Source organism: Manduca sexta, chromosome 7, assembly GCF_014839805.1.
Source record: "Manduca sexta isolate Smith_Timp_Sample1 chromosome 7, JHU_Msex_v1.0, whole genome shotgun sequence".
Taxonomy (NCBI): domain Eukaryota; kingdom Metazoa; phylum Arthropoda; class Insecta; order Lepidoptera; family Sphingidae; genus Manduca; species Manduca sexta.
In genome coordinates, this window is record NC_051121.1 from 11,203,947 (window position 1) to 11,751,574 (window position 547,628).

The 547,628-nt window shown below is 35.8% G+C and overlaps 15 protein-coding genes and 2 non-coding genes across 20 annotated transcripts; 6 read left to right on the forward strand and 11 right to left on the reverse strand.

The window, feature by feature from the left end:
- The first annotated feature begins 5,097 nt into the window (after positions 1-5,097).
- On the forward strand, positions 5,098-284,033 carry LOC115449426. 2 transcript variants are annotated; one of them, XM_030177242.2, is made up of 7 exons: positions 5,098-5,430; positions 55,068-55,110; positions 124,745-124,767; positions 188,453-188,476; positions 262,188-262,242; positions 276,176-277,691; positions 282,127-284,033. In XM_030177242.2, exons 6-7 carry the CDS (start codon positions 276,245-276,247, stop codon positions 282,924-282,926), a joined length of 2,247 nt encoding a protein of 748 aa, XP_030033102.2. In that variant the 5' UTR covers positions 5,098-5,430; positions 55,068-55,110; positions 124,745-124,767; positions 188,453-188,476; positions 262,188-262,242; positions 276,176-276,244; the 3' UTR covers positions 282,927-284,033. The 2 variants fall into 2 exon arrangements, with proteins under 2 accessions (XP_030033102.2, XP_030033103.2); XM_030177243.2 differs by having other exon boundaries at positions 5,098-5,330.
- Positions 284,034-306,666: 22,633 nt separating this feature from the next.
- On the reverse strand, positions 306,667-310,632 carry LOC115442448 (carboxypeptidase B). Its single transcript, XM_030167483.2, has 6 exons — positions 310,461-310,632; positions 310,049-310,258; positions 309,432-309,546; positions 308,202-308,324; positions 307,547-307,735; positions 306,667-307,306 (listed from the first exon to the last, which is right to left on the reverse strand). Exons 1-6 carry the CDS (start codon positions 310,529-310,531, stop codon positions 306,701-306,703), a joined length of 1,314 nt encoding a protein of 437 aa, XP_030023343.2. The 5' UTR covers positions 310,532-310,632; the 3' UTR covers positions 306,667-306,700.
- A 3,174-nt stretch (positions 310,633-313,806) lies between these two features.
- Positions 313,807-319,602, forward strand: LOC115442450 (carboxypeptidase B). The gene is made up of 5 exons (XM_030167485.2): positions 313,807-313,957; positions 316,122-316,331; positions 317,506-317,611; positions 318,029-318,340; positions 318,728-319,602. The coding sequence occupies exons 1-5, from the start codon at positions 313,893-313,895 to the stop codon at positions 319,328-319,330; spliced, it is 1,296 nt and encodes a 431-aa protein (XP_030023345.2). The 5' UTR covers positions 313,807-313,892; the 3' UTR covers positions 319,331-319,602.
- Positions 319,603-358,281: 38,679 nt separating this feature from the next.
- Trnae-uuc lies at positions 358,282-358,353 on the reverse strand. Its single transcript has one exon. It is a non-coding gene; the product is annotated as a tRNA-Glu (tRNA).
- A 14,190-nt stretch (positions 358,354-372,543) lies between these two features.
- Positions 372,544-372,615, forward strand: Trnae-uuc. The gene has a single exon. It is a non-coding gene; the product is annotated as a tRNA-Glu (tRNA).
- A 13,852-nt stretch (positions 372,616-386,467) lies between these two features.
- LOC115442449 (carboxypeptidase B-like) lies at positions 386,468-390,075 on the reverse strand. Its single transcript, XM_030167484.2, has 6 exons — positions 389,957-390,075; positions 389,569-389,778; positions 388,792-388,906; positions 387,686-387,808; positions 387,370-387,558; positions 386,468-387,105 (listed from the first exon to the last, which is right to left on the reverse strand). The coding sequence occupies exons 1-6, from the start codon at positions 390,025-390,027 to the stop codon at positions 386,500-386,502; spliced, it is 1,314 nt and encodes a 437-aa protein (XP_030023344.2). The 5' UTR covers positions 390,028-390,075; the 3' UTR covers positions 386,468-386,499.
- Positions 390,076-391,936: 1,861 nt separating this feature from the next.
- On the reverse strand, positions 391,937-396,160 carry LOC115442447 (carboxypeptidase B). Its single transcript, XM_030167481.2, has 6 exons — positions 396,008-396,160; positions 395,513-395,722; positions 394,659-394,773; positions 393,372-393,494; positions 392,766-392,954; positions 391,937-392,572 (listed from the first exon to the last, which is right to left on the reverse strand). Exons 1-6 carry the CDS (start codon positions 396,076-396,078, stop codon positions 391,967-391,969), a joined length of 1,314 nt encoding a protein of 437 aa, XP_030023341.2. The 5' UTR covers positions 396,079-396,160; the 3' UTR covers positions 391,937-391,966.
- A 7,574-nt stretch (positions 396,161-403,734) lies between these two features.
- LOC115442451 (carboxypeptidase B) lies at positions 403,735-411,685 on the forward strand. The gene is made up of 5 exons (XM_030167486.2): positions 403,735-403,884; positions 406,345-406,554; positions 409,535-409,640; positions 410,132-410,443; positions 410,804-411,685. The coding sequence occupies exons 1-5, from the start codon at positions 403,820-403,822 to the stop codon at positions 411,404-411,406; spliced, it is 1,296 nt and encodes a 431-aa protein (XP_030023346.1). The 5' UTR covers positions 403,735-403,819; the 3' UTR covers positions 411,407-411,685.
- Positions 411,686-442,043: 30,358 nt separating this feature from the next.
- LOC115442466 lies at positions 442,044-444,030 on the forward strand. 3 transcript variants are annotated; one of them, XR_005114101.1, is made up of 2 exons: positions 442,044-443,667; positions 443,911-444,030. XR_005114101.1 is itself a non-coding variant. In XM_037447752.1 (2 exons), the coding sequence occupies exon 1, from the start codon at positions 442,183-442,185 to the stop codon at positions 442,726-442,728; it is 546 nt and encodes a 181-aa protein (XP_037303649.1). In that variant the 5' UTR covers positions 442,044-442,182; the 3' UTR covers positions 442,729-442,812; positions 443,354-444,030. The 3 variants fall into 3 exon arrangements, 2 of the variants coding, with proteins under 2 accessions (XP_037303649.1, XP_037303650.1); XM_037447752.1 differs by having other exon boundaries at positions 442,044-442,812; positions 443,354-444,030; XM_037447753.1 differs by having other exon boundaries at positions 442,044-442,812.
- A 14,503-nt stretch (positions 444,031-458,533) lies between these two features.
- On the reverse strand, positions 458,534-465,280 carry LOC115442452 (carboxypeptidase B). Its single transcript, XM_030167487.2, has 5 exons — positions 464,882-465,280; positions 464,199-464,411; positions 461,439-461,532; positions 460,078-460,383; positions 458,534-459,761 (listed from the first exon to the last, which is right to left on the reverse strand). Exons 1-5 carry the CDS (start codon positions 464,947-464,949, stop codon positions 459,210-459,212), a joined length of 1,233 nt encoding a protein of 410 aa, XP_030023347.1. The 5' UTR covers positions 464,950-465,280; the 3' UTR covers positions 458,534-459,209.
- Positions 465,281-465,701: 421 nt separating this feature from the next.
- On the reverse strand, positions 465,702-469,791 carry LOC115442453 (carboxypeptidase B). The gene is made up of 6 exons (XM_030167488.2): positions 469,641-469,791; positions 468,510-468,719; positions 467,827-467,932; positions 467,249-467,371; positions 466,857-467,045; positions 465,702-466,335 (listed from the first exon to the last, which is right to left on the reverse strand). Exons 1-6 carry the CDS (start codon positions 469,703-469,705, stop codon positions 465,733-465,735), a joined length of 1,296 nt encoding a protein of 431 aa, XP_030023348.2. The 5' UTR covers positions 469,706-469,791; the 3' UTR covers positions 465,702-465,732.
- Positions 469,792-470,908: 1,117 nt separating this feature from the next.
- Positions 470,909-476,103, reverse strand: LOC115442455 (carboxypeptidase B). Its single transcript, XM_030167491.2, has 6 exons — positions 475,708-476,103; positions 474,791-475,000; positions 474,297-474,402; positions 473,954-474,076; positions 472,292-472,480; positions 470,909-471,540 (listed from the first exon to the last, which is right to left on the reverse strand). The coding sequence occupies exons 1-6, from the start codon at positions 475,770-475,772 to the stop codon at positions 470,938-470,940; spliced, it is 1,296 nt and encodes a 431-aa protein (XP_030023351.2). The 5' UTR covers positions 475,773-476,103; the 3' UTR covers positions 470,909-470,937.
- Positions 476,104-476,400: 297 nt separating this feature from the next.
- On the reverse strand, positions 476,401-480,923 carry LOC115442454 (carboxypeptidase B). The gene is made up of 6 exons (XM_030167490.2): positions 480,790-480,923; positions 480,168-480,377; positions 479,573-479,678; positions 478,203-478,325; positions 477,350-477,538; positions 476,401-477,030 (listed from the first exon to the last, which is right to left on the reverse strand). The coding sequence occupies exons 1-6, from the start codon at positions 480,852-480,854 to the stop codon at positions 476,428-476,430; spliced, it is 1,296 nt and encodes a 431-aa protein (XP_030023350.2). The 5' UTR covers positions 480,855-480,923; the 3' UTR covers positions 476,401-476,427.
- Positions 480,924-481,814: 891 nt separating this feature from the next.
- Positions 481,815-486,345, reverse strand: LOC115442474 (carboxypeptidase B). Its single transcript, XM_030167517.2, has 6 exons — positions 486,273-486,345; positions 485,518-485,727; positions 484,240-484,345; positions 483,418-483,540; positions 483,046-483,234; positions 481,815-482,619 (listed from the first exon to the last, which is right to left on the reverse strand). The coding sequence occupies exons 1-6, from the start codon at positions 486,335-486,337 to the stop codon at positions 482,017-482,019; spliced, it is 1,296 nt and encodes a 431-aa protein (XP_030023377.1). The 5' UTR covers positions 486,338-486,345; the 3' UTR covers positions 481,815-482,016.
- Positions 486,346-516,145: 29,800 nt separating this feature from the next.
- On the forward strand, positions 516,146-519,423 carry LOC115442463. The gene is made up of 4 exons (XM_030167503.2): positions 516,146-516,245; positions 518,053-518,211; positions 518,594-518,672; positions 519,219-519,423. The coding sequence occupies exons 1-4, from the start codon at positions 516,182-516,184 to the stop codon at positions 519,337-519,339; spliced, it is 423 nt and encodes a 140-aa protein (XP_030023363.2). The 5' UTR covers positions 516,146-516,181; the 3' UTR covers positions 519,340-519,423.
- A 3,607-nt stretch (positions 519,424-523,030) lies between these two features.
- On the reverse strand, positions 523,031-528,799 carry LOC115442457. Its single transcript, XM_030167494.2, has 7 exons — positions 528,725-528,799; positions 526,944-527,117; positions 526,332-526,496; positions 525,989-526,123; positions 525,355-525,433; positions 523,889-524,090; positions 523,031-523,178 (listed from the first exon to the last, which is right to left on the reverse strand). Exons 1-6 carry the CDS (start codon positions 528,783-528,785, stop codon positions 523,895-523,897), a joined length of 810 nt encoding a protein of 269 aa, XP_030023354.2. The 5' UTR covers positions 528,786-528,799; the 3' UTR covers positions 523,031-523,178; positions 523,889-523,894.
- A 6,757-nt stretch (positions 528,800-535,556) lies between these two features.
- On the reverse strand, positions 535,557-540,695 carry LOC115442440. The gene is made up of 6 exons (XM_030167469.2): positions 540,636-540,695; positions 539,153-539,304; positions 538,456-538,605; positions 537,418-537,552; positions 536,104-536,182; positions 535,557-535,688 (listed from the first exon to the last, which is right to left on the reverse strand). The coding sequence occupies exons 2-6, from the start codon at positions 539,211-539,213 to the stop codon at positions 535,685-535,687; spliced, it is 429 nt and encodes a 142-aa protein (XP_030023329.2). The 5' UTR covers positions 539,214-539,304; positions 540,636-540,695; the 3' UTR covers positions 535,557-535,684.
- Between the last annotated feature and the right edge of the window lie 6,933 nt (positions 540,696-547,628).

Consider the following 547,628-nt stretch of genomic DNA (forward strand, 5'->3'; position numbering starts at 1 on the left):
CGATGAAATCCGAAAAATAGATTTATTTTAATGTCTAACATTCGCGTAAATATAAAAAATCATTAGTACTCACACCAGCCAAATTTGTTACAATGCCCAACACGGCACAGAACTGCGCTTTTCTGACTCCCGAGATAAAGTTATATGCCTTATATGCCTGTAACACAAATAGTTACTCTTTCCTTGATGTAACTACGACAACATACACTTTCCTTAAGCCACTCAGGTTATACTGCCCCGCATATTTTGTGGGAACAAGAAAAAAGATTCCCGATTGCAACCAATTATGTTTTTTTTGTTTTTTTGAGGGGTGGCGATCTAAAAAAAGTGAGGGAAGGTATACAAAATGACCCGCATTAAATTTTCAGAAAGTTGGCCCTTATTGTGCCGCCGCGCCCTTCTTTAAAACATGCCGCTCTTTAATATCGACAAATCCATCACTTAAAAACGGTTACGGGTGAGATATCTAATCGTATATTTATGCTGTGCCACTTGAGTACAAATTGAGATTATTTTGCGTATCTTGGATCAAATCCAGTATCCCCTGGCTCACAATCCAAACCTATTGAACAGATTTTCTATGGCTTCATTTTTCATGTGTAGAGAAAAAATGAATAATGTTTACTCACGTTATATGAGCAGTCAGAGTATATAAATCCTTATACTTCTTTTTGTAAATAGTAAGAAAAGAATAGAAAAGACAGACATGTATAGGTATAAAGCGAGAAAAAATAACATAAACAAGTACAAGTAGTAGTAACAAGTATTAAAGTTAAAAAAAATCTCTATCAAAATAAACTAAACGAAAATCCCTAAGACTGCGTATCAAGGTCGTGTCAGGTGACCACTCAGCATGATGCTGTGCTGCGGCACGACGCTTGTTTTGGGTGGTCACCTTACTAAGGAGCTACGATATTTGTAGCAACGAAGTATTGTATCAACGTAGTCAGCAAACAACTTGAGCACACTACCTGTTGTTTTTTTACGTACGTTAGTTTAGCTACACTAATTTTATCATGTGATGTTTAAAATAAACTACTTTACCTTGTAAAATGCAGTGTATTTTTATTTTGCCAGTTGAGTTTCGGCAAAAGCTAGTATTATTGTATTTCATTATTACAAACTATTTTATTATTTACAGCCCTATTTCGGATCACCCATCGAAATTGCTTTTTCAATCGATTGCAAAAATAGACCCATTTTTATATGCCCTCCGATTGCAAAAATGAAACAATCATATTATTATTTTACATGCTTTGCAATGACTTATTTTGATTGCTTTATCCATGAAATCGAAGATAAAGTGCCATTGATTATTTTAATCAACTAATAGTTTTTTTTATAGACATTTGCATCTATTAATCATTAGTCGATAGCAACAAGAATCGTCATGAACACACGTAATGAGAGCTAAACACAATCTTGTTTCGGCATAGCGATGTAGGCCGGCTGTAGCTCAACATTGGCCATACTCGCTTGATTTACGTCGGATTGAACGGACGGAGGCTGCGGCTTGCGGCTTCTGTAATACTAACTCAAACATAGCCTTGAAATATATATTGCAATTAATATTATTAGATGTTAAACAGACTATAAGGGCGTATACACAATCGCTTCGAATGTGACTAAAGAGCAGTTTACATGATCCAGTTAGGAATTGTATTTTACATGACAATGTGCATGCTAAAAACGCGAAGAAAGGGTGTTTCAAAAACGGGCGTCTTTAGATTATTTAAAAAAGCCATGCATACTGCAAAGGTTCTCAGAAGAATGAATTGTTAGGGTTTCCTGGGAATTACTTAGCTCATACTTTTTATGCGTAAATGGTTGCAATTCGTAGTTATATTCGTCTTCCAATATGATGGGTGCAATTTATTGTTATACTGAGCATAAAGTTCAACCGCGAGCAAAACATATTCTTGGATAAAACCCTTTACAATGATTTATTATGTTTACGCGAATGTTAGACATTAAAATAAAACTAAATTTAAGATGTTATCGTTGGTTTTTTATAATTTTGCTCCCGACGTTTCAAACACTTTGCAGATTTCGTATTCATTGGGCGGTAAACTCTTTACTTCATAACTCTGACTTGATGCGGGGCCATACACTTATAAGTCCTTATAAGACTTATAACCTTAAGGTAAACACGTTTCCTCTCGATGTGTTTCTTTACCAGTCACCAGTTAGGGAGGGCCCCACCCTCATCCTATGTGAGACACAATTGTTACTTATCTTCGATTATAATATTGCAAGAACAATTTCGAATCATTTGGAAAAAAAAGAGTCACCAGTGCATCTTAGAAAAGGCTTTAGTGCTATGGAAATGATTTCGAGACTGTCTCTGACCAGCCTACATAGTAGATGAAACAATGGTAAAATTCGTTACACTATTCCAAAGCGGAAATGTACACATTATTTTTCTAGTTACAGTGCGTTGGCTTCCGGTGTTTCCGATGGTAGTTAAAACTGGAACATTTTAAAATGTTTCAGTGTTCATGATATGTGTTGCGTTTAGGGTTTGTTTCATAGTGGTTTTGGAGTAGACCAATTTATCATTCCGTAAGCGGTAGTACGTTATTACTCTAATGACATTATAATAATAAGATTTAATATCCATTGTTAAAGAATTTCTGAATTAACAAACATCTTCTTTTCATTCCTTATTTTTAATTTAATTACGTATTTGTAATTATTTGTAACCATTAAAAAATAGGAATAAGGAATGACAAGATGTTGCTCGCGTTGCTCGCTTTGGATTAAATGTATTTGTTGATCCAGAATATTTGTATGCCAAATTTTATCCAAATCCATACAGCAGTTACGGGCTTTATAACAAACATAAGAACATCTTCACAAAAAACACAATTATAGGTAATATAAGATGAAATAGAAGTAAGTTTCAAATTTGTGTCCTTATCAGACACTTGAACTTTAACATTTCGTGCTCTATTTTCAACCTTATTACGTTTATTACTAGACAAAAACTTAGCTAAATCAGATATTTCTCTTTTATTATTAAGACAAAAGCGTCATTTACTTGACATTATGTCAACTAAGTTTAAGAAACTTAGGGGAAGGTGCTTTGGACATTATTTTATGACTATAAAAAATATTACTGCTTCGTGGGCGTAATTGTATTACGGTAAGTATGCAGTGAAAATAAAAACGGCGATAGCCTAGTTGGGTGTGTAACGGACTGTCGAGACGAATGTCCGCTGGTTCGAATCCCAAGTGCACACATCTCTTACTTCTCTAAAATTATGTGTGTATTTGTGAATTCCCGTTTGTCTTAATGGTAAAGGAAAACATAGTGAGGAAACTTGCATACGAGAAGTTCTCTATAGGAATTTAGAAGGTGAAGTCTACCAATCTGCACTAGGCCAACGTGATGGACTAAGGCCTCATCCGTATCAGTAGTAGAGAGTAGGCAATCTCCAGCATTGGGACAGTATAAAATACAGGGCTGATATTATAAGTATGCAGTGCTACGTTCTCGGGTCCGATCAGGTCGGACTAGGATGTTGGGTTCTTCTTGTGTTCTACCCAGTATCAGCTCGGAGTCTGGAATTTGTGTCCGATACGGTGATAGGATAGACCGTTATCTTTGATTCCTTCCTTACTGAATTTCGGCCACGGCGGCCAATCTCAATGGAGATCAGCCACGCAGAAGATGTTATAGTGCACAAGTGTGTTCGCAATACGCAGGTGCACTCTTTATTCTTTCATTCTCATAGTCATGTGAGACGGTAATCCGACATGACCGGAGAGTGATCAGGCGCAGGACCAACGGCTTTAAGTGCTTTCCGAGGCACGGGGTATCCGCCAACTTCCAGACTCTGAACTGCGACTGGGTAATATTTAATATAGATAAATCCAGTCACAATTATTTTGGTCAGATCCGGGACTCGAACCCGGGGCCTCAGCGCGATTGTCATCGCACCGTGTACAATTACAACTACGCCACCGAAGCATTCAAATAAGAATTAAAATAATGATTATTAACTTTAAAAAAACGTGCTTCACTATAGTCAAAATAATTATCATAAAACCCAGACTTTGGTACAAAAAACTGCCTTCCATAATCGTATATCATAAACCCAAGCATTCATTTACTTTCAAACTACACTTTGAATACTTTTGTCTAAAATATTCTTAAGTTTTGTAATAGGCTTTGCATAACTTTCACATTTGTTCTGAATGTGTTCCTTGAGTATAGTAAAAACAAATATCTGATTTATACAGGCTCACGGTTATCTTCAAAGGGGTAGGTAGAGAAGCCACTAATGCACTTATTCGGCTGACTTTATGTCCGTTCCGGGTTTTGATGGTCAGCTAAATATCGCAATATCTTTAATGTTTAATTATATCTTATTTATAGTTATTAAATATTTTTTCTTGAGTGCAATATTTTGCTATAGCTGTGTTGAACAATGAAGCGTTGTCTATCTTTAAGTTAAATCTATGAAATGCTGAAACACAAGCGTTCAATACAAGCTGATATATACCTAAATGCCAATACAAACACCTTATCACCTAAAAAAATAAAGAATTAATTATACGATTATAAATAATTTATATACAAAATTACTATTAATTTGACCGTTGTTATAATTAGATAGTATGTCAGTTAAAAAGGTCAATTTAGTTATCTTCGGGTCATAAAAACATTTAGCATGATCCGTATCGGGCCCCTGCCGTTGTCACACACTTAGACCCCACTTCAAGAGGGAATGAAACTTTAAGTAATTGAGGATTATTGTCACGTCGCGGACTGTGACAGTTAAGAATCATAACTTCATTCGTCCCTTTCTAAAACACAACTGGGAAAGAGGACGCAAGATATGAGCCGACGATTTCAATGAAGATCCATTATTCGATTTTCAAAATGTTTTTCTTCTTCCATTTGAAATTTATTGGCGTCAATATTTAAAAAGTTTCTTTATTAATTCTATTTTCAAATTTACATTTTATTAATTTCATTTTGCCAGTATTAATAAACTTAAAAAGTTTTTGTTTTTTATTTCGACAATAAGTATGTATAGCTCGCGTGCTGAGGGAAAATGTGGCGCGCGCTCAGTTGATCGCTGGCTCAGGTCGTGGGAGGTCGTCGCGGCCGTCTCCCGCCGATCCGCGTGTACCTTCATGAATAATTGAATTTAAAAAATTTAAAAATTAACGATCCGACACTGTGTTTGTTCGCATTGACGTGAGCCGTCATAGTTTTTGTGCGAGTGAGTGCTGTGGAGTGACTTAAAAAGTGCTTTAAAAAGTTGATAAGTGTTGTGATTTCTTTTAAATAGAAAAAAACAACGTCATTGGAATTGGAAGTAAGTGGCCTTAAATATGGTTTATGAGTATTGATTCGTGCAAACTTTCGTGGGTCAAGGTGGATTGTAAAAAATACTTAAACTTGCTGTTTATAAATAGGTAAGTATTTTCGAATATTTTCGACTGAAAAATAAAATTTCATGTTACATACTTTTATTTCTTAAGTTTATAATAAGTGTTAGTTATGTATTTTTTTCTATACTTACTATTGGATAGGACTTCTTTTATCGACTTACTTGGATTCTGAAAAAAAAAAAACGTAAAATCTTCTAAATTTCCTAAATATTTAAATAAAATTACGTAAAAAAATACAAAACGCACAAATGAAGGGAATTAAAAATAAAATAAAAATTCAAATTTAGAACTGGACGAATGGAGGCCATTTGGAGCTCTATACGCGAGCATCGCAAGGGATCTGTCATCATTACCCCGTGAAATATCATCGGCGGCGAATAATCAATCACTCAACGAAACTCAATTAATTGAATGATTGTTGAAATGAAATCAAGTAATTTAAGCGTGTTCCATTAAAGTTCCATTTTGTTAAACCCTTTGGGATTTATTGTGAAAGATTGTTTTTGTTCATTAGAAACGTGTAGAGATACTATGGACTGTGGGATATTATGGGAAATTACGGAAAAATTAATTAGTCAGCGCTGGTTATTTTTATAAGAAAAAACTATTACCGAAAATTAAATTAGAGGTCAACGCCGGTTATTTTTATAAAAAAAAACTATAAATTCGACAGTATCACGCCACACGCGTGTTACTCACTATAGGTACAGAAGTTTCAAAGTTTTCTAGATGTAGGTATTTTTTACATTCTGAAAGCAAAATCGACCAGCCCACCTCAGTTTCATAAGAAATCAATGCATAATTAAGAAACAGGATATGCTAGAAAATTTTAGTATGTTTTAAATCAAAGGACGAAGTGTCGGATAGGCACTATAAAATACATCTAAACAAGTATTTAATGTTACTAGAAAGAGTAATATACACCTTGCTGCACCTGATGGTTAGTGGAGTGGAGTCCAATAGAATGTCTACTGACGAGAGATGATTACCCCTTGGCAGTCGACACAATTATGTCGGTCTGTTGGAACTGGATATGCACAGGCTGATCCCGGAACGCGACACTTACGTGGGCCACTATTTCGAGTTGTAACACTTTGTACGGTGATCGCTATCCGGGCGGATATAAAATATATCCTACCACCAACAATACATATTATAACATGTCAATTGTGTATAGTGAATTTTCTATTAAATTGTAATTTTGATTTTAACAAGATATATTTGGTACTAGCTGACCCGACAGACGTTGTCCTGTCTTAACTATGAATATGAAGCGCGCATTCTGTCAATCGCTGACAGTTATTTCAAACAATTGACAGTTATATAAAATTTATATTTTCGTTAAGTTTTCTTAAATTTTTTAATTTTCCGCGCAATTTTTCCTTTTATAAGAACCTTCTCCTGACAATAACAAACACAACAACAACAAAAATAGTGAAATCGGTCCAGCCGTTCACGCGTGATGGCGTGACCAAGGGAAATAGGGATTCATTTTTATATATATAGATAATAATATGTGGTTATGAAACAATAACATGATATTTTTAATTTCAAGTTGGTATTCAATTATCATCTATTTTTATAGTCTAATTTGTTTATTAGTAGGTCGTTAAGCCCGCATTACGTCATTAAGACAGACCGTCAAGGCACCCGTTCAAGTTTAAAAGGAAATGAAATGCCAAAAATGTATTAAACACATTATTTTGTAGGCATATTACTTTCAAAGATCATTACCCATGTGAAGGAAAAATATATCTTTTTTCGAAAACAATTTAAACATTGCACCTAGTTACAAGTAAATACTAAGAGTTAAAAAAATGCATATATTTTACGTTTATAATCTGGTTTTCATTTCCTAAATCTATAGTATTATAGTCTATAGCACTTCGGAGTAATGTAGCTTCCTATAACGAATTTTTAAAATCGTCTTAGTAGTTCCAGAAATAAGCCCCTGCAAACAACTCAAAAACTTAACTTCTTCTTGATATTAGTATAGATAAAGTTTGGTATAACAGGACAAAGTCCCCCTCCATTCTATAGGTAAACTAATTTTTGATCGCGGCTTCGCTCGCGTGCACTAGTTTTCCGGAATAAAAGTCCCGCTATATATTTTCCCGGGATAAAACATAGCCTATAATCTTCCCAAGGTCTTAAACTATCTTAATACCAAAATTTATAAAAATCCGTTTAGAACATTTTGAGAAAATCGATAACATACAGACAGACAGAAAAGGGTACTGTTTTATAATATGTGTAGAAAACGAGTTTCCAAGCAGTAAATAATCGTGTGAAACTAGTAGAGAATATTTCAGATGAATGCTGGTGACTGGCGAGCCTTAAAATGCAGGTTTCTTTTGAGGTATTTCTTTGATTTGATTCGGACATACACTGAAGTGGTATTCATGTTTGTGGATTGCAAAGGTATTATTTATTGTTCAATTTATTTATTCGAATAGTATCACAGAGAATACTAATATCAGCCCTGTATTATATACTGTCTCACTTTTGGGCATGGGCCTCCTCTACTACTGAGAGGGATTAGGCCTTAGTCCACCACGCTAGTCTAGTGCGGATTGGTAGACTTCACACACCCTCGAAAATTCCTATAGAGAAAATCGCAGGTATGCTGGTTTCCTCGCGATGTTTTCCTTCACTGTTAAAGCAAGCGATAATTCACAAAGAATAAACACATAAGTGTAGAAAAGTCAGAGGTGTGTGCCCTTGGGATTTGAACTTGCGGACATTCGTCTCGGCAGTCCGTTCCACAACCAACTAGGCTATCGCCGCTGTTTCACAGAGAATATCTTCATGTAATTAATTATATTATAATGAACGTAGATATTATAATAAAATCATTCTGATTCCCTAGTTACATACCAAAGCATACAAATTAAAACTATAACAAAACAATTAGTTGTTTGAATATCGTGCAAAGCATATTATATTAACTCATTCAGTATTCTCATGTGATTACATTTTAAAGTAATATTAGGAGGTATTTAATTTTTTTTATGCGTTACTGTAATTAACTCGTGGTAGCTGAGTGGTCTAAATTCGACCATAATTCATATATTTTTTTTTTATTTTGAACTTTATTTAAAGTGTTTATGTCGAAGAGTAGAACTATAATTTTATTAACATTAACGACAAGTTTGCACTTATAATTAACTAGCTTTTGCTCGCGGCTTCGACCGCGTGAAGGAGTTTTCCGGGATATTTTTTTTCCGACTTATTTGATATATATCATTATACTTTGACCATATTACACAAAATCATTATAAATTGTAGTCTGTGTGTTGTTCTGATGTTTAACCAATATTACTTTAAAGTGTCATCCAAATCCGTTTAGTAGTTTTTTCGTGAAAGGGGAACAAACATACATCTATACACCTACCCTCACAAACTTTTGCATTTATAATATTAGTAAGTTGATTTACTGATGACGAACTATTAAGCGTAAAACGGGAATATTTTCTATTCTTCTAATCTCTCCCAGGTCATGTCGGATTGCCGTTTTTCCGGACTATGAGAGTGAAGGATCACAGAGTGCCCTTGTGCATTTCGTACACACTTGTGCGCTATAATATCTCCTGCGTCTCTGGCCAATCTTCGTTGAGATTAGACGCCGTGACCGCAATTCGGCTAGGAGGGATTCATTCAACTTCACGTATATACAGATTCTTTCCTTTCATTTATTTTTATTGAGTTTGAATCCAACTGAAAATTGAAACAAAATATTATTCTCAAGTTGTCGGAGATGATTCCGTAATAGCTCGTAGACTATTCATAATTGTACCAATAACTCTATATGGCAATATGTATAATGGCGTGCGTTATATGTTTTTATACATTTAAATAAAGATTAGTGTTTAATATTCCTCAACATGTAACCGTTTATTGTCCCTAAAAATAGAAATAAAATAACTTATAATTTATTAAATAACACATTTCGTTAGAATTACTATTGTCCAAGATTTCCGTTCCACAACACGTTAGGAATACCGAGTGTGATTGCACTTGCACCTCTAGCCTGGATGAAGTCCTGAGCACATGTTACTAAGACTTTATCCGGGAGAATTAAAGCGGTCCCCAAGGAAGCTCGAGTCGGCAGCACGCGTCGGCTTAACTTCAAATACACCTTACCTCTACCGGTGTAAGTTTTAGAACAGTTAGACGATTAATTGTTCCTGTGCTACTGTCACCTTCTACATCTCCTGTCACCTCTTATTGTTACATCAGCTAAAGCAAAATTTATAAATTACCACAGCACAATTGACACTAAAATAAAAGCTATGAGCCACAAAGCACCGTCAATATTTTGACGAGTAACAGTAACTTTATTACTGACAATGTAGAAATGGTGTACGGTGAAAACAAAGCTGTTTCACTGTTAATACTCCACTTATATCCTTTCTCATCACAATTACACATTAGGGCTGTAAATTGCTAGATACTGCGCGAGTTTTTTTGCTTTTATTACATGCAAGAAATTAAGATTTGTGCCCGAAATACAGACAGGCACACCTACCATATAATGTGTCGTAAAATATCTTATAGTGTGAGTTGTAGTTGCACTTCTGTGACGAAGGATCCATATAACCAGATTCCTCCCGACTTCCCTTTATGTAAAATTTAGGTACAATCTAATTATCATTAGAAACATTTACAGATCGCATTTATACATATTAGTACCTATATGTTGTGTCGGGTTACCTTTCGGAAAATTTCACTTTTCGCCTCTGCCTACCTCTTTGAGACAAAGGATTTAACGGCAACCAAAGTTTCATAGAATGAATGGGTGTTAAGTGCATTGTAGTTATCAGCAGTGCGGGTTTAGTTATTGGAGACCGCCGTGGTACCACCGCACGATCTATTTACGTCGCCAACCGTGTGGAAATAATATTGTTCCAGTTTGAAGGAAATTGTAGCCAGAGCAATTACGAGGCATTATGAAACTTAACATTGAATGTTAAAATTCAAATTTCTAGTTACTGTTCTTTATTGTACATCGGGCGAACTTGCACAGTTTCATATTGTATAAAAATGTAGCTTGGAATATTTTATACGCTTTCATTCTTGTGTGAAGTAGAAAGCAGAAAGTGCAAATATACTTTTCAAAGGAAAAAAAAATATGAACGTTAGAAAACATTTTTATCAATATAGAAAAATTGTATACGTTTTAATTAAATTGAGTAGCTCACTATATTTGTAGAACTTTCTCGACATGTTTAATATATTTTAACGGAATTTTATTTTTAGTTTTTTTGTTTTATTTATAAAGAAATTGACAGCGAATTAATTCAAAGACATTTATTTACGTGCAATTTAATTTTAGATCATACTAAATTACTCTGCACATTATCAAATGAATTTTAACGTTTTCTTAATCTTAATATCACATGTGAACAATAAAGACTTCAATAATGTCAAACAAGAGGAATTACGTGTCGATACATTCTTATATTGGAAAATCGGTCAAGAGCAGATTTATCCGGTGGAAGTGTCTCAGCCGCCCCACTCGTGCGACAAGATTGATGAGAGCCCGCAAATGCTTAAGAAGCTGAGCACACTTCACACCATCTGTACGTGTCCCAAATCTTTAATGAAAAAAACATGTGCTTTTTTACAGGCATTGAATTCCCAAAATGGTCTTTGTCTTTAACAGAGCATAACCATCGAGATTTAATTACCAGGTTGAGCAATATTTTGAATATTTTTTACCATTCTCGAGGATTTATAAAACATTGGTGTCAGGCGGTCTGTTAGAATTAAATAACGTTTTTTGATCATGCTTGATGATGTGTTGTGTCGCCCAACATTAGAGGATGAAGATATTTTGAAGCATAATAGTATTACTGGAGCAACTAGTGTGATTTATATATACTTGAGAAAAATACGATAAGTATTTTGCTATCTATATTAACAAAATTGAAAGTTAGACACTTCAATATTTTGATTTGATTTATATTTTATTGTACAAACAAGATTGCCTCGGTGGCATAGTTGTGCTGCATGCGCGGTACGACAGCTATCTGAGGTCCTGGGTTCGAATCTCGGGTCAGACAAACTGATATTTAGGAGTTTCTGCTCAGTTTTAGCCCGGAGTCTGGAATTTATGCTCGATATGCCGATAGGCTCGCTCCCTAACACATCATGGGACGGAACACACTTGGCGAAAAGTGGGTGCCTCGGTTGCGCCTCTGCATTTCCCTTCGTGATAAATGCGTGATGTTGTGTATGTGTGTGTGTGTTTAAAAACAATAATGAAATATAAATCTAATGTAATTATACAATTACTATCATCAATTTCGTCTCCTAATCAAACAGAGGCCGAAAAAACAGTATACATAACCATGCAACAACAAGAAAAAGCAAAGAATTGTGTTTCGCCATAAACCATTTGTTCAAAATTGTTACAGAACACTATAGAGATTATTGAAATAGTCCTAACATACGGTACCGGCAGACGAACGTTGTAAATATTAATGAGTTCTGATATTTAATAAACAATTTTAATAATAACCACCACGCGGCATTCCCTCGGGTTCTGTCGTGGCGCCGTAAAATTACTCGCATCAAATATAATGTATATAACACTTAGTGGAATGTTGGTGTTCGCAAAATCCCGTCGAAGCAAATATTTGCACACTGAGGAATATTTGTGTCCGCCCTGAGATGGGGCTTCTTATAAAACGCTTTAACTTCGTATATAATATAGCTATATATGCTGGCTAAGATTATACTAAAGCGAGCGTGCGCAAATTAATATAAAGAAGTGCAACCGTCTAGATGTTTGAAGAAACCAACGCAAGGGACCAATATAGAGGAGTATTGTAAAGCTGGTCATACGTTCTAAGCTGTCAATTTTTATTGTTTTTGAGAGATAAGTGAACGCCAGCGATAACGAGATTTGACAAACTACGCAAAAAAACACATACGCTGGCGCTTGTCTTGGCCAACTAGGCAATCGACATCGAGCTATGAGGCTAGGCAAATATAGTCTGTGTAAGTTGACACTGGCCTTCTTAGTAAAGGTCAACGTGTATTGTCGGCTTTGTTTCCCTTTTTTGATTAACGTGACCTCGGTGGCGTAGTTGTAATACGGTAGAACTGCAGTGCAAGTTTTGGGTTCGATGTCTTAGAGAACAAATATCTCGGGTTGATACTGAGAAGAAAAACCCAATATGCCTTTGCTCGAGATGGGATTCGAAACCGGGATTCGTTTTTAGATATTGTGAACATACTCACGAAGGACATGCATAGTCATTCCTGGCCTGTGTAAATTTTATACAAGATTACTGCAAGGAAGATTAAAATTACAATTGGACTAAACTAGGTCAGTTATAATTTTCTCTTTTTTTGTATATTTTTATGTTTACCCGAATGTTATTCGAAATAATACTCGTTTTCGGATATTATCGAGGTTTTTAATATTTAATTTTCTTTCGGCGATTCGAAGACTACAGCCTTCATGGTCACGGAGCGGACTAAGGTGTTGGTCATCCGAAAAGTCAGTTACAATACCTACCTACATTTTACAATTATACTTTTTATATAGGTCAATTAAGGTTAGTTATTTGAAAAAGCAAATGTAAATCCATCGAAGTCGCATCTTTTACAATGGTTTATAGAGACGTTACTTTACGAAGCTGAATCAGTACTATCTTTCTAAAACCAGTGATTTCACTGTCAAGTAATGCACCTTTACTTTTTAATTTGTTTTTTTTTTTTTTTTTTTTATTTATGCTCTTGTTTCTTTGAATAAGTTATTCAGTATACTTAACATTTAACCCTAACTTTATAGTTGCGTGCGTTCCCATCGAAAACGTTGGTTAAAAATTAACTTAATCAAGCAGTATTGCTTAAAATTACGTGAGTTATTGTACTGCCTTGTTCATAATCTTTAGAGCTGAGAGTGTTTTGTTAAACGAACCTACGAGGAGGCCTTTTAAGAAGGCTAGAGTAAAATCGCAGCTTTGTAGTCGTGTTTTCTATGGAGATCCATTACGACGCTTGAAATGTAATCATATCTAAGTGACAAATATACCGAAAATTAATTATATAAATACTTTGAATCGCCATTTTTTTCTGCGTCATTTGATGTAAGTTTTGTAGTTCTAGGACAATTTTAATAACATTCAACTTTATATAATAAAAAGTTGATTTTTTTATAAATGTTCAAATAAAAATCAAAACTTTAAATCACTCTACTCAATAATTTACTGATTGTCGCTTAGATATAAGATCAAGCGTCGATTAGTACTTCATTCCTTCTTAAAAACTTAAGGTCATGCAGGATGATCCGTGTCGAAGATCTATCCCGAATAAAGCCTCTCAAATACTTTTAAGGGATAAAAAGGAGCCTATACTTTATGTTGCATGATCATGTACCAAATTTCATCAAAATCGACTCAGTAATTTTGAAAGCGTTACAAAGGTACATTACCATTTATAATATTAGTATGGATTAGATAGTGCCCGACGCTCCTTCCGCATGAACGACTTCTCCTGGGATGAAGTTCCTGAAATTTCCGGGATAAAGAATACGCTATAATAAGTTATTTGTTTTTCTGCTCAGTATCAGCCTGGAGTTTGAAATTTGCCCGATATTGCGATAGACTCGCTCTTAGTCACATTATGGGAATACACATAATGGAGAGAGTACCCAGCTCTTGTGGCTTCTCTGCCTACCTTTTCAGGGATAAGGGCTTGATGTGTGTGCGTGTCTATGTAAATCACATATGCGCTGGACATTTCGCTATTTTAATCCATGAAAGGGCTGGTATTTTTAATTCTCGTCCTAGGAATCTGTAAAAGGTCAAGCCTTATTTTGGTGGCATTTCAATCAAACGACGCCGCAATCGTTCGTAAACACGGTGCTGTATTTTCGTCCGTCGATTGCGTGACGACACGAAAATTCTTTTATAATTAGCAGTCGACGTTAGTACACGTACGTGTTTGTGTTTTTATATATCTACAAAACAGTGCGGAAGGTGAAATTTTTCAAAAGGTAACCCGAGGCAAAAATAATCGTCTTAGCTACCATATTGCGGCCAATGTAACACAAAACAAAAACCAAGACAAACGTAAATAAACCTAAAAGGGAAGCCGGTAGGAATCAAGTTGTATGGACGCTTCGCCACAACTACAATTACCTCATTGGTATGGCGTCATTGTGTTATATGCAGTTCTGAATGCGATTCCCAAATTAAACGTGTTCATAGTTTTCCAAACCAAAGTAAGTTTTCGGGATTTTAATTCATATTTAAATAGGTGTAACGGCTTTAGTCGCGTGAAAAGTCTTTGCCGCTACAAGACTACCTAGAACACTATGACACCAGCGCAATCTATACATATAAAAATAAATCCCTATTTCCCTTGGTCACGCCATCACGCGTGAACGGCTGGACTGATTTCACTATTTTTTTTTGTTGTGTTTGTTATTATCAGGAAAAGGTTCTTATGACAGAAAAAAATAAGGTAGTTGAGCAGAACGTTAGAAAATTTAAGAAAACTTAACGAAAATATTAATTTTATATAACTGTCAATTGTTTGAAATAACTGTCAGTGATTGACAGAATGCGCGCTTCATATTCATAGTTAAGACGGGACAACGTCTGTCGGGTCAACTAGTATACCTAGTCTTGCCATAAATATTGTAATAAAGAAAAAAGAAAATTGTTAACTGCAAATAACATTTATTACTTTTACAGTGTGTCAGTTTAATACATAAATATAAAACAATTAAAAATATAAAAAGCTTATTCGAAGTGGTCTCCATTGGCTGCAATACAGTCCTTTAAACGATGAGGCCAGTTATCAATAGAAGCACGCACTCTTTCCATGGGAAAATTCTTCACTGCCAATCGTATAGATTGTTTTAGGGACTCCAAATTATCATGGCGTTTAGAGCAAGCTGTACTCTCTAAAACTGACCACAAATCATAATCCAGCGGATTAAGATCGGGACTAGACGACGGCCAGTCTTCAGTTCTGATGAAGTCCGAAACGTTCGATTCCAACCAAGACTGCGTGGACCGAGCTTTATGACCCGGCGCCGAGTCTTGCTGGAAGGACCATACTTGGTTATTGAACATGGTGATGTTAAGGGGCTTAACTACCTTCTCAAGAATGGTATCTTGATACACTTGTGCCGATGTTTTGATACCTTTTTCACAAAAATATGGCTCAGTCACTCCTTCATAGCTAACACCCCACCAAACCATCACTGAAGTCGGATAATGTCCACGTTGCACTCTGTCGACTAATTGGGAAGCTTCCTTAGAGCTTTGAGCATAAATACGGTCATTTTGTTTGTTAAAATGTTGCTCAATTGTAAAAATTTTCTCATCCGTAAACAAAATTTTTCTGTGACCTCCCTTTGCGTACCGCTTCAGTAGTTGTTTCGATTTTACCACCCTATTCTTCTTTAAATTATCAGTTAAGAAATGGCCAGTGCGTCTCTTATAGGCTGCAAGTCCTAAGTCATCTTTTAAAATACGCGACATGGTTCTAGGTGCTATCTTCATTTCCCGAGATAAAATCTTTTGCTTTCGGACAGGATTTCTTCGAATTCTTTCCCTTACTGCTTTGACCACCTTTTTCGTACGAACACTACGTGGACGGCCAGATCTTTTTCTGTCACAAACAGAGGAGGTCTCATTGTACCTATTAATAGCCCGGTACACAAACATTTTACTAATACCAAGTGTATGGAGAGTTTTAAAAATTGCATTTGGCTCCATACCTACTTTGTGTAATGCTATCACAGCGATTCGGTTCTCTTTATCACCCCACACCATTTTAATATCGCAAAATATTTTACAATGTATTGGCGCCAAAATGAGAAAACACAATGAACAATCGTATAAAAATGACAGATTCGAAATTCAAATGTAATATTTTTTTATAATTAAGTGTAACAGTATTTATGGCCAGACTAAGTATTTAAAAAATAAGATTAAAATATAAATTTTACCCCGTGGGAGAGAGTTAACGAGACTAAAGTAATCCTTGTCTTAATCAAGGGCCTGTTCCATCTGTCTACAAATATTCCAACATTTTCACAAGCTTTTGCATTTATTATCTTAGTAAGATGAGTAATATAAGATAAGAGATAGTAACATTAAGATATAGCGGTAAACTTTGTCCCATCTCTGGGAGTAATAAAACAGCAAAATTGTCTTAATTAAAAGACCTTTTAAATAATCAAGAAACTATGAGGTCCAGTGAGTGTTATCGCCGTAAAGAAACGGCCAAGAAACTCCCTCAGAAACACGATCTGTCAACATAATAAAATGAAATGTCACGTACAATTACATTATCCTTTATTTTATACTTTTATATTTTCACTTTTATTCTTGCCGTTCTTTTAAAAGAAAAGACTCACGGCGACCGAGCCGGGAGCTATAAGAAATAAGAATAATATTTTCGAGAAAGAAATATAACGAACCTTTCACAAAATATTAAATATGTAAATCTTATCTGCTTCCTTATACATTCGTTTGGATTGGCTGTTAAGTATTTGATAAGCTAACTTCGCTGAGTCTTTACGAAGAACTGAACAATCTTTGCTACAACAGACTACGAATGATTGCTGGCGCGGAGGGTGACAAGCCTGTGAATCGTGAGAGCGCAGGTTCTATTCTCTGACCGTAAATGTGTGATAAATAAATTTCGTTTTGAATTTTAAGTAAGGTTAATTGACTACCGTTTTATTGAAAAGTATTGCGAGAGCTAAGTCGCCGGCAAAAGTATCCATAAATAGCTACAAAAAACCTTTTCATCATTGTATAGATTTGGTTTTCGTTCGCCGATCCCTAAAATGCAAATGAAAAGATGCCACATGACTAATAGCAATTCATCAAATGTTTTTACCGACCCCAGACCACACTAGGCGTAAATTCCCAAAAGTTGGAATAGTCTGGGAGTAACGGCACGCGATACAACCATTACAACGGCCGTTATTGGAAGCTCGCGAATTCGCACTTTCCAAATTTCACTAAGCTTCTAAATGATCATTGGAATGTGTTCGCGTACGTTTACATCATATAGGAATAAAATTAGCCGGTTTGGAATAAAACTAGCCTTGACACATTATTCCAATGCAAAAAAGGACTAAAGTTATACCTCTATCATTTCCGAGAGAAAATTATTTTTCGTCAGTCGAAACTTTACCTGGACACTTTACTGGTGGTAGGTCTCTCATATGTGAGAGTGCGCCTTTTGTAGGCACTACTGTAATGTCTATTTCTGCCGCCAAGCAGCAGTGCGTAGTCACTGTTGTGTTCCGGTTTGAAGGACATCGTAGCCAGTGTAAATACTTGACATAATAAGACTAAACATCTCATGTCTCAGGATGGCGAGCGCAGTGGAATACTTTGTAATTCAAGGTGTTGGATGGTGTTTCTACTGTTTGTGGGCGGTCGTATCGCTTACCATCAGGCAAACGGCAAGCTCATCTCGTCAATCAAACCAAAAAAAAAGGACACCACTCTACTTACCCATGGTTCCTTTGCCGTATATACAAAAATTCCTGACATATAGTAAGTATAATTGAGCCAATTATCTCACATTAAAGAAGAACTGACATTAATAAAATCGTCATGTATAATAGAAACCATACGATATTCTGGTACAATAGGAATTAATCGATCAGATTACAATGAGGGTATTGTAGTGTGTCGGTAACAACGAATATTACTTTGAAAATCACTCTGTGTAGTTCATAAAATGAATATTTAGATTTACTGGATAGGCTTCTAGGTTTAATGATTGTTTGTTTTTGCCAACGTGTAGACAACACTTACATACTCTTTTTATCGTTAATTGTGATTATGACATGTGCGCGAGTGTATTTCTGTCTGAAAATATGATGTTACCGCTGCGACAAATTCTCTTAGAACATTATACTGACATTAGGTCGTGTAAAAGGAAAATTACTTTTTATCTATATTATTTTTTTAGAAACTTACACTTTTTATTTTACATTTAAGGTTCGACTAACTTATTGTAAAGTGTTATTTGCAAGAAGTGAAATATAGTATCATTTAGTAGCACGATGCTAGAATTACCATGTATAGTCAGTCATAATAATAAGTAAATAACCTCTCCACATGACATATTTTTTTCAAAATTGAAGCGTAATTACAAATAAAAATCACGCCAATTCGAGCTGGTTTCTTTGTTTATTTTGTAGTCTTTCCTTTATTTGATGTGCAATATAAAATGTTTAGTTATATAAGCGACTTCATTTAAGTAATAATAAAGCATTTTATTGTATTTATTTATTGTTTTATAATTCTGCGTACTTGAATAAAACAACTAAGAAAACATAAATACAATTTTACAGTAAGTATTTTACTTTAAATCTCTTCAAGTAAATCTCAACCAAGCTAATTAATTAAACAATACTTATTACCCATCGACGGCTCGCATTGCGTTTGACAATGGCCGCGGGCGCGCAATCGGTTCAAAAAACAACCAACTAACTTCCCGATTCGCTATAAAAACCGGTAAACCGTCCCGATCGGTATCGGCACTATTCCGGATTTTTATTTATCGTTGCCGGGTTTTTTCCGGTTGTTTGGCCGGTGTATTTGATGTCCGTTTTATAAATAAATTTATTTTAGATTCAGTTCTGGTAGTCGGTTGAATTTTTCAATTGTTAAGAAGCGGTTTATTTGAATTTGCGCTGCTCTTAATTGGTGAATAATAAAGAGAATTATAGAACAGACTTCGGTATATGTTTATTGAAAACAAAGTTTTCTAAGAATTTAAATATGGAGCGGACATTGGCAAGATGTACAAAAATTTTGCGCTCATGCGATGGTTACTCAGTCTTCCGATAAATTACAAAACACCAAAGTAAAATACTTCATATTTTTTTCATATCGTGATTAGCACGCTTTTAATACGCATATTAGTATATTTTCTGTAAATATGTTATTTCTGTATTAATATCTACGGACAATGTGACATTAACTCACACGGCATTTCAAATAAGACAGCGACTTATTACCAATTGGCAACAACTTTTGGAGCACATTTTTTTCTTATGTTCGGTCTATAACTAACTATGCTGTTTAATGTCTTTGAATGAAAAGAAAGAAACAAATTACTGGTTCTAAGCAGTATTCTATGAAAATTGACGTAATCAAAGAATTTTACTTTGTACGTTTACATGCGCTTTTTAAGTATCCAACCACTGAAACAATACGGTTATTTAAATATTCTTTTCAATATTCCGTTTATGAAAACATCGTGAGGAAACCTGCATACCTGAGAAGTTCTCTATAGGAATTTCGAGGGTTGAAGTCTACCAATCCGCACTAGGCCAGCGTGGTGGACTAAGGCCTAATCCCTCTCAGTAGTAGAGGAGGCCCGTGCCCAACAATGGGACGGTATATAATACAGGGCTGATATTATTATTATTCCTTGTATAAAGACACATTCCAAATAAATATCCTCATTATATTGCAGTGATGAAGGGTCCATACAACCCAATTCCTGCAGTCTTTCCTATCGTAATTTATGTAAAATTATCATTAGAACAATTTGCAGACTACATTTATGAATATTTGTACCTATAAGTCGCGTTCCTCTCGGAAAATATCATCCATCGCCACTGTTATTTTTTTCTTTATTTTTTTTTGAATTACCAACAATTGTTCCATTAAAACATTTACAAAAAGATTATACAAATGTAAATCAAGCTAAATGCACAACCACAGTAAGGTAATCACAGCTTACAATAAGGTGTGTCAATTTAGTATTACCTTTCACAATCTATAATTCAGCGAGAACTTATATTAAAACAAAACGGATCTTACTTAATTATATTCTGGCTAAAACTGCAGTTCTTAATAAAGTGTTAGTAGATTGTTTTATAGAATGAGACTTTTATTGTCATATCAACAAGGTTACTAAAGTCGTTTAAGATTTGTATTTTAGTTATGTTGTCCATACACTCTTAGGAGCGACCTCTTTTACCCGCCCTCAGCCATAAAAAGGTTTCCCCAAAACTAATACGCTTCCACTACCCAGAATTACCTGTGAACGTTAGAGATGTTTCTCCCTTAATTACCCAAACCTCCAATAAGACCTCTATAACAGTTCGTTAACAAAATTGATCCTCGACGAAAAACAATTATCCTTTTTAACAACGGCTTAAGGTACGAAATTCGTCGACACTTTTAATTAATTGTTTACCGTTTTCTAAGGTATTTGTTAGACTGGTGTCCTGTCTACAATTTCCAAGCTCGGTAACCAAATTGGGGAGTTATTGATTTAAAAATTAGAAGCCTATTAGGTTTTTAAGCAGAGTATCAGCTTGGAGTCTGGATTTTGTCCTCGTAATCACGATAGGATCGTTCCCTATCACATCATGGGACGGTTTAAATAAATAAAATGCTTTATTCATCACGTGGGCAATAATTGCGCTTATGATAAGTCAAGGTACAAGAAAATATTAAATTATTACTGTAATTACGTCGCCCCTACTCCTACGGGGATAAAGGCTTGATGCATGTTCATTTTTGTTTTTAATTCGAGCAGTAGCTTTAATGTGTTCAGACTAATAAAACTTCAGCTCTATTAATATCACTACATAGTATAAAACAAAGTCGCTGTCTCTGTCCCTATGTATGCTTAAATCTTTAAAACTACGCAACGGATTTTGATGCGGTTTTTTTAATTGATAAAGTGATTCAAGAGGGAGGTTTATATGTATAATAATAACATCCATTAAATAGTGGAGAAATACTGTTATTTTGTTATGTTATACCCGTGCGAAGCCGGGGCGGGTCGCTAGTTATGAACGGGTAGATTATAAACAAATAAAGTAACTCAAAACTATTAGCAATCACAAACAATATTCACCAATAAAAAATGCAAATACGTCAGATAATATAATTCCGAGGCTCCTTCCATATTTTATCATATCTGAATAAAAACGATTTGCAATTCAACGCGTTTTTACTTAACAAATGATCTGATACCCAAAGGGAGGAAAGGCCTGTCGTCTGCAATAAATTAATTGTATCCAATTTTTTTATGATTGAAATATGGCGGGCATTTGGTAATCGCTCATCCGCGCATCGTTTTCATCATTGCTGACGGTCGTCATGCCCTGAATATACATCGAGATTTTATAGTCGTTTTGCAACCAAAATGTGGTTACTTAGAACGATTTGTAGGACAAAAAAATTGAGAATTAATTGTAGTGTTGATAATTTATAAGATAGTTTATGATAATATTTTTCACGCTTTTGAGTTTGATTATGATAGTAACGTCGCGACAATTATTCATAGTTATGAATGGCATCGATCATGGTGATCGTAGTACGTGAGATTTAGTTGCATTACCACAAGTTCTCATTTAGTACTTAAAAATAAATTTTAATGTGTATAAAAATATTTTTATTTTATTACATTGGTATTTTCTTAAACTCGATTATTGATACAGAATTTAAAATGTTCGGTTCCAAAACGACTATAAAATTACAGTGTAGTGTAATCTTTGTCACGACTATTTTTTCTTATACTGGCACCGCATAATGAGCCCAATGCACCTAATGATATGGTAGTGATTACAATAAGACAGGTGTTTAATATCGTTGCTTATTGCAAAGGAATGTGTTGTTATGAAGGTGGACTGTTTTAAGGCTAGTCCAGGGTTTTAGGAATTACTCCTGTGGGAGATATTATAATAGGTATGATCTTGACTGTGGTGTGACTGTGTGTGTATGTGGGGTGCAATAGAATGTCGACTGACGAGAGACGATTACCCCTCGGCATTCCATTTACCACTTGCTTACTTGCACACAAATATGAAGATGTCTCAGCAATCCGAGCCAAACTAAACTCAGCTCAGTTATTGGTCTGCATGATACATTATGCAAAAAAATACACATCAGACTTTAAAGTGTCGTTGGCATATCCAACATGACAATTGACTGTTCGCGAATGTCGCTAACTCCACGAGGGCTCTCCGCGGTGCGAAACAAATAGCACAATCCAGTTATAACTGGCTTTGACATTTGTTCTACGGTTTTTGCACGTACGAGGTTATTTTTAAATGCTACGATAGTGGCACTTACTAAATATATTTTAAATAATGCTAGCCCTTTTATATAGTACCCATTGTTGGGCACGGGCCTCTTTTACTACTGAGAGGTTAGGCCTTAATTTTAGTCCACTACGATAGCCTAGCATGGGTTGACAAAGTTATACTTAGGAAATATATTTCAAATAAATAATACATACAGCACTGTATTATATACTGCCGACTATTATGGGCCTTCTCTACTATTGAGAGTATTTAGGCTTTAGTCCAGCACGCTGGCCTAGTATAGGTTGTCAGCGTTATGCCTTCGAAATATATTTTAAATCTTTTTGCAAAAGAGAGAGATGGATAGCAATACATATAAAGTATATATCAAGGCCGCCATTTCTAATCTGTATAATCTTATTATAAGGTATCCTCCTCCAAGGTATCTCTCTGGGGTACTAGTGGTATATCTATTTACTTACGAAATATAAATCATGATTGTATTACATTCACCATAGTCTTAATATGCACGCAAATGCAATCACGCCTTTTATCCCCAAAGGGGTAGGCACAAAAGGTAAACGAGAAGAGTACCAAAACAATAACGCTGGCTACAATGTCCTTTGTAATTGTAACTCAACAGAGCTTGTACCATTGCAGCAGTGGCTATCGGTGAAATTTTCTAAAAGGGAACCCGACACAACAATTAGGTACTTTAGCCGGCGAGAGGGACCTCTCTTCCTCAACGGCTTACCCACACACAATAACAACGCTACAGCGACACTCATTCAAACACAGTATAACTCAAGGAAAAAAAAAACATATAGGTACTAATAATATGCATAAATGCGATCTGTAAATCGTTGTAATGATAAATAGATTTAACCTAAATTATGTAACAGAAGTCGGCAGGAATCGCGGTGTATGGACTATTCGCCGCTGGTGCAGGAATACCTCAAGTCAGGTTCAAAAGTAAGAGTAGCATTCATTAGTAAACTCGTGTTTTGCCTTTTCACGAAACAACAGAGCGAAGTATCAACACCATTCTTACTGGTTTATGACCTAGATTGACTACGGTATCTTTCTATCCTCTAATGCGTCCACGGATGCTACCCCGGGGTTTTAGTCGGTACGCCGACGTGCATAGCATGCTGGTAACCTCGACATATCAGTCTTAGTTCCTCGAAGTAACGCGGGATCTAAAAGTGATTTTCCCAAGAAAAAAAAGCGCATATTTCTTTACTAAAACATGGGATATTCACAAAGTAAAAATACAAAACTTTACCGTTTTGAATGGCGACTGGAGAAAAAACAATTCCACCCCTTAACAAGACGTTAAATTAGCTAAAGGGACGTTTCGTAAGAAATCGATCCGATGGTTAATTAAAAGAAGATTGATTCTCAGTTTATTGGAGCGGTAGGCTTTGATAAAATTAATACAGCGGCCTGCTTTCACTGATAACGCGGTGACGGATCGCAGTGCGACGTAAATTGACTGCGCTATATTTACATAGCACGTGGATTTGGCGACAGCTTCCGGGTTGCGCTGTGGCAGTGCGCCTGTCACTTCCTTAGTGGTTATATATTTCAAAAATACAGGCAAATACATAATACTTCCGACTGGCACTTATTTTTGTGTATGACAGTTGGTAAAACTAATTATAATTCCATTTGTATATGGATGTTTACGAGTCTGAGATCCCTTACGCGATTTATTGTCTCTTCAAAAAATAATCCCCACGGAATAGTTGATAATTGTGATTACGAATGTAGTGTCTGCCTTCTCTTTAGATACTGGCGTGATGTTATGTATTTAAGACCACTATTACACAGACTATGTATAATTGAACTTTGAGTATCCCAATATTTGATATCGGATCAATCCGAGTATTAATAACATTATTAACTGATCGTCCGAACACAAATCAGCAACAGTTATTAGAGATTAATTCGATTATTGGTATATTCCAAACTAGGTATAATCGGATGTTGACCAAAACTAATTTAATCCGACCTTAATTCCGAACTTGGCCGATTAATCTTTGGCAGTTCACGCGTCGGTGTTTCGATGTTTGTAAGGCACGAAGTATTTGCATGACGAGATTCTGGAAAGCGGTGGTAGCCTAGTTGTCAATAGAAAGATATAGCGAGATGAGTAAGTTCAAAATCCAAGGCCACGCGACACTAACTATCCTAAAGTTATGAGTATTCTTTGTGAATCATCGCTTACTTATCTCAGTGGCGTTGTATTAAGTGGTACAACTACCGCTCTAAGGTTCGAATCCTGAGTCGGGCAAAGTGATAATGGGTTTTTCTGTCTAGTATCAGTCCAGAGTCAGGAATTAGTGTCCGATATGGCGATAGGCTTCCTATCATCATATCATGGTATAGAACACTCACAATGAAAAATTGAGCGTCCTAGTTGCACATCTGCAACTCCAACCTCTGCGGGATAAAAGCATGAAGTTTGTTTGTTTTGTAATTTTTTTATGCATCTAAGTGAAGAGCAAGCCGCTCGCCTGATGGTAACGTGCTGCCCAAAACAGTGACACTGCTTCGGGTCTTGGGTTGATATTATGACCTTCGCCAAAGTCTGCTTATATTGTTAAGAAAAGCCAACATATTTCTGGTCCCATGCAGTGCATCATAATCTCAATTTCTTATCTTTCACCTAAGGCAATGGTACGGGATTAGCAGAGATCTTCAATGATGCTGTAGTAGTTCTAACAATCAGACTATTCATTTCTATTCGATATTCGACCTTGAAAGCTGCGATACAGTCTGCCGATTTTGATTTGCAACGAAATCGTCTCAATACGTGTGGGAACTAACAAGGCAACATTTACCTTCTAGCCACGTCTGCTCCTCGTAATCCGTCTCTACGGATGAATAAGATTTAGGCTCGCTAAAGCATACGTTTTTAGCTCAATAATAAAGCATAGTTAAATGCAAATTAAGTCGGAAATTGTATGCATTTTTTTTATAATTAAATTACCATAGGCTAAATAATAATGCGGTGATAGCCTAGTTGGTTGTAGAACAGATTGCCGAGACGAATGTCCGTAGGTTCAAAACGCAAAGCAAACCTCTGACTTTTCTAAAATTATGTGTGTATTCTTTGTCAATTATCGCTTGCTTTAACGGTGCAGGAAAACATCGTCAGGAAACCTGCACACCTGAGAAATTCTCTATAGGAATTTCGAGGGTGTGTGAAGTCTACCAATTTGCATTAGGCCAGCGTGGTGGACTAAGACCTAATCCCTCTCAGTAGTAGACGAGGTCCATGCCCAACAGTGGGACAGTATATAATAGTGGGCTGATATTATTATTATTATTATAACTGGGGTTGAACATGCATGATTAGTTTCATAGTCCGAGCAAAACGATTAAATCTAATATCTCAAGTAAACTAACTATAAAAATAGGACTACCAAATAACCCAAATAAACCCGATACCAAAACCGCGTTGTCACTTCGTCGGCCCATCAGTCGGTAAATAAATTATAAACAATTTCCTTCGCAAAGTTTTAATGGGTGAAACTTTATTAAGCAAACTGAAGTTAATTAGATATACTTTTAATTGGACGTATCGAGTGTCCCGTGTAATCTAAGTCTTATCAGTTACTCTAAAGTTAATCTTAGGATAATTTGGTTTGTCCGTTGTACGCTTAAATCTTTTTTTATTGCTTTGAATGATGAGACGAGCTTGCCGTTCCCCTGATGGTAAGTGATACAACCGCCCATTAATAGTAGAAATAGAATCCAACACCATGAATTACAAAGTATTGTTTGGTATTCCATTGCGCTCGCTATTTTTGAGACATGATATATTAAGTCTTATTATGTCCAGTAGTTGTAGTACAATGTCCTTCACATCGGACTACAACAGTGATACACACTGCTGCTTGGCGGCAGAAATAGACATTTCGGTGGTACCTACCCAGACGGACTCTCACATGAGAGACCTAGCTCCAGGTCTAGTGTCTAGTCACGTAATATTAAAGCACTAGCTTTTGCCCGCGGCTCCGCCCGCGTTACAAAGTTTTTCGGGCTAAAGTATTCCGTTATAAAAGTCACGCTATATATTTTCCCGGGAGCCTATGTTCTTCCCAGGGTCTCAAACTGTCTCCATACCAAATTTCATCTTAATACGTTGGGTAGTTTTTGAGTTTAACACGTTCAGGCAAACGGATGCAGCGAGTAACTTTGTTTTATAATATATTTTTGTAGAAATTTTCAAGAGGAACAATCCCGTCATACCTCATTGTATGTGGTGGAATCCTTATTACTTCCTAATAATCGAACCCCAAATCGATACGGAAACATCACTAATAGCCACCAACAATCCCGATTATCCCGTAAAAGTTCGCGGCCAATTCCCGGTTCAATGGACTAATAATAATTCGGGGACCGTCGCGCGTGATGGCCGCAATATGACGAAATTGCTTTGGGTTACTTTTGACATTTCGTTCATTGTGCGCGCCGAGATGAGAGATAAAATGGGGTTGTTCGGAGTTTTAAATTAGTACGGAATTCAGATATCGAATATTTGTTCGAAAAATTGCATCGGTCCGTTTGATAGGTTGACGGTAAATGAAAAAGAAAATTTTCAGAACGGTTTAAATTTTCAGATTGTAATTTGAAATATTTAAGAGACTATTGAAACTTCAGTTCATAACAGTGGCGATAGGTGAAATTTTCCGGAAAGTAACCCGACACAAGATATAGGTACTAATAACCATAAATGCGGTCTGTAAATAGTTCTAATGATAATTGCATTCTACATAAAGGAAAGCCGACAGGAATCGAGTTATACGGACCCTTTGCAACTGCTTCATAATTCTCCATGGTCTAAAGTAAATTGAACCATATTTTAGTTGTCTATAAAAACTATAATTCGTTAGTTTGTTTTTCTGCAAGTTGTGGTTATTACGTTGGCCGAACGAACCTAGTTATTCTACGACTTATATTATCGTTTTAAGTAGGCCACCAAAATGATGTCGACTGCCGTAACTCGTCGGACACTATATATACTCTACTCCATTTATCATCAGATGCAGTGAGGTAACTCTACTTGCATAAAAAAACATAACTTTCAGTGGCGAAATGTCCATATGACATGATTCCTGCCGGCTTCTCTTTATGTAGAATTTTGCTCGCGGCTTCGCCCGCATCAAGGATTTTTTCGGGATATAGGTCCCGCTATATATTTTCCCGGGCTAGAAAGAAGCCTTCCCAGGGTCTTCTATCTTCATACCAAATTTTATAAAAATCCATTCAGTATACTTTGAGAAAATCGATAAGATGGACTTTGTTTTATAATATTGGTGCAATATTTCTCCACTATTTAATGGATGTTATTATACATATAAACCTTTCTCTTAAATCACTCTATCTATTAAAAAAAAACCGCATCAAAATCCGTTGCGTAGTTTTAAAGATTTAAGCACACATAGGGACAGAGAAAGCGACTTTGTTTTATACTGTGTAGTGATGTCATTATAATTTGAAAGATTTGCAGCCTGTATTTATGCCTATTAGTACCTATAGGTTGTACCGGGTTCCTTTTTTGGAAATTTTTACCTTACGCTACTGATCAGTTTACTTCTGCATCTTTTATGTCATAAGTTTATATACGATAGCAAGACTAAGTACAAACTTGTGTGATATTACAACACTTTGTAGACATTAATTTATTAAACAATATCTCTATGTCTACACATTCCGTCCAACGCTCAGTTTGGTGAAAAACAAGAAAAATAAGATTCGTTATTTTACGAGATCTTCAGAACTCGTCGGAGGAAATAATTTCTGAATAATTTAAGGCAATATCCACGTTGGAAAATTGTTTTTCTTTAACCGAGTTATTAAGCTTCTAGCGCTATATTGCGTGTGATCTTTGAGGTCATGAATTAAAGTATTAGATAGGTAATTATTTAAAAAATCTATTGAAGAATTCGAGTAATATACATTAACAACAATCTTTGTGAAATATACCTTTATGGGTTCATTGACCGTTTAAGACCAAAAATGAAGTTTATGATTTATATGAAAAAAAGATGCCTTTAAAGAGGTCCCCATCTTTATTTTAACTTTTATATCTACTCGTGCCAAAATTGATGGTATTGTGTATTAAAACTAAAATTTGAGAACTTGTTGAAAATACGGATTTATAAAAAAAATAATAATTACGAAATAAAACTATGTTACTCAAGACGTTTACAGACGGCCGGTCAAGAATCCCTGCATTATAAATTGTTGTACAACTCAGGCCTTTGTACAGACGCCTATACAGACTTTTGAATTTAAAAAGAGAACGATATCATGTAAAGCGTCTCTCGTACTGGCCGTTAGCCAACAAGACAGTTTCCACTGGAAAAAACAGTTTGAATTTCAAATATACAAAGATATGATATTACATAGGAATTTGTTCTCTCAGTCCATATCTATACGGTTGATTGTCGTGTATATTATTTGTCAAATGAAATTGTTTCAAAGATGACGCGTTTTACGACCGATGTAGAGCGTGTTGTCGGCATTTTGTAATCAATTCTTTCAAGATAACATTAAATAATATTGTGTGTATGAATACTATAGTGCATATCGTTTAAAATAATTCTAGTTAATTTTAAGCAAGAGTTCAAATTTTCCTTGACGAATTCCGGACTTTATGGAATCTTCAACATTTGGCGCGAGCTATGGCCGGTTGGATATTTCGTTCGCTCGGTTCGCGCATGTTTTGCCATTATTTAATATATTACGTACCGTGCATATTTGTCATGAGCATTTGAGAAAGTAGTTCAAAATCGGGTTTAATAGTAACAACTTTATTTACTACAGAATTTTATAATATTCCGCGGCAGCATATCTCAAATACAGGATGTTCTGTAAAAGCACTTTTACCTTTCGTTGTAGAGTTCGCCGGAAATTTTTTTAACAGTCTAAAAATTCTCATAAGCGGCGGAAAATTTCCTTCTACCATTTAAAGCGTTCCACACAAAACATTTATAATTATTTAAATATACTTGAATAATTTTATCATCCATACCTATATTTTTATGAACCACGTCGTGCTATGATTTTGTAATCCTAAAATATTCTAATTTAGTATCTTTTACACGTGTTGGCTATTTTTGTATTTCAAAAGGATTCTACGCATTAACCTAAATCGAAATATTTTTATTTTACCCGAAATAAACTAAACCGTTTAACGGTTTTTTTTAGTGGAGATAAAATAATAATCCTAAGGACATAAAAATTTCAAAGCCAATCAATATTTTGAATTGTTACAACTACTTTTGTGGCAGACTGTACGTATACAATATGTTATACAAAGTTACTCAATTATTAAATTGTTATATTATAATTAATATTGAATTTCGCGACCACGAAACGCTGAACATGTAAACAAAATCATTGAAAGTAGAGTACGTACAAAATGTAGAACATGATTTATAATTATGAATTATATTTTATATTAACGCAATAGAACAAAAATGCGGAATTTATTTTCGTAGATATATATTTTGATTTGGTATTAATCAGCCAGATATATATTCAAGAGCTGTTTCCGTTTCCAAGCCGAACAGCCTGAAAGATTTTTAATTACACTTCGCTTTGTTCAGAGCTGATAGAGTCCTCGACTCTCTTTAAATATTAACTGTTTTAATATCTATAAACAATGTCTATAGAATACGCAGTCAATGTGAACCCGAACAAAATATTGTCTGCAATCATCGCACGTAGCAAATATTAAAATACTGAAGTCAATGATTGTAGCAATATTTATGAGTTATTGCATTCGCGAGCTACGCACAGTCAAAAGAAATATGAATAGACGAAAATTTTTCAAACTGAATATCACTGTTAAGTTCGTACATAATCGTAAAATTTAAAATGCGCCGAGTTCAAAAATATAAATCTATCTAAATAAACCTTCCTCAATAAAAATAACTCATACAAATTATAGTTTATATGCGATAGTAATAACACCATTTACTGCAGTCGGTTAGGAAGAAAACTATAAAATATAAAGCACTTTAAAATGAGTGTTACTGCGCAGACGGATGTTCGTAGGTGATGTACTGGCTACGTGCACGCTACGGTGTAGCACTCGTAGCCGTAGCGCACTCGTAGCGCCGCCGAGCGTGAGAGCTACGCCGCTATTTACGTGGTATTTTTAAGATATAAAATTATGTAATGCTTAGGAATTTATTTATGGTTAGTTTGTGACTTCATTTGCAATGTAGTCGTATTTCTGCGGAAAGATGCGGGAAATGCTTTCGTCGGGATAACTATTTCGTTTGAAGATGGGTATTTTTGCAGTCCGAATATTTGATGAATTGTATAAACGATAGCGAAGCGGAAAAGGTTTTTTCTGTTCACACAGAGCTCACTATTTTCTTTATACACCACTGTTCTGTTTTCAGGAACTATGAATAATACTTCATACATTCAACGTGGAATGGCCTTTTTATTTAAATTGAAAAATATTTTTTAGTCTTCCACAGTTACTTTTTTATGGAACAATTTATGGCAAATACACAAATATGTTTTAGGAAGGCTTAATTTGACTAATTTCTGGAATAAACAGCTCTTTTGAAAATTCTTAAAAATGAACATAAAAATGTTTTTTTTTTTATATAATAGATAACAGATATATAATTTTCTTATTTATTAGCTTTTGCGCTCGGCTCTGCTTTTCTGAAAATAACGAAACTGTGAATATATTTTGAATTAAAATTGACATGAGGTTAATGAGTTTAATCCCAACAAATATCCAAACATTATAACAGTTTCATTTATGAAGTAAATAAGTCATAACAGTAGGATAGATATCCGCTCATGAATGAATAACAATTCCAAAAAAATCTCTATTAAATTATTCCTTCAGTGAAGCCGTATGGATAACAAAGGAATTGTCACTAAAGTAACGCGGAGGGTGCTTAAACCCTCTCCGGGGACGCTCGAGTGGTCGGCGGAAGCGGTCTAGGGGGCAGGGGTTTATATTTATTGCTATTTTTATTTTTTTTCAGTCGATGGAACAAGTTTCTTTATTGGAGACGCATTTATACTTATAAAAGCCATTTAAATTGACTGCTTTAATGTTCAATATTGACTACTACTACCTATTGGTGGTAGGTCTCTCATATGTGAGAGTCCGCCTGTGTAGGTACTACCGCAATGTCTATTTCTGCCGCCAAGCAGCAGTGTGTAGTCACTGTTGTATTCCAGTTTGAAGAATATTACATAAGACATAATAAGACTTAACATCTCATGTCTCAGGATGGCAAGCGCAGTGGAATACCATTCAAAGCAATAAAAAAACATTGTTTCTGGTCAGCTGTTGTAATCAATGGATTCAAGCAGCAATGTGCTTGGTGACAGAAATAGACATAACGATGGTACCTACGCAGGCCGATTCTCAAATATGAGAGACTTACCACCAGTAAATTTCAATTTTAATTATTTTTTAAATTTCTACCTCGACAAACTCATTAGCTTAACCTTGGGTAACTTTAGATGGCTTTTCCAGTTAATTTCACCTACCCTTTTTGTAGAAAGGCTTTATAACACCTGGGTTTATGCCATTTTCGCAATCCAATATAACTTTCCCAAACTCTACAATATAAAAGAAACTCCATTACAAAAAGTGTAATTGAAAATCAATGATCTAGTCTAGACGTTTTAAAAACAAGACTTAAAACTGGTTAATTATAGCTTAATGGCCTTCGTAGTGTAACAGGAAATGGAGGCTTTAATTATTTGCAATTAGCTCTTATTCCTGTCGTTCGCGCGAAATTTGTTTTGAAAACCATAAATTGCGTATATTATTGAAATGGATTACAACTTATTGTTTACTAAATTTATCAAAATTTGCTAAGTAATTAAGTTGTGAGAGCGTAAAAAATCGTTTATGATAAATTACGATGCTTCAGAATAAGTAATATTACAGCTTTTACCACTGAAGGGTTTTTTATATATTGATTTGAGAGCTCACCTAAAGGTCAACGTCAATAGTCATTGCTGATTTTAATTTTCATACACCACATAGAGATATTATTAAAATTAAACTATTTTTAGGATTTTATCGTGGTTTTAATATCTTAGTTTCCTCCCGACGTCTTCGAAGACTTTGCCGACATGCTCACTATAGCGGTGTTGTTCATCCGCAAAGTCAAAGTTACAATATCTACCTACATTTTACAAATATACAACTTTTTAAATTTTAGCTGTTGGCGGTCCGATCTATGCAGAATGAGCTCACAGTGTCTTGAACCGCGATAAAATCCGAAAAATAGTTTAATTATAAATGTCTAACATTCGCGGAAACATAAGAAATCATTATAAAGATATTATGTCAAGTTTTATAATACCCACAACAACACAGTGACTAAAATACAAAAGCACTAGACCTATAAGGCGATCTAGGTAGGAAATCCGTGTTAGTACAAAATAAGGGTTAAATACGAAAATAATTTCAAATACCTTGCGAAATTACGACCCGTACGCGAGAGCTCGCTGAATTTATCACACACACGTGCAAAAGTAAGTACATTGTAAACAATGTTCCTAATATTATGATACGGAACTCTAGAAATCACAGACTATTTACACTTTAACATATGTTGTTAAATTAATAATTCTAGCTAGAGTCAAATTTCGTAATTCGTAATCTATACTATTATATAAAGCTGAAGAGTTTGTTTGTTTGAACGCGCTAATCTCAGGAACTACCGGTCGAAACTGAAAAATTCTTTTTGCGTTGGATAGCCCTTTGTTCGTGGAGTGCTATAGGCTATATATCATCACGCTATACCCAATAGGAGCAGAGCAGTAATGGCTAATCTCAAGAACTACCGATTCGAACAGAAAAAATCTTTTTGTGTTGAATAGCCCTTTGTTTGTGGAGTGCTCTAAGTTATATATCATCACGCTATGACCAATAGGAGCGGAGCAGTAATCGCTAATGTCAGGAACTACCAGTTTGAACTGAAAAATTCGTTTTGTGTTGGATAGCCCTTTATTTGTGGAGTGATATAGACTATATATCACCACGCTATGACCAATAGGAGCGGAGCAGTAATGGCTAATGTCAGGAACTACCAGTTTGAACTGAAAAATTCGTTTTGTGTTGGATAGCCCTTTATTTGTGGAGTGATATAGGCTATATATCATCACGCTATGACCAATAGGAGCGGAGCAGTAATGAAACATATTGCAAAAACGGGGACAATTTATTCATTTTGAGAGCTTCCGTTGCGTGGGCTGCGTAAACGGTTAAAGTTATGCAACAATAATGTATGACGGGATTGTTCCTCTTAAAAAGTTCTACAAAAATATATGATAAACCAAAGTCCCCCGCTGCATCTGTCTGCCTGAACGTGTTAAACTCAAAAACTACCCAACGTATTAAGATGACATTTGGTATGGAGACAGTTTGAGACCCTGGGAAGAACATAGGCTCCCAGGAAATTATACAGCGTCACTTTTATAACGGAAAACTTTAGCCCGAAAAACTTTATAACGCGGGCGGAGCCGCGGGCAAAAGCTAGTAATATATATAGATGAATATAAAAATTAATCTCTATTTCCCTTGATAATCGCATCACGTGTGAGTGGGTGGAAGAATTTCGCTAGTTCCTTTTTTGTTGTATTAATATTAGGAGAAGGTTCTTATGAAAGAAAAAAATAAGGAACTTGAAGGGAACATTAGAAAATTGAAAAAAAAATTAAGAAAGCGTAACGACAATTTTAATTTTATATAACTGTCAGTTGTTTGAAATAACCGTCAGCGATTAACAGAATGCGCGCTTGTATTCATAGTTAAGACGGGGCATCGTCCGCCCTGTGAATTGTAGGCGTTTGGAGAATTCCATCACTAATCTAAACGCATTTTTATTGCCACCGTATCAGTGGAAAATAGATGTTAATAATTTTAAAATGAACATAAATTTGATTGCGTAGATTTAATCGTGGTATATTTGTCTCTACACAACCATGGGAAGGGTACCATTATCGTATTATAAGCGAGTGTCGGTATAATTTTAGTTATTTCTTCTTTTGAATCACTTACCACGATTCTATGTTGATGGTAGGATATATTTTATATCCGCCCGGATAGCAACCACCGTACACAAGGCCCACGTAAAAGCGTCGCGATCCGGGATCAGCTTGTGTATCCGGTTCCAACAGGCCGGCATAATTATGTCGACTGCTGAGTAATCTCTCGTCAGTCGACATTCTATTGGACCCCACTCCACTCACCATCAGGAGGGGTCACTTTGCCATGCTCGTATTAAAAAAAGATGCAAAATACAGAAGTAGACTCGAACTTGTTTACGGTATATAACGCATTCAAAATACGGAATAAATGATTCATACACTCTATTGATATAGGGACTCACAAAGAGCCGGGGTCCGTCGAGACCCGAAATATTATTCAGGGTTTAAATGTGGAATGATGAATGCGGACAGGCGACGCCGCGGGGCGCTCTTAGTCCTGTGTGCGGGTGACAACCCTTAACAAGGGTCACCGCTTATGTAAAAAGTCTGTGTATCGTGGATTTTTTGGGTAAATGGTAAGAATGAAACGGCGACATCCGAGTTGATCACACACAGTCGGATATTGAAGGACGTAGAATTGAAAATAAAACTGTTTAGGAGAATTTGCACTTTATTAACATCTTTTTTTCTACTTATAGCCTGGGAAAAAATAGCTCAACAAGTTCAAAATATCAAAACGCTTTTATACTGTATCTTACTAGTTTTTATTTTACTGAATTGTAGATGTATAATAATTTAATTAAAAATTATGTTTAAAAATATTTACAGTGATGAATTTGTTAACTATATTCGTGGTTACATTCATACACATTTTTAGTACATATCTATCGAGCTTGTTCATTTTGAGACGAGACGAGCTTGCCGTTCGCCTGATGGTAAGCGACCATAAACAGTAGAAACACAATCCAACACCATTAATTACAAAGTATTGTTTGGTATTCCACTGCGCTCACCATCCTAAGACATGAGATGTTAAGTCTCGTTATGTCCAGTAGTTACACTGGCCTACATTGCCCTTCAAACCGGAACACAATAGTGACTATACACTGCTCCTTGGCGGCAGTAATAGATATTGCGGTGGTACCTACCCAGGCAGACTCACATATGAGAGACCTACCACCAGTAAAATATCAATATCTTATTATCCACTCAACCCAGCGACTACACATAAACTAACAATTATACAGTAACCGCTATAAATGTGAGAAATAGCGCTGCGGCGACCGCCATCACTTCCCACTAATGAAACTTAGTTACCTCTCGTTGGTCTTCATTGTACGCGAAGAAATAGGAAAAAGCGTCTGTTCATTGCTATTACCCGCAGTTTTTCATCACGTAGGTGTTTTCCCGGAATAGACTCTGCCTATCCCTTCTTAAAGCGGCGATAGCATAGTTGGTTGTGGAATGGACTGCCGAGAGTAATGTCCGCAGGTTCAAATCCCAAGGGCACACGCTCTGACGTTTCTGAAAAAAATTGTGTGTTTTCTTTTGAATTATCGCTTGCTTTACTGGTGAAGGAAAACATCGTGAGGGAACCTGCATACCTGAGAAGTTCTCTATAGGAATTTCGAGGGTGTGTGAAGTCTACCAATCCGCACTAGGCCAGTGTGGTGGACTAAGGCCTAATTCCTCTCAGTAGTAGAGGAGGCCCGTGCCCAACAGTGGGACGGTATATAATACAGGGCTGATATTATTATTATATGCCTTCTGGGATAATACATGTGTGAATACTGGACATAATAAGACTAACACCTCACATCTCAGGATGGCGAGCGTAGTGGAATACCAAACAATACGTAATTCACGGTGTTGGTGTTTCTACTGTTTATGGGCGGTCGTATCGCTTACCATCAGACGAACGACAAGCTCGTCTCGTCATTCAAAGCAAAAAAAAAATTACAAGTATTGTAAATTTAAGTGACTTCCTCTGTGGCATTTCCTTGCAAATGTAGTACGACCATCGCTTTGAGGACGCAGGTTCGAAGCCCGGGGCAGTAATGTGATATTGGGTTTTTCTGCTCAGTATAAGCCCGGAGTCTGGAATTTGTGCCTGATAGCGTTAGGCTCGTTCACTATCAAAATATCTCGGGACGGAACACGCATGGCGAAAAGTAGGAGTACTAGTTGCACCTTGTCTATCCTGTTAAGGCGTGATGTTTGTTTTTTATTATGATTTCTTATGTTTACGTAAATGTTCGAAATTGAAATAAAACTACTTTAAAGTCAAAGATACATTATGTACTTACATTAAAATGTAGGTAGATTTTGTAACTTTCACTTCTCGGACGACCTAAATCTCACTTGTGACCATGAAGGCTGCGAAGTCTTCCAAACGTCGGGAGAAAATATTAATATAAAAAGGTGTTTTAATATCCCTAAAATGGTTTTATTTTAATCTATTACGAGGTATAGTGTTCCATTTAATTTGCGAAATTATAAAAAAAATGTTTTAATTTCGAGAGATTACTTCGAACTCAGATTTTGTAACTATAGAAACAAATTAAATATTTCATTACCTATTTATCTCTATTTTGTAGCCATCCAACCTTTCCAAAGGTTGTCTGTAAGACATCGCCGAAAGCAAAATGATCGACAATAATTGTAGTATTTCTTATTTCGTTTTTGCGTTTTTTCATTTCGTTTTGTTCTACAATAATAAATATACATTGACCTTAACGCACACAGAGATACATATTATGTATTTCGTGGGTACTTGAAATCACATACATTTATACACACTTGTCTTTTATCCTCAAAGGGGTAGGCAGAGGCGCAACTAGACCCACTTTACGCCATTATAAACATAATGTTAAGAGGGTTAGCCTCTCGCCATATTGCACAATACTTCCAGACTTCTGCCTGATATTGAGCAGAACAGAAACGAAAGGTCCATATAACTCGATTCCTACCAGTTTCCTTCATGTAGAATATAATTATTATTAGAACGATTTGCAGAACTAATTTATGCATATTAGTACCTATATGTTGTATCGGGTTCCTTTTCGGGTAATTTCACCTTTTACCACTGAAGCAGCAAAGCCACCTTTACCTGACCCAGAGGTCGAACCCGACACAGCACCGAAATCGCAACTACGTAACCCACATTTCAGACTTCAAAAATGCTGACCAAACAATAGTAAACTGCAGCCACTAATGGGACGTATCACGTCGTAAAACTCTGCACCCATTAGTTAAAACCACATTAAATTCATTGCAGTTAAATCTGAGATTAGCTCGCAGACACCGTGTATTTCCTCTTAAACACTTAAACTAAAGAGCAACAGACGTTGGAATTTGAGGACAAAATAATATAAGTGTTTTTACTACTTTTGGTTTTTCGTTTTGGCTTTTTGCTATTAAAATGTAAAAGGAAGGAAGTTGTCGCTCACAAGTGAAATGTTTATACATAATAATAATATCAGCCCTGTATTATATACTGTCCCACTGCTGGGCACAGGCCTTCTCTACTACTGAGAGAATTAGACCTTAGTCCACCACGCAGGCCTAGTGCAGGTTGGTAGACTTCACACACCTTCGAAATTCCTATAGAGAACTTCTCTGGTTTCCTCACGAAGTTTCCCTTTACCGTTAAAGCGAGCGATAATTCACAAAGAATACACACATCATTTTTTAGAAAAGTCAAAGGTGTGTGCTCTTTGGATTTGAACCTGCGGACATTCGCCTCGGCAGTCTGTTCCACAACCAACTAGGCAATCGCCGCTTTACATTTATCGGGTATATAACTATCAACCTCTATATCGACGTCTGGATATATTACTTTGAAATCATGCAAACCAGTCGAGATGTTTTAGTATAAATCGTGTCTCGTCACTTCCAGCAGTACAGTTATAGTATAAAACCGTGATAAAATCCGTTATTTTATTTAAATGTCTAACATTCGCGTAAACATAAAAAATCACTGCGCAGTTATTTCAATAGTAGTTCGGGTCAGTGTATATCTTACTACAGAGCGGGACTAGTCTAATTCAGTCTTCATTAGTGGCGAAAGGTGAAATTTTCCAAAAGGGAACACGACACAACATATCTCTACATAGTATAAAACAAAGTCGCTTTCTCTGTCCCTATGTATGCTTAAATCTTTAAAACTACGCAACGGATATTGATACGGTTTTTTTAATAGATAGAGTAATTCAAGAGGAAGGTTTATATGTATAATAACATCCATTAAATAGTGGAGAAATATTGCACCCGTGCGAAGCCGGGGCGGGTCGCTAGTAAATACTGATATGCACAAATGCGGTCTACAAATCGTTCTGATTATAATTAGACTCTACAACAATTCTACACGAAGGGAAGCCGGTAGGAATTGGATTATATGAACCTTTCGCTGGACTTCATTTAACTGTTGGGCGGTTACTAATTTATGGGTTAGCTTTCAAGGTCATTGTCAAGGGGTTTCTGATGGAGTCTGATATAGTGTGCTCTGAACATTCGAACACGCGATGAATGACCATTAAATCTGAATGCTTAGAAGTTACGTTCACTGTGCGTTTTATTAAGTGTGCCTACGTAATATGTCGGCAGTTTCCCTACATATATGGTTGTTTTATACAGAATTAATGTTTTTTTTAGACATTTAAATTTTAGAAATTTTGCACAGTTTTTGTGTTTTTAAATCTATGGTACGAATCTGGTGGTATAAAAACAAAAAAAATCCACTTCGGTTCATAATTGACCGAGTTCTGAGGTAACAAACATTGAAAAAATTACACGTTGAATTGTTAATCTCTTTTTGAAGGCGTTTAAAATAAATTATATAAACGTTTATTTGTAACACATAAAAGATTTTGTGGCGCGCCGCACCGCTTTTCGGGTTATCTTTGCTGCAATGCGGAATGGCTGTAAAGCGACAGTAAACAAACTTTTCAGGACTTGATTACGTGTTGTCTAATAAAACTAGCTTTGTCAGTGCATGCGATAGTTCGCTTGGTTATTTAAATAACGCGACCAACTTGCATAGTCTGCTAAACGGGCGACAGTTGGGGTAAATGAGTTGTCGTGTGGTGACCTCGTATGACCAAGGTGGATAGAGGCTAAAGGTTGCAGGAATACGTTGGATAGGTTGCTTGATAGGTCCGTCTGGAAAACTTTATGGCCTATGTTCAGCAGTGGAGTTCGTGTGGTGGATGATAATGACCAACCTACATCAGGCCACCGTGACCGGGTCAAAGATTTTTCCCATTTAGGGCGTTAAGGAAATCTCACAACAGTGTTGCCTGCCTGTAGTAAGATGTACCAGAGAAGGACCAAGCGGGCCTTAGGGGCACACAGTTGGGGCTCTAACGCCATTAATGATTATACCGCTGACAGAAATAGCTGACCCAATACAAAACTATAAATCGCTTCGATTCAGTGTCATATTTTTTTCCTCACAAATAATCTGAAATATAAAAAAGGAATCGCTGAATATCTTGCTAAGCGCAAATCTCTTTTTTTATAATATCCCTTGAACTACGAGGATGGTTCTTAGGGAGAGAAAATTTTAAAAAATGCCTGAAAATGTCTAAAAAAAACAATTTTCTATATTCACATACAAAAGATTCGTAATAATAGTTAAAAGTCAATTTGAAATTTAATACCATACCATAAAGTTTAAGTGTTAGTGGAGGGGTTCCAGGAAGGCGAGACAATTGAGTGACTATAGATGGAACGATGGAAAGAATTTTACATACATACATAACATCACGCATTTATCCCCGAAGGGGTATGCAGAGGCGCAACTAGGGCACCCACTTTTCGCCAAGTATGTTCCGTCCCATGATGTGATAGGGGGCGAGCCTATCGCCATATCGGGCACAAATCCCAGACTCCGGGCTGATACTGAGCAGAAAAACCCAAATATCACTTTGCCCGACCCGGGATTCGAACCCAGGACCTCAGAGCGCTATTGTACCGGGCATGCAATACAACTACGCCACCGTCGCCTCCGAAGCTGAGCTATAGTGTTCATATCACTTTCTTAGTGAAAACAAAAAGTTATTATTTAGTATAGGATCCTTCTAGTACTTTAGAAATATCAATTACTGTAGTATGGCTATAAGTTAATAGTAACAAATACCGCGACAGCGCAGTACGGTGCCGCTTCAGACGTCATATTATATTAATTTCAAGCTGTTATTCTCACAACGTCACTAGGAGACACTTTTTAACAGAATCAGGTTTGTTATAATTTATTTTAAATTTTACTTAATTTTAATTAGGTTAATATATGAAAACAAAATGTATGTCGAAGGCTGATATATATCTTAAATAAGATTTGACTTCTAATATATAAAACATGTTTTGACCTTTAACGAAAATCGGCACTTTTAGACCAATATTCCAAACACGTTTTTTTCTTACTAAGAATTTATTTATTTATTAACACTGCCACATTGTACATATAATAACAGTTACATATAGTTACACTAGTTTTAACAATAATTATAGTCACTGATATGTACAACAAGTATGGCGTACATAACATTTACATAAATAAGAATTACGTAGAGTTAAGTCAAAGTTAGACCTCAGTGTTCTACCAGATTATTCATTCACCACGTAAAAATACGCGCGTAGAGTCCACATTGCCCCTGTCTACTTCGAGCCGAAATCATTCGGAACGAGCCGAAGCGTCCGCTGCTAGATTTATGGCCTACCTTTTTGGCTTTCCATCAAACGGTAGAGTTCAACATTTTCGAGGGTTTGATGTTTAACTGACGGTACGCAAGAGGGTAATATGAACACAAGCTTTATTTTTTCTTTTAACAACAAAAATAACTTTTTTATAATTTTTTTTTTAAATATACACATGAGCAAATTAGTGTTAAAATCTCGAGTTGTAAATGCCTATAATTCCAAATGAATCGCGAGCATTGGACTTTAAATGAAGGGAATAGTGGCCACGGAAGAAGGAAATTGAAATCTCCCCATTTATACTTAACAAGTTTTTTTATACACATCCCACTAAGTAATCTCTATACCTCATGGTAAGTGTATGACTGACGAGATATACCAGTTGACACAATTATGCCGGCCTGTTTGAAAACATACATATACATAGGGCCATACCGGAACGCGAGACAATAACGTGGGCCATTGTGAGTTTGCTTCGGGGGGTCTATAAGTCAATGATTAGGATGTGTTATTTTCATACATAACGTTAGCGTTAACGATTCTATAAAGTCCTGTCTATTATCCCTGGTGTATGGTGGTCACTATCGGGGCGGATACATATATACCACCAGCATAATATACAACTAGCACAAGATAGGTTAAAACAGTTTAGTTGTCTTTCTATTCCTACTCTACTAACATAAACGGTGCAATGAACTTTCATACAAATAAAACATAGTATTGTTTTTACAAATAAAACACGTAACACGCGAGTACGCATGTGTAGGCGTACCATCACTTAAGAGAGTCTAGGATATTCCGATAAAATTAAATGTTTTTCTTTGAAATATTAACGGACATTTACATTTACAGTAACAGTCAAAATTATGACTTTTGTGTTGTGTCAACTATAATTTTGCTTTATTCCCTTTTTATTTTACTATTACTTTGGCAATAAATGGAAAAAATTACTGTTACTGGCTAAAAATAGTTTAATGTTGGCTGTCTATTGGCGTTGGAGATCACTTAACATGAAGTGACAATAGGTCGCTTGACGGCACACGCTTTAAACAAAATCGATTATAGAATTTAAATAAACTTCATCACCTTTCATTTTCTAGTTATTGTTTTTATTGCAATTCAATGACGGGATCAGCATGCCGCTCTAATCGTAAGCAATGCGACCACCCATAAACGTTAAGTCTCAAATTCTCAAAACGACAACCGCAATTAACACTACGCTAACTTGAAAATGGCAATTGAAATTAAACAAATTTTCGGATTATATCGCGGTTTTTTGTATTTTATTTTTCTCCCGACGTTTCTATGACTTTGCAGCCTTCATGGTTATGGGGGGGGGGGGACTGACTCCGTAAAGTCAAAGTTACAATATGGTAAATTTACACGAGAGACTTTTAAAATGAAAAATAAGATTAATTTTATAATACTTGAGTTTCCTTAATTAGCGTTTTGCGTAATTTAAGAATTCTTCATTTTATAACAAAAAACAAGAGATTTTGTAAGCTTAAAAAAGAAATAATAATTTTACATTATTACAGAAATTAGTCTAAAATCGATTTAGCGTAATGTTAATTGCTGCTATCGAGAAGGCCGTCTACGGACGCTGTAGGAAAAATCCTTGAACTCCACGTCTCATGGCGGTCCTATAAGTCGAAGCGATTAAAATAATTAACAGTCGCGTGCCGCCAGCCTTCGATACCCAAAGTATTGGACTAATAAAGGGTTTTATTTTCGGATTATGTTGTGTTTGTAATCTGGGTACTGGATAATGTTCGTTGTACTCGAGCTGTGAACTTGTAAGAGATTCCATTCTCGGGTAGCTAAATTTTGTTTTGTTTTGACAAAACACTACTTGGTGCACAAAGTCGTGCAAGTGACAAGATCGAACATAAACAGTAACAACACTACCAAATTTGATTTACCAGGCTATGCGTGGCATTGTTACTGCGCTTGTTCCCTGAGACTGATCTATAGCAACATAATCCTCAGTAAATAAATAATATACACAGGCTGCAGTGTCCATCATATTGTGCGAATAGCACAATGTTGCCTAGCGACAAAATTAGACATTATGCTATGATTTAATAAACATTTATTTGCTAGAAAGTGGCTACAGTGTTGAAATAAAATGATTTTTCGGGTTTTAACGCGGTATTTTATATGAAAATTTTCTTTGCCTTTTTCTGGAGATATACCGCGATAAAATCCATAAAATAGTTTTATATCTATATCTAACATTCGCGTCAACATAAGTATCTAACCATAGGTGGTTATAGTACATAAGTAGAACAATATAAAATGAGAATCACACTGTAATTATTACCTACACAATCTCGCTAGAGAACTAAATAAACAATACTCCATTTCCCTTCATTTCGCTCCGAGATATCCTTGAAACAATATTAGCTTATTTATAGTATAAACCTTGCATAAGTTGCAGGTACCCTTCGATCTGTAAATAATATTTTGACCTACTTTACCGCGATCTAATTCCACAAGTCTTCATTGCACAAATGTTTAGAACATTGAAGCAATGCCGCTAAAGCCACGACCGTCTGGTCCGCGGCCGACATACTTACCAAATCGTAGGTATGTCCGTATATGTACAGTATGTGCACACCCACGCCGTTTACCTTCGAAGGAGTAGGCAGATGTACCACTAATGCGCCTAATTTACGTCGAGTGTATTCCGACCCATGATGTGATAGGGAGCGAGCACATCGCCATATCGGGCACAAATTCCAGACTCCGGGTTGATATTGAGCAGAAAAATATTACTATATATCCTATATTATATTTTCATTATACTTCCTTATATATTATTTATAAAGGTTATAATCACCCGCTAATCTAGCGGCAGTGTATTTAGTTTGCAAAATTAGAAGTTGGAAATTAAATTCTCAAGGCAATATTAGTGTGAGTTTTTTATTGCCCGTAAGTAGTCACCGCAAGGACAGCTTCTTATTATAAAAAGAATTTTTAGCAACGGAAGCATGACTTCAATAAACACATATTTTATACAAATAGTATTTATTCCGAGTTAATTATGTATTAGTTTACTCAATAAAATCACAAGGAAATTTAATCATTTTTCCGTGTGGCCCGCGCTCACTTAAGGACCTATACAGACGCCATATGTTACACGCGCTGAAAACGCGCGTCAACGTACAATAAAGCGCTGCAATCAGTACTGCGTACACACGATATTAAAGCTGCTGCAGTTACTGCATACATTTATATACAATATTGCATTGAAGAAAGAAAGAAAACACATTTATTTGTCACAGCTTACAACATATATGACGTACACTCCTACTAACAATTTAAAATAAAAAGCAAAACAAGGAGATGAGGGAGCCCGTACGCCGCGTCGTCGCTGTGACATGTAGCTGACCTCTCAGCAAAAAATGTTGAGCTGTACCGCGAATCATAGCACAATGCTGATTTTCAGTGGTCACCTTGAAGACGCGCGTAGAGCGTACCAAAGACCCATGTCATCGCGTTAACGCCGTGTGCGTACACCCTTACAACCTCAGTCCGAAACGAATCGTTATTTTACGGCTTTCTATTTACCGTTCTCGAGTCTAGCTTAGTTTATTTTTCTCTAGATTAAATACGGCCGGAGCTCATACAGTTTTTATGAGCGAGGTAGCCGCGGGATTCCAAATGAGATGAAACGTTCCGAATTAAGTTTATAAATGTGGTGGGTGTTATCTAGTTTGTTTATTGACTTTGTTCTATTTCTTGTTATGAAGGTGGGTTTGTGCCGCTCTTTGGATATCCTACTAATATTATAAATGCGAAAGTTTGTGAGGATGGATGTATGGATGTTTGTTCCTCTTTCACGAAAAAACTACTGAACGGATTTGGATGACACTTTATAGTAATATTGGTTATACATCAGAATAACAAATAGGCTACAATTTATAATATTTTTGTGTAATTTGGTCAAAATATAAGGATAAATATCAAGTAAGTCGAAAAAAGAATTATCCCAGAAAGCTAGTATTTCATACATCGTTGAATGTATATTTTTACTTCATACAGTAAATCCTGGATTAACAATTAAACTAACATTGTCCTGGGAAAGGCACTGTATAATTTTAATTTTTGCACATAATTGTAAAGACTATAAAAGAATGTTCTAGAAATTGTTATTGATAGCGGTAGAATATTGTAATATGGAACTAGTTTACGCTATTTGGTCCCAGATTTAATTCCTAAGTTAGGCAATTCAATAAGAAACACCTATTAGAATACTAGGTGACCCTTCATAAGTAAAACAGTAAGATATGAAAAGAGCTAACACTGAAGTTCTTTAACAGCTTTCCGAACTGGTGGTAGAGGAATATTTACAGTATCTAAATAAGATTTAATATTTAATGAATTCAAATAAAAAAATTCATTTCATTTTATTTCTCAGCGACACAGATAATTAAACAACCTTTTATTCATTACATTAAAAAGTTTTAATTAATATGTATTCAGATACGGAACCGCTATCATTAGATCTAAAGGCGTTATTAATAAATATTAAGCAACTTTACAACTTTTTCTGTTGGCTAAGGAAGGCTCATTTTAACTTGTTACACACTTCAAATTTGTCTACCGTGTCTCATTACGCGAATAATTTATAATTTCCCCTCTGCTTTCGAAGGTAATGGTTTGTGAAGTCGGGTTATTAGGTTTTTTAAAAGAGTATTAAGGTGGGTCGTGAGACTATAAGCTGCAGTCTAGGTGCGGCAGTGGCCTAGGAGTGGCATATTTTAAAGTAATCGGGGTCTTTTATTGTCTTTGCACAAATAAGACATTCAGACAATGACTTGTACAGGTTTTTTTAAGTATTGCTTGGGATATTTTTTTTTTCTACGCACACAATAAAATTATCTGTTGGTTGGTTGTATACTCTTTATTAGACTGCACTCATAATATCAACTTAATATTACACATTATATGACTTATATACTAAGTACACAGAAAATCTCACTGTACCTGATCGTAAATGGAGTTGGGTCCAATAGAATGTCGACTGACGAGACATGATTACCCCTCGACAGTCGAGACAATTATGCCGGCCTGTTGGAACCGGATATATACAGGCTGATCCCGGAACGCGACACTTAAATGGGCCACTATGGCAGGTTTTAACATCTCATGTACGAATCGCTATACGGGCGAATATAAAATATATCCTACTACAAACAAAATTAGATTATTATTAGATGTTTCACTAGCAAATCCATCACACTCGCTGTTTTATTAGACGCGTGCCTTTAAGGGTAGGTAGCTCCGTAAACCTAAGACAAATATTTCACACTCCTGTCTGCCCTGTCATAAGTTTTGCTAATATTATATCCTAATAAAGTAAATCAGATGCCGGCCAATGCAATACAAAACATAACCCCAACAAAGTATTATATAAAGCGAAATAGGTACCTCGCAAACAATCTAGTACGAAATGGAAACTTCTAGAATGCTACACTTCGAAGTCGGACTCAGATCGATTGTATTGTGTGCTATATAGAAGTTATATTCGTGTGACAGCGTTCTAATCTCATATAGCTCCCTCAATGGCTACTGTGTCGTCTTTTTGTATTGCAATTTGTTGTTAAGAATTGACAACAGCCAATATGCGCTTGTGAGAAATGTGATTCTTAGAGTTTAGTTTTGAGGTAATTCTTGAGATTTGCTCGTGAACAAATTCCTTGATATTCTTTAGCTTGTATACTACATTTTATATTAGGATTTATTCTCACTCTATTTAATTAAAGCAACGGTCCGTGCGAAGTTTCCTTGAAAACAAGTAATCAGAATTAATGAGGTAATCATTGGTAATGTAAAATTCTATTAGTGAAGAATTTCTAGAATCGGTTAGGTTTTAAAGTGATTACCAGATACAATGGGTTTGACGAATTCGGATCAATCAGACAGAAGTAACAAAGAACAAATCAAAAACATATATGTCACCTTAATCCTCGAAGTACTAGGCGGAGTTACAACCAGAGCACCCACTTTTGACACCAAAATGATCTGATAGGGAGCCATATAATCGCCTGAACAGGAAATAATTCCAAACTTCGAGTTGATGCGGACCAGAAAAACCCAATGTCACATTGAAGTAACAATAAAACGGGGACAAATACCAAAATCCACCCGACACGTACCAGAAAAAACAAATATCACTGAAGTAACAAGAATAACGGGTTATGATGACGATCGTGTAGTCCAAGGTTATTTCGATATTGTTCATACTGGTGACACTGTAAGGCCTTAAACGAACCCTAACTTTGTTTATAATCAGAATCTAGGTAACAATTACGTAACTAAACACCAAGTTCCAAGTACTTCAATCCACTTAGTGCAATCCATCTAACAGCAGTCTAAATCTTACTTTAACGCCTGTTTACTTATGTATAGTAAGAGCTCTGCGGAAGGCAGCTAAACCTCCACGGTTCTTGGAGCTCATTTTCATCCACTATGAGCTGTGCAACTCTTTTGTAATTCTATGTTTAGACTATTAAGTTCTGGCTGCAATATTGAGCAAGAACTCTACACTAGCGGCAGTATTTCTTTACGTCTATACCAATGCGAGTCGCTGCAAGTTTTACAAGTATCAAAATTTGCAGAATTCAGCTTAATGTGATTGTTTACATGGTAAATGTGTGCGGAAGTCGACTCCTGCAACTTTTCTTGCTAAGCTAAACCTCGCTTAACTTAATAATCATTAAGTTACTCGACTCATCAGTCGAGTCGCTTGCCAAATGAAAAGAAACAGGAGCATCCGAAACAGATACAGCCTTCGAGAACTATGAATCATAAAGCATTGCGTTCATACTGAATCATAAGTTATCTCATAATATCCAGTGATTATCCGTAATAGCTGACGAAAAAACTTTTGACGTCATTCTGGAATGCGAAGGCATAGTTGCACTACGGGATGAAAGCTTCTGCACATCGGGATTGCTTCGAGAGTCCTGTGGAGAAACTAAGAAGAGTTTCTGGGCGGAGTCAATCTGGCGAAATTTTAGTTGGCATCCACGTCGCACACAATGTCCTGATCTTCTACAGGCTAAGTGTGAGAAAAAGTGCTCAAAGCCGACGGCCAATGATCAATCCAGTGATTAATAGCAATAATGGCATTGTAATGAAACTATTTTTCGGATTTTATCGCGGTTTTTTATATAATAATTTTCTCCCGACGTTTCGAAGACTTTGTAGCCTTCATGGTTACGAGGGACCGATGTCTTGGTCGTCCAAAGAGTCAAAGTTACAACACCTACCTACATTGAACAATTCTACAAATTTTTTAGCGGTTGACGTTCCGATCTACGCAGAATTTGCTCACAGTTGACATTCTGCAGTCTTCAAAACATCGGGGAAAAATATAAAAAGCCGCAATAAAATCCAAAAAAAATGTTTTATTTAGGTCCAATTAAATATAAGAAATCATTAAGCAATAACGTCCTTCAAACGAGAACTGATATTTTTTACCCAAACGTTGTGGGCGTGGAAATGCTGTTGAGTTGATAAATGGACGTATTCCAACAGAAGCGTATTTGTTAATGAGAGTAATAAAACTAATTAGGCACAACAATTATGCGACAACATTGGTTGCTAATAATTCTCACATTAACATGTATTTCAATAATTATCTAGCTGAATAAGTTTAATTACAATTTTATGGCGTAGGAAAATTGTTAATCTGACGTTTGTGGTCTTTACCAAATTTATGATGCTAACCTGAGAGGTAAATTAGGGAAGGCCTGAGTTCAGTAGTGGACTTCATGAGAATTTTAGAGGTTTAAAAATCTTTAGGGAAGGGATATGTTGAGCAGTGGTACAACCAGATGTTTGGATGATACTGTCAAAGTAACGGTGTCACCTGGTCTGGTCCTGGTCAATAGCCTATTTGGTAGTGGAACGGACTGTTAATACGAATGTTCGCTGGTTCAAAACCAAGGCATGCACCTATAACTTTTCTAAAGCTATGTGTATATTCATTGTGAACTATCGCTTGCTTTAACGGTGAAGGAAAATATCGTGAGGAAACCTGCATACCTGAGAAATTCTCTATATAGGAATTTTCGAGTGTGTGTGAAATCTGCCCATCCGCACTAGGTCAGCGTGGTGGACTAACGCCTAGTCCCTCTCAATAGTAGAAGAGGCCCGTGCCCAGGTGTGGAACAGCACATAATACAGGGCTAATGTTATTATTAAAAGAATTCACACAAGGGGAGCCTGGATTTATACCTAGTTGAAAATAAGTTGACCAACGAAATAGTCTTGTTTTACGTTAGAAAATATAACAAGATCGGTATACTTTGGAGGTACACTAGCTGATCCCAATTAAGATTAAGTAGTCAATAAAGTGTGACGACTCAAGAGAAAGTCGAGGCGCGGGCACGTTGTAGTCACTTCAAAAGTGTGAATTTCTAATTTCCTATCATAGAACTATAGTTATAAAAGCGATATCCAAGAGTATTGGAGTCAAGAGCGCGGCGTCGACGACACTATTCTGCCGCGTAATTTATTCGTGATTCGTGACATAACATAAGCTCACGGCTGAGTCTCCGAGAGGGTGGTTGTACATGCAACTCACGTATATTTGAAGCTTATTTCCATCCCAAAGATTAAGAAATCTTGTCGTGGTCAGCCTGATCGTTTTTAATGTAGGGTACGCAATGTGCGTTGCCCGTGTCACAGAAGCGATTAGGCCTAATTCGAATCGACTTCAAAAAAATGAGGAAGTTCTCATTTCGGCGGTAGTTATTAATTTTTATGTTTATTACCTCAGGACTTTTCACTGGGTGAACCGATTTTGATAATTCTTTTTTTATTTGAAAACTGGTGCTTCCCGTATGGTCCCATATATGTTGTTGGAACTTTGACTTGGAAGAAATATCAGAAAACTCTTAAAATTATGTCCTTAACTATGTTGTCAATGTATATACTGATTTTTACTAACACAAAAAAGCAAAAACTAAAAAGCAGTTTAATTTTTTGTAACTCAGCGACCCTTTCTAACTTTAAACACATATCAGGTATTGAATGGCGCCAGACCGTAACCAAAAACCATACATGTTGCTTATTCCCTGTTGAGAAGCGAACCAAGGACCTATCATACCAAAATGTATTGTAGTCTGGGCCATGAAACTTAAAATCATATTGGAGAATAATTCCAATCAAATGTCTTTAAATGCTCTCAAAATTATTACCCAAGTTGGATATCAAACTTGCGGCAGATTCTATAATATAGGTACTATGTATGTTTAGAACGAGGGTTGCTATTCAACCCAAAGGATGTTTGAATAAAAGGGAAATTAATGACCCACTCCCACCTCTAACGCATTACGTCTCCAAATACAGATGAATATAAGACCTTGAGGTGGAAATGCTTACTGATTTTAACTATAATTAAATTTAGACATAAAGTTAATGAAGCACCCGTTACGTTCATTTATTGATGTCACATCACTAGTCAATAGTTTATCGTTGGTATGACTTTTTTGTCGCAACACTAGTTGTTCAATAGTTGTCTTTGACGGTAGTTTCTGATATGGACGGGCATTCGAATACGAACTGTCGGCAAGGAAACAAATAGCGAAGTGTGCTAGAATAAAGTGATTTCAATCAATTGTGTTTATTCTTGCAAATTCCTTCTGAGCGTATTACACACCCATTCAATAAATTTAGGTTGCGTTTGAATAATCATTAACAAAAAATATATTACGCTTTTATGCTTGAAGGGCAGGTAGCAGTGGAGGGTGAAATTTACGAATATCCTTGAAGGGCCGGCAGCAGTGGAGGGTAAAAATTACGAAAGGGAATCCGATACAACATTTATTTAAGTACTAATATGAATGTGGTCGCCCAATCGTTCCAATTATAATTTGATTTTCAAAAATTAAGAAAGAGTAGCCGGTGGGAATCGGGTTATATGGATCTTTGTTACTGGTAGGTAGAATAATTTAACCTCCTGGTGGTAGTGTTACTGTTTCTGGGAAGTTAGGTCGATTACTTTAAGGCAGTTGCTTGCTGCTTACGTCTTTCATTTTATAAAAAAAAGCCTGGTTTTGAGTACACCGACAGATGCCCTAATTGTTTTTAGATTCCTTCTGACCTTCATTATAGTTCATGATAGTGTGACCACTGAAGTTTTTTTTCGAATTATCAAATCCGAATGAGTAACACTTTGCCTTACGACGCACCCTGTATTACGTAAGATAGGGTTGTCAGAACATATGAGTATACAGGGTCATTTTGAATTTGGGTTAATAAATGAAGCCATATACTAGTCTTGAAAATAACACTTTAATAAGTTATTCTATCTATAGATGTAAAAAAAGTGTACTTAAGTGTTGAACAAAATAAATATCAGTCAGAAATACACTTACACACATTTTCGCACTTGAGGTGTTATAATAAAAGACTCTAGTTAGTTAGTGCTTTATTTGAGACTGTCCACCTCTGCGTGACCGATGTGTAGGCAGGCACGAACACAACAATACCGACATTACAGCACTAAAATATTAAATGATCAAAAAATCACAAAACTAAAACCGGCATCTTTGGCGAAAATATATGCTATTCAATTATGATTTTTAATTATTTAATTTTCACAATATTAAAGAGGTAAAGACGAATATGTGTTTTTATTTAATAACTCGACGTAAAAATGACTTGGTTTAGCAAAAAACACACAATGTAGGATTTCAGCGTACAATTAAAATTTAAAAAAGTTAATAACTCTTCTTGGTAGGAGTGGGTAATAACATTTCATGCTTAATATTATTATACTCATGTAGGTAACAGTAATAACGATGCACTGTTATTCACTTTGGCATGATATATTTTTTTTCCTTTTTTGTGTTTTATATAGAACTTTCTGTTTTTTGTAGAGAAAGAATAGTTATACCGGATTCATCGGACCCAGCATTAAGCCGCCTGTAAATATGCTAGATCGTGCTACAAAGACACATTATATGGAAATTGTAAATGTCAAATTAAAAAAAAAAAGCCAGAATTATGGTTGTTGGGCAGCTGACTTCGAATTACATAATAAAACTACGAGACATGTCAAGTTTTTCTCTGGCAACCCTATATGCAGACATAATACATTTTTGTATCGAGGCCTTGTATTGTCCAAAAGGCGTCCGGGCCCGCAATGCGGCTCTGCATTAATATTTTACTTATCCTGCGACACACGGACACCAAGTGCCGCCAACGATTCCTCCAACGATATATTGGCGTCATAAATTGTTATTATGAACAGGACGGGGTAGCGTTCGCACTTAATTTTTATGATGATGGTTAAATTAATTGGAAATGCGGTAAAGATTTAACGATAAGTAGAATCAAAGATAGGTAATCGATCAGATAAGTAAGCAAATGGTAAGTCGTCGGATAACCAAACGAATTATGGATAGGTTTTTGATTTTTTAAAGATATATTATATGTTATAAAAATGCAGAGGATTTAATGGTTATACGGTAATTTAAACCATATTAATTAATATCAATCTGGCATTTTATAACATTATTATGTAATAAGCCAAATATGTCTACAGCAATCTAAAATACTTATAACATCTCTAATAATTATGGTACTATCATAAAGATTCTTTATACCTGCTTCTGTGAACCATTTGAACTCGATCAAGTCGTCTCATTTAAGTTAAGCATTATTGCAGTGTGCCTTTACTTTCATTCTTACAAAATACTCTAATAAATTTATTGACAAAATACTGGTGGTTTTACACATCCGTATGTTAAAAGGATTTGCTTTATTTGTCGTTTCAAAGAACAAACCAATTTGCCACTTTGATATTTTCATCTTAGGGCACAATTAGAACTAGTCAGAAGTTATTTTGATAATTTAGATCTTCTCTTGGTTCAGTTTATAAAGTAATTATATTTAATTGTGTTAAGGGTTTTAAAGGCCTTTATGTGTGCAACATGGGCGCCGCCAAGAATAATTTTAAGGAGGTACATTTGCGTCTACACACTATGAGTAGGTACTAGATAATATCAATAAATTTATATATTTCTTTTCAATAAAAATCGCGCGGGTATTTGCATATGCTAAAATATAAAACCTCTGTGGTCAATACATCCATTTTCATTCAGTTATTTTTATTGTGATTTGTTCCGGACAGGGAGGTGCATGTACACCCCTTTCACCCCCTCCCGGCGCCCATGGTGTCCGAAGAACTTTATGCCGACCATCCGATTAGTTAGTATTACTTTTTCTCGATAGGCAGTACTTTGTCTGTGCTCCTAGCACTGCCGACATCTATGAGCAACGGTAACCACTTACCATGAGGTGGACCGTTAGCTAGTCTGTCTTCGGCTGCAATAAAAAAAAAACAGAAGTTTTTTTTTAATATAATATGGTTAAGAGGATACATATTATGGGACATTAAAGGGAATTGGAGCACGATAGTGACAGAAAGAGATGGAATGACAAAAAGTGGGAAACAACACATTAGATGGGAAGAGAAAATCAAACAGAAATCAAACTAAAGGAGATAGACAACAATGGAAACAGTTAGAGGAGGCCTTTGCTTTGGAATAATTTTAAATTTATTATATTTAGTGAATATTGTATTGTCGTTCGGTTTGTCTGAGATAAAAAGCTATATCATTATTTTTAATTCTCTTTATTTTGAAAGTATTATTTTTTTACTACATTTTAATATATATCTTAAAAATATTAATGCATATAAAAAAAAGGGAATCATCCTCCGATAGCGAAACCAAACCACGCGAATCCAAACCATCAACTTGCGGAATCGAATTTACACTCCTTTGTATAAACTGACCTACTTGAAAACTTCCATTCATCGATTATAATAAACAGCGCATGCTTAATTGTAACCATTAGTAATATTAAAAATTGTCTAGCCATTACTAGCCATTACGTATTGTCTCTAGGGAAGAATATAGGGACATTTGAATAAAAAACTGTTTACAAGTACGTAAAATATATGTTGGATGTGTAATATTACTTGTCTATTGACGTATCGTAACTTAACACGTTGCAAATGTGATGAAATTAATATGCACTATTAACTATATAATATAATTTTTTATCTCCACGATCGGACATTAATTTAAAATGTCCGTTATTATAAGTGGTTTTAATTGTAATTTAGAAATAATAATATTTTTTTGACGTTTTGACGTATCATAAGTGGAACTTTGTTCGCCTATGTGATAAATAAAGTATTTCATTTATAAATACGTGGTTGAAAACTCATTACCTATTATTTTTATTACTGTCACAATATTTATTTATTATTTCTTTATTTCGAACAAATTCCAGCTAACCTTAAAGTTAATGGATAAATAAGTGGCAAAAATGTTGAGCTTAGATTGATTAAAAGAATAATTTTAGACCCCTCCATTTATAATAAAAATAAGAAAAAAAAACTTGGCAAAGTAACTTAAAAATAACTTCATTGATTGTTACTGAATAAAAATATTTAACATCTAATTCATATAGCTAACGCATTTTTAGTTCCATTAATTATTTAGTTCATGCAAAAAACTACCTTCTAACGATTTGGTTTTAAATTTGCGATAGGCTTTTGGTGTAGGTATACACTGAATGTATGAAGTTTAATCTCATAGTTTAAACTTAGTTCAATGAATATTTTACAGTGACTTTTTCAAATCACCTCACCTTTCCGTAATCCCTTTTGTTTCTATAAAGCACGACGCATCCTTGTATAGATGATGTCATCCTTTTATAGAATTATATGTCTTTATGGGCGGTAAAGATAAAACATCAGGTGACTTAGCTCACTTATATCATAAAAACATGTTAGGGAAAAAAGCAACAAAACAGAATTTCATTACAAAATCAGACTACTCGACACGCAAAAGAAATTTATATTTTTTTGTTGCAGATCCTACACAGCCGTGTGTAACTAAGTAGGAGCAGATTAAAACGTAAGTACCCAGTGATTAAATCTACTTGAGTTTAAAACAAAACAATTTACGTGTTGCCTTCTTAACTACTGAACGTTTTGCGGTAAACCAGCTGCCACTAATGGTTTCGGCGAATTTACTGCAATTGCATTGTTAATGACGCATAGAGATGGTTTTATTCAGCTTTGATGAAATGACAATTTACTGAAATGACAGTTTGAGGAAATTTTGCCAATTCACGAGTCAATTTTGAGTTTTTTATGGTTTAAGGTTTATCAGATTTGGCTGCTTCGATGGCGTAGTTGTTAAGCGTACCCTGTATGATTACCACTATCACGCTGAGGTCCAGGTTTCGAATCCCGGATCAGTCCAAAAAATAATTTCGACTGAGTTTTTCCAACTAAAAAAAAAACTCAGTCGCAGCTCGGAGTCAGGAAGTTGGGTGTGTGATACCCGCGTGCCTTGGAAAGCACATGAAGCCGTTGGACCTGCGCCTGATCTCTCTCCGGACATGTCGGTTGTCATCTCACCGGACTATGAGAGTGAAGGAACAGAGAGTGCACCTGTGAATTTCGCACACACTTGTACCCTATAATTTCTCCTGTGCACCTGACTAATCTCTGTAGAGATTGGCCGTCATGGCCGAAATTCGGTTTGGAGGGATTCTTTCATTCATCATAAGACAAAAAGTAGGAACCTGGGAAGTGGGAAGGTCATTTAAGCTTCCGCATATCTCAAGAATCTCTTGTAGTAATAACCAACAGGTATATTCAATCTCTGGACAAATAGCAGGAAAAGACCAATATACATGTCAGGGGCGAAGGGTCCATATATCTTGATTGCCGGCTTCCCTTTCGTGATTTATATAGAATCTAATTATCTTTGAACGATTAGCAAACCGTATTTATACATTATTGCCTATATATTGTGTAGGCTTCTTTTTCGGAAAATTTCAACCTTCGCCATTGATACATGTTCAGTCAGCCACATAAGTAGCCCAATAAACTCAAGCCTTTAAAATCCGTCTACAAATTACTTTCAATTTCTTTTTAATCAAAAATAAAGTAAACCCTTTGAAGTTATTTTTAGTAAAGAAACAAATTGTTATGGACAAAAGTTTAAATGCGATTAAAAAGTTTGGATTTGTTCAGCTCCTTTTGTGGTTGGGTACATCGTAGCTAGCAAACATAAAGGAATTTGAGTTCAACTTACTGGTTATGAAAAAAATAATAAAAAAAGCCCACCGTCCAGATTCTAAACAAATGGTTTTATTCACGGTTGTGTAGGCAGAGGTACAACAGTGCCCTATTACTCCAAGAGTGTTCCGTCCTATGATGTGACAGAGGACAAGCCTATTGCCATATCGTGCACAAATCTCAGACTCTGAGCTAATACTGAGCAAAAAATCCGATATCCATTCGATCTGATTCATCCAGATCTTAGATGATGTAATCTTAATTTTTCTCATAACCTTACTTTAGTCGCTTATTGATTAACCTATTTTATTTTGGCACAGCAAAGTGACTGCAATGTCTCTGATTGTAAGCGCGATGCCGTCCAGACAAAGTATGGAAAGACAATAGATGACTCTTTTTTATTGCTTTGAATGACGAGATTAGCTTGTCGTTCGTCTAATGGTAAGCGATGCGACCGCTCATAAACCGTATAAACACCATCCAACACCTTGAATTACAAAGTATTGTTTGGTACTCCACTGCGCTCGCTATCCTGAGACATGAGATGTTAAGTCTTATTATATCCAGTAGTTACACTGGTTACAATGTCCTCCAAACCGGAACACAACTGTGACTACACACAGCTGCTTGGCGGCAGAAATAAACATTGCAGTGGTACATACCCAAGCGGACTCTCACATATGAGAAACCCACCATCTCGTGCTATACGACACAATCATACCGGTTTCCAAATCTTATCGCCACTTCGTAATTCTGAAGGGGATTTCTATATCTAAAAGTATAGAGATGATATATTTCTATGAGGGCCATTACTTGATAAGTGTCTATAAATAATTTTTAATGGAATTTAGAAGATTGGAATGGTTTTTATGAAGACGTATATGGCCGAATACAATATATTCGAAATGTTGAAAGAAATTGGCATCGTTAATATTACGAAGGGATAAAGTTTATAAGTTGGTAGGTATGTGATAACCTTTGAAAACATTAGTGAGATTATAAAAATGTTTTGGCTTTAGGAAGCAAGTGTTTATTGAATAGCTTTTCATCTCAAAAGTAAACGACGGCAGAGCTGCGGGAAAAACCTAGTGTTTAAAATAACTATGTTTTTATGAAGAAATTTGAGATAGTTATGTCGGCCTGATCCAGATATACACAGAGACGTCCCACAATACGACAATTACATGAGCCAACATGTCGAGGTTTACCTTATATACGACGGATCTCTAGATAAAAATATCCTTTTAAATAAGACTGGATTACTATTCAATGAACAAGTTTTATTCCTAACCTAACGAGAACCCTCTCCAGAACGTATTATTTTTACAGCACGGCTCATTTACGACTGGCATTAGAGAAAGCATTAAATGTAATGGAGACCCTTGCAGGTACCGCTGTAATCAATATAAAAACCTTTTCACACACTTTTTAGGTTAACTGTATTGTTTTAGGTGTTTTCCGGGTGTCTTACACATGTCTTTATTGTTTAAAGGGTAGGCTGAAACATGACAATGTCTTTCGCTAGGAAAAATAATGTATTGTAGAAAGAGGTGTGCTAATTTTTAAATATCTTCTATGTTTGGTGTTATTGACAAGTCCGAACATGTAAACATATATAAACTTACGTATTTTATCCCAGAAGAGGTTGACACTTTTACAATAAGGGCGCACAATTTTTGCCATCACATGTAATTTCACAGGTCCCAATAACAAATTTATATAATTTAGTCACCTACACATATTTAAGGCACCCTCAGTTTTACACAAGTTCAAAACTAAATTATCAAGCGTGAAAAGATGATAGATTGGAGCATTTACTTGTAACATAATCTCAAACTTTCGCCATTTTAAAATTTTATGGAATTGCATTTCGAAAACGACGCTTGATGTTTAGTTACTACCTGATTTTAAAACCAACGAGCTAATACGTGTAACATTTTATCGAGCAGTCACGAGCGCGGGTGATGCGGAGTGAGGTATGCAAAGCAAAAAGATATGTTACGAGTCAATGGTGACACGCCTTGAGCATTACATCGAACATAGTGTCCAGCATTCGCAAGAAACCTTTTATGGTAATTCTTTTGGAAACTGAACTTTTGCCTATATTGTAACATTGTTAAGAACGTTACATAAAATTGTTATACAGGGTCATTTTAACATTGCGTTTCTAAATGGAGCCACATACTCGTCTTCACCTTTGCTGACATTGTGCCAAAAAACATCCATTAATAACGAATATTTTCACCAAGAATCTTGGTTTTACTTTTCTGATCTTTTGATAATTTTGTAATTTCATAGAAGTATAGCGTGTGCGTGAGTGTATTTCTGACTGAAAGTATGATATTGCCGCTGCGACGAATTCTCTTAGAATAGTCATAGTGGCAGTAGGGCCCGCAAAATTAAAATTACTTTTTATTAATATTTATTTTGTTTGGAACTTACTTTTTATTTTACATCTACGGCTCAAGTAACTTATTGTAAATTGTTATTCCCATGATAAGTATATGGTTTCATATAGTAACGCAATGTCAAAATTACCCTATATAATAGTGGAATCTATACTCACCTTAAAAGACTAGCAATAAGTAATATTTACAACTAGGCGTGTTTGTGGCGTGTGTAAAGTCCGTTAATATGCGGAAACCTGGCAGTTCCACGGTCTTAATGTGAAGAGTTTGAGCAAATTATAAGTTTACCGTAATGTACGCGAGTTATCTTAATGGTGTTTGAAATTGATTTTTTGTTGGGAGTTAATGTGTTTTTATAGTTTCTATTCGTCACTGATTAACACTTTCGTTACTCAGTGGTTATTGTAGTTTTATTGACATTTTATGGCGAGGTTTAGTTCAAGGTTATATATCAATAGCCTGACTGATATTTTACATTGACAAAAACAAAAAAGAAAATTAATGCATATTGTATCTTAATAGCGTAGTTGTATTGCGTACATGGTATTGAAGTTTAAATGTGTGCGTGTTATACAGAGGTATAACACGATAGGCAGAGGCCTATCCCTGTCCTGGGTAGAAGTCGTGTACTTATTTTATTTCAGACAAAACAGGCTACGTTCGAGTAGATACTCGACTCGATACTACTATAGACACGGTTTTGCAAATAACGTTTTGAATTTAATTTCCTGTTAATCTACTTTTAAGCATATCTCGCAATTTATTTACATTATAAACATAACAATATTTACCGTAAATCTTTAATAATTAAGTAAAATACCATGTTAATCTTTAAATATGACTCGCATAGGACAGGCTTAGTCTAGTGTGGGAGTCACTGTTAACTAAATTATAACTCGTCTAAATATTCTTTTGGTAAAATAAATATATTTCATTTAATTTCAAACATTATAACCTAGAACTTATTATAGAAAGATGTTTAGTAATTAAGAAATATTTACTTATGTTTTAGAACTCTTAAATTATTATGTTCCAAGCGTCTATGATTATATAAAGAATTTTCTGATGAAAATTAGTCGACAAATTTATAAACAATATATCAGGATTCGATGTTGGATTGGATAGGATGTTTTACAACCACGAGCTCCATTTATCGTTATCTCGTCTGTCTTAAGTTTTATGATAATTACGATTGAAGTTAGGACGTAAAATGTTTTACTAAATCTAGATCTGAATAGTAATTGAATTACTAAAGTGTCATTAAAGTATTCATTGTTACAGAAAATTTAATAAGACGAAGTTAAGACGTTTATATCAAATAGATTTGAAGACGTACCGTTCTGATTGTGTTCTCAATAATTATGGAAATGTGCGAAATGTTATTACAGTTTAATAATGAAATAATATTTATTTTTATATCTGATGTGGCGTACTGTGTTATATGTTTAATTGGTCGATCTGTTCAGTAGTGGACATCCTGCGGTTGATGATAATGATGTACTGTGTTTAATGAGTAGTTTATATTATTTCGGTAGTTTCTGGGTTTGATCCTGGATAATATTTTGTGTTTTGCTAAAGCAATTCAAATCCGAAACTGAAACTTTGAACGGGATTCGTAAGGTATGCTGCCGGTAGTAAAAAGTAAGCTAATTCCTATCAGAAATTCGTTTAACAATATATATCAATGGATATGATAATAATTACTATAATTTTTGTTATATTAAGCAAATCTATCTATCTTGCTCAGTGCCGCAAGGCCTTCTATGACTTGTTAGGTCTTTTGTCATACATTGACAATGTTCATATATCTTGAAAAATCTGTTTAGGAAAGGTACTTTGTTCACTAAATATTTCTTCACGATTAACAATACATAATTCGAACAAAATTTCATATATAATATATAAACAAAAAACCCAAAGCAGTGACACAAACTCTACGGACACATTTCAAAACAAACGCGTATTCAATAACAGAATTCAAGTGAATTCTTTACTATGGATAGTGTAACGCGTTGTGACGTAACACAGAGTACGATATATACGTACGATTTTACAATACGTTTTTGATCGTAGTGTATAGTGAGAAATTGTATTTGATAACTCTAGGATCTAGTGTATTACTAATAGTCCACTGCTCCGTCCGTATAAAATACTTATACCGAAACAAAGTGTGCCTTTGTAGGATGTTTACGCGAATGTTAGACATTGAAATAAAACTATTTTGCGGATTTTATCGCGATTTTTATATTATAATTTTCTTCCGAAGTTTCGAAGACTTTTACATTATTACTTGACTTTACATTATTATGTATATTTAATAGTTTTATTTCAAAGTTGTTTTATAATTAAATATATAGTTTATTCGTGTGTTCATCCAAAGCCGCAGTATCTGCATTTACTATAACATATAACAAACTTATTCAAAATATTTTTATATTCGAAAACCAGTTCCGATAAATCGTACCGATATCGTAACGTGTGTAGCGGCTCACACGGCGGGTAGTTGGACATAACTCCAAATCCTCGGGCCGTTTGCTTCCAGATAGAACTGAAATTGCATCTTTGATCGACAGTTGAGATGTTCGGAACGCTCGGATATGTATTGACGATGTTTGTATCTGAAAACTGGAGATATTTGACGTGCTATAGCGTTGTATCGCGCTTGGGGGAGGTAGGGGACTTCGATTCAATGTATTATTAGTCACAGAGTATGTTCAAATAGTCATTGGTTGGTTAAAATTCTTGTATTTACTGGTCGTAGGTCTCTCATATGTGAGAGTCCGCCTGGGTAGGTACTACTGGAGTGTCTTTTTCTGCCGCCAAGCAGCGTGTTGTCACTGTTGTGTTCCGATTTGAAGGACATTGTAGCCAGTGTAACTAGATATAAGAAGACTGAACATCTCATGTCTCAGGATGGCCAGCGCAGTGGAATACCATATAATACTTTGTAATTCAAGGTGATGGTGTTTCTACTATTTTGTGGTCGTATCGCTTACCATCAGTCGAAAAGCAAGCTCATCTCGTCATTCAACGGAATAACAAAAAAAAATCGGATACGTCATAATCATAATCGTAGATAATAAATTTGAACTCATATTAAGAACAATTTAAAGTATAAAATTATTAGAAGCGATGATTTACTCTTGCCGCTCGCTCACAGGCGTTACTTCGAGTGTCGACCATTCATATTATATACCAATAAGCTGTAATCCAACTCCGCACTACACTATGTATGTAATATAATTCCGATATCAGCCGATATTCAATTGATATCCGATATTATATTATAAAGGTGTTATTCCGTACATTGCAGATCGCAATAGACGTGTTTATGCGAATATTTTATTAGATAACAAATGTTTTGTAGTTGGTAGCATATTTCCTACTGTAATCACGGAGCGTATCCAAGACTCTTTTCTACAATCGTTAATAGAAAATAAAAAAAAAAATAATAACATATCCGATAAGTCTATCGCTTCCATATGTCAAACATTTTTTTCTATTGACTTTAACGATAAAATGGTGTCTTGTTTGAAACAACTGAGTGTGTAAGTCCAATAAGAAATAAGAATTAGTGTATTGTCAATGCTAATACAGAAACTGATTGACGAGTAGGCCATTTGGCAAGTGTTATGATTGTCTTTACACAGAATCCACATTACTCGAAACTATCAAATCGAATTGACGCCTGTGAGCGAGCGGCAAGAGTAAATCATCTCTTTAAATCATTTTTATACTTTAAATTGTTCTTAATAACATGTGTTCAAATTTATTATCTACGATTATGATTATAACGTGTCCGATTTTTTTTATTACTTTGTACGACGAGACGAGCCCGCCGTTCGCCTGATGGTAAATACCATCCTAATGAAATACCATCCAACACTTTGAATTACAAAGTGTTGTTTGGTATTCCACTGCGCTCGCCATCCTGAGACATGAGATGTTAAGTCTCACTATGTCCAGTTACACCGGCTACAATGTCCTTCAAACCGGAACACAACAGTGACTACACACTGCTTATAGTACTCAAGCTATATTAACATCTGCGCGTATAAAACAGCACCTTAACTCCAGCTCTACAATTGAGGTAGACACCATTCCATCCTATTAATAAATTCAAAGGCTTAATTTAACCGGATAGGCTTTTCGTGTGTAATCTGTGCCGCCGTTAATTGACCTCTTTGTTTCTATTCAGTTAAGATAATTATATCAGCACTTCCTGGAGGACTCTTCACGGGATTTATCGGAAACGGAAATTGTTTAATTGCTCGAGAAATTTGTTGAGAGGTATTGATTGCGTCTGCGGACGTCGCTCTGGTTTTGTGCTGGGAACTGTTTTTAGTTGTTTGTGATTTGGAGCTTTGTTTTTTTTAGTTCTACTTAAAGTAAGTTTTGTTTCGGGGTTAATGTTGTGAAATTATATTTTGAGATGTAAAAGTATATTGTTCAATTTGGAATACTTGGATCTGATATATATACCCACTGTTTATATATCTACATACATACATTCAGTGTCACGTCTCTATCCCATAGGGTAGGGCAGAGACTATGGAATGCCACTTTACAGGATATTTCTTATAATTATTTTGCTTCGTCCATGTACATCAATATTTTCATGCATACCCGCCGGTTCAGGGTACTTTTTTTATCTCTAATTCAATTCAATTGGAATTATTGGAATCCGCAATTGTCAAATAGGTATAACATTGTTATTAGGTATATAATGGTGGACTCTGTAAGACACGGCAATACAAAAGAGAGGTAGAAACTTTTTCTTAATAAAATATAATATTATTATAAGGGTTTTAGATGCATTGACATATAATTTTTTTGTGGAATGTATTAGTCTAATTTTTATTTGTATGTAAGTATTTAAATTAAATAAATTTTGCCTAACTTCTAATTTAAGTTAAATTTAATTTAATTCTTAATAATGTATTCTGTATTATGAAGTTATTAATTAGAGCATTAAAGGTTTACAGTTCGTCGTTAAAGACGTAAGATATAGAATAATAGCATTTATATTTGATATTTTTTTTTGGAGACCTATATTATTTTTTGTTTTATTGGTTATTTTTTTTAAAGAATTTGTTATATACTTTTATGGCTATAAAGTAAGGGCTAGAACAATACATGCGTAATCTTGAGGCATTTGTGGTCAATTTGACAAAGTATGATGTCTTAGTGTTTTGAAAAGAAATCGAGGTATTCTCTTACGAATTTATAGATAAAAAAATAATAATAATAAAATAAGCTCATAACCTCTCCCATTATCTGAAGTTATCACTTCTGATGCAAGACAGAATATTTGACATTAAATTCTCGTAAAATACATTTTGTCATAGTCAAAAAAATCACGTCGTAGATCATTCTTTATGAAAGCTTCAGGTCATTTCGGGGAGCTTTTTATGCCGTAACATGAATATATTACTTCTTAAATATGTCCCGTCTAACGATAAGTGATTATTACCGCTCGTAAAGTTAACCCTTGCAGTGACTTGATATTTGGACTTTCACAGCGGTTTGGTATTATTCATTTTTATTCTTATTTTTAACGTCATAAGTGTTACAATGGCTTGGTGAAGGGTTATTTTACTTTTTATTTTTGAAGCTAGGGTATTTTATAAGGCGCGAATTTCATTTTTTTTTATATTTCGGACGAGACGAGTTAGTTACGCGCCTGATAGTTAAGGCCTTGATTAACCCTAAACAGTAGCAATACTGACTAGAACTTTTAATCATAAAACTCTTCATGGCATTCGCACGTCATCCAAAAACATATGTTAAATGTCATAGTGAGATGACTCAAGCGCATACACGTTACGACGGTCGCAAGGACCCCTAATTGGGATAAATTTCATCATTTACCGATATTTTTATAAGCGTGTGTACACCAAGCATTCATAGTCGATCAATCATTTCTGGACCGTGATATAAATCACCCGTCCTGGTATTAAGGGAACTGAAAGCCAAGGAAACAGTAGATCGGCATCTTATTATAAATAAACAGTCCGCCTGCCTTGGTGGCGTAGTCGTACTGCATGCGCGGTATGGCAGCGCCTTGAGGTCCTGGGTTCGAATCCCGGGTCGGGCAAAAGTGATATTTGGGATTTTTTACTCCGTATCAGTCCGGAGTCTGGAGTTTTTACCCAATATGGTGACAGGCTCGCCCCCTATCACATCATGGGACGGAACACACTTGGCGAAAAGTGTGTGCCCTGGCTGCACTACTGCATACCCCTTCGGAGATAAATGCGTGATGTGTGTTTTGTTTTTATAATACAGTCCGTACGACCATCTCAATGTGTATGCCCTTTTATAGTGATCGCGCCTTGATGATACTAAAATATAACTCTTCGTTGCAGTCAGGTAAGAAAAGTGGGTAGCGGTCATTTGAAGCCAATAAGGCGATTGTTAGCTTCACTTCAAAATGGATGACGTTTGTCGGAATTTCAATTTGTGGGCGTAAATATTTAAAGTCATCTGAACAGGACTGGATTTGGGGATTACAACGTTTTGGTGGGTGTATCATATATCTTAAGTGAGTAGATGGAACGATTTTAAGGTTTACTCCAATAATATTAAGGTAGCTTATTATTTCCACATCATAAATATCATCCTTAAACTGAACGTAGCAGGCACAAAACATTCCGAAAATGTTACCCAATAACGAACTTGCAAATCCCCTACAATCCACATCATCATTCCCCATTTGTGTAAAACAATTTAACGTAAAACATGCAGTATCCCAAATCCACATACAAAATAATAGGGCCCGTGAAATTTACATATATTTTCTTATTGGGCTTCCTTGCGTCGATTTGGCAGCGGGCCCAGCGGCCCCGGCCGGCGTGCCTCGGGCCGGGCCTGTCTTGTACCGTCAGGCGAACAAGTAAATTTATTCCCCACGAGATACAGATTGTTATTGATCTTTCAATATGTTCGCCTTGTTTGCGTGAACTAATTTTGGTTCGATTGACCTATTGGTATGGAGATGAAAAAAGTTGTACGTTTTATTATTGTTATTGTGAGTTTATTTATTTATTATTTTCTTTTTATTGTTTTGAATGAATAGACGGGCTTGCCTTTCGCTTAATGGTAAGCGATACGACCGCCTATAAACAGTAGAAACACCATCCAACACCTTGAATTACAAAGTATTGTTTGGTATTCCACTGCGCTCGCCATCCTGAGACATGAGATGTTAAGTCTTATTATGTCCAGTAGTTACACTGGCTAAAACGTTCATCAAACTGGAACACAGCAGTGACTACACACTGCTGCTTGGCCGCAGAAATCATTATGATAAAGTTTTATAGATCGATATATAGATGGATAGAGTACTGGTAGTAGATATTTTGTATGCGAGAGCCCATTTGAGTCGATACTAATTATTCTTTTCTTTGTATTGTTTTGTTGGCATTTTGTTTGCTTGTAATTGGTTGCAACTTATGTTAAACTACTCCGTAGGTTTTATATTTTTGTAGAATTGCTACAACTAAGCAAATCTAAATAAATAGTATGTCTATTTCATCCGCCAAGCAATATTGTGCTAATACAGTTCGTTCCGGTTTAAACTATATTGTAGCTACAGTAATTACAGGCCATTATGATTTATGAGACTTAACATCTAACACCTCAGGGGCTTTATTCTCTATCCCGCACGTTATTTTAACAAGCACGTAACACAACGCATCATGTTAAGGACTATAGAAATTTGGCTTACAGAATACCATTCCACGCACATTTCTCGAAGATAACATGACACGGCCGCGTTACGCGTTTACACTATCATACAGAATAAGGGCCCAGGGCAACAAGTATTGCTAACCATTTGTCGGTAATCGTGTTGTTTACCATCAGGCGAACGGCTGTCGTCACTTATGAAAAAATAGTAATATTAAAAATATTTTGGCTACATTTCAATGCAGTAGACCTAATGTAAACAACCGACAACGTGTCAATTTGTGATATATCGTAGCCGCAATCAGGCCCCAGAGCGGTAACACATTGCTTCACTGGCAAAAGCGTTGGCAACTCTGCTACTACCTATATCTCAAACAACTTGCTAGTCTGGGCGAATCGTTAGGAATGTTTGACTGCCTTGCTGGTGTTGTTATGTGTAAGTGTACGAGTACGACTATTGCGCTGAGGTCCTGGGTTTGAATTCCAGGTCGTGCCAAAAATAATTGTGACTGGGTTTTTTCATCTTGAATTGCTCATTTGTGGATCGGAGTCAGGAAGTTGGCGGTATGATACACCGTGCCTCGGAAAATATTGTAAAGCTGTTCTGCGCCTGATCTCTCTCCGGTCATGTCGGATTACCGTCTCACCGGACTATGATAGTGAAGGAATAGAGAGTGTACCTGTGTATTGCGAACATACTAGTTCACTATAATATTTCCTGCATACTTGGCTGATCTCCGTGGCCAATATTCGACAAGGAGGGATTCATTCAATGTTCCAGAAAAAAATCTATTAGCACTGTTAAATACGGCATGTTTTTTAGTTTGTCTCTTTCACGTGAAATATAACTGGCAAAACTTTTTGTTAGACAATTTCAACATTCCTAGAAACGGCTGACATAATTACGTGAATCGAGTCGCGACAAAAAATAAAGTTCAATAAAAGCCATGAAGTCGCTTCGTGGAATCAGTCGATCATTAAATGAAGTATGCTGGTATAATACAGGTGAAAATATGGAGACTCTATGTCTTATGTATGTGGGCACGACATGTGAACATTAATTATATTTTGATGAAAAAAAAAACTAAATTTTCAAAAAACATCGTTATCATAAAGTGTACAATTATGTTGCAACTCAAGTATTTATTTAACATAATATCATTTGTGTATTCATATTATTTGTAATGCAAAATAAGTTTATTTTTATTTCCAATGCTGTTTCATAATGTTTTATCGCGTGCCGCCGCTTACGCATGCCGCAAGCTCGATAAGTATGCCATAATATACTATAATGGGTTACGCTGTCTCAGTATACCATAAGTTATAATTTACTCCATACTTTTACATTATGTCATGAGATAGTTGCGTAGCGCTCGTAGATAACACGTAGCACTGCTACGCCACTTGCGTAGCTGATTATCGCAGCGCTACATTACTTCAGTTGCAGTAGTGAAGCTTAATATTTTTTAATTCGTAGCTGTATTTAGCCATTGTAGAATATTTAACATAATTATTTTCTGTTTCTCGAGCTAGCGTGTTGCTACGAAACAGGTTCGTAGCTTGTTTTTTTAAGGGGCTAACGTATTCATAATAGCGTAGCAGTTGTTCCTTTGTATATTTTTGGCTATTTACAGAATTCGCACAGAATTAAAACCACATAAAATACAAATACTGGTGGTAGTATGTATTTTATATCCGCCCGGATAGGGACCACCGTAACCAAGGTGTTAAAACTCGCCATAATGACTCACGTAAGTATATCGAGTTCCGGGATCAGCCTGTGTTCCGGTTCTGTCAGGCCGGCATAATAGTATCGATTGCTGAGGGATAATCTCTCGTCAATCGACATTTTATTAGACCCTATTCTATTTACAGGTGCAGTAGGCTCAATTTGTCGTGCACTTATTAAAACAAATGTAAATTCTGTACTAGTTTTACTTAATGTTTATTTACGTATCTGCATTCATGTTCCAGTTCATTTCATAAACGTGTTTATTCTTGGTAAAGCTATTTTCAAAACGTTAATTCTTTGAGTCGGAATTATAATTAAAAACTGAATAATTTCCATCAAGTCTTGTAATTAAGTTGGGGCGACGCAGCCTTTAATACTAAATGGTGTTTATATGGAAAGTGGCGCGGACTTGAGTGCGTTCCTTAATTAGACAAGAACACGAAATAGGAAAAACATTTACAAGTGAGAATATTTGACGCGCCTTTTGTACATATGTGGTGTGTGATTTGCATGCCATTGTGACATCTATTTTAAAATCAATATGGTTGATTTTATTAACGTTTCATAGTCTGAATGATGATAATGTTACATCAATTATTGTTATTTTTTATAGAATAATGGGTGTGTTAGTTAATGGTTTAATTTGTTCAAAAATTCTTTTTATCGAAAACTGTGAACTAATTATAATCTCGGTAATATGCTAGTCGTTCCAAGATATCAAATGATAAATGCCATAATCGTGGTATTTTTCGTCTGTAATAACCATGTGCAGGTTTTAATGGACATAATAACCTTCCGACACCTTACATTGAAAAAGAATAAATATGATGTCACGCGTTTTCTTGCGTAATACCTTACTAGGAAAGACACACACAGTAGTAGCTTCCGGTTTTGTTTTAAAGAAACCACAATATGGCGTTGAACCATGAGCTTAGCGGGTTTAATTGACAGTTTGGGAGGCTAAAAACATACCTGATTTCTGATGATAATTAATTAGATTGTGATTTTTGGTCGATTTGGCGATAGGCTCGCTCCCTATCACATCAATCAAAACGCTTCCTGAGAAGTGGGTGTACTAGTTAGGCTTATAACTACGATGACGTGATTGTGTACGATGTATGCATATTTGCAATAGGTAGTCAAGTAGGTAGAGCGGCGATAGCCTAGTTACGTGTGGAACGGACTGCCGAGACGAATGTTCGCTGATTCAAATCCCAAAGAGCACACATTTCTGAGTTTTTTTTAATTATGTGTGTATTCTGTGTGAGTTATCGCTTGCTTTAAAGATGATGGAAAATATCGTGAGGAAATCTGCATACTTGAGTAGTTCTCTATAAGAATATTGTGGGTATGTGAAGTCTACCAATCCGCACGAGGCCAGCGTGGTGGACTAAGGCCTAATCCCTCTCATTAGTAGAGGAGGCCCGTGCCCAGTAGTGTGACAGAATATAGTACTAGGGTGATATTATTATATTATTATAGTGATATGGGTGGGTCATTTGATGGCAATGAATCACTACCATAAGTTTCCACAATGGTATTGATACTGTTACTTACTGACTGCCTCTGTGGCGTAGTTATATTTTACACTCGTTACGTATATTTTAGGTCTTGGGTTCCAATCTCCGAGTGTTATTGAAGTTTTGTGCTCGGTATCAGTCTAGAATCCGAAATTGTGGCCGGTAATTACCACGGCTTGTCTCATAGGACCTAACACAATAGGAAAAATATGGGTTTCTTTGCCCACTGCTGAGCACGGGCCTCCTCTACTACTGAGAGGGATTAAGGCCTTCGTCCACCACGCTGGCCTAGTGCGGATTGGTAGACTTCACACACCTTCAAATTCCTCTAGAGATTTTCTCAGATGTGCAGGTTTCCTCACGATGTTTTCCTTTACCGTTAAAGCGAACGATAAATTCACAAAAAATACACACATGATTTTTTTAGAAAAGTCAGAGGTGTGTGCCCTTGGGATTTGAACCTGCGGAAATTCGTCTCGGCAGTCCGTTCCACACCCAACTAGGCTATCGCCGCTTCGAGAAGGGATATGCTTTGTTTATACTAATCGCAGGCGGAAACCAAACATCCTATATACCCAAGAACTGATCACAATCCCTCCACAAACACCTTAATCAAATCAGGTAACAAAGCTAATATTACATGCCGTTTCAAATACTAAGATCTGATTGTGGATGCATTATTCTGTAATGTTTGTGGGAGATAACGCGACAAAGGAGCGGTGGTTTAACTGCCTCATTATTATTATATGGGTTATAATTGCGTACCGCGCCCGAGGGGATGACCAACGGCAACATTGAGTCAGTGTTGACGGAATTACCGAATTTTATATTATAAGATGGAATTAGTACTTCCTGATCGCATCGGTAACGTAGTGATACTGCGTTGGTGGTAATGCTCTGAGATATCGGGTTCCGTTTTTTCGGGCAAAGTTATATTAAGTTTTTTTTATTCAATATCAGCTCGGAGTTTGGAATTTCTGCCTGATGGCGATGGCCCTTATTATATGAAAAGAAATACACATGCCAAAAAGTGGATGCACTAGTTACAGCTCTGCTTCCCATTTCTGGAATAATATAATTAAAAATAAAATAAAATGCTTTGTTCATAACGTAGGCGAACATAGTTGCACTTATGATAAGTCAAGGTACATGAGAATTTTTTATTAAAATTATGGAAATATGGAGGAATAAAAATGATGTGAGTGAGTGATGGGGACGTATTAATGTTATAATTGATTTAGTATTTGAGGAACATTATCCCCGCTATTATTCCTGGAAATAATGAGGCCTAACATCTAAAGCGGCAGGGTTTTTTGTGTATCGGTGAATCCTATTATTTATTAAGGATTTGAGGGACATTATATCCAGTATTATTTCTAGTCATAATCAGATTTAACATATAATGGGTCATGTATTTTTGTATATCGAGTCCTGCAGTCTACACCGGGGTAACTTGCAAGTGAGATATTGGAATTCCACGGCTTAGTGACGATAGGGGCCTGGAAGAAAGCTTCAAGGAGAAGTCTGGGGAAAGGAAAGAAGCCCACTCAGGATGGGCGGAAGGGAGGAGAGGAAATGGTGAGTCCTCGTAGGCCTGAATATGCTGTTCCAACCATGAGGTATACAGTGATACACACTGGACTGTGTCTAGAGCCGCGACAAGGGTTCCCCCGTGCATAGTTTATTTATTTATCAATTAAGTATCATAAAAGCTTACAGTGGAAAGGAATCAAGACGCTTGAGTGAAAAATAAAACAAAACGAAACAATACAATTATCAAGATAACACAACTACTTACATTCTACATTTGGGGAACCGCTTATTAAATTAAATGTTTTAGGGTTGAGAGCGCTGTGCAGGGCAGTGTTTTGTCGTTCGATGTTTTGCGTGACATTGTTACTGTTTGTTAGGACAATCGTGGCTTATTACCACGAGTAACCTAGAAGTCTTGTTCGTCGGATCCATAAAAATAATACTAGGAAGGTTTGAAGCTTAACTTTTTTTTATTTACTTGGCATCAAACAGTCATGTACATTTATTTTACAATTATAAGAACCTAGGTTACATATACTAATATAAATCTAATGATACTGACCTCTAGTAACTTAAAATACTGATCGATTGCAAGTTCCTTAGTAGGACGAAAATTATGACTAATATCAAAAGTAAATATATAAATGTTACTCCACTGCCTACCCCGCAATCGTATAGACGCGTATTGCTCGTTACAACGTGCTAAAATTAAACACTAACATTGTTTCAATTTAAAATTGAATTGTACGTGTACTTCAAATAAATTTTCTCCCATCTTTTAATTGACGAAAGAGATTGTTCTAATGTATATTTTTATTTCTTTTTCTATCTATAGCTGGCGGTATAATATATTTTACATCCGCTCGGATAGCGACGACCGTACACAAGACGTTAAAACCCGTCATAATAGCCCACGTAAGTGTGTCGCGTTATGGGTTCGGCCTGTATATATCCGGTTCCATCAGGCCGGCATAATTGTGTCGACTGTCGAGGGGTAATCATCTCTCGTCAGTCGATATTCTATTGGACACCACTCCTCTTACCATCAAGTGCAGTTGGGTCACTTTGCTCTAAACCGTATAGATCCAAGATATCATACTTCATAAATATCTTTATTTCGATAATTGATTACATTTCTGTAATCAAAAACACCCAGCTTTTTACTATTGCCTCGCATCGAATCCAAGACCTCGCGGTCCACAAACTCCTAACTCGATTCTTGAACTCGGTAAATTTCAGAATGACTTCAATGAGTAATTGTCAGAGTATAAATCGCGAAGGCATTTAAAAGCTTTCAAGAGGCAATTAAAGCTTTAAATCTGATTAACGTGCGCATTGTCGACATGTGCTGCTGGGGCAGATTTAACGAGATGTTTTAGTGACTTTCAAGGAAGTAATGTGCTATACATAGCATCATGCCTTTTTTCTTTTTTAGGTGTAGGTACAAATGTAACACATTAACATTTTGGCACACATGAAATAGGGGGCTGCCTATTGTCATTTACTGAGCACATTTCCAGATTGTAGGCTGATACGGAGTAGAAAAATCTAATAGAACTTGCTCGACCCGGGATTCAAACCTAAAACCTAACCCGTGCTAAATTTGCTTCACCATGTCATCTTAAAATGCATAAGAAGTATCGAACGCGATAAATTATTAAAAAAAATACTTTTATTCCAATTATTATTCCACTAAGATTTAAAGTCAGGCCTAACAAAGTTTGGCATGACCAATAAATGGACTTTCAGTCCAACCTAAAAGCAAAATATTTCCTAGTGGCCCTGTAAATAGGTCGGAGCCATTACCGGATTTCAGTTTATTACGGGTCCCACTAAAGCGTGCAAGGGAGAGGTCCTCGAGATAATCGCCCGTCGCTGGGAAATCTTTATTTTTGGATGCAGAAAATCGCTCAGAGAGCTTTGTTCCGACATCAAATAGCTCTACAATTCGAGGATTTAATGCAGTATAAACATCCCCGACACGGGACAGGCGCAGCTTCTCTTAAGCAAATATACTGTTTAATGTCTTTGCTTTTAAGTGATTTTAAACTGACCGTGGCATTTAACGTCTTTTAACTTATATTTTTGTTTTTATTAACCCTTATGTAGGTGCTAATTAACTGATGATTGTGTTTCGTGCTCTTTTGTGGTATATCTTAACGTTTGCGTGGCGTTTTAAGTCTTTTTGATACGGACAAAGTGACCCACTGCACCTGATGGTAAGTGGAGTGGGGTCTAATAGAATGTCAACTGACGAGAGATGATTACCCTTCGGTAATCGACACAATTATGCCGGCTTGGTGGAACCGCATACATAGACTGATTTCGGAACACGTCACACTTATGTGGGCCACTATGGCGAGTTTTAACCCCTTGTGTACGATGCTCGCTAACCGGGCGGATATAAATATATCCTACCACTAGCATTATACTATTATAGCGTGTGCATAAGGTTTGCCATATTAAGTTCTTTTTATGGGTAGCATGGCTCGACATTGCACCGTTAAGTGAAGCCCTAAGCAGACGGCGGACAACATAATTATGGCGGCTTGTCTTATTATCTATGCTGGGATACAATGTTCACATTGGTGCTTGGCAGAAATTGAAAAATCGTGTAGCTACCTCTATGAACTCTTGCATACTGACTTACTACTCAATAGCAGTGCCGAAGGGTGAAAATTTGAAAAAGGAATCCCGAGGCATCAAATTTTGGCCTCAGTTATATCGCAAAACAATATGAGGGAAAACAAAAACTAAGACAACGGATTAATCTTGAACTATTATTCTTGTTCATAGTCTATTTTCAAAATTTATAATTGACTCATTAAATATTTTGTTTAGTATCATTAAAAACCTAAGGGAAGCAGTGGGAATCGGGTTGTATGTACGCTTTGCTACTGCTCAATAATATTCTTTATGTAAAACTACGGACATACGTATGTTTTCATTGAAAACTTGTGGAAACATCTGCGTTCCAGGTTTTGTTTACAAAGTTGAAATTGTTCTTTATAGTTTTTCTTTTAGGAATATATAAAAACCAGTGTTTATGAAGTGTAAAGTTTTATGCAAAAAGGTTTGTAAGCTATATTAATATTCGTCTGTGGTTTGAAAGCTTATGTTCAGCAGTTGACATCATTGATTCCGTTTTATTTTATAGTATGCAGGATTCCCTGTCATATGAAAGGCTACCGCGGGTTTTGGCTGGTATGCCGGTGTAGGACATATACAGAGGTAGGGACTCGGTCCAATGCTCGCTCGGATGATGCAATACTCCCGAGTGTCGACATTAGGCCGTTAGATCGGTGAACTAACATAACTGTTTCATTCACTGCCCTTGTGGTAGTAACGATAAGGCGATTTTACCCCGCGGGAAAAGAAGCTTCCTTTTAATGTCTTCATAATGCATAATATTATATTCACTTGTAAACATATGTGTATATATGTAAATTTGTATAAGTGATGCTAAGGAATGGAATAAGTCACCTTCTCTAATTTTCTAAACACTATAATTTGGAGCTCTTCAAGTCTTCAATGAATATACATCTCTTACGAAGCTGTGTATTCTTATATATTAATTTCGATCGGCCGTGATTATAGGCAAATATTTTGCTTAGCTACTAAGTTAGAGAAGACGTACATCATATACTGTCGAAGTGTGTGTGGAGTGGACCTTGTACTTTAGGTGGCAATGAATGCAATCTAAATAGTTTGTAGTCGTCAGTAGGGGCTAGGTCGGTAGGGTGCTATTAAATAATATTTTAAAAGCATGAGAATTGAACAAACACCATAGATGGTGGACGCATAGAGCGACATTGTCGAAAAAAACGATTATGCTCCTTAAATAAAAATCGAACAAAATACCTATTACAATAAAAAGTGATATAAACATAATATTTACGTAACTATAGTTAAATTGGACTGGACTTAATAAGACTTAATATCTCATGATGGGGAGCACAGTGGAATACCAAACAATACTCTGTACTTCAAAGTGTTGGATGGTGTTTCTACTGTTTGTTGGCGGTCGTATCGCTTAACATCAGGCGGACAGCAAGCTCGTCTCGTCATTCAAAGCATAAAAAAGAATATATGTATTTCTGTTTGAACTAGAGACCTCGTTTTGAAATTCCTTCACTCCCGCTATACCATCGCAGCTTTAGATAAAAAATGATTTCAAATTTATTACAGTTTTCCATCAACATTTTTTATCGGACGATAAAATATTGTATCACGTGAATCAATTTATCACATATTACTTGGGTAGAATAAATGAACTTGTATTTATCGCTTTTAAGCACAGTAGTTAAACTTGAGCTTTGAATCGTATGGATTAAAGTTCGATTTTTTTTTATTTAAAAACTTACTCGAGGTATCGGGATGGAGTGTTTATAATGATTTCTTATTTTTACTTGAACCTACTTGTACTCCTCCCCGGCGCCCATGACCTCGACTACACGAGTGATATAGTCATATTAACAAACATAAAAAAAAACATTCACATCGAATTGATAACCTCCTTTTTAAGTCGGTTAAAAATGAAACATTTCCAGTAAAAATTGTCACGTTAATATTAAGGACGAAGCCCAAATCTGGTAGCCCAAGACGGACTTACGGTATCAGTTTCGCGCATAATCCTTCGGCTCTCGGCTTCGGCGCCGTCGTCGTTCTTATCTGCCTTTGTTTTCGTTCTTACTAAGCCTTTTTAATCGTGTTCATCTGTTCAAGTATTTAAACTGACTGAATTGTTTTGGTTTTTCTTGTATGTGTTTACACTGAATATCTGTACTGATACCTATTTATATATGTATAAGGTACTTAATTGTTTGTTTTGAATAATTTCTGTTACTATATTACGATTTTTTTTTGATTATAATTTGTTTTTATAAATTTTAATGACAAGACGAGCTTGCCGTTCTTCTGGTGGTAAGCGATAAGACCGCACATAAACAGTAGAAACACCATCCAACATCTTGAGATACAAAATATTGTTTGGTATTCCACTGCGTTCGCCATCCCGAGACATGAGTTGTTAAGTCTTATTATGTCCAGTAGTTACACTGGCTATAATATAAGTAACATTATTGCTGAGTTAAAGGTTACTTTAAATCTCTGTTACGAATTTTTATGAACAGATCAGCGGTAAAGCTATGTCAATGTAAAATCATGTATTCAGTCATTAAGTGTCATTACATACGTCCAAAAATGAAATAGAATGCAGTTCCTGAAACAGCGGTTAGCTGTTAAACTGCTAGCAACAGGTTGTAAAGTATGTCGCTGTGAAAGGCAGAGGCGAAAAGGCAAAAATAAGGGCATTAGCAGTCTAGACCGAATTTAAGTAGCAGTGTGAATACACTTAGCGTTTGTAGCCTATTTTATTTATAGGTAATGTTATTTGTAATTTTTTAAACGGGTGCTGCACCATTCCTTTCATTGTAGCTGATGGTATGCGAAGTAGGATTAGACAGTTTCGCCTGACGAGAGATGATTACGCCTTGTCAGTCTACACAATTATGCCGGCCTGTTTGCAACCGAATGTACTCAGACTGATCCCGGAACTCGGTACTTACGTGGGGCAACATTGAATTTTACACCTTGTGTACGGTGGTCGCTATCCGTGCAGATAAAATTTCAATCAATAAGGTTCAAACGAAAATTTGTTACCATTATTCGTTTGAACCTTATTTATAGTTGAAAGTGTTAATCGTCAAATATAATTTCTTCGTTCAAGATTTCAGCCGCGCTGTAAACTTTTCCAGCATAATTTTTTTTATATATTTTCCGGACTAAAACACTATTCATCATAGTTTTTATATTAATACGAATGTTAAACATGTAAATAAAATTATGCTCACAAATATTTAATTAAATCGGAATTCAAATATCAGCTTTTCAGACGGACACGCTCCGCGACCACGAAATATTTTTATTACCTTTCTTTTCTTTACAGCGAGCCACTTCCTCGTTCACCCACTCTTATAAAAACCGGCGGCAAAGTGTAAGGTCGTGACAACATTTGCCTCATATATCACAACGCACGCGATACGCTAAACTGTTGTAAAACGCATTTATTATGTATATTTTATGGGCCACCATACGCCTATGATATATGGGGCTCCAGTTTTTTATGTGAATCACTTGTATGCAGTATAAGTATATTTAATAATTTATTTACTTACACTTAAGTCCTTAACGAATTCTAGTATTATAAATGAATATTCAAACATTGTTGCTTTTAAACTTTTATAAGTACACGATACTTATGTACTTAAATATGTGCTGTTGAAGTTACGGATGGTAGAATTAAGCGCGGCGTCCATTAGATCAGTCGAAGCGCGTCGAATCGAATGGCCTTGTTTTTGCGCGGTGATTCGGCCCGAATCGTCCTGGCGCGTTTGCTGGTGATAGGATATATTTTATATTCGGTCGGATGTCGACCACTGTACACAAGGTGATAAAACCCGCCATAGTGAGCCACATAAGTGTGTCGCGTTCCGGAATCAACCTGTGTATACAAGCCGGCATAATTGTGTCGACCGTCGAGGACTAAAAACGAAACGAAACTAATTCTGTTTAAATGTATCCGTTTCGCTTCAAGGATGAACCATCAAACCGATTTCAATTAAATTTGGTATTGATAGTTTAGGACCCTGGTCGGGATATATAATACTTTCTATTAGGGGAAATATATAGAGTCACTTGTATACCTCAATTATATTCGACACAGTGCGCAAATAATTTCTACGTTAGTGGTAATAATAGACCAATTAAAGTGAATCACTACTATATATAATAACCTAAAAGTATGCCAAACTTTTTTCTGAATGATCTGTTCTCTATGGATCCTGTATCGATCAAGGTCGTTTGTAGTAATTGGCCACTAGTCGACGCTAAGCATTAGCAACGGGTGTCATCTCCAGTTGCAAAGTTGACTTGTCATTAATAAACACGACCTCTACTTGGCTATGCACTGTGTAAATAAGAAATTTATACCTTGTTGCCTAATAAGTTAAGTTAATAATCATTAGATAGAGAGAGTGGTCGCTTAAAGTAATTTCGTGTGATGACTTACTGTTAGTGTATTAATTTGATATTTGATTTTTGGACATTTAAAGCTTATTAAGGTTTTTGCTTAATTATTAGTAAGAGTAATATTAAGGTACAAGCGTATCATTTTATGTTATCTTCATCTATCTATACATATTATAAAATCAAGTCCCCTTTTCTATCTGTTTGTATGTTATCTTCATCTATCTATACATATTATAAAATCAAGTCCCCTTTTCTATCTGTTTGTATGTTATCTTCATCTATCTATACATATTATAAAATCAAGTCCCCTTTTCTATCTGTTTGTATGTTATCTTCATCTATCTATACATATTATAAAATCAAGTCCCCTTTTCTATCTGTTTGTATGTTATCTTCATCTATCTATACATATTATAAAATCAAGTCCCCTTTTCTATCTGTTTGTATGTTATCTTCATCTATCTATACATATTATAAAATCAAGTCCCCTTTTCTATCTGTCTGTATGTTATCGATTTTCTCAAAATGTACTGAACTGATTTTTATTAAATTTGGTGTGGAGATAGTTTAAGACCCTGGGAAGGTTCCTTTTTTATTCCGGAAAAATATATAGCGAATCTTTAATCTCAGAAAACTGCATCACGCGGGGGAAGTCGTGAGCAAAAACTAGTAAATTTATAAACAATGTTAACGAATGTTAACGAAAATTATAGATGCTTGCATATTTGCATGTTTGTTTAAAGCAAACATAGAAACAGCTGAATGGATTTCGATGCAATTCGGTACACGGATAGACTATTTCCTCGATTAACATAGCCTATTGAATTTGCTGGTTTTATTTATGTATACAACGTACGTACGTTACGTACAATTAAAGCGTGAAAAAGTTTTTCCGGGGTAAAAGGCCTGTTATATATTTCTAGTATAAATTATAAAATACTGAATTATCGTTTATAATATGAGTTAGTTTTAATGAAGAATTACAAGAGTTGATCATGAAACATAGTGCGAACAGTTTTTTGTTTTAAGAAGAAAAAGTATAGTCACAATAAATTTCAGTAGCAAGAAGTTTGCGTTCATATTTCTTCAATAAAATTAGCTTATAGCACTCAGTAGATAAGTAGTTACCTATTAGTAAAAAAATTCAAAATCAAATTCAGTATATATTATGACAACGTCCTCTTTCCCCAATAAATATAAAAGAACTCGGTTGAAAATAACAATTGCTTGCTATAGTCGTGTCTTCCCGCCAGGTGTACACTGACCTTTACGAGTCGGTCGTGTCTAATAAAAACAATATTAGCATACCTTAATTCCAGCCAAGTCTTTCAAGCGACCTAAATGTTTCGAGAATAAATATTAAGTAACGAATGCACGGCATAGTTGAGAGTTCGTTCACCTTTCATTAAAAATACTTGAGAATTTATCGAATATTTGTTTAGGCGTTTTTATGTGTTTAAAGTATATTAGGCTCGCTTCTATAGCGTATGACGGAACACATATGGGGAAAAATAAATGCACTAGTTGCGCCTCTTCCTTCTTAGGGATAAACGGCGTGTGTGCGTGTGCGCGTGAACGTGTGCGTGAGTGTGTGCGTGTACGTGCGCGCGTTCGTGTGTGTGTGTGTGTGTGTGTGTGTGTGTATGTGTATGCGTGTGTTATATACATCAATCAATCAGAACACAAATATAAAATAAATCAACATATTTCATATTTGCGTTCTTCATTTATAATCTACGTTCTGCTTGCGTCGCTCGCCAGAATCCTTAGGAATAAAATTGCTGTGCACGTTTTTGAGATACGACGCGCGACCTAATATTCACGCAAATTCTACTAGATCAAGCATAACATAAACACTATCAACAATCCGAGCCATAAATCACCAATGAATGAGCAACTAATCCAATAGTCCACGAATAAATTTACTATTGTGGGTATGCATCAAAACCCTTCGAGAAACTGGTGGATTTACTTAAACCCGTTGAAGCTTGTGAGTCGGACGTATTGCACGGGAAAGCGGTTAAGATAACATCGCGGTTTTAGTGTCGGTAAACGACTTTTTTGTGAATATGAGGTACTGAGTGGATTTTTCGGGTGGTTTGCGATAAAAAATATACTATTGAAAATGCATGAGCGTAGTTGGAAGGCGAATGTCCGCAGCTTCAAAACGCAAAGGACATATTTCCGACTTGGAAGTAACGTGGATTTGGGAAAGAAATGGTCTACTAAGGCGATTGTCCGCAGATTCAAAACTCAAAGCACAAACCTCTGACTTAGAAGTTATATTGTTTATCAATTGTCGTTTGTTTTAGCGGAAAGGAAAACATCGTGAGGAAACCTATATTCCTTAAAATTTTCCAAATTTATAAGGTATGTGAAGTCTGTCAACCCATTAGGCCAGGGTGGAGGACTAAGGCCTAATCCCTCAGTAGTCGAGGAGATCCGTGCCCAGCAGTGACACAGTATACAATACAGGGCTGATATTATAAAATCGCCTATCTCTCCGCTACCCGCCATCTCTTATAATAACCGCTCAAGTCTTTCCAAAATCCATACGCCGGGGTCTAAGTCGAATAGGTTAAGTGAAATATGGTTTTAGGAGCTGTAAAGCCTTACACTTCAGGATTTACGCCAGTATATTAACAATAATATGTGGGTTTAGAGGTCTATTATTAAAGGGACCTTGAGTATTCATGTGTTTAATACTAGCGAATTAATCTGACTTTACCCTCAAGACTTATTCATTAACTAGCGACCCGCCCCGGCTTCGCACGGGTGCAATGCTGATACTAAATACACTACAGAAAAACTGTGAACGTTGTATATAAAAACATAGCGGCCTGCTCTGGCTTCGCACGGGTATAACATAACAAATTAACAGTATTTCTCCACTATTTAATGGTTGTTATTATACATATAAACCTTCCTCTTGAATCACTCTATCTATTAAAAAAACCGCATCAAAATCCGTTGCGTAGTTTTAAAGATTTAAGCATACAAAGGGACATAGGGACAGAGAAAGCGACTTTGTTTTATACTATGTAGTGAAGGTATCTGTGATGCGCAAAACAGCGTTAATTAGTGAAGTTATTTCATTGTCTTACATATATTTTAGATAACATAGGACCTTACTTTCTTGCTATAATGTTTTTTGTTTTTATACGTGCACGATTAAGTGACCCACTACACCTGATGGTAAGTGGAGTGGGATCCAATAGAATGTCGACTGACGAGAGATGATTACCCCTCGACAGTCGACAAAATTATGCCGGCCTGTCAGAACTGGATATACACAGGCTGATCCCGGAAATTGACACACTTACATGAGCCACTATGGCGGGTTTTAACACCTTGTGTAAAACCTGATATAAAATTAATTCTACAACCAGTAAAGGATTATTCAAATTTATAGTCTTGTTCGAAATAAATTTATTATTTAAGCTGACGACTCGGTTTATGAACATTATTCTGGTGATGTTTTCTTCACCGTTAAAACGAGCGACATCACAGAGAATACCCACATAACTTTTGAAAAATCAGTGGAGCGTGCCATGGATTTTGAACCGGCTTTCATTTGTCTCGGCAGGCCATTCCACTCCCAGTTAGGTTACTGCCGATTTAAACTCACTTTACAAATTCAAAATAAGAAAAAAATCGAATGTGAGGTCTGCCTAGGCTACCAAGCCAGTGTAGTGTGTGTACTTAGCATATAAGTCATGTAATGTATGTTATTATGAGTGCAGTCTAATAAAGAACCTGAAACGTCTCAACAAATATATCCATCCTTCCATTACACCAGCGTGGGTGGATGGCCCCTAAACTCTCCCTGTAAAGAAAACCTTGCCTGCCAGTGTATAATCTAGGACTAATATGAATTTAAATATGTCTGTTCATATTGAATGTTGGCCACATGAAGTAATTAGGGCATGTTAATATCGCGTGCGAGAGTGACCACATGTTGCATGTTGGGAACTGACAAATACTATATGCTGAGTAGAGAAACTAATAACAATCATTTTGTGAGCCAAGTCTGATGACGATAGCAGTGACTTAGGTTGAAAATTTTCAAAATGTAACCCGAAGCAAAAATCAAATGCCTCGATTAACATATCGCGGCAAATTTTACAGAAAACAAAAGCTAAGACAAACGCAAATAAACCTAAAAGGGAAGCCGGTAGGAATCTGGTTGTATGAATGCTTCACAATTGGACGATAGCCTACTTTGTAAGAATTACTAAGTGATTAATTATTAATTAATTAATAGGTTCTACGGTTGTGATTCGACTGTACATTGGGTCTCAATTTTGACTGTTAATTTCAGTATAATTGTATATCTAAGACTATTATATATAATTTAATAATTATATCGAAACCATAATTAATTTTGAATTAATGATTAACTTAATTTGTTTCTTTGGTCCCTATAATATTAAACTTAAGGATGGAGTATTTTATATCAGTCACTATTTATTATTAACGTGATAAATAATAAATAAACTAAACAGCACTAATAAATTAAAGATTGATAAATAATATGTATTTCCTTATAAAAAATATTCAAACTGGAATTTCAAGTTTTGTACAAATAATGGATTCGTAATTAATTTCATCATAACGAGGGGCGTCTTCTGAATATTTGTTAAGGACTTCGCACCCTTCCCTTGGAAATAATAATGAAATGGAGATATGGAAATATACTTCTGAACGCTCGATGTAAGTAAAATATAAAAGCTATTACACAGATAAAGGAATTATATAACGGCTTTCAGTTTTAAGAATTAAGTTGTTTCTACGCTTCATATTTTCGCCGTGTTAATTGTTTTGCGAAGAAAAATTTTCATACCATAGTCTTAAAGCAAATTAAAAACATATTAAAATAATGATACATTTTTGCCGATATCCTTTTTTTTTTTTAATATAAAACTTATATTTTACTCCCAATTACACTGTCTTCAACAATGAAAACTACATAAGAATCCGAGCAGTAGTTTCGGAGATGTGCAATAACAAGCAAACAGAAAATATTTTTAAAAACTGCTGCTTTGTTTTATTACTCGTCTTTAATCACTTCTTTATTTTTTCATTACCTATCTATCAATGTACATTATATAAACATACTTTTTTGTACTGCTTTATTATATGTATAAAAGTCTACGATAAAAAAGTAGGTTTATTTTTAAAGGGAAATCTCCAATTGTACTGTATTATTTTAACAATTATTTAATTATAACAAAAACTACACCGTCACTGAGTAATTACTGTAATTTATTTCGTTTTGTATATTACCTTTATATTGGGAACACTACTTCCATTAAATAATAATCGATTCGGTGAAATAAGGTTGCTTTATTTTACAATGGCATTATCTCCTTTAGAGATGTATCATAAGCTAGAACGCCTTATTGCGATAATGTTATGAAATAAAAATGACTTTACTGCACCTGATGATAAGTATAGTGGGATCCAATCGAATATCGACTGACGAAATGATTAACCCTCGGCAGTCGACACAATTATGCCGGCCTATTGCAATCGGATTTATACAGGCTGATCCCGGAACGCGACACTTACGTGGGCCACTATGGCGGGTTTTAACACCTTGTGTACTGTGGTCGGTATCCGGGCGGATATACAATATATCCTACCACCATCAATTATGTAGTCATTTTATTTAGGGGAATATTTATGGCAAATATGACGACTTAATTACTGTGATAATTTTAACACAAAACTTTGGGTCACAAAAGTATCAGTCGACACATTTTTTTTTTAAATTTCGTACAAATATGCCAATCAAATCTACCCTATTATATTTATTCAGATCTTATGGTATTTGCCGTTTGGTTCATTCCAAACGCAAATCGGTCAAACCGTAATAAAGCGGTGACATACTTAGAAAATTTGGGCCCACACTAGACCGTTCGGAAAATATGAAAACAGCCCGAGCCTTTTATAACACGATAATGCGCCGTGAATATAAAAAACCCTTTTGTCTTTTATTTACAAAAGAAGAGATAAAGATATGACATTTGAATAAAGGAATTCAGAATTCTCGTGTTGAAATGAATTCGCCGAGATCACGAACAGATTGCGAATGTGGATTTGGCAGGACGGTTTTTTGGGGATGTTTTTTATGTATGTAAATATGGATTGCAATGGTTTTTGATATATGGTGTCAAAAATAAGAGAGTTATTTTAACTTCGAAGACCACATCATCATATTCAGGATGTCCACTGCTGAACATTAGCCTCTCCTGAAGATTTCCAAATCAATCTATTGGAAATGGGCCACGTCCAGAACCTCTTGCTACTTTTATTAGGTCATAATTTCACGCATAAATGTAGTTAATTAAAATCAAAATTATTAACTTAAAGTATCTACTGCTTAAAGGTAATCAGAAGAGCAACTTGTTCGTCTAGTTTTCAGTATAAATATATTTGAACTTGTTAAAATTATTTATAAGCTATTAACGTGATGCTATAATTTTTTTTAAAGTGTTCCTGAGCAATTATTTTCCAATTTTAAGACATATTAGCTTTGGTCGTGTCTCCTCCCTTGTAAAGAAGTTTTTCCAGGATAAAAAATAGCCTTTAACATTTAGGAGTAATGTAGCTTCGTATTAGTGAGAAAAAAATCAAAATCCGTTTAGTAGTTCCCGAGATTAGCGCGTTCAAACAAACTCTTCAGCTTTATATATTAGTATAGATTATAAACATTGTCATTGACTATTTAAAACAACTACCTTCTCCATGGAGCATCATAAAGACTTTTCTATCTATTCGATCAATACTTTTAGTTTGACATTAAACATTTTCGAACTATCTTTTTATGTACCAACTTTGTTCCCTTAACCTTCAAACAGCATTTTTTATGGCATGACCTTTACCGTCTCGTAAAAACTAATGTTTGTGCCGCTACGCGGTGTCGCGTGCCATGTGCATTTCTGCCCTTCAGATTAATAGACCTTTACATAACAACCTTTATAATAAAGTAGTTAAAGTATACATTGTTTTTTATCGACGTGTGATTTATGGGTAGATTGGAATTTAAGAGGGCATAATAATTAAGCGTCTATTAACGCAAATAATTCGTAAAAATAATATTATATAAAAATCACAAAATTATTTTATTCGAATAAAACTCTTCCGGATCGAGTGCGGTTTTATATTATTATTTTATCATGGCGTTTCGTTCGTCAGCCGTCATAGTTTTGGGACGGATTGAAGTGTTCGTCGTCCGAAAAATCAAAATTACAATATCTACCAAACAATATACACAAAATTTAAAGTTGTTTTAGCTGTTGACGGTCCGATCTACGTTGAATGAGCTCATAGTGTTTTGAAGTCTGTAGTAGTAAAATAGGATCATCATCATAATCTCAGCCACAGGAAGTCCACTGCTGAACATAGGCCTCCCCTAAGGATCTCCACGTCGAAAAATAGGATAGGAAAGAAGTAAAATAGGATCTTCTCCATTGAAATTCGGATGTTTTTATGATTCTAATAGTCTCGCGAAACATCCTAGGTAGGAATCAGTGTTCTTTGGCAAGAGTTTGTGAAGTTGAGTGAAGTTGCGACCACATTTTTTTATTGCTTCCGAAGAAGATTAAACAGCACACCTGGTGGTAAGTGATCATTGTCGTCAAAGGACATCAGCAATGCCGGGGAACAGTCAAGCTATTACCCCTCGTAAAAACACATACATAGAGTACATATTTCCTTTCTCCAAAGGACATGAATGTATAAAAGTTAAGTAGAAGGATGTGAACTATTTTGAAGCCGCCCAACGCCCTGGACTGAGCACTCAAACATTAATGAGGCGGGTTGAAATTCTTTGTGCCCGTGCACTCTCTACACACTGCATAATTATTTTCGCTTCATTTGCACCAGTCTTTATGATTCAAACTACAATGCGTCCGTGATGTAAAACTGACATTCTGACTTGAATCTGCTGTTTAGGTTAGTGGAATGGTAGGTTAGCTTAGAATCTAGGGGTCGTGTGCAACTCAGTACCGCTCTTAAGCGCGGTATCAGCTGAAACAATGCCAGGTTAAGTTCAACATCTTAAGATCTTCGCTTTATAAATTAATTACTTTCTCCTTCGCTTCCAATAGGTTGCTTGTTTTAGAGTGACTTTAATAGAAATGAAGTTAAGTCTATTTATATTCATATTTAAAAATTGAAAAGTTAAGTAGTTAAACAACTACATGTCAAACAATATCTTGAGTTACAGCATATGACAGATTTTGGCAGATATATTTTGTTTATTAAACATCTACTCGACTAAGATCTTCTTGTAGGACAGCTCAAGTTTTGTTTATTAAATAGTTTAATACCTTAATTCTTCATTAAGTTCCTGCTCATAGATTGATTTATTAAAATGACCCCTAGTCAGTAAGCATTATTTGAAGGACATTCAAAGCGTAATTACTGGACATCATCACTGGTGGTAGGTCTCTCATATGTGAGAGTCCGCCTGGGTAGGTACCACCGCAATGTCGATTTCTGCCGCCAAGCAACAGTGTGTAGTCATTGTTGTGTTTAAGTTTGAAGGACATTGTAGCCAGTTTAACTACTGGACATAATGAGACTTACCATCTCACGTCTCAGGATGGCGAGCGCAGTGGAATATCAAACAATATTTTGTGTCTCAAGGTGTAGGATGGTGTTTCTACTGTTCATGGGCGATCGTATCGCATACCATCATGCGAACGGCAAGCTCGTCTCGTCATTCACAGCAATAAAAAAAAAATAAACATAATAAGCCTTAAAATCTGTCTGAAGGTGATGTGCGACGTCCAGTACTTTGTAGTTCAATGTTGTGGTGTCGCTGCTGTTTACAGGCGGTCGTGTCCCATCCCATCAAGCGAGCGAATTCTCTTCATTTAATTGTATAAAAAGTATAAAGTGACTGTCTAGCCGCCGAATAGCAATTAGTATAATCTCTCAACTCCTCTGAGCTTAGCTTGTGAGACAAAGAGGGCGAACCCTTTGAAATACGGAAATAGGTATGTTAAAGTGCAAGATTTGAACTGTAATAAAACTTGTTCACGTAATGACGTGTTACATACAGACGGACGGAATGGGATATTTGTTTATTTTTTATATAATTAATATTGTATGTAATATTTTTTTCCGACGTTTACAATATTAACATTTATAAAATTCATTTACTGAGGGCACTGATATTATATACTACTTAAAGTCTTAATAAAAAAAAATAATTATATCACTGAATTATTAGATAAGAGCTTTGCTTGCGAAGGTGGCTACAATTGTCATAAACAAAAAATACCAGGCTTTTTACCACCACCTCGCGAGAACTTTTTATGATGCCTCGTAATCATTAGATGTCACATTATACTTAAAAAATAGAGGTTGCAATGATGATGTTAATGAAAATAGAGATAAATATTGATTTCTTAAGTTTATGCGAATGTTAAACATTAAAATAAAACTCATATACGGATTTTGCCGAGAAAAATAATATACAAGAAGCCGCGATAAAATCCCGACTAATTTTATTCAGAGAAATATTATTTATATTATTTACAGTGCATGTAAATATTAAGTAAAATATATTGTCCATTGAACAAGGGAAAGCAGTGTTTAATTTAGTCAAAGAGAATTAATTATGTTTCGCAACTTAGTTCGTTGACGTTGTTTCTGGCATGTTTAATTTGGGAAATCGAATTTCCAATTTGGAAGGAAAGGTTAAGTATCTTTAAGTTAATGTTTATCCTAAAGATTTCTTATTTTTACGCAAATGTCTATTTTTATCGCGTATTTTTATATAATATATTTCTCTCGTCGTTTCGAAGGAAGACTGCAGCCTTCATGGTCACGGGGCAGAATAACTATAGTAAAATCCGTAAATAGTTTTATATCAATGTTTATCGTAAGGTTTAAATTAAAAAAGCATATTGTAGTAGTGGCTGAACGATGAGTATGCGATGAAAAAGAGAACGCCGATTTCGTATTGGGAATAAAAAGCAAATAATAAACAGTGCTTTGAAAACCATTTTAAAATAATAGGAGTCCACAAAGATCATAGTAGAGTCTTTTTAGACGCTAAACGTTCTTCCATAAGGCTGGTCAATAGCCAATTCAATGTGGACAATGGTCGTAACCTAAAAGCTTTAATTTTTCGTTTATTTATAATATATTTTTATCCCACTACGTACACCTTAATAAGTCAGTCATCCTCTAAAGCTGTGTGTCAGTACTCAGTGGCAATGAGCGTTGTATTTTTCACAATGAGAGCGGCACCGCGTACACCCAACCATTTTATGTGATGTAGAACCAGCCTTATGCCAGCTATTTATTTCTACAACTACCTTATTAGGATCATGCCTTTTATTCTGAGATTGTAGATTTCGCGACATCGCTTAGGATCTTCGTTGGGGTTTCGTTGTTATATGTCATTTTATTTGCTAGCTTTCCCTCGCGGTTTCAACTGCGTGAACGAGCTTTTTAGGATAAAAGTGTTGCTATATATTTTGTGAGGTAAAAAGTAGTCTAAGTTTTGTAAGGTCAAACTATCATACCAAATTTTATCGAAACACTTATGTATTTTTTGAGTTTATCGCGTGCATACTTACGCGAAACGGGGGACTTTGTTTTATAATATGTAAGAAATTAAAACGCATACATAATACAATCAAAGTAACACATTACTGAAAAAAGAGTTAGTAGTTGTAATTTAATATTTACTGGTGGTAGGTCTCTTATATGTGAGATTCCACCTGGGTATGTCCCATCGCAATGTCTATTTCTGCCGCCAAGCAACAGTGTGTAGTTAATGTTGTGTTCTGGTTTGAAGGACGTTGTAACCAGTGTAACTACGGGACATATTATTAAGAATTAACATCTCATGTCTCAGGATGGCGAGCGCAGTGGAATACCAAAAAATACTTTATAATTCATGGCGTTGGATGGTGTTTCTACTGTTTATGGGCAGTTGTATCGCTTACCATCAGGCGAACGGCAAGCTCGTCTCGTCATTCAAAACAAAAAAAAAATACAGCATACAATATCATTTATCATTTTCGGTCATACATATTTTGATTCTCCAACCAAAAAAAACATAGTATTTATAACTACGACTGCGAGTAAATAAATTTAACCGTATAATATCAAACCTTAATTGGGTATTACGCCAGTCTACCCTTCTGGTTAACACATTCCGAGGTCAGGGTCAAACCAATTCTCGTTATAACCGGCTTCCCAGAACATGACCCTATTATTTATTTACAGTGTAGTTTTTGGGCAATGACTTAGTGATTGTGTGCGGATTGACATTGGAAGTCTTGAGTACAATTCTCTGATGCATATTCTTTCTGGTACTGCTTTGAATGACCAAACGAGCTTGCCGTTCGTCTGATGGTAAGCAATAAAATTGTCTATAAATAGTAGAAACACTATCTAACACCTTTAATTACAAAGTATTGTTTGGTATTCCAATGCGCTCGCCATCTTAAGACATGAGATGTTAAGTCTTATTATGTCCAGTAGTTAAACTGGTTACAATGTCCTTCAAACCGGAAAACAACAGTGAGTACACACTGCTGCTTGGCGGCAGAAAAAGACATTGCGATGCTACCTACCCAGGCGGACTGTCACATATGAGAGACCCACCATCAATATCAATGGTATAGTTCTAATAAAGAAAATAAATAATATATTCCATACTCAAAAATACTTTACTATAATTTCTAAAGTACGTTATTGTGTTGGAATGTAAACCCGTTAATAACATACATATTTTATAGTATCACGCTCCATTCCCTCCATAGGTATAGGCAGAGAGTTATCACGCCCATATTTCCTTAACTATTTTAGAAGTCATGTAATACCGAAGTATATTGCCTTTTACGAAGTACTATTCCAGACTCCGGGCCCATAGTAATATGAAAACCAAATATTTTACCCAACATTGGTCGAACCCGTGACCTCAGCTTGGCAATCGTATATAAACAGAATACAACTATGCCACCGACGCTGCGAACCCTTATAGCCGAATATTCAAAAATGTTTCTTACTGCTTGCCGCGTGTGAATAACTCATGCGCAAAATTTTACTCCTTTTGAGCCATCGTTTTAGACTTTGCTTTGTCTGTCAAGCTACTTTGTTTTGCACCTTGTATTCCTTATACCTTTTACCCCCAAATTAAAATATCCATAGTTGTATAAGGAATTTTAATTGTTATTTAAAAATATTAATTATTTTTATATATTGTTATGACGTATAAGTGCAACTTTGTTCGCCTACGTGATAAATAAAACATTTTATTTTAGTGTTGTAAAATTCACTTAATAACCTTCCACCCGGGTTTGATTTCAATTCCCGGTACAGCAACCAGTTTGTAGTAGGATATTACCGCGAATATCGACCACCGTACACAAGACGTACCTAAAGTCCACCAAAGTGTGTCGTGTTCCGGAATTAGCTTGTATATATTCGCTTTCAAACTATCCGTCGTTGTATCGACTAGCGGAGTTAATCATCTTTAGTCAGTGGCCACTCTATCTATAACCCATTCCACTTATCATATATGCAATGCCGTGCTATATAAAATTAAAAAAAAAAACATACCCAATATTAAAGTAATCGTTGATGTATTGCCGGCCTTTGATGAATATGTTCTTTTCTTGATTCTGTAATCGTAATGGTTTAGTAATTGCGAGCGAAAAACTAAACAGTCTCGAGGAAAAATAATGTTTTGTTTGCTCAGTATCAGTCTAGTATTAAGCCCGGTAAATGCTAATATTCTTTTGCGCTTATATGGATTTCCTCACGATGTTTTCCAATCAGTACCCACGTAATATGGCAAGCGGCGATAGCCTAGTTGGTTGTGGAACGGACTGCCGAGACGAATGTCCGCAGGTTCAAATCCCAAGGGCACACACCTCTGACTTTTCTAAAAAATGATGTGTGTATTCTTTGTGAATTATTGCTTGCTTTAACGGTGAAGGAAAAAATCGTGAGTAAACCTGCATATCTGAGAAGTTCTCCATAGTTATATAAGTAATTTTAATAGTTGTTTAGAAATAATAATAATTATTATTATTCTTTGTTTTGACGTAACATAAGTGCAACTTTGTTCGCCTACGTGATGAATAAAGTATTTTATTTTATTTATTTATTTATAGGAATTTCGAAGGTAGGTGAAGTCTACCAATCCGCACTGAGCCAGCGTGGTGGACTAAGGCCTAATCCCTCTCAGTAGCAGAGGAGGCCCGTGCCCAAAAGTGGGACAGTATATAATACAGGGCTGATATTATATTCACGTAATGTCGCCAGAGATGTGTTTGGGTTTTGAATCTGTGGACCTTACCGCTGCTCCACCGATGCTATGCTTGTATGCTATTTATGTATAATTTGTTTTATAGTGTTATGAAAATCGGTCTAACACTGTTAGCAATGGATGTAAGTATTGTAAATTCAATAAAAAAATATTTATCGATACTCGATGTTTGTAAACACGGCACATCACTAACTTATGCCCTCATCCGTCAAGCATTAGATAATACGCTTCAGGTATTAATTAATAACTGATGACCTAAACTGATTCCAATGACAGACTAGAATTTCAATATAGATACCTTAACTGCAGTTATGCGTTAAATAGATTTGTACTTAGTCTATTAGGTAGGTATTTTGTCTATTTTTTAACAATCTATAACGTATTCAGGTTTTAAAGGAAGTTGACCGATGTAGTTTTAGTTTGACAAGCAGTTGGGATACAGCAGTGGCGATTTTGAATCATATGACTCCTGATTCCTGTCAGCTTCCTCTTATGTAGAATTTATGTAAAAACCAATTATGATTAGGACGATTTGCAAACAGCATTTATGCATATTAGTACCTATACGTTTTGTCTGATTCCCTTTAGGAACAATTTACCTTTCACCATTGGAATATTGTATACCAGTGTACAGTGGATTATTCCTTATCTTATGTGATACATCACGCTTTATCCTCGAAGGGTAGGCAATTAGGGCATCTACTTTTCGCCATGACATATCTCTATACTAGACTCATATTCCAGACTCCAGGCTGATACTAAGCAAAAAATCCCAATATAATTCGCCTGAAGCGAGATTCGAACCCGGGACCTCAGAGCCATGGTCGTACTATGCACGTAAATCGTAACATAACTACGCTCACATTACTCCTCTACTATCAAACCATAATTATGTTTGCAGTATTTTTAGCATAATCCAAAGTCGCCGAGGTACCATCGACCTAGTTTTAAAGCGAAATAACTTCAAAAATGGCAAAAATGAACGCTCATTATTTATGAAGTTTGAGAATTAAGCGAAAGAAACGTGTGGGACTTAAGGACTTGCCAATGTTCATACGGTTTTGAATAAAATATCAGCCAATGTTTTAAAAGTGAGTGGATGTGTGGAACTGTATATTAATCCTTTATCTGTTTGACTGGGAATTCGAACTTAGAACCTACCGGTCTTACTACCACTAAACCAACACGGTCTAATATCACATCGCAAATAAAACCCACAATCCAATTATGGTATATGTCACGCTGACAATTTAGGGAATGTGACGTCACGGGAACATGGTGTAGAATAAAATCAGAATAATATTACGCCGTGACGCGAGACGACAAACGTTTAATTTTATAGCGTGTACAGACAATGCGGATTTGCAGTAAAATTGTATGACATGACGTGAATATGACGCGTAAGGCTTGGCGCAGACGGCGCGGCGGAGAATACTTCGGCAGTCATACAAGCATAATAGGACTAGCGGTATGCTTAATAGTGATGCAATTGAAGTGATATAACATAAGTAGAATCAGGTGTAAATATCTTAGTGGATATGGAAGCGGGAGTGTAAATGTTAGGTAAAAGGTATTATTTAATCAATTTTTTTATTACATTAATGTTCAAAATCAAGTAGCTGTGTGTTGTATTTAAAAAGTAGTAGTACCGCTACTGCCAAACCTTCAAAATATGCCGTATGAAAATGCAGAAACAGGAACGGATGTGAGAAAATGTAGACTAAATTATTATAAATGTGGGCTATTTATTTTAATGATTTTTTTGTGAATAACGAGACGATCACGTTTGCCTGATAGTAAGCGATATGACCGTTCATAAACAGTTGCAAAATCATATAGAACTTAGAATTACAAAGTACTGCGTTACACTCCACTGCGTTCATCACCCTGAGACATTACTTAAATCTCATAATGTCCAATAATTATGCTAGCTACAAAGTCTTTCAACCCAGAACACAATAAAACGTGCCTATTCGCTAGCGTTAGAAATAGATATTGTTGTAGTCCTACCCAGATGATTTCTCGTATACAAGATACCTACCACCATTGTATCCACCTGTATTTATTTACTTACAGTTGGTAAGTTCAGTGAAACCAAAATACTTATAAAATAGCATCAAATCTAATAGCATCTATATATTTTTAGTAATGTTATACTTGTCATACTCTGTCTCGCTATGACGCATCAGATAGAAAATAAAGTCAACTTTCTTATTTTCTGAAGACGGTGCAATAAATTCTCAATAAATTATCCGACGTGAACAACGATGCATCTCGCGAAACTGCTGGCGAGGGACCGAACGACCGCATTTGAGGGTTATTTAGAATTTGAATCGAAATGAAAGAATTTATTTGAACATATAAAATGTTATACATTATTTAGATTCCGTCAATATTAACACTTCCAGTTTGGAAAGCATTTCTCACCAGAGAACGGGCAAGAAACTCTGATGTAGATCTTTTCAAAATCATTTTAAGGTATAACTGCAGTAAATGATACAGAGAAAGAAAAAAAAATACAATTGGTTTAATGTCGTTTAGAGCATTTCATTCATTGGCGAATGCATATAAATTAAGTTTAAAACGAAGATAGTCATTTTGGTTTCCTTTTATTTACCATGACATGTTAAAGAAATATTTTATTTCACTCTATCATAGTTTCAATTTCAAGTACATCAGTAATAGCTAAGCCTGAAAATAATTTAGTCGCTGCAATATGACCACTGCACATGGTAACACATTTACGTGGGCCACTATGGCGGGTTTTACACTTTCTTTATAGCAGACCTTATGCAATGCACATATGCAATGCACCTACCACCACCAGCAATCTATTGGTTACTTATCATCAAATAAACGGCTGAAATATTTCATCATACAGTTCTATCAAAATAATCCCTTATCCTCCATGAATATCAGTTCTAATAGAGAACCGAATGCTTACCCCTGTGTTTCTAAAGCATACTTGAAAAAACTCCATCGATAAATAAATAAGGCTATTTGTTCCGCCCCCTTTCTGCAAACAATCTGATGCCTGGGGTGAATAGGGGAAGAGTAGTCCAGTTGCAAATAGAAATAATTATAATACCTCAATATATGAACGGTTTAGTAGAGCATTTGTACTGACCATGAGCTCCTTAGTTAAATTATCAGAGAAAGCACTTGGTGGTATTTTGAGTCGTCTAGAATTGGAATTTGTGCTCGATATGGCGATAGGTTGACCATCTATGAACTCCTATGTAAATAAAATCGGTGAACTAAAATTATATTGTTGTCTGTGGTTTTGACAGGGGCGAGCCTATATATCGGACAAAAATTGTAAATCGGTCTGATATTGACCAGAAATACCCAATATTGCGACCCAGAATTCCAACCCAGGACTTCAAAGCGGTGTCGAACATCACGCAATACAACTACAGCACAAAGCCAGACGTCTGAGACATTTCACGTTTGAATAATACAGCAGAGTTTGCGCTTTCTTACTTGACGGCGGAAATAGCCAAAGGGAATTAAATCCAGACGGAATCTCGCATACGGGAGATATATTTTTATTACTGCAGTTCATTAACGTGAAGAGCATGCCCTTCAAGGTAAGCAAGATGACAGATAATAATTTCAATACCATATATAATTTGAATTAGAAAGTACTGTTTAGATCTCCACTGAGTGCGTCACCTTGAAACATAAGATGTTAAGTCTCATAATGCTAATACCTTACTGGTGGTAGGTCTCAAATATGAGAAAGTTCGCCTGGGTAGGTACCGCAATGTCTATTTTTGCCGCCAAGTAGCAGTGTGTAGTCATTGTTTTGGTTTGAAGGTCATTGTAGCCAGTGTAGCTACTGGACATAATGAGACTTAAAATCTCACGTCTCAGGATGGCGAGCGCAGGGGAATACCATTCAATACTTTGTAATTCAAGGTGATGAATGGTGTTTCTACTGTATATGGGCGGTCGTATCGCTTACCAGGCGAACGGCAAGCTTGACTCGTCATTTAAATCAATAAAAAAAAATACGCTCTTTACAATTTACTGAACTCAGTCTATCCCTCAGCGTTTCGTGCCATATCGTGAGCTGTAACACTGAACTTCCTTATCTCGGAAATAAAATCAATTCTGTAAAACTGACAATTATTAAGAAAATAATTTCCGTTATAAAGAGAAGACAAAATGAGATGATTATAATTCTCATGACGGAAGTTCTAATTCGGGCCTCAGTGCAGCCGTAAGTGACCGCGAGATAATCGGGAGCCTCCTCCAGATATGTATCCCAAATTTTCCTTATTACGCACTGGACGGGAGACGCTGCGTTTTTCTAGCGGTTTTTCGGCCGCAATTTAATGTAAAATACCGATTTATATAATATATTCCACCGGGCAAAAGCGTGTTTTATATATCGACGGGTAAAAGGATAATTTACTTAAGCGATATTTTATTCGATTTTTTTTAACTAGGGTTGAAAAATACAGAAAAATGTGTTGATTTGAAATATGTATGACACTAAGTGTCGCAAAAAAATGTCGTTTAAGTCAATTAGCCGGTTCATAATCAAGGTTTTGTCTAGCGGTTTTTCGGCCGCAGAATAATGTGAAATACCGATTTATATTATAATATATTCTAACGTACAAAAGCACGTTTTATATATATATCGATGGTTTAGAGCTCTATCGATGAAATATAATTACGTCGACATATAATTCATTTAGAATAAATAAAATAGTACAAGTGGCCCTCTGACGAAGCAATTTATATATCTATACTAATATATAAGCCAGTGGCGAAAAGTGAAATTTTATAAAAGCAAAGCCGACAAAACATATAAGTACTAATATGCATAAATGCGGTTTGAAAATCGTTCTAATGATACTTAGATTCTAAAAAAACATACAGGAAAGCTGTCAAGAATCTGGTTATATGGATCCGTCGCCAATGATATAAGCTGAAGAGTTTGTGAGTTTGTTAGCTTGTTTGAACGCGCTAATGTTAGGAACTACTAAACCGATTTAGAAATTTATAAAAAGTATGCTACCTTATCTCTGGGTATTAGAGGGTATTATATATCACGGCAAAATATAAAACGGGGCTTTTGTCCCGTAAAAACTTTATAACGCGGGCGCCGTCTCTAGTAAAAGTTATTATTGAACATTTGACAAGTTTCTAGTAATGAAATCATTTTTGTAAGCGGTTCAATATTACTATTAATTGATAAAAACAAAATACTAACTCATCTCTTAGTTTATGTATAATAGGTTTAATATCCACACGTGTTTTGTAAATAGCTCACTCAATCTTCCCTTACGGACCACTTCAGGATATCTTGATATTTGTATATTCAAAACACAATGTTCTTTTCTTAAGAATATTTATTGTCCTTTTTACAAAGCATGTTGTAATATTAATAACGACCAATCACGATTCGACGAGAATAATGACAAATCGTAATCATAGTCGGCGCGTTAAACAAGTACAGTGCGTAAAAAGCTTCGTTCAAAGCATTCTTTAATCTCCCGGAGCGCTTGCAAAATAAAAGCCTCCACGGTACCTTGTCTCTTTTTCATTCCCTCGTAATTTGTACATTTCACGCCGACCCGACGCTGGCTACTTCTGAAATTCAGCTTAGATTTTTTATCAAGCCGAAACTGCGGTTGTTGGTTTTAATTTTTTTTTATGAGGCCGATGCCCGCTCGTTGGGCCGTTTGCTCGGCTTATGCCGGCCTGGCCGTTTGACGTGTGATCATTTGAGTGGGCGGGTTGTTGCGATTTGTAAAGTTAATATCCGACACTTATCCCGTCTTGATTCGATGAATTCGTGGCGTATTTTCCGGAAATTTTAGTCTTCGTCAAAGATTTATTTAATGATATGTTAAGTCCTTCAGTTACGAGCATCATACTTTTTGTCGATGCGTTGTGCTGTGTAGTGTGTGCATATAGTATATATAAAGCTATCTAACCGCCATATAAATGAATTGTTCCAACCCATCGATATACATATACTACGTATTAGATTTGGCGTTCCGAACATTCACTGTGTTCAACTGAATTGAACTGTAATCCTTTTAAACTGACTTTAGTATGGTCAATATGTATAGCTTGTGGTTGCGTACGGAGTGGCACTCAGGATATAAGACCTCGAGCCTAAGTCTAAGCCTGGATTTGATGAAAACATATTAGTCAAATAAGTTAAATTATTTGTTGTTCAAGTGAATAAATAGGTTATAACAGTGACGTTTGCCTGGAGAACGGGGCGGAACTGGCCCAGCACGTCGGTGAGGGTCTTAGCATCTTCACCGACGGAAGCAAAATTGATGGGAAAGTCGGAGCGGCGCAGTCCATATGGAACGGCGCCGCCGAGACAAGTACCAGAAAATTGCGGCTGGAGCCGTACTGCTCCGTCTACCAGGCGGAACTCCTCGCCCTCCGTAAAGCCGTGGAGGAGGCGCTCCGTAGCGGGCTTCCTGAGTGCGGCATCTTCAGCGATGCCAGGTCGGCTCTCGACGTCGTCACCAGAGGTGATTCCCTCCACCCCATAGCGTTTGAAATAAAAAAGTTAATAAAAGAAGCCCGGAAACGCACCCAGAAAATTGAGCTTTTCTGGGTGAGGGCACACGTGGGGTTGGAGGGAAACGAGAGGGCTGACCTGCTCACCAAGGAGGCCGCACAACACCTCAAGACCCGTGCGCACTACGACAAGTGTCCGGTTTCATTCGTCAAGCGACAGATCCGCCAGGAATCGATTGACGAATGGAGCCGGAGATACGCGGACGGAGAGACGGCTTCGGTGACGAAGCTGTTCTTTCCGGACGCGGTCGAGGCGCACAGGGTCGTAAGGCGGATCGTCCTGGACTCGGAACTGACGCAGGTGTTCACGGGGCACGGCGGCTTCTCCGAGTACTTGCATCGTTTCAAATGCAAGGAGAGCCCGGCGTGCCTTTGTGACCCTGACGTTCAGGAGACGGTCCTACACCTTCTGCTCGAATGTCCCATCCACGCAGTGGATAGACATAATTTAGAAAATAAGATTGATCTAAAACTAACATTAGGTAATATACATAAGATACTTAAAAATAAGAAAGACACACATATATTTATAAATTATTGTACGAAAATAGTAAATAAGGTAACAAAAAGAAATAGAGATAGAAATATTGCTGAATATATAATATAAGTAAATAAATATAGATATATGTATAATTAAGATAAATAGAAATAAGTATAGATAAATATAATATAGATAAATAAGATAATTAATATGACATACAGATAGAAATAAGGAATAAATGTAAGAGAAAAGAATAAAAAAAAAAGAAATAAGATAAAAGAGAAATAATATAATTATACAAAGAAAATCCCTTGTCCTGGATAGGGGGATCAGAAAAAAAAAAAAAAAAAAAAAAAGAAACAGTGACGTTTTGGTCGCTATTTTAGTTCAGATTTTGAACAAATAATTTATATGAACGTTCGTGTCTATAGAATATACGTCAATGTTCCAATCGCTTTATTTCATAAATGGACCAATAATAACAAAGATTTGACTTGCTTACAAATAAGGTTCGATTTGTTGATTCTCGGAATCTGCTTTAATATTAAGATTGGATTCATTTATTAAAACGGCTGTATTATCAACCGTTCTGGCAATAAAGAGACAATAACTAGTATCGTTTAACTCGTCTTAACATCACGCTTGCTATTACTAAATTAAAAAGCATTTCTTCTTCTTCTTCAAGTGCCTCTTCATAGTTGAATTTAGACGTTAGCTTCTTGTATTTTCATTGGGCAGGCGGAACAGGTGTGCAACGTCGGTGATACCGGTCTACTCCCATATGTTTTTCAACCAAGATTTTTTCTTTTGTCCACGGCGTCTCCTCCCTTCCATCTTGCCTATCATTATTCATTGTAGCAGCATATACTTTTCTTTAAAAAGCCTTTAAGTTCATTATAATCATCAGCCCGTTCCAGTCCACTGCTGGACATAGGCCTCTCGCAAGGTACGCCACATTTAAGCTAGTATTTCATATTAGAACACTGACAATTGCCATAATAGTATAATATCAGCCCTGTATTATATACTGTCCCACTGTTGGGCACGGGCTTCCTCTACTACTGAGAGGGATTAGGCCTTAGTCCACCACGCTGGCCTAGTGCGAATTGCCAGACATATCCTCGAAAATTCTTATAGAGAATTTCTCAGGTATGCAGGTTTCCTCATGATGTATTCCTTTACCGTTAAAGCAAGCGATAATTCACAAAGAATACACACATATTTTTTTTAGAAAAGTCAGAGGTGTGTGCCCTCGGGATTTGAACCTGCGGACATTCGTCTCGAAAATCCGTTCCACAACCAACTGGGCTATCGCCTCTATTGCCATATTTAAGGAATAAAAAAAAACGTTTTATTCATCCCGATTTGATTTTCATAAACTTGTCTCGAGTAGCGTTATTGTATCAGAAAGCAAGACGATGCTTCGGAGATCTAACGTGACAAAACGCCAGCAAACGATTTTGTTGCAAATAAAACTCCGTCCAATCTTGAAGAAATTGCTCCAAACATTTCGAAGGAAAAATGACAATTCGTTTCCTAACATTCTGCGCCATGATGTCTCCACAACATCCAATAGACACAACCGCCAATATCAAAGCTCGCGAAAGCTCCGTTTTCCGTAAGTTATCGTTTATTAAAACAACGGACAATAAGAAAGTTCCGCACCGTTTTTTTAACAAGGAGCTTAAGGTTTTCTTCTAAAAATTTCAAATATTTCCCTCACTTTATTTTGTTGCGGACTCTTATAGCGAGATTTTAAACTTGAATTTACTTTAATAACTTAACTTCCTTTGAAGCTGCTCGCGGATATAATAGTTTTGAAAAAACAGCCGTTGTAAAATTGTTTCACTATGTAGTGAAATTAATTTTCTTGTGTCGGGCTTAAATACTTTGGGGATGTTTCGAAACTTTTGCGGTCTTATTAAATCGCTGCATATTACGTAACATTTTTGACCAGGGAATGATCCTGATACTAATACTATACTACTACATTATATAGGATCATTTTGATATCGAGTTCATAAAAGAAACTACATATTCGTCTTTATTTCTGCTAACATTGTGTTAATATTATCCACGAATAACACATATTTTCGCCATCCAGGTTTTATTTCCCTGATTTGTTTCTCACTTTGTAGTTTAGTGAGAATATAGCGAGTTTGAAGGTGTATTTCCGACTGAAAGTGTGATGTTGTCGCTGCTACGAATGCTTTTAGAGTAGTAATTGATTGATTCCTTCCTAGCCGAATTTCGGCCACGGTAGCCAATCTCTACGGACATCAGCCATGTATGAAGAAGACATTATAGTGCTCAAGTGTGTGCGCAATACGCAGGTGCACTCTCTGTTCCTTCACTCTCACAGTTCGGTGAGACGGCAATCCGACATGGCCGAAGACAGATCAGTCGCAAAACTAACGGCTTTACGTGCTTTCCGAGAGACGGGAGTATCACTTCACCAACTTCCAGACTCCGAGCTATGATTGAGTATTTTTTTTAGTAATCGTATTGGCTTAAGGGTACGTAAAATAAATATTACTTTTTATTGATTTCGTTCGAAACTTATACTTTTTTTATCTACGGTTAGTTACGGTTAGTTATTGCATCTACGGTTAGAGTTTAGGTTTATTGTAAAGTGTTATTATCAAGAAGACTTGTATGTTATTTCATTTAGTAACGCAGTGTCAAATTGACCTTGTATGTAGACTACATACGTATTCTCTGTATTCGCAAGGTTTATTTCCGGCTATGAACTGATTGAATCCGTAACAGGACTTATTTCCCATGTTCTAGATGATTTCTGTTTATGATTGATGCGAAGTTACTTCACCTACAGCCACTATTTAATCTCATATTACAGAGGCACATAATATTCTGAATAAAAACCGGCTAAGTTTAAGCATAAGTAACTGAAAGCTCACTTACCTTACATTTTCATAAATCAGTTTCAATAACTGGCATTAAGAGTACATAAAAAAACATAATATGCCAAATTAACGAGTCAGGTTAACCAAATACCGTATCGGATTCAAGGCACTAATGAGCTGTCTGGACTCATAAGTTAGATAAAATATTTTTCCTGAAAATTTACATTAATTTCGCAGTAATTAAATTTGCATAGCTTTGTAACCAGCGGCTTTGCTCGAAGGCTTATCCAGACCCCCAGTACAGGCTAATGCGGCTTAATTAAAAACAGCTACTGTCCTATTCTAGCTCCTCACTCGCCACTCGGAAACCTTTTATTCCGTGTATTTTTTAAAAAACGCTGACACTTAAAGCCATAATAGAAGCCGGATTAACAACTTACTCGATAATCCGTGGGTTGTGAGAGGATTAAAAATGAATTACCGATGTAATTAATCGTTTAACGGATTATAATGGATTAGTGTGCATGTGAGAATAAAATAAAATATATTTTAAAAATAAGTTTTAATAAATTCGTTGTGAGATTGTTTTACATTTTGGAACTTTATCGAAAGTAAATTTGCGTTTGTAGATTATTATTTGTGTTCAAGTATTTGGGATTATTTTTATAAATAAAGATAATGTTTATGTTTACAATATATTAAATTTTTTTTTGTATAAATAATATTATAAATGTAATTTTGTTTTATAAAATACGTCATTTATTTTTTCTACAACCGAATATTGCCAGGCAACTGTTTGCAGTGTGTATGAGCTGTTGTGTTGCAGTTTAAAGAATATGGTAGCCAAAGTAATTGCTGTGTATTATGAGGCCTAACATTAAGATGTTGAGAGGCCTAAGGGCCTCAGTATGACGAGCGCTTTGGAGTGCCGCTCAGTACGCAGTGAGGCCGTCGTATCGCTTACCATCATGCGAGCTCCATGCTCGTCTCGTCATTCAAATGGAATAATAAATTTACCAGTAATGGACGCCTGATGGTAGCCGCCGTGATACGAACAGCACTTTCGATTAATAAGTAAAATGCATTAAGCTCTGATCTGTAAATTTGGACTTTAAATTGCTGTAATTACAGTAGTGTTTGGTGTTTAAAAGCATATTCTACTTATGCTACTAACGCTATAAATTAATCTAGAAGATTTCTATATGTTCGGATGTTTGTTAGAGATAAAAGTTAAAAACGGTTGTACATATTATGTACAAGTGGGTGCCCAGCGTCTGTGCTTAGACGTTATGTATGTGTGTGTGTGTGTATTTTTTTAATCGTAAAAGGATTTTTATATAGTGTAGGTCATTGGATAAAGTTAGTTATAGAAGACTTCTAACGACTTGTGTTTTCATTGTTAACAAAAGTCGAAGTTACTGTTGCTTTTGTCAGTATTATGACTTTTTGGGCAGCTCTTATATCTTTAATTTTAACGTTTGTGTTGTGGGAAGACTTATGCCTTTAAAATAAAACTAATTTCGGAGATCTGTTTAATTTTCTCTTTAACTTGTTGAAGACTTTAGAGTCTTCGGGATCAAAGGCAGAGTGGGGCATTGGTCGCATAAAAAGTTAATATTACATTGACTAGCTTCACCTTAATTTTTTTTTAAAATAAAAAAAAACTGGTGTAATTTTTACATCTGACATTCTCGTAAACATAAATTCATAACTCATTTGTTTAGCTGTTATGTTTACTAACTGGGGCCTTATTCTCTATCCCGCACGTTATTTTGACAGTGCGTAACAAGCACGTAACACAACGCGTCATGTTTAGGACTATAGAGATTTGGCTTACAGAATACTATTCCACGCACATTTCTCGAAGATAACATGACACGGCCGCGTTACGCGTTTACACTATCATACAGAATAAGGGCCCTGGTTGTTAATGTGACGTAACGAAACGTTTCATACTAAAATTGTTTCATTGCGTCAGCGGGTTCCTGTTCATGCATTATGCATCCTCGAGTCTCACAGGAGCTGGCCTCTGTTTGTGTAGGAGTACTACAATCGTACAAATACATTGAATTTTCTTTTTAAGAGAGCAATTTTATTAGAGAGTGAGTGTTATTATAGTTATAGCCTAGTTGGTTGTGGAATGGACTGCCGAGACGAATGTCCTCAGGTTCAAATGCAAAGGGCACACGCCTCTGACATTTCTAAAAAAAATATGTGTGTATTCTTTGTGAATTATCGCTTGCTTTAACGGTGAAGGAAAACATCGTGAGGAAACCTGCATACCTGAGAAATTCTCTATTAGGAATTTTCGAGGGTGTGTGAAGTCTACCGACCCGCACTAGGCCAGCGTGGTGGACGAAGGCCTAATCCCTCTCAGTAGTAGAGGAGGCCCGTGCCCAGCAGTGGGACAGTATATAATACAGGGCGGATATTATAATCTATATCAGTGGCGAGAGGAGAGATTTCCCAAAATGGAATAAGACACAGCATAATCCATCAATAAATTCCAACAATTCCCTAATTTATTTATTAACTAGTTGGCCCGACAGACGTTGTCCTGTCTTAACTATGTATGCACGCGCGCATTCTGTCGATCGCTGACAGTTATTTCAAACAATTGACAGTTATATGAAATTCATATTTTCGTTAAGTTTTCTAATTTTCCGCGAAATTTTTTGATTTTTTCCTTTTATAAGAACCTTCTTCTGAGAATAACAAACACAACAAAAAAATAGTGAAATCGGTCCAGCCGTTCACGCGTGACGGCATGACCAAGGGAAATAGGGATTCATTTTTATATACATAGATATAGATTTCTAACAGTTCCATCCATAAATTTTTACATACACTTTTAAAGAGGCGCCGACAGGAATCGGATTATAGGACCCTTTGTAACTAAACTCTACACTAATATAAAGAGGAAATTTTGGGTTTATTTGTTTGTAGGAGCTAAGATCTGGAACTATTAAACTGATTTTAAAAAATTTACTATCACGAAGCTACATTACTCTTGAGTGCTATAGGCTATTTTTTACCTGCGGGCATAAGCTACTCCTACATCGATATCTAAGTTTGTACTTTGAATGTGGGAATTTTAATTATTAGCGAGTGGCATAAGGTTGATTTTTTAACATTATCAGGTGTTGGACGAGATAAAATTTCACCTTCATAGTTCATAAACACACACGCACACGCATACACACACGCAGACACACACGTGAAAATGACGTAAACATTCAGAACTTATATCAGAAACTAAAAATAGAACACGTTACAAATAAGGAAGCAGTAGTACTAAACCTCCGGGTTAATTCAAAAAGTAGAATTAAGACGAACGCGTTTCCCTACGCGAGGACGTAAACTTTACAGGGATAGTAAAAGTGGGGGCCCGATGATCACTTAGTTGCAGATGCGAGTTGTAATGAAGTTACAGAGTTGCCTAACAGGTTATTTCGTAGATCTTTTTATTAAATCAGTTCTGTCGGCTTGGAGTTCATTGATCGGTGTTCGAAATTCGTGTTTTGATTCCAGTTGCAGTAGGGAGTGTATTTTTATTGCTTTAGTAAGCAAACGAGCAAGAGATCCGCCTGATGGCAAGCAGCACACGCTCATGGACTAAAGCAATGCCAGAGGCACAGCCAAACGGTAGCCCACATTGTGAGGAGGAACAGCCTTGTATAAAACATACACCTTAAAAGTAACAAGAATTGAACGGTGCGTTTAATTTTTATAATTAGATGATAACGAGAAAGTTGATGCGTTTATAACTCTTATCCGTTGTCCATCTCTTGTCCATCTTATCCATCCTCTTAACTGGTTATTGCTTTTTCTAAATAAGAACAGTTTTCTGCGAATATAATGATAACTTATAGCGAATGTTACACATGCAAAATAAAACAAAATTTCGGATTTTATCGCGGCTTTTTATACTTTAATTTTCTTGCAACGTTGCAAAGACTGCAACTCATGGTCACGGGTTAGACTAAGGTGTTGGTTATCCGAAAAGTCAACTTACAATATACATACACTTTACAATTATACCAAATTTTAAAAACAAAACCGTGATAAATTCCGATTTTTTTTAATTATAATTTCACCAGATATTTTTATAGTAGGAATTCATCGCGGTCTTCGTATCCAAGTAAACGCCAAAAGATTACTTACAACATTAATCGTTCCTTAGGGCTCTTCTGTGACAGCGTCCCTTAATCTATGGCAAACAGGAATACGCATTATAAAAAATTCATGGCTAACAACTCCTTCCCCACAATACATCTTCTCGGGTAAAAGTTTATGGTTTGTGTACATGTACGTTGTGTTTAGGTGTGCCCATTTGTTGCTAAATTAAATTTGGCCATCTTGTGGGATTTTTGTTACAGATTTGGTAGGTTTTTTTTTATGAATGACGACTTAGCACTTTTTCACGAAACCCAAGCGGAAAGACCATCTAGAAATATGAATTAACTTAGCTCGTCATTCTTAGACATTAGACGCTTAATTCTATTTACTGCTTTAAATAGGGAATTCTCCTAGCCGAATTCTCGGCCACGGCCAATCTCAACTAAGATCAGCTAGGTACGCAGGGGATATTATAGTGCACAAGTGTGCGCAATACAGAGGCGTACTCTCTGTTCTTTCACTCTCATAGTTCTGTGAGACGGCAATCCGACATGACCGGAGAGGGATCAGGCGCAGGACCAACGGCTTTACATGCTTTCTGAGTCACGGGGCTATCAAACCGCCAAGTTCCTGACTCCGAGCTGTGATTGAATAATATTTTAAGATGGAAAAACCCAGTCATTTTTAATTTGGTCCGACCCGGGATTCGAACCCAGGACCTCAGCGCAGTAGTAGTACACATATCGTGTATAATTACAAAATAAATTCGTCGTCTAAGAGTGCTGAACTGCTAACTCCATTTTTACCGAAAATGAGGTTTTGATACCATCAGATAGAGCGAGCAAAACTCTACAAAATCGTAAAACATACCAAGTGCCTCTAATACACGACAATGTCACTTTTTGAGCCTCAATAATATCTGACAACTCCTTGGATGTGAAATTAACTCGCGTAAAACTTGCTAACTCCCTCATTTGGCGCCATTTTGTGGGCAAATGTGCAGCTCAAATTCCCAGGGCATGGCATCATAACTCCCATATGAAGAAAAACTACAATTTTACTTCGTGTGTGATATTATTGAATAATGGTGATTCTTGTTTTTTAATTTTTCTATGTTTATTTTTTCTTTTGAATTGTGTTAATACATAAAAGCTTAAAATTTGGCATCCTCTTGCTTGGCTTGGGAGTTAGCCCGTTTTATTTCTTAGAAATAAGTCTTGTTAAAGGAGTTAGCCATAATTATTTTTTGCAATTCAATACCCTTCTATGCTTTTATAACACTTTTGAACATGTTTTAACTCAAAAAACATGGGTAAAACTTATGTTATTTATATCATGAATTATATATAGTTGGTATTCATGGTTAAGAGAGAAAATTTGCGTGGCCAAGTAATACAGTAAAGGGTAGCCGAGTCATATTGCGATGTAAATATATAAATAGCAAATTTTGGGTATTTTATATCGCTATATCCAGGGATAAATATTGCACATTGATTGATTGTTGGTGAAATCTTTGGGAAAGTATTTCTGTGGCCAGTGATAGTTCTCTTTATTTTAATCAAAATAAAAGACCCCCAACTTTTTAAAAAGTACGATGGCATCCATAAAAAACGAGGGAATCCTTTACGAAGTCAGTCACTCGAAATTTTCTATAATGTTTATACATATTTTGTAACCTAAGCCGACAGATAAAAAAAATAAGGATGAAAATGTAAATAATTATCGTAAAAAGCAACAAGAACGAGTGGCAAATGCCACTGGAAATTTAAGGAGAACTTTGAAAAATATATTAAACGAATTCGGTACTGAAACACAGAGGTTAACAGAATTTTCAGTGGACAAGTTACTTGCTGAACACGGGCACATTATGTTGTGACTGCCACCTTATCAACCGGATATTAATCCAAATTAAAATATGTGGTCTCGACTGAAAGGCTATGTAGCCGCTAAAAACGAGGATATGAATTAGATTACAGTAAAAACAATATTCATTGAAAAGTAAATATTACCGGGGCTAAGAATAGAAATAGGTTTGCGATCATGCAATCAAATACGAGAATAAATATCTAAGAATTTAACACGACGTAGACAATTACACTGATAAACTAGTAAATAATATGGCCGATAGTGACAGTGATATTGAACTCTTTGAGAGCATAGATATTTAATTCGCGAGACAGGGGGATGGCATATCCCCAAAAGTGTTCAAAAGCGTACTGTAGGATTTGTTCATAACTCTGGACTGAACAGGTATGGTGATTACATCTCGCACTTGTAATTCGCAGACGACATAGTGATAATGACAGAAACACTGGAAGAGCTGCAACAGATGCTGTGTTGAGCCTAGCATCAGCCTCACAGCGAATAAGTCTAACAATGAATCTTGATAAGACAAAAGTTATGATCAAGGACCGTTCTATCGTTGTCAATGGCCACCTTCTCAAAGTTGTTTCCGAATATTCTTACCATGGGCAGATTCTGCAATTAGGAACAAACAGTTTTGAGAAGGAGGTTAAAAGGAGATTCCAGCTGGGCTGGACCGCATTTGGTAAACTACGTCGGGTTTTCTCGTAGTTTGTACCGCAATGTCTGAAAATTAAGGTTTTCACCCAATGCGTCCTACCTGTCATAACCTACGGTGCCGAAACGTGAATGCTCAAAGTGGCTGGTCCACCAGTCCAAGGTCGCTCAGCGAGCTATGGAACGTGCTATACTTAGAGTTTCTCTGAAGGATAAACTTCATAACGAAGTCATCCGTCAGAGAACCAATTTCACCGACATAGCAGACAGGATTAGCAAACTAAAGTAGCAGTGGACAGGGCATACTGTCGAAGAACCGATAACTGATGGGGTAAACGAGTTCTTGAGTGGAGACCACGACTCGGCAAACGTATTTGTAGGACGCCTTCAAGCAAGGTGGAGTGACGATCTACAAAAGGTCGCTGATAAGAACTGGATGCGACATGCCGAAGACAGAGTAAAATAGCGCATATTTGGGGAGGCCTGTGTATATCAGTGGACAAATATATAGGCTGATGATGATGAGAATTTTGAGAATTTAGATGATTACAAGTTTTTATTTAAATGTTATTTTAGCAATTATATGTATAATGAATAGTGTTTAATATGTACACTACATGACGAGTTACTTACCAAATTATGTTATTGTGTTAAAAATATTTTCTTTTTTTTAATTTTCCCTAATCAAAAGACAACACCTAAATATTTTAACAGCACGTAATAAATACGGGATTCTTACCCCCTTATTCATAGACGTTTTTTATCGAACGATCGAGTAAGGCTGTGATAACAAGTCTGTTTCTCAGTGCTGACGGCATGGCAGTCTTCGCAGTGCGTAGACGAAGGGTCGTTGTGATTGGCTAATATTGAAATACAACAATAATAACCAATCACAACGGCCCTATGTCTATTTCTCAGTGCCGTTGGGCACTGAGAAACAGGCTTGTTATCACAGCTTTACTCCGTCCTTAGATAAAAAACGTTTATGAATAAGGGGGTTAGTGTTTTGTGTATCCAAATGTCGATGAGCAATATTTTTATCGTCGGATACTGATAACGACTTGCAGGTGATAAAGCAGATGTTCCCATCCAATTTTTGACTTTTATGAAAGTTTTATTTCACTATTAATGATAATTATGGAATAGGTACTAATAGTAATATCCATGTGTTTAATATATATTTTTTATAAACGCATTCTACTTAAAATTTAAGATTATTTATTTAATGTGATAAAATGCTAACTCCAATTTAATAGCAATATAAAACTAATTTTCTAAAACGAAAAATGGCTAACTCCATTTTTCTGTAATAATACTAAATCGTTTGATAGTTAATAGTTGTTTTGTGCATATATATAAAACTCAAAGAAATATCTACCAACGGGATCTTCATTCTTTAGATGTTGTAATAAATAAAAAAATAATTCAGTTTTTTTTATCCTGTTACTAATTGTCTATTATGGAGTTAGCAGCTCAGCACTCTTAGCCGACGAAATGTTACATGGGCTATTTAACATAGGAAGAATTTTAAAATTCGAATCAATAATTCCTTAGATTAGCGCGTTCAAACAAACCTTCAGCTATATATGGTATAGATATCATCAGGTCTCTATTCGATGTTAATATTCCAGATATTGCTCCAAAACAGTAGCTGTATGTATGTTTAATGTTCCGAATAAAAATAACATCTACTCTAAACCTAGCACCCCACAAAACAGATTTGGGATATTAATGTAAAATTTAAACATATTTGCGGCAGGTTTTATAATGCCCGCCGCTAACAAGGGTGGCGCAACGTGATTAAGCCCTGTTTGTCCGTCCGGCGAAAATATTGCGTTTTTGTTCGCCTCAACGAAAATATGGATGCCATTTTGTGTATTAACGTAATGAAAACACAATTAGGTGATGTTTCGGGTAATTCTTAGAGGAGGGCAAAGATGTTAAACAGTGTAGTTATTCACTGGACATCAGAACCAAAGACATATAACTAGTTTTAAACTGGATATTAGAGCCAAATTTTTGCTCCAAAAGTTATTACCGATTGGAAATAAATCGCTGTCCTCTTTGAAATGTCCGTATGACAAGACGTCAGTGTCCTTAGATATTAATACAAAAATAACATATTTACAGAAAATATTCTATGCCCATTAGAAACGTCCAATCACGATATGGAATAAATATGAAGTATTTACTTTGAAGTTTTGCTGTTTCACGGTAGATTGAGTAGCTGTTACATGGACGCAGTTTTTGTATGAGTATTTTCCAATAGCCGCTTTATATAATCTTAGAATTCTGGTGGAGGGTAACAATGATGAGACGTAAATTACTTAATCAGCATAAACAGAAGAAATGCTACTAAACATTGCATTGATGGTTAAAGGCTAATTACTTGAAGAGACAATTTTCGACTAAATTGGAACTTGTTTCAAATGATTATCATCATCATCGTCAGCGGTAGGATGTCCACTTTTGAACATGAGCCTTCAAGATTTTCAGATCGACCTTTTGGTTTAAGTAATAGATAAAAAGAATCTGACACGGTGTATAATTTAACATCGCAAAAAACTGAAATCAATTAGGCCTACAATCGACATTTTAAGGCACACAATGCTTATAATAGTATGCTTGTATTCATTAATAATGTGTTAATAATGTGTAATACATACACACTCACATATAGGTTTCTTATATGTGAGTGTGTATGTATTAGTTTACTTGTGTTGACAGCTGCATTGTTGTGGTCTGAAAGATATTGTAGCTAGTGAAATTGCCATTCACTTTGAGACTCAAAACAAAGCCTTAGGGTGACAATTGCATTGTCTATCGAGGTTGTAATTGAAGGATTTTTCTTACTACTTGTAAGCAGTCGTTTCGCTTCATCAAACAAATGCCTTCCTTGTTACGTCATATAGAAATTGTTATCTCCTGAAGGCTCTTCACTTTCCATCATCCTTTATCATGCCAAGCAACTTATAACCTTTTTCTCTTGACCATAAAGTGTTGTTTGCTGGCTCATTATCGTTACCGATTCAAGAGTGTACACAATATACTACTCCGACCCTCATAAGATAAATCTAGTAGTAATTTTCTAAACTATAAATCAGTCTGGATTCTAACATACCAAAAACACGAGCAAAACAGCCGCTGCATGCTTGTCTGATCGGTATGGCGATGTGATCTACTTTGTGCGGTAACGAGCAATTTAAATTTCATGAGCGCGCTTTGAACCTGTGTCCCGGCATTGTTAGGCGTGCGTGCTGTATTCATGAACTATTTCTTTGAAAATGAGAGCATATTTACATGCTGGTTAGTGACGAGCTGATAAGGTGATAGAATGGTGGGTGAAATAGAGAACTTGTGGGTGGCGATTTTGAAGTTTGGGTTTTAGAATAGATTTATAACAAAACAAACTGATCTACAAATTGTAAAAATTTTAAAGACAAATCAATTTGCGACAGGCATGTCTGGAAATCTGGGGGCCTATGTTTAATGGATTTTATGTGACTGGTGATGATAAATCTCACCTCTGTGTAGGATCTTAAGTAAACATTTGATTTAACTTTTTGATAACAAAAATCTTGTGCTGATATTTGAGCGCCTGTTGTCAGCCAAAATAGTGTTGTTGAATAAACAAAACTCAACCGTCAACATGTCACATATTGACAGATGTTGACGGTTGACATATCACTTAAGATGTTGTTGATATGTGTTTAATAAATAGCGAGGATCTTGAGTTGCTGTCTGTAACTTGACACTTGAACTTACTATTAACACGTTGCACCTTTAGAGTCTGTCTTTCTATTAACCAGCTATGGCAGGTAGTGGAGGGCTAGATGTATACACTCGCATTTCGTCATCTGCGGGACATTATGACACTTACTTTTATGTCTTAGGGCGACTACCTCAGAGAAGTGTTCCGCACTGCTTTGTAGTTCTAAGTTTTGTAAGGTGTTGTTACTATTTATGAGCGATCGTATATCCTAACATGATGCAAGCGCTGAGTTACCATAACGCGAGCGCTAAGATCATGATTCAGTTTATTAAAATAAAACTAATTCAGTACATGCGTACTACTCCCATCGCCATTGACCTTGATCATTTCGTAAAACCCAATACTCTATACTACAAAAATGACTACCCACATCAAAAGGCATCTAAAAATGTCACATTAGCTATTTAACCGTAAAACGCGAGCGTCTCTTTGTTCGTACGCGTGTCGATACGATCCATTAGACCGGCAGCCGTCACGCGCAGGCTTATTGCCGTAATCTGAGGGTTAGACGCCAATCCCGCTGTATCTCTTATCATTTGCCAATTACGTGGGTTTTGTTTGTGGCTGTTTTAAATTTCGACATGTATTTGCTTGAGGGATTTGATGTATAGGTATTTTTGTTAATCCAATTATACAGTAATTTTGATATTATATAATAGTATCAGCCCTGTATTATATACTGTCCCACTGTTGGGTACGGGCCTCCTCTACTACTGAGAGGGATTTTGACATTGCGTTACTAAATTAAGCCACATACTTATCTACTTGGAAATAACACTTTACAATAAGCTTCTTGAGCCGTAGATGTAAAATAAAAAGTGCGTGTTTTGAACAAAAGAAGTATGAATCAAAATTAATTTTAATTTTACGCACCGTAAGGCCACTACTATTACTCTAAGAGAATTCGTCGCAGCGGCAACATCATACTTACAGTCAAAAATACACTCATACACACGCCATATTTCCATTAAACTAGAAAATGATAAAAAATCAGAAAACTAAAGCCAGGATTGTTGCTGAAAATATTCGTTATTAATGGATGATTTTTGGCAATGTCAACAAAGGTGAAGACGAGTATGTGGTTTCATTTAGTAACGCAATGTCAAAATGACCTTGTATACTTACATCAGATTCTTTTTTTAACACAGAGTTAATTATTTTTATGATAAATATTTTCTATTAAGTCATTACCGTGGATGTTAATACACGTAAAGATTATTCTTAATATAATTAAGGCGATAACTTGAAAAGATGTTTTGATTTTGGTTATAAGTAAGCGCGGAAACCGATGAATGAATTGGATGAAAGTTGCCAAATAGACCATAGTCCGGATTAATATAAAACATAATCAAAAACTATAAATAATTATCAATGCAATCATACTTAGACTTTAAACAGTTTTTTTTATTTAGACGAAATTGTATATTAATAATTGATTTGTTATACTTAACATAATTTAGACAAAATATCATTATGATTTCATCGAAACATAATGGCCATTTATACCCTTGATAAGGGTTGACGTAATCATGAAATTTTTTGTAATAATACATTCAAGTTCGAAACACCCTTTGCCCTTCGAACAATAGGATTACAATCAAAACAGGCAGTGGAGGGTTAAACAATGTATAATGCTTGTATTGTAACGAGCTCAGTTAAATGCTTTGGGTGTCGTTATATAAACAATGGTATGTATTGTCAAATTATATACTTGAATTTGACAGCAATTTAGTGTTTGATACAAATTCAAAACATGTTTTTTTTATGACAACAAGTGTAGTTGGTAGGTTCAGAGTTAAGTCACAACATACGTATCAGAAAGTCGGGGTGTGCTCTCAAAAATCGAACTTAAGACCTTAGTGACAGCAATAGACGAGGCTTTAAATCCTTTATTTCAATATCCACACGGTGATAAGCGGGCATTTTGTGTCATTCTTTTTTGGGGCACGCTGAATCTCGAAAGTTGTAAGTCCATAATGGTTTGTACCACCCTCCCTTCCAGTGGCGAAGTGTGAAATTTTTTAAAAGGTAACCCGAGGCAAAAAAATATTGCGTTGGTAACATATCGCGGCCAATTTATCAAAAAATAAATACTAAGACAAACGTAAATAAACTTTAAAGGAAAGTCGGTAGGAATCTGGTTGTATAGACGCTTCGCCACTGCTCCCTTATTGTGATTTTTAATTGCATTTTTTAGATATTTTTAAATTTTCCTTTGAGAGCATTGCATGTCCCCGCGTGCCCCCCGCCCCCTAAAAGCCCTGGGTATAACTATAGGTGTTACCCGTGATTTCATGTAAAAGCCTTTGCCGTCCTGCCTAGGTTTCAATGCCATCGGATCTTGGACCTAGGCACATAGGCAAAGGATCGGAACACCGTAGGCTTTTAGTCAGTAGAAGTCTGACACGACCTCCCGCCCATCCCAAGGCGGGAGATAGTCATCTGATGATTTACCTACGTTAAAAAAAAAAGAAAAAAAAAGCCTTTGCCGTTACAAAACTCCTAAATCACTTCAACAATTGGTAACGTATCTATATGTAGCCAGCCGCACCTATTAAAAAATCATATTCAAAATTTTAATAATTCTCACGAGAGCAAACTAGCGCGATAAAATAACCTTTACGTTAATTCAAGTTTTGTATAAATTCCATCTAAATCTGTCCAGCAGTTTCTGCTTTTATTTTTATAATTTTCGTAGACATTCGCATCTATAAAGTAAAGTAAGAAGTATGATAAAATAATAAGAAGAATTCATTAACCGCCATTTTGAATAATCGATTCTAATCGCTTTTTCGATCTATTTAAAAATGGACCAATCAGAACAAAGTATTTTGACATGTCTTCAAATGAGTTATTTTGATTGGTTCATTTTCGAAATCAGTGGATAATTTATAAAATAGATACGCGTAATATGAATCAATTGGGTAATAAATAACTAAAACTCATTAGCTAACAAAATATAACTTTTCCGTTGTTTCGTTAATTTTGTTTTTGCCTGAAACTCTGGAGTTTTTTGCCCAAATCCTCGGAGTCTTTTGAAAGTCCCTTAATAAACGCCGGTCTTATTGTGGTTTAAGTTAGGAGAGATTAGTTTGGTTATTTAATTTTCATGAAGTTTTATTAGTCGTCATTCTTGGTCTATTGAAATATTATAACAGGCGCAAGTTATAATATTTATTGAAGTTTGTAAAGCTCGCCGCTATTATTAGTTGATATATATTTTAATTTCCGAAAAAAACATTTACGATTTTTTATTTGATTTTCACCTTTCGTAACATTCGAAGCCTTGTCGTATGTTACGAATCTGTATTATAATTGATAACTAGTACTATTATTAGTATTACTATTTTAAAATATCTCTGTATACTAGCACAAATGCTTTGTAATGAAAACTAAATAAAATAAATTGCGCGGTAGGAGAACATTCTGGTAAAGAGACTGCGCTTTCTTTTTTCTATTTTTTCTGTTCCGTATAAGATTCCGGATCTGAAATTTGTGCTCGATGGCGAAAAGTGTGTATCCTGGTTGCACCTCCGCCTACACCTTTGGGAATATAGGCATGATGTGTGTTTTTTTTCAAAATAAATATTGATTCTAATTTCGTTTATGTATTTTGTTGCATGTAATTTGTTATTCTTAGCTTTAATTTAATTTAATTTTTTTTTGTTACATAATTTATTTTTATAAATACGTAGTTATATAATAAAGTTGTAAGTTATTATGTTATTATAGTTTCGCCAGTCGAATTGGGTGTAACCTGTAATGGCTGTGTGTTGATGTAAATAAATAAATAATTATAATCAATGATAAGTATTATCATGACATAATATTTAAAAAAAAAAAACAACTAATTTATGGAAGATTTTTAACTATTGTTTTCATCATTGAAGAGTTTATCACTCACACCATCTCACAAGGATATCTTTAAACAAAATAATAGCTAAGACGCTACAGCCCAGTTTGAGCGACCTCGGAGATGATGCCGTTTTCAAATAGACGAGTTTTTTTGCGGAAGTCATTGATCAACTGTCTAATGCTAGCTGTAACAATTGCTTTAGTAAATTGTATCGAACTACTGTAAATTTCATAAACTCATATATTATGTCTAAATAAAATTAATGATAAATATTCATTTCAAACCAAGTATTTAAATTTGCATGCTCTGTTCTCCTATAATTGCACCTCACACTATTAATTGTGAAAATGCTACGCCATTGTTATTGTTACATGCCATGTATCCTTAGTTAGAGTATTGTTAAAAAAACTAGAGAAGGACTGATGCTTATACCGTTACTTTTTCTTATTACATTTTTAATGTGGCAATTATTGCCTTTTACTTAGCTTGTCCGTTTACACTTCATGAAGAAACTGTTGGTTACAATTTGCTTTTACTACAAGCGTCTAGTTAAGTTAGTTTAATGTCTTAATAACCCATTCCTAGCAGTAATGTAGGGTGGATTTACATACAAGACGCACGAAATTCTGGCCTCATTCCAGCACGCGTTTACGAAAATATCCACCCTATGAATGTTTAATGAATTCGGTCTAATATCTTATTGAATTTGATTTAGCGGTCATTTATTTTGGTAGTTGGATTTGATGTCTGATAACTAAATTGTTGGATTTATTGGAAGGTGTAATACGACTGTGTGTCGCATGGCAAGGAATATTTATCTCTCGTCAGTCGACACTAGATCTCACTCCTCATTACGTTGATCATCTACTGCATTAGGGTCACTTTCCTGAGACCATATAAAAGAATTATGCATTATTTTGTATTCTAAACTGGTTTTACAATGTTCACGTATTGGACGTCTAATGTAAATGGCAACTACTCAGCCTCCTCTCTCCAAGGCAATTCTTGTGCGGTCTTCACACCGAATGCATGCCCATATACGGTTGGATGTTTGTCTTAGCTCTAGGCATATAATCCTGTGTGTTACCTCGTGGTAACTTCACACAGAGCTTTATAAGGGCCCATGAACATTTCCCTTCCTTTTCTCCTCTGCCTATCCTAGAAAGGTCCCATTTCCCCCCACTCTTCCTTTCTCCATTTCTTTCCCATTCTCCACCGGGTCGCGCAATTGCTTATCCGGATAATTGAAGTATTCCATTCGTAGGTTTTCCCTGTTGTTGATTGCAGGGAAATACTAAATATGGTACCTACTCTTGATTGAAAAGTAAGTAGCACTTCAGACATGGCAAGTGTATTAATTACTAATGTCAGCAATACAGTACCCTAAGTTGCTTAAGCCCCCAGTGCCTATACACCTGGCTTGGTTTCCCGAGGGCGGTCCAAAATATGATTATAATTAATACCTTCGAAAATATAAAACGAGGGTATTTTGTGTAGAAGAATGGAAGGAAATTAGACGGAGCGACGTTTTTAGGCCACGTGGCCCCGTGTTACTTATTAAATATGAATATCATTATTTCTCGAAATATTTAAGATATTAACGTTCGTGTATATATACAGGTAAGTGTCTCCAAGGATTCCTTCGGGAAATATTTATAAGCTGGAAATATTAAAGTTTCCAGTATTATATTATTATTAACAGAATTATATACGTATTTAAGGGATCCGTCTAAATAAACTGACTTGATATTACATCAGTTCATGTTCTCTGATTTATTTACAGCAATTATTTTAGACAGACTAATCCAACTTAAAATGTTATTAACCGCAAAATGGTTTTCTGAGACAGGCAAAAATCGTATCTATATGTTTTATACTAACGTTTCAGTTTGCTTTATTTTTGTTTGTCCCCGTGTTTTAAACATCGCAATTGCGTTTCATATAGGCAGTGAAACCAGAGGTCTAAAAACAAAATTGCTAATTTGTACCTACGTTTATAGATGTGTTAATAATATCAGCCCTGTATTATATACTTGCCCACTGCTGAGCACGGGCCTCCTCTACTACTGAGAGGGATTAGGCCTTAGTCCACCACGCTGGCCTAGTGCGGATTGGTAGACTTCACACACCTTCGAAATTTCTATCGCGAACTTCTCAGATGTGCAGGTTTCCTCACGATGTTTTCCTTCACCGTTAAAGCGAACGATAGATTCACAAAGAATACACACATGATTTTAGAAAAGTCAGAGGTGTGTGTCCTTGGGATTTGAACTTGCGGCATTCGTCTTGGCAGTCTGTTCCATACCCAACTAGGCTATCGCCTATAGATCTGTTAAGGAACCTCCAATTAATTTAGTAATACATTTCAATACATACATTCATTTAATTGATCACCTGAGGCTTTAGACAAGTAGCCTTTAAAAGCAAAGCACGTGATTTACTTATTCACCAGCATTTGTCAATAAAATCTTAACGCTAAGACACTGAGCCTTACAAAATGCATCCTTTACACTCACCTCTATCTTAACAACCGATCCATCGTTTAAGACGCTATGAAACCACCGCTAATCGTCTCATAAATATTTAAATTCCCATTCGTTCCCATTCAATCAGTTCATTCGGCTAGTACCACCATTATTTTCCAATTTGAAACATCGTAAACCCATCGGTGCAATCACTGTGAACGTTTATCGTAAAAGGCGCATTCCCGCCCGATAGGTTTCAGTTCATTTCGTTCATTCACTCCCGGTCAATTGAATCGTTCTTTTATTGATAGACGTTGGCCTATTTTTACGGATTTGATGGATAGATAAGTAGTTTATCTGTTGCTAAAGAAAATGCTGATACATTCTTTAAGCTAGGGTTATAGTAATATTTTTGCTTGATAAAAGGTTTAGGGGTTCTAAGAGAGCTATTAAAACGGCAACTCATCTTTTATTTTTGCGGTAAAGTGACCTGATGGCATCTGATGGTCAACCGAGTTGGATCTAGGCAGAGTGTGGTCTGACGGTTGATTGACTGAATGGTTTTGTCTAGCAATTGGGTGAGGAACCTAAGTGCTCGCCTAATGATAGGGAATACGGCTGTTCATGAACGGTAACATCACCTAAAATCTTGCTTCCTACTCGCTGTAGACGCGAGAGTTAGTTAATGTTTCAATTTTTGTATGTTTGTTAGAATTATTAGGTATTGATTGACTTAACGACATCTTTTGTTATGTTTCCAGCTCAGAGGAGTGGCCTGTAGGACTTTGTAATATAATATTTTGGATAGTATCGCTAATTATTCAATGAGACAAGATATATAGGACAATTTTTATTGTATTTGCTAGAATATTGTACTACCTCAGCCACAAAACTGGAAGGCAAGAATTCTAAGCTTGTTTAAAGTATCAAGTCATAACATATGCGCCATTATATTACCTGAAAAATTACGTTGCTGGCACAAATAAGGGTGTATCTGAGAATTTCGAAAAACTGCTTTTAAGTTGAACTATTACAAGTATGCAATAGCTCAGGACATGAATCGTACTAGATAATAAATATATGTGGGAGACTCACTGGGTATGTACTTAACATCGTATTGTCTATTTCTGCCGCCAAGCATCAGTGCGCAAGTTACATCGCTAAAGAATTTCTTTGTAGGTAATAGGATATATTTTATATCCGGCCGGATAGCGACCACTGTGCACAAGGTGTTACAACCCGCCATAGTTGCCCACCTAGGTGAGTCGCATTCCGGGATCAGCCTGTATATATCCAGTTCTAAAAGGCCGTCATAATTGTTTCGACCGAAGAGGGATAATCAACTCTCGTCAGTCGACACTATTGGACTACACATCACTTACCATCAGGCTCAGTAGGGTCACTTTCCTGTACTAGAATAAAAAAAATAAGAACAGCCATTGCAATTATTATCTGTTAACTACAAATCACTAATGTCTGAAGATAAAAGCAGAAGTATCCTACAATTCTAAATAATGTAACGTGCTTCTGTTCATAGGTAGCCCCGGTTATTACTAAGCGGCTTGTTCGTTGTTGAGTTGATTAAAAATATGAACAAAAGACAAGGAAAACATTTTATGTGCCATAACTTTTTATACTAAAACTTTATGCATCAGAGAAGACGTTGACTCAAAACAAGGTGTTTCACTTCGTCAGAAAAAATAAAACAAAAATGCATACTTATCACTATAACCAATAAAAATATTTTAATAAGATCCATTGAAATAAAAGACTGCCTCGGTGGCGTGGTTGTATAGCATGCGCTGTGCTACATCGCTCTGAGGTCCTGGGTTCGAATCTCGGCTTGGGTAAACTGATATTTACTGTGTAATATCTGCCTGGAGTCCGAAATTTGTGTTCGATATGGTGATAGGCTTGCCCCTTAACATATCATGGTCTGAAAAAAACACAGATAAATAATGGGTGTTCTGGTGGCACATTTGCCTAAAGGATAAATGCGTGATGTGTAGGGGGGGGGAGGTTCTCATGAATAATAAGAGATAAATGTTTATTATTTTTTTTCTATAAAAAATCGATGGGATATTTTGATTTAACTAGCTGTTTATTAATAGACATGTGGATTGTTTTATTCATAAATGTCAATGGAAAATGGTTTTACGAAAGCGGAAAGTACAAATCAATATCACAAATGACAATATTTCACAAATGACACTAGACAACTGCTGTATAAAATCGAGAGAACTCATAAATCAAGGCAGGAGCGTAGCGTTTTCGCGCGATATACACAAAATATAAAGCATTTTTATAGCATTTACACACACATTAAAATTCTAATCGCTTATCTATATCTATAAATAAATAAATAAAGTGCAAAATAGAACACATTTAAATAGTACTATACCTTTTAAAAGCGGCAATAGCCTAGTTGGGTGTGGAACGGACTGCCAAGACGAATGTCCGCAGTTTCAAATCTCAAGGGCAAACACCTCTGACATTTTTAAAATCATGTGTGTATTCTTTGTGAATTATCGTTCGCTTTAACGGTGAAAGAAAACATCGTGAGGAAACCTGCACATCTGAGTTCTCTACAGGAATTTCGAAGGTGTGTAAAGTCTATCAACCCGCACTAGGCCAGCGTGGTGGACTAAGGCCTAATCCCTCTCAGTAGTAGAGGAGGCCCGTGCCCAGCAGTGGGACAGTATATTATACAGGGCTGATATTATTATATACCTTTTAAAACATCACCACATTTTCACCTTGATTCAGACCAGTATTCGTAAAAGCATGCCTAAATTCTTCAGAATACAAGACCTTTCCTTAATCCACGAGTAGGCGAGCCATAACAATTCATTGCAGCTTGATGGAACATTCGTCTATACACGTGTGAAATTACACTTCGGGCCCGAATAACTGGGCGCCTAATATTCAGGGATAATCCCGAGTAACGACGGAAGATTTACCTTAAACCGCGTCCCGTATGCTCTGTTAAAATAACTTAATCATTTAAAATACTAAATCATCCACTATCTTGTTTTCTTCAATGTTTATGCTACTAAAAGGTTTAGCGTCGGATTTTGGTGTAATTAGGACGTTTTGTTTTTATACCTTTCAATTAGCTTGTTTACTTACTTCGTAATGGAAGGAAATTTTTAATGTTTAGTTTATCCTTCGACTATTATGGGCATAGTTTTTTTTGCTTTTGATGAATTGATTTAATGTTATTTATTTAAAGTTTTTGTTATAAAGGATTAGGTTATTTAAATAGTCAACTTATATCGGCATTTTTGAAACACAAAACTTTCATTTATAAAAATATTAAACTTATTTAAATAAATTCGTCAAACAGCCTCCAAAATTTTGAAAGAATTACAATAATGTTCCAACCGTATTTCGCGGCCAAATTTACGAACGAAGTATATTCAGAATTGCAATAGAGATACGCGTCTCAGTAATACTTGTATTTTTAAATTGGTTTCACTGAAATCCATAAAAAAACAATCACTTGACTCTCACTCATTAGCTCATTTCTTCATAAAAACCTGTTAAATGTAAAACATATCATATAAGATAATGTAATATAAATTCTTAAATAGTAAACAAAGACATTTCCGTAGCGAAGTAACTTCATTACGATGTGTAACCTTCACTGTGTCAAAGCGTGTCTCAAACCATCGGGTAAGCGTTCATAAGGAAATGCTATTGTTTCATAAAAGACAAATATGCTGAACATTTTATCACCACGGCACATTAACCACGGGACAGGCAGAGCCCCTTGCATGATTTACTGCATGTAAACACGAGAAAATTCGACGTCATAAACGGGAATGACATGGCGTATTTCAAATTTATTGACAATTTGGATAAAGAAAGTATTTCTACTAAATGTCGTGAAAGAGAATATCTTTGTTAGCGTGTTCTGCTTAGGATACCGGAATGAGGTAATGTATTTTAATGATAATTATTTAGTCTAAATACAAATTTTGGCAGTCGTCAAGTAGGGAAATATAAAATACATTTTCTAGAGATTTCCGTTTTTTGGAAAGGGTAGGCATAGTTAGAACTAGTATACCTATCGCTGAGGTTCTTTTCTTCTCGACTCTTTTTATTTGTCATCGAAGTGTTATATTGCTTTAAAGAGAAGAAATAGAATATTATGTGATTTTTTATGATTTCACCTCAATAATTGATCGAAATCTTCATAGATATGATAGGTGAAGGGTCCTATTATAGGATAAACTAGACCATGGACAAGTTCTCTAATCTAAATAAAGTATCACCCTACCATAAATAATCTAATCTAAGTTTATTCCATTTGTCATAAGATTATTTAGTTCTAAAACTAATTAACGACGAGACCCAAATCATTCGATGACGTCTTAAAACAAAAGTACTTCAACAAAACAGCGCAGGCAAAAAGTACTTCATCCAAATCGCGCTCAACTTTAGTTTCGTCGCAATATTTTTGTTGGTTCATCCGTTGTATATCAACTTCCCACATTACGCCTGAACCGCGGTCTCGAACTTCGTCTCATATTTATCACACTAGTAACAGATGTGTTCATTCTATTCTGAGCTATCTCACGGCGCAGTAACAACTTTTTCCCAAGTAATTTATCAAATTTTAAAGTATAAACAACACTTGAATTCTAAGTGAATTCTCCTGTGAAAATTGAGATAATTTTTGCTTTACGTTGGCAAGCTAAGGCACTTGGTACGGGTTCCCTGCATTCATTTATTATTAATCACTGCAAAGTGAATGCTTCGTAATGGAACGTTGGCATTTTTTGAGTGTTTTACGCCACCTTTTGAGATTTTTTGAATGACTTAAATTTCTACAATAGTGGTAATAATTCGTCACATTTTATGAATCTCCATGCTTGTTGAATACAGTACTCTAGGCAGCGTTAATAAGAAAGTAGAGTGACTTAAAAATATCTTTCTTTCTAGGTTTATTTCCATTCGCAATAATTTTGAAGAAAACTTTTTAGATACCAAGAGACTTCTGTAAACTCTGATTGACACAAGGAAAGTTTCTTTAGAGATAATGTAGAATATTCTCGTTTCGCACAGTCGTACGGAATTCTTGGTTTAATTTGTCGTGTTTATCAAGACAAATGTGAAATGAAAGTGAGGGTTGTGTCACACACAATACGTCGCAAACAATCGTTTTTATGTTTCCTTTGTGTTACACAAGCAACTCTAGTATACATCAGACATAATAAAATCTATCTTCGTCATAGCAGCAGTATATATCAGCGGCAAAGAGTCCATATAACCCGATTCCTGCCGGCTTCCTTTTCATAATAATAATATCAGCCCTGTATTATATATACTTGCCCACTGCTAGGCACGGGCCTCCTCTACTACTGAGAGGGATTAGGCCTTAGTCCACCACGCTGGCCTGGTGCGGATTGGTAGACTTCTCACACCTTCGAAATGCCTATAGAGAACTTCTCAGGTGTGCAGGTTTCCTCACGATTTTTTCCTTCACCGTTAAAGCGAACGATAAATTCACAAAGAATACACATTTGATTTTTTTTTAGAAAAGTCAGAGATGTGTGCCCTTGGGATTTGAACTTGTGGACATTCGTCTCGGCAGTCCGTTCCACACCCAACTAGGCTATCGCCGCTTTTTCATATTTCATGTAAAATATAATTATCATTAGAATAATTTGCAAACCGCATATGCATATTAGTAGTACCTATATGTTCCTTTTGGAAAAATGTCACTCTTCACCAGTGGTATGTATTAAATCGTTTCCTCTTTCTCACTCTAAATTTGAAGATAGGTTGTTTTATAGCAGTAATAATTAACCGATTTAGATAAATTCGTCTCACAGATAGATCAATTCACGTATTAACATATAGTTTAATATTAATTCTGAAGATACGCTTTGGAATATAACACATAACATAAATATATAAATACTTTCGTACACAACTATTTTGGCCGCAATTGTAACGTTTTTTGGAAGAAGAATGTTTATACAAGCGAAACGAAGTGGTTGTAGGCGTGTTATTTATATCCCCGGTTTTTATTCTATTTGGATCGGAACAACTAATGAACGTATGGGCTTTAAGGTTTTTCCAGAATTTCTTAAAACGAATGTACGTTTGTTTTTAGAATGTATTTAAATTTGTCTCACGCCTTCTACCTCGGGTAGAGAGGGACGTAACTACCTACCTACTTTTTGCCTTATGTATTCCATTCCATGATATGATAGAGGGCGAGCTTATGGTCTTATCGAGCATAAATTCCCGATCGGTGATATTGAGAAGAAAAACCCTATGTCAAACTAATGAATTCGAACCTGGAACCTCGGTAGGCGTACCGTGGTCACAATAGATCTATGCCACCGAGGCAGTGATTACTATTTTTTATATAATTTGTAAAAATGTGAAAAAATATTTTATTAAATATTTCACAACGTTAAATTAAATGAAAACAAGCTTTACTGCTTTTGTATTTGAATTCCTTTTGTTATAAATTGCATTTCTATATTTAAATAAAGCAAAACCTAAGTAAATCGTGGATACGTCAGTTTATTTACATTTTGGCAAAATTCTATTCAAGTGAATACTAATTAAAATTGTATTTTTGTTTCAGAATATTTCATCAGTACTTTACCTGTGAGTATATATTTTGTTATGCACGCGGCTTTGTCTGTATGCTAGGCATTTTCTAGAACAAAAGTTATCTACTTGAAAGATCTGTGTAAGTTATTAGGGGCTCACATTTCGCCAAGCACAACCCTTAGTAGAAGATTTTAATGGATAAGATGTCTTTATTAAACAACATAAAAAATATAGAAGTTACTAATTCGACTTTTTTTTATTAGTTAAGAGATATCTCAGGCAATGATGAACCGATTTTGAAAAAAAATATTGTGTTTAGTTACATGGTGGTCTTATATTAATTTAATTAGCATTGAACCTTGGTCTTTGAAGATACAGCAAAGAACTAATCGAAATCAATGATTGATCTCAAAATTAGTAATCCGTATATGTTTTTTTGTAGTGTTATTTGAATGCGGTTTATTGTATGTTAATCGAATCAAAAACCTCATTGACCGACCCGAGAATCGAACACATTACCTCACTTAACCAATGAGGCAATAAAAACATGCAAAACGTTCATTACACAATCAACGCAGTCAGTGCATACAAACATAAATTAGTAATAATGTACACAATTGGGCGGACGTACAAATTAATTCAGAATACTATAAATTATCATCAAATTTCAGGCACTGATTGATGCTTCGAGGTTAAAGAGACTAGGTTCGAATAAAAGTATGGCATTTTAGAATACGAGGTGGACAGATGACCTCATAAAAATCACAGGAGGTCGCTGGATGCGGGCCGCTTCCAATAAGTCGATCTGGAAATTTTTAGGAAAGGACCATTTTTAGCAGTGGACATCCTGCGGCTGACGATGTTTTTAGAATACAAATAGGTTTATAATTGTATACTATAGAGGCGAATTTGCGTCCGATATGGTGATGGGCTCGCCTCTTATCATATCATGGGATGGAACGAACATGGCGAGAAGTAGGTGCGCTGGTCACACCTCTGCCGACCATTTTAGGGATAAAAGCGTGATGGGTGGGTATAAAGAAGAAACAAGCGTGGAAGTGACATGCGGTTATCTAAAGAGTGGTATAGTGGCGTGTAAGTAGACGCCGCTGTAGAGGAACAGATGCTTGCGTTCCTCTATGAAGGGAAAGATTTCCAGTCAGGAAATTCTGTTTTGCCGGTAATTCTTTTATGAACTCCATTAACACGATTATCCCTCGACACAAATAAGTCAGCCTGATCGAAGTCATAAAAAAACTTACGGATAAAAAAAATTATAACCAATTCCTGATTTAATACAAAAATAATTTACTGCTACTTATAATTTTGGGTGCAGGCACATACGAATTCGAGTGCTGTTATTAATTCGTTGGTGTACGCTCTGGTTGTGTTTCCTCATCGAGTAATGGATTAATTAAACATTGGTAGTTTTAACCTTTTTGTGTTTAAATAAAATTAGGTTATTTACAATAATTCGCAGTAGAAATGGATGATTATTTTAAATTTAAAGTTGATTTTGTTGTAAATACGGTATATGTTCTTAGTAATTAAATAAAGTTAGTAAAAAGATGTTATTGACATGAGTGTTTATTTCGGACTAAAGAGAAGTAACTATGGCAAACAAAATACAATTAGTTCTAAAAATAGAACATATAAAAATAATAAGTCACGACGAAGGTTACAATCTCCAACAGCCGCCCTTAATCGCAGTTGTGACAGAAAACAAAACAAATAAAATAATTAAGTTTCTAAACCTAAGTTAACTACACATCGTTTGTGTGCTAGAGGTCCGAGGGCCTTCGTTAGTACATCAGCAGGCATATCGTTACTTTTATATATTCTAACTTAACAATATTATTAGATACCTTTTCCCTAATAAAGTGAAACCTAGTATCTATATGCTTCGTCCTGCTGTGGTGTACAGGATTTCGAACAAGATTAATGGCACTTTGGCTGTCAGAAGCTAAGTTAACTGAACAAAGTATACCTGTTATCTCGTATATAAACCGACGTAAGTAACACGCTTCCTTCGTGGCAGACGCTAATGCCATATATTCTGACTCGGCCGAACTTAACGCAACAGTAGGTTGCTTCTTGGATTCCCATGATACTGGACCTCCACTTAACTTGTAAACATAACCGGTGTATGACCTTCTGTCGATTGGACAGTTTGCCCAGTCTGCGTCACAAAAACCCTTTAAAGGTTCTCTATTCTTCCCTGTAAAACCAATGAATAGTTTAGGGTACCTTTTAGGTATTGCAGAATCCTTTTAGCAGTATTCCAGTGTTCTTTAGTAAAACACGTATTAAATTGACTTAAATAGCTCGTGGCGTAAGCGATGTCTGGTCGTGTGTTTACCGCTAGATACATGAGGCATCCTATTAAGTTTTGATAAGGATAAGACTCACCGACTTGACCATCCATTCTTTTTCCATATTCTTTTTAATTAATGGAGTATCCACGGCCTTACAATCCTTCATATTAAATTTTTCTAATATAGAAAGAATATAATTTCGCTGGTTCAACCTTATACTCTCGGAATCACTTTCAACTTGTAGTCCCAAATAACATTTCAGTATTCCGAGATCTTTTAATGAAAAATATTTCAACAAATCATTCTTGACAGTGTCAAATGTCAAATTAGATTTAAAGAAGACTATTATGTCATCAACAAAATTCCCAATATCATAAGTTCTTTACCATAGAGTTTGGTAGTTTAATTTTGTAAATCCATTTACATGGCATAACCTTTTTTAGGCTTATCTACTAAATTCCATGTATGGAGTTTCATTAAAGAACTATACTCACCAGCCATATTATGGTGCCACTTATCAGCATCATCGGCATGAGTAGCTTCGTAATATGTCGTAGGTTCATTAGAATCTACCATTGACGTATTGTAAGCTTTATAAAAATTTGTTGGTTTTCTGTCTCTGGAAGGGTATCTGCGCTCAGGGTGCGATTCCTGTTCCAAATTCGCTGTCTCTTTTTCTTCCACACTAGGCATCCTTAAGTCACTGAGAGACTCTCGCTCTTCCAGAGTCACTGACTCTTTTGCACTTTCTAGATTTACTGGTAAAGTTGCTTCAGCCGCCGGGCTGATACTCTCATCACAGTCATAGAATTGACAGTCATGATCAAACTCAGACTCAATCTCTTTTTTCTCATCAAATAACAATATAGATTCTGACTGTGCGACAAACTGCTTCTGCTTTAGCGCTGTAAAGCAATTTTCAAAAAAGGTTGCATCTCTGGATATAATAACTTTTCGTGGGTTAGCAGGGTCCCTAAAAATATAAGTGCCTGGATTTTCAGAATAACCGACGAAAATTGCTTCCTGTGCCTTGACATCTAATTTTTCCTGTGACACGAAGGTATATGGACTAGAGCTCTACAACCAAACACTTTTAGATGGCTAAGATCACCTTTTCGTCCATACCATTTGTCATAAGGAATTTGTCCACCTAAGGCTCGATGAGGAGACCTATTCTTAAGGTAAATGGCAACTTGGAATGCATCTTCCCAGAATGCTTTCGGTAGTGAACTTTCAGCTAGCAACGTTCTTGCCTTTTCTGTAACCGAACGATGGGTGCGTTCCGCTACTCCAACTTGCTGAGGACTATAAGGCGTCGTTGTTTGATGTTCAATACCTTTTGAAGCAAGATAATCAACAAACTCTTTATTCACGAACTCCTTACCTCCATCAGTCCTAATTGCTTTAATTGTTTTATCTAACTGATTTTCAACAAAACGTTGAAACACACAAAATATATCTTTGACTTCTGTTTTAGAAGAAATAAAATAAGCAAACACTTTTCGCGTATAATCGTCTACTATTGTCAACATATATCTATTTCCTTGAAAGAAGTTGTAGACACCGGTCCCAGCAAATCCATATGGATCAGTTCCAAAGGGAAGTAGCCCTATTAAACGCTAACCTTTTGAAAGGTTTTCTTGCTTGTTTACCTTCCACGCAAGCGATACAACTAGTTTTATCTACTCCTGTATACTTTATACCTACCTTGTGATTTTTCAGTTGGTTCATGCCTATACGACACAAATGTCCTAACCTCTTATGCCAAATTTGATAACTATCCTGACAACCAGAGTGCACATCTTGTGTCAAAACATTATCCGCCACATTCTCGGAAACATTTACAGTTCCATCTAAAACGTACAGTCCACCACAGGGCGAGGCATGAGCAACAGATTCACCTGTAAAATTAAAAGTATCAGATTTATAAAAGTTACATCCATTTTTATCAAAAACACAAATAAAACCCTTTTCAACAGTTTTATATACAGATAACAAACTAGCTTTCAAATCTGGTATATAAGCAACATCACTAATATTGTTGACCACGTTCTCGGGCGTGTTTATTGAAATATTTCCAATTCCGCAGCACTTAATCTGTTCTCCATTTGCGACAGTAACAGTACCTTGATTCTGTATCGAGATATTCTGAAACCAGTCCCGTCTAGAAGTCATGTGTCTAGTACAACCTGAATCTACATAAATTTTGTCCTTTCTTGGGTTTCCAGAAGTATTAAGACTTGTAAATATCGTATCATTGGTATTTACCGCATTGCCTTTCTCCTTCTTATTTCTCTGTGGACAGTCTGGTCTCTTATGTCCAGGTGTCTTGCACTCATAACAAACTATATTCTTCTTCATTGACTTAGGCTTCTTCTTCGCATGAAAGACAGAGTCTAATGATGTAGCCACATCTTTGGACATTTCATTAAGCAGTTTTGTTTTCACCAACTCTGTAGTCACGTCTACATTGCAATTTTCTAAAGCCATAATGAGAGGTTCATACCTTGGAGTTAGACCTCCCAAAAGTATTGCAGCAATAGACTTGTCCTCTATGACTACATCAATATCCGCAAGATCCTGTGCGGTTGACATAACTGCGTTAATATATAGTTCAATATTTTTGAACTCTGATAGACTCAACCTGTACAGTCTACGCTCCAAAAATAATCTTCGTCCTATTCCCTTATCTTCAAAGGCTTTTTGCAAACAAGTCCATGCCTCAGATGCAGTTTTCGCACATCTTATATGGGTTATCGCTGCACCTTCTACTGATAAGCATATCTTTGCTAATGCCTTTGCGTCTTTGCGTACCTTTGTAGAGGCAGGGGTTGTGTCTCCATCTCGGTATCCACTAATTGTTTCCCATAAATCCTCATGGATAAGGTAATTTCGCATCTTGAACTTCCAAGTCGGATATCCATCTTTTATCCTCAAACAAGGAAATGGAAAAGATGTGATCGACGCAGGGAATTTTTCATACTCGAAACATCTCCAGATTCATGTGACATTTTCAGACTATTACTATTTCCTAGTCACAAAAAATATATTCAACTTTATTTTACCAAAAAATGTGAAAAAACTAAGAACTAAGCGTTCGTGCTGATAACGTGTTGTAAATATGGTATATGTTCTTAGTAATTAAATAAAGTTAGTAAAAAGATGTTATTGACATGAGTGTTTATTTCGGACTAAAGAGAAGTAACTATGGCAAACAAAATACAATTAGTTCTAAAAATAGAACATATAAAAAAATAATAAGTCACGACGAAGGTTACAATCTCCAACAGATTTCAATATGGTTTTATGATTTCTTATGTTTACGCGAATGTTAGACATCGAAATAAAACTAGTTTTGCGAGATTATCGGTGTTTTATATTTTAATTTTAGACTTTTCGAAGAATTTGTAGCCTTCATGGTTACGAGGTGGACCGAGGTATTGGTGGTCCGAAAATCCAACGTTACAATATCTATCTACATTTTACAATGATATATTTTTTTATTTCAAAACGTTAGGAGAAAGAGGTGTTATAAAACCTGCGAAAAAAATTGAAAACTTGTTTTATTTCGATGGTTTATGATATGTTATTATTAAGATGTCGTCTTCGTTTTCAGTGATAGTACAGCGTAGAGATACCTTTATGCCAAGACGAATGTCCGCAGGTTGAAATCCCAAGGGCACACACCTCTGACTTTTCTAAAATCATGTGTGTATTCTTTGTGAATTTATCGTTCGCTTTAACGGTGAAGGAAAACATCGTGAGGAAACCTGCACATCTAAGAAGTTCTCTTTAGGAATTTCGAAGGTGTGTGAAGTCTACCAATCCGCACTAGGCCAGCGTGGTGGACTGAGGCCTAATGCCTCTCAGTAGTAGAGGAGGCCCGTGCTCAGCAGTGGGCAAGTATATAATACAGGGCTGATATTATTATTATTATTAATATATAAATAATTTATACGTTTACTTAACCTGATTACGATCTTAGTGAGCTCTTAATGGACAAATCCATCTAGAGAGTAATAAATATACCAAAAACGTATACTTTTCGGTCACCAATCGACTAACCTAATCAGCATGAATTTCGCGCTGTCCGTAATGGCTCCCTTGTGGAATCAACTAATACCTCCTGTGTTCAGTATATCTCGCTAGTTCTAATGAACATATAGAATCAATAGTTACTAAGTCATTGTTAATTTTGCGTAAATTGGGAATTAAAATAAAGTATTTATTTGAATCCATTTATTTGAATATTACACATTTTTAAAACAAGTTCAGAAAGCAGTTTTCACTACAGACGAACGGGCATAAAACTCCAGTGTTTCTGTTTTAAAACCAGATTAAATGTATAAAGGTTCAGCGCATAATACAAAGAAGCGCCTCTGCATACCCCTTCGGGGATAAATGCGTGATGTATGTAAGTCTAAGGTCTATGTTTGGGATTTGGGATAGGCGACCTACTTGTATATTTCCTGGGTAATTAGGAGCTTAAGCAATTTTCCGAATAAAATGCCACCTCTATGCCAAACATACAGATCTATTCTGCTCGTTATTCGTAACCTGTAAACATCACAAACATTACTATTACAAGAGACAGTTTAAACCACAAAGGATGGCCCACACAACAGAGAATCGAGGTACAAACAAGGTCCGTTTGTATTTATGTATTCATACACGCTGATACATCCTCTATACCTTAATTAGGAAGGCCGAAAATGGCGTGTTAATTAAGATCGACACTTAATAAGGGCGAGGTTGCCATTACCTTGCAATTATAGTGGATGTAATCGCTTGTAATTATGTCGTAAAAACGTTGAAAAGTGTTTCGCTCGGGCTGGCGCATGTCAAGTAATTACAGAGGATAGTTCAGTACGAACAAACACCTTATTAAAGGCAATAAACCTTGAGATAACAATTAAATAACCTTATTAAATAAGGTCTCATACGTGAATATTTGTATTGCGAAGTTAAGAGTTTATGAATAAGAAGATGGATAGGTTTAAGGGAGTCAATTTTATTTATGTCAAGATGGACATCGGAACCATTTGCTGGCGGTGGGATATATTTTATATCCGCTCGGATAGCGACATTACGCAAGGTGTTAATACCCGCCATAGTGACCCAAATATCGCGTTCCGGGATCAGCCTGTGTATATCCGGTCTAAAAAGCCGGCATAATTGAGCCGACTGTCGAGGGGTAATCAACTCTCGCCAGTCGACATTCTATTGGACTACTCCACTTACCATCAGATGTGGGGTAACTTTGCGGTACACATACAAAAAAAATGTATTTAACAAACAGAGTGCTATATCGCGTGACGGTACACTAGATTATTTATGACGAACAGTTTATAGGCGTTTTCAACGTTTGAATAATAAACCATTGTACGAGGAAGGGATAGTAATTTAATAAATGACATGATTTGGTCTAATACACCCGTTTCATTAGACAAGTATTGTGGTGAGAGCACACTTAGCTAATGCTACTGAGATATGTTATTTATAAAATAAATAGAAAGTGTAATAAAGTCAACTTTTGCAGAAGTAAATTATAGTGTTAACTTGCAAAATTAAACACAAAACATGACACGCTCGTATTGGATCCCGTGCCACGTCATTTCCTTCACTCCTGGATTTTCAAATGTTCCCGCATTTCCTACAGGGTTCGCGCGCTCTCATTGGCTGAGCGCGCATGTCGCGTCATCGGGAGCCAATAGCAGTCTTCCCGAAGGAACCCGAGGTTTAAACCAAAGGCTATGTCAGTTACAAAAGTCTTTTACTACTAAAAACTGTTTATAAAACAGAGTTGATATCTGTATACACCAATACTTACAAAACAGTTTTGGTCTTTTTATAGAAATAGATTTTAAATTATGAGCCTAATAATATATATTTTTGGACCATATATGCTTAGCATGATAGGTTTATGAACAAGATAGATTGATGTTGGGTTGTAATTACAGGCTAGGTTTGTTGTTTTTGCGTCTTTAACATAGTAAACAAATCGGTGAAGCTTCGAGCTTGTATATGCTGCTTAGCTAAAGGATCCGAGAGAAATACCTATTCTTACACGGATAAAACGAGCGGAGTCGCGAGCAGAAAGTAGTACATATATATTACAAGCCCTATATTATTAAATAAATTAACGTTTGCCTTTTTAACATCACAGTTAAGTGGTGTAATGAAGTGGAAAGTTGAGTATCGATTTATGGTTAGATTATAATTAGCTGTCGGTTTCAGGTCTTTGAATCGGTGCCAGGGGCAATGCTCAAGTACACGAACTTAGCAATAAGCACGTTTAATAATTAACCTAATCAGTGATGTTATTGAGTTTAAAATCATTTGGCGTCAAAAAGAGACACGAATTATTTAAAATAAAATTACACTGGTGGTAAGTCTCTCATGCAGCATTGTTTAGTCACTGCTTTGTTCCGGTTTGAAGGGCATGGTAGCAAGTGTAACTACTGGACATAATGAGACTTAACATCTCATGTTTTAGGATGGCGAGCGCAGTGGAATACCAAACAATACTTTGTAATTCAAGGTGTTGGATGGTGTTTCTACTGTTTATGGGTCGTATCGCTTGCCATCAGGCGAACGGCAAGCTCGTCTCCTCAGTCAAAGCAATAAAAAAAAATAGTTTACATTCAAAAGCTAATAAACCGACTTTAAAAATAATGCTATTCAATTATCCGATGTTTAATAACTCTTTTCTGAGCTCACGAATAAATCGTCACAAAGAATTCCAAAGCGTTAAGCCTACGAAATATTCAGATGCACAGCATTCTCGTAAATTCAGCGTAAATGCGGCATTCAATATCCAATTCATACGAACCACTCCATCATACACGTCATGGTTATTGAAATGTATTGATTTGACGATATATCATGCTAATGTGGTGTTTATATTTTTGTGATGCTGCAGACAATATTGGCACACAGATCGATAACTTTTTTATATGCGACTCGATTGCATCTAATGGTAAGTAGAAAGGGGTCCAATAGAATTACGACTGACGATAATAATCCCTAGGCAGTCGACACAATTATGCCGGCTTGGTGGAGGCTGAGCTCGGAAGCTCATCTTGTTTATATGCGACACACTTACGTGGACATAAAATCCTGGTGGTAGAATATTTGTATCCGCCCGGCCTCACTGCAGTCGTAGATACCCCAATAATATTATGTGTATAGCAATCTCTCTCTCTCTTCCTGACTAATCTTCCCACATGGTGGTGGGATTCTTGTTCACATTTTTCTTTCACTTCGCCCTATTCATGACGTCATCGGAAACATTGCATGCTACCATGTCCCGTTGCAACACATTTGCCCATGTAGTTTTTGGTCTCCCTCTAGGTCTTTTTTCCCGGGATGGACTGTTGCAGTATCAGGTTGCCAACGTAATCAGGTGGTTTTCATCTGACTTCTCTGTCTGTTTTCTTGCAGCTTTGAGACTTCCACGCATATATGTATATGGTAATATTTTTTCAATATAGCGATACGAATACCTGCCTAATACATTAATCGAATACCGGGCATGGAAAGCCTGGTAATCATTGGATTCACTAGTACGCATCTATGGATAAAGGCTTATTCATGAATGATAGAAATACAATCTACATAAATGAATGGGAAAATTATACGCCGCATGAAACTGTTCTATATGAATTCATTTACTAACGGTTGAAGGAAGTGGAATTATTAAAGGGATGATTGGTCCCGGAATATAGATTTTATAGTAAATTGATGAGGAATAATTAATGTATGAAAGTCTGTGGTTTTGGCTTAAAATTGACAAGGATTTGGAAAGGAAAATTGTATCAGAGATAGAACCAAATTGCTGCATTTTTTTGGGGCACGGGAATATAATCCTATTGTTCCTGATGGTAAGGGGAATGGGTTCCAGATAGTGTTGATTGACGAGACATGATTAACCCTCGCCCATCGACAAAATTATGCCGGCTTTGTTTGTAGTCGGGTATAAACCTGCTGATCTCGGAACACGACTCACGTGGGTCGCCATGGCGGATTTTACAATTTGTGTACGGTGGTAGCTTTGTGGGCGAATGCAAATGTGCACCGGCAAGTGTTACTTTATTACTGCTATGAAACTGATCTACTTAGTCTAAATTGCTAACTTCATCATCATTATCAGCCGCAGTATGTCCACGGTTGGACATGTCCCCTCCCTCCTTCAAAGATTTCTAGATTGACCTATTATCAGCAGCCCGCATCCAGCGACCTCCTGCGACTTGCTGAATTATCTAGACCAACATGACTATTTGTTATAATATAACCTTTCAACAAAGGCCTACTTATCCCACCTTTAAAGTATAAAGTAACCTAAAATATACAAAATTCCAACCGGTTAATAAACATCATGGCGGAGTAAAGTTTTCTAACGTAGTTTTTACGCCAAAAGGCCGCCGCGGCGGGTTAGTTTCATCAAATATTTAAAACAAAGAGTGGCTATCACCTTTTGTAAGAGTCGAGGCGTGCCGCTGGTGAAATTGGCTAAATTAAAATGTGTGAAGCGAAGCTCTTTGCGAGTGTTAGGTTCTGTATTAACCTGAGCATTTAAAAGGCTGTTTATGTACAGATATTTATGACAGATTTAATTGTTTAACGATAAGCTGAGGTAATGAATGGCAGAGTACAATATTTATATCTATACATATTATAAAACAAAATCCCCTTTACTGACTGTCTGTATGGTTTCGTTTTGCTCAAAATCTACTGGATGGATTTTTATGAAATTTAGTATGGAGATAGTTTAGGACCCTGGGAAGGTTATTAATGGTAATGGTATAAATGGTAATCGTATATATGGTAGAAGCCGAAGAAAAGCTAGTATTTTTATATAAAAAGAAAATGGTAAGTCAAATAATAATGGTGAGTCATCACCGCCTACAATTGTATAATTCTAGAAACTTCGTCGTATTTTCATTGACAATCTTTGGTATAAAAAAAGTAAAAGTGCAGTACTCTTTTGTGCTACTCCCAAATGTGGCGAAGATACAAACGCCACAATGTGCCCAAATCTACCTAATGTTAAATCAAGGACCCCTAGATCCGTTGGGTTGCGTAGCGAACTATGTAAAATATTTAAATGTATTTGAAGGGCCTGCAGTAAATTTACCTCACAGTACTCTTTTATTAAAGGACAATGTTTCGAAATGTTTTGACAGCTGCCGAACGGGGCCGGGTGTTTTATGGGTTTGGCAGAGAGTTCGGCACAGTCCATATTTTGTTTATTTTTTTTAGATACAGTAGGGAAAATGACTATTACCCCCGTGGTAGCGTCCAGATATAACATCTATTGACAGAAGATAATTATGCTTCGTCAGTTGATAGAATTATGCCGGATTATTCAATTTATTAGGATTGTTCAAGTCTCGCGGCGAATATAAGTCGCAATTTTTACTTAGTTAAAATACCTATATGCTAGTCCAGGTCATTGTGTATTTAACGGCACCACAATAGGACCACACCGCTCCCGATGGTAAGTGGAGTTTGGTTTCAATAAAATGTCGACTATGAAATGATCACCTCTCAACAGTTAACACACTAGCCTGTTGGAACCGGATATACACAGGTTGATACAGTAACGCGACACACATACGTGGTCACTATAGCGGGTTTTAACACCTTGTGTACGGTGATCGCTTTCCGATTGGATAAAAAATATAATCTACCACCAGCAAAAAAAATATATATAACAAAATTTCATATTGATTTATGAAGTTAGTTCGCGTTAATTATTTATTTCTGTCAAATATTTTTAGCGTTAAATATTTACTTCTTGCAAATATTTTTAAAATAGCTAATCATTGAAATATGCACAAACTTTAGTATTAATATATTTAGCTTTTGTAATGTAAATATTTTTTTTTGTGCCAGAAGAATCGGTTAAACCGAATAAAAATTACTATCTAGAAATTTAGACACAAAACCTCTTTTACTCAGCTCCAATAGTATTGTAATTGTTTGTAGTGTAACAATATGTAATAGATTCTACATTTATTTTTTTAAATAAGGTTTTTAAACTGTACACATATTTATTTCTAATATAAAATATATACTTGAAAAATAATCTAATATTATTATATTAAAAGTAATCAAAGATATAGATAAGAGAGATTAAGATACAGAAGGCGGCGATAGCCTAGTTGGTTGTGGAACGGACTGCCGAGACGAATGTCCGCAGGTTCAAATCCCAAGGGCACACAGTACACACCTCTGACTTTTCTTAAAAAATTATGTGTATTCTTTGTGAATCATCGCTTGCTGTAACTGTGAACGAAAACATCGTGAGGAAACCAGCATACCTGAGAAGTTTTCCATAGGAATTTCGAGGGTGTGTAAAGTCTAACAATCTGCACTAGGCCAGCGTGGCGGACTAAGGCCTAATCCCTCTCAGTAGTAAAGGAGGTCCGTGCCCAATAGTGGGACAGTATATAATACAGGGCTGATATTATATTAAAGATATATAAATTCCCCATAGATCCCAGAATACAAGCTCCGAGACTACATATAGAAATGAGAAACATTCAGAGCAAGATTGTTCGTGACATATCGAAAATTTTAACAAAAAGATCAACTTTTATACTTGGGGAAGATAATGAGCGGCCGTTCGCCGAAACGAGCTGAACTTACTAAATCAATTTCCTTTGCCTATTTTTTACGGGAAGAGATCCAGTAAATATACCGTGAGGGATTTTGATTTTACGAGTCGATCCTTTTTGTTAGTGAGCACTTAGTGAGTATTATTCGCATTCGCTTTCGTATTTTATTTTCTAGTAAATTGAAATAGTCTAGTTACAACTGTTTATTGTCAATGGGAGGGACTGAAATATTTCTAGAGCAGATAATTATAAATAATTAGCTTTTGGCCGCGCTTTTACTCGTTGTTTCTGAAATTAAATTAGTAGGTTCCTCTAAAATAATGTTGATAATTGGATCGAAACAAACAGTGGACTATACAAATATTATTCCAGAAGTCAAACCCACGTCTTTGCCAAATTACACAAATATTTGTCTCGAGAATCGAACCCGCGGTCCCTCGTTTCACAGCGGACTTTTCTACTGCCTGATTCACATATTCTCAATCACAACGCTGGAAAACCCAATACGTTACGCAAGTCGAGAGAGAGGCATATGTTTGGGGAGTTATTCTCAGAAACTAGACTATATCGAATAGACATAATGTCGGATAACATGGCGGTTAGCAATGGCGAAAGGTCCATATAACCTTATTCCTGTCGGCTTCCCACCACGTAGAATCTAATTATCATTAGCATGATTTGCATACTGCATTTATTCATATTAGTACCTATATGTTTTGTTGGGTCACCTTTTGGAAAACTTCACTCCTCCCTACTGGCGGTTAGCATGGTTTTTAGACGAAGACCGGCATTTTATTTCGACATCTCTATTAGCCAAGGTCTACGCAAGAATAATCACCAGGAATGCCTGCATTTTAAGTATGATGTCGAACGGACGAGTTTGATATTTTGACAACTTAAATGTCGCTTGCGACTGACGCGTCGAACGTGTGAGCGAAACAACACAAAGAGTTGCATGCTGATTGTGAATACGGCCTTTATACGACGTCATTGTCTATTTAAGTTATGATTCTGATTACTTCAGTTTTTTTTTACTTGTCATAAGCGCCATTTATTATATTTCATGATTAATAATTTGATTTGATTAATAATTGTTTTTAGTCTATTCACCAACAAAATCGGCAACAGCAGTTGGTAGTAGGAGTGACTGCCGAGACGTTGTCCACAGGTTCAAAACCTAAGGCTTGCACCAATGACTTTTCTAAAGCTATATGTGTATTATCGCTTGCTTGCTTGCGTTCTTTGTGAATTAATGCTTGCTTTGACGGTGAAGGAAAACATAGTGAGGAAATCTGCGTACCTGAGAAATTCTCTATAAGAATTTGAAAGGTATGTGAAGTCTTCTAATCCGCAATAGACCAGCGTGGTGGACTAATGCCTAATCTCTCTCAGTAGCAGAGGACGCCCGTGCCCAGCAGTAGGACAGTGTATAATACAGGGCTGATATTATTATTATATTGTTATAAATATTTGAAACACCTGAAGCAATTGTATTTTTTTATAAACGGCACGGTAATATGACTTCACTGCACGGAATGGTATGCGGAGTAGGGCCCGTGCCCAGCCGTGATAAAGTAATTATAATAAAGGCTGATATTATTTTCCATCAAATGCATTTTCTTTAGGCACTCCAGGCACAGTAAAGTCTATTTGCCGTGCTAACGACAAAAATATATCCATTAGAGCTAAATGTCTAATACATGAGAATTAGACCCCCGCATGCATACGCCACCTAACCATGTCCCAAGCGACGCGTCATTTGTGTTCGTCAATCACTGACGCTGTCTGGATCATTCTGGAGAATAGCCTGATAGTAGGTATTTTAATATTATCATATACTTCGATTATACTAGATTGGATCTCTTTGGGTTGGATCCAGGGGTATGTTTGGCGCGTAGAAGCTAAGGCAAAATCATTTCTGCTAACATCTTTATATAGATATGTTTGAAAAGGTCGGAGCCGATACCATGTTATGAGTGTTGACAAAGATTTTAGTAGTATCAGAAGAAATTATCACGCCTATTGGAAAGGAAAGGCAAAAGTGTATACAATGAAAGTTTTAGGAAATGTTTTGAATAGGAGAGGTGGTTTTGGTACTTTTATATTTGTTGATTTACTTGATGCTTTTGTAAATTATTGCATAGTTTGTACTACGCCATTACCTACAAAAACACAATTAATTCCACATTACTAGGGTCGAAATTTCAGTAAATGTTAACAGACAGTTAAACAATTGACAGCTAATGATTAGCATTTATTTGGGCACATAGAACAGTATCTTTTGTATTTGGCCGTCTTATACCATATTCTTAGACGTGTTAAAAAGGCGCCTGATTAGTTACTAAAACTATAAAGCTTTGAAACAGATGCATACAGCCGTATTCACTAACAATACTATGAGGACATACAGTGCGCCCGAACGCATAGTGTCTGCAATTTCATAGTTTCTTCTGGCTCTGTTCAGCTTTGTTTATCTGACAGCTAACTGAAGTAAAGTTATATCAGCCAGTCATTTCCAAGGCTCTCGTACGATAACATTCAGAAATAGACTTATTAAAACAGCATTGCTTCGTACTTAGGTAAGTACCGTTTGTAAACACGGGCCTTAATGTATTTTGACAGGTTTCAAAAGTATTTTGTAGGTATAATGCAGCCAACGTCTGCCATACCTCTGTGTTCTCTCTAATTAGCGTAGGGCGGTCTGTAACAGAATCTGTTTGTCCTTTGTTTCGCGTAAATTATTGTGACGTTTGTGTTTATTTTTTAGTGATTTTGAGCAAGTTACCTAATAGCGATAGCCTAGTTGGGTGGGGAACAGACTGTCAAGACGAATGTCCGCAGGTTGAAATCCCAAGGGCACACACCTCTGACTTTTCTAAATCATGCGTGTATTCTTTGTGAATTTATCGTTCGCTTTAACGGTGAAGGAAAACACCGTGAGGAAACATGCACATCTGAGAAGTTCTTTATAGGAATTTCGAAGGTGTGTGAAGTCTACCAATCCGCACTAGGCTAGCGTGGTGGACTAAGGCCTAATCCCTCTCGGTAGTAGAGGAGGCCCGTGCTCAGCATTGAACAAGTATATAATACAGGCCTGATTTTATTATATTATATTATTACCTAATGGTGAGCAACTAGATATTATAATATCTAGACCACAGACATTAAACAGTGTAGTTATAGACCGCACATCAGGGCCAAATATTTGCTCCGAAAGTTATTACTAATTGGTAATAAATCAGTCACAGCGACCTTAGATAATAATACAAAAGTAATATATTTACAGGAAATTTGCTAATATTCGCATTAAAAACGTGCAAATCATGATATGGAAAGTATTTACATTGTTGTTTTGCTATTTCGCGGTAGATTAAGCACAGCCTTAGCGCAAAATGTTTGTATGACAATCTTTGCAATGCCCTCTCTATATAATTCTAGATCTCTTTGCTCTAAACGAACTATATTTGAATGCAAGGCAATGAATATAGGTATCTAGTTATAGAAATAAATAATCGGTTATGTAGCGTCATTTCTGTCACTCATCTGTAATACTTTTTGCCGTGAATTGTCTAATTACATAGATCTGTGTTATATTAATTATTATTCCATTGAACATTTTTTTAATCTTAAACGCCTTAGAAAACTCAACGGAAACGATGCCAGACTCTCTGTTAGACTGTGAGACCAGTTGACCGAGTACACTTGAAACCTTCTTCAGCTTGCCTTCCTCACTTATAAACCATAGTATTCACAATAATGATTTCTTGTATTTATGGTTAGATGTTGAAATTAAACTATTTACGGACTATGAATGACTATGGTGACCATGAAAGTCTTCGAAACGGGAGAAAATAATAATAAAATTAACAGCGATAAGATCCGTAAATAGTTTCCAACATAGTATAATAATATACTTGTCGTCATCGAGTTGATTTTTAAATGGAACGCCAATGCCATCTTATGGCATTCGACAGAATCTTCGCTACACAGCGCAATGAGGATGTCAGACGACATCAAGAAGGCCGGAAAGCTAGCAGTCAAAGAGAATGACAAGCCTATGAAAAATTAGTAATTCAGTTGGTTTTAGATCAAGTGATCGAATAATATTATTGGAGACTAGTGCTGTGGGTGCGTGGAGACTGTCTCGCGTTCCGTAGTAGTTTGTGTTGTTGGAATTATAATTGTTTTGGGACAAAAACTACAACTACTAAAATCTGACATCAGCTATAGTGATCCGACATATCCCCATATACGCCCACGATACTTAGTACTAACAAGATATGGAAGACGATAACGACCATACACCAAGCCTGCCGTTATACTGATATATTAGTCAAACAATAATTGTACCGTCACGTTGACAAAGATACTATACATTTTCCTCTGCGATTTGAAACAGTCTAACAAACAGCTCACACTAGCTCTATTTTCGAACAAAATGTAGGTTCCACATGCGTCATTTTCTTTGTTATTTAACGCATATAAAAGAAGCGAAAAACCTACATCGCGTGACAGTTAACACGAATTTATGATGTCCCCCACACGTTCGGGGTCGTGGCAGGCGCGGAAAAATAGTTCATAATATGTAAAGTAACCTACCAATATTAGTTTATTATAACTATTAGTTTAATAAATCGTTTTTCGTTGTAGTGAAGGCGTTTGAAAACCTTTTGTGCGTACTTTAAGCACCGCGCAGTCGTCGATTTATTGGATTGTATGTCTGTTGGTGGTTATATGTTTTTATATGGGCATCACAACTTGATTCCACTGCAGCTGATGGTAAGTGAAGTAAGGTCCAGAGTATCGACTGACGAGAGATCATTTCCCTTCGCCAGTCGACATAATTATTTGTAACTGTATATACAAAGGTCAATAATATCAATAAAGTCAATAACTAAAACAATTTAAAAAAATGTATAATTGTGAAAAGGTAGATATTTGTAACTTTGACTTTTCGGACGACCGAAATCTCCCCGTGACCATGAAGGCTGCAGTCTTCGAAACGTTGGAAGAAAATTATTATAAAAAACCACGATAACATTCATAAAATAGTTTTATTTTAATAGATATAGACAGACTGATTCCGGAACGCGACACACAAAATTGCGTGGTTGCTATGTAATACATCTACTGGGTATCTAAAACACGGTCAAACTACGAGGCATCAAACGACACCGCGGGCATAAAATACTTTTACGCTATGAAACTAGTAGTGGACATGGAAAAACCGCAGACCTTAAAGTTACGGCGGGTTGCGATCCCTCGCATAAACCCGATTGTGGAGTGCAAGTTTCAACATTCCTTCGCGGGTTTTAAATCTTTCCACGTGGATACGGTGTGGGTTCTTGTGGTTGTTTTGATTAAGATCACGCGTGTATTAAAGAGGTAGGTAGTGTGGTAGCAAGGGTTTCTCTGTTGCTGTAGAACCATAATTATTGTATGACGCGTGCTTACATGACTGGTCGAAATTAACTCAAAACTTTGTCAAGTATTTGCTGTTCAAAATCTTGATTACAGATTTTGATGAATTATTATTTATTAAGGTCAGTCGGGGGAAGTGCGCCATAAAATTTTCATAGCTGGATTCAATGCAAAATAATTTCTTTTTGTGCTGACTTAAGAATATAATTTTATTAATTTAAGAATATTTGGTATTTTGTGATAACAACCTATAGCCATTCAAGGAAATCGGACCATAAATTAATAATATTTTGCTCAAAGTAAAAAATGGTAGTAGGCGCACTTGCCTCCGGAAATGGGGTAAGTGCGCCTGTGTTCAAAAAAACGCCAATATGAAACATTATAAAGAAAACACTCACTTTAGTCCATAGAGAAATAAGTTTTACACGCATTGCTCTTGGATAATTTTTAATCAATCAATATTATAACAAACTATGGCTGTCAAATCAAATTCGGGGTAAGTGCGCCATATATATGTAAATCAGGGCTTGAAAACATTTTAGAATTTTTATTGGTATAAAATTTTTTGCTATGTTAGAGTTTTGTGTGCGGATATGTTGGAATAAAAAATGTTAGCCCTAATATAAAATCCATTTTATTTCTAAAAACTAAAAAAAACATACAAAAATTTAGGAATTAACAATTTTGAATGCGTTATAACTCAATTACTTAGAATTTGGCCTTATGACATTTGATATGTTTTAGCTGCATTATATCCAGATAACGTGCCTGATCGAACAGCAACCTATTCACGTAAAGTTGCTCTAGACCAAGATATTTCAGTTTTTCTTTTGTAAAAACGAATTAACTAATACGCCCTTTTATTTAAGTCGGCTCAAAACAAAATACCTTGAGTACAAAAGATTCTGCTGTTAAGTATAACATTTTAATAATAATAATTCATATTAGTAAAACTTATTCTCAAAAAGGTTGGTTATATATGGATCAGGGGCAAGTGCGCCATACGACTGTTAACTGTGACGCACTTGCCCTACTCGACAATTTTAAGTACATTGTTTCGCATCGCTAAAAATCATTTATTTGAGTATATATAAATAAAATTCAGGCAGGAAGTTAAAATAAAAGGTTTAAACTATGTATTCACCTTACTGGTTTACAGAAATATGTTAAATATCTTGAAATATTTGATGTTATCTTTCACGGGGTCATCTCGGTTTACAGGTCTAAATGACACTTAAAATAAAATGGCGAATAAATCGTATTAAAATGAACATAGCCATTTATGTTTTTAAGTGGAACTGTATTTCAGTTAGTAGCATAGACGTAAGATTGCGGTAATTGTATAACATCAATAGTTCTCGATTTTTTTAGGGTAGGTGCACTTACCCCGTCGGCGCACTTGCCCCACCTGACCTTACCTAAAATTAAAATTAAACTTTAAGTATATGAACTGTAAGTAAAAATTCGAATTTAAATTTATTTCGCTTTAAAGATCTCAGTATTAGCTCGTCGCTAGCACGCTGCGTTGTCACGTAAATGCTTGGCTGTTTTGGCTGTCGTCACGTGTTTGTGTACGTGGCGGGACAAGCGTGACACGTGTGAAACAACGGGCGTACACTCGGGTACATGTTGCGGGGTTTTTGTATATTTCTAGAGAACTTTTAGGCACTTATTCATAGTACTATGTTTATTGCTAAAACACGAAATATTGGAATCAAAGAATTCTATTATATTACAGATATTATTGTTGAACGATATTGTCAATGAAATCTTGACACTGACAATGGAAGCTTGGGTTTCCTGGTCTACAAACTACAATATGTATTACTGAAAGAGAAGGGAAAGTGACTTAAATCTCAATGTTTTCACGGTCGAAACAATAGGTTTATTAACTCTTTTTTGCCGCACCATCAGGCTTTTGGAATAGTTAACCAGTCGGGTTGTTTGCTCCTTCCTGTAATCTTGGCTCCTTCCGCCGTAGCGTCAAGAAGTAACTCATTATTTTTAGACTGGCATGATTGTGTTGAATGGCATGAGATTACCATCTGTTGCCATTCTGTCTGGGGAACATCGCGTTTACCATCAGGTGCAGTGCGGTTGTCGTCCTAGAATAAAAACAACAAATAAAGACTCCTTTTCGTTAGTAAATGTGAAACAACAGTAGCTAACATTGCTCGGTGTTTAATAAAGAACGTCCCGGGCTGAGTGTACACTGACGCAAAAATAGCAACTGCCGGATATCGGTTACATGTCACGGAGAAAATACCCGCAGTGTACACGTGGCTAGTTTATATACTCGTACGTTCGGATAACGTTTTGTGGTTCGGATAAGATTTGTGGATTGATTTTTAGAACGAGTTTAGTGTGTGAGATATTTTTTAAAATTGCTGGTCTCTCATATGTGATTCCGCCTGGGTAAATACCAAGCAGCAGTGTGTTTCAATAATCATCATGCAAAATGCTTGCAGCTTGCAATCAGCAGTTTGGCGAGTAAGTAGGCTAGCTTTTAGTGACGGTTTGCACACGTCAAATATATACATATACCAATACGTATACCATGGATTACGCGTCGCAAAAACTTGTCTGTTTCTATGTGAAAAATAAATAAATCAACACATTTTCACCTCTATGATTATTTGAATAACGATTATTATTGAAGCTGTGGTAAAAAGGTTGCTAGGAAAGCGACGTAATTACTAAAAACATAAAACACACACACACAAACACATACACACCAGTAAGCACTATAACATAATTATATACTGATAAGATTGCTATCATTAAAGTTAAAAATGTACTCACGTGCGAAGTAAATATAAAATGTTCTAGACTTTACTACATTATTAAAAGTGCCCCACTTGTAATCATCATATTAAAATGAAATTATTACCTTCGAAGTAAGGGTATGTCGTTACTGCAAGCGGGAGAGACCGTAAATTCTAAAACGCTTTTTTATGTTTTGAAATCTGAGCGTCGTAAATTACTTACAAAAGATTAAGTATCATTAGAAAGTAAACGCGGTGTTAAAACGTCTATTTAAACAGATATATTGGTGTTATTTATTTTATATAGTATTATTAAACATAGGCATAACATTTTGTGTATGCCTTCGCTTATGTTAATTGTTTTTGGTGGAAAAATTTGATTTAAAATTTTAGCGTGGGTAAAATAAAAATGATAATAATTCATAGTTGCCACTTCATTTGTTTTTTTGAGGTTATTGTAATTTTTACTGAAAAAGACATACATACTCCTTATATACAATTTAATTTGTGTAAAAAATATAACATAAAAGCTTAATGTAGTAATATGATACGACTGTATATATTTTAAGGAACTGAATGGATTTTTATTAAAATAAAAAGAAATATCACTGAGTACAGATATACTTTTACAATGATTATACAAACCGAACAACCGGTACGACTGGTAATGAACAACTGCTCGCTGCTGACTGACGACTGCCTCGGTCTGTCAAACGCTCGTTTTTTTATAACAAAAGGTAATCACAAATACCCTCACAAGAATATTTCTATCATTACCTTATATTATGACTTACCAGGATCTGTTTGTGGCTACTTCGCCGTGGACTTTCTTCCTCAAAGTAAAAAATACACTATTTCCAGACGCCAGATATAAATAAAAATATTAAATAATATAACATTTTTCCAAATATATTAATTAATTAATTTTATGTAAGAGGTTAGTGATGCCTCTTGTATGCAATTCCGAGAGGTAATGTAATTAGACTGATTGTTTGTACGTCACTTGATTCAATGTCCATCAAACGCGAGCACAACAATGCTCGAAATGGACACAGGAACTTGAAAGACAATGTATACAATACAGTAGTATTTATTCGCGCGAACTTTCGCATATCTAGAATACAGGCAGCTGCAAGAGCAACGAACATATTTACAATTAACGTATAAACAATTTGAATTTTTAAATATGTCCAATTATTTTGCTGAAAATGAAATGTAAATTCAGTTTACATTTAACTTGAATTATCTATAATGTATTAAACAATATTGATCGATGTTGAAATAAATGGTGAGAAATGAACGCGTATTTTCTGTAACGGAATAATACATGAGCAAAGAAAACAACAAAAAGATAGATGGATTGTAAGACATGACATGTGTAAGAAGAGATTAAATTCTGAGATAAGTCCGCACATGGGGATGGAGCGAAACGTGTTTTACATCTTTATTTATTTTGGAGTCGGCTGATTAGGGTACCAGTGAATTTTGAAACTCCCATGCGATACTATTGAATTCTCAGGCAAAAATACAATGTTTAAGTCTTTTGTGTCTAAACCATGATTTAAAGCAAAATGGCGACTATGGAATGCAAATAATAGGAGATAAGATCGCGTGTTACAATAAAGTCATACGTCAAGCTATTTTATGAAGTTATCAGTTCTCCAAATCGCTTATCGCTCGCAATAGGACCTTGGCACGAAACCATCACGGTCACATTCATAGCGTCTAGACATGTATTGAGAATAATGAGCATAATTACATTAATTGTTATTGTATGTAGCAATCTGTATAGCAATTTGAACGCATCAATTAATAATAGATATTAATTAAACTCACACAAGATTGCTTTTTGAACGTTTATAATTAATTTTTAAACTATTATTTTTCAGTTTTCGCAATGTTGGTTTACAATTTAACAATTTTTTATTTGTTGTAATGAGATTCAGTTTTTAATTTTGAATATATTGAATTTTATTGCGTTGTTAATTGATATACTTTTTTATTCCACTTTAATTTATTCCATTGCATTGATGTATAACTAACAATTAATTATTATAATTATTTGCTATATTTAGTGTAGAAAAAAGGTTTAAGATAGCTATTAAAGTAGTAGGCATAGATTTAGAATTGAGGGTAGTCTAATTCTTTGAATTCCTGATATTACTAAAATTCACTTAGGTATTTATAGCGAGACGGACCGTTTGTCTATTTAAAATGATTAGAAAAGAAAAAGGTATCTCTGCTAATGATAGTTGACATTTTAAATCTATCTAAAATAAATAATGAACTTCTCAAATAAGATGTTAAGCGCACTCATTGTCCTGAATCTAGAACAGCTTTATTTCATAACTGTCGAGAGGGAGGAAATAACCGATATATTTCAGAAGTGGGGACGTAGGAATGGATACTAGGTTGCTGTGACCATGGGTTTAGTCCGTACATATTTTTAGACTAGTTTCTAGGCGCGGGTGAAAATATGTTTCCGAAATAAAACCGCCACTGATTTTGGTAGCATAAACTTGCTTTTATTTTTTGCCAAGTTTCATCTAATTTAACTCAACCGTTTGTAAGAATTGCTTGTGGTAGGATATATTTTATTCCCGCCCGGACAGCAACCGTACACAAGGTGTTAGAACCTGCCATAGTAGCCTGCATAAGTTTGTCGCATCGGAGGATCAGCCTGTGTACATTCGGTTTTAACAGGCCGACATAATTATTTCGACTGTCCAGGGGTAATCATCTCTCGTCAGTCGACATGTTATAAGACCCCACTCCACTTACCATCAGGTGTGGTGGGGGTCCCTTTATCATACACGCAAAAAAGGAGAGTTATAAAACTTGAAATTCAGTTGTCTGTATGTTTTTTCTGTATCATTATATAAACATCCTTATAATAAATTAAATCTGTAATGCATTCCTATCTTTAGAATACAGGGTCATTAGCAAATTCATTCAGCATTAGTTAATACCATTTATTTCCAAATAATTAAAATCAAACATGGGTAATTGGACAGTAAGTGTGGTGAGCCGCTAAAATTGTTGCCGCGTGGAATGCTGTTCTGTGACCACGAAAACGCATGAGCGCCCGCAAATTAGTTCCACAACTTCTAATCTAATTATGCTTCATTATGTAATAGCTGTTACCTTTAAAGAGAATATTTGCAATTATAATTAAATAACTACATCGAGTTGACACACGGCATATAACAATTCCATATAACAATTCTCTTTCTCAGTGCTGACAGCATGGCAGCCTTTGCAGTGCGTAGACATAGGGCCGTTGTGATTGGCTAATATTGTTGTATCTCAATATTAGCCAATCGCAACGGCCCTATATCTGTTTCTCAATGCCGTTGCGCACTGAGAAACAGACTTGTTATCACAGCAATGCTCCGTCCTTAGATAAAAACGTCTATGATTAAGGGGGTAAGTTATTACTTAACAGCTTATATTTAAGTGTGACCAGCGCATCGGACCTCCATCCATGGTTTTGTCATTCAAAATGTCTGCATCGCGAGGGTATGAAAGGTCTTGTAATTTGCAACAGACGAATGATTTGCACGTATCCACTTACAGTTTTAATTAAAAAGTTACTTTATTATATCATAACTGTAATATCTGATCCTAATGTATCTATTCTAGGCTGTTTTAAAGCATTTGCCCATTTCCACAAGTTATTCATTATTAATTAGGTAAAATATGAATCGTTCATAAGACTTTCAAATCCATTTGAAGACCAACTTGCATTGGGCTAGTGGAGGGCAGACTTAACTCATCAAAAGAGGCTTAAGTCTCGCGACGGTATATTACAGGACTGATGTTATCCTATCAGATAGTAATAAATAACGAGCAATTCCCATTTAACAAGGGATATATACAAAATCTCCTTACAGATAACTTGATCTCTTGGGACACTGGGCAGCTTCTATCCCGGAAAATGTTTTAGTTCCCTAAGGATATGCGATAAATTTAATCACGCTAGTAGTAACTGTTGCAGATGAAATTTTGTAACTGAAAGTAACAGTAAATGTTCTGTAGCTTCTATTGTCAAGTATAGATAAATTCTTTCGTTTGTAATTGTGATCAAGGATATTTTGAAGTTTTATTATTGCTTTGATTAACAAGACGAGCTTGCCTTGAGTTTGCTGTTCGCCTGATGGTAAGCGATAAGATCGCCCATAAATAGTAAAAACACCTTTCAGCGCCTTGAATTACTAGATATTATTTAGTATTCGACTGCACTCGCCATCCTAAGACATGAAATGTTAAGTCTTATTATGTCCAGTAGTTACACTGGCTAAAATGTTTATGAATATTTGAAAATAATAATCAATTAATTGTATGAAAAAAGCAACGATACTAGCTTCACTGAGAGTGGAATGGCTGCAAAAGTAGAAAAACTGCCGAGACGAATATCTTCAGGTTCAAAACCCAAAGACGCACACCTCTAACTTCTAAATTTAATAAGAATTCTTTGTGAATTATAGCTTGTTTAAGGAAAACACCGTGAGGGATCCTACAGACCTGAGAGTTCTTTATGAGAATTTGGAGGATATGTGAAGTTTGCCAATGGGCCTAGACCAGCGTGATGATCTAAAGCCTAATCGTTCTGAGTAGTAGAAAGCTAGGGCTTTCTCTACTACTCTAGCATAATGGGACAGTATACAAGGGTGATACTATTATTATCTACTCAATAAATTACTTACAAATAATTTTTTCTGTGTCATTGTATGGTTCTTTGATATTTGATTTAACCATAGTTATTTTTTTGTATCAGGTGTTCAAATGGAAATTGGATCCCTCTTTTTTAAAATTTGGTTCGGGTTCTCGGTCGAATATCCTTACTCCATTACTCATTGCTTTTCTATAAACTTTATAGATCTTAATAAAAATATATTTTTGCCACAAGGATAAAGGCAACTCTCTAGACGGCCGTGATGCGAATTTTCAATTTATTTTATGGGGCCTCCCGTGGCAGGTACGGAGGGATGTGTAAAATAAGTTAAAATTTATGATATTGCGTACGAAACAATGTTCGTTATGGCGGACAAGTTTAATTTTAGAATGGAATGTTGATTGATAAGTTACATATATCTGGTTTTGTGGCTTTGGGGGAACAAGGTTTATGACAATTGGATCCAATTATGGCAAAATATATAAACCTTAAAAATATCTAAAAAACAAGTTATTAATATTTAACACGTTAAACCCAAATGTGGTACTTTACTGTTCAGCAAAAAACGACAAGATCTATTTATATTTCACACAAAAAAGTATCTGTCATCTAATCCATCCATAAATCGAGCTGTAACAAATTCACATAATATGTTGTTCAAAAGTAGTTAGAACATTTTGGCATAACTCGGTCCAAATCGAAAATAGCCTAAGACATTCCTTGGGTTTTCATAGACAGCAAAACAAAATAAACAAAAAGTCCCTCACAAAATGGTCACCCTACAATGATTCAATACCAGAAATTGTTTTGAAGCAAACAACAGAGTACAAACGCGACACTATTTATTGAAAATGAGCTTTCATAGCGGTCCGCTAGCGATAACTACACAAAATACATTTGTTCACATTTAATTGAGTTTGAAAAACGGTTTTACGTTGTTTGTGTTTGTTTTTAACTGTTGGAGTTGATGATGACATGTATCAGCGGATTCGTTTACTAAACAGACAATATTTGTGTAAACTATAAAATATAATTTACTTTAAAATACAATTAATTTAGGTGTTTAAAATAATTAATATTTTTAATCTTTTTATTTTATTTTATTTGGAACAAAAAACAACTGTACAAGTGACTTATAAATCTAAAAATCTTATTAAATAAGTACAAATTATTGTACTATCCACATCTTTGTCCCCATATTAATTGTAGTATTTGAAGCAATAGTATTTTTTATGTGACCTCATTGCATTTGATGTTAAGCGGAGTGGGGTCCCGATGTCGACTGACAAGAGATGATTCGCCAGTCGACATAATTATGCTGGCTTGTTTGAACCTGATATATATTGTCATCTCGGAACGCGACACTTACGTGGGCCACTATGGCGGATTTTAACAACTAGTGTACGATGGTTACTATGCGGGTAGATATAAAATATATCATATAACCAGCTCATTCACTGCGTTTTATGAAATTTAAAGTAATTAAAAAATAGAAACACGGAACATTTTTCAATAGATCTGCGAAAGTTTCTGAAAATGTTTTTTCCGGAATACTTAGCACGACTATTCCGAAATACGTCATTCACGCGATATATACTCTACATTAATCATTAATAAGTAAATTCCATTAAATCAAACTATTTAATACACAAAAAAGAACGAGATATTCTGAATCTTGGCTCCGGCAAACGTCATGAATAATGTAAGCGCGGCATACTGGCAGTACGCGGCGGCACGCCACGCTGACGAATCAATCACGCGCGTGCCGCGACTACCACGCACACGAGCGATAGATTGATTCATAAGGAAGTGGTTATCGATATGATATTTTAGTTATGTTCATGAGTAATGTGGCGACATAATTAACATAGAGTGTGTTCTGGGTATCAGCGCTCTGGTCAGACTCGCCAATCAATATTATACCGGCCTGTTTAAATATAGGACATACAGAGGCTGATCCCGGGACGTGTCACCCTTACATGGGCCACTATGGCGGGTTTACCTTGTGTACAATGGACGCTAACCGGGCGGATTCAAAATATTCTACTACCAGCCATACGTTTCTTACTGATATAATCGGAATAAATATTGTTTATGACCGATTTAATTTCTGTGGCCTGTAATTTTGTTTCTTTATAGAATAAAATAGATTTGTTTTTAGCAACTCAATCAATAGAATTTCTTTGCGATTATTATGATAAATAATATGTATTGAATCCCTCCTAGCCGAATTTTGAGATCAGCCAGGTACGCGGGTATATTATAGTGCATAAGTGTGTGCGAAATACGTAATAAGTATGCGCTCTCTCTTCCTTCACTGGCATAGTCCGGAGAGTCGCCGCTTCTTTCGGTTATTATCTGTAATGATTTTTTTGTTTTACGACTATAATTACATATACGAGCTATTTATTCAGTTCTACTTTAATATCAGCTTGATGCAGTATTTATACGTTCAAAATCACATTTAGCTTAGGTCTTACTCCACGCCAAAATAAACTTTAGTACAAATTGTTGCCTAAAATTTTAACCCTGTGCCTCGGAAATTTCTCAGCCAAGGTAAACTCTAATTTAGACCACGTAACACGACATTAATAGTTAACTCGTGGGCTGACTGTTTCCCCCCACGTTCAAACTAATCGAACTGTAAACTTGAATAGCATTTGTATTATATGCGGTCCCAACTTCTAGACGTATGCTAATAGTTTTCAATTTGCCAACCGATAGAATAAGGTTTTTGAAAGTTGTCTGAAAGACTTGGTTTAGTTTTACTAACAGGGTCAGTTAAGATTTCTTTGCAGGCAGAAAATTTATGACTACTATAACTTATAATTAGGGTGAAGGAAAACATCGTGAGGAAAGCTGCATACCTGAGATATTCTTTATAGGAATTTTGAGGGTGTGTGAAGTCTACCAATTTGCACTAGGCTAGTGTGATGGACTAAGTCCTAATCGCTCTCAGTAGTAGAGGAGGCCCGTGCCCAGCTGTGGGGTAGTATATAATACAGGGCTGACATTATTATTATATTAACTTATAATTTGTTTTTTATACGACAGTATAACGAGATAAGCAAACTGCTTACCTTATGATAAGTAACACGACTGTTAAAAAACAAAATTCAAATAAAAATATATAAAATAAAATGCATTATTCATCATGTAGGCGAACATAGTTGCACTTATGATAAGTCAAGGTACAGTGAGAGTATTTAATCGTTACATAAATAAAGTCGATTATATACACCTACATACATTCTTATTATTTCAATCTTTCATTGTGAATGGCGTCCAAGAAATCCACACAAGGCGAAACAATTGTAAAATTACATATACAATTATATATAGGGTTAGAAAATCAGAATGTAAATTGGTGTATAAAGGCCCTTACTGGCGATCATTCCCAAGCGCGTCGTAGCGCGGCCATGTTATAATAAAGTTATAGTTAGTGTAGTTGAGCTTGTTATTCTGTCCATATATTATATCTTAAAAATTCAAACGGATTCATGGTTTTATAAATGGTGAGACCAGTAGCTTGATGAGAGGAAGCGTCATGATAGTCACGAGTAGCCGAGTAGAGTACTGATTTCTTCACTCTGATTTTATTCGTCTAAATTGATATTTGAATGAGTAAATTTTTAAATTACTTTTTCGAATTTTATCGCGATTTTAATGTTTTAGTTTTCTCCCGATGACATTGCAGCTTCGTCTTCGAAACGTCGGGAGAGAACTTAAACTTTAAAAACGCGATAAAATTCGAACAAGTTAAATTGTAATAGCTAACGTAACAACGCGTAAACATAAGAAATCCTTACTAAGTAAATTTTTGATTTTTTGTATATTTCTAATGGCTATTTAGACAATTTTGAAGATTATTTCAATAATAGAAAGCTACATTACCTCTAACTGCTATAGGCTTATTATTCCGGGACGCTATCGCGGACGGAACCGCAAGCTAAAGCTAGTATTTATTGCTCATTAATTTTACCACCACCCGAACTGTAACTAATAAAGGTCCTTAAACTTCAGTCAGTATAAACTATTTCTTTTATAATACTACAAAATTAAATATAATAGAAATCCGAAGGCAGCGTGGCGTGGCATGGGTACACCCTACGCCACAGTCATTACTTTGATCGCGATCCTACAAGAAATCTTACTTTGGAGGGAAATTGAAAAACGAGATGTGTCGGATTAGAGACCACTCGCATTTCAAACTATCTACAGACTTCTGTATACGGTTGGTTTGATCTTTGTTTCCTAGATAAGATTCATGTTAAAAGCTATGAACGTATATAAGCAAACGAGAAGAGGTCATCTGATTTAATAATTTATCTCCATTTAGATTTGATTTGTTTTCAATGAAACACCAATATCAGGAGAATTTAGCGTTGCCAGATTTAAAGGAAAGAGGTATGAATTTTGGTGGAGAGGAAATTTCTAGACAACAGTGTATAGTTATAATGAATTACTGCATCGAGTAGGACTTACTAGTTATAGTAAGTCCTACTCGATGCAGTACAGTCTGTACTAATATATAAAACTAAAGAATTAGTTTGTTTGTTTGAACGCATTAATCACAGGAACTAATAAACCTATTAAGATTTTTTTTCACTAACTGGAAGCTATATTACTCCTTAGTGTTAAAGGCTACTTTTTCATCGGGAATACAATTATCGAGCAAAAACTTTTTCATGCGGACGGAGCTGTAGGTAAAGGCTAGTATAAAATATTAAGGGTGTACTTCTTGGGTAGTTTCCTAGGTATATAAAATGGCGAGATATTCAGGTACAGTGTTAAGTATTTTTAATTGTAAAATGTGATCAAGTCATCAGTTAGTAAGTAATATATTAATTCGATATGAATAAAGTCATGGTATATAATTATTTTTTGTTACGGGTTTGACAAAGTGACTACTGCACCTGATGGTAAGTGGAGTGGGGTCCAATAGAATGTCGACTGACGAGAGATGATTACCCCTCGACACTTGACACAATTATGCCGGCCTGTTAGAACCAGATATACACAGGCTGATCCCGGAACGTGACACTTACGTGGGCCATTGTGGTGGTTTTACCACTTTGTGTACGGTGGTCATTATCCGGGCGGATATAAAATATATCCTACCATTTGTTATAAAAAATATTAATACCATATTCGTTAAAAGTATTTTATTGACTATCAACGCTCCAATCCTACCCAGTTATACACAAAGCGAAAATGCCAACAAAAACTTTTAAAATGGCAACCGAGCGAATGCAATTCAGTAATTCAATTAAACGGGAAAAGCGATATGAAGTATCAGGTAGTAATAACAATTCTATGTGGAAAAGAATAATCCCTAGGGAACGACAGAATCAGGAGCGGGCTCAGTGGCCCGCGAAATGAGAGCGACTTTCAAATGATGGACGTCGGAGATGATGCCCGGAGACGTTTTGTTTCGACACACGGCCGCACAGTTTGGAGAGTTCTCGTGTATGACCTAGTTTACGTGGGTATTTTTGTAATTTAAAGTTCTGTTATTGTTTGTATTGCTTGTCTCATTGTTATGAATAGATATATAATACTGCAAACTGGTGAAACAGTTGGTGGAACATTTACAGTTTTGCTGTAAAATAACGGATCTTTAATATTGAAATAAAATTTTAGATATATTTAACAAAGAATTAACGATTAGTTAAATAAACGTAAATTACACCAAACTTTCATCTTCTTGACTTCACTCTGTGCTGTCTATCCAGGTTTTTTAGCGTCTTTAAATCCCATTAAAATTAGAAACACAATATTTTCAAACAAACGTTGGGTATAATGATTTCTTATGTTTACGCGAATGTTAGACATTGAAATAAAAACTATTTAAACGGATTTTATCGCGGTTTTTTATATTATTATTTTCTCGCGACGTTTCGAAGACTTTGCAGCCTTCATGGTCACGGGGGACTGAGGTGTTGTTCATCCGTAAAGTCAAAGTTACAATATCTACCTACATTTTTCAAATATACAACTTTTTAAAATTTTTATCTGTTGACGGTCCGATCTACGCAGAATGAGCTCACAGTGTCTTGAGGTCTGGCAGCCGGTCTTTTGGGATCCGATTTAATTAAATGTAGAACAGGATCCCAGGCTTGTGCAAGCTTCCAACCATCTTCCCTATTGAAATTTGGGTGTTTTTTAATTTCAATAGCCTTGACAACATCACCAGTCTCTCCAAGGTTTTACAAACGGTACGTAGATGATACTTTCACAATTTTACCATTGGACAAAGTATCTGCATTTTTAAATCACCTTAACTCCATAAATAATAAAATCCAATTCACTATGGAGTTAGAACACAACAAATCTCTTGCTTTCTTGGATGTTTTAGTCATTCGTAATCCTGATCAGACCTTAAGTCATACTGTGTATCGGAAACAGACCCATACTGATAAATATCTGAACGGTGAATCTCACCACCATCCAAAACAGTTAGCTACCGTGGGCAAATCATTGTTTCAGAGAGCACGAGGAATCTGTGACGAGAAACACCTGGCCGCTGAGCTACAACATGTCAAGCAGGTACTGCGAGACAACAAGCTCCAAATTCCACGCCGCCGTCACAGAGACCGAGTGAAACCAGCCACAGTTGAACGTGTTCCGGTTGTACTACCATATGTGAGAGGAGTCACCGACAAGATTGGCTACATCCTGAAGCGTGCTTCAATAAAACCTATTTCAAGCCGCCTAAGAAGATTAGTCAATTTTACCACCTGTCAAGTGCCATATACCTCTGCAAGAACCGGGTGTATACAAGATAGACTGCAACTGTGGCCTCTCTTATATAGGACAAATAAAAAGAAATATAGGGACCCGCGTAAAAGAACATATAGCTGACGTGAAACACCGACGCTCTACGAAGTCTGCAGTCGCTGAACATTCTGAAGGAGGCTCCAATCATTATTTGCGATTAGAAAAGCCACAAATCCTTGCCAAAGAACACCGATTCCTGCCTAGGATGATTCGCGAGTCTATTGAAATTAAAAACACCCAAATTTCAATAGGGAAGATGGTTGGAAGCTTGCACAAGCCTGGGATCCTGTTCTACATTTAATTAAATCGGATCCCAAAAGACCGGCTGCCAGACCTCAAGACACTGTGAGCTCATTCTGCGTAGATCGGACCGTCAACAGATAAAAATTTTAAAAAGTTGTATATTTGAAAATGTAGGTGGATATTGTAACTTTGACTTTACGGATGAATAACACCTCAGTCCCCCCCGTGACCATGAAGGCTGCAAAGTCTTCGAAACGTCGGGAGAAAATAATGATATAAAAAAACCGCGATAAAATCCGTTTAAATAGTTTTTAAACGTTGGGTACTTATATCTCTCTTCCCCACAGCGGTAGTCTCGATAAAAGTCTATTGCAAATACCTACCCATTACCGGCCATTATTAAAAAATGATCTCTTTCTTTATTCTCCACCCGATCCCGAGAATAAATCAATAAAAATAAATTATTTTCAAACACGGCAATTATTTTTTTATTGGTACACTTTCGCGATGGATCGAAAAGCGTAAACAACTGTCAATAACTGTCAAAAAATATAAATTGTCAGTTAATTTAATAAATTTACAATCGCTTACTTACGTTCCCCGGGTCAGGCAAAGTAATATTTGGGTTTATCTGCTCAGTATCAGCCCGGAATCTGGAATTTGTTCCCGATATGGTGGTATGCTCGCCCCTTATTACATTATGGGACGCAACACACTTGGCGAAAGTGGGTGTCCTGGTTACGCCTTTGCATACCCCTATGGGAACAAATGCGTGATGTGTGTTTGTTTTGTTTTAAAATATCCGTTGGCAAGGAATTAGACCGACTCCTAGTGCCAGTCAACTTAGAACTCCAGAATGCCACTATACTAACTGGGCCCGTATGACTTTACAACTCAGTAAAAATAATTCCGACACAAACATCAATTACATTCAGATAAGTAACCGAACCCCGCGACACACTTGGCGAAAGTGGGTGCCAACGTTGCGCCTCTACATACCCCTTCGGGGATAAATAAATGATGTGTGTTTTTGTTTTGCTTACGTCTCGATCTTCCGTTTTCTTTCATGACGCTGATTCTACTCTCCTTCCTTCTTATCCATGAGTATTGCTCGTCAACAAGACACGTAATTCGTGACGAGTTTAACTCCCCAGGACACTTTATACAGAATGATCTTTTATTCATTATACGGCGAGTCCGTGGGGACTCGACCGTGGGACAGCCAGTTAGTACAATTGGGTTAGTAATTTGAATGTGCTGAAATGGAACAGGGGATGCGGTTACTACTGTTAAGTATCTCTAAGTTTGTTGTTAATGCGAATCTTGTTTGCAATTTCAATATTTGGAAATTCAGAAGTTGGATTAGTAACGCTGCAAATTTAGATGAGATTTTGATCATCAAATCTGATTATTTATTCAAATGTTCATCTGCAAGGTGGATAGTTGACCTGGTAGATGATGCAGAAGCTTTCTGGATGCAGGCGGTTTTAGCTGAAGATGATACTGATGCGGCAGTGTAGTTAGGCCTTATACTGTGATTTTATAGTCGTTTTGGAACCGAAAATTTTAAATTATATGTCAATCAAGAGTGTAAAAAAATAAAACACTTTTTCATAAGCATTAAAATTTATGTTTACGAATAATAAATGAAAACTCGTGGTAATGCAACTAAATCTCATGTACTAACTACTACGATTATATCGATCGGTGCCATTCATAACTATGAATAATTGTCGTGACGTTACTATCATTATCAAATTCGAAAGCGTGAAAAATATTATCGAAACTATTTTCTTAAATTACCAACAATACAATTCATTCACTATTTTTTTTTGGGTCCTACATTGTTCTAAGTAACCACATTTTGGTTCCAAAACGGTAAATCACGGTATAACAAATAATTCGTAATTAAAATTGTGTTGAAAAAATATTTTTAGGCAAATGAAATGACCAAGTTGCTATTATGATAACATGTGCTCAGTAACGAGACAAATTTAAATACAGACAACCAATATTACCTAGATTCATACTAACTGAAATGGCAGTCCACCGAGATACCTAATCTCCAGAATCAACTTCACAAAGCAGCGCAATTCCAAGATTTGCTTATCCAAAGCTTTGAACCCGAGTCCTAAATACCTCGTAATTTCCGTCCACTTCCCAAACAGGAGGTCCCGGGGGTTCGGTCATGGTAACTGACGGCACTGAGGTCCGATAAACTAATAAATGATTGTTGTATTTAAGATTGCTGTGAAAGGGTTTGGGTCATTGTGAGGTTTTGTAAACCAAAATTGACATTGTACGTGTTTGTAGGGAATGTGATGGGCTGACTTAATTATACATTAAATATTTTTGTAACATTTAAGTTTTTTATAATCATCAATAGTTTTGAAATGAGTAATTGATAATTATTTTCACTTTACTCAAAACTTTTATACTGCAGATGAGATTTTGTTCTTGGGGACCGACAAAAAATACAGAAGAATGTCTTACACTGTCCCACTTAATACTGGGAGTGTATGATCTTAGTTATTCATAATTTACGAGATATTTTTTGAAATTACTAATTTAACAGAAATCTTTTTCGGAGTTTTAATTTTTTGATAAAAAATGTCCATTTTAATTATTTTTTGATTATTAAGTTGTTAACAAGGGTGCTCCTGTGAACAGTGTAATTCATAATAATTTATGAAATATATTTAAAAGATATTTAAATTCGTTTAATAGTATTCCATTTCTGGTATTATTTTATCAATTTTTGAAAATTGATTTATATATGACGATTTTTTATGCTATTTTCGCCATTTTAATTGTAGTGTTGACAGACGCATTCCCATCAAAAATCTAGCGAAGGGATTGGAGTAAATAATCGACACATCACCTTAATTTCTCTCCACAATAATAAGTCTAAAGTCAATGATGATAAATGATGCTCATTCGTGAGCAGATTGTAACCCATTTTCAATCAAGTTGCGAACAATAAAACAATTTCGAATATCTGTCTAGACAGTTATTGTTCTAGATGTTTGCGAAATGGCTTCATATTGCCTTCAGCATGATTATTAATAGTCTTTTTATACACAACGTGTGCGTGCGTGTATTTCTGCCTGAAATTGTGATGTTGACGCTGCAGTGAATTATATTGATATACATTTTATTTATATATATTTTATTCGAAACTTACACATATTTATTTAACATCTATGGTTCGAGTAAAGTATTGTAGTGTTATTTTAAAGAATATACATGTGGTTTCAGTTAATAACGCAATTTCAAAATGACCTTTTATTCCCCTCGCGTATGACAACTTTCCATTTGATGTTAAAACAGTAATAAATCTTATTTCGACAACTAAAATTACACCTGCCTATCAAAATGTAACCAAATGTAATATTTCATTTTTCACACATAACACCAACTGAAAACACTGTCCATTAACCGAGAGTAGACCCAATCGGTCAAAAAATAAAGCGCACCACAAAGATCCTTATAAGGGTCCAAACAGATTACATTAGCATACCATAATACCGAACCGGGCTCCTACACAGTTGTAATTCCATTAAGCGTCGACCCTTTACGGACCTTTGGAGTTTGCTACGGTTTTTTATATACCCACGTTGGGTTGAGTTTGAAGAGTTAGATCTTAGTTATTTTTTGCGTAAGACGTTTTAATGTTTGTTTTGAATAATTTCTTTTTGTGAATAAAGGTTTGTAAGTAGCCTTTATCTTGTATATGAGTATGTAGTAGGTATTAATGCTTTGTCTATTTATAGTAGCTGTAAATTAAGCAATTCTGCGGATAATATTGTCAAAAGGTATATTTTGCTGTTGTGTGCGATCTGTGAGATTGTTGGAGATTCATACTTGCTACCCCTGTTCTCAGTTCTACTTCCTCTCGTTAAAGATCGGTAATGTACCCGGAGATGATTTGATTGCTTCAGTGACGAAGTTTTAATACGTAAGACTACTGCGCTGCAGGTCTGGGTTCGAATTCCTGGTAGGCCAAAAATAATGGTGACAGATTTTTATAATAATAATATCAGCCCTGTATTATATACTTGCCCACTGCTGAGCACGGGCCTCCTCTACTACTGAGAGGGATTAGGCCTTAGTCCACCACGCTGGCCTAGTGCGGATTGGTAGACTTCACACGCCCTCGAAATTCCTATAGAGAACTTCTCAGGTATGCAGGTTTCCTCACGATATTTTCCTTCACCGTTAAAGCAAGCGATAATTCACAAAGAATGCACACATAATTTTTTAGAAAAATCAGAGGTGTGTGCCCTTGGGATTTGAACCTGCGGACATTCGTCTCGGCAGACCGTTCCACAACCAACTAGGCTATCGCCGCTTTTTGACAGATTTTTCCATCTTCAAAATTACTGTCGCAGCGGCGAGTTACGAAGCTGGCGGTGTGATACCCTCGCGCCTTGGAAAGCACTTAGAGCCATTGATCCTGTGCCTGATCTCTCTCCGGTCATGTGGGATTGCTGTCTCACCGGACTATGAGAGTGAAGGAACAGAGAGTGCACCTGTGTATTATGCACACACTTTTACACTATAATATCTCCTGCGTGGCTGATCTCCGTTGTGATTGGCCGCCGTGGCCGTCATTCGGCTATGAGGGATTCATTAGATGTTTATGGACATTGACGATCACTCATTCTCTAAAAAGTTTTCAAATGAACGAACTCGTAAGACCAAATTAGTAAAAAATAAAGTTTTATTTATATTATGTTAGAAAACCATGTTCTTTATTTACGGTGGTTATAAATAAATTTAAAACTTTAATTTTGCAACTCATACGTTTAACATTTTGGGAATTTAATTTTAAAATGTTATGTAAATTTCTAAATAACAACTCCTACGCACGCAGCCTCGGTATGGGGTGTGGGTGGAACAGGACATATTTAAATTGATTTAAAGAAGCTGGTTGTGTTTGTATCCATCTTGATAGCTCCTACACAAGGTATAAAACTCGCTATAGTGGCTCAGGTAAGTCGCGTTTCGGGATCAGCCTGTGCATATGATTTCCAACAGGCCGGCATAATTGTGTCGACTGGGAACAATCATCTCGTCAGTTATCGCTTATTATCAGATTCTTGGTCATTTTGCCGTGTCAAAATAATCCTCGCTTACTTATGTTAGCATAAAAAAAAATTGACACTTTTTGCTATAGAACAGCGTTGGCAGACCAGGGTCCAGGTCGTTGACAGTCGCACTGGTCGGTTGGTTGAAATATTTTTGAAGGTGTTTTTGTAGTCGGTGATATTTTTTATTTTAATGAAAGTAGCTTTAGTATCTGCCTCGGTGGCGTAGTTGTACTGTATGCGGTACGACAGCGCTCTGAGGTCCTGGGTTCGAATCCCTGGTCTTGCAAAGTGATATTTGGGTGTATCAGCTCAGTGTGTACTCGATATTGCGATAGGCTCGCCCCCTATCACATCATGGAACGGAACACCTGGCGAAAAGTGGGTGCCTTGATTGCGCTTCTGCATACCCCTTCGGGGATATATGCGTGATGTGTATGTGTGTAGCTTTAGTATCTTAACATTTACAGTATTAAAAATACTCGTAAGTACCAACAAAGTAGGATAAACGTTTATGTAAAGCATTTGTTATGTCGGGACGTTAAAATGTGCGAGCGATTCATTACGGCCGGCAAAGGATTAACGTACGGAGCCGCTAAAATTCAAATATTATTCATAAAAAGTACGTTTAATGTGGCTTTCGAGTGTGTGCGGTGTAATTCAGAAGTTACAGCGGGTAAAGGTTTTTGATCATTGCTGAGCAATGTATTGATAATCAACAATGTTTTTCGGACTTCAGTGGTGTGTCTGATGTCATTGATGTCTTATCCAAGCGTTTTATTGTGTCTGGTTTGTGCGGTATTCAATATTTCTTTACTAGCTGTGCTTATGGCTTCGTCCACGCGACCTCTTTAACAGTATTCGTTATATTTCAGTAAATTTACATAAAACCATAATTTACTATTAACCTAAACTTTCCTCAAGAATTGCATTATCTTTTAGTGAAAACCGTACAGAAATCCGTTCAGTAGATTTTGAGAAAATCGATCATATACAAACAGCTTTTTGGGACTTAGTTTTATATGTACACATAGATAAAAGAGGGTGTACCTACAAGGGGATACAAAGATGGTAAGTAATTATTTCCGCCCATAAATAAATTATTACCTATCTATCAAAAGAATCGTTTCCTGCCTTAGCAAACGTAACTTCAGACGTCCTCGGGGCAGATGGCGGGATGGCTTACATAAAACGGCCGGCAGCGACTGCATGCATAAAGCAGCAGATCATGCTCTGTGGCGTAGCTTGGGATAGGCCTAATCATCTCTTCCTTGTCACCTTTTAGGCAGATATAGACTCTATTTTTGGATCCGTTAAGTCGTATTTATGTCTAATTTGTATGAATAAGGCCTCAGCCAACTCATTGTATGTGCTTCCACTTCTTACATAAAACGATTTCTTTTTTACTGCGATCTATCTTTGATCGATATAGGCATTGTTATCTTCCTTGAATCTTTTTATGCCAGGGTACTTTATATCGCTAAATGGTTTGCGACAGTCTGAATGCCAACGTGTGGGCGGATCTTATCTATTATTTAGTTTATAAATAAGTTTTTTCCTGATAAGAATGGTAGCTTTTTCTATTACTTTTGTTTGACTCAGCAAAGTATTGCGTAGGCAGTACGGTCCGTAGTCTTGCTATTTACTTAATACAAAAGGAGATTACTTCATCCAAGACCTCAGTCGTACCACAATACAACTATGCCATACCAGTTATTAATGCTACCAGCTAACGGCATTCACTAATCGATCTCAATCTCGTTTTCAATCCGTTGCATAAATAGACCAATGGGAGCAGTTTTCATATCTATACTTATTATATGAAGCTGAAGAGTTTGTTTGTTTGTTTGTTTGAACGCGCTAATCTCAGGAACTACTGGATCAAACTGAAAAAATCTTTTTGTGTTGGATAGCCCTTTGTTCGTGGAGTGCTATAGGCTATATATCATCACGCTATACCCAAAAGGAGCGGAGCAGTAATGGCTAATCTCAGGAACTACCGGTTCGAATTGAAAAAAATCTTTTTGTGTTGGATAGCCCTTTTTTCCTGGAGTGCTATAGGCTATATATCATCACGCTATGACTAGTAGGAGCGGAGCAGTAATGGTAAATCTCAGGAACTACCGGTTCGAATTGAAAAATTCTTTTTGTGTTGGATAGCCCTTTATTTCTAGAGTGCTATAGGCTATATATCATCACGCCTTTACCAATAGGAGCGGAGCAGTAATGGCTAATCTCAGGAACTATCGGTTCGAACTGAAAAATTCTTTTTGTGTTGGATAGCCCTTTGTTCGTGGAGTGCTATAAGCTATATATCATCACGCTATTACCAATAGGAGCGGAGCAGTAATGGCTAATCTCAGGAACTATCGGTTCGAACTGAAAAATTCTTTTTGTGTTGGATAGCCCTTTGTTCGTGGAGTGCTATAAGCTATATATCATCACGCTACGACCAATAAAACCGGAGCAGTAATGAAACATGTTGCAAAAACGGGGGAAATTTAGTAGTTTTGAGAGCTTCCGTGCGTGCGCTGCGTAAACGGTTAAAGTTATGCAACAATGATGTATGACGGGATTGTTCCTCTTGAAAAGTTCTACAAAAATATATTATTAAACAAAGTCCCCCGCTGCATCTGTCTGCCTGAACGTGTTAAACTCAAAAACTACCCAACGTATTAAGATGAAATTTAGTATGGAGATAGTTTGAGACCTTGGGAAGAACACAGGCTTCCGGGAAAATATATAGCGAGACTTTTAAAACGGAAAACTTTAGCCTGAAAAACTTTATAACACGGGCGGAGCCGCGAGCAAAAGATAGTGCTTATATATAACTTATTTTGATTAGTTCATTCTCTGGATCGGATCGCAGACTGGGCTCGTTTGTTTTGGTGGTAGGTCTCTTATATGTGAGAGTCCGCCTGGATAGGTACCACCGCAATGTCTATTTCTGCCGCCAAGCAGCAGTGTGTAGTCAGTGTTGTGTTCCGGTTTGTAAAACATTGTAGCCAGTGTAACTATTGGACATAATAAGACTTAACATCTTATGTCTCAGGATGGCGAACGCTGTGAAATATCCAACAATACTTTGTAATTCAAAGTGTTGGATGATGTTTCTATTGTTTATGGGCAGTCGTATCGCTTACCATCAGGTGAACGGCAAGCCCGTCTCATCATTCAAAGCGGTATAGGTGATCTTAGGTGTTATTCAGAAATAATCATAATTATTCTTATAAATTGTCTTGACGTATCAGAAGTGCAACTTTGTTCGTCTTCGTGATAAATAAAGTATTTTATTATAAAGCTATAACTAGAAAATAGAAAAGAGACTAGAAAAAAGGCGAATGTCCGCAGGTTCAAATCCCAAGGGCACACACCTCTGACTTTTTTATAAAATCATGTGTGTAGTCTTTGTGAATTTATCGTTCGCTTTAACGGTGAAGGATAACATCGTGAGGAAACCTGCACATCTGAGAAGTTCTCTATAGGAATTTCGTAGGTGTGTGAAGTTTACCAATCCGCACTAAGCCAGCGTGGTGGACTAAGGCCTAATCCCTCTCAGTAGTAGTAGTAGTAGTAGAGGAGGCCCGTGCTCAGCAGTGGGCAAGTATATAATACGGGGCTGATATTATTATAACTCGAAAACGCTTTGTAAACCGTCTCCTCTAGCTTATACCTTGGTCCCCGTTCTCTGGCAGCACGGCAGCCGTAAGTTATTACCCAGACTTATTTGAGTGTTACTGCACACGCCTGCAGCCGCGCTCTATAAATATGTCTTGCAAATAATAAAGATTTTAAATGAGTTCACACTGGGTAATTTAGGATTACCCAGAGGCAGGCCAAGATGTCGCGTCGACGTCATATCGGATATTGGATGCAATGATAAAGATGAGTGTTTTTTTGTTATTGCACAGTGGCAACACTGGCTGTATAGTTGATTTATCGTTTATTTGTATCTTCCTCTTCCTACTTATGAGTGGTTGATGTAATTTGTGTGCCTTTAATGAAAAGCTAGTAATATAGAGAAGTATAAATGTTTTATTTACACTAGAAGACACCAGCATTCAAACTTTTACAACAGATATGCGCAACTATGATACAGATGGGCCATATTTGGTAGTGGTAGGTTATTTGTATCTGCTTGGATAGCGACCGTTCACAAGATATAAAACTTCATAGTTCCATAGTGATCCACGTAAGTGACGCGCTCCGGGATCAGTCTGTGTATATTCGGTTTCTAAGAGACGGCATACGTGTGGGGGAAAATATCTGTTGTCCTTCGACACTATGGTACCTAATCCACTTACCATTAGGTGCGATGGGATCACTTCGCCGTGTCCTTGAAAAACTATTGTGGCTTTTAAACCTTATAATCAGTGGCCGTATCTAGGTGGTATGTAAATCGATGGCTCCCACATTTGGGTTGTAAATTAAAAAATATGATTTTTATAGGGGCTTATTTTGTACGAATATTATTCTTTAAGTAAATAATTATCGGTGAAGGAAAACATCGTGAGAAAACCTGCATACCTGAAAAGTTTACTTACAACTTTGTAAACTTTGTAGGAATGTTGAGGGTGTGTGAAGTCTACCAATCCGCACAAGGCCAGCATGCTAAACTAAGGCCTAATCCCTCTCAGTAGTAGAAGAGGCTTGTACCCAGAAATGGGACAGTACATAATACAGGGCTGATATTATTATTATTTAAAAATAATTAAATCATTTTTCAACTACTTATATTATTAAAAAAATATCAGTAATTGATAATCTTGTTTAAAATATTTATTATAAATAATGTTCATTATAAGTCCATTGTTAGGTAATACTATTTAATTTACGATCTAATGCGTGAGAGCCATCGAAACGTCCTACCACTAGTTTGTTGTCGATGAACACCACACTACAAATTGTTAATATGACAGTAGCTGATATAATTATGGCCTCCACATGTTAGCTTTGGACAAACATTGTTAAACAACCCGCAATTAAACTAATCAAATATAGATGTATAGTACATTGGAAAACTTGGTCCAACAAAGTTTTTATGAAAAATATATTACTTTTAGTTCAATATTCTTGTTTCTTAAAGTTCAATTTGATTAAAGAAATGTTTTCTTTTATTGATTGATAAGAATTCCTGTATCAAGAAAATTGTTATAATAATAATAATAATAATAATAATATGAGCCCTATATTATATACTGTCCCACTGCTGAGCACGGGCCTCCTCTACTACTGAGAGGGATTAGGCCTTAGTCCACCACGCTGGCCTAGTGCGGATTGGTAGACTTCACATACCCTCGAAATTCCTATAGAAAAATCCTTAGGTATGCGTTTCCTCACAATGGTTTACTTCACCGTTAAAGCGAGCGATAATTAATAAAGAATAAACACATCATTTTTTTGAAAAGTCAGTGGTGTGTGCCCTTGGGATTTGAACCTGTGGACATTCGTCTCGGCAGTCCGGTCCACAACCAACTAGGTTATTGCAAGAAAATAGTTGTTAAACTATTATTAATTATAACATAGGGGCGCCTCTGTGTTGTAGTTATGTTGCGCACTTGTTAGGTTTATCGTGCTATACTTAGTTCTTGGTACTAAGCTTCGGTCAGGCAAAGTGATACTGGGTTTTTCTTCTTAGTATCTATCTATGTACTGGGACTTAAATAAATTGGCGAAATGGAGGTGTGTTACACTTCTGCCTATCCCTGAAAAGGGAAAAGGCGTGATACCATGTATATGTATGTGTATATTGCGTTAACAGAAATAAAATCAGTATTCAATGGTTTATGAATCTGGACTCTTTTATTTGGAACTTTAGGTTCAAAGTTGATAACGATTTTCAAAAATATTTCTCGAATTAATTATCAAATAAGATTAAACTGCACCTTTCCTCATCATTTTTGATATAAACTAGATATAACTTTACAAAATTTAGTATTCCAATTATCCTCAGGGGAGCCAATTGTCCGTATTGCATAATGCCCACAAGTGATGGCCATATTCTGAATTCAGTCCACGTGCCGGCAGATATGTAAAACAGACCCAGTTGGAGGTCAGACGATTTGACAATTATGTTATACAGGGCTGGCTTAGCCCAGTGCGGGAGTGACAGAAACATCAGCATAAGCTATAAATTATAAATGACAAAGCTCCGGTAAATACATATATTAAAAAAAATATCGCTTATAATCGACTATTGACTATTCAATTTGGTAATCCTTTCAATGTGTTTATTAACTGGTTTGCATAAAATTGTAATGAAATGTTCTTGTATAAAACTATTTTTTAATTTACAAATAATACTAACACACCTACGCCTTTTACCTAAACGGATAGGCAGAGGCGCAACTGGTGCCCTCAATTTCTGCCATGAGTATTTCGTTCTATGAAGTGATGGGAGCGAGCTCATCGCCATTTCGAACACACATTACAGACTTTGGGCTAATACTGAGTAGAAATTTATTTGCCTAACCTCAAACCTCTGGGATCAAAGCCGGGACCTCATCACTGCAGTTATAAAGTAATACATACGTCACCAAAACAGTCGTAACATACCATAATTTTACTCCAAGATTATCTTACTGTGGCATGGGTAAAAATTTTAATGGTTGATTAATTTTTCAATAATTAAGCTCGCACGTTCATTCGTGGGAGTCTTTCCCGGTAAATATTTTATAGATTGGGATAAAAATAGGTAATCTAGGAATTTCTATGTCCTCAATCCTCGTTAATCTATCCAACGTTCACAAAATGAACACTAAGTAGTATAATATAAGGATCAATTTGACAAGTTTGGAAAGGTAAGCCGATAGGAAAAGTGTTATGTGGATCATTCGCTATTTATTTATTTATTTATTTTACATTTTGTACACATGGTATACAGGCGGACTTAATGCCATGGGCATTGTCTCCCAGTCAACCTTGGGGTGGTGTTGATGTTATGTTTGAGGGTTTTAACCCCTGTTACTCCATAGGAAACAGAATCCACGTTGTTCTAATTGTCATAAGAAGCGGTGAGTCATGTACCAGGATACAGGATATCATAAACGTTAAGTAGGTTTTTCGAATCTTTAAAAGATGAGTATTCTTACTGGTTTGTAAAGGATACGCGATACAAGTTCTAAACTTAGTGCGTATCCTAACTCGGTTGTAATAACCCACATAATGTAAGTGCTATGATTTGTAAATTAATAAAAATAAATAAAAAAATAAGTTGTTTTAAATCTATAGTATGATATAAAGCTGAAGTGTTTGTTTGTTAGACATTTGAATTGAATAATTCTTTTAACTTTGGATAGTCCATTTATCTACAAAGGCTATATAACATCACGCTATGAGCAATGGGAGCGTAGCATTCATGAAAAAATTGCAAAAAACGGGGATTCTTTTTCTTTTGAGCCTTTTCGTTGCGTGCGCTGTTTAAATGGTTAAAATTACGTAATAGTCATGTTCCTCTTAAAAAATCCCCTCAAGTCTTCAAGATTATATTCTTGACAAACAATTGCAGATGTTACATTTCTGCCTATCCTTTTAAATACAGTAAGCCTCCAAACGACCTTGAAACTTACTTTCATATCTATACTGTTGAATATAATCAATGAAGTTTTGTACTAATATTTTACCTTTGATTTAACTCAATTAAGATTTAGTATTTGACTTGTCGGATCGCCGTGGCGAAACGCAATAGAGTTGGTACCAAGTTTGTAGCACGGTATGTAAAGGCAGGTACCAATATCTAACTACTACCAGAGCGGAGTATTGATAATGTTCATTGTCGCCTTCCACCTCCTATTGTCTTCTTACTAATATGAATGGGACAGTTGGTGAAAATGTTTGCAAATTTATCAGAAGTAAATGCAAAAACAGCTGAACGGTTTTGGACTAAATTTGGCGAACGGATAAACCATGTACTGGATTAACATATAGGCTTTTTATCGAAGTAATTTTTTACCATGGACAATATTTGTATATCGCATAATCCGAAGAATTACGGACCTAAACTATCAATTGTTAAACTAAATGCCATATCAGAAACAATGCTCGGATCATCCTTTAATCCTTTGCTTTGAAATGAAATCCTGAACCAGACCCCGAGACCTGTTGCAAAGGGAATAAAAAACCTAATGAGAAGTCAATTCAAACACAGCCTCGCAGCAACAGCAATTAAATACCAATCCCTTATCGAACCCCGCATTGTTCCGGGTCGGTTGCGTTCCACGTGTGCCAGGGTTGCCAGCAAATGCGTTGATTATTTCATTTATTGTGGTTTTTTGCATGTCCTACTATGACGATTACGTGTGTAAATTCCTGTTTGGGATAAATTTGTTATGCTTTTTCCAGAATAAAATCACAGGGTTATATGTGGGACTAGCTGTTGCTCGCGGCTTCGCCCTCATGAAGAAGTTTTCCGGGATACATTTTTTTCCAACTTACTTGATATGTATCGTTATATTACGACCAAATTACACAAAATCATTATAAATTGTAGCCTATGTATTATTCTGATGTATAACTAATATCACTGTAAAGTTTTATTCAAATTCGTTCACTAGTTTTTTCGTGAAAGAGGAACAAACATACATCCATCTTCACTAACTTCCGTATTTATTATATACGTAGGACTTGTGATACTAGCAAACAAATACAATATCACTTAATACGAGGCTTGAACACGAGACTTCACGCAGTCGTATCGCCCACGCAATGCAACTACGCCACTAAGGCGTCAACGCATCACTAATAATTCATTTTTTGTGTGTTGACTAACCGCCATGTTTAATGAACAATCCCGATCGCTTTTTTCGGTCCACCATCTAATTGGATCAATCAGAAAAAAACATTTTCATACAAATTACTTATTTTGATTTATTTATTTCCTACATCAGACTGGATTTAGATTTATATTGGTTTGGAAAACGGTCGTATGTCTGTAGTACTTGACCTATCTAATTCAACGAGCTATTTAAAAATAATCTAAGACCAAGTATGCAAAGCTCATCATTCCATTGTTAAATAACAATTAAAACGCAATACGGAGAATGGAGACGTTTCTTATAGAATTTCTCGCTAAGAAATACATAAAGGGAATGATTTTATTGTTACAATTTTGATATAAATCTCAGAGGCAACGAAGCGGTATTTATCGAACAAAAGGTTTGGGAGTCTATAGTATATGAACAGGAATAAATATCTGTGGGCGATTAAGATAAAGGTTTTTTCATATTTAATATAAACCTGAATACTTGTTTGATTTTTTGTCTGTTTGGACTAATCTAGGGCCGTCACGGTTTTGATAGTTTGTAGTGAGCATATAGATAATTATAGATGAGTGTTAAATACCTGTTCTTCTATAGGAAGGCACTATTTTTTACTATGAAATATCCGCCTTCTACTTTTCCTTTCCGTTGCTCAAAAGTCATTCATCGGCGATCTGGCATTCTGAATGTTAATGCACATTACTGATTTTCTTTAAGTGTCTTAATTCCTCAAATTGCCATTTACAATAAATTAAAGATTGTTATTAAAGTACAAAAATATAAACGTAAATATAATCCTGAATTGGACTGGCGAGGTACTCCGAAACTTCAGCAGTTAAATACTATACAGATTTCAAATTATTAAACTCTTGAATATCAAAATACTAATAACCATTTCGTCTGAATTTCAAATACGAGAGGTGAGTTGTAATTGTAATTTGCTTTACAATTACGTTGTTAATTGTTTCAATTGTTTGGTTTACATTAGCTTGAAGTTTCAACCAATGTTGAAGTTCCTAAGAGCCCACGCAGACGTATTTCATAAGCATCAGTGACGCGCGTTTTAGTGCGTTTGAGCGTACATATGTGTATATAAAACACGTTTTATATTTTAAACGGGTAAAGTACGAATTTTCTAGGATGTGATGTGATGAGGTTTCGAGTTCGATCCCCGGGTCGAGTGATATTAGGTTTTTCTACCCGTATCAGCCCGGGGTCTGAAATTTGTACCCGTTATGGCGATGGGCTTGAGTCCTATCATATCATGAGATGGAGTACACGCAGCGTGGGGTCCAATAGAATGTCGATAGACGAGAGATGATTACCCTCGGCAGTCGTAACAATTATGTTGGCCTGTTGGAACCGGATATACACAGGCTGATCCCGGAAAGCGACACACTTACATGGGCCACTTTGGCGAGTTTTAACAACTTGTGTACGATGTTCGCTATCCGGGCCGATATAAAGAATATCCTACCACCAGCTGCATCAGTAGCGCCTCTGCCTACACCTTGGATAAAAGGCGTGAGTATGTGTGTGTAAGTACCTCCACTACACCCGACACGGACTATCGGTTGATGACAAGTAATTTTGCTGGGCTGTTGGTGGCTGGATATACGCGAGGTGATTCCGGAACGCGACAAACTTACATGGGCCACTATGGCAGGGTTTAAGACTTTGTGTGCGGTATTCGGTATCTGGGCAGAACAAGTATCCTACCAAAGGGTTCCAACTGCATCATTCACTGCACGTTTGTAGCATTGTCAGCTCTTTTAAAAATATCCTGTGCATAACCGAAAGCGGCGATAGCCTAGTTGGGTGTGGAACGGACTGCGAGACGAATGTCCGCGGGTTCAAATCCCAAGGGCACACACCTCTGACTTTTCTAAATCATGTGTGTATTCTTTGTGAATTTATCGTTCGCTTTAACGGTGAAGGAAAACACCGTGAGGAAACCTGCACATCTGAGAAGTTCTTTATAGGAATTTCGAAGGTGTGTGAAGTCTACCAATCCGCACTAGGCCAGCGTGGTGGACTAAGGCCTAATCCCTCTCGGTAGTAGAGGAGGCCCGTGCTCAGCATTGAACAAGTATATAATACAGGCCTGATTTTATTATTATTATTATAACCGAAGCGGTGGAACAGCGAGATAAATAAATAACCTCGTCATTTTAACCATGTAAAAACACGATCTGGGATAGTAGCAAATATTTAAATTAGGTTTAATGATTTTAGTATCCTATTTTTGCCTTCATTAAGTATATTTTACATTTTGAATTGGGTTTTGCATAATCTATAAATGAATCGGTTCAATATTGAAATCGTTTAGTGTTTCAAGATACCATCAGAGGACTGTCTTCCACAATTGACTTTACTAGGCCTGACATTTTGTTTTATTGCCTTAGTAGGCAAATGAGCAAGTGAGCCGCCTGATGGTAAGCAGCATTCACCACCCATATCTAAAGCAATGTTAGCGGCACAACTAAGTCGTTGACTATCTGATATGCACAATATAATCCAAATAAAGGTCATTTTGACATGCGTTATTAGTAAATGAAACCACTTACTTATCGTCGTGAAAATAACACTTTACAATAATATAGTCGAACCGTAGACGTAAAATAAATATCTCGCCCTAATGCCACTACTGCTACTCTAAGAGAATTCATCACTGCGACAGCATCACACTTTCAGCCAGAAATACACTCACGCACATGCCATACTCGCACTAAACTATAAAATGTTAAAAAAAAATCGAAAATTAAAACCGGGATTTTTGGCATTGTCCATCATTCATGGATGATTTTTGGCACAGTGTTAACAGAGGGAAAGACGAGTATGTGGTTTCATTTAACAGCGCAATGTCAAAATGACCCTATATATTGTAGATTGTACACGTTGCAACCCTTGGTCGCCAGAATTATGCCGCTGGTTTTATTGTCTGTAGATCGAATCGCAGTTTATCGATACTGCTGTTGCTTTTATATTATTTCGCTATCTCACCAGTACTGTATGGGTGGCGTTATATTGCGTGCGTCGTACTACTTCCACTCTGAGGTCTCGGATTCGAAACCGCGTTTTTTTGGATTTTTCTTCTCAGTCCTGAATTTGGAACTTGTCGCTGATATGATTCTGACTCTTTACATCATGGGAGGGAGTGTCTTAGTTACATCTCTGCCTGCCCCTCTAGGTAAAGGAGAGATATTTGTTTGTTCTATAAACAATACAACCAATACAAAATAATATTAGCACTCTTTTATTATATTTTAACAAATGTATAATTGTTGTCTAAGACCAGACAGCCCTGATGTTCGTACAGCACTCTGAGTACGCGTATCCGACTATTGCGTTGACTTTTCAACGGAGTTCCTGTTACAATTAGAGAATGGCTGAGTCGGGAATGCGAGGGTTACTAACGCTTCTTTGTTTTATATCTTGTTTTGAGTCATTTAGGTTCTGTATCGATTAAATGTTATTTCCCGTAATATTCAATAAACGATCTTAATGGCTGTTTTCGATCTATCTCAAAATTTGACCAATGAGAACAAAGTTCTTTTTGACATGCTTACAAATTGGTTATATTTGATTGGTTCATTCTCGAAATCGGATAGAGATTGAAATTAAGATCGCTTATTGAAAACGGCTGTTAGTGTTATTACTGAGTAAGACATTAACCAAATAGTAATTAGCAGACCGGAATAATTGTGTTGATTGTCAAAGGAGACTTTCGTCTTGACAATTGCCTTAGGCTTTACTTTTAACATATGCTGTGAAGCCGCTTTGTCGAGCCCTCAAAAATACTTTGTTTCACTGATTTAACTTACATACTACCTGTAAATTTCGAAGGCTTTGAATCCTGCCAACCCACGTTGGACTAGCGTGGTGGACTAACGCCGGAACCCTCGTAGTGATGGGGGACCTTACTTATCACATCATCAGCATAAGTCAGAACAACATTTTTTTTATTCGCCATATTTAATGTACGGAACACTGCAAAAATGATTTGCATTACCATTTTTCAATCACGCGAATCCTTCCCCATTTATATTACTTCCATCATTAACGTTAAAAACTCCTGCAGTGCGTGCCTCGCGTATATAAAAATATGGCGCACGAAATCCCTGTTTGTCTGTATTGAAATAAATTTAATAAAATTGCCACGAAATATGTTTGTTGTCACGCGTTGTGGGCTGGGTTTAAAGCCTGTCGCACAGTTGGATGGCTTAACATCGCATTTATATATCTTGATGGTAAACATTTTTTAACACTGATTGTCAGACCCTGTAAATAATAAATAATAATAATATCAGCCCTGTATTATATACTTGCCCACTGCTGAGCACGGGCCTCCTCTACTACTGAGAGGGATTAGGCCTTAGTCCATCACGCTGGCCTAGTGCGGATTGGTAGACTTCACACACCTTTGAAATTCCTATAGAGAACTTCTCAGATGTGCAGGTTTCCTCACGATGTTTTCCTTCACCGTTAAAGCGAACGATAAATTCACAAAGAATACACACATGATTTTAGAAGTCAGAGGTGTGTGCCCTTGGGATTTCAACCTGCGGACATTCGTCTCGGCAGTCCGTTCCACACCCAACTAGGCTTTCGCCGCAGACGCTGTAATCATTACAAAATATTAAATGGCAAAACCTACTTGTCAAGACAGATGCTGTTTCTTACAAAAGTTGAATCAAGTTCTAAATTTCAAATCATAAATAAATAAATAAAGTTTATTTTATATAAAGAAAAAAGAAATTTCGATTAAAGTTAATATGTAGAAGCGTTTTAAAGTTTTTAATGCATTCAGCTACTTTCGTGGCCGACTGAACACAAGTTATGGAAAAGAAATTTCACACGGAAATATTTAATAATAAGCTCGCACCTGAAAGCTGTTTGAATAAAAATCCCACTGTGGACTCCGGGATAAAAAGTAGCTTCCACGTCAATCTAGGACATGGTCTAACCGTCTATGTAAATCATTTTGATTTAATTCTTTTTTTACACTTTCCTTTTTGCATTTACTTCTAAAACATTCAAAGATAATTAAGATAAGAATTTAAATAATAGTAAGATAGGTGGGCTCAAGTCTTGTTTTTTTAATTATTATTATTATTAAACTTATGTGGATAAGCAAGTTTAATATAATATATTTAATCGGCATACTATTTTCCGTATGTTACCCAGGTCCCTCATCAAAGATCAACTCTGCAGTATTCGACTGTAAGAAACTGAATGAGGATTTCTATGTTAAACATGTATGCTGTAGTGTGATGTACATTTTGTAATTTTTTGTCTCACTAATAAAATATTTTATCCCTAACATCCATAGATACTTCAGACAAAATAGGAATATGACAGAGTTAGTGACATATTCCCTCGTCGTTTACCGTTTGCTACGAAATCCATGCTATTCCGGAACTGTATCCCATATTCTCCTATTTCTACATGTAACATGAAGAAATAGAAACAGGTATATGTAAGAAAATAAAGAGCGTATCGTTTGAAACGGGAAATGCGAGACAACTCCCTAATTCTGGAGTTGTTACGGGAGGCTGGCTTAATTCATAAGAAGTAACGAGTGTTAGTGAAAAATATTACAAGGTTCCATGTTATATTTGTTGTGCAAATTGAATTTATACATGATTTTAAATCTTTTTTGGTAAAAAAATTATATTATTCCGAAAGATAAAAAAGAAGGAACCATGAATTATTTCTGTTTTCTAATTCTAACATGAAAATGTTTAATCTCATTTTTGCAATATATTAATATGTTTAAATGAATATAGGATCTAGTGTGCCAGAGATTTGACGAAGTATTTATTGTAAGTCTTCCTCAGTGAATATTTTCAATAATGCCAATAGTATTTAACGGGAAACATTAATTATTCTCTTTTCTAATTCAATCGTTAAAAAAAAAACATTTTTGCAATATAACCTTAAATTAACATAGGACCTAGTGAGCCAGCGATTTGATGAAAGCTGCAATGTTTTCGTAATGTTTAATTTCGTTGAATATCGTTCACTAATGCAGTATATCAAACAGGCATTATGTTAACGGACGAGGAGTAATCTCTCGTCAAATTATACTTTACCTAGACCTCTGGAACCCATTCCACTTACCGTCAGGTGCAATAGAGTAGTTATGCAGTGTTTGTATTCGTTTAATTACTGTGACTACACCAATCCACTCATTTACTGTCTTCCTTCATAATTTACTTGATGACAGCCTCTTTAAATTTTAACAGTTATTATATGGCTTTTCTAAAAAGCTAAATAATGCAACGAGCATTACGCTGTTGACTAGGAACTTACCTATATCAGTTTATATGACATCTCAATAATGCGAGCTAAACTTAAGTTAGCTTAGCTTTAGGTTTAAAACCTGCATAAAACTCACCTTATCTGTCATTACAACCATAAAATCAAAATTAGATACTAACAATTAGTTAAGTCATAATAAACATGAAATTATACTGATCAGCTCGCATCGCCATTTCTCAAACTGCAGACCAAACGTCTAGTTCCCTTTACCAATTCGAATGACTACAAAATGGCTATTAACCTCGTTGGGAAGTTCGCATGTGGTTTTTATTTTCTTCTATAAACGTTACGCGAAACAAGGAACTGGGAAGGCTAATAGTAACGTAGAAACGCAAATTAAAGGCGCTGAGGTGAATTTAATTGTGAAAATGAATACTTTTGTTACGTTCAGACCGTTTAAGCGTTATTATTTTATGCAGTATTTCACTGCGGGGTGTGTTGGTGATGTTCTTATGTTCTCCGCACTAGTGTAATGCAGGTTGTTAGACTTTAAATAATGATTTCTAATGTTTACGCGAATGTTAAACATTAAAATTAAACTATTTATCGCGGCTTTAGTATCATAGTTTTCTCTCGACGTTTCGAAACCTTTGCAGTCATGGTCACGGGGAGGACTGAGGTGTTGTTCATCCGCAAAGTCAAAGTTACAATATCTATCTACATATTACAATTAAATACAACTTTTTAAATTTTAGCTGTTGACGGTCCGATCTACGCAGAATGAGCTCACAGTGTCTTGAAGTCTGGCAGCCGGTCTGTTGAGTTCCGATATAATTAAATGTAGAACTGGATCCCAGGCTTGTGCAAGCTTCCAACCATCTTCCATGAAATTAGGATTTTTAATTTCAATAGCCTCGCCAATCATCCTAGACAAGAATCGACTTAAGACTTTAAATACTTTGCAAAGTCCCGTGAAGAGTTTTTAGTCTGGTAGGATATATTTTATATCCGCCTGGATAGCGACCACCGTACACAAGGTGTTAACCAACCACCGTAGTGGCCCACGTAAGTGTCGCGTTCCGGGATCAGTCTGTGTACATCCAGTTCCAACAGGCCGGCATAATTTTGTCGACTGCCGAGGGGCAATCTCTCGTCAGTCGACATTCTAATGGACCCCACTCCATTTACTATCAGGTGTAGTGGAGTCAGTTTCTTGTGCCGTTATGAAAAGATAGTGACTACCAATAGTCTATTTGGTTGTACCAAATGAAATCAACTTGCATATACCATAGATACAATATTGAATCTGTGACTTCATCTCAGTCGTTCTATTATCTAGCTACAGATCCTCATAATCCTGTATCATTTGTATCAATATCATTTGTAACTCATAGTCTTGTATCGTTTGTATCAATAATGAGGGGTTTTGAATTCTACAAGACTTTATCAAATATTTATTTTTAATTAAATTCTATTCGCTTCCACATTTGTCCCTTTACAGATAATCACTTTCCATTACGAAATACTGTTCTTTTTATACTGACGAATCAGTTACTCGTATACACAATTACACCTGGTATTGTTGGTGGTTACTGGAGGTAGGTCTTTCGTATGTGAGAGTCCGGCTGGGTAGATACTACCGCAATGTCTATTTCTGCCGCCAAGTAACAATGTGTAGTCACTGTTGTGTTTCGGTTTGAAGGACATTATAGTCAGTGTAAACTGGATATATATAATAAGGCTTAACATCTTATGTCTCAGGATGGCGAGCACAGTAGAATACCAAACAATACTTGGTAATTCAAGGTTTTGGATGTTGTTTCTGCTGTTTATGGTCGGTCGTATCGCTTAACGCGAACGGAAAGCTTGTCTCGTCATTCAAAGCAATAAAAGAAAATACAACTAACGGTAAGTATAGTAGCCAATCAAAATAATTATGCCGGTCTGTTTAAAACATACAAGCTGATACCGGAAACGAATCTAAACAAAATAAAGCCAAAATATGAGCAAGACAGTCCAATATTTTCTACTTGGCAAAATCTGTTGTGGAGTCAGTAAATACTGCGGAAACGTTGGACAACTTAGTGGCAATTTTTCCCGCTTCGTCGCTTATCTGTTCCCTGAATAACAATATTGTATGCGTGCCACCGCGACTGGAATACCGTATTAGTTTTGATATACCGGATGGGTGGATATAGGGAAATTTGAACAATGATTTTGTTTATTTATAAACAACTAATTAGATAAGAGTAAATAGAATCATCATTATAATTAAGTTTGAATTATTGAGCTGCTTTCGACAGGTCTGGGAGTCTTTGAGGGAGGCCTATGTTCAGCAGTGGACTTTATGTGGCTGATGATTAGGGAACGCAATCTTGCGAGATTTTAGACCTAACTGAGATTTCGCGAGACCGTGAATCCAGTCTCGCGAGATCTCGAACGAGATTGCATTCTATGCTGATGGTGATGATGATATTATAATATGATGTACGCATCACAACAAAATATTTTATGTTTTCACGAAGCTTGGTTATTAATTGATTTACTTCAAACAAAGCAACAATTATTGCAAAGAACCTTTTTGGAATACATAAATCTATGGTTTCCTATGTTAACGCGCATTTTAAACATTAAAATTGTTTTAATACTTAAACGTAACAACAACAACAATAACAGTAGAATCAAAATAACAAAATAAAGCAATAACACCTCTGTATTTTTAGCTAATACTGGCAAAAGCTGTCGACGCGCGATGCTACTCAAACAAACAATGCTGGAAGAGAATGGAGAGATGTATTTTAAGCCTTCAATCGTCTCACTGACCGCACAAAATACCACAAAACTGACTCATCACGGTTCTTTGTTGGACTCAAGTATTATTCCTAAACTATTAACGTAGAAATAATGGTTTTGCTAACAGATATGCATAAACAGGGTCATTTAAGACATTGCGTTACTAAATGAAACCACATACTTATCTACTGGACAATAAAGCTACACTATTTAATTCGAATCGTAGATGTAAAATAAAAAGTTAAGTGTCAAATAAAATAAATATTAATAAAAAGTAATATTAATTTTACACACAATAATGCCACTACTTAGTAGTCTAAGAGAATTCATCACTGTGTCAACATACAACTTTGAGTCAGTAACAAACTCACGCACACTCCATATTCGCACTAAACTACAAAATAATTTAAAATCTGATAAATGAAACCGATGATCGATAAGGGATTTTTGATAAAAATATTCGTTAGTCATAAATGATTTTTGCCACAGTGATAGAGGTAAATACGACTACGTGGTTTAATTTTCAACATAATATCAAAAGACGTTGTATGAAAAATTTGCGAGGTAGACAGAGGTTGACATTATCTCATTGTCGCACATCAAGTCTCATGTAATTTGGGGTAAGCTTATTCTCATTTACTGGACAATTCCAAACGTGTTGAGAGGTGACACTGAGCAGAATTAAAAAATTAGTTTACCTGACCCGGAGGTCGAACCAGGGACCCCAGCATAGAAGTCATACCATAATACGTTTACGATACTAAAGCGGCATAAATATTGATCTTAAGGCGATACCTCAAGGTCCATTTTCATACATTTTGTTTCGGCTTTAATCTGGGTAACTAAACAAGTATTGGCAAGTAAAGAATTTAAATTCACGTCTAGTTAGTGATTAGTTCTCGCAGTTGAAGAAAAACGTAAAAATAATTAATAATCATGGATATTTCGGCCTTTAAAATTTAATATGACGAAATTTTAAAGGCAGAAATATCCATGATTATTAATTATTTTTACATTTTTCTTTCAACTGCGAGAACTAATCACTAACTAGACGAGAATTTAAATTCTTTACTTGCCAATACTTGTTTAGTTACCCAGATTAAAGGCGAAACAAAATGTATGAAAATGGACCTTGAGGTATCGCCTTAAGCTTATATAAAATAAGAGGCGATAAAAACGGAAAAGAAACATTTGTCGATCAAACATTTGGTCCAATGAGGAAATCGAAAAGACATCGTTTTTCAAAAGAAAATAAAGGAAAAAAGAAAACATTACGGCGTGAAGTCGAGGGTTAGCGATGTTTATTTTCTATATTGAAGTGCTACGTACGATTGTCGAAATTATTAAGTTATTACTTAAACATATTTCGGGCGGAATTCTCGAAAATTCGGTTATCGGACTTCGGGCCTTTCAGAATACTTCGTTAACTTTATGATCTTTTGGAAACACGTTTCCTTAAAGTTCTGAGGATGATGGATCGTCTGACTGGCTGTTTTCAACTTGAAACGGGTTGGGAGTAATTGAATTTTGATACTGTGACGGGAAATGTATTTAGATTGAGAATATTATGTTAATTTTTGTTTCGTTTTATTACTACCCAAAGAAAGTAAACTGCTATTTCGTTTCTATTTGCTAGACATTAAACCCTCGATCAAGCCAGTCCATTGAAGGTAGTTTCAGTTATAAAGCTTTATTTTTTGTATACAGGCACGGTTAAGTGTAAGTGGAGTGGGGTCCAATAGAATGTCGACTGATGAGAGATGATACTCCTGGATATTCGACACAATTATGCCGGCCGGTTGGAACCTGTTATAAACAGGCTGATCTCGGAACGCGTTAGACTTACGTGGAGCACTATTACCTTGTGTACGGTGGTCGCTATCCAGGCGGATATAAAATATATCCTACCACCAGCAAACTGGTATTAGACTATTCAAATGTACCCAGGCGATACTAAATTTAACTCTATAACAAAAGTTCAATTTGATAAAACTACTTTAGAAAATTTTACAAAAGAAACGTCGCATGTTCCAGCTATATCTTAAGCCCCGATGGTCAATACTTAATCCAAAGTAAGAGATGGCTTAAGTCCCACAAACAGAGTTATTTGTAATCCATATGGACGGTACGTAACAGAGCATGTTGGCTTGTTGGGAACGGGCTTACGGGATTACAAGTTACCAAGAAACGATATTAAATTAAATGTTTAAGTTCTGTAATTATAAAATATAGAACTGGGTTACGAATGAATTTGAGGAAGCCATTGCTTATTAAACAGAAATAAAAATAATATCAGCTCTATATTATTTGGTGTCCCACTGCTGGGCATGGGCCTCCTCTACTACTAAGATGTTCTTCGAAGTAACGCCCCTGATTGCAAAAAACAAAGGCGGATTCGTCCCCGTTGACAGTATAGGGCCCCGATCTTACTATTATTCATATAGAAAATCGAAGTGACTTGATTATATTACACTACTCTTTGCAGTAGGTTTTTGGAAGCCTTATTAAATCTATTCCTACCTCACTACTTCTATTATCCAACAGAGTTTCTTGCCCGTTCTTCTCTGGTGAGAACTGCTTTCCGAACTGGTGGTAGAGTTAATATTAACGGAATCTAAATAATGTATATCATTTTACAGATTCAAATAAATCATTCATTCATTTGAACAAAGACCGATACTCACAATTATTCTCACAGCTTTGATGTTAACAAATAATATTGATTTGATAAATCACCACCTAGTATGTTTCTGCTGTTAATTTATGGACAAGACCTAAAACAAGATTTGATCATACATTTATAGCACTTTTGATTAATGAAAAATCAATATTTCTCCTCACGTTTCCTTTTAAAACAGCGAGACTTGAAGATTTAATAATTCCCGGCACGATTGTGGCAATTCATAACGGTGTGAAGTCGAGCAGGTGATATACGACTTTGTTTGGTAACATAGAGAGTTCCATTTAGCTGAGCATTGTTGAAAGGTTTAACGTGTGTTGAAAAATATACCTTGATTAATTTATATTTTAGGCTCGAAATCTTTTAAAGAGTTGGTTATATCAATATTTAGATCTACTTATGGTATAAGGTTTATTTTGAGCTTCAGTTGCCTGTAGCATTAAGACTGTCTGAAAAAAATATTTTTTCTATAAATACATATAACGTACTTACTCTATTTCGAAGTAAAAGAAAACCATTCAATACGTATACCAAAACATTACAAAGTTACAGATCGCATATAAGTATACGGCAGTTTCTAAAATTAAAGCAAGCATTGTTGGCGCGAGCGATATTACATTCCACGCCATGTTCTATAAATTCCATATTCCTTTGTAGACCCATTGCATTTCAATAAAGCCGTGTTATACCTATCAAAAGTGAATCTAGAATCGAAACGTGTCAACACATGTTCAATAAATGCCATTCGAAAGTTTTTACAAAATCTTTTACCTTTGTAAAACCGGCTTTGTTCTTTGCAGTTTTTGAAATTGAAACTGGGCGGTGGGATTGCATTTGGAATGATGCCGATTGTTTTGTCCGGTGGTGTTGGTATTTTCTGATTTGAATTTGAGGATCAAAGTCAATTTGGAGCATAAGAATTACAAGAACATTTTTAATTTGGAAAAGTGGGTCATCTTTAAAATGGACGTGAGTGTTGGCTTCAAACTATTGTTGATGCCAATATAATCCTTATGCTAGATTATCACAATTAAAACTGAACTAATTTTGATTAAATTTGGTATTTTTTTAATTATTTATTACAAAAAAAAAAACAACAGGTTGTAATTGGGTAAACACTGTATACAAAATTGCTTAAAGATTTTTAACACAATTATAACACAAAACTTGTGTTCCGGAATTAATATTGAGTATTAACGAGATATAAAAAGTGAAATTAGCTAATCGTAGCTATTAATTATTAATGCTAACTTCATAGATTATACCATTGTTAAGTTTAAAAAGTTATGTATAAATATTTTTGCGAAGTAGAATATAAAATACCAACAAGAGTTAAAGTGTTGAGAAATTTAGGTTAAGTTAAATCATTAAGGACATTACGGATCAGATTCTTATATAAAGTGATATTTATGTTATGAAATAAGTCTACAGAAGGGATTTTAAGTTTGAACTTCTTAACAAAACATAGACAACTTTCATAGATATGTTACCAACGAAATTCCAAGCAGAAGAAGGAGCAAAGACAAACTCGTAATTAGTTACACAATCTATTCTCATAATAACATGTCTATTACACTTAAACACGCTCCAAAACCTGCTAATCCCATACAAGGAAAACAATAACAAAAACTAATTAACTCTATTCAAAAAACCTGACGTTACTAATACCGATACATCCCGGATAAGGTTGGGATCCCGCTAATAGCCTCCGGACACTCGGCCAATTTCCGGGACCTTTGTAAGAATTCCCGTCATTATTTGTTGGGGTGTATATTACCAAATTTCCGAAGATCCTTCTGGATTGCCCGGATCCTGTCATGTGTAGGTCTTGTTATCTTTGTCACTTGAATTTCATAGAATATTTTCTTTGATGTTGGTTCCACCTATGTTCGTATTGGCGTTTTTGTTAGCGTGAAAGATTATTAGATATAGTAATATTTCTTCTTTATAAAGAAAGCTTTATTTATTTTCTATTTTATCATCATAAAAAGGCGACACCTTTTTATGATGATAAAATAGAAAATAAATAAAGTCATATATTATATTATGATCTCAGAAATTCTAGGTTTGATTTCCAAGTCTGGCAACTGTGTCTACCATCTTCCCTGTACCTCAAGGGTCGGCCGTAAAAAACTAATTTTCTACAACATGACAAGAATGTTGGGTTTATTGCATTTTTTTGTAATTCTTGTTTAGCAGAGCGGAGCGACAATATAGAATAATTAACTTAATAATAAAATTCTCTAACGGAATTTTTTTAACTGGACATAGCCCAGAAGCTGTCCAGGTTACTTAGTCCTTAGGGATCAAAGAGAAAACTAAGGAACTCATCAAAGAACCTGCAAGTTAGCAATGAAAAATATTATTAAATAATTTATTTGCTAAATTATAAATGTTTGTCATAACTCATAATAGGTACCTGAATGTAGACAAGGGCTGTTTTTTTAATTAAAACTTTACACCTTACTTACTGTGTACTTAGTATATAAGCTATGTAACGTATTGTATTAAGTTAGTATAGTGCAGTCTAATAAAGAGCCTAAAACCATCAACACGTCTCAACATATATATAACCTCCATTACAATTGAGATGCTTAAAAATTTGAATGACACGCCACAAAACACGGCAAAATAATAACGATAGAGTCATGCAATTAGAACATTATATAAGACATGTATACAACGATTAATCAGAGCGTTTATCTTTAATTGCATTTGCAAGCCGTCTCAGCGTAGCCACAATTTATCCTGACCAAGGAACAGATTAATTTTGGTGGTTGCAACCACAGCGGATGCGCCGCGTGCTTCGTGAATTGTTTGTGTGAAGAATATTTCATACATAGTAGTGATGTAACACATTCCGTTAGCTATGTTAGGTTCCAAGTAGGGGAACTATTTACTATATTGGAGACAGTTTCAGGTCCAAGCTGATACTGAGCAGATGTCCATTGCCACTGCTCAAAACAGGGAATCGAATTGGAAACTTTGTTGCAGTAATCGTAATGCGTACGTATTAGCACTCAAGAATATTTTAGCAAGGCATTTTTTTATAGAAATTATGCTAATGTATAAAGCTGAAAGGTTAATTTATTTGTTTGTTTAAACGCACCTATCTCAGGAAGTACTAAACAGTTTTCGAATTTTTCTTTTTTATAGTAAGCTACATTACTTTTGAGTGCTACATTAGTTTATGCAAATTCGCGATAATATAATCGACGATGACATTGGGTGGCACCAGGGTGGGTTTTACAATTTATATTTTATATTTATTAATTTAAAATAAACATATGAAAGTCGATATTGAGATATCTACATTTGCCTCATAACTATTAAAATCCTTGTACATCTGATAACACTTACGCCCGAATACTGAAACGCTACTCAACCAACCAACTTGTCTGAGGCCTACTTAAATTTAACAGGCTACTTAATTTAAATGGCATTCTCAAACGTACATTAAAAGATTTTACGGAAAACTCAGTTGAGGAGCAGTTAATTTGCTATAGATTATAAAAGTTTGTTTTCGTTTACATAATTTTAATAAAATGATATTTATGTGTCGTTTCACGCAGCATAATTTATGAAACATAAAAAAAATCAAATAACGTAATACGCAGTTTAATTAAAAATGATTTTTAATTATTAAATTCTCAACATTGATGTAGTAAATACATTCCAACTTATTTATACTTGCCATTTGGCAGCATGATCAGTATTGACATAGTCACTTTAGAAAAAAAAACTTCTGTATCTGTCAAATTTTCGTCAACAATTAAGTAAATCGTAGTGATTATTTTCTGTTTGTTAACAACATAATTCTTATTTCGTGTCTTACCACAGAAGTTTCTATTTTGTAATTATATAATCAATGCAGTCTGCAAATAACAAAACCCAAAAAATTGGTTGAAATGATACCTAAATAGAAAAACAAGAACTGTTGGATATAGTGAAAAATCAATCAATCAATCAATAATTTATTCAAGAAATAGACTTCTGCAAGCATCTTCTATATATATGTACTATGTGTAGCAAAATGTCTGTAATAAAATTTTATATGTCTGATATATAAGAATTACAATTAAAAAATATAATAATTACAATATAGTTTCTTTTGCTTCTCTAATAAATATTTCTTCATTCAGACATGTTCAGACTTTCAATAAAATTAAATTCCCTTAAAATTGTTACATACACACATAATAAAGCTAATCATCCTAGAAGGGGTAGGCAGAGGCACAACTAGTTCCATGATATGAGCGCAGGCACAACTAGTTCCATGATATGAGTACAATATGATGTACCATATTGTACTCATATCTATATATATGTACTATGTGTAGCAAAATGTCTGTAATGTAATGTTTATATCTCTGATATATAAGAATTACAATTAAAAAATATAATAAATACAATAAAGTTTCTTCTTGCTTCTCTAATAATTATTTCTTCATTTAGACATGTTGACTTTCAATAAAATTTATTTCCCTTAAAACTGTTACATACACACATAATAAAGCTAATCATCCTAGAAGGGGTAGGCAAAGGCACAACTAGTTCCATGATATAAGCACAGGCACAACTAGTGCCATAATATGAGTACACCATTATGTACCCAGATGACCCTTTGATAGGTAGGTGCCTGTGGTAAAGAAACGAAGGGCAATAAATATCTGGTATTTCTTTTTATGACCGACTAGGCTGGATCAATATCCAGTTTAAATCAATATAATGAATGAACATTGCTGAAATGACAATTCCTGAATTAAAAAGCATAATTTAGGACAATTCCTGAATTAATGAACATAAATACTCTTCGAAAGTGTCTAATTTCTCTCGATTTCTTCGATTGACCCTATATTCTTCTTCAGACAGTGATGATAGTGAAGAAAAAGACATTTTATTAAATCGAAAGAGAATATAATAACAACTAACACAACAATAAATATTTTAGCGTAAAGATTTGAGAGTAGTCGCAAGCACTCTCAAATTAATCTCAATTAACAGCCATATAAGGCGGCCTTAAATAGCTGTCAAACTTTAAGCAGGGTTTGTGAATACCGTTTGAATCAATAAGCGGACCTTAAACCTTCGTCGCCTTAAATTTAAGGTTAGGAAATAAGTGACGTTTCAGTATACCAATTTCAAAGATAACGAATGCTTAAATCCGTGAGGCCATCTTAAATATTTAAGTGGCGTTTGAGTATTCGGGCGTTAATCTGTTAAATTACTCCTTTAAATTAAAAACTTGATGGTAGATGAAAATTATTTTACTTCGTAAGTTATTTGTAATTTAAGAGACGAATGTAATACTAACAAAAGTTTTGTATTGTTACAGAGTTCAACGACGAAGTTGATTAAAGTAAGTGATAGTAATATTTGAAGATTTATAACAATATATTGAGGTAGCTCGTGTTAAATCTTCATATATTTTTTTACCTATATGGAATAAGACATGGAATAATTTTACTGCCTCGATGGCTTAGTTTGTTTTACGGTTCGACTGTAGTGCTGGGGTCTAGAGTTCGGTTTTCTGCTTAGTGTTAGTCCGGAGTTTGAAATTTGTGTCAGATATGGCGATACGCCCCTCCCTGTCGCATCATGGGTCGGAGATAAAAAGCGTCTCTGTGTGTGTGTGTGCGTGTGTGTGTATGTGTATGTGCGTATGCGTGTGTGTGGAATGTTAAACATTATTTAGATCCAGTAAAATTTACCTCTACCACTAGTTCGGAAAGCAGTTTCTACCAGAGAAGAACGAGCAAGTAAAACTAGTGTTGCTCTTTTCAAAATCAGTTCAAAGGAACAAAATAGAAAATTTAATAAACTATACAATTTTCTATTTAGTTTAGAGCAGTTCATTTATTTAATTAAAATAATAAAGTTTAAATTCCCTTACGAGTGCACATTCCTGAAAAAGCATGAAATAATTTAATGTTAAATTTTCCCAATATACTATTAATATCAGTACTTAGATATAATAAGCGTAATGAGTAGTCCAGTCCACACAAGCAGCACCCGTTCACGAGTATGACGCATGTGCCAGCCATCGGCCTCCTCAACCATATTGTAGGGAAGTGGCCGACCCGTCACACGACGCCGCCGCAGGTACAGACAATTAGAGAGTGTACTACCTAAGTCGATAACAATTTATTATGCTTTTATATAACTGGTCTTACGTGAGAAATGCGGGCGTCAGTATAAAGATAGAACATTGTTTAATGATATTTTAATTTTCACAGTCTTTTATTGTATGAGACGTCATGCTTCTTAATATTGTGACCACCTTTTTAAAGTATTATCAGTTTCAAAGTTACAGTACGTTGCCTTATAGATGTGAAATAGGGTTTAGAGATGAATGGAAGGTATATTTAGGTTTCCGTATAGCGTTATGAAGAAGATTCTAGTAAAAAATCACAAACAAATCTCACAAAATCCGACCGCATTCCAAAGCCCGTAATATTTACACTCCAGCATTTTTCAACAAAAACCAGACATATTTTTACACTAACCGTAACTTTTAATAATAACACCGGTATACAATTCAGGCAACGCCAAAAAACTCTCATAGACCGCCTAAAACCGGATAAAACTGGAAAAATCCGGCTCGGGCGAAAGCGAAATCCTCTGCCGCGAAATATCATGGAATCACGGCGTCCGTGAATGGTTCTTCACTCCACTAGCGTCATTGAAAACGGCACTTTGAGCTGTACACGTCATTTCAATCCTTAAGAGCGGGTGATAAGGTTGATAATTGAATGGCGTGTATAACTAATTACGAGAGCTGTGTAGAAAGAATGAGGGAAGAAGCCGGTGAAATCATGCGCGACGATAACCTATAATTATAAGGAGACGATTAACGGGCTTCCTTAGTGATGGGTATCGATATCGATAATAGTCCAGTCCACACGATATAGGAAGTAAAAAATATGTTAGAAATTCATATAATTTTTTTTTATGACTATTGTTTTCATGCGTTCATTACTTTTAAAAATTACTGACTGTAAAAATAATTTCCTGAGTTTTTCCGTCTTAAAACATTACTTACTCGCAGTTCGGCGTCAGGAAGTTGGCAGTATGATATCTCCGTGCCTCGGAAAGCACATAAAGCTGTTGGTCCTGCGCCTGATCTCTCTCCGGTCATCTTGGATCACCGTCTCACCGGACTATGAGAGTGAAGGAACAGAGAGTGCACCTGTGTATTGCGCACACACTTGTGTGCTACTTGACTGACCTCCGTTGGCGATTGGCCATCTTGGCCGAAATTCGGTTAGGAAGGAATCAATCAGATATAAAATAGTGGTCTTTTAATAAATATCCTTGTCAGTAACACGTGAAAATACATCAGAGTCGGTTTATTTTTGCCAGTAAACAATGATAAACATTTGTTGGTAGTAAAATTTTCGATATAAAATAAATAATTTGCTTAGGAAATTGAGACTACAAAATATTAAACTTGAATATAAATTGTAAAACTCGACACCGCTTTAAATTTAAAATCTAAACTCTAAAATTTATTTAAAACGTTCAATATTTTAAGTTGCTTAAAATAATTAAAATTTACATCAAACCCATCGGAACGTGATGAAAATCTATCTTAGTTCAATTAAAAAAACTTAAAAAGGCGCTTCAAAGTTTGCGATATTAATTATTCTTTTCGCAAAGATGAGTTACATCGAAGCTGTCTAGTGTTTTTCTTTACAGTTTTTTTTAATTCAATTATTTCTGAAAATTCGCCACAAGTTTGCGTTTTAATTTTCTGATACTAATCATAATTTCATATTAAACAATATTCTGGCCCTCCGAAAGTAATCTCTAAATGATATTAAAAAGACTATTTTTACACAAATAAATGGTGGCAGGGACATCAAAAGTAAAAATACTTGAAGAAAACTCAGTGTTGCCAACCCTAATTTAAAAGAAATAAAATACCTGCATAAAGTTGGTACCAATTGGTAGATATAAAAAGTAAAGTCTGGAGATCTACGTATCCTAAACTATATCTTTCTTTTACATCTTCGCATATTTTGTGAAATCAATAAAAATATGCTTACCGTATTTTTGTTAAGTAACAAGTGGTTTGAATACAATGAAACAGATACGAGTGAAAAAAGTAAATAACGAAAATCCAGTTTTAGGTTGGAATAATACGTCAAAGCCAACCCACCATAGCCCCTTTCTCGACGTTTGATGGTCGGCGCCAGCAATGGTGGGAGTTGCTGGATCCACCAAAACTATCTTGAACTATTACACAGTCAATAACGTAATTAGGCAACGTCCAAATTCAAAATTAACGGACACGCACTATGCGTTCGGGGGCGCGCACGCAGCTCCTCTAAATGATCCAGCGAGAAGGCATGGCGACGTGGCAACCACACTTAGTAGATTATGTAAAAAAAAATATACTAGAGCTATGTCATTGAAACTGTATATTACAAGATTTTTTTTGTCCTTATTAAATGAAAAATACGCGAAATCGATAAGTATGTAATAATCTATCGATCAAATTTTACCCCGTCTCGATATCGCAAGCGGCATTGTCACCTATGACACCCCGAAAATCCGTCACAGTTTTGTTCAATCAATCTGTTTTCCATCACTACTCTATACTTTAAAATCGACAATAATAATATATCGGTAAACTATTCGGCCCGCCCTATGTCTCGAGCAGCATTGTTACTAAGGACTCGCTGAAGACTCGTCATAGCTTTGAAGCCGCGACTCAGCGTTATTAGGCGGTGTCGGATCAAGTATTATTGTTATTAGCTTTTCATACGGACATGTCCGACAACTGATTTATCCTCACAGAGGTTTTTTTAAAATGAACTGGTTATATTTATATTTTTGGTGTTGGCTGGTTAATTTATTTTATATATATGATTAACGAGCAAACTACTTGAGAATCGTAGGGATGAACAGATTGTAGGATATATTTTATAACGCACGGATAGCGACAAATGTTCACAAGGTGTTAAAATCCGCCATAGTGCCACGTGTATCGCGTTCCAGGAGCAGCCTGCGTATATGCGGTTCCAACAGGCCGGCATAATTTTACCGACTGCCGAAAGGTAATCGTCTCTCGTCAGTCGGCATTCTATTGACCCTTACTACGCTTACCATCAGGTGCAGTGATGTAATATTCCCTTGATCGTATAAAAAAATATTGTGTTAATTGATTTGTCACTTTTTTATACTGCTTTTGCTGTTCGCGGTTCGCCGTGAAAAAGTTTTTCTAAGATAAAATTTCCCCTATTTATTTTAGCGGGATTAAATGTACCTAATGTCATTCTCAAGGTCTCAAAATATCTCCATATTAATTTCATTGAAATCTCTTCGTACAGACAGACGCGGCGGGAGACTTTGTTTTATGATATGGATTTTTGGTGTTAATTAAATTAGAATTAATGAGTGTCTTAGTAGTTTGTTACATATAGTATTATAACTCAGTACTGGGGTTCAAACCCTAGTTGGGCAAGATGTTTTTTTTTTTTTCAATATCACCTCTGATTCTAGAATTACTTCCTGTAAGTAATAGATTTGTCCTCTATAATATGGGACTGGGACCTACGAGGAAGACAGCTCTGCCTTCACACGGAAAAGCGTGATGCTGTACAGTTAAAATATATTACTCGTTTCAGAAAACACGTTCAAATTTCGAACCAAGCGCGTCACGTCCGCGGTTTGCAACTTTCAAGTGTTTCACCATTTCTAAACGTAATTCGGTTAAACATTAACTCTGTTCCGAAATCTGTTGACCCCACGGGTATAAGTGTAGATATCCTGGGAACCAGCTCGTTTCAACCTAATTAGTAAGTGGAGTATGCAAATTCATGTTTGCGAAGTTCTAATTTCATACGCTTATGCACAATGTGTTTAGGACGTAAACATCGTTATTGTTTCATAGAATGTCATTTTATTCCAGCACTGAGATTTAGAATATTAAATCTCATAAATTTTGCAATAAAATATGAAGATATAACGGTAAAATTGCTTGCAACTGAATGTTTTTATACTGGAACAGTGACCTACTGCACCTGATGGTAATTGGAGTGGTATCAAGATAGAGTTATTAAATAATAATAATAAAGTCCCTATCCACGGGTGGCTTGGGTCTTGAGCTTCACTATCGGAGATAATTCAACTTTTCTATACTTTTATATATATTGATATTTTCAAGAAATAAAAATGTAAAAAACTTTAAAAATAAAAAGATAATAAAACAATAATAGTGTTGACTGTCGATAGATGTTTATTCCTCTCCAATCCGCTTCCAAAGCCGGCAGGAATGGAGTTATATGGACCCGACGCTCTGATCGGGTAAAGACATTGGATTTCTTTTGTAACTTACCATTTTAATATATCCTCGAAGTCTGGGATATCCGGTATGTGTAAATAGGCACCCCATTACATGACAGCTAACATAGCCAGCGAAAGTGGTATCTCTGACTACTACTAAAAAGGGAAAAATGCGTGATGCTATGTATACAGGGTCATTTTGACATTGCGTTACTTAATGAAACCACATATTCGTCTTCACCTTTGCTGACATTGTGCCAAAAATCATCCATAACAACTAGTATTTTCATGAAAAATCCTGGTTTAAGTTTTCGGATTTTTTTATCATTTTGTAGTTTAAAGCGAATATGGCGAGTGCGTGGCTGTATTTCTGACTAAAACTATGGTGTTGCCGCTGCAACGAATTCTCTTAGAGTAGTAGTAGTAGTGGCTTTAGGGCGCGTAACATAAAAAATTATTTTTATTAATATTTATTTTCTTCGAAACTTTCAATATTTTTTACATCTATGGCTCAAGTAACTTATTTTAAAGTGGTATTACCACGAGCATGTGGTTTCATTTAGTAACGCGATGTCGAAATGACCCTGTCTGATTTATATAGTTTATAGTAAAGCACATCCCTATGCTGCATTCACGTCTCTACTACGGTTGAAGGCGCAGTGATTCCCCTTTGTGCAGTCGACGTCATTATGAAAACTAAAATAACTAAGTCGCTTTCGTCTTTGTTATGTTACTATTATATAATGTTTCAGGCTAACATACATGCTTATATTATTATAACTAGCTTCCGCTCGCAGCTTCGCCCGCGTGGATTTCGGACTTCAAAAATGGAGGAGGTGCTCAATTTGTCGGGATGTTTTTTTAATGTATGGTGGTATGCAGGTGGTCCAATTGTCCGGTCAGGGTCTAATGATGGGATCCTGGTGAAATCGAAGGAAGCTTATAGCATGATTCAGTATTCACACGTGATGGCTTATTATTAGCGTATTTCATGTATAACTTTGGTGTTTCTATACCGATTTCTATGATTCTTTTTTATGGAATATTTAATAATATTAACTTTTTTAATTAGGGGTGACTGAGAGTGTTATAAACGTAAGAGTAGACAAATATAATGAGAAAGCTTCGAACTGCTAAGCTATCGGGAGTTATACGTGTTATTGTGAGTCAACCATAAAAGATAGACATATGTTGTCGTGGGATATTTTTTACATAATTTTAAGGAGAACATTTCCGTCATACATGATTTCTGCGTAGCTTTAACCATTAAGGTTGCAAACGCGACGGAAGCTTAAAAAATGGAGTAACTTCTCCCGTTTTCCCAACATTTCCCTTCACTGCTCTGCTCCTATTAATTGTAGCGTGATGAAAAGTATACTATAACCAGCACAGGAGTATGACAAATAATTGTACCAAGTTTCGTTAAAATCCGTCGAGTAGTTTTTGTTTCTATAACGGTTATACAGACAGACAGACAGACAAAAATTTTACTAATTGCATTTTTGGCATCAGTATCGATCCCTAATCACCCTCTGATAGTTATTTTGGAAATATATTTCATGTACAGAATTGACCTCTCTACAGATTTATTATAAGTATAGATAAATGTTAGTTTATCTTTTGAGTAGTCAGTTATTAAGGTAGTAAACCATTGACAACTATCTCTTTAGTGGTTTTGCGTAAAGTTAAGAAATAGTTTGTATCTTTTCTAAGGATTCAATCTTACTTCATACCAAGTTTCATCAAAATCGGTTTAGTGTTTAAGCGGAAAAATGTAGCAGATATTTTTTCGAATTTATATTAATAGTATTTATTTACTTGTCGCAAGACATACAGAGTAATAAAATCTAATATAATCATTTCATTTGTTAATTACAAGCCTACATCTATAAATAATCAAACACAAAAATGGTTTTACACTTGAAATAGTATGATAACACACTATGACAACGGTTCGTATATCAGAAGTGAATGCTACTTTTATTAAAAGTACTCAGTGGAGCATTTTCTGAATACTAATCCAGACGAATCCGCGAGCAAAAACTAGTAGTATATAAAATACACGATACAATCCACTCAGAGCAAGTTTATGCTAACAAAGCTTCCATAATTAATATTATCATTGAACTGTAGAAACTAGCGGAGTGTGTTTGAAATGGAACAACATTATATCTCGAGATATCTGCAGTGAACTTTATTTTATAGATAACTTTGTGTTTCGAGGCTCCGCTCGATTGAAATGTTATTTCGTATTCGTTTTTTATCACGTTTACTATTAAGAGTGGTTAGGGCTAAGTCCACCACCATGGCCTAGTGCGATTTCGCAGACCTCAAAATTCCTAATACCAAAATTACAGATCCATCGAAATAAGTTTTCGGTTTTAATCGCAGTATTTTTGTATTATAATTTTCTCTCGACACGACATTTCGAAATTACACGCTTTATGGCCACGAGGCGTTCCGAGGTGATGGTCTTGTCGACAAGTCAAAGTTACAATATCCAGCTACATTTTACAATAGACAAAGAAATATCTGACGACAGTCCAATCTACGCAAAATGACCTCACAGTATCACCAAGAAACAAGCGATAAAATCCGACAATTAGGTTTATATATACTTACATTCGCCTAAATATAAGAAATCATTATACATTACAGATACAGTTCCCCTCTGCATCGTATGCAAAACACATCTCAAACTGGAGCAGTTTAAAAGGATATCCGTGTAGATATTGAGCAATATCGTTCATAGTTCCGACGTGATGCCCAAACAGACTGTAACTCGCTCCCGTTTTGGAAACTGAGAGCTATAGTTAGTTTAGAAGTTCAAGAGGCTTCGTTACTGTATTGGTAGTGATGATATATACAAGCCCTCGCCTGATGCTGTGGGGTTGGCAGAAACATTTACGTGAACCATTTATAAACTGCAAGAATATTATGTAAGTACGAATTAAATTTATGCGTCTGATTGTGATATATTTTCCTGAACACGTACATCGCCTAAAGTTAAACACGCGTTTCATTTTTTTTCTTGGTTGATCACCAAAACAACTGCACTGTTTTTGATAGGACTTACATTTACAGTTAAAGGTTTTTTTATATATGAACTACACTATATTACAATCAACCGATCAGGTTGTTGGCGTCCACTGCTCAGCGTAGACCTCCCCAAGTGAGCGCCAACCATTCCAGTCTTGAGCAGCTCGTATCTATCCACTACCCCTTTACCTTTTACAAGCCGTCGGTCCATTGCATTTTTGAAACAATATAACCAATTTGTGTAAAATTTTAATAAAATTCTTTTCTTGCACCTGCAAATATACACTTAATTCAATAGTGAGAATTCAAAAGTTACGAACGCGGACCTGCGATAAGATTCTATATCTAAAACAATGAAATCCAAGGTTTATCTATTGCATTCAATAATATAACGAACAATGTCCAATTAATATCCCATTGGAATTTCAACAAATTAATTCGTTTATAGCCTTGTTAACTACTTACATCTTTTATTAGGAAACATTGCAATATAATACATTTGAAAGTTACTCGGTATGGTAATGTATTGAGCAATATACAAGAATCTCGTTTCATTTATTTTAAATATTATCAGAGCTTGTGAGACCAGGTCTGATTCCAAAGGAAGAGACAATAGGGTAGTTTTCTTGCTTTGAACTCTATGAATACCAAAAACTAATACGAAAAAGAAAATCTTCAATGAAAACAAAATTGAAATTGGATGAAAAATGAGGCAATTATTCACATTTGAAATATTGCCGCGAGCAAGAACGTTCGCTTATTGAACTTAGCTATCTCTTTCTTACACCTGCTTCATTATACCCGATGACGTCACGTATTACCTGCATCTCTATTTTGTAATTTATCCGTTACTACTTCCACCAGAAATAAAGGCTTATAATTTATTTATTTTCCAACTAGATTTTAATGATATAAGTATAGAATAAAATTAATTAACTACCGTATTGTTTGATTGGTCTAGTAATTAGATAGCGCAATCAATAAGTTTCTTTATTAACATAATTCAAAGGTACTTGTCAATACAGCCACTACACTCATACCACAATTAAACTATAGTACTTGACAGTAAATATTACACATTGACCTATATAGCTACAGTATTCGCTAGGGAATATAACGCATTACTTTTAGAAAGAAATAATCTAACTTTGGCTTTGTAGGGCGTCATATGTGTGTGATTGTTGCTGACTCGCCAATTCTCTTTCTATAGCTGTATAAGCTGCCGAGTACTGTAATTAGCTCGCGATTAACACATGACTAGATTTACAGTTAATACATTAATAAATAGTCACACAGGGCTATAGCGAGCGTCCATCATATTTGAGTGATTAGTTTAACTTAGCTGAGGACAGATTTGCGTGACACACTGTCAGATTGATTGGTGAGTACAAATGTCTTACTAAAGCAGTTAGTTCAAAGTAATGTTCTTTAAGATATACATTTTCTCTTTGCTGTGGGTTGCTTTAGACGCAGATTAGCCTTTCGTAAGGTAGGTTGGTACACTTCACATTCCTTTAAAATTATTATGGAAAAGTCTTAAGATGGGTCTCTTAATTATAAATTAAGTATGTATGGGTTTTAAAAGTGATATGCGTATTCTTGTGAATTATCGCTTGCTTTAACGGTTAGGGAAAACATCGTAACTAAACCATCATGCCTGAGAAGTTCTATAAGAATTTTGAGGGTACGTGAAGCCTGCCAATCCGCACTAGGCCAGCGTGGTAGTCTAAGAATTAATCAGTAGTAAAGAAAGACCTAGCCCAGCAGTGGGACAGTAATACAGGCCTGATATTATATTATATATGTAGTAACTATAATTAAAGTTCGCTGAACAAAACTTTGTATACAAAGATGATTTCACGGAACTTAAGAAACAGACTAGCCGTAAGATCTTCTGAAGAATTACCAACTTTTATTTAAGTTACAGCAAAGTTGTTTAAGTGGATTGGTTGGATTGCCTGTATCTGGCTGGTCCAGTCAATAGTATTCAAGACTAAAATGTTGCCAACTGTAGGGATTACAATGTCTCCAAGATTTAGTGTAGTAATTGATATGTATACTACACACCGCTGTAGCGTGCTTCCATCACTGTCTGAGTTATTAGTTTGGCCGAGTTAGCCGCCATGACCGATATGGTAATGTTGTGACACACGGCTGGGATGTTTGACGAATGTTTGGTATTGAAGATGTAATTGTAATGTGCTTACAAGTTTGGAATGACGTTGGCTTAGTTATCATATAATATTGTGAATTTTTTCAGTACGATGCATTAGTAGAATAGTCTCTTTTGTACATCTCGGAGAATGTTTCTTTTTAAAATAAAACATTTATTTTTTTTACATGAGCGTTTTGTAAACATATGTATAGTGTGTCAATTTAAAGTAGATATTTGTAGTATTTAAAGAGTGTATAATTATTTGATAAACCAGCTATTATGAGAGAAGCTGGACGTTAATTCTCTGCAGGATGGAAATATTTATTCGTAAATATAAGCGTTCTTAATTATACTGTAATATATTTAAGTAGTTTATTTGAAAGTAGGTTTATTTGGAGTTCTTTAAATGTTTTTTTTTTAATTGCTTGTCACGGTTTTATTATTTGTCACTTTATTAATAAATTGCATATGAATATCATGTTTTCCTAAAGATATTACATAAACAAACAATGGTTTAACTATGAAATACAACAATATCAGATTAATGTGTTGTTATCTGATAAGAAAAGTTTGTTCGTCAATCTTGCACGCAGTGTGTCAGAAATACTGTGAGCTCGCCAAACTCGCAGTCACTGGCGTGTGAACGCACACACATCAGTATATATATTATGTATGTAAATACGGTTACATTATTAGCTTGGCGTTCTGCACCTGTAACCGTATTATCGTAGGATTGTAGAGACGTAAGTGAAAAATATGTTTTAGAGGTATCGAATAATTTGAATTTTGTTGGTGGATATATTTTATATCCGCTAAGATAGCGACCACCGTACACAATATGTTAAAACCATAGTGGCTTATGTAGGTGTGTCTCGTTCTGGGATTAGCCTGTGTATATCCGGTCCTAACAGGCCGGCGTAATTGTGTCGACTGTTGAGGGTTAATCATTTCCTGTCAGTCGACATTATATTGGACCTCATTCCACTTACCATCAGGTGCAATGGGCAACTTCGCCGTGTTCAAATAAAAAAAAAAATCGATGGTAATTTACGTGTACATATCTACTAATAGATTTGCTACATATTCTTAATGTAAAGGAGAAATGGATTACAGTTAATAATTTTGATCGAACCACTTTATTACCTACATGAAATCACATTATACTAAAAAATAAAGTGAAACTCTTTAGTTTATTTTCGTAAATATTTCCTTTGTCGATACAGACACAAAAGTTTAAAAGCAATTTCACATTTTGAATTTGTTCAGTTATTTTTCTGTCCGACTGTACATATAAAGAGTTTACTACCCAATAGCTCAGCTTCACGAGAACAAGCATTGCAAACACATCAACAAACAGTTGCAGACCATAATTCCCTCAATAACCATTTCATAACAATTAACACGCCAACACCAATAATCAATTAGCATTGTAATCACCGATCTTATCACTGGTCATTTCACTATTGCCAATTTACATTACCCGTCTAAATGTCCCCGCAATCCCCCCAATTCCACCCAAAATCGCCAATACAATTAGTAAATAAAACAGGACACAAATTGGCGCCGCGCTAACGAACGATATTGAACGAATGACGACGGACGTTTTTGTTTCCATTCAATCGTTCCAATCGATCGAACGATAAGAACGGTTGAGTAATCAAGGATTTTCGAATATAGAATTTAGAACGTAGATTGAGACGATTATACAATTATTTTAATTTGAGTTGTTAGGTTTTGTGTATTTATTTTGGTATCATTATTATAACTGTATCGTCGTTTGAAAGGCAAACACATCTAAGCGACAAATATACCGAAAATTTTATAATATAAATATTTTGAATCGCCATTTTTTTCTGCGTCATTTGATGTAAGTTTTGTAGTTCTAGGACAATTTTAATAACATTAAATTTTATGAAATAAAAAGTCGTATTTTTGTAAATTTTCATATAAAAATTAAAACTTTAAAGCACTCTATCCAAAAATTTACTGATTGTCGCTTAGATATTATTGCCTTTCAAGCGTAGATATGTTTTAACTACCTACAATGTAGTGCAAATATAAATGAATATATTATTATTGAGAGACCAAGAAGCGGCGATATCCTAATTAGTAGCGGAACGGACTGCTGAGATGAATGCCCGCAGGTTCAAAACCTAAGGCACGCACCCCAGACTTTTCTAAAGTTATGTGTGTATTCTTAGTGTATTCTCAGCTTTATTTAACGGTGAAGGAAAACATCGCGAGGAAATTTGCAACCTCCTACCTGAGAAGGTTTCTTTAGGAGTTTCGAAGGTGTGTGTAGTCTACCAACCCGCACTAGGCCAGCGTGGTTGACTAAGGCTTAATCCCTCTCAGTAGTAGAGGAGGCCTGTGCAGCAGTAGGACGGTACATAACACAGGGCTGATATTATTATGATTTTATTGAGGGGACGCGTCCATGATTGTCAGAATTTTGTTACTGTCCTTGTCTAAAGATATTGGTCGTACCACTATTTGAACAAGCTTTACCTCCATATTTTGTATTAGTGAAAATACAAGTAACTGCGAAAAGTCGAGATTGCCTTAGGTTTGAATTCGAGACTACTCTTGGCTGTCCGTTGCACTCCGCTCCAAGCTCTTGTCACATATTCTACAAAATGGATTTATACTCCATTGAGTGTCATCATAAATTGGTGTCAGACAACGTTTCACATAGCTAGTGTAATCCAGCGTAATTGGTCTCACAGTTTAAATACGATGTTGCGTTTTTAGTAACAGAATTTATTTCGAAAGCGCTAAAATGTATACAAGTACTAGATTTACATGCGGCTTCGCCTGTGTGGAAGTATTTCGGGGATAAAAGTTCTAACGTGTACTTTGTCGAGACAAAATCTTTTGCAAGGTCTCAAACTCTGTCGATACCAAATTTTATAGAAATCGATTCATTGGTTCAGATGTGAAATCGAAACAGACAGATAGATTTAACACAAAGAATTTTTTTATACATAATACGTATAATAAGTAAGAACTTTACAATAATGTACGAAATTAATCAATGTGATGACCACGGTCCCCACACAAGGCAAGCCTGTAACGTGGGGCCTTCGTTTATCGTGTATCTATGGATGGATTATAACAAGCGGGTTACCTTAATTTTATTAATGATTATAGGCAACAAACCCTATCGTGTTACCATTATATCCCATGAAAACTCAAACTGCAAAAGGAGATGGTAGTTCACAAAGACCTAGTAATACCAAATTTTCTAGAACCATGGTAAAAAATATTTTCGCTGTCCATTTCAATAGAAAATAAAGAGCTCCTAAACATTGGGCAGATAACACCAAAACCTTAACATCATGGTTTCGTAGATGCCGATTGAGTTCGGAACCATAAAATACTTGAGCATATTCCATTCGAAATTTCGAAAACCAAACAATTTACTCCAATTAAGAGCCGCCGTTCGATTGAAAAGCTGCGGAGTGTAAACGCGTCTGGAAGTATTGTAATTGAAAATGCGAGTACAGCCGGGGCTCGGCGCGGGTCTGCGGGAGATAAACTTGAGTTATGACTACCGTGCTCCGAGGATTTGTGCTGGAAATATGCGCTTGTTTTAGTTCTGAGCTTAAGTTTCCTAGATGTGGTTTTATTTAATGCTGTATTTTTTTGAATTGCTGTTGCTCGCAGTTTCGCGTGAATTTGTAACGAATGAAATGTGTATGACCTTTTTTAGAGTTCAGGCTTACTTCGTGCCAAATTTCAGCTAAATCAGGTTAGTGGTGTAGGCGTGATCGCGTAACAGACATATTTTCGCATATATTAAAATGTTAGTATTGCCTACGAGAAATGATACTACGTGTTTAGATTTTTATGGAAACGAATGACGAAGAGAGCTTGCCGTTCGCATGATGGTGAGTGACACGACGATCCATTGAAAGTAGCAACATCAGTCGAACATGAAATTACAAAGCATTGCGTGGAACTGCACTCGTCACACTGAGACGTTAAATGTCATGCAAATATACACACACACATACACGCACGCATATACATGCCTTTTATATCCAAAGAGTTAGGTAGAGTCGCACCTGGTGCACCTATTTTTTGCCGGGTATACCGTCCCATATTGTGGTAGGCAGCGAGCCTATCGCCATATCGCGCGCAGATTCTAGACTCAGGGCTGGTACTCAGTAGAAAAATTCAAAATCCTTTGCGGACCCGGGGAACGATCTCGAGACCTCAGCGCTGCAGTCATACTTAATACAACTATGCCGAGGTAGTAGGTAGTAGTTAAGGCTCATAATGCCTGATAATTTGGCTACAATGGCAACACATATACCTCTTACTGAAACTGTTACTAGTGGTGGTCTCTCATACGTGAGAGTCCGCCTGGGTAGGTACCACTGGAATGTCTATTTCTGCCGCTAAACATTAGTGTTTAGTCACTGTTGGGTTCCGGTTTGAAAGATATTCTAGCTAGTGTAACTACTGGCCATAATAAGATTTAGCATCTAATGTCTCAGGATGGCGAGCGCAGTGGAATACCAAACAATACTTTGTAATTCAAGGTGTTGGATGGTGTTTCTAATGTTTATGGGCGGTCGTATCGCTTAGTATCAGCCGAAAGGCAAGCTCGTCTCGTCATTCAAACCAATTAAAAACACGGCTCATCCAGCCACCATACATCAATAGAAAAATCTTTATACTCCAGCATTCCACTCAGGTAACGTGTACATTTTTTGTTTATCCCGCTCGACCTCTGCCTCCGACCTCCGCTTAATGGACACTCTTCCACGGAGTGTGATTTAAACACCAGCATTTTTTCATAAACTCTGCTCATGTTTCGAATTCGCTAGTTAAAAAATTTCCGAAAGATTCCAAGTACTATTGGAATATTTACGCAATATATTAACTTATTTGCGTTTAGAGTGGTTTTTAGGTAGTTGTAATGCATTGGTTTTGCTATTTAATACCGTATTGAAGTATTACATTCAGTAATTTATTGTATAGATATTTTTATTTTATTTCTGAATTAAGTATATACGGTCCCATTGCTGGGCTCGGCCGTACTCTACTACACGGTAAAAAGAAAACAAAAAACTACGTATAAGTTATTTATTTATTTATTTACAAATCGTATCACTTACATAATATGGGTTATTACAACTGAGTTAGGATGCGCACTAAGCTTAGAACTTGTATCGCGTATCCTTTACAAACCAGTTACAGTAACTAAATTTGACAGAGATCATATATCACAAGCATGAAGTCCTCTGCTGAATATAGGCCCTCCCCCCGTCTCTTCACTATTCTACGCTAATAGAGTATCGATATTGTCACAATGGCAACACATTTAAGCACTGGCCTAGATTGTTTACTGAAACTATATTTTTGTACAAGCCTAAAATAGATACCAATATTTTTCATATCATAATAGTCTATTTTGCTGACGTAAAGATGGCTAAAAGTATTTTATTATAAACACAATGTGAAATGAAACTAGTATATGGAATAAAATTCAAGAAATATGATGAAAATTATAAATAATGCAAATAAAACTCCGACGTAGCCGCAGGCAAATTCAATTATAAATATTACTTCAACTAAAGTCTGAATATGTAATATTAAATTATTTTTTGCATTTTTAACGCAATTATTTCAAAGTCGGTAATATTTTTATTACATTATTTATGATGCAGACTATTACGTAATTATATTCTGTGTTATTTTTTTATATTTTGTGAATTTTCGATAAATGAATGGTTTGCAGCAGTTTTAATATAATTAATTTAATAATTTCGTTCTAATATTTATTTAATAGTTTCAATAAAATTTGAACACTTATAGTCCATGTCGTACGACTTATAAAAAAAACATAATTAACATCTCCACTTAGCTGAAGGATGATTATGGAAGTCGAAAAAATTTCCACACTAATTCCCAACTTCGTACTAACTATAAGAAATTCATAATTGAACATCTCTTAGCTGTAGGCTGGGTATGAATGTACAGGTATTCAGCCCCAAAGTGATTAACCGTGCAACAAACTCAAATAATGAAAGTGAAAACATTTCTGCTTGTATTAGCATGCATGCCAGCCTTCCTCTATTATTAAAGGGAATGAACAATATCGGATCCACTAATGAAACCTTCCTTGCCGAATTTCAGCGACGGCGGCCTGTCGCAACGGAGATCAGCCACAAAGAAGATATCATAGTGCACTAGTGTGTGTGCAAAACATAGATGCACTCTGTTCCTTCACTGTCATAGTTCTGTGAGGCTGCAATCCTGCTATATGGTGAGACTGCGACCAATCTTAGGAGAACGGCTTAACGAGCTTTCCGAGGCACAAGGGTATCATAACGCCAACTTCCTGACTCCGAGCTGTGACTGAGTTATTTTTAAGATGAGAATAACTAATTACAATTATTTTGGTATTCGTTCCGCGTAGGCACTAAGGCAGTCTAAATATTCGCCGATATATTTGTAATCAATATTAAAAATTTCTATGGTCCTAATACGCAAGTTTAAAAAAAGATTTTTATGTACACTACAAATTATAACTTTGTGTACACATTGAAATGAAAAACACTAAGGGTCTCTTTCACAACTTTTGAGTAAATGTTCCTAGTCACATAAATGTATAAGCCGACTAAATATAAAAGTCACATTCTATGCTCCCGAATAAATGATAATAAAATGATCTATCTACATTAGCCGTTTAATATAACTGTCAAATAAAATTTATTTCAAACTTGTGAAACAGGCCCTAAGACTTAATTCTTTCAAGATTCAAATATTATAACAAGGCCAGGGTAAGATCAATAGACAACGTTATCTCATTAGTGGACATTAAATATTTTGATTTGAATTACATTTATATGTTGCATTGTGCCAGGGTAAACAGAATGAGGAATTTAAATTTGCACATAAGTAACTAAAAACATTAATAGTTTACGCATTTACGGATTACAACCGTGATATGGATGTACAGGAATACAAAACTGTTTTTTTTACTACCTTACATAACATAAAAACACCTGTTTTTGACACCGTATCCGACACACGTATAAATATTTAGAGGTAGTGCAAAGCCGTGTATGTGACGTGAGATATTTTAAAAAATCTCCTACATAAATCAGGGTATTTTCTCTTTTGAACGTGAAAAAGTGTAAATGGTGACGTGTGACCGGCCTAAAATAGATCTTTCGCTGACAGCCGAGCGTGGACATCATAGTTTATTAAAGAATTTATACGAACTCTTGACATTTTTAAATTAGCTTAATAATATTAAAGTAAAAATATTTTGTAGATTTTTTGCTGTTGATAGGATATATTTTATATCCGCGCGGATAGCGACCGTACACAAGTTGAAACTCGCCATAATGGCCTATGTAAGTGTGTCGCGTTTTGAGACCAGCCTGTGTATATCCCGTTCCAACAGGCCGGCATAATTATGTCGACTGCCGAGGGGTAATAATCTCTCGTAAATCGACATTCTTTGGATCTTCATTAACCATCAGGTACAGTGGAACGAATACACACAAGTGGTGGCATCACTTGCGCCTCTGTCTACCCCTTTAGGTATAAAAAGACGTAAGTGTATGTGTGGAATACCAACAATCTAGCGGCATGAATACAGTATGTGAAATTGTGTAATAATAAATAATAATATCAGCCCTGTATTATATACTTGCCCACTGCTGAGCACGGGCCTCCTCTACTACTGAGAGGGATTAGGCCTTAGTCCACCACGCTGGCCTAGTGCGGATTGGTAGACTTCACACACCCTCGAAATTCCTATAGAGAACTTCTCAGGTATGCAGGTTTCGTCATGATGTTTTACATCACCGTTAAAGCAAGCGATAATTCACAAAGAATACACACATCATTTTTTTGAAAAATCAGAGGTGTGTGCTCTTGGGATTTGAACCTGCGAACATTCGTCTCGGCAGTCCGTTCCACAACCAACTACGCTATCGCTGCTTAAATTGTGTGTTTGTTAGAAATAAAAGCAAATTTCGATGTAATTTGTCCTGGTGTCATATAAGCTACTTTTCATCCCGAAAAATTGATTTACAAGATTGGACTCACCAAAAACCCCTTCTTACAAAGAAGGTGAGTTAACAATATCTGAGAAACAATCACACTAAATCAAGCGATCTTTCGCATTAACTTCTCTTGCGTATAAATTATGTCAAACTTCGTTTCCGCTTATTCCACTTTGTACCAGATTTTATCCGATATTATCTTTTAAGTGCCGAATTATAACTTCCTAAGTCATATTTTATGGCGCGGAGTTCCGGATATGAATTTATACAAGACAGAGTTTGATGGGAAAGTACTTGGTACATATTTCAACTAATGTTTTTGGAAGTTGTTTCCTTGATGTATTGGCGCATATATTGAACATTGAAAGGGTTATAGGTTTGTTTTCTAGGTTAGTTAGGATTCGTTTTCGACTATCAGTTTTACTTATAATTTTATTTTAGCGAAAGGTGGTTAAGAATTGCTTAAATAGCTGTCAAAATTGTAACCGGTGCTCAATCTAAACCTTATTAAGAGGCAAGATGGCGGGTTTTGACTTACAGCTAATCGAGTAAATTTGTGTTTTAACTAAGCATAGCACTGCGAATTTTTTTAAAGTAAGACTGGATTTGCTCAGATGGATCTCCCAAAAAATTGATGTTTGTTTTTATCGTAAAAAAATTTTTGTTTGCCTGAACCGAATACAGAATCACACGGTCCTATGGCATTAACAATGAGACATTCGACCAGATTCACAAAATATTAAACCTCACGTTACTGATTATACTGGCAATTTTTTTCAAAGAGGCCGGCATAATTTTATCGACAGGGATAATCATCTGTCGTTAGTCGATAGTCTATTTGGACCCCACTTCATCTACCAGGTGCTGAAGGATTATTTTACCGAATCGTATAAAAAATTAACTCTGACTACAATATGTTTCATAATTCATAGTACTAACATGCTGGTGGTAACAACTGAGAGAGGAATAACAAGAATGATATCTAAATGAACACAAATATGAGAGCTTCAAGACCTAGTCCTTAAGTCCTATATTTCAATAACACCTAATAAGTAGTAAAACTCACATGTTTTAATCCCGCATAGTCATTCACATTTTATGAGCACTTTCAACAAAATGAATACATTGAATAGAGCTGAAACTAAATATATTTTTAAAAGAAACGCGTCTCTCTTTTAAAAGTAATGTTCTTTCTTTTAAAAGATACTGAGCTCGGCTGTATGCACGTCGCGCGGAATGCTGTTATGTTGAGAGATTGAAATTATCTAAAAGCTTTACATAAATTTAGGATTAAAGTGAAATACAATATTATTTTTATAGAAGTTACTAGGTTTCATGCAACGTGGTTCGCGTTAAACGCTTTCCCGCAAAAGTAAGTGTGGAGAAACCGGTATGGATAAAATTAAACACATGTTATCAAGACTTCATGACACTGTGAGCTCATTCTGCGTGGATCGGACCACCAACAGTTAAAACTTAAAAAGTTGTATAATTGTAAAATGTAGGTAGATCTTGTAACTTTGACTTTACGGATGAACAACACCTCAGTCCCCCCCGTGACCATAAAGGCTGCAAAGTCTTCGAAACGTCGAGAGAAAACTAAAATATTAAAACCGCGATAAAATCCGGAAAAATAGTTTAATTTTAATGTATGACATTCGCGTAAACATAAGAAATCATTATACAGGGGGACCTTTATTAGGAAGGTGTTTTACACAAGAATAAACACGATAAAAACGTAGTAAGAAACAAATGATACGAACACGATACGTAGTTTATTCTGTCAAACGATGTCTCGTCGTATCAAGATGGCGGATTCAAGATGGCTGTCACGCAATCGAGGTGTCTCATAAATACCTTGACATGAAGTCATGCGATGAAAAACACATGTTTCTTACATTATTTTGTTTTTATTTATTTATTTATATTATACACATTATCTACATAAATATACAGGCGCACTGAATGCCAAAAAATAACAATTTGAAGTTATATCCGGTAAAGGAATAAGAAGAAAATCAACGTCTAATTCGTACTTGACTTGAGAATAAAAGTTATAAAAAAAATGTACCACAGATTAAAAGATCAGCTTTTTCTGATAAGACATTAAATATTAAGCCATATAATGCCTAGTTATTAAAGCTACAATATCATGTAAAGCACACGACAACACGGTGAGTACACTTGCTCATTTCATTGAAATGGACGAAGCAAAGGAATTTAAAGTTCTGCCGGCTACTTACTACATTTAAAATTCCACTCATTTAATACATTTTTTTGTTATACGCGCACGAAAAATTTATGCCACTGCCACCACAATCAGGTGATGGTAAGTGAAACAGCGTCCAAATAGTGTCGACTAAAATGATTACCCCTCGCCAGCTGATACAATTATTGCGGCCTGTTAGGAAGTGGGTATACACAAGCTGATCCCCGAACGCGACACACTTCCGCAAGTCACTATTATGGTATTTGTTGATACAAATACTCTAGCACCAGCAACACACCTACATATTTAAGCCCCGAAAGTATACTAGTATAAAAATGACAAACTGAAATACTCATTTTTATCTGTTAAATTAACAAATAATTTTTCGTCACAAACATTTATGAAGTGGCAACTGTCCTCGGCAGCGATAAAGTGCACTCACCCTCCCCCGCCTCCCATTTAATAGCTTATCTGCATTTCACACGCGAACACCATTTCTACCCTTCTGACATTTGATTTTGTTTATAAATTGTCTTAAATTTATTCCAGTTTAAGGTGTTTTGTATGCATCGAACATGATACCCTTTGCAGTATATTCAGCCTTTTTATTTTGAGTATTTTTTACCATCTTGTTTATTGTTGACTGCCTCGGTGGCGTAGTTGTATTGCATGTCCGGTACAATAGCGCTCTGAGGTCCTGGGTTCGAATCCCGGGTCGGGCAAAGTGATATTTGGGTTTTTCTGCTCAGTATCAGCCCGGAGTCTGGAATTTGTGCCCGATATGGCGATAGGCTCGCCCTCTATCACATCATGGGACGGAACATACTTGGCGAAAAGTGGGTGCCCTAGTTGCGCCTCTGCATACCCCTTCGGGTATAAAATGCGTGATGTTATGTATGTATATGTTGTTTATTGCTGGTTGTAGATATCTTGGAATTTTGATAACGAATTTTGTACTTATTGTTCACCCGGTTTTTGCGTAATTATTAAGAGTAGGGAGGAGTAATCATTTCTCGTCTCTCAGCCCTCTGGACTCCACTTACCATCAGGTGCAGTGGGGTCAATTTGCAGGGCCCGTTTCAAAAAAGAGTAACCTAACGCATCGCGCCTTATGTCTTCCGTCAATTTATTGCCATCTTAGACTTTTTGATACTAAATTACTCGTCTACCAGCGATAGCTTTGAGTGGAATGGACCGCCAAGATGGTCATAGATTCAAAACCTGACGTACATACCTCAGAATTTTTGAAGTAGCGTGTTTTATTTGACGATCTGGTGAGGGTCGCTGGAGTCCGATGGATGAGGGCGGCCCAGAACCGGTCACTGTGGTGCTCAATGGGGGAAGCCTATGTCCAACAGTGAACGATTCCCGGCTGAAAAGATGATGATGATGTGTTTTATTTACTTGTCCTTATATTATAAAACAAAGGGTCTCCGTTGCGTCTATCTGTTTGTACGCGATAAACTCAAAAATTCCCAAGCTCATTTGGATAAAATTCGGTATGGAGATAGTTTGAGACCCTGGGAAGGACATAGGCTAATTTTTATTCCGGAAAAATATATAGAAAGACTTGTATCTCTAAAAAACATTCCTGTGGGCGACGCCAGGAGCAAACGTTACTTCCATATCATTTTTTGGAATTTTTACTCCAATTCTGAGAATTCTTTTACTATTATCAAACTACAAAGAAACACGTTTTTCCCTGAAAACGAAGGGACGCTAGTAGAATCTAGTGTTCTGCATTTACTAAGTTTTCTCATTAACCAAAATAACACATTTATATTCTGGCAAGATTATGACCCTGTTATATTATTACCACACGTATTACACATATAATCTAGTGACGTAACCAAAAATATCCGTCCGGTTTCGGGCAGCCGAAATTATCTAATTCATAATTCAGGTTACATTCGTCGGTCGGTGTTACCGAATACAACCGGTCAAAGCCGAAAACCCGACGGCGAAAAAACGCGGGCTTTTCCCGACATTGGATTTTGTCGCGCCGTTAGAGAGAGTCAAACAATGAATATTTGTAAAAAAAAAATGGCCGCCGAGTGGAAATTGCGTCGCGTTTTGTTTTTATGGGAGGCGTTTTGAATTTCATAGCGTTTCTTTGGAATTGCACCGGGCTTTATGAGGACATGTGTCACCATTGTGATGCAAAACGTGGATATTCATTATCGGGCGCAGTGAGAAGCCGGGCTTTGAACTTGGTTTATCTATGCCATAGTTTTACTTCTTAAGTTTACCACAGATAATATGCTATTGATTGTTGCTGCATATTTTAACCCTTAAAAAAAAGAAAAAAGACTCCGACGCAAAAAGAGGGGTGTTATAATACGATCTGTATCCAGTTTTTGTTGAATTAGTGGCTTGTTTCAATATTCCATAAGCTGGTAGATGAAGTGACAATAAACTACGTCTGAGCCATGATTTAGATGACGTCATGCCTAGAATAACAATTCTATTCATTCGCAATCGACATGTTGTGGATTTTAAGTGGTAGTTCGATTCTCTTTGATATTTAATTGAAAACCAATAAAGCGGAGCAAAGAATCTACAACTTTGAGTTACAAAGTACTACGTGGCACTCTATTTCGCTCGTCAACTTGAGACTTGAGACTTGAGATGTTAAGTAATTACGCTGGCTGCAATGTCCTTCAAACCAGATCATAAAAGCGCATGCACACTATTGATTGGCGTAAGAAATAGACAGTACCTACCTAAATAGCCCTTTATATATAAAAGACATACCACACACACCACAGCTTTGATCCGCGATGGGTTTGGCAGAGGCGCCACTGGTGCACCCATTTGCCGCCCTGTGTATTCCGTCCTATGATGTGATAGGGGGTGACCTATAGCAATTCCTTTTACTCGTATATCATCTCAGCCACAGGAAGTCCACTGCTGAACATAGGCCTCCCCCAAGGATCTCCACGTCGACCTGTTGAAAGCGGCCTGCATCCAGCGACTTCCTGCGATCTTAGCCAGGTCGTCCGTCCACCTTGTAGGCGGGCGTCCGACATTTCTCTTGCCTGTACGTGGCTTCCACTCTAGAACCTTTCGATCCCAACTCTACTACTCGTATAGTTCAAGAATAAAGTATGGCAACAGAATTGACTTGTACTATTTGTTAATATTTAGTTCCAGAAACTTCGCAAATGAATTCGCGACAAAGACCGAGTAAAACTTGCCCCTCGCAAGGTTCATAGCATCGTAATTCTATTCCCATTTTAGTCTAATTGTTATTTCAGAGTCCGGCTGGACTGTTATTGTTTAGTTCGTACCTGACTGCGCAATGTTGAAACGGTAAATTTTAATTGCAATTTGTGCTTTCGCGATGAAAATGGAGTGCTGTAGTCTGTATTGTTTACAGATTGTATTTCACTGCAGTGACTATAATGATCAAGTTTTGATTTCATTCTAATGCTCGTCAAGGCATGGCGAGTTTTTAACCATGCATGCATGTCGGACTGCCTGGGTGGAGTAGTCTTATAGCGTGCGGTACGACCCGCTTTGAGATCCTGCATTTGAACCCCACTTCACTTTTTTTTTGTTTTTACTTTGACTTGGACTTCGGGTTAAGTGACATTAGCTGTTTCTGCTCTGTAATCTGAATCGCCTATCAATCTTAACAGAGGTCAGTAGGAAATATTATAGTTCGCAAATGTGTGCGCAATACACAGTTGCACTCTCCGTTCCATCACTCTTATAGTTCGGTGAAACGGCAATCCGCGTTGCCATTGATCATCAAGCGCATGATCAATGGCTTTACATGCTTTTCGAACCACGGCGGTATCACACCGCTAATTTCCTAACTCCGAGCTGTGACTGAGTAATTTTTAAGATGGTAAATGGACACACAATCACAATTATTTTTGGCCCGACCCGGAATTCGAAACCAGGACCTCAGTGCGATAGTCGTACTCGTACACTGTGTGCATTACAACTATGCCACCGGATATAAAGAATAACTGAAGTCACACCTCCACATCCATGCCCAAATATCTCTGACCATACTTTCTCTATATGAAATTTATCACAACGCCTAAGTTCGGCAACAATATAGCAAAGAAACAACAAACTAAATATTTATAACCGACCCTGAAACCAAATTCCGACCCTCCACCGCATAAAAGAGTAAACACATTACCACACATCAAACAACTAATCAATTTGGACAAGTTGTAGAGTTATTGAAGTATAAACTTCAAGTTTTGGGTTTGGGCAATAATAGAAATCCGCTTAACTGCCAGAACGGTCATTAAGCAACTAACTTTGATTATAATCGACCATATAGAAAAGCAAAAGCCGAGTTTACACTCGCCTTTTGGCTGCTGATGTAGGCTTGATCTTACGGTTTGATTTTGAATTTATTTTTGTTGATCACACGATATTTATATCAGGTATACAACCCGCCGTAGGTTAATAGGTAAGTAAATGTGTTCTTTTCCGGGATATTACCCTGTATATTCGGTTTCAAACAGGCCGGCATAATTATGTCGACTGGCGAGGAATAATCATCTCTCCTCGGGCGAAATTTAATATAAAGCCCACTTCGCTTACCATCATATGCAGTGGAGTAACGTGTCCGTCTAAAAAAATCAGCTGCCATGGTGACCAGACGCAGACTTTGGGGGTGGCGAAATGTCAAATACTATTTGTAGATTAAGATAATCCATAACAATCAAGGTGTTCATTACCTATTATGACTTGCGAATTAAAATGTAAGTTGATCTAAAAATATGTTTAGTTCAGATATGTATCGTGTTTATATTATAAGTAAGGCGGTAAAATCAAGAAGTAGTAAAAATACATGAGTTTAGCCCTTTTCTTGTGATGTGCGAAACTATGATTTTATTTACATGAATTATAACTTTAATGGAGAAGAAAAACGTTCTGGGGAAATCTACCTTTAAAGTTGAAAATACTTGCAATAATACTATGGTTCCATGTACTTTACTATTGCAAAATCGCGCGACATATAACAATTGCTAAGCGACATCTAAATATACTAAATCCACTCCGAAATTGTCCGCAAAATAAACTATGTATACAACGTAAACTAACACACGGAAAATGCAGAGATGAATTCCAGCTGACCCACTGGGGTCTTTATTACCCCGCGCTAATGAATGTTGAATGAACAAACGAACACATCACTCGCGTCAAGTTTTATTTGCTCGGCCTGGTTCAAAGTTATTTGGTACCCAAACATTGACATTCAATCCGTTCCTATGTTTTTCTATTTCTGTCGTAGTATACATTGATCGCTGAATTATTGATCAGTTAATGCATGATAGCTATTGGCTGCACAGGGGCCGGATTTAGATGTATGTAAAGAGAACGTGGTTCACTATTTCTGGATCTAAACTTGTGGTACAATAGTCTGTAGATAGCATGAGAGATATCGTGATTATAGACATTATAAAAAACTATGAATGTTCGCAATGTTCTAGCAGAAAGTAATATTCGGTGATGGTTGGCAATAACTGTGGTACATTTAGTAACCAACCAAACAACTAAAAATTAGGATACAATATTCATAATTAACAAGCAGAACTGATTGCCGATGGGGCAAGAAGGTTCTGGAGTCCACTCCACGAACTGGCAAGCGCAGCGTCGGACGTCCACCCACGAGGTGGACAGATGACCTCAAAAAAGTCGCAGGAGGAAATCTTTAGGGAAGGCCCATGTTCAGCAGTGGACATCCTGCGACTTATGATGATGATTCATAATTAAATAATACATTGTAAACACAATATTAAATGTAAAACTTCGTCCAATTTCGAATTTCGAAACTGGTTAATGTAATTTCTATTTCAGTTGTTCTTACAATAAAGGTATTTAGTAAAATTTACGAAGAACTTAAAATTTATTCAACAAACTAATTGGCACTTACAATTCTTTTGCATTTTACATAAATTACGAACTTCGCTATTCGGTTATTCACAACTAGCTTAACTTTATAATTCAATTAAAACGAAAGATTTGAACATCCATAATTCAGATTAAAGTTTGCTTATTGAATTGTAATTAGTTATACGTCTCGTCTGATTTATATGCTGTTGTTTTAATTAAAATTGTTGAGGGGGGCTTTGGTAATGAATTTCAATCTAAATGCGGCCCTGTCCTCTGTCAACTGAATTGATTTAGACGTCAAAAGAGGTCAACAATTTTGTTAGGATATTATTTTTTTGTCGTAAAAATGATTGTTATTGTAAAGAGTTATTCTTTTGTAATTACGTTTTGAGGTCTTCATTTGTATTAGTTTTGAAAGCATGACAACTGCTGTGTACATGGAAATTAATTACAATAGTACAATTGCTATTATAAATTATTTTTTTATGACAATGGTGGTACCATTGTTGACCTGGCCCACTGCTATAAACGACGTTTTGCATGTTGTGTGGTAGACGGAAGGCGTATATTTTTTCATCTAGAAGGATGTAGCAATGAGATATGCTGTGGAACAGATTTATAAAACGGTCACTGCATTGACGAAGGATCTATTTAATACTATTTACAGCCTGGTATGCTTACATTAAAAAAAATCTTAAGTAGTTATTATAAATAAATATATTATACATTATTAGTAAATGTGTCGGCACACGGCTTTAATTTTAAAGATAATCCTTCGCTCTGGTGTCTAATAAAGGGCAATCACTTTAAGTAGACTACATCATTTTTCCCTGTTGGTGGGATAATCATACACTGATACTATAATATCCAATGGGATATTATTCACTGGTGTCAGTATGTCAAAGTGGGTAACTACAGATAAAAAAATGTGTAGTGTCAATTTTTTTCACTATCTTTTTAATTTGTATTTTATGTATAGATACTTATATTATGACTTATCCTGTGTTTGTATTTAAAATACAGAAGTATTTATTATTAATGACCTTATTTACTTTTATGTGTGTTTATTTGCATCTTTAAATATCATGTTACCTCGATAAACCTATCTCGTTTATCTTTGTACCACCCCAAAATTGACTGGGAGAGGATCACTTTTATTTTAAATCGACTGATTGTAAATTTATATAAAATGTATATAAATAAACATACTTGATCGTTGTCTACATGACCTTAATCCACGGTTAATATTTATTGCAATGTTTTATTTGGTGAACACGTGGATGGACTGCAATACTGCTCCAAGCTCAGCAATAAGATAAAGGTTACGAGGAGAATCTTGTTGTTTCATAAATTTTCAATTTCATATCGTACTGGGGATTTTTCTATAAGAGGTTACGGTGTGGTATAAGTCATAGAAGGATAATTGAAAGTTTTGTTTTAAAGTTAATGAGTGTTGACCATTTGCCATCAAATCTTTTTGTTTAGGTAAGAATGTTGGTGCGTTGTAATAGTCTCTATTTATTATAAAGGAAGATGGTCAATGTATTTTAGCTGGCAAGTATTGGTAATGATTAATTTACTATAAGTTACCCATGCTTGTCAATTGCTGGGTATTAGATGTTTTATGTTCTAAATTCCTGAGCATTGGCAAATCGTTGATCGTTTGCATTCTAATATGTCAATACGACTATCTAGCAGCTATTTGTGAGTGGACTGCTGTATCCCCGGTGAAGAAAAAAAAATTGTAACTCTTTTTCTCTCTCAAAAATTCTCAGTTCGGATTTGTTAATGTTTGTCAGCTCAGTATATCTTAATTTTTAGTCAATAATTGTGGTAGGTAAATGACAATAGGCTCACCCCTATTACCTGAAACTGAAATTAGCTGGCGAAATCCGGGTGCCATAATACCTCTGCTTATCCGTAAAAAGGCACGAGAAGTGATGCTATATTTGGAAGTGGTAAGTCCATGCCCTGGACCGTACCTTCGCGAATAAACCAAGCCGCTTCGCGTACTGAAATTTCCTGGTCAGGGCGCCACCTGATATTGCTCCATAAATTTTAACAACGCCACATATTACGTCTGTTATGTAATACAGTTTTGCGGATTGAATGTATGTCTCTTTGATCATTATTTGTTTGTGGTCAGATGTTCGATCTATAACATCTTTGGAACCTTAAGTAGCCTTATTTTCATTACAACACGAGGTTATAGCGACCTAACACCGATGAAATATAATTACGGACATATTTAATTTATCTTAAAAAGCTAAAGAATATTCTCATATATATAACATAGTATGAGGTGGTGGGAATAGGAAGGAATTACTTTAAATAATAAGGACATATGACGACAAATTATTTCACTTTACAATAACTGTTTATCAGATATGAAACCATTCTGAGGTAATAATCTTTCAAACATGTTTTTTTTATCTGCGGGTCAGATCAACATCGGGGGAAACCTGCGAAGGGAACACTGGAATTCTTTGGCTTAGCGACTTTGGGGCCTTGGAGGAAATAATAATAATAAAATAAATAATATCAGCCCTGTATTATATACTTGCCCACTGCTGAGCACGGGCCTCCTCTACTACTGAGAGGGATTAGGCCTTAGTCCACCACGCTGGCCTAGTGCGGATTGGTAGACTTCACACACCCTCGAAATTCCTATAGAGAACTTCTCAGGTATGCAGGTTTCCTCACGATGTTTTCCTTCACCGTTAAAGCAAGCGATAAATCACAAAGAATTAGGAACTTGGAGGAAAGTTGAGAGGCGATATCTGGGGAAGGAAGTGTGGGAGAAGAAGGAACCCTCTTAGGATGGGAAGAAGGGAGAAGACCAGGAAATGTTAATAATTATAATTAATTATGTTAATAGGAGATCCGTAGAAGAACCAAAAGTACCGACATAGCCCTTAGAGTTTCGAAACTCAAGTGGCAGTGGGCAGGACACATAACTCGTAGAACTGATTGCCGTTGTGGCGGAAAAGTTCTGGAGTGGCGACCACGAACCGGAAGACGCAGCGAAGGTAGGCCCCTCCACGAGATGGATCGACGACCTGGTCGCCGGAGTTCGATGGATGAGGGCGGCCCAGAACGGGTCCCTATGGCGCTCAATGGGGAAAGTCTATGTCCAGCGGTGGATGATTCCCGGCTGAAATGATGATGATGATGTTAAAAGGCTCCCACGCAAGACATGGGGACCGGCACAAACATATTACCATGTACTTGAAGAAATATAAATTCGATACTGACTGAGCGATAAAGTAATTCTTGTTTCCTATTAATAGTTCGTCGGTATTAACATTTGAGCGCCGAAATATTTATTTATTTATTTATTTTGGAATAACAAACAGCTTATATTATAAACAAAGCTATACATATAACACACTTATAATTAAAGTTAAGCCTAAAAGTATTCACAAATGAGTAAGTAAATATTTATGATCATTTGAATTGTTTATATGCATGACCATAGAGATACATAATAAAGCAGATTATAACCACCATTGTACAACTTTCTAAATTAAATTAGAAGATTAAGAAGACGCGCGGAAACTTCTTGTCAAGAGTTGCCGCAAATGGTGAGACGAAGACATAAATAGATCGATTTGATGACTATAAGATGTTAGTAGATAATTAAGAGTTTTGCATACACGCGGAATATAAGAATTTGAGCGATAATTAGAGTTGGATGGTGGGACTGAATAATAGTGGATGTCTCTGTGATTTCCCCGGCACGATGAGTCTAATTGTACAAAGTAAGTCTGGAGAATTTATTTTACCATTAACAATATCAAGTATGAGGGTTGCGTCACATATATTTCTTCGTAGATTTAGTGGAAGTAGATGATGCCTTCTACACCGCAAGAGGTAATCATTGTCTCGGATTTTAGTTTTATTCCCTAAAAAACGTAAAAAAAAATTTTTAATGGCTTCGATTCTGTTAATATAAATATCATATTGAGGGTTCCAAATAGGACTTGCATAATCGAGAATACTTCTAACATACGAACAATATAATATTTTTATTGACTTAATGTTTGAAAATACCTTACTAGATCTTATAACGAAGCCAAGAGCTTTAGACGCTTTCCTTGCAATATTATCAATATGTTTATCATATATTAATTTAGAGTCAATGATTACACCCAAGTCTATATATAACCCGATTAACTTCCGTTAAACAGCAATTAAAATTAGAACTAACGTCACTACCTACCCATTGTGGTTGCAGCGTGGTCTTACGTTAAACAGTCAGAGCTAATCGGTTATTGTAGACTAGTTATTGAAACGGAGCATAAATCGCATTAGTGAGCAAAATCCTTTTAAACTATTCTCGGAAGCCAATTAACCGAGGTATTATGCATAGTTTCAAATTTCTTTTTGTTTTTTTATTGCTTTGAATGACGAGACGAGCTTGCCGTTCGCCTGATGGTATGCTATTAGTTAGTTAGTTGGTAGTATTAGTATTGTTTGGTATTTCACTGTGCTCGCCATCTTGATACATGAGATATTAAGTCTTATTATGTATAGTAACACTGGTAGTATTATTATTATTATAGTAACACTGGCTACCATGTTCTTCTACTATTTTGGTTTCTATAGAATTTAAAATAAACGTAGCGTAGCATCGCGCCTTTTTCACCTTACAGGGGTAGTTAGGGATGCTATCCGAGAATATAATTTATTAAAACCAAGCGAAATTATTAACAACTATTGGGCCATACAGAAGTTGTCGTGCCACAAACTGCCTTCTACTTAGACTGCATTTTATATAAACTACATTTTATTTAGGTTCTGACAACAGTGCCATCTATCGGATTCGAATTATATAAGATTGCAACTGGAACCAATTAAAGTCTCAGAACAAAATATTGAAATCGCTCAGGTGACTTCGAAGATTGCCGTATACGAAAAAGAAATTATACAAAAATATCACCCAAATTGCAACATTAAGTTGCAAATGTATGTTTATCAAAAGTAAATGTTCTTCGTTCCGACCGATGGTTAAAATATACCGCAAAAGTGTTCTTGATACGGACAAGAAGTAAGGCCTAAAAGCGGCGATAGCCTAGTTGGGTGTGGAACAGTCTGCCAAGACGAATGTCCGCAGGTTCAAATCCCAAGGGCACACACCTCTGACTTTTCTAAAAAATCATGTGTGTATTCTTTGTGAATTTATCGTTCGCTTTAACGGTGAAGGAAAACATCGTGAGGAAACCTGCACATCCGAGAAGTTCTCTATAGGAATTTCGAAAGTGTGTGAAGTCTACCAACCCGCACTAGGCCAGCGTGGTGGACTAAGGCCTAATCCCTCTCAGTAGTTAGAGGAGGCCCGTGCTCAGCAGTGGGCAAGTATATAATATAGGGTTGATATTATTAAGGCCTCATAGTACCACCGAACCGCCTCTAATGCGTTGACGAAGGCTACCGCGGAGTTTTAGTCAGTGCCTCGCCATACCCGCTTTGGTTCCTCGGACTGACGTGGGTCCTTAAAGCCTTGCCATAAAAAACATTGAACAAAAAATTATAAAAGTCAATAACCTCACTCGAACTTAAACGCTCGCTGAGTTCCGAAAACTTTCCGTACCTTTTCAGCTTATAAAACTTTTGCGAGTCAACAATTTTGTAATCAAAATGTTTTCCGTAATGAGATTTTTTGACAAATTTAATTAAAACTGTAATAGGGATTAATGGGGTTGTACTCTCAGGAGTTTATAACTTTTATATGTTATAATGGTAAAGGTCATTTTCCTTTGTTTTTGAAAAGTTAATTGTGGGGTTTATAATCTTTGCCACGCAATTTTATTTTATTACGTTATTAGACAAATTTCACGATCCCATAAGCTCTAATTTTTTCGCCTTCTCTTTACTTAATCTTAGGAAAATGCATAGCGTATGACAGTCCTATCGTAGCCTTATACGTAATCAATCAAACAAATCAGCCCGTATCTGCCCACTGCTGGGTATAGGCAGGAGCCTATCATGCCATTCTTTCCAATTATGTGCAAGCCTCATCCTCTGCTTGGTGGTATACCACACGTTATCATATAATAATAATACGTTGTACCAACCAATAATCTATATCTAACATAAATTCATCACAGTCCAAGCTTAGAAGCCGTTTAGCTGACATTAGATTTCATGACAAATTAGTTTTGCTATTTTAAGACCATTTGTGCTTTATCTCATAGATTCAGTTCGAACATAATATTACTGTAATAAATAGTTATAGGTCTTGAATAGCGACATTCTTTACAGTTGGGTCAGATAGTGTTGTTCATGATAAATGTAAAGCTTCTACAAGAATATGTCCAGATTTAATTTGTAGTCTTTGCAGCTCTTCAATTTTAAATTTGCAATAACACCTTTAATAATTTCAATAATCATTTTGATTTCACATTTAAAACGTAATTATCTTACAATTTTTTTATTTTAAACAACTTTAATCCCTGAAATTGTTCTTATTACATGGTTTTTCGGTACTTTTAATCCATTTGTACACATTAAACTTTTCATTTTACCCAACTTGTTTTTTCTCATTTAGCTCATCTGCTTTCTAGTTATTCTGATTTCTCTTCAAACTTGATCCTAGCAGGCAATAGCCAATCACTTGTAATTGAAATTGGGAAACGTGTCGTAATTTTTATCAAACAGTCATTTACTGCGACGTTAGAATTCTCTAATCCATGTCGTGAAAGCTGAAGCACCAATCACAGCAAACCGTCACGGAATGCATTCCTAAAAGTTCCGCATCTGGTATGAAATTAGGGTCGTGTATGTGGATCACGTAGTCTGGAGTTCATAGAGCATTACGGTGGCCGCCGGGAATACGCACGTAAACATTCCCGTATTCCAGGCGCAGTGGGATTGAAGAATGGAATTGGTGGAAGCAGTTGCACTGAATTAGTCGAATTGTTTTTACGGCATTTGATTTTGAGTCATATTTGTATTTTTAATAAGGTATATAAGACAATATTTAAATGTTTAATTAGGTATATAAGACAATATTTCAATATTTAATTAGGTATGTAAGGCTATTAATGCCATTAGACATTAGTGTTAGTTTAAAACAGCAGAAGTTGACTTTGTTTTCTCATATAATTAATAATAATAATAATATCAGCCCTGTATTATATACTTGCCCACTGCTGAGCACGGGCCTCCTCTACTACTGAGAGAGATTAGGCCTTAGTCCACCACGCTGGCCTAGTGCGGATTGGTAGACTTCACTCACCTTCGAAATTCCTTCTTAGATGTGCAGGTTTCCTCACGATGTTTTCCTTCACCGTTTAAGCGAACGATAAATTCACAAAGAATACACACATGATTTTAGAAAAGTCAGAGGTGTGTGCCCTTGGGATTTGAACCTGCGGACATTCGTCTTCGCAGTCCGTTCCACACCCAACTAGGCTGTCGCCGCTTTTCTTTTCTCATATAAACCACAGGACAATTTCGTGTCGATCTCAACGGAAAGATATTTTTTTTTATATTTTCTCTGTTATTTGTAATACATGCAACAAAAGCCATTTGAAGCCGCGTATCTAGTTAGATAGGCGACTTAAGTAGGCTTTTGTTTTACCGTAGTAGTAGCTTTAAAATTCCGCTTGTCTAATCCGGCTCGAGGTGACCATTGCACGGGAAGCCGACGCGAAATAATTGCTGTTGGGTTTCATGCGATTAGTGGGATAGTCAGTGGCCAAACGAAGATTTAAACCATCTAAATAGTAGATACTGAGTTTATTTTAACATTTAGCAAGCCTCTTGCTTGTGACCGCCATGACTTATAAAACAGAAAAACAAACTTCTGCTATCGGTTGTATGTGATCGATTTTCTCAAAATGTACTGAACGGATTTTTGTACGGTTTTTATTAAAAGATAGTGCAATTCTTGATGTAGGTGTAGGATAATAGTATATTAAATTTTTATGTAAATTGAAATATAACGATTATTGATGAAGAGGCCGTGTGGTTGTAAAAAATCTCGCGGGTCAGGATTTACGCGGGAATCACTTTGTGATACTAATTGTCATGCGGGCAAAACTTCGAGCAAGCTGAACATTTCCTGACCTTCTCCCTTTTATTTATTTATTTCATTGGTACACCAACAGCATATATATAAACAAAATTAAACTTCTAAAGACGTAGAAATCATTAGTGGCTGATATATATCTAAACACATTACTCCCTTTCTCGTATCCTCAAAGGTTCCTTCTCCTTCCCACTCCCTTCCCAACTTCCCTTCGGAGTCCTGCAGTCGCTAAGCCAGGGATTCCAGGATCTCATTCATAGGTTTCCCCGGATATTGACTGCCGGGTCCAATACACCAAAAACCTCTCTTCATAACAGCAAAACAGACAAATAACCCTCTCTATTATAGAATTACTCAAACCATTCTCGCTAACTTCCATAAATAAGTATTTAATAACGAGCTTGCGGCCCCGTAATTCAATGAGAATGAAATAAAAGAGGCAAGTTTAGTTGTAAATTCAAGAAATGTATTGTTCTCTGCATTTTATTATTCCGAGCAGTGTTTTGTCACAGTCCTTTGACATTGGAAGTCTTTGAGTGCGGGGACAACACAATTTCCCGTTTCAACGGGTCAATGCGTTTTGGTTATGTTTTAATATAGTGTATATCAAGGGTGCGAAGTAAAAGATGCAAAATGGCTAGTTTATCAGAGAGCACATAGATAAAAAAATAAAAAGTAATTTTACAGTAAAATTTTCTGCAAGTTTTATTAAGTGGTTATTATTAGCAATTTTTTTATTGGTATATATATTTTGTATTAAAGTATATATAACGACAAAAACAATTCTTGGCAAAATGCCCCACATACATAAACAAATCTACAGAAAACAAGAAGCAACAGTTACTGTTAATTCGGCGAATGTTTCGAATGCCACAAATCTTATAAAGTAACTCGGCCAACACGGTCTAGGTTATAACAGACGTACATTTAGGCCACTAGCAACACCCTGGCTAATAACGGACAGTAAAACGCGTGTGTTGAACATATTTCGTATCTAAACATTATCCTAGACCGGGAATGGCAGTTATGTCTAGCCACAAAAGGGATTGTTAAGTCTCTTTACGTGGGAAATTTATCTCTTATAGTCCAGAGAGTAACATTGCCTAAATCTTCATTTGTCTGTGGCAAACTAATGGTCAGTTATGTGTAACTGGCTTTTGCTCGGGGTTTATTATGAGATACCCACGATCAAAAGCTTAGGTTAATCCAAGAAATCTTTTCTGTGTGTTTTTGATGACTGGCTCGGTGGCGTAGTTGTACTGCATGTGCGGTACGACAGCGCTTTGAGGTTCTGGGTTCGAATCCCAGGTCGGGCAAAGTAATATTTGGGTTTTCTGCTCAGCATTAGCCCGGAGTCTGAAATTCGTGCCCGATAAGGCGATAGGCTCGCCCCCTATCACATTATGGGACGAAAAACAAGACATATCGGTCATACCCACACGGCCTCTCGCATGCGAAAGACCAGCTACCAGTAAATATTTCAAATTATACAGAAAAATCAGTATTTATCATCCCCATGTGATTTTATTTCATATCTTCGGAGTTTTATGACGTTAGTTTCCGAGAATTTCCTATATTGTTATTCATTTTCCTTTAGTTTGTACGGCTACTTCAATGCTCCAGTTGCTCTCAGATCGGTTTCAACTGAACCAAAACTATTTAACGAGGCCCTACAGGTAGAAACATATGCGTAAGTATTGCATTCGACGGGTCACCGAGCTTCGAGCACTGAGATTTTTTTAATTAACTTCATGCATCGTACCCTAAAAAATATTTTTCGCTCAGTATCTACTTAGTACTTACATTTACCATGTGGTTTGTAATGGTAATTAGTAACGGAGAAGACAAAAAGAATTTTTTGTTTTAAGGACTAAAGAATAGACTTACCCCTTATTCATAGACGTTATTTATCCAAGGACGGAGCATTGCTGTGATAACAAATCTGTTTCTCAGCTTTGTTTAACTGACAGCTTGCTGTTTGTTCAGCTTTGTTTATCTAACAGCCAACTAGATTTAAGTTGTATCTCAATATTAGCCAATCACAACGGCCCTATGTTTACGTACTGCGAAGGCTGCCATGCCGTCAGTACTGAGAAACAGACTTGTTACCACAGCAAAGATAGAGCTTAGATAAATAACGTCTATAAATAAGGGGTTAATTTTCATAGCAGGTTGGAATTGAGAAGGCACATGAAGATAAACCGATCAACGAGAATGTGATGACTTGAAAATAGTGCATTGAAATTATTCAGTTGATGTTGTTCCTTTTTACGGGCCGTAGCGCTCACAATCAAGTGATCAATTTGCTTTTATTCAGTTGCATAAAAAATGGGATGAAAGGAACATTGTTGTAATGCCACGTCATCGAACGTAATTCCGTGTGATAAACAACGTGAATCGGCAAGTCATTGTTGACCAAAAAATATAAGGAAATAAATAAACGCGTTAATGTAAAGAGTATTTGTGAAGATTGTAACAAAGATGGGAACTTTCTAAACCTTATGGTGTAACTAAGTGTTGCTGGAAACTACACGTGAATAAAATAAATAAATAAATAACCTCAAGATAAAGGTCTCACTTTATACCTTTTCCGAAATATAAAAGCAGCCAATCCCTTCAATCAGTGGTTGTGAAATGCCACTTCGGTAGAAATAGATATTGTAGTACCTATCAAGCCCATCTATTTCTCGTATCGGTCTATTGCATTCGAAAGACCAGCAAAGAAGGAGCTTTGATTCTATTAAGAATTAAAGATCTAGAAAGAAATATATGTATATTAGGAATTGCGTACGAATAAGAAGGGACATATTGAAGAAATGAAGATTGTACTAATCTCTAAAACTCTTGAACTGATTACATATACTGAAGGATTAAGATTACTGAAAGAAGATAAACTGACTGAAGTATGTTTTTAATTAAAAATATTTATATTCTCAGAAATGGTATTCAAGACATAATCCTTTAGATTAAATACATAAATACAATTTTTTATATTGTTTTAGAGAATTGTATGCGTATTTAGGCTGAATAAAAAATATTTTTCGAAATTTTAATAACAGAACAATTGCAATTTTAGAGAACTGACATTGATAACAGACTTTTGGCAGCATCGAAAATGTTGGTACATGCAACAGTGCAAATATTGCAGTTGGAAATGTTTAGTTATTCTTTTGTTATATCGTTTTTTGCAAAACCTGAAATCTCTAATCAAATAAAAAACGTTTTATGTTTGGAATGGTGAAATTTAGTTTGCGTTACCTTCAACCTTATTAACAAATCCAATAGGATTGATTTTACTAGAACTTTTAAACTGGACTCGGTATTTACGTTATCAGTTAGTGAACAAATTTTGGAGTTCCCAATTTAGAAGTTGTTTTCAAACCAGATAGAGAAATACAACTTTTAGCTACGATTAAGTTAGCAATTAACGAAATGAGCATAAAGAAGACTGAGTTTGAGGAAGTAAAGGATTAGCTGTTAACTTATTTGGTAATCCATGATAAACAAATGTATCAAATGTTGATGATGATTACGACTGCCTTGAACATACAATACCAAGTATGATGTTAGTATTTGGTATGCGAGAGTTCCTTGTACCTTAGGACGCGTCCCACAAGTCCATTTCTGCCATTAAACAGCTATGTGCTTCCACATACTTCTTAATTAATATTTTATTATATTTTTTAACCTTCCACGGAGAAAGGGGCATTATAAGTTTAAGGTGTATGTATCTATGTGTGTCTGTCGGTGGCATCGTAGTTCCAAAAGAAAGAACCAATTTTGGAACGGTATTTTAGTTTAGCAATTGGAAGAGTGATAATGTTGATACAAGTAGTCGTGGTGTTTACCATCAATTGAGTATCTTTTCTCTAAACTGAGATAAGTAAATACAAAGTCCAGTCTGGTTTAAAGCAGTTTTCTTTATTAAAACTGTGGACCACTGTTCGCTTGGGTTTTATGGTAATGCTCGCGGAACTTTGCAGTAAAAGATAAAATGTGTGCAGGATATTAAACCAGTTATGTCGAGTTTGCTTTACAGTGGTAACGATAAAGAAGTTCTTGAATAATCTTCATTTATTTCGTGGCCGGCCGGAATGGATGCTCGCTCTTAATAAATTCATTCTAGTTAAAATTGCGTATGCAATCTTGTATTATGAATTTGTTACTTAAGTAGGGAAAATTTTATGTTTGTTGATTGCATATAACCTGGCCATTTATCAGGAATTATTTGAAACAGCGAGTTTGATTTCACTTTGTTAGTCGATACATATGCTACTAAATATAATTAAATAAATACAGATGAACAACTATTGTATTTATTTTATTTTTGATCTATAAAATGGGTAATAAGAGTATTATTCTCAAAAATAACGCGGACAAATCCAAAATCTAGTTCAATACATAATAAACTGAAATACTAAGGTTATCTTACGTTTAAAGTATAAACTACGAAGGTTTATCGACCAGCAGGACCTAAATTAGTTATGGGCTGCAAACATTTGTGTGTGGTTATTGAACCTAAGACCGCTAGCTTCCTTCGCTTGGTCTACTGCTCCAGATGGAGTTGTTGATTTACTGCATACTACGTCCAAGACACGTTGAAATTGAAGTTTAAGAGCCAGTTTCTTCATGTACTCTAGAACTTCTGCAGCAAAAGTTATGAGTTGTCACACAAACGTATTTGAGCCAAAAACAACAGTAAAATTGACTATGACTGTCAATGAAGGAGCCGAATGAAAAAATAGATGTCTATTTGCAAAGAAATAAAGATTTTTTATGCTTCAATTGAAATTTACCAGTAAAACTAGCCTAATTATAGTGACCAACAAATTATACGACGTCATTCTATGGTCGATTATTTCAAGTATATCGCAGAAACGATTTACCTTTTAGTTTTACGACCGTTTGCACGAAGTCAACCTTATCCAGGGCAAATCTTATTAGAAAATCCTATTGCCCGACTTAGAGATCGAATCCAGGACCTCCTACAGTCCATGGACAAGTGTTATAAAACCTGTACCCTATCCCATTGCTGAGCACCGGTCTACTAAACAGACAGTGTAGCTTTAGTCTATACTGACCTAGTTCAGTACAGGCCTCCTTTACTACTTACAGGGTTTGAGCCTTAATACTTAGCTTAATCTGGCTTGGCACTTCATTCATAGTTTCAAAAATCATAAGTGTTATTTTATTCTTCAAAATGTCCTTAGATCGCGTGCACAACGTCTCGTGTTCATTAACACGTAGCGTGCTTCTCTCTAATGAGGGGCATGTTGTTATTATATTTCCTTTCATATTTACTTGTTTACATTCAATGGGCCAAGATTTCATAAGATTTTTAATTACTGTTTGTTTTGATTCGAAAGCCAAGTGTTTTTGAAAGTACTCTGCTTTAAGATCTTTTATCCACATAGGGTTAATATTATGTGTAATAAATTAATTGTAATTATTAATTACGCAAGGAAAAAGCCATTTCATCGAGTTCTACGTATATTCTGAAAAAACTATCTTTTTTCTTTCGGTTCTTTTTGGTCTTTTAAAAACAAAAGATCAAAAAGGTTATAACATAAGAATTACAAACTTTTTATTAAATACCAATTCTTCCCTCATCATTCGTAGAACTCTATCATCATACACTAAATTCTTTACATTTTTTTTTGTATTTGTCAGATTTTATTAAAAGGCCTTTAATTAAAATATTTGATAAGTTTGTCATCTCCGCCTAAATAAATACCAAAACTTTTTAGATCTCGATCTCCATCGCAACTGTTTATTTACCCATTTATTTACTCTTGTTTAATATTCACGAAATTTTTTATGAAGGGACCTTAACATTAATGACCTCAGCCTAGTTTCATCAAAAACAGATATACAGTATTAATTTTTAGTTCAGGGGCTATTTAAACACACGGTAGTTCAGGCATTCATATAACTAATAAAAATATGTGGAAGATTAACAGTTATGCTTGCATAAAATTAATAAAAAATGTAGAAAATAAATGAGTAAGGACAGAGGAATCCTCAAAAAGTCCATCAAAAGGCTCACAATATAGAGCATTTGTGTGCTAGTTATTTGTTTATATTATTGTATCGCTCATTAAGTATGAATATGACCAATAAGTATGATCCGTCTTCCCTTCATATTCAACCATCATATTCAGACTTAGGAAAGCAAAAATCTAGGTGTTAAAATTTCAGTCATATGTTATATATACAAGGTATTTTGACAGTGCGTTAATAAATGAAACCATATACTTGCCTTCTTGCAAACATTTTTTCATAAGCTATTTAAACTATAGACGTAAAATAAAACATTGTAAGTTTCTAACATAATAAATATTAACAAAAGTCATTGACATACACTAAGGCCACTCGTACTACGCGAAGACTATTTGTCGAAGCGGCAACATCATACTTTCAGTCAGAAATATATTTACACGCACCATATTCGCACTAAACTTCAAAATATTCTTATCAGAAAACGAACCGTGATGTTTGGCAAAAACAGTTGATTTTTGGCATAATGTTAGTGGAGGTATAGATGTATATGGTTTTCATTTAGGAACTCAATGTAAAAATGATCTCGTATATTTGGAATAAAAACACTGAATACCGTCCTTATTCATGCCTCTCCACTAATCCTGCTTACTGTGTACGGAATAGCCCACTTTCCACAAACTCCACAGTAAAAGATCACTGAGAAACCACGGCACGGCCCCGCCACGTATGAATACCACCGAACCCCACGAAACTAAACTCTTTGAAGATCTCATCAAGCATAATCCCCCTAACGAGACCTCACACAGGCCGGCGTTAACAAAAAAAGACACGAGTGAATTCCCCACGGCAGGCGCGTTCTAATTAAATGGCAAAAATCGGCTCAAACCGCTCGACCCAGTTGCGGGACAATTGAGCTGCGAAATACTACAGTCTACGTGGTAGATGCGTGCCTTAAGTAGGGGTTGGTAGCGGATTTCATTGGACGTATAAGGTCTTTCCCGCCTTAGCTACTCAAATAGCTGGAAGATAAAAAAGGATAGAACTTTTTAAATTAAAGGTAATTGAATATAACTCGAACCTTTGGCATTCCTCTTGGACCTGTACCTCCTCCCCCTTCTCCTTTATTATCTAAAGCACCAGAAGCCCCCTCCCATAAAGCCGGTGCTGCATTCGTACCAAAGTGGTCACCTTTATGCATTTGTTTCGGGTTTCCGGTTTGTCTGTGCTCACAACGCAAAGAATGGAGTGCTCATCTGCATACCAATTAGTTAGGTTACGTAGATATTCTTTAAGATATATAATATAATTAAATTAGTGCCAAATTTATTTTTAACAAGAACTAAAATTTCTATTGAAATTTGACTTAATGGCTGTTATCGAGCGAACTATAAACAAGTTAGTTTACTATTATAAGCGCAGGCAGGCATTATTTGCCAATTAGCATATTTACTTAATGCAGCCTGCTGTAATGCGTTGCGGTTATTTTGTGTCATATCTGATCCAATAAGTCAACAGCTTTTTCGCTTTAGCGTCATAAAAATCAATATAAAGTATAATTTCTGAATATTTTTTTTTAGTTTTGCCCTTTATCATTATTTTTTTGTAGAAAATAGCCGCATTTTACCTTGTAATGGATCTTATCAATTCGCTACCTCTTATGAATCCCAGCACACTGTAAAGCGAATTTGCAGTCGCGAGCAATCTGTAACACGTAGTGCCTAATTAGCCAGATTTTAATATTAAAAACTTTCACGTTAAGCATAACTGTGTAAGGTTGTAAATTTGTCTGTGTATAGCTAAAAAAAATTCAACTCGAATACTAAAATCTCTTGAACAGTTTATGTTTACTTTATTGTGATGACAGTCCTGGAGGCATGTGCATAAATCTAAAATGAGAAGGCCCTGCTTTTCTAGCTCAAACACTGTCTCTTAGCAGAAACGTATATTTTTTTTAATCGAGCACGACAAAGTTTTTTTTGTTATTGCTTTGTATGATATGACGAGATGAGTTTGCCATACGCCTGATGGTAAGCGATTCGATCGCCCATAACGGTAGAAACACCATCCAACACCATAAATTTACAGAGTATTGTTTGGTATTCCACTGCGCTCGTCATCTTGAGACATGAAATGTTGAGTCACATTATATCCAGTAGTTACACTGGCTACAATGTCCTTCAAACCGGAACACAACAGCGACTACACACTGCTGCTTGGCGGCAGAAATAGACATTGCGGTGGTACCTACCCAGGCGGACTCTCACATATGAGAGACCTACCACCAGTAAAGTGTCTGCATTGTAATAGTGTAACAGTTATGTTGGTTTTATCGGTCTTACGGTCAATGTCGACACTCGGGAGTATAGCATCATTCGAAAGAGCATTGGATAGAGTCCCTAACCTAGGTATCAGTTGCGAAGTATCCACACAACCTGATTGCTATCGGCTTCCCTTTTTTTATTTATTTATTTATGTATACATATATTATAACACCATAACAGTTGATACTAATGCGATGTTATACAAATTTAATCTATTTTATTTATTATTTTATCATCATTTATTTATTTAATTTTATTTTTGTTTATGTTTGTCTTAGTTTTTGTTTTCTGATAATTTCAACGCGATATAACTAAGGCAATATTTTTTTTGCCTCGGGTTACTTTTTGAAAAATTATCTTATTCACTTCTACGTACTCTCTAATTATTAAAGCCAATACGTACAGGAGCGTACTGTCAATACTATCAGACCAACATGGCGTCCCACATAAAACTCGTATCATTCCTGCAGCGAGTTCTTTGGCAATTGTATATCCATTTACAATGTAGGTCGCTTCGGTTGTGAGATGGTAGTTTTCCCATCGATCGCTGTTTTTACTTTACAAACGTTGGAACGATTCGATATTTGAGATCAGTTCAATATTAAGGTTTCTTTCGGCTGTATTCTGATTTAGTTATATAATGTGGATGGTCTCTAGTGTTTTAAAAATATTGGCTAGTTTATAGTTATGCATTTATTTCACGTATTTATTTCTGAAAGAGTAAGCAGTGGCACAACTGATGCATTCACTTTCCGCCATGTGTATTCCGCCATGATGTGATGGGACGGAATGTGATTCCAGACTCCGAGCTGATATTAAGTAGAAAAACCCAATATTACTTTACCTGCCCCGGGGATCGAACCCGAGACCTCAGCACTGCAGTCGTACTGTAATAAAACTACGCCACCGAGGCTAAATTTAATTAAACATATTTTTTTCAGTTCTTTGACTTTTCTAAATCATCTTATTATATTTTATGGGTACATTTTTGCCTTCTTAGTGTCAGATACATTTATCTTGAGCTAAGGAATTTTCCAGAATCCGTTAGTTATTTCGCGTTAATAATAAATTATTTCTTTTAACAAAAAAGCCCATTAAAGTCGTAAACTACTTAAGTAAAGTGCCTTCCTTGGATATTTACCGGGTTCATTTTAAGGACTGACGCACGTGAACTGGATGATAGATTTTTAGACAACAAATAATTATACTAATATTATAAATTATGTATAATCCTACTAATATTACAAATACGAAAGTTTGTGGGGATGGATGTTTGGATGTCTGTATGTATGTATGTTCCTCTTTCACGAAAAAACTACTGAACGGATTTGAATCAAACTGTACAGTAATATTGGTTATACATCAGAATAACACATTGGCTATAATTTATAATAAAATAAATAATAACAGCCCTGTATTATATACTTGCCCACTGCTGAGCACGAGCCTCCTCTACTACTGAGAGGGATTAGGCCTTAGTCCACCATGCTGGCCTAGTGCGGATTGGTAGACTTCACACACCATCGAAATTCCTACAGAGGAACTTCTCAGATGTGCAGGTTTCCTCACGATGTTTTCCTTCACCGTTAAATCGAACGATAAATTCACAAAGAATACACACATGATTTTAGAAAAGTCAGAGGTGTGTGCCCTTGGGATTTGAACCTGCGGACATTCGTCTCGGCAGACCGTTCCATACCCAACTAGGCTATCGTCGCTTTTTAATGATTTTGAGTAATTACTCAAAATATAATGATACATATCAAGTAAGTCGGAAAAAAATATCCCGGAAAACTACTTCACGCGGGCGAAGCCGCGAGCAAAAGCTAGTTATACTATAAATTATAAAGTGTGTACAGATGTTGAGATATTACTTAGAAGTAGCCGCCAAAACCGCTGAAACAATTTGAATGAAATTAGACACATAGTTAAAATATAGAATACAAATAATAATCTTGAATAATCCAATAAAGTTTTCAACGTGCATGAAATTACAAACCAAATAATATGTACTAAATAATAACAGTGGAAATTTCAACGATCCTCGATATAAACCTAAGCTTCTGTATACTTCGGTATGCTTAAAGATATCGCTGAATAATTTATAGCCAGTGTTATTCCAAATGTGATGTGATGATTATGATGCCAACCAATGTGATGTCAAAAAATCTTTGTCGTGTTGTCGCGCCTGTGCGCGGGGCTTTACAGTTAAATGATGAGACGAACTAGTCACTCGTTTGCTGGGAGCCGTTACACCTAAACAGAAAGAACATTGAGCGCAAATATTAGGCTATGTTATTTAAGATAATTATGCTGAAAAATTTTTGCAGCGACATTGATATTGCATACTCTCATATTTTTATTTACCATCAATAACCGTATAGTTCCTATACTGAGAAAATATGTAACCGTAAATTTAAATTATTACATGTTATAAAAAAGTGCTCGCCGCGTCTGTCTGCTTTGAAGATAGTTTAAGACCTTGAGAAGGACATAGGTTTTTTATTTTAAAACTCTCACGAAGACGAAACCGCGAGCAAAACTGTTTAAAATAAAATATCTCTAAGAAAATGAGAATATATGCATACAAGATATTTCGCAAATAAATTTCAATTGTAGTAATTGAATATTCTTAAAGTATAAACTGCGAATATCAACTTTACACATATTTTAATATTACTGTTGGTAAAGTATTGTCTTAGTAAGTTTCCCATTATGAGTTTTTAACAAAGAATTTACATAGAGTTCAAACTGCATTATAAGTTTTGAAGATGCATACCATTATATAAACATATCTTGTCTAGACTTTGGTCAATTTAAGACGAAGTCATTTTGTGCACGAATTTATATCCTTAAATTTTTGTTGAAATTACTCTGTAAGTTTAAAATAATTGATTTTTATTCTGATAATCCTTCTCTTAGGGTTTTGTATGTATTAAAATATATTTGTATAATTTGGCGTTACCAATCCTTATCTAAGCGGCGATAGCCTAGTTGGTTGTGGAACGGACTGCCGAGACGAATGTCCGCAGGTTCAAAACCCAAGGGCACACATCTCTGACTTTACTAAAAAATCTTTGTGTAATCTTTGTGAATTATCGCTTGCATTAACGGTGAAGGAAAACATCGTGAGGAAGGCTGCACACATGTGAGAAGTTCTCTATAGGAATTTCGAAGGTGTGTGAAGTCTATCAATCCGCACTAGGCTAGCGTGGTGGACTAAGGCCTAATCCCTCTCAGTAGTAGAGGAGGCCCGGGCCTACAGTGGGGCGGTATATAATACAGGGCTGATGTTATTATTTATATTATAATTCTTATCTACAGTGAGATGCTTCGCGTCAAAATAATATAACGCGTAGCTCACCAAACCTTGTTTGTTTATCTAAAATCTGGAACATGATTATCATTTTTACATACCAAACAATTTGTCACGTATAAAAAAAATATTCTAGCCTACTAAATGAAGCCCAACCCTAATAAACCAGCATTTTAAGACAAATATTGTCTTCCTCACCCCCAGATAGGTTATGAAAGGGAGAAACATAAAGCAAGCTATCACAGAACCGCTTCAGATAACATCTAGACAATTGTCAACCGATCTAAACCTAACTTTGATGTTGGTGAAAGGACTTTGTAGAAATGGGAGAGCAATATCAGATGCCTGGCCGGTAGATCAGCGTGGCAGGCGAATTTTAACCGTATTGTCGTGGAAAGAAAGTTAATTTTTAAATAGTTATTGCTCCATATGTTCGTGCAAGGCTTTTCTTTAAATAAAAATAGTTACACTAAAATAATACTCAGGCAGTCGGATCTTTATTGTATTTTTTAATTAGGTAAGTAGTTATCAGAACTAGATTCTGTTTACGGTTTCGTGCGAGTACCTAAGTCTGCTTTGCATTAGTTCATAGACACCGAAAGTCTACAATTCAATACAATAATACATATTACAGACGATACACAATATTACATTATTAGGTTTCCCGAATAGGTATTCTAAGTCATTGACAATTGAATTCAATTTTCTAAGTTTTTATCGCTTACAAACAATCCTTCACATAGAGTTATTGATAGCCTCTGTAAAGTAAACTTCTGGTGTCCTAGCCCCACTACTATCGCAAGGGTAAATAGACTTCCATCCAGTGGCAAATATAGCTATTGTTCATATTCATAGGTTATTGTTCTATGGATGTTTTTTACATTGCATTCTAGAGAAAGTTAATGCTCTAGCGTAGTTGTATTACGATCCTTCGGGTTGGTTTTATCTGTTTGTTATTAGCGAGAGTTCTAGAATAACTACGTAAGTGTGTCGCATTCCGGCATCAGCTTGTGTATAATGTATATCCGGTTCCAAAAGGCCGGCATAATTATGTCGACTGCTGAGGCGTAGTCATCTCTTGTCAGTCGACATTCAATTGGATCTCACTCTACTTACTATCAGGTTCTGTGGGGTTGATTCCTGTGCACAAATAAAAAAAAATATTCCGGCAAATAGAAATAAGAGTGCTCCTAAATAAAGAACTTCTTAAACCGAAATATTGTTATTAACCTAATTTTTAAACTACTTCAATAAAGGTTCAGTATTCGACCCATATGAGTGCATGTACGTTTGCATGTCCGCAATTTTCTCAAAAACTACTTTTCATTACATTACATTTCATTTTCATTACTTTACATTATTATTTTCTTTTAAGGGCTTTTCGTTATTTGAATGTATATATTTCAGGGAAAGTTTTAGTATATAATATACTAAAACCTTTTGTAGTTGGTTATACTTTGTTTAAATTGTTTACTGGACAAAGTCTTGCAAACTGAAACATCAATTCCACTATATGTAAAGAAAAATACTCATGTAATTGTCGACATTTTCCACACCAGACGAGAACCCCCCCCCCCCCCGCGTCTCTACGTGACAAATTAGCAGCGAGTTAATCGACACAAGTTTCTGTATAATGGAAAAAGCGGCGGGCAGCGGTTTAAATGGCTTTAGCGTCTTGCACTTTTTGGAGGCTTTGTTGTGAAGCTTGTCTTACGTGCTTTTACGGTTAAGGCTTTTAGCTACATCGGAAACCTTACTTAAGTGTATTTGAGTTTGTATTGATGGTTCGTTTTGTAAGTTTAACGACTCGCTCTGACTTCGCACGGGCACCACTAAATATCTATAGTCAGATGTCTTCTGGTGGTCCAATCGCTATCAAAACTTTACAGGATTGCCCGCTGATATTCTCAATATTACCATAAAATTTCGTTAATATCCCTCGAGCTGTTTTGCAGCCCAAAGGGGACATATATACACACATCGGAAAAAAATGCTATCATGCCGTACGCTGCCTAAACCGTTGGAGTTAGACAAAAATGATGTACCGTAGGATTGTTTGTCTTAAATAGTTCCAAATAAAAGTCCGCGATAGCATATATCTACCTTTTATTTGGAAGCTACTATGACCAAAATAGTAAGCCATAAAAACAATTAAATCGGATATATTTTTACAATGCACATTCCAGAATATTTATCAAACTCTTATCAAAATCAATACATGAAATATAAAGCGGGACTTTTATCCCGGAAAAATGCTTCACGCGGGCGAAGCCGCGAGCGAAAGCTAGTTAAAATATATAAATGAAGCCAGTATTCAATATTCCTCCTCCAATATCAGCCAGAGTGATTTTCTTCTTTCTATTATATATCCTGCCATCAATAATACTAGAGCTTGTATGTTAATATGATACTTACCAAAGGATAATAAATTATAGTAATGTGACATATTAGTTTTGGTTGTACGCCAATGCTTAGGAAATTTTTGGCACGCGATGCTTGGCTAGGTGTAGCAAAATTATTATTCAAGCATTAATGTGGGTTCAAGCAGCTTTAAAATTAGTTACGAGTTTCCTCCAATACAAAAATCTATCTCTGTCTATTTCAGCTAAGCAGGAGTGTTGGCACTTGTGGTTAAATTTGAATGGCATAAAAAATGTAAGTAGAAGTGTCAACCGCTGAATATTGACCTCCCTCAAAGAAATTTACATCAACTCCATCTGCGTCTAGCTACTTTCTAGTTCCTACGTTCTTTATGTTCTTGTTTTTTCAAATGTAGAAACCAGCGTTAAAAACAACCACGATCTGTAGAAATTCAAGCCCGCTTTTCGTTTACATATAGAACTCTAGTATAAATAAGGCTCCATTAGCAACTTCGAAACTCCAAAAATGACATATTTCGATCAGCTCCAGTTTTTAAATGTCACCCGATATTCCATACCGGGTTAACGTAAGCCCGGGGCATGCGACACTCCCGAATGTACGACATATCGTTTTGTGCCTGATCCACTTGTCAGTCCCACCTGACAGTATTCACTGAGCTCGATGATTGAACTGATCCGGTTCGATGTATTTTGTATTGCCAATAAAATTATAATAAGGCGTGCGTTGACATACGAAATTGTATGCCATTTCATTTAAACATTCTTCATATGGAGGTATGAGGCGAATTTAATGCTATAAACATCCTCTTCCAGTAAATTTTGGGTGGTGCAGAAATAAAATATCCAAATATACATAATGTTACAAAAGGTACATTAAATTTGCAAGATAATGTAAGCATATGCTGCGTAGATCGGACATTCATCAGCTATTGTGTAATTGTAAAATGTAGGTAGATATTGTAATGTTGAATTTTTGGATGTCCAACACATCGGTCCGCCCCGTGACCATGAGTTGCAAAGTCTTCGAAACGTTGAAAGTTAAAATATAAAAATAACGCGATAACACCCGTAAACGTTGGTTTTATGTTAATTGACTTACCTTGACTTATCATAAGTGCAACTATGTTCGCCTACGTGATGAACAAAGCATTTTATTTTTATTTATTGTAATTTACTGCAAAGAACCTAGTTCGTATAGCAAAAAAAAAATTAGTCCTTTATTTCATCATATTCTATATTACCTAAAATATAATGATAAGTTTGTGCAAAATATATTTTTTTTATTGTGGTTCTAATGTGAGACACTCCATCTTAAGCAGATCTACTGAAATCTGCACCCATATTACTGATAAACTATCTTATGTGAACCTGACAAAAGTCGAAAATAGATACAATTATATCAACGTCAGATAAATCCGTGAAATAATCTCTCCCATTCTAATCCCTATTTGAATAACACAAGGTCGAAATGTCATAATTTCCTGGTTAAAAATGTTCTATAGAAAGAAAATTGCAGGCCGTATGCGCAAATCCACCAGCATCCGCGTAAAACAGCCTAAACGAAGAACCAGGCACAAAGACTTTCATTCCTTCCTGACCCATTTTCCATAGATTTTCTTCTACAATAACCGCATTACCGCTTTCAGGCGTTGTTGGTGCTATTTCGTCTTTTGTTTTTCGGTAGCACCCGCCACCATTCAATAGTGGAAAATTTTAAACAAGTTTCAAAAGTGTATTGTTCAGAATTTAAATGGAACACAATGTGTTTGTGAATTTGATAGGGTTAGCTGGTTTATATATTCAGTGGTGGGATCAGGTGACTCGATTTTGGTTCAATAACCGATCCCGATCTCAATCTTTAATCCGATTCTGAGAATGAATCAATCAAAACGAGCCATTTGTGAGCATGAATTTGTGAGGATTTTGAAGTTTTTGATTTGTTCACCTTGTATGTGGCACTAATAATTCAAAGTTAGGTCGACAAGCTTTGTCATTTAAAAATATACAACGGAAATACTATGAATAACAGTAATTGTTAGAAACTTTTGCAAAATGAAGTCAATTGTATGAAAAATTCTCTTTTCAGACGGCTTATTTAGTATAGAATTTTGTAAGACATAACGCGGCAGCCAGACGACGCGAAATTAACTTAAATGGTATCAAAGTATTTATGTCGACCTTTATAAAATAACTACGCAGAAATGAGAAATGAACTTAAGTTGTTCCATATGACGTGAGTAAGCGTGCGGCTATAATGCTAGCGGAAATAATAAATATTCGGTATACTACGCAGTTGAGTTTCTAGTATTTGGATAAGCTGCAGATCTTTATATAACTATGATTCGAGTTATCTTTATTGTTGTATATTGTGAGATCAAACATTGCACAATGTATATTACTTCGCAAAGGAACGCTTTTAATAAAAATCCTTAATCATTATTTATTCTTTTGTTGGATTCGATTTCTAGATCGGGTAAAATTTTATGTTCGTTTTTCAATCACAATGTTACTGGAAATTCTATAGATTTGCCCTGATACAATGGAAAAATTTGAGTTAGTAGAAAAAACAAACAAAAGAGCATTATTAGAAAATAAAATAACTATTATTTACGTTTTCCTTATAGTAATATGTAAATACGAAAGACTAGGAGTAAGAGAGAATTCTTAAATCAGCATTCCTTTACATTTTAATCAGATTTACATATAAAGTATTTTCGAATGAACATAATTTATTTTGACAAAAAGTTTGGTCAATATAGTTCTCAGTCTATTTCGGAAGAATGTTTTAAAAGCATTTACAGATTCTCGTTAATCCTTTGTTATTTACATTAAGCATATGAAAAGTAAACATTTAAATATAAGACTTTTTTAAAAAAACCTCTACGAGTTTTTAGTTTACCTTACACTATTTTTTGCCAAGTTTTAATTTTTTTTTACCGCCATATTTTATTTTATCATGGAGTACATATCACGCTCTTCCCCACATCCGCTACCGCTTATAGCCTAACCGGATCCTTACAGTAATAACAGTTTTCTTTAATAGTTAAATACACCCATTCCGAGGGTAGATGAGTGTACATTTAAACCAATTAACTCGATTCTATGAGAACTTTTAGTTTCTTAATGTATCTTCAGATATAATTTACTTTGAAATTCTGAGTGGAGTTTTAAACATTATGTTGGGTATTTCGGAAACTTTTAGCCTTATTATATTATATTCTTAATATTATACATTTAAAATGTTTTCTGGATTTGAGTAGTCTTTACTGAATGAATTTGTATGATTTTTGCTACCTAAGAAGACTTGAAAATCGTTATTTTTAATTTTTTATTGTATTTTTATCCTGCAAATATCTTTTCCAAAAACAGTCCTTTATAAGTGTTCTTTTGGTTGATGAATTGTAACTCTTTTTTCATAAAAATGCCTAAAAAATAGACGAACGTCCACAATTTTGTAAGTGCCGCCCACCTATAAACAAATGTGATGGGTGAAATCGATTCCCGAACCCTTTTTCATAAAACTTGTATGCCACCGGCGTATCCGTAGGAATACTGTCAAAAGGTCGGCATGTTGTTATTTTTACGTAGTGGTTTTGGATGTTCACGACTTTTATGTTGTGTGGGTAGACGTTTTATGACATTTACTTAACACTAAATATGTATTATATTTTTACGGTCTTTGGTATTTTCATTTGTTTTGCTAACCGAGTAGACCGACAGCATATTTAGGCTATCAAATATTTACTACTTTTCGAAAAGTCGACCTTCGTCCGCGATTAGATGTTTTCAATATAATTTCGCTCCCTATCATATTACAGGACAAATGGTATACTGTAAATTTTTATATTACTTTATTATACATTTCGCCAGTTATGAGTACCAATCATTTGATAGGTTGTTTTTTAATACCTTTGAATGACGAGACGAGCTTGCCGTTCGCCTGGTCGTAAGCGATACGGCCGCCAATAAACAACAGAAACGCCATCCAACACCTTGAATTAGAAAGTATTGTTTAGTATTCCACTGCGCTCGCCATCCTGAGACATGAGATGTTCAGTCTTATTATATCAAGTAGTTACACTGACTACAATGTCCTTCAAAACGAAACAACAATGACTGCACACTGCTGCTTGGCGGAAGAAATACGCATTACAGTGGTACCTACCCAAGCAGACTCTCACATATGAGAGATCTACCACCAGTATAAGTGTGGGACTGTTAGTAGTGCCTGTGATCAGAAGCAGAGCTCACTCTACCTTAAATTAAAAAATCTCAATTTTATTGTCTTTGAAATTGATCTAAAACATTTCACGAACTTGTCGCTACGGGAAGATATATTGCCTGTTTTCTTGTTCCTTTAACAATAAAGCGGGATAAAATCTTATTTGAAAATAGTCGATAGACGGTTAGACGCTTCCTTTAAAAGATAAAGTGAGAGTCGGTGGTGTATGTATTGTACGACTTCCATGCTGAGGTATGGGGTTCGATGTCTTGGCTTGGCATCAGTGCAATTTACAATCGTATGCTTAATCGTAGTATCACGTATTTTAAAAAAGGAATGTTTAATCGATTAGTAAATTGTTGCTTTGGTAAATCAGAGTGTCGTTACAAAAAGTAATTGTATAGCTTCTGTACATATTTTGATATACAAAAAATATTCAGCCTTCAAAAACCAAAGAATAACTTAACATTATCATAACTAGTGTATAACAATTTTGGAGTGGATATTCTTACTGCTTGGACACTCCCAGTATTTGGGTTGCGCGTGGAATAGTAAATAAATAAATGAATGATCCTGGACTACTCTTTTATATATTTACAAGCTGTTCATCACGACTCCACGTAAAAACCGAGATAAAAGTTCCGTTAATTTTTTTTAGGATTAAAAGTAACCTACCTTCCTTCCAAGGTCTCAAATTAGATTCACACTAAATTTCATTGAAATCCACTCAGTGGAACACTCGTGAAACCATAACAAAAATCTGTCTATGGAATTTAATTAGGATAAGAATTATTTGAGCATTTATATTATAATATTGATTAAAAAAATAGGCATAAACCAAAATTGTTCCTAAACTACGGAAATAAGAAATCTATATAAAAAAGTTACAAATTCACAAAGTTTTTGTTTGGAACTGTGGTTTGCTGATTGCTTTTATCGAGATTGCTCGGCCACTCCGAGTCGGTTCCGCGGCCAAAGTGTTGGCGGAACTAGTAACCTTTTTTTGTAACCCGTGCCTTTTATTCAATGATTTTTTTCACGGCAGTTTTTATCGAGTTTGCATTAATTGCGATTCTCTTTGGTTAATTATTTGTAATGGCTTCATGGTTGGCTTTTGTGTTTCCACTTTAATTAATAAGATCTTTGATCAGCTCTGTGTAACATTCAATTAATGATGATTGATTTATTAATTTATTGCGAGATTTAGCATCTGAATGAGTCTAAACAATTACTAAGTAAGTCTATTGCTAGCATGTGTTTCAAATCGATAATAATTCTTCAAAAAACAACTACTGAAAAAAAAACTGATTAAATCCCTCCTAAACGAATTACGTCTATAGCGGCCAAGAGCAACGGAGATCAGCCAGGTACACAAGAGATATTATAGTGCACAAGTGTGTGCGCGATATACAGGTGCACTCTCTGTTTCCCCACTCTCATAGTCCGGTGAGACGGCTAGCCGAGATAGCCTAAAAGAGATCAGGAATAAGAACAACAGCTTTACGTGCTTTTCGAGACACGGGATATCAAACATCCAACTTCCAGACTCGGAGCTACGACGGAGTAATTTTTAAATGGAAAAATCCAGTCCTAGTGCTACACAGTCGTAACTATTAATGCTTCAAGTGGTCATAACATTGCTAAATTTAACAAGTTATGTTTAAAATATGTTTGTGAAGTCGAATACAAAATAAGACCACAAGTTAAAGTGTTGATAAATTTAGCTTAGGTTAAATCATTAAGGACATACAATAATCATACAAAAAATACAGTAGCAGTCACTATTTATTAATGATAGAAGTTAGGTTTTTAATAAGTTTCAAACACAATCGAAATACACATTAAGTATTTCGAGCTATAAAGTATAGTTCAAGTATGCCGTGTCATTCGATATTCTATCTGGACTCCACTCAACTTACTAATTATAATAGGGTCACTTTACGTGCCCGGATTAAAAAAAAAATGAATTTCATAAGTATGAATAAACATTTATCTAATGTCTGCTTCGGTATTGTAATTGCAAAGCATGCGCGGTACGACACCCGTCTGAGGTACCGGGTTCGAATCCCAGGTCGGGCAAAATTATATTAGGTTTTTCTACTCAGCATCAAGGCTGGAGTCTGGAATTTGTGTCAGCTGGATAAAGGCTCGCCCCTATCATGAAATCAAACACACAAGCGAAAGGTGGATACCCTGGTTGCACCCCTGCCTACACCTTCGGGGATAAAGATATGTATGTTTATTTCGCAAATATGAGTTTGCTCGAAACGAAAGAAGCATAACAGTTCTAAATACCCCGGCGGCCTGATGTGAACCGCAAATGTCAAGTCATGACAAACGAAGGTATAATGAGTGCATAACCTGGAGTGACGGCACACCGCCGTTGTTGGCGTTTTGTTATGCAAAATAATGAAATCGTGGCGTTGCATTATACATACCGAAATATTTCGGCTGTTTACTTTAGGTTTGGGGTACACTGAGTATATAATAATATAACAATAATATCCTTGTATTATATACCTTGCCATACTGGGCACGGGCCTCCTCTACTACTGAGAAGGATAAAGCCTTAGTCCACCACGCTGGCCTAAGGCGGATTGGTAGACTTCACCAAAATTCCTATAGAGAACTTTAACACTGACTTTATGAACTAACTTTGAAACTTTTTTTTTATTACAATTAAATGATCAGGCAAGAATATTACTTAGTTAATAATTACCCCTCCGTGACGTGTGCGTGTGTGTGTACTAGGGATCATAGTATTTTTTATTGATTTGAATGACGAGACGAGCTTGCCGTTCGCCTGATGGTAAGCGATACAACTGCCCATAAACAGTAGAAACACCATCCAACACCTTGAATTATAAAGTATTGTTTGGTATTCCATTGCGCTTGCCATCCTGAGACATGAGATGTTAAGTCCCATTATGTCCCTTAGTTACACTGGCTACAATATTCTTCAAACCGGATCATCACAGTGACTACACACTGCTACTTGGCGACAGAAATAGACATTGCGGTGGAACCTACCCAGGCGCACTCTCACATATGAAAGACCTACCACCAGTGAGTATATAGCTCACCACAACTTTTAGTAACCACTTTACCACCAAATCAATAGATTGTAAAGATTAAAATAAAATAATTTACTGATTTTTTATTATAATTTTCGATGTTTCGAAGACTTTGCAGCCTTGGTCGCGGGGCGGACTGAGGTGTTCGTCAACCACAAAGTCAAAGTTACAATATCTACTGATTGTAATGCTTAAAAATAGGCTCAGTACAGCCCAACCCTTACACGGGTAGGAAGGAGGTCATTAATTCATAGCAGGCTATTTACTCGCGGGTTAAAAACCTCCGCGTTGTGCTAACGTCAACTATTGTTGAGTTCACGGTTATAATAAGCTGGGGCGTTTTATTTGACCTGGATTTGATGGTGTTGCGGTGTTGGATAGTTGAGGTTAAAATTAAAGTATATAACGGGCAAAGCCATAGTTAATACGAACCACAGGTTTGTTAAAACTCAGTTCTATTTTTCATGAAAAACAATAAATTTTACACCCCTATCAACGACTATTACAAATAGTTTTATTTTCAACAAACTATTCGATATATCGATTCCCTCCCAGTAGTAGAGGAGGCCCGTGCCCAACAGTGGGACAGTATATAATACAGGGCTGATATTATTATTATTATGTTGTATCTTTCCTGCGGGAAATCACGGCATAAAGGCCGGTCCTTTTGGAAGGCTTGCGTGGGGACATGGATCCAACACGTAGAGGCCCCTTTAAGATACATTACTCTAGTTAGGGTTTTATACACCTTGCGAGTACTCTCTCTGTCTGTACTTATGGAGGAAATACAGCCAAAGACAGCGCTTGCAAGGTGCAGGGACTATTGCAGAAAAGATGGGAATTATACTGGGTCTATGGATGGGATCTAGCTGGACTGGTTGCTGGGCTATTGATTGAGACAACGGGACGCCTGCCAAGTAAAATGTCTCAATCTTATGTATTCAAGGCAGGCGGTGACTTGCCCCCACTAGATGGGCATCCCATAAGTGGCGTAAGCCAAGGACGCAACACCGGTGTGGGTGGCTTAAGGGTTTCGAGAGGTGTGCACCGATTTCACCATCGCGGGTCGCTATCGCGTCCCGGAGCGGGTTTCCTCGCTATTACGCAGATTGAGCACTTCCACCCTGGAGCTGAGGTTCTTAGCTCTTGCGACTTCCACCCCTAGCCGGCCAGTTAAGGCAAGCCAAGGGTCAGGGGGTCTCATTTAGCCCCCACGGAATCAGGGAACGCGGTGTCGCCACTCACCGTCGGCTCGCCACAAAGCCGCCCCTGCGGGCTTATTATTATTATTATTATATTATATTTGGATAAATGGTGTTAGTTTCGCAGATGTTCATGTATTAAATTCCAACAGGGTTTATTCGGGAACTCACTGTCATTGGCTATCGATGGCGCCACATGCGCGTTTCGCCAATCAGAGTGAGCCACGTCAGTAAGTGCACGAGCAGTGAAAATCTCAGCTGTAGTATTAGTGTTGTCTTAGAAAAATGAGGCTTGCGATATCATACGAACGTTGCAACGTCATGTATATTTTTGCAAGTTTTGTTTATTTTGTCCATTTTGTAATCTTTAATATCGATGATTTATAAAACTTCTACTTTTTATAGTAATTCCGATTATAATAAACTGAATTCATCTCTATGCAAGTGATCGGTTTAAACTTCTGCAACGTCCTTGAAAATGTTTCACCGAGGAAATTGTATGATCATAGTATTTACCAAAGTGAAATCTTGGCGTAAGACAAAAAAATCCAACCTACAAAACGTGTTCAATAGCCTACATCTAAAGCCAAACACGTAAAAACATTTGAACGCAAATGCACGGAATACTTAAAGTTCGCTGAATTGAAGCTGTAATTTACACCGACACAAATAAATATTATTATGTTGAATATCAAGCGAAACTCGAGCGCACCGCGCCTAGCTCACACCTCGTTCGTTATTTTTACATTTGCTATGTGACACACGGTTAGCGCGGATGGTGAGCAATTTAAGATGGTTATTTTATTATTACAGAAATAAGGTAGATGCACCAGGGTAGTACTTTTATAGCAAGCAGTCAAAAAAACTAAACCAAATCGTTTCTACATTTTGAGTAGAAAAACGTGATGCACCAACCTCAAAGTTGAAGAAGAAAAATGGAGCTATTTATTGATAAAACTGATTAATGTTTTTTGTACGGGGGTTAAGTGCTCTAAATTGCTGTATAACAATCAAACAATTAAGTCGTAAATCAAATGGAACGTAATTAAGTTCAACGATCCAGTAAAACGTTGCATGATCAAAAAAAAAGTAACTAAAAGTTTTACATTCATTTAATGTTACAATTTTTATTGAAGTCAAACCATGTAGTATATTCGTGTTCAGTATAATATTTATTATAGAGCAAATATAATTGAATTAATGTTTCTAACATTCACACATACTCCTCACATAAGTCTAGTGTTATAAAAATTTTAAAAGAAAATTCTTACTAATATGTAAACAATTATTTGTATTTGTGAATTACATAATATTTTTTTAGATTACTATATTGAACCTGTCTGTCGTTTCGGATCAGTTATTTTCGCTTAGGTGGCTGTGAAATTTTGTATAAAATTATTTCTGTAGTACTTGCAAAACAAAATACTTTAAATAATTTGATTGGGCTACTATTCCGGGTACTCATGCATACTTACGGCCGACACTTACATTGCAACAATCAACCACATTGGATACAGTTGTGGATACAATCATCATATTACATCAAAGCCTTAATTCCCAACCATGTTTTTTTTACAGATCATAACAAGCACATAGAGCACTTCATCGCGTTTATAACAATTTAAATTTACGCAAAAAATACAATTCCACGTCAATTTCGCGAAGATATGATACAGCGTGTTAGGAGTGTACTTTGCCACTTTGCCCGTATGGACTCTAACTGACAAAACTACTTCAAGCACATTAGCCATCCGCCGCAGCGGTGTGTAGTCTCGTGTAATGGCAGAAAGTTACCGCCCGTCACACCCGTATATCAAACCTCGCATTCGGTGCACAATTTCGCCACCGTGTTGACACAAAGATTCCTGTCGTAGTGTCGAAACTCGAATGCAGTTCATGAGTTTACCTTTCAAATATTTTCCGTTTCACAGCACGTTTAATGGAGTTTAATCTATGTGAAAACGAGTAGGTCATGCATTATATTTGGAGGTTTTTAAGTTAGATAGACTTTGGCTTCAAGGATTTACGATTGGTTTATACTAGCGAATCGGTAAACGGATTTCCCGCTTAGTATTCTAAGCTATATGTAATATAAGTGTAGAATCATGTATTAAATAATATAGTATTGTAAGTATGTATAAGAAATAAAGAGACGAATTTTATTGTCATTAATTAACTGCTTCCCTACTATCATTGTATCTATCTATATATCGACGCTAGAAAGCATAAACGCTGTAACCCTGAAAGTATGAACTTTACACCAGAGCCAAAAAACTTTTGAAATTTTAGAAAAAAAATCATAACTCGTGAACCGTTACACCTACAAGTTTGCGGTTTTTAGCAAAGTTGTGCAGTTTGTGCTCAGCTATAATATGGTCATTAGCTATTTCATCTAAAGTTCCCTGGAGAAGATTTAATATGGGTTACAGCAAATAGAACTTTTTTTTGAGACCTTGAAAACGCTGTAACCATATTAGACAAAGTATGAAAGATTCATTTTGTCACGTTTTTTGGGAAAGCATAAACGTTGTAATTAGCATACTCTCTATTTTTTAAAATGCTGTAAGCAATGGAACAGACTATACTTAAACGTCAATAAAATGCTGTAACTATGGTAGAAGTTGAAATAAAAGACTTTTAAAAAGTTAAAAATTAATATTTTTATTAGGAACTCTCTTTTTGACTACGAAATTATTATATTAAATTAACTTTTATTACTCTACTGTATATTCCTTTGTATAAATCTCTCTTACATTAAATGGTAAGCAATAAAAACAATCTAAAAATATAAAAATGAGTACTCCTTTACTTTTATGATTCAACCTCTCATTGATTTTTAACTCTACTATATTATAGACTTTTATTTCTCATTAATCTTATGAACATCTTTATTCCTTTTGAACAGCGTTCTCGAAATCAGCTTCTTTTGCTTTGGAATCTTCGAAGAAATAACTTAAAAATGAAATTCTTAAAAAAAAATCATAATCGAATCATAATAACTAGCTTTAAAAGCTATTTAAGCAATATTAATAATTAAATAAAACAAATAATATAAATACAATTTATAAAATAAATGAAACAAATACAATAAATAAATAGGTAATAATAATTGTTTTCTTCACCTAAATATTATAGAGAAAATTAACTTTGGTCAATATTTCCTTATCATAGTACGTTCGATTATTGAGGATCTTTTGTTTCTTCAGAAACATTATTGTTATTATAAGGTATTGACGATGAGTATGGAGCTGGTGTCGTAAAAGAAAACACGGTACCTTTTTGGTTCCAACGTTTTCTTTCTGGAAATTTCGACCTTCAGAATAAGCCCCCTGGACGGCTGGAAACGAAAGTGAATACTGAGGAATTAAAAGTTATTATGGAAGCGGATCCATCGCAAACCACTTTAGAGTTAGCTGCAGGGTTAGGTGTAAGGCGATAAAAGTATTTTAATCCTTTTGAAGCAAATCAGGAAAGCAAAATAGCTCGAAAGGTACCTCATAGATTAAGTGAATCAAACCAGCAAAATCGCGTCGAATGCTGCGTTACATTGCTCAACCGACACTATCATTATAGGATTTGTAATCGAATGATTACCTGTAATGAAAAGTTCTTCACAATGGCTGGATCCTAGAGAACCATCCAAATCCTGCCCCAAGCGAAAATTGATTCAAAGAAGATTAGTTTTGAGTGTTTGGTGGACTAGTGCTGGTGTCGTTCACTAACGCTTTCTAAAATCTGGCCAAACGATTATGGCAGATATCTATTATCAGCCACTGCAAACCATGATGGGCAAACTAGCTGCCAAAAGGAGGCTAGTCAATCGCTGTAGGCCACTGCTGCTTCAGGACAAGGCTAGACCACACACTGCACAACAGACAGCCACTAAACTAGAGGAGTTGCAATTTAAATGTCTGCGACATCCGCCGTACTCTCTCCGGACCTTGCTCCAACAATTACCATTTTTTTCAGTAAATTCAATAACTTTTACAAGGAAAAAAATTCGACTCCGATGTGGCATTCCAAACCGCCTCCAGAAAGTTTATTGATTCTCGCCCCCATGTTTTTTTTAGTAAAGAGATCAATGAACTCCCTACAAATAGTAAAAATGCATAGATAACAATGGCACATACTTTGATTAATTAATTATATTTTTAAAAAAATCCAGGATGTATTTTTCCCATACAAAATGTGAATTTCTCATGTCAAAACCTAGTATTAAGAATTTCTATCAATTTTCCGTTTATTTCTTTATAGATTTTTTCACTGAGAATCGTTATTTTTTTATTATTATAATTTTCAGTTTCATCTGTCATAACATCATTATTTGAGATGGAATGGAATTACATTCTAGTATTAAATATTTTCGCCATATACGACGTTCAAACGACATCTGAAATCAAATTACTAAATATATTATTTAATTAAGTAATTTTATTCTTAAAATGAAAAAAAAAATTCTCAGGACGTTTTTATTATAACTCACAGACTTATTTTATCTACTGCTTTTGCTTATCAAAATTACAAAATTTTACTCGATGTCAATTAAGAGATATTCAAGATCTCAAGAAATGCTTCAAAATTGTATTACTAAAATTAATATTGCTCCTACATTTTACATAACGATAGTAGTTAGGTTATAATTTACCTATTACAGTAAATCATAATAAAAGGAAACATTGAACAATGGTTAATTAGTGTATAATCAATAAAAAAATATGAATTTAATTAAAAAAATTCAAATATTTTCAAACGCTCGATACGGTACGGATCGTATTTTTAAACGATGTAAAAGGATTTAAATTAGTAATCTCCTCATGTCACATACCATGTAAACGTTGTAACCTTTAGAGTGTATATTATTTACATACCGTATAAACGTTGTAACCTGAGTGTGTCTAAAAATATTGTCCCGTATTAACGTAGTAACCATGGTCACACTTTAGATTACAACCTATCAAATGGTGTAAGTACCTTTACTACAAATACACTAGTTTTTCGGTGGGTTACAGCAATATAAAGTCTGAGATATGTAAAAAAATCACCAAAATTTTACGCTGTGCAAAAATTTTTTTTCATCCTAGAGCAACGAGCATGTGTTCATTCGACGCAGAAAAATTTCCTGATTCCATCGGTGTAAAAAACGTATTTTCGATATATCAAGGGTTACAGCGTTTATGCTTTCCAGCGTCGATATATAAAAATGAATCCCTATTTCCCTTGGTCACGCCATCACGCGTGAACGGCTAGACCGATTTCACAATTTTTTTTGTTGGGTTTGTTATTGTCAGGAGAAGGTTCTTATGAAAGAAAAAATTCAAAAAATTGCGCGAAAAATTAGAAAGTTTAAGAAAACTCAACGAAAATATATATTTTTTTTAAATAACTGTCGGCGATTGACAGAATTCGCGTTGCAAATTCATAGTTAAGACGGGACAACGTCTGTCGGATAAACTAGTTTGTCCATAATTATGTTTGTACTAAAAAGGGTAGAATGGTATATCTCATACATTGTATAACGGCAGGTGGTTGTGATTTTTTAATGAATAGTCTTGTATTGCGCCTTTCATTGCTAACACAACGCACCAAACACTACAATATATACTACCGGTGTTAAAAAATGGATCATTATTTCGCTTAAGATGAAATGAAGGTCTTAACAAAAGGGATAATAAATAATACCTTGAATTCTTCAGAATCTACTTTAATGGCTGAACAATTAATTTGATATGACTAGATATATTTTGAAAGTAACTGTACCGTCTTTTGGAACGTCTAGAACTTTAAGCAAATAAGAAACCAGATCTCTAACACCGGACACCGTGCAAGGCCGACCGCAAGGAATCGATACTACTTACCGACACCGCGTTACTTGATACTCGAGGGTCCTCTCCACCGCGGATTGTATTCGTTGTATGCGGTTTTCGAATGAACTATTTGGTACACACGGTGGATTGCGTCTAAGATCTGGATTTGATTACCAGGTGGTAGTTAATCAAGTTTCTTGTATTTTTAATTTTTGGGTTGGTCCGGTTTAAAAAGGGGTGAATAGGGATAATAGTTATGTTGATATTAAGAATAGATGGTGATCTAAAATTTCATTGCCAAATGTTAATAAAAGACTGATTACATACAGTCTTACTTATAAACTTGTTTTAGCGTTAAGTGGTGGTTAAGAATTGCTTAAATAGCTGTCAAAAACATCACCTCATCCTAGTTTAAACCTTATTAAGAGTTAAGATGGCGGGTTTTGACTTACAGCTGATCGAGTAAATTTGTGTTTTAAATAAGCATAGCTTTGCAAAATTTTTATAAGTAAGGCTGGTAATGTCTACGTTTTGATAACAAAATATATCTATGGCATATTATATTGGACGATAATGACCTACCAGACCAGCGATTTACTCGGCACATATAACTTATTCAGTTACTCAAAAACTACATCAATTCAAAGTCTTGGGATCATTGATATATATGTACTACGTACTAGATTTGGCGTACCGACCATTCCCTGAGTTCAACTGCCTTGAACTGTTATCCATTCAAACTGATTTTAATATGGTGTCAATATTGATACTTGTGCCTGTGTACGGAGTGGCGCTCATAAAATAAAAACGTGAGTCTAAGTGCAAAACTGGATGTGAATAAAAAATTTTAGTCAAATAAGTAAAATCATTTGTTGTTCAAGTGAATAAATAGATTATACTAGTGACGTTTTGGTTGCCAATGAAGTTCAGATTTCGAATAAATACTTTATATGGACGTTCGTGTCTATAGAATATACGTCAATGCTTGGGATAGTTCCCTTTACTCTTCAATAAAACGCCAAATTAATACGTAACCTAACGGTATGTCAATTTCATAAAGGTCGAGATTGATGGCAGTAGAAGCCTGACTTCTGAAGGTCCGGAATAGTGATTTAATATGACGAACAACCCTTAAGGTCCTTAAATCACGCTGCCGAGGCGTTAACACGAAGGTGAGAGGTCCAATATAAGTGAAGTAAACGGACTAACAGTGTTTTATGGCTGGATTTATTGAGCATTACTAGATTTTAAGCTGACTACTAAATAATGAGCGTCACCTGATGGCATGTGATCATAAAGTGATTCAGAATCAAATATTGTTAGCACTGATATATAATATATAAATGTATTTTTTTTTAAACCTCTGTATTTTCAATCAAAATTACATGGTTATTGCTGACTGAACTACTTTCTGACTACTGAATGCCTCGGTTGCATGAGATCGGCCAGGTATGCAGGAGATATTATTGTGCGCAATGCATAGGTGCACTCTCATTGTCCAGTTAAAAGGTTTTTTTTCCTAATTCCGTCAATATTGCCAAATACTCAAATAATTATCTAACCTTTATAGAACTGTCGTTATGAAATCTATGTAGATTTAAGTTACCTACTATAATATAATTAACCGTAGAAAACATCGTAGTATTAATAACCTTCATTAAAGAATCGATGAGAGGTGATTTCTTGCTAGCTATATCATCGACCGTAGACTATATCGCAAACTTGTTAATTCTAAAGTAATAGTATTCCCAAGTCGAAACACTTTTGTTCAAACAGTACAGCGACTAATATAAATCGTTTTAGCGCCGTAAATTAAAAACGAATTTTATCACCTGCCATAAAAAGCATAATATCGTTTACATTTTGTAAATCACTCGAATTTTAATTCAATTCTGCTGCTCGCTCGAGGCGGGGTCTGTAAAATTTTATTTTGTATAAAATATCTCCAATTTGCACTCTAATTTTTTTATCATAAACCAGTTTATCCATTATCATCGAAATCATGAACAAGCGATAATCTAACGTAGGACAACGGATTAAATTCGTAATTCCAGAACGTATAATAATAATATAATAATATCAGCCCTGTATTATATACTGTCCCACTGTTGGGCACGGGCCTCCTCTACTACTGAGAGGGATTAGGCCTTAGTCCACCACACTGGCCTAGTGCGGATTGGTAAACTTCATACACCTTCGAAATTCCTATAGAGAACTTTTCAGATGTGCAGGTTTCCTCAAGATGTTTTTCTTCACCGTTTGGTATGCCAGTGTGGTATGCCAAATAGAAAAGACGCTTTAAAATTTATTAGTAATACTAAAAACCCTAAATTAAATCTTGAATAAATTTCCCAAAAATGTATACCTTGAAGATAAGTCGAATCTCCGGCAACACTATATCGCAGTGATAGCTAGCCAGTGCCATAACACCGAATAATTCATTTCCAGCCTCTCGCTATTTATTCATAGGAGCCTTCTCTGTCATAATTTATAGGGGATAAGCTGAAGAGCGTGGGTCATACAGAGATCTGCGACATCCCGTCTGTATTACGGAATTTCTTGTGTTTACACTCGCAATTTCACTGTTTCAAGGGTTCTGAATCATTGCTCGTGTCCGCTTTGATTTATAAACATGATATAGTATGTATGTATGTGCTCATATTATGTGACTAGCTCTGAGGCTTAGTTGTAACGCGGATCTGGTAAAAGTATGTCTATCGCGACATCCTAGGTTCGAATCCTGGGACGGGCCAAAAATAAATGTGACTGGGTTTTCCATCTTTAAAAAGTACTCAGTCGCAGCTTGGAGTTGGGAAGTTAGCGGTGTGATACCCCGTGCCTCGGAAAGCATGTATAGTCGTTGATCCTGTGCACGATCTCTCTCCGGTCATGTCGGATTGCCGTCTTAACAGACTATGACAATGAAGTGTGCCTGTGTATTGTCCACACACTTGTGCACTACAATATCTCCTGCGTACCTGGCTAATCTCCGTTGCGATTGACTGTCGCATCGTAGCCAAAATTCGAGGAAGGATTCATTCATTTATGCATATATTTATATTCATAATTTAACTTGCGACATAATAAGAAATTAAAATAATTATAAGCTTAATGAAATAAATGCCACTGATCCTTTATGTCAAAGCCATGGTAGTCACAATTTCCTTCGGTGGACTAAATCATCAAACTAGTTGACAGCTTTGTGGAAGAGATGAAATCGGCTCCAAATAGTGATAGGTATTGACTTAACTCATAAATATATTTGGACCCATACTTCTATATTTCAGACCATAAAACAAAAGGAAACAAAACAAACTATTAACCCGAAACGATTTCGCAGTCATACAAATATATAAATATTTACCTCCGCTAAAGGGTTTGTGGATCGTTAGACCCTTTCGTACTTACATTTTTTTATTACTTTCTTAAATTGTACAGCTTTGACCTTTTCTTCGGAAATTATCTACACGACCCAGTTTCTTTGCTTTTGTAACAAATGTACCACAGAAATATATTTAAGTACAATTGTATTGGAATTTCTGTATATTTTTTACCCTGGAACGCCTTTAATACCCTGTTGCTAAGTGAAGTTAGTACCTTATTAATTTTATACTTCATAATTTTTTGCCATGGGATTTAAAAAAAATAATAATACTTTAACCTCGAAAACAATGAAGAATAAATTGGTGTAACTTATAGTGACCATTATGCTTTGCGAAGAGTGAAATTTTCCAAAAGAGAAGGCGCTACAAAGTATCGTCACTAATAATAATTATAAATGGTTTCAGATTACTATGCTATAAATATTAATAATGTATTTTTTTAGTAATATCCTTTATTTTCATAGTTTTCTCGCATAAATTATAAAAGTGAAGCCGGCAGTAATCCTTAATAAGGAGCGGTGGAAGTAATTATAAAAACAATTTCATACAGTTTTAATGATAATTAGTTGTGTCACATCAAATCAATAATCTGTAGTTGATCTAATGTTAAGTGAACAATTTCAAATCCAATTACTCAACCAAGAAATAGAAGCTCACTCATCGGGCATTCTTCAAAAATGAAAGAAATCTATAAAAAGCTAAGAGCCTTCAAAAACATTTAATTATATGGCAATAATAGAGTCGCAGGTGCAACGCTCAGGTGGCGGCCAGGGGAGCGCAGGGGAGGTCTCAAGATTATTCGAATTCTCTCCTAAATTAATTTTATTACAATCCGGTTTGATAATGCTTCGTAAATTATATTTTGATGCTGTTTTTACAGGATCCCTTTGTTATGCTGTAGCCCAAGCAGCAAATGTTATTTCAGATATTAGCAACAGAATTACTAAAGCATAGCGTAGTAATTTTCATAATATTTGTATAGAAACCGTTTAACGACAGTTGTGGTCTTTGTATCGAGTTTGATTCAAACCTGCGCCTTATTTTAATAAGATATCTGTATATATAAAAATGAATCCCTATTTCCCTTGGTCACGCCATCACGCGTGAACGGCTGGACCGATTTCACTATTATTTTTTTGTTGTGTTTGTTATTGTCAGGAGAAGGTTCTTATGAAAGAAAAAATTCAAAGAATTGCGCGGAAAATTAGAAAATTTAAGAAAACTTAACGAAAGTATTAATTTTATATAGCTGTCAATTGTTTGAAATACCTATCAGCGATTGACAGAATGCGCGCTGCAAATTCATAGTTAAGACGGAACAACGTCTATCGGGTGAGCTAGTATCAAAACAAATATACGCAACGAAATATTGCTACGAAACTATTTATTTATATAAACTTTGTGTACAGTAAATTTATATTACAGTACAGTACATTGAGTAAATACCTGAAGCATTCTCTAAAGTCTAACATTAAACCTACGGCTGATATAGAGATGAGACAACGTGAGCATATAAAAAAGATAACAAATTAAAAAAAAATATTATCCGGCGAATCGGTTTTTCTTTCTTGTCACAATATATACTTTCTATCAAAAAATATATAGAATTTTAATGGACTAAGAGATATTTCGTAGAATCTATTTCGGTGCGTACTTTTATTTTAAGAATTACGGTAATAATAATCAATTATATGATTCCTCATCCTCCATATTTGCATTCCATTCAACATATAATGCTATTACAACCGTGTATCTATTTTCTCTTACTGATATGTCACTGAACTAAGGGCCATATTTATAACTCAATCATACCTTTGAGAAAAAAGTTAGGTAAATTTTAATGTATTGAACTATTGAATAAATAATATGTTATGTACACCTTTGTTATATACAAATGTCTAAAAAATCTAATTTTATGTTTTTCTAATATATATTTTTGATAAATTCAAATCCTTAACTACATTTAAATTAATCCTCCATAATGTAACTAAATAAATAATAATATTTACAAAATAAATAAAACACTGATCGTAACTAACGATCTTAAAACAAATAATCTCGAATTTATTTAAGACCAAAATCCCGAGCTGTTATAGTTCTAAATCCGGTAAACACAAACATAGCTTAAAGGTGAAAATAACAAAAAACCCCCACCTCGCGGCGGATCGCATAAATCTTCGGCGCTTGACCGGAGAGTCGAACCCGCAATAAATACATCAACTGCCAATTAATACGGTAACCAAACGTAAACATTGGTTTTGTTTTTAGATTTAATAGGAATAGAATTTAAAATTCGTTTCGAAATAAAATGAGTTCACGCCTTTACTTGAATATATGTTTAAGCGCGCAAATAGTTAATTTTTATAGGTTTAGAAAAGTATACTTCTTCAAGCACACTAAAAGACAGAGGCGCAACTTGTGCACCAACTTTCCGACGTGTGTTTTCTATCCCATGATGAGATATCGCCATATCGGGCACATATTCCAGACCCCGAGTTGATACTGAGTAGAAAAACCCAATGACAAAACTATCTCTTAAAAACGTGAAAAATTTCGTACACAAGCCGTAGAAATCGATTATTAACAGTCAATAATAGTATCACAGGTTAAAATGTTGCTAACTAATCTTCCTGGGCTCTTATTCTGTATTATAGTGTTAGCGCGTAACGCGGCCGTGTCATGTTATCTTCGAGAAATGTGCGTGGAATGGTATTCTGTAAGCCAAATCTCTATAGTCCTAAACATGATGCGTTGTGTTACGTGCTTGTTACGCACTGTTAAAATAACGTGTGGGATAGAGAATAAGGCCCCTGATGACTTGACTGAGAGAAAGAGATAAATTTGCTTGTATGCTTATTTTAGTCACGGCTCCTTGACCCGACAAAAGTATAACGGTTTTATTGGAATGACACGATTTGGTTTACCTTTATGCTAAGAATTTTAATCAATTCAAGAATTTAAGCGTATAATTAAACATCTATAAAATCTTTCGCAGTTATACACAAATATTTGTAATAGATAATAGATTCACAGATATATCGCTAGCAGTGGCGAAGGGTGAAAATTTTCAAAAGGGAACCCGACGAAATGTTTTTTCTACAGTTAACATAAAATAATACGCTGTTCACAATAAATTAAAATCAGTAAAATAACATAATACTTAATAATTTCCTTCTAACATATTATATCTAGTCTCTAAAAAGTACAAAATAATCATATATTTTGAACATGGGTACCTAAAAGAGTCCAACAAGAATTAATAACGCAAAAACACTAATTATACATTCTAAATTATTAAAAATATTTCGCGCCAATAGCTCAACATGAAGCCGCAAATTCTCGGGTTACCCTGAAGTACACAGACACGCACGCACACATGTATTTTTACGTCACTACCAAAAGATTAGACAAAGACACCGCGCTGCGTGTGAAGGAGACAACAATATCGCGAGGGAAGCTATACGCGGCCGGGTTCACTTCGAACACTATAAGGCGCGGGCACTGCGCGCGAGTTACGATTTAACGAATTGATAGGCACGACAGGTATCACTGAAGTATTGATTTTATTTAATAAATATAAGATGACTTGTTTGAATATACTATTTTTATTCTAGTTATATTGTTATGTTTTTCTTTTATTATTTTTAATTAAATTACAAAAGGTAACCCGGTAGGAATCGGCTTGTATGGACGCTTCGCCACTGATCGCTAGTATAACGAGAAACGTCTTGACTATATCTACGTGAGGTATAAATGGTCTAGTTTCAATCGTAACAAAAAAAACTCCCACTTACTGATAACATCTATTTATATGAAGACAAGCAAGTCGCTCGGTCTGCGAAACGATTACTCAAATAATTCCAACATCCAAATCACAAAGTTTGCGTTAAGTGCTGTGGTAGCATATATTTTATATCCGTCCGGGTAGCGACCAGTGTTCAAGGTGTTAAACCCGCCATAGAGGCCCACGTAATTGTGTCGCGCTCCGGGATCAGCCTGTGTATATCCGGTTCCAACAGGCCGGCATAATTGTGTCGACTGCCGCGGGGTAATCAATTCCCGTCAGTCGATATTCTATTGGTTTCCACTCCACTGGTTAAGTGGGGTTACTTTTCCGTGCTGGAAAAAAAATTATCAACGCTTGCAAGGCAATAATATATAAGCGACAATTAGTAAATTTTTGCATACAGTGATTTAAAGTTTCGATTTCAATATGAAAATTCATAACAATTAAACTTTTTATTTTATAAAGATATTGCCTAATGATATTGAAATTGTCCTAGAACTTCAAAACCTAGATCAGCTGACGCTGAGAAATATGGCGATTCTAAATATTTATAGAATACATTTTCGGTATACTTGTCGCTTAGATATCACTGCCTTTCAACCGTCGATATATAGAGTTAAACATACATATTTACGAAGGGAACATTAGCAAGTCCTAAATTATATCCTGTTTGTTATTCCACGACAATGTTACAGCCAAACCGGTTCAATTATAAGTAAACAGGGGTCCACAACGTAACATGTCCCAGTTTACGTAACCAACGTCCTAAATAAGCTTTCAACAATCTAATTTGAAACTCGTCCGCGGCTTAACGCGACATAAATAGTTTTAAAATGAAAACATAATGTAGTAAAACCATTAAAATGTCCATCAAAGGCGAAGTTGGTGGAATCCGCTGGCGTGTCCACGCGAAATTACAACGAATACTAAAGCGAAACAGGCTGAGTTTAACAACACAGAGAGAGCAAAACTGGAAACGACATTTCATGTTTTATGATAGTAGCAATGTTGTTGGTGCAGTAGAGTCCAAATAGAGTGCTGACTCACGAGAAATGCATATCCCTTGCCAGTCAGTACAAATATGCCGGCCTGTTGAACTATATATACACAGGCTCGCTTGCCACCAAAGGAGCAGCTTGTTAAACTAAAAGATAAACGATGTAATTTTTGTATGTTTGTAAGGGTTACGCTCGAAAAATACTTAACCGATTTTGAAAAGAAAACTACTACTACGAAGCTGAGAGAAAGAAAGATCTTATTCAAAAACAACAACAACGACATCAGTATAACATGAACAATAATAAATAATAATAATATCAGCCCTGTATTATATACTTGCCCACTGCTGGGCACGGGCCTCCTCTACTACTGAGAGGGATTAGGCCTTAGTCCACAACGCTGGCCTAGTGCGGATTGGTAGACTGCATACAACCTCCAAATTCTTGTGGAGAACTTCTCAGATGTGCAGGTTTCCTCACGATGTTTTCCTTCACCGTTAAAGCGAACGATAAATTCACAAAGAATGCACACATGATTTTAGTAAAGTCAGAGGTGTGTGCCCTTGGGATTTGAACTTGCGGACATTCGTCTTGGCAGTCCGTTCCACACCCAACTAGGCTAAAAAAACAAAAAAATGTAAATAAATGTATAACACAATTAAACCCATTGCGCCAACAATGGGAAACCTCATTCAGCTCCTTGCTGCAGTACCAGCATGACTAATATTGCAGCGCTAATTTTCAATAAGGGACCCAGGTGCCGTACGAGCACTCAGTGTAAAATATAATTTGGATTATTGTCAAATACAATATATCAATTATGCAGCTGCAGTATCTGAATGTTTTTTGGAAATGGATGTTAAACCCGCAGCCGTGAGCAAAGCTAGTCCTACCATAATTTTGGCGACTTATCGATCGCTCAATTAATTTCGTATTGGTAAGTTTAACTGTGACAAAGTTAGGGTCCAAAGTGATGCTCAGTTTCGAAGTTCAGTGGCGTTTATAATGATTGAAAATGTAACTAAACCTTAATATTATAAAGCTCAAATTGAATGTATTTGTTTTATAAACATAATAACGCACATAGACTAGTAATGAATAATAATAATCAATAAAATAGAGGGGTCTCAAATTTATAAATACAACGGTATTTAGATCTATGGAACTATTATTCCGATTTCGAAAATTCTTTTATTTATAGAAAGCTACATTATCATAGGCTTTTTTTATCTTAGCATTAGCTTGTACGCAAGAGCCATGACCAAAAGCATTATTATATAAAATAAATAGTTTGTTGATTTATTAATTAAAACGTTGTGCATGATTTATTTTTGTATAAGCTTTTTGCAAAGGTGTCAGTGGGACATTAGTTGATAATCCAAATAAATAAAAAAAATGGTTCAGCATACTATTTTATAATCCTATGTTACTTATAAACTACGTGTTGCTCGCGTCTTCTGCTGGGTAAAAGCCTTCCCGCTTCAAATATCTCACACTGTAGTGATAACGCCTAAACGTGACTGCCTCGGTGGCGTAGTTGTATTGCATGCCCGGTACAATAGCGCTCTGAGGTCCTTGGTTCGAATCCCGGGTCGGGCAAAGTGATATTTGGGTTTTTCTGCTCAGTATCAGCCCGGAGTCTGGAATTTGTGCCCGATATGGCGATAGGCTCGCCCCCTATCACATCATGGGACGGAACATACTTGGCGAAAAGTGGGTGCCTTAGTTGCGCCTCTGCATACCCCTTCGGGGATAAATGCGTGATGTTGTGTATGTATGTAGTGATAATGCCCCAGCAGTATGTTGACAGCGCCATATTTAACAATCAAATTTAAAATATTTTATTTCCCGTAGGAGCAAAATAGCGGAATAAAAAGTAGTCTGTATTTTAATCCGAGATGTAATCTATCCATATGCCAAATTTGGTCCAAATCCTGTCAGTAGTTTTTGCGTTTATTTTAAACAAACATCCAAACATTTTCACAAACTTTCGCAGTAATATTACTGCGAAAGTTTAAACTTTATTTACTAAGATGGACAAACCTATAAAAATATTGAGATTTAAATGTAAACTCTAAAACCGTGGATAGTATTTGAATAAAACTTACCATACAAATCAAGTCTTGGATTTTTTTTTTTTATTTCGAAAATTACATTTTTTCTTCTAGCTAGCCCTCATCATATAACAGAACGGAATCCGCACGGAAACAAGTAGGTACACCAGTTGCGCCTCTGTCCACCTCTTCGAGGATAAAAGGATGAAGTCGTGTTATTCTAGCAAGTCACTCATAGAGCTGTGAAACTAATAATATAAACACTCATCCAGTCGCTATATATCTGTGGCAGTCACAATTTTCTCTTTGTCCAACTGTTACAGCGGGACAATGCTACTATCTATTGTTAAATTTTTAACTGCGCCCGCCTTTTTAACTTGCTCTACCGGGCTTTTTATACGAATTGCTTCAATCTTTCGGCTTCCGAAGGCTATTAACGTATTTTATCGAATGTATAGATATCCGTATTCACATACGACATATTTTTTTATGTTTTTATTACTTTTAATGAAGAGACGAACTTGCTGTTCGCCTGATGGTAAGTCATACGACAGCCCATGAAAAGTAGAAACACCATCGTTGAATTACAAAGTATTGTTTGGTATTCCACCGCGCTCGCCCCGAGACATGGGATGTTAAGTCTTATTATGTTCATTTACACTGGCTACAATGTCCTTAAAACTAGAACACAACAGTGACTACACACTGCAGCTTTTTAGCAGGCATAAAAATTAACTTTCAAGGTTCCTTAATAGCTAGTACCTAAAGTAACTTTTGTCTCGTTGGTATTTATATTCGGGTAGTCATTCCCTTCAGGTCTTCCTGCCCATGACCTTCTGCTATTAAAATTAACCACACAAATTAAATATAATTGACGCTATAATATATGTTTTCTTTTTTTTCAGGTATGAAAAGTGGATATGGATATGTGAAGAGAAAGTAGTGTGGAAAATTATTTTGGTGAGTTTCGCTAAGAAATTTATATTATGATATAAAGGGATTTGTTGCTTAAGTTAGTGACAATAAAGGTTTTATTTGAGGTCGTGTTTGAATGGGACTTGAAAGAAACAAAGTAAAACTTATCCACTAAGCAAAGTAATAGAAGTCACTTTCAAACAAGCAGTTGCTGTATCAATAATTATTGATGATAAATAATTTTTAAATATTTTATTGTAATGCAGTTATTTTATTGTAATCAACTCAAAAACACAGCGGCCTCACATCTGTTCGTGTAAGTATAATTTTGATGCATATATGCAAACCCTTATTTATTTTTATAAGGTCAGGGCACACCGACCCCAATGTAACTGATGGTAAATGGAGAGGGGTACAATAGAATGTCAACTGACGAGAGATGATTACCCTTCGACAGTCGACACAATTATGCCGGCCTGTTGGAACCAGATATACACAGGTTAATCCTGGCATGCGACACCATTGCGTGGGCTACTATGGCGGGTTCTGGTAGCTTGTGTACGGTGATCACTATTCGGACGGATATAAAATATATCCTACCATTAGCAAACTGATAAAGGAAAATTAAATTCACTGACACTAACAACATTAGGTTTATAAAAAATCTCAAAGATCAAAGTTCAATCTAATATAATAATAACATAATAAAGAACTTTACGCTTTTAATAATTAGGCTCAATATATCAAAACACCCGCGTCACTACATCATTCATCACTGTCCGACACAGTTTTGAAAATACTCTAGCACTAACAAAGCCTAATTGAAAGTAACACGAAATTCTTTGTAGGCTTAGAAACCGCTATTTTCAGATACTAGAATATAGATAGTTTACATGGTTTCGACTACTAAAATGAGCGTAGCACTGTTTCGTCTCGTTTCAACATGTTGCAAAAAAGGATAAATTTATTCCCTTTGAGAGTTTCCGTTGCGTGTGCATAAACACTTAAGTTCATCTTCAAAAGTTCTAAAAAATCTATATATATAAAAATGAATCCCTATTTCCCTTGGTTACGCCATCACGCGTGAACGGCTGGATCGATTTCACAATTATTTTTTGTTGTGATTGTTATTGTCAGGAGAAGGTTCTTATGAAAGAAAAAAATCAAAAGTTGTGCGGAATATTAGAAAATTTAAGAAAAAAAATTCTTGTCGTTAAGTAACGACAATATTAATTTTATATAACTGTCAGCGATCGACTGAATGCGCGCGTGCATACATAGTTAAGACAGGACGACGTCTGTCGGGTCAGCTAGTATACTATAAAACAAAGTCCCCCGCTGCATCTGTCTGCCTGTCTAAAGGCGATAAACTCTAAAAGTACCCAACGGATTTCGATGAATTTATTATGAAGATAGTTTGAGATCCTGGGAAGGACATAGACTACCCTATCCAGGGAAAATGTAAACTGGGACTTCAATCCCGGAAAGTTATTTCACGCGGCTGAACCCGCAAGCAAAAGCTATTATAATATAAATTTGATGACAGAAAAGATTTTTACATGGTACTCAAATTGAACTGATATTTAGTATATTGACCAGAGAAAGTCAGCGCTTGTCGTAAACAAAAATTGGAGGCAATCAATCAAAATACCATTTTCATAAAATTACTACTTGTCGCTTGTCACTAGACGAGCTACTTAATCGTCTTTTCCTACACAAATTTACAAAATTACCTCTCTTGACACTTCCATACCCTCGACACTTAGAAAATTATACTAGGCAACTATTAAAAACATTAACTTTCCATCGCTCACATACTCACATCCAGGACAGGTCCTGTGGGATACCATTACTAATTTGACACGAAACGATAGTCTTGATGTAGGGCTGAAGGTGAATCCCTCGGGAACCTCGTGCAGACCTAGAATTTTTGCTAACAAAGAATTCTAGAACCGTCTGAAATTATTAGATAGTAATTGGATTTCTGACTTCACTAGTTTGTTGAACGTGATATTTCTAGAATGAATGAAATATTTATACCTGTATCTTTGAAGAAGGCAGAGGTTCAATAAGTGCGTATTCTATGAGGTAGGGAAATATTGTGACGAGCGAGACTATTACTATAATTATAGAACCTAATGGCACGCATGTTAGTTGTGAAGAATTGTTTTTAAATCGAAAGATTAAAAACAATTCTTTATATAACTCACAAACATTACTGTTGGATACCAGCAAAAATAAAGATTTAGTAAAACAAGTTATGGTTTTTCAAGGTCTTACTATTTTTATTATTTCATTACCTATATATTTTATTCGAAACAAATACTACGCAAATCCGCAAAAATGCTGTTAATTCATACATCAATTTTAAAATTCTATACAGCTTCGGGATTAGCTCTTCAATATTTATACAATCATGAATATTTTATTCCGAATTAAATATTTACGAATGAATATTTGAATAGTGTTGCATTTTAAAGTTTGCTGTTAGAATAAATAAAGTAAATCAAACTGCGCAGTAACTCACTGTAAAAGAAACTGCTTTCGAATGTTTAGTATGCTTTTACTCAATCACATTTTTTATTTACGTGTTTGCATTAGTTACGACCTTATTCGTTCCCCCTACTACACAACTACATATATTTTTTCCGAGTTAAAACTACTGATGGTAGGTATCTCATATGTGAGGGTTCGCCTGGGTAGGTACCAACGCAATGTCTATTCCTACCGCTAAACAGCAATGTGTAGTCGCTATTGTGCTCCGTTTTGAAAGTTATTTAGCCAGCGTAATTACTGGACATAATAAGACTTAACATCTCATGTCTTAGGTAGGCGAGCGCAGTAGGATACCAAACAATACTTTGTAATTTAAATTGTTGGATAGTGTTTTATTCTGTTTATGGGCGGTTGTATGGCTTATCGTCGGGAGAAAGGCAAACTCGTCTCCTCACTTAAAACAATAAAAAAGGCAACTTTATGCGAGATGGAAAAATGCTAATGTTAATGAAAAAAACACATGACCTATACATGCATACCTATACATACCTATACATTCGAAACGTATTGTTCACACCCATCATCCAAATTACCTCCTTCGAATTATTACAAACATCAAAACTTCTTTACAAATATCTTTATCTGTATCTTCTATATCTATACTTATAATAAATCTGTAGAGAGGTCAATTCTGTACATGAAATATATTTCCAAAATAACTATCAGGGGGTGATTAGGGATCGATATTGATGCCAAAAATGCAATTAGTAAAATTTTTGTCTCTCTGTCTGTCTGTCTGTATGTATAACCGTCACAGAAACAAAAACTACTCGACGGATTTTAACGAAACTTGGCACAATTATTTGTCATACTCCTGTGCTGGTTATAGTATACTTTTCATCACGCTACAATTAATAGGAGCAGAGCAGTGAAGGGAAATGTTGGGAAAACGGGAGAAGTTACTCCATTTTTTAAGCTTCCGTCGCGTGTGCAACCTTAATGGTTAAAGCTACACAGAAATCATGTATGACGGAAATGTTCTCCTTAAAATTATGTAAAAAATATCCCACGACAGCATATGTCTATCTTTTATGATTGACTCACAATAACACGTGTAACTCCCGATAGCCTAGCAGTTCGAAGCTTATAACACTCTCAGACGCTGACGGAGTCGCGGGCACAGCTATTAACAATAATATTGTGCGGTTCCGTATTGCGATATTTGTAGATTGACATATTATATTTCCCTACTAAAATACGAAAGTTAATCTGTCTGTTACATCAAAACCACTGAACCGTGAGGAAGGACATAGGCTACTTTTTTTTACGAAAAACGACGGAAACGCGGACGAAGTCGCGGACAACAGCTATGCTATATAAAATACCGAAATCGTCATAGGTTTGCCTATAATATTAGAGGAGTTCCTTCGATTTCACCAGGATCCCATCATCAGACCCTGACCGGACAATCGGACCACCTGCATACCACCATACATTAAAAAAACATCCCGACAAATTGAGCACCTCCTCCATTTTTGAAGTCCGAAATCCACGCGGGCGAAGCTGCGGGCGGAAGCTAGTTTATAATATAAGTAAGATTACGGTGGCCATTTACATTATTTTTGTGATATCCTCCACACTTAATACTTTTATTCACGTATTAACTTGATAATACTACAGAATGCACAGAAATATACAATCACTCCAACATACATAATTACTTTGGAGAGGCGACTAGTTCAATTTCCCCACTAGTATCTATTTGCGTAGTCGGCAAACATTTGCCCCAGTCTGGATGAAGTCCTGTAAGTCTCTAGAGGCTAGTAGTTCCTAATGCGAGACTTCTAGGATGACTGGGGACTCTTTCTAGCGTGAGATAAAAGTTCTCTAGAATTAGAAAAACACAATAGACAAAGTATATAATTAACCTATTCTTCTAAACAACTTTTTTTAACACGAGGAAATCCTTTTAAATATTTCTTTCGGACTCACATATAAACCGTTCTACCGACTAAAAACATAGCCATTCGTCTTTCTCCTTGATATCAAAGGTCGCTGGTTGCGCAAGTGTTGTATTTCTTCTTTACAACTGCAATTTTATTGATAAGTCTAGTGAGGATATTATCCCATATTAAATATTTTTTGTTCTCTGTTAGCATTAGCGACTTTAGAAAGGTACCGATCCTAGGTCTTGTTTCAAATAGACCGGCATAATTGAGTGAACTAGCGAGAGATAACAGCTAGGCATTCGATACTTTATTTGGATCACACAACGCTAATTTCAGGTGCAGAGCTTTGCCGTGGACTTGTAAAAAAAATAACTTATTTGATAATCGGAAAGCTCTAAGAATCAGAAATATGTATGCAATATGACTATACTATAAGTCTTTTTATTTTTTTGACGTTTGGAAAAGGTAGAAATACTCTATCAATTACTCGTGTCATCATTTAAAATGGCTTACATCGGAGTTAATTAAACGAAATGAGCTTTTATTTGCGCGCGCTAAAGCGTTTTTTAAGCCATGACTGTCAGGTGACGACTGACCTCGGGGGAGTTGTATCGGACACAAAATAAAGGGTACAGAAGGTTCATTTTACCGTAAGGTGGATTGATATTAAGGTTGGCTATGTTACTGGACAGTGACACTACTAAAAGAAATGTATGTAGCGATTTTTGTAACGATTACTTAAAATGTACAATTTTGATGAACAAAATGATTTCAAATATTATTTTATTGGTACGGCGTTCTTATACAAATATTGACAGAATATAAACCATACTGTCGCTTCCTTGGTATTTGCACATAAAAGATATGATTTTTACCCACTATCCTTATATTTCTTACTAGCTTTTTCCTGCAGCACCACCCGTGTGACAAAATTTCGGGATAAATTCATATTTACGTGGGATAAAAAGTAACCGCAAAGAAACTTCGCAAAATTCCTAAAATAATTCAATTTGAAACTTATACACTGCTAGATTTAGTCCGTAGCTATAAAAATCACCCCGGAAACTTTATTCAAAAAGTGATGTCATATTTAAAAACCTTGTAAACATAATACCCTAAATTCTTTACAAATCACATAATTATACTAATATCACATAAGACCTGTATTTTATACAATCTGTTCAAGTTTTGTTATGTCCCGTCGCACATAGGGGTCGGGCTATCGATTGACCTCATTATTAAGTTAGTGTGAACTTGTGATAAGAATCTAGGCTTGTTTGCGTCCAGTTCGCAATACTGGATTAGTTTTATAATCGTATGCTAATGAGTTAACTCTAACAATAAGGCTATGAGTGATATTAGAATGGAATGGACCTAAACCTTCCTCAAGAATTGTTCTATCTTTTAGTAAAAACCGTACAAAAATACGTTTAGTAAATTTTGAGAAAATCGATCACATACAGAGAGACAGTTTATGGGGACTTTGTTTTATAATATGTACAGATTATGTCTAAGAGTTTTGTTGTGTTAAGTTATTTGTTGCTAAAGTTTCGGCAGAATAGATATTTACTGATTAATTTTGATTATTGGTGTAATATTATGATATATAAATGAAAGAAGAAATGAGCAAGTGATTCGCAATTAAGAACCACGATCGCTTGGACCAGTAGCTAGAAAAAAAAAATTGATTTATTAAGTGATTGCTGGATTGATTTGGATTAAATTTGATACATGGATAGAATAAAACCTAGATTTAAAATTATCTTATTATCTCAGATAATTTCACAATTGGATCTTGCAAAAAAGGATTTTCCATACAGACAGAGCCCCAAGCAAAAATAGTAATATATTCCAGAAATTTCCATTTGTAACAAGAATAATGCCGAGTCCAATATCGTTTCCAATTACGGAATTATTGAAGTTACTCACAAAGTTTCAAATGGAATATCAAATAACAATTTTCCAACCGACATTACAGTATTGCTGGTTCACGATACAATCTGTTATTTGCTCGGTTCCTTAGCCTGCAATTACGTTGAGTTTTGTAATTTAGCCGTGGGCCATTGACTTGACAATTGCTTGAGACAATTACATGTGGAGGACTATAGTCCTCTTTAACCTTAAACCCCTGGTCTTTCCTGATTTGGGTCTGGGCTGGGTCTAAGTTCTAACGATATCACTATAACCATAATTATATACAAGTTACCTGTATAAGTGCATGCAAAAGTTTATTTACTGAATAAACGACTGATTTGATTTGATTTGATCAAAAGACCATCACATGCTAGATATCCGTAATTAGGTACAAATGTAGCATAACTTGACAATTATTTATTATCTTCTCTCTTTTTGGGTAATCCCTTGGGTCTGGGAATTGCGATCAGCACCAGGGTTGCAACGGTTTATCTTTCTGTACTGGGTCCTGTCCAGCGCGTCTCGTATGGCTGTGTATAATTTGGAGTACGGAAACTCTCACTTGGACAAATTATCTTGTTGGTGCACGCGCGATCTATTGCCTTTGGTGTTTCCCACAACTCATATAGATACTTTTTCACTTGGTCGGACGAACTTGTTGGTGCACGACTATGCGGTCTTTTGCCTTCGGTGTCCTCCACAACTATTATATCTTAATACCTTGATAATACGCTAGAAGACCATAATCCCCTTAATTTTATACCAAATTTCTCGTACCATTCCTGGACTAGTATTAAATATATTATTTAACTTAGCTATACGTATTTGTGCTTGCGAAAAACCAGCTAGTATAATAAGATTGCCTGAAGCTTAAAATATGATTCCGCTGGCACTATTTTCATCATCATCAGGTGATCGATTTGCTTTCTTCTTTTAAAAGAACCAGTTTGTTGATTCAAATTTCATCTTTGGCGTAGAAAGAAACCTCTAACAGATTTCTCGATAAGTAACCTAAAGTACCAATTGGTTTCAGATTTGCACAACGTTACAGAAGTTAATATCTACATTACATGTACTAAATCGAGATTAGTCGCCAATATACCGCTACGTTACGCATAATACCTCGATAACTATCATCAAATCCCACATAAATTTAAGCATTAGCTTTCAATGCACGACAAATTGAAGTTATAAGAGGATAGACTTAGTGTGAAATTTATTGAAAATCTTAGGGAAAATTGCTCGCGTGGTTTACATTTTTTTCGTTTAGTTTTTATAGCCTTGGCCGACAAAATATAAGTAAGCGAACCTGATGTTGGAGTGGTCTTCGTTGTCCAAAAATATACTAGAACAATTCTTTGACAGTTTAAATATTAAGGAATAGGGCTAAGAAAATGAATGGGCCCTCGTTATGGCCTTTATAATAGGATGATATTTGAATATTACGTAAACAAAATCTTAGAGATACAAATAGAAATACTTTTTGATGTGCGAACATGACGATTTGAAGAAGGAAATATTTTTTTAGTATCTCAATTGAATGTACAGACACACTTTCCACTCTCCTGATGTTAAGCATTACAATCTCCCATAAACAGTAACAACACTACGCAGAACATTTAATTATAAAGTTCTGCGTGGCCATGCGCTCGTCTTCCCGAGACATAGTAGTCTCCATTCTAATAATCGTCTTTTTTATTCCCCATATTCCGATTTCCAATAACTATTATTAAACTAAATTAAATATATATTTATAACTAGCTGACCCGACAGACGTTGTCCCGTCTTAACTATGAATTTGCAGCGCGGATACTGTCATTCGTTGACAGTTATTTCTAACAATTGACAGTTATATAAAATTAATATTTCCGTTAAGTTTTCTTAAATTTTCTAATTTTTCGCGTAATTTTGTGTATTTTTTCTTTCATAGGGACCTCCTGACAATAACAAACAAAAAAAATATAGTGAAATCGGTCCAGCCGCTCACGCGTGATGGCGTGACCAAGGGAAATAGGGATTCATTATTGTATATATAGATTATATTAGTTTGACAAAAACCTAAACAGCCATCATACAAAGTCCAAGAATTATTTTCGAAACACACACATATATAACTAGAACAAAATCTAGCACCCCTACGTTGCTAGGCTTAATCCTTAATAATTCAATTATAAGATAAGTAATATCTTCTGAATTTTATGAGGTGAAAATATGACATTTATATTAAACTATCAACGAACGGTCAGCCTTCGTAACTTAAGGTTAAATTGGATTTAGGGTCAAAACAAGTAAGGTCAATAGAGGTCAGATAAAGTATAATCGAAATATGGCTGTGAAATAATTATGTTTTTAAAAGGTTTAAACAATTAATCAGTGACCGTATAAATAGAAATGTTTTGTTAATGGGCGTTTTTTAATTCATCAGATAAAAATTATCCATTAAATAAATTATAATCTGATTTAAAGTTAACAATTAAAGTTTATTCATAAAACTCACACACTTAAATTGTTTACCTTGTTTTTTCAAATGGATAACTTTATGTAATAATTGAGAAATCTCAGACAGCGATTTATACCTGTTTATATTTAAATACTTTAGCTGTTAATGTACCGATCTAGATTTCTTTTCTGTTATCAGCAAAGTCTAGACTAAACACATTCATTGAATCCAGACGCCTTGACAACTATTTATGCGTCTGTCTGTCCTTTTAGATCTTTTCGTATTCGACTTTGTAGGCGTTTTATTTTAAATCGTAATACTTGACTGAAATTTTCATTAAATATAATGCGTTATTATTGCATTGACTGACTCTGAGGTCCGTGGTTCGAATCCCATATATCAAAGTGATATCGGTTTTGCTATTCTTGGAAGACTTGCGCATGTCACATATGTTTGCCACTTTTAAAATATTGCTGTTAATATAAACGGGAATGTTAGTTCTATCGCAATATATTGCTGCAAAAACTTGCCATCCAATACTTATTCAATACTCATTTTTAGCATACGATATTTGCAAGGATGGTCAATTTTTTTAGTTTTGTTAAGGACCATTATCGTTTGTAACTGTATCTCTGTTCAAAAAGAGGAAATCATTTTGGGCGGTGGATAAGTCAGTTCATTTTCTTTTTGACGATTCCCCGTTACACCTGTTTTTTTATTTATTTTTGAGTGGATTTTGTCTATTCTTTCTGTGCTACGATAAAATGAGGTGAATGGGAATGCTTCGCTATTATACAGATGGACAGAAATATCAAAATTGTTCTAAAAATTTACATACTTAATAAATTTCAGTTTATAATGTTCATAGTGTAGGAGAACTTATATGTGTAAATAATTGAATGTAACTGTTGTTGATTGAGTCATTGTCGTCGTGGTAATGCATGAGCCTAACAACACCGTTCTGAGGTTACGTGTTCGAATACCGGGTCGGCCAAAGCGATATTAGGTTTTTTGTTCTGAATTTGTGCAAGATTTCTTAAAGACAGAACACACAGGCGAAATAGAATGCCCTAGTTGCACCCCTGCCCATCCCTTCGCAACGTGTTTAGCAACGTGGTTGTTAAAAATATTAGTTTTTGCAGAAATAAATTATAACAGCCTGTTGGCACTGGATATACACAGGCTGATCCCGGAACGCGACACACTTTCGTGGGCCACTATGGCGGGCTTTAACACCTTGTGCACGGTGGTTGCTATCCGGACGGATATAAAATATATCCTACCACCAACATTTAACCCTCCAACAGGAGGTCATTGGTTGATATTTGAATGACGATGACTTAAAATCATTGACCAATCTGTATCCAAATCAACCTGATTCTCGAATCAATGCCTAAATACCAGAAACCGGTTCAATCTAATCGTATATTGATTCACTAAATTGCCCCGTCGTTCTGTGCGTGTTTGCTGAATCACTCATAGATTAGATGCTTTGTGTTAGAACCCATTTTGCGTGATTAGCGATCTATTTTTGGAGGGGTATTGTGGGCGAGCGAGTAAGAATTATGCTTGAGAGGTAAGTAGTGTAGCTTGTAGCCTTATGGGTCTGATCGTTAGTGGCAAAAGGTAAAATTTTCCGACACCGAAAACTTGAACCCGACACAACATATAAGTGGTAATGTACATTAATGCGGTCCATTATGAATTATCGCTTCCTTTAACGCTGAAGGAATACATCGTAAAACCTGCATACCTGAGAAGCTCTCTATCAGAATTGTGAGGTTATGTGAAATCTGTCAATCTACACTGAGCCAGCGTGGTAGACTAAAGCCTAATCCCTCTCAGTAATAGAGGAGGATGTGCCCAGCATTGAGAGAGTATACATATTTGAAACGGAACTAACTTGACTGCCTCGGTGACGTATTGTACTGCGTATACGAGTGCAATTACCCCCCTGAGGTCCTGGGTTCGAATCTCAGGTCGGGCCTAAAATAATATTTACTAGGTTTTCCATCTTAAATATGATTCAGTCGCAGCTCAGAGAGAGGAAGTTAGAAGTGTGATATCCTCGTGCGTCGGAAAGCACGACCTTGGTCTTACGCCTAATCTTTCTCCGGTCATGTCGGATTGCTGTCTCATCGGACTATGAAATTGAAGGAACAGAGTGCACCTATGTATTACGCCCATAATTGTAGGATGGCGAGCGCAGTTGAATATCAAACGATACTTTGTAATTTAATGTGTTTGATGTTTGATGGTGTTTTTACTGGTTATGGGCAATCATATCGCTTACAGAAAAAAAAAGAAACCTAGCCAACGGCTTTCTATAATTTATGCTGCGTACTATCATAAACAAAAGGCATGTCTTATTGATAAAGTTATCAAAATAGCGTTACATTGAGCAGTAAAGTTGAGCCTCGCGTCTCCACTGTGTGTTCGCGGGTAAGCACATCAACTTATTTCATTGTTACATATTGTTCCGCGATGTCGCCGCTGCACGACATTAGCAGTATGTCAAACAATTTATATCCTGCTGTTAGGAATTGAAGGGATTTTGATTAAAATAAAAAGATCTATCTTCTATAAGACATATGCTGACAAAGATATTACCAACTGACCTGTAGAGAGTCAATGACCAACTGACCGGTTTGCTTTTTTAACTGAGTTCAAAGAAAGGAGGAGGTTCCCAATTCGATGGTAATTTTATGTTTGTTACCTCAGAAGTTTTGACTGGGTTATCCGATGTTGATGAATCTTTATTTATTTCACAGTTTGTAAATCCCGTGTGGTCCCATATAAACATTGTTGTTGGGCCCTTGACTTAGGAGATACATGAGAAAACTTTTAAACTGTTGACATCAATGCATACTGAATTTAACTAACACAAAAAAGCAAAATATAAAAACTTTTTAACAAAAAATTAAGCCACCTAAAAACAACAAAAATCATTACTTATATACTGGTAACCAATTTTGGAGTCTGTAACTAATTGTGTAATACCAAAATATATTCCAAAGAAGGCATGAAAAAAAAAGACTGATGAAGGTGGAGGAAGCGAAAAAAGTATGCCAGAACTTTACAAAGTGGCAATTCATAGTCTCTATCTACCCTTATGGGATAGAGTTTATTATTAATATAAATGCGTAGTGATTCTTAGAAACATAGAATTCGCTAAACTGTTATAACAGATCGTAACACATCAAATGTCACAACAAACAACATCACGCCTTTATCACCAAAGATGTAGGCAGTGATGCAAATAGAACACCCACTTCTCCCCTTTCAAGAATATGATGAAAAATGTAGGCTACTTTTTACTCTAAAAATTCTTCTAACACCGTTTTTAATCAACTTCGTACCCGAAAAATAATCTCCTCACCGTTCTCCGTACATGGCGGCTTGTCACGTAGTCATGTCGTTATTCTTCGTCCCACCTGGCTTACAGCGGCGTAAGCCACGAGAAAACACTGGTTTTGTCATCTTTATCTATTTGTTGTACGTGATTTATTATCTTTGCTTTGGTAAGAAATTTGAGTTATTTGTGCAAAAAGTGTTTACAGGTGTTTACAAATGTTTTATTGGATTAGATTTTTATATTTCATTTGATAAAAAATACAAATTAATGATATTTTATTAAACTACTAGACATAATGAGACTTAATTTTTCATGTCTCAGGATGATGAGCGCAGTGGAATACCGAACAATACTTTGTAATTCAAGGCGTTGGATGGTGGTTCAACTGTTTATCGGCGGTCGTATCGTTTACCATCAGAAAGGGAATAGGAAAGATAACTATTATTATGATATAGATTATTAAAAAGGAAATGATTTCCTTCTACTTTTAGACTGTATTTTTTGATATATAATTTACAGAATGATTTTTCTTTTGTCATTAAAATATTGTTTATAGCAATGGATTATCTGATCTCTGTCTCGCTACCTTAGGATCAATTAAAAGTATGTCTATACAGAATATAAAAGTGCTAACTCAGAGAGAGATTTTGTTCACTTTAATTCGGGATACTGCTCAATTGTTCTCGTGCAATGATTTATTAATTTCAACCATAAATTTCCAATTCAACAAGAAACACGTTAGACTACAAATTATTAATGCAGCAACTATAAAGTTTATCCAAACCAAGTTGTCACAATTTGCGTATTACATTGCTATGAAACCGAATTAATTTAGTCTAACATTTTCACATCACAAACTACAGTGGAAACCCGAACGTAATTCATATTAATAATATTAATTACTTGCGGATTACGACACATTTGCAATGTTTAAAAATTAAAATGTAATGATAAATAGATACTAATATTTGTATTTACGTTACAGCTCGGATCGTAATAATCTCGGATGGATGGATTATGATAGCAATTTGGGCTGTTTATGATTATCTAGCTTTTCCGAGGCTCTACTCTATATATTATAAATAGTAGCATGTTGTTTTAAGAAATATCTTCAAAAATTTTTGCAATTTTAATATTAGTAAAAAAATATGTTAATACTATATAAATAATTAATATATATCATTCATCTACTATTCCACTTAATTAGTTCTCTTACTTCATCTCTCTTATAAAATATACAATTCCCAGCAAACAACCACTTCTGTAAAAGGATATAAAACATATTCTGAAAAAAAAATGGAATCACAATGGCACGATTTGGTCTCCGTCCTAAAAAAATTAATGACACTTCTACTGACATTTGAAAGTCCAAAATCGTTTTAGTTAAATCACAATTAACTACATTATCCAGCGCGTGACATAAATATCGATTAGCGACTTAATATATTTAGGTCATTGCGCCCCGATATAATTACTTTATCACGAACTTTAGGCATAACCTTGCCCGCTCTGGGGTCACATTAGTTATCAAAACAAATGGCGTACATCACCACCTAAGCCACGAATCCCTCACTAACAATAATATACCGTACACGCAATAAACAAAAGCCATTTATCAAAACTTTCAGAGAGAAAGATTATTTTAACATTTTTACATAGTGACTGTCTCTTGTGACTTGTCCCCTACTACAAAACAAGAAAGATTTGTAGTTTATCATGTTAAGAATTTTCCGCTCGAGTTTGAAGCACCTTTTGTTAGCTACGTCGAAGTTAGAACGTTAGATGTGAAAACGTTATTCAAAAACTTGTCTCTTGTCTTTACAGAACCAATGCGCCGCGCCGTCAGCCCTCAGGAATGCGACGAGACGCGGCGATGACAAACATTATAGCAAAATGGCTCATAAATATTGGGAGGCATGGGTGAAAGTCGCTTTCATACCCCTGGTCTTAACTACGACGGTGGCAGACTTCACGACAGAATGCCAGCGGCCCTGCGACTGTAGGTGGCAGTCGGGCAACAAGGCAGCAATCTGCTCCAACTCAAGCTTGAAAGTCGTACCTGGAAACCTCAGCAACGACATCCAAATCTTAGACTTAACGAACAATAATCTACAACACCTACCCCAAGAAGCGTTCAAGAAGGTTGGACTGAGTAATCTAAAGAAATTGTTTTTGAAGGAGTGCAACATAGAGGCTATACACAAAACTGCGTTCGTGACGCTGGCAATCATGATAGAATTGGATTTATCCAAGAATAAAATACGCTACCTTCACCCGGACACGTTCAAAGGCACCGAGAAACTGAGGTTAATAAACTTAAGCAACAACTTTATAGATAAGTTAGAGGACGGGCTGTTCCGCAACTTGAAGTTTCTGCAGAAAGTCGAAGCGAGCAATAACATGATAGTGCGGATAGGAACTAGGGCCTTTGTGAATTTGCCACAACTGAAGATACTGCGTTTCGACGGAAACAATTTAAGCCACATGAAGCCGGAGACTTTGATAGGATTGAAGAATCTGTCCGGTCTCGACTTGCACAACAATCCGTGGCGCTGCGACTGCAACTTGCAATCGTTCCGCGACTGGGTGGTCACTCGCAATCTGTACACCCCTCCCACATCGTGCGCCGAGCCGGCCTCCGTCCGAGACAAACTTTGGAATGAATTAGATTCTTCAAACTTCGCGTGCAGGCCTACTATCCTCGAACCGCTGCCAGACTCTACGGTCAAAAGTTACGACGAGAACGTGACTTTAACTTGTAAAGTTGTTGGCAACCCACCACCTGACGTCGTGTGGCGTTTCAACGGTCGAGCAATCGAGATGAAATCGTTTGGAGAATTGAGACACTCGATTAGTGAGAACACAATGGATTTGATTAGATGGGTCAACTTGACCATCATAAACGCGAGGTATAGTGACAGAGGGAACTATTCCTGTGTGGCAGAGAACCCTGGAGGTCGAGACGAAAAGACTCTGACCTTGATATTGTCCAGGTTTGGCACTGGTGGTACAATAGCTGGAATGGACACGGATTCCTTCGCCATACTGATAGGTTGTCTGACTGCTGTAGTTATTATATTTGGGGCTTCGTTGGTCGTGTGCTATTTCACGACGCAGAATGGTGAAATTAAAAGACTGATTAAGAACGACTCCCGGTCTCCGAATGGGGAGGTGTTGATCGAGGGCTCGGTGGCGTCGGAGAATGAGAAGGGAATGAAGATGGAAGTGAACCCGGTGACGAAGCCTCCGCGGAAGTATGAGCCGCCTCCGTCCCTGACGAGCGAGGCGACGGAGATGTCGGAGCTGAACAAAACGTTGTTGGATAACGATTCTGTTATTGGTGAGTGAGTTTTATTTTTTTTTAATTATGAAGTAGAAATTTAATTAAAACTATTTTAGGGATTTTATCTCGATTTTTATATTATATTTTTGCCTCGAAGTTTTTATTTAAATGTCTAACATTCGCATAAACATTAGAAATCATTATTTACGAAGAAAACTCCTTGGGTTAAAAACTTTTTTTTTTAGTTGGGTCACGGTGTTAGAAAACTTGAGGCGAAATTAATGATAGATGAAAATAGTGTAAAACTTACTGGACATTAATATCGCTATTCTAAATTTTCATAAAATAAACGTCTATAAGTAAGCCTTGTCTATTTTACTAAAGCTGTTAGAAATTAACCCTCATTTGAAGAGAAAGATACGCTTCAACGCAAGACCTTACATTAAAACTAAAGATGGTATACCAAGTAAATAATTGTTACAGAAACTTTAGAATTCTAACACATAAACTCTCGCCTTCACCTCGAAGTTTGAGGAGTAATTAGTGCATCCATTGAGCTTACTCAGCGTAGATCTTCTAAAAACAGTTTTACACTCACACGACATTTATTTAATGGAGAGATAGATACGAGACTAATATAACGTCTTTTAGTCATATAAAAAAAAAAAAAACTTTTTTTTGCATTATCTTAACCTATTTAAACAGTTTGTAATTATTAGAGCACCCTTTTAAGTTTGGCAATACCTGAGTTAGGAGGCTGCGCTCTTCCAAAACAGCAATTAAATATAGATCAGTAATACAAAGAATAAAAAAATTAAAAATAGTCCAACACAAAAGAAAATATTCAAAATGTAAAAGTAATATGTGTTTGTTCGTGTGTTTGTGCCATATGTATTCCATCCCTAGATGTGATAGGAGGCAAGCTTATCGCCATATCGGGCACAAATTCCAGACTCTGAGCTGATAATGGTGAAAAAATCCAATGTTTTACTCGATTGGGACTCGAACCCGAGACGTCCAAGTGTTAGTCGTACCGTGCAAGTAGTAATTGCACCACTGAGTTAATCAAAATAGCTATAACCTAAAACAAAATAATTTTCCTATTTTTATAACCAAAAGCATACTTTTTGTATTTCGATTCCTTAGTGGGCGTAAAAATTGAATCTATCAATCTATAAAGTATTTAAAACCTACACCCCATAGCATAAAGCTTAAATTCCAGGAATGGTCAAACTTAACCACACTTAGCGTTTAGCTTCATTTGCTGGTAAAATTTTCCTTTGACTAATAATTTAATTTGTAATCAACGCGAAAGTCCAAATTACAAATTTCCGCCTAAAATTTTACTTTGATTTAAATTTATCTAAATGGGGATTTAATTGATTTATCTGTAACTAGCAATTCCTTTTTTGATTTGTGATATATTTTAGGTCTTATGTACCTAGATTGTAGGGTTACTATACCACATTTCCATTGGTAAGTGTCGCGTGAAGTATTCTTTTTTTAATTTATTTATATCTAATTACACATAATAAAACCATATTTGCAGTTTCATTTTAAGTATTTAATATAGTTGTGGACATTTGTTATTTGTTTTCACGAACTATTTGTTGCGTACTAGATTAGCTTCATATTTCATATTGTATTTAACTATTCTACAGTTAATATAAAGTATGTTGCACGACAAGAGACTGCAATTTGTAGGTTAAAATATATATGAAAGGTCTATAATATTAATGTACGTATGTAGTTTACCAGATCCAATACGCATAAGGTTAGACGAGCTACTTTTTCTCCCCAGATGAGATAAAGCTGAGTGACCTAAGTTAATTAAGACCTATAGAACCTATTGAACACATGTCATGCCTTCATGTTACGTAGAGGTGCAACCAGGGTACTCACTTTTCGCCTGTCCGTCCTATGCTATGATACAAGGCAATATCAGTATATCTGGATAAACCAGATTGCAGGTTGATATTGAACAGAAAAATCTAATATCACATTTCGCCAACAAGGATTCGAACCTAGGACCTTAGACCAGTGCTGTACCGTGCACGCAACACAATTAAACCATTAACAAGCATTTATAAAATAGCAAACCGTATTCCTCGCCTTGAACCGTACTTTCCGGTTTCATTTAAGCTACACCAATGATACGTGCAGAGATGAAAGCTAGAAATTCGTCAGCTATTTCCAATCTTTGCTCTCAAAGCATTGCGACTAATGCATTCAGGTTTGTCGATGAAAAATATTTTTGAAAATCCTGCTGGCTTTCACGGCTTGACATAGGTATCGACAAGTATTGAGCTTGGTAGGCATGATGAATGAAGCACAGGGGCTTATAAACCTTAAATTGTTTCTACTGAACTGTTCCTAGTTTGCTGGTGGTAGGATATAATTTATATCCACCCGGATAGCGACCACCATACACAAGGCGTTAAAACCCGTCATAGTGAATGTAAGTGTGTCGCGTTCCGGGATCAGGCTGTGTATATCTGGCTCTCTGGCCGGCATAATAGTGTCGACTACTGATGGGTAATCAACTCTCGTCAGTCGCCATTCTATTGGACCTTACTCCACTTACCATCGGAAGCAGTGGGGTCGCTTTGCTGTAGCCAAATAAAAGAAAAGGCTCTTATTCTATGTGATAATGTAAACTATTAATACAGCCGTGTTACGTTATCTTGGTAAAATTTGTGTGGAATGGTATTCTGTTTGTCAATTTCCATTGTCATTAACGTAATGTGCGATGCCTGCTTTTATAATTTGTGAAAACAGCTTCTGGCACAGGGAGTCAGAGTAGTATGTGCTCGGTCAATTATAAAGTGATGTTTTTATATTTATACTAGTTGACCCGACAAACGTTGTCCCGTCTTAACTATGAATTTGCAGCGCGCATTCTGTCAATCGCTGACAGTTATTTCAAACAATTGACAGTTATATAAAATTAATATTGTCATTAAGTTTTCTTAAATTTTCTAATGTTCCGCTCAACTTCCTTAATTTTTTCTTTCATAAGATCCTTCTCCTGATAATAACAAACACAACAACAAAAAATTGGGAACTCAGTCCAGCCGTTCACGCGTGATGGCGTGACCAAGGGAAATAGGGATTCATATTTACATATGTATATAGGTAGTGGTACATGGGATATAAACAGATTGAAAATAAAATTTTCAGTGACAAATTTTGATTAGAATTTGATTAGAAAGCTTCTCTGCTCGGTATCATAAAATGCGTGCCACTGCTGATCCTGGCTTATAGGAGTTGTAGTAGTAGGTGTGAGGGCGGGAAAGTCTCTATTTGATAAGAAAGCAATAGCTTAGTTGCTCAGGATTAGAATTTATATTCGATATAGCGATAGACTTGCTCCCTCAAATTGCGGTATGGATAAGCTTGACGAGATTTCTGGTTGCGCCTCCGCCTAATCCTTCGTCGATAAAGGTGTAAGCTCATTTAAGGTATTTTTACATAGTCTATTATGATTCCTATATCAAATACTAAGGTATCATGCAGATTCTGTCAAGTGCACATATTTCAAATTAATTCACTGCGGTATTTGACTTATTTTTTTATAAATTTTATTAAATAAGTACGACATATAAATTCTAAAACAGAAGAAATAATTGACATCTGATGAAAAATTCACAAGTTTTAAACTATTGAAATTCGGTAGTAGATGTGATTGTCAAAATACAGTAAAGTAACGTAATACTTACATGTGACGTCAGCGGGCGTTACGATGCGTGCGAAAGAAAGAGATGGAGCGATATCCCCACTCCACGCATACTCCTGCACGTAGCAATATTTGAATTGTTTGTTGTATTAATTGCTGTTACATATTAAAATTGCATAAAATCAAACATAGTTAAATACCTTATTGAGGCATCTTTAGAATCACTGATATTTAGCAATGTAAGCAATAGTAATCAAACAAAGTATTGATAAATTGTTACGGTTATTTTCATCTGCCGTACTGTAAATTGATACCGTCTGTGCGGTGCCTGTTTTTTCCCAGAGAAAAATAAAGGATATAAAAGGCCCTCATAAACATAACTTCACAACCATTAACAGTATAGTTTGAGTCATAATAAAAGCGAATGTACGCTTTGCCAAGAGCCAATTGAGCCGAATGTTAAACGTTGCCAAATTTTAATTCTATTATGACTTGCCAATATCGCTTCATGAATTTTTAGTTTGCTTTTACAGTCTATTTGAGTGGAAAATTAAGTTATTAAGGGCGCCTATTTGTCCTCACAAATCTTTATCTCATTAATTTTAAAGGCTTTCAAGCCGTGTTGGGATGAATAGTAGAAATTATGTTATCCAGGCGGATATTCAATAAAAAAATCTTGAGAGAGCGCTTAAAACAACTTTTATTACTCAATTATAAAAAAAAAATATAAATGGACTTCTAATATGTAAGCAATTGGACTAGACATCTTCAATTTATTGAGTTTATACTTGAGTTAACATTTTTTTTTGTCAACAGCATCCAACGAAGAGAACAACCGCCACATAGAACCGGAGCCGCCAAAAGTGTCGCAAGAGACGCTTTTAATCGACCGCCTTACTCAAGAGCACCAGGCTTACCCTCCAGACCTTCTATCATTCCCTCTGAGAGGCCCTCAAGTCTCTCCCGCCGGAGTGACAGCTCAGAACCTGGAGAGTCCTGTCAAATCTCCAGGATACGGAGTTGCATCAGTTAATCCTGCTTTGTACAGCAGGTTTCAGTCTCCGTATCATGGGAACATGATCAGTCCGAAAGGCTACGTTACTTTACCCAGAAGACCACGTGCCCAGGAAAGTTCACTACGACCTCAAGTTTTCTCCACTGTTAACGGAGTTATACCATATTACGACACGTTTAATATGAAACTCTTCCATGGCGCCAACTACTACAGCCTCAACAAGAGTGAGATGGACTTAGGCCCGCTGGGGAAGGTGAGCTCGAACTTCGATGAAGAACTGGAGCCAGCACCCTCACCAGCTCCCGGGACTCCTCACGCGACAATACCAAGAAGCAGCATCAGCTCCCCAAACATTCACAACCAGTTACTAGCTCTGCAAATGGCGAATGACCAAAGACCACTGAAGGTCTTGCTAGCAGAAAATGAATGTTTACTGCGATATCCAAAGGATTTGAAGATAGGGTATAGTGGAAACTTAGTTGGTGGTACATTAGGGAGAAGGACTGCACCGAAACCGCCTCCTAAGCCTAGGAAAAGGAATTCTTGTGAAGTGAAAGAACCATTTTTGATGAATAACAGCGATAATGCAACTCAAGTGTAAAAAATTGTAGCTTGGAATTCTGTGTGCGAGTCTAAACGCCTCGGTATATTTTAAAAGGCTTTTAAATCTCTTTTCGATGCGAAATTCGGAGGTAACGACAGCTTTAGACGCGACTTTCATTTGATTTTATGTTGGCTATGTTTACTGAAATACCATACGTGAAGTTATACCTATTTGTTTTATCGTTCGTGCGATTAATGCGTTATTTAAGCCACTAATCATTATTATTCCTTCTTTTCTTTAATATTGTGAAGTCGACTAGTATCGATAATTAAATACGGATGTCAACCATTAGGTAACCTAATTCGAAGACTAGCCTTAAAAACATAGATTCCAAAAATATCAATTATAAAGGCATTCGTTAATTATGAAATTCAATGTACCCAGCGAAATACCGGTAGCAAATAACCGCTTTGTTTCTATTTGGCACGCTACTTGCTAAACGGAAAATACAATTTCTTGACGTAATTTCTAGGTCGGCTGGAGTTATGCCTACCTTTATTTCGTATCTTAGGTACCGTTTACGACTTGGGTTTCGGATAAAATTTTGTACATTTTAGTTACCTTTTACCTTTTAAGCTACCGAGGCTAAGTATTTTTTTGAACCTCGTTTTGATTGAACCTTAGTGTACTGGAGCTGTGCTTGTTTTTCATTTACCTTTAAGTATGTTTTTATTTTTATCCTGTATAGCGATCAAAAGAACTATCTAGATTTTTTCGTATTGAAATCGTTATACGGAATATTCTGGAAATTATGTAATTTTATTGTGATTATTACGTTTTACATTTTATTGTCTGTGCATTACGATGCAAGTTACCTAAACTGTAAATAATTTCAAAACCGTTCACTTGGTATCACGCACTTTTTTGCTAATCGTATTTACAAAAGACTAAAATTACCATTAAAATAAGTTAATATAACAAAAGTATTTCATAATCTAGTAACGATATAAACGTGTTGACCTACAAGCGAAAATGGGCCTAATTATCACTATAAATTAGTTTGTAAATAGCCGAGTCTCGCACACAATTCTGTACATGACCTAATAGAAGGTACGTAGATATAATTCTCTGAAACTAATTGAACATTATTGGCAGAACTCCAAAGAGAAATGCACTCGGTTCTAGCAAATAGAATTCAATTTTATGCCGAATATACTTCAACTGTTTTATGTTTATATTTAATAACTTCAAGTTTAATGTTCCTTTTAGGTTTTATGAATTTTGAATTGTAAGCAAATACATTTTAAAATTGAAAAATTCTTTCGAATGGTTTTCTATTTCGATTTTTACTGTAAATGTCATAGGGTTGATAATACAATAATATAATTTCCATTTTAGTTTTAAATTAACTTAATTTATATTGAAGAATAGAATTATATTTCATTTTTATCTTCGTGATTGTTTTTAAAAACACTGACATCAAATATATAATTTTAAATTAATAAGTTACATCAATCAATCGTTGAAATTAAAAATATTCTTTTACAAATTATAGAATAGTGCCACTTTAATTAAGTATATTATTTTATGTTTAATATTATTTCTAAACTATTATAAAAATGTTTATTTATAAAATATAATCATTTTTTATTTAAATATAACATCTGTTTTAATGTTAAGGCTGGTTGTTAACAGACGATTTGTGTAAATGCAGACGTATTGCAATCGCCCAACGCCCAATATATTTTATCATAGAAATAAACGTATAACATTCCTCACAGATTAGAAGCTAAAAAGGCGTGTGGAAATTGCAAAGAAGGTGCATGACGCTCGACTATTTATTTTTATCTACTATTTCCCTATTTCTGTAGCCAGTGTAACTACTGGACATAATAAGATTAACATCTCATGTCTCAGGATGGCGAGCACAGTGGAATACTAAACACTACCCTGCAATTCAAGGTGTTGGATGGTGTTTCTACCGTTTATGGGCGGTCGTATCTCTTACCATCAGGCGAACAAGTTCGTCTACTCATTCAAGGCAATAAAAAAAATTTACTTTTGTCTCAGAAATTCTTTAACAGTTATCGATCAGCCTTATTTTATATCAAATCATTTTTATATTTAATTTGTATTCGCAATAAAATTTTATTGGAATTGGATTAATCGTAAAACTTCGTCCCAATAACAATAAGTATAGACTAGTTTTGTTTATAACTCTCCTATTTACTTTTATATTCTTTAACTAGAGATAACTTTTGTACTGTGACGAATCGGATTCCTTCAACTGTGAAAACTCATAGATTGTAAATCGAATGTTTAAAATATATTCGTTTATAGTATTCGATATTGGTGCTTACGATAATAATAAACGACATGCGTCATTTGCTTTGTTTTGTTAAGAACTGTTCGTTTTGGTGTGACATGCAGATTAAAAATACGCATATGAAAATTAATAATTGTTTATTTGAATTTTAGTATTTACATCATCATTGGAGAATGTAAGTGCACACCTTTAAACAATTCATGAAGCGCTTCAAATGGAATAAAAACGCGCAGTAAACGTATTGCAGTTGAGAACTGCGTACTTTTACATACAGGGCGCGATAAAAATGCACTAAGATACGCATATAAAACGCGCGTTTTTAATTATTTTAAAAAAGTCGTACGCGTTGGCTTGTGATAAGTTATGATGGTAAATATGTTTTTTTATTTACTAAAACATAAAGTACAGTATTAATATCAAAGTATTGTAGCCAGTGTAACTACTGGACATAATGAGACTTAACATCTCATGTCTCACTATGGCGGGCGCAGTGGAATACCAAACAATACTTTGTGATTCAAGGTATTGGATGGTGTTTCTACTGTTTATGGGCTGTTTATAGGCGTATCGCTTACCATCAGGCGAACGGCAAGCTCGTCTCGTCATTTAAAGCAATTAAAAAAAAGTATTTATTTTATATTTCATAACCTTATTCAATTTTGGACGAGTGACATTGCAAGATAATGTCTAACGTTGTTAGATCAGTAAATTGATTTATCTTTGTTAGGAATTATAAAAAAGGGCAATAAATACTTGGGGAAAAGCAAGATTATTGCAATATTCACGAGAGTTGTCAGAACCGTATCATTTACTATAAAAACGTTTGAAAATTTTTAAAAATCAAATTTTTTCGTTTACATGAAGATAGGTGGTCAAAATTTGAAAAACACGCACATTTTAGACGTTAATTATAAATAATAGTCTTACAGTTAAATAGATGTACATTGGGCTTTGAATACATAATTTATAAAACTTTTAACAGAACTTAAAATGAGAAGGGATCCATTCATGAAAATATGTATTTTAGTCATAATTTTGTCCCCTCATAATTATAGTTGCGTACTTTGTATAGACCAACCCTTTGGCTCATGGCAGTCAATACAATTTTTTTAATATAATCTTTTCTGATGGTAGGATATATTTTATAAACGGAAGGATAGCGGCCACAGTACACAAGGTGTTAAAACCCGCCAAGGGCCCACGTCAGTGTGTCGCATTCCAGGATCAGCTTGAGTATATCCCGTTCCAACAGGCCGGCATAATTGTGTCGACTATCGAGAGGTAATCATCTGTCGTCAGTCGACATTCAATTGGACCCCGCTCTACTTACCATCAGTTACCGTGCGGCTACTTTACAGTGCCCATATAAAAAACATAGCATCAAGCCTTTATCCCTTCTCAAGGGTAGCCAGATATAAAAAAAACTTAATTTTACAAGTTAATTAAAACTAATTATATTATTAACTCTAAAAAGCTCTGCAATTAGTTCAGATATCTCACCGTATTTAAATTAAATCGCGCGTTTTCATGTGCAGGTAAGGCGGTGTTCACATGTCTGACTCACGCGCTTTGATTAATACATTTCTATTGAAATTATGTACGGATATGGTTCAATGATTCCGAGTACAATACCTTTAGCATATTAACTGAATATACCTAGATAGGTTATCCTGCTTATAAATAACTTTGACTTAAGTCGGACTTAGAAGATAAAGAAATATGTGGTTTATACTGTCCTTTCGAATATATATCTTCGTTTGAAGAAACCTTTGGAAAATTTCTCTAACTTAGAATTAATACGTAGCTTGTTAACAGATTTTTATCTTAGAATCTGTTTATGTAGGTTACAACAATAAAATATAACAATATTACGTTTCCAATTAAAGTCGGTTTATTTGAAATCTTATTAAAATTATTTTAATAACTTCATTACACCAAAATGAACAGTCCTCCTGAAGCGACGGTTACGTTGACAGCGGGCTTCGATCAAGGAATAAATAAATAAAATGGAATACTTACTAAATTCAATTTTATTACAAATAATAGCTAATAGTTAATTGACAGATGTCTTTATTACTTTACTATTATTTTTATAAATATATATTTTTTTTATTGTCAAGCTAGAATTTTATCAAATTATAATGAACAGACAATTTTAATAAATTATCTTAATAACTTTGGATCAATGGTAAGATTCAACTAATCAGAACAAGTTATCTATAAACATTTCAAACTTTATTTTAATATTATTTAGGTTGTTTATCCGAAGGTAGTGGTTAGGATTGTTTATTGTAATCGCTCGTAAATTGACCATACGTATCGCCCCGCCCGCTGTCAATGCAACCGACGCTTTACAAACGCTTTAATTCGGTAGTGTACATAAACCTTTATAGTCAAATTGTATAGAAATTATATAAAGGTGTTTTCCTTAACGAAGTGTCCGAGGACATTAGGTTAAATTTTTAATACTGTAAAAATGTATATATTGATAGATATAATTATACATAACATAGTATATTATATACATTGTGGTGTGAATGATTTGGGAAGGACCAATTGTGCAGAATGATGTGTTGGTTAAAGGAATAATAAATACAAATTTAAATATTGTTGTGTTTTATTTGCTATTCTCTTTTATTGAATGGAAAGAGATAAAACGATTGTGCGGCCATAATCTGACTCATTTCTGGGTATATGTAGGTATAGACAACCCATTATAGATATAGTTGGAATTATTGCTTTATTTCCCATATTTTTCAGTCTATATCCATTTGACAGCTATATTAAATAGACCTGTGTCTCTATTATTTTATACTTAAACTCAAAATTATCTTTATTCAAATAATCTTACACAAGCTGCTTTAAATCGTCATTATACCATTATACTGACATTATGCACTTTTCTAAATACATAAATTATCGCATAAATGAAAATGAAACATAACTGTATTCTCATAAGTATAATTATAATATTTTTATATCAGATTTCTTTTATATGTTAAAAGAATTTGTAGACGGTTCAGAAATCTTACTTATAAATGCGAAAGTTTGTAAAAATTTTGCATGTTGAGATGTGTATTAGAAGTAAACATAAATGTAGCTGAACAAGTTTGAGTGAAATTTTACACACAGATAGACTAAGCCCTAGATTAACACGTAGGCTACTATTTGTCATCGTAATTTGCTTCCGTGGGAAATATTTCTTTTTTTAATCAGTTTCTTTATACAGATAGCACTAGCTTTATACATCGCTATTATGATTTAGGGGCTTTTGTAGTGGGAAAGGCCTTTCAAACTGGCCATGCCCTGAATAGCACATAGTATTACATTATCCCCTCTCTATTACGAAGTGTTTGACGTAGTCTCGCATTAATGACCTATAATAATATCAGCCTTGTATTAAATTCTGTCCCACTGTTGGGCACGGGCCTCCTCTACTACTAAGAGGGATGAGGCTTTAGTCTATCACGCTAGCCAAGTGCGGATTGGTAGACTTCACACGCCCTCGAAATTCCTATAGAGAACTTCTCAAGTATGCAAGTTTTCTCACGATGTTTCCCTTCGCCGTTAAATCAAGCGATAATTCACAAAAATACACACATAATTTTAGAAAAGTAAAAGGAGTGTGCCCTTGGGATTTGAACCTGTGCACATTCTCGGCAATCATTCTACACCCAACTAGACTATCGCCGCTTTTACTGCTATATCCGATGATAAATATAAGCTTTAATTATATGAATAGTTTAGTGTGGACCCAGCATAATAATGTCTATTGAAATTAACTGACTTGTTACAAAAAATCTCAAATCCCATTTTTTTCCCTGACAGCTCCCCAAAACCGTCCATGTCGCTAATTACAACGTTAAAAGCGGTAGATGTCACAAAATGAGATTTTTTGTGCCAGACATAATGTTCAAAGCGTTAATAAATCATTTTTATACCCGCAGTGGTATGTGGGTGGGAAAATTTTAGACCAGTTTAGACGTTCCGGTGTTAGTTTACTTATCTGAATGTAATTGATGTTTGTGTCGAAATTATTTTACTGGATTGTAAAGTTATACGGGCCCAGTTAGTATAGTGGGATTTCGGAGTGACTAAATTGACAGACATGTGCAGTCGGTCTGATTCTTTGCCAACGGATATTTTAAAACAAAACACACATCACGCATTTATCCACGAAGGGGTATGCAAAGGTGCTACCAGGGCACCCACTTTTCGCCAAGTGAGTTCCGTCCCCTGATGTGATGGGGGGCGAAGCTAAGACCAGGCACAAATTTCAATCTCCCGGCTAATACTGAGCAGAAAAACCTAAATATCACTTTGCCCGACCCGGGATTCGAACCCAGGATCTCAGATCGCTGCCGTGCGCATGCAGTACAACTACGCCACCGAAGCAGTTGTCAGGTACAGATATTTTGATGTATATAATTTAATTATACCGTCGACGGTATTTCACTACGGTTCCAGAACTATTTCCTTGTTAGCTGTCCAGACTGCGATCTTCCGACCAAGCGACTTGGTTTTTGTAGGTACTATCATCCATTTGGGTTTTGTATCTCGCATATTCTAACAGCAATAACAACATATAAATATCAAACGTCTCAGTAATAGTTACAGAAGAGATATTTATGTGACCAAGTTTATGCTACATATATTTCAGACCAGTCGCTTATCATTAGACGATTGCTTGAAATTGTATACAAAACTCATATAAAACCTTTATCCGCGTAGGAGTAAGCAAAGGTGCGACTAAGGCAACTACTTCTCGCCGTCTGTTCATGTCTTAGGGGAAGAGCCTATCACTATATCGGGGACAAATTACAGACTTTAAATACCATCAGTATCAACTGAAAAATTCAATTTTATTGCTCAACCTGGGATTCAGTTCTCATCGTGTATTCATGTCATAGAGACAGAGCGAATCGCCATATCGGTCTCAAATTTCAGACTTTAATCAGTATCCACTGAAAAACCCAATTTCTTAGCTCAACCGGGGATTAGAACCCGAGACTGTAAAAGCGGTATTGTATGCACACATTACGCCACCAAAGTTCTCTTTAATCATTTTCAAAAACCCATTAAACAAACCTTCATATTTCAGGTGAAGCTTGATAAAAGCTCGTGTAAGTTCAATCTTGGCAACATTAGCCGGAAGTCGTAAATCAACGAACCCAAAGAGCCGTGATTAGAGGCGACATTTGAAATTTTCGGGACATAACAAAGAATGGGAGACAATTAGGTCAACGCTAATTCGGTTTTGGGACCGACAGAGAGATTAATGTAGGTTTGAGGTGGTTGTTTATGCGTCAGACATTATTTTAGTCATTACTTCATGCTAACAAATCATATTAATGTAAATGAAAAGATCCAGTAGGAAATATAGGAATACAGAAACATTCAGAAACAAAAAACATGTTTTATTTAATTTATTAACAGATGCTACAATAATTATCAGCACATAACTGATTTTTGCATAGATTTAAAAGTAGGACTGCTGGCGTAGTTGTACTGCATGCGCGGTACGGCTCTGAGCTCCTGGGTTCGAATCCCGGGTCGGACAAAAGTGATATTTGGGTTTTTCTGCTCAGTATCAGCCCGGAGTCTGCATTTGTGCCCTATATGGCGATAGGCTCGCCACCTATAATATTATGGGACGGATCACACTTGGCAGAAAGAGGGTGGTGCCTTGGTTGCGTCTCTGCATACCCCTTTGGAGATAAGATGCGTTATTATGTGTGTGTGTTATTATTAAAAGTAGAAGAGTAACATAAAAATAAAATTCATCCTCTATCTTGATAATTGCAAGCCGACCAAAGGACCTTTAAATTCCATAATTAAAATAATTATTATAAATAACATGCAATATACACTAACACTCCCTCTCAGTAGTAGGGGAGGCTCGTGCTCAGCAGTGGGCAAGTATATAATACAGGGCTGATATTATTATACACTAACACGATTATTCATTTATATATAATTTATGGATTTATGCACCTTTTAATAAAGCTAATGCGCAGATTAAAAACGATAAAAGCATTATAAAAAAAGCGTGACGCATTTTATATAGTCTATACACGCCCTTACATGTCAAATCACTCTCAATAAGTACTGCAAGTCACTTTTGTTTGAGTGACATCCAAAGTCAAACGAGTCAATTACGTTTGAAAGCATTGGATTGAAACAGAAAGGTATACGAGCTTTATTGAATGACGTTTACTTGAATACAAATAGAAATGCTACAATATTTGACGACTATTTCTTAAGCCTTTGTTCTCTATCATAGACAAGTATCAAATGAGCCCCTATTGGTAGTTTATAATATATATATATATATATATATTATGTTAAAAATACTTAACCTACGATGCATTACTAACCACAGATATTTACTAGACATTTACTTGCTTTTTTTAAATAACTGCATAACAAAACTAATAAGTTACTGGGCAAACGCTATGATCACCCAGAAATAGACTCTACTTAGATTTATTTCAAAACTTTACATTCCATTGAACCGCGCTCATTATCCTAAGAAACTATTTTTTTTAAATAACACCAACCAATTCCTTGCTTTATAAGTTATACTTCATTGTAAATGTTAAGTTCACCCAGAAATAAAAACTCTACATATAACTTAAATCTCAATGCTTTTTATATATATAAACTGCGCTTATTATGCTTATAAATAAATTTAGTAGTTCTAACAGTTTCATAGAATAGAGGAAAGGATTATATCTTTACTTAGTTAGTTTTTAACCAATATCTGGTTCAAGCTAATCTGAGACTTATGCATTTATTTATTTGAGAAATTAAGGGTGATCGTAATATAAAATTATAATGTTCTTTATTATAGGTTATTATACATTCATTCGGAATAGTTCTGGATTGGTGACCCCGAACCAGAAGGCGCAGCGAAGGCAGGCCCCCCACGAGATGGACCGACGACCTGGTGAGGGTCGCCGGAGTCCGATGGATGAGGGCGGCCCAGAACCGGTCCCTATGACGCTCAATGGGGGAGGCCTATGTCCAGCAGTAGACGATTCCCGGCTGCAATGATGATACATTCATATTCATAAAAAAAAACGATTCTAATCTTACAAGTATACCAGGATTTTGTTATGTACATTCCAGAGGTGGAAGATGATTTTTTCCGAAAGGTTACCCGAAATACTTATTAATACTATTAATGTGGATAGATGCAGCCTAGAATTCGTTCTAATGATAACTAGATGTTACAAATACGAAAGAGAAGCCGCTAGAAATCGGTGGACACTTCACCACTGGTACATGCAAATTTTAAAATAAGACAAATTATAATATTATATGAAGGCCATATAAAAGGCTATCAAAGAAGTCCCTACGATTGAGAATAATTTTATTCTTGACCGAATTCGGATTAAAGACATCATTATATAAAACTGAAAATGTAGATTATTTGGTTGAGATAAAAAAAATATATTTTTTCTGGAACTTTGACTACGAAAATTATTTCTTATAAGTAAAACGTTATTTTTCACAAAAATCGGATTAAATAAAGATAAATATTTGAGTCCCAACTCCTAACCCTGGACAAAAGATAGGTATCATTTTCACATCTCTAGATTCCACTCTCGAAACAAATATTTACCGATGACAATTTGTTTCGTTTCTAGAACTGAATCTAGGATTTCATTTTACGGGCGGTTATCTTGCTGCACTATGAAGACTATTGCACTGAATCTTATACTAGATCGAACCAATAAAGCTACGAGCGTCTACGTGCTACGAGCGTCTACGAGCTACGAAGTACTACACGGTACGATCCTCTACGGGCTACGACAGAAGAATCTCGATCAAGTAGTTGTGAATAAAATACAACTGAGTTTATAAATTCCCTTTAGAGTCATATTCATTGTGTAAGTGTAAAGTAAGCGTGTAACAGACGGCTGTCACTTAGCGAGAGAATGCAAAGAGCCTGCCCTCTTGGGACGGCGGCAAAAAATGCACATTTTACTTACATTCTACTTTTTATTTTTCAACACCTTAATATAAGGCTTAACATTTCAACGTATATTATTTAATACAGACGTTCATTTATTACCGAGGAGCACTATACAGCTAGGTAATTACAATGATTTCGTGAAGCCTAAATTAACGTCTTCATAGATAATTCAAAAAAAGCGGCATTAGCTTAGTAGGTTGCGGAACAGACTGCCGAGACGAATGTCCGCAGGTTCAAATCCCAAGGGCACATACCTCTGATTTTTCTAAAAAATTATGTGTGTATTCTTTGTGAATTTTTGCTTGCTTTAACGGTGAAGGAAAACATCGTGAGGAGACCTGGATACCTGAGAAGTTCTCTATAGGAATTTCGAGGGTGTGTGAAGTCTATCAATCCGCACTAGGCCAGCGTGGTGGACTAAGGCCTAATCCTTCTCAGTAGTAGAGGAGGCTCGTGCCCAACAGTGCGACAGTATATAATACAGGGCTGATATTATTATTATAGATATTCATATAAGCTACCTACATACGTAAACTCATTATTTCTTATCAATATTCTAATCCCGTTTGAACACGTCCCCGATGTGGCGATTCGCTCACTATTACATGCGGGACGAAAATAAACTCGAAGCGTGGGTGCCGCAATTGTGTTTAAAATATTCAAATTAAAAGACCACATTGGTCTAGTGGTAATACTTGACTGAACAGTAAGGTTCAAGATTTGATATACGGTTAGCTAATTTTTTTTTCTATTTAAGGAAATATAATGCCATTGCTCATATCTATAAAAACATTATTTTTGTTTTGCGATAACCAGGGATTATTAATCTACCATTTGATTTTTTGCAGTAACCTGTATTACTAATCATTATTCCATTGTTTTAACCCACTATCTATTTTACAATGTTTTAAGAAAATAAAACAAAAACTTAAATAAATTTATTTGTGTCCAATTCTCCTGAATTAACTAACCTCAAGAATAAAGCAAAAAATAATTCTACAAACTTGCAGTGAACCAAATCCAGATATGGAAACTTTATATATCTGAAAATAGCCTACTTCATACCTGAACATACTTGAAACCTGTATAGGGAGAGGCTTGAATTTACAGATATGTCGAGTATCCTTGCTCTTCACATATTTGCTTGTCGGCTTCCCTTACTCGTCACTTTATGTGGAACATCAAACAGTTTCTAAATATATCTTCAAACATTTTTCTCTTAAGTACAATAAGGTTTTATGATAAATGTAACAAATGAAAATTTACATTGTAAGCTGATTTAGTTTTGTATATACGTATAAATTTCTAGAACTGATGATTTAATTATGAAAATGATTTCAATAATAGACAGCTGCATTATCCCTGTATCTTAAGAAAAGCTTCTTTTATCTAGAAAAGTAATTCGCTTGATTTTAAGTAGATGCCGAAATCGCTCATAAACAATTATGGAAGATTGCGTTACATCCTTTAGTTAAGTTGCCTATTTCTCAAGAACCATGGTTATGACCTACAAGACCAATCACAGCACTACGTGTATACTGCTGCTTGGAAATAAAATAGATAAAGTACACCCAAGTTGACTTCGCATATGAGTTCATAAAATCGCATTTTTGTTCAAAAAATCATTTCGGTAACCAGCCTTTAAAGGTAAAGAAAACAAAGCCGCGTTAATTTTGGTACACAAAAACTCAGACAGGCAACAATTAATTTTAAACCGTTATTTTTAACTCTGTTAATTGAATGTCGCTTTATCGTTGAAAACGTCTGTTTTTATTTGTTTAGTTAAAAAGCCTCCATAAACTTTAACAAGGTTCAATTTTTTAATTGAGTTTTTAACTTTTATGAGTTGCTGAGTTTTAATTTATAGTTATTGTTCAGAACTAAGTAAGAATAATGTTATTAATGTTGCCTTTGAGCTGCGCGTGCAAAGAAAACATCTACCTTCTCTAATTGATTAATATTCTTCAACTATGATATACTTGATGGAACATAGCCTTATGTGGCAGAGTTAACGTCTTTACAATTTATAAACTGCACTACTCAAAAAGCTCATTATATCATTTTGCTTGCGCTTAAGGACCGCCGCTCTGAGGTCTGGGGTTCAAATCTCAATTCGGTTAGTGATAATGGGTTTTTTATCTGGAATCCCGAATTTGTGTTCTATATGACGATAGATTTGAGTCCTATCAAATTATGAGATGGAACGGTTGTTGCGCTTCTGTACATCCCTTCAGGTAAACGGCGTGAATATATGTGACCTGGTTTAAAAAGGTGACCCCCTTAGCTTTGAATAATATACTTGTAATCCCACAAGACAAAATATGATATGTCTTTAATGTTATTTCATAATATTCCAAAGCATAAGCTAATCAGATCCTGAGGGAGCGTCGGGATCTGCACCATCCAAATGTCACCGCATATTCTATCTGAAACAGTCATAATAAATTCTGTTTTATGTGAAAATTATTTCATTATTATAAGCAAAACAGCATGGACGGTGGACCAATTAGGAAGATTGGTTTAAATGTCTTGAATACCATTACACATGATGATTAGCGGAGTAGGATTCAAATAAATCGATCCGTTGATTATTTTTCGCCAGTCGCCATAATTATGTCGGCCTGTCCGACCGAATCTTCACAAGCTGATACCAGAATTAACGCGACGCACATTTACATTCATTGAAAAATATCAAAAACCTATTTTATCCTTGAAGATTGTTAACACTCATGATTGTTTGGATATTTTGATATCTTATCAGAAGACCACTATTAGTAAGTGTTTTTTTTATACGGCCACATCCAAGAAAATCGTCCAACAAAATCTTGACTGACGAGAGATGATTACCCCTCGACAGTCGACACAATTATGCCGGCTTACCAGATATACAACGGCTGATCCTGAAACGCTACACACTTACGTGGACCACTATGGTGATAACTTGTGTACGGTGGTCACTATCCGGACAGATATAAACTATATCCTACTAGTAAATTGTTATAACTTATTTTTACTCAGCAAAAAAAGGGAAAATGTCGCAGCCAATCATACATATTGCCAGAAATGCGGCGATAAATTATATATTACGCGAATATTTGAATATCTCTCACTTGGTAGTGATTTATGGATGTTAAACAAAAAGATGAAGTTTACCGACTTCTAAATTACATTTATATACAACTACAATTTAATAATGTACGCATATAATCTAGTAGTTTGATAAAGTATCAAAGTTTGAAACTAATATTATTAAAAATAACGCAAGCGAAAGGATTTTTATATTGGAATTTATATTGAAAATGTGAAAAAAATATATAAAAATTTACCCGATATGGCGCTAGACATCTCTTGCATCGAATATATTTATACCTTTAGTTAAAGATGTGAATTATAGAACTAGTTAATTAATCTATTACTAAAATATTTAATTAATGTACCTCATAGAAATTAAAATAACCTTTACTCGTTTATTTTAAATTATTTTAAAATGTTTATTTGTAAATATATTTCTAACCTACAATGTTCATGTTTTAGCAATAACATATCACATATCCCCGAAGGGGTAGACAGAGATTCAACCACTTAACTTTTTGCCACGTGTTTCGTCTGATAATGATAAGGGAAGAGCCTACCGCCATGTTGGCCACATACTCCAAACTTCGGGTAAAAACCAATATCACTTGGCCCGACCAGGCGACTTTTAACCTTACAGTACTGAAAGTAATATACAAACTCAAAAAAAAAATCATCATTACAATTTCTTTTTTTATTGATTTGAATGACGAGACGAGCTTGCCGTTCGCCTGATGATAAACGACATGGCCGCCCATAAACATCATCTAATAGAAACACCTTCCAACACCGTGAATTAAAAAGTATTGTTTGGCATTCCACTGCGCCCGCCATCCTGAGACATGAGATATTAAATCTTATTATGTGCAGTATTTACACTGGCTACAATGTCTTTTAAACTCGAACACAACAGTGACTGCACGCTGCTTCTCGGTGGCAAAAATAGACATTACTAGCTTTTGCCCGCGGCTCCGCCCGCATTATAAAGTTTTTCAGGCTAAAGTTTTCCGTTATAAAAGTAGTAGTTTCCCGGGAGCCTATGTTCTTCCCAGGGTCTCAAACTGTTCCATACCAAATTTCATCTTAATACGTTGGGTAGTTTTTGAGTTTAACACGTTCAGGCAGACAGATGCAGCGGGGGACTTTGTTTTACTCTTAACTTTTTTTTTTTTACAAAAAATAGGGGTTGGTGATAGAAGGGTATAAATTTAGGGTTGAATGTATTTTTTAATGCGACATAATAAAAAAAATAAAAAAATAAAAATTTGTATAGAATTATAAAAAAAATGTTAAGGGTTTCGGAGGAGTACGGAGACAAACATTGTGACACGAGAATTTTATATATTAGATAACAATTACTTTTCAAATGCTAACATTCAAAAATCCCGATCTATACAAAGTACATACTTACAACATCTAGTATCGATATAAAAACTCTTAAGGCTAGTACACAATGAATGTAATAAACGCTTTACACATGTAACGGTAATAGAAATGCGCGTTCACGCTACACGAATCAACACTGCGATTTCAAAGCACGTGCGGTTGTATGCCTTTAAAGGTGGGTTCACACTCTCACGTAATGTCGAATGGAATAGGAAAACATTAAATTGTATTACTATGGCGCGATCTGAAGTATCTTTTTAAGTGTAAAAAGAATTTATGTGATTCCGTTAGTATTTTTAATTATTTTGAATAAATTTTGTCGCAGTTTTGGAACCTCTTAGGTAATCTTTTAATGATAGGGGCAAAGTTTTAGAAATGAAAAAATAGCTCATTTTCTTCATTAACGCATGAATGTGTGGGAAATAAAAAATCCTGTTCAGTCTTCGATCCTCAATAGTTCAAATTTTATTATAAAAAGTACGAATTTAATAAAGCACTTTCATAATTTATTCGTTTATATAACGAATTGATAGTTTCATTTTAAGCATTTTTAGGTCTTACATTTTATACAATTCCAAATACATCACACAATTATGGTTCTTTAAATATAAAACCCGTTCCCAACTCCAAGAATCCCGTAATGCACGTTTACGTCACGTGCCCGTACAAACACCGTAATACCATAAGCAAACGTACCTTGCAAATAACAATTTGAAATGTAAATACATAGCGGGTCGTACGAAACTCGCTTCCATATCGCTTACTCACGCACCACTCGAGCGATTGTTTCCACGGAGAACGCGGCGAAGGTTGATTCACACGTGCACGTTGCCTTATATTTAATGTCGAGGCAATCGATATTCAAACTGGGGATAATAATGGCTGTTTAATTTTCGGAACTTTGACTTTGCGGATGACCAACACCTCAGTCCCGTGACCAAGAAGGCTACAAAGTCTTCGGAACGTCGGGAGAATTATAATATAAAAAACGCAATAAAATCCGCAAAATAGTTTTATTTTAAAGTTTATTTCTTTTTGTTTTAATGTTCACAATAATTTTGAAGGTACGTACGTTGATTGAATGTATATAAAAGATAAATAAAAAATAGAGTGGACTACGAAGCGGTATTTTACAAGCTTAAGTATTTCAGACATTCGAGGTAATGGACAGTCCCCAGCGCCGCCAAACGAGTCGTTAAATAATCAAGTAATTTTTTTTCGGTTGGTGTAATACTCTCAGCCAGGATAGCGGAGTTAATAGCCACTTTGACAGAGTAAGGACTAAAGCGAGCGATCTTTTTGTTATTATTCTACAAGTAAGTCAATAAGTATTAGTTTAGCCACAAATATATCTAAATCCGAAAGCTTATAAGCGGCAAAAAACATAATATAACACGACACAAATCAGATTTATTTATAACAAATACCCATAAGGACAAAAGGTTTTGCAACCAACGACAATCTCTAACCATATTTTTAGCAAAATACCCAAATATGTATTCCAAAACAAAGAACTGGCCTACCGAAAATTCCAGAAAATAAAACAGCAATTCCAGGCTAGTTACGGAGTAGTTACTGAGTAGGGTGTGCGTTCGTATTCCGGACACGTATTCAGATAAAGCTACAATAAGCTGACGGCAGCGAGCTACGTGCGACGTGGACCGCGCGTCGACGTCGCGTCGACGTTCCGCACGCTGTGAAACTGTATTTGAATATTCCCTTATTACAATGAACGATGTGTTCTATTTGTAAAAATTAAAAACGGATTCTATTTTTTTAAATTGGTATGGATACTTGATAGTGCAGTTTATACCTACAAACTTATTATAATTTAGTTTGAAGATATCACAATATGTCAAACTACGAATATAAAAATTTATGATATATTAGTTTTTGCTTGCGGTCATGCATACGTCAGTTTCTTCTAGCAAGTTGTAATAAGCAACTTAATTTTAATTTATTTTTAAAACTCACTTTCATTGTTATTATGCTGTAAGCTTTCTTTAAGTATATACAAAAAACCACACACAAGGACATCCGATTTTCCTAAAAAATCTGAATCAGAGTAATGGTTTCAAAAAAGATATTCAAATAAATAAACCAAATACTTTTGTATAATTATTGGTCTAATTTCATTTTCCCATAGAAGAATCATGCCGTAACCACAATTTAATTTATTTGTGACAACGTTTGGCAAGGAAATACACATTTCTTGTTATCTAGGTTTTGAAAGGAATTTTTAATTATACTTAAAGATGAATTTTGAATATTATTTCGGTCAGATTTTGCTGATAATTTATAAATATAATCGAACCTAACAGCACTAGTATTTTGAATATCTCAAATGAGAATATTTCTATTTATAACACAAATAAAAATTAACTTTTATATTTTTAAAGGCAACGTAATCAAAATATACAGCCTTGTCAATTAGTAAAATCAGAGAGCTTTAGCGGGATTTGTCAGTGGCGCGGGCGCTGTTTTAATCATAAAACTAGTTTAAAGTTGTGGAATTTATAAAAGTGAAGTTAAATAATTTATTAATTAATGCTTTTGTTTTAAATTATATGTTAGGTTTGTACAGTCAGCCACATAAGCAGCTAAACAAATATTCCAAATTTCAAATCAAAAAAATTTTTTTGTGCAAGTAAAACCGTTTTATTTTATTTGAGTGATATATTTCCTAAAACCAAAGGGTATGGACGATTTGAAATTTTGAATTTATTCACCTTATGTAAGTAACAATGCCTGTCTAATCGAATTATAATTTCGAACTATCATTACTAGCAGAAATAGCCATAATTTTAGCACATAACATTGCATACGAGAGACCTACCAGACACCTCAAACCTTTCCTACGAAAATATACTTGAATGAAATTTCGATATAAAATATTAAGAGCTATATTTTGGCCGACAACCAGCGTGTTCGCTTAACTGACTAGTTTAACGTATACTGACAGCCAAACGGACCGATGACTGAATATCCATCTATATAGGCATTTAGAAATCTCGATAAATAACATAATGTAGGGATTATTGGACAACAGAACTAATTAATTCTATCACTAATAGATTTTTTTTTACAAATAAACACGACGAGACGAGTAGGTAACTCGTCTCACGCGAAACCTCAAATAGTACAAATATTGTCCACAATTTTGAATTAAAAATCTTGCTTCGGTAACGTAGTTGTATTGCAGTACAACGAGCGAGCTGAGGTCCCGAGTTTGATTCCGCGGTAAAATGATGACACCACGAGCCACCTACATTATGAATTGTATTACTGGCACCTTTTACCGTCCCTTTGAGGATAAAAAGCGAGAGCCTATATGCATATTAAAAAGTGTACAGAGTTTGTCACATTTTAATTTTTTTTATAACTAAGTAAGGCTATGGCTAACCTGTGTTTCAGATCTTAATAATTCCCCGAAAAACAATTACTGTTAAATAACTGAATGAATCCCTCCTAGACGAATTTCGGCTATACCGGCCAATATCAACAGAGATCAGCGAGGTACGCAGGATATATTATAGTGCACAAGTGTGTGCGCAATACACTGAGACACTGTCTGTACCTTCACTCTCATAGTACGGTGAGACGGTAAGCCAACTTACCTGAAAGAGATCAGGCGTAAGACCAACAGCTTTACATGCTTTCCGCGACACGGAGAAATCACACCAACTTCCTGACTCCGAGCTGCGTCTTAGTAACTTTTAAGATGGAAAAACCCAGTCTCAATTATTTTTGGCCCGGCCTGAGATTCAAACCCCGGACATCAGCACCATAGTCGTACTCGTACCACGTACCTATAACTACGCAATCAGTAGACAAGTTTAAAAGAACAGTGTTATTGCTATTGGCAATAGAAATAGACAGTGTGGTAACCAGGTCACTCATATATGACATATCTATTCAATAGCCAATTTAAGCTACTTCAATCCCAGCCCCGGATCTTGAATTTTTTGGAGGCGGGGCAAAGTCTGGATAATGCCGCCCCCGATCACCTATATTTTTGCTTTTGTCATCATCATCATCATCATTTCGTGCCCCGCAGGAAATAATTTATGTGTGTAATGTACTGGATGTCTCAGTAGTCAAAGTTGTGTTAATGATGAGTTTTGTATTCGTCTGCCAAGTTTGAGTTTTGCTCTCTAAATTCGCTGCTCGGGGCACGGGACCTGGCTTGCCCCCCCCCCCCCCCAGATCCGAGGCAAATCCATAACTATATAAAGAAAACTAATTAAGAGCAGTAACTTCACAACTACCTGAAGCTGTTTCTTTGTAGGTAAGCGTTATTAAACATTAAATAGGTACAAATGAAATTATGCAGGTTCGCGCTCATCCTCACCTTTATTGTTAACATTAACATATTTCTAAAGTTGTGAACAAATTTGCATTTACAAAGCTGTTATGAAAGCGCCCTTGTTGTTGTGGATTTGCTTGAAAAACAGGAAAGTACATACATCTGGGAGACTGTGGGCTGTTTTTAATGATGTCCTGATGCAGAATAATAACTTAACTAAGTAGAAAATGGCATTAACGATTTAGTCAGTCTTGTTTTATATGAGCCCGACAACCTGATGATAAGTGAAGTGGGCTCCAATAGAATGTGGACTGACGAAAAATGATTACCCTTCAACAGTCGAAACAATTATGCCGGCCTGTTTGAAGTCGGATACAGGCTGATCCCGGAATGTGACATACTTAAGCGGGCTACTACGGCGGATTTTTACACCTCGTGTGCGATGGTCGCTATCTGTACGGATACAAATGTATATATACTATCATCATCATCATCAGCTTCCAGGATGTCCACCGCTGAACATGGGCCTCTCCCAAAGATATCCAAATCGACCTACCGTAAGCAGCCCACAACCAGCGAAATCGTGCAACTTTTATGAGGTCATCTGTCCACTTCGTATATACTATACCTTTATTTAAAAAAATAATAAATCCGTGAGACATATATTGTTCCGAACTCAACAAGAATTATGAAACAAAAAATACTTGCAAGACGCGACCCTATCTATTTAACATAAGAGGGGCGTACGCAGGCCGCGGTCCAACTAATTAACATTTCAGAACATTACATCCCTTTTTACTTCGTCCAAGTTCCGTTGTACCTTATTGTTATGCATTTCAAGTGGAAGGGAAGTTGCTATTATTTAAGGTGATAGCTTAAGGTCCATTTTCATACATTTTGTTTCACCTTTAATCTGGGTAACTAAACAAGTATTGACAAGTAAAGAATTTAAATTCACGTCTAGTTAGTGATTAGTTCTCGCAGTTGAAAGAAAAACGTAAAAATTTAGTACGACGAAATTTTAAAGGCCGAAATATCCATGCATGTTAATTATTTTTACGTTTTTCTTTCAACTGCGAGAACTAATCACTAACTACACGTGAATTTAAATTCTTTACTTGTCAATACTTGTTTAGTTACCCAGATTAAAGGTGAAACAAAATGTATGAAAATGGACCTTGAGCTATCACCTTAAGAGGACATTGCTATGTCCAACTTTCTTGTTTTTCTGTTTCTTGTACTTTAAAGAACAATGGTAACACTATTTGATTCTAGTCTAAACGCGTAATATGTGGATCGTGTTTCATTTTAGAAATAACACAAAATGTGTTCATGTTTTATGGGAATTGGTAGGGTAGGTACCACCGCAATGTGTATTTCTGCCGCCATACAGCAGTGTGTAGTCACTGTTGTGTTCCAGTTTGAAGGAACAAGCCAGTGTAACTACTCGACATATAATAAGACTAAACATCTCATGTCTCAGGATGGCGAGCGCAGTGAAATACAAAACAATACTTTGTAATTCCAGGTGTTGAATTGTGTTTCTTTGGGAATAAAAGGCATGAATGTATAACTTACCCATTAACATTTGACCCAATCAACTTTATATATCTCTTAAATTATTTTGTATAAGAATCTTATAAAACAAAACACAGTCAATAACATGCAATGAAAAAACATGTGTACAATCGAAAATCAACAAAAAATAACTTAAATCATTTCAAAAGAATGTGAAGATATTAAAAGAAACAAGAGTAGGTGGGAAGGCGTGGTTCGCTGATATTAACTCGGTCCACCGCGAGACCGCGGCGCAACGTGTGGGGAACTACCTAAGCGATTTTCAACCCCGCGACTGGCTTCGGACGTAAACTGTTACGACTCGAACTATTTTTAAAATTTTTTTGCACGGCAAACTGAACGCACGAAACATGGTAAGTGGAGTGACGTTCAGGTAGTATTGATTGACGAGAGATGATTATCCTTCGAAAATTGTAATAATTGAGCGGACTTGTTCGATATTCACTGGCCGATCGCTGAACGCGACACCCTTACGTGAGCTCTATTGTGGTGGGTTTTACACTTTGTGTGCGGTGGTTGCTATTCAGGCGAATACAAATTTATCCGACCACAATTTTATTTTTGTATATTGGAAATTTACGGTTTACAATAATGTAAAAATTGTGTAAGAAAAATATCGTGGTTACGGAATATCCGCGAGTGGACGGGGATTGCAAGAGCTGAAGAAATATATCGCCTTGCAAAGGACAAGGGAAAGTTTGCTGAGCTCACCGCCAATCTTCACTAGTTGGAGAGGCACTATATACTATTATAATTTAAATAACTTAAGCCTAGTTTACACATCGAGCTTCTATGTGTGGAAGTTTTTTTTTTTTTTCAATTACGATAAATAGACTACACTGTACCTAATAGGAAGTTTGATGCCATCCAGATAGATTATAAATGGCAACAGACGGCTATCTCATGCTATTCAACACAACTAGTCTACTGAGCTGTTTCTTCATGCTACGATGGAAACATCAAGGATTGTAGGAAGGAAGGAACACGCGCGCCGGCAAACTATTCCAAAGCCCAATGGTGCGGAAAAGTTCCCTTTTGTAACATTAAGAAACTCCCGTATTGAAACTTCGATTCCTGTACACCCTAAGTGTATGGTGTATGGTATCCCGTGGTAATTCTTGGATGCTCGATCTCCACACCGAATGTACGCCCATGCATGAGGGGACATTTGTCGCAGCCCTAAGCACACAGTTAAATGTGTATATCTCATGGTTGCCAATTCATATTGAGGCCCACGAGGGCTCGTGAACATTTTCAGGCTTTCTCCCCTCCTCCTATCCTAAGAGGGATCCTTCTCCTTCCTTACTTCGTTCCTAGCTATATCATCCTAAATTTCCTGCAGGACCCTGCAGTCGCTAAGCCAAGGGATTCCAGTATTCCATACGCAGGTTTCCCCCGATGTTGACTACGGATTTTGATACACAAAATCGTCAGGGTTAAGATCTATTTCAAGGACATAAATACATTAAGCCGAGCCGCAACCGGTTACATTTATTCCACCACTGTCGTCACATGTCCGACCGCGTTACTCTATATTTTAATAGTCGCAATTACACTCGCCGGTCGCTCGGATTATTATAGTTTATCGCCACTTTTATTGCGATACGTAGGAACGTTTGCTTTTTATCTTTGTTCTAACAGCTGTCGACGAGTGGTTATTAGTGTTTATTTACAAATAGACGAAAAAATACCTAGTATTCGGTTGTTTTACACAATTTGTTCGGAAAAAACCAAAATGCGGTTTTTAATAATGTTTATTGCTAGTCTGTGATTTTAATTAGTAAACCATTATTATTACAGACAAGAAGCAATATTTGTTGTTGTTGATTTAAAAAGAATGAGTTGTAGTTAGTAACGTTTTATAGTTTCTTATATAATGGACCAAAATGTTGATTATTTGTTATTCATTTTATTTCTGCCGTCTAGCAGCAGCGTGTACTCACTGTTGTGTCCCGGTTTAAAGGACATTATAGCCAGTGTAACTACTGGACATAAGACTTAACATATCATGTCTCAGGACGGCGAGCGCAGTGGAATACCAAACAATACTTTGTATTTCACGGTGTTGGATGGTGTGTCTACTGTTTATAGACGCTCGTTTCGCTTACCGTCAGGTGGGCAAGCTCGTCTCGTCATTCAAAGCAGTAAATGAAATAACAATAATTTTCAGCATTTACAATTCGTACCACAAATCAAATATTACATCACTGCACTGGGTCGTAAAATAGGAGTTACTTTACACTGCAGTGGCAGAACTGCGCGATGACCGATGCCATCTACTGCAGTAAAAATATAATGAATCCTCCAAGCCGAAATCAGGCTATGGCGGCTAATCTCAACGAAGCTCAACCAGCTGCGCAGGAGATGTTATAGTGCACAAGTATGTGTGAAATGTACAGATGCACTCTCTGTTCGTGCTCTTTCACAGGCCTGTGAGACGTCAATCTGATCTGACCGGAGAGAGATCAGGCACAGGACAAATGGTTTTACGTGCTTTCCGAGGCACGAGGGTATCACACCGCCAACTTCCTGACTCCGAGCTGCGACTGAGTTTTTAAGGTAGAAATACCCAGTCACAAATACGCCACCAAGGAAGTGGAAAGGATCCTACTAGGGAACCTAAAGAGAACCTGCTTGCCGCCATATTCCATTTAGAAGACTAGGTATCATAAAAAAAGGTAGACTGGGTCCATAGATCGGACCCTCAACAGTTATTTAAAAAAAAAGTATAATTGTAAAATGTAAAGACAGAACAGCTTGGCGCAGACATATTAGGAGAGGCCACTCCATATAAAGTGGGAATGAGCAAAGAAGAAGACGATGTATAATTGTAAAATGTTGGTAGATATTGTAACTTTGACTTTTCGGGCGACCAATACCTTGGTGTTGTAGTACTAAAAACCGCTATGAAATCCGAAAACTGGTTATATTTCGATGTCTAACAGTCGTTACTATATAAAAATCAATATGAATTGAATGAATTGAAAGGTTAAAAATATTGTGTATCATTTTTCTTTCTTTTTTTATAAAATCAAGTCGTTCGCTTGATGGTAGACGATAAAAAAGATTATGAGGATTATCAATATTCATTGACCAAACGAGCTGTCGCATACAAGAGACTTACTGACTATGCAAAAGAAATCAAACACAACATTTATATCCGTATTTATTCAGTCCAAGATCTATTGCCTATTACGCCTGCTCCAACTCTCAGCAGCAAACCGAGCGGCTACTTTAATACCTTCCCACGTCTCAAATCCAGCTTGCTCAACAAACGCCGGGTCTACTAAGAAGCCTACCATCACACCATGAATCATATTGTAAGCTGGTAACTCGTAGGTATAGGCGAATGGAATGCCGATAGTCGTGGCATAATCAGAGGTACAACCAGAGACGTGGCCTAAAACATGAACGATATTACCAACGACGTAGTTTCTATGCTGAGGCCATTTCACGGCATCAATGGCAGTGGCCATTCTTACTCCAAGAAGGTTCATGACTAAGGCGTTCGGAGGCAGAGCACCGTTACCAAAGCCAAAGAGTATCATACTTCCGAAACTGTGTATGTCCAAGTATACTTCGATGCGATTGCTGTATTCGGCGAAGACGTCTCTGATGGCGGCGCTCTCAGGTTCGGAGAAGGGTCCTCTGCCGTGGAAAGACTTGTCGCAGGCGTCGTTGCTAGATATAGTGCCCCAGAAAATGTCGAAGTTACGGTTCAGGTCGACACCCATGCAAATGTCGTCAACCATGAAGCCTCTGGCGCGGTTCTTACGCCAGAAACGGTCCTGAAACATAAGTGAAAGTTAAATATTAACCCAATTCAACAGAGGATGATTACAAAAGAAATATTAAAATAACCTTGATATTAAGTAAACAATATTTGATACTTATACATTAAACATAAAATTTTGGAATAGATTTAACCATTTTTTTAAAATGAGACTGGTCATAACTTTTTAACACGATAAATACTCGCTACACTGCCAAAGACAAAATAATTGGATATCGTGTGAAATCATACTCACATTGGTATGGGAGAAAACATATCCATCTGGGTTGGCAATAGGCATGATGATCCAGTCTACATCCCTCACTAGGTCTTGTTCAGTGACGTCGAGCACCAGCTTCTTGATAGCGTACAGGGTAGCGGGCAGAGTGACCCACTCACGAGCGTGGAGGAGTGACTGTACAAATACTATGGGCTTGCGTCTGTCCTGGAGAGAAATAGGAAGAGTTATAAAAATGCTGGATATGAAATTGGTTTCTTAGAAAAGGGAAATATTTTTTTGCGGCCTCGGTGGCATGGTAGTAGTATTACGGGCGTTAAGCCGCTCTAAGGTCTTGCGTTCGAAAATCGGGTTGAGCAAAGTGATATTGAGTTTTAGTCTTCAGTATCAACCCGGAGTCTGGAATTGACCTTGATAAGCTCGGCCACTAATTACATCATGAGATGGAATACACATGGCGAAAAGCGAATCCAATAACTAGTGGATTCGCTTTTCGCGCAGGCAGAACTGCGCCTGTGCCTCCTCTTGGAAGATAATAGTCGTGTGTGTGCGTGTGCGTGTTTGTTGGGGTGCGCGCGCGCACGTTAATTGTGACATACTTGATTTTATTTTAATATAACTGATTTTTTTACGGGCTTTTTACATGTGTAAAATCTAAGTAATATTGTTTTACCTCGAAGTTGCTAGTGGAAATCCTCAAGTACTTGATATCCCTGCCTTCGACACTCTTTCCTGCTGACCTGAGAGTGACCTTATCGGGGTATGCGTTAGCGAGGTCTACGAGATACTGGTCAACCTGGAAGGAAATATTACTGCAATTATCACTACGACACTGTACTACCGGAAAATTCATAGGTCTGGCACAAATGTTCCCTTCTTCCTAGTACATTAGGTATTTTTAGTAAAATATGAACACTAATCCGTCCAGAATTTTTGCTAAACTTCAATGGTGCAGTAACTATACTAAATATTTTGATGTTATGGTATTAAGTTTTTCCCGATAAGAGTGATAATAGCCTAGTTGGGAATGGAACGGATTGCCGAAAAGAATGTCCGCAGGTTCAAAATCCAAGGGCACACATCTGGCTTTTTTCAACATAATTATGTATTCATTTTGAAATATCCCTTGATTTAAACTATAAAGAAAAATATCGTGAGGAAACCGCACACCTAGAGAGTACTCGCTAAGATTTATGAGGATATGTGAAGTCTTCTAATCCGCACTAAGCCTCTCAATAGTAAAAGAAGCCCGTGCCCAGCAGTAGAATAGTATACAATACAGGTTAGATATTATAAGTTTTTCCCACGAGCATGAGCTCCAAGTCCACTTGTCAAAATATGCAAATAGTAAATCAAGATTATTCTTTATTATATAGTTTAACTGAGATAAGTACGCATGTTATCACCAATTACGTTTTCGATTAAATAAATCGTCAATCAATACAATTAATATTTGTATATGGAAATTAAATGCGATAATTCGATGATTAGTGAAAAACAAATTAACTTGAGTAAATTAATTATTGAATGAAACTTACTGAGAAAGAAATGATTGGCTTAGCATATAATAATAGTAACCTCAGCCCTGTATAGACTGTCCTACTGCTAGGCACGGGCTCCTCTACTACTGAGAGGGATTAGGCCTTAGTCCACCACGCTGGCCTAGTGCATTTTGGTAGACTTAACATACCCTTAAAAATTCCTATAGAAAAATTCTCAGGTGTACAAGTTCCCTCGCTATGTTTTCTTTCACCATTTAAGCAAGGAATAAATAACATACAATATGCAAATAATTTTAAAAAAGAAATGTGTGCCCTTGGGTCTTATATATTTATGTGAAGAGAAACACTTTCTCAGCCATTAATAAAGCGTGCTGTTGTGGAAGCAGTATTTTTATACTTACCACTTCAAACGTATGGATAACGTCGAATGATAGACCTTCGACGACAGATCTGGACCTGTTGCTTTTAGAGGACGCTGCCGCAGATGCTAAGAGGGTATCTTCAAGGTCTAGTTTCCTGAAAAAACAAACTTTTAATGACTTAATTGAACATCCCCGAATAGCCGCAACCAATCCACCGACTTTACATTAGTAAAACTATACTTCAAGCCAACCTAAATGGCGCTGTTGGAGCTAAGGCAAATTATTAGTATTATGATTCACGAATATTTTATCCAGGTCTGAATATTGTGAAACCTATATTAGTCTTTCATTGTTATTAATACCCACTACATATTCTTTAGATATAGATTCTTTTATTGGTGGTATATATTTTATGTTCCATTTATTCTATTTTATGTTATATTTTAACAAATAAGGTGTCAATCGCTTTGAATTTGTTGTACGATGATTATAGGCATAATTTTATCATTTTTTTATTTAATTTATTTTAACAATATTATCGTCTACAGCTGAAGAGAAGTACTTAACGTACTTGCGCTGGATGTTTGACGTAATTCTTTATTATTGGTGCTCGGGATACTAGACTACATACCAACTCCGACCCTAGATCAACTTACTCCTTAATATTTTCCACTTGAACCTCGAATTCCATTCCTGCTTCTTGCAATTCATCTTCAACCGTCTCCCTTAGGACCCTAGGAACGAGGACAACTTCAGGCCTGTCCTGTGCAGCATATGACCAGATGTCCAGGTTATATTTGGCTTCCACAGTCTTAAGGACGTCGATTTGATCGGTAAACCTTATGTGCACATTATAGAGGGCATGACTGCAAAGAGATTAATTAACATTATACACTAGTTTCTTCACCCGATTATTTCTGTGGAAAGTTCCACTATTCACCAAGATAAAAAGTAAAAGAAGTAAATCTATTATTTATATATTAATAGAATTAATATGTATAAAAAATTACATGAAAAGCAATACTTTTTAAAGAAAAAGATTGGGTAACCTAAGAGAATGAATCTTACCCTTCATACTGCTCGTGTTTAGCCGCGACGGAGTAAAAGAACAGACAAATAACAAAACATAACTTATACATGTTGGTCGAACTGCCCGTCGACAGGCAATGATAAGTTTCAGAATAAGCATAACTTTATATTTTTTAATAAATTAAGCTGATTATTATTATCATTAGACACTTATCGATTGAAAAGACTTAATTAATATTATATATCATTAGATACTTTTTCCACGCGGGTCTGTCCGTTTAAACCTTTTTTAAAATTACTGAGGATTTGTCCTACATTGATGCCATCAGACCATCTTGGCAAATTGACTTTTTCAGAGCACTTGATCGCCAGACGCCTTTTGTTTCTAGGATAAAATCTAGTGTACACATTTTCGGTATATAAGTAGCCTATGAAATAATCCAGATAATGCTCTATGTATCCAATTTTATCCAAATCCATATAACATCCAAACACGTAAACATTGTCACAAACTTCACCAGAACCAGACCTCCTGGAAAAGTTCGACTTGGCGATAAACGATGACCTTGCAGTATCGGCGATGTTGACGAAATGGCGGTGTATGCACTGTACTGATTTTATCGCCACAGGATCATGGTGCCTGTGGCAAGTGGCAACCACTGACGGATATACATTCACTATCAGCGATGTAAGTACTTTTTAAGACTGCCTGTAATTAACATGTCTAGAAAATATGAATCAATAGAATCGCACAAAATAGACATGAAGTGGAAAGAAACCTATTTAACCTAATATCACCTTCACTAAATAACACCTATCCTCTTAGTCGTAGATTTCCCTTTTCTATCTAAGCAAAGGCCAGGGGCTCCAGTTCTTTTCGTCTGAGTGAGACATATTTTGCACGTAAGTTCGCTACATTTACGCATAAAACAATACCCAAATATGTGGCAGTAGTTAAGTTGTTCGACGACAATTATACAATCGGTATCGTTGGTGGTGATGACACATCCGCCAGTGATCCAATCTTGCTGTCCTTTCATACGTACAGGAGCGATTTAATATATGTCGACGGTTAAAAGGCTAATTGACTTAAGCAATATTTTAACACGTTTCATACATATTTAAAATCAGCACGTTTTTCTATGTTTTTTTTAACCTAGTTTAAATTTGTCGAAAAATGTCGCTTTTATTCAATTAGCTTTTATAAATATCTATATAATATTAAATGAAATTGGGCGGAATACGGAGTTCATAAAATGTGTAAGACTCACATTCAGACTTTAACCATTACCGAGATAAATTGATTAGTATTTATCTAAACGCCATCAAAACATTGAACTTTAGATAACTTGGCCGACCGATCTCCCATGACTGAACCCGAGTCACTAATGCATCGTTGAGATGCGAGGGGTGCAGGGGGATGTCACTGGCCGTGCGCGTGCGCTCATTGGTCGGCCGGCGGCGGCGTCGGCGCACGGTCGGAGTAATTATTACCTAAATCTTTCGCACACTGCTGCCACGGTCTGCGGCGCGCTAGCGTAGGTATATTGATCAACTGATTTTGAGTTCACCAGCCACAGTGTTTAAAAAAAAAACAATATTTTGATGAAAAATTAAGGTGTTTTTTTATTGTTTTGGTAAGAGTATCGTAGTGTGGATCAATGTCTTCAATTATTAGACTAATTAAATCGGCTTCCTGTATAGATAAGTGGATTATTATTTTGATTAACGAATTTGATTAATAGGTACTTTGATTGCAGTAATTTACTACCTACCGGAAAGAATCATGAAAATGCTGATATGATTAAAAATATAACAAAACATATATACACACGCTCATCTACGCACAATATACTCACGCTTTTTATCCCCAAAAATGTAGACAGAGGTGCAACCAACCCACCCACTATTCGGAACGTGTATTGCATCTCATGATGTGATAGGAGACGAGCCTATTCCGATATTGGGTTTAAATTCCAGATGCCATTCTGATACTGAGCAGGACAACTCAATAATTGAATTTAAACCCGAGACCTCAAAACAGAAGTCTTACTGCGCATGCAATATTACTACTAAAGCAGTCATACTAGTGTTTATTTACCGTCGAGCAGCAAGCTGTTCTCGACTTAAGAGATATTTTTTTTAGCTTGACCATACATTTTTCAGCCTGACAAGGGTTGGCTTATACAAACACACCGGACTTTTAGGTGAGAGCTTTAGGAGCTCGCAACCCTTGAAAATTAGGCGCCCATGTTGAGTGCAACCCACTAACGGGTAACAAACCTAGGCTTAGGACGGTCACTGGCATGAATTACAAAGTCTTTGGACAATGAACCAGTGCCAATACTTTGGGTGAAGGTTTCGGTTGAAAACTAGCGTTCCTTGCTTGGCATTCATACCACACTGGAACCGTTTCTTAACAATCATGGGATGCACGTTGCCCGAGCCCTTCATTTGTATTAAGTATCTAATTTATGAATGTTTGTGTGCATCCACGTATGTACGAATTAATATTTTCTTTCTGTATACTACATACCTCATAATTTTGAATTGTATTTACCGCTTTGTTTTTTTTGACCAGGATGGTTAGCTCACTCAGGGAGGCCGGTTCAGCAGTATAAGGGGATCGGTTGATTAATAGCTCCGGTTTCTAATAGAAAGCAATTAAACACAATCAGATACCGTACCGAAAAACTGACTACCATCAAGAACGTAATATCTAAATGACAATATAGAAATGGACCTATATTCAAACGCTTTGCATTAGATAAAAACATAGTGATTCGCAGTTCCTCTTGTAGATATAATATCAGATTGTATTTTATATTATGATCAATTTTGCAATCCATAATGTAATTAAGATAATTCCAATGATATATTAATTTTCAAAATAATGGGTTATTAGTTTAGAAAACAGTTATACACGCACGTAGATAAAATCATTACTTACCTTTAGATTTAATAGTTTGTGCTGAGTTTAAATATCTTGGTTTCCCAAACGGAAACTGAGATATACATATAGACCATTTCATCCTCGAAGACGCGCTCTACTACCTTCCCGAGTCGCTTACAATGTAGATTGTACATGAGCAGCATGAGTGCACACACTTAACGAAGGATGGTTTGGAAGTTGAGGCTTTGATTTATTCAGATTTTTTAGTAACCTGGTGTTAGAGTACTTTATTAGTCTTTATTATTTGCTAAACCAAATCCGTATTGAAAAATGATACACTAGTCATAATAAAGAGAAACAACACTCAAATCAATCTATTCAATAGACCGTGCTAAAGAAACTCAAACTCAAAAACCAGTGCCCGCCTTCTAAACAATCTCTTACAAATCAGCAAAATCACAACGTTACCGTCAGTTCCCATGTCGTTACCTACGAATATATCTAACCGATACGATAATCTTATCATAAACAACTCTTTATATATTCAGTGATAAAATCCCCAGTACAGTTCTGGCAAGATGAAGGCGTGGGTACTGATCTCTCTCTTCGCTTTGGCGTTCGCTAAACATGAGCAGTATATTGGGTACGTATATAAATATTTTATTAATATACTTTTAGGAAATCTAAAGACGAACTTACGCTGATACCTGGAGTAAATTAAGTGCTCTGTGACCATGGAATTGGGACTATTTTATTCACACCTCTGCACATGTGCCCATCCTTTTGGATATCAATAACAAAGATACATCACGCCTTATCCTTTTTGGGGGGAACGTGTAATATAATCACTGTTGGCAATTTTTGCCCCGTAAAGAACAGAATTGTAAAGAAAACCCAACATTAATCTGAAGTAATCACTGGTGGACTAAAGCTTATATCTCAGTACCCTTTGTGACCATGAAGGCTGCAAAGACTTTGAAACGTCGCGAGAAAATATAATATACCGAGATAAAATCAGTAATTCTTTTTTAATCCTCTAGTTTAATTTTCTGATAATTTGTAGTTCAGTGCAATTAGACGAAACATAGTGTTCTATAGTGCGTATTGTGTGTAATATTATGTAGATTATACATGATATATCTTTCTTTTTGATATCGTAAGGGATAGGCGGATGTGCAGAGCACCCACTTTTTGTCGTGTGTGTTCCATCCTATGATGCAAAAGGGGCATGTCAATCAGTGGCGAAGAGTCCAAATAAAATGGTTCCGGCCGGCTTCCTTGCTTCATTTATGTAAATTTAATTATAACTGGAACGATTTGCAAACTGCATTTTTGCCTATTAGTTCATGAGTATGTAGTATCCGGTTCACATTCTGGAAAATTTCAACCTTCGCCACTGGTGCCTATCGCCATATCGGGCACAAACTGACTCCGAATGCAAACTGAACAGAAAAACCCAAAATCAGTTTGCCCGACCGGCGATCCAATCCAGAACTTTAGAGTAGTGGTCGTATCGCGCACGCAATACAACTATGCAACCAAAGCAAGCACATCAAATAATTAGCAAATGTAATTTTTTTTTTATGGCAATGTGACTTCACTGCTCCTCATGGAAGCTGGAATGGGGTCAAATAGAATTTCGACTGACAAGAGACGATTACCCCTTGGCAGTCGACACAGTTATGCCGGCCTGTTGGAACCGAATATAGACGTGACACACTAACGTGGTCCACTATGGCGGGTTTTAACCGTTTGTGTTTGTTTGGTGGTAGCTATCCCAGCGGATATATCCCACTAGCAAATTAAATATTAAGGTGGTAGCTCAAGGTCCATTTTCATACATTTTGTTTCGGCTTTAATCTGGGTAACTAAACAAGTATTGGCAAGTGATTAGTTCTCGCAGTTGAAGAAAAATGTAAAAATAATTAATAATCATGGATATTTCGGCCTTTAAAATTTAATATGACGAAATTTTAAAGGCAGAAATATCCATGATTATTAATTATTTTTACATTTTTCTTTCAACTGCGAGAACTAATCACTAACTAGACGTGAATTTAAATTCTTTACTTGCCAATACTTGTTTAATTACCCAGATTAAAGCCGAAACAAAATGTATGAAAATGGACCTTGAGCTACCACCCAGTTATTATCAGTAACTAATCACTGCTTTATTTATTTATTCTATATTGTAATTATTTAATAAGTCTACTGATTAAATACTAATTAGTTAATTTCTAGGTAATTTAAAGCGATTTTCGCCAAATCTCTAAGATTATTAAGTTATCTACTATAAGTATGAAATCCGGTTGAAGTATGTCGAAAACTGGATATGAATAATTATATATTCGTATATAGTATTATTCAATATATATGTATAAGACGTTCTGAGTAATGTAATTTTTAGTTCGATATTATTAATTAATACAATATTTGTTATATAATTTCAAAGGAAATTTCTTCATACTACAAGTTCATAATTGTAACATAATGTGAGGACTACGATTTTGTATACTTGTAAGATTCATACATCATCATCATCATCACCAGACCGTTGTAGTCTACTGCTGTACATAGAACCGTACCATTCTCCTTAATTATGTCGGAAATAACAATAATACAGAAGTAGCTTCCTTGGTTCGGGATTTCAATAAAATCGCCAGAGATGTAAATATAAAATATATTTTGCCTATATACAGTGATTCACCACCAAGGGGGTAGTGAAGATCAGTAAACACTTACTTACCATCAGATGACCATTTATGTCATTCTCTAATACAAACATTATAAATATATATTTTTCCCAGATGGAAATCGTACTACGTAGCACCATCCAGCCAAGATGAGCTGAAAGCCTTCGGTTCAGTGGTCCAGCAGCTGGAAGTGGACATCCTAAGCAATCCGTACTTGGACCGCGAGGGTGTGGTGCTGGTTGAACCTCACAAACAGGACAGCTTCACCAGCGCTCTGGAGAGCTACGGCATCTCCTACAGAATCCATGCCGATGATATTAAAGCGTAAGTTTCAATTGTTTAGAATTTATTGACAAGAAAATTGTACTAATTACAAGAAATTATGTTGATGTTAACCATACTCTGAAATAAGAAATGGAAGTAAATAATTCGTTCTAACCACCTATCAAGAAAAGAACTTTTCCAATCGGTGTTTATATTTCTTTACAAAATAAATCCTATTTTTTTCAAATCCTCCAATTATAACAAATGGATTAGAGCTAATTTAAAAAGGTAAGCTTCCTTTTTATTTTTGTGTTCCTTGAATATACGTCAGTTACGTTGAACTTTCAGTGTTGAACAACCCAATTTTGAGATCTTGTTACGATACCCTTCTAAATTATATTCTAAACGTCAAAGTTAGAAGCGCGGTACTGGTATTAATTTAGTTCTTTACCAATTCTATCCCGTTTTTAATCCTTTACTGAATAACATAAAAAGTTTGCATAAAAATATAATATCTAATCAGTTCATAATCTATTATACAATACGTCAGTAAGTCATCATTTCTATGAGCATTAAAATCTAATAACGAACGCAAACGACTGCAATCTAACACGAAGGCCTATTAAAATTTTTAAAATAGGTTTTTTTTAAACAAGTATGGCAAATGATCTCTCTGTACCCAATGTTAAGTGTAGTGGGGTCCAATAGAAGGTCGACTGACAAGAGATGATTACCCCTCGATAATCGACAACATTATGCCGACCTGTTGGAACTGGATATACTCAAGCTGATCCCGGAACGCGACACACTTACATTGGCCACTAGTGGGTTTTAACATTTGTGTACTATGATCGTTAGCCAGGCGTATAAAAAAATATAATATCCTTCCACCAGCACGGTCTTAGATTCTCTAGAAATAAAAACCGCTGATAAATTTGCGGAGGCTAAAATCGTCTGCGGTACAAAGCCCTAATTGGAATGCTAAAATTATGCAGGCATGTCTTAGACGTTTACCGAATGGCATCGGAACGTGGTTTTATACAGAACGAGCCATTTTGGCGTCTTTCGAACCAGCTACTATTATAATTTTCCAATAAAATATAAAGAAGGTCTTACCTTCAACTACTGCACGCGAAACTTTAACAATGTCCATATTATTTTCAAAACTAAGAGCTACTTAAAGACGGTCCATTTAATAATAGACTGAAACAACTAATAATTCTTTTCTCTCTAGCAAACTCGACTACGATGACCAGCTCATCGAGGAACAGAGAGTCGCTTCGATAGCCAGGAATGGTGGGAAGCAAATGCCATACGACAATTACCAGGAGTGGGAAGTGGTACGTACCATTATGATTTTTTTTTCCAATAAATTATTCTACGCGTCAGGTGGTAATGTGACCTCTTCAAATGCTGTACTACAGATAAAATCCAAGGCAAGGTAAATTAAATATATGTCGAAAACATGTTCACCATTTTTATTGTGATGATGATTGTGATTATTGTCTAACATGTTGACATCGCCTTTGTGGAACCATATTCACAGAACTCTAATATCCAGATTGCATCCTTGGCTTAATATACGCAGGTGCTGGCTTCCAATGAAGCCTTATTTTGCACAACCTCATAGACTATTTTTGTACCGTTTTACTTTGAAATAAAAGAATACAATAAAAATAAAAATTTCATTAGATGGTAAAAATATGTAATAATCTATACTATGTGTAGATATTTATTCTAAATATTTTGTTTCTTAGATCGAAGCTTATATGGAAGACATCGCTCGCCGCTTCCCCAACATGGCCACTCTAGTCACCGCCGCTAACTCCTTCGAGGGTCGTCCCATCAGATACATGAAGATTTCCACCACAAACTTCCAAGACACAAAGAAACCTGTCATCGTCATCGACGCAGGCATCCACGCGAGGGAATGGATCACCCCTCCTACAGTGACATGGGCCATTCGCAAGCTCACTGAAGATGTCACTGAACCAGATCTTCTGGAGAGATTCGACTGGATCTTGTTGCCTGTTGTGAATCCAGATGGATACAAGTTCAGTTTTACCACTGTAAGTTTCTTTACGTTAACAATTTTCATAAAGTTTTCCTTAGCTTGAAAAAACATGCTCAACGACTTGGAGTTAGTTCATGGCATGACGTCAAGTGTCTTATTATGCCATAGGGAGGATGTAAAGTTAATGAGGCATTAATGCACTAATTGCACGTCTTTCACTTCGAACTTATACTTATCTTTATGTGTTTTAATTTCTCAATATTTTCACTCTGTAAAATTCACCTCATTAACACCTTAAATTCTCACAGAACTCGAACTACTTCAATCTCAATTTTGCAAATACTCTATATGTGTCCAGTATCTTGCTTATATACTTTTGCGCAATATCGAGTTTTATAATTAACATAACATTGGCAAGTTTTTCTCTTTATATTTATTTTAGAATCGTTTCTGGCGCAAGAACCGCTCCATCAACCAGCACTCGCTCAACAATCTCTGCGTAGGAGTTGATGGTAACCGCAACTACGACTTCTTCTGGAACACCGTTGGAACCAGCTCCAATCCTTGCTCTGACACCTATGGTGGCAGCCATGCCTTCTCCGAAATCGAAACAAGGGTCGTCAGAGACATCTTGCATGAGCATCTTCCCCGCATCTCCTTGTACCTGACCATGCATAGCCATGGAAGCATGATTCTTTACGCCTGGGGTCACGATGGGTCTTTATCGAATAATGCCTTCGGCCTCCATGTCGTGGGTGTGGCTATGGCGGAAAAAATTGATCAACTTTCTCTAAGCCATTTCCCAAGATACTTAGTCGGTAACTCGGTTCTGGTAATAGGTTACGGCGCCTCGGGAGCTTCGGAAGACTACGCGCATAACATTGGAGTGCCTCTGGCTTATACATACGAACTGCCTGGTCTTTCGTTTGGTTTACAAGGTTTTCTCCTTCCTCCTCGGTATATTGAGCAAGTATGCCGTGAGACCTGGGAAGGTATTGTAGTTGGTGCCAGAAAATCTGGTGACATGTTCGTTCCTATTCCTTAATGTGCTTTAACATTTTAGGGCCCGAGCAGACACTGGCTACTTGTAGTACCAGACACGACATTTGATTTGTATAGCAATTTAGTCAAATCAATTGTCAGTTTCTTAAAAATAGTGTGAAAACTGAATACTAACAGTGCGTTGCTATTTTATATTATACGTCTGGTGCAATACATTTCCAGCGTCTGTGCGATGCCTTATTGAATATACAGTGTATTTTTATATACCTACCGTTATTTATCTGTATATTGTAAATAAATTCTTTACAATTATAACACCTTTCACTTCATTGATACATATTCTGTTTAACCCTCTTCAGACACAGACCCACTAATCTTAAAACAGCGAGACTAAACTATACTGTTCATACGCTTTTGCAAGTCTTATCATTGAAATCATCGATTCCACATATTTTAAATACAATCGGCATTGAACATTATATTTATGAATGAGTGTTATTTTAGCCTGACACAAAATAGTATGATTAAGGAAATGTGGGTGAGGTGCCTCAGCCTATATTGGAAATGAAAAAGCGTGACGTTAGAATAAAATATAACACTTTATGTCAGATACAGCAAAATACATATAAATGTATATTTACATACATATACATACATAATGATTCCTTAAGTTTACGCGAATGTTAGACATTTAAATTAAACTATTTTACGAATTTTATCGCGGTTTTAATAATTTACTTTTCTCCCGACGTTTCGAAGACTTTACAGCCTTCATGGTCCCCCCGTGAATAGTTTAATTTAAATATACTTACGTTTTAATTAATTATAACGTTAAGCTTTGATTGTGGCATTTTATGCACGAAGCTTTAAACTCCTATCGGCAAGTTTTGTTCGACTGCACCGCGTTTAGGCGACTTTTTTGAACGTAGTGTATGATGCGATACTATATCCATATTGATGATTACTGCCACCATTATGCTTAAATGGCAACCCTGAATACTATCCAAATAATCTACTAAAATTATTAAATCAAAATTATGAAATTATCAGCTTACACTAGAATACTTAGGCGTTGTTTCTAAGACCAATTTTGGTACTCAAAATTTACCCTCAGAACTGACAATGCAATAGCAACATGATATTAACCTACAGACCTAAAATAGGGCAAACTAAATGCTAAGCAATTATTGATGTTAATCCACAAAGTATCTAGTATCCAGAGGAAAATGATACATCGTTAAAGGCGGAGGATGCCCTTGGGAGGTCGTTACGTCCCCCTCAGAGATTCGCTGTCGGCGTCTAGATTTATTGAAGGTCATGCCAACATCTATTTGGGATGCGGTATTGACAGATGTAAGAGGAGTCGCGTTGCAAAATATTATTCCCTTAAGTGGAATTTCAAGTGCCTAAAAGCGGCTGAGTGCGAGTCCTTTTAAGACTATGGTTCAGTAATGAAACATTTTTTTCTATTTTATTTATTAAGTATTTAAGAAGTATAAATACTGTAGGAAAATTTCTGCTTTCTACCTATCACAGGAAAGACAAAGTACATTATAGCCAGTGTAGCTACTGGACATAATAAGACTTAACATCTCATGTCTCAGGATAGCGAACGCAGTGGAATACCAAACAATACTTTGTAATTCAAGGTGTTGGATGGTGTTTCTGCTGTTTATGGGCGGTCGTATTGCTTACCATCAGGCGAATGGCAAACTCGTCTAGATTCAAAGCAATAAAAATATGAAATACAGTACATACTATGGGAAAATTTCAGCTTTCTACCCAGTATAGGAAATATAAAGTGCATTGAACGTTGGACATATGGAGAACATAAGCTTAGAAATATAGTCCCATTGGAACACTTTAGTCGCAGAATCCTAAAATTGAAACGTAATACTTATATGCTTATGTCAGTCGTTTGACACCATCTAAAAATGTACACGAAGTTTATGATTTTAACATTTGTGTATCAACAAATAAGAGCGAACAAAAATGTATTTTAAGAACCGATCTCACTATAACTTTATCATTTATATGCTCGTGGTAGGTTTCTCATATGTGAGAGTCTGTCTGGGTAGGTACCAACGCAATGTCTATTTCTGCTGCAAAGTAGCAGTGTCTAGTCACTGTTGTGTTGCGGTTTGAAGGACATTGTAGCCAGGGTAACTACTGGACATCATGGCATGGCATCATGTCCTGTAATTATTAACATCTCACGTCTCAGGATGACGAGCGCAGTGGAATACCAAACAATACTTTGAAATACAAGGTGTTGGATGGTGTTTTTACTGTTTATGGGCGGTCGTACCGCTTACTAGCAGGCGAACGGCAAGCTAGTCTCGTCATTCATAGGAACAAAAAAAACTTTATAACACATATCAATGTTTTAGCTATCTTCCATTTTAATTCTTCTTTTCAAACTGAGATATTATGGATGCGCTGTCCCTCTTAAGATAAAAAAACATGGACTTAGTCAAGCCTTCGAAATTGTTCTTTATTTTATTCTTGAAAGGCCCATAATGTTTTTTTTATTCTTTATAAATTTAAGCCTAAGAAAAATGGTGGCTATATAACGTAACATAATCAATGACTACAAGCATGAGCAAAATTACGAACAGTTTTTTGTATAACAAAAGCAAAATAACAAACCCATGTTCGCGACAAAGACTACAATTACATTGACATTTAAAATAAATTGACAACACAAACCGGGAAATGGATATTCAAAATTGAATGATGTAAATCCGATGCGGCGAATTCCGCTCACATTCGAAAACGTTTGATGGCTGTTTCGCAGTTTATGTGTGCTAGATAACTGTTTTGTGGTATTGCTTCTGTGTATTGGCTATAGTGGTTACATTGGGAAACTGTAAACTAAACTAAAGTAAATCCATCATTATATTTTCTTAAGTTCTTTAATACTGCAAGTATATTTACATTTATAATACATACACTTCTAGTTACTACGGTTTGTATATACGTAATTTATAAATATTGTAAAACAAAGTCCCCTTTTCTATCTGCTTGTATGTTATCGATTTTTTCAAAATCTACTGAGCGGAATTTTATGAAATTTGGTATTAAAATAGTTTAAGACCCTGGGAAGATTATTCAAAATTTGGGAAAATATTTTGAGCGAATTGAATTTAGACAAATATTTTGAGCGCGTAGCATTCCTCTTAAAAGATCACGATATGTGTAATGCATTGCAAATTCATATCTCTGAGTATACAATTTCTTTTATATAGAGAAGAACTTGAAAATAACACTTTACAATCAGGTACTCGAACCGTAGATGTAAAATGAAAAATTGTAAGTTTTGAACAAAGTACATATCTATATATATATAAAAGAAATTGGTGTTAGTTACACTATTTATAACTCAAGAACGGCTAAACCGATTTGGCTGAAAATTGATAGGGAGGTAGTTTAGAACAAGGAGACATAAGATACTTTTTATCCCTTTCCCACAGGAACGGGACGTGACATAAAACGTGGTATAACAAAACGAAATTTGGTATGGAGATAGTTTAAGACCCTGGGAAGGTTATAGGCTACTATCCCGGAAAAATATATGGCGGGACTTTTATCCCGGAAAACTCCTTCACGCGGGCAAAGCAGCGAGCAAAAGCTAGTTATTAATAAAAAGTTATTTCATTTCATCCGAATGCCGCTACTCCTACTCTAAGGGAATTCGGCGCAGCGGCAACATCCCACTTTCAGGGGCCTTATTCTCTATCCCGCACGTTATTTTGACAGTGTGTAACAAGCACGTCACACAACGCATCATGTTTAGGACTATAGAAATTTGGCTTACAGAATACCATTCCACGCACATTTCTCGAAGATAACATGACACGGCCGCGTTACGCGTTTACACTACCATACAGAATAAGGGCCCAGCATATTCGGACTTAACTACAAAATGATCAAAAACTCGGAAAAGTAAATTTGGTGAGGAATATTAATTATTCGTAGATGAGTTTTGACACAATGTTAGCAGAAGCAAAGCCAAGTATGTGGTATTATTAACGCAATGACGTAAGCTTTATTTTAAGTATGATAATACTTAGCCATAAAAATCTTTGTGAAATGGCTAGTACATTATAGTATATTTATATTGTTTTTCGATAAAATTGACAGATCGGAAAGTCTCTTCCTCTTATGCTGAGTTAGACCCCGTCTTGGAGCAAATATTGAAAATCTTTTCACCTAGTTTGTAAGCAAGAACCGTGCCCGAGGCAGATATTTGTGTAGTCCGCAAATATTTGTTTTTGGTTTGAGTGCGCGTCCGTAAGATCCCAAGTTTCTGGTATCCCGAATATAAGATCGTTTAAACTTAGACTATGTAAAATTTATTGTATTTACTAGGTTTCTCTCGTGGATTTGCTCATTTAGCTCTCTCTTAAATACATGTGTGATCTATAACTTTTATCTAAAACTCGGCCTGTATGCCCAAGTTTCATCTAAATCTAAGCGGTAAGCGTGATGTAGTAATTTCTACAAATTTACTAACCGTCACAATAATGATCAGAATTAATATAAAGGTATACTACTATTATCCTGTGTGTTTTCTTTGTGAATTATCGTTCGCTTTAACGGTGAAGGAAACCTGCCATCTGAGAATTTCTCAATAGGAATTTCGAAGGTGTGTGAAGTCTACCAATCCGCACTAGGCCAGCGTGGTGGACTAAGGCCTAATCCCTCTCAGTAGTAGACGAGGCTCGTGCCCAACAGTGGGACAGTATATAATACAGGGTTAATATTATTATATTATATACTAATATTTAACGATACATGCCTTTAATCGAAACTGATACATAAAAAGGTTGAACAGACACTATCAAGCTCTGAAATGTCTCCAAATTGTTTCAAACATAGACACGGGCCTTTTCTAAGTAGACTGAAAGAAATTGACTTTACAGGTAACTTCGCAGACGAAACTTAACAGCGCGTCCAAAGTTTCCAAGGATTTGAAGAACAACGGAACAATCGGGGGCTTTTCAGACCCGGACTGGAATTACATTCGAAATTAACGAATTCCCGTCTGTTTCATTTTGTTTACACGAATTCAGGTGCTCTGGAAACATTCTCGTAATTGCTTTGCCATGTGTGAGTTGGTAAGTGTTAGTAATCTACATATGTCATATTATGACTATTTAGGTGCCATTGTTGTTAAGTATACGCGGTATGAAGGCTATGGCGCTGAGGTCCTGGGTTTGAACCTCGGGTCAGGGCAAAAATAATTTGAACTCACTTATTCTATCTTAAAAAATTACTCAGTCGCAGCTCGGATTCAGGGATACCCATGTGCTTCAGAAAGCACGTAAAGCTGTTGGTACTGCTCCTGATCTCTCTCCGGTCATATCGGAATTATGTCTCACGGGACTATGAGAGTGAAGGAACAGAGAATGCACCTGTATATTGCGCACACACTTGTGTACGCCAATAGTATCTCCTGCATACCTGGCTGATCTCCGTTGAGGTTGACCACCGTAGCCTATATTTGGCTAAGAGGGATTAAATCTACATACATACATCACAACATTTTCTCTATCCCTAATAAGTTTCATCAGCTATGTTTAGTACTATATAATAGAAAGCAAGCCTATTGTCAGTTACCACAAAATAATCTATTTTAATATTGTGGTCCTTTAGTCATGAGATCTCAGAAAGAGTAGCGCCCCCATCATCAGCCTCAGGTATTTTCTGAACAAACCTCGCTCAAACATTTCTAGGCCGGCTTGGAAGTGTATGTTATAAAGTAGTAGTAGCGCTTGGTCGTATTAGTTGTGCAACTGGGCAGTAATAGCGCTTAAATTAGAAATTACTATTCAGTGGTCTTTTTGAATAAGAAAATTTTCAGTGCAAATATGCCTTGATGTCAAAAAACCCTAGCTCGTGTACATGACGTGTACCAATAGCGACCTTCAGAGAATTGTATTAAAGACGTTTTTGCTTTCGACAATAATCGAAATAAATACACTACATTCATAACAATAAATATTAACTAGAACATTTATCATTTATTTGGCCTTAAGCTTCATAACCGTAACTCCAACCAAATAATCATGTAGTTATGTATTATTCTGCCCTATCGAGTCTAATCCGTTCATTAAGGTGGGTAGAAGTGTAAGGCCGTGTGATTGGTCGATCGTAAATCCGTAATGCTAGGGCTGTCGAAAATCGAAATTTTAATTCTTATTGCCACGAATAATTAATGTTATACATGGCTATATTCGTTTTTTATTCACGGCAAATGACAGCAACTGATGCTAGACAGGTACACAATGATAACTTACGAGAGATGGTTACCTCACCACACAAAATTATCAGTTGCAGTGTGTTGTCTTGTTAAATAACACCAGAAAGAGCGAGACGAAACGTTTTACCATACCTGATGTATTTACAATGTTTATTAATAACAGAAATAGTTCCAAGCATTTTCGTGTAGCTCCACTTGCGTGATACCTTAAACGGAGTTAAAGTTCAACTAACTATGTGTATTATTTCGGGATTCGTGGTATATCTGTGTGCCAAAATTTATCTAAATCCGTTCAGCGGGTTTGATTTACCTAAATAAACATTCAAACTTCTTCACAAACTTTTGCATGTACAGGTCAGAGCGCCTTATTCCATCTAGTAGGGTATATCCGTCCTTTTGTAATTAAAGGTTTTTGAATCGATGGACACCATCAGTAACCGTAAAGGTAAATGCTACTTTTTTACTCTTTTACTTATACGGTTATTAAAATTATGCCTCGAATAGAATTATAAAAATACTGATTCACCTCTATAGAAAATAAAAACACCCTTGACCTACCTAATTCAAATTATATTTTTTAATATTTGTTGGTGACAGCCCTACGCGATAACGCGTGTTACGACGAATTTTATCGCCGAGTCCACCTTATGAGCCTTGTCATATGAAATATATTGCCACGTCTCGCGGCGCCGTGAAAAATGTTACATCTGCCCCAACATTTCTTAGATGTGACAGAAACAATTCACCTGATGGCCCATCGTATTTATTTTTAAAACAGACCTTAATAATTGTCTTGTTTAGTCGCCGCGCAGACACAGTATTATACTAATTAAGGTAAAGATTTTTTTATACAGCATCCACTGCCTCGGTGGCTTAGTACAGCTAGCCCGCTGAGGTCTTGAGTTCGGTCGCCGGGTCAGCTAAACTAGCGTTATTTTTTTCAGTATTAAACTGGAATCTACACGTTAAATGGCAAAAGGCTCGCTCCTACATGACCTAACATTGCTATCAGCTGTGAAAGGTCTATATAACCCGACTTCTGCTGGCTTCCTTCTATGTAGAATTTAATTATCATTAGAACGATTTGCAGACTGCATTCATGTTTTACCTATATGTTGTGTCGGGTTCGCTTTCGGAAAATTTCACCTTTTACCACTGATAGCTATTGCATCTCACCTACACTTAAAGGAACAAAGGCTTTTAGGTCCTTACATATGAAATTGGTGTTTTATCGTACTGGCCAGTATAATCTGAAATATCTCCTCTTTGGTTAAGGATTCCAAATTCAAATTTATAAAGGCATTTAACTGGTACATTAGAGTTTAAAAAAAAAAACTTTTGTTTGTTTTGTAATGTCACTTCCATATTCAGTAGTATTTCAAACTTTTGTGATGAGGAATATTTCATTTGAACTTCGCAGCGAGATTAATAAAGCAAGCGAACGTCAGCTGTTTCTATCGGCAGTCAGTTCACATCGCAGAAAAATAACGAAACGACAGAACTGAAAAATAACTAGTTCAGAACATTCGAACGTTTTAAAACACAAGAAAATGTACAAATTCTAAACAAACAGGGAGTTAGAAACTTGAACATTGATTCGTTTGAAAATATGTGGAAATCTACAATGGTTTTATGTTTCAATATTTATTCATTTGGAGATAGTTTAGTTGGTTGTGGAACTAACTGCTAAGATGAATGTTCGCAGGTTCAATACCCAAGGGCACACATCTCTGACTTTGCTAAAATTATGTATGTTTTCTTTGTGAATTATCGCTTTTATCGGTGAAGGAAAACATCTCGAAGAAACCTGCATAGCTGAGAAGTTCTCTATAGGCATTTTGAAGGTGTATGAAGTCGTGGTGGACTAAGGCCTAATCCCTCTCCGTAGTAGAGAAGGCCCGTGCCTAGCTGTGGGACAGTATATAATACAGGGCTGTTATTATTATTATTTATTTTTTGCGTTCGATACCCAACTAGGCTATCGTCGCTATTTTAGAATCAGTTTATGATTTATTAAACAGGGTCACTGTTATTCCTTCAGTCGACGTTATAAGTTTATGTGTTCATCGGCAAAATAACATCATTAGCATTATTATTCATGAATACATATTAAAAAAATATACAATGTTCAATCTACTCCACTGAAAGACAACATTGTATGCCCAAAACTAACAAAAGGCACATCAGACCGCCTCCCCAAAAAGTCCATGAGACTAGACAAAACATCAACAAATTCAATAATCGATTCGCAAACGACTAAGTCCCAGACGAGTCATTCAGAATAATGAGCCAGAACTCAAACAAAACAACTGCTAAGAGGGTCACAATCACTAAGTATTTCGATGCCAACTTGACAGATGTTTGCGTCAATCGCCTTTTGATAATCTTCATTTACATGTTTGAAAGTAATTAATAGAAGCAATCTTTGTGTATTTAAGTAATAAAGCGATGTAGACATTGACTTATTGCCAAACACTATGCTATGAAATTTACATAAGCGTATATAAAGTTACTTTAATTCTGGAGTCAGCTAATACTTTAATATTCATTTAGATCTGAATTAAATACAAAGAACCACCAAACATACGTCGCCTTATCCTCTAAGGGGCAGGCAGGGATGCATGCGTTTCGTCCTATGATAGGAGTCTTTCACTATCGGGCACAAGTTCCAGACTCCCTGCTGATATCGAACAGTAAAACCTAATGTCACTTTTCCCGACCCGGGATTTGAGCCCAGGCCTCTGAGCGATGTCGTACCGTATACGCAATACAAGCACGCCACCGAAATAATCATATTTACATCACCTTCTTCAAAAATAGTCACTGATACGTGTGATGATTTCTAACTTTACGCGAGTGTTAGACATTGAAATTAAACTATTTTACGGATTTTATCGCGGCTATGGCATTATAATTATCTCCAGAGTTTCGAGGACTTTGCAACCTTCATGGTCACGCGGCGGACTCACCACGAAGGCTGCAATGCCTCCGAAACGTCAAGAGAAATTTATAATATAAGAACCGCAATCAAATCCTCATATAATTTTAATTTCAATCACTGATATGTGATTATTTCCTGCGCATTATCAAACAATCAATCGTAATCACAAAGAGACAGATAATAAAATTTTAATATTATCAAATATATCATATCCGGTGATTCAACACGAGAATAAAATCTAATCTTACTAATTACTATATATTATTGTTTAGTCATTTAGCTTAGCAATGGAATTACATAATTAGAGTTAATTACAGTAATATGAATGATTAATACTATGGTGAGTATTCAGCGGCGAATGAAGAATAATCGACTCATTGTGGGGAATTAATGAGTAATGATAAGATAGATATTGACAACAAATAATTGAAATAAAGTTCTGAAGTGCTTTTCATTGTTATAGTAATGTCAGTAGTTAGTATAACGCACTAACTTGAATTTAACATCAACCTAGATCTATGTATTCGGTATTAAAATAAGTAAATTAAAATAAAAATGGCTATTCAGAATTTTGCAAGATAATTTTGCTCTCTACGATTGTAAGACGCGTGACGTGGATAATGTCGGAGAAAGTTTAAACATATTTTATGCAAAAATAATCGTTGGGTACTTTCATTTAATCTCGATAATTCGCATAAAAATAAGAAGTCATCAAGTATTAAATAAATTTAACTTTTAATAAATAAAGTACTTTACAAAAGACTAAACCGTCGGTAGAAGGTATCATATTCCGGCTTATTTGTACCTAATTAGTTAATAAGTCTACGCATGCTTCTCCAGGTCCCATGAAGAATGATGATGATGCTGCTTACAATCAGATGCACCGCTTTCTTGATTGCCTACTACTGCAATAAAAAAATATAGCGACATAGTACAATATTAAGAAAAACCCGTTATAGTGGTTCCTCCTGGCACCGGTGATTCCCCGTACTTATCCAATGTGGGCTCGACGTGACACAATTTATAACCACAGAGTAGAATGGGTTTCGTTTATGACCAGTTTTATGACCAGTCGTCTCTTTGCCGCCTGTCTAATACCAATGTCAATCCAGTAAGACAAGTCTGTTAATACTTTGGTTGCAGCGTCTTTTGATGCTGTCATTTAAACTTTACAGAAGATAATTAATTTGAGCTAATTACCTTCTGTGTAAATAATATTAGAAAAAGCCAGACAGGCTCTTTAGAATGTGAATATACACGATACTAAAGTTCGTTTTGTTTCATTGTGATTCGTCGACAGGTTAGCACGTGACTCACGCATTGTTCATTCAACCAATCACAATCATCACAAAACAACACGGTCTTTCGTGTTGTGTCTCATGACGTATTCTACGCCCGCTGGACAACTTTAAAGCGGTAATTTTCCGTCCAATTTTAAAATACGATACAATTTTTCAATTCCAAATCTCTTTAAAACACATAAATGTTTATTTGAAATCGAGACAAGCGCTCAAGGCGTGCGGAGGCCGTCCTGACCCCCTATCATGGGGAAACACAAAGAGATTATTTCTTTGTGCTCAGGACAGAGTTATACAAAGTTTGAAGGAACAAGAATTTTCAAATACCAGTTTGTGCAAAAGTTTAAAATGATATTATTTTATACTGTCTTCAACTCTTGACAATTGGAGTGGAACATATTATTTTAAAAAGGAGTAAATTCTATATTTACTTTAATTTTAAACTACTATTATAAAACTGTTCCTAGGTTTTAAACTTAGTTGTATTTTTAATTTAGCAAGTGCTATTGCCACGATTGTGTAATATATATTATGACTCAATCATCTGTTATCATGAAGTACACGACTGAACATAGACCTCCCTTGAAGATTCCTTAAGGAACCTGTCAATAATGCCCGCTTGCATCCAAAATGTTCCTGCGACCTTTATCAACTCGTCTGTCATCTTGCTACTAACAATTTTCCGAACTTCGAATTATAAAAATTGCTTGATTCTGAGGGGGCTACTCACGCAGAGAAATATCAAGTTTTTGAGTCTGGCAAATATACTGGAACAAGACTGACTCAGTAAAGTACGTGCATATTTCTTGACAGCAGAACACACAAAAACACTATCCGTTCTCTTCCATCTCCGATAAAATAAAAGAAGAAAAGCAAAAAGATTTATTTATTGCTAGCATAATTGAATAGTAAGAAATACCAATGTTGAAAACACAAAAAAATAACTAAAAGACCAGTAAACGTACTTATCATTCAGCTAGATGTCGCAGTACGAGCTAAGTACTGCGATGATTTTCGGAATGAAACCTAGGTGGCGGTTAATAATTTCTCTTTTTCCATTCATATATATAATTTCTTCGTTTCCTGATCCCCAATATATGTCATGGTCTATCTCACGTCTATTCCTCCTAGACTTAAATTTATATAATTTTTTCGTGTCCGTTAATACATTGTCTTTCGTTTTCCCCAAGTTTATTAATAAAAACTCTAACAAAAGCTGGAACGTTGCATGTATCAGCCACATCAGTGCAGCGGGTTAATGGCCTCTGGAATCACGCTAAGCTTTTCCGTGTTCAACACACGTTCAACGACTTCCCCTATTAATTTCATAATCAGGTACGCAATGACTTTATCTGAACCTTTTATTGTGGAGAATGTTTTTATAGAAATAGTATGGTGACGGGGCATATTGAACTCAGGAAAACAGAACATAAGATTGAGATTAAATAGACAGGAGAAGAGGTGTGTTTAACGGGGTGAATAGAACCGAATAGAACGCAAGGAAAAGAAAGTATTTAGGTTATGTAACTGATTAACTTACTTATTAGCTTAACTTGATGTAAAGAGATCTTTGCGATCTATAAGTATCCAAAATACTAGAAGAAATTCAGGCGTGAAAAAAAAATACTGGTGAATAAGCCTGTGATTTCGTGCTGTAGACTAAATAGGTTTACAGCGTGATTCTACCACATTTTCCGGGTCCTTGCTACACACTGCTACATACTTATATTTTACAAAAAAATACTTCTCATTTCATAATCGTAAACTCACTGCGTCATGAAGTTATAATAACCTGCGAAATTCACAAAAATAATTTATGTCATCATCATCATCATCATCAGCCTACAGCTGTCCACTGCTGAACATAGGCCTCCCCTAAAGCATTTGGCGGAAATTCATGTATTTCTGCCAAATGTCTATTAACCTAGGATAGCACGAAGATACAAAATCCAACAATAACTCTAGATAATATTAAATTTTCCGCCCATAAAACTAAATATCAACGAAATGATAAAGCCCCGTCCGTGAGCAAATAACAGATAAACTAAAATTCCTTCCACAATGGACAAGTGTTGTATCACACGCGATCTTTTCACAAACTTATTGCGATGCGAAGATCTCTTTAATATCAAGATTTTCCTCGCAAATGTGTTGAATTGTAGAAATTATTGTTGTTATTGTGTATTTATGTTTTTAAATCAAACACTTGGTTTTTTTAGACCAAATTTTGAATACGAAGATCGATTCTATATTTGGGTACGGGCTCTAAGTTTTTAAACTCGACAACCAGGTTTTGGTTGAACAAAATTGAACTGAATGATTTAAGCACGATGGTGTAAATTGTAATGAAGCCAAAACGCTAAAGAAAAACGACTGTGTTTATACGGGGCTTATGTAAAGGAATCTTGTTCATTTTTATGCCCGATATGGCAATAGGCTGGCTCTTATCACGTCATGGGACGGAACGGAACATTTAACGAAAATTTGATACCCTAGTAGCACTTCTGCCTACACCTTCGGAGATAGAGGCGTGGTGTAACTTTATTTAGTTTTTTCATAAAATTCACCCAAGTAAAGTCACAAATTCTATTAGTAAACTTATTCTCTGAAAACGGCCTGACAAAGATAAAACCGTCATAACTTCAAGATAATTAAACGAGAGACCATAAAATATATTTTTTAAGTACCAATAAAAATAAAATGATCCTTCAAGGAAAAGAAAAATTAATGCGAGACAGTTTCAGGTTCGGTTATAGGTTTTAGATTGAAAAGCTGATTATAAAGTCTATACTTTGTTCTGGAATATAAATATGTAATCCGCCTTCATAAACGAATTCCGGTCAAGGCGGTCAATCTTAACGGAGATTAGCCAAATAGATAGATATATTAGTGCACAAATGTGTGCGCAATACACAGGTGCACTTTCTGTTCCTTCACTCTCATAGTCCAGTTAGACGGCGATCCAAGATGACCAGAGAGGGATCAGGCGCAAGACCAAAAGCTTCACGCTTTCCGAGGCACGGGAGTATTTTACCGCCTACTTCCTGAATCCGACTGGACTGAGTAATTTTTAATATGGAAAAACGTAGTCACAATTATTTTATCCCGACCCGGGATTCGAACCCAGGTTCTCAGTGCGGTAGTTGTATTCGTAACGTGTTCAATTATAACGACGCCAAGGCAGATATAAATATGAAAGACAGCGCAAACCGCATTCGCTACCGAACCGCCTAATTGATTACTCAACCAATAAATATCCGTGGTCGCATTTTATTGACTGAAACGACGAACAGTGATAATAATATCAGCCCTGTATTATATACTGTCCTACTGCTGAGCACGAGCCTCCTCTACTACTGAGAGGGATTAGGCCTTAGTCTACCACGCTGGCCTAGTGCGGATTGGTAGACTTCACACACCCTCGAAAACTCCTATAGAGAATTTTTCAGGTTTGTAGGCTTCCTCACGTTGTTTTCCTTCACCGTTAAAGCAAGCGATAATTCACAAAGAATACACACATACTTTTTTAGAAAAGTCAGAGGTGTGTGCCCTTGGCATTTGAATCTGCGAACATGAAGAACAGTGAACAGTGCAAGTCAAATATAATCAGAGATTTTTTTTATTTACATATTTCCAGAAAGAACCTGAAAAGTACAACCAGCTTAGTCAGCATTAAGAGGGATTCAAAGTTCCTTATATCTTAACACTTATGTTGTCACTTGTATATGCTTTTGAATCGGCCGACATAATCGTTTCGATTGGCGAGGGATAATCTCTTGTCAATCGATACATTTGAGCACCACTCCACTCACCACCAGAAGCAATGTAATTATTTTGTAAAAAAAATGTACTTGAGTTCTATGTTGGTTTGCAGAGTTGTGTGAGTGAAAGGTGGCTGTATTTATTATTTGTTGCTAAATGAATATTATAATGGTTATTAAGAGTCGATCTATTCAAATACTTATTTATTTCTTTAAACGTCAGAATAATCCACCTTCTCACCACTAGAACTTCATTCTGTGAGAATAGATATTATTTTAAATTTAATTAAACAATGAAGTATTTTAATCGGTTTATTATAATTGAAGAAGTTAAAACTTAGTAGCCTTTCACACTTTTAAGTAAATACTTCTTGTCAAAACAAGATCAAAAGTCAAACCTTACTCCCAAAGACATTCCAACAAATTAGTTACCAAATTATCAATACAATGGCGGATAAATTAAGATCTCAAATTATTCAATTTTGAACTCTGTAGAACAAGCTTTAAAACTTAATACCAACACCTTTGCGCACAGCGGGTTCCAAAGAATTTGTTCCTCAAAAATCCCCAGTCGACCTTAAAGATTACCTGTTAACGTGACGCTGGTATTTTTGTTACTCTCCATATTTCCTTACCTGAATAGTGGAATGCAATTTTGCAGCCGTTGTACCTCGTGGCGTAACGTCGCGTCGCTTAGCATAACAAATACCTATATACCTGTTAATGCTATATAGTATGTATGGGTTCTTGTGTTTATTCCCAGTGCAGTATCTAGCAGTGGCGAAGAATGAAATTTTCCAAAGGGTAACCCTACAACTTTACGTTCTAATGGTATGCATAAATGCGGTCTAGGAATCGTTCTAATGCCGGTAAGAATAAAGTTATATGGACCTTTCGTCATTGCTGTCTAGACCAGAAAAATGTTGCTAACGACTACTTTACTAAAAACTTTTTGAGTTTCTTAAAAAACTAACGATTTAGACATACGTAGCGTTATCCTCTTTTTTCTTTTCAAGGGTAGACAGATGTATAACACAAACACATTTCGCCATCTATGTTAAGTCTCATGTGATAGTACCCGCCCCTTATATTCGCCATTTCATTACAATTGTGAAACATAATATTTGTTAATTCTACTACACCCATTAAATATTTGTTAAAATATTTTATAACTAAAAATATAGTCTGAGATGCTGTTACTAAAGGCAAGGCATTCAAATTACGCTAGTGTTACGAGTTATTTGTTTGGCACGTAATTACAAGTTGCCATTTTGGCGCGCCGGCAGCCATATTGTTTATGCATTTAAGCGGGAAATAAAATGGCGGCGTACATTTTGGCTTTTGTTATTCTAAATGATATTGTGCGTTAAATTTTAAATATGGGTTTTGTTACGATTGTTTTTGGATTTAAAAGGTATAAAATGCTAAAAGATTTCAAAAAAGAATAACGCTGTATTTCGTTTATAGAGTAAATTCGTCTGAAAAAGTATTTAGGACTGTTTTTCATTTGTCAACAAGTTATTAGTGAAAGAAATTGTCAGTTGTACAGTACAATAATATTAATTTGACTCATTTTTATAATCAGTCAGGTTATAATTTATTATAAGCTCATATTTATTTGATATAAGGTCAGCGGGGCCCTATTCGGTCTATAGAGGCGAACCCGACATTTTGCAATTACTGACGTTCTATTCAAAGAATAGATTAGATAAACGTATAGGTCAGAGAGCAAAAAATTCCCTATTTACCATCACATCTGTCCTTCGATTAGAACGCCCATAATTGCAAAAAGACCGATTCCTCCTTATACACGGAATAGAGCCCCTTGACCTTACAAGTTTTATTTAATGAATAAAAAAATAGTACCTACAGTTGATGCCTGTTCAATTATAATCAATTCAATGTTATATTTATCAACCAATCTTCACCTAATATTAAAGCCATTAAAGAAGGATTGACATAAATTTCTTTAAGGTTATAAGATCCCCAATTCTAAGACAATTTACGTGATATGAATCCACGTCAGTCAAGATCAAAGATTCCACATCTTTTTTAAAAATAATTGTTATGTTGATCCTTTTAAAATATCGATGGAAGGATAATCTTTGAAGAGTTGCGACTACGTGAGAACATTTTCGAATCAATATTGAAAAAGCGAAAATGGAAGGCTAAAACGAAATTTATTTTGCAATTTCGTGTCGAACTTAGCACTTCGGGCTGCTAAAATAGTCTGTCTAGATTTTATTGGAAGAAAGCGGTGATGCTAATTCGGTCTAAACATAGTACTGCAATTTACTATTTATTTATGCGACAATGGCGAATGTAAATTTATTATACAATTTGAGGCTATAAATACAGTGTCTGGATTTTAACTGTCAATTTCTATACATTTAATCTAGTTTCCATTTTCCTTTCTTTTAATTATTACGAACTCTGTGCCCGAAGGAATAATGTGCCATTTAAAGATCCTCTCCAGATGAATTTTCAAACCTTCCTTTTGCTTGAAACATAACATTATCTATTTTCGAACGTCCTAGCCAACAACCATCCACTTTGATAAGATCTCGATCTTTCTACGTCCTAAGAGCGAAGTTGACGCAACGATACAACACGTTGTAAACATCCTTACTAAATGCATGCAACCGATATGCGTATGCGACGATACAGAGACAAAATAGAAGATGCCTTTCGCATCTACGGTAGATAAGGAACTTGTTTGTACAGAGGCACTGTTAACGCTATCTGTTTACGAATTAAGAATATAGGAATTTCCATAATTGTCACCCAATATTTGTAATCTCAAATTTTAGGAAAATTTGATATCAACATCTCGAGTTGCTCTTTTATGTGACTACGGAAAAGTGATTCCGTTGCATCTAATAGTAAGTGGAGTGGATCTAGATAGAGTATCAATTGACAAGAGATGGTTATCTTTCGCCAATCTACATATTTATGCCGGTTTGTTTGTAACCGGATAACCACACGGTGATCCCTGAACACGACACAATCACGTAGCCAACTATGGCGGAAACAAACTTCCTGCCACCTTCAAAATAGATGTATTTAAAGGGCGTTTACCTTCGTAATACTATATTATTAATGCCAACTAACCACAAAGTAATAGTTGTTTATAAAATCGTTCATGAATAAGTTATTACGAACCGCTTGCTAACTTTAAACGCTAACTTGCAGAGTATTTTCAACAACAGGCTAACTTTGTTCTATCAAACTAGAGTGCGGAAGGCATTGGCTATTCTTAGAAATATAGAATTCAGGAACTGACATTCAAATGTTGGTTGCATTGAGAATGTAATTCTCTATCTGATGATTTTTTATAATGATTTCTTATGCGAATGTTAGACATTGAAATTAAACTAATTTTCCGGATTCTATCGCGGTTTTTTGTTTTTTATTTTTCTCCCGACGTTTCGAAGACTTTGCAGCTTTCATGGTCACGGAGGGGGAAATTAGTTTAATTTCAATGATGATTTTTTTTAAAACAAGCACGGCAAAGTATCCCCGCTAATGGTAAGTGCAGTGGGTTCCCATAGACTGACACACATACACAAAATCACGCATTTATCCCCGAAGGGCTATGCAGAGCCGCAACCAAGGCACCCACTTTTCGCCAAGTGTGTTCCGTCCCATGATGTGATAGGGGACGAGCCTATCGCCATACCAGGTACAAATTCCAAACTCCGAGCTGATACTGAACAGAAAAACCCAAATATCACTTTGCCCCACCCAGGATACGAAACCAGGACCTCAGAGCGCTGTCGTACCGCGCATGCAGTACAACTACGCCACCGAGGTAGTCTGGCAGACTAACGACAGATGATAAACCCTCGACACAATTATGCCTGTAGGAAGCGTATATACACACGGAACGCGACACTTACGTGGGCCACTATGGCGGGTTTTAACACCTTGTGTACAGTGGTCGCTATGGGGGAAATACAAAGTCCTTCTGCCAGCATAACATTAATCTAAAAACCTCTTTTTCCATGCAGTCGGTGGTCGGTTTACTGGTGGTAGGCGTCTCGTATGTGAGAGTCCGCCTGGGTAGGTACCACCGCAATGTCTATTTCTGCCGCCAAGCAACAGTGTGTAGTCACTGTTAATAATTTAGCTAAGTACTTATGTGTTCCTATTTGTTATATTTTGTTTGTGCAAATAAAAAATTTATTATTATTATTATTATTACTGTTGTGTTCCGGTTTGAAGGACATTGTAGCCAGTGTAACTACTGGACATAATGAGACTTAACATCTCACGTCTCAGGATGGCGAGCGCAGTGGAATACCAAACAATATTTTGTATTTCAAGGTGTTGAATGGTGTTTCTACTGTTTATGGGCGGTCGTATCGTTTACCGTCGGGCGAACGGTAAGCTCGTCCGGTCATTCACGGCAATAAAAAAAAGTCGGATAAACAATTCAAAAAATATCTTTCATCTTTTGCATGAAATCAATTGGTATCGCCTGTCCGTCGTCGCCGTTTCGCAGAGTAGTCGCCGTCAATATTTTATTTCCCCTACAGTGTGTGCCGCGCCGCGCCGTTTGAGAGCTCGGCAAGCAGAACCGGTGAGCAAACATTAGCTTATGATGGCCAAGTGGCGATGTTGCTGGAGTGTTTATCCGGTTGACATTTTGTGAAACGTCTGGAGTTTTGTTAGTACTTATTACCTTAGTCGGGTTATCTTGTTCGTGCTGTACATGAATTTTCAGTTTTATTTTTTTGTTTATAGCTTTCATATTCATGAGTGAGTTTTTTTTATATTTTAAAGACATTATATTCTAACTAAGAAAAAAACATACATATAAAAAATTAAGTACAAGAAATTAGTTCTGCATTTAACTAAACATGACGAGGCTACTTTCCAAGTAGGCTATAAGGAAATGTTTTTTTAATGAAACAATAAACGATAGGCTATGGTTTAATTGTAATAAATTTTATAATGTTAGTATTCACTGGACACGATGCTTGTAACGAAAAATGGTTTTGCTTTTTCCATTGATTCTATGCACCGTGTGAAACTATTGAATCGATTTCCTCGGGGCATTTACTGGATAGCACCGGCGGATGCAGAAGAAAATAGTTTTTATGTGCCACAATGTTATTCCCGAGGGAGCGCTGGGTTCCAGCTAGAAATGGAGAAAAACATCTTGGTATTAATTAAAATATGGGTTAACGGCGTTTTCCAGATTTGATTATGTGGAAATCGTATTTTTTAAGCCTTTTTTTTGTTTATGAGGGTAGGCAGATGTAATATATAAGGTAATTTTGACATTGGGTTATAAAATTAAACCACATACTCGTATTTAATTATCTGATTTTTTTTTCATTTTGTAGTTTAATGCGAATATGGCGTGTTCGTTGGTGTATTTCTGACTGAAAATATGATGTCGCTGCGACGACGAATTCTCTTAAAGTAGTAATTGTGGCATTAGAGCGCGTAAAATTAAAATTACTCTTTATTAATATTTATTTTGTTTGAAATTTAAACTTTTTTGTTTTACTTCTACGGATTGTCTAACTTATTGTAAAGTGTTATTTTCTGGGTAATAGAAGTATGTAGTATCGTTTAGTAACGCAATGTCAAAATGACCCTGTATATATCCATTTTGCCGGCTATGAGTACCATGTCATAGGCAGCTGGTGTATTGCCACTTAGAGGTATGATTCCAGACTGCATTTATAACTTCCTACTGCCTTAGTTATAATCTTGCTTATAGTTTATTGGCCAAAATAAATATCAGAAAAAGGGTCATAATAATTAGGGTATATGTTTAAAGATAACCTAGTCTTAATGTAATTTAGTGCTTAAGTATTTTTCTTAGTAATTGTATTCTGTTTTATGATTTTTGTTTAATAAAGAAAAATAGGGTAAGTGGAGTTTTGTAAATAATTTTTAATATGTGTTTATGTTATCAAATTTAACTATTGATGGTAATAATACTATTACTTTTGTTTTAATTTGAAAGAAAGAAAGAAAGAAAGAAAAACGATTTATTAGCCACAGTCGCAACATAAATAAACACAATAATAATAATATAATAAAAATAACACAATAAACGTTAATTACAAATAATAATAAAAAAACAACAAAAAAAAATTATAATAAAAAATGGCTGGTCGCGGCTGTGACTGGTAGGTGACCACTCAGCATAATGTTGTGATGTGGTGCGAACCACAGCACAACGCTGTTTTTCAGTAGTCACCTTAAGTGACGTATCAACGGGTGTTAAACTAGCCAATAAACAATAATAATAAGATGTCTATATAAAAACAAAGTTATTCAAGTTGTGCGTAATGAGGCTCATTAAAGGAGCTGTCGAGTGCACGCACCCAACCACGCCGATTATAATATTATTATTAGTTGCGTCGGACAAGCCGTCGCAGGCGCACGTTGCTCACGTGCACGTGTCATAAACATAATAATATTATAAGAAAAATATTCACTTATAGTAGGTGTATCGAAACAATAATCAATAATCAATGCGTCGTCACAAAAACTTACAAGCAAAAGTTAACGAAGAAGTTATGGGAAACCATGCCATTAAGGATGTAATCACATGGAACAGTGATTATTCGTTGCCAGTTGCTTAAAGAATTATTTATTATGTATGAAAGATAGATATTCACCAATGAACTGACGTCTAGGCCTACTTTGCATACCTAAAGTCTCGTAAAAAATTACACAAAAATAAAAATAACTTTTTCTCTAAATAATTCAGGTTAATAAATTAATGAAGTTTTTCATTTTTAAATGTGACACACAATTTAATTAGTTTGAATGTTGAACTAATTCCTTTAAATGCCAGACAAATGCGAAATACTTATTTCGAGTTGTTAACTTGGTTTTAGTTACATGAAGTATGGATAGGGCTGTCTAATCAACTCAACTTATTGTTAAATAAACAACGTTTAATTAAAAGATATTTATTCATTGACTACGTCGAGACGGGAAAGGTGAATCATGGCATAAATAAGGGCACGATCTGAAATTTACCCTATTTGCTATTGATTACGGTTCAAAATATTTAAAATTAAGACGGACGGGCTTATAAACACACTCATTTCAATACAGGATCCAGATATTATACATCATAACCTAGTCAGTGTCCACAACTTTCTGTGGACTACCGACAAGAAAATGTATCTTAAAAACAGCTGAGTAAATGGACTTAAAATTATTGCCAAAATACTTAATTTATTAATTCCTGCAACACTTATAAGGAAGCGGTTTATGACGCTAAGATGCCTATACCGTCGTAAAACGTACATTTTGGCCCTAAACTAACAACGATATGCTTTAATAATCTAAATTGTCCGGTTAATGTTTACGTTCAGACATTCGTGACGATGCCCCATTCCTTAGACAGCCACAGCATTATGGACAATTCAGTGACCCATCATTCAAATTGTTTGAATTTTTAGTAGTCTGTAGTACCTTAGGTTATTTTAAATTGTAACTAGGCAGATGCTTTTCTGCTCAATATCAGCCTTATAGTTATATAGATATGGCGATAGGCTCGCCACCTACATATTAAAGCATGGGACGGAACACAGAGGAAAAAATTGGGTTTCCTGGATCCACGTCTGCCTACTCCTTCGGGGATAAAGGCGTGATGTGTTTCTTATTTTATACAACTAAAAGACATCAAAACTTTTTGGTCTATGAGTTCCAGCTGTGGTCTGAGATAACCAGTACGATCGCCAATTTAGGTATTAGCGTTTCCATTTGAAAAACATGCTATGATTTTAATTCATCTGATATTTCACCCGTATCACGTTTGCTCCTCTGCCTACCTTTTGACGGTAAAGGCTCACATGTTATGTCAAAGAAACCATAGATTAAGTAAGTTAAGTCAATTATAGTTGAATATTTGTCGGTAACTCTTAAAATCTTTTTCGCCTCAAAATGATAACTTTAACTCTTATAAAGTAATTAACTGTTTGTGAGCATTTATCTCGGTTATTTGTTTAAATAAAATTATTATATTAATTGAAAATATAAATAGCAGTAAGCGATCTTATTAAGGCATCGCAATTTTGGAGCCTTTTTGATGTTGAAAATATTTTACAATTAACTAATACATATACATGATTAAAATTTCACAGTGAGCTGAAATATACAAGAGCACACACAACATCACGCATTTATCCCCGAAGGAGTATGCAGAGGCGCAACCAGGGCACCCACTTTTCGCCAAGATTTTTCCGACCCATAATGTGATAGGGGGCGAGGCTATCGCCATATCGGACATAAATTCCAGACTCCAGTCTGCTACTAAGCAAAAAATCCAAATAATTTCACTTTGCCCAAACTCGCATTCGAACCCAGCGCTGTCATACCGTGCATGCAGTACAACTAAGCTACCGAGGCAGTCTATTATATAGACATATCTAGGCAGTACACAAGAGCATGTTATAAATATATTTAAAGTGGTAGGACCACTGTAGACATGTATGTCTATACTCTAGACTGTCGATCATAAGTAGGCTGTCTCAATTGAAATAGTATCGAAGTCTCAAAAGCAACGCGAACGTCATAGTTGCTGGTGGTAGGATATATTTTATATCCGCCCGGATAGCGACCACGGTATACAAGGTATTAAAACCCGTTATAGTAGCCTACGTAAGTGTGTCGCATTCTGGGATCAGGCTGTGTATGGCCGGTTCCAACAGTCCGGCATAATATGTAGACAGTCAAGAGGTAATCATCTCTCGTCAGTTGACATTCTATTCGACTCCACTCCACTTAACATCAGGTGCAGTTGGGTCACGTTTGCGTGCCAGTATTCAATATACGTATCGTATGATGGTATATTTCCAAAGATCCAATTTGTCTATTGATTCCAGATACTCCTCTTGACTTGAGTATTATACACACTTACAAATGGGTAGTTTTATATGTTTGATTTATTTTATTATTTTCTGTTCCACATAAAATAATATGAAAAAGAAATTCTTCCGTAAAATTATAATCAAAATTGATTTAACAATAAATCAGTTATTCATATTTGAAATATTGTTGTGAGCAAAATTGGAGGCGCGGTGGGGTTATCGCGCTGTCCTTTTCTCACTCACGCAGCGTTATGGCCGGTGGCTCTGGGTGACGTCACATTTCAATAGTACTGTAATTTGACAGCTTCCCTTTCCATCAAAATTCAAAGCTTTATATCTTATTTATTATAGCGTGAATTTTGAAAATTCTTTTTCCGATAGATTTTTTATGAAATATGTACATTTATGATAAATGGTAAAAAAATGTCAAGTATTCTATTTATTTATTTAAGAACCTCCAATGAAGGATACACGGCATATAATAAAAACAATGTCGTAGCATTTTTACAATTAGCGATGTGACATGCCTCTTCAATTATTGGAGACAACAGCATGCAAATTATGGGTATATATTCTTCTATCAGTGTTTTTAACAAATTTTCTTTCTGCCTACTCCCCCTTAACATTATTTACGACATCCAAAGTTGCCGGCAGAGAATCGCAGGATGTTTACACTAGCAGATTAAATTACTTAAGACGGGAGCTCAGTTTTAGAAGGGATAATGCGTTGTTATCTCTCCCGCCGCTTCTCCGACGCCCTCCTGATCTAATGAAATGGACCAGCCTTTTATCTACGACGAAGTATTAATTTTGTTTATAGCGAACGCTCGGCTTTGCTCGGTTAAAATTTTGATTGATGTTTTTTGGATTTTGTACTGGTGGTACATAGGTCTCTGGTATGCTATTAACTCTTTCTTTTACATAAACCTTGACCTTGCCTTTTAAGAGTGATAAGTTAAAAGTTTAGATATGTCATTGTTGTAAAATGTAAAATTTAATAATAATATTAGCCCTGTATTATATACTTGCTCACTGCTGAGCACGGGCCTCATCTACTACTGAGAGGGATTAGGCCTTAGTCCACCACGCTGGCCTAGTGCGGATTGGTAGACTTCACACACCCTCGAAATTCCTATAGAGAACTTCTCAGATGTGCAGGTTTCCTCACGATGTTTTCCTTCACCGTTACAGGGAACGATAAATTCACAAAGAATACACACATGATTTTAGAAAAAAGTCAGAGGTGTGTACCCTTGGGATTTGAACCTGTGGACATTCGTCCTAGTAACCTTTGTTGTGGTAATATTTTTTATGTGTTCTATTTTTATAAATATTTGAATGTTGTCGTTTTGTTGTTTGCCTAGTTACATACTTACTCTGAAATAAACACTCATGTCAATAATAAGTATATCTTTTTTACTTAATTTTATAAATAACTCAGAACATATATACCAATTAATCACAACAGTCATAACCTAAGAAATCAACCGAAAATGTGGTCTCTATGCACACACTCACATTTTTTACACGATTAACTTAGATTTATTCAGGGTCATTTTGACATCACGTTACTCAATGAAACCACATACACGTCTTTACCTTTGCTGACATTATACCAAAAACCATTCATTAACAACGAATATTTTCACCAAAAATCCTGTTTTTTTTACCATTTTGTAGTTTAATGCGAATTTAGCGTGTCCATGAGTGTATTTGTGAATGAAAGTATGTTGCTGCTGTTACGAATTAGAGTATTACTGGCATCAGGGGCCTTATTCTCTATCCCGCACGTTATTTTGACAGTGTGTAACAAGCACGTAACACAACGCATCATGTTTAGGACTATAGAAATTTGGCTTACAGAATACCATTCCACGCACATTTCTCGAAGATAACATGACACGGCCGCGTTACGCGTTTACACTATCATACAGAATAAGGGCCCAGGGCGCGTAAAATGAAAATTACTTTTTATTAATTTTTATTTTGTTCGAAACTTACTCTTTTATTTTATATCTACGGCTCAAGTAACTTATTGTAAAGTGTTATTTTCACGTAGATAAATATGTGGTTTCATTTAGTAACGCGATGTCAATATGACCTTGTATATTTAACTAAGTCCATTTTTCATTTCTAAATTTTTGCATGGATGCTGTGTCAACCTTACGCGGGTAAAACAACACAAAATCAACTCACCGAGGCCGGCAAAATGATTTATATTAATTATTTTAAAATTACAAAAGTTCTCGACGGCCCGTTGTCTCTCTGGAGCTTGTCTCTCGCCAACTTTATTTGTTTTCGTAATTCAGTTGGCTTTAGTTATACATGAGGTGACCGCACGTTGCGTTTTGAATGGGAATTTTTTGTTTTCCTGTATTGTTCCAAGTTCGCTATACACTCGCGCGTCAGTATAAAACCCGTTATGAATTTTGGTAGGAAAGGCATTTTCATCGTTAGTTGACCATGTTTTGTCGGCACAAAGGTTTTAGGGACAGCATTAAATATAATGAAACAAAATATCTACTACTAAATTCTACTACTGACTCGGTAGCGTAATTGTATTACGGAAAGAGAGCAGTGCCGAAGTCTCGGATTCGATATCCAGGAAGCAACGTTAAGTTTTTAAACTTAGCATCAGCCCGGAATTTGTAATTTGTATCCGATGTAGGCTCACCTCTTATCACGTCATGGGACGGAATACACATGGAGAGGAGCGGGAGTACCAATCGCGCCTCTGCTTACCCCTTCGAGGATAAAAGGCGTGAGCGTGTGTGTGTATACAAAATATCTAACTATGTATACTTCATAAATTCACAATGTTAATAATTATCAACATGTTTTTAAAAAGATTGAAGAAAACGAAAGACAAAGAAGTTTAGTTATCTAGTAGTAGAATATCATAGTCACCCAAAACAATAGACGAATCGTTTATTGCTGACCATAAGGAATATTGAGAAAAAAAAATGATTTGCCAAAAAAAAATTTCGGGCTAGAAAATAACCAAAAATTGGTATAAGTCCTATTTAGGTCCTAAATTATGGCCACCCCAGTTACACAGGTTTTTAGCACTATGCCCCGAATTTTAGTTACCAACTCAGCGTTCTAGACCATTATGTTTTAATACCTATAAAATAACCGCCGCGAAAATCTAAACTGGATCGGTGAGAGAATTTCCAGTGCAAACTGTTTCAGTTTGGGGACAAAAACTCAATTTATTTAAACTAATATTTTGTATACTGTTTTCATATATATATTTTACCTTCAGCGCAGCGCAGACACTGACAAAATGGTGGCGATGAGGTAACAGTATCTCGTTTTATTAATTTGTATTTAAATCATACTTCGCTGGTGGTAGGATATATTTTATATCTGCCCGGATAGCGACCACCATACTGGTGTTAAAACCCATCATAGTGGTCCACGTAAGTGTATCGCGTTCCGGGATCAGCCTGTGTATATCCGGTTCCAACAGGCCGGCGTAATTGTGTCGACTGTCGAGGGGTAATCATCTCTCGTCAGTCGACATTATATTGGACTCCACTCTACTTACCATCAGGTGCCGTGGGATTATTTGCCGTGCACATATTAAAAAAAACACTAGCCTTGCTACAACTAACTTTAACAACAACAGTTGCTTTGACAGTTGGTTCTAAATTGATTTTGTGTGCAACAATTTAACAATGCATCTTAACATAAAACCTGAGAGCAACCGAAATTCTGTATTACCTTCCTATCCTATTATTTCTGTTATTACACATCAAAAGATATCCCCAAGCATAAACGTTTACAAAGCCAAGCTTCCCGCAAAAACAAATAACGCAAGAGCCAAGCAAACTCATTGGAGTCCTAAATAAACGTTGTTTATTGGAAATTACAGAATTAATTAACGCTCTTTGGTGGTAAGATACAAACTCTGCAGGACAGTTATCGGGATGTTGTGGCTTTCTGATATACACTTAATTTGTCTACAATTAAAATGTCAGCGAAATGTGGCAGATGTCTGTATCAAATTTGAGATGTCAATTAAATAATACAGAAATTGTGTATTATAATTTAAAGGTTTTCGGGATTTCATCTGCATTTAAGACTTTTCTGTAGAAAATCCGCTACAGTTGATAATTTTGGCGAGAAGGTAAAGAAATTACGCGGTTTACATCCAGGAACAAAGGCTGATATAATTCTGGTCACTGTGAAAAGACAACCATTGACATTTATCCTATAGACACGAACGTCCATATAAAGTATTTGTTCATAATCTGAACTAAAATGGCAACCAAAACGTCAGTTATAACCTATTTATTCACTTGAGCAACAAATAATTTGACTTATTTGATTAATATTTGTTATTCAAATCCAGGTTTACACTTAGACTCGAGTTCTTATATTATGAACGTCACTCCGTACATAACCAGAGGCTGTCGATATTGACCATACTAAAGTCAGTTGGAATGGATTGCAGTTCAATTCAGTTGAACAAAGTGAATGTTCGAAACGCCAGATCTAGTACGTACATATATATCAATAGACACAACTATCGGGGATCATGGATATTTTTAAATATTCAGCATAAGGTCCAAAGCAATTTTTTTGTAATAAATAAAAACAGTCCGAAATTTATTTATTTCTAACCCCAAAAAGCAATATTATTAAAAATAAAGTTGCTCATTCTGCGTAGATCGGACCACCAACAGCTAAAATTTAAAAAAAGTTGTATAATTGTAAAATGTAGGTAGATATTGTAACTTTGACTTTGCGGATGAACAACACCTCAGTCCCCCCGTGACCATGAAGGCTGCAAAGTCTTCGAAACGTCGGGAGAAAATAAAACACTAATACCGCGATAGAATCCGAAAATTAGTTTAATTTCAACGTTCATTGTGTTTCATGAAAACTCTGTCATATCACATGACGGTTATGAACCAAACCTGTTGTCAGCGTCACGTAATATTATTCTTTCTGAATAAGGAATAATATAGGAGTGTGTTTTTAAAAGCGCAAAAATCTTTTTGTTTTTATTTGATTTAAAATCACATGTTTGGGAGAGAATTGTTTTTAGATGTTAAGTTCTCTATAGGAATTTCGAGGGTGTGTGAAGTCTACCAATGCGCACTACGCCATCGCGGTGGACTAAGGCCTAATCCCTCTCAGTAGTAGAGGAGGCCCGTGCCCAACAGTGGGACAGTATATAATACAGGGCTGATATTATTTATATTATTAACCAGTTGACTTGAATATTAGTTAATAGGTTGAAACTGGTCGGCAATTCCGACTACATATACATGAGTAAAACCGTGTTACATTCGACTAATTTTATTTTAATATGTCTTGCGTAAGTTTTAGTTATATTATTTCCTAGATAGTGCTGCAAATAGGGCTGTGTTAAATGCTATCCAGGCTCAGCAGTAGACCCGGTGGGGCAGAAATTATCAGACTGTGACCAAACTTTGGGTTATGCTTAACGCTATTAAGTATAAACATTGAATAAGCGGTGAGTGGAACGGACTGCCGGGGCGAATATAAGACAGTTCAAAACCTAAGAGCACGCACATCTGACTTTACTAAAATTATGTGTTTTTTGTGTCAATTATTGATAGCTTTAACGGTAAAGGGTAACATCATGAAAAAACCTGCACACCTAGGAAGCTCTCTATAAGAATTTTGAGGGTCTGTGAAGTCAGCTAATCCGCGTGGTGGACTAATGCCTAATCCCTCTCAGTAGTAGCGCCCAGATGTAGGACAGTAATACAGGCCTGATATTATTATTATTAGCAATACCCTTACACAAAGCCATTCATTAAAATATACAGCAGCCAGAACATGTCTCTCATCTCAGAATAATTTTCCATACCTGTGGGCCGCAACACCACTTATTCTTTTTCACACAACAAATTTTCTCACCAAAATATCTATCACAGATCTAATAAGACTCCAAGTCGTTAAATAAACTAGGAAACATTGCTAGGAAACATTTCCTTTGCATAGCAAGGAAGGAATATTTAGGAGTACGATGTCCTCCGTTACAGAGAGGTCGTAAACTTTTGTTAGACTTAAATAGTGTTTTATGTACCGTCCTACTCAATTTTATTTGTGGCTTGTTACAAATACTGAGTTTGAATTTTAGTGACATGTTTCAAATTGGATTTGTTGAGATGGGACTGAGAATGGAGAATAAATTATATTAATGTATTATCCGCTATAGTAACGCGGTAATATTTATGCTTTTTGCGTCTGTGATATTACAAAATGGCCCAGCAGAAGATCAGCTGGTTTTTATGGAGTTGGGGTCGATTTTGTGAGAGGGAATAGATTTAAGTGTTTTCTTTTTTTTAATTATTACGTTATCTTGTTACAACTAATTAATATTTCGTTTCTTTCTTTCGCAGCTGTATTCGGGGCGCGATATGATATAGCTTTAAGGTTCTAGGTTTGAATCCAAAATCGGGGCCAGAAAAAGTGATATTTGATTATATTGCTCAGTGTCAGCCTTAAGTATGAAACAGTGCCCGATATGGCGATAGGCTCGCCCATTTTCACATCGTATATCAGACGACACATGACAAAAAGTGGGTGTCTTGGTAGGACATCTATCTACCTACCCCGTCTAGGATGAAGGCGTGATTTGAATAATAAAGACGTATATCGTATCAATAAATATTCCTAGCTAAAATAACCGCGGCTGATAACATCGATTCCTTTCTCGAAACCCCACGAATTTAGATACAGAATTAAGGTAATGCGACATAATTTAAGTCCAAGTTAGGTCAACTGGGAATGCACCTTCGGGTCGGTTCCGGCGAGTGGCTCGGACGAATTGCTACGACAAAGTTGCAGAACAGTACTTAAGACAAAATAATAGTAACTTAGTTGTTCGTTATCTATTAGTCTTTTGACTCCACTATTTTTACACGTGAATTACGAGACGAGGTAGCCGGTTGTCCATAGTAAGTTAAGGTGTATGTTTGATAGAAATTAGCACAGAAACTGCTAAACGGATTTAGATGAAATTTGGCACACTGATAGACCAAATTTAGGATTAACATATAGCATACTTTTTATAGTTGTAATTTGCTTGCGTGGAAAATATTTGAATGATTAATCTGATTTCATTTCAAATTGCTGTCGTACGGAATTGACACCAGGATTGCTAGTGTTTTAGGGATTTTGTAGAGGAAAAGGTGTTTCACACAAAGTCGCAAGTTACATCTAGCTACTATTACACACATGATTTAGACAAGTCACAAGTACATGTTTATGTTGGGTGATATTTATTGGATAAAAAGATGACAGCCTATGACATTTGAGAAACGTCGGTAAAAAATATGGAATACCGATTCTCTATCCTAAATGAGTAAACTGCAATGTAGGCGAGAAGTGGGCGAGGATGTTAAAAATAAAAATTAATTCCGACGATCCACAAATGCCATTCTACGCGACCTTTATCACAAAATATATTTCTAACACGGAGCGTCATATTGAGTATATATATTAACTTCGGTGTTATTGTAATTTGTTTATTACTGTGTTGAAAATAAATCATATTATTGTATACGAAGTTATAAAGGTCTATAAAGTAATGCAAACGTCACCCTATGACCTAAGTGTTATATTAACCAATTAATAGACGGTAGAAATGCATTCATTTTGAAAGCCTGTTGCTTGGCGACTATAAAATATGAAACACATTATCCATCAGCTGTGGTACACATATTACGGAGGGTTCACGCATAACAGCCTACTATTATGCTCGTAGTATGGTTTAAAGCTATACAATCAAAGCCATCTGAAGACAGCTTTGGAATTAGTCATAGAATAATAGCAGTGCATAGATATATCTTTTTTTTTTAAATCAATTAAACCAGGCAAAAATCAAAGCCCCAATCTAAGAGTAGGATGTGGTTATGAAGCCTCAGAATCATCGTCCAATCTTACACCGCGAACAAACATAGTATCAAACTTTTGCAATCCGCAATCACTAAATTCAGGGCCGACCCGTTGTCCACTGTCAAAGCTAAAACCGTTCGCCGCATTCAGCCGATCCAAAAGCAAAGTAAAAAGCCGCGTGTCAATGCTAGTTTATAAAAGGCAGCCGGTATCCGTCACAACGGGGTTTTGTGTAACGATTCCAATTTGAAAGAGAGGTAGACGGCTTCATTTAGTGCGCTCGTACCAAATTGAATTTATGTGACAACCTGTCTACGAAGAGAAATTCCGTTTCCATTCCGGCAAATGCGGACCCCTGTGGGGTCTGAATTAGTGGAGATAGCGGAGGAGATACCGTGGGTAAGTATTTACAATTAATTACTGTTAATTGCAATCTCATTACGCAAGTAATCTATTGCGTATCACAAAATAATTGTTTGAAATCGTTTGTTATATTTTAAATTAGTGTTTTGTGGTTGCTGTGAGGTTACAGGATTAAAGAAAACTTGGCATTACATTGACGGCGTAGTTCCATTTCGAGATTAGGCGATGAATGCATTTATTTACGGTTTTGTTCAACATCAACAGTATATGCAACCAGAACAAGGTAATTGCGTCTTTGTGAGACTACAGAATCCTGGAATATAACAAGGTATTATATTGATTATGGCCTAATTCCATTCGGAGATTAGGCGATGTATGGGTTATTTACGGTTTTATTCAACACCAATATTGCTTGCATTGGGAACAAAGTAATAGTAACTTAAAAGTTTCGTATTAATTAAATGAGTTAGTAAATAACTGCTCTGATTCTATAAATAATAATTAATAAAAACTACACCACCCACAAGAGCTTATACGTATTATTACTTTGTTTCACACACTTGCCAAATTAGATCAGCTTGGGGGACTTGTTTCCTCAAGGCGATTGACCCTCTAAATATATTTCTAAGATAACTCAGATATAAATAAATTGTTATTGTAATTCGCTAGACCTGATAACTTGCACCACGCGTCTCGACTATGACAGTGTCTTCAAGTTTTTTCAGTTTAATTTGAACCCATCAAGGCGTATTCTTATGGGATAAACAGTGACATGCACTGATCCCTGTTTATCCAGAAAATATTATGCTATCCTATTTCTCATGTAAACTTGTTTTGAGAATTCCTTAGGGATAGCAAAGATAGGATTAGACGTACGCAGATGATCTACGCTTTATTCTAAACGTCTTATAAATATGTTGTGAAGTTTTCTATTATATTCTGAGATGGATTCTCAGTTCTGGGAACATATAAAATATTGTTTTCTAATGTTGGTATTTTTATAGCAATAAATTCTAAAATTATACTTACTTCGTCCACAGTACAATAGCTCAGCTTGGCAGCAAAAAACGAAACAGAATCCTACCCACATTTTTAAAACAAATTATTAACCTTTTGTAATCCTCTTACATCAATTTCATAATTTATAAACTTGTAATTTCGATATAGCTGTGTAATGTGTATACTTTTAATGGGCATCTAATGATTACTAATAATAATCAGCCACTAATAATTACTATGTCTTTAGAAGTTTTAATTTTGTTAATATATAACAATATGCTATTAATGTACCATAGAAATAAATCATACATTGTAACACCAAAGACCAATGTTTAAACTTTATCTTATTACGGAGGTATTTCCTTCAAACAGTCCCTGCATCAAAACACCCTTGTTCCCGTTTTCTTTTGTAATAAGGTTTCGCGGGAATTTATTATTATTATACATAACGAGAATACGCGACTCTCTTCGTTTTATGGTTATGTAGGACTCATCGAATGTTGCGAAGTGTCTCGTGGACTTGAGACTTTATGCCAGATTTTAACAAGCGTTACATTTTATGTACTTGCAAACAGTTTTTTTATAATAATATCAGTCCTATATTATATACTGTCCCACTTCTAGGCACGGGTTTCTCTACTACTGAGAAGGATTAGGCTTTAGACCACCACGCTGGCCTAGTACGGGTTGATAGACTTCATAATAAAATCATATAATAATATCAGCCCTGTATTATATACTTTGCCCACTGCTGAGCACGGGCCTCCTCTACTACTGAGAGGGATTAGGCCTTAGTCCACCACGCTGGCCTAGTGCGGATTGGTAGACTTCACTCACCTTCGAAATTCCTATAGAGAACTTCTTAGATGTGCAGGTTTCCTCACGATGTTTTTCTTCACCGTTAAAGCGAACGATAAATTCACAAAGAATACACACATGATTATAGAAAAGTCAGAGGTGTGTGCCCTTGGGATTTGAACCTGCGGACATTCATCTTCGCAGTCCGTTCCACACCCAACTAGGCTAGATAGACTTCATACAACCTCAAAATTATTGTGGAGAATATGGGTTTCCCCACGATGTTATTCCTTTACCGTTAAAGCAAGCATCACAAAGAATACACACATAACTATAAAAGTCAGGTGTATGCCCTTGAGTTTTGTGGTATTCACACTTAACTGTGTGCCTAAGGCCGCGACAAATGGAGGATATGAACAAGTTAGGTGCATCTAAAAATTATGAAGTAAATTATTAAACAAAATATGAAGCATACAACATTTATATTATAAAACAATTTTAAAATAAACATTAAGCATATAAGAGTAAAATTAATAAGTAAATACATAATATATAATCTACTATAAATCAAGGTGGCCACTCACTAAAATATTATTATAATATTTAATCAAAATTCACTTTGTTTTATCTTCTATTCAAAATGTATGCGGCAATATCTCATTCCTGTTACAAAGTTATTTGGGTAATTAAAAAATAATTTACCAAACTCAGTGAAAACGATGAAAGCACCGGAAAAATTCGAAAGAAAATATTAGTAATTTTGAACATTTTAAATAACGCAAGGGTTGGGGCATCTATATCGACATATTCAATAATTTCCTATTTTCATAATTTGGGTAATTTTTAACGTTTTAATTAGTACAAGTATTGATTACTAGATGGCGTTTTATTTACGTTTTCCTTTATAAAAATATATATTTTTCGTCATCGTCTTTATGTAAAACGTAACTAAAAACTAAAAGTAAATTTATTATTTATTCTCAGGTCTTTTTGCATATTATCATAGAGAATTAGATTAATACAATCTTATTTCTGATGCAAATTCTTTGCTACATTTATATTTAAATCAGTTGAATCATAAGATATGCTAAAATATTTTTCACGAACCCATTTTTAAATAATCAAGTAACGGCTCTTTATTCGCCTTTTATGTAAATTTAGGGTAAGGATATATCAATATTTTCTCAATAAAGACTTAGATTTGATCGTACTGTCTACGAAATCTATCTGTAGACTTCAATTTTTGGGTCGTGTGACTTTTTATATGTGCATGACAAAATGACTCAACTGCCTCTGATGTTAAGTAGAGTGGCGTTCATAACGTATAGAAAGTCGACTGACGAGAGATGATTACTCCTCGCTAGTCGAAGGTGGAGTGACGTCCAGATAGTATGTCGACTGACTACTCGTTAGTCAAAACAATTATCCCGATCTGTTTGAGACCGGAAATAATAGCGCTTTTTATGGCTTTTCAATCAAAAATATACTCTACATGAACATCTCATGGTTGAAAATTCACTACATCGAACTCATTTCAGTGAATTAGATGCGTTAATTATCTTTGCCTGCCACTTCAGGGAAATACTCAAGTCAAATATTACAAATTTCACGAAGATGTGTTGCAGTTAGAATAGAACAAAGTTACTACGAATTTTCGAATGTAGTTCGTAGAATTAATGAGAAGTTTTTACGTTTAAATTATTACGTCACTTACATAACTACGTAATTCTACCCCTCGATACGGTTGACGACTTTGTTTACTGGGCTCTGTCATCTGCAACACAGCATCTTGTGAGAAAGAAATAAGAAGGCGTATAGGCATGGCTAAAAACGCAATGACTCAGCTGCACAAAATATGGAAGATCCGCAATATCTTGCGAACGACTAAAGTAAGGCTGGTCAACTCCCTAGTCTTCTACATATTCAGCTACGGATCGGAAACGTGGACCTTGAGCAGGCCGATCGTGATCGCGTGGATGCTTTCGAAATGTGGTGCTGGAGGAGAATGCTTAATATTCCTTGGAATGCATTTCGTACCAATGAGTCTATTCTACGCGATCTCAAAATCAAATCTAGCCTTTCTACCATCTGTTTGCGCCGTGTATTGGAGTTTTTCGGTCACATAGCCAGAAAGGACGGACATAACCTCGAACAACTGATGGTCACTGGCAAAGTCGAGGGCAAACATCTGAAAGGTCGTGTACCATCTAGATGGTCGGACCAAATCCGCTCCACGTTTGGCACCGAACTTCATGTTGCGCTCCACAATGCTAAAGATAGGGGATAGAAAGTTCAGGGGATCACGACCCTCAGCAATGAGGATTACGACGCGAAGACGAGGACATAACTACGTAACAGTCTGTTTTGCATTTCTAAGTAACATAAGAATTGATAATTAAATATTATATAAATTATAATAAAGTTGTAACCGCCCATCATTCGTTTAGATCTATATAAGTATAACGCCTTTGTCTATACTGGCGCCAAGCGACAGTGAGAAATATTGTATTCCTTTTTATGGATCATCATTTCCATGTAAAATTACTAGTTATTATCTGATAAATTAGGTTGAGTACCGCGGAATATCATGCGGTTGTTGTCAATAAATTGTAGGTAGTTTAAAGCTTAAGTTAGCGACAGCTTTAATCAATTTAGATTATATATGATTTTTATACGTTTGTGAAGACATTTTTTGTGAATACATATTTCACCCAAATTATCATGACACACCCTCGCGTGCATTGACTTATTATATTTCTACTAACATTATAAATAGAAACTTTTTGTATGTTTGTTTGTAATGAACAAAACTACTTACCTAATAATAGTAATTAGAGCTACATTACTTACAGAGGAACTACACTTATTCCTGGAGAGATTACGGGGCACGAACAAAAGCTAATAATTTATGCATAGTAAAAATATCGATAAACACATGCCCATCCCTAGCGCAATCATGGTCTCGCTCGGGGTGCTAAGTTGCCGTGGCTATTATCATGATTCTGCCTTCGGCCGACGGTCGCTTCCCAACATCGATTACACTTTCACTTCATAGCTAATTTTTTCGTCGCTTTGATGCAAACCCTGTTTTCTGATTCCAATAAATTTAACTTTTATATTTTGGAGAGAGTTTTGATAAATAAATAACTTTATTCGGGCATGACAAAGTGATACTACTGCATCTGATGGTAAGTGGTGTGATGCCAATTAATGTCGATTGACGTGAGATGATTACCTCTCGACAGTCGACACTTATGCCGGCCTGTTGGAACTGAATATACACAGGCTGATCCTGTAACGCGACCACTTACGTGAGTCATTATGGCGGTTTTAACATCTTGTATCTGGTGGTCGCTATCCGGGCGGATATAAAATATATCCTACCACTAACAACATAATGACCATAACTTAATGATGAGCTCGCTTAATAAACAAAACTACATCTTTTGAATATTAGTGACAGCATCACGAACATAGAATTACGAACTAATGCTTGGTATGCACTTTACTCGTTATTAGACATAGATTTTACGGGTCATATCAATAGAAGCAACTCAAGTTCGCTCTCAAGTGCGATATCAGCTGAGACGCTGTCAAATTAAAGCCAGCAACTTAAGGTCGTCGCTACTCAATAAAATGATATCGACAACATCTCAAATTATATATCAAGTCACAGCATATGACGGATTTGGACAGCTGTATTAAACAACTCCAAGTTAGCTGAGAACAGGCTCTTAAATGTCAACTTAAGCTTTGCTTATTAAATAGTTCAATACATTAACAGTCTTACTTATAAAAAAGTCGCAAAGCTATGCTTAGTTATAATACTAATTTACGCGATCAGCTATAAGTTAAAACCCACCATCTTGCCTCTTAATAAAGTTTAAACAAGGAAACCGATGATGCTTTTGACAGCTATTTAAGCAATTTTTAATCACCTCTTAACGCTAAAACATGTTTATAAGTAAGACTGTATATGTCTACTTGAGATCCTTTTCAAAGATGAGATTGATTTACCAATATGGCCCATAGTGTCATAAATTCCTAGTAACAATATTGACTGAATTTCCACCGCCTACAAAACTGCCTATACATGATAAAAGTCTACCATAGCCACTTCAAAGAGCCACGTTCCGCTAGCCGATGTACAATGTTCATTCGGAAAAAACGGCGCAATTCTGGAGAGTACCAACAGACGTGTCGTTAGTTTATATTTTACTGTATCGTACCGTGGAAAACTTTAAAGCGGGTAGTGCCCAGTACAAAAGCTAGTCTAGGTGTTGGATGGTGTTACTACTGTTGTATCGCTTACCATCCGGCGAACAGCAAGCTATTCTCGTCATTCAAAGCAATAAAAAATGCACTATAGTAATTAAACCACTTGAATCTAATAACTTTGTTCAGAACATTCCTATTCTCCTTTAAACAATATTGATCAATGTAACATTTTGAATGCAACAAAAAAAGAATATATAGTTGCAATTTAGTAATTAAATCACTTGAATCTAATAATTTTGTTCAGAACATTCCGATTCTCCTTTAAACAATATTGATCCGTATAACATTACGAATCTCGATTTAGGTCATATCAGATGCAATGCTTGAAACAGTGAACATTAATTTGGACCTCGAAACGTCAGTGACAGAACAGTTCTATCATGGTAATTAATTCGATGTTGTAAATTTGTCCGAGTTGTGACAGGAGCAGATCATGACTAGATGGGTTTGAATGACCTACAATTGTGAATTATTTATTAATTGTTTGTGTTTATGTTCAATTTATAATGTGATTAAGTCTACTCATAGCGTAGGGATAACGTTGGAGATCCTGGTTTCAGTTCTTAGTTAAGGTAAAAGGTAAAGTAAAGGTAAAGTCCCTCTCGAAATTAGGGCGTCCACTACGCGGCTAGCGTTCAAAATTAGAGTCCGGCAATTACTTTCAAATAAAGCGGAAGAGTCATCACCTTAGTTCTCTATACAGGGTGTCCCAGAAAGTAGTGTCAAGCGGAGGTCCAAAGATAGAGCACCCCTTGGGGTATCCGAATCACCTCCATGTATGTTCTGCGATTTTTCATAGTTTTCGAGTTATGAATATTTTTCTGAATTTTTGAGAAGTTTCAATTTGAACGATTAAATGTTTTCTTTTTAAAAAAGTAGAAGACTTATTCGAGATTTTTTTATTGCATCAAAATTTTCATTAGTTGTTATTCGGATACCGCAAGGGGTGCTCTATCTCTGGACCTCCGCTTGACACTACTTTCTGGGACACCCTGCATATTACATATATATTTATGTATAATATTATTTATTTTGTGTATTTATTTATCTATGTATATATATTTTTAATATTTATTATTTTAACTTAAATTTTCAACCTTTCTTTCATGCACCTATCGCGATTATCTCTGCACCACCCTAAGATTGCTAGAGAATACCTATGGTATTAGTCCGCATGTATACATTTGTATATGAAGGAATAAATAAATAAATAAAGTTAGTTGAATAACATTGGTCCCCTGACCAATCTTTTTCAGATGTACCTAATATCCCTTAATCCGTTAATCCTTTGAAAAAAATATTATTATGATTGTACTAGAAAGAGGACGATGGTGACCACTTACCATCTGGCATCTGGTAAAATTCATATTATGTTGAGCTGACATACAAAAATCTAACTATGAAAACTTGATACCTATCAATAATATTATATACACACATAAATATACTCCCAGTCTCAAAAATTACACAGAACATGAAAATCATATATTCCCATTAACCAACCAACAAAATAACCCACTCTGTTATAAGATTCCAGCGAAATATTGAATTAAAAAGGAGTTTCCCGTACTGGGAATCGAACCCGAGCCTCCTGGGTGAAAGCCAGGTATCCTAGCCACTAGACCATACGGGATATGATAGCTTTGACAAAGTTATATTATCTATATTATTAACTCACAACGGGTTGCATGATCTAGGATTCAAACTCAACAACTTACTAGCCCGTATATGCCACGAGTCTAAAGAAGCCACGAAACTGATGAACTATTTTAATCACTTTAACATCCATTTTAGTACGAAGATAAGCCTAAATCTCCAAACCGATTAAAATTTTACTGCCAACTTCGATCATAAACAGTTTACGATGAAGTGAAAATACGCACACAATAAATTCTCTAAAATGTGTTTGATTTTTTTTGAGAACGCAAACGGTTGTTATGATGTTGTGTGTGCAAGCACTGCATAGCAGTATTATTCGCCAAGGCAAATTCATTGTTTCGTCTCAAACTGATAATTATAATACCAGCAGAGACCAAGGGTCCATATAATCTTGATTACTGTCAGCTTCCCTTTCGTAATTTATATAATAATTATCATTAGAACGATTTGTTAGCCGTATTTATGTATATTAGTAATAACCTATATGGCAATCCCTTCGTCACTGAATACCAGTTCTATATAATATCCCCTTAGACGCGGCGATAGCCTAGTTGGGTGTGGAACGGACTGCCAAGACGAATGTCCGCAGGTTCAAATCCAAAGGGCACACACCTCTGACTTTTCTAAAATCATGTGTGTATTCTTTGTAAATTTATCGTTCGCTTTAACGGTGAAGGAAAACATCGTGAGGAAACCTACACATCTGAGAAGTTCTCTATAAGAATTTCGAAGGTGTGTGTAGTCTACCAATCCGCACTAGGCCAGCGTGGTGGACTAAGGCCTAATCCCTCTCAGTAGTAAAGGAGGCCCATGCTCAGCAGTGGGCAAGTATATAATACAGGGCTGATATTATTATTTTTAATAATATCCCCTTGTTGGTACAAGCTTCTTTTACTACTAAGAGGGTTTCCCCTCCCCGAAAAATAATTTTATTATGATGCCTATATAAAATCATTATAAATAATGTAAATTAACAAAACCAATAAACATAAAGCCATTCGTTAAGACATCGCGCCTAAGGTTGTCTGAAAGACAGGCCCGAAGCAATATGATACTACTCCTACAAATTTTCATCGTTATAACTTAACCATTTGTTTAAGAAATACATTTTAATTGTTTATTGTAGACTAGCTTTGTCTTTATTTTCACGGTTAAAAGACGTTCAACAGAATAAATATGCCAATGACACAAAAAATATTTCGGCATGAAAAATCTGCAGTCGTCATCTATTAACTATTTGGTGGTAGTTGTTCCTGGTCGAATCCCGGATCGGGCAAAGTGATATTTGAATTTTTTGCTCAGTATCAGCAAGGAGTATGGATTTTATGCCCGATATGGCGATAGGCTCGCCCCAATCCTGGGACAGAACACATTTAGCGAACAGTGGGTGACCTGTGTGCGCCTCTACATACCCCTTCGAGGATTCATGCGTAATGAGAGTGTGTGTGTTATCCATTAAAAAAAATTATGACAAAAAGGTAAGCCCGGAGTTTCTTTCTGCCTTTCTTCTTCGGATAGTCATCACTTAGGTAGTATAAGGTTGGTAAGTTAGCTAGGCTAGGGCTCATGTCGTCTTCACCGATGAAGATAGCGACGCGTTATCTTTTTATTTCCCCTTATATGTCAGCCCGAGCTGGCTCCTTTGGTATTTTTGTGCTTCTTTTTATTTATTTTTTTATCCCTCATTTAACATATCCGTTGTTATATAATTTAGTAATAATAACTATTCTCATAACTTATTTTGACGTATCATAAGTGCAACGTTGATCGCCTACGTGACAATAAAGTATTTTATTTTTATTTCATTAATTCAGTGTAAAATATATAAAATATCTTCTTGAAATTAAATTAACCGCCTCGTCTCGTAGGAAAAAAACTTCAGGAAGTATTCCACGACCCTTAGTACCCAAATCCGCAAGACTTGAATTTAAGCACACAACTTTCGCTTGAAGACTCAAGTAGCTTACTTATAAATAAGATCTAATGCAGCACATTACGTCAATTAATTATTATTCTCTCAGGATTTCACTGATACCTCACCGTACAAATAAGGCTGAGCGCAAACATTCTAGCTTTTTGCGAATATTTAATATAAGTGTAGACGTCTCGGTGACTGCCTCAGTGGCGTAGTTGTATTACTGGTACGACTCCAGTACTAAGGTCTCAGGTTCGGTTCAGGGGTCGAGCCAAACGATATTGATTTCTACTGAGTATCAGTCCAGAGTCCTTAATTTTGCCTAAAATGGCGATAGACTCCTCCCTGTCACATCATGGGACAGAATACACACAAAGGAAAGTGGATGCACCAATCGCGTATTGCCTACCATGTCGGGGATAAAAGGCGTGAGTGTGTATCTAAACGATTTTCAATTTTAAAAGAGAACTGAGAAGGTATGTGTTTCCAATTTATATTTCAAGCAGGCCGGCATAATTATGACTTGCGATCAATATCTTACAACAGTCCACACATCTTCCACTTCCCTTACCATTAGGCAATGAGAATGGCGTGCTGGTAAAAAATCGTAATCTTATTAAAACTTACAAAGATACGAAATCCAGAATCACTAAGCTAGCGTTGAAGACTAAGACCCTCTCAGCAAAGACCCTTGCCCAGCACTGGGTATTACAGTACTGATATTATCCGCAAGTGTACACCCAGCCTGTAAACCCTGAATCTCCCCCAGGAATTATTCAGGCAGGCGGTACACATTTTAATAAACAATATGCATAAATTTAGCAAGTTAATATGAACATGAATAATACATAGGCTGTGTTAACAGCTGTACCCTTAGATTGGGTTTGGGAGTTGACGAAACTAGATTTTTCACTTCGCTGCGATAATTGGTGTTGGGGAACTTGAGCAGTGGTGTGGCTGTGGTTTTACTGGGGATTTACTGGTGGTAGATCTCTCATATGTGAAAGTCCGTCTAGGTAGGCAGTGTGTAGTTACTTTTGTGTACCTACCAGTTTGAAGGACATTGTAGGCGGTGTAGTTACACCGCCTACAATGTCCTTCAGTTCAGTAGTTACTGGACATAATAACACTTAACATCTCATGTCTCAGGATGGCGAGCGCAGTGGAATACCAAACAATTACAAATAATTCAAGGTGTTGGATGGTGTTTCTATTGTTTATGGGCGGTCTTATCGCTTACCATCAGGAGAATGGAAAGCTTGTGTGGTCATTGAAAGTAATAAAAAAGCCAGTCTAACGAAGGATTTGCATTTCGTGGATGGTGATATCACATTCCAAACATTTAAAGCGTTAAAGATTACTAGTCTTCAGTTTCTTCTATAATATGAATGAAATGTATCGACCGGATCTACTGGCATAATGAATTGCGGAAGGACTTTCTCTTACGATTTATGCTATTCAGATGGATTGGTCATCCAAAGGCAAGATAATGACCAGTAATAACACTGGATTCTGCATTCCCACTGCTGCTTGCTGGTAAAAATAGGCATTGCGGTGGTACCTAGTCAAACGGTGCTTCACAAACGAGAGATCTACCAAACAATGAATGCCAAAAGGCGGTCAGATGTACAACAAAAAACCAAGTTCAACAAAAATCTTTATCGCTCTACCGTAATATTGCAATAGAATTCAAAATCGTTTTATCTGTAGCAGTCTACAAAAAGTGGTACTTAATTATTTGCTAAACTTGTTTTAAATTCTTTTCACATCGGTAACAAATAGACAAAACAGCCTCAAGATTGGATAAGTAATGTTTTTTAATTGCTCCATTCCTTAGAGTTAAAAAACCTGAGTAATTTGAGACCAAAGCTTTTCAGTGGTGTTTTAAAGAATTCCTCGGGCGAACTTTTCATTTCAGCGAATAAGTTTATTTCGTAATCCGTAGGAATTAAAACTGAAGTATTAACGTTGGCTTTTTTATTAACTCACTATTTTGTAGTTGTTTCAGAGGTAAGGTTTGTGAATCAGTTTTTATAAGCCTGTGTTTATGAGATGTAATTTGTTTTTACATGGAACTTGTTAGATACGGTTAGAAAAAAAAAAACATCTTTCGGACATGACTTTTATATGCGGACTATCATGCCTTAGCAAATGCTTAGATTACTCTATACTGAAATTTGATTCACTATGGTAAAAAGTTTCCCATTACTAACGGATAAACTCCTTACAACTTTTTAGGGGTAAACATATTAATTTATAGTAAATTAATTAAGAGTATAAAATCGTTTTCATTATTAAAGATCGCTTTACTAATGTTAAAATAAATTTATTTTATTTTACTTTTTTAAATACTAAATTTAACTTCTTAGAGATGATTTGCATAACCAAATTATAAGAAGAGAATCATGTACTATATACAAGACCAAAAATCGTAATATAATCGAAATCTTGCACGTCAGAAAGTGAGGGCATTAATCACGGCAGCTGTGCCGGACAGCGCTGCACATGTCTTGCTGTCTGTCTGTCACTGTAACGTATACATTGCAGCTGCGCCCATCAGCCAGCTACTAAAATGTATTGAAATTCCCGGCTTAATTAAATTATGTAGGTAGGTTTTTGGCATTTTATTTATTAAGGTTGTTTTTTTCTTGTGGTTTTGATTTTAATTCTAGTTTTAAAATTTATGTTCAGATGTTTTGTTTTCTTATTGAGTTTGCTTTTAATATTTTTGAATCTATTTATAATATAATATTATTTCTTTGCAATTTCAATAAATGCAATATTCAAATTTGAATTGTTTGTTAACGCTATAAATATTTTTATTACGCTTTAAATTTATTATTTTGTTTACAAACAAACTTATTGAATAAAATAAAATATTGAGAAACGATCTAATAAACGTTATTCATTTTAGTTACTCAATATATAGCCTTATGTTGAATTATATTTAACTCTATATGAACTATATGCAATATAAATTCGAAAACTAGTTTTATATTAGTACTAAACAAAGTTTTCATTTTTTTTTCACCGTTTTTATTTTAATTTTCTCCCGACGCGACGTTTCGAAAACTTTGCACCTTTCATAGTCACGGGGCAGACAGCGGTGTTAGTCGAAAAGTAAATATTACATTAATTACATACACAATATATTTTTTTATTGAAATTTGCTCTTAATCTAAATCACGAAGAAAGGGTTCAATGTGTTGAATTCCAGCAGCTGGTATTTTAGATTCCAATTTAATTCAATGTATGACAGGATCCCAGACCTGTCCAAGCTCCTAAACACATCTCTATGAAAATTTTAATATTTTTTTTATTTTAATAGCCTCGCAATTCATCCTAAGGCTAACATTTTGATATTTTTTTACAATGTATATAGCCTCGCAAAACCTTCTAGGTAGGAATCCGTGTTCTTTGTCAAGCATTTATAGCCTGTCTCTACAAAATATTGTTTTCACACCCGTATATAAGTTTATGATGGCGTTATACAGGGCCATTTTGATATCGCGTTACTAAATGAAACTACATACTTATCTACTTGGATATAACACTACAATAAATTACTTGAGCCGTAGATGTAAAATAAAGTGTAATTTACGAAAAAAAAATATTTAAATAAGGAGTTTAAATTTTACGCGCCCTAATGCCACTACTACTACTACTCTAAGAGAATTCGTCGCGACATCATACTTTCAGTCAGAAATACACTCAAGCACAACCCATATTCTAATTACATACCAAAATTATCAAAAAATCAGAAAACTTAAACCTGGATGTTTCGTGAAAATATTCGTTATAATGGATGATTTTTAGCACAATGTCAGCAAAGGTGAAAACAAGTATGTGGTTTCATTTAGTAACGCAATGTCAAAATGAGCCTGTATAAGGCGTCTGCGTGATGCCTTATAGTGTATACACGATGCTTTCAAAACACTGTTTAAATTCCGATACCTAACCGTAACATCCTCAAAAGTTATAAGTATCTTACTCTGGATGCAACCCCTCAAAGACTGAATTATTAAATAAATAAACTCCAAGTAAAAACATTTGAACATACTTTGCGGTGGTTAATAAATAATGAGTTTTTGTTTTATGCTCTTTGACAACCGTGGTGCAGCTGGGACCATAAGACCCCAGGTTCAATGCCTGCCACGGTATGATATAAATATACCAGACAATCTCCTATAATGGGGATTAGAAAATGTATTTCATATATTTTTTTTTTGTTTTTTATTGCTTTGAATGACGAGACGAGCTTGCCGTTCGCCTGATGGTAAGCGGTACGAGCTCCCATAAACAGTAAAAAAACTATCCAAGACCTTAAATTACAAAGTATTGTTTGATACTATACTTTGTTATTATTGGTATTGCTATTATTTGGTACGTCCACTGCGCACGCCATCCTGAGACGTGAGATGTTAAGTCTCATTATGTCCAGTAGTTACATTGGCTACAATGCCCTTCAAACCGGAACACAACACTGACTAAGAGACTAACAAAAGAGACGGGCCGGAGTAAAAAGTAGGGTCATTTTACATATTTGGTGACGTAGTTGTATTGCACGATACGACCACTGCTCTGAATTCCCGAGTTCGAATTCCGGGTCGTGCAAATTGATATTTGTGTTATTCTGTTCACTGTCACCCTGGAGTCTGGAATTTGTGCTGGAATATTTGGAATCATTAAGTTATATCAACACTTCCCTGGTTGGCAATGGTTTTATTCCAAGTCTTTCAATCAAGCAGATCTGTGAGATAAACCCTGTTAATATATTAAAGTTTCTTCGGCAATACCAGTGGGTGTAAAGTACAATGCTATTATGTTCATATCAGAGTGCACTTTGTTCTAGAAGCGGCTTATGTCTCAACTGTTGTGTTATGTTGTATGTTATGTCTGTACTGTTATTAACCCGTCATGACTTGTCAAACAGCTACGCGTGTGACGGAAAAATAACCTTATTATGTAGTATATAAGGTTATAATCCCGTGACACACGCAAATGTCATGTAGCTGTCTTGGCTCGCCGGCGAGCCACGAGAGACCAAGAGTTAACTTGCACAATTAGTTATATGCATACACTACCTACGTAGTCTGAGCGAGGTTGTTGAACTGCAACATATACTGCAACTGTTGATTGATCAGCAAAAGCGGCGATAGCCTAGTTGGGTGTGGAACGGACTGCCGAGACGAATGTCCGTAGGTTCAAATCCCAATATCACGCACCACTGAATTTTTTAAAAGTTATGTGTGTATTCTTTGTGAAATATCGCTTGCTTTAACGGTGAAGGAAAACATCGAGAGGAAACCTGTATACTTGAGAAATTATTTATAAGAATTTTGAAGTGTGAAGTCTACCAATCCGCACTAGTCCAGCATGGTGGACAAAGGCCTAATCCCTCTCAGTAGTAGAGGAGGCCCGTGAAGGAGTGGATAGTATATAATACAAGGCTAATATTATTATTACATTCATTGATCAGCAAAGTTACGTGGTACTTAATTATCAGGAAAATTCATTACAAGTTATTTTCATTCAGTAACGCAATGTAAAAATAACCCTATATGTGGAAAGTGTAGTTTACTATCCCATGGTTGATGGTAAGAATAAGAATGACGAACAAACCTACACTTGCCTTATTATAAATATTTTTGTTTCCTCAAGAAAGTTGGCCGTTTAAAGCCAAACAAACCCCTAATTAAGGGTTCTAATCAACAAAACAATCTACCAACCCACATAAATATAGTGGGTTCTGTAATTGACCTAAATTTGTTGTTTCAAATGCTTCTACGACTGAGAATATGGAAATATTATGTCTGGCAAGTATTATCACATGATTACTAAGGGTAGGTAGGGTTAAACAAAGTCTGAAGATGTAATTTCCATCCAAAATGATAGAAAGGTATCTAGGTATAATAATGCCAAGTAGGTCTTTACATTGTTTTTTTGAATTGAAATTATTTCTGTTAACATTTTGATTAATCGGATATTGAAACAGAAGTACAAGCTTAACTTTCTCATAGTTACCTTAAATAGATCCAAAAAGCAATATAATACGAAGCCGTCAGAAAAAAACTTTTTTTTTTAACGCAATATTTTTTTTATTTGCTTTTCACCAAAAATTTACTAAAAAGAATTGGGCGCACAAGAATTGAAACCGATTCCAAAAAAACCCTTCCATCAGTTGAAAAAGTATCAACCTTTTCTAGGTAAAAGTACAAATTGCCCAACTAATTTACAGAAACTTGTGTCATCCGATTGGTATCTCGCGAAGTTGTATCAAGTTGGCAGCAATAACTCAAAGGGAGATACCGCGATATCCTGATAATAGTTTAAATTGAGTTACGGACTTTGGGTATCGGGATTTCGGTGTTAAATTTGCTCCTTCTTATCTCAGATTTAGGATTTGTTTGAACAATTTTATATCGGTGTATTGTGATTGTCCGATTTTATATTTGTTTGCTTTGAAAGTTATTGTTTCTTACTTTTTTATATGCTTCAAAAAATATATTTTTATCTTTATTATGTTTTTAATTAAAAACTTCTTCGGCTTACAACGAAAAATTTTCACTTAAAACTGGTACAAACAAAAATTTCATAAACAATACAAATGAAAAATCTAGAACAAATACAAAATAATAGAAATGGCGATTTAATCCGATTATAATGAACTTGGAAACACTAAATTGTCACATTAATTAGAAAAAATTTACATCGTAATCCGATTAGCATTTTTATTGGATTAATAAAATGTTTTGTAAATACGGAATTCCGACGTTATGTCGGTTTTGTAATTAATTTTCATTAAAGAGTATCTCGTACGATCAGAAGAAAAGTTGAGTGGGGTGATATTGTTTTAAAAAATTTATAAAAGTGTAATAGCTTTGCTGTTGTTATTTTTAGACATAATTTCCAGGTTTTATTTAAATATAGAATTCAATTATGATGCTGCACGACGTTAAAATTCCGCATTTCCACGAAGCTCGCAATTTTTTCGACAAACCCGTCTATTTTTATAATTTTTGTTTGATGAAATTATAATATATATTTTATGAGCTAACTCCGTCCACACATGTAGAGTAAATATTAATTCGGCATTAACTCAACCTTCATACATTATTGTATTAAAACTTATATACTTACATTCTGTGAATTTAAGAGTAGGTTTCAAAACTCAAAGAGTAAGCCAATAATAGTACCTGTGCCACTAAATACTGCAGTTTTATTTTTTATTTGCAACATAATTATCCACCCACAATAATGCTTAGTAATAAAAATACCCAACACGACACAGACATACGTATTCTAATATATTTTTTCTATCCCACTGCTGAGCATAGTAAAATATATTCGGATATATTTAAGTAGGATTTAATTATGTATAGATATTTATGATAATAATTAATTTTGAAACTTTAGGCTTTTTGTGTTTATTATTTTATGTCTACTACACGATTCCATTGCACCTGATGTAAGTAGAATGAGGTCCTGAGTATCGATTGACGAGAGATGATTATTCTTCGCCAGCAGTGGGCAGTCGCCACGAATATTTAAAAATGTATGTATTATGATTTCTTATAAATGTTAAACATTGTAATAAAACTATTTTCCGGATTTTGTCACCGTTTTTTATATTTAAGATTTTTTTTTATATTTGTATAATTGTAAAATGTGGGTAGTTATTGTAACTTAGACTTTTCGGACGACCAACACTTCAGTCCCCCAAGACCATGAAGGCTGCAGTCTTCGAAACATTGCGGAAAATAATAATTTATTATTTCGTAAACTTCACTACCGTATAGAGTGTATGTATCATCATTTCAGATTAATTATGCTCGGCGTTTCCTTGCGGAATCGAATCAGAAATGAGAAGATCGGCAGGCGGACCAAAATAACCGACGTAGCCCTTAGAGTTGCGAAACTCAAGTGGCAGTGGGCAGTACTCATAGCTCGTTGAACTGATGGCCATTGGGGCGGAAAAGTTCTGGAGTGGCGACCACGAACCGGAAGACGCAGCGTAGGCAGGCCCCTCACAAGATGGACCGACGACTTGGCGAGTGTCGCCGGAGTCTTAAGGTTGAGGGCGGCCCAGAACCGGTCCCTATGGCGCTCAATGGAGGAGGCCTATCTCCAGGAGTGGACGATTCCCGGCTGAGTGTATATATACTTACATATATTTAACTACACATAATAATTTTACATAAAATAATATGCAGTCAGTACAAACCCAGAGTAAACAGGCGGAGCTTTTAAACTGTACCGTTCATCATAATCCTCGGGGGAATTACGTCGAGCACTCGCAGCGAAAATAATCTAGGACACAAACAAATTTAATACGCCCTAACCCTCCACACTGTTTTGCCAGCACGGCGATCGCGACCGACAGCAACATATTAGCGATTAATACTTTTCTTCAGTATAGGCCGGTCTTCGTGCAGCTCATTTTGCGGGGCAGAGTCCCTGATTGCAAACAGATTGGTGACGTATGGAGATCCTATTTTTCTTTGTCGTTTTCTTTATGATTCAAAGGTAAGCTATAATACGGGGCTGATATTATTATTAGTGCTCCCCCCCCTGTTAGGTACGGGCCTCGTCTATTAGTAAGAGGGATTAGGCCTTAGTCCACCACGCTGGCCTAGTGCGGATTGTCACACTTCACATACCCTCAAACTTCATATAGAGAAGTTATTAGGTATGCAGGTTTCCTCACGATGTTTTCCTTCACTATTAACCTTAACGGTGTAGGAAATTAGCTTTACATAAAAAATAACCTTCAATTTCACGGACAAAACAGCAATCAAAAGAACTTTAATTAGACATAATTAAAGTTCGGTAATGAATTTCCTGCGCGGATAATTATGTCTGATTGGACTTTTTAATTGTATTTGTTATACGGAAAATTCTTCTTTATATAAATAGTTTTTTGGAGGGATGATTACCTTTTTAGCGAAGAAAGTGCAATTAGCATTTCCGACTATTCTCAGGGCAGTTTCTGTTAATCATTATGCATAATAATGAAGAGTTTATGTCTCTTCAAAATACAACAAAACGTTGCCAAATATAAAAAAAAATAACACGAAAAAAAATACCTATAGGTATATAATGGTACAATTTCGCGAACTTCCTTCACCAAATAAAATAATCATGCAAATCGTCCCACAAGTCTCAAAAAATACAAACACACGAATTGAGAATCGCTTCCTTGTTCTGGAATTAAGTTCAAAATACAGATCCTGATACAACTTAATAATAAGTATGCAATTTAATTATCTTATACTTTGCTTGGCGACTCTAAGTAACCAAGTCGATTACTTATCTCTGTTTTCAAATAAAAAATATATCTAGTCAGGGGGCCCTATTCTGTTTACGGGAGCATATCCGTCTTTTTGCAATTACGGATGCTTTAATAGAAGAATCACTTTTATAGCCATACAAGTAAGAGTCAAAGTTCCTCTTACGTACACAATCAAAGCTGACCATTAATTAAAACGCCCGTAATTGTAAAAAGAAAGATTATCCCTCCAAGACGGAATAAGGCCTCTTAACTATACTTAATTATTTTTTCATTACTTGTCTTTTACACAATAACACCTTGTTCAAACCGAATCAATTTTCCCCAATAAAACGGCAGTGTACGGAGCACAGCGATTGTAATCCGAAATCCTGTTACACCCACAAAGCCACAAATTCATTAAACGAACGGACTGATTCGATCAACCTCACGCAGTTATCGAGAGCGTCAACCCTTCCTGATGACTTGATAATGATCTGGAAAAGTATTTTGAGATGATTTTTATGCATGCTTTTTTTCTATATGGAATTTTATAATAATACTATTAATCTAATCATCTCTTACTTATCTATCTATACATATTATAAAACAAAGTCCCCTTTTATGTATGTCAGTATGTTATCGATTCTCTCAAAAACTACTGAACGGATTTTTTCGAAATTTGGTTTGGAGATAATTTAACCGTTAGGAGGGTTATAGGTTACTTACTATCCCGGGGAAATATATAGCGGGACTTTAATCCCGGAAAACTCCTTTTCGCAAGTGAAGCTGCCAGCAAAAACTAGTATTATAAATGCGAAAGTTTGTAGTAATGTTTGGTTGTTTGTTAGATGTAAACTCTGACACAACTGAACGGATTTAGATGAAATTTGGCATACAGATAGACTATGTCTTAGATTAACACATAGTCTACTATTTACTCCAGTTATTTTCTCCCATGCGAAATAATATTAATATTTAATCTAATTTTCAAATAGAAAGAAATTTTGAGAATTTTTAAATAACAAAACGGCGGCGATAGCCTTGTTGGGTGTGGAACGGACTGCCAAGACGAATATCGGCAAGTTCAAATTCCAAGGGCACACACCTCTGACTTTTCTAAAGTCATGTGTGTATTCGTTGTGAATTTATCGTTCGCGTTAACGGTGAAGGAAAACATCGTGAAGAAATCTGCACATTTGAGAAGTTCTCTATAGGAATTTTGAAGGTGTGTGAAGTCTACCAATTCGCACTAGGCCAGCGTGGTGGAATAAGGCCTAATCCCTCTCATCAGTAGAGGAGGCCCGTGCTCAGCAGTGGGAGAGTATATAATACAGGGCTGAAATTATTATTATTATTTTAAATAGATGGTTCTGATGTCGTGCCTGGTGTAATAGAATTTGGTAACGGGAAAGGTTACACAGACGAAGTTGGAAGCAACAACTAGTTTACTATAAGACTATGTTGACCTTCTGTTGGCCTTTAATCCTGAATGGGTAGGAAGGGATGTAACCAGGGCACCCACTTTTCGCCAAGTGTGTTCCGTCCCATGATGTGATACCCCTATCACATCATGGGACGAGTCTACGCCATATCAAACATATATTTTAGACTCTGCTGTTACTAAGCAGAAAACATCAATATTAGGTACTTTATTCGACCCAGGAATGAAAACTAAGGACCTCGTATACATCGGCTATATAATATTAGGCCTTATGAGTATTGGGATAAAGCTGACACGTAGTCACTACTCAGAACGGACTGTACAGACCTCAAAAATGAAGAAGGGAATTAAGAAAGGCTTTTAAGTCCCTACCTATTTTACTAACTGTACTAAACACGAATGCAGACGATAATTGATCATTATCTTCACATAAATATACTCGACCATATCGAATCCCAGTCATTTTTTTGTTTATAAAAACAAGCACGGCATAGTTACTACTGCACCCAATGGTAAGTGTTGTCGGGTTCAATAAAATGTCGACTGACGAGAGATGTTTGCCCAACAACAGTCGACACAATTATGCCGGCCTGTTGGAACCGGATGTACACACGCTGATCCCGAAACGCGACACACGTGGGTCTTTGGGTTTTAACACCTCGTGTACAGTGGTCGCTATCTGGGCGGATATAAATTATATCCTACCAATTAAGGCAAGTGTACACAAAAACAAGAACTGCAGGAGAGGGTTAAATTAAAAAGCTTTTTTAAGTTGAACCGATAAATATTAATGGGAGCGAGCGATTCGATAAACACACATACTGATAAATTAAGAGAAAACAATTGTATTGTTCGTAATTGATTGCTTTGTAATACGTATCCGTGTTTTGTTAAATGCCTTTCGAATACTTTTGTGGAATAATAAATATTACAATTATTTAATTGATTTGACTGCCTTGGTGGCGTAATTGTGCGGTACGACTGCCGTGCTGAGGTCAGGGTTCGATACCCGGGGCGGGTAAATTGATATTAGGTTTTAACTCAGTAGTAGTAGGTACTTAGTTGTTTGATAACGCTTATCTCGGGAAATAGTAATTTGAATTAAAAAAATATTTTATTGTGGCATAGCTCATTCATCAAGGAAGGCTATAGGGTATATAACATCACGCTATGACCAATAGGAGTGGAGCATCAATGAAAAATTTTGCAAAAACGGGAAAAAAATATTCCTTTCGAAAGATTTTGTTGCGTGCTCTGTGGAAATAATTTAAGTTACGCAATAAATATTCCTCTTAAAAAGTTCTAAAACATACATTATAAAACAAAGTCCCCTGCCGCATCTGTCAGCACTTGGGTTTTTCTAAAATTTTCTAAGATTTAGATAATAATTTAAGCGAGTGGATAGTCGAAAAATAGATTAAATCCTCGCGACAGCATGGTTGATAAACTTTTTGTTCAATAGATTATAAAAATAGATAGGTAGAGTTTAAAAAAATGGTAATCCGTTGTCTGATTTTATTTTGTACTAATCAACATATCCCGTATGGTCTAGTGGCTAGGATACCTGGCTTTCACCCAGGAGGCTCGGGTTCGATTCCCGGTACGGGAAATTCCTTATTGTGTTTTTTTAGTTAATTAAAGCCATATACTGTTATAGATTTTCTTTTTAAATATTTTTTCAACATGAAATTGTGAAAACCCCTTAATTTAGTGAATTTTGTTTTCAATTGAGTGATACCACATTATACATTATATTTTTTACAGTACGAGTTATTTATTTTGCTATTCTATAAAAGCTATTTAACAAAAAAAAATATATCTCCTTCAAAAACCACTAGCAACCAAAAAATAATTTAACATTACCTAGTAACTAATTTTGGAGTCAGTGTCTAATAAAAATTAAACATTGTTTTCGTATATTTGTTCATGTATTTATCTAGCTTAACCAGCAATTTTAATGACTAATGCGATAGCGAACACCATACACAAGGCGTAAAAGCCGGCATAATGGCTACGTAAGTGTAAAGCGTTCAGGGTTCAGCCTGTGGATACACGATGTCGAACAGGCCGACAAAAGTATCATGATTAACAAGAGATAATCATGTCAATCGACTCTCTATCTCGAGCCCATTTCCTGTACCATCAGGCAGAGTGAGATAGATAGTCCATAAGTATAACAAAATCTAATTACAATTTAAAAATGCCTATGTATTAGTAATAATAATTATTAAATTAGTATGCTGTTGAAATATGTTTACTCATTATTTCAAAAACATGATAGACTTAAATGTCTACAGAATGACTCTATTTCAAAAACTTGATAGACTTAACAATACCATATACAAGCTATATAACAAACCAAAAAACCCAAGATATTTTTCCATCAACGCTTTACCGTCTCTAAGAAAGGTTATAATTGAATTTAAATAAATCTTTGGGCTGTTGTTTTAGGTCTCCCAGTACGACACGTTTATTTAGGGCCGAAGATTTCCGCCGATTGCATACATAGATATTCAAATAATTCAAGGTTATAGGTATACCCATTTTTCTTGCGAGGATATACAAAAGAGAACACAGTTAAGTCGTATTTCCGTCCCATGATGTGGTAAGGTACATCACAAAGTGCAGCATGAAGAATCCGGGCTAAGACCAGTGTTTTATTTTATTGAAAATTTGAGTTACTGATTTAGATATTGAATCCTGAACCTCAATATCACAGCCCCTAGGATTCCTACATTAGTGACTGCGAACCTTTAGCGGTTAACATGACATTATTTATGAAAAAATTGGCTTTTTAAAGTGTCATCCCCGATCCCCTTCGTTTATCTTCTCCCCTATAGTACCTCAGAAATCTGCAGTCTGTAACGACGTGACATTGGCGGAACAGCTTCGTAATCAAGCTCGTCGCCAGTAATTAAAGAAGAAGAAAGTGTTATCCAATACATTGGCATTAAACTAAATAATAATCGATAAATCAGAAAAGAAAACCGCGATTTTTGGTATTCATGGATGCTTTTTGACACAATTTTTACAAAAGTAATGACGAGTATATGGTTTTATTTATAAACGAAATGTCAAAATGACCTTGTAAAAGACGTAGGGCGACACAAACTTGTATCAAAAATTAAATTCCCTCAAAATCTCGTCACAATAGAAATGATTAATAACATTATCATAACCAGGGTAAAATCATTAACACAATAGCATTCCATTGTGGTGCCATCAATCCAAACCTTAGCGAAGCGTCAAAGAGAAGGGAAATGGAGGCTTGCAAATTATGATTTAGTTTAGACAAAAGCAAGTAGTGTTATTGTACAAGATCTACTTAAGCCGTGTTCTTAAATTGTTGTTAATTTTTATCTTTAATAATTTCAGAGATTTTATAATTTTGTAGTTCTTACTTAATTCCAACTACTTATTTTTTTTTGTTCAATACGATTATTTTATATCTTTCTTTCTTTTTTTTCTAAAATACTTAATGCATGCTGTGTCTCCTTAGATGTAAGATGCACATTGTTTTTGATTTATGTGTTATCTTTTTTGGAGAACTTATAATAAATAAATAAATAAATAGACAACCATCGTAGTAATATAAATAGAATTTATAATAAAAGTATTAAAGATGTTTTATTTACGTGGTAGGATATATTTTATATCCGCCGGGAGAGCGACCACCGTACACAGGGTGTTAAAACCCGCCATAGAGTTATATGTAAGTGTGTCTACTTCCGGGATCAGCCTGTGTATGTCTGGTTCCAACAAGCCGGCATAATTGTGTCGGTTACCGAGGGGTAATCATCTCTCGTCAGTCCACATTCTATTGGACCCTTCACTTACCATCAGATTTCGTGGGGTCACTTTGCCATGTACTTAAAAAATGCTTGAAATAAACATAAATTGCTCAATAGGTAGGTCCAGCTGTAACTAAGTGTACAGAAATACGTTAATACATTTTATTCTAGGGACGAATTTAAGATAAGTGTTTGTAGCGTCTTTTATCTAGCAGCAGCGTATACATATAATCAGTGAATTGGCCGTGAGTTCGAATCCTAAGTCGACAAAAACATTTTTGTATTTTCCATCTATTTTTCCAGAATTTAGTCTTCAAGGTCAAGTATACGTTAGACCGTTTAGATATTGGCTTGAAACTAGTAATAAAAACAAAGAAAATTCCTAATTCATACCAGTATGAATGCACCTTAACAAGTAGAAATATCGGAACCATTTAAAGCCACGAGTACTTATTTAATGTCTGATCGTTTGGCTCGATCGGCCATTATTTCCTCTCTCGGATGAACTCATTTATCCCCTCTCTCCCCTCCCCGGCGCCCTCGTTAAAATGACGAAGCGTCGAAGTTTACCCGCGTTTTTCTTTCGGCCAATTAATGTCAAGGCTTAGCTAAATTGTTTTCTTGTTGAAAGTTTTATTGTTTTAATCTAGGGAATAGTGATCTTAATTTGGTCAAAGTTGGTGCACTGCATTTTATCTATATCAGCTACATGATATCCACTGTGAAAAAAAGCCTTCCCTAAGAAATAAAAATAAAATACTTTATTCATCACGTAGGCGAACATAAATGAGGCATTGAGACAACAACAATCTGATTTCACAGAACTGATCAAACGGTCTCATGACGTAGGTCTAGTTTTGAATGCTAATAAAACTAAGGCAATGTATATTAGCTCAGCCCAAAATAGGATCAGGCAAAACCTGCAACTAATTGCACATCAGCATGATTGCCTGCACTTAATAAATCACTTTTATCAATTTGAAAACTGTAATTGTTCCCAAATAGAGATAGTTGAAGAACATAAGTACATTGGACTTATAATAGACAGTCGTTTGAACTGGAAAGCACATATTAACTACATTTGTGATAAATTAAGAGGTATACTTGCTAAATTTAATTTGATAAAGTACAAAATACCATACCGAACACTATTGTACATGTATCACGCACTAGGCGAGTCCATTATTGCCTATGGTCTAAGCAGTTATGGGCGGACATTTATAACTCATTTAGATAATATACAACGGTTTCAACTACGTATTCTTAAAACAATAGTTCCACAGAAAATAAAGGAACAATACAGTGATAACAATTATTATGGCTTATTCCACTTTTGTAATATTTTACCAATTGGAGAGAAATTCAACTTTTCTATAATTGTAGATCACGCACAGAACACTGATCTCCAAACAATACGGCAGCACAATAAAAGTACACGGTTAACATTAAATCACAGTACAAATTACCTCGTTATAACAACCTTTACGGACGTCGTACACTAAAATATATGGTACCCTACCTATTAAATCAGTTACCCATTGACATAATAAATAAAATTAATTCCAAAAACATAAAAGTAACACTCAAAAAGTATCTCTTAAATAAGATTAAAATATAACATAGATTAGACAAAAAATAATAATAAAGAAATAAATAAAAAACAAAAATATATATATTTACATATTAAAAAGCAAAATGATGTATTGAACCATTTAATGATCCTGTTGAACGTTCCACGAGAACGCATGCAAACACCTACCTACCTGCACTTGATAATTTACAATAACTTATTGGAAATATAAGCAGCTACCCTCGTAGGCCAGCCAATATAGAAATAAAAGAGGTATATATATACATGTATATATCTCCTTAAGGTTACATTAAATTTATGTAGTTACTTTTAATATTAACGGCACTTGATTTAATCATAACTCAATTCTTTATTAATGTATTTGTTATATTTAGTAAAACTTGCGGATGACGGATGATGTAGATGTACACAAAAACTTAATCTAGTTTATGCTACATCTTTTGCTATATCAATTATTATTAAAGTAAGTGTTTTTGATTATAATAATAAAATAAATAAAGATAAATAAATAAAACATAGTTGCACTTATGATAAGTAGAGGTACAATGAGAATATTTAATTATTACTTAAATAAAGTCCCTTTTATATATAAAAATAATTTATATTGGACATAAAATAAATGAAAGACTATAAAGTAAAATTAAATAAAATATGTTTGTATAATCATAAAATCACAACTAACAAGTCAATAAAATTATTAAACTTATGGCCAATCGGGGCGATTTTTAATCAACAATAGTCATTTGCAGAAATAAATAGAATAAATTGAAAATAACAGTTCATGAATCCACGAATTAAAATGTTTATTTTGATAGGTAACTTACTTCTAATGATTAATAAAGCGGCCATTAGAAACAACCAGCTCAAGACAACGGGACCGACAGACAACGGGGAAAGAGTTAGTTAGTTTTTATTATTTTATTTTATAGAAACCAGCAACAATTGTCACAATAATCTATTGTACAATAATAAAAATTTAATTTGTGTAACTTCTAATTGCATACTTTTATAACGCGGATATTACTAATCCGACGAAACAAACATTAATTTATATAATTATACTATATACCATTTACGGCGTGGTCACACAACGTATGTAATATAATTCAAATAACCAAGAAGACAAAATAAAAAAAAATATTAAGATACACGGTCCGAGGAAGTTTTCTTTTTATAATATAGTTTAGGCCACATTTAAGACTTCGGTTGTCGCGTCCGTATTTCCGCGTATGATTGGACAAGGAAAACTATAGTTTTCATATCTGTTGTTAGTGACTTTCATTCCAGTTCATTATCCTATGAATATTCGAAACTGGATGTTATTTGCAGCCCTACCTGCATAAAAGAAATCAGAAGCAATTTTGTTAAATCTAATAGAGTAGAGAAACCATGTCAGAAGTTGTATAGTCTCGATCGTCCATAAACATTCACTAACATTAAAAGAATCATGGATGATTTTGGTGCTAAAGCGAGGAATAGGGATTTTGGAAGGTCTGGGCTTTTCAAGTTACTGCAAATTGACTGACTCAGTGGCATAATTGTAATAGAATACAACTGTAGTGCTGAGGTGTCGGTTTCGATTCTTGGGTCGAGCAAAGTTATATTGAGTTTTTCTACTCAGCCTGTAGTCACATATTCATGGCGGAAAATGGTTGCACCTCTGCCTACCCTTCCAGGGATGTATGTACCAAACCTCTTATAAAGTATCATATTATCACGTTGGTTTTCTATGAAACAGTAGTGGTAGAGCAGGCCTATTCGAGAAATTGTATAATTTTAGCCTAAATCATATCCCTGATTACTTATCCTTTGCTCTCTGCTCCCTTCTTTACTACTAAAGTTACAGCTTCAGCGATATCAGGGTTTTCTACACCAGTCCATCGTTTTGAAACGTGCAAGGCATATGGCAATGGGCCCACCTTCTATTCCATGGGGCTTTACATAGCTGGCGAAATGTAGATATTTTATGTGTTTGCCTACCCCTGTAAATAAGAAAAGTGTTGTTATGTATGTATGTTACCGCGTAGTGGCGCCCAACGTGGTGCGTCACAACCTCCAAATGTCACGCTTATCCTGCTGGTCGTAAACACAAATAGACTGACGGAAACATTTGTGCCAGTTCATCTGCTGTTTGAGTTCAACGTGTGGCGGTTTGCGGAGTCGCAGATAAGCGATATCGGCAGCCCATTTGCCGCATAGCTTATAATTTCCGTTGCAAGATGGCGTCATTTACCCTCTGAACGTTTTGGGGTTGGGTCGCTGTGATGGCGATAAACTAATGATATTTATTCGTTCTAATTGCATTAGTTTTGTGGAATTTAAAAATAAATGGTGACTGAATTATTTTACTCAACTTTTATCGTTTAATAAAAAATTCAGTTGTCAAGTAAGTAAGTGCAGAAAGAGGGATAAAACGGTCATGCGACCCATAGACATAGGGTTTACGTTTTACAGCAAATGATTTTATGAGGAAACCGACCTGTCCGATTTATGATTATAGTATTAAAAAAATAAGTTAAAAATACGTCATATGAACTAAACTAAAAAACTGAACTTGGTTTTGTCACTGACATTTGTAACAAAAAAAAATTACAATCCAAAACCCACTTCATCCAACTCAAAAAAATAATTGAACACGATTTAATAAGAAATGATTTAATCACTGTAATGTTCCGAAGTCTCTTATGTATGACTATGAGGTCTACATACAAAGTTTATACTATTTTAGAAATCTTATGAAATACATAAGTATTTTGTAATGATGAGACATTTTCTTGTAGTACATTTTTTACACGGATCGTTTTTGAACATTGGCTATTTTTATCAGAGACTAAAAAAAGATAATTAATGGTCCTTTAACAATATCAATTACAAAGATTATGAAGAAATTAGGACGGTAAAGCCGACATTTTCGTAATCTCTATTTAACAAATATTGCTACTATTATAAAAATATTTATCTTTTGATAAAGTAAAAATCGCTAACATACACACCACACAAAATATCTTTACCATGCTTTACATTTTGCTGTTTTCTCACAAAATTCGCACGCAATAACAAACCTTAACGCGTAGGCATAAGAAATAAAATATATTTCTCATGTATGAAAATTTAAAATTGTTAATATCTACAACTGTCTTCAGCCATTACTGACTTTCGAAGTGAGCCGAGGGTATCGCGATATTCTGCTAGATATCGTATACGCGAAAAGTTTTTTGTAAATTTAAAACAGCGACATCTGTTATCGCTATCCGCAAATCTTGATTTATCGTTTTTAATAAGCAAGTAAGGAAAGTTTGGTATATTTTTATTTACGTGTTAAAGATTTCAAATAAGGTTTTTGATTTGTAATAAACTGCTATTTGGCAATATTCGATAGCCTAAGTTCTTAATGGTTGGGGCGTTGAAAACATATTTAATTGAAATCTCTTCTTATAATCTTATACTCATGCGAATGTTAGACATTAAAACGATATTATTTTCCAGATTTTATAGCCCCTGTGACCATAAAGGCTGAAAAGTCTTCCAAACGTCGGGAGAAAATAATAATATAAAAAAACTGCGATAAATCGGAAAAATACTCTTATTTTACATAACATAATATAAAACATAACATCACGCATTTATCCCCGAAGGGGTACGCCGAGGCGCAACTAGGGCACCCACTTTTCGCCAAGTATGTTCCGTCCCATGTTGTGATAGGGGGCGAGCCTATCGCCATATCGGGCACAAATTTCAGACTCCGAGCTGATACTGAGCAGAAAAACCCAAATATCACTTTGCCCGACCCGGGATTCGAACCCAGGATCTCAGAGCGCTATTGTACCGGACATGCAATACAACTAAGCCACCGAGGCAGTCTCACTTTTATTTTAATCTCTTCTTATTATAAGATTTTTACAAGTACTCTTGCTTATTTTGATCAAATATAAAAAAGGCCTTACAAATGTTTTCATAGATGCCTGTCTACAATGTAAAGAATACAAAAACATTTCTAATAATCATAACTGTTTGTTTTTCGAACTAATACTATTTTCAGTGTACACGCTAAGTATTTTTAAATACTTACAAACAAAGTGAATGCAATTTGCAATAAAACTAAGAAAACGCCCTTAAAACCGTATCTTATTTAAACAATTTGTTTGCTCAAAGAAAGTCCGTGGAAATGCATTTTCCTGTTGTTAAATTAAAGGAAATGACATTACGAGTGTCCCACTAAATCAGAGCAAGGTAGGGACGGATTTGGGGGAAGGTTAAGGCACTTAATCCCCTATAAAATATAATATATTATGTCATTACTTCAAACAAAATAAAATTACGTGGGATGGTATCTAAAATACCTAGTATGTTGTATTTGGATAACGGCCGTGGTAGGGCGATATACTAATAATCAGGTATTTTGACGAGTCGTTTTTCCTGGTTACCTGGTCAAGTTTATAGGTACTAAGACAACCTGCAATAATCATCGAAATATTATTTGGATTGTACTGTACCTATTATCAGGTGCATTATAGTCAGAGTACTCAAACAAGATATAATTACCTCCATCAAACAATCGCCTTAAGGAAAAATTGCCCCCCGAAAAAATGCCTTGGATCCGTATCTGGATTAGCAGCAGGTATGTATATTAAATTATTTAATCTCAGTAAGTTAAGCCTGTGACTTTGTTCGCGACGAGGTCTTAATTGGGATTGTGCTTTTAATTTGACTTCCTAATGTATTACGTGAAGAAAATCCTCAGTTCTTTTAAGTTCTACATCTTTTTTCATTTCTTAGACTGCTTCGGTGGCGTAGTTGTACTCCATACGAGGTACGACAGCGCTCTGAGGTCCTGGGTTCGTATCCCGGGCTGGGTCAAGTGATATTTGAGTTTACTTAGTATCAGCCTGGAGCCTGGAATTTGTACCCGATATGGCGATCGGCTCGACCCCTATCACATCCTGGGACGGAACACACTCGGCGAAAAGTGGTTGCCTTGATTGCGCCTCTGCATACCCCTTCGGAGATAAATGCGTGCTGTGTGTTTGTTATGTTTTTTGTTCATTTCTTGTACTAAGCAATCTTAAAATGTAGTGAAATATTGTTTGGCGGATATCTAGAGAATTAGATATTATAAAACATCATCGACTATTTTAACTTTGCGATAGCTGGCGATAGCTAGATGCGACAAGCCGAAGACGAGGTAAAATGGCGCGTATTGGAGGCTCATGTCGATCAGTACACGATAGGCCGAAGACGAAGATAAAGCCAGATCACTCTCACGTCAGTCTCTCTCAAAATTCTAACAAGCAATACAAATCTATGATTCGGAGCTTTATGACAATGTAACTATTGTATAAAGCATCAGACTTAGCCCAATGAAGTGAAAATGGTCAATCCTTAGTAATCTTATTTTACTTCTTGGTATGCGACAGTTTGTTAAAACATCTGGATAGCAGAAGTAAACACAGAGCTGAACGAATTTAAGTGAAATAGCATGCGCGTAAACCACATTATGGTAGATTAACTACTTTATATTTTGGTAATTTGGCCCCATTAAAAATAATGCAATTTTTTACGTCGTAACGTTCGCGCTATAAGTAGCTGGAGTGTTTTAGAGACTTGCATAAGTGAAGCGGACGCACGACCGAAACCGCGGGCAAACACCTGGTTAATAATAAATATTCCAAGGTAGTTGTGCCGAAATATACAGGCCATTACTAACCTAGTAAATTAGCAAGGTGGAATATTAAATTATTTTATACCAGCCATAAATTAACGCCTACTCAACTGTCCGCTGCACGTTGCTTTATTAATTAACTGTATCATTTATCTTTCACTATCTTTTGTTTTAAGATAAATCTTTGTTTTGTTTTAAATAGAACAACACCTAAAACGCATTATTATATCTGGAATAATAATTTTAGATAGTACTTTTTGAGTCAGCAGTGTGGTAGCAAGATATATTGTGATTAAATGACTTAATACTATTATACATTTGAATTCATATCATGAACAAAAATGGAGGGGCCTCGGCCGGCTAGACGCAAAATCTGCCTGACTGGAGATCTTCCTTTTCCATAGAGGAACACAATCATCTCTTCTTCCATAGAGGCATCTACTTATATACGCCGCTACACCTGTGTATCTGAGAGGTTCTCAGGAATTTGGAGGGTGTGAAGTCTACCAATCCGCTCTAGGCCAGCGTGGTGGACTAAAGCCTAATCCCTCTCAGCAGTATATATTACAGGTCTGATATTATTATTATATGTACAAAAAATATATGGAAGAATGGAACCAACTAATTACAGGCTTACTGCACATTAATATCCACTCAAAACCAAATAATCGAACTTTGTCCCTTACAAATCCCCTCTCCACATATAGACTTGGAACTTGTGACATATTTCGTCGGCCAGTACGTGTTCCGACTGTCAATAACTGTCCATACATATGGGACGTATTGAAATATCGATACAGGTGTGTTATCGATGAAATTTTAATTTGAACCTTGTTTGGTTTAGTAATTAGAAGTAAAATGGACTGAGTTCTTGAGTATTAAAGAAAGAGATAAAATGTCTGTGCGGTCATTACCTTTCGTACTTTTCGAGCCGTATTCACCTCAGCTGGATATGACCGCTAAGCGCTTAGCCGATTCTCTGTGATAACGTTGCTAACAGCTATTTACAAGCTATTGTGTTCTTTAAGAAACATTGTAGAGTAGAGTGAAGAGTAGCTAGACCTACAATACTTAATGAGCAATGTCTTTGTGGACTGAATACTTTGTAATTAAAATTTTGTGCGATGGCAATTTATAGACATGGCATATATTATTATTTTTTTATACACTGCACCTTATGGTAAGTGGAGTGGGGTCCAATAGAATGGCGACTCATAGATGATTACCCCTCGGCAGTCGACACGATTATGCCGGCCTGTTGGAACTGGATATACACAGGCTTATGTGGGCTATTATGGCGGGTTTTAACACCTTGTGTACGGTGGTTGCTATTTAGGCGGGTATAAAATATATCCTACCAGAAAAATGTATGTTCATTAATTTGCTGGTCATTTAATTACTTTAAAAACTCGGTCAAGGTCATAAATAGAATTGTTAGGTTTCTGCCTTCCTCTTCGGTATACCAACGTCAGCTTATATGTTACATTACATTAATTAAAATGTAATAACCGTACCGCTAAATTGTTTGTTAATCCAAAAAAGGTTTTGTTTTGTTTACATTACGCAATTATTTTGATTGTATATCAAATTAAATTGATTGTGTTTATGTTATGATTGTTTGTAAAGTTCCTTTTTGTTGTGTTGTTTCTTTAACATCAAATTCATTCGGTGATGAAATACTTCGTAAACATTTTCGTAATTTAAATTCCGAATTAAAATGTCTTTACTAGATAGTATTCTTGTATGTACTAGCAAGAACTTCGTTTTGAATATTTATGAATCGCCTTATTTAAGTGAAAAGTTTAGAAATTCAACGTTCAATTCAGTTAATGATTTCGTAATGAGGTTTAATGTACATTATTTTTCACTTAGCACATTATATTTATTTATTCATTAATGGGTGCGGCGGAATTTACCTCACCTGTCGGGTCCATAACTATATCTCAAACTGGAATCAATCAAAACACTCAAGATTTTTTTAAGTTGGTAAGATGTTCCAGAGATTAACGTAGGCGACACGCGCGCCACTCACTATACATTAATCTAATTATTATATTAAAGGTGAAAAGTAGCCTTAGTGTTAATCCATGACATGATCTAACCCCTTGCCAAATTTCATCAAAATCCTTTCGATAGTTTCTGCGTTTATTTCTAACAAACATCGCAACGTCCAAACATGTAAACATTTTCTCAAACTTTCGCATTATTTAAAAAGTGGGATTTATAAAAGTCACATAACCCCTAAAATATTTGTCTAATGTCTTAGTAAAAACTAAAAATATTAAAATTATAAAGATTTAATAAAATTTCTCGTTTAAAATCCATCGTCACAGCCCCATCACTAGCCGTCTCACGTTGCTCCTTGGGGCAATATTTCTACCCATCCCTTAAGATAGTACGCGTCGGTATCCAACAATTCGCCTTATTGCAAACCTGAAAAAAAACAATCTTAGACGGCGCTGACTTATTCGGCCGGTTCCTGGAATTTAATGGAATATCTGGAAGTAATGGAGCAATTGTCTTGATGTATGACGGACTGGATTTTTTGGAATTGATTTTATCTTGTTTATACAGCCGCGTCTATGTTTTGTAAATATTAAGGGTAATTTTACTACCAGCGCAAATGACTGGCACCGAAATATACAGTATAAATAAAATATTGCTATGATACAGTGTATTATTACCAATCTCTATAATTTATAACAGCCTGCCTAAATACGAAATAGCTTTGGTATTGACTTGACACCATTTAATACAATAATGTACATTTCATCTATTATAACGTCATTATTTTCATCATGGGGCGGACACATTACTGGGCGAAACAATCGTTCACTTACATCTCCATTATAATAACAGTGAATTTTACAAATCAATATGAAATTGCTTACTATAACATTCAGCATTAACAATTCATACCGCAAATCAAATAAGTCACTACACTGGGTCGTGAGACAGGAGTTATTTTACACTGCAACCGGAAAACTGTGCGATTACCGACGCAACTGACTGCAGGAAAAATAGATAGATCAAACTCTTCACCATATATAAGTATATAATTAAGTTCGTTTCCACCATTAAGCCTATTTCAGACTACGTCATTATTTTGGTTGTTTAGCCGGTAATTTAGTAACTAAACGTGTCTAAACACTGTTAGGGACCATTTTTTCATCAGTGCTCAATTGAAGTTAAATGTGTAATCACATTGGCGCGTTGGGAGCTAATTCTCAGCAAGGCGATGATTCTGCGCAAACGTCGTAATATATGCAGATGTAACAGTAACTTTGGATACTCTCAATAAAAAAAACTGGCATAAGGTGATTGATAAAGATGGAGGAAGCAAAATAAATGTGATTCGGGCAAAGCAGGAATCCATAGTCTCTACCTACGAAATAAATAGATGCGTGATTAATGTAAAAAACTAACCGATATTGTCGGCTATCTAGTGGAATGGTACTGACTATGCCTTAACAATGAACTCCTATACACTAAACCTATACAGTAATAAATATATAAACAAACATAAAACTAATACAACATATTAACTACGAGATACAGCCACATATACTAACAATGCTAATGAAGTGTTAAGATAAATAACACCTATATATTCCTCAGTGAATTTCATTACTGAATGTTGTTAAAAATATATGCAGCGGTGCAGCGCTCTAAATTCATTGAAAACTTGGAGAGTTTGGATTACATCGCATTACCATTCCTGTTGAGGACTCAGGAGAACTAGGGAGGGAAAGTTTAACATCGATAAATTTTGGTATTTTAACGATATTTTAGACTGAAGGACTTAGTTGTCGTTCCTCAATTCAAGCTAATAGTTTAACTGCTATTTAAAATATTTGATAACATAATAGTGATAGTAATATATTTCGATACTTCTGATAAGATTTCTACTAGGGAACCTAAAGGGGCCTCCCTTACCGCCATATTGTATAGGAAACACGTTCATAAAAATGGGAATATTCGTCAAAGACACAAAAGATCAAGTTTGTAAAAAAATGTGAATTGCGAAGATCGATTTTTATAAAACTTTGTATAATTGTAAAATGTAGGTAAATATCGTAATAGAAACTTTTTGGACGACCAATACTTCAGTTTGCCCTTTGACCATGGAGGCTGCAAAGTCTTAGAAACGTCGGGAGAAAAGTATAATACTAAAAACCGCTATAAAATTCGAAAACTAATTTTATTTAGACGTCTAACATTCGCCGAAATATATCTTAATCAAAACCAATTCAATAAATTTGAAGGACAGACATATTTTGTACCATTATTATTTTTTTACAAGCAAGTCGTTCACTTGATGGTTAACGGTAAAAATAGACTTTCAGCATTATCAATGTTCTTTGGCCAAAGGAGCTGTCGCATATGAGAGCCTTACTGACTGCAAATGAAATCAAACACAAAATTTATATCCTTATTTATTCAGTCCAAGATCTATTGCCTATTACGTCTGCTCCAACTCTCAGCAGCAAACCGAGCGGCTACTTTAATACCTTCCCATGTCTCAAATCCAGCTTGCTCAATAAACGCCGGATCTACCATGAAGCCTAAAACCGTATCATGAATCATGTTGTACGCTGGTAACTCGTAGGCGTAGCTGAACGGAGTGCCGATAGCCGTGGCATAGTCAGTGGAACCACCAGACACGTGGCCTAAAAGATGAACGATATTACCAACGACGTAATCTCTATGCTGAGGCCATTTCACGGCATCAATGGCAGTGGCCATTCTCACTCCAAGAAGGTTCATGACTAAGGCATTTGGAGGCAGACCACCGGTACCAAAGCCAAAGAGAATCATACTTCCGAAACTGTGTATGTCCAAGTATACTTCGACGCGAGTGCCGTATTCGGCGAAGACGTCTCTGATGGCGGCGGTCTCGGGTTCAGAGAAGGGTCCTCTTCCGTGGAAGGTCTGAGAGCAGACGAGGTTACTAGATAGAGTGCCCCAGTGGAAATCGAAGTTACGGTTCAGGTCGACACCCACGCAAATGTCGCCAATTATGAAGCCTCTGGCGCGGTTCTTTCGCCAAAAGCGGTCCTGAAACGTACATGAAAGTTAAAGTTAACCCAGTTCAACAAAACCTATGATGAAGAATGATTAAAAAAGAAGTTATCAAATAGTCTTCATATGTATAAGTAAACAATATTGATACTTATACATTAAAGGTAAATTTTTGGTATAGGTTTAACAGACACTTTTACATAATTTTCTCTTTAATTTAGACTGGTCATATTTTTTTAACATAGTATACCTGCCACACTTCCAAAGATAAAAATATCCTCGTCTAAAAATCATACTCACATTGGTATGGGAGAAAATATATCCATCTGGGTTGGCAATAGGCATGATGATCCAGTCTACATCCCTCACCAGGTCTTGTTCAGTGACGTCGAGCACCAGCTTCTTGATAGCGTACAGGGTAGCGGGCAGGGTGACCCACTCACGAGCGTGGAGGAGTGACTGTACAAATACTATGGGCTTGCTTCTGTCCTAGAGAGAAATAGGAAGAGTTATAAAAATGCTGAATACTATATAGGTGCCTTAGAAAAAAGAAAGGTGGTGTGCTAGTAATACGCGCATGAAGACGCTCTAAGATCTTGTGAAAATATTGTCTTACCTCGAAGTTGCTAGTGGAAATCCTCAAGTACTTGATATCCCTGCCTTCGATACTCTTTCCTGCTGACCTGACGGTGACCTTATCAGGGTATGCGTTAGCGAGGTCTACGAGATACTGGTCAACCTGGAAGGAAATATTATAATTATCACTGCGACATTGCTCGTATAAATTTTTAAACTTCAACGGGGAAGTAACTACATTAAATATTTTTATGTAATGGTATCATTAAGTTTTTCCCGATAAGAATGACGATAGCCTATTTGGGAATGGAACGGTTTCCGGTACGAAATTATATAGCCGTAGGAACGGCTGATGATGACACACATAATTTCGTGTCCACTGCTGAACATAGGAAAGATTTCCTGACCGACCCATTGTAAGCGGCCCGCATCCAGCGACCTGCATGTGTATTAATTATGTTCGTATTCTTTGTGAATTATTGCTTGATTTAACGGTGAAGGGAAACATCATGAGGAAACCTGTATACCTGAGAAATTCTCGATAGGAATATTTAAGGGTGTGTGAAGTCTACCAATCCACTTAGGCCAGCGTGGTGGACTAAGGCCTAATTCCCCTCAGTATTATAAGAGATCCGTACCCAGTTGTAGGACAGTATATAATACAAATCTGATATTATTATTATTATATGCTAAGCCAATAATTTCTTTTATAAGTTTCATTCAACAATAATTTTACACAAGCACATTTTGTTTTAATATACTAATCACCGCATTATCTCACGTAATGTCGATATACGAAAATGAATTACATTGACTGACGATTTATTTGATGAAAAACATAATTACTGATAACATAAGGAGCACTGATTGATAGACTTTACAAACCTTTGAAAATTCATATAGACAATTTGTCAAGTATGCAGGTTTCCCACGATGTTTTCCTTCACCATTAAAGCAAGCACTAATGCACAATGAATACACACATCATTTCTGAAAGTCAGAGATGTGTGCCCTTGGGTTTTGAACCTGTCATATATTAGTGTGAAGAGAAACACTTTCCCAGAAGTTATGAAACAGGCCACTAATAAAGCATGCTGTTTCAGGTCTTGAACATAATTTTGACTAGACTGTATTTTTTATACTTACCACTTCAAACGAATGGATAATGTCGAATGAGAGACCTTCGAAGACAGATCTGGACCTGTTGCTCTTAGAGGACGCTGCAGCAGATGCTAAGAGGGCATCTTCAAGGTCTAGTTTCCTGAAAAAGTAAACTCTTAATGACTACCGAACATCTCTGTAGGGATAAATAACGGCGCAACTAGTCCACCCACTTTTCCACTAGTTAAGTTATGCTTTAACCCAGCCTAAATGGCGCTGTCGGAGCTAAGACAAATTATTAGTAATATGATTCACAAATATTTTTACTGGGTTGAATAGTGTGAAACCTATATAAATCTTTCATTGTTATTAATAACCACTACATATTCTTTATATATAGACTCGGAACGTTAAATGGGATACTTTTGCTCATGATCCCGCAGGCACTCTCCTTTCGCCAGTTGAAACACTCACAGAAGGAGGCCATCTCTCGCTACGACCTCCAGCCGCTGATCATGGTGGAAATCATGGCCAGCAGCGAAAGATTTCCTCTGAATTACTTTAAAATCCAACCTATGTATGTATGTATCTATTTTATTTTCTACACTAGCATCACTCTTACTGAACCGATTTTGATAAATGAGCTGTCTAACGTTTCGTATTTATTGTGCGACGATTATAGACATGATTTTACCAGATTTTTTATTTATTTTGTAGAGAAATCCTTAGCTTACTCGAGACGGGAACTTGACGCAGTTCTTTACTATTTGTGCTCGTGATACTAGACCACAATATAACATCTCCGAACCTAGATCAACTTACTCCTTGATATTTTCCACTTGAACCTCGAATTCCATTCCTGCTTCTTGCAGTTCCTTTTCAACCGTCTCCCTTAGGATCCTAGGAACGAGGACGACTTCAGGCCTATCCTGTGCAGCATACGACCAGATGTCCAAGTTGTATTTGGTTTCCACGTCCTTAAGGACGTCGATTTGGTCGGTAAACCTTATGTGCACATTGTAGAGGGCATGACTGCAAAGAGGTTAATTTTGATTATATTATACTTGATTCTTCTCTCGGTTTTCCTTGTGGAAATTGCTACTATAATATAATTAACTAGTATTTGGATTCGTAATATGTATAAAAACTTACATGAAAAGCAATACTTTTTAAAGGAAAAGATTGTGTAACCTAAGATAATGAATCTTACCCATCATACTGCTCGTGTTTAGCCGCGACGAAGTAATAGAACAGACAAATAACAAAACATAACTTATACATGTTGGTCGAACTGCCCGTCGATGGACAATGATAAGTTTCAGGTTAAGCATAACTTTATATTTTTTAATAAATTAAGCTGATTATTGTTATCATTAGACACTTATCGAAACCTATAATAACACGTGTTTCAGAAATACTTTTTTAAGTTTAGCAATGATCAAAAAGACTTAATTAATGTTATATGTTACTAGATACCTTTTGTACGCGGTTTTGTCTATGTTAATCTTTTTCAAAACTATTGAGGTCACCGACGAGGATTACTCCTACGTTGATGCCATCAGACCATCGTGGCAAATCGGTTTAAGTTTCGATGATGATTAGATTTTTTTTTCTCGGCTAAAAGCTACTGTACACATTTTCGTCACATAAGTAGACTATGAATGATTCTAGATAATGTTTTATGTGTCCAATTTTATCGAAATCCATTTAACAGCCATACACATGAACATCTTCACAAACTTCTACCTTTATCACATTGTAAGATTAAAATAATCATTATTTATCACCTTAAACGATGACTTAAGGAATTAATGCAGTGATAAGTTCAATCATCAATCATAACTGGGTTTTTTGTTTTTATATTATTATTGTTACCTATTTCCCGATTCATTTAATCAGCATGGAATTAAATATTCAAACTGACTGGCTCGGTGGCGTAGTTGGAATTGTACACGTAACGAGTACAACTACTAAGCTGAGGTCCTGGGTTCTGGAATCCCGGGTAGGGCCAAAATAACTGTGACTGGGTTTTTCCATCTTACAAAATTACTCAGTTGCAGCTTGGAGTCAGGAATTTGGCGGCGTGATACTCCCGTGCTTCGGAAAGCATATAAAGCCGTTAGTCCTGCACCTGATCTCTCTCCGGTCGTGTCGTATTGCCGTCTCTCCGGATTATGAGAGTGGAGGAACAGAAAGTGCACTTGTGTATTGCGCACATACTTGTGCACTATAATGTGTCCTGCGTACTTAGTTGACCTCCGCTAAGATTGGCCGCCGTGGATGAAATTCGATTAGGAATGAAAGGAATCGAATATTTACATATTTTTTAGTACTCACAGGACTTGATGCTTCAAAATCTAAAGCGTGTAGGGTAATCTTTTTCAGTAAGTGTTAAAAAAAGTTATCGAATACTGTATCCACGCAACGTAACCATTCGCCGAAAAGAGTCGGAGCATGAGCTCCAAAATAATTTTAAAATTTAAATTTCCAATGCATCGGATCATGACTTTCAGAATTCTAGCGGGTCAGCAGCATAAGGGTCAACACTAGACATAACATGCAGTCACCTACATAAGTACCTGAACAAGTACTAAATTTCATCTCTGCTAAACAATTTTGTGCTCTAACCAAAAATAAATTCTTTACAAAAATAAAATAATTTACCCTACTTATTTATATAACTGACTCATCATAAGATATTAAAAATTCACATATCGACTGCACGACCTCCTTTTTCAATATAGAAGCTGTCAATTTATAATTAGTTGGAAATGAAGTTGGAAAATGAATGAGATAACACGGCTAGGCATTTATTTAAAACCAAATTGATCTGTTTATCTAGATTATACTCGGGCGTAAAGTTTTTGAATCGAAGTTTTTGACTTTTTTAATTCTTTGAAATATAACAGAATTACTTGTGAATTCATTTATAATGTAGAAATGCTTACGTCCTTAATCGTATCATACGGGTTCGAATACCGAGACGGGCAAAGTAATGTTGTTTTTTTTTCTAATACACATTTTATAGAAGTGGAGACGCGATCTTTTTCTTTTTTCTTTTTTGACAAGCAAGTCGTTCGCTTGATGGTTGGCGATAAAAATATACTATGAGCATTACCTATATTCTTTGCCCAAACGAGCTCTTTCATACGTGTAACTTACTGACTATGCAAATGAAATCAAACACAAATTTTATTTCCTTATTTATTCAGTCCAAGATCTATTGCCTATTACGCCTGCTCCAACTCTCAGCAGCAAACCGAGCGGCTACTTTAATACCTTCCCACGTCTCAAATCCAGCTTGCTCAATAAACGCCGGGTCTACCAAAAAGCCTGCCACCGTACCATGAATCATGTTGTACGCTGGCAACTCATAGGCGTAGCTGAACGGAGTGCCGATAGCCGTGGCATAGTCAGTGGAACCACCAGACACTTGGCCTAAAAGATGAACGATATTGCCAACGACGTAGTTTCTATGCTGTGGCCATTTCACAGCATCAATGGCAGTGGCCATTCTCACTCCAAGAAGATTCATGACTAAGGCATTTGGAGGCAGACCACCGGTACCAAAGCCAAAGAGAATCATACTTCCGAAACTGTGTATGTCCAAGTATACTTCGACGCGAGTGCCGTATTCGGCGAAGACGTCTCTGATGGCGGCGGTCTCGGGTTCAGAGAAGGGTCCTCTTCCGTGGAAAGTCTCGGTGCAGACGTTGTTGCTAGATAGAGTGCCCCAGAAGAAATCGAAGTTACGGTTGAGGTCGACACCCATGCAAAAGTCGCCCACCATGAAGCCTCTGGCGCGATTCTTACGCCAGAAACGGTCCTGAAACGTAGATGAAAGTTAAAGGTTAACTCAATTCAACAAAACCTATGATGATGCCAATTAAAAGAGAATTATTTAAATAATCTTGATATCAAGTAAACAACATTGGATACTTGAACATTAAAAGTAAAATTTAGTATACCTGCCACACTTCCAAAGACAAAAAATATCCTCGTCTAAAGATCATACTCACATTGGTATGAGAGAAAATATATCCATCTGGGTTGGCAATAGGCATGATGATCCAGTCTACATCCCTCACCAGGTCTTGTTCAGTGACGTCGAGCACCAGCTTCTTGATAGCGTACAGGGTAGCGGGCAGGGTGACCCACTCACGAGCGTGGAGGAGTGACTGTACAAATACTATGGGCTTGCGTCTGTCCTGGGGAGAAATAGAGAAGAGTTATAAAAATGCTGAATACGATATTGGTGTCTTAGAAAAAAGAAATATTTTTTTGTTCTCTCGGTGGCGTGGTAGTATTACGCGCGTTACGACACTCTAAGATCTTGCGTTCTAATTCGGAATCTGGAATTGTCGTCGATAAGCTTGCCCACTTCTACATCATGAGATGAAGTAGACAAGGCGAAAAGCGAATTTACTAGTAATGTAATTGCGCCTGTGCCTCCCCTTCTGAGATACAAAGTAGTGTGTGTATGTGTGTGTGTGTGCGCGCGTGCGTGAGTGGGTGTGTTTGTGTGTGCGTGTAGGTACGCAGTGTGACCTAATTGATTTTATTTTAATATTTGTGATTAATTATCTTATACGGAATTCATATAATATTTAGTGATATTGTTTTACCTCGAAGTTGCTAGTGGAAATCCTCAAATACTTGATGTCCCTGCCTTCGATACTCTTTCCTGCTGACCTGACGGTGACCTTATCAGGGTATGCGTTAGCGAGGTCTACGAGATACTGGTCAACCTGGAATTAAACAATACAACACTTATATCTGCGACAGTGCATTATCGGAAACTAACATTTGGCAATTTGTTCCCCTTTTCCTACAACATTGGACTTTTAAGTAACTTAGTAGTATGCTTCGTTGGAATAAATTTTACTTAAACCTCAGTGGCGAAATAATTATACAGAATATTTTGATGTTATGGTATCATTATGTTTTCCCCATAAGAATGAAGGTAGCCTAGTGTAAATGGAACAGAGTGCCGAAACCAATGTCCACAGGTTCAAAACCCAAGCGCTCTTTTTAAAGTTAAGTGTTTATTCTTTGTGAAATATACCTTGCTTTAAGGATGAAGGAATATATTGTAAGGATACATGTATACCTAGCAAGTACTCTCTAATGATTTTAGAGTACTCAAAATCTACTAATCTGCACTAGGTCTCTCAATAGTAGAGGCCCGTGCCCAGCAGTGGGACAGTATACAATAGTAAACTGGTCGGGTATTATAATTTTTTCTCACGAGCATCTGCTCCAAATCCACTTGTCAAAATATGCATTTCAATTTCAATTCATTCCAAATCAAGGTTATCCTTCATCATATTACTTTACCTGAGATAAGGACGTATTACTCTCATTATGTTATCAGTAATTATGTTTTCGATTAAATAAATCGTCAATAAATGTAATTCATTTTCGAATGACATGCGATAATACACTGATTTGTGTATTAAAATGCAAATTTACTTGTGTAAAATTATTGTCGAATGAAACTTATTGTACAATAAATGATTGGCGTAACATATAATAATAATATTAGCCCTGTATTATATACTGTCCCAATGTTGGGCACGGGCCTCCTTTATTATCGAAAGGGCCTTCATCCACTACCCTGGCCTAGTGCGGATTAGTAGACTTCACGCATCCTCAAAATTCCTATAGAGAATTTCTTAGGTTTCCGAGATTCGTCAAAATGTTTTCATTCACCGTTAAATCAAGCAATAATTCACAAAGACTACACACATCATTTCAGAAAAGCCAGAGATGTGTGCCTTTGGGTTTTGGACCTATCTTATATATTTGTGTGAAGAGAAAGACTTTCTCAGAAGTTAAACAGGCCATTAAAAAGCATGCTGTTTCATGCGTCATCCATAATTTTGAGTAGAAGCTGTATCTTTAATACTTACCACATCAAACGTATGGATAACGTCGAATGAGAGACCTTCGACGACAGCTCTGGATCTGTTGCTCTTAGAGGACGCTGCGGCAGATGCTAAGAGGGCATCTTCAAGGTCAAGTTTCCTGAAAAACAAACTCTTAATGACTTCCGAACATCTCAACGAAGGGTTCATTTCCACGAAATTTTCTATGTATGTAGACTCGGAATAACGTATCAATTCAATTTATTTTTGGGACTGACTTTATAGGATGTATTCTACCAGAGGATTAATAGATTTATTTTTCTAAAAACACTTTACAAAACGGTAAATATATCTGACAAATCTGAACAAAAAAATCATCCCTTACCTATGTTTTTTCTTGCACATGATTTATTTAAAATACTAGAAATGTTGAATGGAACCTTGAAGCGGCTCGTGAGCGTATTTGGAACTAAAATTCGACAGCGTGCACATTAAGAGGTACATTCTTTGAATACAAACATACTGTAGCCATACAACAGTAAGTTCAAAATATATGGGATTCGGCAGCACGTATCTTTTACTCGACTACGACGAAGCAAGGAAGGCTAATGATTTTAACACCTTATGTATGTATGTAGGTATGTTTGGTATCCATTGTATGTTTTAGCGGCGCTCCTACAAAACCGATGTTGACAAATGAAGTGTCTATCGTTTCGTATTTATTGTGCGATGGTTATAGGCATGATTTTACCAGAATTTTTATTTATTTTGACGTATATACTCGTCTACGATTGTAGGAAAGTACTTAAGTTACTCGAGACAGCTACTTGGTGCAATTCTTTACTATGCGTGCTTGGGATACTAGTCTATATACCAACTTCGACTCTAAGTCAACTTACTCCTTAATATTTTCCACTTGAACCTCGAATTCCATTCCTGCTTCTTGCAGTTCCTTCTCAACCGCCTCCCTCAGGACCCTCGGAACCAAGACGACTTCAGGTCTGTCTTGTGCAGCATACGACCAGATGTCCAAGTTGTATTTGGTTTCCACATCCTTAAGGACGTCGATTTGGTCGGAAAACCTTATGTGCACATTGTAGACTGCATGACTGCAAAGAGGTTAATTTATTTATTTATTTATTTACATTTTGTACACATGGTATACAGGCGGACTTAATGCCATAGGCATTCTCTCCCAGTCAACCTTGGGGTGGTGTAGAGAGGACGGAGGTAGGTGTATAATAATTTAGATTATATACTTGATTCTTCTCCCTGTTGAAATTTCCATTATAATACAATTCACTAGTATTTGGATTCGTAATGTGTATGAAAATTTCATGGAAACCAATGCTTTTAAAAGAAAAGATTAAGAAACCTAAGAGAATGAATCTTACCCATCATACTGCTCGTGTTTAGCAGCAACGGAGTAGAAGAACAGACAAATAACGAAACATAACTTATACATGTTGCTCGAACTGCCCGTCGACGGACAATGATAAGTTTCAGGTTAAGCAAAACTTTATATTTTTTAAAAAATTAAGCTGATTATTATTATCATTAAACACTTATCAAAGCCTACGATAAGACGTACTTCAGAAATACTTGTTTGAATTTAGCAATGATTAAAAAGACTTAATTTATGTTATATATCACTAAGTACCTTTTACACGTGTTTCTGTCCGTGTAAATCTTTTTCAAAATTACTGAGGTCACCGATAAGGCGACAAGGATAAATAAAAAAAAATAACAAAAGGATTACTCCCACATTAGTGCCATCAGATCATCTTGGCATACTAGCTTATTCGAGGCGATTGATAGCTGTTTTTTTCTCGAATAAAAGCTATTGGCATATAAGAAGACTATAATTAATCCACATAATGCTCTATGTGCCCAAATCCGCTTAACTTTCGAACACGCATTAACTCCTGGTAAGTCTCTCATAAGTGAGAGTCTGCCTGGGTAGGTACCACCGCAATGACTATTTCTACCGCCAAGCAGCAGTTTTAATCACGGTTGTGTTCCAGTTTGAACAGAAGAGCATTGTAGCCAGTATAACAGCTGGATAAAATAAGACTTATCATCTCAAGTCTCAGGATGGAGAGCGCAGTGGAATAACAAATAATACTTTGTAATTCAAGGTGTTGGATGGTGTTTCTTCTGTTTATGGGCGGTCGTTTCGATTACCATCAGGCGAACGGCAAGCTATTCTCGTCATTCAAGTTAACATTTATCGAAATTGGCTTTAAATCAACAGTGCTTATAGAGCAAGTTAACAATGTTTTCATTTTACTAGTGCAGCATAAGATAATACGAGGAATGAATATATGTTACTTATTTCATGATTCCTAAGAGAGTTGTGTACTGGTTTGAGAATTTACAATTTATTTATTATCTATTTGTGGATATATGAATGAACTACTGTAAACAACAATAAAACCAATTGTATTTTTTTTTCTCTCTATCATGTACTGTAGTTTATACCTCAAACTGATTTTAAAAAGAGTAACATCAGAGTTTCCAGCCTGTTCTCTAGTGAGAACTGCTTTCCTAACTGATGGTAGAATCAATATTGACGGAATCTCAATAATGTATAACATTTTACAAGTTAAAATAAATTATTTCATTTCAAAATGCCTACCAAAATTGGTACAATTATGTACTCTTACTCGTCAGCACGAGTCGCTTTCTTTACGTATAATGATTGTTGTCTTACCAACTTAACGAAATATATAGGCATAACTAGCGAAATATACTGGACGAACGATTCGTATCATGTAAAAACCCAATCTAGACTAGTAAATTCCAGTGCATAATCACAATATCTAAAGAATAATTAATTACGTATATTGTCAAAATGTTATCATTCTTTATCCTAATTACATTAATCTTAATTGTTATTGAAAAAGGATTTATAAGCCAATGGATTGAGTTTCTTGCATTATTATCGCATAAGTTAAGTGGACATATGGCGCTCCCCCAGCCTAATGGCATGCTTACCTTTTGAGGCTACCTATTTAAAATTTATAAGACATATACAGAAAAAATATATAAAAGGGATATTGTTTTATTAGTTTTATGATGAAAATGCCTCTAAAAAATTGTGACTCCATGCAACCAATTTGCAACAAACACTATTGGATAGACAATTTACTAAGGAACATTTTGGTTTCGAAAAGATATAAAATATTTGAACAAATGGTTCGTAAATATTTGCATATTCCCGCCGGTATCTCGTGTGTTGTTAATGTATGGATTGAATGCTCAAGGCCATCTGCTCGGGGCCTTAAAGTAGTATGTAGTTTGATAAATACAGTAAAGGTATAGACTGGTCCAACCGACGCAAACTACACATTATGACATATAAATATTTTATTTTATATGAAATCTTATGAGAAAACATTTCAAGAACTAACTTATCGTATGCAACAAGCATTCACAGAAAACCAATGTTAGAGAATGACCTAAATCGGTTTAGATCAGCGATAAAGGATACGATACTGCGCAAATTTTGCTATTCACGTGCTAGATTAATATTATGATTATTAATTAATTTCCGAAGCGCGTCAGGTGACGTCATAGTCTCGGCGCGCGTGCGCACTTGCATACATACACACAGAAAGAGAGAGTCACTCACACTCCTTTTATCCCCAATGAAGTAAGCAGATGTACACCACTGTTAGCCTTAAGTATTTTTGCTCAGTGTTAGCCCAAAATCTGAAATTTATGCCTGATTTGGCGTTATGCTCGCGCCCTATCACAAAATATTTATCATCATACTTGAAAAAAAGTGGGTGCATTATTTGCACCTCTGTCAAAGTGCTAAGGTGTGATGTATGTGTGTGTATATTTTAAAATGAATTCCAATGAACTTTATGTCTTAACCTTAGAGTAATATAGATATAAGATATAATTCAAATTGATTAAGGCCTTGTTTCATATCCGACTAAACGTTAATCGCCGAACATAATACAGAGCAACCAAATACAAAAGTCAAACTCCAAAATAAATGCTAAAAAAGTGTCCATTCAGTATTAACTTTTTGTGCGTTGAATGGCAAATAACATTTACTTGAACGTTGGAAACAAGGTCTAAATATCCTCAACTGACACCATTACTGCTGCTCAAACATTTCTGTACCCATTGTTGTCGAATAGAATTGTCATTGAAAGCATCAACTCAGATTAATATTTCCTCATTTGAAACAACAGGAAAATGATCTCTCTAACGATAACTGTAACAGTATTTTTTCGATAGGCTATCATGATTATCACGTTATCATTATTCATCATCATCAGCCGCAGGATGTCGACTGCTGAACATGACCAACCCCCGCCCCCAAACATTTCTAGATCGAGCTATTGGAAGCCACCTGCATCCAGCGACCTCCTGCGACTTTTATGAGGTCATCTGTATACCTCGTGGGTGGACGACCGACGCTGCACTTCGCAGTTCGTGGCTTCCACTCTATAACCTTCTTGCCTCATAGGCCATCAGTTCTGCTTGAAACAGCCTCTTCTTGTTATCATAATTATATTAGAACAACTGTGAAACACGTTAGTTGACTTGCAAGATGCGGGTGTGGATTCTTCTTGGTCTCTTCGCTACGGTTTTCGCCGAACATGAAGAGTATATTGGGTACCTTTTTTCATAATCTACTTTCTATCTATACTATCTACTTCTTTTATTACCTGTTGAAAACCGCCCGCTCTATTTTTCGTAGTTAAGTCAGTCCATCCAAAAGTCTTCTGGAAGAAATCGACAATTAAGATAAGACCGCCATTTATACTTCTTGTTTAGCTTAGTCTCTGTTCTATGTTCTTTTTGCTTTTTACCTTAAGTGTACAATTAAGAATTTAAAATAAAATAATTTGTATATCGGTGACTTTCGTCCCCTACGGATCTCCTTATGTCCAATTCAATCATGTAGAGAAACACTAAACATAGTCCTCTTCACAGCTCGCTGATCGACTGTGAGTTTTCTTATACGGTCTTTTGTTAGGGGCCACAAAATTCTATAATACATTAAAATTCATGTTTCCTTTCTCAGATGGCAGTCGTACCCAATAGAGCCATCTAGCCGGGATGAGCTAAAAGTCTTCGGCTCCATGGCCAAACACTTTGATTTGGATATCCTGAGCCAGCCGTATTTGGATCGTGAGGGTGTGGTGCTGGAGGAATTCTACAAACAAGTTAGCTTCACTAGCCATCTGGAGAGCTACGGCATCTTTAACAAGTTCCATACTATCGTAAGTAATCCTCAAAATATTTCTTTCAGATGCAGTAGACCAGGAAATTGTGTGCTGATTATCTCCCAGAATATAAAAACCCTGGACCAGTGTAATGAGCGATAATCAAAACCTGTTAATCATTAAAAACTAATATAATGCTTACTCATTAGACATTGGTAAGCTAAGAAAAATATTCTAAAACAATGAAGTGGTTGAGTTGTTCTCTGCAATTCAGAGGATCTCGGGAAACTGAACTTGATTTGTAACGCTGTAATCACGGCTAATTGCCATCGGCCCGCAAACGCGTGCCCCGCTTAATGCCCAGTGGCTTTCCGAAACAGGAATTCCTACAAAATGTCTGCCAAATTAGTTCTTAACATATTAGCTACATAAAGGTGAGACTGTTAATGATGATATTAAAAAATATATTTTATTAAAATACTACGAATAATATTGACCACAAACTTCCAAGATAGAAGAAAGTTATTATCATTGATGCAGATATCCATGGGAGGGAATGAATCACCTCTCCTACCATGACAAGGGCCATTCATAAGCTTATTGAAAATGAGACCGAACCAGACCTTCTAGAAAGGTTCGACTGGATCATGGTGCCTTTGGCAAACCCTGACAGATATAAATCCAAATAACTTCTCTTTAAGACTGGCTGTCTTTCACAGGTCAAGACAATATTAATCAATACAATCGCAAAAAATAGACATGAAGTGTAAAGAATTGTATTTCATTGACTAATATCACCTTCACTAGATACTATCCGCCGACTCATTCGTAGATTACCGATTTCAATCTAAGTAATGGACAAGCACTCTAGTTCTTTTCACGTGGTTATTTTGTATCTTCATATTAGAAGGAATCTGTATCATTGTTTGGACAAAAAATCTCACAAAAGTGCCTTGTTTCGTCTCAGCGTCATTTCTGGCCCGCTTAACCAACCAGCATTTGTTAGCCCGCTATGCTCAGGAGTTGTCGGCAATCGTTATTACGAACTTTCTTCTGGAACACCATTCGAAACAGCTCCAAACCTTGCGCAGACCCCTATGATGGCAACCGCACCTTCTCCGAAATCGAAAAAAGTGCGTGCATAATTGAATATTTTGTAAGATGTTCTATTTCATAAATTAACATATAACTATAAATTATAAGTATATTGAAGCTATTAATTTTTTTTATTGGCTTTTGTTCGCAGCTCTTCTAGTTTAGCTCTATATTCATAAAATATTTATTAGCATTTTTTTTACTATTTAGAAACCCATATAATGTTTTAATATATTATCTGCTATAAAATTTGACTCCTCAAAGTCTAGATTCCGAAAATAATTGCAAACAACTCAAGGGCACTACCGCGCGGTGCGTGACTTTTTGGACGTTAGTTTGCTACATTTACATACAAAAGATACCCAACCATGTGGCAGTAGTCAATTTGTTTGACGACAATTATACTATCGGTATCTTTAAATGGGGTGATGACAAATCGGTGAATGATTCAATCTCGTTATTACTTAGATAAAAATAGATTATTATTTTGATTTAACAGATTTGATAATAAGTACTTTGAGTGCTGTAATTTACTACCTACAGAAAAAAATCATGAAACATGCTGATATGATTAAAAGTCGTACCTACACCCACTCCTTCACGTACAATATACTCACGCTTTGTATCCCCGAAGGTGTAGACAGAGACGCAACTAACACAACCACTTTTGGCAGTGCCATCCCATTATGTCAGAGGATACGAGCCTAATCCCATATCTGGTTCAAATCCCAGATTCCATTCTGATACTGATCAGAACGACTCAGTAATACTTTGAATTCAAACCCGAGACCTCATAGAAGTAGTCCTATCGCGCATGCAATACAACTACGCTACTGAAGCTTTCATACCTAGTATTGTCTATTTCTATCGTCAAGCTGTACGAACCTGTTACCTTATGAGATTAAAACTAATGAATCACAATATCTTTGGACAACGCCAGACACCCCTTGTCTGGTATTCATACCACAATGGAACCTTTTTTCACTATGAAGGGATGCACGTTGCCCGAGCCCTTCATTTGCATTACGTATCTAATTTACGAACGTTCCTGTGCATCCACGTATGTACGAATAATTATTTTCTTAATTTTCTTTCTGTTTACTTTGTACCTCATAATTCTGAATTGTCTAAGTTAAGCTCCTTTAGCGCCGCGCTTTTTTGACAGGATGATTCGCGCTCACTCGGGGATGCCTGTTCAGCAGTGTAAGGCAATTGGTTGATTAATAGCTCCTGTTTATAGTAGAAACTCCGCCTGTATACACTTGTATATGAAGTTCTAAAATAAATAAAACACACCGTACTGAAAAACTTACCTTTATCAAGAACGTAATATCTAGTTGACAATACAGAAATGGACCTGTATTCAAACGTCTTGCATTAGATAAAAACATAGTGATTAGCAATTCCTCTTGTGGAGGTCAGATTGTATGTTATAAGTGCAATTTTTCCATTCATAATGTAATACAACGTGAAATCTCTCACGCAGACCGTTTATATAAATCAAGTGGCATACATATACTGTCAAAACATTGGATAATTAGTTAAGGAAACTGCAATACATATGGATAAAATTATAACTTATCTTTTGATTTAGTAGTTTGGGTAAACGATATATACATTAGTGGTGAAAAGTGACCCGACTAACAATATGCATATGTGCGCACTGAAAATGGTTCTAATGATAATAAGATTTTACATAAATTAGCAAAGGGAAGCCAGCAAGAATCGAATTATATGGATCTTCCGCCACAGATACACATAGATCATTTCATCTTCGCAGACGCGTTCCACTATTTTTCCTAATCGCTTACAGTGTACGTGAGCAGCATGAGTGCACGCACACTACGAAAGATAGCGTCGAGTCTGAGACTTTGATTAGTTCAGACTTTTTTGTATTTACCTGGTATCATATTCTTGATTTTTTTAGGGTTCCGTACCTCAAAAGGAAATAACGGTACCCTTATAGGATCACTTTTTTGTCCGCCCGTCCTTCTGTAAAGACCCTTTTTCTCAAGAACGCGTAGAGGTATTAAACTAAATCTATCTCAAATATTCAGGTCTACTGTTCCTTGGAGCTGTGAAAAAATTAAACTTCTAAGCCAACGCAATCAAAAGATACAGCCGTTTATGTCGCAAATTTTCGAAACTCGCAAAGGAACCAAAACCTAAAGGGTACTTCCACTCGACTTAGAATCTTGAAATTTGGCATGAAGCATATTTTTATAGCACAAGTAAAGGAAACATTCTGAAAACATTAAATTTTTAGTTACATCACATATTTTTTTTAATAATTATAAACTTATTACCCTTTTCCTCATGAACGCGTAGAGACATAAAGTTGAAACTCATATCAAATACTTAGTTCTAATTTCCTTTAATTTTGCAATAAAAATACCATAACTCTGACTCGCTTGTCGTGATGGATGAACTTTTACTTATATTTTTTGTATTTACCTGGTATGATATTCTTGGTTTTTTAGTAACTAAGCTATATATTGAAAAATGATAGTCAATAGTGGCGAAATTTAAAATTTTTTGGAAGGCAACCCGACATATTAGGCACTAATAATATGCTTAAATGCGATCTGCAACGCATTCTAATGTTAAGTAGATAATTGAATAGAGATAATTAAGTAGATAATTTGCGAAAGGAAAGTCGGCAGGAATCGCGTTGTACAGCTCTTCGCCACTGCTAGTAACAACACTCAAATCAATCTATTCAATAAGCCGAACCAAACTCAAACTAAAAAACCACTGCCCTGCCACTGCCTTCTAAACAATCTATTATTAATAAACTAAATCACAACGTTACCGTCAGTTCCCATGACGTTACCTACAAATATATCTAACCGATACCATAATCTTATCATAAACAACTCTTTATATATTCAGTGATAAAATCCCCAGTACAGTTCTGGCAAGATGAAGGCGTGGGTACTGATCTCTCTCTTCGCTTTGGCGTTCGCTAAGCATGAGCAGTATATTGGGTACGTATATTTATTTAATATTTTACTCAGAAATTTAATATTTTTAGGGAACCTAAAGACGAACATGCAGTGTTGCCTGGAGTAAATAAAGTGCTCTATGCGCGTGGAATAGCGACTATTTTATTAATTATTTGTATACTAAATAAAAACAATCGACTTAAGTTTTCTATAGTATGTAATGTGTGTAATATTATGTAGATTATATTAAGCCTGGACGTTCTACTTAAATGTGAAGAGACGAGTGGAAATGTGTTCAAATAATCGTGTAATATAAAAGGTCCTTTGCCATTGCGTTACTAAAGGAAACCACATACTTATCTTTTTGAAAATAGCATTTTACTATAAGTAACTTGTATCGAAGATGTTAAATAAAAACGTGTAAATTTCAAACAAATAAATACCAATAAAAAGAACTCTAATTTTATACGGCCTAATGTCACTTTTATTACTCCAAGGGTATTTGTCGCAGCGTCACACGCGCCATATTTGCACTAAACTACAAAATAATCAATAAATCAGAAAAGTAAAACTAGATTGTCGATATAAAACTATTTTATGGATTTTATCGTGGTTTTTTAATATGATAATTTTCTCCCGACGTTTCAAAGACTTTGCAGTCTTCATGGTCACGAGGACGACTGAGGTGCTGGTCGTCCAAATAGTCAAAGTTACACCTACATTTATCTACCTACCATATATCATATATTATTTTTTATCTACCTACATTTTACAATTGCACAAAATCTGTGACATAAATACTGCAAAAGCAAGCAAGAAGTGTGAGACAACAAGCTCCAAATCCCACGCCGCCGTCACAGAAACCGAGTGAAACCAGCCACAGCTGAACGTGTTCCGGTTGTATTACTATATGTAAGAGGAGTCACCGATAAGATTGGCTATATTCTAAAGCGTGCTTTCATCAAAATATATTTCAAGCCGCTTAAGAAGATTAGTAAATTTTTACCACCTGTCAAGTGCCATATACCTCAGCAAGATGGATTGTTACTATAGCCTCTCCTTTATTGACCAAACAAGAATAAATTTTGGGACCCACGTAAAAGAACATATAGCTGCCGTGACACCGACGCTATACACAGGCTGCAGTTACTAAACACTCTGAAGGAGGCTCCAATCATTATCTGCAACTAGACTGGCCTTTCTAGATAGATTTGTGGCCACAAATCTTTACCAAAGAACACCAATTCCTGTCCCGGATTATTCGCGAGATTATTGAAATAAAAAAACATCCGAATTTCAATAGAGAATTTGATTGGGAGCTTTCACAAGCCTGATCTTATTCTACATTTAATGTAATCGGAACCCTAAAGACCGGTAGCGAGCCTTCAAAACACTGTGAGCTCATTCTGCGTAGAACGGATCGTCAATAGCAAAAACAATTAAAAAAATGCAAGGATGTAAAATATAGGTAGATATAATAACTACGACTTTTCGGACGACCAACACCTTAGTCAGTTTATGAACTTGACGTTACGTGGTAAATATTGCCGACAGTGATTCTATTACATATTTTACCCCCTTAAAAGATAAAGGCGTGATGTGTCTTTGTTTTTGATATTCAAATGGACAGGCAGAGGTGTAACCAGCGCACTCACTTTTCACCATGTGTGTCCCGTCCTATGATGTATAAGGGGCGAGTGTACCGCCATATCGGACACAAATTCCGGACTCCGGACTGATACTGAACAGAAAAAACCACTTTGTCCGAGCCGCGATTTCAACCCGAAATTTTAGAGCTGTGGTCGTATCGTGCCGGCAATACAACCACGTGACCAACGCAATCAAATCCCGACAAATCAACATCAACTAACGCCCCCCTATTGACAATGTAACAATAAAATATTAAAAACCGTTATTATCAGTAATAATTAATCACTGCTTTATTTCTTTATTCTATGACGTCGTTATTTAGTAAGTATACTGATTAAATACTTATTAGGTTATTTCTACGCGATTTAAAGCGATTTTCGCTAAGTTTCTAAGATTATAGTTATCTATTATAAGTATGAAATCCGGTTGAAGCTTGTCGAAAACTGGGTACGAATAATCTATTTGTATATAATACCATTCAATATACGTATAAGTCTTTCTGAGTAATAAAATTTTGGTGATCAAGATTATTAGTTAATACAGAATTTGTTCTTTAAAGTCAAAAAGATAGAATAAATAAAATATTTAGAAAGAAAATTCTAAACGCTGTAAGTTCATAATTGTAAAATAATGTCGGTACTTATTATAATTGTTAGTTCCATACTATTCTGCTTAATTATGTCGGAAAGAACAAATACAACGAAGTAGCTTCCTTGGTTCGGGATTTCAATAAAATCGCCAGAGATGTAAAAATAAAATATTTTTTGCCTGTATACAGCGATGATTCAAAACTTACATTCCATCAGATGTCCATGAATGTCATTTTTAACAAACACAATAATTTTTTTGCAGATGGAAATCGTACTACGTAGCACCATCCAGCCAGGATGAGCTGAAAGCCTTCGGCTCAGTGGTCCAGCAGCTGGACGTGGACATCCTTAGCAATCCGTACTTGGACCGCGAGGGTGTGGTGCTGGTTGAACCTCACAAGCAGAACAGCTTCACCAGCGCTCTGGAGAGCTACGGCATCTCCTACAGAATCCATGCTGATGATATTAAGGCGTAAGTTTCACCTCTTTTACAATTTATTGACGAGAAAATTGTACTGATTGTAAGAATTTATGTTGATGTTAACCATACTGTGGGGACGGAAATAAGCAATGGAAGTAAATAATTCTTTCTAACTGACTTCCAAGTTAAGGAGCAAAAGGACTACAAATAAATCTTAATATGTTCAATTTCGCCTCACCTTTTTACTAACCCACCACTCGCCATCGCAGTGGAGTTCATCCGTACTACGTTGAATCCCTCCTTTTTAAACGGTGTTTACTGCCACGCACGTGCAAGCTTTCAAATTATCTCCCTGCATTGATGTTCCCTGAGCGCTATGACTTGTTCTTCTTAAACGAGGCTTAAAAAGAGGGCTCACTTCCCGATACACAACGGCATGGCTGTACCTCTGACATTTCATAAGTCCATGACCGGCAAATGCTGCTTACTATCAGGCGGACTGCTTGCTAGTTACCTACTAAGGTAATAAAAATAATTCCCCCAATTATAACGAATGGAATAGAGCTAATTAAACTAGTTTAGAGTAGGCTTGCGTTTTATTTTTGTGTTCCCTAAATATGCGTTAGTTACATTGAAGTGTTGAACAACCCAATCATGAGACCCTGTTACGGTGCCATTCAAAATTATATTCGAAACGTCAAAGCTAGAAGCGCGTCGCTGGCGTTAAATTAGTTCTTTACATTATTTTAAATACTTATCTCTTCTTTAATATCTTTATTGTATAAGCAATTTATAATTACCAATTAATACCATTAATCATAACGATTAGTATTTACATTTCTTTATTTGAGTATTGGAACCCAGAATCAAAACAAGAGTATTGCAGTTGGAAGAACATTGTGATCGGTGTAATTAGGAATTTTAGTATTAAAATAGCATCGCAAAGTCTAGAACAGTGCTCTTCATTATCCACTATATATTATATTATACTAAAGGTTATTAGGCCTGATTACAAATATGTTGCAATTTTTTGTGATAAAAGGCTTACTCACAATTAGTTTGCATAAAAACATAATCCATTATACAATGCGTCACTAAGTTATCGTTTTGATGAGCATTAAAATCTAATAGCAAACGCAAACGACTGTAATACACGAAGGCCATTCAAACTTTTGAATGCAAGAGATTTTTTTTTTTATACGAGTACGCAAAGTGACCTCATCGCAGCAAGGTAAGTGGAGTGGAGTCTAATAGGATGTCGACTGACGAAAGATGATTTCCCCTCGGCTGTCGACACAATTATGCCGGCCTGTTGATATAAGACGTAAGATTTAGACCAGGTTTGAGTATTGATTTAGTGACGTATATAGATCTGACTGGGAAGTGGCGGGTTCAAATCACAGGTTGGCGAGTTTGTATCTAACACAATTTTTTGGGGTTAAGGTTACCTGAACGGTTTTAATGGGAGATGGGTGGCAGTATGGAAAAAATACCAATGTTATTATATATAAATTCCAAATTCAATTGGAATGAGGGCAGATGCTGAAGATTAATGAAGAATAAATCGGAATCCTGACAATCAAACTCCGAAACTACGTGAAAAAATATTCTAAACACACACTCACGCTTTTTATTTTCGAAGGGATAAGCAGATGTGTCCCCACTTTCGCAGTGCGTATCACATACCAAGATGTGTAGGGGATGAACCTATCGCTATATCGGGCACAAATTCCATATTCCGGCCTGATACTGGCTAGAAGAACTCAATATGACTTTACACGGGGATCGAACCCGAAATCTCAGCACTGCAGTAAAATAGATATACAAATTAAAATGAATGTAACAATGCCTTTGTTAAAAATCTATGAATAATATTTTTTATAGCGCTTAAAACCCTTTTCAAGCGAACAAAATTATTCAGAAAGTGTATGGTGCGTACATATCTGATGTTATCAAAATCGATAATTCAATCATAAGCAAATTATCAATCACTGTATAATCCATTACAAAAACACAATTATAATCAATTACACGATAATCACTATCGGGACTTCTGTTTACTAAACCATTGTTATGGATGTAATTACAAACACATGGATGCGATTTGACATGGACGCAGCAGGCCTCAACACATGTGAAGTTTTGGGCGCCAGACTTTTGTAAGGCATTATTATCCGATTGCCAAAGAAGGGTAATGTTTTCGTTGTGCCCCTTGTGAGTGCGTGGTTCTGGATTGAAGTCCCGTTAGCCATGTCCCGAAGACCGTCACTATATGTAGCATTCTGGTGTGTAAGGGCTTGACTTAGGTATAATGTCTATTTCTTCAAACTTTTTGTACTACTTTGGCCTTATATGCAGATACGTGAGTAGTGCTCCCACTTTATCACATGCGTATTGTATTCTAAGATGTGATAGGAAGCGAGCCCATTTTAAGGTAGAAACTTATAAATTTGTATTGAGACACGTTTTTTTATACTGACACCGTAAATTGATCCTGCAACACCTGATGGTAAGTGGAGTGGGATCGAATAGAATGTCGACTAACAAGAGAAGATTACCGCTAGGCAGTCGACAATATTATGCCTGCCAGTTGGAACTGGCTACTTACGTGGGCCACTATGGCGGGTTTTAACACCTTGCGTACGGTGGTCACTATCCGGGCGGATATAAAATATATCCTACCACCAGCGCTGTTTAAGATTCTCTAGAGATTGTTAATAGTCGTTGATGAATTCGCGGAAGCTAAAATCGTCTCAGGTACAAAGCCCTAATTGACGTATTAAAATTATGCAGGCATGCCTTAGACGTTCACCGAATAGCCTCGAAACGTGGTTTTTACAGAACGTTTACAGAGCGTTTTAACTATCTCCTATTACAATTTCCAGTAAAATATAATACTATTTTGTGGCTCATTCATTCGGCTAATGCACGCGACACTTTAACAACGGTCATATTATTTTCAATACTCAATGCTTCTAAAAGACGATATATTTTAAAATAGATTAAATACTAATAATTCCTTTCTCTCCAGGAAACTCGACTACGATGACCAGCTCATCGAAGAACAAAGAGTCGCTTCGATGGCCAGGAATGGCGCAAAGGAAATGCCGTACGACAATTACCAGGAGTGGGAGGTGGTACGTACCGTAACGATTTTATTTCAAATGAATTAGTTTATGCGTCAAATGATAAAACGACCTCTTCAAATGCAAATTTAGGGCTAGGCAAATCAAATATGTCAACAACTAATTGTCGCCATTTTTATTGTGATTATTGTGTAATAGATTGACACCGCGTTTGTGGAGCGTTATTTAGAGATTATATTAAGATTGCCTCCTTAGCTTAATATACACAGATGCTGACTTCAAATGATGCACCATTTTGTGTTTACTCGTACACTTGTTTGTAATATAGTTAAAATCATTTTAATGACTTCACATGATCAGTATCAATTAGTACTTCATTAATAAGATTATAAATCATATAAGACATAACGCACACTTGTTTTTTGGTCCAAAAATAAAAACATTATGAAATGTTATAAATAGTGTTAAGTAATGACTGTAGATATTGGCTCCAGTTACAATAACCTGTTAGATTTATTATAACTGAATATTTTGTTTCTTAGATCGAAGCTTATATGGAAGACATCGCTCGCCGCTTCCCTAACGTTGCCACTCTGGTGACCGCCGCTAATTCGTTTGAAGGTCGTCCCATCAGATACATGAAGATTTCCACCACAAACTTCCAAGACACAAAGAAACCTGTCATCGTCATCGACGCAGGCATCCACGCGAGGGAATGGATCACCCCTCCTACAGTGACATGGGCCATTCGCAAGCTCACTGAAGATGTCACTGAACCAGATCTTCTGGAGAGATTCGACTGGATCTTGTTGCCGGTTGCGAACCCTGATGGATACAAGTTCAGTTTTACTTCCGTAAGTTTTTTAAGTTATAAATTTTTATAGGTTTCCTTAGATTGAACAAACACGCTCAACGACTAAGAATTAGTTCATGACATGATGTCAGGCGTCTTATTACGTTATAGGGGGGATGTAAAGTTAACGAGGCATTAATACATTAATTACACCTCTTTCACTCCTAACTAATACTTATCTTAACGTGTTTTAATTTCTTAATATTTTCACTCTGTACAATCAACTTAATAACACCTTAAATTCTCACAAATAAAAACATTTTGCAAATACTCTTTATGTTTCCAGCGTCTATTTTTATGCAATGGCGAATCGTGTAATTAACATAACATTGAAAAGTAATTCTCTTTATCTTCCCTTTAGAGTCGTTTCTGGCGCAAGACCCGCTCCACCGACCAGCACGCGCTCAGCTACCTCTGCCCAGGAGTTGACGGCAACCGCAACTACGACTTCTTCTGGAACACCGTTGGAACCAGCTCCAATCCTTGCACTGACACCTTTGGAGGCGGCCGCGCCTTCTCCGAAATCGAAACAAGGGTCGTCAGAGACATCTTACATGAGCATCTTCCCCGCATCTCCTTGTACCTGACCATGCATAGCTATGGAAGTATGATTCTTTACGCCTGGGGTCACGATGGGTCTTTATCGAATAATGCCTTCGGTCTCCATACCGTGGGTGTGGCTATGGCGGAAAAGATTGATGAACTTTCTCTAAGCCATTTCCCAAGATACGTGGTCGGAAACTCGGTTCTAGTGTTAGGTTACGGTGCCTCAGGAGCTTCGGAAGACTACGCGCATCACATCGGAGTGCCTCTGTCTTATACCTATGAACTGCCCGGTCTTTCAGGTGGTTTCCAAGGTTTCCACCTTCCTCCTCGGTATATTGAGCAAGTATGCCGTGAGACCTGGGAAGGTATTGTGGCCGGTGCCAGAAAATCTGGTGACATGTTCATTTCTGCTCCTTAATCTGCCTTAACATTTTAGGGGCCGAGCAGACACTGATTACTTGTAGTACCAGATACGACATTTGATTTTTATAGCAATTTAATTAAAGCAATTGTCAGTTTCTTAATAATTATTATATGAAACCTGAGCATTAACAGCGCGTTGCCATTATATGTTATCTGTCTGATGCAACAATTTTCCAGCGTCTGCGCGATTCCTTATTAAAAAGACATTGTAATTTTGTACATACCTATTATTATTTATCTATATGTTGTAAATAAATTATTTATAATTATCACACTTCTTACTTTATCGATACATATCCTGATCTTAACCCTCCTCAGACAATGAACCACAAATCTTAAAACACCGAGTCTAAGCTATACTATCCACACGGTTTTGCAACCCTTGTCATCAGAATCGCCTATTCCACATATTTTAGATACAACCAGCATTGAATTTCATAAATTTTCTAGGAATAGGTGTTATTTTAGCCCGGCACAAAAAATATAACTGGAGAAATGTGGGTGAGGTACCTCAGCCTACCTTTGAAATGAAAAAACGTGATGCTGTGTATTTGAAATAGAATAGATAACACTTTATGGCAGATAAATAAAATTCATATATGTCGCATCCGGGTCATGAGTACGGAATTAAAATGAACACAAAAGTCATAGTGACGTGTACGGAGTCTAGGCGGGCGGGGTAGACAGTGCTTATAAAAATCATTCCTAAAGTGTCGGGATTCAGTCTACTTTCACTATTTAATTAGTTTGTTAAGCCTAGGAACTGTACTGTGTGACGTGATTGTATTGTACCGTGCCTGTGAAGTAAATAATTACCTAATCATTATAAGTGTTATTTTGCACTGTGACACTAGCAAGTAACTGTACTTGCTAGTATCACAAATCACAATGAATGCTCAAAAAAATAACAATCATCCGAGATATAAATATTTTTGTACATATCGCTCTTATTGATTGATTCTAATAATAAAACCGAATCCATCTGACGTTTTATTTTAAATAATTATGCAAATTTTAGAAACCTTTAGCTATGGTTGCGGATTTATATCCACAAAGCTTTAAGCTCCGGTCGCGAGTTTTGTTCGACTGCACCGCGTTTTGGCGACTTCTTTGAACGTAGTGTATGATGCGATACTATATCGAGCTTTCGTAATAACCTTTCGATGTTGATACATGCATGTTTTGCTTTTAATGCTGTAATCTGTAAAGGCGATCATTAGATTTGCAATTAGCTAACATTTCAGGCATAGGTACGTAAAAGAATAAACTTAAGAACTAAGACTTCGTGTTGGTGATTTTCGCTGTTCATAAACACAATAATTATAAAAATGATTGCGTTCTCGACTTTTAGGAAAGGGAATACAGATTATAAGGTGATGTGTTAAGGCGCTTAATTTTAAAAATTATTATCCAATATCAAATAGTGTCATTAAAGATCAAAATTCTCTGTAAAAAAATATTTTACATAATTATCTGCCTAATGCGTTCAAGGTCGTAATGTAAGAATAATTAATACCTCTAATTATGATAACATGCATTGGTTATTGTGATAAATATCCACAATAAATGTAATTTAAAGATAACATATATAATGCACGCGTGCATAGATGAAGGGTGGGAAGGAACATAACTATTGTATTCAGAATTCATTGAAATAAGTATACTCTTATATTTACTGCATGGAGTTTTATATTAGGTACTTATTTGAAATGTTTTTAGAAATATCATCTTTAGATTAACTAATCTAACAGGGGATATTTCGCAAATTTCAAATGCAAAGTCCGATACGCATCTAGCTGACGTACAAATGAATCGAAGATGACCTACTAAATATCTATAAATGTTATAAATAAAGTTCCCTTTTCTGTCTGTCTGTATGTTATAAATTTTCTCAAAATGTACTGAACGGATTTATATGAAATTTGATATGGAGATAGTTTAAAACTCTGGGAAGGTTGTAGGCTACTTTCTACCTCGAAAAAATATATAGCAGGACTTTTATCTCGGAAAACTCCTTCACGCGAGCATAGCCGCGTACAAAAGCTAGTAAACATTATAAAAGCGACTTCTATGCATATATTTAGAAGAGTTAGAAGTAAACGCAAAATCCGCTGAACAAATTCGGATGTGATTTAGTACGTAGGTATACAATGGATTATCAGATAAGCCATTAAGTATATAATTCGGAAATTCGCTATTCCGGCAATTATTACAGTGTTAAAAATGTATACCACACCTAATTTGACCTGGATTGGAATTTGTGCTCGATATGGCAATAGACTCCCTGTTTTGGGGCGTATTCGCTGAAGCGTGTATGAACGAATTGTCTGCGAGTGCGGCAAAAGAGTAGATTTTTTTACTGAAACGAGCAGCGTTGACATGAATTCCTTTTGATAGGATATATTTTATATCCACTCGGTTAGCGACCACCGTTTACAATTTGTTAAAACCCGCCATAGTGGGCCACGTAAGTGTGTCGCGTTCCGGGATCAGCCTGTGTATATCCGAGACCAACAGGCCGACACAATAGTGTCAACTGTCGAGAGGTAATCATATCTTATAAGTCGACATTCTATTGGACCCTACATACCGTCAGCAGAAGGGTCACTTTACCGATCACGCAAACCACCACCATGCAAAGATCTATGTCACTTTCAAGAGTCCAGTCTAGTCTCTATTTCTTCCCGTTCCTCTCCCAATCTATCATACCACATTTTCATTATAAATGAGAAAACGAGATAAACACACGCCTGATAGTAAGCAACATATCTCCCCATTAACTACCAGAACACTACCCGAACTTTGAGTTATAATACATTCATTGGCATTGCACGGCGCTCATAACCGAGACGTTAGATATGAAACTCAAACTAAGAAAAATCTTTATACAAATAGAACTACAGAATCTTACTTGGAATCGCCATGAATCTACCACTGCTTCGAGACATATTATCGCTGTGAAGAAAAAGTGGTGCAAGGAACACCAAAGATACACGATCTGTAAAAATTATATACATTATTCAAAAATTTAATAAAATCTTACGATTCCCAGTAATTGTGTAGACTACAATGTTCTTTGAACTGGAACACGACATCGCTTGGCACATTTTGTCGCACTGTAGGAATGATTTGGCTAAATATCTACTAACTTACCTCAGATCTATCAGATCCTTTCACGAGCAAATTTTGGAACAGCCATCACATACTACCAAAGCAAATCTTGAAAAATTTATCGACACATCGATGAACACAAGCAACGTCTCTAGGCTTCGGATGCGAACCAAATACTCAGAATTTGAAATTGATCCCGCCCCGCGCAAACTTTCTGGTGGTGCGATGGGAAAATTTCCAATTAAAATCTTAAACTTCACATGCGCTCAAGAGTGGAAAATATGAAAATTTCCTTCACTAATGTACCTAGGTACAGTACGTTAGTTACATCTTTATTTGTTGTTTGAGTTAGAAAGTTCAGTAATGGATTATTGAAATGAGGATGGAAATTTTAAAATTATACTTAAATTAATCAAAGCACACGCCTTTCTTGGCTGCAGATTCCATTTCATTTTACTATAACAAAGCTGGTCGCTTGATAAACGACACATTTTTTGCTGTTATTAGGATAAATTTTGTATCCGCCCAGATAGTGACCACCGTACACAAGGAGTTAAAACCCACCATAGTGACCCACGTAAGTTCGTCACGTTTCGTGATCAGCTTATGTCGGTTCCAACAGTCCGCCAAAATAGGATTCCGGACTCATTTTTTTTCTTTACTATTATCAAATAAATACGTTATATAAATTATAACACAAAAGGAATTATTAAAATCCGGTAAAAATCAACAAGTTATAAGTCTGAATGTCGGCGAAAGAGGTAATTAACAAGAAACTGAAAAGAGACGAAATACCCATATTTGACGTCATCAGGAATTACGACGCGTGCGAAAGAAAGAGATGAAGCGATATCCCCACAACGCGCCCACTTCTGCACGTTACAATATTTGAAATATGAATTACTAGCTCATTTTTTAACCAATTTTTATGCAATTTTCGCAGGAGTGCTTCTTTTTCGTGCTATTAACCATTACATATAGAATAATTAACAAAATCAAACATAGGCCGGTTCCCTATTATGTTGACTACTAAGCGATGATTACCCTCTGCAGTCGACATTTTATTTGACCCCACTCCACTTACCATCAAGTGCATTGGGTTCACTTTGCCGTACTTAAGTATAAAGAAAATGAAGTAACACTAATCTAACAGAATATCAAACTAAAATGCCCAGTAATTACACTGGGAACACTCGGAACAATAGTAATGAATGTTGCTTGACGGCAAATAGACAGTACTCTGGCGACCAACAAACGAGAAACCTACTTGCAAATCACGCCACTAATAAATAAACAGAACGCGCGTCAACAATTAAGTGTTACAATTATCTATTCACTTAGTTCCGAGTGAGTTGTGGAAGTTGTGGTGACAACTTTACGCGCCCGTCCCTTGTACTTCACTAAAACGCTGACGCTCCCAAAACTTATTTTGCATTTATAACATTTCAGAACATTTAGAGTGACCTGGTGTTATATAATGTTCTTGAGATTTGAGGTTCGTGAATATGTTGTTCATATATGTAATAAAAAACAATTCTGTTTTTGATACGGGAAGGACAAAGTGACTTGATAGTTAGTGAAGTGAGGTCCAATGGAATGACTGACGAAAGATGATTACCCGTCGGTAGTCGACACAATTATGCCGGCCTGTTGGACCCAGATATAGACAGGCTGATCCCGGAACGCGTCACACTTACGTGGCCCACTATGGCGGGTTTTAACACCTTGTATATATACCACTATAGCCAGTGTAACTATTGGACATAGTAAGACTTAGCATCTCATGTCTCAGGATGGCGAGCGCAGTGGAATACCAAACAATACTTTGTAATTCATGGTGGATAGTGCTTCTACTGTTTATCGTCAGGTAAACGGCAAGTTCGTCTCGTCATTCAAAGCAATAAGTAAAATCTTACTCTCACAAAAACTCGGGCTTGACCTGACGTAAAGCTGAAGAAAGATTCTTAATGGATGTTTCCACGTAAAAATTATATCTTATTTCTAAATAAGACGTAAAAATTATTTTCTATTTTAATATCTGGAACTATTTCTCCGTTTCCAAAAATGTTTTACTAATTGAAACCTACATATTTCAGAGCTGTACTTGGCATCTCACGAACGAACTTTAATATAATTATGTTATTTCGTGAGAATTTTCTTCAATGTATTTTAAAAATAACTAAGTATATACTGGCCTCGGTACGACTATCGCGCACATTTTGGGTTCGAATCCCGGATGATATTGTTTTTTTTTAATTAGTATCAGCCCAGAGACTGGAAATAAGCCCCGTCAATGGCAACAGGCCTGCTTACTGTTACATCGGACTGAGCACATAGCGAAATATAGATATTTTATACATCTGCCTACCCCTAAAAGAGAATAAGGCGTAAAGCTATGTACATATATAAGTATACATATAAACAGAACCAGTCTTACTCATAGTCCATATTAACCATTTTTTGTTTCATTTTATATTCTTAAAATTGTGTTATTTTTTTACGTACAGTTCATTTCAATTTAAGTTTGTGAATTTTTTTATTTTAATATTTAGAATTTTTACATTTGTTTTGAATCTGAACTGTTTAAATAGTAGTACTTGTATTTTTTTATTGTTTTAATTGCGATTAGTATGTATGTATTTAATTTTGCAAATTATCCTTTTTATAACAAATAGTGCATGTTGTGGCTGCCTTGAGGTGTTACTCTTATATGTTATAATATTGTTTTTCTTTTATTTAGTGTAAGCAACTTTGTAACAATTTCTGGCTGTCCTAGATAAATAAATAAATAAAAACCACGAACCCTAATCACATTAAAAAATAAGATTTCATAACCGAATTGCCATTTGGAGTATAAGGCCTTTGAGTTTCACCATCCAAGATAGGGTTTAATCACAGAAATGGGATGCTGGCCCGCTTTAATGCTACTATTAATCTAGCTACGTATGGTCTCTCTTTCACACGCTGCGAGGTCTTAAATCAACGTGTTATACCTGCTCAGTGACCTTTGAAGTATTTTGATGTGATTGCTTTTTTGTTTTCAGTTGTGGATTTTAATTTGCAACTATAAATTGTGTACTATTCTTTTGTTAATCTATACTATTATATAAAGCTGAAGAGTTTGTTTGTTTGTTTGTTTGTTTGTTTGAACGCGCTAATCTCAGGAACTACCGGTCCAAACTGAAAAATTCTTTTTGCGTTGGATAGCCCTTTGTTCGTGGAGTGCTATAGGCTATATATCATCACGCTATACCCAATAGGAGCGGAGCAGTAATGTCTTATCTCAGGAACTACCGGTTCGAACTGAAAAATTCTTTTTGTGTTGGATAGCCCTTTGTTCGTGGAGTGCCATAGGCTATATATCATCACGCTATACCCAATAGGAGCGGAGCAGTATTGTCTTATCTTAGGAACTACCAGTTCGAACTGAAAAATTCTTTTTGTGTTGGATAGCCCTTTGTTTGTGGAGTGCTATAGGCTATATATCATCACGCTATACCCAACAGGAGCGGAGCAGTAATGGCTAAACTCAGGAACTACCGGTCCCAACAGAAAAAATATTTTTGCGTTGGATAGCCTTTTGTTCGTGGAGTGCTATAGGCTATATATCATCACGCTATACCCAATAGGAGCGGAGCAGTAATGGCTAATCTCAGAAACTACCGATTCAAACTGAAAAATTCTTTTGTGTTGAATAGTCCTTTGTTTGTGGAGTGCTTAAAGTTATATATCATCACGCTATGACCAATAGGAGCAGTAATGTCTAATCTCAGGAACTACCGGTTTCAACTGAAAAAATCTTTTTGTGTTGGATAGCCCTTTGTTCCTGGAGTGCTATAGGCTATATATAATCACGCTATGACCAATAGGAGCGGAACAGTAATGAAACATGTTGCAAAAACGGGGAAAATTTATTAGTTTTGAGAGCTTCCGTTGCGTGCGCTGCGTAAACGATTAAAGTTATGCAACAATGATGTATGACGGGATTGTTCCCCTTAAAAAGTTCTAAAAAATATATTATAAAACAAAAGTCCCCCGCTGCATCTGTCTGCCTGAACGTGTTAAACTCAAAAACTACCCAACGTATTAAGATGAAATTTGGTATGGAGACAGTTTGAGACCCTGGGAAGAACAAGGCTCCCGGGAAACTACTACTTTTATAACGGAAAACTTTAGCCTGAAAAACTTTATAACGCGGGCGGAGCCGCGGGCAAAAGCTAGTATTTTATAAGTTTGGGTTACTACCATAACTGTTATAGTATAAACATACTCATGCCTTTTATACCCGAAGGGGTAGGCAGACGAGCAACTGGTATTTTTCGCTATCCAACCGGTGCACACATTCTTTGCCGTGCATATCGCGTCCCATGATGTGCTGGGGGAGAGCCTATTATTATATCAGGGCCAAATTTCAGACTCAGGGCTAATACTGAGTAGAAACACCCAATATCACTCTGCCTGACCTGAGTATCAAACCCAAACCTCAGCACTGCTATCTTACTATAATACAATAACGCCTCCGAGTCATACCATTTGCATTATTACTGCTATTAATGTAATGAGTACTTATTAGAATCGAATCCTGAACCTCGCCATTCACAGCCGAGTATATCACTAGACCGAATAATAGAAGCGGCGATAGCCTAGTTGGTTGTGGAACGGACTGCCGAGACGAATGTCCGCAGGTTCAAATCCCAAGGGCACACACCTCTGATTTTTCTAATAAATTATGTGTGTATTCTTTGTGAATTATCGCTTGCTTTAACGGTGAAGGAAAACATCGTGAGGAAACCTGCATACCTGAGAAGTTCTCTATAGAAATTTCGAGGGTGTGTGAAGTCTACCAATCCGCACTAGGCCAGCGTGGTGGACTAAGGCCTAATCCCTCCATCCCTCTCAGTAGTAGAGGAGGCCCGTGCTCAGCAGTGGGCAAGTATATAATACAGGGCTGATATTATTATTATTATATATATCACTAGACCTATAAACCTAAAACACAAATAACATCAACGTTGAACTATTTTTTTCGTCTCGTGTAGACAAAATCACGGCCAAAAGAATACAAATGACATATTTTTTTAACCATAGCATAAATTTACATAAACAACCCTATTTATACGCCCTTTTAATGCCAAATTCAAATGAAAACTCAGCACAATGCGAAAGCTGTTTTAGACTATTAAAATGATAATTCTCAGTAGTTACTAAATTGATGAAAAAAAAAATTGTTTTTCGTACTCTTAATGTACGCAAACCATTCGAATATATTCAGATTCCACTGAGCGGTGATGAAAGAAGTTGGTTAATTAACATGGCCCTAAGTCTCTTGATAAAACAAAAGTACTCTTAAACAAATGTAGGAATATTTATTTTTAAAATCTAAAACAATTCTTCCGTCTTATACCAAAGAAAAAAAAACTATAATATACATCATACATGAAATGACTTTTACTTCTACCATAAATTACAATCAATCTTCTTTTTTTTTATTAAGGATATGGCCCACATAGATATATTATGAAATTGATCCTAATTAAAGTCTTATGCATCTTATCAACCTTAAAATGATACTTATACAAAATATATTTACTAATGCTTTCTAATAACTAAATCCTTTGCAGCTGGTCTGTCACATAGTTACGTGAATTTGAGAGAAAATCAGAATCCGCCGAATAGCTCAAGTCATCAAACGGGCGTTTGAGGAGATGTCGTGGAGGAAAGGAGAGGGTGTGTAGGGGGGGTCTAAACGAAGTGCGGTGCACTCACAGCAGGTCTGTACGTGCCCCGGCGACGATGCGAAATGAGAAATTTTAATGAATTCTTGCTATCTTTGGTATTAGGAAACTAGTGTTTCTAGAACTGTCCTCCTTTGAATATGACGTACGACCACGCCTTTATCCGTCAGAAGTTAGGTAGAGGCGTAATTAGTGCTCTGATAGCACCAGTTGATAACCGAGAACAAGTATTAAAAATTTTAAATATAATAATTTCCATCTACTGCCGTTTCTCCTAGAAACTAAAATAAACAGTAACATTTCAAGACAAATGGGCAATGCTCAGCGACATAGGAAAACATAGCTAGCAAAACAAATAGTGAGCAGATTTCGTTTGTTCCAAGTAAAATATAGCTGTTGTTCCACAGCTTAGTTTATCTGTTTCCCATAATAGAAGGTACAAATCAGATACAATAGCTTAGACGTAATTAACGATCGTAATGTCCTACACCATTAGATCAAAATTAACTATACAGGACTTCACAATCGTTTACTTATGTCTACAATATCCAGGCTGTACCTACCAACAAATATTCACAAACTAATTAATAATTAGTACCATTTCCAGTAGCCTTATCACCTGATAGTATATACCCAGCGGGCTCCAGGTAATTAACTGTAAAATGTATTAATTAAATTATTATTGGCTTCGTTCGAGCTATTTATTTGACGTGTCTTATCTTAAAGATGTATTTATCAAGTTTTTGTATAGTAGAAGACGGGTAATTCTTCGATGCTTCGTCAAAAACAGCTTTAACTGAGTTTAGTTTACAACTCATTACGTTAGGTTCAGATGGCCTGACACTACTTCAGTGGCGAAGGATGATATTTTACGAAAGGAAACCCGACGCAACATATAGGTCTATGCATAAATGACGTCTGCAAATCGTTCTAATGATAATTATATTTTACACAAATTCAAAAGGAAAGCCGGCAGGAATGGGATTATATGCACCCTTCGGCACTGAACTGCTTAAAACTCAATACTCTGTAGAGGTGGAAATAATGTGCGGTAAATAGCTATTTCTTTTCTTAGATTTTTATTTATTTATTTATTTGGAGAGTTTACAACACAGAACACACATTACATTATTTTCACTTATAACGGTAGAAGATAGCTGTGTTTATAATATTCCCCTCATCTTTATAGTCGATTCAACCTTTTCAAATATGTTGCAGACTAAATTTGGCTTAGATGTCACGGCGACCCATCTGCCCGACATCAGCCATTATTTACTCTTTTAGATAGGTCTACAGCCTAGACATTATCTTCATCTGTGGTGTATACCGCTCTACCTCAAATTTCATCGAATTCACCTCACACATAGAAGCAATGAGTATTCTCTGCATCTATTATTGCATTTCGCTCGTGATTTCTCATTAGACGTAGATCATTATAATTACACTAGTTCAATCCGAAATACAATAACATTTGCAGGAATACACAATACAGTAATACCTAACACTTGCATGTTCTAATAAAAAGGAAACTAATGGAATGTTTATTGGCATTCATAATACAAAATCCACTTTCAAATTGAATTTCAAAATCAAATATATCTTACAGTTTGTAATAAAATTCAATTTTCCAATACCGTCTAACCACTTCCCAGGACGGTGTCGGGCGACGTAACATTGGAAAAATAATGAAAATATCTTCGGAATGATGGATTTTTTGCACTGTATTCAGTGTATGACTTTCAGTTTAAGGTTTGGTTTTCAAGATTGGGTAGAAGTTTGCCTGGTCTTTCGAGTGACAATATGGAAAATATCTTCTATTCTAAAGGAAATTATCTTAATGTAATTACTAGGAATAAAATGATTTATCTTACAAAATTAAAATATACGTTGATAAGTATACATATTAGGTTACTATTTATTACGATTGATTTTGTTTTACATAATTATATGCTGTAGTCTGGTTTCATCTCTTATATTTATGCATCCTAGATTTGTTATAATATTAATTTTTGCTCGCGGCTTCGCCAGTGTGAAGGAGTTTTCCGGGATTAAAGTCCCGCTATATATTTTCCCGGGATAGCAAGTAGCCTATATCCCTCCCAGGTCTTAAACTATCTCCATTCCAAATGTAATAAAAATCTGTTCAATAGATTTTGAGAAAATCTATAACATATGGACAGACAGAAAAGGGGACTTTATTTTATAATATGTATAGATTTATAGAATACATATGTTTTTGGAAAATGAATTATATTCGACCATGTATATATACTGATATCGCTTTAACCGTGAAAGAAAACATGGTAAGGAAACCTGCATACCCGAAAAATTCTCTGTAGGAATTTTCGAGGGTGTGTGAAGTCTAGGCCAGCGTGGTGGACTAAGGTTTAATCCCTCTCAGTAGTAGAGCAGGCCCGTGCCCAGCAGTGGGACAGTATATATTACAGGGCTGATATTATACATACTGAGGTAATAGGTTTATGTATTCGTAGCCCTATACTCGACAAATTTCATGCCATTAAAGATTTTAGATCCGAAAATCCTTTCTTAACGCTTACCTATATCTACTACATATACAAAATTACACGCTTCTAGACCGTTGGTTTAAAATGTATTTTGCCTTTCTGTCCGCTAATATTAATTATATCTTTTTATAAATAAGTTAAGATATTTTTGGAACACACATATATCTTTATTCTCGAGAAGACAGGCTGGGGAACCCACTTTTCGTCATGTGTGTTTCATTTCATAATGTGATAGGGGGCAGCCTATCGCAATATCGGCCACTAATTCCACTTAGTGCTGATATTGAGAAGAAAAATGCAAAATCATTACCCGACCCTGGATTTGAACCCGAGACCTCAGAACAAAGGTACTCGATTCATCATAATTATAAACAAAACTGACGATCCAAAACACCGTCTTTAATAGACAGACAAAAACAAGTATTATCATTTCTAGAATCCAAACTGTCAGATTTACATTAAAAGTTTGAGTTAATTTTTTGTTAACTCCGTCTGTACCTATCGTAGTTGGAATGGGAAAGACCGGTTATTGGTTCGATTTTAATAAAAGTTTTCCAACTGGGCGTTTGAGCCTGTATTCTGTGTTACCAGAAACATAGAATTAAAAAAATAATCATACACAGCCTATTCGAGAGTATGCTAGAATTGAAAAAGATGAACAATGCATAATACACAACTACTTTTAGTAAGTGATACGCGGCAGTGAATATCAAAAAATATATGAAAAAGATACTGCAAATCAAAATCAAAATTCTACCCTACACGATATAATTAAAACCTTAAAAATGAGAAATTTGAAAACCTAAATTTTCAATTTAATATAGACTAATTTTCATCTGAAAAAAGTGTATATTGTATCAATATTGCTGGAATAACTAACCAAAATCTTTTGGTATCACCTTTTAGTATTATGAACGACATTCAGATAAATTAGAATCTAGAAACTTCGAAAAAAATCGGTACACCTGGCAACACCTGCCTCCAGACATTTGAGGACTTAAAAAAACTATGAGTAAGGAAGTTGTATTGAAGATCTTTTTTATACTTCTTTCGTAGTGTTATAAAGTTCGATTTCCGTGATTTATTTGGACTCCGCAAAGTTTTTGTTCAATGACATGGCTTTGTTGGGTCTGGAGTTTTTGTATCTGCATATTGGTATTATGATATCGTGTCCTTTGTCATATGTTCCTATTTTTAACCTACTTACCTGACAATACTGAGCTCGAAAGGGTAAATGAAGTCGCAATTAGAAAATAAAAAATGCGTACTAAGATATTTCTTCAATATAACGCAATGATCAATAACTAATACCTGATAATTCTCTATAAGAATTTAGAAATTAAAATCCTGCTTGACTGCATTAAGACAAGGAATAAAGTAAAGACAAATAACGCAACGCTGAAAAACAAAGACAAATAAGGCCACGCTATACCAGTCTGAATACATAATCATCCCATAACAAACACCTGCAAATCACCTACATTTCTCCAAGCACTTATACCAAGAGATATGAATAGCAAAGGTAACGACGCAAACATCGATGGAATCAATACGCAATGTGAATTTCAATTTAACACCTACCGACCGCGTCAAAGCATAAAAATATATGAAGTTTAATGATATCGTTGGACCGAGATAAGAGATGTAGGCGTGAAACACTTTTATAAAACAACGCAAATGGTATAACAAGATCCCAGGCTTGTGCAAACATTAAAACGTCTCCGTTATTGAAATATGGAAGTGCTTTAATTTTAATAGCGGCGCGAAACATCCTCGGCAGTTCAGCAACTGCCGACTTTTTGGAGGGTCGATGTATAACATTCGCGTAAACATAATGCATCATTTAACGTGGAAGTATATGAGACTTACTATTCTCGCCATCTGATGATGACGAGAATTACCTGCAGAGATTATAAAGATGGCAAATATAATATGTACAGTCAGCAACAGAAGTCGTTGAACATAATTTGTTTCCAATATTTCCTAATTATTATCATTTACCATAAGTAGCTGATTAATTTAAAAACAAAACAACTTGTCATAATTGAACTACAAAAGTAGCTGAACGCTGTCAAACCATTAACTGCTAAACATTACTAGCGACAATTTTTATGATCTGTAATAAATACAAATGTGGCTGAAATCAGCAAATTCTTTGTTTTATATGCAAGCTTTTTTTTCTATTCGTTAAATTGAACCCGTCAAGCTTCAAGACACCAATATCGCGAAGCGCAGCGCACCGCGTTTTTTACTATCAAAACATTGCCGAATAAATACAACAGTCCAGGATGTTAATTAAATTGTTATTTTATAACATACTAGCTTTGGCTCGCCACTCTGCCCGCGTGAAAAAAGTTTTTCAAAGATAAAAGTCGTGCTTTATATTTACCCTGGATAGAAAGTAGCGTATAGGGCTTAAGAGTAATGTAGCTTCCTATTAGTGAAATATTTTCAAAATCGGTTAAGTAGTTCCTGAGTTTAGCGCATTCGAACAAACAAACCCTTTAGGTTTATATAATAGTATATATTGAAGTTAATAACCAGAATTATAAATTTTTAAGTATGGACAAAACATCATAATATATTAGTAAGTAATATTATAACATTAATAGGAATAGGTTAATTACATTTTAAACATCCTAATTTATAGAGCACTGGCCGGTTTAAAAACAAATGTGTAAATTCAAAATTATTCTGACAGGAGATTCTCCTCGAAGGTTTCAACGTAAACGTCAGTTTATTTTTCATATTTTTAATGGTGTACGAGCTTTTGCCTGCGGCTCCACCCGCGATATAAAGTTTTTCGGGCTAAAGTTTTCCCTTATAAAAGTCACGCTATATATTTTCCCGTAAGCCTATGTTCTCTTGTATTACATATTTATGTAGAACTTTTTAAGAGGAACTATCCCATCATACATCATTGTTGCATAACTTTAACCGTTTAAGTAGCGCACGCAACAGAAGCTCTCAAAACTAATAAATTTTGCCCGTTTTTGCAACATGTTTCATTACTGCTCCGCTCCTATTGGTCATAGCGTAATGATATATAGCCTATAGCACTCCACTAACAAAGGGTTATCCAACACAAAAATATTTTTTCAGTCTGAACCGGTAGTTCCTGAGATTAGCGCGGTCAAACAAACAAACAAACTCTTCAGCTTTATATAATAGAAGTATAGATTCAATAATGAGATTCATCAACTAATGTATTGTCAAGTTATACAATGTTTAGCGACTTTTGTAACATTGAAATGATAACCTTAATCTGTACTCTTCTTTGGTAAGTGATTTATGGTCCGTTTCAATGTTCAGGTGTTTTGTAAATTAGTATTTGTTCATCGACTTTTGTTGCTGACCGTACCTTTATAAAAATACACTATACAAGGATACCAACCAAAACTTAATGGCACTTGATGCATTAAATTTTCGAGATTCAGTCCCCAAAATCTCCTGTAAGCTAGGTAATGACACTCCACAACAGTACATAGCAAACTACTTACCCTGCCGCAAATTCGAATTCCAAGAGTTCAAAATATATAAAAGAAAAATACAAAATTCTTAGAATACAGTATTGGTCCTGTTGGTGTGCCCCGAGCAATCCAATAATCACACAAGAAATAAAATTCAGCTCCGGTAAGTCTCATAGCATGGGACACACCCCAAGAATTATTGAAGAATTTAAAAGAAGCCGCCCTCCCAAATCTAATTCGATCAAAATCCGCGGAATCCTTAAAGAAATGAAAAGGCGGGGTAACGGCCCGTGCGGCGGTAATCGAAAGATTTTGCACCAAAATATTATTTTTACACATTCTTAAATTCGATGTTTTTGACATTTTTGTGGCGGTCTCTAATCCTATCACAGAAGGGGTAGACAGAGAGGAAATTAATACAGTCAGGTATAATATATCTGGTATTTTTTACGTATCGGTAATATTATCCAATCGATAATAAAAAAAAATAGTTTAAAAATAGTCTATTACAGTTACATAGACTATCTTTTACTGCTGTCTGCCCCTTCGGGATAAAAGGCGTGAGTATGCGTGTATCTAATACTATATTAATCAAAGTTGTCATTTTTGACGTAAAATTTAATTTCAAAGCCAATTTTCAAAGTAATCCTAATTTAATAATCTTTTCATTTTAATACAAAGCTGTTGTGAAAACTTTATTTGTTTTTTCAGAACTAATATTAAGTATTTATTACAATATTCAGTATAAATACAAGTAAGATAAAAATACTATCCAGCTGCTCAGTGGCGAAAGGTCAAATATTCTGAGAGGGAACCTGACACAACATATATGCATAAATGCAGTCAGAAAATTATTCTAATGATAATTCATCATCATCATCAGCCCCAGGATGCCCACAGCTGAACATGGACCTTCCCCAAAAATTTCCAGATTGACCTATCTAATGTTAAATCCTATATAAATTCCAGAAAAGGAAAGCCGGCACGAATCGGTTTACAAGATCCTTTCGCTACTGCTGGCCAAAAATACATTGTCTAACTTAACGCTAAAAAACAATTCCTGGAATAACTTAAATAACTTAAATATTCGTCTGTTTCAGAAAATGGTTAGTTAAAATAATAGACAATGAAGGCTCCCTAACGAGTGAGCACAGCGTTAACTACCGAATGACCGCCTGTAGAGAACAAGGAATAAAAAAAATATAATGGAAGAGTCATTGTTCTCTTATCACGAAGACTTTTTTTTCTCCTCTGTTTTATTGTGGTATAAGTGATGAGTCGCTCTAGAGTGTTATGTTTCCATATATATTCTAATTCTCTTTGGTGTTATGTGTGGCCAGCAAAGATTTTTTTTCTCTTATGAAATGATTATTCAAAGAGGTATTTAATTATCGACTTGTTAGATTGACAACATCACTACTTGTGTGTTTAATAAGATTGTCAGGGGGGGAGGTACACTATTTCATACGTCTGTCCCCCACCAGCATTGTTTCGACATAATTGTGAAAAGTGATTAGCAGTCGGCAAAAGGTAGGCCTTACTATTTAATACGATGGTCCTTCCCCTTGCTGACGTTATGAGTAAATGTGGGGGGATCTTCCGGAGCGGCAGGAATACAGCATAGCATGGGTTCGTTCGCCCCTCGCCGGCCACCCCAAGGAGGTACGGTCTGTGTATTAGGGCGGTGAATTGAGTCTGTGTTTACAATAGTTGGTAGTGTTTACGGAGGTTACTTACATCCACTCTAATAGTAAGTGGTATTCACAAAGTTTTCATTTTATACGTGGTCTTGTGTGCGACACCCAGGCTGGATAAGTACCACCGCCATGTATATTTCTACCATCAAGCAATATAATGTAAGTGCTGTCCTGTTCCAGGTTGAAGAACATTGCAGCCAGCGTAATTACTGGGCACTATGAGACTTATCAACGTATGTCAGGGTGTGAAGCGCAGTGGAGTCCCACGCAGTAGTTTTGTAATATTCCGGTGATTAATATTAAGGTGATTTCTTATGTTTATTCGAATGTTACACATTAAAATTAAACTATTTTTCGGATTTTATCTCGGTTTTTAAATTTTAATTTTCTCCCGACGTTTCGAAGACTTTGCAGCTTGCTAGCAGTGGCTACGAAGGTTATAAAATCCTAAAAATAGTTTAATGTTTATATTCCGAAGTTGTGTCTATAGAAGAGCTGCTTTTTTCATCATTCATTTGTTAATATATAAAATAAAGGCACTATTTTCCAACCGACCATCTGTCGATATCTATGCCTCTTTGAGATCCGATTCTAAGAAAATTTTGTCAATATCCCACACCTGCCCCATCTGGGAATCACATTCAAGAACTCTTACGGAGAATACATTAAGTTTTTTCGCAGAGAATTAGCTCTTCGGGTGTCCATTTATTCCGTGGCTCTGTGATACACGGTCAATGTGCGGCGCAGTGGGCCGCGCGCCGTCTAATTCGCGATTTGCCTGTGATACACTTACAAAACGCCCGACGAACAGGACAGCCAACTGAGCAAGACATTTAGAGTCAAAAGATATATGTCATTACTAAATTAAGCTATAATAAAGCTCATTCTGTTTACTCAATAGATTATATTAAGCGTTAATATTATATTATTTTTCGGGTTTTATCGCGGTTTTAATGTTTTAGTTTTCTCCCGACGTTTCGAAGACTTGGAGCCTTCGTGCAGTCCCCCCCCCCCCCTGTGACCACAAAGGCTGCAAAGTCTTCAAAACGTCGAGAAAAAACTAAAACATTAAAACCGCGATAAAATCCGAAAAATAGTTTAATTTTAATGTCTAACATTCGCGTAAACATAAGAAATTATATTAAGCACCCAATTCTTTGTAACAAAGGGCATTTAAAAACGTGATCATTGTTAATACAAATATAAATAAATATATTGTTTATGCTATTCTATTGCACATAAGGGGGCTATATTTCATATTTCATCTTTTAAAATGAGAGTTCGTCGATTGTTGCTGGCAGAAGTAGCAGATTCCTCTAATTGACTTATTAGTGTATTTATATATTTATTTATTTTTATATATGTATATATATGTATTTATTTTTTATATATATCTATATATTTATATATGCGAGTATGTTTTAATTACATTTGTTTACTATTTCTCTTCTTATTTGTTTTTCACTTCTTTTATTATACACCTACCTCCGTCCTCTCTACACCACCCCAAGGTTGACTGGGAGAGAATGCCCATGGCATTAAGTCCGCCTGTATACCATGTGTACAAAGTGTTAATAAATAAATAATAAATAATATATCGATATTGGTCTTTGTGCAATCACGGGCGTTCTAATTAAAGGGGACAGCTTTGATGGCCGTATAGTTATATAGGGAAATTTTTGTCTCTCTTACCTATACGTCTATCAAAGCTATCTTTCGAATAAAACGCCAGTAATTGCAAAAACACGGATTTACCCCGATAGGCGGAGAAGGGCTCCCTAAATTTATTTCAATAAAATCATAGTGCTTATACGTCAAAAAGTACTTTCTTTTCGAACTCGATTATTAATATTTCGTCTTGTTGATATTGTTTGCGTAGATAGTTGTAAATATATTTAGGTTTGAAGCCCCATAATATCTTACAACATATACCCTGGAAATTGAGAATTCTATATTCCGGAGAATACAACCAACTACAGCCTATGAAATTGGATATATTGGTATAGAATTAGATTCAATATTGTCGAAAATTGACTTTAAGTTACTATACTTTTATATTTGTATGCCTACCATGGTAAAATATATCCCACTATTTTTTTGTTACATCCATTTGCATTTTCAATTTTATATATTGACATGTTTGACAATTAATATTTAGTATATTGCTATTATATTTTTATGGACATATAATGCATTTTGTACAAATAAATAATACGAAGAATCGATAATATGCTAATTAAGCCATAGTAAATTATGAAAACAAGACAGGTCATTAATATAATGATAATAACATTTATTTATTTATTACATCTTAGGGGAACCAACAGATAATAGCTTTATATGTATAGATTAACAATTGAGGCTTCAATAATAGGTTTCCACGATTAAAACTACGTATTAAATATATTTAAATGCGAGCAGTTACATCCCGTTAGTATAATAACAGTTATAAGTATTAAAAAAGAAAAAAAATAATTTATAAACAATAGCCACGTTCATAAAGGTTTGTTGTCTCCTGTAGAAAAGAAGTCTTTGCTTAAATGTTGCTAAGCTGTATTGATATTAGTACAAAAAATATCAAAATTAATGCGCTTGCTCAACTTGTTGAAGTTATCACTTGCTCACCACAAAAAGGCGTTCTGCCTATAATTAGTGCCTGCCTCAGGAAGATAGAACTTTTGATATTTTTCAAGATAATTATTAGTTCCTGAATGAAATTTCACGAAATTGCCTATAATATTTAGAACATAATTCAGCCCTAATTGTACAAAAACTTTTACTTTGCTGGCTTAATGTAATGATCATCATCATCATCAGGACGTCCACTGCTGAACATGGGTCTCCCCCAAAGATTTCCAGTCGACCTATTGAAAGCGACGCGCATCCAGCCAACTCCTGTGACTTTTATTAGGTCTACGAGGAGGACAAATGATGAGCAGCCGTTGATTAGTGCTACGACTTTAGTTGGTCATTCTATATCCTTACTTTATTGAAATAATTACCTATTTTAAATGCATTTAAAGCATTGACACTATTTTTTTCAATTCTCGAGAGTAATAAAACATCACACGCATTATTTTAGTCAAATATTTATTTATGAGTTCGAAGAACGTGCTGCCCCTGTGTAGTGCCCGACGCGCCACGAAGCGCATTTCACGCAGCGTGCTCACAGAGTTGCGTGACGTGTTACATCCGCGGCGGCCGTGTGTCCCCGGCGCTCAGCCGAGCGAAAATAATTAACTTTACTCACATCTTGCGATTCGATGCCTATAAAAGTCCGGTAAATGGACAAATTGTGAGCTCCACAAGACTTATTGCTTAAATGAGTCGGTTGCTAAAGTTAGCACATAAATAAAATACTGTTCTGTTTAAAAACTTGATTTTGCTAGTTTATCTGGTAGACATCTGAAATTTTGTTAAATTACAGTCAGACAATTATTGATTTTATAACTAGTTGAAATTTAGGGCCAAGCCACGAATCGGACTGAGTGCCGAGCGGCGCGGGAAGCGACACAGCGCCGCTATCCGTACTGCTCTGTGTCATGCAACCTTCCTATATCTGTCTCGCTCACTCATCGCTGCTGACAAAACCGCTCGGTCGACGACTTCGCGGCCTAGCCTTTAAAACCCGTGCGACTTAACTGTGCACCTCGGCGTTTATTAAAAAAATAATTTTATTCATTTAATTTCACGAAATTTTGTTCTTTTTTGCAATTGAATGGGAAGACGAGCATGCCGCTTACCTCGTGGGGAATAACATCTACAAGCGACCGAAGTGAGAGAGAGATCGCATAAATAGCTGGCGGTAGGATATATTTTATATCCGCCCGAATAGCAACCACCATACTCAAGGTGTTAAAGACCACCATAATGACCCACTAAAGTGAGTCGAGTTCCAGGATCAGCCTGTGTATATCCGCTTCAACAGCCTACATAAATGTGTCGACTGTGGAGGAGTAATCATCTCGCGTCAGTCGCCATTCTATTGAACCCCACTCCACTTACCATCAGCTGCAGTAGGGTCACTTTACCGCGGTCATAAAACAAAAACATTCCTTCGAACTGCACTGCAGTCACACGGATTGCAATTTTATATATTGATAGCTCGTACAAGCCATTTTGTGTGTAGTGGAACAAATCGACCGCATTTGCTTAACAATATCTTCTTCAAAACGTCTAGAACATTCCGTTTATCTATATAGTATTCAATATTCATCTCGCGACATTGTTACGAGGTCGGCGGAAATTACGGCGGTAGCAAAATGATTTTTCAATACACGATGCAAAGTTCAAAGTTAAACGAATGAATATACTGTCGCGTGTTTTGAGGGTAGGTAGAAAATATTTCTTTATATCTATACATGTTTTAAAACAAAGTCTGCAAAATCTTTCTGTGTATGTGATCGTTTTTCTGAAAATCTACCGAACGGATATTTATGCGGTTTTTACTAGAAGATAGTGTAATTCTTGAGGAAGTTTTAGCTTAATAGTACATTACTGTTTTATGTAAATTGACTGAAATATAATGATTACTGTTGAAGAGTTCACGTGGTTGTAAACAATCTCGTGGGTCGGAATTTACGCGGGAATAACTGTGACACACTGATTTCCACACGGGCGAAGCCGTGGTCACAGCTAGGTCTTTACAATAGACTTTATACTCCCAATAAGATTTGCTCACGTTAAAGTTCTAAACTAGGATTTAATCCTAAAGTAGTTAACCAAATAAAAAGGTAATTGGGAAAACTGGGTAGACTTTTAACCTGAGAAACGGGTGTCAAGTGCATAATAACCTATTGGTAATGGAACGGTTTGCCGAGACGGATGTCTGAAGGTTCAAAATCCAACACACACAGCTCTGATTTTTTTAAGTTTTGATAATTGTATATAAATGATCGCTTGCTTTAATGTACAGAAAAGGTCGCGAGAAAACATACATACCTGAGAATTCTTCAAAAATAATTTCTAAGGTAAGTATATTTACCAACTCGCACTAGGCCCGCGTCAAAAGCGGCGATAACCTAGTTGGGTGTGGAACGGACTGCCGAGACGAATGTCCGCAGGTTCAAATCCCCAATAGCACACACCTCTGACTTTTCTAAAATCATGTGTGTATTCTTTGTGAATTTATCGTTCGCTTTGACGGTGAAGGAAAACATCATGAGGAAACCTGCACATCTGAGAATTTCTCTATAGGACTTTCGAAGGTGTGTGAAGTCTACCAATCCACACTAGGCCAGCGTGGTGGACTAAGGCCTAATCCCCTCTCAGTAGTAGAGGAGGCCCGTGCTCAGCAGTGGGCAAGTATATAATACAGGGCTGATATTATTATTATTATTATTATTATTATTACTAGGCCCGCGTAGTGGAAGAAAGTCTAAACCCTCTTAATAACAGAGAAGACCTGTGCTCAACAGTTGATAGTACTTAGGAAACAATGAATACAAGATTGGTATTATAATGGGTCTCTAGCCAGAAGCATTCTGCGGTTCCAGACAAGCAACTCATCGAAATTACAACAAGGAAGATGCAGATAACACGTTTATCAATATTTTGTGACTAGGAAATAGGTGATATCATCTCTGTATTACATACTGTCCCACTGCTGAGCACGCGACTCTTCTACTACTGAGAGCGATTAGGCCTTAGTCCATCACGCTGGCTTAGTGCGGTTGGTAGACTTCATACACCCTCAAAATTCCTATAAAGATCTTCTCAGGTATGCAGATTTCCTCACGATGGTTTCATTCACCTTTTGTGACAAAAATGTACGAAAAGAAGGGATACTGCAACGTTTTTATTAAATTGAATATTGCTTTTAACAATAAATAGGTACAAATTGAAAATACGTGAAACAGAACGTGTTTTAATCCGCCAAAAAGCGTCTAGTGATGTCACATATGTTATAACATGTTTAAGTTTATAGTTATACCCGTAAATAATATTTAATTGCGAAAATTATAGGTACCTACTACCTTAAATGTATTGACGTGCCCCGACTATGTTTTTATCTCCGCACCACCTCAGGTTGACTGTTAGAGAATGCCTGTAGCATTAATTCCGCCTTTACAAGATATGTATGAAGTGAAATGACATAAAAAATAATTGCATTTTTTTAATAAAAATGAAAGTAACCTTTAAAAATTTTGACTCTTGAAATTTACCGAATATTAATGTTAACAAATAAATTGTTTAAAAATATTACATCTTCCTTACTGTGTGCGCATACAACGCGTCCTATCTATTATTTATCTAAACGGGGCTATTATCAAAACATCCATTGTGCTGGCAATTTTGTTATTTTCGTAAATAAAGAGCGTAAACATGCGAACATCGTTCTAAAAATCTAGAACAAACCGGCTACAACTAGTTTACGTCGCGAGGTTTTAGACAAATGTATGTAATTTGGAAACAATCCAAGATTTTTCATTTTTACGTTCAAAAACTGCGATTTTTAAACGTACCGGACATTCAAATAGCGTGACAAAAATCAAAATTAGAACTGTATACTGGTGGTAGGTCTCTCATATGTGAGAGCCCGCCTGGGTAGGTACCACCGCAATGTCTATTTCTGCCGCCAAGCAGCTGTGTGTAGTCACTGTTGTGTTCCGGTTTGAAGGACATTGTAGTGTAACTACTGGACATGATAAGACTTAACATCTCATGTCTCAGGATGGCAAGCGCAGTGGAATACCAAACAATACTTCGTAATTCAAGGTGTTGGATGGTGTTTGTACTGTTTATGGGTCGTATTGCTTACCATCAGGCGTACGGCAAACTCGTCTCGTCATCCTAAGCAATAAGAAAAAAATCCAAACGTTAACGTGTTTAACTATTTCTCTAGTTCAATACATTAGTACACACACGCCCACGTCTCTTGTCCTCGAAGGGGTAAGCAGAGGCGCAACTTGTGCAGCCACTTTCCATCGCGTATATTCCATCCCATGATGTGATGGCGGCGAGAGCATCGCCAAATCGAACAAAAATTCAAGACTCCGCACTTATACTGAGTAGAATATCCCAATATCACTTTGCCCTACTCGAGAACCTTAGTACTGCCGTCGTACCCTAATATAACTACGCCACGGAGGCAGTCAGTCAAGGCATTAGTATAGATAATAATATTATTATAATTTGTACTTTTTTATTATAAAAACTACAATATCTGCCTTGAGATATTTTTAATGATTTAATAAATAATACCGGATTGTGACATCAAATAGACATAGAGCAAATATGAACTACCAGGACATAACGCTTGACATGACTCATGCCATTCAGATATATACAAAAACTAACGAACACAATTATTATGCATATCATAAAGAGAGTTTGCAAACATAAAACTTTCTTACTAGCTAACATGCAATAATCCTACCGTTTATTCCCCTTCGCGAAATGAACTTCTGCACAATACGCAAGCCGGCTGTTACCAGATTAAACCGGATAAAACAAGCCAAGATTAGTTCAAACTACATTTACAAATACCCTATTCGTTTGTGGCAAATAGCTAGTGCAGCGGCAACGTTAAAAATAGCAGCTATTTTTAACGGCTATTTATTTGGTACGTTGCGCTTCCATTCAACGAAATAAATTAATTTAAATCTCTGCTGTCGAGAGTTTCTTTAGGAAAGGAATATAGGAAGCAAGCGATCAATTCGCCATTTTATGGGAAAATTTCACCTTCTGGACCAGCCAATTACAGAAGTCTTTGTAAGAAAATATAACTAAATATTGTTTAATATTGCTAATGAATTTCAAAGCTGCTGTTGACCTGGCAATCTCACTGACTTTATAAATATTAAGAACAAGGTTGCAAAACCATGTCACATATCCAGAAAACCACTAATCACTAATCAGGTATTTTCATTCGAGCGCAATGACGTAAAAAAATATATCTTTATTTACTTTTATACTAGTTCTCCTTGTTAGCTAGTTGTAGTAATCTCTTTTCAATCATGCATAACGCCTGTGCTAGAAAATCTCTACCAATTCTATGTAATAACAAAAAATATTGATGTTTGGGGAATGTGTGTGCGTGTGTGTGTGCGTATCCGTGTGTGTGTGCCTTTGTATCTTTACGAACGATAACCTATACTCCATACTATTATATAAAGCTGAAGAGTTTGTTTGTTTTTTGAACGCGTTAAACTCAGGAATTTTAGGTTTGAATTAAATAATTCTTTCAGCGTTGGAAAGCTCATTTATCGGAAAAGACTATAGAGTATATAACATTACGCTATGACCAATAGGAGCGGAGCATCAGTAAAAAATGTTGCAGAAATAGGGAAAATTGATTGCTCTTGAGAGTTTCCATTGCGTGCGCTGAGTAAACGGTAAAAGTTGCTATCCCGGGCTAATATATAGCATGACTTTTATAAGGAAAAAATGTATCCGAAAAGCTTTCTAACGCGTGCGAAGCCGCAAGCAAAAGCTAGTTTAGTATATACGTGAAACTTTTATTACTGGAAATGACTATCCCTATGTTTTAAACACAATCTTAAACCGTATACATAACGCTTAGATACTAGAATAGTTCACTGGTTACGATATCCAATCAGAACATATTAAAGAAGGCAAAACGATAAAGATCTAGGTACTAATTTACTAATAATGACAAAAATTGCCCCACCTGCCATCAGCGTTGGACGTCCACCTGCAAGGCGGATAGACGTCATAGTTCACAGGAGCATGCTGGATCAATACCGTTTTTGGTAGTGAAACGTTACCAACTGCAGCGGTTAGGGCCAATATGTCTGTCTGGAAATCTTCAAAGGAGGCTTATAATGATGATAAAAACATTCACATCTGTAATCTAATATGAATAATTAAATTGCCTTGGTTAGTGATTAAAATATCAAACTGGAACCAGATGTCTATTATCTAAAACTAGAATAGATCTTGAATAGTTTGACAAAAATAGTCTGCTACAGGAGTCCAAATTGTCTCCCGGCTAATCAGACACCCAACAATAGTGCTTAGAAATAAATCTCTGTACCATTGCTAGCAATTTCAGCAAGCATGGCGTTTTGTTGAAAACAATATAACGTATTCCGATTTTATATTAATTCGTTTTAACTTCTTTCCAGTAGTATCATTGAGCTCTGGAGTTCAATTCTCCGTTTAGGCAAAACTCAAAACTGTTCCTAAAATGCACTTGATGATTACGGATAGCACTTAATCAGTACCAGAACAACGCTCATCATCTATAAACAGAAATACCTATATAAAAAAGTCTAAAAACAAGAAGTATCAATATTCGATACAATAAAATTTGAATATACGTATTAAATATCCGACACTATATTGCGTATTGCATGGTTTATATAATGTAGTAATAAAATGGAATAAACCAATTAAAATCCACCAGAAAATGTGAAAAACCCGAACGAATCCGGGAGCGTCTCTTTTTATTTCCATTGCACAATATGGTTAGTGGTTTCATTGATAATAACAATAAAATGCGCCCCGAGAGAAATAACGTGGGTGATGTTTCGGCACTCGACATTCGGCTGCGATATTCGGCTTACGGCCACATCACTATATTTCTTTTTATATCTGTATTGATTCGTTATATTGTTTTTCTTTATCTCTCTTGGAATTTGATTGTAAGACAGTGAATCACTGAATTCTACTATATTTGAGTATTTCTCAAAATACTTTTACGTAGCGAGTTATAACAAATGTTATTACGGGTCTTTTAAGACACTCCTTCGAGCAAACGGCCATAATGGACATAAAAAATCAATTTTATGTCTTTTTGAAAAATTTTAAACTAACAAGATTTTCCTCATTAAATTGTCTATTCAAAAGTCCTTTTCGTTACGCCTTTGGGAATAAAGATCGTGTGTGTGTATACATTAATTTTGAGAAATATGTACTCATTATACATGTTTTGCGGATATACAGTCTAAATCATTCAAAAACGGAATACCAGGGCTACAATATTCCATCGTCCAATTATTTATAAACCATCCAAAAAATTAGGAACGGTGCTGCGAATAAACCTTTAATTGATGATGATAGTTCTCCACCGTTAAAGCAAGCGATTATTCACATAACTTTAAAAAAGTCAAAGGTGCGTGCTATCGTTTCAAACCTGCAGTCCATTCCACTCCCAACTAACCTATCGCTACTAGAAACCGATCCTAATCATCACGATTTTACAGGTTCACATTCAACCTAAATGCAATCAGAGTGGTCCAAGCTCAAAAACAATAAGGGAGGACGAAAAACTGAACCTAGTAAATACCATTCCATTAACCTGCAATCCCGACAAAAACAGGATTGTATCGAATACAGACGCAGTCCATCACTCAGCAGAGCAATAAAAGTGCCAGTCGAGGCCACAATCGGCCATATTAAAAGCGGAATGGGACGAACGATACCTATTGAAACGAAACACAATGCTGAATAAATTAAAGTAAATAGTAATTTTAAATGATTGAAGTGAAGTTCCTTCCCTTCGCCAACGCTTTCTGAGCATTAAACAGGTATAGATAGGGAAAGGAGTGTTTGCTGCACCTCCTGTAGTGTTACTGAGATGCAATAACAAAGATGTTGCTTCGTAATTTGGGTATACTCATTAAGAATCACTACTATCCCCTCCAGAACCTGGAGCGGTCCCTATCATGTTTTGATGACTATATTGGGGTTTCGTAAACATGCGTACAAATCTTTCTGCAAAAATGCTGCGAGCCGTAAACAAAATCAAGTATTATATTTATTCCTACTTTACCCAAATTAAAGCTTATTTATTGCTTGGTAGACCACTGATATAAACTTTCTACATAACACCTTTAGAAGAGGTTGAAAACCAGTGGTTCTCGGTACGACTGTCCTGGAGCGTACGAGGCGTTTTGCCTTTATAGTTGTACATTGCTATGCATATAAATATGTACATATAACAAATACCTATTATAAGTACTTAATAATATAGTTTCTCCCTCTCTTGAAAGTTTGCCGTGCCCAACAGAATCCACGACGTGTATTAATATCTTTAGTATAAAGTGATTGCAAAATGCAATGAACTTTGAATTTGAATTTGCTATGTTTGATAATAATTTGTAAGTAAATAAAGGCAACAAACGGATTTTTATTTATTTAAATGGAACAGTTAGATTTAAATAAATATGGTTTATTATAAGTCTCTACCTAATGAGCAAATACTGCTTTGAAGCATATTCAAGGTAGAGATGGTAGCGCTTCTCAATAGAGTCAATGCTGTTATCGGATGGGACACGCCAAACCGCATCGCTTACGAATATCTCTTACATTCCATACGAATGAAAACGCTGCGAGTTTATTGTTTATTATTTTGGTAGATATGAGACTAAATATTGCAAGAATATTATAATAAAAGCAGTGTATAATATTTTCCCAAATGAATGAAGTCTGAAAACATACTGCCCTACTGCAAGATAGAAATTATTTATACAAAATTCTCAAGTTTCCTTCGTCAAAGCGATAATTAAACAACGTGTATAACTTTGTAAAGACAGAATTGTATGCCTTGGGTTTCGAATCTGCGGACTCTTGTCGGAGTCCGTACCATTTTTGAATAAAATGCTCGACGCTATTTTTACAATAAAAATTAGTTGGTAATAGGCTTCTCTTGGGTTTATAAGTTGGTAATAGCGTGGAACGCCCTTTGGCCACACGACGGAACGAATTATACTAGATGGCCGGCCGTAACTGGATGCATAACGTAGCAGACCAGGCTCTGTGATGTGACCCTTGGAGAGGACTATGTCCAGCACTGGACTGCAACGGGCTGATGTTGATGAGGCTTCACGTATGCAAGATTTTACGAGGATGTTGTTATTTTAATGTATTATACAGGGTCATATGACATCGCGTTACTAAATGAAACCATTTAATTATCTACTTGGAAATAGCACTTTACAAAAAGTTACTTAAGCCGTGGAGGTAAAATAAAAAAGTGAAAGTTTCGAACAAAATAAATATTAATAAAAAGTAATTTTATTTTTACGCGCCCTAAAGCCACTACTACTCCTCTAAGAGAATTCGTTGCAGCGGCAACATCATGCTTCCAGTCAGAAATATACCCACGCACATGCCATATTCGCATTAGACTATAAAATGATAAAAAAATCAGACAACTAAAACCAGGATTTTTCGTTAAAATAATATTAATTATTAATGGAAGATTTTTGGCACAATGTCAGCAAAGATAAAGACGAGTATGGTTCCATTTAGTAACGCAATGTCAAAATGACCCTGTATATGTCTCGCACATTCACAAGTCGCACGAGGTGCATTTAATCTGTAACCGGCACGGAAGTCAGGACTTCGGTCTTAAGATTTGGAGATTATACCCTCTGAACATCTGAACCGAGCAGTGTGAGCGCGGTTTCACCTGCCACTGCATTGATAACAACAATGTCAATGTGTCATTGTTCTGAATTGAGGATGGATTATGTTCGACAGTAAATGTTATATTACAAAGAACTTGATTTTGCTGGTGGTATGATATATTTTATATCTGACACCGTATACAAGGTGTTAATACCCGCTATAGTGGCCCTCGTAAGTGTGTCGCGTTCCGGGATCAGCCTGTGTATACCGGCAGAATTGTGGCGACTGTCGAGGGCTAATCATCTCTCGTCAGTCAACATTCTATTGGACCCCACTCTACTTATTAGGTGCAGAGGGGTCACTTTCCCTTGCTCGTATTAAAAAAAACTTTAGACTTTGTGTTCGTAATTTTCGAAGTTAATGTATTGGCCAAATATCGAAAATATTAGTTGAAATAAGTGTGGTACCAGCATCAGATATTTTATCTTTTCCTATTCTCACTTACTGTGAGGATGTTTGTTAGATGTAAACACAGAAATCGCTGAACGGATTCGGATAAAATTTGGCACACAGACATGTCCTGGACTAACACATGCGCCACTTTTTATCCCTGTAATCTGCTCCCATAAGAAATATAAAATTTTAAGTTTGAATTTTTAATAGATGGCGCTAGTGTCATAAAGATAGTAATATGTTGATTTAGGAACTTTTGTAATGGGAAAGTTAATGCGAGCGAAGCCACGAGCATACCCTAGTATTATATAAAAATTAATAAGTGCTGGAAATAGTTCTGCAACGAGTATTCGTTTGTTAAAACATTTAATTTCACAATGGGTCGACAGAGCGTGAGACAGGATGTGTTGCGCAACGTGACGCGCCGGGAATCGAATTGCAACTGAATTACATTTAATGTGAAAATAATGTGAAATATTTATAACCAATCTACTTTAAATTATGAGTGGAATGTCTGTTCTTGATTTTTGCGGGTTTTCATGGTGAGTAATTTATGAAAATAAGTTTGACTGTAGTTGAGCGTTTATTTCTTATAAAAATTTAGAAATCTTTAAAAACATTCAAATTCATAGCTTAAAGAACGCATTGGTTTTAGAACTAAATCTCTTTTATATGCGTTATATCTGAGATACTGGCACTGACGAGTAATTGAAGTATTTATTTTTTTAATTCACTGCACAGGCGTCTTACACGGAATATGTTGTTATTTTTATTACAAAACAGGCTCGAAGGACCATAATTGCATGACCTACAACTACCATGATGATATGCTGCTCTGTATCTTCCCGTAATACTATTGTGTGTACCTGTTGCCACAGGAATAATCGGTGCCATCACTAGCAAGGTGTTTCGACACAGTTCGCAAACTCTACGGGGGTGGGGATATGACCTAACCAAAACCAAATATTGAGCCATGTATGGACGCAAGCTCTGTGGCATATCTTAGAAGAAGTCTATGTCCAGTAGTTGACATTAATGGCCTGATAATTATGATGATGGGCGCAGTTATAGAAATGTTCACCGGGCGAATAAAAGGCTAGTTACGGAAACGGGATGCGATTGTACAAAATATAACAAAAATAGCATACTACTTTTTGAGCAATAGGGTTTAATTATCAGTGGGATATCATTTCACAACAAAACCTTCACAGGAAAAACCATGAGATATCTTCAGATTGCACAACGTTATGAAATTATTTCACATTGTTGTGCAATTTGCTCTTTATATACTCAAGTATCACAATCAGCGCGCCAGTGCTAGATTATAGTGCGTTGAGTTTATACCTAAGTATGAGAGGCTACGTACAGTGCGAAGTGTTTGGACTGCCGTTTGGACGCCACTGGGGCCATTTTGGACCCTATAGAATGGGTTTTAAGGAGATTATGTTTGGTCCGTTCGGACATGGCCCAAGGCATTTTGGTCCTCCAGGCTGCAACGGTTTTTGGCACCACGGCCCCTCTGGTCATCATGGGCATCATGGGAGAAATTTTCACGGCCCGGATGACAGCCCTGCTAGGTGTGGACGTAGTTCCCCGCCCCCTGGTCCTCCAGGACATCATGGACCTGATTATCATGCCCCAGATAGCAGCCCTGAAAGGTGTGGACGTAGATCTCCTGGGCGGCACGGTCCTCCAAAACATGGAGCCCGTGGTGGCCCGGATAGCAGCCCTGAAAGGTGTGGACAACGTTCTTCATGGCATCATCGATTCCCTGGACATCAAAGCCCCCACGGACATGGCCGCCACAGTCCTGATCGAGCTGATGGAACAGGACAGGATTGTTCTTCGGGACCATGGCGTCATCGTCGACACGGCCGCCATCTACGCCAGGAATGCGGTTGCGGTCTTAGGTCTAGATGCAAGCCTTACAAAGGACCTGACAGGTGCTGTGGAAGACCTGAGGATGCGAAGGAATCTGGAAATGAAACCTGCGACCGCGGGACTTTGACTGACATCTTTCCGAACAAAGCTGTTGTTATAGAAAGAGTAGTGTTGGAAAAGGCACCCAGATGTTATTCAGTTTGAAGTATCTGTATGTATTGAGTTTATTTATCTTTAATCAACACTTATGTATACTATATACTTATTGCATCTATTTCTTTGAGTTATGAATCAATATTATTGTTTGCATATCAAGGAGGCATTGTCGTAAACTTAGTTTACTATAAACCATATAGATGGCGCTATTTTAAATTATGGCTGCCTAGTGATTTACGGAGTAAATATTTTAAGGAGAGTGGCATGTCACTTGCCTGATGTAACTACTCATAAAAATTAATATCAACCAAGAAGTATAAATTATCACAACATTCACAACTCCATTACACTGTTGTAAATAGCCCATAATTCTTTACCTTCGTAGGACAGTAGGCGAATGCCAACTAGGAAACGTCAAACGAATAGTCGCAGGTTCGATCTTGCTTTCAAAAAATTATAATCCTTTTAATTCTTATTGAAAACTATTGTGTTAGAAAATTTGAATTTTTTTACGTACTTATATATTTCTTTATTAGCGTCACTTTTATTTCAATATTTTCATCATGTACATTATATCCAATATTTATCTGTTTTAGCATAAAATATGTGAATTTCACACAAAAGGGTGTAAAACAGTTCTATTTATGATGTCACAAGTCTGATAAATCGTCCCAAGTTCAGTAATAGAGCTAAAACGCCTACCGATTATTTACGAGCAATAAATCTCAGATCCGCTAATTTGCATGGCCTTGATTAAACCGGTACGGATGGAGTTAAAATTCATTAGACAGTTGAATTTGACGATTGTTAATGGACAATGAATCTTGGAATATGAAAATTGACGTATAGTACTACGAATTTGTAAAACCTTATCTTATAATGTAAGATATGAACCTCCTCTACTAACCAGGTAATTTCTATTTACATTTCTTCCCCTGAACACAAAATGGGGTTGGTATATAAGTTCTAAAAAGATCCCTGAAGAATACAGAATTCCACAAGATTTTTTTATTTGTATCTTCGCAAAATCATTTTGCTTGCTCTCTATAAAGTTCATTCTCAGTCGAATAAAAATTACTTACAAAAGTCAATAAAAAAATGTAATTATAATAATTGAGGAAAAGATATGGACTTAAGAAAGAAATTATTTCAGATAAAAGAGAAGAAACTCTGGATTGTATCAAATGTTTACAACGTGCAAGGAAACAACGGAGATAAGCAAATGTAAAGCGAACTGCAAGTTTTATGAAAATTAAAATATTGTACCTAAAAATATGTTTCTCTTAACCTTATTATGTAACAACTATATTAGTTGAATTTTAAAATGATCCCGATAGCAATTTTCAATCCGTAACCCGAGTAAAAATTTCTCATACAATCTATATTTTGATTAATTTTCGCAAGGGACCAAAAAAGAGCGAGAGAGGTAGTACTTTATTAAATTACTGGTGATAGACCCTCATATATGAGAGTCCGCCTGGTACCTACCTGGTACCTACGTACCACCGCAATGTTTATTTCTGCCACCAAGCAGCAGTATGTAGTCACTGTTGTGTTCCGGTTTGAAGGACATTGTAGCCAGTGTAACTACTGGACATAATATGACTTAACATCTCATGTCTCAGGATGGCGAGCGCAGTGGAATACCAAACAATACTTTGTAATTCAAGGTTTTGGATGGTGTTTCTACTGTTTATGAGCGGTCATATCGCTTACCATCAGGCGAACGGCAAGCTCATCTTATCATTCAAAGCAATAAAAAAAAATCGTCATTAGGTACACAAGGCAATACCATGCCATATTTAGCTCTTAGTTCAAAGTTTTAATTTGATGAATATGATTATTAAAAAAATATTTTTATTACTGTCAAACAAATAGCGTTAAATTCCTCCCACATGTAATTAACAATTATGACGAAACACGATACAATGACAAAGGTTGTACAAAGCATTCAATTAACATCTCGTTAAAACTGTACGCTTACAATTCCAGTAATTAATTCAACTGTATGTTCCTCTTGCTCTTGGGAGTGGACAGGATCTAACCTTTCTATGTACGAAACTAGATTACTAATGATTTTTTATGTTTATGAGAATATTCCACATTGATATCAAACTACTTAACGGTTTTTTTTTGTTTTTTCGCAAAAAAAAACAAAAATTTCGCTAACTTCATGGCCACGGAGGGGATTGAGGTCTGGAAAGTTAATAATGATTTTTTATGTTAACGCGAATGTTAGAATCGACATAAAATATTTATTCTGAAAATATTAAAATTCCGAAAACTAGTTTTTTTTCGATAAAAAGTTAAAATTACTACGTCCTCTTACATGTTTTAATTATTAAACATTTTATAAAAATTGTTGTCCGATCCAAGCTCACAGTGTCTTGAAGTCTGGTAATCTTTTGGGTTCCGATTTAATTACATATATAACCGGATCCTACGCCAGTGCAAGCTTCCAAATATATTATTTATTGAAATTTTGATATTTTTTTTAATTACAATGCCTCGTGTATCATCTAGGTAGGTATCGGTATTCTTATCAAGGATTTGAGGCTTGTCGAACTTAACATAATGCTTTAAGCCTGCTTTTGAATGTTCAGCAACTGCAGACTTAGTAAAACAAAAAGCAAGACAGATTTGATATTTTCGGGTCAGTTTGAACAAAATCGTTACTTTAAGTAGCAAAATAGCCTAGCATGTTGAAAGTCACTTAATGTATTGAGCTATTTAATAAAACAAGCTAAATCAGTTATTAAATAGCTTGTTCTTAGCTAAGTTGCTACTGTTAAATAAACAAAACAAAGCTGTCAGAAACCTTCTTATGCATGTCTTAAGATATCATTTGAGATGTGGATATCTGTTTATTAACTAGTGACAATCTTAAGATTTTGACAGCGTCAACGTTGATATTGCACTTGAGAGCGAACTTGAGTTCCATCTACTAACTTACCTTAATTGTTTATTTAAAGACTGTAAAACCTGAAAACCGTAAACACAATAACAGGTATCAATCACCTGATTGTAGGCGAGATTGCATAGACGGACAGTCCGTGTGTATCGCGGCACGTAACAGCACTCTTACACGTCGTAATTCTGCGTGTGTTCCGTTCAGATAACGAGCGTAAACACACTATTAACTGTGACACACGGCCGAGAAGGTATAACAGCATAATCACTAATGCTGCGGACACGGTGTAATTGTGTGACTGGCAAGGATTAATTCGCTTTCGTAACTCAATTCTCTATACGGATGCCACTTAACATCAGAGGGCCTACCATCATCTTTTATCGAACGACTCAGTATTGATTCAGTTCAATATAGGTTCCTAAACTGAATCGGGTTATTTCGTACCATCATGTCATTAACTCACTATCGCATTTGAGTCGGAACTCGGCGGATGAGTGAATGAAATTTGTCTCTGGTCTGTTCACTACACAACAAATTAAAAAGGGATAGCCCTATACGCAATGTATAAGTGTGTTTCGCTTGTTCAATACTTCGAGTTCTGCGTTCCGAAACCTTAGTTAGTAATTTCCCGATAAGTTATTGTTTATTTTGTTAAAAGCAAATAAATTAAAAATAACTAATATATACATACTGTTAATAAATTAATTGAAAGACGGGTATTAACTCGCTACAAACTTAATTTAATACCTTGATTTAGGTGAAAATATTTTATCGTTTGTATTATTATAAAACTAAATTTAAATTTCTGTTTCGAGTTAAAAACGCACCTCTCGCTTTTGACAAAAGTGTCGAGTTGCGCGGTTATTGTTTATGTTTTAAATTATTGGAGTGTTAAACTGTGTTGTGATTAAAGTTTTTTACATTTGTGTTGTGTAATAAATAATGGCGTAAGTATGCGTGCAAGTTCCAATGCATTTTTAACTAATTATTAAACTGTGAAAAAAAAAACAATTCTAAAGATATACAACTTTAAGAAATAAAGTGATTTAAGTGCCCTTTGTTTTATAATTTACAAGGAGTTGTCCCGTCGAAGAGTTAATTATACTCAATAGGAGAAATTATGGGAAATTTTATTCCAAAATAAATCATTGGCAACGGGATACAACAAAACTTCCTAAGCTAGAGAATTTTCGAGTGTTTTTGCCCAAACGCAAGTCACAAGTGGCCACTTATACTTTCTAAGAGCACACATGCTGCAACACTATTACATTTTAAAACTGATATTGCTTATTTTTTGTGTTTTATCACAAACAAGACCAATCCAGACACAAAAATATTAACTTGTTTTGAATCGCTTATTTTGACAGATAGCCGACTCAGTTTAGGTTCAATTGTACATAATGGTACGACACAGAACGAATGATAGTAGATTCCGATTCAATATTGAACTTGATTAGGCGGTGACGTATATTGGTCGTGTTTGACGACATCATGGTACGAAATAGCGAACCAATTCAGTTTAGGTCCTGAACTGAGTCGGAATAAGAGATGATGGTAGGCCCACAGGTGCTGTGTAATCATTTTGCCACGCTCGTAAAAAACTTGTATAACATGTTTAAATTGTAATGTTAAATCGATGCAACTATTTTTTAACGTACAATGCAAAAAATATTCGACCACTACGACAAACCTAAGGAAATTAAACGTATATTCGCAGAAAACTAAGTAAGCATAAAATAATATTTTTAACGTAAAAATTTTGGTTGGAGTAAATCTGTTTGTCCAAACTGATATTAATTAATTTCAAACAATCCTGTGTATGCAATTTCTTTCAGAACTTAAAAAAAAATCTTTAACCGCTGCTTGCTTATGATAGTGCATTCGGCATAACTAACCTTCGCGTTTATTCTTTATTTATTTACTTATTTAATTTCTTTAACAACTTAAAAAAAATCCTTTCCCAATGCTTTCTTATTACGTTGCATTTGGCTCTCCGCCCGCAACACCCGTGTGTCCCCTATAACTAACCTTCCCACATGTATACAGGGTGAATTCATTAACATTATAAATCGCTAACATATGCGAAACGGTCAGTTTGTCCAGCAAATGTTTATTAGTCTGTGGCAGGTATAAACACTAGTTTATGGTTAATAAATTGGTCATTACTGGTCAGTACCTTGCAATAAGATTACTAGTATGCAGTATTCATGCAAGCTACGTCTCCTTAGATTATTAAGTGGCAACAAGCGCTGTGGGATAGTTTGCCGGCATTTCCTCCTTTCTACAACTCGGGATTCTTCAAACCTTCAGGCCGCCATAATTATGGCGACCGTCTGGAATCGTATCTCTTGCCGATCGACATTTTTTGGCACTACTTCTATTCTGTTGTAATAAAGCCACTATGTCGTGCTTTCGATAAATTTACGATGTAAAATCTTTGTATATTATATATATATATATATATATATATATATATATATATATATATATATATATTAGTTATTACATACACATCAGGTCTCTATTCCTGTAGGGGTAGGCAGTGGTGCTACCAAAGCAACCACATTTCGCACTACCTATGATCCGTTCCATTTTTTTACTCATTATTAGTTATTAATTCAATATTTGTTGTCTTTTGGAGTACTTAAATAAATAAACATCTACAGTCTTACTTATAAAAAATTCGCAAAGCTATGCTTAGTTAAAACAAATCTACTCGATCAGCTGTAATTCAAAACCAGCCATCTTGCCTCTTAATAAGGTTTAAACTAGGAAACTGATGATGTTTTTGACAGCTATTTAAGCAATTCTTAATCACCTCTTAACGCTAAAACAAGTTTATAAGTAAGACTGATAGTAAGAAAAGATGAACTGAAATATACTTACATATTTTTAATACAACTGGAGGATAACGTAAACAAAATACTTAAATTAATTAAAGTATTATCGTTTGTTTTAAGATATTTTAATGTAAATTGGAGAGATTTTAACAACCAAATAGGGAGGATTTCCAATTTCCATTAATGGATATAGTATTTCACGTGAAAGCCCTCGATGAGTCCAATTTTTAACTCACAATATATTTTAACGGGTACATTACATGGTCTATATTACCACCTCACACATGCATTAAAAAGAGTAAGCAGTAGTTATCAAAGCGTGCAATATGAATGGTATTTTTTTATTGTTTTGAATGACGAGACGATCTTGCCTTTTATTGCCTGATGTTGAGCGATACAACTGCTCATAAACAGTAGAAACACCATCCAACACCTTGAATTACAAAGTATTGTTTGGTATACCACTGCGCTTGTCATCGTGAGACATGAGATGTTAAGTCCTATTAAGTCAAGTAGTTACACTGGCTACAATAGCTTTCAAACCGGAACACAACAATGACTAAACACTGCTGCGTGGCTACAGAAATATACATTGTGGACGGACTCTTACATATGAGAGACATACAACCAATAAATTGGTTTGATGTTCCAATATTATGTTTTATTTACACTTCGCAAACATTTAAAGGGACCTTATGCTATAGTTATGTTATTAGAGGCGAGTACATCGCCGTAGTTAGCCTTACGTAATAGGCATGTTATTACAGGCATGTGCATCGGTGCAATTATAAAAGATAAATAAAATATATCTGGCGAAATATTAATATTATTAATGCGAAAGTCCATCCATTACCTTCACGGTTATATCACTGAATCGATTTTGAAGAATAATCTAAAACTACAAGAAAACACTTATACTATTCTACTAAGACTCTTCTATTTTTAAAGTGAAGATGACAAGTCTAGTTCACAAGGAATGCTTGACTATAGAGTCCACAGGAATACAAGCTACATGCGTACAGATATTCCACGGGAATATCTCAATTCGCATAAGGGAATCCTGCTGGAAATCCGCCAGAATTAACAGATACAGCAAGTTAATCGACGGATTAGAACGGAACACATGTGCTGTGTTTATTTGATTCACTTCACACGTTATCATTGACGTAATTGTTTAATCGTCTTGTACGCACTCGCCCACATTCAATACACAAACAAACATCCATATTTACATAAATACAATGACATAGAAAATAAAATATTAATTACTGATTCTAATATCCGTCATTGTCGCTAGTGATAGCTGATCGTTTTCAGAATAATATGAATACGCGATAGACACTGTGACATACATGCGCCAGAGGACGTTTCATCGCCACACACCCGAGTGTGCCTGAGGTATGTGCACCATTGCCAATATTATGAATAGTTATTATTTAAAGTATGTAAAGTCAACCAAGCCGCGCTAACTAAGCATGGTGGACGACAACCTAAACTTAGTAGTCGAGAAGGCTCGGGTCAGAAGTCAGACGGTTATAACTCAAAGCTAATATTATAACTCCTTTGAAAAAGAATACGTGTACGCATTAGTGGCGTAGCTGTTGCACATCCGCGGTACTTCAAATCTCTGAGGTCCCGGGTCGGGCAAAGTAATATTGGGTTTGTCAGCTCAATATTAGTCCAAATCTGCCCCATGTAATGATAAACTCACCTCCCATTACATACGGGCGAAAAGTGGGTGCAGTATGGTGTGAAGTGTCTTTGTTTTTTTTTTTCAACACGACATCACTCCTATAACCCCAAAGAAATTGCCAAAGGTGCAACTAGGGCATCCACTATTCACTATGTACCGTTTCTGAGCTGCAACAATTACCTCCATTCTTAATCGTCAAATCGGAGCTGGTTCCACGGATCCAGCTGGGCTTTAAGTGGCAGCTATCCGGCCTCAGCTAAACCTCTCGCGTGAGTGCGCCGTTCCGATCCCTTCCCTCTCACTAAGCTTTGAATACCGTATTTACTGATACTAAATTCACTTTGACAGTGTTCTATGGGAGGAGTGGGGAGCGGGTCTTAGAACTTTGGCATCTTATTATTTCAATATAATTTTTAATGAATAATTAATTAAATAAGATTAAAGCTTGATGTAACTGAGTATTATGCGATTAAAATGCATCTGAACCACGGTCTTGGCACGTGAGGTTGAAAATGATGTTTACTATCGTGGTATGAGTCAAGCTCGTCTTGTCAATGAAAATATCTACGTTAAACTGCTTTATGATAGAGTCGACTTTTCAATATAATATCAGCCACAAAAGTAGCTCGACACTCAACACAGTATTCCTACTGGTTGAAACTGGATATACACATCTGACACATTTACATAAGGCGCTATGGCTATGGTAAATTGACATTAATCGCGAAAGAAAGCAATATAAATAACATAATATTATAATAAAATTTGACAAACGGGAATTGGAAAATGGGCTAACATCTTCATCAGCCCTGTTGTAAACCTACACGCGCCGAGTGGCGATGATGATCAAAGGGTCATCGTGGTACACTTTAGATAACAAACAAGGCTCTGGTGACCGAGCAATGGTGGTATAACCATACGCCCAGTAGAACTGCTGCTGGATGAGACAGTGACTTAAGAGTCTAAATAACTCCTGAAAAACTGGTGTGGAAGGTAAAGGGAAACTACCACACTATCTTCCCAAGAAAACCGCAATTGCACGCCACAATTCTCATCATTGACGGAATTACTGGATGGATGACAAACCTATCAAAACAGTAAGTACTGCGATAGCCTAGTTGGGTGTGGAACGGACTGCCGAGACGAATATCCGCAGGTTCAAAACCTAATAGCACACAGCTCCGACTTTTCAAAAGAATTATGTATATATTCTTTGTGAATTATCGCTTGCTTTAAAGGTGAAGGAAAAGAAAGTGAAGAAACCTGCATACCTGAGAAATTTTCTATAGGAATTTTGAGAGTGTTTGAAGTCTGCCAATCCGCACTAGGTCAGAGTGGTGAATTAAGGCCTTATCCCTCTCAGTAGTAGAGGAGGCCCATGTCCAGCAGTGGGACAGTATTATACAGGGTTAATATTATTATTTATATTATACAGCGGTAAATAATTGAACCCGCTGTATCCCATGCCTTGCGGGTCGTGGGTTTGAATCCGGATTAGTTTCGCAGCGCTCTCGCTAGCCGCCCGAACTAACTCCGATACAACCGGTGATGTAAGTACACGCCAGCTCATTTGCGCACATTACCAATGGGATGCTGTATAGCCTGGACCGATCGGATTGCATCTCAATTTGGAAAATGGTTTTTCGAAATTTAATGAAGTAATTTATACCGTAAACTACGATTTATCTGGTTTTCGATTGTTATAGTCAAGTAAATTGAACATTTCGAAAACCTTACATCAGTCCTATGATGTGATAGGAAGTGACCCTATCACAAGGTCAAAAAAAAAAAAAAAAAAAAATCTAAATCTAAACTTAGGAGTACCTACTTTCATATCATACCCACAAAGTATTTCCCGACTTGAAAAGCGAACCTATTTCACAAATCACTAGACCAAAACACGTTTAAAAGAGACCAAAATAATGTTCCCGAACACTGCCCACGTTCAGGACCTATATAGAAACCTAATTAGCTAGTAATGACTGCGGTCGTACTAAATAGAATGGACTATCACGTTAATTGGTTTGCCCGATTCTTGAACATGTGAATTTGATCGATATTTACACTAATTATAGTTATGTAACCATGTCAGTAGTAGAAGACCCAGCAGTGGGAATATAAGTAGGTATGGCTTTGCTCTAGGGAAGGAGTGGGGAAAGCTAGTTTGAGGACCAAAAAATAAGGAATTACCTTCCCGAATTCATGATACTTACACCAGGCAAAGTTCCTAAAAACGCAACGCGTTTTTGTGTGAGGAGGAAAACGTCCCTAGGATATACACCGTCCTCCATTTTGACCCCTCCCCCCCCATAGGCTCATGACAGTGGAAGAGTAAACATAATATTGCCCACACACATACGCACATCATGATTTTATCCCCGGGATAGTTAGACATACATCCGGGCACCCACGCCGTTTATGTTCCGTCTCATGATGTGTTAAGAGACGGTTCTGTCGCTATATCTGACACAAATCCCAGACTTTAAGCTGATACTGTAACGAACCCAATATCACTTTGCCCGAGCCAGGTCCTCAGAGCAATGTCGTACGCACGCCATACAAATACGCCAACATATTATCCTGGACTATTATTTATTCAAATTAAAATGGTGAAAACGATTGTTTTCAAATGTTTACGTGTACTATTATCGCTCCTTTGCCATATGCATTGTGAATCAATATGCCCTGGGTTTGACTCCCGGATAACACATAATATGATATCAGGCAGGCAGGCGTTAAAATATAAGTAGGGATATATATAAAATATTATGTTACTTAGTCAAATTGTTTTCTCCTTAAGAAACCTGTTGTCAGTAAGATCGCTTTTGCGCTAGCAGATCTTTATAATTCTTTCCAAAATACATACGGCTTTGAATCGTTTTGCTCTTCAATTCGACTTTTCATCATTTTTAGATCTAGATCTCAGAATCTCCGAAACTAATGACTTAATAACTCATTTACTCAAGTACCACCATTATGAATGCAATTATAAATAATTAAATTTTAATCACTCGTAATACTGAAATAATTAAACCATTACGTAATTAAAAATTCGCTTTGGTATCATCAATCGGACGTACCTGAGTATTATTGAATGATACTGCATGTATGTTACACCAAAATTGTTTATTAACTGTTGCTAAACCCCATTTACCAGCGGAATGTTTGGCGGCAAACATTCCGATGCTAAAATTAATATTAACAAAATTAATATTAACGCTACTTATGATTTTATCTTTCATTCGATAAAAATATGTTATAAGTATATAATTATGTGCCGGGTCTAATCAATATTAAAAGTGTAAATACGAGATGCAGAATGAATCGCGGTATATAATGGACTGTTTATTTATGTAACATGCCGGTAGTGTCGAAAATATTATTTTACAAGTACCTACAAATACTACATATAATGAGCTATAGACAACATACATTTCAAAAACCAAGAAACTAATGTATTTATTACCATAATCCTATAATATTTATTTTTTTAATATATTATGATAAATAATATTCTCGCCAGGAATTTTAGCTCTCACTCAATAACTGGCAACATACAATATTTTATCTTTAATTTTGTTTAATTTTACTCATAGAGCCAGTTAATGCGTACCTTATTACTGAATTCAAATATATTAAACAAGGCTTCTAGACATTATTATCAGTTATCTGATGTTTGTGGTGGCAATAGCCTAGTTGAGAGTGGATCGGACAGCCAAGACGAATGACAGATTCGTTAGAACGCAGGTTCAAACCCTAAGGTCACGCACCTCTGACTTTTCTATGATGTGTGTATTCTTTGTGAAATATCGCTTACTTTAACGATGTAGGACGAAACCTGCAAACCTGAGAATTTCTCTATAAGAATTATGAGGGTACGTGAAGTCTGCCAATCCGCACTAGGCCAACGGTGGACTAAGGCCTAATCTCTCTCAGTAGTAGAAGAGGCCTTTGACAAGTAGTGGGACGTTATACAGGTCTGATATTAATATTATTTAATAAGAGATTATCAAAATATTATAAAAGTAAAACAGGGATTTTTGGCAAAAGCATTTGTTATTCACTTATGATTTTTGGCACAATATTAGCAGAGGTAAAGACGAGTATGTGGTTTCATTTATTAATGTCAAAATGACCCAGTATACAAAACAGTACTTACCCGGTAAAATTATATTAGATTTTTCCACTCAGTATCAAATTAAATTCTGATAATGTACCCGGTAAATGTCATCAGGATTATCCCTTTTACATGGGACCTAATATAGGTAACAATATATGGCCATGATACCTCTACCTAACCCTGAAAAGGAAAATGCGTAATGCCACGCACGTAGTAACTACCCAGAGCAAATCTATTTAGTAAAATACAACAAATAAAAGAGTTCAAATCACAGACGGCAGAAATGAAACTTCTGAAAAATACCCTATGAAAGATTGAGATGGATGTAAAATATCAGGAGTATTAGGATAAATAAGGTTTAATATTTTTTAATAATATGAAAACATAAATATTAAATTTAATTAGTAAATAAATAAATAGATTAAATAGCTTGAAACATGTAACATAATCCTTACTTATTACTGTTATTCATATAGATATGAATCCCAAATTGTGTCATTTTCTTAAGCCAGTATTATACTTGTGGAGGAACACTGTCACCCAAAAAACATGTTAATCTAGTTTTGGTGTCAGGGGACCAAAACCTTATTATATAAAAATATTATTTTTAGGGAAATAAATAAAAAAAAAATCTTGAAAAATGTAATTCTTCAAGTTTCGAATCAGAATTACACATAAGTGTCCCTTCAAAAATAACGAACAAAGCCACAACAAATGACTAGTTTTCCCGCATAGTAATTAGCATAATACAAACCACTCCTAATGCCAACAGTGATTGCAATAATGAAATACGTGTGAAAGATAAGAGTGCTTTAATATTGTGAATTATTACGCGGCTGCCAAATGAAGCGATTAGGCACTGGGGATTTCGCGTTCCACCATGCACTGTACTCCGACCTGCTAGTTTTGACAGTTTATAATAAGAGATAAAGTTTTTGACAAAAAATTAAACCGCGTTAAAAACCAAAAAAATGTTTAACATAACAGGTATATACTGGTTAGAAATTTTGGAGTCAGATTAAATACAATTAAACTTTATTATCATATATTTGTTAATTTATTTAAGGTTACCTAGCATTTAATCTATGGAAACAAGCTGGAGGTATATTGTTTCGAATAAAAAAATATTTTTCCAAATCGGTTCAGAAATTACCAAGTTCTGAGGTAACAAACATAAAAAATACATTTCGAATTGATAACCTCCTTCTTTCTTGAAGTCGGTTAATAAAATAATAAACGCCTGTTTTACATAAGTAAATTTTTTAATCATCAAATCTGACAAAGTTAATGTGATTGTTGAAGATATTTTTATGGTTTCAATAGTAAAAGTCTAAAATGCTGATATCTTGTTATTTCAAAGATGCTACGAAATTAATTGTTGCTAAATTTGCTAAAGCCATCATCAATTTCATACTCTAATGTTTCTCAAGAACAAATTGACAGCGTCTACAGCCTAAGCCCAATGGATCTGGAAACAATTAAGACCAAGTCAAACCCTGTGAACTTTCTATGCCAAAAAAACTGTAGATTTCTAGATTAAAGCATTCAGCTGGATAAGGCATTCACGGACTATTCAAAACCTATACACAAACACGCTTTTTATAAATAAACCCGCAGGGGTAGGCAGAGGCGCAACAGATGCCACTTTCCGTCGCATATATTCCGTCCCATGATATGATAATTCCTATCTTCATATCAGGCACAAATTCCAGACTCCGCATCTGAAAGAAAATCAGCGTCGAACGCTTGCTGTTTGGCTTATGCTGATCTAGATCCTATTGGCAATGTTGTGGGATATACCATCCACACTAGTGATGTAACGAATATTCGCATTCGCATTCGCATTCGCGAATATTCGCATATTTTTGGATATTCGCATTCGCATTCGCATTCGCAAAATTTCTGCGAATGTTTTGCGAATGTCAATATCAGAAAAAAAATATTTGAAGATAATAGTAGACTACCTCGGTGGCATAGTTCTACTGCATGTGCGGTACGGCAGCGCTCTAAGGTCCTGGGTTCGAATCCCGGATCGGGCAAAGTAATATTTGGATTTTTCTGCTCAGTATCAGCCCGGAGTGAGAAATTTGTGCCCGACATGGCGATAGGTTCGCCCCTGTCACACTATTAGACGGAAAACACTTGGCGAAAAGTGTATGCCCTGGTTGCGCCTATGCATACCCCTTCCGAGATAATATTCGTAATACTGTGTGTGTAATAGTAGGTTAATAAAATCAAAATCTAAACTAAAACAATATACTTCTACAATAAACTACAAATATAGTCTAAACAAACAAACAAAAAATTATAGACTCTCAAAGAAAAATCCCTCTCTTTCTTAAAACATACCAATTAATTAACTATTTTTACCATGTTTTTAAGTTAGTAAATAAACTTGAGTAGAGGAATATTAAACTTTAAAAATAAACAAAATTATTTCGTTTACTTTAATAAAGCTTAAAAATGTAATTCCCCATAGAACTTGTAACACAATACGCAACTAAGAAATTAAAAGCAATTGAAAGAAACAAAAACAATATCTTCTATAATTTTTTTATCAGTCTTTACATAACTTTTTGATGTTTAGATAATTATCATCTTAGATAATAATAAAATTTAGATAATCATCATAGAAAATTGGCGCCAAATTTGAACAAAAACTAAACATTCGCATTCGCATTCGCGAATGTCGGTAGCAGATATTCGCATTCGCATTCGCGAATGTTCAAAAAATGACATTCGTTACATCACTAATCCACACTGGGTGAGTATCTGAGTACATATGTCTGTAGGTACTCACCTAATTATAATCTTCCTTAAAACTGTATTACCATATATTTTTTTCATATAACTTTTAATAATAAGTTTTATTTATTGTAAATTATGTTTACCACCCTATCTGTGGCCAATAAATGTTTTTTTCTTTCTTTCTATCGAACCTAAGACAGCACTGCCAAATACCCCACAGAGGCAGTAAAAAACGAGTGGCAATATTCAACTACCAATAATGACAGTCGCGGTACTCAGCGAACGCATTTGGTGTGACATGTTGCAGACGTCAAGTTGGAATTAATTACGATTGTGCTCTGTTATGTTTGCAGAGCCCTGCCGCTAACGACCGGTCGGATTCGAACCCATTATTTATATTGAAGAGTTTTCATTCGAGGTCAGTTGATAATGCTGGTAAATCAACAGCATAGGTATAGAAGTGGTGAACTAGGCCGTCGTCAAGGGAAGATATCCTCGTAATGATTTATTTTAATACCACAACGATTTTTGTTACTGCTTACAGAAGACAAGCTTGAGACATCGACACAAGCTTGTCATGTCTTGGAAATACCACCGAAGTAACAGTACAATAAGTTTCAAATAAATCCTACTTGTGAAAGTAATAAATGACCTGATGATCTTCAAAGGGCTCAACAGATCTTCATATAGCCAAGAACCATCTTGACCACATCAGCTTTCAACCAGAAGGTGCAACCAGGGCACCCACTTATCGCCATATGTGCTCCGTCCCATGATGTGATAGGAGGCAAGCCCATCACCGTAACGGGCACAAATAAAAGACTCCGGGCTGATACAGAGCAGAAATCGAATATAAATTTGCCCCATATTGGACTCGAACCTTTGAGCTCACAGCGAAGGTTGCGCGCGCAATACAAATACACCAAGCCAGTTTTACCTCTAGTATCAGGCATATTTTAAACAAAACCAATTTTTCTTTTATGCTATATTATAAAAAATGAACAAAAGCGTCCATTGTGATTGAATAATCGAAAAAGCTTTCAAAATCCCATTGTAGATTCGGTAGGACCGTCGCGCCAATTTCACCCAACTGTATTAAATTCGCGTGAATTACAAACGATTTGAGGATTTTAAAAAATTTAATCAACGCCTTTGTAAAAGGAAATTCCTCGAGACTTCCGAACCTATTTTCGTAATATTTATTTGAAGAAGTTTTCAGTTCTATTTCTGTAATTGTGTATATATATGGTTAATTTTCTTGGTGTGCTCGATCCACTTTATAGTATTACTATTTATGTTAAGTCACAATAGGTTTTTGATAATGACTTCCTTTGCGTAAATGATTTTCTTAGTATGAAAATCCAAAAACCAGATGGATATTTCTTGAGTTAAAAATTAGTGCATTCCGACATTTGCAAAAACAACGCTGTTATGGTGGAGCGATAATTTAAAAAAAGAAGAAGAAACGTTAGTCAGGTTTTGGCCTATAAACTGTGTTTATTTGTGATTTTTATGCAAAAACCATGGCAATCCGTCGTTAAAGAAAAACATCTTATAAAGAACATTTAGAGATAAACATTTCAGATAACACAAGCCAATTTTGTCCTTCGTTTTAATAAATCTGTGACCTTATTAAATTCGTTACAAATGACATACAGAATAAGAAAAGTTCACAAAAATTACAATTAACAACTGCAAATGTTGAAACAGAACGCTTTGGCGACGGTAAAAGCGTATAATTAAGATTTTTAACGAACTCAACACTTTCTCATACTATTTCTTTGAGTTTCAACATTATTTCTCGTAGAATAGTGTAATGTTAAATTTTATTAAATTATTGAAGAGCATTCAATCGTTCATAATTATGTTATTTAAGATTAAATACCATCGGCAACAACAATTAATAATGCATAGAATGACACGAATACCGAAAAGATATTTTTTTTCAATAAATATGAAAAGTAATATTATTTTTCAAAAGTTACAAATTATTATTAAGAAATCAAAGACAGTATTTGCTTTAACTACTTTTAAAAATACTTAAGTAACATTTTGATCTGTCTCCAAATTCAAACTAGGATATAAACAATAATTTACTTATACAGTAATTTTAAACTTTAGTAACTAAATATACCTCTAACTATCGTACAATAACTCCATTAGCCGCAGTCTCAATTCCTCTCCAAACATGGTCTACTATTTCAAGAATATCTTCTTCAGGTATGATAACACCATCCCTCTGTACTACATCTATATTATAAGTATATAATATATTATGATTCCTCATGTAATCGACGCTTGTGCCAGATGCCCTATCTCCGAGTACTAAAGACCCTACTCCTAATAAGTAAGTACTGTTCATGGCATTCACCATGTCTAAGCCTAGGAGATGATGCTGTCTGAACATCCCACTAGCTGCTCTCTCATAAAGCCATGGGTATGTCACATATCCCCCATTATTTTGTAAAGAAACGTACAATCTTATTCTAGTCCCATACTCTTCTAAGAGACTTCTGGTTAATCTGCTTTCGATTTCGGAGAAAGGATGTATTCCGCCATAGAGATGACTGCAAGGACTCGAACTGGAGTCGAACCTAAGCCAATCCATGTCGAAGTTACGGTTGATGTTAACACCAGGACAGATGCTGCCAAGATGACTTCTTGTACTTCTGGATTTGGACCAGAGACGAAGCTGGAAATAAAATGTGCCTAATTGAGAATTTTAATATTAAATCGGTTTAAAATAATTAGAATTTTAATTTTGGAGAATGTATTAGTGTTTGCTTCAGATTTCAGACTACATACTCATTCTACCAGGCTATAATCAGTGTCCGAAAATGTCCTATTATACAACGCCTTCTGATATCTTAGATAATTTAACAACTTGGTCCACACTGATCTCTTGCTGTGCCTTACTTTTTAGACAGAAAAGCACCTTCAGGAGTCATTTGATCCTGAAAAAAGGACCTTGTACACTATAAATTAATTGCAAATTGTTCCATACTTACATTAGTATGTGTGTATTCATACCCATCAGGGTTCACCACAGGAATCACAATCCAATCAAACCCATTCAGCAACTCTTGACCTTTCAAAAGTCTGTCAACGGCATACAGAGCTGATGGTACTGTTATCCAATCCCTTGGATTTATAGCAGCTTCAAGAACAACAATTGGTTTCTGAACTTCAGTATCATTGTTAATTCTCAAATATACAAGTGGTCTGTCTTGATCTGTTCGGCCGTATTCAACTAGTTGTAAATTTATAGTTGAATTTGTGTAAGTTTCTTCTAACGCTCTTAGATAGTTTAAAATCTGGAAGATTTCGATGATAAAAATGATATTAAATTGTAACATTACGACGTCTATTTATTAAAGTACATGTATGGAGTTAACGGGATACATAACACAAAGAATATAATTCGGAGTGACATATTAATGTCAAATCATCAGATGTAAGTGTATGGAATGAGTCATGTTCCAAGTGGGGAATGAAGTCTTGAGGTGGATGTAATGTTAGCTGATACATGCGACTGATCCCTATCGTATCCTTAGGGAGAGCACACAAGGATAATAAACGCGATATTTTGGTAATAATTTTTATCTTTATTGACTGTTAGGTTCGTGGCTCGAACCTGTTGTGGATATTTTTCTGAATAAAATTTACCATTGTACAATTTTCCTAAATAAGTTTTTTTCTTTAGACATAAATGTGACTTTGTAATTAATTTGTAAGGCCGCTCTACGATTTACCGCGCTTGGTATTTAGCCGCGACATGTTTTGATTCCAAGATCACAATATAAACGTACGCACGCGGATTTTTCTACGACTCATTTAGAAACCGCAACTACAGTCTTACTTATAAACTTGTTTTAGCTTTAAGAGGTTGTTAATAATTGCTTAAATAGCTGTTAAAAACATCACCGGATCCTAGTGTAAACCTTATTAAGAAGCAAGATGGCGGATTTGACTTACAGCTGATCGAGTAACAAAATTTTTATAAGTAAGACTGATTGTTAGAAAATGGCTTAGCAGGAGCGTCCGCATGGGGCGGATACCGCGCGATATTTTTATCTATCTTTAAGGATTCTTATTTACCGTAATGCGTGTACCTTGAGCGGTTTTGCGATTGCGAAAAAAAACAGCGTTTAGTGTGACCTTGGGCTATCTTAAGATCAGATATCTGCCAGATATTAACTTCGTTTATATATATTAATTTGAAGACAATTATTTAATTTTAAATTTGGATTATCAACAATTGTCACATTGAAAAATTTACAATAAGATTATGTTACTATTACAGTTACTAATAGAATAAATAACTACAGACGTTATATGCTCAAATATATGTTTGTCTATTTTTACTTACTTCATTGTATCTGTAAAAGGCACGATAGTCAAATATTCTGTCTCCGTCTTCAGTTCTAGATATTGCCGCGCTCTGCTCTTTTTCTTTCAAATATCTGAAATCCAAATATTTATAATGCAATAATTAAACAATTAATTATGAGATTCGATTTCTGGGGCGATCAAAAATTGTGTCATTTCGAAAAATATATTTTCACCCGAGACTGGAATTGTGCCCGAAACAGTGATATCTCTTCTTTTACCACAATTGGACTAAGTTCGCAAGAATCTGTCGAAAGGCGTAAGATCGTGACAAATTATAAAACAAAATCATCCGCCGCATCGCGTTAGTCTGTCGTGATAAACACAAAAACTTTCGAACAAATTGCGATAAAATTTTGCATGGAGATAGGAGATAGGTTACACAAGGTCTTAACCTTGTGTAGGACATAGGTTACATTTTATCCCGGTAAAATATATAGGGGGAAGATAGTCACAGAAAAATTCTTTCACGCGGGCAAAGCCAGGAGTAAAAGCTAACAATGTGGATTTGCCCGCATGATTTTCTTTTCCCGATAAATATTTACCTGGGATAAAAAGTAGTCTATACTACTCAAAAGTAAAGTAGCTTCGTATTAGTAAAAAAAACAAGAACAGTTTAGTAGCTTCTGAAATTAGCGCGTTCAAACAAACAAACACTTCAGCTTTATAATGTTAGTATACATTACTGACGTCAATGACTTAGCGGATCATCGATGAATTATAATCGATTATCGAGCATTTACATTTATTTTGTAATCTTGAAATTTAATCTATGTGACATAATTAATTTTATCTTTACAGCTGTTAGCAATTATCGATAAATTAGAATCATTGCCCATTCTAAATATACTATCAATGGGTTTAGTTTTCTGGATAGACTATCAAGCTGACGGTATCGTCAGCGTGATATTTCCGTATGGAAATCTGTCTATGAATGACGGTTAGCTATCATCAATTGTAGTACTAGAGAATTCACAGATAGACTATCATGAATTTAATCAGGCCAAATTTCATTTAGAAAAATCATAGTGAGCTGTTATGGTATCACTAAACAGCGGATAGGGCGACGCGGCGACGCGACGCTGGAGTGTTTAATATACTACTGATGATCTGACAGATTAAAATGAAATAAAATAATTTATTTGAACCTGTAAAATGTTATACATTGTTTAAATTCCGTCATTATTAAATCTACAACCAGTTCTCACCAGTGAAGAACGGACAAGAAACTCTGATTAATAAGTTGTATATTACCGTTCACGTCCCGCCAGGGTCGCGTCGCCGTCGCGCCTCGTCCGCTGTTTGCCGAAACTAGTTTTGGTCAGACAGCATTCATAGCGGAATGTGAACAATTTGTAATATACTAGTATATAGAATATGTTACATAAAGCCGTGGCGCTCGCCGCTCGACTTTACATAAAATCGAGCGCCAGCCGAGTGACATCGTCCGCTCTGTGACGAAAGCGTTCGACTGGAAAAAGGCAGAGAAGGAAGCCTAATTTTATTTATAAGGAACTTCTTTCGGCAATGCACTTGGTCTTTTAGAACGTTCCTCGTATTAACTTTATAATGGATTTTTAATATTAAAGGTATGCGATATGTCACAGTTTATCTCGCAGACCTTTCAATGTTTAAGAATTTTATCTATTTTGTTCTGTTTTTATTTATTTTCCACCGACGCGCACTTGACATTTTTAATATATTTTATATTGATTAGATAAGTATGTATTCGATATTCCAATTTTATCAATAAATAACATTAAGTAAATTAGCGGAGGACTGATATAATTTGACCTTTCAGTTCGCACTCGATTACATACAATAATTAACTAAATAGGTTTTGCTTACATTTTTGTATTTACGTCTATTTCAAACTCGGAAAATTATGAACGAATGCTAAAAAATATGATTTTACCAATAAAAAGCTAAACACGGTGATAATAACGATATTTTATATTAGTTTAATGTACATAATTTCAAGAAGGTACTTTGAGGTGGATCCATGTGCTAAACCTACTCCACACGATCTACTACCGTAGACTTTATAATATTTATTGTTATAAGCTACAGATTAGATTGAAGTTTTATTGTTTAATGTTCAAGATTAATATCGGTTCTGGTATGCGTGTATGAACATGTTCACTAAGAGGTGCTTTCAATTTAGGTCAGGTTGGATTTTTTAACAAGATTTGCCCAAGTTAAATCGCCACTAAGTGGCATAGTTTCAGTTTGACCCCTGAACGTGCAAGCTAACCATATTTTTTGGAGCTTCCTCAGAAAATTATGCTATGCTGAATAAAGGACGAATTATGCTAGGAAGAGAAGAATTCTTGATACACTCTGCCTTCAGGCAGACGACCTTCTCTAGTTTTGTCAAGCAGTAATCTCAAAAAAAAAACTAAACCTCATAGACGCTTGTCTGTGTTTAGTTTACTTAAACAGAGTCAATAATTACTAGGCATTTTAAAACATCTTATGTCTTAGAATGACGATCGCAATGGAATGCCATACAAAACTTTATAATTCAAAGTTCTGTATGGTGTTGCTGCTGTTTATTGGCGGTTGTATCGCTTACCATCAGTGAAAAAATTGGAGTATTTTTTTTTTTAAACCCCTTTTATCACTGAAACATATGTGTTTGAAATTGATAGGCAATAACAGTTTTACGCAACATTAAGATAAGAAGGTAGTTCCTCAATTTATCATATAGTTTATTACCTATGAATGTCAATATACCCACTCGTAAACATCTTCAATAGCCACATTCTTCGGGATGTCCAGCTTTAGCAATTGCTCCTCGAACCAGTTAAAGTGAGAAGGCGGCACCATCGCCAGGCCCACGATCCCATACTCCAAAGATGGTCTTCGCCAGTAGTCCACTAGATCAGACTTCAACTCTCGGAAGTTCTCAACCTGATGCTGGTTTGAAAGCTGTACATTGTAGACCCGGTATCTAGGAAAAAATATAAGGACGCTTGTTTAGACATGTATATGCATGCGAGAAGTCCTAGATTCTATTCTGATCAGATAAAAAGAATGTTTGAAGTTAGCTGGTATGGAGAAGTTTCAATAAATTTAAAATCACTTCTTCGTTGTAGTATGTTCTGAACTTTCCATCAGGTATAAGGTAGTTTGCTGAGAGGATTAAAAAAATGAGAATGCAAGACAAAAGGATATCATAAAAAATGATATAATACCTCGGCGCCGATTAGGGCTCCTATTTTGCAAAAATCTTTTCTGAGTTCTAATCTAGATTGTATCCAATTTATGATGATATAACAAACAATAATAATAAATAAAATAAATCCGTGATTTCATTGTACCGACTGAACACTTTGAGACAAAAAACATAAGAAAGATTGTGAATAGCAAAGTATTATATCATATTGTGAGGCCAACACAAAAATATTCAAAGTAACTTACCCGATATACTCCTCATTTCTACCAAGAGCAACACTGAGAGCCACAAGAAACCACAACAATAGAAACATCTCTCCACTCGGAATACCTCGACTACAATCACCTACCTCAGCAATTATCTAATCAGACCCTAAATCAATCCGCTTAGTTGTGGCTTTCAAAGATCGATTGGCAATAATCGACCTAATAGGATCGACAGAGAAAACCAAATGTGATAAATGCCATGTGTTTTTCGAAGATATACTATCGGCTTATGCTAAACATTAAATGATTTGTGAGTGCTTCGGCTTGGTCAGGCTATCCATATCGCATAATTATATCGCGGGCTTAGAGGCGAAGCATCTACACGCGTGACTTTCCATAAGTAGCAGCATACAGAATTTAGAATCATGAAGCAATTCGTGGCACGAAATAGCTCTCGTTGCTCTGAGACAAACAGTGTTATGTCTTATTATTAGCTGTGATTACGTTGGCTATAGTGTCCTTCCACTGAATATACAACATCTCTTGCACTATGTTGCTTGGCAGCATAAATAGACATCATGATGCTTACCCACATGGAGTCCTCTGTCTTGCATACGAGAAATCTACCATGTAATTATAATGAAAGTAAAGGCAGTCCTCAGGCTTGATCATAGGGTTTGACTGTCATTTTAAAGGATATTATTTAATTATAAATTATCTTGAAGTGCATATGCTTCAGACTTCTTTATATTCATTTCAAAGGCCAAATCTCCCAACCCGTATAAAGCCTCATCGTTTATGCATTCTTATGATTAGTAAATAACTTAAGACGTGTCGTTTATTAATAAAACTACCTAAATAAATACATAATTCAATTTATTTTACATGAATTATAGTCCACGCTTTGCCTTGTAGTTGTCACGAACATACCTCGCTCCGACCTTGATACCTTCCCATGTTTCGAACCCAGCTTGTTCAATAAAGTTAGGGTCTACAAGGAAGCCGAAGGTTCCAAGACCAAATCTTAATCCTGGAAGCTCGTATGTGTACGATAATTCCACTCCAGCGACCTTGCCGTAATCTCCAGCAGTTCCTGACGCCTCATATAAGACTAAGGCACAGTTCCCCACAATATAGTCACGATTCCAGGACATCTTCACAGCATCGATAGCATGTGCCATTTGCACACCGACCATATGGAGGATCAAGGCATTTGGTGGTAGAACACCTGTACCCCAACCATACAGGATCATGCTTCCGAAACTATGGATATCCAGGAAGAGTTCAATACGGTCTGAGTATTCTAGAAATATGTCTCTGATGATGGCTGTCTCAGGTTCGGAGAAGGGGCCGCGACCGTGGAAGGTTTCCATGCAGACAATATTGCTGGAGGCCTGGCCCCAGTTGAAATCGAAGTTGCGGTTAAGGTCCACACCCATGCAGATGTTGCCAATCATGTAGCCAGTAGCGCGGTTTTTCCGCCAGAAACGTGCCTGTTTGTCCAAATAATATATAGATTAGAAAATGGAAAAAGTTTACACAATATTTTGCTGTTTAAACATAAATCATTAAAGGTCGTTTAAATTGAATATGCTTTTAGTAAAATATGATCGTTTAATTAACATTTATAAAGGCAGACGGAGCGTGTGGAATGCTTCGTGGTTACACACAATGTGTATTGAATTATTTGATTGAGATAGATCCCAATATGTAATGTATTTTAACCGCTTACGCAAAAAAGGAGTGTTACAAATTTAAATATAACGCAGTGTTTAGTTGCTCACATATTTTTCGGTGATGGTATTGAACCTTACCGATAGAAAATCATTATTGGTATAATTATAACAATTATTTTCGATAATAAAATAATAAAGAACACACATAGATTGTTTTGTTTTGTCTGATTTATATTTAATAATTTTATCAAGTTCTAAATTACTGAGGGTACTCCTTTTACACTTTGACCTTCGCTGGTATGAATGTTGACTATATTTCGAGCTCCTTTATACTTTACCTGTTTATGGCTGTGCACATATCCATCAGGGTTGGCGATGGGCAGGATGATCCAGTCGATGTCCTGCAGCAGGTCTCGCTCCGTCACGTCTATCACCAGCTTGTGTATGGCGTACAGAGTGGCCGGGAGGGTGATCCACTCCCGCGCATGAAGGAGGGATTCCATGAATACAATGGGTTTGCTTTCATCCTGTACATCGAATTTAATATTAATTACTGTCTTTCGCTTTCCGAATTAAATTTGTCGCAATTATGATCCAAATCCTTTAAAAGAGGATAGTCTCTCACCAAGTCTGACAGATCTATCTTCGTAAATAAAATATGTATTTTATTTATAAGAATATTTTATATAATCTTAAGTTTCAATCGCTAAAAGCATAAAATCAAACATACTTGGAAGTCGGTGGTGGAAATCTTCAAGTATTTGATGTCCCTGCCTTCGAAGCTCTTCCCGGCGTTGACCAGTTTCACTGTCTCGGGATACTCTTTAGCCAGCATCTCAAGGAATGCGTCCACCTGTATTATATTTATCGCTATATTAATGCACTAACCTGCATTATTAAATATTTTGTATGTATTTATAATAGACTGCCTCGAATGTGTTAAAGTACGACTGCAGTGCTAAGGTCTCGGATTCAATGCTCAGGTCAGGCAAAGTGATATCGGGTTTTTGATTCTGCTCATTATCAGCCCGGAGTCTAAAATTTGTGCCCGATATGGCGATAGGCTCGCCTGTCACATCATAGGACAGAACATTTACAGCTAAAGTTCAATACACCAGCGCTCCAGGTTATCCCTTCAGGGATAAAAAGCTTGTGTCATAATAAATTTTAAATGGGATGCCGATCTTTGAGGAATTGAGGAAGTTTTTAGTATGCTCCCCTGATGAGATCCCCCATATCCTCTATATAGTTATTATATAAAAAGACATTCGGTAGGTTACACAGTGTAAAAAGCACTTTTATATTCACCTGGTGGTAAGTATAAATCCTGTCAAACGGTAAACCAGCTGATCTCGACGCATTGTAACTTTTTCTGGACACGTCAGCGAGTAATTTGTCTTCCAAATCCAAAAATCTGGAAAGGGTTTATATTTTTGAACACAGAATTATCACAATCAAAATTATAATTACAATATTTAACGCTAACATACATTCATCATTAATTATGATATGATTGCTTCAGTGGCGTAGTTGTAATTGTACACAATACAAGTGCTACTGCCGCCCTGAGGACCTGGGTTCGAATCCCGGGCCAGGCTGATAAACATTGTGACTGGATTTTTCCATCTTAAAAATTACTCAGTCGCAGCTCGGAGTCAGGAAATTGGCGGTAAGCCGTTGGTCCTGCACCTGGTCTCTCTTAGGTCATGACGGATTACCGTCTCACCAGACTATGAGAGTTAAGGAACATGTCTATAATTATTGTAAGTGCTAGATTCTCATTCTCAACTTATGCTACTAAAACTCATGTTTCTGTTAGCATTATTCATATCCCGAAAGATAAATAAATAAATCACTTGCCTCCGTCTGTTTTTACTAGCATTCTCCACTTATACCATCATCGCATTATACGTTCACACTCAAGTATTAAATTTGTCTCATACTCAACTAAAACCATGTTATTGAACCCAGAACCAACATCTTATACTTACTCCTTAATATTTTCAGTCTTAACTTCAAACTCAATGTCTTCAGCCGTCAGTAATTCTTCCAACTCCACTCTCTTATCTTTGGACACGAGGATCGACCCTGGCCGTCCTGGTGCCGCATAGGACCAAACATCAACATCTAATTGGTACTGCAGTTGATTGAAGTATTGCGTCTGATCATGATGTTTCACTCTTACTTCGTATACTGCGTAACTGCAAATACAAGATACAATAAGATAACTAAAATAAGAATCCTATTATTACTCGGTATTAGCAAAATTACTGGTAAATTGTGACAGCCATAATAAAAAAGAAGATACAACGACCTATTTTCTACGATACAGGCGATGGAAATACGAGACAACAAGCTGACTAGAACGGGAATTGAATTATCACCTACCAATGACAACTTCGATATAATGTGGCTTCTACCTACAAATAGCTAAAAAGATCAATGGAGTTATTCTAAATGTCAACTCAAAGCAATTCCGCCAACTGAGAGTTTAGTAAATGTAAATGAATTCTCAAAATAATTAATTTTAATAAGAACAATTCTGTTGCTGTTATGGATAAAAACGTATCTACAAGGATAGATTAATTAAATTTTAATGTGGAATTAGAATCGTACATTGTCAAATCATTTCTTACTAACATTATAAATACGATAGTTTGTGAAAATATATCAATATTATGTGTTAAAAGTATGTAAACTCGAAAATATGAATGGACTTTTTTCATACGTGCAGAGCACCGAGCAACACCTAATTCAACTTAAAATAAAAATAAAAACTTGCGTGAAAATATTAAGCGTCGCGCCAAAGTTAATTTAATATAAGTTTTCTTCAGTTACATCCGACAATAACAGTTTATAGTGTTAATAATTATTATTTTGTTTATTCAATTTTGTACTCTATGTTAAACCTTTATTTCAATTTTTAAATTGAAAGTGCTACGAAGGGACTCTGTTCAATGTTCGCTCAGATGATGCAATATTATCGAGTGTTGACATTGGGCCGTAATACCGGTGCAACCATGATAACAGTTCCACTTACCCCATAGGTGACGGTAGAGATAGTGTGTTTTTTCATCGCGAAAAAAACAATGGTATCTAAAGAATACAAATATATCACTTACCCTTCATAAATCTCGTGTTTAGCTAAAACAGCACCGAAAAACAATAAACACAGTAACCGATACATGTCCAAGCTGGTCCAGTAACTATTTCGAATTGTTTATCATTTAATTGGTTACCGCATTTAAATCGACAATCTATCGATCCATCATACTTAACATGTGATTTTGTATAATTACGCATACGTGCTGCATTGGGCATAAGATTGTAGTAGACGGTTGGTCCGAATACGTCAGTTAGGCTATGCTTTTTGTTGACCACCGCTTTGTTCCATTCCTGTCGCCAAGCAATGGTATATGGAAAGAAAACTGAAGGCGTGAAAGTGATGTGCATCATGAGACTTACCTTCCAATGTTTAAGAGGTACGAGCGTGATGAAACCCATGCCGAAAAAAAAAACAACTAAAATTTTTTTTTTTGTTTACTTATAGCTTTATTGCACACAAAAATTTAATAATTTAAGATTAAAATGATAAACATAGCAGGTGCAATTGGCCGCCTTATCTCTCGAGACATTTTCTTACAGACAACCTTCTTGGATGGAATAAGAGAAAATAAGAAAAAAGGGCAGTTTAGGGCGAACATGTTAAAAATATTTATTTACAATGTCTGAACATATTAATCTTAGAGGCTACTAAACCGAATTTGTTTTTTTTATAACTAATATGAAACTACATTTCTCCTGAATGCAATAGGCTACTATTTATCCCGGGAAAATCTTTTTCATGCGGGCGGAGCCGCAGGTAAAGCTATCTTTTAATTTTCTAATTAATATTTTATTCTTAGCACATCTTTCAGGACCCAGGCTAATTTGCTGGTGGTAGGATATATTTTATATCCACCCGGATAGCAAACACCGTACCAGGTGTTAAAATCCGCCACAGTGACTCACGAAAGTGTGTTGCGTTCCAGAATAAGCCTGTGTATATGCGGTTCCCTCAGGGCGGCATAATTGTGTCGAGGGGTAATCATCTCTCGGCAGTTGACATTTTATTGGAATCCACTTCACTTACCATTGGGTGCAGTGGGAGACTGCCGTCCCCGTACAAAAAAAAAGGGTAATTCAACTCAAAAAAGCAAACTTAGCATGGCACCAACACTACTCTGTATGCACTCAGTGATGAGCCCGAACCCGGCTTATAAAGGAAGCTGGCTTAGGATATTGGGTACAACATAAAAATCTTTACTATATAATAGTAGATTTTCCAGTTTATTTCAAATTTTTCCTTAAATTCTAAAAGGACCTTCTGTTATAAATAAAACCTATTACAAATGCTTTAATCGTTTTATTTCACACAATTCACAGTCCACGCTTTGCCTTATAGTTGTCACGAACATACCTCGCTCCGACCTTGATACCTTCCCATGTTTCGAACCCAGCTTGTTCAATAAAGTCAGGGTCTACAAGGAATCCAAACAATCCGAGACCAAATCTAAATCCTGGAAGTTCGTATGTGTATGACAATTCTACATCTGCTACTTTCCCGTAATCCTGGGCGGTTCCAGAAGCCTGATATAGAACCAGTGCAGCATTTCCTGCAACGTAATCAGCATTCCAAGACATCTTCACAGCATCTATAGCGTGGGCCATTTGGACGGCGACGAGATGGAGAATCAGGCCATTTGGCGGAAGAACTCCTGTACCCCAGCCATAGAGGATCATGCTTCCGAAGCTGTGGATGTCTAGGAAAAGTTCCAGTCGATCGGAATGTTCTAGTAAAATGTCTCTGATGATGGCTGTCTCAGGTTCGGAGAAGGGGCCGCGGCCGTGGAAGGTTTCCATGCAGACAATATTGCTGGAGACCTGGCCCCAGTTTAAATCGAAGTTGCGGTTCAGGTCCACACCCAAGCAGATGTTGCCAATCATGTAGCCAGTGGCGCGGTTCTTACGCCAGAAACGACCCTGTTTGCAGATAAAAAAAATTGTAAAGGGTAAAGATTGAATGCAATATTTAAAACGATGTTTGAAGTTAGATTGTAACAACTTCTATACTGTTTTATAAAGCTGAAGAATTTATTTGATTTTTTAACGCGCTAATTTAAGGAACTACTGGTTCGAAATAAAAATCTTGTAGTGTTGATAACCCAGTTTTTTTGAGGGCTACTGTTTCGTGCGATGCGTAAGCAGTTAAAGTTACGTAACAATCATGTATGACAAAATTATTCCTCGTATAACGTTAAAAGTACATGTCTGCCTGTCTGAACGCGATAAACTCATACCTATCCAACACATTTCGATGAAATTTAGCAATGAAAATAGTTAGAGACCCTGAGAAGGATATAGGCTAGTTTCCATATCGGGAAAATTCATAAGGAGTACTTCATAAACAGAACAAGCTCTTAAAAATGTTATTCGTATTGCTGCTCTTTTTTGGATGTTTTATCATTATAATAAATAATATGTAGGGATTATCATGTTGGGTGATTTCTTTTTATCAGTGCGTGCTATAATTGTGCCGTAATATGAGTAACAACTTTATATTAATGTTTTTTTATATTGTAACTACTAAATATGTGATATTTTTGACTTCATCGCCAACTGTCAATATTTCAGTAATATCAAATATACTTTCTTCTTATCATCCCATCATGGCTTTGTTGCTGCTTGTAAGGACACCACACCTTGGTATGAAAAATACCCCTTTTACAATTACCTCTTTATGGCTGTGCACGTATCCATCAGGGTTAGCGATGGGCAGGATGATCCAGTCGATGTCCTGCAGCAAGTCTCGCTCCGTCACGTCAATCACCAGCTTGTGTATGGCGTACAGAGTGACCGGGAGGGTGATCCACTCCCGCGCGTGGAGGAGGGATTCTATGAACACTATGGGTTTGCTGTCATCCTGTGGGTAAAATATCGTATTAGTTTCGGATTGTTTTATGCAGCGTCATAGTGCAGTGAACGTGGGCTGTGAATCAAAATGCCGTTACTCAGTTTTTGTTCTAGAGAGCAAAAAGGGTTTTTGCCTTGTGCAAATAAAGCGCCGATTCAATTCAATTTGTAATAAAGCGTCCATAGCCTAGTTGGGAGTGGAACGGTCTAACGAGATGAATGTCCGCAGGTTCAAAACCAAAGGACACGCACCTCTGACTTTTTTAAAGTTATGTGTGCATTCTTTGTTAATTATCGCTTGGTTTATTGGTGAAAAAAAAAAATGTGTGAAAATCTGCATGTATCTAAGAAATTCTCCAAGAATTTTGAGTGTGTGTGAAGTCTGCCAATCCGCATTAAGCTAGCGTGGTAGACAAAGGTCTAAGCCCTCCCAATAGTGAAGGCCAGTGCTTAGCAGTGAGACAGTATATAATACAGGGTTGATATTATATATTTGTATTATAATAAATTATTACACAATTTTAAACCAAAGCTTAAATTTGGTCCAGTTGAAGTGAATAATTGTGATGACGCTCTTGACTATCAGGATCGACCTTGCTAATTAGTAGTTTCGTTTAATGTGTTTAAATTGGCAGATTCTTAACTACACTAATAGTAAATACATCTTTTTATATACCTATTTGGCCTACATACTACAATACACAGACATATATGAGGGTTGTATTATTATAATTGCAACATGAACTCAATGTCGATTTCCACTCGTTGCTTAGAACATAAATGTAACATTTTACGATGGCAAAATGGAAGTTTAATAATAGGAGTACTTAGTACTGTTGCATTAGCTTAATTAAAAGTAAAACCTAACATTCAAATCAGTAATACAACTGTAATGTCTGCTCGTTTACTGTAAAATGAGGGTGTAATTTATTTTTATTTCAATCTAGATGGAATCTGTATTATTTTATTTAGCCCTTTACAAATAAATATTATTAACCGCTGTTTTCTTTTCTTTTTTATAATTGATCTTATTATAAAACACTATTGTATAGTTACTCTCCATTGAAACTACTAAAACAATATCAATGAATGTTTTTATTACGTTTCGTTACACAATTGCTAATGATAAATAATAACTATGTAGCTGTGAAAATAGTGGTCTTAGGTTGCAATCCCAACTCAAGCAGTACTTTGTGTAAGTTCTTTAAACTTGATGCCCACGACTGGATATTTTGGCGAAGATGGCCGGCAAATAGCGCAGTCGAGAGAATGAGTAAAAATTTTGTGACACTGTTGCTCTCCACTGTTGCAACTCCTCATAGAGGTAAAAGAAAATATATAAAAAAATGTGGTCTTATTTTCAGTCGTGGAATTTGATATAATTTGATAGATTACAGATGAGCATCAAATGAAAATTTAACGTTGCTGGATCTAACATTGTAGCCTTGTACGTTTCATTGCTTCAAAGCACCACGTTACTTACTTGAAAATTTGTGGTGGAGATCTTCAAGTATTTGATGTCCCTGCCTTCGAAGCTTTTCCCGGCGTTAACCAGTTTCACTGTCTCGGGATACTCTTTAGCCAGCATCTCAAGGAATGCATCAACCTGGAATGAATTTCATAGTCACGAATGTATTTCTGTAGATATAAAATTATGAAATTAAAGCAATAAATATATTTTTTCGTATTCAATTTCGTGTTATTTCCTAACTTTATACGCTTTCCTGGCAATGGTTTTAGTTGTAATTACAAAGCATTATATGGTACTACGCCTATCGCCGTTAAACATTAGATGTTAAGTTTCAAATTGGCCAATAATTATATACCTGGTGGTAAGTGTAAATCCTGTCAAAGGGTAAACCAATCGATCCTGATGCATTGTAACTCTTTCGGGAAACTTCTTCTAGTAATTTGTCTTCCAGCTCTAGTAATCTAAAATATTTTGTAATTATTGACATTGGTCAGTTAGTTTTCGTAAAAAATCTCGTTATTGAATAAATAGCATTATTCTTTACACTGTTGTACACTTTAGGGACTTACATACATTTTTAGGACACCATTATATTATATAGACAACATTGAAGGAATCTTTTAATGTTGAGGATATCTAAGAATTCTCAGAAAGCTTTGTTTATGTAGAAAAATTTACAAAAAAATCATTAGGGATGAATATGCTCAAAAACAGATATTACGTTGTCGTGGTAAATGCAATTTTGAGGTACTTATTATTTGAAATCTTTATATTCCTCTTAAAAGATCCACACCATGTTCAGGATCCACATTTCATCACTTTTGAAAAGTAAAAGACACTCATACTTACTCCCTTATATTTTCTGTCTTTACTTCAAATTCAATATCTTGAGCTGTCAGCACTTCTTCCAACTCCATTCTCTTGTCTCTGGAAACCATAACCATTCCCGGTCTTCCTGGCACTGCATACGACCAAACATCAGCCTCCATTTGATACTGTAGATGATTGAAAAATTTGACCTGGTCATGATGTTTGACCTTTACTTCGTAGACGGTATGGCTGCAAAAATAAAAAAAAAATGTCATAACCATAGGAGTGCATTCATCATCAGCATCATCATCAGCCGCTGGGTTTCCAGCATGACCATGGAACTACCCCAAAGATTTCCAGATCGACCTATTGGAATCGGCTCGCTTCCAGTACCCTCCTGCGACATTTATGAGGTCATCCGACATTCATAGTCATCTGCCCACCTCGTGGATGGTCGTCCAACGTCCAGGATGTTCCTGGCTCATCGGCCATCAGTTGTGCGACCTGTGTGCCCTGCCCACAGTAGTGCATTAAGTTGCAGGATATTGTATCTGTATGTATCATAAACTTCGAGTAGATAGCCTCTAAAAATACCATGTGCCTCTCTGCTTGGAAGAGCAACCTATAGTAAATTTTCATATGATACCTGCACATCGGCCATCGTCACAAGAAAACGACTATGCATATAGTGTAGTTACATACTAGATAATTAAATATTTCAAAAATTAATTAGTCTACTGGCTTTTAGAATTCTTGCTTCTTAAATCGGATTAATTTTACCATATAATATTGCCTTAAAAAATGTGTCTTGAGTGTAAAAGTCTTCGATAGGGTCACATCATAATCATAAGCTTAATGTCTTATTAAATTCATAAAAATAGACAGTTTTATGAATTATTAAAGACAATATAGTTTTATATAGGGTTGTAGCTTCAAGAAGATAATATAAAACTTACCCATCATAAACCTCATGTTTAGCTGAAACAACACCCAAAAACAATAGGAACATCAACCAATACATGTCCAGGCTGGTCCAGTAGCAGTCTCGAAGTAATTTTTACTATCTGTTAATTTGCCAAATCACACTATCTATCGATCGATCATTATTAACGTGTGATCTTCAAGCGTACAGAATACGTGCAGCAATGGACACTGAACAATGTAAAGGTTATCTGTGACGTTCGTACATTTCTATTTCTGTATTTTTTTATATACATACATAGTATCAAGCCTCTATCCCATAGCGGTAGGCAGAGACTAGAGTTTGCACGATTCTGGCATACTTCTCTCGCTTCCACCTTTATCAATCGTATCATGCATACCCGCCGGTTCAGGGTACTTTTGACCTGGCCTTTGCTAAGTATGTCAGATATCTGATATTCAAAAGTTCATTCAGGTCGACCCTTACCGGCTCTTCCCTCCACATTCATCTTATATATCTTCTTCGTCAGTCACCCATCATCCATCTTCTCCAAATGCCCAAACCATCTTAGGATACCCCACCTTAGCAATTTTTATCTCTAATTTTATACATTTATAGTGTGAGAACGAAAATATACGAAAAGGTCCTCGTATAGTCACCAAAAATGCAAATTTGTTTAAATTTTTCGTCAGTATTAAAATGGTAATCTTTGTAATGAAACAACCAATACTTCTTTACATTTATTTGATAACATTTACAATCCACGCTTTTTTCTATAGTTATCGCGGACGTATCTCGCTCCAACTTTCATACCTTCCCATGTTTCAAACCCAGCTTGTTCAATAAAGTCAGGGTCTACAAGAAAACCAAAGAACCAAAACGAATCCCTTAGTGCTGGAAGCTCATAAGTGTACGATAAATCGACTCCACCCACTTTCCCGTAATCCATAGCTGTTCCAGAAGCTAGATCTAGAACCATAGCAGAGTTTCCAACAATATAATCACGATTCCAATACATCTTTACGGCATCGATAGCATTAGCCATTCGGACCGCGACGAGATGTACAATCAAACCATTTTCAGGGAGAACTCCGGAACCCCAACCGTAGAGGATCATACTTCCAAAGCTGTGGATATCCAGGAAGATTTCCAGGCGGTCGGAGTATTCTGCAATGATGTCTCTGATGATGATCGCCTCTGGTTCGGAGAAGGGGCCGCGGCCGTGGAAGGTTTCCGTGCAGACATCGTTGCTGGAAGCGGTGCCCCAGTCAATATCAAAGTTGCGGTTAAGGTCAACGCCCATGCAGGTATCGTTTTCCATGAACCCATTGGCGCGGTTTTTACGCCAGAAACGAGCCTAATAATAAAATATTTAAATGAGATAAAGATACTTAGGAAATAAATATTATAAAATTAATTTAGGTCGAGGAATATTAAAATATTTGGTAAACGTACATAAAAATGCATTCATATCTTACGCCTGAAGTAAAGCTCAATTTGTCCGAGGACAGATTTAACTATTAGGCAACTCTATTTATGTATATAATATTGTGGAACTAAAAGACAACGCTCATCTGTCAAAAGAAACTAAATACTGCACACTACCCAAATATCCTTTTACTAGAAACAACCACTTCCATCACTTAAATTTTAATAAGAATTATTATAATCCTCACCTGTTCGTGGCTGTGTACGTATCCATCAGGATTGGCGATGGGCAGGATGATCCAATCGATGTCCTGCAGCAGGTCTCGCTCGGTCACGTCAATCACCAGCTTGTGTATGGCGTACAGACTGGCCGGGAGGGTGATCCACTCCCGCGCATGCAGAAGGGATTCTATGAAGACTATGGGTTTACTGTCATCCTGAGGAAGAAAAGTAATATTTAATTAAGGCTAGAATTAGCTTACAGCTTCATTGGTATTACGAGTTGGTCCTCAAATGATGGAAAAATATTTATTTAAATTCTGATGAGATCGAATTCTGTGTCATGAGATTATACCCGCCATAGCAACTCCTGTACGCCAGAAATTATAAGTAAAAGCTGAAGTTCGGCAAATTTCTGTCATTTCTTATATCTCTGTTACTAGCAATGAAATAAATAAAAAAAAACTAGATCTTGCATAGAATCGGCGCTTTGTGTCATATTTTAATTACTATTATTGGGATCCAAAATCATGACGGTTGTTTTATACGAGCGCGGCAAAGTGACCTGTGCACAGTACACCTGATGTAAGGAGTACCACTTTCCATAATTAAGACAATCGTGTGGGTTATTATGGCCCCAAATATTTAAACTATAATGTAGTTGAGTTGTGGTAAATGATGATTTATGAACGAATCTGATTTGCTTTCTTCTTTAGGTCAAATAGTTTATAGTTGAATGTGACAAAACGCAAAGAATTAACTGCATAAAAATAACTTTTTAGTAAAGTACTTACTTGCTCAAGTTGTCGAATATAAAAAATATTTATGAATTTATATTATTAATTTGTATAAAACGATTTTAATAGTATCAAAATATTTTACTTGGAAGTCGGTGGTGGAAATCTTCAAGTATTTAATGTCTCTGCCTTCGAAGCTCTTTCCAGCGTTGACCAGTTTCACTGTCTCGGGATACTCTTTAGCCAACATCTCAAGATAGTCGTCTACCTGGAACGAATGTTTTATTTATTGCTACGTGACCGCTAAGAAAACTAATGTAGGTATTATGAATATTATATTGAAATTAAACTAATTTTCCGGATTCTATCGCGGTTTTTTGTTTTTATTTTCCTCCCGACGTTTCGAAGACTTTGCAGCCTTCATGGTCACGGGGGGGACTGAGGTGTTGTTCATCCGCAAAGTCAAAGTTACAATATCTACCTACATTTTACAATTATACAACTTTTTTAAATATTAATATATAGAATATTATATTTTTAATACATTTTAATAATAGTTTAGATGGTGCAACTCTTGATTGACATGTACGATTCTTAACATAACAAATTTGCTCCGTTTGAAGATGCTCATCAGCATGGCAATTCTCACCAGCGGTACGGAAAATACTCGCCTGACCTAAATATCAATTCTATACGAATCTTTAGACTTAACAAAAATTACAATTTTGAAACAAAGCTTTTGTTCAATATTTTATCACGGTTTTCATATTATAATTTTTTCCCGTCGTTTCGAAGACTTTACAGCCTTCGTAGCTCGGACAGAGGTGTTGGTTGTCTGGAGAGTCAAGTTACAATATATACCTACATACATTTTATAACGTAAATGAATCCGAAAAATAATCCTATTCCAATATTTAATAATATCAGCCCTGTATTATATACTTGCCCACTGCTGAACACGGGCCTCCTCTACTACTTAGAGGGTTTTTAGGCCTTAGTCCACCACTCTGGCCTAGTGCGGATTGGTAGACTTCACACACCTTCCAAATTCCTATAGAGGAACTTCTCAGATGTGCAGGTTTCCTCACGATGTTTTCCTTCACCGTTAAAGTGAACGATAAATTCACAAAGAATACACACATGATTTTTTAGAAAAGTCAGAGGTGTGTGCCCTAGGAATTTGAACCTGCGGACATTCGTCTCGGCAGACCGTTCCATACCCAACTAGGCTATCGTCGCTATATTCCAATATTTAACATTCACATAAACATCGAAAATCGAAATGTACGATAATCCCACATTCAAGAAAAACATGCGGATTAGTAGTCTGCATCTGAACAGAATTACTAAATAATCTCTTGACAATTACTGCAAACAATATTTACTCTTGAGTAAATGAGGCTTTTACTGCAACATAAAATAAAACTAAAAATGAGGTTCCAATCGTCGGTGATGACCACTAAACATACCATTTCAAGTGTACATTACTTAAGTGTGTTCATTAATCTTACTGACCTGCTTGTAAGTATGAATCCTGTCGAAAGGCAGGCCGGCTGTTCGTGACATATTGTAACTCTTCCTGGAAACCCTTGCATGTAACTGGTCTTCCAAATCCAGTAATCTGAAATATTTCATATTTCTTTTGGTTACACAGTAATATGCAGTTTAAAATAATAAATGATGAAGTATAATTCATATTATTACCAGTATTCTTTAAGTCTTAGGACCAAAGGTGTTTTAGGGGGTCTTAAGATTTTGGAGTCATTTAATCATGGTTCGCATCACACACTGCGAAAGAATTCAGTAAAAAGTCGTAGTTCTTCTTAGTTAAGGAGACGTTAAGAAAACAAGCACTATGTTAATGCAGTTAGTGAAAATGCTTGGTATATGAAAGTTCTTCTTGCTAATTTAATCTACCTTGTTAGACGAATCTAGCCGTCCCCCTTTTGGTAAACGACCTTTATCACTCAAGGAAATCGGCAATGCAAAATGCATAACATTTTCGCTACTATCCATAGCCGGTTCTTTCCTTACATCTTTTTTCTTTCTTCAAAGATCATCATAAAAACAACTTCCGAAATTAATTAAACAAAGGGACTCTGATACTTACTCCTTTACATTTTCGGTCCTAATTTTAAATTCGATGTTATTAGCGATCAAAACATCTTCAAACTCGGATCTCTTGTGTTTGGAGACGCGGACCATTCCAGGCCTTTCCGGCGCTGCGTAGGACCATAAATCGACATCCAGTTCGTACTGTAGCTGGTTGAAGAACTTGCCCTGGTCATAATCTTTCACACTTACTTCGTATATGGCATGACTGCAAAAACAGTAAATTATATACCCAAGGGAACTTAGAAACAGATCAAGGCACAAGCATTAGCCAATAAAAGAACAGACAAAAATGAATCTTAAGTCTAACTTACTCAAGAAAAGATTCTCACATTTGTAATCGTAAATATAAAAAAATATGTACACTTAAAAAGAGATCAGAAATAAAAATTCAAAAATAAACAATTTTGATGGCTGACGGCCACCATCTGTTTCATAATATGTAATCGCGTGATGCAGAAATAAGTCTATCGTTTCCAGCATGACCACGCCTTGACTCAATTTGCAATCGATCTGAATTACATGAATATAGTAATTTAAAGCGATGATAAATTAAGAGAAGACGATTAGCTAATTATGGTATCAAAAATAGTATTTAACTTTATAAAACTCAGTCTTACCCTTCGTAAATCTCATGTTTGGCAAAAACAGAACCCAAAAACAAGAGAAACACCAACTGATACATGTCCAAGCTGATCCAATAGCTATTTCGAAATAATTTTTATTATCTGTTAATTAGTTACCGAATGAATGGGCTATCTATCGATCGATCATAATTATGTGGGATAAGATGTATAGATAATTGTAGACGCCGTAAGCTGTCTATCCCAGTAATTGAAATTAGGTACAATGGTCCATTTTTAATATACCAAATTTTTACATGCTATTCTACTACTAGGAACGGGGCCTCCTCCACTACTAAAAGGGCTTAGTTGACCACGTTGGCCTAGTGCGGATTTGTTGACGTCATATACCCTGGAAATTCTAATATACAATTTTTAGGTTTGTAGGTTTCCTCACGATTATCTTCACCATCAAAACTAGCAATTGTAACTAAGATTGTTGAAAAATTCCTCAAAGTAACACATTTATTTAAGTGGCCGTAAATAAGTGACTTCACCTTACTTGTCGATTAAGCATATCTATTTTAATGTGCGTTCAACTGCATTATATGCGAGTCAAGATTAAAAATATAAAAACCCAACGGTTGCAATCAATCTCTTAGTGATAATGGATATTCACGAGATATTACATTGATAAATTTAAATAAATATTTTTGATCAATTACTTTAGTTTCAGCATTGTTTAAACATGTTTACTCTATTTATTACATACTAGCTTTTGCCCGCGGCTCCGCCCGCGTGAGCTAGTTTTTCCGGGATAAAGTTTTCCATTATAAAAGTCACGCTATATATTTTCCCGGAATAGAAACTTTAACCGTTTACTGAGCGCACGCAACAGAAGCTCTCAAGAGGAATCAATTTTCCCCGTTTTTGCAACAATTTTTGTTTATGTTCCGCTCCTATTGGTCATAGCGTGATGTTGTATACCCCTGAAATATTTTTTCAATGCGAATCTATAATTCCTGAGATTTGCGTATTCAGACAAACAAAGGAACTCTTCAGCTTTTTATAATAGTATAGATTTCAGTTTTAAAGACCAGTAAAAACAAAAAAGAGAAGGAAACATCAAACTTCGTACAAGAAGCGAAAGAAGGAAAACGACTGATATTAATTAATTCGTCACGAAAAAGAAAATGTAAATTCAAAAGATCCGTTAGGATCTAAATAAAATCGTTTTAATTAAACCACCTTAATAAATGTATGAATTATTTTATTTTACAACATTCACAATCTGGCCTTTCTCTTAAACTTATCGCGAACATGTCTTGCACCGACCTTAATGCCTTCCCAGGTTTCGAACCCAGCTTGCTCAATAAATTCAGGATTAACAAGAAATCCCATCATACCAGAGCCACCCCTAAATCCTGGAAGCTCATATGTATATGATAAATCGGCTCCACCAACTATTCCATAATCCATAGCGGATCCAGAAGCCTGGTACAAGACAAGGGCAGAGTTCCCAACGATGTAATTACGATTCCAGGGCATCTTCACAGTATCGATAGCATTAGCCATCCGCACAGCGACGGAATGGAAAATCAAGCCATTGTCAGGAAGGACTCCCGTCCCCCAACCATACAGGATCATGCTTCCAAAACTGTGGATATCCAAGAAGAGTTCTAGTCGGTCGGAGTATTCTGTGAATATGTCTCTGATGTTGGCAGTCTCTGGTTCAGAGAAAGGAGCGCTACCGTGGAAGGTGTCCAAACAGACGTTGCCGCTGGAGGCGGTGCTCCAGTTAATGTCAAAGTTGCGGTTGAGATCGACGCCTACACATACATTTGCGGGAATGAAGCCAGTTGCCCGGTTTTTGCGCCAGAAACGGGCCTGTTTCCACAAAAAAATAATTTAGCATTATTAAATTTACTTGTAGACCATAATGAAATATAATAAAGTAACTATGATATTTTAAATATGATATTACGTAATATTTTTACTGAAAGTATCAAAAAGAAAAAATGCATAATCGTGAAAAAAAAAGATCTTTTCTGTTAAGAAAATCTGAGACAAAATGTGAATTTTCAATAATCTGATTATTATTTTCCTGCTACTCATCGATTTAGTAGAAATGTATGCTGAATATATCTGCTTATTTTATACATTTCAATTTATTCGACTAACTATTTATTCATGTTTTGTAATAAATACTTTATTCTACTATACTAGCTTCTGCTGCAGAAACCTTCTATTTTATCTCTTCCATACCTTAGGGCTTTTATTGTATTAGGCTTCTAGCATCTTTATAACCCACACCTGTTCATGGCTGTGCACGTATCCATCAGGGTTAGCGATAGGCAGAATGATCCAGTTGATGTCCTGCAGCAGGTCTCGCTCCGTCACATCTATCACCAGCTTGTGTATGACGTACAGAGTGGCCGGGAGGGTGATCCACTCCCGCGCGTGGAGGAGGGATTCTATGAACACTATGGGTTTGCTGTCGTCCTGTAAAATTATATTATTCATGATAATGCATTTTACAGGTAAAAATACCATTGACCTTTCTTTGCAGAAGGAACAGAGAAGAAATTTACGTAACAAATAGCAAATTTCGAGAATTTGTATTAAAGTGTTGAATTATTCTTATTAAAAAAATTTACAAATCAAAGCGTCAAACAAATGTCTTACTTCGAAGTTACTTGTGGAGATCTTCAAGTATTTCATATCCCTGCCTTCAAAGCTCTTCCCAGCGTTAACAATCTTCACTGTCTCCGGAAACTGTTTAGCCAACATCTCAAGATATTCGTCCACCTAGAATGACCATCACAATTTACAAGTGTGATACAATATTGTTTCAATTAGATGAGAAGACGTCTATATAATTGTCTTTATGAAAAATCCAAAAAACATGCTAGTCAGTCCTGATAGCAAATGGCGTAAAGAAATTTCCTTTGAGGAAGAAATTGATGAAGTAAAAATACCTTTTATAAGAGCTATCGCTCTCTGATGGTACTCATTCAAGGTACACCAGCAGAGGCAATAGTTAGAGGCAAGTTATTTTGTTACTTCACATGAGGTTTTTTGAAATAATCTTAATGGTCCAGCCGGCCAATCACATTGCGGAATAACGGACTACATCGTTTCTACTATTCTAAAAGCTTATAGGTAGAGCAAACCCACTAAGAATTGTAATAGACTAGCTTTTGTTCACGTGAAAAACAAATCCGGGATGAATCTTGCTATATATTTTCCCGGGATAAAAAGCCTGTATCCCGCCCTGGGTTTTAAACCATCCCCATGCTAAATTTCATCAAAATCGGTTCACTGGTTAGCTGTGAAAGCGTAACAGACAGATAGACAGAATTACTTTCGTATTTATAACATAAATATGGAAGTATGGATGTCAGTTAACACTGACGTCATGAATATGCAAGGGATGATACACCTCGGAATGGTATACTATGAAATTATGTGTTCTATGGCGAGCAATGCCAATGTGATATTATTTACCTGTTTGTAGGTATAAATCCTATCGAAAGGTAGACCAGCTGATCTTGATGCATTGTAACTCTTTTTGGATACATCTTCTAGTAAGTTCTCTTCCAAATCCAGTAACCTGAAATACTCTTTATTACTTAAGCGCGTTAGGTCTATATTTCTCAAATATCGTATACTAACAATTTCACAATACGTATGGCCATATTATTATCATTATCTCTCTTATCATATCTTATAATTAGGTAAGAAATATTTAAACGCCGCGCAGATGTCATTTTATCGTAAATACAAAACAAAAGACGATAACAAGCTGTCAATATTTTGTCTTCAATTACTGAGAATCTAATATTTGCTTTAACCAAAGATATTAAACAGTATAGTTAGTTATAGACCAGACATAAAGACTATATTTGAGCCTCAGATTTGAGCTCCAATAGTTATTACCAATTGTCAAGTTGTTGTCTTATTTGAAATGTCCATGAGACAAGATGTCACAGCGTCCTTAGTTATTAATAAAAAAATAATATATTCACAGTAAATATGCTATTAAGCGTGCATATCACGATATGGAAAAAAATTGAAGTATCTTACATAAGTTTTTTTCTATTTCAAGGTAATTTGAGTAATCATCACATAAGCGCATTTTTGTATGACAATCCCAATGTCCGCTCTATATAACTTAGAACTCTTTGGCTTTAACTAATTGGCAAACTAATCAACAGCTGGTTGATTAAATAGACAACCAATACGCTAAAAGCCGTAATAAACAGATTAATACATTAAATGCTTAGATGAGATATATTTGTTAATAAAGCCTTAATATATTTGGATAATCTGTACAGGGTCATTTTGATATTGCGTTATTAAATGTTATTACATTCTTATCTTCTTGAAAATAACACTTTACAAATGAGTTGCTAACACTAGATGTAAAATAAAAACGTGTACGTTTCGAACGAAATAAATATTAATAAAAAGTAATTTTAATTTTATACGGCTTATTGCCGCATTTACTAATCTAAGAGAATTTGTCGCAGTGGCACCATCACACTTGCAGTCAGAAATACACTCATACACGCGCCATTTTCGGATTAAACTACGAAATGATAAAAAAGTAGAACCAGGATTTTTAGTGAGAATATTTGTTAATCATATAGCAAATATATGGTTTCATTTTATAATACAATGTTAAAACGACTCAGTATTATATTAGTATTTAATTAGAAAAATATCAAATTCAAAGAAGTTGCGTTTAAAAAATGTGTGTATTGAATGTAGAGTATATCTTACTCCTTAATATTTTCAGTCTTTACTTCAAACTCGATGTTTTCAGCTTTCAGTATTTCTTCCAACTCAGATCTCTTGTCTTTGGAGACGAGGACCATTCCAGGTCTCCCTGGCACTGCGTAGGACCAAAAATCGACCTCCAGTTGATATTGTAGCTGATTCAAGAACTTGCCTTGGTCATAATTTTTGACGCTTACTTCGTACACGGCATGGCTGCAAATACAAAAGTATATAAATAGTAATAACACCTAATAATCCTGATTCAGGATTTTATAACTATTAGAATATGGCACGCAGACGCTATTGGTTTAACAATACAACACGACGGTTGGTAGGCTTACTACGACACTGAGTTTCAATACAATTTAAAATGAGCAAATTAAACCTAAAGTGAAAAAACATAGTACATTTTTGTATGGTTTTTGATCGTAGTTTAAATTTTTCGAAAAATTGTCGGTTAGGTCCATTTTCCAGATAACTATCAATACTTTTATTAATAAACACTTGCTGAAGTTTAAAAATATAGCTCAACAGTCTAACACATTAGTTCATTATATCAAAATCTGGTTGCAATCAAATCAATCTCCAGAAAAAAATCTTATTTACTCCCGGGAAAAATCATCAAAGTAAATGAAAACACACACAACATCTTTATTCCCGAAGGGTAGGTAGAGATACAACCAGGTCACTCTCTTTTCGCCGTGTATGTTCCGTCCTATGATGTGATAGAATGTCGAAGGTATAAAAAAAAATCTTACCCTTCGTAAATTTCGTGTTTCGCTAAAACAACACCCAAAAACAAAAGAATTATTGACCGACTCATGTCCAGGCCGGTGCAATAACAGTTTAGAAATAATAGTTATTATCTATTAATTGTTACCAAATGAATATTATCTATCGATCGATTATCATTTAATTTTGAAACATCGGTAAATATTGGATTTATTGGTTTTCATTTTGGAGCCGCCGTGCGTTTGTATTGTTGCAAACGAGCGACAAATAGTCGTTCATCTCGACTAAAAGTCTTGCATCTTGTCAGTTGGGCACTCTTGATGTGGTGGTGGTTGTTTCGGTAATTAAACGAAAGGGCGTCGACATCGTCAGTTCTTTTGGCGATAGTTTCAAGTCTGCTAAGGTTTTGATCATTTTTGTTGCCTTCTAGCGCTGTACATGCAATCAGTTCTGAAGTTGCTTCTAACATCCTATACAAAACGAGGGGCTTGCGTCTTCACCCGCTTATTCCTTCCCGATAAAAAAGTCCCTATATGGACTATTTAGAATTACACATTTCGAAAAACCTTACTCATCGTACACACATCCAACAAAATATAATCTTTCGTTTGCTTTTAGAGACCAATGCAACTTCAACAATCATGCCAAATGGTCAAATCAGAATTGTCAGATTAAAAACAACTATAGTGCAATAGAATAATAATTATTTAAATTATAAAACGACCGTCTGTAAAGTCCATTATATGTTTTTTTTATTTAAACGAAGGTTATGACATATATAACGAATAAAGATATGACAGAGAGCTCGAGCAGACAATCATAAGGTTTCTGTCGATTAAAGTATTTGGAAACGTATTAATAATCTTCGAAAAGCCTTTGTTTTGCAAGTCGGGGTCTTTGGTTTTATTCCCAGGTTGAACAACACTGTGTGTTTCTCCAACAAGTTTCCTTAGGAGCTCAATGACATTTGTATCCAAATATCACATAGTAGTATGCTGTATACTGGTGGTAGGATATATTTTATATCCGCCCGGATAGCGACCATCACACACAAGGTGGAATAACTACCATAATGTCTCACGTGAATGTGTCGCATTCCGAGATCACCATGTGTATAATCTAGTTAATAATTAATAATGGCATAATAATGGCCGGCATAATTATGTCGACTGGCGAGAGATAATCATCTGTCATCAGTCAACACTATCTGGACCCTACAGCTAACCATCCAGACGCAGCAGAGTCTCTTTAACGGTATAAAAAACAAATCGGGCACATAAAACAATGATATCAAACATGTGGCTGGTCGAACCAAAATCCTTGTGTAAGTTCAGCGCAATAAATAACAAAATCGACTTCACCATTTCGCAGGCACAAAAACAAACTAAAATAAATCGAAACCTGACCGCTAGAACATAAACACGACTTGTAGGAATAAAGCCATTAACGTGGGTAAATTAGTTCTGCTCAAAGAAAACAATTTTAAGCGCCTTAACGACTCCTCGTCACACCATTGCTATAACTTATTGATTTTATTACATAGCTTCCAGTTTCAAAGATAGGTTCTAGACTTAATATCTAACGCCTTAAAAAATATACGCGGGAACTCGGTGGATGCAGGCTGTTTCTATCAGATTTTTCTAGCAATCTTAAGAGGCCAAGTGTAACAGTGGACCATCAAAGCCTGAAGACTATTGTGACAATAAAACCTTATCGTTTCTGATAGCTCCGCTCCACTTTTCTTCTTCTTCAGCCTATATATTCACCCTATGCTAAGTGTAGGCCTCTTGCAATGCACGCCAGCTTGTTCTGTCTAAGGCAGTCCTCGCCCAGCTTCGCCCCGCCACGTGGACCAGGTCGTCGGCCGACCTCATTGAATAGCTCCACTACTATCCAAACTACCTAGAGTCTTGGTTTACTCAGCGTATCATAAAATTACACTGGTCTTTTTCCAGAAACATCAGCTATTAAGTCTCTATAATGTAACGTCTGCATAGTATTTAAACTGGCAACGATGTCCTTCAACGATGTCTTTACAATGCTGATATATAAAAAAAAAATATGACAGTACCCCACAGCGCGTTAGCATGACCACATATCAAAATATATATAGCCTTATGTTTTGTTTGCACCTATGTATCTGTGCCTTCAATTACAATAACTAAAACTATTTTTTAAAGCGGCGATAGCCTACTTAAACGTGGACCGGACTGCCGAGACGAATCGCTGCAAATTCAAATTCACGGACACACCTCTCCCACTTTCTAAAGGGATGTGTGTATTCTTGGTAAATTATTGCTTGCTTTAACGGTAAAGGAAAACATCGTAAGTAAACCTACATACCTGAGAAATTCTTTATAAGTATTTTGAGGACATGTTAAGTATGCCAATCCGAGCTAGACCAGCGTGGTGAACTAAGGCCTGATCCCTCTCAGTAGGACAGGAGGCCCGGACCTAGCAATGGGACAGTATATCATAAGGTGCTGATATTATTATAATACTATATAACATTATGTTGGTAAGAGTACTATTAACAAAAACATGCCAGCTTCAATTATCTGATCTATACTACATCTAGTAAAAAACAGGCATTGTCCACGTTTATTTATAGTGGGGTGTATAAAGAGACCCATTTATTCTGAACTCGTTCCGTCGACCTCTTAGTCGAAACGACATATTCATATTTAAATTTATGGCTAAAGTTTCAATAGTTAGGGCTGGGCGATGCAATATAAAGTTGCTTCCATTGTTCTAGTTTCTAAAGTTGGCACTTTTAATGATTTTTCCTGTTTACGAGCTTAGTTTTTACGTTTAACACGTCGTTAAAATCTAAAATGTTTCATTATTTGTGTGCGACGTTCAACAGTTATGTTGATTGTTGATTGCTTTTTAAGTTATGTAATAAAATCTGTATAAGGGGAAACTCCTTTTAAAATAGTCAAGGACTACAACTTAATGTGGACGACTTAATATTTCTATAAGAGTCGGTGTAGTGATTGGCCGAATTTAATATAATAAAAATTAGTAATTTGCAGCGAATTATTATAATGCGGTGTGAATACCTCTTTGAAATTTTTGGTATAATTCTGGAATATTTTCCACTATCCGCTTGTCGTTGTATTAAAGGTCCAAGTAGTAAGTTATGGCGATTTTCTCCGCGAAAATTTGGCAATCTATAATGATAGGAGTGTAGCGTTTAAAACAGATTGACAATGAACTTCATCTGGAGGGCTAACACAAAGTCGTATGTGAGATTCCGCCTGAGTAGGTACCACCGCAATGTTTATTTTTGCATAGTCACTGTTGTGTACCGGTTTGAAGAACATTGTAGCCAGTGTAACTACTGGACATAATAAGACTTAACATCTCATATCTCGGGATGGTGAGCGCAGTGGAATACCAAACAATACTTTGTAATTCAAAGTATTGGATGGTGTTTCTGTTGTTTATGGGCGGTCGTATCGCTTACCATCAGGCAATAGATACCTAATATCATGCAAATAGATACATGCTGTTAATTTTGTTTTCACATGTATAACAACGGCCTATTTTGATTGATATCAAACTTTGATATAGTCGATGTTTAGAAGTAGCTTCGTTTTTTGGAAGGTGTCTGTGGAAGTGCTCTGTGCTTTAAAAAGTCAATAAGTTTTTCGGAAAACAATTTTTTTTAAGCATTTATATATTTTTTTTATTACTGACGCGTCCGTTATTAATTCTGAGTGGTAAATTACCTCATTATAATATTTTAAAAAAGCGTCGATAGCCTAGTTGGTTGTGGAACGGACTATCGAGACAAATGTCCGCAGGTTCGAAACCCAAAGGCGCACACCTCTGACTTTTCTAAAATTATGCGTGTATTCTTTCTAAATGATTGCTTGCTTTAACGGTGAAGGAAAACATCGTGAGGAAACCTGCATACCTGAGAAATCCTTTAGAAGAATTCCGAAGGTATGTGAAGCCTAGCGATCCGCACTAGGCCAGCGTGGCGGACTAAGGCCTAATCCCTCTCAGTAGTAGAGGAGGCCCGTGCTCAGCAGTGGGACAATATATAATACAGGGCTAATATTATATGTTATCTCTAACTACAATATTTTCCTTTAGACCAAACCGTCTTTATAAAAGCCAGGCAGGAAGTGCGAGTTGGTAAAATGGGTGCGTTTCCGGCGCGGTAATGGCGTCGTACAGACTGCTTGATGGCCGGTATCCGGTTATCCGGCTACTGCCAGTTTAACCGGGTAAGAAACGGGGTAAAGATTTGGTCATACAGTGCCATGATCGAGTGCTGTCCAGTAGCTATATGAACTAGGCTTTGCACGCAGCTCTGGCCCAGTGTAAATTTTGGAATAAAAGTCCCTGTGTTTTCATACCTCGGATGAAAATAGCCTATATGGTTAGTCCAATAACAAATTCAGGACTTAGTTCCGTGTGATATAAACATCACGCCTTTACCTCCCAGGGGGTAGGCACAGGTGCAACCAGCGCACTAACTTCTCGCTCGTATGTTCCGTTCAATAATATGATAGGAGGTGGCCTATCGTCATATAGAGCACAAATTCTCGACTTCGGGCAAATACTGAGCAGATAACGAATATCCATACCCGACCATGCATTCGAACCCGTGACTTCTCAACGTTCTCATACTTCGCATGCAACCCAACTTACAGTTAGATATTGTTACTTTGACTTTTCGGTTAACCAACACCCACCCCGTGACCACGAAGGCTACAAAACCTTCAAAACATCGGGAAAAAATTATAATATAAAAACCTCTATAAAATCCGAAAAATAATTTTATTTTAATTTTTACCATTCGCGTAAACACAAAAAAACAGTCTCGTCTATTCAAGTCCTCTTGAAATAATTAATGTTATTTCTTTCATATTAATTAGTTATGGAAAGCTTTATACTAATCTCTTTACAAATAATAGTGATTAAAAAAAAATCCATATTTGAATTAAGAATTCAAATTTTTCATTTGCTTAACGACCGTCGGATCGTGTATCCCAAACTACACGTTAATGATAAAAATAAACCGAACAAAATAATTAACCTGTTTATGTTAAACCATTATAGTTCAATTGTCATTGGTATGAATGTAACGGTAATATCGATTATAGGACTCGACTAATGAATGTTAAGGCTGGTTCACACGGCACCAACTGCTGCTGCGCGAACTGCTACACATACAGTTAATAACTCGCATCGTACACAACACACAATTCATTTAGTCGCAGACGCTAGAGATGTATTGTTGTTGAGATCAAACTGTTTTGAAAGTGGAGGGCGCAATTCCTTCCATTTCTTCACCTTACTTTATTCCAGGGTTATAAAGTTTAAAAACCTTTACAAAATTAAAAACCTTGTGGAGGGCGTTTGAATCTTATCATGGTTGCGTTGTCTGTTAAAAGGCTTATTGTATCTATCAGGCTTGAACTAGTTAAATTTTTTTATCATACCCCAAAAAGTGCACATAACTTTCAGAAATAAAATATCTAAAATTAATTTCAATAACTATTTCGAATGCCGTATTTGATTTTATGAGACACGACTTAGATTTTTTTTTCATTCAGTTCCTAAAGAAATTCTTTGCAATTTTGCAGATCGCATTCATTTTTATTTTTTAATATACGCAAAATAAGTTGGCCATTGCCAATTTAATACATAATACAAAAACGCACCAATTTCGCGCTCACTTCAAACTTGTTTCTTCACATCTACACATTCTTTTGAAAGAAACTTTTGATTGACGTTGCGCTTGAGTTGGTGCCGTGTGAACCGGCCTTTAAACAAGAATGGATCCAAATGCGATCCCTGTACTTCATATTTATGGATATCCAGGGTACAGACCGCACAGCATGGGCCTTGACTGTATGCTATATATAGAAACATGCTTGATTTTTTTTATTAAATTTCAATTATATAAAGGATGGTCCTGGAGACGATCTGATCAGTCTCCTAATATGATGTCGATTCCAGTCGTACTATTTCTGGGCTTTATAGCCTGCACTTACGCGGCTCCAGGTATGTTCATATTTTATTTTTTTTTAAATATGCCTATGGAAAACTACATACCTGAGAAATTCCCTATTAGGAATTTTCGAGGGTGTGTGAAGTCTACCAACCCGTACTAGGCCAGCGTGGTGGACTAAGGCCTACTCCCTCTCAGTAGTAGAGGAGGCCCGTGCCCAACAGAGGGACAGTATATAATACAGGGCTGATATTATTATTATTATATTTATTAAAACTAACACAGCTAATAATGTACTTGTTTTTGTTTTAGAACCAAGACCATTAGATGAATCCGCAACAACTCTCACTGTACCTAATGAAGAAAATTACGCAAGCAAGGTGGATGATGCGGTAGATGATGTAATGAAAAAAATGGCTGCTAACGATATCCATGGAGCAGAGAAGAGTTTCAGAGACTTTGTAGTGAAAGCCGCTAAAGCTGGTGAGGTTTACAAAAATGCAATATCTTGAAGGACCCAAAAACCTCCCAAATGTTTTACGTCAGAAAATTATAAAATTCGTTTAAAACAATAATTAAATCATGTAATACATTTCATACCATACTAGAATATATGACCTACTGAATGTTAGAATTAAGGGTAATACAAATGGGAATCGTGAGCTTTTAAAGTGAATGTTCGATAACAATTTTTAGGTTTTGATGTAATATAACATGATCTCATTTTATGTTACCATAGAAACGAAGTCTAATTTTGGTAAAAAGCACTTTTAAATGATCTGACGGGACCCCACGATACAGTGTGGGGAACGTTGTCAATACATTTATTAATTTCTTACAGTATAGCAAAATACCTTTGCGTTAAATTGAAAACAAAAAATTGCCCACATACATTACCGTGGTGACAGTGACAAAGTAAAAACATTTTAAAAAGTTAAATCCTTCCTTTTCATATTTATCTAGCAATGCATAAATAGTGCCTATTTGAATTTTCAAAAGATATGCTGGTAAGAAACATATAGGACTACTAAATTACTTTTTTTTTTCTTTTGTTATGTTCAAAGGTTGCAAATACAATGTCGTCTAACAAATCACTTTGAGTTCAAAGACTTTAATTTATTTTGTTTTAGAATTACGCCTATCAGACCCTACTATGATGAATGTCACTTACGAAGACGCAGAAAGAAAAGAGATAGGTAATTTACTAAGACATGCACTGAGAAAGATCGTGAAAGAAGACAAAAACACTGAGAAGCAAATCAGATATATGTTGGAGACAGCTGCTAAGAGAGGTAACATTAGCGAGTCACAATTCTGTTTGGGGTTCTGCAGTTAAAAGGTGCTGGTCATTATTAACATCTAATGTCTCGAGGTGACGCCGTACAACGCAACCCTGAGGTATAAATTGTATAGTTCGAGAAGAGTTACTTGCTACCATTATTGGCAAGCATAACGCTTACCACAAAACTCAGAAATGTTCCTATTCTGTTCCGTGTCGTTTACCACCAGACTTGCATGCTCGCATCGGCATTTATTTCTACAAAAAAGATTATATTATATAGAAGATCACATTAATATTTATTATGTGTTTTGAGTTATTAGATGCTGGTTTTTACATATAACGTCTGGTGCGCGGTTTTATAATAGAAACTAATAGCAGTAGTTATACTTCTTGTTTTTGCTTTTTCGGTATCACTATCCCTAAATTTACGGCTATTTATTTCTTTATAAGTAAATCTTAGACATTAATGAGGACAAAAATAATGGGAGTGGTATCTTCGGAGCGTGAGCGTGTTTTTTTTTAAATTATTATTGCTAACAAGGCTTGCTCACTGATATGTCGGTGTGCCAATTGTCGACAAGACACAGGACTACGCGCTGTTTTTTTTTTGCAATTGTGTGACGAGACAGTCAAGCCTTTATCTCCTCGTTCTGGTGAATTATGCCCAAATGAGGCCAATAAAAGTTTTTTTAGATTCGAACATAACTGTTTCAGATGGGAGTAGACGGCGTCACCATCACAATAAGGCTCGAATATATGTAAAATGAAGATGCATTGCTTGCTGTTCCCTATATTCTAGATAAAGACGTAAATTGGAATATGTTATGTTAATTCTAATTAATTTTCAAGGCCAACTCGACCGAGGATTCGTAAGCGACCTGATAAATTCGACACTGGGCGGAGCGCAGGAGGGGTTCTCACTCGACAACAACAACGGGACGACCAACCAGTTGTGTGCTGAGCAGGACAAGATTGCTATAACTGGTAAGTCTTTAACAGGTCAGTGTGAACTGGTCTCAGCGGTTTCCCGAAATCTGGCTATACTGTAACTTGTAAGGGAAATATGCAAAATAACCTAATTTAAAATATCAAAATTGATACGAGTTGCGATTCCGATAATTATTTTACCAATGAAAAGCTACATCATTTATAAATCCTATTGGTTTATTTTTATGCTATGAACAGAAATGTATGCGAGCCATGAAACAAAAACTAACGTTAAAAGTTTAATTACCTGCCGTGTAGAAATGTAAACAAATATTTTTTATATCTTATATAATTCCCTGTAAGAAATCTCGAGTTCAGAGATTTTTTTTTGAATTCAAATGAATAATGAAACGAGCAAGTTGCTCCCCTGGTGGTATGACATGACTGCCCATTAACAGCAGCAACACTACACGAAATTAGAATTACAAAGCACGGCGTGGCATTGAACTGCGCTCGTCACACTGCCTCATTTAGACAAATCAGTCAATGCTAGCACTTAACGTATGCAATTATTGATAACATAAATCGACTTTCGAAGATATCTATCAAAAGAGTCGTATACGTCAACGGTGGGAGTTGCTTCACCATTGCGCGTGTTCAGAAGGGGTTCAATAATAGTGTACGATTATTGCTATCAAAAAATGATCTATCTATATGAGGCTTAAATCTTATGCCTTTGACTGCTTCGGTGGTGCAGTTGTAATGCCTATGCGGCACGACTACCGCGCTGAGGTCTAGGGTTCGAATCCCGAGTCGGGCCTAACGAGTTGTAAGATATCCCCATGTCTTGGAAAGCACGAAAAACCGTTGGTCCTGTGCCTGATCTCTCTCCGGTGATGTCGGATTGCCTCTCATCTGACTATAGGAGGAAAGGAACAGACAAATTATCTATGTATTGCGTACACACCTGTGTACTAATAATAACTCCTGCGTACCTGACTGATCTTCGTTAAGATTGGCCGTGACCGAAATTCAGTTATAAGGGATTCATTCATTCATCCGCTAATTAGCTTAATTTAACATTTCATTCACAGACTATTTATAAAGCTTCTAAGGTCATTTTCTCATGGTACTTTCAGGGTGTCCCCTCACAGCTGCTGATAACGAAATATCAAATGACAATAACAGAACAATGACGCAACAAAAACATAATCCAAGGTAAGTTTAAAATTCTGTACTTGAGTGAAGTATTACCTGGACACAGCTACTTGCGACGCGAACTGTGATGCGAATTGCGGCGCGGCAAGGGACAAGCGGCGAAAACAAATGTAGGAAATTGAATGAAGTATGCCACAGCTACTAGCCTAGTAGCCAGTATCGACCCGGCCGCAGCTCAGAGCGGCGCGCGCGACTGCATCGGCAACCAAAACAACATTTTTTGTTTCCATCGAGCGTTCGTAGTGAATTCATTATGAATATTGAACAATTTATTAGCAAAATACTTGATAGACCTGCCAGCCAATTTTCAGAGCGTCAATTTTTTAAATTATAAATATGTCCACCGCTTACGCCGCCACGCTGTCGCGGTCGCAACTAGTCGAGCTGTGGCATACCATCGCAAATCGTGTCGCACGCCGCGCCGCACATCGCGCCTCTGGTCGCGCCGCGCTTAGGTGTCAAAATTCCAGGACTGAAAAGGGATAGACCAATTTTGTGCTACTTACTTACTGGCGCTACATTAATTCCAAAAACATTTTTGTCGCGGTTTGTGCTCCATATTTTTCTTTTTAATGAAAAAATTTTTTAATGGTTTTCTTCATTAGATTCACTCATTTTGCCAGAAAGAAAAATAAATGGAAAAATAGCTGAAAACATTATATTGAGACATTTTACAAATTTATTCCTTTTTTTAAAAATGTAACCTTTTTAATGTCATCAAAACCAGCCAGATACAAAAAGTACAGCTAAAGAGTTTTTTATTACGCGTTTATTCTACTAAATTACACCAAAAGACTTTTTCCCGACCTATTATCAAGATCAAGTCCTTACATGTAGGTAAATACCAAGCAACAATTAAGCGAAAGTTATGGTAATAAAGCTTATTACGATTAAATATTATCATGTGATTTTCTTTAGAATTCATTCGAGAGAATATATAATATTATTATTTATTTGTAATATAACTATCACCAACTTGGGTATGACGTACTCTCTAACTGTTTGTACCTGCGGCGGCGTCGTGTGATGTATCGGCCAGTTCCCTGCAACATAGTTGAGGAGGCCGATGACCGGCACATGCTCATGTTGTTATGCTCATGAACGGGTGTTGTTTGTGTGGACTGATCTGCCCATTTAGCATATTATAACTAAATACTAGCCTCCTTATTCATAGACGTTATTTATCTAAAGACGGAACATTGCTGTGATAACAAGTCTGTTTCTCAGTGCTGACGGCATGGCAGCATTCGCATAGGGCCGTTGTGATTGGCTAATATTGACATAACTTGAATCTAGTTGGCTGTCAGATAAATAAAGCTGAGAAACAGGCTTGTTATCACAGCAGTGCTCCATCCTTAGATAAATAACATCTATGAATAAGTTAGCTATGGTATATAGTATTTTGGAGACCTTCAGGTTCAATTGTTTCATGATTCCTAAGATGGTTGTGCACTCGTATGGAAATTTAAAATTTATTTATTACCTTTTGTGCGCGTATATGAATGAACTGCTCTAAACAACAATAACAAAACCAATTTTATTTTTTTCTCTGTATTATTTACTGTAGTTTATACCTAATATTGATTTTGATAAGAGCAACACCAGTTTCTTGCCCGTTCTTCTCTGGTGAGAACTTCTTTCCGACCTGTTAGAGTTAATATTGACGGAATCTAAATAATGTATAACATTTTACAGGTTTAAATAGATTTTTTCATTTAATTTCAGTTACTTTTTATGGTAGAAAACAAAAAAATACTTATTTTTATTAACATTGTTATCATTAAAGATGTATGTTATTTAAAATATAGGGAAAAGTACTTTCGAATTCTACTTAGTCAAATATAAATATGTAGTAAGTGTTTTTCTTTCTTTTCAGGAAGGGTCGTATATTGTCAGGCGTTATCGAAGGGATTCTGGTATTTTTATTTGGTAAATTGTGGGATTGGTTAGGTTAGATTAGGTTAGGTCTACGTTCGTAATATAGTATAAGCTTTCAGTGCTATTTAATGATACATAATCTATACTATTATTATTATTATTTTTAATTAATTTTTTCTCGAAGAAATTATTCTTCGGTTTTAAACGAGACTAACGGGCCGAAGCCAAATGAGAATCATTCATCAAGTTAGAGATGGGGCGCTTCTTGGAGAAACTTTCGAACTACTGTACATGTATTTTGAATTCCTGCCTCTTGCATTGTAATATATGAATTTGCAGGGAGATTTAGTACTTTAATAGCGTTTAATAAAATTGTTGGTATTGCATTTAACTGGAGAGAACCAGGGACACAATACGAACTTTGTACAATTTCCATATCCGGGTTATTTCTTCTCGTAATTCTGTATATTCATCTTCTCGGTTATTGTTTTTTGTGAGTTATAAATATTGTATGCTATATAGATTATTGTATGCTATTTTATTATTCTCGTCTATTAATGTTATATCTGGTCTTTTGTTGTGTATAGTATGGCTCTGTCAAAATACATTTTATATTTGATACTCTCAAGTACTGCCTTTAAATTATATTGATAGTAGGGTTCTGATTTTCCGGATATCGAACTACTTTTAAAGCAAATTTTTGGCGTATAAATATAATGGGCTATTATTATTATTATATTATAAAGCTGAAGAGTTTATTTGTTTGTTTGAACGCGCTTATCTTAGGAACTACTGGTTCCAATTAAACAATTATTATACTGTTGTATAACCCATTTATCGAGGAAGGAGATAAGCTATGTAACATAACGCTATAACCATATAGGAGCAAAGCATCAATGAAAAATGTTGCAAATGAAGAGGAACGAGGAAATTTTACTAGTCTTCATAGTTTCCGTTGTGTATGCTGCGTAACAGTTACAGTTTCGCAACAATCATGTGTGATGGAATTGTTCCTCTTAAAAGGTTCTAAAAAATATATTATAAAACATAGGCCGCCGCGGCATCTGTCTGCGTGTTATAACGCGATAAACTCAAAAACTACCCAAAAGATTTCGATAAAATTTAGTATGAACGTAGTTTGAGACCCTGAGAAGGATATATAGGCTTCTTTGTATCCCGGGAAACTCTTCCACGGGGGCGAAGCTGCGAGCAAGACCTAGTAATTAATATAGGTAAGTCCTGAAGAGTTGACCATAGTTTTTCAGGAAAGCAATTATATAAAATGACCAATTCAATTATAAAAAATTCGCTTTTATTAAATTTATAATATTATTCTAATGATAAAACATTTAAAATTACATATTATTTAATTATTATAATATTCATGCGTTATGGTCATCTTACCTTTATCATACAATTTGGCCATCTCTCGTACTGAGGGATAAATGGCATAATAATATTTGTAAAAAGTATTAACATCCAAGGCACCAAATGAAGGCTACGTTATTTAGTTAATATACTGTGCACTTTACTCCAAAACACTTATGTTTGTAATGTCTGTCTCCAAACTCTGTAACATAAAAGCCTTTGAAAACTTTAAACTGTGTGTTAATTCATAAACCCGCACATTTTTTTCATTGCTTTGAATGACGAGACGAGCTTGCCGTTCGCCTAATGGTAACCGATATGACCACCCATAAACAGTTGAAACACAACACCTTGGATCATAAAGTATTGTTTGGTATTCCACTGCACTCGCCATCTTGAGACATGAGAATGATGAAATAGACATTGCGGTGGGACCTATCCAGGCAAAATCTCACATATGAGAAACCTACCACATTTTTTCTTGCCGCGCCGCTTGTGGCACCTTCCAAAAGTTTACGTTAGTGTCCGACCGAAAATCAATTTCTGCTCCAAACCGAGGCCAATCGGTTCAAGTTCAAAATTGGTAACAAACTGCTAATAAAAATAAAAAAAATATTATTTTAAATTATAAAGACTTATTTAAAGTTTATTTTCATCGTCTCCAGAAGATGATCTAGACATGGTCGGCTGAGGTTGTTTGAAATTATTACACTACTATAACTGACAGATGAGGGAATTCCGAACTTAGTAATGCAACATAAGATACAGGTTTTGATTGATCCACTAGGATTCGTGAATGAATTACGATTGTGTCACATAAAGTTAGAAAGTTGACCTCCATGTCACTATGCCTTAAGAACTGCCATGGTTAATTAGTATAGAAAAAAACTGACGTAGTTGTGTGCCAAAATCTCATTAATCGAGAATTAATATTGAATTAAATACTTCCTTAATTACCACCTGTAATGCGTGCATGTGAAAGGGATAACGCAATAACCCCACGTATCCCCGCATTTGCTCACAACAATACTTTAAATGAATAACTACTTGCTTTTTCAACAAATTTTCATACTGATCTCACAAAAAGGTCTTTTTCGTAATATTTTCAGTAGTAGTAGAACAAAATCAGAGGAAACTACTCTATCGTAGTAGATATACTTAATATGATATTGTTCCCAGAGATAATACAGAGACTTTGTTAATCCATCCATTGCTCACTGACTTTATTTCCATTCGGAGCTGTGCTTCGTGTCTAGCCGCGGGCAATTTCAATCCCAAACATTTTGCATATCGATAAATTCTTATAAATAACAAAATTACAACTCTATACTAGCTTTGTTTTGTAAATAATTTTCTAATATACCCGGTGTAATTGTTTAATTTGTTTATGTGGGTTAGTTCAGCTTGATTCGCATAGCTGAGATATGTTTTATATTTATGTGCAGTCAAATTTTATGCACTAATTTGAACTGTGTATAATTTTCTCACCTATGTAAGCTAAGCCTATAATAAATTAACTTAGTTGTTAGTATGTTATGAGTTTTAACAGCTAATTGACGAACATAAATTGAGATCTGATATTTTAATTTTGGGTCCATGTAACCCTACCTTACCTTACAGTTAAAAACTGTCACTTTACCACCAATTTACTTACCTACCTTACATTTCTGTAAAAATGTGTCCATCACAGCAGAATATTCATAAACTAAAACATTTTCTCTTTTCAGTACATATTCGTCATTTTAAAGTCGTGGTTATGGTAAAATATGAAAATATAAGTTACGGTATAACATTACCTGCGCAGAAAAAGTTAGTGTTAAATATTTTAAATAGCGCCATCTGTGAATGGAAATCGAGAATTAGTCTTGTAGTAGTGATTCTTCTATATAGTATTTTTTTAAACTACACAACGAGACCTAGGAAGCACTCGTCTGAAAGTGTCAAAACTAATCTAAAATTCTAAAATACACAACATCGAACTTCTAATTAGAAAGTAATCCAACCTTTCCAGTATTTTCATGCGAATACATAAAATATATAATATATAATATAATATCAGCCCTGTATTATATACTTGCCCACTGCTGAGCACGGGCCTCCTCTACTACTGAGAGGGATTAGGCCTTAGTCCACCACGCTGGCCTAGTGCGGATTGGTAGACTTCACACACCTTCGAAATTCCTATAGAGGAACTTCTCAGATGTGCAGGTTTCCTCACGATGTTTTCCTTCACCGTTAAAGCGAACGATAAATTCACAAAGAATACACACATGATTTTTAGAAAAGTCAGAGGTGTGTGCCCTTGGGATTTGAACCTGCGGACATTCGTCTCGGCAGACCGTTCCACACCCAACTAGGCTATCGTCGCAATTTTTAATTCATTATTAAATCCGAAGCACAGCAATATCAACGAACGTCAATAAAAGACAATTTTTTTTTATACCTGGACAGATTCTCAAATATACGAAACCAACTTATTTATGCAAGTACCTTGTTAAGTAAGTAAATCAGTAAAGTACTCAAACCCGATAAACTTGTTCCAACTATTCAAAGTTGTAATACAACAAACAATCAACGCAGTGGAATCAAACACGTAGAAACTCGATATAATAATATTAAACTTGATGATCACATTTTGAGTGCATTATACCAGAGTTGTCATTTGTTACTCCACAATAATTGGCTCTCGCGGGACAACAATATACGTACACATAAAGAATATTTTTCATTTTAATGAAATCAGAATGCTCTCGAAAAATAAAGAGGTTTTACATCCAATTTGTCGCATAAAAACTGCTATTATTGCGATGATAGCAGCCTGGGTGGGGTCGGGAAAGGGTGCAGGACCCCCCAGGACCCCCAGGACCACCCAGGACGCCCGGGGGTGCATGTAAATTATTGTTCTCATCGGGATTGGGTCAAATGCCGAGCGCTTTTTCACGCGATGGTAGTGATGGGTATTTTATAGATAGTTTCGATTTCGATTTTATTGTTTATTATCGATATTTTTGGTGTTATTTTCACATCATTCTTCAGATTATAAAAATCTAGATTTTAGGATATTAAATACTGCATAATTAAGATAATAATGGGAGTAAGTTGTTAACAATTATTTGATTATATCTTTAGTATGATATCAAGCTTTTAGATGTTAATTATCTAGTTGATTGATATTATAAAAACATTTTAAAGGAATGTTGCACATCGTTCCATCTCAGATATGACAGTATAATTGATTTAATCGAATTTGTAATATTTCATTTACTTTATCTAGAATCATTTTTATATACATCCGTTTCATAATTGTAATGGTCGACTAGTAAATTATTTATTTTAATTATAATTTGTCCTGGTCTCTGCAAATAACTTGGAACTAATGCTGTTATTATCAAGGTGTTTTTTTGAGTATGTCAATTTTATTATATCATTGATTAAATGAATTCCAATAAGGTGCTTACACGATGCTAAGACCCTGGAATCATGGTTTAAAGCAACGCTGTAAAAAAAAAATATTATTAAGTTAATCTTGGTTCGGGAACGCAAAACAAAATCTTGTGACAAAATAAAGAAAAGACTATCAATATATGAAGACACATCACTAGTACAGTCAACATGGTTAATCGGTGACTGCGCAACATTCATTTTGTAAAGTTTTTTTGTTTTCCAATCCTGACGAAAGCATTTTTATTCTACGTCATTTTTTACTTTTTATACGTTTAACGTATTTACCCGGTACCACCATAAATATCTGTCCACCCTCATTGGGGTTCTTGGAATTCCTTTTAGTTTTCTATTGGAAATATTTGGAATAGTTTGTGAAGTAGTTCTGTTTAATCCGATTAGTATCAGGATCAGACTTTGAAGTCGGGACGTATCAGATAAGATTCCGAGGTCGAGCAACTGTGTAAGTTTTTGAACTGGATTTGTCAGAAATTAGGTGCACAGAATATCTGAAGATGCAATCCATGCCACAAAGAAGGGGTGAAGATCTTGAGGCGATTTATTTTGTATCTGTAAAGATGGCTCAGGGCAGTTAGAAGAGACCTTTTTTAATACCTTTTAGCTGGATTAAACAATTAGAAATATTTCACAAGCCCGGATAGTTTGCCGTTATTTTTTTCTAGTAAGGTAGGTACGCTAAGGAAAGTTCTGATGGGTAAGACTATTGATTGAAAATTAATGCTTAAATATAATTAAAACCAATTTACTAGTAATTGTGGTATTTCGAACGATGTATTTGGAAATATTATCGGGTTTAGCAGTAAATACCCTACCACAGCAAAGCCAAGAACGGAATGATATTTATATTAATCAACCTGTCTTACCCAATCATCCAAACATACCATACTAGGACAAACTAACCTGATCAGACATACACCAACTACATTTAGAACTCCAGTTCTGTCAGCTCGCCATCTGCTTACACCGTAACTGGTCATCATCAATCGGGCGTATAATCAGGGTGGGCAGACAAAGCGCCGGCCTGCCCAACCGCCGACGGAACTTAATTGCGTGTGTCGCCTCCGACACAATTCGACTCTACCCGCGCCGATTGGACGCTTACAACCTATATAGAGCTGTTAGACACGGGTGATATTGGTGTGACAATGAGTTTATTAAAGAAAAACAGGCGAACTAGCAATTCCGTCGTCTGATGATTGATCCTCTTCAAAATTGCTGGTTTGAGATATTTTAGAGAGGAATTGCTTCCTTGGTCTTTTAGAGGAACCTATATATGCTATATGGGAGGTTTTGGATTCGTTTAGCTAGCACAGCGCTTGTATTTTGAAATTTGATTGCCTGGAACTATATTTACCCATAGGAATAACTTAAGTACTTTACATTTTTATAGTGTGATAAAGACTTGCGAAGGAAGGGAAAAAATAAATGAGCAGGTTGTTTTATGGTAGCTTCAATTATGATACTAGGATATTCCTCAAGAAATACCAAATCTTTGCATTTTCGGAATGAATTGCTTAAAGAAACTCACACACAAATTCAATAATTTAGTAGTTCAGTCCTAGGCTATATATATCTGAATATGATCTGATTACTTCAAGATTTAAAGTCATTGGTGTTACTGGTGTGCCTCATGGTCGCCATCAAACGATTAGTCTCATAAATCAATGAAATAAAGGTTGTAACATCTCCAAAGATATCTGCTGCGTGGGCCGAGCTCACACATCCGGCGGGCAGTAGGGGCGCGGCCGGCATTCCCAACCACAACTCATCAAACGCAGTTGCACACAATCTCTTTGATAACCTCACTGTTTGCGTCCGCTAACTTACATGCTTACTTGTTATCTAACAGTTTAGGGGCTTACTAATAAAGCTTTTGAATGTTATTAATCTATTCTGTTATTGATAAGTAACAAATTAACAAAATTGTAATTGTATAAAAGTATAGCGATAGAAAGCAACTGAGGAATGCTTCCACAATATTGAAAACTCTGTAGAAAAAAATGAAGCCTCTGTGGTCAAAGAATGTACCTTTTCTCTAAGCTTCAGCGGGGCTATTTAACTGTTACAATGAAATCAGTAATGTGACAATATGCTATAACGTTTCTATGATGTCTCCCCTCCAACAAGGGTGGGAGAGATTTCGGATGCCTAGAATATGTTATCCTTCCCGAATCACTATTTCTTTCTAACAGCATATCCTTGATTTATTAATAAATGTGGATTGCTCATTTGCCTGCATCTACCATCTTCGTCTACATATCATCATTGCACCACTCTTTATCAAGAATATTGCATAAACGGCTTAGCATTGATAACTGACCGCTTCATTCGTGTATACCTGGAGGACCCAGTGTCGTCCACATCGTGCTTCAAAACCCAAATATTACTCAACCTGGGATTCCAGTCCTCATTTCGGTCTACGAGCCATATAGTTTTAGAAGACCAAGGGGACATAATATATAACAACAATATTAACCCTGTATTATATACATATATCATATATCCTGTATTTTTGGCAGATTTTTAAGAAGGTTTTAGTCTTAGTCCATCACACTAGCCTAGTGTGGATTGGCAAATCTCACAAACCTTCGAAATTCTTGTAGGTATCCTCGCGATATTTTCGTTCACAGTTAAAGCAAGCGATAATTGACAAAGGAATACTAACACAGAAGTCAAAGTTGCGTGCCGTTGGGTTTTGAATCTTTGGATATTGTACTTTCATCTCGGCAGTCCGTTCCGTTCCAAATTAAAGAGTTGCCTAATCGCTACTGTGACATATTATGGCCTACGTTAAAAAAATAACGCGCTCGATTTTGTAAATTGTGTAAGAAACGCTTTGGTATTAAAAGACAAAGTTCATTTTGTTGGGGAGCAAGCAGTCATCAATCAAATTAATGAACGATGCCAATACCACGCCCGCTAATGCAAGCCAACTCGGGTTACCAACGATAAACCTATAAACATACTTAATAAAACAGTTTTAAAATGTTGACAATGCACGATTGCTTCACCAGGTCTGTTGGTTTCCTATATAAACTAAATTATGATCTTAGATTCATCCGTTTAGCGGCGTAAAGGTAAACACCGCTGTAGAGGAACAGACGGTTGCGTTCCTCTGTGGAAGGGGAAGATTTCCAGTCAGGCAGATGTTGCTTGTGACCGGCCGCGGCCCCTCCGACGGCTTCTATTCGTAGGTGGCATGTATGCTGCGCATCGCGCAAATTCTGCTAACGCAAGCCAGTTTTGTCAATCGCCATCTAGCGTGATTGGTGTGCAATATCACTACAATTATTAATCCAATATCACGTTGATCATCTTGCAGTTCCGGTGATGTTGACGAGATGGCGGTATATATCAACCGTGCCGCCACACCCGCGTGAAACGTAAACGCATATAGAAAGAATTTAGCGTAAATTGGCACATAGAGCAATTAAGCTCTAGATTATCATGTTGATTAAACCATTTAAACCATTGATTTCTCTACGCACACGTAAATACAACAAAAAAAAAGTATAAAAAGAAAAAAAACGCACAGACACTTAACAATAGTTTTATCTCGTAAAAGTACACGCACATCACGCTTTTATCCCTCAAGGGGTAGGTGGAGGGGCAACCAGAGCGTCCACTGTTCATCTTCTATTAGCGAACCTATCACCATAATAATAATAATAATATCAGCCCTGTATTATATAATTGCCCACTGCTGAGCACGGGCCTCCTCTACTACTGAGAGGAATTAGGCCTTAGTCCACCACGCTGGCCTAGTGCGGATTGGTAGACTTCACACACCTTCGAAATTCCTATAGAGAACTTCTCAGATGTGTAGGTTTCCTCACGATGTTTTCCTTCACCGTTACCACCGAACCTATCACCATATCGGGAACAAATTTCAAAAGTACACAGACCTCTTATTCCAGGCAAGGTTATTAACACAGTCAAACAGCTACTATTTAAACTCAGAATCGTATGCTACTATCAAGATTTTTGATTATTTTCGAAGGTGTAAAATGAATGAAGGTCCCATCAATTGGAGCGGGAAAAGCATCCCAAACGTTTGGGTCGGAGTTCGACTTCCATAAATAACCTCGTCCGCCTCTTTCTTTAGATTTATCTTTAGCCCTACAACTGAGTGAAAAAGGCAGACTCTGTACACTTCGAACTTCATATAACTTTATGTTTATTTATTCTAGAAACGTTATAGTTTTTCGATTATATATTTTATGCTCAATTAATTAATGTTATATCTCCTATTACATAATACTCATACAATGCTAAACTTCATGCAGCTTAGCGGCAGAAACAGATTCCTTACTTATTGAAATTGACTTTAATTAATAAAATCCACTACATAAACCCCACAATTATGGTGTTAAGGGAAGGAAAACATGGGTGATGAGATATAAGTATACTGCCTAAACACAATACTAATATTTGCAGATCAAATGAGTATTGATCTCCGGATTTTAAATCATTCTTTCATAACCTATTTACACCTCCCGTTGAACAATTCACTCAATATCGAGGAATCAAATCGAAATGTTTGCGTTATTCAACTCAAAATAACTAAAATCAACAGTTTCGCACACGTTTAGATTCCTAGAATTTTAGCTATGCATTTCACAGATGATTTCTTGTATTTGATTGGAATTGTACATTTAAAATAAATGATTAATACTAGTAGTCATCCATTGGATGAAAATTGACTGCAATTATAGATTTTATTTTTCTGTACTCAATATTAATTTAAATTATACCAAACTCCCATTCTTCCGTGCGCGTAATGTGTTTACAAAGTCGTAGAAATTGTTTTGTTCACGTATTAATATTTAGATTCTATAGATCTATTTTAATCTAAATTATTTCAGTATTTCAGCGTTCGTGAACCATACAGGCCTAATTGACATAAGTAACTAAACATTATTTTATAATTTGATTTTTTTCATCACTTTGAATGACGACACGAGCTTACCGTTCGTTTGAAAGTAAGTGATACGTCCGCCCATAAACAACAGAAACACCATTCAACACATTGAATTACAAAGTATTGTTTGTTATTCCACTGCACTCGCTATCCTAAGACATGAGATGTTAAGTTTTATGTCTAGTAGTTACACTGGCTACAATGCCCTTCAAAGCGGAACACAACAATGAGTACACACCGCTACTTGGCGACAGAAATAGACATTGCAGCGGTACCTAGGCGGACTCTCACATATAAGAGACCTACCAGCAGTGAATGTGGCATGAGAAATTTATTCTAGCATATGAAAGTGTACACGATGTTAACTAAAGCCCAAGAGAATTGTCGAGCACCTAAGGATGCTATATCCCTTAAACATTGGCGCAAATATCCTGCCTTGTATCCTACTACATTACCCAAGTTCCTAGTGTATGTAATTATCCCTACACTCGGTTCTTTAAATCATTAATAGGATTTACTATGATAGCTCGTTCACGCGTCTTTTCTCGCATGATTTATGCATACTTTGGACTCGCTCGTCCTGGTAGTCGTTACTGGATATTCCGTTTAAGGACAACTTTTTGTCTAATGTCGCTAATAAACTGAGCCGAACAGATGTCTGTACAAATCTGAAGTGAGGTATTTTTTCTATTTATGTTGAATGAAGGAAAACAGCTGTTTACGTCAACTGTTGCACTAGTATCAAGGGTCCAATTGAATTGTATTATTATAATTGAGAGTTCTGAAATAGAGCGTTGAAAAAACGTATTATTTTGTTAATTAATTAGGGTATATTTATAGATGCTATAAACAATTTAGTAGTAATCAAAATATTTGTTTTAACTCCGTTATACTCTTTTCCTCGTGGATAGAAATCCCATTTACAGAATCGCAGCGAATATCGAATATTTTGACAATGAGGAGACCATTCGGACTCGCTTCAGACATAAGTGATTAATTATGGATTAATAGCTTTGTGTATTTTTTTATTGTTTTAAGGCAAAGGAGCGCATTCGCCTGGTGGTAAACGGCTGATGTAGCCCATGGACTGTACCCATGATAAAAGCACAAGAAAGCCTGTGCCTACCAAGAGATGAGCGTTCTTTTTAAGCCTCGTGTGTGTTTGTCCTTTAGGAGAGGTCATAGCGAAAAGGGAACATTGAAAGAGGGATCCCATCCCATTACGATTTACAAGTCGGGTGCGAGTTAAAAATACCGTTGAAGCGCAAATTATCAAAATATTTATGTTACAAAACAAGGGTTTTCCGCGAACACCGTGGCCTACTTTTGATTTCTTTTGCTCTCGGCATATTTATTTACACGCCAAAAAAAATTCTCTCAACGATATCGCTTACAAAGTGATTTGTCGTGTAAATCAAGACGCCATTTTGAATCATGTGTTAAGATGGAGGATAATTTGTAAATGTGTATGAAAAATATATATGAATTTTCTTTTAATCCTTGGCAAGAAATAAAAATATAATTATAGATAATTAGGGCTAATTTGCGTTATAGAAACACCGAATCTAATAAAATATTGACTTTAAAAATTGGCGGACACATTTGTTTAGTATTTTATACTATACCTAATATTGTTACGTTTTTCTATTAGAACAAATTGATCAGTTGGAATGGTAGTATTCCTTACTTATAGAATATCAGAAACCTTCATTGCTTTAGAGTGGCCAGTAGTTGATATCATCAGGTTCCTTCAATATGCCACACGTTATTTTGAGAGTTCCCCGTGCACCTCATCACGGTTATGACAATTTAAATTGGCATACAGATTACCATTGCACGCTAATCGCATGAATAAGATAACATAAGCGTTGAAATAAAACATTTTTTTGTAATTGTTAAATTTTGGTAGACAATATTATAACCAAAAAGCGGCGATAGCCTAGTTGGGTGTGGAACGGACTGCCGAGACGAATGTCCGCAGGTTCAAATCCCAAGGGCACACACCTCTGACTTTTCTAAAAAAATCATGTGTGTATTCTTTGTGAATTTATCGTTCGCTTTAACGGTGAAAGAAAACGTCGTGAGGAAACCTGCACATCTGAGAAGTTCTCTATAGGAATTTCGAAGGTGTGTGAAGTCTACCAATCCGCACTAGGCCAGCGTGGTGGACTAAGGCCTAATCCCTCTCAGTAGTAGAGGAGGCTCGTGCTCAGCAGTTATTATTATATATTATAACTGAGTTTTCGGACGACCAACACCTCAGTCCGCCCCGTGACGATGAAAGCTGCAGTCTTCGAAGCGTCGGGAGAAAATGATAATACAAAAAACCGCGATGAAATCCGAAATATAGTTTTATTTCAAAGCCTAACATTCGCGTAAACATAAGAAATTATTACGTAACACGACAATATTACAAGTCTACGCTATCATAGGAGAGGAATACACCGATTCCACGTATACAACATCAAAATAGATTAAATTGGTTGAAATGTAAACTCGATACTGCGACGAAAGCAGGAAGCTATAACATTGTTACGTGATATTTGCAGGGCGTTAACTACATTTTGGTCATAAATTTAACGAATTTAATTAATAAAGTATTTTATCATAGGATAATTTGGGACATTCTAATTTTTAAACATGGGTAATGTAAAGTTTGTATATTGATTTTATTATAAAACTATTTTTCGGATTTTATGGGACGTGACGGAATGGACCTCTCGAGACCATGAAGGCTGTAAAGTATTCGAAACGTTGACAGAAAATAATTAAATTAAAACCCAGGATAAAATCTGAAAAATAATTATATTGTAATGTCCAACATTCGCGTAAATATAAAAAATCATTATTGATTTTATTTAAAATTTATATGCCAAATTCATATTTTTGCAGATGCCTTAAAAGGACCAAGGACGATTACAAAGAACACAATCTTCTATGTTTTGTAGGTAGTTGTTATTTGAGATACATTTATTTTTATGCAGAATATAATAAAATAGATACTACTTCCAAAGTCAAGCACTGTGGTGCTCCAGTTAGAGAATTTATTATTTATAAACATTATGAGACATAAAATTATAAAAAATGTCACCATCTACTCAAAATACTTGATAATATTCATATTTCCTATTATTTATGACAAATTGTTTACCAACAGACAAGCAGCCAGCATACAAAAATTAAATTATTTTTCGGATACATTTTTGACAAAGTGCTGAGAGTGAAGGGCGGTGTCGTTTATTGCTGAATTGTGACATTGTGCCGGCAATATCGGGGCGAGAGCAATTAGCGCCTGTCACTGATGGATCGCCCTAACATTCATTATGATGCTGCATTATGGACGATGATGAGGATACAAGACGAAGTTTTAGATATACATTTTGCCATAATATAATAATATTGGGTTGGGTCGGAGGCCAAATGCTGGCAGTATTGCTGGACACGGCGCGAATTGTGAGGAGATTCCTCACTTTGAATCCCTAACCGACGGTGGTCTGGGTCTGGTGCTTTGCCATCGGAACGTCATTAATTTTTTATATTTTTATATGCGTGTTTTTTTTAAATATATATGTAAAAATGAAAAAAAAACCTTTAAAAATAAAGAGAATTGACCTAATAAAATCAGCCCTGTATTATATACTGTTCCACTGTTGGGCACGGGCCTCTTCTACTGAGAAGGATTAGGCCTTAATCCACCACGCTGGCCTAGTGCGGATTGGTAGACTCCACACACCCTCAAAATCCCTATAGAGAACTTCTCAGGTATGCAGGTTTCCTCACGATGTTTTCCTGCACCGTTAAAGCAAACGATAATTCACAAAGTATACACATAAGGTGTGTGCCGCTAGAAAAAAAAAATTAAAACAGATTTTTCATATGAGTTCATTCGATAAATACTGTCATGGTCCCTTTATACTATACTATGCCACTGTCCGACGGATAAACATCCAATACCCAACAATAATTATAATAAAAACATACGAGAATTCAACATGGAAAAACTTTGATACAACAATGTATTTCCGCCACTGGCCGACGGATAATCAAGTGCCCATCAATCATAATGTAGGGTTGTCGAAATATTTAAATAAAAGTAAGATATTTTCACAAAAATAACAAGTTTTGTTTGACAGAACTACTTGTTGGAGAGGGAATACTGTATTTAAATGAATGTTCGTCTGCCAAAGGGGCAGTTTTTGTTGATCGCTTGTAAGGTGATTATGCTGGTCTGAGTTTTCTAAATAAATAGTGACTATTTAATAAGTGAAAGTGTGGTGTTTTTATTCATTTGGTGACGAGTGTATAAAAGTGAGTGTGTGACAATCAGTGAGTGCAACAAGGTGTTTTTCTTACAATAATGGAAAACATACGAGAATTCAACATGGAAAGAGTTACGATACAAGAGATCTCGGCTGACACGTTCATCTTTGTTGTCGTAAACTTGACCATAACAAAGCAACAGTCACTCGACGTCGCGTCGTGTCGGCTCGCGTCGAGTTGCAACGTTCCGTCTTTGATGTTTCTATGACTAGATTCTGAGATTTTGTGAGAAAGACGAACATATGTAACTGAATGATGATGCTCGCAAGCTCACCTGAGCTCTGATTCTTTATGCCACACGTTATTTTACTTCATAATGCACGTAATGCTTTTATATAATAATAAATTGGTGATAGGATATATTTTATATCCGCCCGGATAGCGATCACCATACACAAGGTGTTAAAACCCGCCATAATGGCCTACGTAAGTCTGCCGCGATCCGAGATCAGCCTGTGTATATCCGGTTCCAACAGGCCGGCATAATTGTATCGACTGCCAACTTGCCATCTGTCGCAGTGTGGTCACATGGTCATGCAAACTTGCTGGTCGACATTATCCATCTTTTAATAAACATCAAATAAATATGGTTACTTTGCCTTGAGAGAATAAAAAAAATCAATCAAAAAAAGTTCCTTAATCCCTGAACCGCGTTATCATTCGTCAAGCTACACGCTCCCGAGGGAGTTAATAAACCGAGGGACTTCAAACAACACTTCCCAGTTTTATCCTGTTCTCCAAAACAGATTTGCGGGGATTGCCTTAAGTTAACGTCGGAGGCAGTTCGATTATTTGTTTTATTTTGGTTCGAATCAATTTATTTTAAACTATGTGTACACGCTTCTTAAGTCAGTAGGGGTAAAAATAACCGATTACAGTCCGAAAAGTAAAGTAAAAAACACGGCAGTGTTGTGTTAAAAATGGTATGAATTTCCTTTACTAACATTCACTTTAAAAAGAATAAGGAACTGCCGTTTCCCAATTTTTTTTACTCGGGCTAAATATAATAAGACTAATTGTCGATATACATTCACAGATGGCGCTATTCATAATATTCAACACCAAGTTTTCAATGGTAAAATACGTGAACCGCGCAGGTAATGTTATGCATAAAGTAATTTACATTTTCATCTTTTACCACAACTACGTCTGCAAGACTTGAAAGTGACGATTATGTACTGAAAAGAGAAAATATTTTAGGTTATGAATATTCTGCTCTAATGGAAACATTTTTTGAAGAACTATGAGAAAGGCTAATGTCTTAATTGTAAAGTTGTAGACGCTTAATAGTAGTGAGGTCATACAGAAGCTCGAATTACTTATATCACATTAAAGTGTATGTTTGTGACTCAAAGGTTTTCAATCCGATAAAAAAATCGTGGATAACATACAACAAGAACAATTTAAATATGATAGTGATATCATATTTAAATTATCAATTATCTCGGTTTTATTAAGCGACTTCCTAAAAAGGAGGGTGTTCTCAATTCGATGGGTATTTTGTTTGTTTAATGTTTGTTACCTCAGAACTCAGGATTTTATTCTTTCCAAACTTGACATTGGCAGAATTGTCATTTATTCAACGAAATGGAAAATATATTTTTTTATTTGAAAGAATATGCTTCCAGATTGATTCCTTAGTATTTTGTTCCCTATAATTATTATTAATAGCATATTATTAGTACCTATAAGCTGTGTCGAATTTCCTCTCGAAAAATTTCATCCTTAGCCACAGTAAATTACACATATAGCTAACTTTTATATATATAAAATAAACCTTGGACATAGATTCCTAAAGTTTTTATAGTGATATTTCGATGTCCATGCACAATTGTTTGGAATTGAAAGTGCTCGCGGCTAGACACGAATCGCAACACCGAATGGAAATAAAATCGACGAACAATAGGTGAGTTAGTAAAACCACTGTCTATGTGTGGCTGTCATGTGGTTAGGACATAACATATTTTATTATCTGGGAAGTAATGTGAATTGTATTTTATGGAGTTTCCGGGATAACAACAAATTTATAAAAGAATACATACAAATTTATAAAAGGACCTATATCATAGTTATGTTTGCTTTTTAATTATTTGTTGGTAGATTTTAGTTCTATTTGTCTTTTTTTGTAAAATATCAACATTGCGTACTAATTTGTGAGTGTTGTGTACTGTTGGAGAACTATATTTAAATAAATAAATAAACTAATGATGCAGTCTCTTTGGCCTGACAGCATATAAGTCTATAACGACTACCTCGGTGGCATAGTTGTAATTGTACACGGTACAAGTACAACTACCGCGCTGAGGTTCTGGGTTCGAATCCCGGTTCTGGCCAAAAAATAGTGACTGGGCTTTTCCATATCAAAAGTTACTCAGTCGTAGCTCGGAGTCAGGAAGTTGGCGGTGTGATACCCCCGTGCCTTGGAAAGCACGTAAAGCCATCGGTCCTGCGCCTGATCTCTCTTCGGTTATGTCGGATTGCCGTCTCACCGTACTATGAGAATAAAGGAACAGAAATTGCACCAGTGCATTGCGCACATACTAGTGCACTATAATATATCCTGCATACCTGGCTGATCTCCGTTGAGATTGGGTGCCGTGGCAGAAATTCGGCTAAGAGGGATTAATTCATTCATTTATGCAAGTCTATAAGATCTCGAGTGTCTATCCAGGGTAGGAAACATTTTATGAGTTTTATGGGACACCGGGCCCTGCATAGAGATTAATATAAGACAGACACCATTCGTAAAAATGAACCAAATCTTTTCTGCCATACGCTTTGAAAAGTAACGTTGTATTGTCTAGCACTTGCTTAACTATTGATTTTAACTTGATTGATGACATTTTCCGAACCATGTAACTAGGTCAATTTAACAATAAATTTTCTTTTTATACCTACTAATACTGCATGCAATTTTTCTTCTATGCTAACGACTAAGGGCCTTTGCACACGACGTTATTATACAAGCTGACGACGCACGTTGAACGCGACTAAACTTTCCCACTCTCACACCCACCCTTACAACTCCTGTAAGCCAGGATCAGCAGTGGCACGCATTTTATGTCACCAAGCAGTGAAGCTCCGCGAGTCGTAGGGAAAACTAATTTGTCATTATCCCGCAACGAAATTAATCAAATAGAAAGATAGGGAGGAGTTGGAAATAATAATTGTCCATTTCCCTCCATAGCAAAGCGGGAGACAAAATAATAAACTAAGGTGACTAGAAAGCTCGGCAAACGCAAGGCAGTAGGTAAGTTGAAATCTCCACACGATCCTCGCGTTTTGTGACTGTACATTGTAGGTACCAAAAACCAGACGCGCTCTACACATGTGGTTGTTCCTCTCCTTTACATCGCTTTCTTCACCGCTTTGGCTGTGTGAAACGCGTTTTATTTGCATTTGTATCGATAAAAACGCATACAATTGGCTAATAGGTTGATGTCGCGATCATCAAACGCGTGTCGTCAACTCGTTTAATAAACATCCTATGCCTATATATCCTTAATATATTAATAGCTATGTTTTAATCGCTGCTGCGCCGAGGTGAAAAGCGTTTTCGGCTATAAAACTCTGAAACTGAAGACTACGTGAATAGAAAACTTAACAAAAAAAACAACATAAATAACCACTACAAACTAAAAATTTAAAGAGGGTTTATTAAGAAGCTAACTGGCTCAGTGGTGTAGTTGTACTGCATTCGCGGTAAGGCAGCCCGCTGCGGTCATGGGTTCGAATCCTATGTCGGGCTAAGTGATATTTGGGTTTTTCTTTTCAGTATCAGCCCGAAGTTTGGAATTTGTGCCCGATATGGCAATAGGCTCGCCTCCTATCACATCATGGGACGGAACACACTTGGCGAAAAATGGGTGCTATGGTTGCGCCTCTGCATACTTCGGGGATAAACGCATAACGATGTGTGTCTGAGTGTGTTTTTATTTATTTTATACTTTACTGTACACCAGAGACAAAAATAATAGGACAAAAAAAGAGAAAAAAGTACAAATGGCGGTCTTATCGCACAGTGCAATCTCTTACGGACAACCATAGGATGGATATAAGAAAAAACGGAATAAAAAGGGGCAGCATTAGGTGTACGAAGGATATAATTAATATTTTAAAGAAAAAAAAAAGAATATATATATATATATATACAAATGCTATACATATAAATAAATACATTTATTGCATTATTAAGAAATTATTCAAACACAATAATGTAATCTTTTTCCAATCTGTTTATACTTATGCACATTAAATATGTTTTTGTACATTGAAGTGATTAGGACGTTAGTGCACTAATCACAAAGGTACAATTTCGTTGACAAAAATTTTGCAAATGATATATAGTACAAATTGGCGGGGGAGGGGGGGGGATACTAGAAACAAGTATGTACATTTAATAGAATTAAAAATGAAAGTCAAGTTATATGTGGCCCGAAGGCGAGCCCCTGAATCTAAAATTAATATATGTTCAGGCCACAGACCTCCTACAGTCCTTGAATGTACGCTATAAATAGACTTATGGTTAATTTATTTTTATTTTGATTACTTATATAAAGGTTTCCAGACGCTGCCCGGTCAGTCCCCCATGATGCCGCGCGGCGTCTTCGTCCTGGGCTTTATATTTATAACACACACGTGCGCTGCTCCAGGTATGTTATAAAAATATTTAATTCTTGGCAAAAACAATTCATTGACTCACTATTACAAAGTCCTATGTTAGTTTTTGCTTACGTTCCAAAAATGAGATTAAATATTTTCATGTTGGTACAAAATTTAAAAATCAAATTCATGGTTTCCTTTAAATTTGTTTTTCGGGAATATTACAAATTTTCATTGAAAGGGACGTAGAACCTTGTTATATATACAATTAAATTTGCAGGTCAAATTTAACATAGAACCTTGTAACAGTGAACCAGCGAATTCTTGGTAAGTTATTTATTTACCATAAAGTTTATAATAATATCAGTTCTGTATACTGTCTCACTGTTGGGCACGGGCCTCGTCTACTACTGAGAGGGATTAAGCCTTAGTCCACCACGCTGGCGTAGTGCGGATTGGTAGATTTACACACCCTCAAAATTCCTATAGAGAACTTCTTAGGTATGCAGGTTTCCTCACGATGTTTTCCTTCACCGTTAAAGCAAGCGATAATTCACAAATAATACAACATATTTTTTAGAAAAGTCAGAGGTGTGTGTCCTTGGAATTTGAACCTGCGGACATACGTCTCGGTAGTCCGTTCCACAACCAACTAGGCTATCGCCGCTTATTATAATCCTAATATTTAATGTTACAAAATTTTTATTTAAACTATGTGATAGTTTTGCCATACCTAACTCAGCTGACTTTAAAACTACTCCCAAAAAGAAACCATAAAATAGTACTACTGTATCATCTGCATAGTATGTGGTGTTAGCTGCTTGTAATGAAATATTTGAAATGTCATTGATGCATATCAGAAACAGCGCAGAACCAAGTATACTACTCTGCGGAACTCCATAGCTTATGGGAAGTTGCTGACTTAAGATTGACCCAATTTTAACACATTATTTACGGTTTGTGAGGTAGCTTTGAAACGAATCGTGAGCAACGCCCCTGATGCCTATGTTTGCTAGGTTTTGGAGAAGAATAGGAACAAGAAAAGCTTTTGCCAGATCTAGAAACACGCCAAGGCAGTATTCATTTTTATCAAGAAATTAGTTAATAAAAGAACCGCATCTTCTGCTGGTTTCTTTCTTCTGAAACCAAACTGATTTCGGGATTTAAGTGAGAAATCTTCAATAAATTTTACCAGGCGTTTATTTACAACTTTTTCTAGTACTAGAGAATATGCTTAACAAATTAATGAGTCGGTAATTATTCGACAAGGAATTATTGCCGTCTTTATAAATTGGGGATACAACTAGTTTCCATATATCTGGAAATTTTCCTGTGACGATAATTAAGTTGAAAATGTGTGTCAAAGGTTTTTAAAAGTTTATTTAAATAGGTGGTACATCGGTCCAAGCCAGGAGCACTGCTAACATTCTGTTAGGATAATGACATCAAAGTGTGATTGTAATCTTCCTACACCAAAAATACATCTTTTTTTTTTTTGCTGTGTAGCGTAGATTCTGTAGAACGCAGACCAGTGCCGTTGGTACTCTGCTCCTAAAATCAACTCTACGTCGACATATATAAATATAAAAATACCGTAGACCTAGCCATTTTGCGCACGTACCACATAAGTCATTCATTACATTAATAATATTTCTGAAAAACATGTGATAAGTACGGGTCCAAACTGGGAAAGCCTACGAAATTTTATTTGTAGATAGCCAAAAAATTTGGTTGTTCTTTCATCATGACTTTTCTACTTAAGTTCGTCAGTCTATTAACTAGTTCTTTTAAAGCAACTAAATCAGTATAATATGGATTTTATTGTAACTAGAACTACTAGTAATGTTTTTGTTTTAGAATCAAGATCAATAGGTGATTTCGCAACTATTAACATTGGATCTGATAAAGAAGATTACAAAACAGAAATGGACGATGTGTTTGATAATATAATGGAGGAAATAGCTGCTAACGATACCGATGATGCAGAGCAGAGTTTCAATGACTTCATAGAGAAAGGTGAATAAAGAAATACAATATCCTCGAGAACCTAAAACCTCGTTGATGTTTAGGCAACAGAGATTAATTATGTATTTACCGTAAAATATTATTTTCATTTTATTCAATCCCACATTTTGGTTATTTTTTTTTTAATCAAATTTTATATTGTTAATAAACGTTAATGTTAGACATGCAAATGGTAAACATGAACTTCTTCACGAATATTGTTTGATCCTTCCATATTTTTTATAGGAATTACCCAGAAATACGCAAAGTCACGATATTTTTTTTTGTTTTATAAGTTATTTTAAACTAAATTAGCACGGTGGATACAACTGTCCACTTATATTCGGTCTATACCACTTGGTCTATAAGGCTGATAATTGCTTGAAAGTTTCAGAATATCGCCGCATAGTACTCGCTAGGAAAACATCCAATGATCATAACAGGACAATAACACAACCAATACAAAACGTAAGGTTAGTTTATTTATTTATTTAAAACTTTTTTGTACACCAAAAACGTAAAAAGAAAACAAAAAGAAGACAATTTGCATTTTAATATATTTTAAGTAATTTTATACTCTTTTAAAGCAATAAATGAACAAATGCATTTTTATGCATAATTTTAAGATCAAAAATTGTACGTTTTAAAAAATTTAAGAAGAAATTAATTTTGTAAATCAAGTTCAAAATAAATATTTCTCAAATAAATTAAGAGATGCACCTAGTGCAACGTGACATCACCTGACATAACGTTCTAACGTAAGACAAAGATAGCGAGATAATCAAACGACAGCTAGGCGTATTGCTCTCAGCAATATTTGTAATCAAAAGCTCATTTATTGATCAATTAATAAAGTACTGAACAGAATGGAATATAGAAAACATTAATACCTCGTAATGTCAACCAAAAACTGAACTACGTCATTCAGGATGGATCATAAGTTTCAAAAGTCCAATAATGGCTCTAATATACTTTATATTTATGTCCAGTTCACACTGTAACTCTATTTTTCCTTGCAGAACGGCTCGTAGACGCAGCGAAGGACGACGTAGGGAGGACAACGGAGGTAAAACAAATGTCGTAAAATTGATAATATCGGTATTTCTTGACCTGTGGGACAGCATCCAAGGATCGGAATAATGCTGCATTTACTTTCAGTACTAACAAACCCCTTATTCATAGACGTTATTTATCTAAGCTTCATCTTTGCTGTGATAACAAGTCTGTTTCTCAGTGCTGACGGCATGACAGCCTTCGCAGTGCGTAGACGTAGGGCCGTTATGATTGGTTAATATTGAAATACAACTTTAATCTAGTTGACTGTCAGATAAACAAAGCTGAAAAACAGACTTGTTATCACAGCAATGCTTCGTCCTTAGATAAATAACGTCTATGATAAGGGGGAAAGTGTTTTGAGATTATATACTTAAAGCGGACGGATTGTGATAAAAAAAAATTGTGCTCAATGCTACGGTAACTCAATCTATTGTGAAATGACAAAACATCAATGTAAATTACTTCATATTTTTTGTAATTTTGTAATGCGCATATTAGTAGATTTTTTGTAAATAATATGTTATTTTTGTATCAATATCGACGTTGTGACATCTTGTTATACGAACATTTAAAATAAAACAACAGCTTATTACCAATTGGTAATAGGTTTTTGAGCACTGACGTACGGTATATAACTAACTGTACTGTTTAATGTATTTGAATATTAATAATATTCAATAAGTTAGTGCTATCGAGATATTTTTTATGTTGTAATGCAAACACATCCTTCAATTTATTGTTAGTTCTTTTATTAGTAGGCTTTATATTAATATATTACATTTAAATCAAATTTTTCCCTTTATATTTTTTCGTGAAATGATTTTGAGATTATTTTATAAATTAGTGAAGGGGCACCCTTCACGGGTTTCTTTATCTTATAATTATATTGTATTCATTCAAAACTGTATCCGTCTTTAAAAGCAGAAAACAATTCTTTGTATAAAAAAAATCGTTAATTGAAGTGATAAATTATAACTCGACTAAATACAAAAGTAAGACAATTGGGTAAAAGAAATATCGACATAATACGATTTTACTTATGTTACGAAAAGGAAGCCGGCAGAATCGGATTGTATGGACCCTTCCCTTCCTTCCTTCCAGCTACTGCCGACTTCATCTACGAGGGAAAATAAATAAATAATTAAAAATTAATACATAAGTAGGGGATTTCTCGACTCTTTACCTAACACAGAACAATTCGTTCCTTCGATTAGACCACCCGTGATTAAAAGTCGTATAAGATATCCCGTAGACGCAATAAGGCCCCTGATTATACTTAATTTGTTTATATTTTATTTTATCCCACAAATAACTTTATCTGATAACGAATTTAAGGAATGAAAACACAAGTGCAGCTATGAGAAAGAAAGGAATTAATGTAACATATTTATAACCCAAAATTGGCCGCAGTTAGATAACCGTTATAGGCCTATTTTATGTTTTCGACCATTGTTTGCCCGCATCTTTATAAAGTTACATGGCACTACTAATATGAATTCGCAGCGTCCCTAAATGGTACTTTTATGAGAAGTACTTCTTCTGCAGCCAACACCATTATTTCCATTATTTCTGCAGTAACTAAACCTCTACTGGTTATTCTTTTGTATATATTAGGCATTCTGAAAAAAGAAAATGGATTTCTCTTACTTTAAAATATACAAAAAAAAATGGCAACAAAATGTGCTTTGAGATATCACACCATAGACAGGATGAAAGTAACAGCTTGTTACTATCATCACTACATTTATTCCCAAATATAATTTCTCGAATACAACAAACTTATGCCTGTAACATCAAAACCACTTCAGAAAGATACCATTTCATATAGTAAAGTAGAAAGATGAATAGTTACTTCACTGACACTGGACATGTAAGATTGAACCTAACATAAAAACACAAACGCAGTTGAAATAACAGGTACAACCATTGACGTATATTCTATAGACACGAACATCCATATAAACCATTTGTTCAAAATCGGATGTAAAATGATAACCAAAACATCACTGCTATAACCTATTTATTCACTTGAACAACAAATAATCTTACTTATTTGACTATTTTTTTTATTCAAATCTAGGTTTACACTTAATCTCGAGTTCTTATATCATAATTCATGAGTGCCACTCCGTACACAACCACAAGCTGTCAATATTGACCATACTAAAGTCAGTTTCAATGGATTGCAGTTCAATTCAGTTGAACAGAGTTAATGTTCGGGTTGGCACAGCGCCGTGAGCGCAACAGAGGTGAATTGGGCTCCAAAATGGTGTATATCGGCTAATCAACCAATCGGTCAATGCAACCGACATAATTCGTTCAAAAATTTGTTACATTCAACCCTTATTACTTTCATACCTGGTCTCCTGTATCGAGGATCTCTGAGGTACTATGGTAATCAAACTCGCCACCTATCACAACATGAGACGCAAAACATACGGCGAGAAATGGATGCACTAGTTGCGGCTCTGCCTACCCATTATGTGATAAAAAACGTGAGTCCGTATGAGTACCACATGTGTGATGCAGCATCAATTAAGGCTTGACAGATGTTGCCGATTTATTTTTGATGTGCTAACCGATTACAATGAAATTTGAATGCATTTGGTTGATTTTAGTTTGAAGACAGTCCTGAACCACGTGGCGCTGTTGTCGAGATCTAAAAATGAAAGATAGTTTATATAAATTGTAGTTTAGAGAGGAACGTCTAGGGCCACTAGTTGTTGAAACACACAATGAAACTATGAATTCAATATTATTTCGTAGATTTTTGGTTAAAAATTAATTATAATTTAGAATGTTGTTTTCTTGCTACTACTAACGGCATCTGTGTTTGATTCATTGCGAATATGTTTGCGGAAAGAAATAATAGATGTCGCTAGGTTACCAGAATTTAGATTCTTGAAATTGGACTGCACAAAATTGACTACTCTGTCACACGTCACGCCTTTATCCCCGAAGGAGTAGGCAGATGTGCAACCACGGCATACACTTTTAGCTATGAGCATTCCGTTCCGTTATGCGATAGAGAGAGAGCCTATCGCTATATTGGAAGCACTCTGTGTAAATTGTTAAAGCGAATGTCACGTCAATGCCTCTCTCTTTTCAGTAAGTCTATCCGCATCTATACTAATACATAAAACTGAACATTTCGTTCGTTTAATCACGCTAATTTTAGGAACTAGTCTATTGATTAAGTAATTTTTTTTCACTAATAAGAAGCTATATTATTACTCTTGAGTGCTGTAGAAAATATGAATCCCGGAAAACCTTTTTCATGCGGACACAGCCGCATGCAAAAGCTAAATAAGACAACTAGTGGCCACATATTTAATTTAATAATAATAAATAATAATATCAGCCCTGTATTATATATTTGCCCACTGCTGAGCACGGGCCTCCTCTACTACTGAGAGGGAATTGGCCTTAGTCCACCACGCTGGCCTAGTGCGGATTGGTAGACTTCACACCACCTTCGAAATTCCTATAGAGAACTTCTCAGGTGTGCAGGTTTCCTCACGATGTTTTCCTTCACCGTTAAAGCGAACGATAAATTCACAAAGAATACACACATGATTTTTTAGAAAAGTCAGAGTTGTGTGCCCTTGGGATTTGAACCTGCGGACATTCGTCTCGGCAGTCCGTTCCACACCCAACTAGGCTATCGCCGCTTTTTTTAATTTATCTCTTGATAATAATTATTGGAATGCTGTGTATTTTCTATTCTATAAAAATCTAACTAAAAGGGCTGTAACATACAAGCAAAAAACAAATATTTTATTAGCACAGTATTGTAATTTCTTGTTTTATATTTATCAACAGTTTTTAACAATATCAATTACAAATTATCAAAACCCCTTTTCAGATGTTTCTATTATGTGATCATCTCTTCTTTCTTATCTTAATGTTTGTGCAGCGGCAACCTGTAAATAGCAACATCATCATTATAATTATTGTTAATTATAAATACACATTTAAAGCGATAAAAACGGAATTAAAATTTGGCTGCAGATTTGTCAGAGTACGAAGGTTTTTTCATTCTGGTGCGCCAAAAAGGTAGCACTTCATCTGATGGTACGTTTAGTAGAGAGTAGGAGGTGATTATTCAACCTGCCAACCATTATATCGGCCTGTTCGGAACTAAATATACTGGCTAATATACACGGCGCACATACGTGGGCCATTATATCGGATTTATAATATGTACGGTGTACGCTATCCGGGCCTAAACAAATATCACTAGCAAGATATATACCTTATACCTATATATATAGGGTCATATTGACATTACGTTACCAGTTAAAATAACACTTTACAATAAGTAAATTGAGCCGTAGATGTAAAATAAAAAGTGTGAGTTTCGAACAAAATACATAAAAGTAATTTTAATTTTACGCGCCACTATTACTACTCTAAGATAATTCCTCACAGCATCAACATACTTTCAGTCAGAAATACACCCACGTCCACGCCATATTCGCATTAAACTTCAAAATGGTAAAAAAATCTGAAAATTAAAACCAGGATTTTTGGTGAAAATATTCGTTATTAATGGATAACTTTTGCACAATGTCAGCAAAGGCGACGAGTATGTGGTTTCATTTAGTAACGCAATGTGGATGACCCTGTATACCTGCTATCAATAATCACGATGAGTAGATTCCCAATATTCCTGTTCTAGACGTCTCCTCTCTTCCTGTTCTTGACGGCTCCTCTCCAGTTCATCTATTATATGAGAGAACACCCTCACAACATTCTTCGTTATCTTTTTATTGTTATTACGTGTTGAATAGGAATGGTGTGAATGTTTCCGAATCGTCGGTTTGCGAGCCATTCTGGAATTAAAACACATTGTCGCAGAACTGTCTGACAATGATGAGATGAGCGAGCGCCTGATGGTAAGAGAAGTAGCAAAGGATTGGTAAAGTTTGGGTTGTCGTTGGTAGCACTGGTTGTAGATCTGTGAGAGTCTGCCTGAGTAGGTAACGCCTGTTGTGTTCCGGTTTGAAGGACATTTTAGCCAGTGTATCTACAGGACATAATAAGAATTTACATTTGTCGCAGGATGGCGAGCGCAATTGAATACCAAACAATACTTTGTAATTCAAGGTTTTGGATGGTGTTTCTACTACTGTTTATGGGCGGTCGTTTCGCTAACCCTCAGGCGAACGGCAAACTAGTCCCGGCGTTCAATCAATAAAAAAAAAGTCACCGCAATTTTAAATAACAAAGCACTGCCTTCATCACCCTTAAAGTTGATATAAATTCTCATAATGTCCAGCAATGTGCTTCAAGTCGGAACACAACGGTGCTCGCACTATATTGCTTGGAAGATGTAAAGATCGTGGTATTTACCCAGCTAGCTAGACCAACTATCAGTGAGACTGGAGAACTTAGTATAAGACCAAAGAACATAGCACACTCTTAATAAAATAATGACCTATTTCAAAATTGTTAATTTGTGGCAATCGTTGGAAAACTAATTTGTGTTTGCTACCTTTTTTGAAGTTGCTATAAAATTGAGCTTATTAAAGATAGGTAAATAATTAAACCTATCATGAAAAAAAAATGGGAAAAAACTAAAAGGTCGCAAACAGAAATTAGTTGTTCGACGATTCCCACAAATTGGCAATTGTGGAATGCGTCATTATTTTATTAAGAGTGCGATAGGAAATGTTACTGGGCATTCTGAATCGCATCTGGAGTTATTATTTGTGACGTTATTTGCAGTAGTTACCTTTAAGTATCAGGCGAATTTCAATTGAGAATATAAAAAAAATATATCTTCCAGTCTTAGTTATAAAAAAATCGCAAAGCTGTGCTTAGTTAAAATACAAATGTACTCGATCAGCTACAAGTCAAAACCCGCCAACTTGTCCCTTAATAAGGTTCAAACTAGGAACGGGTAATGTTTTCGACAGATATTTAAGCAATTCTTAACTACCTCTTAACGCTAAAACAAGTTTATAAGTAAAGAAGAAGCGCTCGAAAAGCAGTTCTTATTTTTTTCATGAGGCTACAGCGTTAGTTTTTATAAACTTCATGATATTTCTAGAATAAATACCATTTCTCGTTCGCTATAAAAAAAAATGGTCTGACCTTGCCTTTCTTTCTAGACTTGTTGGTGTGCTATTAGGATCATTAGATGTGTCCTTAGCGACTGCTGACCGGCGACACCCTGAAAATTATAAATCTTTAATGAGCATTGTTCTGTTGGGACTGATCATTGCTAATGGTAGGTTTGGTCTTTCCAGTACGCTGGCTTATTGAGAGTTGAAAGACGTGTTTCAGAATTTCTATAAAAAGCTCACAAATGTGCGAAACCAAATTATTTCCTTCCCTGTTAACCGGTATTTAATACTTTAAAATTAGAAAGTAACATGCCCTCCAGTTTTCTAAAAAGAACTTAATCAAAGATATTTTTAGAAATAAAAGATATTTTTCGTTACATATGGTCACTTTACTTAAACAATAGCTTTCAACGCGGCTCTGCCCACAATAAAGCCTGATCCCGGGATCAGAGTTATCTTTAAATCTCAAGGATAATATAGCTTCTTAATAGAGAAAAGATTTCAGAATCAGATCAGTAGCTTTAAAAAATATTCCATAAATACAAACGACTTCTTCCTATTATTGCATCTGGCGTATAACCACATTGCAGACTCGGACTTTAGGAGCCATTGCAAGCCTAAAACTGACCAGCAAACTGTATTGAGCTGACAAAAACACTTACCAGTCATGACGATGTTGCCAAGTTTGATACACAACTGGTTAGACGTCCCATTGTTGTTGCCGAGCGAGATTCCCATGTGCACACCGCCCAGTGTCGAATTTATCAGGTCGCTTACGAATCCACGGTCAAGTTGGCCTGAAAAATTTATTAGAATAACATGACATATATAAATTCATGGCTTCTCTCCAAAGGGATAGGCAACAGCACCTTAAGTTTCAATTTCAAAACTGCATGGGATTGTAGCCTAACACCCTAACACTTTAAAATATTAAGTCTTTTAATGACCAGTCCCAGGTAAGCTTTTAGAAATCTAAAAACGATTGTCTCACTTATATTGCCTTACCTGTTTTAGCGGCTATCTCTAAAATATCTCTGATTTTCTTCTCAGATTCCTTGCCGTCCTTTGCGATCTTTTTTAGCACTTGTTTAAATACATTTCCTATCTCTTTTCCTTCGGCGTCTTCGTCAGAGTCATCGTCAGTCGCGGTAGGGTCTGATACGCGTGATTCTAAAACAAAAACAAATAATAATAATTTCGCATCATTCACTTTTTTGTACGTGAAACATTTACTGGATTGTTGATTATATAATAATATAATATCAGCCCTATATTATATACTATCTCATTGTTGGGCATGGAACTCCTATCTTCTCTACTATCGACAGAGATTAGACCTTAGTCTACCACGCTGGCCTGGTGCGGATTGGCAGACTTTAGATACCCTCAAAATTCTTGGAAAATTTCTGAGGTAAGCAGGTTCCCTCACGATGTTTTTCTTCACCGTTAGAGCAAGCGATAATTCACAAAATATACACACAACTTTAGAAAAGTCAAAGATGCATGACCTTGGGTTTTGAACCTACAGATATTCGTCTCGGCCGTCCTTTCCACTTCCAACTAGGCCATTACCGTTTTGGTTATTTCATTGTTATATTGAATTTCTATAAATCTTACCGGCTTCAGTAGCTTTCTCTACAAAGTCTTTGAAACTCTTCTCTGCTCCATCAATGTCATTAGAGGTTATCTTTTTCATTATATCATCCACTACAGCGTCCACAGTGTCTGTGTCATTTTCTTCATTAGATGAAGTGAGTGCTGTTGCGGAATCATCTAATGTCGGTTTTGAGTCTAAAACCAAAAAATAATAGTATTAATTTTAGTTGTAGAAATTGAGAATCCGTTTTATCATGATTGAGTTGATTTTTAATCACTGGATTAATGTTATCGCTCAGACAAATTATTACTTTATTGAATATAAAAGTTAAATAATTGAAGATACGTTCACCTTCCTAAAATTTTAAATGTGAAAGATTGCGTCGATGTAAAGAAGTTATTTAAAAAGTCGAGCTTAAGCCGCAACATGGATTCAGATGAAAATTACAACACAAACAATTCCCTCAGTTAAAATATTAGACTAAGAACTATTAACCCAAAAAATGTACAGTGTATCTTCCAAAAACAACTTGCACTTACGCGGTTACCAACAAAATTGTACAATAATAACAAATTTTTAACAATATTAATATTTATATATAAACATAATTTTAAATTCGAAACATGTTTATAACTAATTAATTTTATTTATTATTTTTAATTTCGTAAACACGAGGTATACCGATCGACTACTACTCGAATAGCGCTATGGACTTTCTTTGTGGATCGACCTTCGGGTTTTACGCCTAACTAAATTGCTCAACGCCCATGTGGCGATCTATTACAAAATAAGGAAAATGCACCCATATTTACACAACTACTTCTAAACACTAATTTTGATTTTATCATCTACTTATAAATAAATAATAATTTAACAACCACGCGGAAGTCTTTAATCTATCTATACAGAGTCATTTTGATTTTGCGTTACTAAATGAAACTACATACTTATCTACATGGAAATAACACTTTACAATATGTTATTTGAGCCGTAGATGTAAAATAAAAAAGTGTAAATTTCAAACAAAATAAATATATAAAGTAATTTTAATTTTATGCGTCCTAATGCCACTACTACTACTCTAAGAGAATTCTTCCCAGCGACAACAACATACTTTTAGTCAGAAATACACTCACGCACACGCCATATTCACAACCATATTAACTACAAAATTATCAAAAAGTTGTTCAGTTGTTTAGTTAATGTATCTTTGAAAAGTAAATATATAAATATTTGACAGTATGTATAGATAGATATTTTTAAAATATGGCGGTACGAACATCGCCGATTCAGTTATATGTATATAAAAATGAATCTCTATTTCCCATGATCATCGCATCGCGCGCGAACGGATGGGACAATTTCGCTAATTCTTTTTTTGTTGTGGGAATTATTATGAAAAGCAGATTCTTATCAAAGAAAAAATTTGAAAAATTGTGCGGAAAATTAGAAAATTTAAGAAAACTTAACGAAAATACTAATTTTATATAACTGTCAATTGTTGGAAAAAACTGTCAACAATTGACAGAATGCGCGCAGCAAATATCGTTTGACATAGATAGATCCATTGATAAATAATTAATTTATCAATTAAATTATATTGTGTTATTCTACGATATAGGTCAACAAACCTATTCATAAACGCACCAGAAAATGAAAGCAATAATGTTGTGTATCGTAGACCATTACAATAATAAACACTATATCTGAATAATATTTAAAAAAATAATAATATACCTATTCGAATTCAATATTCATAGTACAGGAAGTCTGTCGAGTCAGCTAGTAAATAGTGAATTACCTGGAGCGGCGCAAGCGCAGGCTATACAACCCAATATGAGGACCACACCAAGCGACGCCATGTTAGCGAACTGACCGGGCCGCGTTCAGGAATATCCCTTATATAACCACGTGGCTATTTATACCCTACGATGAAGGACCATGCTGAGGTCTATGCCCTGATCATAAATATTACATGGCTAGTGACCCTAGAAATACCATTAAAGCATGGCTAAGATTAATAAACTTCATAGTAGCGAGTAATGTATGGGACACTTAAAGGTTTTAGCAGTAAATTTTCTGAGATAAATGCAATGAGGCATTTGTATACTTTATGTGGCAGTCCCGCTTAATAACAGATACTATCCCAATTGTTAACTTCGGATTAACGGTAACAATAAACCAAATAAATAAACTGTAAGCTATATATGTTTGCTGCTGGTAAGATGTTACATCCGCCCGGATAGCGACTGTACTCATGGAATTAAAACCCGTCATAGTGGCCCACGTAAGTGTGTCGCGTTCCTGGGTCATGTGTATATCCGGTTCCAATAGGCCGGCATAATAGGGTACCGGACTCATTTTTGTTCTTTACTTTTATCAAATATTTACATATATATAAATTATAACACAGAAGGAATTTTTAAAATCCGGTAAAAAATCAACAAGTTATAAGTCTTTGAATTTCGGTGGAAGGGGTAATTAACAAGAAACAGAAAAGAGACGAAATATCCACATGTGACGTCATCGTGAATTACGACGCGTGCGAAAGAAAGAGATGTAGCGATATCCCCACATCGCGCCCATTTCTGCACATTACAATATTTTAAATATGAATTACTCGCTCATTTTTTAACCAATTTTTATGCAGTTTTCGCAGGAGTACTTCTTTTTCATATTATTAACCATTATATATAGAATAATGGACAAAATCAAGCATAGGCCGGTCCCCTATTATGTCGACTGTCGACGGGTAAGGATCGCTCGTCAGTCGACATACTATTGGACCCCACTCAATTTACCATCAGTTGGGTCACTATGCCGACCGATATAAAAAAAAGATGGTCAAACTTTATTTTGGTTGGTCAATTTTCGCTATCAATCCGAAGGCAGCTTTTAAAGAAACGTTTATGGAGAGATGCAACAAGATGAATACTTAATAGTCATAATATTGTTCGATAGCGGTATTACCGCTGTCTCGCAGAATACCCTTTCAACTGCCTACTTAGGTTACGTATTGTAGTCAGTAAGATTTTGGAATCTAGAAATAGTCATTCCTTCTTACCAAATCCTATTATTGCGTAAAGGTCCGTAGCGAGTCCATGGTTCTTCCGAAATTGTTTTTTGGATAGCCATCAATTAGTATCAGGTGACCCACTAACTAGTTTAGCGACATCTTATCTTATTATAAATTTGATTTTTTGTTTACATTTGCATATTTGTTAGAAGTAAACTTAAATACCATTAAACAGATTTGGATGAAATTTGGCCCACGGATAGACCTTGTCCTGGATTAAAATATTAGTACTTTTTATCCCGATAATTTATTCCCATACGACAACATTTCATTTATAATCTGACTCTTAAATATATGGCGGTGATGTCGCACAAATTTTGCGTATTTTATTTTCTAAATATGTAAAATAATGATAATATGATCGTCTGTTCCGGAAACATTTCCGGAATTCCGGTCTCGAATATCGAAAATCAACGCCGGAACTGAAAACACGATACTTCATGCCCTAGTCACAACAGTGAACACTAAAAACATTTAATGTATTCAGGGAGCCCTATACCGTCTATGGGACGAATTCTTTTTGAAGGACAGCTTCTTTCGCTTTCGTCAAAATATCTCCTATTTACCTCTACGGCCATCAAAGCTGCCATTCGATTATCAGAAGAAGAAAATACCTCAATAGACGGAATATGGCCCGCTGACCTTAAACTAACGGGAGACAGCACCGTGCCGGACGCCCTGCAAGCCCCGATGCGTTGCCGGCACTTATATAATTCATCGTCTGTATAGACCTTTAGATGCATAAAATCAATCTTGCTGTCCACTCACTTGACTGCCGTTTTGACTCGGAGTGTAGTGGTGGATCCGTGTTTCATACATTATATCGCATGAAAAAAAACATTTTATTTCGCATAAACAGCTCTCTAAGCAGTCTTCACACATTGATAGTTTTGGTCAACGATGAGCAAACGCGGTACACAATTTGAACAGAGCTTTCTTATGGACAAATGTTAATGCAAAGTTATTGTTAATGATGTAATTCCGATTTGAGTCGTTCAGTTTTGCGCATGCGCATAAATCTTTTTGTAGCAAAAACAAGTGCAATTACTCTTAAGCGGGTGACATGGAGACAAGTATAGTGAAATGCTATTGACAGCAGGGGCGAAGAGTCGATATAACCCGATTCACGCCGGCTTCACTTTCGTATATAATAATATCAGCCCTGTATTATATACTGTTCCAGTGGGCACGGGCCTCCTCTACTACTGAGAGGGATTAGTCCTTACTCCACCACGCTGGCCTAGTGCGGATTGGTAGACTTCACACACCCTCGGAATTCCTATAGAGAACTTCTCCGGTATGTAGGTTTCCTCACGAAGAAAAACCTTCATCGTTAAAGCAAATTTCACTTACGTAATTTATGTTAAATCTAATTATTATTAGAGCTATTTGCAGACCTCATTTATGCTTAGTATATAACCTACATTATGTTGTGTCGGGTTTCCTTTTGGAAAAATTTACTCTTCGCCTTTGATACATAGCCTGACTAGGAGAATAAAAAACCTCGCCATGTCTAAAATATGGGACTAATTTTTACTGACAACGTTAACTGTAAAACGGATGAGCACATGTGGCGCTCTAAAGTAATGTTTTTATATTCCAGGTCAAACCTTTGCATAGCTACTTTTTCATTTGCAATCACAGACCTACCGTTAAATAAGCTGCTATATCTTCCAACACGTCTCATCGCTTCCCGATTACCAGTTTTCCTATCTCTTTCCCACTGAAAATTACAAATTGCTTGAAATTTGAAACTTGAGGCTATTCGCAAAAATTTACGACGCGAATGGCTTTTAAAGTCGATTTGGGAAGTTGTTATAATTGCAGAGAGAGATTTGTTGGTTGTTTAATGTGGGGGTCAAGGTTTGGGGTTTGACCTCACCTGCAGCGAGCTTAACTAACTTTAGACGCATGGTTATAAAATTAAATTTCGCGAATTTGGTATTGTGCGACACTATGTTCCAGTACATTTTGTTTCACGAGTGACGTAATATACTTCTTCGTATTTATTCAAAAGATTTATCTCTTTATATGGGATCAGGAGTTGTGCTAACAAATTACCACTGTCTGTTTTTGGAATACGTCTCCAGATCTTTTTTGAATAAGTACAAAAAGTTCAAGGTCATTAAAAATTAGTCAATTTAAAGCGATCAGTACAAAACTATCGAAAAAGATTTTTTTTTTTTAAAGTAACAAGCAGCCCCGTTAAGCAAAAAAAAAATAGTTTAATTACTGTAAATAACGCAAAGAAGTCACAATCCGACATTATGGAGCTTCCAAAAAACAATAGTATTATGTCTGATAAAATAATGATTTTTGAAAAACCTCAAAGAAACAAAACTCCGTAATACCTAAAAATACTTTTCGATGCTCTGGTTTAATTTGTACTCTACCTGTCTATTATATCTATTTTAGACTACGATCGGAATTTGATACTTCAGATTGAGGTACCGTTAGGAAGGCGCTCGTAAAACCTGAGCCAAACTGTTTCTGCAACATCCTTGCAATAGCTTCGAACCCACATTGGAAGATTTAAGGTAGTGAGAATGATAATAAATACGATTTCACGGACGCAATGCTAAACATAGATTTCAATCACATCATGGGATGGATATACAAAGTAATTATGACATTGCGTTAATAAATGAAACTACGTACTCGTTTTTACTTTTATTAATGAGTAATGACATTATGGCGCGCAAAATTAAAATTACTTCCTATTGATATTTATGTGTTTGAATGGGTTATTTTTATGAAGATAAGTGTGTGGTTTCATTTAGAAATGCGATAAAAACGACCCTGTATGACCTAGACGAAGGTGCATACTTGCATGAGCCTAAACTTCCGCCAATAAAGGCAGGAACTTATAACTTGGTGCTCACCAACCCCGCTACAACTGTGGCCCCAATTGTACTCATCGCCGATTATTTCATTCGCAAAATATTATGCCAAGTAGATGGACGTTTAAGGAAGTCAAAATCATCAAAAACTGTTTCCGAAATACTTTAATATAATTGTTATTAGTTATTAGGCTTTATACTTAATTACGTTGGAGATATCATTAATATTAAAGAGACTTCTAATGTTAGTAGATAGGCTTTTGTTTTAATAATGTTATAGCTAAGCCAGGAAAGTAAAATACTTCGCCTTTTTGTAATAATAATAATAATATTTATTTACCATAATGTTTACTATGACAGAAAATTAAATAATCATAAAAAATATCATACAAAGGAGTTATGTCTTCGGTTTACGGCGATCTCTGTACTAGGTTCTAGGCCTTTATCGCAGAGACCAGTTGTGTGTGTGTTGTGTTAAAATGTTATGGTATAAAAAAAATGTACGGCATAAAGAGCAAACATGACTGCTCATTTTACATATAATTAGCATAGTAATAGTAGGGAGGCGTGGCTGAACTGCAACGTCGCAATGACATGGGTGAGATGATCAATTGTGCAAAAAAAAAAGAAAAATGTCGCGAAACTGAACCGGCTAGCGCGCGGACCAACGCGTCGGCGATACACTTTTGTTTGCATTCTTTGTATCGAAAGGACGTTCTATATATTTATTGTCTTGTTTTTTACATTTTTGATTTGCATACAAATAGAAGTTAAAACCCTACATATTATATTGAACAATTTGCATGCTTTATGTCAGTGATTCCCAAAGTGGTCTATATCGACCCCTAGGGGTCTATGACAACAAGCAAGGGGTCTACGTCAGCGAAAAAAAAAATTGGGGGTCCATGAAATGAAAATGGAGGTCCACGATAGTGGATCTCAACACATACACTGATAGTACCTATTTACTTACATAATACTATCTTATAATATCAAAACATATATATTATTTATAAAAGTACCTATGAAGTAAAAAAAATATTATATATGTTTATAAAATTGTGTAAACTAAGTTGTAGGATGTTGGTATTCGCTTTGTGGTCGCAATACATTTTTAACTTGTAAAAACCTGAGAGTCGCAGTCTCAGAGCTTCGCTAACTTGCACTGACTTGTTCAATTCGTCACTGTTACCAATCTCCTAACGAAAAAATGAAACAGACTGGACATAATTAGCCGAGGAGATTTAAGATTAACCCTTACAAAATTTACGCCAAATGTTGATAATTTATTATTAAAGCATCAGGTTCATCCTTCTCACTAAAAATATTGTCTTATTGCTTATGTTATTTTATTTATAGTTTATTTAATGTTACGTTTATTTTACATAACAGATACAAAAAAATATTTTGAGTAGTTTTAATTTAAATTCAATTAATAAATGTATAAATTAACATGTGTTTTTAACACTAAACTTCACTACAGTTAGAAATTTACAGGAAATCAATATCAGGTAAGTAGGGGGTCTACCCAACACGGAAAAACATGGCAACGGGTCTACGACACAAAAAAGTTTGGGGAACTCTGCTTTATGTGTACACTCATGTTTGACAAATAAAAAATCTTGAGTCTGAATATAACTCCTTGTACTCACAAAGTCAACTTCTTATACGAAAAAGCCAAAGTGGCGCCTTCAAACTAATTTTTTATTTGCCTTTCTTTAATAGACTAGCTTTTGCTCGTGGCTCTGTATACATTCGTTTCCGGAATAAATTTTCCTCAATTTCGCTGCAATTTCGCACCTATCCTCTTTTATTTCTTCTTAATCATGATTGACTGCTAGACATTATCTGGCAGTCGCCCTATACACTCAAATTTGTATAAATTGTGTTATAATAAATAATGAATAGTAGCTTTTTATTAAAAAATTAATCGTTCTTTGATAATTTAGCTTTCGCGTGTGAATTTTCGAAACTGCAGTAGAGACAAGCGCGTTTAAAGTAGCAACCTGTTTATTCCTTTACTAGATGGCGCCACCTCTGTTGTACATCGCGCTATAACCTTTCTCCGCGTCTGAAACTAGTCACTTCACGTTTCCAGACTAAACGGCGTTAATATATATTGTATTACTTAAATTCACACAAATTTTTGGAGTGTAGCAATCGTCGCTACACGTATAAAATTTAAAACTTAATCTTGACACTTAGGAGTTAAGATTGTTTTTTTCAATCGTCAGATATAATGTATATATTTTTTGATTTGTGCTTATATACAAGAATACACGCTGCAAGTAGCAGTAGCTGCAGTTGGGACATAGGTATTGTTATAATGAAATGATTTATTTGAATCTGTAAAATGTTATACATTATTTAGATTCCGTTAATATTAACTATACCACCAGTTCGGAAAGCAGTTCTCACCAGAGAAGAACGGGCAAGAAACTCTGGTGTTGCTCTTTTCAATCAATTTAGGGTAAAGACTACAGTACTTGATAAACAGACAAGTATAGTACATGTACATATAAGTACTCAGTGTACCGCGACAATAAATTATTCTTTCTTTCTAAGTACAGGTATTTGTTGAGTTATACTGCGCAGCGGGAAGAAGCAATTAGCATGCCAGCATTATTGTGTTGACCGTTAAGGTATAGTGTCGTTGCTAGTTGACACTTTCCTTGGGCTTCTGTAAAGTCATTTTTTCAAGCATAAATAAAAAAATAAAACCATTGACGAAGTTTATTGTCTGCGAAATCATATATCACCAATAAGTATTCTAATGTCTATTCTATTAAATGACGTCTTGGTCTTCTCTTGCGGTGGTGACTTGCAGACCCACAGCAATGTTCTCTCATCTGGAAAATTCACTATTATAAGATAGTAATAAATTCCTTGAATCAGCACTGAACACAGTATTAAATCTTTACGTTTGATTGAATGTAATTTTACAATATCATCATCATTTCAGCCGGGAATCGTCCACCGCTGAACATAAGCGTCCCCCATTGGGCGCCATAGGGACCGGTTCTGGTCCGCCCTCATCCATCGGACTCCGGCGACTCTCGCCAGATCCTCGGTCCATCTCGTGGGGGGCCTGCCTACGCTACGTCTCCCGGTTCGTGGTCGCCACTCCAGAACTTTTCCGCCCCAACGGCCATCAGTTCTACGAGCTATGTGCCCTGCCTACTGCCACTTGAGTTTCGCAACTTTAACTCTGATTTTACAATATCAATGAGGTTAAATAATATAGATAATTGCAAACAATATTACATTTCTTTTTTCTCAGGTGTTTCTGTTTTGTCTTCATCTTTGGATAATTTCTTGTCCTGAGACGCAGTGCGACGGCAACCTGAAAATCATAAAATTCCAATAAGAATACAAAATAAATTTGGCACTCTTTAGAACTAAAGCGACCTAATTCAAAATTCATATATTTTCTGATTTTGTTAAAAAATATCCACAGCTTGGTCTAAAACCCTTTAAAAATTTTCTTAAATTGTCTATTTTCCGCGTAATTGTTTTATTTTTTTCTTTCATAAGAACCTTCTCCTGACCATAACAAACACAAAAAAATAGTGAAATCGGTCTAGCCGTCCACGCGTGATATCGTGACCAAGGGAAATAGGGATTTACACGATTTACTATTCAAAGTGCGTTACGCGCGCAATATTCTCGCTTCTGTAGTTTATTTCCAAATTCGCTCACGAGGCGCTGTTCAAATTTCCATACGAAAATATACTTAACCAAACCATTATGTTAACGATACGATAACCAGTAAATTCATAGTAGTGGTTCAGTAGCGGGTAGGGAGGCTCTGCCACAAGCACAAAGGGGTTCCCTGGTTTAAATATACAAATGCGTTTTTTTCCATTCCTAAAATTGTGTTAGGAATGAAGTTCATACTAAAAAAAAACATGTAAATTTTTGTTGGAAGTTTGTTAGAAGTAAATGCGGAAGCCGCTGAACAAATTTGAAAGAAATTTTTACCCACAACTATGTATTGTTAAACTATGTATTGTATTAACATATAAGGTACTTATTTCCCAAAAAAGTATACAAGGGAACTTTTTTTACACAAATGAATGGAGAAACGACCAATCCACTCGCCTGGTGATAAATGACATTAATAATAATATTACAGCATCTGACCTGTATTGTATACTGTCCCACTGCTGGACAAATTTCCTTAGAAAAGTTAGATGTATGTGAAGAGATTTGAATCTGCGGACGTCGTGGCATTCCGTTCCACACACAACTAGGCTGTCATTACCGCTTGCTTTAACGGTGAAGGAAAGCATCGTGAGTAAACCTGCATACCTTAGAAGTTCTCACTAGGCCAGCGTGAGAGACAAGAGCGTCCCCAAAGGGAGAGCAGGGAGGGGCAGCTTTACTTCTTTACTTTTCTTATTCTCCATATCAACTTACCCCCCGATCGGCTGGCGACGCTCTTGGTGGGGGACTAAGACCTAATCCCTCTCAGAAATAGAAGAGTCCCGTGGCCAGACGTGGAACAGTATACATATAAGTACTACAGGCCTGATATTAAGTATTATTATAGTAGATGTTTAGTTTTATAAATCTCACCAGCCATAGTGATGTTGCCAAGTTTGATGCAGAGTCTATCGATGGTGCCGTTGTTGCCGCCTATCGCGAAGCCCAGGTGCACGCCGCTCAGGGTCGACTCAATCACATCGCTGACTAGCCCACGGTCTAAGTCACCTGTAAAAATAAACAACATAGCATCACGCCTCTGATCCCTTTCAGGAGGAAGCAAAATTTTATAGGGTCTTTTGACAATGAGTTAATAAATGAAACCAGTTTTTTTTATGTGACCACGGCAAAGTGACCCAACTGCACCTGATGGTAAGTGGAGTAGGGTCAAATAGAATTTCGATGAGAGATTTTATGCCCCCTAATGTCATTTCGACTCTGAGAGAAATCGTCGCAGCGACCACATTACATTTTCGGGCAGAAATACACGCACGCACACAACATAATCATATTAAACTACAAAAAGATAAAAAAAGAAAACCTTAACCAAGATTTTGGTGCAAATATTTTTTATGGATGATTTTTGTTAGTCTTTGCAGAGGCAAAGAAGAGTATGTGGTTTAATTTATCAACGCAATTTCAAAATCACCCTGCATAATAATTCACTCCTACGTTTCGCTTGCTATCAGGTCAAGTAATACGTGCCTCATAAGGGGCGAACCGATTTCTATAACAGGGACAAAGTTCAGACTCGGAATGATACGGAACAGAAGAACTTATCACCTTCCCCAACCCGAGAAACAAACACGAAACCTCAACATGGCAGTCGTACTGTAACTACGCCACCGAAGCAGGCCAAATTAGATGTAAACACACACACTCAAATTTTTATTCACCCCAGTGATAGTTGCACCCATTTTTGATCTTGAGTACTGCATCCCATGATAGTAAAAATATCGCTGTTATATCGGGTATAAATTCCATATTCCTGACTGATAATGGTCATAAAAACCTGCCTGACTCGGTATTGGAACGCGTGGTGGTCGCACTGCGCAATACAACTAACTCAAAATCAATTAGCTACTTAAAAAATGAAATTATAAATATCTTTCAGTTTTTATAGTCTTTTACCTTTTTTAACAGTTGTGGATCCACTGCTCTTTTCCTCTGGCTCATCATCTTTCACATCTGGAAGGTCTACGATTAGACCAGCTTTGTCAGATTCCGGGTTAGGTCCATTTATAAGCGCCGCAGTAATTGGATGTAATGGCCGAGTAGTTTCTAGAAAAAATGTAATCTATTTTAGAACGTCTGCTAACGGTTTTAAAATAATAAAGCCGGTTATGGTTTCTTTTTTCGAACAAGACTTTGTCTTGTTGCTTTTCTGTTATGAGCTAAAAATAAATGCTTAGCAAATTCACAAAGCTTTCTTACATTTTTAAATTAAAATGGTATGGTACGAAATTTGAAAATCGGATGCTAAGTTTCAAATGTCTAGTAAATTACCCTGGTTATTATCATTTAAATCAGAACAGCAATATATTGATTGATACTTATTTATGATTAAAATTCATATAGGTTTATTCGACAATTTACAGTTTTAATTCCATATAATTCCAATCGAAATTTGAAATTAACTTGAGGGCTGATTGATAAATATCCATTTACATAATACATTCAATAAAATAAAATAAAATATACATACTATAAAACTTCTGTTACTTTTTATATTACGTAGCTTCATTCAACTGTTAACTTTTATTTAATTATTGAAATATCAACCTTCAACTGTTAAGCTTAAGATTATTTTAAATGATTAAATAATTACCTGGAGCTGAGTAAATGCAGGCTATAAGGCCCAGAACGAGGACAACACCGAGCGCCATCATGGAGGACTGACCGGGCCGCGTCCAGAAATATCCCTTATATACGCTTGTATTTTTATTTTTATTTACGGTCAAGGACCATATTATTACAGGGCTGTCAACGAACAATAATTATATTTTTAAAATCTATGTTTTTTAACTGGTTTCAAATGTTTATGTGCCACCGCGTATAATAAATAAATGTTTGCATCGAAATTGGGCTACTAAGGCACTAAAATACGTGTAAAATGATTACTTAATGAATAATGATCAACACTACCTTTAGCGTTAAACTTTGAAGAAAGAATGTAGGATATCATCATTCGTTTTTTTATGGCCTTAGTAGGTAACGAGCGAGCAGTCCGCCTGATGGTAAGCATCCACTGTCCATGAACTTTTCAATCCCAAAGCACAGCCGAGCCGTTGCCTACCGGGCCTCAGCCCTCTTTTTTAACCTCGTTTAAATAAGAGCAAGTCATAGTACTCAAACACCGATGCAAAGATTTCATTCCAGTCATGTTAAAAACCTCTCGTCGCGTCAGTTTGTTGTAAGACAAAGAGATCTCAGCATTGCAACTGGCGTAAACTACAACATCACTACCAACTTTAAACTTAACTCAACATAAGTTAAACCCTAACTTAATTCAAACCTAAGTTACCATCCCTAACAACAGCATTAAAACTTAACAAGAATAACAAATTAAAACATTCTTGGACTAGTTTGTACTACGCAAGATATATGTTTTAGTTATAGAGAAAGAAATGGCAAGTCGCTTCATACGAATCGCCATTGTCTGTAAATAACAGGACTAACACCTCATCACGCCTTTATCTCCGAAGGTGTAGGCAGAGGTGCTAACAGGGCACCCACTTTTCACCTTCTGTTTGCTCATATGCCAAATAAAACTAGCTTGGCATCGACTGGTTTCCTCGAGGCAGCTGACCCCCGCACTTTCGCCTTCTGGGTGAGCTTTTTGGTATATCAGGTTCAAATTCTAAACCCCTTGCTAATACTGCAGACAAACCTAATATCACATATCCCAGTATTCGAACCGAAGATCTCAGAGCGGTGGTCGCACTTCGGACGCAATATACGTCACGAAGGCAATCAGATATAAACAAAAGCTACGAAAAACGAAGATATGGCACGCACTTTCAAAATATTAAAAGTAGAACTCATAGATAAGCTAAGAAGCATTTGAATAGTCGATATCGCTTGTAAATAAAAATACAACCCAGTTGCTTTATAATACGCAAGTGCAAACACATGTATTAAACACATACTAACAAATGAATGCAAAATGTAACATGCTGACTGGTTGAACGCTGTTCCTTTTTCAAATATTATGACGCATTTTCGTTTTCAAATCACGATTCTAAAAAGTTGCACTTCAAAAATATGTTATCGATAAATCTATCGCTAAGGTATGTTATTCCCGTACGTACCGTAAGCGTTAACGATTCTAGAAAGGCTTCTTGGCTCGGTCCCAGGATCACGGTATCCGGCTACTGGTTTGTTAAACCTTAGTCCTGCAATCCAGTGATTACAAACCTTTCCATTGTATTTTACAAGTTAGATTAAAAAAGTGTTAGGTTAGGTTAGTATCAAATCAAATCCTAAATTAAGCAAGATTTATTGAGAGGTCACCATACCCTTTGCGGTTTTTTTCGATCAAATAGATGTTGCGAGTATAATATTAAACCATTAATACCATTACATATTTAATAGAAAATTCAATAAATTTTTAATAAACAACTAATTGAACTAGAGATGGAGGATAATAGCATAGTGCTGTGCTGTATAATCGATATTAATTCAGATGACACCGGCTCTCGTGTCGATCTAATAGAGTCTGCGCCGCTGCGATCGTAAATAGGGAATTGCCTTACAAAGGTATTAGAGATGTGACTTTATTATCGATAAAAATTTCACGAGATTTATATATCTATATTATTTCTTTGTGGAAGTGGGTTTTGTTTTATGATCAGTTTAATTAATACATTTTTATGACCTCTAAATATTTCGAAATTCTATTTAGAGTTTAGCCAAGCGAGATATATGGTTAAAAATGATTATGGTTTAAATAGTTATCTTAATGGAAAATGTTTGGTTTACTTTTAAAGCGCATCTGACTAAAAACTGCATAAGCAACGATCTATAACAATGGTTGTAACGACCCTTAAATATTTATGCCAAATTTAAATGTTTTACTACATAATACACACGACTAATTTATCGATTCTTTTTAAAATATGATTTATCGAAATAATATGCGTGTCCCATCACTAAAGAACTTCAGGGAATCGACCCGTAATGTGTATATTGAAGGAAAATATATGTCGTATAAAGCCGACGGGATACACAAAGCTTATGACAACGAACTCCAGTAAAGCGCGCCTAGATACACTGTACTTTGTTACACTGTTAGGCGTAGCGCAGACGTTATCAACTGTCGCATCAGTGGTAAAAGGGAACCGGCCTGTTTGATTTTGTTAAAAAATTTGCTAGTAATTCATATTTCAAATATGGTAACGTGCAAAAGTGGGCGCGTTGTGGGGATATCGCTTCATCTCTTTCTTTCGCACGCGTCGTCATTCCCGATGACGTCAAATGTGGGTATTTCGTATCTTTTCTGTTTCTTGTTAATTACCCCTTCCACCGACATTCAAAGACTTATAACTTGTTAATTTTTTACCGGATTTTAATAATTCTTTCTGTGTTATAATTTATATATCGTAAATATTTGATAATAGTAAAGAACAAAAATGAGTCCGGTACCCTATTATGTATAGGTTTGATACAATAACAACTGTTGCTTATAGGTTGCTAAACTAATCAATTTAGTCGAAGCAACTGTCAACTAATCTATTAATTTCGTTTATATGTTATTTAGAGTGTCGCAAATGGTTCTTTTTATATGACAATTTGCAAAATATTAAGTAAATGTACAGCCGTTAGTCACAGGATTTTTTGTTGTATTTTAATGTTTCACAAAATTTTGCTGCGAATAAAACGTAAATATATGATTAATAAGCAAAACTATAACGCAATGAAGCCATATAAAAGCTAATGGCAGCAATATTGAGAATTAAAACATTATATATTATTAGATGAAAATTGTGATCCAAAAATATAGTAATTATTATTTTTTATGGATTTGGACGTATTTCAAGTAGGTCTATCCGTGATTTCAATTAATGTACTAACATTTGTATCACTTTTCGTAATACAGAGATAAGTAATTATTAATTAGTTTATTATTTACTATTTTTAAATATTTTTCGGATTTCTTCTTCTATGCAAGTCCATCTACCTCGTCGTATTTCAACCGCTAACCAGGATGCGAAAATGAATTTTCCTTGAAGTCCATTGTAGCTAATACTGGGAATTACAAGGCTGAATATTAAATGATATAAACGCCATCCTAATAATGCTTGGAACTATTAGTCCATTATTACTTATCTTGTAACTGTTTACGCGCAACAGTAACCCTCTTCAAAGAGTAACTTAACCCTCTCGTCAGTTCAAATTCTCATAAGTTTTTACGTGAAAAAGTTGAAGCAAATCTTTGTTAGAAACTTGAAGAACAGTGATTCTGAATCACACATGACCGGGTCTTATAACGTCAGATCGAAAATAGCACATTCAGGCACAAAGTTTGATTGGCTCAAGGCATTTTGGCAGCGATCGGATTCTGATACTTTATTGAAATTAGGGCGAAAGTCTTTTGTGCATCTCGCTACAATACATTTATTTAATGTACTACATAGAACTGGAGCGGCGATAGTTGGGTGTGGAACGGACTGCCGAGACGATTGTCCGCAGGTTCAAATCCCAAAGGGACACACCTCTGACTTTTTTAAAAATGATGTTTGCATTCTTTGTGAATCATCGTTTGCTTTAACGGTTAAAGAAAACTTCGTGAAGAAAACTGCATACCTGAGAAGTTCTCTATAAAAAACAAATTTGCCAGCGTGGGGGACTAAGGCCTAATCCCTTTCCGTAGTGGAGGCCCGTGTCCAGCAGGGGGACAGTATATAATACAGGGCTGATATTATGCGATAGAACTGTTATCATAAAAATATATATACGGTATTTCACGATGTTTGCATAAACACTAATCGACGATTATTATAATAGAGAGCAACAAAATACAAAACTGCCAAATTGATCAACAAAAGATATCAAATATATTGATTCAGCATATTTTAAGCTATCTTATACATTGACTGGTGAATATATACTTGTATACTATGAAACGGCTCATGATACAACAAAATAAATCTTAACAAAATACATAATATTGATCTATAATTATTTGTTAAATTAAAATAGCTATTTTATTTCCAGAAATATAGCAGTATTTATAGACAATAGCTATGGATTTTAAAAATAAATCCGTTAACCACGTTCCTGCATTTCTTTCTAACAAACATCTGAACTCTCACATAATATATGATATGAATTAAATATATATCATCAATGTATTTTCAATTATTCTGCTAATCCGAGCGAATTGGAGAACCAGCAGCATTTAATAATTAATTTCATATTAAACTGAATACATTTCCTCACATATAACTGAAGGAAACATGGTAAGGCCGAACACACTCGCCTGGAAGGTTACCACTATTATGTCTCTTTAGTGCGGTTTAAATGGGATCAAGTTGGGATTTTTTTACCTTTATTTATGGAGCTTGTCGCTCCGTGCGTCCGTTTTCACCGGTGTTCACTCACTTTTCACGATACCAATTTTTTTCTTAATAAAACCCTAGCCCCTTCCGCAAATTGGGGTTAAATTATACTAAATGATTGCATGGAACGATAAGACCGCCACTTGTACCTCCTTGCAGCCTTTATTGTTTTAATATTAAGTACAGTGTTTTGTTTATGGTTTAAATATAGCTAAAAATAATAATATAAATGAAAATTGCTACTTCAAACTAGGCGACTAAAATGGCCGGAAAACAAGAGTATATCGCATTTGAAAATAAAGTGTAAGTGTGAAAATCTTTGGATATTTGTTAGTAGCAAATTCGGAAATTGCCTAACAAATTTGGATGCAATTTAACACATAGATATTCCATGTCCTGTATTAACATATAGGATATGATCTATCTACATTTTAACTCAGGAAAGAGTGCAAGAAATGGAGTACCCAGTGAAAAAAATTACATAGCATAGTAAAAAATTATTAAAAGTAGTATCCAGCACATAGCCTCTTTGCTTTCAAATAGATGGGCCTTAAGACGAATAATTAAATGATTGGTTTCCAAGTGTGTACACGCCCTAATATGAAGTAAACCCGAAGTTCAGTAACGCCCGGGGCGCGGTCCGCTTTCTTTTAATTTTCAATAAGAAAACACAATGCTCTTTGTTTTCCCGTGTAAGCCTTTCATGCACGTATAATGAGCCAGTATTTTCTATTTTCATGGCGGGAAATATCCAATACTTTTCCTATTCTTGTAATGAAAACTACTAAACGAGTTGTTCATTTTAATCTTGACTTAGAGAAGTTATGGATCATTCTCCCTACACTTTTAATGTTAATACACTCTTAGTTATAAGAAAGACGCGCTTTTTCTCCTCCGACAAGCATATTATCCTATGGCGTCATAGGAGGCGAGTTGATCGGGTTATTATTGTATCTCGGGCTATATGGTTTAAAAGGTTGAAATTTCGTAAACGTTTGCCAACCCTTATAGCTTTACTGCATAGATTAATGCGACACATGTTTAAAAAAATACAATTCATCATTACCAATTACTTCAAATCATGGCCCTCTCGAATGCGTCAAAAGATATGCAAGAAGATGCTCTTTTCGCCTTCTTCGCGGCGTCCCTTCATGGTATAAGACTTCCTCGAACCTGCCCATAGCATACCTGCCATAACTCTGTTACTCAAGGTCCTGGATCGTGGTGGTGCTGTTAACAGTCATGGCGTTTACCATCAGTTACTGGTGGTCTCTTATATGTGAGTCTGCCTGGGTAGTACCACCGCAATGTTTATTCTGCTGCCAAGCAGTAGTGTGTAGAGCGTTCCGGTTCGAAGGACATTGTAGTGTATTACTGGACATAATAAAAATTAACATCTCATGTCTTAGGATGGCGAGCGAAATGGAATGCCAAACAATACTTTGTAATTCAAGGTATTGGATGGTGTTTCTATTATTTATGGGCGGTCGTATCGCTCACCATCAGGCGAACGGTAAACTCGTCTCGTCATTCAAAGCAATAAAAAAAAAACTCAAATTCAACATAATAAGACATAAAATTCAATAGCTCTATTATCTCCTTGCGTTCAGTACTAGAATTTCATATTCCACACTCATAACAGTACATTTTCAATATTTTAAATCTGTAACAAGCAAACACGCTGCCGGGCACTTAATTCGTTTGATTTCGTACAATACCACTGGGAACGTTTACTCAATACTTTAGTCCCGGTTTGCGTGCTTACAACAAATTGGAAAACAAAGTACGAAGTTGTAGTGGATGGGGCGCGGTGATGGCTGTAGCGGGAGCGGGGATATGACCCGCTGTGTTCTGTATATCTCTCTCGCTCTTGGAAGGCAGAATGAATAAAGCGTTTTTAAAGTATAGGACGAATTAATAATAATGAAAATGTATCTCCTGGTTTTTTGTATTTTAATTTTCTCTGTCACGTCCCTCTGCCCCGTGATCATGAAGGTTGAAGTCTTCGAAACGTCAGGAGAATATTGAAATATAAGAAACCGCAATAAGATGCGTAAAGTAGTTTGATTTCGACGGCTAACATTGGAATAAACATAATAAACTATTATGTATCCTATACTTAGTGTTAATTAATATACACTATAAATTAATCATATAGATTGAGAGAGGGATTTTCGGAATTCTAAAAATATTTTAAAATAAAATTTAAATATCGCCGTGGCATAATTAAATGTTTTTAGATAAGCATAATGTGTATTAAAATATAACCAATTTCTTCAGCAGCTGTTGAGAAGGAACAGTTGATTGTTACATGGCATATGATCAAAGTCATCAATATCCCACCCTCATTATTTAAAATCACCCTTCTCCCTTACTTAAATCTACACCTCATGAATCTTCTCGCATTGTGTATAATACACGATAATAATTAATACTGACTATGTGGTGTTCTAATACTATTTTCCAATCTCTTAAAAAATTTCAATGAAATATACAAATATCAAATCAAGGTCAAGGCAAAAAAGACTGAATAAAAATCGCTACCCGCTCAGCTTATAAACACGCCCTCAGCTTAACCGAACGGGTGTTTCTGTATGCGCCGGGAGCAGGTTATACAAATACAACCAAGATGGGTTGTTTAATATTGTTCTACGGAAATAAAGTTGGGCCAAGTTAGTAATGTTCTTGTAACTTGCTAATAATGTTACAGCGGAATTTATTAACTTACTACTTGTAAGATATAAGGGAAAATATTCTTGAGTGTGGGTTGTAAAAACTATCTAGAGTAGCAGTAAATCAAATTAAAATGCGTATTAATAATAACTATCATAATATTAATATACTTATTTTATACAATATGCGAAGGCTTGTAACAAGGTTTGCAAAAATATTTGTTGAAAGTAAATGCTATAATATCAGAATAGATTTGGGTGAATTTTGATACACTGATAGACCATGTTGTAATTTAACACAGAAGACTGTTCAATTATTGTATCCCAGTTTAAAAAACTTATATGAGTGTATTATGTAGTAATTGTAATTCTTAATTTTATTACCAATGTTTCAAAGTCCGAGACCTTACATTTCATCAACATTTCAGAGTTCTACTCTTAACATTAATATTTTTTATATATTACTGTATTAAAAACAAACATTCCAATAACATATTTAGTAATCTCTTTTTAGTTTTAAGAACAGCAATGGTCATGTCATGCTGATTATTAAGAAAAGCGCCATCTATCCAATTTCCTTTGAACTCCTATAAAGCCTAGTTCTCATTTTGTTTTTGTTAAAAAGATGATGGAAGACGCCACGTGTATGAAATGTTTATGAAAAAATCCTTCCAGTGACAATTAATTTGATAATATTATTAAAGAAAATAAAAATATTATACTTAAACACAATCTATATATGACATACTTACAAATTATGAATAATTCACTTATAGTTTCAACACATCGGATAATAAATGGGCTTTCCTGCATTTTTCTATAGACACCGATACCATTACTTAAAAGTTTTTAATACATTACAGGCAACAAAAACTAAGTGTGTATAATTATCCTTTTAAAAAAATATCCTTGGTTATATTTGGCCATGCTGATTACAATAGAGTTCATTAAAATCTTCATATACAAAACATTTTTCCATAACTGAATATTAAAAATTAACAATTATCTGACTAAATATTCAATTCTAATCGCATCATATTTTTCATCGAACATACTGTCATTCATGATAAAA

Bases quoted from the DNA above. Each gene is read 5' to 3' on its own strand.
- LOC115449426 (XM_030177242.2), top strand. From the start codon at position 276,245: ATGGCTCATAAATATTGGGAGGCATGGGTGAAAGTCGCTTTCATACCC. The intron at 277,692-282,126 runs GTGAGTGAGTTT...TTTTGTCAACAG, and splicing joins GGATAACGATTCTGTTATTG to CATCCAACGAAGAGAACAAC.
- LOC115442448 (XM_030167483.2), bottom strand. From the start codon at position 310,531: ATGTATAAGTTATGTTTTGTTATTTGTCTGTTCTTTTACTCCGTCGCG. The intron at 307,736-308,201 runs GTAAAACAATAT...ATTTCTCTCCAG, and splicing joins TTTCCACTAGCAACTTCGAG to GACAGACGCAAGCCCATAGT. The intron at 307,307-307,546 runs GTGAGTATGATT...CTTATGTTTCAG, and splicing joins ATGTTTTCTCCCATACCAAT to GACCGTTTCTGGCGTAAGAA.
- LOC115442450 (XM_030167485.2), top strand. From the start codon at position 313,893: ATGAAGGCGTGGGTACTGATCTCTCTCTTCGCTTTGGCGTTCGCTAAA. The intron at 313,958-316,121 runs GTACGTATATAA...TATTTTTCCCAG, and splicing joins AAACATGAGCAGTATATTGG to ATGGAAATCGTACTACGTAG. The intron at 316,332-317,505 runs GTAAGTTTCAAT...TTTTCTCTCTAG, and splicing joins CATGCCGATGATATTAAAGC to CAAACTCGACTACGATGACC.
- LOC115442449 (XM_030167484.2), bottom strand. From the start codon at position 390,027: ATGTATAAGTTATGTTTTGTTATTTGTCTGTTCTATTACTTCGTCGCG. The intron at 389,779-389,956 runs GTAAGATTCATT...ACCTCTTTGCAG, and splicing joins AAACACGAGCAGTATGATGG to TCATGCCCTCTACAATGTGC. The intron at 387,559-387,685 runs GTAAGACAATAT...ATTTCTCTCTAG, and splicing joins TTTCCACTAGCAACTTCGAG to GACAGAAGCAAGCCCATAGT.
- LOC115442447 (XM_030167481.2), bottom strand. From the start codon at position 396,078: ATGTATAAGTTATGTTTCGTTATTTGTCTGTTCTTCTACTCCGTTGCT. The intron at 395,723-396,007 runs GTAAGATTCATT...ACCTCTTTGCAG, and splicing joins AAACACGAGCAGTATGATGG to TCATGCAGTCTACAATGTGC. The intron at 392,955-393,371 runs GTAAAACAATAT...ATTTCTCCCCAG, and splicing joins TTTCCACTAGCAACTTCGAG to GACAGACGCAAGCCCATAGT.
- LOC115442451 (XM_030167486.2), top strand. From the start codon at position 403,820: ATGAAGGCGTGGGTACTGATCTCTCTCTTCGCTTTGGCGTTCGCTAAG. The intron at 409,641-410,131 runs GTACGTACCGTA...TTTGTTTCTTAG, and splicing joins ATTACCAGGAGTGGGAGGTG to ATCGAAGCTTATATGGAAGA. The intron at 410,444-410,803 runs GTAAGTTTTTTA...TCTTCCCTTTAG, and splicing joins ACAAGTTCAGTTTTACTTCC to AGTCGTTTCTGGCGCAAGAC.
- LOC115442466 (XM_037447752.1), top strand. From the start codon at position 442,183: ATGGCCCAAGGCATTTTGGTCCTCCAGGCTGCAACGGTTTTTGGCACC.
- LOC115442452 (XM_030167487.2), bottom strand. From the start codon at position 464,949: ATGTTTCTATTGTTGTGGTTTCTTGTGGCTCTCAGTGTTGCTCTTGGT. The intron at 464,412-464,881 runs GTAAGTTACTTT...ATTTTTTCCTAG, and splicing joins AGAAATGAGGAGTATATCGG to ATACCGGGTCTACAATGTAC. The intron at 459,762-460,077 runs GTAAGTATGGAA...TTTTATTTCCAG, and splicing joins ATGAATACACACATACTAAT to CTTCGTCTCTGGTCCAAATC.
- LOC115442453 (XM_030167488.2), bottom strand. From the start codon at position 469,705: ATGTATCGGTTACTGTGTTTATTGTTTTTCGGTGCTGTTTTAGCTAAA. The intron at 467,933-468,509 runs GTAAGTATAAGA...AACCCTTTCCAG, and splicing joins AAGACTGAAAATATTAAGGA to ATTTTTGGATTTGGAAGACA. The intron at 467,046-467,248 runs GTATGTTTGATT...TTCGATGTACAG, and splicing joins TTTCCACCACCGACTTCCAA to GATGAAAGCAAACCCATTGT.
- LOC115442455 (XM_030167491.2), bottom strand. From the start codon at position 475,772: ATGTATTGGTTGATGTTCCTATTGTTTTTGGGTGTTGTTTCAGCTAAA. The intron at 474,077-474,296 runs GTATATAATTAT...AATTCATTCCAG, and splicing joins GGATTTACACTTACCACCAG to GTTGATGCATTCCTTGAGAT. The intron at 471,541-472,291 runs GTAATTGTAAAA...ATCTGCAAACAG, and splicing joins ACGTGCACAGCCATAAAGAG to GGTCGTTTCTGGCGTAAGAA.
- LOC115442454 (XM_030167490.2), bottom strand. From the start codon at position 480,854: ATGTATCAGTTGGTGTTTCTCTTGTTTTTGGGTTCTGTTTTTGCCAAA. The intron at 480,378-480,789 runs GTAAGACTGAGT...CTGTTTTTGCAG, and splicing joins AAACATGAGATTTACGAAGG to TCATGCCATATACGAAGTAA. The intron at 478,326-479,572 runs GTCAGTAAGATT...CATTCGTTCCAG, and splicing joins GGATTCATACTTACAAGCAG to GTAGACGACTATCTTGAGAT.
- LOC115442474 (XM_030167517.2), bottom strand. From the start codon at position 486,337: ATGAGTCGGTCAATAATTCTTTTGTTTTTGGGTGTTGTTTTAGCGAAA. The intron at 484,346-485,517 runs GTAAGATATACT...AGAGTATTTCAG, and splicing joins AAGACTGAAAATATTAAGGA to GTTACTGGATTTGGAAGAGA. The intron at 482,620-483,045 runs GTGTGGGTTATA...TTGTGGAAACAG, and splicing joins ACGTGCACAGCCATGAACAG to GCCCGTTTCTGGCGCAAAAA.
- LOC115442463 (XM_030167503.2), top strand. From the start codon at position 516,182: ATGATGCCGCGCGGCGTCTTCGTCCTGGGCTTTATATTTATAACACAC. The intron at 516,246-518,052 runs GTATGTTATAAA...TTTTTGTTTTAG, and splicing joins ACACACGTGCGCTGCTCCAG to AATCAAGATCAATAGGTGAT. The intron at 518,673-519,218 runs GTTAGTTTATTT...TTTTCCTTGCAG, and splicing joins CAACCAATACAAAACGTAAG to AACGGCTCGTAGACGCAGCG.
- LOC115442457 (XM_030167494.2), bottom strand. From the start codon at position 528,785: ATGGCGTCGCTTGGTGTGGTCCTCATATTGGGTTGTATAGCCTGCGCT. The intron at 527,118-528,724 runs GTAATTCACTAT...TTTTGGTTTTAG, and splicing joins CTGCGCTTGCGCCGCTCCAG to ACTCAAAACCGACATTAGAT. The intron at 525,434-525,988 runs GTAAGTGTTTTT...TATAATTTTCAG, and splicing joins TGGCAACATCGTCATGACTG to GGTGTCGCCGGTCAGCAGTC.
- LOC115442440 (XM_030167469.2), bottom strand. From the start codon at position 539,213: ATGATGGCGCTCGGTGTTGTCCTCGTTCTGGGCCTTATAGCCTGCATT. The intron at 538,606-539,152 runs GTAATTATTTAA...CATTTTTTCTAG, and splicing joins CTGCATTTACTCAGCTCCAG to AAACTACTCGGCCATTACAT. The intron at 536,183-537,417 runs GTGAGATTTATA...TATGATTTTCAG, and splicing joins TGGCAACATCACTATGGCTG to GTTGCCGTCGCACTGCGTCT.